At 34.2% G+C, this 470,113-nt stretch overlaps 11 protein-coding genes and 1 long non-coding RNA gene across 24 annotated transcripts; 9 read left to right on the top strand and 3 right to left on the bottom strand.

Moving 5' to 3' along the window:
* Positions 1 to 611: 611 nt before the first annotated feature.
* Positions 612 to 3,798, bottom strand: LOC123686016 (putative glucose-6-phosphate 1-epimerase). Its single transcript, XM_045625929.1, has 5 exons — positions 3,465 to 3,798; positions 3,301 to 3,352; positions 2,480 to 2,538; positions 2,175 to 2,331; positions 612 to 2,063 (listed from the first exon to the last, which is right to left on the bottom strand). Exons 1-5 carry the CDS (start codon positions 3,529 to 3,531, stop codon positions 1,565 to 1,567), a joined length of 834 nt encoding a protein of 277 aa, XP_045481885.1. The 5' UTR covers positions 3,532 to 3,798; the 3' UTR covers positions 612 to 1,564.
* Positions 3,799 to 4,125: 327 nt separating this feature from the next.
* On the top strand, positions 4,126 to 15,769 carry LOC123685631 (nuclear pore complex protein Nup98-Nup96). 4 transcript variants are annotated; one of them, XM_045625384.1, is made up of 16 exons: positions 4,126 to 4,186; positions 4,368 to 4,443; positions 4,502 to 4,711; positions 4,830 to 5,219; positions 5,296 to 5,681; positions 6,154 to 6,421; positions 7,550 to 7,700; positions 7,758 to 7,986; positions 8,086 to 8,563; positions 12,018 to 12,700; positions 13,226 to 13,577; positions 13,630 to 13,835; positions 13,962 to 14,215; positions 14,277 to 14,695; positions 14,759 to 14,936; positions 15,275 to 15,769. In XM_045625384.1, exons 2-16 carry the CDS (start codon positions 4,386 to 4,388, stop codon positions 15,585 to 15,587), a joined length of 4,575 nt encoding a protein of 1,524 aa, XP_045481340.1. In that variant the 5' UTR covers positions 4,126 to 4,186; positions 4,368 to 4,385; the 3' UTR covers positions 15,588 to 15,769. The 4 variants fall into 4 exon arrangements, with proteins under 4 accessions (XP_045481340.1, XP_045481342.1, XP_045481339.1 ...); XM_045625386.1 differs by having other exon boundaries at positions 4,147 to 4,443; positions 12,018 to 12,713; positions 13,440 to 13,577; XM_045625383.1 differs by having other exon boundaries at positions 4,147 to 4,443.
* A 1,932-nt stretch (positions 15,770 to 17,701) lies between these two features.
* Positions 17,702 to 26,413, top strand: LOC123685763 (RNA-binding protein 5-A-like). Of its 2 annotated transcripts, none has more exons than XM_045625633.1 (14): positions 17,702 to 17,853; positions 18,006 to 18,226; positions 20,901 to 21,162; positions 21,321 to 21,444; positions 21,525 to 21,594; positions 21,703 to 21,776; positions 22,161 to 22,283; positions 22,816 to 22,930; positions 23,104 to 23,340; positions 23,400 to 23,777; positions 24,038 to 24,478; positions 24,618 to 24,725; positions 24,807 to 25,225; positions 25,787 to 26,413. In XM_045625633.1, exons 2-14 carry the CDS (start codon positions 18,046 to 18,048, stop codon positions 25,928 to 25,930), a joined length of 2,676 nt encoding a protein of 891 aa, XP_045481589.1. In that variant the 5' UTR covers positions 17,702 to 17,853; positions 18,006 to 18,045; the 3' UTR covers positions 25,931 to 26,413. The 2 variants fall into 2 exon arrangements, with proteins under 2 accessions (XP_045481589.1, XP_045481590.1); XM_045625634.1 differs by lacking the exon at positions 17,702 to 17,853 and adding an exon at positions 17,867 to 17,913.
* Positions 26,414 to 26,843: 430 nt separating this feature from the next.
* On the top strand, positions 26,844 to 28,475 carry LOC123686053 (tax1-binding protein 3 homolog). The gene is made up of 3 exons (XM_045626008.1): positions 26,844 to 27,005; positions 27,134 to 27,247; positions 27,313 to 28,475. Exons 1-3 carry the CDS (start codon positions 26,949 to 26,951, stop codon positions 27,499 to 27,501), a joined length of 360 nt encoding a protein of 119 aa, XP_045481964.1. The 5' UTR covers positions 26,844 to 26,948; the 3' UTR covers positions 27,502 to 28,475.
* A 61,912-nt stretch (positions 28,476 to 90,387) lies between these two features.
* Positions 90,388 to 91,395, top strand: LOC123686097. Its single transcript, XM_045626080.1, has 3 exons — positions 90,388 to 90,502; positions 90,757 to 91,045; positions 91,161 to 91,395. The coding sequence occupies exons 1-3, from the start codon at positions 90,458 to 90,460 to the stop codon at positions 91,229 to 91,231; spliced, it is 405 nt and encodes a 134-aa protein (XP_045482036.1). The 5' UTR covers positions 90,388 to 90,457; the 3' UTR covers positions 91,232 to 91,395.
* Positions 91,396 to 163,949: 72,554 nt separating this feature from the next.
* LOC123685920 (zinc finger protein basonuclin-2-like) lies at positions 163,950 to 404,906 on the top strand. Of its 3 annotated transcripts, XM_045625788.1 has the most exons (6): positions 185,076 to 185,320; positions 215,163 to 215,354; positions 254,824 to 254,926; positions 397,898 to 398,133; positions 401,023 to 403,276; positions 403,625 to 404,906. In XM_045625788.1, the coding sequence occupies exons 1-6, from the start codon at positions 185,285 to 185,287 to the stop codon at positions 404,164 to 404,166; spliced, it is 3,363 nt and encodes a 1,120-aa protein (XP_045481744.1). In that variant the 5' UTR covers positions 185,076 to 185,284; the 3' UTR covers positions 404,167 to 404,906. The 3 variants fall into 3 exon arrangements, with proteins under 3 accessions (XP_045481743.1, XP_045481744.1, XP_045481742.1); XM_045625787.1 differs by lacking the exon at positions 185,076 to 185,320 and adding an exon at positions 163,950 to 164,189 and having other exon boundaries at positions 401,023 to 404,906; XM_045625786.1 differs by having other exon boundaries at positions 401,023 to 404,906.
* Positions 404,907 to 438,246: 33,340 nt separating this feature from the next.
* LOC123686052 lies at positions 438,247 to 440,811 on the top strand. Its single transcript, XM_045626007.1, has 2 exons — positions 438,247 to 438,494; positions 439,024 to 440,811. Exons 1-2 carry the CDS (start codon positions 438,486 to 438,488, stop codon positions 440,647 to 440,649), a joined length of 1,635 nt encoding a protein of 544 aa, XP_045481963.1. The 5' UTR covers positions 438,247 to 438,485; the 3' UTR covers positions 440,650 to 440,811.
* A 1,537-nt stretch (positions 440,812 to 442,348) lies between these two features.
* Positions 442,349 to 444,400, top strand: LOC123685559 (lisH domain-containing protein C1711.05-like). Of its 2 annotated transcripts, none has more exons than XM_045625236.1 (2): positions 442,349 to 442,778; positions 443,006 to 444,400. In XM_045625236.1, the coding sequence occupies exon 2, from the start codon at positions 443,063 to 443,065 to the stop codon at positions 444,248 to 444,250; it is 1,188 nt and encodes a 395-aa protein (XP_045481192.1). In that variant the 5' UTR covers positions 442,349 to 442,778; positions 443,006 to 443,062; the 3' UTR covers positions 444,251 to 444,400. The 2 variants fall into 2 exon arrangements, with proteins under 2 accessions (XP_045481192.1, XP_045481191.1); XM_045625235.1 differs by having other exon boundaries at positions 442,350 to 442,803.
* Positions 444,401 to 444,950: 550 nt separating this feature from the next.
* Positions 444,951 to 450,269, bottom strand: LOC123685558 (nodal modulator 1). The gene is made up of 13 exons (XM_045625234.1): positions 450,058 to 450,269; positions 449,898 to 449,997; positions 449,711 to 449,839; positions 449,278 to 449,601; positions 448,986 to 449,225; positions 448,754 to 448,931; positions 448,327 to 448,588; positions 448,071 to 448,255; positions 447,842 to 448,020; positions 446,621 to 447,331; positions 446,370 to 446,563; positions 446,077 to 446,314; positions 444,951 to 445,812 (listed from the first exon to the last, which is right to left on the bottom strand). The coding sequence occupies exons 1-13, from the start codon at positions 450,198 to 450,200 to the stop codon at positions 445,192 to 445,194; spliced, it is 3,504 nt and encodes a 1,167-aa protein (XP_045481190.1). The 5' UTR covers positions 450,201 to 450,269; the 3' UTR covers positions 444,951 to 445,191.
* A 206-nt stretch (positions 450,270 to 450,475) lies between these two features.
* On the bottom strand, positions 450,476 to 452,153 carry LOC123685560 (mitochondrial import inner membrane translocase subunit TIM50-C-like). Its single transcript, XM_045625237.1, has 5 exons — positions 451,934 to 452,153; positions 451,556 to 451,875; positions 451,342 to 451,495; positions 450,944 to 451,270; positions 450,476 to 450,892 (listed from the first exon to the last, which is right to left on the bottom strand). The coding sequence occupies exons 1-5, from the start codon at positions 452,070 to 452,072 to the stop codon at positions 450,696 to 450,698; spliced, it is 1,137 nt and encodes a 378-aa protein (XP_045481193.1). The 5' UTR covers positions 452,073 to 452,153; the 3' UTR covers positions 450,476 to 450,695.
* A 154-nt stretch (positions 452,154 to 452,307) lies between these two features.
* On the top strand, positions 452,308 to 458,028 carry LOC123685562. Of its 6 annotated transcripts, XR_006748323.1 has the most exons (6): positions 452,308 to 452,471; positions 452,549 to 452,704; positions 453,348 to 453,608; positions 454,208 to 454,404; positions 456,223 to 456,483; positions 456,795 to 456,867. It is a non-coding gene; the product is annotated as an uncharacterized LOC123685562 (long non-coding RNA). The 6 variants fall into 6 exon arrangements; XR_006748321.1 differs by lacking the exon at positions 456,795 to 456,867 and adding an exon at positions 457,823 to 458,028 and having other exon boundaries at positions 452,308 to 452,704; XR_006748320.1 differs by having other exon boundaries at positions 452,308 to 452,704.
* A 4,545-nt stretch (positions 458,029 to 462,573) lies between these two features.
* LOC123686085 (17-beta-hydroxysteroid dehydrogenase 13-like) lies at positions 462,574 to 468,591 on the top strand. The gene is made up of 6 exons (XM_045626066.1): positions 462,574 to 462,731; positions 465,288 to 465,444; positions 465,536 to 465,690; positions 466,161 to 466,338; positions 467,587 to 467,957; positions 468,440 to 468,591. Exons 1-6 carry the CDS (start codon positions 462,658 to 462,660, stop codon positions 468,528 to 468,530), a joined length of 1,026 nt encoding a protein of 341 aa, XP_045482022.1. The 5' UTR covers positions 462,574 to 462,657; the 3' UTR covers positions 468,531 to 468,591.
* The last annotated feature ends 1,522 nt before the right edge of the window (positions 468,592 to 470,113 follow it).

Genomic DNA, 470,113 nt, shown 5'->3' on the forward strand with positions numbered 1-470,113 from the left:
TTGTGGCACATTCCGAATGTTTTTGGGGGAATACGCTCTATTAGTGTGACGTCAAACACCGCCATTTTTGGTTCTCCTGTCAGAGTTCGGATCCAAACAAATAATTTGTCATTCAAATTAGTACGGTGTCGCTGAAGGAATTGACTTATTTTCATAAATAAATGTATTCGAGGAACGATTTCAGTATTAATTGATAGACAGAAGGAATGAGGTTAATACCAGTAAGTTTGAATCCTGTATCATTCGTTTATCCGTTTTTATTAATTGAACTTCAAGTTCGAACTTACTGGCATTAATCTCGTGCCTTCTGTTTATCAATTAATAGTAAAATCGTTCTATAAATAATCTTATTTATTAAAATAAGCCAATTTCTTCAACGACAACGTACTAATTTGAATGACAATTTGTTTGTTTGGATACCGAACACTGACAGGAGAACTAAAATGGCGGTGTATGACGTCATTACTAATAGAGCGTATTGAGCCTCAATTTTTACCCTAAACAATCTTTGAGAGATTGGCCATTGGCCTGGTACTTTTTGACCGCGTATAATCGCAAGTACTTAAGTACTCTCGTGCGAAATGTCATATTTTGAAATAGTAAAAAAGAAATTCATCCTCAATACTTTATTTAAAAAGCTGTTTCTAACAATCACATTGGCTATAAGAAAAATTTTTGATTATAAATAATATCCTATTGCACAAAATAATAATAAAAATCATATATTATGAAGGCTAATTCTGTTGTGGATAAAAATCACAAGCAATAAAAAAAATTTCAATTGAACACTTTCATTAACCTCCAAAACTAGTAAAAATGGAATGGCATATAATAATCCTCTGAATTCTTCAAAAAATCGTTCTTGGTAAAAATGGTTAGAAGTAGCAGGAATACAAAATAACCAAAACTTATCTTTCACCTTCAATAAAGCTAATACTCGCTATTTTATTAAATATCATCTATTGATTGATAGAATCCAGTTTTCGTTAAATTGGATTTTATATAAAAACCAACATCAGGAATTCTGGAAATAGGAAAAAATCTAGAAAACATAATTAAAAAAGCTAAAAAACTCTTCACTGTTTCTTGAAAAATGAAATCATTTCTATTTTTCAATAGAAAGTTATTTCATATGTACATGGATGTTTTAATTGCATTTATCTTCATTTCAAAGAAATTTGAATTTACTGAAATTGAGGACAAATTAACAACATCCATTTCAATACCCAAAATATAAATAAAAAAATAAATATCAACAGAATAAATGAGTGTTGTTAGGAGAAGTGTCAAAATACTTTTCTCTCAATTTGAGAAGTTGGATTATAAAAATGAAATAACATCAGTAAAATTTGTAAAGAAAAATATGAATTAATAATGTTACCAAAAAGTAATTCCTATAAAATTGTCAACCCAAATCAACGGTAAAATTATATTTTTTCTGACAATCATTCCCATAGGTATGCAAGACTTCAGCTAACTCCATTTATAGTGCCCATTTTACCAAAAACTAATTTCTAAGGACATCATGAGGAGATCCCAGTCGTGTTTCACTTACAGTCAGTTATTACATAACTTGTAGACTTTGGCTTGCCTCAAAAGCAGTACCCGGCTGAAGTACTATAGGATGTGTCACTCTGCCTGCCTCCAAGCATAACATGTTTGGCCACTCTTCAGGTCCAAAATCAGGCAGTTCTTTTGCCTTCTCCGCCCAAGGATTCCAGACAACTGTATCTGGGAAATTGTACTTCTGAATACGCATTTTTCTACCAGAAACTACATTTGTTATAATATGCTCTTGTGATGTATTCCTATAAATTCTATCTGTTTGCTCTGTTACAACTACTGCATCACGATTTTCATGGTAGATGTTACAATCGCGAAGTTTATCAACGTATGTACATCCAGAAAGTCCAGTAATTTGGCAACGCCGTACGTCAGGAACTTTGAAGTAGGTGTGAAGTAGAAGAGTGAAATAGAAGGAAGCCTCTTTGTTAGTATTATATACGTTTACATTGAAATGGAGTTCTTTTTCTCGTAAAATCAATCTGTAAGTTAATCGAAACCTGAAAATAATTATTTCAGTATAAATTTCATAATATTTGGAACTTCTATCTCATTTACTAATGAAACATCTTCAGAGCTCCTATATATGAAAAAAAAGTGATTACACTCACTGATAATTCCACATATTACGTGTAAATGGGCTATCAGAGAGTGAAAATACAACTTCTATATCTCCACTAGCCATTCTCTCTGGAGACTTCTCCAGATTCCATCGCATAATTCTTCCAAAACCATGTTGAGGTCCCAATGGCCATTCTCCAAATTGTGCTACACATTTAGATAAAACATTAGGAGAAGAATGGAATTGCATTGATTCAAAATTAAAGCATGGTAATATCATCTCGAGTTTCTACTTTTCACCCTTATAATCTCCAAAAGAAGTACAAGAATGAGATAAAATAGAAAGTTAACTTACGGAAGACAAATGGTATTCCACCTCTAATTGCTTTTTTGCCATCAAATATAGCTTCTTTACTGAAAATAATGTTTTTATTAGGAATACTAGTATATGATTTTCATTGTATAAAAGTTCATTGGATTTTATGTGAATAAATAATTCTATTTTTAGGAATATAGATTTTTCATTTGGTTTTCATTCATTAAAATTTCCTAACAATTTCCCTCATACCATGGATTCGTGGAAAATATATGATGATGAATCTTATAAGTGCCTTCAGATAAAGCAAATTTGCTTATTTCAAGCAATTGAAAGGAGCTGTAGATTTTTCATTAGGTTTTCATTCATTAAAATTTCCTAATAATTTCCCTCATACCATGGATTCATGGAAAATATATGATGATATATCTTATAAGTGCCTTCAGATAAAGCAAATTTGCTTATCTCAAGCAATTGAAAGGAGCTGTAGATTTTTCATTAGGTTTTCATTCATTAAAATTTCCTAATAATTTCCCTCATACCATGGATTCGTGGAAAATATATGATGATATATCTTATAAGTGCCTTCAGATAAAGCAAATTTGCTTATCTCAAGCCAATTGAAAGGAGCTGTAGATTTTTCAATTGGTTTTCATTCATTAAAATCTCCTAATGATTTCCCTCATGACCATGAATTCGTGAAAAATATATATGATAATATATCTTATAAGAGGCTTTTGATAAAGCAAATTTGCTTATCTCATGAAAGAATGTGCTAATAATAATAAAAATCTCCACGTCTCAAAATGTTTGATGCATTCTTTCAGGTTGAAATTCCAGGGCTTAAGAACACAGCTCACCTCACAAAAAGTTGCTCTTGATTGTTCACTCTCCAAGAAACGACAGTAGCACCTGTAAATAAAAACGTAAACAAAAAAGATAGGTTATGTCATTTTTTTAGGTTAGACTTTTTTAAACTCGTTTCTAAGCGTCAATAAAAATTGTTAATTTATGTCCAACTCACCATGTAAATTAATCGTACATGTTGTATTATTACCCCTATCCAACAAAACGCAGCTTGTAGCCGCCATTGCAAATTATTCGGTCTTTCACCGGTTTGTTTATCTTTTAAGAACAAAATGTTTTCTTTCCGTGCTTCGGATCGATCTAGTCTACTCTCTCTTTACCTGCGCGAAGAACCGCAGGTGGAAATTTTTGTAGATCCTTAAGTTAAGCAGCACAAAACTGTAGATAATTACTCGATTTTTGTCTTTAATTAAATATCAGGCACTTCTATAACAAAGACTAACACTTACAACGTAGAAGCAGGTAACAACCTAAGCATAGTCTCAGAGTTTTATAAAAAATTGAAATATGCGTTGCTTCCTGCCATCTATTTAACACATCATGAACTAGAAGATAGCTGGAGAATGTTAGTTTTCTTTAACTAGACAAAACTATGAATTAAATGAAAATAATTCGAACAGATGACGCACTGTTCGAATTTATTATATAGGCATAAAATTCGAATTTCCTAAAATTTTAGATATGCAACTATGGAAAAATGTTCAAATTTGTACTGAAATGAATAGAATCAATACTTTTATTTGGGAAAATGCATAAATTTTTGAAATCTGCTAAATTGGTTAAATACAATGAATGAAGGTCAGAAATGATGTTCATGAGAACAACTGTCAATATGAACACTGAAAAGTGAAGTTTCGGAATTTCCGAAATTAACGAAACGTAATAAATTGTTAATATTGTGTTTAATTATTTACAATTATCATAAATACTTTGTAATTATATATTTAGTTTTTAATCATTAAGCCTCTCTTGTGTGATAATCCTTCGTTTTACATTGGCAACTTTTTAATTAAAATTTTCACAACACTCAAATGAAGAATTGAATTTGTTTATTGTTTAGGTTGTGCAATTTGTCACCATGTTTTCTAATCTTAATAAAAGTACCTTCGGGACTTCTACTCCTGGCACTTCATTTGGTGAGTAATTTTCCTTTCTCTGTATTGAGAATTAATGATTTGAAACCTTTATGCATAGGTTTAGGTGCTTCAACATCCAATACTAGTAGTCCATGGGGTAGCACCGGCAGTAATCAACTTTTTGGCAAACCAGCAGCACCAGCGTTTGGACAACAACCATCTACTTCGTTTGGTCAACCGTCTACCTCTTCTAACACCATGTTCCCTTTTTTCTCTCAGTCCAATTCTTCAGGTTTTGGTTCAAATACTTCTAATCAATCAACCTTCGGTAAGTATCGAAATTTGTTTGAGACCTTATTTCTGTATGATTTACTACCTAGTTGCCTCAGTTTCCAACCTTCTCAATCTATTCTTCGAATTAAAATAGAATCTGTTTTTTTATGAAGGATCAAATGTGTTTGGCCAGCAACCAGCCACCACAAACCTCTTTGGTTCCAACACTTTTGGACAACAAAAACCAACAGGTTTTGGTTTTGGGACACAAAGTCAACAGCAGCCGAATCTGTTTGGACAATCGAGTCAACCGCAAAGTTCTCTGTTCCAGTCAACAGGTTCCTCTAACTTATTCAGTGGTAGCAGCGCATTCGGTCCTACTACCACAATGGGTACAGGTACCACAATTAAGTTTTCTCCAGTGACTGGTACAGATACTATGCAGAAAGGTGGTGTTACAACCAGTATTAATACCAAACATCATTGTATCACATGTATGAAAGAATATGAAAACAAATCTTTTGAAGAACTCAGACTGGAGGACTATCAGGCTAATAGAAAAGGTAATTTGGGCTTATTACTCTATATATGTTTCTACACAAATAAAAAATATACAATAACAATAATAATGTGTTTCAGGTCCCCAGTCGCAATTCAATTCCACTCCATTTGGAGGTACTTCTTCGATGTTTGGCGCACAAGCAGAAAATAAACCAGCATTTGCTCCTTCTACTGGTTTTGGACAAATGGGTGGAACAGCTTTTGGGCAGCAGTCAACTGGTTTCGGTCTAACTTCTCAGCCATCTACGTCTAACAGTATATTTGGGAAGCCACCTGCTTTTGGTGCCACTAGTTCCACAACCACTACATTTGGAGGCTTCAATACTCCTGCCACAACCAATGCTTTTGGCGCAAATCAGAATAAGACATTTGGGGGTACTGGTACAACGTCACTATTTGGTAGCACCCAGACTCAGCAACAGTCCTCACCTTTCGGAAGCAATCTTTTTGGTCAGAATAATCAGGTAACCAGAAAACTATATACACGTTGATAGTATTTATTAGCCTAGGATCGAAACAACCAGCTAAAGTCGTTCTATTTGAATTGTATTCAATTCTTATACTTTGGTATTCTCTATCTTCAGCTATTATCATTGAAAAACAAAATTGTGCATTTACTCCTTTTCGTCTGGTTGCTTGGATTCTATTAGAACTCAGTATTATTCAGCTTTATACATTCATTATCATTAGAATTGAATCAAATTTTTATGCTTTCAAGTAGAAATTTGATAGATGTGATACGTTCAAAGATGAAGTTGTTCCTTGACTAAATATTGTTCAAATTAATGTCCAGTTTGGTAGATTTCCATTGCAATTGTCCATGTTTTGTACCGACTCATGTAGTTTAGAAGAGAATGGTGCTTGGGAGTAAACTTAGATGTACTCTGTTTTTTTCTCAATAGTAGTCAAAAAACCTTCCCCATATTGCATTTGCAGAATACTACTGGGAGCTTCTTCAATAAACCTACACTTACAACAGGTGGCGTTTCTGGGGGATTTTCTTTTAACCAGACCCCTGCCACTACTCCAAGTAATCTATTTCAGCTATCAAAACCTGCGTTTGGCGGTATGGGTCAAACGAATACTACGGGAACCTTTGGACAAACACCTGCATTTGGTCAGACCAACCAGCAAAGTACCTTTGGCAGTAATACCTTTGGGAAGCCCTTAACATTTGGACAAAATCAAAATACATTTCAGCTAGGTGAGTAATAAAGTGAAATGAGAAGAAAACTCTGATATTGAGTTGAAAGCTTTTGCGCTCTTGTTCAAATTCGTAATCATGCAATTTTTCCACTTGATTTCGCATAAACCTTCAAACCTTTTTTATGAAATAAATGCAAAACTAATAAAAAGCATAATAAATAGGAAAGTTCAATTTACCCTTCTTGATAAATGACATTATACAAGGTGTTTCATTGGTAAACGAAAAAACTATACTCCATCTATTGGGTCTGACTGCCTTGATTACCAAGATACAGGGTCGTGTATGAATTTTGCTCATTTCTTTGGCACATGCCAAATATGAAGAAAATATACTGGGTGGTTAGGTTGTTATGTTACCTTGGAAAGAAATGAGCAAAATTCATTAATCATCCTGTATTTCGGTAACCAAAACAAAATGAGGTATATCTAGAACCACCTCAGTGTCCTCTATTCAATGTTCAAGTTTTTCCGTTTATCAATGAAACACCATATATATCGGCACCAACTCATGGAAGAACAAGCTTCTGCGGTCAAATTTGTCTTATTCGATCTTTTTATTAAAATTTGTGTTTTTTTTAAGAATAAGTACTACGTCTTCTTGCCACCATCTAGACACTTCATACGAAAATACAGTTCTTTGACCCTCATTGCAAATAAGATCGTTCTCCGTAAGTTACTCCGTACTTTAAAGTATTATCAGAGCAGAAAAATTCGATTAATTTTTGCTGTGTCAAAGCTACATTGCTGAATATTTGCATGACACCTAATTTCATGAAATTTCACAGAAAAAATGTTTTCAATGTCAAAATCATCTGATTCCCACCAAATTTTGTTTCACAATTTGCAACTGATATCTAAATTTCAGTTAGATCCCATGGGGTAGTTATATTTTGTGAAAACAAAATTTCATGAGTAGTTTGGAATTATTGAACAAATTATCTACCTAAATAAACTCATCAGAGAATTCGGATTCTCAAAATTTCAAGTATTCGGGACAGCCAGTCAGTGATTTGTACCTTTTGTTTATCAGTGAATCAAACACTAACACTCGAGACCTTACTCGGCTCGAAATTATATAAATTTGAGCGCAAAAATTAGGTATTTATTATAAGTTTCATATTTATAGGAGGTCAAACCAATTTATTCAATAATAATCAACAAAAACCTGGATCTATCTTAGGTAGCGGTGGAGGACTTTTTGGTACAAACACTTTTGGAACAAATTCTTCTTCAACGTTCCCTCTACTTCAGACAAACACACAAGTACCTGGCCAAGGGTAAAAATCGTCTTTAAACAACATTTTATCCAAATTAATCAATCTTCTCTCTTCAAGACTCTCAACAGAAAGTAATCAGGATAAGGGACTACCCTTGCTTGCCACAAATCAGTTTGGTCATATGTCTTTCTTAAAAGGACTTTTACCTATTGACAAACCCTCGTCTCCTACATTGTACACTACAAACCCTATGGAAATAAAGAAAATGCTGGAAAACAATAAAAAAGTAGATGAAAATACCAACATCAAAGTTAAATTAAAACTTGGACCACCTAAAACACAAAAGGTAATTAGATCTTCAAGTGTGAAATTGAAATTGATTTCTGTGTTTCAACCATGTATTGAGTCGATTATGATAAAAGTTTTATATCTTGTGGAATTTCAGAGCAACCTGTTTGAGGAAGGAACTGACGAAGACAGTACAAAACTTTATAAGACATCTTGTAAGCGTTTAGTGTTGAAGAAAAAACTAGAAGACTCGAAACAAAGTATTTTCGAAACAAATTCCCTTTGCAACGATTTGTCCCTGAAAGAGTCTGATGCTACACAAGGAAATATTTCCAACTTGAATACAACAAATAATAATAGTGTTTTATTAGGAGATAACAGTTTTACCTTGGGACTGACTGAAAAACAGAAAATGGACCTGAAATATATGAATGAAAAATTTGCTTCGAAGAAAACTTTAGATAAATCACTTACTTTCAATGGCTCCATGAACGAATCTAACAATGCATTAAATTGTACCAAGTCTGATATTGTAGTTAATATAGGAGATGTGCCTAACGGCTTTGAGGAACATAGGATTAGTACTCCTCAAATAAGTACAATTACCTCAGCTTCAGAAAATGGCAACATTAAAAGTGAGTCGACTAAATTTCCTTTTTTTTAAAGTTTATTAATATTCATAGTACATTAATTATATTCTATAAGCTAATTAGTTAACAAAAACCTTCAATAAACCCCATTTAGCATGAGTGGACTGTTCCAATGAAGAAACCTCTTTATCCTCATCTGAGGTCAATTGGCCAAGTTGTCTTGAGTCTTCTGTTATGTTGCTCCAGGAGTGGCTATTCTACTGTTCGATGTTCAACACTAGATAATATGACTGTGTCGTCAGAAAAAGTACCTGTTATGGTCCGCTCAGTTGTGGGCAGGTATATTAGAGGGCCTAGTACATTCCCCTGAGGCACACCCGTTTTAATTGCTTCATCTTTGGAATATTCACTGTTGAATTTTGTTCTGTCCAATGACCAAAGGTGAAATTTGAACAAATAGTGAAGAAGGTCTTCGAGCCTAACCCCATGAAATTCCTGTCTTATATTAAAAATGCAAATGTGCAGTATTTTTTTTTCTCTTTTAATGACATGTTTATTTGGTGTGCTGTCCTGTGGCTTTGCTTGATGGTTGACTGGTGCTGGCGGAACCCAAATTGGTGATCTGGTATCACATTTATTATTCCAATAATTCTTTGGGAGATCAGTTTTTCCAGGAATTTGAATGGAATTGATAAGAGACTTGTCAGAGATGGCTAGGATGTGACATTGTAAGGCTCTTTGCCTGGTTTCTGTATCATAATAATTTCCGCTGTTTTGAATTGCTTGGGCCAATGGTTATGATTTAAAATAGCATTGACTAAGTAAAATTTAATACCCTCTTTTGGCAATTTCTTTAGCATTTGTGCTGTTATTTAGTCTGGGCCGGTTTTTCTTTAGTAGCCGTATTTTTCTACATATTTGACTGACTGTGCCTGAAATGAATACTGATCCGTATAATTTTATGACTTCATGAATCAGTTGTTCAAACCCAATCATTTAATTCATTAGAGTAGTATAGGGCATAGTGTAGTAAGATCATCATCCCCAATAGGCAAGATCATAGTAATTGAAAATCACTAAACTTTTGTAACAATTCGATGAAACTTGTGTGAATACGAAACAAGCATTTTTTTCTTATTTATTGCGAGATAATTCATTATTTTCATAAATAGTATATTCTAAAACAAGTTGCAGAATGGGCTCCTGTTCAAACACGAATGCGAAATACGAAAACAAACGACCAAGGAGCGAGTTTTCGAACGCAAGAGTGTTGGAATTGCCTTCTGCAACGAGTATTAGACGATATTTTCTCTATTTCAGTCAAGTTTTGTGAAATATTGTCGAAATTCAATGAAAATTTCAGATTATATATCCTAGTGGCATTTATATTGTATCTTGGCAGTTGGTGTGACTGTCACGAAAATTGACAGATTACGCAATTTGAATATGAATCGTATGTTTCGAATTTAGACATAATTTACAATTAGGCATTGAATTCGTGAATTATGTCTGATGAAATCGATTTAACACTGCCAGAATTAAGAGAATTTACGAATAATGTAGCAAATCATTTCACTATATCCCCTAATTATATTATATTGACAACTATTGACGTTTGTTGAAATTTGATTTGATTGGAAGTCAGCATAGACAACCACAAAACGAAAAATATATCTGAAAACGATGCTGTAATGAGTTCATTACAGCACTGTTTTTAGAACTGTAATGAACCCATTACGATACTGAAATAGAGAAATAAAATTACAAAATTCGGATGTCCGCCATGATATGTTGAACACGAATCAGAACGAATGACGTCACGTATTACTAGTTAGGATACGCTAGAACCATCGAGATAGAATAGAGAGGAGACGCTATGAGCTGTTATCGTACTAGAAAAAACGTGACCAGCAAACAGGGCTAATTCTATTACTAAAATTGGAGAAAGATCAGGGTCGGATTAAGTAAACTTTCAATCAGATGTAGGCTCTTGTAACGAACAGCCTTGTGAAATAAAAAAAAATATACATTTATATTGGAAAAATTTCAAAATTTGACTTTATGCATATATTACACAAGTGATTAATGAATAAAAATTTCTATAAGTATTTTATAGGCCTTCAAACAAATCAATTTTGTTATTAAAATGTCTTACACTAAGAGTTCCAATTTTTTCATTTTTGTTAAATGCGCATATGGATATGCAAATATGCAAAAATTGTGAATACGGATGTGTTCACTACTCATGCTTACCTATGAAATGTGAGATGAGATCTATTTCCAATGGCGGAGTCGGCGTGACCAGATTGAAATATGGTGAATCTACTAAATTTGTCGCAGAAATCTACTAAAAATCTACCAACACCGTTCAGAATTCTAATAAAAATCTACTAACATATTTTTTGACAAAATTTCACATATGCATTTTAACATTATTCAGAATACACTTTAATCTAATGTCTCTTATGGTGAAATTTTACTTCATGAATAGGATAAACAGTACAGATGCGTACAGATTCGAAAATAAAACAAGATTTTATTTCAAAATACAAATACATGAAAATGCGAAAAATCGACTACAAAAATAGATTTCTACTAAATCTGGTCACACTGGGCGGAGTCCTACGGCTGTAAGTCACGTGATGTCGTCTCCCGTCTATTCTATCTCGATGGTTCTAGCGTATCCTGGTCAACTGCTGCAGCTGGCATCACTAGCGACGCCATGACACTTTCGCGCGTTTTGGTGCGAATTTTAAATCTGAAAACTTAAATGTCATTTTTGCCTACTAAAACTGTACTATATGCAGAAAGATGTTATGCCTGGTGAATAATATTCGTTTCTCTATTTCAGTATCGTAATGAGTTCATTACAGTTCTAAAAACAGTGCTGTAATGAACTCATTACAGCATCGTTTTCAGTTATATTTTTCGGTTTGTGGTTGTCTATACTGACTTTCAATCCTATCAAATTTTAACAAACGTCAATAATTGTCAAAATGATATAATTTGGATATAGTGAAATGATCTGCAACATTATCCGCAATTTCTCTTAATTCCTGTGGTGATAAATCGATTTCGTCAGACATAATTAACGAATTTAATGCGTAATTGTAAATTATTCCAAAATTCGAAACATACGATTCAAATTCATATTCCATAATCTGTCAATTTTCGTAAAAGTCACACCAACTGCCAAGATACAATACAAATGTCACTAGGATGTATGATATAATCTGAATTTTTCATTGAATTTCGACAATATTTCATAAAACTTGACTGAAATAGAGAAAATATCGTCTAATACTCGTTGCAGAAGGCTTTTCCAACACTCATGCGTTCGAAAACTCGCTCCTTCGTCGCTCGTTTTCGAATTTCGCATTCGTGTTGGAATAGGAGCCCATTCTGCAACTTGTTTTAGAATATACTATTCTGAACATTATAAGATCAAAAATTTGTCATCTTGCCTATTCTGTTCACATCGAAATTTATCATGTTATAGGTCCGTTTACATTACATGTATCTTCAGAAGTTGCACCAAACGATAATGCACCATCACAAGACCAAGCAACTAGAAAAGTTGGTCCATGTGGAATAATATTGACTAGATCTGAATATTATACTTTGCCGTCCATAGAAGATCTGGATAATATGGTTAGCGAAGATGGAAAATGTATGATTAGAGGTTTCACTATCGGACGTCGAGGTTATGGAAATGTCTACTTCCCCGATGAAATCAATGTTATGAATATGAACCTGGACGAAATAGTGCACTTCAGATACAAGGAAATCCACATGTACTCTGATGAATCGAAAAAACCACCAGTGGGCGAGGGCCTGAACAGACGGGCTCAAGTTACATTGGACAGAGTATATCCTAGAATGAAAGACACAAAAGAAATCATAGATAACGTCGATCAGGTTTTGGCGGCGAAATTTCCAGAACAGTTGGTAGAAATATCAGCTAAGCATGGTTTAAAATTTGTCGATTACAGGCCTGAAACTGGTTCCTGGGTCTTCATGGTCGAACACTTCTCCAAATATGCCTTCACAGAGAGTGACGAAGAAGATTGCGAATTGACCATTTCAAATCAGAAAATACTAACCACAAAGGAGGTGTTACACGGGTTGCAAAATAAACAAAAAGTGTTGCAAACCGGAGATAGAGTTCAAATGGACACTGATGTATGTACAAAAGGTTAAACAAGATCTTAAAGTACCAGGAAATTGTAAATTGAATGAAATGGATCCAGTAATTTTTTTTTTTTTGAATTGGTACATGAAACTGAAAAGTACACTTCAAAATCTGAGTCATGCTCACTATTTGATTATCGTGTAGCCATACTCTATGAGTACTCACCCTAGGGTCAAACTTAATAAGCAATATTATCAGAAGTGTAAGCAAGATTGGACCAAGCGTTGGCATTAGTGCGCTTTCATGTGGATGTTATTTCGAATGAGATAAAATTAATTTGATAGAAAAATAACACCATTTTTTTAAGTTACAATTTTCTGTTACTTTTTGATCATAATTTTGGAAATAGGCTAGGTTTTAAGCTTTAAATTTGGACAGAAATATCCAAGCCTTATGGGATTTTGAATGCAATCAACGATCATATGGCAAAGATTCTTTTAATTTTTTTTACTTTGTTTTACTCGATTGTCAGGTAATCGAAATCAACAACCTTTACTTATCGTAAGAAATTTCAGCTTGTGGTTAACAATATGAATGATGATTTGGCCTCTGAATATGAATGTGTTGAAGATGAAGGTGATCAAAGACAAGGTGATCTTCTACACAAATCGATGACCATAGACATGGAAGGACAAGAAGAATTTCTTAATCCGATTTACGAACCAAGCAATACAGACATTTTCTATCATAACTCGCACATTCAGGTGTTGAAAGCTGCATTTTTTTCAGAGTCAGAATGTGCCTCTACCGTTTCTTCAGTAAATAATTACTCGCCTTTTAAAACAGATATATTGGATGTCAGGGCAAAACAACCAATTCGAAAACCACCTCAAAGACCTAAAGTGTGGAAAGTTCACGTGAGCATAGGTATTCTGATCAAAATTATTTGAAATGTGAGCTCTAACATCTTCATTTTTAGCATCACGACCAAATGATTCTTGTCTCCTCAAAGCTAGCAGATGCTATAGTGATTTCGGGTTGTTCAGAGGAAAATCTTTCAAAGCCGGCTGGTGTAATGGATTCAAAAATTATATTGCTAGATTACCAAGGCACTCAGATTTTGACACATCTGTGTCATTGTCCTTGAATACGTTTGTAACAACAAAAATAGATGCAAGTCTTGTGGTAAGTATCTTTATGCACTTTCTGGTAATTCAATGCAATATATTATTGACTTTACATCACAAGTATATTTTTTATTATTTGATGAATACTAATTTATCACAGTAAGTTTAATGAAATTCATTTTAGGATGCCATCACTGAATGTATGGAAATGGCAAGAAGATATAGTAGTTTCACCCTGGAAGGTGAAGAAGAAATACCAACATTCCAACCTATTAAAGATAGAAATTATCTGATTTCTTGTCATAAAATATTTCAGAAGGCGTCTGAAGTAAAAGGAATATCCCAATTTTTATTCAATGATGTTTGGTCGTTATGTAATGCCTTATGGGGACCTGGTAGAACAACAGCTCCTTTTGTGAAAAGCCGCTTGGTTTCATGGTTAGTTTTTCAAATCTAATAATTAATGGAATACAGATTCAAGTCCTTATATTTATTTCAGGTTGAAGAATTCAGTTAAGGATAAAGTGCCTAAAAATACACTTACACAAGTTCAGACCATTGATGACAAGTTAGACCTCATATTTCATCATCTTTCTTGTTTCAATATCGTAGAAGCTTCACAAGTAGCAATGGATGCTGATATGCCTTCTCTAGCTATGATTATTTCACAAATAAATCTTACAAATAAACTTAAAACTCAAATGAAATACCAGCTGGAGTGTTGGTACAAAGATATGTTTGTTGATTATATGAGTCATAAAGTTCTGAAAATATATTTGTTGCTTTCTGGAAATTCTCATGATCAGAACATTGATATTTTCGAAGATTTGGAATGGAAAAGGACTTTCGGTTTATACTTATGGTATTTAACCAGTGATGGCTCACCATTGCAAGAAGCTATTGCTGCTTATACAAATGGTTTGTGATTATTTTGTTCTTCGTTATAAGAAAATAAAATAATTAATGGTTTTTGTATTGTAGGTTTTTCCAAAAACAATTGTGCTGCTGAACCAAAACCTTCATATAGTAATGATGAAGAAACAACCTGCTATGATATTCTCTATCACATACTGCAGCTGTATAAAAATAACACTCACAGATTAGTGAAGGTTTTACATCCTGAAACTTACACTTCTGTCAAGACAGATTTTCAACTATCGTAAGTTGTCCTAGTTGTTACTTTTGGTAATGATCCTCTAGAAACATTCAGAGCACTTTATAAGCTCTAGAATTTTTTGCACTTGAGTTTTGCGTTATGTAGAAGTAACAATAATATAGAAAATGACTAAAAGACTGATTCATGCAATATTATCACTCAATTTCGCATAAATCTTCAAACCTTTATTTTACAACCAAGTAGTAACCTTATATAATCATAAAGATTGAAAATTTAGTGATACCATGAACACTGTCTATTTATCAATTTTTAGAACAACTTTCTTGATAAAACAAAGAAAGCATATGAAAAGTACAAATGATATATCCATTTCATTGCAGATGGTTGCTGTTGATATTTTTCCAATCAATCAATGTGGGATTAATAGATGAATGTGAAAAAACACATCTACACACAAGCTTTGCATCGCAACTGGAAGAAAATGGTTTATGGAACTATGCAATTTTACCTTTGCTATATCTCAAAAATGATTCTCTGAAAAAGAATTTGGTGATAGGCATTTTAAATAGAAACTTGTCCAATGAGGATGATCCAGAAATTGAAAAAAAACTGATTGAAGATTTTCATGTACCACCTGTTTGGATTGAAACTGTGAAATCTTGGAAGGAACATACTATTGTTAAAAGCAAATGATTTTACGATTTCTGTTGAATATTTATTTGCATGTATGTCAAATATGTAAAATCTCAAAAAAAAAAAAAAATTATTGTTAAAATCCAATATTTTTACTATCACCATTGTGTGTTAATCTTTGAAGAAAATTTTCTAAGGCTCTTATGTAATACTTTAATTAATTAATAAAACTGTCATTTTTCTTCTTCCCTTTAATTTCTATTATAATCTAAAATTTCGTAAAAAAAAAGTTATGGTTCAATTTTATTGTTTTTATGAGTTTTCAACAATTTTAACAATATAAATAAGAACACCCAGCTTGGTAATCAATAACGTGTTTTTTTAGAATTTTGTACAATAGTTATTTATAATACAAGTGCAGAAGGCATTGATATTCTTCCACGAGTTCAAAATTCAAAAACGAGCCACGAAGTGGCGAGTTTTGGAATGAACGAGTGGTAGAATGAGCCTTCTGTACGAGTATTATACATTATTTTCTCTAATTCATTGCATTTTCATTGAAATTAATGAAATATTTCCATAAATATAATTTAGTGATTTTTGCATTGAAAAATGTTGGTTGGCAGAACTGATTTCTTTAAGGCAATTTGATGAATTGACAGATAAAGCCGTAGCGGAAAGTTCGGAGGGCCAACATAGAATAATAAAATATAACCATGAAAACTGTGCGTTTCTGACATATTCTCGCACGATTTTGTTCTACAAGATGTGGAAGAATGAACGGAATAACCACATAATTAGAGAAAAATTGTTCCATTACTACCTCGAAAACCCCTAAAAAAATGCTTGAATTTGAAAGGTTTTTTTGCAAAAAATTTTTGCTTTTCAAATTTTGAATCATGAAGTTGATTTATTTATAACTAACACCCAAAAAAATGTCCACAAGTAGAGTATAAAGTTTACAGAAGTGCAAATGTAGATAGTTCGAAAATCAAAATTTACAATTTTTATGATTCTTGAGAAAAGAAGAAAAGATTCAATGAAATAAAAAAAAACATATAATCAAGTAGCGATACCCCTGAAGTGGTTATCCAAACACCTTTTGACATATTCGTGGCTCTGATCAATTGCATCCACCAGATCTTTGAAACCATTAGAATGACCAAGCATTCTAACAATGGGGGAATTCTTAGAGCTGTTAGTATGCCTCAAAGGCAGGTCGAAGGACACCAGAGCTGTCTGAATCTCATCAATGGAGCATGAAAGTTGATTCGCGATAACAGTGACGATGATTCCAATTGATTATTTAGTAGCTCATTTGCAAAGAGTACGTCACTCATGATTCTGCGAATCTGCCAAACTAATCATGTTGAAGTGTTTCAACCTTATTATATGATATCCAAGCTATCTGCAATCAGTTCATTCCTAAGATACTTCTACACTGAGATTCTATGAAAAATTTAATGTTTATTCGAAGAACCATATCATTGTGAAAAAAATATATACTTTGCTTTTTTTATGCCAAACGTTTTTTAGTTCAATACAATGAGAATGAGAAGTCCATCTTCCTCTAAGTGAAATCAATTATAGAAAAAATAATAATTCACCAATTTTATGATTCTATAAAAAGATTTTTTCATTTTGAGAAATCAATATCAGATTTGCATATGGATTGGTAGGATAAAGAATCAAAAGACGGTATTTTATTTTTGGATCATGGAAAATATTGAAACCTTTGTTTTACGAAAATATTTCACAACCACTTTTTGCTTGCGAAAAGAATTCTTGAAATATAACCTTCAATGGAACTATGTATATGCTAAACATAAATTTTGCACCTAAGCTGATCTAAATATATCTGTGAAAACTATAGCAAAATTCGTTCAGCGAATTTCGAAGTTAAGCGTGTATATTTCTACTCTGTTATCTGTGGTGTATATACAGACAAAGACACTTTTTGGGTTCTGTGACTTTTTTTGTGAAAAATTTGTTAGATAACGGTCGAATACAAATAAATAATTATACCATAATTTCGGCCTTGACGCAAATTCAACAACTATCAACATTTCTTTACAAATAGAATGATTATTTTTGCCTTTCAACAGGCACCAATATAAAAAAAAATATGAAATTTGAATAATTTGCTTAGCTATTATTATTATTTTTCTAATAGAATTTAATTAATATAAAATTACATTATAATATATTCTGAATTCTTAAAATGAAAGGCAGTTGCGTACTGTGGAAAAAGAAGTTGCGCATGAATATAATTTTGGCGCATGGCGTTTGTATTCAAGTTATCAAAGTTCGGTTGTTATTGACAAAGGTAAGCCGAAAATAAGAAATATGATCTACAAATAGCTATATTTTTTTCAAATAGTTTAGGGTATGAATATATTGATTTTCCTGACAATCAAGTTGAATTTTAAAGAAATAGATACTTTTGTTTTTTTGAAATTAAGTGATATATATTTATAGAGGCCATTTTTTTATGACGTACTCACGTTGTTGATTGAAAATGGATAGAATGAGAGGAGATCGAGATTATTCTCCTTACGGGCGAAGAAGTATGTCTATATCACCAGATTACAGAAGAGATTCCCCAGATTATAGACCTAGTAGATCAAATTCAAGATCACCCCACCAAAGAAGACATAATGGATATAAAAATTCACCTTATCACCCTGTCAAGAAAAATTGTGAGTAAACATTTATAATATTTTGGTGGAAATTAATTCTATTATTCTTAATATAGTGGTTGTTGGCAATTTTTTTATGTTAGATATAAATTATGTAAATAACTGTTGTGTACAACTGTCATCTATTACATTCCAAAAAGGGAGCACATGAATCTTTTGAAAAATATTAACATCATCAATACCATACAACCACCCAATTACCCAGGCTATTAGTTCTCACCGATAAACTGAACATCAACTAACCATATTTGGTACCTTTCTACAGAGTGGAAGATGTAGATACACTGCACTAAAAAAATTAATCAAGGGCTTTTATGCGTAGCATAGCATACAAATAATATTTTAAATTGCACATAGCCAGATTAGGCTTAAGTAATAAATGAATGAATGTTTCATTGAGCTTCAAAATTAACTTTATATTAATGTACAATGTTGGTATTATTATATTGATACTGAAGTCAGATAGTTCCTCCTTCATTTTCACTATCTGTTGTGTATTTATTCAATAATAATTTTAAAAAGATAATATTGCTCATTCTCAATGACCGTGGAAAACTTCCATAAATGAATTATATAACAAATTTATTTTTTGTTCAATACTCTGGCTCCCAACAGATCTCTAATATTTTGGAAATGAAAAAATATGTATTGAAGTAAATCATTGAAAATCTCTCAATATAATAGCAGGCAATGTTTTGAATGTAACCATATGAGTAGCAGAAAATATAGGAGACATAAGTAGCTAGTGTATATTTTATTTTGTTTTCTTTATGTTAGCATGTTTATTTAAAAATGCCAGTTAATTAGAATTCATTCAATTGTGGTATGGTTTCATTTAACCTTCTCAATCCCTTATTAAGACATAACATTATTTTCAATCTAAAAGTTATTGAATTAAATAAAAACAAATTGAAGTAACACCTCTTTTAGACTCATTATATTCACCTGTTGTGACAATTGTCTTTCCTCTTTTCCCATAGTATTCCTGTTTTTTTAGTTTTGCAAGTTCTTCTAGATAAGATGCTTTTGTACATTAGCTGTAACAGATTAACTGATATAATCCGACTGTGAACTTAAATATTTCAAAGCAGAGAATTGAGTTTGCCTTGAATTCATCAGCAAGTCTCACCCCATAATTTCGGAACATTTTCGGTTCAAAATAATGAAATTACAGACATTTGACCAAATGATGATCCACAAATTCTATAAAATCCTCTACATTCAATTATACCTTCTGATTATTACCACAACTTTCAACATATCTCTACCTTTTGAATTCTTAACTTCTCTCTTATCCAATGTAGCCATTTATCAGTTTTAGTCCCTATGTAGATTTCAAGAACTTAAATTTTGTAGGTTGAGAGATTTGTTGTCCATAATTTGAATATTCAACAGTTCTTTACCTACTCAACAAAATATATTCTCTCTATCTCTTGAATTCCTTACTTATCTCCTATTCAGCATCTATGTTTTATAGCTATTTGTTGTGTTAGTCTATGTATTGTTTTGAAGAACTTGAGTTTTGTCAGTTGTCAAGTGGTTTTTTCTCATTTATCATTTCAATATTCAACAATGCTCTACCTACAAAGAACAACAATAGTTCATTGAAAAACATGATCTGTCCTTTCTTCAGAATGTCATCCAGATATCTGTACTTACTAACTTGTTCCGTTAATTTATTTCATACTTTCTTTTCTCATCATAGTCTTATTTCCATCCCATATTCTTATAGTGTCTCATTCCAAATACTGCTACTGATCCTCTATTCTAGTCATTATTGTTTCATCTGCCAAATAATACTTGAATAATGCTCAATTAACTCCGGTCATATCTTTTGTTTTCAATAAGTGAGATGAAGTATTCTTTACTAACTATCATCATCATTCTCAGCTACCAACCCATTGTCGTATTAAGCCTCCCTTAGTTTTGTCCATCTCTCCACATATTTTTCCTCTAACTTCTTCCAAGTTTCCCGGTTTTGAGCTTGCTGTCCCCAGTTTGTGCCCAGAAGTCTTTTAATATCATCAGTCCATCATGATGATACTAACTATACAGAAATATAATTAATTAGTATCTATCTTGTGTATGAAGAAAATTTTTCCTAGTAAAATATAGTTTCTTTCAATAATTTATAGCAAAATAATTCCAATTTTCCAAACACATCATATATTAACAAATATGCAATTCTCTAAGAAACAGTTATAACCATAGAAGGTTAGTAACCTCTCATAGTGAGTTCATAAACACGCATGTCCAGTAGTTTGAATCAACCATACGCAGTATATAATATGTATAGATATATAAACAGGTGGAATACACACGTACTCTTTTTGATGTGAATGACGTTGCTTAAAGAAAAATGACGATTTTCCGAAAAACAACGGTAATCAGAAAATACAGGAAATATCCTGAAAAGTTATTTAGATGGTTGAGAACGGTAAAATATGCCAATAAATGTAAGAGTATTATACTAAATTTGAACATAGTATCTCCCAACCTGGCTATCCTTTGAAGCCCAATGAATTCCCCAAAAAAAAGCTTTTCCTGAATAACATTAACTCTTCCTCAAGGATTCCTCGGTAAGAAATTTGCACACATCGTCCATTTGTAATAGTTGAGTAAGAAGTTTCTATTTCTCAGAGATATAAGAAATGAAAGAATTCACATGTTTTAGATCATGACCACAATGAAGGTAGATCTAGAGGAAGTGACTATGAGAGCGATAGGGAATACAGAAGGGAAAGGGAGTCCTCATATGAAGAAAGGAGTCACTCGAGGAGTCCAGACGGAAGAGATAGTCGAAATAGATATCATCGCAGGGAGCATCGTAACAGACGTAACAGAAGATCTAGAAGTGACTCCAGATGGGAGAGGAAATCTGAAGAAGGCAAAAATCGTGACAGAGAAAGATCTTATCGAGATGATGACAGCGACAGGTGATTAAAATTTCACAACAAATGATATTGGTGTTCCACAGGGCACAGATTTAGGGCCTAACCTATTTGTATTTATATATTTCTAATGAGAATTTGTGAATTTTCAAATATTGTCAGCTTGAAGTCTTGATGTATTATTTAATTTATGGACATTTCAGTGAAAGAAGTCCTAATGGTGCTGTGCTAGGAGCTAGTGGGGCAGAGATTATAGGTTATAAAAGTCAGCCACCCAACAACACCATTATGATAAGAGGCCTTGCTCAACACATAACAGAAAATGATGTGAGTTATGAATTGATATTTTTGTTGTCTTATTATCTTAGTTTAGGAGAATTTATTTTAATTATCTTTAAATTTTGCAGATTCGACAGGACATCATGTTGTGTGGTCTGATGCCCAAAGACATAAGGCTGATTCGTAAAAAAGATACAGGTATGTCCTAGGTATTAATTGATTTGATAAGGTTGTCCTTAGGCCGTTTATTGTGCATTGTAAAGGTGAAATTAGGGTAATACCATTGGTGTCTATTGTGCTGTTTAGGTGCCTCTAGAGGTTTCGCCTTTGTCGAGTTTACAACACTTGCTGAAGCCACAAGATGGATGGACATGAAACAGGTATCTTACTATAAAGAAGAGTCAATGTAAAAAATAAAGCTAAATTTTGTATCCAGTCGATAAGTATAACTTTTCCACTTATTAATTTTTTTGAGAAATTTTAAAGTTCTTCGTTTCTTCAAGTTCAATATGGGATATGTGAGTGAACCTTTTTAGGCATCATGAAAATTAAAAAGCAGTTTTTTATTGAAGAAATTGTTTCCTTAATTAGTTGCATGAAATTCGTGGTTCACTTGTCATTTAATTATAATTTTTTTAAAGCTTGAATCGTTGATGTTTTACTTTATTAAAACCGATTCTCTAGACAACGAAGGTCTCTTCTTGAGAGGGGTTGCTAGTTTACTGTCCATTCTTTAATGTTTGTTTTTTTTCTTTTGTTTACAGGGAGTGCTGATGCTACAAGATCAATATAGAGCAATAATGCAGTATAGTATACCCAAAGATATGAGTTTTGGTTACGAAAAACCTTCTAATCATAAGGCATCTGCTGATTGGTTTTGTATAAAAGTGAGTAGCTTCAATTAATAACGCAGATTGTTAAACTCTCATATGAAATATGCTAGAGACTTGAAATTTCCAGGCTAGATTTATAGCCTGGAAAGGCTGACAGTCACGTTTATGTTCCTTAAAGAGCTACATCCAATATGAGGTTTCGAAGTGATATGAAATTTTGTTTTTTCAATAATGAAGAGTAATAGTAATGAATATTTATGTAAAATTTGGTGAAGATTCTATTATTAGGAGATATAAAGTAATATTTTTTTGTAAAATTTCAAAACTAGAAACTATCTGTCGAAAGTCATTGAAATATTGTGTATATACTGAAAATAAGTTTTTTGATCTGATAACTCTCTGCAACAAGAATAACTTTTGTAGAACAGAACAGAATGATTTGTTTCGAATGTTTCCTGTCAAAATTCAAGAAGGATAAATATGAACAAACGCGCAAAAGCTCCTGGCTTCATGTCAGCGCTATGTTTAAAATTTTTACAACAATAGCTGTCGGATAATGAATAGTACATTTTTATTTAATTTACAGTGTGGCGCACAAAATTTCAGAAGGCGCGACAATTGCTTCAAGTGTCATGCGTCGAGAATGGAAAGTGAAGAAGGAGGTAGCGGCAGTGATGAAATTTGTACCTATGCTACAAAAAGTAAGTTTTTCATAATGTGTATAGAGCAATTATTACCACACACTTAACAAGTCTCTTGCCTTGCTTTGCTTGCACAGTAGTTGTGGTATGGCACGAACACTGCCATCTGTGCGTCAGGCCCGGGACTTATTGAGTGACATTGTTTTCCTGAACACTACTATATTTATTTACAGCAATAATGTTGAGAAATTTGGATGCTCTGACTACAGAAGACTCTGTGATGAGTGTATTGAAAAGTGCTGTACCAGATTTAGTAAATAGCATTGCTGCAGTTACAATAGGAAGAGATCCTCTTACTTCTACCTCTCGTGGAATATGCTACTTGGGTTTGGAAAGCACCATAGATTCTCTAACCCTATATGGCGCTCTAAGCAATCTTTCTAGCCCTCTTATTATTGATGGAAAAACTGGTATGTTCCGGAAATTCATATTGGGTGGAATGATTTTCAATTGGTATTTTAATTTTCAGTTATACTGTCATATTGCAAATATCAAATGGGGGATAATAAAAGAGCTTATTCCGAAGCTGAAAATGTTGCATTTCCTAATGCTGCTGTTCCAAGCACTTATGCAATGACAGATGTAGATAGTTTAGCTGAATATGCGGCTAATCGCTATGCCAAAACACCGCAGGAATATATTCATTATGTTATGTATTACAAGGAATATTTCACTCAACAAATAAGTGCCGGCAATTCCATAACATTACAACAGGACAATCAAATGGATGCTGCCAATGCTGCTGCTGCAGTAGCTCAATCGGCCATTCAACAAGTGAATGCTACTAAATCAATGTATGATACTTCTCAAAGGGCTATACCTACCGGTATAGATGGCAAGAGATATCGTAAGTATTTCTAAAATTGAATATAGGCTATTTCATATATTTCCAAAAAAAAATCAAAATTTAATTATTCGAGTTTTCAGGCCTTCTTTTATTGTAAATAATATATTTTTCTGTCAGATTAATATATACCATTCTCAAAAGTCTAATTAATCTATGAGGATGTTAATAAGTGAAATAATATTTTGTATACTGTCAAATAGCCTATTTTCATTTCATAAGGTGCGATTGATAAATGCGTTATATGGTTCTTGTATTTTCAGCAACACCTGATATTTCCAAATATGTTTTGGACAAAGCGAGTAATTATCAATATGACCCAAGTACAGGTTTATATTTTGACCCACAAACTGGTTATTACTGGAATCCTTTACTTCAAATTTATCTTTATTGGGACCCAGAGAAATCAACTTATGTAAGAGCGGAGAGCACAGAACAATATTCTTCTTCATCACAGCAAGTACAGGTACAAAATTCTAATGTGCAAACTTCAACATCTGGTGAGCCAGAGAATAAAAAGCAGAAACCAGAAAAACAAGATAAAGTTAAAGTAGCTAAAAAAATTGCTAAAGATATGGAACGATGGGCTAAAACCTTGAATCAAAAGAAGGAGATTTGTGCATCTAGAGCAAATTATGACATGCACAATAGTAACGGCAGTAGTGCTTCAGCAGATATTGGATTTTCTGTTTTAGAAAAGAAAGGTTATTGCTTTTTATCATTTCTCGATTACTTTTCAAACAGATTAGTAGTCCAATAGTATTTTTAAATGTTACTAAAGGGCTTGTTCCTTCCTTCACATTATTATTAACTGTTATAATGAAACATATTTTACAATTTCAGTTAGCATGACTAATACAGTATATCAGAAAGAAATACAAGAAGAAGCTCCAGCACCAATACCTCATGTACCTTTGGTTGCTGCTTATGGGGGTGAAAGTGAGTCTTCAGGTAAATAGCATTTTTTATCATTATTCCTTTGTTCAAAGATACAAACTTAAATGTTATCAATAATACGATCACTATTTTCAGGTGAGGAAGATCATTTTGATGAAAATGAATTGTTAGATTTCAAAAAACTCATTTGTAATCTATGCAAAAGACAGTTGGGTTCAGCTGAGGCACTTACTAAACATGCGCAGTTGTCAAACCTGCATAAGCAGAATCTGGAGGCAATGAGAAAACTGAGAAAATCTGAGGCCTCTGAAAAGACGGTTTACAGAGATAGGGCTAAAGAAAGGCGGATGAAATATGGAAATCCTGATGAACCTCGTCCAAGTAAGCTCAAAGAGAAGTTTTTGAAATCAAAGGAATTAGATGCACCAGTTGCTGCATCAGTACTTGAACCTATTGGTTCAGAAAACGTTGGCAATAAACTGTTACAAAAAATGGGATGGACCGAAGGTCAAGGTTTAGGTAAATTAAACCAGGGCAGGACGACCATTATACAGGTAAATTATTTAGCCAACTTGATCATAAAATACATAGATAAAACAAAATTGTAAGAATCTTCTTTCCGTACAAGATGTTGCGATCATATTACTCTTAGGCTATTATTATTATTATTTGAACTGGGGTCGTTTTGGTTCGGTAAGCCTTCCGGGAACTGCGACCATGCAGATCTTTTGTTCACTAACCTACTCATTCATAGAAACCCAGGAAGGTCGTCAACGACGTTAATACTCTTAGGCTAACATGACAATTTCAACTCTGTGCTCGACTGAATTATTCATTTTCAAAAGCGCCAAAACATGAAAACTTATCTGATCCAATCTCGCCAAAATTTAACATGAATGTAATGAGTTTACCATGTTAACAGAATAAAATAATTGGTCATTTGAATGTCAATTCCCCAGTACTTTTATCATAGCTTGTTTTTTAACCTGTTTCCCTACTTTTTCATTTCCATTATCATTCTCATTTTTTTCCATGAAAGTATTGAAATGATAATATTTTAGCTATTTCTCTAATAAAATAATAATAAAAATAATAATAATAAAAATTCTTCACAGGCTGAACATCGCAGCAATTCTGCAGGACTTGGAAATGCATTGCCCGGGTACAACGCTGTTGCAGGAGAGTCATACAAAGATTGTGTTAAGAAAATGATGTATGCTAGATATCAAGAATTGACCGAGAAAGAAAACTCAACATAGTTGATCATCATGATAGATTTCTACTTTGTAAATATTAGCGAGGCACTATTTTGTTAAATTATCAATTGTAATTCAATTTCAATCCAATTATTTAATGTTTTATTTTTATTAATATAATGAAATGCTGGGATTTCCAAATGTTCACTAGGATTTATTGATTTTCCCGTATTTTCATTTAATTATTCAATAAAACCCAAGACCATGAAATACTTTGAAGATTATCATTCTGTGCCAAACTTATTCGAAAAATTTATAGCAGTGAATATTAATGAAAATTTTTAGTTTTACATACATTTTAATTTATGCCTTAAACAAATTCCATGTGGAAAGAAAAATATACTTCTACTATTATTTTTCTTCAATTGTAAATACTTTGGTATGTTATATGTATATGTTAGGTTTTTACACATAATTGGAATATAAGATGAGTATTTTGTTTGATTTGTATAAATTTGAAAAATATAGAAAAAATTGAAATACTTTATTTTTTCACTTATTGACTATTTGGACGGGATTCATGAACTAGATTAACTAGAAGGATTGTAGTTGGGGACGCAAATTTCATGTGAGAAAAGTTGAGAAACAAATTAATTTCAATTTATAACTATCTGAAAAGTTAATGGAAATTTTCGAAGTCTGATGATATTGATTATCTTTTGAGAAATTTGAACAGTTCAATATTGGATTTCAAATCTCAGTCCTCAGAACAACATTCTACATTGAAACCAAATGAATATATCAATACTTCGATGTCTTTAATGTTTAATCGTTCAAGTTTTTGTTGAATCTTTTCTTTAATTATGAAGAGGTTGAAAACCTAAGAAATCGAGATTTGTCAGCCAGGGTCTCTATCAGAGAATCTAGTGTTTGGACAACCCTTAGTTCAAATGTTCTGTCATCTTCTTCTTAACCATCTGTCAGATAGAACGATATTAGTCATACTTCTAAATAAGATTTCGAAATTTGCTGCTGCCTTCTGAAGTTTTTTAAGTGTGAAATAAATACTACCTTTTCAAAAATGTGTGCAAAAATGGCATTTCAACATCAAGCTGGCACAGCCATGGAATGTTTGAGTGTAAGTATCAAATCTTATGATATGAAAAAACTTTCTCTTCAACAAAACTACTGGAGATAAAAGAGTTTTTTTTTTTCAATTTCTATCCTTTCGAGAACCTGTATAATCAGCTGTTTCATAATTTCTAGATTCCAATAACACTTCACAAAGAAGTTGAAGGTGTAACAATGCGCTGTGGATTTAAAATAGGAGGTGGCATTGATCAAGATTTTCATAAGAGCCCCCAAGGATATACAGATAATGTGAGTTCTTTAAACTTGATTATTTTTCTTTATGTAAAAATCAAAATATGTCTTTTCTCATGCAGGGGATCTATGTAACGGAAGTTCACGAATCAAGCCCTGCGTCAAAGAGTGGCCTTAGAGTGCATGACAAAATTTTGCAGTGCAATGGTTATGATTTCACCATGGTGACACATAAAAAGGCTGTGAGCTATATAAAGAAACACCCAGTTCTTAATTTGTTAGTAGCACGTAAAGGAGTCACATCTACATAAAATTGGTCCATCATAATAATACACTAGTACTTAATGTACTTTTAGCCAAAGTCAAAAAATTTAATTCATTGTTATGCCGCTTTACATCTAGAAACTTGTACATTATGTTTCATTATATTGCTTTATGTATGTGAAGATGGGAACTATAGTTTTATCCAGTAAAATCTAAGAGAACAAAAATTCGGGTGTTCAATCTCGAGTATTCTGTTTCATCAACTTGAAAGTATTTAAAGTTGATGAAAAATTATACTTGGTTTAAATGATTCCATTTTTTGACACAATTTTGATTCGTGTTATTTTCTTTAATTATTGTAAGGTTGAAAATTTACAGTGGCAGTATTAATTTTTATAAATGTCATAATATATTGGTTTGATAAGATTTAGATATGTAATTGTATTCTTCTTAATTCACCCTTTTTTGGAAGAAGCTAGTCACTAACTCTGAAGTTTCAGTTTGAAACGAATCATGATGAATAAGTTTATGTGAAAACCATGCATTGCCATCCATATTGCATAAATCTAGATAGTTTTTCTTAAATTTAACAAAAAATCTATTGGTTTGGCTCTTATATTCTCATGTTCAAGTCTTCATTTTTCTTTCATCAGTCCATTCCAAATAAACCAATATCTTGTCTTTGTTGTGCAACCTAATTTGATGAGTGAAAGCTTTTCTGTAGGTGTTGAATGTAGTTGAGTCGTAGATTTATGTATATGAATATTGTATTTGAATAGGTAGCAATAATTGGGTAGGTTTTGAGATAAAGTGTATCAATCAGGTAGATTTTGAGATTGAAGTGAAAATGAGCATATAGTTAATATACAGTAAGCTTTTCCTGTTTTTATATCAATGTACAAACAAACCTATCTGTACAAGTATTTCAATTCCATTTTTTCATCATTCCACAATTTAAATTTTGTATATTTTAAGAATATGTATATAGATATAAATGAAGTAAAGACTATGTGATATTGCATTACTTGTGTTTTATTGGAGAATTTATAATCTAATACCTGCTAGGAATGAACATTCCTCAATCAATGGGAAATGATCATTTCAGAAGAAAGGAGTTGCACCAAATTTTGTCTAAAAAAATAAACATCTTGTTTGGTTGAAAGTTCAGAGAGAAAAGATCACTTATGTATTCTGAAAAAAAAATTATTCTAAGATGTTTTGATAATCGAAAATATTCGACTTTTTCGTTGAGCGTTAATGAAATGAATATTGTTGCACTTTTTTGCTTGGTTAAATATTATTGAATGAACAAAAGAAAACTCCTGATGGAAAATTATTTTATCCCTAATATTTTCGTTTGTGCCTACGCTTTCTATGCTCAAATGAGAAGACAGACCATTTGAGATAATTATAAAAAATGCAGATAAAGTATCTAGGCATGCCAATGGAGAATTCTGATGGAAGAATATAAAATTTGACGAGACCCCTGGAGAATTGCAGAGGAAAATAACCGCGCAAACATTCTAATCAAATATTTGTCCAAGTACTCGATTCGTTGAACTTTTATTTGATGAATCCACATTTTACGGTAATTAGGAAAAATGCCATTTATCTCTTTTTGTTGTTAGAACTCTCGAAAATATTTTCGAGTGCAAACGAGCTTCATTGTACGAATGTAGTGAATGAACCGATTTAATGCCAAGTTTTATTTTTAGGAATATTCAAGAAGTTGAGTGAAATAATTATCCGTAAGATGGGAGAAAAACTGGTAGCAATTTTTGAATACAATGTCCTAACAGTTTCAAAGTAGCTATTCAAAATTTTGAATATAACTGGTGAAAACGAAATATGTAGATATTTAAAAAAAATTGCAGTGTTGTTTCGTATCGGAATTAAAACATTCTTATAATCTGACATCAAAGAAAACTAAAAATAGCCATAATTGAAATTAGATTCTCATTTTGAACGTTGAAAATATTCGGTGCACGAATCGTGGGTTTCGTAAACAAGGAGAAATGTTTTCAGGTGGGTGATATCAGAATAACAGTGCTACAATGTCGAGTAATTGCTCGCAGGTGAATTATTAACCACAGTGTAGTCCTTCAGGGTTTGCCATGGACCAATCATTATTTTAAGAATAGAACCGATTCAGTTTTGTCTAACTTTGATTGAAATTTTTACGCTAGTTCCAGGGGAACAATTCAGACTATATGTTGAGCCATAAATAGTATTAAATGATTGGGTTCGATTCCATGATGATGAATAATTTTTGAATAGAATGTGATAGAGACTTGAAACTTTTAGACTAGGTTCAGGGTCCGAATATCTTCGTTAATGGGCAAAATCTGTTTGATGGTTTCAGAGTTGTACCCATATGAAATTGGGTTTTCTGAATAATTGAAAAAATAACAATCCGATCAAACTCAAATTAAGAAATCCAGAAATTCAGATATGATATATTCACACGAGAAAAAGTAATCTAGTTTTTCTTATCCAATCACCCTCAGGAACCGCAGAATATATCTTTCAGCGAAAGCAGGACTGATTTTTTTTTAAATTCTTTCGGTCATTTGCAAAGAGCTACTAAAGATATGACAATGCAAAAAGATACAAGACGGATAGTTATTTCATGGTGTGGAAACTTTCGTTTTTTTATAGAAAATTGGTCCAAAAGAGTGTCACGTAATTCTATGTTTATAATTTTGGGCTTCAGAACTCACATTTTGAAAGTTAAGACATATCAGGAAGTTTTGTCTTCAGATTAGTGTTCAGAAGATTCGATTACGTATATTGAAGCATTTTCACCCAATAATTACCCAGGTAGGAAATTTTGTATTTCCAAAACTCCAAAATTATAAAACAGAAATCTACAAGTTAGGTGAAAAAAATAGGTATATACATGAATATGAACTTCAACAAAAGTGCGAAAGCTCCTGACTTCACCTTGAAGTTTTTCTAATTTTCAGCAATGAAACGAATCGAAACTTTTTCTAAAAACACTATCTCTATCGAGACTATAACCTCTAGCATTGATCTTTTGAGTGAGGTAAGGTGCAAAAGAGGACGCCACTGGATTGTTCATAGCCCTGCCTCCAATTGGAGTCTTATAGAACGTAGCCACCTTTCACCCACATGTAGTGCTAAGTTCATCATATTATGGTCACTTTTTCTGTGAGAGTTATGAGAACGGCCAGTCTGATGATCATGATCGCCCTGCGGCAATACATCAGTTACATCTTTCGCAGAAAAATTGCCCAAGAACACCAGCACTTCCTCCAATGCCGCTTCAGTTCGATCAACTTACTCCAGTTCCTGATTATAGCAACTGCATCTGCCCTCTCATTCTATTTTCAACACTTACATATATCGCGTTATGTAATAAATTATTATTATCTATCTTCATAATTATCTTGAGTGTACGCTTCACAAATCTCGATTAGAATCGAGCCTTTGTTGTTTCGTTTCTCATTTCATTTGATGAGCTTTCCGCCTGGACCTAGACTTACTTTGACAAATTATCAGATATATTACAGTGTGTTCCTAAATTGGAGGAAAATTACACATTTTTCGGAGAATTTCAAGAAAAAAGCTGAATAAGCTTGGGTGTTTCTTGCAGTCTTACATTTTTCTGATGATTATACCAGTTTCGAATCTTTGTTAATCTTCTCTAGAGATCGGGTGAATAAGTAGATATAGTATATCCAAAGTCACTTGAACTTGTCCATAAAAAAGCTTGGCCATAGATGTCCCTTTGAAGTGGATGCCGTGATCCGCTAAATACCGGGGTCTATTTGAAAGTATTGTTGGGCAATAAATTCACTGGTTCCAAAGCATTTTCTAGAAACTTGAAGAACCCTTGTATAATCGAAATATTCTGCTTCCTCCAAGTGACTTTGGATATAGGTACTATACTAAAACTTAAAATTAATTTATTCAACTCTGCTCACTTACTGAATCTTTATAATAATTTCGAATTTCCGGAGGACTATTAGACAATTGTTTTAATTTTTCTTTTCGACATCGGTAGCAAGTTTGACAAAACTAAAAGAAACCGAAGAGTGTAGTATATTGGACCAAAGTTTTTTTTCACTTTTTTCTAAACTATCTGTTGTCTACTAAAAAAAGGAGTTCTGGAGGAAAGAAGCAGTCACTGTTACAAGAAAAATATCACCATGTAGATTTGCATTCTAAATTTTTCTAAATTAGCATAGCTATGATAAAAACTTCAAATTGAATATCTATGCCAAATTAAAGTTAAATGGGATGATGCTATGAGAGAAAAACTTGGAAAAAATCAAACTTTAACACCCTGTTTCTCGAAAACCAAGTATTTGCGGGCCTAAGTTTATAGGACTTTTTCGTTTGTACCTCAAATTTAGGAACACCCTGTATAATTCAGCGAACTAATTACCATATTGCATTCAATGACCTTATGTAACGGAGCCAAATCTGCCCAATGGTTTACCAGTTATAGCAACTGAAATATTATTTTCCCAATGTGTTGTATAATATGGATTCGATAAAAATTCACTTGTCTTTGCATTTTCCGGAAAACTTCGTATTGATGATTGATACTTCATCAATGATGTCACTTTGACATGAAATTTACTCTTAACACAACTTTTGAGTAATAATCAAAATAACGTCAAAATTCTGTATTAGACGTTCTAATCATAATCATAAAGAAACCAAAAGATTCAAGAGAAGCTGAAAGGGAACATCTTCAAACCAGTCGGATGTAATTTTATCGCTGCATCTCCAATGAACATTCCGCGAAATAAACGTAGGAGTCTGAAATGGCATACTTCGGGCAACTGTCTAAGTCAAAGTAGCATCATTCATAAATTCCTCTTCACATCAAAGAAAATTGAAAATTTGCCGAAGGAAAACCCTCCAGGCGTGCGACAATAAAATGTCCCTGCTAATTCTAACCTCACACAGCGGGGTACCGTCAACATTATTTCAAAGGAAAACGATTATGGCATATAGGGGAAGTTGGTCATGAACAGGGGTGATATCAGAGTTGCATCTCCTTTATTTCTATCCTGAATTCATAAGTGCATTTTTATCTTCTTTCTTGTTGCCAGAAAACTGAGAATTTGATGTATTCAATTTTAGGAATATAGGTATTGTTGCAGTGTAAAGCTAAAATTTCGGCTAGCACATTTTTTTTATTCTAACGTACCATAATACATAGGCCTTTGTTTCTACCGTTTTTTCCGAAATTTGAGGCTTTATTGTATATAACTGGTTATACATTTATGATTCGAAGTATTGTCAATCGCTGGCCACTACTTTCTCCCATCTTTTGGGCAGCGTACGGATCCTGCGTTGAAAAAACTGATCATCTTTTTCTGCGATCCTCGAATCGATTCAATTTTTCACTTCTTCATAAGACCGGAAGTGCTTGTCAGCCAGGCTGTGTGCCATTGATCGGAACAAGTGATAGTCCGAGGAAGCAAAGTCTGGAAAATACGGCCGGTGTAAACACAATGACTGTCGACCAAAAGACCTAAAACCTTGAAATTTTCTTTGGAGATGGAAGGTTTTGAGCACTCGTTTATTCTGATCAGCGGAAACAGTTCGTTTTTTTAAATCTTACTTTACGAATAGGCGACTTTGAGTTCGTTGTTTAGGTTGCAGATCGGCTGAATTCGTTGCGTCTTCTGGTGTTCCCCAGGGATCTATATTGGGTTCACTAGTGTTTATAGTCTTCATAAATGATATTTGTTCACATTTGTTTTCCCAAACTTTGCTTTAAGTTGATGATTGCAAGTTGTTCCGTCGAATTCAGTGTGTTGAGGATTGCTGAAATCTCCAGGGTGACATAGATGCGCTTGATGATTGGTGTTGCAAAAACTTGCTTCCTCTTAACATTAATAAGTGCAATGTGGTTTTCTTTAGCCGTAAGAAATCAATAGTGGAGTTCCATTATAACGTGTAGACGGTCACATTCTCGGCAGAGTCGTTCAGTATAGAGACCTTGGCCTTCTGTTCGACCAGAAACTTTGCTTCACGGACCATGTGCGTTCTATTATTCCGAGTGGCTTCAAGACTCTGGGTTTCATCATGAGAAATTTAGGATGGTGCCGGGATACTGGGACATATTTTGTTTTATTTAATGCGCTTGTGAGGTCAAAGTTTAAGTATGGATGCGTAGTCTGGAGCCCTGGGTATAATGTACATATCAGAGGCTTAGAAAATATACTGAGGCGATTAGTACGTTAGTTTTAGACTCGATGGTGTTTATCCAAACCGTGGTACACCACATGATCTGTTGTTGAGTAGATTCCAAGTTGATTCTCTAGAGCGGCGTCGTATCTACTTAGGTATATTATTTCTTAGAAATCTAATTCACTCATAAGTCGACTGTGCCTATTTGCTATCACTAGTTGATCTTCTGATCTTCATGTTCCTAGACTACTACATTTTGTCTACCTTTTCCACCCTCTAACATCCTATTTTCGCCTATGTATCGTATATGTATGTCATGACTACATGACCATCCATGATATTGTTGATATTTTTCATTGTGATCAATCTGATATAAGGAGGGCTGTTCTGGGATCACGGCTTCACTGTGGGTAGTTATGCATGAGTTTTTTCTCAATGTGTTTTTTTTCGCTCAAGCCTGGCTCCATTTAATTTGTTCTGGGTTTCATTATGTTCTTTGTTTTCAGTGTATAACTTTTAAGTTTCATTTCTTATATATTTATTTTTCCATTGGCCTAGGCTGTAGAATGGTGTAATAATTATATAAAAATAATAAATAAACAGCCTCCCTATTGAACACGCCACTGATTAACACAGGTCTGCGTCTGAAATCGGGAGAAGCTCGTTTTCGGTTGAAAAATCGAAAAGTAATTTACATCGGAACCGAATCGACGCCTCCTGCGGCGTTCGAAACGGACGCCCGTCGCTATGTGTGTCCCAATTAGAAGAATTCCTGTTTGCACAGCCTCCTTCGTCGGTTTTTCTTTGAAACCGGACGTTATAAACGGCCTAGTCCCGAGAACCGATTTGGTCAATAAAAATAATCAGCAAATGAGGCCTACAGGCCCAAAGGCCTACATCCCACACGATCCTTTGAACTTAGGATTAATCCCTATCCCCTTTGATGCTTCAACTTCGACATGACATCCCTCGTTGACATCCCGTTCCAGAAATATATCATTTGAATAACTTCAGTTATATTTTTAATTCCGCCACCCCCTGTTCCCTCAACCCTTGGATTGTGGGGTGGTAGGTTTGAGGGGTGACTTGATACCGTTGATTAACATTAGCTTAACCGTAACCCTGTTTGTATGTTGACGCTGAGGAATATCTTAGCCCCATCTGAAATTTTCACGTGTACGAAGAGAAAACGGTCTGTCGAAAAGAAAGCAGCGGACTCGCCAATTGAACCAATTCAAAAAAATAATAATGAGATTTTAGAGGTATTAACTTCCAACATTTTACATACCGTTTCAGGGGCGTAGCTACCGAATTATCAGCAGCTTCAATGATACGGGGCCCCCAGGCTATAGGGACCCCGAAAATTTGTAAACACTTCAAAATATATTATTAAAATTTTTGGGAGTAACTGCTGGGCCAACTATTTCATTCAATAATCACATTACACCGAATTGATAACTCAGATTAGTAGAAAAAAATTAAACTGGTCACTACTTCTTTTCGATACTTGTTTTCTTAGAGCGATATTTATCCACCAGAGGGTATCTAGTTAGCAGTCATTGCGGGATTCCCCCTTTTAAGGAAAAGACAACGTATACGTGTTTCATTTCAATTTGATTCATAACGTTCAAAATTGATTGAATCTTCTTTTTGTGATCAGCTCTGAAATTTTTACATGATGTCAACACCCAAAAGATCAATATGGATAGGGAAATACTGGGTTTTTTCATTATTCTTCTGGAATTTTCTGTGAGTTGAGCAAATAGAATGAAATTCTGCACGAGATTTTGAATTGTCATTCTACATCCAAATGCGAATTTTCATCTCAATCGGATCTGGAGTTTTGTGATTAACAGGAACAGAAAATTTCGAACCGTTTCATTTACAGAACCCCTAGTCTAGTCGAATATTTCCATAAAGGAATTTAACGAATATTCGAGGTACTTACCACCACTGAAAACTTCGAGTTACTACAACTAGGTGTTTTCGAGGTTACAGCTTTATCGTTTGAGACCATTTCCGACTCAAAATTCGAAAATTACAGACATCGTGCAGAGCGAGCTTTCACTGAACGCTGAAAAAGGAGTGTAGGTAAGCTTGTCTTTTCGTCCTTTTTAAATTACTAAACTTTTGATCCGATTATCATGAAACTGAGAAAACTTTTGAGGAAAGTTTCCGAGAAGCCTAATAACAGTATAAAAACTGTTTGAAAATTTATTTGAAGAAGTCTTAATCTGACGCATTCGCCATTTAGTTAAGCATAGCTCTTTTGCGCTAGTTTAAAGAATTTTTACGTTTCATTTGAACAAAACAAAAATTATGGAAGGATTTTTTCGTCGGTGACAGCCTCTTTTGGGCGTCACTGCGTTTGCCGTCTTCGGTGCTCATTTCACCACGTGGATTCGAATTCTGTAAACAATCGAAAAACCTCGAAACATTTTTTTTGTGTGAAAACAACACATCTTAAGTTTCGAATAAATCACTTTATGGATGAACTTTACATAAACACACAATATCAGTGTCATTTGACAGATAGATTCTGAGTTATCGAAAAAAAAATCAATTTTCCAATTCCATGGAAATTTGTTTGACAATTCTTTTACTTATTTCTGAGAATTTCAGTTTGATTATGAAGTTATTTTTTTCAATTATCGAGGAAATCCGAATCATTCAACATATTTTGCCTATTAACAAAATCAAAAAAGTTCACTTTTCATTCGAAATAAATTCTTCATCGGTGAGTCAAACCGAATCATATAAGACAATTCTTGAATCAAAATTCGAAAATTACAAACTGATAACCTTTGACTGACCGCGCTAAAAAAAACTGAAGGGATAATATCTGGAAGTCCTGCTAACCACACACCCTGAAAATGAAATTCATTCAGAATTTGCACTGTTATTTCGGAACTAATAAGCACCTAGAAATATTCGTCAACTTTTCACATAATCTTTTTTCTTAAGAGCTGTGCGCGTTGTCCTCGATGAAACAAGCAGAAGAAAATTTCCAGTGGAGGCGTTGATGAAGATTTATCTGTGTTAAAGTCTAATATAAAAATCAGCTTGCAAAAAGTTCCTTGGAATTACCGCATCGTAAAAAGTTTCAACAGAAAATTCCCTCCTGATATAAAATGCATGGGACCAGGGCTGTGTCATTATGAGGTAGTCCCTGCTCTATAAAACCACAGGGGCTGGTTACTTACTGTCTCATATCTAACCATATAATATGTAATACGCGTTAAAACGTCTTTTAAATTGAGACTCATGGCCTCTACTGGCAATATTAAATATCTTTAGGATAATTTCATTTTCCTCAGCTTGTGTATGTTTCTTCGAACCTACTGCTCAGATAGGAGTAATGAAGATTTATAGATTGATGCCTCTGATTAATATGAAATTTAAATAAAACAATAAACGCGAATAAATGAGTCAAAAGGAATATCATGAAAAAATCATCTGGATGAAGAGATGACATTTGTAGGCTTATGCATCATTTTAATTAAGTAGTCAATATGTCTTAAAGTCCAAAAACATCTTTGTTATTTGATCTGATGCACTTTCACGCAATCAGTGACGTTACTTGGATGTAAAGACAACTAAGTATCATTTTATTGCTACAATCTTTTTCTCTTGCGAAGATCATCTTTATTTAATTGTAAAAATTACTTTAGTTTATTATATTCTTATTATAGCTAGTTCTTTGAGGTTAGAATTCAAAGTAGGTATTTTCAATTGCCCCAAGTTTTCTATACGAAAAATAAATCTGATCACTCTCAAAATAACTGGTATACCTACATAATTGTAGAAAAAATAGAAATCCGCAGCAAAACACTGAACACGAAGGAACAAAAATGTAAATGACACTAGTGTTTACTTCAAATTGACGTCATCGTAAGTTCGCCTAATACTGTTCGTTGCTCATCTAGTGATAATGATTATAAATTATTCCAGTGATCACAGCTCCTTTGCATATTTAATAAAGTATTTTTTTAATGTATATATCGTTTATAAAAGTCTTACCTTATGCTGTCAAATGGCTCTTTTGATTTCACACACAGCTGTATATTACTTAATTTTTTATCTACATCTAATTAATATAAGAAAAATAGCATGGCTCTATAGATATCTAAAAGTTTCATTAGACGTTTCCAATTTCATGGGATTCAGTTCCTTAAGAATATATTTTATATATTTTTATATAATAAATCTCCAGAATCTTAAAAAAAACTCAGCTTAAAATTCTGAGTTATTTTAATATGAATTTTGTGCACATGTTTTTCAGAAAATATTGTTATTTAGTGGAAAGTTAACGAACTGTCAATTATCCTTAATGTAATAATGATTCATTGCAAGATATGATCATAATATCTAACCATAACTTGAATGCGATAATATTAAAAGAATTCACATTGACTCCTTCAATTCAGAAACAATCCTTTTTTTAGAAAATTATCTTTGAATCAATACAGTACAAATTCAATAATACATTTTTTTAAGCGAAAAAGTTAACGCGAATGGAACCAAAAAGCAAATGACGCAGGCGTTTACTTCAAATTGACGTCATCGTAAGTTCCTTCAATACAGTTCGTTTCTCATCACGTGATAATAGGCTTTAAATTATTCAAGTTTTATAAATTTTTTGTCAATTAAATGTAGTCGTTTTTAAAAGTTTGAGAATGTCCATGGATAGACAAACATTCTATAGTGGTATATAAAAATTGCTGGCAAGTTGACATATTCAATGAATTCGATTGAGGATGAAACCTATCGAGCGCAGCTGTAACTGATATGAATGCAAAAAGACTGTTTTAAAACTTGAAATATCAACTCATAGCATTATTGAGCTGCAGAATAAGAAATTAATTCTCTACTGTACTGTGCTTAAATTTTTTATAAATAAGCTTTTGCCGCATCTTTGATCTATTCGTCTCGAGTTAGGTTTAATTAAAAGTTGATGCCCGCCGTTGACTTTGAGTCAAACCAGAGACTTGGAATTCATAACTTTATCGCCCTTGAGCGTATTCTTTGTACTTGTCGAATATCTAATGATTAATGCTTGCTCAGTTTTATGACAAAGAGAGAACAGAGGAGGATATTTGCAATTACATTTTGCGGTGAATCTGCCACCCTTGGAATGTCGTTCATGAATAACCCACACTCCTTCGAGATTAATATTGGGTGAAGACAAATTTTAATCGCATTTGTTTTTCTAAGAACCTTTTCAAATTTTACAACTTCATATACTGGGTGGCCAACATGAAACAGTTCAGCCGAAGTATGAGAAATCAGTCGGAAATACTTATTGGTCTTTACCCATAAAAAGTGTTTCTACGTTTTTTTTTGCATGTTCATAAATAGAATTGAAACACTTTAAAATACTTTGCCATTCGACTCCTATTGCCATTTGAGATTTTTGAGGGGTTGTCACCCCGCTTAAGGAGATTGTAGTATACACACGAATTTGAAATCATAAGATGTCCCTCCTCCAGATAAAAATAAACTTGATTCGGCGTCTTTCAGGAAAAACTCTACTCATAGAAAAAATTGTGATTACCTCTTCGAGAAACAACACGGCCAAGACATTCTTTCGTTGCTTGTGTGCATGCCCCGTCTTGTTTAAAATAAACGTTGTCCAAATTAAAACCATCCAATTCCGGCCATAAAAATCTTAATCATATAGCCTTATTCCTATGATCGACGAGGAATCGACTTACCTGGGTTTTTGTCAACACATCAGAAATATTCTCAGTTGTTATTGAGCAACACACACGATTTGTATTTTTCACATGACTTACTTGCGAGCTTACTTGTCCCAAAGGCTCGAATTTTTCCACAAGGTGCTTCACGACGATCCAAAAATGTTTTAGTTTTACGAACTGTGACTGCAGAATTTTCTCCATTTTTAAGTGAATTTTAACGATTTCATTGCGTTGTTGAAGCATCTATCTTTCCATTTTTGATAATGGCGTAGTTTTAACTTGTCAAATGTCAAAAGATGACAGCTTCACAGATATACGATATCAACCTAATGAAACTCAATTCTCAATAAATAGAAACTGAAATAGTATACAGCTATAAAAAGGAAAACCAATGTAAAAATGAATGACAAAGTAATCTTGAAATAATTATGGATTCAAAATTTTTGATAATTTATTGTTAAAAGTCACTTCAAACCACTTTCAGGTATCCAAGTTCTTAAAAACTTCACTTTTATGTTGAAAATTTGTGCAGTAAAACTGTCTGCGCGAAAATTTGAAGTACACGTCTCAGTTTAGTTTTTAGTGGTGTTTCCGAATATTCAAACAGATTTTCAAAATTCCAATGTACAGGATGTTGTTTCGAGGATTCAAACGATTCATAATGTTTTGTTAACTCGGACCTGGATTTTCAAGGCGGTTATTGCATGATACATATTTGCTAAATATGAAGAAAATATACCGGGTGGTTCATTTGATATGGCCTCAGAAAGAAACGGGCAAAATTCATAAAACATCCTGTATCTCGGCTACGAAGACAGTAAGACCCAATAAATGGGGTATCTTCAGAACCGCCTTGGTGCCACCTATGCACCTGTGAAGTATTTCCGTTTCCCAATGAAACACCCTGTAAAATAATAAATTGAAATTTTGAAAACTCAGCCACATTTCGCTGAAATCTTGAATAAAAATGTTCATCGAAAAAAATAACTTATGTATTGAATAAAAAATGATATCAATTCAACAATTGTAGAAACTGAAATCCCAATAACAATCCCAAAAAACCATAATTGCGAATATAGAGATGATCGAAAGGAATGGTGTTTCAACATTAAAACAACTTCTTCGCGCTGTAAATTAGCCAGAAACGTAAATTTTCCCTTCAAATATGTGGGGAGAGTTCTCGATGCCATAATCAAGATTAATATAATCCTCGTTTGTATCCAAATTCATCATAAGACGGTCCGTTGACTAATTTAGAATCTAAAAGCCCCCATCTTAAAAATGAGGCAGATTGAAGGGCGAATTTCACTTCTTAAATAAGGAAACATAAGGGTCTCTTTCGAAGGGATGGCTGGGCCCATTAAGGCGGGAACATCTATTTATCTTTTTATGTGTAATTACTGGATTCATAAATGACTAATTACCCAGCCACAACTGTTTTAAGTATAAAAAGTTTTCCCAACCCCTTAGCGGCAATTTATTGCCATCTTTCGATGAAAGTTCGGATTTTAATTTACATGAAAAATGTATTTATTCCTCACCAACTCCGATATTAGTTATTCTACCGGAAGACTCTATCGCCAACAAAGTTTTAACTTATTAGGTAGTATTTTAAAAAACAACCAACTTAGATGCTGATCCACAAGAAAAAAGAGCAAGGATTTGACTGAAGTTGCAAATTGAAAGTCTGATGTATCTCATCTCGTCCATTTTCCGTTGTTTCTCATAAATGATGAATACAACAGAAACATCCAGGAGATCGAAACGTTTATTCAATATTCTATCAATCCATCTAAAGGAAAAGGTCTATTAAGAATGGCTATTTGACAGTTTACAAAATATTGTCCTATTCATTGATATCCTGATAGACTTTTCAGAATAATAAACATTTAATTCGATAAATGAAATATGTTATTCAATATGTAACAATGGCTTTGAAAATTAGAACTAATACCTATAAACACGTGATGATAAACAAAGTGGATGAGCGAACAAGAAATTACGTCAATTTGAAGTTACCGCTTGTGTTATTTGAATAGTCGACATTATGTACAATAAAATGTTCTAGTTATGTTGAGCGTCTCATCAGATTCATTTTGCCTATAGAAAAGTTTTGCTCAAGTTTTTAATGACATTTTCATCCTTTTTTTTTCTTGTATAATAAATAACTATTCTTTGTGTTATCTTACCTTACTTTTGTTACCTACGCTCCTTTTCCGTACTACTCTATAGCAGATACAGGTGTTCCTAAATCAGATGATGAATCTGAAAATTTTCTAGTGCTGGTCGGGAAAATATCTCACATGAATATCCGAACGTGTGATATCTCATTCCAACGGTCTTCCGATAACCTATAAACTTGTCGTGATGAACACACACCCACCATAATATTGGTAGTCGTGCCGTAATCCAAAAAGATACCTAGGGGAGACTTTGTTGAGGTTTGATTCATACCCTCAAAGGCGTCCATAACTTGGCCGTTTCTGGCGGGTCTTCTCTAACATGAAATGCGATAAATATGGTGTATAGAATGGCCAAGGCCCTTACTGCTACGTGTTTCATTACTCCCCAGTGGCGCCACCAGTTTAACATCCCCAACTCTACCTGAGTTTGTAGCGATTAAAGAGGCTTTATTGTTTTTCTCTCTTCAATATTTCAAAGCAGTCGCAAAACCCTTAGCTTTCCACTAAAAAGCGGGACGAAAGAATCACTCCACTTTGACTTACAAGTATTCCGAAATTCGGCAATCGTACTAATTATTTGTCAGCTAAATATCTCGTTGGAGTGAACTGTATTTACAAGAGGTTCGCATCAGAGAAGAAAATAATGAAGAGATTACCTTCAGCGGTTTGTATTGAAAACGCACGTATTAGGTGTGAAACTTTGCTTCCGCCGTTTTGCAATAGATGGCTATAGCGGTGAGTGGTAATCGAAATGAATAGATCGTAGATGTCATACAATAAGCTTTGGTATTTGTAAACATAACGCCATCGAAGTATTAGTCAATTTGTGTCTGCATCATAAAGTTATTCTCGATTAAACATGTCAGCTTACTAGCCAAATTCTCGTCATCTGCTGGGGGTTTTAATTTTCTGCTTTAATATGAATAAATCTGCGGCTGAGGCTCATCGAATGCTCTCAAAAACCTATGGTGAGGCCGCTATAAGTAAAAGAACGATTTCAACGCTTCAAAATCGGCAATTTTGATGTCGAAGACCACTATGGCGGTGAAGGAGAGAAGGTTTTCGAAGATGCAGAATTGGAGGTATTATTTGATCAAGACTCGTGTCAAACGCAACAAGAATTGACAGGATCATTGGGAGTGACACAACAAGCCATTTCAAATCACCTGAAAGTCATGGGAATGATTCGGAAACAATTGGGTGTTGTACTAGTTGAAGCCGAGAGATGTTGAATGGCGTTGTTTACTTGTGAACAGCTGCGTGCAAGGCTAAGACAAAAGGATTTTTGCATCGCATTGTGACTTGAATGAAAAAATGTGTTCATTACTATAATCCAAAGCGCAGAAAATCATGGGGATATCCCGGCCATGCTTCCACTTCGACGGCCAAACCGAATAATCAGGGTTCCAAGGTCATGCTCAGTATTTGGTAAGACCAGCTTGGCGTAGTGTATTATGAGTTTTTGAAACCGACTGAAACTATCACAGACTATCGTTATCGAACGCAATTAATGCGTTTGAGCCGAACATCGAAAGACAATTAATACAACGAGCGACACGATAAAGTGATTTTATACCTTTTCCCCTAACTTTGATATATTGTTTAACAACTCAAACATAACAAAAACTGAAAATGTTAAATTTCTGGGAGTGTTTTTGGATTCGGATTTGTCCTTCTATACTCACTGTCTAAGTTTATCAAAGTAGTTAAATTCAAAATGTTTTTAAATTAGAAATTTGAGGAAAACACTCAACTTTATTTCGGTGAAATACAATGTAGGGTTAGTTATGGGATTCGGATTTGAGAGAGTTCTCCTCATGTTAAAAATGTTTTTTTGTCACAGAAAAGAATTCTAAGGTGTATTTGAAATGTCTCAGTTTTAGACTCCTGTCGACCTGTTTTTGTCAAGCTGAGAATTTTAACTGTGTATGGCGTTTATATATTGTATTTGATCACATCAGTGCATATAAATAAGAACAGCTATTTAAGGAATATTGATATTCATCCGCATGACACAAGATATAAATCAAATTTCTCTATACCTTACCAGCGTATAGAAATCTGTAAGAAATCATATTTAGTAATGGGAATTTAACTTCATAATAGACTTTCCCAATGTGTACCTTAGTGCATAAATTTAAAAAGGAAATAAAGAGATATGTTGACTAGTCTGTTGAGGAATTATTAACTCATTGAACTATGTCCGAACTGCAACATTCACTTTGCTTGATTTTAAATATTAACTTACCTGTGTGTTTCTAGTGATTTTTAGTATTTTCTGTATATTTATTTATTGCGTTACTGTATTTGTTTACTGGAATAATAGCTTAGTTCTAATATTTTAAGGTAGATTCTTGTTTCAATTTTTAATTTTTTCCTATTCTGACTTGTCTGATGTCATTTGATATTATGAGACCAATAAATTCTATCTATCTATCTCCAACAGAAAATTGGAGGGGATTCAAAAAATCTGTCAAATAGCCTATCACGAGATTATCGTCCTTTTTTGTTTTATCCAACTATCAGTGAATATCATCCTTGAAGTATAGTACACATGCACGAAAATTACATATGATAAATTTATTCAAACTGAAAATTTTCATAGGACGAACCCTTATATCTCGTCCGAGTATATACATCCTGCGTGAAATTCGGTAGCTGTCTTAAATCTATCAGGATTTAAATTTTGCCGGCCAGAAAACGATACCTAAGAACTTGGAGGGAATCTGGTTGTTGCAATAAAATACGATCGGTCGTATATTGCAAAGGCATAAGTTACGAAGCTTTTATCTGTAATAGATCTTGTAGGGCGCATCACGTTCCTTGATGCTGGCCACTTCTCAGCACCCTCCCTGTGCCTGCCTTTGGTCCTGTGAGTTAAGACGACGGTCGACAGTTCCTGAGGGCAGCAAGATACGTGAGTGCACTGTTACCAACTGTTTTATCCTAACACCGGTGACCCGAAAACCAGTTGTTATCGAACCGGTGAGATGGAGGTCCTCCGAATAGCAGAAATCGAAAGTTTCACACGACAGGATAATCTACAAGTGTCGAATTGTAAATCTCGGACTCGGAAAAATACTCTTCCTATATATTACGGAATTCGATTTAATGGATATTCATGAATATTCAAACTATGCATGAATAGTTTTAATATTCATGAATAGCTTAATTATTCATGAATAGTTTATATTTCATTAATAGTTTACATATTCATGAATAGATTGCAAATTCATGACTAGTTGAATACTCATAAAAACTTGAAATTTCATCCTATTCCTTGAGTATGCAAATTTTTCACAAGGGCGTAGATCTGTTTTTCTCTCCTTTTTTAAGACAATGTTTACTCTCATATCTGTAATATGAGAAAGAAAGGTTTGATAACGAAGTTAGAACCAAAAATTACTCAAAATAATAGCATTTTTTTGATTCGATTGTTCCTAAATTGGAGGTACGAAGAAAAATGAAGAATTACTTGAATAATTTCAAGAATAAAATGTCCTATACATGGGCCCGAAAATGCTTTAATTTCGAAATACAGGGTGATTCTTATAGTCCAACTTTTTGGTGATGCATATAACAGTTTATCGAATCTTTATTGATCTGCTATACAGATTGGGTAAGAGTAAAGTAAAGTACCAAAACTTATAAATTATTAATCATTTATTCATCCCAGCTGACTGGATTCTATACAATTTTGAATTTTTCTGTGGATTACTGTTGATTGTTTGACAAGAACCAACAAGAAACCATAATGTATAGTACTGGACCACAGTTTCTTTTTAAATTTTTCTAAACTACCAGTGGTTTACTAAAAAAAAGTTCTGGTGGAAAGAAGCGGGCACTCTTCCAGAAAAAATATCATCCTGTAGATTTGCATTCAAAATTAGCACATCACTTGATGAAAACTTCAAATTAGAACATCTATGTACAATTTAAGTTAAATATCTCATGAAGAGAAGGTGTTTGAGGAAAAAACTTGAACTTTAACATTTGTATCTCGAGAACAAATCGTTTCCGGACTCATGTTATAGGATTTTATTTCTTAAAATGATCCAAGGAATCTGTCATTTTCGTTTGTATCTCCAATTTAGGAACACCCCGTATAGTCAATTCAAAACTGATGTCTTTACAAATAAATTCTATAGATGAATAGCTTGAATATTCGCAGGTAGTATGAATATTTCCAAATACGAGTAGATGAATATTCATGAATATCATAATATTAATGAATATTTAAGAATATTATTATATTGATGAATAGATTAATATCCATAATAAATTGAGTATTTCTGAATAATATCATATAAATTTTCGAATAAAAATTGGAAGAATATCTCAGCCCTAGTTGAAACTCTTACTAAAACAGTTCAGACCAATATTTCCGTAAGTCTTTCTGGAATTGCTTGTTTGGTGTTCTGTTACTCTTCATATCACCAACGCTTATTTTTTCAAGTATTTATGAACTGTGCAGACACACCGATTTTCACCTCTTCATTTTAAGTATGGATTATTTCATAAATTTTATGTTCGTTTCGGCTAATTACTAAAGCAACAATAGATGGAGATTCAACACCAACTGATCATAACCATTTATCTATTAATCTAGGTAATGTTCCTCTACAGCATGGATGGAACTGGCGAGCCAATTCTTCTTGGCTATTCTCAAGGGCCACCCATTCGATACAAGTAACCGTTTACCGCAAAAGCGGCAGTTAAAAATACACCGTTTTATTATCGACAGCTGTCAACGTTTGGTCACCGTTCGATAATTCACATACCGAAAGTGGGTATTTTTGTTTTTATTGGCTCTTTAGCTTGTTCTGGCCAAAATGCGCCGTGGAAAAAAAAATGACCGGAGAAGCCATAAACGCCCATGCTTAATCGACGATTATTGCGCAGAATCCATTTCGAAACTAATAACCACACTCGCGGAAATAATTTTTCAAGGACAAATATTATATTTTATATCGGTTCCTCGGAAAAGCTCTTGATTGGGGGACATACCAAGTTTTCGTTCAAGTTCGAACTTTTGTATTTCGAGTTATAAATATTTCATATTCAAGTTTTAGAGGACATACTACCAAAAACTTTAACACTAAAAATTACAGAAACGGTGAAGTTAGATTCAAGTTCAAGAATAACTACAGAATATTCCAGAGGAAGTTTAAGTTTTCATATTCAAATATTAAAGTTCATATTTTTCAAAACTTGATATGTAAACATTTCAGAGATGGTCAAGTTAGGTTCAAGTTTCAAATTAACCCAAAATTGAACTGCAAAATATTTCGAAGGTACTTCAAGTATTCATATTTTATATTGAAGTTTCAAAGAGAGTACACACTTCTCTAAACTTGAACTGCAAAACTTCAAGGCGGTCAAGTTAGGATCAAGTTAAACATTCACCCAAAACTTGAACTGAAAAATATCGCAGGTACGGTTACTTTCAAGTTCGAGTTTTTCTACCCAAAACTTGAAATAGGAAAATTTCCTAAGTGGTTCATGTCCTTGATTTTTCAAAGTTCACAAGAGGTAAAATTCGAATGAGACCTAACTGTGAAAAATCAAATTGTAGAGTGAACAAAGAGTTGAATAAGTTGGTACCTACGAGAATCTGTCAGCTGCTACCGTTGTCAATAATAAGATTCGATGGATCTTGCCGGACAAATTCCACTCCAGAGTTCATTACAGTTCACCAAAGTACGTGACTTACCTCCAGGTAATAACAGGTAGGGTAATTGTGGAATTAAAGTGCCGGCTGTTGCTGTATTCCCATCAATGCGCAGGTTGTCATTCAAAATTCGTGATAGACACCGGCTACTATAAGAAACGTGATCGTGTTGTGATGATATCAAAATATACTAATCGACTGGTGTATATTCACGTCCTGATCCTTATTTCTTGCCGTTCGGGATCCCAGTTTAGAGTTCCCACCATCTCTAATGATAATGACGTTTATTCATGATTGTCACAAAAATGCAACAATACATCTGATTGAAGAACCTCAGATCTTCTTTTTGTTTAAGGTCCAGAATTCACATTCCCTACGCTTCTAATTTAATTTCTCCATTTTCTACAGTTGTCTGATCGGGAGACTTTCCTCCCTACTTCATGTCACTTTTTTCTTCTATTCAGTTTGAGTTTGATGTATTTCCTCTGTCATTCTTATTTTGATTTGTAGTATCTTTCTAAATTCCTTATTCTCGTGCTCTTTCAGCGTCTCTAGTGTCTTCTTTCTTCGTTTGTTGACTATTTCCCCAATTGTTTCAATTTTCAGTTTTTCTCTGATTGGTTATATACCATAGGGCGCCAACCGCTGTTCTGAATACTGAATTTAGCGTACTTTGCAACTGATCCTTATTATTGTCTTTCGTATTGTACCAGGTAACTCCTGCATACGTAATGCTTGGTATTAGCACTATTTTCATTATCTTCAGCTTGTTTTTTAAAGAAAGTTTAAATTAATTGCCTTGCCTCTTTTCTGTTTTCTTCTATCTGTTTGTTAAAATTTATTCTTTCATCCAGTATTACTCCCAGATATTTTGCTTCCTTTTTCCATTCTATCGTGTGGTTTTCTAGTTTGACTTTTCCTGATTTCTCTTTTTTTATTGTTGTTCCTCCGAAGTAGATTGCAACTGTTTTCGAAGTATTCATTTTGAATCTCCATTTCTTGAAGTATTCCATCAGTTTATCTAGGTCTATCTGTACCTCTTATCTATCTGTAACTGCCTAGTGATTGTTTTCCGCATTCTAGTATATGGCAGTGTCATCTGCAAACTGGGCTATCTTGCATTTATTCATTTTCAGTATGTTTGCAACGGATAAGTTGAACAGCAGTGGTCCTATCACCGATCCTTGGGGAACAACGGCTTCTATTTCTCTAATCGTTGACCTAGTACTATCGATATTCACCCTAAATTTTCTATTTGCGAGGTACGATTGTATCACTCTCGTGAGTTTGATTGGAAATTTCATCAACTTCATTTTGTATATCAGACCCCGATTATGTATTAGGGTGATTAATTCCTTGCCTATAAAATTTCATGAAATAGATGTTGAAAAGATTTTATTAATGAAGTTGTATCAGTTTTTTAATAATTGTGAACCATATAATGTAAATGAATTTTCAGAGTATTGTAGGGTTTATATTTATTAATTTTTTTTGACATTATTTATTGTATTTGTGATACTTAGAGATGAATAAATTCTATTTATCTACCTACCAACAAGAAGAAATGAATTAATAATACATATGGAATGATCGACAAATTCAGATAAGACCTTTAAAAATACAAGGAATACTTGTACCGAAAGATATGTAAATATATTCATCGAATTTAATTTATTTTTGATTCATTTATTTGAATCACTCATTAAATATCTGATATTTCGAATGATGAAATTGAAAGTTAGGACTTACCTTGTTAAAATCACTAGAGACAAAAAGTAGAACAATTTCGAAAAATTTTAATCACACATTTTGTATAATGAATCTGTCATTGTTCAATATACGAACACATATTTTACATAATTTATATTGAATTTTGGTCTTTCAAAAAACATGTCGAGCAGCATTGTGCATCCTCTTTTTGTGTGTGCAGTGTTCAAAATTGGATAGTTATTATTTGAATTCTTATTATGTTGTAAACCACGAAGTCGTTCAGAATTGTGGTTTGGCCTATCATGTTTATTTCAGTTTGGCCAACTCCTTTATAATGAACTTGTACCTTATAAATTACCACACTTGATCTGATATAATGAATTATAGAAGCCACAAAAATCCACGAGTATCATCTATGATTCGAGCTCTCGAAAACCGTAATTACATACCGGTCGTTACAGTGAAGAAATATTATATTCCGCTGTGATGTAATCTTGCGTTTGCATTATTCTCGATTTGGTTCCTCATTGATGTGATTTTTTCATAAAAAATAAGATATGACTTGAAGGCTGGAGCTTCGGCGCGTTTGTTCAAATTCAAATGGATTACAATTATTAGGCCAATTGAAAAGTCCCCGGTCTGATGCAGAGATGGAGGTGATAGTATTAAATCGTTATGATTTTTAGTTAGTACCCACCTTCCAACGATACGTATCAAAATTTGACAGCAGTCCGACTATTAGTTTGTGAGATATTGCGTTGTGAGTGTAGCTACTTTTTTGGATGGAAAATAAGAATTTCGTGTGATGATAAAATATTGCTTTTTGAAGGAAAAGGATATAGTCGAAGCAAAATCTTTGCTTGAAGAAGGGTTTCAGGGGTCTGCAACCATCATTGATTGGCATGCTAAGTTTAAACGTGGTGAAATGAGCACCGAAGACGGCGAACGCAGTGGACGCCCAAAAGAGGCTGTAACCGACGAAAAAATCAAAAAAATTCACGAAATGATTTTGAATGATCGTAAAGTGAAGTTGATCGAGATAGCAGACATCGTGAAGATATCATCTGAACGTGTACATCATATCATTCACGAATATTTGTACATGAGAAAGCTGTGTGCAAAATGGGTGCCGCGCGAGCTCACAATCGATAAAAAGCAACAACGTGTTAATGATTCTGCATAGTGTTTGAAGCTGTTCAAGTGCAATAAACCTGAATTTTTACGTCGATATGTGACAATGGATGAAATATGGCTCCATCATTTCACTTCGGTGTCCAATCGACAGTCAGCTGAGTGGACTGCACACGATGAACCGAATCCAAAGGGAGGAAAAACACAACAGTCAGTTGGCAAGGTTATGGCATCATTATCCTGGAATGCGCAAGGTATAATATGTATTGATTACCTCAAAAAGGGCCAGACCATCAACAGCGATTATGATATAGTGTCATTGGATCGTTCAAAGTATGGATTGGTTAAAAACCAGCCCCATTTGATGAAAAAAAGTGCTGTTTCATCAAGACAAAGCGCTGTATCATAAATCAATGAAAACAATGGCAAAATTGCATGAATTGTGCTTCGAATTGACTCTGCATCCACCGTATTCGCCAGATTCGGCCCCCAGCGACTTTTTCCTGTTCTCTGGCCTCAAAAAAATGCTCGCTGGAAAGAAATTTGGCGCCAATGAAGAAGTAATCACCGAAACTGAGGCCTATTATGAAGCGAAAGACAAATCTTACGATAAAAATGGTATCGAAAAGTTGGAAGATCGTTATAATCGCTGTATCGCCATCGAAGGCAACTATGTTGAATAATAAATCGAATTTTAACAAAAAAATGTGTTTTACTATGGTAGACCGGGGACTTTTCAATAGGCCTATCATAAATACGAATTTGAAAGAACGCGAAAATATAAAGTATCATAGTAGCCTAGTGTATCCGGAACTAAAAAAGGAACATCATCGCATGATCATATTGACATTCGGTTTCAACGGCCAAAACATTTTAATGAAGGTATACCACAAGAGTATAAAATTGGGCTAATATTATCCATAATGAGTTGAGCGCGTGACATCTAGTTAATTTACTAGGCCCGGTTCCCACAACTGGTCCGTAATAAACCACGCATAGCGAATATTTCACTTTGGCACGCATAGGTTACAATTGAAAAAATCTTTTCAGAACGTTCTGCAATCGACGTCGAATATATCATCTCTGTTTTGTCTACCGAGATTCATGACATGAATGCAGGTGTTTATCGATGATTTGTACCTATATACGTATTTTCCTCCGATCACGAAATTATTCATCAATAATACGCTAATTGATTTATTTGTGTTAGGAGCGTTCTATAATACAACCTGCACGATCGAATTGGCAAGGAGCCGTTTAATACAGAATCCCACTGGTTTATTAATGGTTACCATGTCTAGATTCCACTAACAGACAAAGTTGGTTACTGACTGCAACGTCGTGCAATCCATTGGCGTGCTAAACAATCATCTGAATTCATTCCGAAAATTATCGAAAACAAAAAAAAATGTAATTTCCAGTTATATCTCGCAAATAGAATATAATCGAAGGAAATTATTTTTGGAATATAGTTTTTTATTGATGTGATGAATCTTTTCCGAACATAAAATTCCATCACAATCCAAAATGCCCACTATACTAAGTGAGAAAAAAATCAAATCCCAAAATAATAGTAAAGGAAAAAAATTTTTGTTTTGACACAAAAAATTAAATCCCAAAATAATAGTAAAGAAGAAAATTTTTTCATTTGACTCATCGGTTGAAATATATAAGTTAAAGACTCACCCTGGATTAGTTGTTCGGTAAAGTTATATGAAAATTCTGGAAGTGATTCTTTGATTAAAACCAAGGTTTTTCTTCCTAAAAATTTTTTTTAATTAGCATCTCTTCCAAAATTATAGTCAACACGTTGCAATTATTTTTTTGGTTATATGCAATCGGATGGTTACGAAATTCTACGAAACATCAAAACTGATAAAGACCAATATTTCACCATTTTTATGATCAGTTTCGTCAATTCTATAAGCAATAAATTGACAATCCCTTTCAAATTTTCATTTAAATTATTTTTTGTATGAGCCAAGACAGAAAAAAGGATGTTTTCTAAACTATCTTTACAATTTGAAGAAAAAAATCTTCTGAATTTTTTTCTTTTCCGATATATAGTTTTCTTATATCCATATCTTCAGTTTCATAGAAATATCATCTTAGAAAACATTTTTATGCGAATAACAGACTGTAGTTTCAATCAAGGAATCAACTCCTGAAATTTTGACATATCTTTTCGAAACCCTCTATATCAGTTACAAATCATTGTAGGGGGACATTCTGCATTAAAATCCGTTTATTTTAGATTTTTGATTGAATTTCACATTTTTTTCATTCGTTAAGAATATATCAAAAAAACTTGAAAGCATTCTCTTGATCTTAATTTTTGCAAAACAAACGCTGAAATTTTTCACTTCACTAGGGAAATATACATACATCTATAAATCATGAATTTTTTGAGAAATTGCTATTATTCTACTTCCTGTGTAGTACGGAGCTGGAAAATTCATTCGAGAAATTATATTTACTATGGTCTGACGAAACCTGGATTAGTGAGGAGACCCGTTTCAATTCTTAATGGCATATTATATCATCCAGTTTATGTCAAATTTACAGCTGAGCTCAACTTGTAGGGAGATTCTGTATAAATATTGACCATTTAGTCTCAAGTATAGTTATTTCCGTTCATTCATTATGTATATTCAATTTGTTCTCTATTATGATCTCTCTAGTGTCGGGTTATCTGCTAGGATTTACTAATTTCATTCATGAAGGAGGACGAGGATGGCCTTGGTAAGGACCCCAAAATGATCCTTTCAGCGGACACAAATCATTAGAAGGTTTATGTACTATGTAAGTTCTTACTAAGTACTAGTGAAAATCGATATTTAATTCAAATGTAAATAAAGAGAAGATATTTCTCCGTTTACTGTTTTATATTATCTATAACAATCTATATCTGAAAGAATGAGCTGATATAATACAAGTTTAGTATTTTTTAGGCGAATAAATTCAAAAAAATTCAAACATCATACTTGTATAATTCACAGTGAAATTCTCTGAATGAATACTATCTAATAATATGATCGTTGGCAAAATGAATGAGTAGATCAATCAAAAACAATATAATAATGAGAGTAAAATTCATAATAATAATAACAATAATGATAATAAACAAAAAAAGTTCATAGAAAAAAAAAATATTTTCAAGAATTCGTGGGTTTATTTCGGAAGTTCCGTTCATAGTTAGCTTCCAACACTTGGACTTCTATATTCTACCCGTATAGTACTATATTGCATCGAAACTGCAGACATTTTCACGGATTCGTTTGTCTGTGAGATGCTATCATCAATTTTGAGACATTCTGAGGAAAATGTCTTGGCACCCCATTGTCAGATTATCGAGATTTGTGAGAAACAAATCACATATCATATGTAAATGACATCAATTACATCCATTACAGCTCGTGATGCCTGGTTATGAATATTTCGGCTAACATATTTGATATTATTGGACATCAGATATATGAGGATTCAGTTATTATGGTCTCTCTTAAAAAAAATCTCACAATATGTCGTTTCTCGCTCATGTGAATTATTCTGGCGTCATCTTGTGGCATGAAAAGATGTATGGAAGATCTTGGATTTTGTATCTCATTTCATAGCCAATGTGGAGCAGTGTATAAAAAATTATCGATGGCGGTGCCTAATATAACCAAGGAACATCATTTCTCAGTCGGGTTCTGGCCGCCGAACATCCAAATTCCATCAAAACCAGAAATGAGAGCTCCCCGATCGATGAGCAAAAACCCCGAAAATTGCAAAAAATCCATTTTCAAAGCTCCATATCTCGAAAACTGTCCATTTTTGAGCTTTGCGGCTAAAGACTTTTCTGATCAGTTCATCAAGAACTACAACATATCAAAAATTCAGCCAAATTCACGGAAAGCCATTTCCCATACTAAACGTGCGGGGTCCTTTGCAGGAATTAAGGGTTGAAATACTTTGTTCCTCGAACGCTTTTGAAGGTTTATTATTTCCAATAATAAACTTAAATCGATAGCTGGCAACCCTTCTGAGATGGCTAATGTCGAGTAATTTGAGCCTCGTTTTAGGCAGTTCGGTGATTGTCAGATTTATCAGGACCCAAAAGCTGCGGCCACATGTTACAACAATTATAATATTTCAACGATAAATTTCCACAAGTCACCGTAATATCTTCTGCTAACGACAGCTCCGGCCATCGGCTAAATTGGCCCAGAATGACTTTCTGTTTCCAGCATTTCTTTCTACAAAATGTGTTTATGATGACTTACGTCTCTCTATTCTCTCGCCCACAACAGCACCATCGGTGACAACTCGTTATATTACTGATTGATTTTATTTCCTCTTTTGATGAATGAGATGACGGCCACTTGAACGAAAATGAACGTGTTGGCGTTGAGACGTGATATTGATTCTTGACCCTCGACCACCCCTCTTCTATTTCATTCTTTCCGATAACCATATTACAGTTTAGGTAATCAAATTGAAAAACACTGCAAATGCCACGCAATGAATTCAATGAAAAACAAATTGTGAAATAAGGAAAATCAACCTCTTCGAAATAAAAAAAAAAAATTCATTCAGTACAATGATAGCATTGCAGCTTTGAATTATTTGATTCTGCTTAATTTTTAAGAATATAAATTTTGCAAAGTTTTTCCTTTTTCAATACAAAATGTAAAAAAGTTTAATGAATAGCCAGCCGTGAGATTGATTCCGAATTACATTTTCAAAAATTCATAGCTATACAGCGTGTCCCGGGAAGAATGCGACAAACGAATACCATGAATTAAAGTCATCAAGGAGGACCCGTATCAAGAGGTTTCAATCGCCTGAGTGCCTTCGTTTGGGATATACAGGGTGATGTTCTTCTTATGCGTGGAATTTCACTGTTGAATAACTCTTTAACTAATCGACCGAATAATTTCAAATTTTGAAATTTTGCCACCCTTTCCTATCGCCTTCCTTCAATATTTCTGAATTCGAGTAAATCAGATCCGGACTAGAAAAATTTCAGACATTTTCTATTTTCGTGAATATTGGATCACCCTGTACGTGAACATTATGATTTTTTTCCGTTTTCGGAATCACAAAGAATCAATTCATTATGAAAATTATAAATCAGGGATCGCCCCTGAAATTTTCACAGCTTACGTTTTGGAATGTATAGAATTCAAAAATCGAAAAAAAACCAGAGATTTTTTCGGGAACTATAGAAGCTTTTTGTACACAATTTGGTACAAAAATCCACTGTTCCATACCTATTGATCCTATTAGTGATTACGATCCATGAATATTGGGAGCAAAACAGCAAGGATTCAGATTTTGAGAAATTCTTATTTTCAGAAATTGCCTATGCAGAATCATAAAATTTCAAATCTGTAATCATTGTACTGAATGATATATTTTTTGCTACAAGTTTTTAGATCAGTTATTTTCCTAGTTATGAATTTTGCAATATATTCTTACGTTTGTATTCTGGGTTGAACAAAGATTTTCTTCCATGAAATATTCATTCAGATTCAACTCGCACAGTGAATGGGTTATTTTCTCAAAAAAATTGTGGCACCAATTTTCTCACACCATCAATCAGGTGAGTTGAATCAGCAAAAAAATTGTGATAGTCTATCTGTAAGAATCAATTACCTACTTCATAAGTAAATTTTTAATGCCGTGAATTGGTTAATTAAAGTAACTCAAATTGACATGTTTTGCTTGGAAATAATTTATAACGAAGTTATTATTACTATATTCACGCACTGTATAATTCTCAGTGTTGTGATAAAGAAATGAATGCGACATCAAAAATAGATCTCCATTCGTACGAATGGACCCGAAAAAGATATTTGAAGGAAAAAGGACGATCAGATATTGATTGTACATCCAAAGTGATTAAATGTCGAAATACCGATAGACGGAAGCTGAGGATCCTCCATCAAATCTGACCAGAAGGGGAGGGGGACATATATCTCCTCTCCCTTAATAAATGTGAAAGATCAGCGCCATAAAGAAGCTCACGTGTCTTGGAGGTAATTTAGAGGAAAGGAGCGTGAGAAACAAACTACCATTTGCAGCAGGAAGCTTGACGAGTCCTTCAGGACGTCACTGTAATGTGTTGTCATCAGGTCGCTCGTTTCAGTAATTAGGTTTTTGTTTCTTCCATGTTGGCACGTTCTCATTCCTTGAAAAATAATTAGTTTTGCCGGACACAGGGAAACTGAATTACGGACTGTTCTATTCGTCACGACCAGTAACATTGCCAAATTACAGGATCCTATCCTAGGGTTTTATTGCAGGAAACTTTCCATTCGAAATTATACCTCTTAACGAAAGTAGACGATTACTCACTGCCACCCACCCAAAAAACAAAACACTGCGAAGGACCAGGCAGCAGCCTAATGGAAAAATTGTCACCGGTTAATTTTTCGTATTTTGTAGAAAGTCTATGGGTCTAACTCAATCCTATAACTAGTTTCCGAGATACAGGGTGTCGAAGTTGGGAAAATGGCATTTCATTGAAGTAACATTTCTAGACAGAAAATATCACTTTTGCACGACAAATATTGCCAAAAAATCATTTTAGACTGGTTTTCAATGACAATCATTGGTAGATACTGTCAGACTGTCAGACATTAGGCAAAATGAAATTCTTAGTTCATAATTCATCCTGTAATTGAAAAAGTTGTCCGTGGAATTTTCCAATTTTTTGTCATGTGTCTTATTCAGAGTACACTAATATAATGTCTCTATTGGCTTTGACCAGTTTTTGAATTATACAGGGTAATATATCAAGAGGGGGCGACCATTATTATAAAATTCGTATGCAATGTTAATTTCATACAAAGTTACGGTAAGAGACACGTTGGCGATTACTTATTGTTATTTTGTCATTGTACAATGAAAAACATTGTACAGGGTGTCCCAAATTAGATGCTCACTGTGAGCATCTCACGAACTATAAGAATTATAAGAGTATTGGAGAAAAAATCTTCAAAGACTTCAGTTCTCATTTTTCGAAACAATAAGAAATCAGAAAGCAGATCATATGTCTCTTGATTCGTTTTTGAATCACAGTGTGTTTCAACTAAAAGAAAAAAGCTTTTTAAGTTAACTACGTTATTGTATGAAATTCTCAACAATATAGGTTGTTCAATCCAAACGTTAATTATCGTAAATAATAAACCATAAGTCGCTGATAGCAGCCAGCAAATAATTAACAAGCATCAAGTGACAAATTATTCAGTGAAACTAGAAATAAATCACGATTCTCCTCGAAAGTTCACACAATGTAATGAACGTAATGCTATTTATTCCCACCCACCTACTTAAATCCTTTCGCCAATTTGTAAACATCTTTTCTCGCAGTTTGTTGTTGTTTCAGTGCCGTTTGCGGGAGAGTGTTTATGTGTCTGGATTTACGTAGACGCTCACAACGATATCAGATCGATAAGAATATAATCAATTGCTCTAACATTTGGGAAAACTTGACTCAAAGCGTACACTTTTCGATGGAAATGCAACTAGGCTAAGTGACACCGGCTGTTCTCATACTCACGAGTCAATTTAGATACTTTATACAAGCCGTTTCTAAAATTGGAGGTACAATGGAAAATGAGAAAATTCCATCGATAGTTTAAAAAAAAAAACTCAACCATCTAAAAATTTTGCTGAATTCCAATAACTTCCGGAATTTTCCATCGATGCTAATCTTGTCTACGCCAAATTGAAGTAAAATTTTTTGGTATTAATTGAAACAAACTCCAGAAAAGTTTTCCAAAAAGGTTGATAGCTTATTTCTACAGGGTTTAACAAAAACATGTTTTTGTAGTCCGATTTCTAAACACCCTGTGGAACACCTAGGGAAATTTGTAGAGGTCACTCTCAGTTTATTACAAAGACCATCGTTTTTGCCATCTTTCAGTTTTTATTTCACCTTATTATCTTGATTTCTTTTGTAGATATTAGGCCAATTGAAAAGTCCCCGGTTTGTTGCACAGATGGCGGTGCTAGTATTAAATCCATATGATTTTTAGTTAGTCCAAACGATAGGTGTCAAAATTTGACAGCAGTCCGACCATTAGTTTGTGAGATATTGCGTTGTGAGTGTAGCTACTTTTGCTATTTGAAAAAAGATGGAAAAAATTAGAATTTCGTGTGCTGATAAAATATTGCTTTTTGAAGGGAAAAAATACAGTTGAAGCAAATCTTGGCTTGATGAAGAGTTTCTGGGGCCGAAGACGCAAATGCAATGGACGCCGAAAAGAGGCTGTCGCCGCCGAAAAAATCATAAAAGTTTACAAAATAATTCTGAATTACCGTAAAGTGAAGTTGATCGAGATAGCAGACAGTGTGAAGATATCATCTGGACGTGTACATCATATTATTCACGAAAATTTGTACATGAGAAAGCTGCGTGCTGTGTGCGAGCTTACAATCGATCAAAAGCAACAACGTGTTAATGATTCTGAGCAGTGTTTGAAGCTGTTTGAGTGCATGCAGTCATCTCCACTTGAGGTAGGCTTACGAAATATTGAAAAATGCAATTATGTTCTTCTCTTTGTTTCAAGTTTCTGTTTAATATTAAGACATTACCAATTATATTTTTTCTCTACAACAATTCCAGGCTTTTATTTGAATACTAGTATCTTCCGAAAAAATGGTTGTACAATCTAATACAGTGCTTCTTTCGGTAATTGAGTATTTATGAATGGAAATCAACTCAAATCAAATATTCATGGACTTTCCTTGTTAAATTTGTATTTTTATATATTTCAAAATAATAAGGTTGTTTACGTAACAACAGTAAAATTCTATAGATGTACAGAGCTGGCAATGTTAATATGTTATTCGATCTAAATAAACTTCTACAGGATGACCTGAATTTAACGTTAAACATTGCTCTGATTGCATGCTTCTGAATTATAAAGATATGTTCAGACTGTGAGCTAGAACCCCAAAAACTGATACCATAAGATAAAAGAGCCTGAAAGTTTGAAAAATACATGGTTTTTAATATATTTAAATCCACTTGATTCTTGAGGGCCTTAAGTTTATAAATCACTGATCAGTTTTGTCACCAAAATATCAGAATGTTGACTCCACTTGAGGTTTTTATCTATAGTAATTCCCAGAAGTTGTGTGCTCGAGTTGATTTGTAAATCAATATTATTCAGTTAAGTGGATTCGGTAGTAATACTGGATCTTATACTGGAGAAAAATATTATATTTGTTTTTTCGGAATTGAGAGGCACCAGTCACCGAAGTTCGCGATGGTAGTTTTCAGGCCAGTTATAACTGATTCAAGACTAAGGGATGAAAATACAACATAACTGTCATCAACATATAAGCAGGCATCTATTTCCAAATCTTTTTCTTGACAGTTCATATCCTTCAGATTTTCTGGAATGTCATCATCATAGACTAGGAATAGAATGGGTCCTAGTATAGTGCCCTGAGGTATGCCAGCACCTACAGTTATTTCAGATGATGAGAATTTTTTTTCGTACATTTTAAGTATCACTATTTGTTTCCTGTTTTCCAGGTAACTCTTAATCAGCTTGAGAGGTACACCCTTGATTAATCTATATTGAAGTTTCAGCAGCAGAATTCTGTGATCCACACAGTCGAATGCCTTTGAAAGGTCAACGAATAATCCCACCGGTATTCTTTCATCTTCAAGTGAATTCGAAAATCGGATATAAAAGTATATTATTCGAATAACTAATATTCTTTTTCGTTTATACGCCACTGAATAGTAATAAATAAAAATACCTCGTTATAATATCAAATAGGTGAGATTAAAAACGTCACTTCCTGAATAAAATACGCTAGAATCGAATTTGTCGAGAGCAGAAAAACCCCGCTTTAAAATTGGGGTGTTTTTCTCCCGCGTGTTTGCAGAATTCCGATTGAAATTCGAGTAGCCCCCGTAAATTGGATTAGAGGGATAATTTTCAGTTTGTCCCGTCCTCTGCGAGCGTTATGAAATAATTACAAGCTTCCTCTGCTGATTCACAGATCCATTCAATATTTAATTATAGTTTGTGTTCAATGCCGCAGGTTCGTACAGGGATTTCCTTTAACCCTGCCGCACAAGCAATTCCAAAGTGTCCCCTAAAACAAGCTTGACATGTCAGACCTACAGCCCTCGGGATGCAAGTCTCGTGGCAGCTAAATCGACTGGAAAATGACAAATATTAACCGTTTCCTCCCTTTAAAGTCGTGTTCTTTGGGGGGATGTGGAATTGGCCCGATGATGTAATTGCTTTCAAACAATTCCGATAGTAGGTGCAGGGTCTTCTGTGTGTGGAAGAAATTGGCTTGTGGAGTTGATAGTTTTTTTTTCGCTTTATTTGAACGCCTAAAATGTAAAAAAGCAATTGCGTTAAGCATATGATGACATATATATATATTCTAGAAATATGAAAGTATATACAGGTGATTCACCGGGATGGCCTATTAGACGTTTATGGAAAACTAATCATAATTTTGAGCTGCAAATTTGCATATTTTGGTTTGAGACAATGATCTTTCTTCCTAAAATATTTTTAGATCTCTACGACTACTAGTTATACTGGAAACAGACTACTATTTCGTTTTCGAATGGAACACCCAGTATATTATTGTATCATTAGAGTTCTTTTTTGGTGAAAATTTCAGCAATATGCCATACCTTGGGTAAAAACTCAACGATTCATGAGCTAATGGGATTCTTATCAAAAAAATTATTGCGATGGGGACTCACATTATTTCGAATTTTTCGGCAGAAAAAGCTTTTTTCGGAAAAATTTTTTCCTTTTTCGATTCTGCAAATACGTAGTATTATAAGACTGTTTGCGGTTTGGAACAAAAATGTACAGGGTGTTTATGAGAAGATCATGAACTGGGACATCTCAAATTCATCAAAACTCAAGATTTTCAAAGTAGAACCTATATTTTTTATTATTTCAGTCGATTTCTACGTACAAAAATAGAGGGGTAACCAAACCCTATATCTAAAATGAATATTTCAAGAGTTTTCGAGGTTCATAGTGATGACTCACTATGCTATCCGACAGCCAAAAAAAAAACGGGGCATGCTCTTTGAAAAGATGGACTTATTGACATTTTTCAAAGAAAATTTTTGAAAAATTGTATTATCTTTCGGACGACCTATAGAGTGATTCATAAATTTGCAGAAGAATTAAAAACTTTTCACAAAATATCGCTCGAATTATCAAATTGTTAATATAGGGTTTTCCAATAAGAAGTTTCGTTTTGATATAAAAAAAACAGTATATTTTGAGGATGTACTCTATCTTTTTAAGTTTTTTCCCACAGTATGAGCAATACATAGTTTTGATATTGAGTAAGCTATGAAGAATAGCTGTAGTAGGAAAAATGCATTAATACGAATTGAAACAAACACAAAAATTTCTGTTTTTACGGCAGTGCTTTCCACAATTTCTTTTCCGGTTAGATATTCAAGGGAATCGCATCTGGTTCGGCGAATATAACGCAATCAGGCTACATTCGAAGCAAAGAACAGGTGATAAGTTATCATTACATACGGATCCGAAAATAAATTCGGGCCCACAGAAAAGCGGGGGTGTAGCAATAAGAGAATTAAATTTTTATTAAATTAGGAGGCAAAAATAAGGCTGTTCGTGAAGAGCGGTGACAAAGGCACGTCAGCCAAAGATTAAGCCGGGAATGTAAACATAAGGGAAATAAAGAAACCGTAATACCCCGGTTCTTTACAGTTTTTCCGGATATAAAACGCTAATTTAATCCGGATTCCAGTTTATAATACGAATTTCATGTCAAAGCGTCCCTACTTGTTGCCAGAATACGCCGCCAGCTCGGAGTCCCCTAGGTCCCGGAGGTTCAGCCGCCCTCCGACCTGCTCCTTTTTTCTTATTAATCACTTGACGGTTTCGAGACATTCTGTTCCGTCCCTTGTTTTCTTTTGCGCGAGTGGCAAATTATTTTATTAAGTATACGTGACAAGCTCCGGAAAAATTTAATGTTTTTGACGGTAATGGAGACCTTCCGTTGACATTTTGACACCTCGTGAATTGTCGGCAAGTTATCACTCGTCGGGAATCAATGGACAAAATTAAGAGTACAGACGTCAATTCAGGAGCTTTCGTGCATTTTTTTTCAATTGGTACTTTATGTATTCTTTTTACGAAATATAGCTCGAACTTTGAAATTGTTAATATAGGGTTTTCTAATAAGAGGTTTCGTTTTGATATTAAAAAAAAGATTATATTTTGAGGGTGTAACCTTTCTCACTAGTCTCTTCAGTGCAGATTAATTTTAATTATATGAGCGGAAATCGTTTGATCGATTCTTTAAATTTTTAGAAGGAACTTTTGTATGACAGTGAGTTGATTCTAAACTCACTGATTTTTTACAAAATAGTTTATAGTATTTTTAAAGGCTATAATTTGAAGTAATCATTTATTGATTGAGAGTCATTACCAACCAAAGGATAAATTTAAAATATCTAAAATTGTTTTTTCAATTGTAAATGTCGATTTGTATATGTTTTTCATGCCTATAAGGCACTGATCAGAAAAAATTGTATTATTAAATTAAAAATTCCGAAACGGACACGTATCTTTATGTTACTTTAGTTATTTTTTTTAATTATTTTTTTTATTTAGTTTACCCAATTTGTACAGTTTCAGTTATTTTGAATTTCTTTTGATTGGTTATTAATTTGGTCATTTTCATATTTGGAATTATATTCCAAGACGAAAATAAACCAAATATATCATAAAAATATATTATTGTGAAAGAATGTGGTGTACACCCTCAAGATAAATCAATGAATGTTTATTTCATTGTAAAGAGGAAAATACTTTAAAATCATTAAATTTTCGATGACTAATTCGCACATTGGGGCTGTATGTCGTCTAAACTTTCCATTTTCAAGGTCTTGAATCGATTGTGAAGCATTGGCATCAACCTTATTCTTCACGTGGCCCCAAAGAAAAAAAACAATTGATGATATGCACTTAGTACAAAGCACTGACATATTTGTACAATATTCGTGAGAAAAAAACCTGCCAAAAATCATTAGAAAAGAGGTAAAACTATAAATTCGTGAAAAATATAATCAATCATCTAGTTATGTGTTTCGAAAAAAAAAAGATGAAGTGAATGTACAACTTCGTATCATATAATTTTTGGTCTTTGCAGGAGCATCAGAGGGGAAATGAATGGGTACAAAAGTTTGACTACTATACGCGAAAAGCTACATGGTGGTAATCACTCTCAATGGCATACCTTCTCTTCACAATGAAAGGAACACCCATTGATTTCTCTCAAAATATACTAGTTTTATTTAATATCAACATAAAACATCCTATTAGAAACCCCTTCAGGAACTGATCGATAGATACTGAGATCTCAAAATTTTGGAGATTTTTTTTTCACAATGATACGATTCTTACGTAATTTTTAAGGTACTTTCGTTTCATTATTTCACAACAGATTTCTGAATGTCATTTCGATTAGATGTGTATTTTTTCAATTGTCAACAAAATAAAAAGTTATATTAAATTTAATCTATTCAGATCCTTGGGATGAAAAGACGACAGAATCCTTATTACACCTCTTAGAGGCCAACTTCCACCCTGAAAAAAGATTGATACTATCCCTCTTAGGCGGGCTTGAAGAAAAAAAAGAAAACACTTATTTCGAATATTAATCTGCAAGCAAAACCCTTGTTCCTTCTAATTTTTCCTTGAATTAATTGTCAGAACAAATTACCTCTGGACGAGATTTTAATGACAAAAAATTCAAGTTGTCGCAGATGCGGTTATACAAATTCATAATTACCAGGATATACGGCCCTGTTTGAACAATGTGCTTTAATTACAGCGAGGGTTTGCGGGAAGATGAATTAGAAACTGTAAGTCAAGAGGAAATAGCTCTCCCATAAAACAGGCTTCAAGGAATGCTCGACACTGTTGCGATTTAATTTGTGACACTGACAACTGCACCAATTTTTCAGGTTTCAAATTTTAACCGATACTTCAAGGAAAGTTTAGTACGTTAACTTTAAAGTCGTGACTAATTTACGAGTTATCTCCTATAACTTATATTCATAATTCATTTATTAATCATTATAACCATTTTTTTGAATTTTCTTTGGACTTTTTCATTGCTGGATCTTTATTTATACTACCATAATGACAAATGGGAAATCTTTTGAGCGAGCTTTGATGTCGTCAATATTTTTTTCCTATGCTGCGAATTTCGACATTTCCTCGAATGAAATAATGCTACTTATATTGATAGTCTGAATTGATTTTTATTTATTCAAAACAACACTGAATTATAATGAACTTTGCTTCCGCGGTTTTTTTTTCCGAAATTCAAGGTTTTATTGTAAAAAACTAGTTATACATTTATGATTCAAAGTATTGTCCATCGCTGCCCACTACTTTCTCCCATCTTCCGGGCAGCGTACGAATCCCTCGTTGAAAAATCTGGCCATCTTTTGAAGCGATCCACGAATCGATCCAATTTTTTACTTCTTCATAAGACTGGAAGTGCTGGTCAGCCAGGCCGTGTGCCATTGATCGAAACAAGTGATAGTCCGTGGGAGCAACGTCTAGATAATACGGCAGTTGGGATAGCACTTCCCATTTTAACGTTTTCAAGTATGTCTTGACCACTTTCTCAACATGGGGTCGATCATTGTCATGCTGTGAAATCACTTTATCCTGTATCTCGTTGTATTGCGGCCGTTTGTCTTTCAATGTTTGGCTCAAACGCATTAATTGCGTTCGGAAACGATCGCCTGTGATTGTTTCCGTCGGTTTTAACAATTCATAATACACAACGCCGAGCTGGATCCACCAAATATTGAGAATGACCTTGGAACCGTGAATATTCGGTTTGGCTGTCGACGTGGAAGCAATGTCGGCATATCCCCATGATTTTTTGAGTTTGGGATTATCGTAATGAACCAATTTTTCGTCTCCAGTCACAATGCGATGCAGAAATCCTTTTCGTCTTTGCCTTGCAAGCAGCTGTACACAAGCAAACAAACACCGTTCAACATCTCTCGGATTCAACTTGTACGGCATCCAATTTCCTTGTTTTTAAATAATTCCCATGACTTTCCGGCATTTTGAAATGGCTTGTTGCATCACTCCCAATTATCCTACCAAGTCTTCTTACGTTTTATACTAGTCTTTATTAAGTAATGCCTCCAATTCTGCATCTTTGAAAATCTTCTCTCTTACATTGCCATGCTAGTGTCTTCGACGTCAAAATCTTCGTTCTTGAGGCGTTGAAACTACTCTCGGCACCTTCTATCACTAGAAGCGGCCTCACCATAGGCGTTTGAGAGCATTAGATGAGCCTCAGCCGCATATTTCTTCATATTAAAGCAGAAAGCAAAAGGCTTCCGTTAATGACGAGAATTTGGCTCGTAGGCTGACATGTTTAATAGGGAATAACTTTATGATGCAGACACAAGTCGACTAATGATGGCGTTATGTTTACAAATACCTAAGCTTATTGTATGACATCTACGACCTATTTATTTCGACTACCACTTACCGATACAGCCATTTATTACAAAACCTCGGAAGCAAAGTTGTACACTTATTATTAACAAAAGAATAAAATTATTACCACACAGAAAAAAGGATATTCCAAGAAAGCACTAGGATCGGCAGAACAGCTAGTGATAGATGCAACCAAGCTTTCAAAAAACATAAAACTCTTTTTATAACCAATTCTGATTTTAAGAAGGCTTTCGACTCGCATTCACATGGTTCGCTGAAAAAGAATTTGGAAAAGATCGATCCAATTATAATAAATTTTAAATTTTTCAGGAACATTCGTTGAGCACTTATGCTTCTGCTAGGCGCTGAACACACTTTCTGATCAACTGAAACATACTCAGCTGTATGTACATAGATGATATAAAACTAAAACAAAAAATACCTTGTTGACGTAAATTGAAATCATTGTGTCGATCGAAGGCAATCCGAGGGTTATTCATCAGTATTCGGATGCACAATGTTCAGGGAATTGTTGATGATGACGTACTTGGAATCTTAGAACATCTGTATATGGCCCTTCGCGAGTTATAAAGCAAACTGGATACACGCTCCCAGGCATAGTACATTAACAGAAGGAGTCGGATGTAGTTTTAAATGTCTCCGGGCATGATTCAAGTTCAAGAAGTCGATTTGGAATGGAACTTCCCTTTGCAAGGCGAGGACATGTCTCTTCGCTGTTTCTACGATAATTACATAAAGTGAATAATGCTCCGACTGTACAAGGCCAATTACCTTCTTGCTGCCACCCCTAGTGACGCATTGCTCTACCTTGCTCCTATTAACAAGAAAGATACACTACCGCAAGTGGCAACAGGCAATTATTTGCCCTTTAATTCATTCATCATTCAAGACCAACTGAACTTGAAATGTGTTTGTCAGAGGAGACGAATGCCTCCAAGAAATAATCTAATTCAATTCGATCCGTCAATTTAAATAGCTGAAAATCGAGATACTGAATATTTGAAATTGATCCCCAAAGAACTCTACACTCCATTAACTTTTGAAATACTATATTCTTTCGAATAGAACATATGTATATGTATAAAAATATTGTCCTATTTATTGAGAACCTCATACAGGGTGATCCATCGCGATGGCCTATTAGCGTTCATGAAAAACTAATCATAATTTTGTGCTGAATATTAGCATGTTGATGGGGTTTGAGACAATGATCTTTCTCTCTAGAATATTTTCAAATCTCTACAACTTCCGGTTATACCGGAAACAGACTACTACTTCCTTATTGATTGAATTACAAGTTGTCGACCACTGTTCAGAAAATATGGTATACTTACAGCTTCATCATGTTTCACATATTAGAGTATTTTATGTACATCTTTAAAAACAAGGACAACTTCCTTCAACATCAAGTAGTTCACAACCACCATTCCAGAACAAAGGACAAATATATGCCACAATTTCACCATTTCAGGAAACCTAGAATATGCATATATACATATAATGGGTTGAAAATGTTCAACATACTATACGAGCATTTGAAAACACAATCCAGTTTTAAAACAAAAATTGGTAGAATGTGTATTCTACTCAGTGGAAGAATTTATGATTAGAAGTTTTAACAAACCCCTTATTGATTAATTGCATATTAAATTTAGCATGTTTGTCATTTTCGATTTTTACAAAACTGTTTGTGGTATGGACTAAAACTGTTCAGGGTGTTTATCAGAAGATCATGAACTTGGACAACTCAAATTCATCAAAACTCAAGATTTTTAAGGTAGAACCTATATTTTTCTTATTTCAGTCAATTTTACATATAAGAAAAAGGAGGTTACTCGAGCAACCCCTATACCTAAAATGAATACTTCAAGAGTTATCGAGGAACTTTAAATGAGGAAAAAACCACAATTTCTAACTCTGCGGAGTAGTCCGTGAAACACAGAAAGAAACTAAAATTCGATGTTTCAATAACCAAATTTGACATTTCATGGATTTTAATTGATTTCTCGTCAGGATTGCTGAGAAATCCAGAAACCAATAAAATTGTAAATTACGAATAATTGATTACAATTAATGAAATGTCAAATTCGATACATAGAATTTTAGTTTCTTTCTGTGTTTTCCGGAAGTCACAGACTACTCCGCACATATAGAAATGATGGTTTTTCTCATTCAAAGGTGGATAGTTTGTTTGAGTAACCCTCCCCCCCTCTATTTATACTTAGAATTGACTGAAAATAATGAAAAATATAGGTTCTAATTTGAAAATCTTGAGTTTTGGTTAATTTGAATAGTCCAAATTCATGATCTCCTGATGAACACCCTATACATTTTTAGTCCAAACCGCAAACAGTTTTATAATACAACGTATTTGCAGAATGGAAAATGAAAAATGGTTTTCCGATGAAAACCTTTTCTGCGGAAATATTCAAAAAAATGTGAATCTCTGTCGCCACCAATTTTTCCATAAGAATCTCATTAACTCATGAACCGTTGAGTTTCTACCCGAGGTATGGCATATTGCTGAACTTTTCATAAAAAAAACTATTTAATGTTGCAATAATATACTAGGTGTGAAATAAGGAGTTGTAGAGATCTGAAAATATTTTGGGGAGAAAGATCATCGTCTCAAATCAAAACATGCAAATTTTCAGCTTAAAATTATGATTAGTTTTCCATAAACCCCTAATAGGTAATCGCGGTTAATCACCCTGTATATTCGACTGAATATAATTAAATTTCATATAAAATATTCCATAAAAATATTTAATAATATGAAACAAACTCTAACAACATGAATAACCCATACCTATTATCACGTGATGAGAAGTGAACGGTATTAGACGAATTTATGATGACGTCAATTTGAAGCAAACACTTGTGACATTTGCATAGATATTCATTCACTTGCTGCGAATCTCGCAATTTTATAAAATAATGTGTAAATATTTGAAGATTATGAACAGATTCATTTTCAACCTCAAATTCAAAGTATAATCTTAACAATGATGATATTAAATAAAATTAGTACAACTTCAATTCGAGTTATTGTTAAAATAAAATTTCAGATTGCCATAACTTAATGTGTTCAAACCGTGAGAGATAGTTTTTATTTTAAGTTATTTTTCGAATAGTTGATATATTCCGTGAGATAATAGAAATAATAACAAGCTTTTGCGTGAAATTTCTGTGTGTTTCTCGGAATCGTGACCTATTCGTAGGTATTTTTGCAGCAGCGTCTGTAATCTGAAACTCCTGCCGTACAGTGAGGGAGACACCTAAGTTTAATTGAATCTAGACAGGGAATTTGTTCCTGGCTCTTGTCAATTCTCGATTGCTTTTATCGGAAGAACACACATGTCGCTTGTGAACGTCAATTTGTAGGTGCTTTTAGAAACCGATATTGAGCAAGGTTTAAAATACACTGTCTACTCGTATCCAGATCCGTGATGTCCAGAAATAGTCCCCTTGATATAAAAGCTCGACGATCATTTGCGTTCTTATCGGAACTTGTAAAAATAATCGAAGGTTCCATACTGGAATGATATTTCGACAACATTTATGGACCATCTATATATAAATTCTAGGTGATGGAATTGGATGTTTGATTGGATGTATAAATCCTCAGTTATCTTTATTTGACACTTCCGATCCGACGTTCATCTTTTCGTGATTACGACCTCAGTTAAAACAAATTGAAACACGCATCAAAAACAGAGCCCTCCATTCTATAATTAAATATGTGATGATACCATGTAATAAGCTACAGTCACAATTTCAACACGAAACTCAAGATTTCAATGTTATCATCAATTTTTCACTATTGAATAAAAACTTTACTGTTTATCTATAAAAAGTCAGACATCACTAACCATTTACATAGTTCTAACGGATAATGAGCGTAGGTTATTTCACAAATTCACAAATATTTTCATATTATTCTATGATGTCTATTACGCCAAAAAGTGAAAAATGCATTATCATGCAAAGTGAAGTAATGACGCCAGGTATAAACAATCAAATGCAATATTAGTTTTTGATTTGACCGTTTTTCTTTGGTAAAGATTTTTGTTGTAAGTAATAACCTTATTATAATAGATATATAATTTTCAATATGGGATTAGTGAAGATGAATCTGCGAATCGATGAAGGGAAAATCAGAGTAAAGTGATGTTATTTCTAGTTATTGTGATTGAAAGTAGTGGATTTTGTGAAGAGTTCAAAGTGCAGTGGTTCAAACTGTTCAAAGTAATAATTTAATTCAGGTAAAAAATAATGTTGAAGTAAAGATCTGATATATTTGTCAACGCATAATACAGAACATAAGACAAAAACCACCATCTCTGCTTTAGAGCAAATAGAAGAATAAGGCATGAAGTTCCTCAAAGCCTTAGTTAGCTTAGATAATATTATTCTGACGAATATAGTCATTTTTTAAAGAAGTGCACATCTGATTACTGTGGATAGATGTTTGAAATTATACAGTGTGTCCCGTAAACTGACGTCAACCCGGTGCATACTGATAGCCAAGGCCATGCTCGACCAGATTATCCAAATTTGATTTTACTAAAAGTGTCTTAGTTTTCGAATGCAACTACAAATGTTGCCGTTTTGTGATTCTCTTTTAGATCCAAAATTAAAGTCCGATTAGCATACCCAACATGATCAAAGATTTTCCTGAGGTACCTAAGGTATTCTGAGAAAAACGAAATGGTTCCCACTTTTTTTAAATTTGATCATCCAATTTTGATCGTTTCTGTTATAAAAAACTATTCAAGGTTAGTTTATTCAGACGCAACCACTTCTCCAGATTACCAAAATCCTCTGTCACCTTTTGTTTCAGACCTTCCCAAGAAGCATCTTCATATAGTACTATGTCATCATCTACAAAATCTATTATTTCACCTTCACTGTTCACCTCAAATATACTATTTATATATAATATAAACAGCAGCGGTCCCAGCACAGTGCCTTGCGGAACTCCATAGGTAAGTAGATTTTTCTTACTGTACTTTCCATTCAATGATGCAATTTGTGTTCGATTTGACAAATAGCTTCGAATGAGATTATAAATTTTTCCACGGAATCCATAGTTATTTAGTTTTTCAAGAAGTCTTTCATGGCATACTGTATCGAATGCCTTTGCCAAATCTATTACTATCGCTAAAGATAAATATATATATAAAGATTTCAATACCGGCAAATAACCTACCAAGTTGAATATCATTTGTTGGAAATTGTAGCTTTTCTCTCATATCTCGAAACGAAGAGAATTTTTCTCGGGGTAAGTGTTTTCGATGAATTTTCTCGTGTTGAAAGAACAGGGGGCAAAATGAAAAGGCATTTGAGGACAGCGAGGAGGGCTGTAGGGTCAAGGGAGGCAGGCTTGTATCACGGCTTGTATCTGTAGGTTTTGTACGTGAAGGGCCCCCGAAATGGACGTCTGTTCACTTGTCTACGTGATGGACATACTGACGCCCAACACCGAAAAGTAGTTCCGATTCTGATTTCGGAATAACCTTATCTGCGACGCTCGCAAACCTCCCCTTTACGCTTAATTGATTCCATACATCTTGCAACTTCAACTTGTCGTCATACCGGATCGATATTTCTGACAGAGCATCACTTGTGTGTGCCTTACTCGGCTTGCAATCTGGTAGGATATCCCCGAGGGAAATATTTTAGAACAATTGGGCGCATCTATTTAAACGCATTAATCTGAAATTTTCTACCCAGGTGACGCCCGTTGCATTTCTGTACGTATAATGAGGTAGAAGAAACCTCCGTCTTTCTAAACAATAACCGTGTGAATACTGTAAATAAATATCTCAGATTAGAATATATCAGACCAATTGAAAAGTCCCTGGTCTGATGCACAGATGGCAGTGCTAGTAATAAATCCATATGATTTTCAGTTAGTATCAACATTCAAACGATATGTGTCGAAATTTGACAGTAGTCCGACGATAAGTTTGTGAGATATTGCGTTGTGAGTGTAGCTACTTTCGTTATTTGAAAAATATGGAAAAAAAAGAATATCGTGTGCTGATAAAACATTGCTTTTTGAAGCAAACCTGGATGAAACATGGCTCCATCATTTCACTCCGGAGACCAATCGACAATCAGCTGAGTGAACTGCACACGATGAACCGAATCCAAAGCGAGGAAGAACACAACAGTCAGCTGGCAAGGTTGTGGCATCAGTATTCTGGGATGCGCAAGGTATAATATTCATTGATTTCCTCCAAAAGGCCGACCATCAACAGCGATTATTATATAGCGTTATTGGATAGTTTAAAGGATGGAATCGTAAAAAAAACGGCCCCATTTGAAGAGAAAAAAGGGGTTGTTTCATTAAGACAATGCGCCGTGTCACAAATCAATGAAAACAATGGCAAAATTGCATAAATTGGGCTTCGAATTACTTCTGCATCCACAGTAATCGCCAGATCTGGCCCCCAGTTACTTTTTCCTCTTCTCAAATCTCAAAAGAATGCTCGCTGGAAAGGAATTTAGTGCCAATGAAGAAGTAATGGCCGAAACTGAGGCTTATTTTGAAGCGAAAGACAAATCATACTACAAAAATGGTATCGAAAAGTTAGAAGATGATATGATATGATATGATCGCTGTATCGCCCTCGAAGGCAACTATGTTGAATAATAAAAAAGAATTTTGCCAAAAAAATGTGTTTTACTATGGTAGACCGAGGATTTTTCAATTGGCCTGTTAGATTAATATTCGAAATTTTGAGGTACCTATAAATAGATTTAGGAATTTTGTGCCATTCTAGTGTTCTTTGTTTAAATTTGGCAACACTTGAAATTTGGAGTTATAGAAATTTCACAAATGAATATCATGTATGGTTAAATGGTAATTCTTGTTTTCCTAATAGCTCATTTCCAAAAATCTAATAGTATAATTTAAGCTTGGATAAACTTCAATGTGCAGGCTTTTCTAGGGGTGGCATAGCTCATTATGAAAATTTAAAATGGTTATATCTTTTCATATAGGACGATACGGAAAAAATGGTAGAGGAAACGTGTTTCTTTTTGTGGATAACCTCAAGAAGCTATTGTTGAAATATATGTACAAGTCAACAACTCACCCTGTATATCAGAGGGTGAAGATTTTGGCAAAGTGATGAAATAATTTTGAACTTTATTACTAAGCTTATCAAATTTCAAATACTGAAATTATTATTTTAATTCCATGTGTTTCATTTTGTAGCAAACATAATTGCAGATCCCGTAGAAGAGAGTTCACAATCTTGGTCTGAAACCTGAAGGTCCCGGGTTCAACTTACTAATTATGTCACCCAGCTACTATGAAAGTCCAACGATTGTCAAATTCATAGCAAATATGTTACTTGGAATAACCTTACATAGCTTCACAAGATATTTCATAACTCAATTCTGATTAGTATAGGGGACACAGTTTTAGCTAGGTTCAGATCTACCTGCAGATTGATCGAAATTAAACGAATCCGATAGATACATTCCATTCTTTCATACTGAAACGAGCAAAACGAACGTTGCGTTGATTCTTCGCAATTCAATCATTACTCAATATAATATGTCTTTACATTCCTCATACATAGGCACGATTTTATCATTAACATTATCTTTTTCCAATAAGTGATAGCGATTCAACACACCTACTTCTTGGGCTCTTATTTCATCTCCTTATACAGAACACATGTCTTACATAATATTGGATTTCATTTCTAACAGATCACAATGCAGATATCCTGGAGGCTCGAACTATTCGAAAAAAAATGACGAGATCAGTTAACTTGTGAGGGAAGATCGATATGCACCCTTGTCTTACATCGATGCAGTCTTTTTCGGTTGGCACGACTGTTTTTCAATCATCTTTTTTCTGACGATAATACCTCAAGGGACGAGAGGATCATTGTTTGAATTTTCTTTCTAGAACAAAGTGAAAACCCCACAGGGCCAAATATTATGGATGAAAAGTGATGATACTGTATTTCTTTTAAATACACGCACTATGAATGTAGATATAGTTTTTTCGTTGGACAAGCTCTAGGGAAAATGTGGCATAACTTTTGGAATTTTTTTTCAGGGTTGGAACTGAAGAATATTCCGCACGTGAAGGAAACTTACATCTAGTTCAGACATGGAAGAGTATTTAAGTCCTTAAATAAAATTAAGATATAAGAATAAGATGAAGAAAGCCATAGGTACAGTGAAGGAATTAGCACTTACCAATACAAAATAGCACAAAATGAGAAGGCTAATCAGCACACAATGAATTGCCTTAACAACATCGATGAAGACTTCAGTTTTCATCGATCTTCTTGTCTTTGCATCACTCCTTGTATGTTTGAGTATTCGTCTCTGTTGGTGTTTCTACACCAACACTCAATGTAACTAATCACAAATACATTACAATAAATACATTGGAGGCCGTAAGTACATAGATATGGAAGTTAAAAAGGATAACAATTGAAAAATCATATTAAAAGAAAAAATGCAATACACAGCACAAATCGATGGATCAAGCACTTGAGACAAACAAATTACAACATAATTGGCATAAGAAACATTCAACAATGAACATAAAATATATAATACTGATCATTAAACATTGAATAGATATTATTATAATTCGTCTAAACTCTGATATTCTGGAATTTCTCTCAGGTTCCCAGAAGAGCCGAGATAAGAAACATTAAACATATAACATTGAATATTGAATAGATTTTATTATAATTCGTCGAAGCTTTGATCTTCTGAAATGTGTCTCAGATTCCAAACACTAAACATTGACCATTGATTTTTATTAGTCCAATATCTGATGTTCTGGAATGATTCTCAGATTCCTATAGGGGAGTCGGGGTGAGAAACATTTAACATTGAACATAAAACAAAACAGAACATTGATATTTAAAAATTAAAAAAAAATTAAAATAAAAAAATCTACATCTAATATTGACCATTAATTAAGTGATAAATACTCAATTAATTAATTGCTAAATAGATATTATTATTCATCCAAGCTTTGATCCTCTGGATTGTCTCTCGGATTCCTAGGATAATCTGGATAAGCAACATTGAACATAAAACACTGAACATTGTTCATTAAACATTGATTATTGAATATATATTATTTTTCATCTAAGCTCTGATTTCCTGGAATGTGTCTCAGATTGCTAGGAGAATCAGGATAAAAAACATTGAACATTGAACATCAAACGAAGAACACTAAACATTGACCATTAAACATTGATTATTGACTAGATATGATTATTCATCCGAGCTCTGATCTTGTGTAGTGTGTATCAAATTCCTAGGCGAATTCATTTAAAAATGAACATAAAACATAGAAAACTAAACATTGACTATTGAATTACTATCATCATTATTCGTCCAAGCTCTGATCTTCTGGAATGTCTTTCAGATTTCTAGGAAAGTCTGGATAAAAAACATTCAAACATTCAACATTCAACATTGAACATAGAACATTGAATATTGATCGTAAAACATTGAATATTGATCATAAAACATGGATTATTGACTAGATATTATTATTAATCCAAACTCTGATCTTTTGAAGTCGAACATTAATCATAGAACATTGACCATTAAACATTGATTATTGACTAGATATTATTATTCATCCAAGCTCTGATTTTCTGTAGTGTGTATGAAATTCCTAGGAGAATTCATTCAACAATGAACATAAAACATAGAAAAATAAACATTGACTATTGAATTACTATTATCATTATTCGACCAAGCTCTGTTCTTCGGGAATGCCTCTCAGATTTCTAGGAAAGTCGGGATAAAAAACATTTAACATTGAATATTAAATGAAGAACACTAAACATTGACCATTAAACATTGATTATTGACTATATATTATTATTCATCGAAGCTCTGATCTTCTGGAGTTTGCTCAAAATCCTAGGATTCATTTAACAATGAACATAAAACGTAAAAGACTAAACATTGATTATTGAATTATTATTATTCGTCCGAACTCTGATCTTCTGGAATCTACTCAGATTTCTAGGAAAGTCAGGATAAAAAACATTTAACATAAAACATTAAACATAGAACACTGAACATTGACCATTAAACATTGATTAATTATTGACTAGATATTATGATTATTCGTCTAAAATGTCTTCCGGAGTGTCTCTCAAATTCCTAGGAGAATCTGGATAAAAAAATATTGAACATTTTTTCAAGCCGAATTGACGAAAAAGAAGGTTTCCATTAATCATTTTCAACGCCACCGAGTATAGTTTCGTTCGATGCGTTTATCGTCGTGCCGATTCGAATTAAATCCGTAGAAATAGTCCGGTGTAGCGCCAAACCGAGCGTAAGAATGGCAATTTTTCGTCCGGGAATCAGTGTTATAGATCACAGTTGTCACAAGTCGTTAAAACGTGCGGCGAATGTTGAGATATAGGTGGGTGGATTTCCCGTGACAACCATCCATCTTCAGGGACAACCCAAACGCTTAGGCCCCGCTCTTTATCGCTCCTCTAGAATGCTTATCACGAGCGGGCGGGAAAAGAAGGACCAGGAACTCCTTATCAGGATCACTGTTGATTCCAGGGACACGTCCCGGGCACAGGCCAGACCCGACGTCTGTGGCTCCTTAGGGATCGCATTAACACTTTATTGTTATCGCTGAATGTCGCACGAAATGCTAATGTCCCCACGGTTTTTTTTTTAAGACCGCAAACGTTATGAGCCGATGTTAACGACACGTAGTCGGGAAATTGAAAACTTCCACTGTTTTTATTGCACCTACTTGGGATTCTATAGTTGCGTACGATATCTGTTAGATGAAAGGGAATTTTCATCCAATTTTCATTCGGATTTTATTGTTTTACTATGAGATGAAGAGCAGTTCAGTTTGTGAGTTCTGTCTGACGAACCAGATTTTTGTCCAATTTTGCAGTAAATCTCCGAATGATCATCTGCTTTTGCGTGCTTGTTCCAGGAAAACAGCTGGCTATCATTTTGACTAAATATCTGATGTGTATGTGTATGATAACATTTTTAGGTAGAAACCGTTGAGATGAAGAGCAGTTCAGTTTGTGACTTTTGTCTGACGAACTAGAATCTTTGTCCAATTGTGCAGGAAATCTCTGAATGATCATAATTATGTTTTCGCGTGAAAATAGCGGGCTATCATTTTGCCCATATAACTGATGTTTTCACATTTTTATTAGGTGTACAAATTTGCTCCCGCCGTTTTGCAAAATATGGCTGTAGCGGTAAGTGGTAGTCGAAATAAATAGATCATAGATGTCATACAATAAGCTTAGGTATTTGTCAACATAACGCCATCATATTATTAGTCGATTTGTGTCTGAATCATAAAGGTATTCTCGATTGAACATGTCAGCTTACGAGCCAAATTCTCGTCATCTGCGGGGGGTTTCAATTTTCTGCGGCTGAGGACTATCGAATGCTCTCAAATAAAAAACCGATAGAAACAATTACAGGCGATCGTTATCGAACGCAAAAAATGCGTTTGAGCCGAGCATTGAAAAAAAAAAACGGCCGCAATACAACGAGAGACTTGATAAAATTATTTTACAGCATGACAATGCTCGACCCCATGTTGCGAAAGTGGTCATGACATACTTGGAAACGTTGAATGGGAAGTCCTACTCCACCCGCCGTATCCTCCACATGTTGCTTCCTCGGACTATTACTTGTTTCGATCAATGGCACTCGTACTGGCTGACCAGCATTTCCGGTCTTATGAAGAAGTAAAATTTGGATTGATTCGTGGATAGCTTCAAAAGATCACCAGTGCTTTCAACGCGGGATTCGTATGCTGCCCGAAAGATGGGAGAAAGTAGTGGTCAGCGATGGACAACACTTTGAATCGTAAATGTATAACCAATTTCTCAAAATAAAGTCCCGAATTTCGGAAAAACGGTGGAGCCAAGTTGTACACCGTTGTACCAAAGCTCATAATAAATTTAATCGTCACAGCTTATCAACAGGATTAACAATTCGGATTTTCCTGAGGACTACTAGAGAATTGTTTGCAATTATTTTCACGAAATCGGTAGCAGATACGAAAAATCTACATAAAACCAAAAAGTGTAGTACTGGAAATAAGTTCCTTTCACATTTCTTTTTCAGTGATGCTCCAAAAAAAAGTTCTATAGGTAAGACGCGGACACTGTTCCAGAAAAATTTTTATGTGTCACATGTAGTTTTGCAGTCAAAATAAGCATATCACATGATGAAAACTTTAAATTGGAATATCTATGCCAAATTTAAATTGAAAATCTCGTGAAAGGGATATGAGAATAAATAAAATAATAAAAAAATCAAACTTCAAAACCCTGTTTCACGACATCACGTTAACGGGCCCATATCTATAGGACATTTTTTCTCAAAATGATCTGAAGAATCTATCATTTTCGTTCGTACCTCCAACACATAATTAGAGATGAGGCAAAACACTATAATCCCTGGTTTCTAACATTCAACCTAACAGCGATGTCAAATCCATTTGGGTTTATGAAATTTTGTACAGTGTAAAATTGTCTAATCTATGTTATCTGGAGCTTTCAACTTGAGAAGAAGAATTAAAATGCTTTTCAGAAACCCAAAATGACGCTTAACGAACAATTTTCGCGTAATATTTGACCACTGTGTTAATTGGCAGAATATTCAAATAAAAGGAGTTGACCTTACTTCCAGCAACCTAAATGACACTTGACCATAGAATTGACAGCTGTCAAGTGGAATTTTACTATAATTGGGTTTTTAGATACCGGCCGTAAGAGTTGCTGCATTTTTTAAGGTTCGTGCACAAAATTTCAGGATGACATTCATTGAACAAAGCAGAAATTTCCGAAAGTTTATGCATTGAATTCATCCAAACATATTTTGCTGGGCATCATGGTAACAGGGAATTTAGTCACACGGTATCTGTTCTGGCCGATTGCGGAACGATGAATCGCTTGAATGATTCCAAGGTTTTATGATCGTAGATAACGAACCGAAAATACAGTCTTAATACTTTTTGTCCAGTGTATTAGGTACGGCGAGTGGTAGGCGATCTATCAAGTAGGCAAGAAGGTTCATTTCGGTGAACGGTGATTGGGTCGGCCGAGAATATTTATAAACGTACCGACCGACCACGATCTTGATTTCCTCAGGTGATACTTCAGATTGAAGTTTAGTGGAAAGCTGAGTAACGTCTGCAAAAGACATGGACCAGCCCAAGCAAGGACCTGAGTCCCGAGCGTCACATTAAGTGGCCGGCTCTTAGTTTGACCGTGAGCTATTCGTATCCCTGTTGGGATCGTTGTAGGGAAGGGGCCAGTATGCCCCTTTGCCATCTCATGAGGACTGGCCGGTTGCTTTCCTTCGTCTAGTATCCTACAGGGAACTGATTAATTATTGCCAGTTAATGCCAGAACACATCATAACATACAATGCGACCTGCACACGACCCTAGATGGTTTTCGTGGAGGAAAAACAGTCGAGGGTAAGTGGGATTCGGTGAACGACGTTGTTCGAGGTTAAGCAATCGATGAATATTGAGTTAACGAAATAGGACAACGCAGTATCCAAATGGAAAAATTGTCACCAGTTAAAGTTTTCTGAATATTTCACATTTTGTAGAATATGATCTCCTGAACAAGAAAGTCTAGGGTCCAACTCAATCCTATAACTAGTTGAAAAATGCATTTTTTTAAACTTTAAAGTGACATTTCTCATAGGAACACATCTGGAATGAACCATTTTTACCGGATAAATATTGCTTTCCCATAAGGTACTAATTTTAGACTGGTTTTCAATAAAAATTTTTGTTAGATACGGGGTCAGTCAAACATTATTAATAATAATAATAATAAGGGCTTTATTTCTTTATAGAAATCTCAAGGGGAAGTTCACCCATAGGTGTTCTACTACTTAACCCTTGTTGATACATGAAAGAAAAAATAAATTAAATACATACATACATTGTGTACAATCCATCTAATAACATTGATAGAAAACAATAATAGAGCATAACGAATTGAAAAAAAAATAATTTTTTTTATCACCTAGGAGATAGAAGATGAGTTGGGAGGACTGAGCAGGTATTCTCTGATTTTGTTCCTGAATTTGTGATTATTAAGTTGTTTCAATTCATAGGGTTAACAATGTACAATTTACAGATCAAAATGGAATTCGTTCATAATTCACTTTGAAAAAACTGGTCTTTTTTTGAAGTGATCCATGAATCGATCCAATTTTTCTACTTTTTCATGAGACCGGAAGTGCCGATCAGCCAGGCCGTGTGCCATTGATCGAAACAAGTGATAGTCCGAGGGAGCAAGGTCCAGACATTGCTCCCTCGGACTGTCACCGCCGTATTCTCCAGAGAATACGGCGGGTGGGGTAGGACTTCCCATTTCAACGTTTCAAAGTATGTCTTACCACTGCCGCAACATAGGATCGAGCATTGTCATGCTGTAAAACCTATCACGTCTCTCGTCGTATTTCGACCGTTTGTCTTTCAATGCTCGGCTAGAACGCATTAATTGCATTCGGTAACAATCGCCTGTGATTGTTTCGGTCGGTTTTAACAATTCATTATACACAACGCCGAACTGGTCCCACCAAATACCGAGAATGACCTTGGAACCGTGAATATTCGGTGGTGGAACCATGGCCGGGATATCCCCAAGATTTTCTGCGTTTGGGATTATCGTAATGAACCCATTTTTTGTCTGAAAGCCAATTCGATTCAGAAATCATTTTCGTCTTTGCCTTGCAAGCAGCTGTTCATAAGCAAACAAACGCCGTTCAATATCTCTAGGCTTCAACTCGAACGGCACCCAATTTCCTTGTTTCTGAATCTTACCCATGACTTTCAGGCATTTTGGAATGGCTTGTTCCGTCACTCCCAATGACCCCGCCAATTATTGTTGCGTTTGAGACGAGTCTTGATCAACTCATCAAGTAATGCCTCCAAAAATGCATCTTCGAAAATATTCTCTCTTTCTGGTCTTTGACGACAAAATCTCCGTTCTTGAAGCGTTGAAACCATTCTCGGCACGTTCTTCCACTAATAGAGGCCTCACCATAGGTATTTGAGAGTATTCAATGTGCCTCAGCCGCAAATTTATTCACATTTAAGCAGAAAATTAAAACCTCCCGTAAATGACGACATCATCACAAAAAAGTTGGAAAACAAAGCATTTGAGGGACCATGTTTATGGAAGTTTTTTCTTGAAATTATTCAGGGCATCTCTCGTTTTACTTTGTACCTTCAATTGAAGAACATCCTTTATATTTATATTGTTTTACATTAGTTATTTCAATATGTACGACTAAGCAACGTCAAGATCTTATTTGGTCAAAACCTCACGTACAAGAATTAGAAATAGAATCATACAGAGAATTTAGGACACCCTCGTATCCCTTAACATGCCACGTCATTCTAAGCCTGTACAACAAATGCTACAAATTTTTAATTGAAATCACATACTTTCATAATAATAAAAAATCTCCAATGTTCCTCGTGAAACAATAACGAATCCAAGAAACCTAACCCTTATTTCGACTTGTAATTTTTTTTAGATCAATTCGATGTGACAACGATATATGGGGAACCGTAATCAATTATTCTCAACGGAGAAATTCCTAAAGTTTTCAGTGGGGAGAGAAGAACTGGATCGGTATACTTCAATGTATAAACAAAATAAATCATGGGCAATTAGTATACGCCAGCTTAGAATGCCTGCTAAATAGACTTGGTAAATGAGGAACCGGCAAGCCATAGGTAAGTGACAGCATTGGAACTAACCAATGGCTGTACCAATTATCATTTGTCAAGTGGGCAGTTAATGAAAGTGACCAGAGGCTATACAACCACCGGCAACTCATTTACAGTCGCCCTTTATCTTCATAACCCTTCCAGACCCTTCCCCTCGACATGCCAACTTGTCACTAGCAAGTATTGGACCCCTTCACCTCAACGATATACAGACGGAAAAATGTCAATATTTTGTCATATGTCGCTGATTCTTGTTTGAATAACGTCAGTATCATTAACGACTCGCTCAATAAAGAACGAGCAAAGTCTTACTGTAGTAGACTTCATTTAATATACACCATTCTTGAAAATATTGCAGGCAGGTTTTTTATAATGAAAAATAAATGATAAAATTAAATATAAACTAGTATGATATAGTGTCATATTGCCATTCCATAAATCAAAAATTTAAAAACGATATTAAATTGATACGACAAACTAAATATGTTACTGAAGATGAAAGAAAAGCTTTGAAAACTTTATTACTTACCTCTACTCAGTTGTCACGTGATAAGGAACGCACTAGATCGGTTTAATTTACGATTACGTCACTTCGAAGTAAACTCCTGTGTCATTCGAATTTTTTTTCTTCTGTATGACTTAAATTTTTTTTCTCTATTTCAGTATCTTAATGAGTTGCTCCTCCTCCTTACAGCATTGTTTTCAGTTATATTTTTCGTTTTGTGGTTGTTCACACTGACTTCCGATCCTATCAAATTTCAACACACGTCAATTGTCAATATAATATAATTTGGATATAGTCAAATGATTTGCAACATTATTCGCAATTTCTCTTGATTCTATTGGTGTTAAATCGATTTCGTCAGACTTAATTCACGAATTGAATGCGTTATTGTAAATTATTTCAGAATTCGAAACGTACGATTCAAATTCCAAAATCTGTCAATTTTCGTAACAGTAACACCAACTGCCAAGATACAATACAAAAGTCACTAGGATGTATAATCTGAATTTTTCATTGAAATTCGATTATATTTCACAACTTGACTGACAGAGACAATACCATCTAATACTCGTTGCAGAAGGCAATTCCAACACTCATACTTCTTCATCGCTCGTTTTCGAATTTTGTATTCGTGTTGGAATAGGAGCCCATTCTACAAATGTTTTAGAATATGCTATTCTACATTCTAGTTATTTTGGCAATCGAAACAGATTCATTTTTCTTATAGAAATAAAACTTATAGCCTTCAACAGATTGCTACTTAGAATGTAATGAATCCAACATCTCAAAAATGTTTTTTCCTCAGTCTACTGGTGTATTATTTTAAATCAAAATCTGGTGCATAATTTGAAAAATTTTTATTTTGGAAAGTGTAGAATCTAGTTTTTCTCGACAAAAGCGTTGATCCTTTTAGCTCCAGAATAGAATTCTCTTATTTCAAAAGGATTAATGGAGAATTTGGATTTTTCGAAAATAAACGACATAGAACCATAAAATTCAAAGCATATTAAATATAAGTGTAAGTACCTATATTGACAATGAATAAATTATTCCTCACCTCTGACTAGATAAGTTTGATTTATAGGTTCTCATTCCTTTCAGATGTGATATTCTACCTCTACGCATAATTTATTTTTGATCATAACAAAAATTGATCGTCGAACCTAAAAAAAAGAAGACAATGTGATTTTAGTTTGGACTGGAAATACATCGGATCTTGGAGACTGTTGTAGTATGGTGAGAGAGTGGTGTCTTGGGAGTAGCTCAAAACGATCGCCTTCGTCGTCTTCATATTCCTTGATGAAAGATCATTTAATCCCATGAGAGACTCAAGGAAAACTTTCCGCCAATATCTTCGCTGAAATATCCGACATTAAGGGATGTTCCGAACATCTGTGTAACCCTTTCACGTTTCCTTGCCTCGTTCAAGGTCCCCTCTTCGAGAATGACATCTAATGAATCGTCTGTCATTCAATCAAGATAATTAGATTGTTTTTCTGGAAGGGTTATGTGTGTAGAATAACTACGATATTACGAAAATAATGAAATAAGTGTGTGACGATGTCCCTGAACTACGTGTCAGCTACAGGCACTCGAACAAGATCGGTGTATTAAAAATACGAGGGCTACTATTTATGTATTGAGAATTGTCAACACTGATATTGCCAGAAAAAACCTGATATTTTCACCGTAAAATTTGACATTTTTTGTGTGATGAGTACTTATAACGTTGACGTACTAGCATAATTTTTGTTGTTTACAGTTAATTGAAAATTTCATCTCTGCCAAAATATGGATTTAACTGGTGAAAATTTTCGAGCTATGAAAATTATGACTTACGATGTGGTCTAACTAAAGAAAAATGCATCTATCAACTAAATTCAACTTTGGGCGATGAAGCAGCATTTAATATCGAAGCTGTGAGAAAACTAACTAGAGAAGATCGTCATGTGACATATCAGGAAATCGAGAGATGGTTAAACATTACTATGATAAGCATAGATAAGATTTTGTAAGAACATTTGTGTGTTTGTTGGCTTTGTGCAAGTTGGAATCCACATTTTGAATGGTACTCAAAAAATTGCTATTGTCGTAAAATCATTTCGAAATACAACTGTGGTACATCCAAAGCGGTATAAAACATCGTTACAGGTTTCGAGTTGTGGATTTATGCATACGAGCCAGAAAGAAAACGTCAGTCGGCAGTTTGGATGTTTCAATGTGAAACAAAGCCAACAAAAGTTGTTCGTTTTCGAAGCGTTGAGAAGCCAATGGTGGCATCTTTCTTCACGAAAACTGGACCTGTGGCAATTGTGGCTCTTGAAAATCAAAAGACCCCTAATTCAGACTTATATGGAACCATTTGTTTGCCTGAATTTTTCGGTAAATTGAGAGAAGCAAACCCAAAACTACGAATTATCTTGCATCATGACAATGCGAGCTCACACACATTAAATGCAACGAATAAGTATTTGGTCACACAAAAAATCAAATTAATGGGTCATCCGTCTTATAGCACCGACTTGGCACCTAATGACTTCTTTCTATTCTCAGAAATCAAAAATTAACTTCTTGGACAAGGATTTTCATCGCCTGAAAATGCGGTTGAGGCCTTCAAATTGCATGTTTCAGAACGACCATCTTCTGACTGAAAAAAAAAATTTCGAATCGCATGCAAAAGTGTATAGAAGTTAAAGGTGATTATTTTGAAAAGCAGTAAGAATATTTTGCATCAAAATCGCTCGTTAATTTTTTGTATTCTCAATGCATAAATAGTTACCCTGGTATATCCTCGATTGATATGTTGAGTCCCCAGTTTAGTTGATAATCATTCTCGTTGGGTTAGATTTGAACCTCTTGTTGGCAGTTATCTGTTTGAGATTATGCAAATCTCTGGTGACTGCATAAGGCAGAAATAGCTGGAATAGTCATCCTAGTGGATGGATTACTCTATTCTCCCATGAAACTCATCACTGAAATAGAATTGACATAATTAGAGAGAGCTGATTGTACAATCCTAGAGCATCTCAGGCACTTAGCCTGAGGTGAACACATTAGGTTATTATGTGTCTTACAACTGGAGAACTAGAACATTTCATAAGAGAGTATTATACCATCAGGCAGATCAAGAAATTGCCATGAAATTCGTGAGTAGTTTCGAAACTGATCAATTATTACAGATATTTAAATGTCGGTTAAGCATTATTTTTTTTTTTGTGAATGGAATACACAAATGAAACAATTCTTTGGGAACTCAGATACGAATTGAAGACTTAAAACCTTTTTCTATTTTGAACTTTTACCTGTTTTATACAGGTTTTTCACCTAAAACTCGTGCCACTAATTAGTGCTTCTTTAGTCAGCTAATTTGCAACAAAAAATGATCTATGACATTTTCTCCTCTTGAATTGTCAGTTTCTGCCAGGTCAGAGAAGCTGGGGAATGACACTATTCGATTCAATATACGTTTCTTTCCTGGCAACTACTTTTCCACTATCATTGAAGGGAGCATTATTAAAATTGGTTTTACTGTTCGAAAAGTCTGATGCCACTTTTAGGGTAACAATTTGCAGTTTTCAGGAAATTCTTGTGATGAAACTTCATTTTGAAGCTTATTTTTTACCCATTGAATCTACTAGAAATTTTTTCACAGGGAATCATGATGGTATTTGTAATTTAACGGTTTTCGACCATTTTTGAAGTTTTTTTCATCACAAAAATGATTATAATGCAATATGTACCTACAGTCAAATGTATAGTCAGTGAAACGATCTTGATGGAATTTTGCATAAACCATCGTGGTATATATATATATGATAAAATTATTACATGAAGTATTTGCAATTTTTCTTGTTGAACGATCCTTGGTCATTCATATGATATTTTTAAAATAAAGCTACCAGAATACTGGTAAAGTTGAAGCTTGGCAATAGTAGGGTAAATAATCCGCAAGATATAGCCAACGTATTTGCTACTTTTTTTAGTAGTGTTTTCCAGCATCCAGAACTGAATGATTTACCAGCCATTATAATCAAAGTCATGTTTGCATACATTTCCATCCAGTAGAAGATTATTAGGTTGAAAATGCTTTGAGGAATATGAAAGACAAAAAGACATCTGTTCCGGATAACATACAATCCTCATAAGAGACTATTCTGAAAATTTCACTGCTTGATGAACTGGGTTCCAATTTATGTCTGAAAACAGAAACATTTCCTGATATATGGAAAGAGGCTAGGGTCTATCCAATATTCAAGAACGGTGACAAGAATAAAACTGAGAAATATAGAGGCAGTTCGTTGCTCTGCAACTTTGCCAAGTCCTTTGGAGGGATATGACAGTATGTATTTCAGTATTGATAACTCGATGTCAACATGGCTTCGTTTCGTAATTGGTATTGAATTCAAACTTTATCTCAGAGGCGAAAGATGTTGGCAAGCAGGTGGATGTTATTCATTCTGATTTTGCAAAAGCCTTCGACAAACTGAACCATAACATTTGTTGGATATTTTGCTGGATATGACTTTATGACGTCCTGTTGGTCTGGCATAACAGTTTGTCTCACATAACGGTTTTCGCGCTAAGAGTTATTTTGGGTCATCTCGTGTTCCTTAAGGTTCGAAATGGGGCCACTTCTATTTCTGATATTTGCGCAAAATCCAAAGAGGCCAAAAGAAAATTTTCATTTCATGTCATTTCTTTGACCTGAATGGAAGTAGTCGTACTTTAAGTTTTTTCAGTAAAGTTATTATTCATTATAAGCCGTTGAGCTCGCATTATTAGCGTGTACATAAATCAGAATTGTTTTTCACGCAGCACATTTATAGTGGGATCATTGCCTATCAGGTACCTGAACTGACCCTTTCAATCCCCTAACTCGGGTAAGTAAGAGAAAAAAAATCATACTTCCTCTGTTACATATAAAGTTGGGCTCAATGAGGCAATTTGTGAAGGCTCTCGACAAGAATGGGTTGAGCACAGAAAAACTCAGAACAGGAATATTTGATGGCCCACAAATAAGACAATTAATTAAGGATCCTGCCTTCATAAATTCAATGAATCAAGTTGAACGAGAAGCTTGGACATCATTTGTTGCAGTTGTAGAAAATTTTCTAGGCTAACATAAAGCTCAAAATTATGTTGAAATGGTCAACAAGATGCTTAATAGTTTCAAATCCTTAGGGTGCAATATGAGTATTGAAATACACTATTTATTATTTATTACCGTTTTCCAGAAAATTTTGAAGACATGTGTGAGGAACAAGATGAAAGATTTCACCAAAATATTAAAGTTGTGGAGGACCGCTACTAAGGAAGATGGGACATGCACATGATGGCAGATTACTTCTGGAGTTTGAAGAGGAACTGTTTGAAAAATCATTCAAGAATGTCGCGGAAAAGAAGCTTTCGAAGTGTTGAGTGACTATTTGATTTCTTCAATGTTTTTTTGTGTTTGTAAGTACGACATGATATTGTATTTTGTATAACTGAAATAAAAATTTTATATCTACTTTTGTTTACTATACTTACGGATTTGAGTTAAAATAATGTTACTTTTATTTCTCTAAAATTGTATTTCTTAACAATTTGAGCAAATTGGTTAAAATGAATTCGTTATTTGAATTCAGGACAAATTGATATAGAATCAGCTCAAAAAACTTTGACACCAAAACAGCTGTTCCCCTGTGAATAGGTTTCTTGTGAAAAAAATCAAGGAATCACCTCCTGATTTTTTTGACATATCTTCACCTTACACCTTGAATAACAAATTATTATTTCTCTTCTGTAGGGAATTTCTTCGGTCCCACCCGTTTGTAGTGAAAATGTAGGGAGGCGGCGTGAGTTTATTTACAATATAAATAACGTTCTCGGGGTAATTTGCGAAAAGAGAAGGCCATAAAATATAGCTAATTAACGGCTTTCATGACGTTCGGGACAATCGACCTTCTTTCCGAATTCGCTCAACAAATTAGTTCCAAACTTCCTTCCTAATTAAGGTCCGTATCGACCTATAAGATTCCACGAAGACCGAAACAAGACTTGAAGATCACACCTTGGAAAGAGGGATATAGTTCCAGAGGATATATTTCTTGCGTCCGAAAGATTCGTCAGGTTCATTTATCCTGTCGTTGTTTTCTCCTATTGATCCATTTGTCCATGATACTAGACAAATTATAACGTCCTGTTGTTTGACAGTTCTAAACATTTTGTCCTATTCATTGACATCGTCATAGATTAGAATTTTAAGAACGATATTCTTTGATTTGACAATACCATGAACTAATAAACATAAATAGAGGGAGTATATATGAAAATTTTACGTGTCCAAATAGTTATTTATAATACAAGTGCAGAAGGCATTGATATTCTTCCACGAGTTCAAAATTCAAAAACGAGCCACGAAGTGGCGAGTTTTGGAATGAACGAGTGGTAGAATGAGCCTTCTGTACGAGTATTATACATTATTTTCTCTAATTCATTGCATTTCCATTGAAAGTAATGAAATATTTCCATAGATTTATTTTAGTGATTTTTGCATTGAAAAATGTTGGTTGGCAGAAATGATTTCTTTAAGGCAAATTGATTAATTGACAGATAAAGCCGTGGCGGAAAGTTTGGAGTACCAACATAGAATTATAAAATATAACCATGAAAACTGTGCGTTTCTGATATATTCTCGCACGATTTTGTTCTACAAGATGTGGAAGAATGAACGGAATAACCACAGAATTAGAGAAAATACTTAGACGACATTGTCGGTTTGTGATATATTTTCAAATTCATAATTCAATAATTCACAAATACTATATTAATATTAATAGATAATGGCTCATTCAGTAATATTTTGATTTTCAGATTATAGAATTTGAATTCCAATTTATGAAATCGTGTAATTCGTAATGTCAAAATTTGGGACCTTTCGGATATAAAAATGATGAAAATAATATAAACTGATTATATTTCTATGATGAACCACAGCATTTTTGGTGTTATTTTTGTAACAAATAATAAATAAAGAAATAAAGTCGTGACTTCAAGGCCTACTTCGATGTCAATAATTCCTGAATGGAGTATACAGAGTGTACGGGGAGTACGGATTTACTATGAAAAATTTATTTCTGCCTTTCCTTAGAAAGCTACAGGGTGAGTTTTCATATTCCAGACATAATAAAAAGTTCCTATTCTTGCAATTGTTTTATTTTCTTCGTTCTTTAATCCAAATGAATGAACTTTTGTCTAAAACCACTCTCAGATTTAGCTTTTTTCTTCGATTCGATATCGACATTTTTCAAAAGGTTTTTTTTTTATCTCCTAGTGAAACGATCTTGATGGAATTCTGAATAAACCATTGTGTTATTTTCTGTACATTTGATTCCATTTTAATTACTCATTTAATACACTTCCATCCCTTTAATCGTAATGGCTAGGAATAAATGAAAGACAATATTTCCTAGGTAGTAGTAATTGCATTTCTGTCTGTTCGAGAACAACAACGATAGTTCTCCTTTCGTTGTTGATTGCACCAAATCAAATGGAGAATCTATCAGGAATGGGAAAGACTACTTAGGGCCACTCCAAACTTCCTCTTTCAAGACAATATAGCACCAAACCCTTCCATCTGTCTCACGTCAAGTGTCAAGCAGGGAATTCTCGAACTGCATGGCTTTTATAGCTGTCAACTTGGACAATATCAAGAATGTGGCACCGTGCTATTCAGGTCGAATCTCTTCTGTCTAATTTTAATGGGGAATGTGACATCGAGATATGTCTACCTAAACTGGACACCGAAATAATTAATGCAATTATTTGGATGTGTTGTACGTCATGTTTAAACCAGTTGGGTGAGCAAGATTAGGTGTCTGATCTAATGAAAACAAGAAAGGATTAATTCATTAATTATTCATGTATTTCCATTAGGAACTGTGGCTCTCGATCAGCGTATTAGCAATATTTTGAGCTTTGAAATGATTGGAAGCGAATGTTTGAAGGTATGAAAAATATTCTCCTATTTATTAACATCCCCATAGATTAGACATTTAGGAACGATATACGAAAATGAATGAATAAATAAACGAGGCTAAAGACTCAACAAAATTTCAAACAGCCATATTCACGGAATCCAAAAACGGCTCTCGAGATCTGAACCGCTATCCTTTTGATTTAATGATTTTAAAATATTTCCGTTCGAGAGTTATCGTGTTCACGACCGGCCAGATATATTTGATTCGAGGACGGATGTAAATTCAATCTTTGAGACAATTCAGGATTCTAAAATCACAGACATCGTTTATAGACGGCATTATAGGTGGAACTATATTAACAAACCAAGCGTTCAAAAATTTTGTGTGATCACCTTCTATAGAGAAATATATTTCTATAATCCAATTATGTTTTCGTGGAATTCTCTCCTAACAAAATTAGTTGTGACAATTTTACACTAGGAAAAATGTGAACGATGTTACGCTGCATTTGAATTTGAAGGTCAGTGAAGACAGAATGAAAAATGATTTATTGTTAAACAGGAAATGTGAAACTGAGCATTCACAGATTACGAGAAATTAACAGAAAAATACATTGCTGGTTGATATCATTCAGAGCAGTGGAAGAATTCTGGTTTTTGAAATGGGTGTCATCAATTTTTGTGTTATTTTTGGGGTGTTCATTCTGGTAAGTGTATATTGAAATCACCAAATATTAGATCACTTAAAAGAAGTCTAGCTGTACCTATAATTTTTTTTTTCACGAAGCCCTTTTTTTCCTGATTTAGCACACAGATGCAATAATTTTTGAAAGTGGATGATTTAAAGCTTATTTATGAACTTATAAATCAATAATTGTAGAAGCCTATTGGAATTGAATAATTTTTGGGCAGAACTTGTAGTGAATAATTTCGAATGCTCGAGATTCTTATAATGTTTCAGAATGGAAGTTCATCTGCCAGTATTTGGAAGGAGGTAGAAAAAACAGCAGGAAAAAATTTGGTTGCATTAAATAATATGAGAGGTTCTTCAGGATTGCAAAATATTGAGCCAGTCCTAACTTCGGCAAAGATAAAAAACCCTAGAAAATATACTGATGGACTATTGAAACCCATTTTAGGATTGAAAGATGAAAACAGCTCCCAAAATTTGATAGGAAAAGGAAACCACTTCCTTTCTAAAATGGATAATATGAAAAACTGTATTGGTTTTGGTTTGCCGATAGTTATACGTAAGTGATTTCTAAGAACTATTTGAAAGTATGTTATGATAAAGATATGAATGATGTGTCATGATAGTTTCATCCATAATCAGAAAAGAATTTATTAAAATGTTTTTTCTTACAGCTGTTTATGTGCCTGCTGCAACCACAACAACTACAACCACAACCAGTGGCACACCGGATGCTAGATCATGATATTTCAAATATGGAGTAGCTAACTAAATATTGAACGGAATAATTCGGAAATGAAACTATTTTTCGAGTTTTAAAATTCACATTCCTATATACATAAGTAATAATTGTAATGATCTGGATGGAACAGTTGTTAATTATATGCATATGAATAAGATTTTTCGGAAATTGCCAATAAAGGTCAATTTTTATTTGATAGAGGACATCTAATAGGCCAATTGAAAAGTCCCCGGTCTACCATACTTAAACACATTTTTTTGCCAAAATTCGATTTTATTATTCAACATAGTTGCCTTCGAAGGCGATACAACGATTAAAGCGATCTTCCAACTTTTCGATACCCTTTTTGTAGTACGATTTGTCTTTCGCTTCAAATTAGGTCTCAGTTTCGACGATTACTTCTTCATTGGCGCTAAATTTCGATTTGAAACATTCGATCTTTTCGTTATTTCCATATCAATTTTTAGATAAAAAAATTATAAAACATATCTAGATTCGAATCAGTGAAGTAATCAGTGAAAAGCATAGAAATAATCAGATTGACGGAAGGACACTGCTTTTGTTATGAAAGCCCAATTTTTCTGTGCTCATCAATAGTTGAAACCATAGAAATATTGGGACTCTTAGATAAAAAAAGGTTTTTGACCATTGTCTGTTATTTATTTCAATACCAACCGATATTATATATTTTTGAAATCAGGAAAAATCAAGCTTTCAAAAAATGGCACAGAAATCTAGTGTTCCCATTTGAAAAAACATAAATTTGGTTCATAGCTTCGTAATTAAAAATCCATTGGAAAAGACAAGCAAGCCACTGGATTCTACGTAAAAAAATGCCTCTATAATTTTTTATTTCAGAGCTCTATCATGAGTATTAGCGGAGATATAAATGTTTTTCGATATCGCCATTTTTCCAATTGTCGCTTATAACTCGACAACAAAAGAAGGTGGCCAAAAATGAATAATAATAATAATAATAACAATCCTTTATTCATGCTAATATCTTACGATTTACATTCGTCATCTTTACAAATTTACCCTTATTAGTTTCTCGGAAAAAGAGATCGAGGATGGGGTACCAGATTTTGTCTATCTCCTCTGGTTTAAAGGTTGTAGTGCTAGAACATCGAAATTAGCCCACCCTGTACATCAGATTGGGGACTTTTCAATTGGCCTAATATTGATTGCAAATTTTTAGGTATAGTATCATAGTAAAACTATATTTCTGAAAATGCGAATAAATATCTGTTTGGCGTTCGTGTCCATTCTAAGAAGATTATTCATTTACTTCAATGGGTAATTAATATCTTATTGTTTTATCGAAATTTTACAGTATAAAGGTTCCGAGTATCAAGGATAACGAACTCATTATGTTAATCTTGAAGAAAATGATAAATATTTCTGAAAATTTCAGTGGGTTAGAATCATTGAGAATAATAGTCCAAAATTGCAAAACCTTTTTTTTTGAGAGGTTGCCAACCCCCTCGTTCAAGTGTCCCCCTCCAAAGAATAATTGACTTGTTTCGTCGTTTCCCGGAAAAACTCATACTTACGGAAATATCCGGCTGATGGACAGTTGTATGTGGGCCACCCTATATACCAGAAATGGCAGTTTCCGCTGGAATGTGCCATTAAAGCGTCCAGGGAAAAGCTTGTAATAAAGGCGATTGTGTCGGAAGACTAAAGAAAAGACGAACGTGTGGGTGATAGGGAGGGGGTAGTTAACGACCACCATGTGGCATTAGCTGGCCATCAACATTGGTGCGCCGTCTTATCAACTGGGGATAATTGGGTATTGATCTTTAATCTCTTACAGGAGACGGACAAGAAATCCATTTTATTGTGTTTGTTCCCTTTCGCGAACTGTCGCAACAAGAATTATTATGAGAATGCCACTTCATCAACCAGCAAACAACTATTTTCTTTTCTGAATTTGGTGCGCTTTCAATCGATTTTGACTCTATATATTGTTATGGATCTCTTCGAATTGCAATTTTGAAAATTTTATAAAATAAATCCAAACGAATATACCTAAATCTCTGCTTGAAATAAATCTTTCTCTCAGGTGGGGTTCAGAGAAAGTATAAAATGTTTTATCACAGACAACAAACTCAGCTACCTAATTTAAGAACTTAACTAACTACTTGACTATTAAAAATTGAAATTTATACAAACTTTGAAAACTTATCTAATGTTCTCTTCCATTTAGTCCAGCTAAGTATATTTCTTTCTTCAGTTAAACTCAAACTCCTATTCCATACTACTTGAATTCCAATTCCATACTCTTTTCAATTCCAATTCCATACTCAGCTCCAAATTCCTTTTTCAAATTCCAATTCCAAACTCCGTCAAGTTCAACTCTAAATTCCAATTCCAAACTTTCAATTCCATCGAAATCCAATTCAACATCTCTAGAAAAAAATATCTCCAAACTCCTCACTATTCTGCTAGACATATCTCAATTATTTTTCCCGCTATCGTGGATTTCAAATTTTCTTTCTGGATTGGATGATCGTCTATGTACTATCTTTTGCACTATCACTCAATTTTGAATTTTCTTTCTCTTACTTAACTTCCCATCTTTTATAACAAACTTATCACCTATTATTTCTAAATTTGAATATTTTGTATGAAACCAAATTTTATCTATGAAGCCAATTGAAATATTTTAATGATTTCAATTATATTTAAACTTCAATGACTACAAATATAACAATATATTTTTTGGGAAAGAGCGATTACAAAAATTATTAACTCAAACAATAAAGCATGTGTATTATATATGGAAAATCGGAACTAAGTTGGTAAGGACTCATTGAGTAATATTTTGATTTGCAGAATTCGGGTTGATATTGGAAATGCCATTGACAGTAAATTAAATTTGGTCCAGTTTGTTTGTGTTTTTGGTTTTGATCCAAGAAAATTTATTCAGAAGAGTTCAAAATTTTGAACTCCACAAATTAAAAATAATTTATTTCAGTTGGCCCTTGTCCTTCAACTACGTGGAAAAGTTTGCGTACCGATTTTGGATTAAATTAGAATTAGAGCCAAAGGACCACCTTTCACGTTGCATTTTTGCTGATTGGGCTAATTTGAAACCAGCAAAATGAGCATTCTCACCGAAAAATTGGGGGTAAATGGATTCGTCAATGAATAAAATTTCCGTATAGGTATGGAGCAAATACAATATTAAATCAATTAAAGAATCGCCAATAAATCCAATGAAATTTTTGTGTGGGGCGGTTGATATCCGTAGTTCTGTTATTATGAAAAAAAGCCAACTTCGAACGAAGTTATATTTTGTCCATTAAAGAACAACGGCATTCGAGATCTAAACCTATCCGGAAAATCTCTAGTTTCACCTATCACTCAATAATAGGACAAACGTCTGAAGGAACAAACTAGAAGCTCCTTATGACACTGTTCGTTATCAAGGATCGATGAAAAATTTAAAACTCCACCTTTTGATCAATACCATGCAAGAATTTCAAATTGATAAACCGCTTTCATGAATACTCGTATGCATAGTTGCTTGTCCTTTACCGTGTGAATCTAATATCATTTACCTTTGTTTATTATGACTATTGCATATCTCAAAGCAATATTAATAATATATGAAAATTGTTTTCAATTTGACAGAAATATAACTGATTGACATTCAGTATTATAAGTACAATTAATTGAATGCAATCTCGTGTAGAACCCAATCCAATATGAATATCTTATTAAATTTTATGAGTAATGAACAGCATTATGGACGATGAGAAGTCGTGACATGTCTTTGATTGCGGAAACAACAAGGAAAAATATCAGTGGATATAAGCCGTGCTATACTTATTATTTTCTACAGAATGTACTCGGATATTAACAGGACATAACTGTTGCGATACCTTATTGGTGTTTACTACTGAAGACACTAATAAATTCTGTGAAATATTGCCTATGAATGTCCCCTTCGATTCCTAGAGGGATAATATCAATAGTTTCTTGCATCTTTACCATCTGTGAAATAGTGTGCTTTCCATTGATTATTTGTTTGATTTGGAAATTACAAAACTTTTCGGATCATAGTACGGAAAATCCAAAAATGTTCAATGTGGGTGCATTCTTAATAATAGAAAATAGTTCATTTGGCAAATTGGGTTACCATTGCTATCACATATTATACTTGCGCCTTATATTCGTTGATAGGTTACAGTCAAGAAATCTCGAGATAAATTTCATTTATACCAGAACTTAATTCTAATTGTATTTCACCTTCCAGATACTAGAACTTCCAGATTGAAGTGACTCAAACCTTTATGGATTAATACTTTCCTTCAATTTAGTGAAAGTGACAAGGAAATTTGTCGTTCGGAATACAATTCTTGTAATGTAATATGTCTAATCGTTGATCCTTCAGAGAAATATCAGTTTGGTTTTCGTCCATGATAACAATATAATAAAAAAACTGGTCAGGAATGTGGACAATGCTTTAATTAATAATCACCTCCGAAACGTTGGCAAAAGTAAACTTGTGAGAAAAAATTAAATTAAATTAAATTTTAATATATCTTCAGAAAAAGTTTCAGGTTCCAATCTTCACAAGAAAATTTGGTGTACTTTAAATCGACTTAGGACTGGTCATGGTCGTTGCAATAGTATGCTCTTCAAATGGAATTCTATTGAAAGCCCACTATGCGAGGGTGGCATAGACAACACCATTGACCACTTGATCAATAATTGTTCAATTTATAATTTTCATGGTTTCCAAGCAACCCATTCAGTTTCAGATTTTTTTCAGGTCGCTAACTTTGAATCAATGTAATGGAAATTATAACATTCTTTACGTCTTTCTGGTTCTTTTCTTTTTGTTTTCAGATTTTATTTCAGTGTATGCATCGTCAACTTTTGGTGAAAAGGAAGGATGAAAAACCTCTTGTTTGGATGAAGAAGTAGCCCTTCAATATAAATATGTCAGCTTCAGTGAACGAATACACAAACCAATCAACTACACATATACGAGGAGACAGAGTTTTTGCATAGATTTTTTATCTGTGCTCTTGTATCATACGTTGAAATGTATGATGGCCCATTTACATTTCCTCTGCTAATACTAAGATTTATCTATAGTCCATTCAGGAATTATTGACATAGAAGTAGGCCTTGAGGTTACAAAAATATCACTGAAAATGGCTGTAGTTCACCAGTTTATATCATTTTCATCATTTTTGTATTCGAGAGATCCCAAATTTTCGAAATTACGAAGAGACGTATACAGTCATGATTTCATAAACTTGAATTCAGGTTCTATAATGTAAAAATATAGTGGAATGCTTTTACATTTCAAGGAAATCCAATGAAGAGATATCTTTCCTTCCAATAATAATCTAGCCTGAAATGACATGCTATCTTTTTTTTTAACAGTACTGGTAGAAATACTCAAATGAACTAATCGATGGGTATTCAAAATTGATTCAATTAAGTTTCACAATTTCTTGGATCAAACCAATAACACAAACAAACTGAACTAAATTCAAATTTCTGTTAATGAAATTTCCAATACCAAACCGAAATCTGCAAGTCAAAATATGAGCCATTACCAACTTATTTTCGATTTTATACAGCTGCCCGAAACGTCAATAATTCCTGAACGGACTATACGACTATACAAATTTTTTCAATTCAAATCCAACCAGTTGATATTAAGATTAATTGAATTGTATAAGGAGCGAATGAGGAAGCAATCAGTTCTTTCAACTACAACCAACCTAATGTGAGTTCTTCAAACAAATAATCGTTCACTATCCTCTGCATTAGCATAAAAGTCATGAACTTTTCAGTTGTCGGATCCTGTATACGGTTCATGTAGCCTCAGAAATGAACTATCGACATATACAGTCGTGGAAGTCTAAAGACAGGGTGTTGTCAGTTCAGAGTCATTAATTTCATCGGAATCACGACAGTCGTTCAGTCACGTAGGTTGAAACACTTAGCGGTTTTTTAGTTGTGTCGTAGCCCGAACGTTTCTGTTGACGGGGGGCTGCGTTCTCAAATAATTACAGGATTTAATTAAAACTAAGCTCAAACGTTGTCTGGTGGGAGCCATCTATCACTGAACGTGTCTCTCGTCTCTAACATTCTTCCCGCATTCGTTTGCATACCGCTGTTACTTTTACTTTTGCCCCCTTTTGCAACTATTTCCTCTTTTATTACTTAGCAAAGCATTGCTCTTTGGCTCCCGTGCAAACCGAATCTCCATCTCGAATTCAAAGGAAATTCCGACATGCACCTTATTTTTCCTTCGATCTCTTTCTACGCGAAGTTAAGCAGTGATTAAGTGATTTTTTCCATTCGGAATTACCTATACATAGATTACACAGTAGTAGAAATATTTAGTTGACCTTATAGTGGACAATACAGGGGGCCACAAATTCAATGCTCACTGAAAGCATTTCGAGAACTATAAATGACTCAAATAAAAAATCTTCAAGGATTCCTAAGCTCCCTTTTCGAAATACATACATGCTTTCGCGGTTTTTTTTCCGAAATTTGAGGCATTATTGAAAAAACTGGTTATACATTTATGATTCAAAGTATTATCCATCGCTGGCCACTACTTTCTCCCATCTTTCGAGCAGCGTATGAGTCCTGCGTTGAAAAAACTGGTCATCTTTCGAAGCGATCCACCAATCGATCCAAATTTTTACTTCTTTATAAGACTGGAAGTGTTGGCCAGCTAGGTCGTGTGCCATTGATCAAAACAAGTGATAGAAAGAGGGAGCAGGACTTCCCATTTCAACGTGTCCAAGTATGTCTTGACCACTTTCGCAACATGAGGTCTTTTCTTGTGATGCTGTAAAATCACTTTATCATGTTTGTCTTTCAATGCTCGGCCCAAACGCATTAAATGCGTTCGAATTGTGTAGCATAAAGTCAACGTAGAACATTTAATTCTGTACGACCATTCGTTTATCTGCTTGAAGAAATTTGAAAAAAAATTGCTTGAAAATATGTTCACTGTAATATGTTTTGTTTCTGACTGATTGCAAAGGTTCTGATGATGCGAACTTCAAGAAATTTCGAAAATGACAGTCTTCACCTACTCGCTGAATTTCAAATAGGTCGCTTCTTCTGTCACTGAAATATTGAATTTTTTTTCTGGTAATGCGGTCGAGATGAGATTTTCACGAGGCGTGACATTGTTACAAAGAAAACAAGGATCAAAGTTTACATTGATTCTCAAAGCTGAATATCGCCTATTCACAGGAGTACAGCTGTTTTGGTGTCGAGGCTTTTTGAGCTAATTCTTTATCAATTTGATGTCCTGAATTCAAATAACGTATTCATTTTTACCTAGGGGCTCAAATTTTAGAGAAATATGAGTAACATTATTTTAATTCAAATCCGTAAGTGTAGTAAACAAAAGTATTCACGAAACAAAATGGGGTTGCCCATTTAAAAAAAATTACGATGACGTCAATGCTCGAAAGTATTTCTTCTGTATATTGGATTATTATTTTGAAACACGGTAAATTAAAAAAAAAATCGACGTGTTTCAGGATTATTTCTTAAAATGGTCTGTTTAGCTGAGAATGAATTTGTTCCATACTTTACGGACACAGTGTATGTAACGGAGCAAGTATGATTTTTTCTCTTGCTTACCCGAGTTAGGGGATTAAGAGTGTCAGTTCAGGACGTGATAGGCAATGGTTCCACTATTTATAGATTGACCTGGAATTTACTCAATTATAAACTGACAATTAAACCATTATATCTACATTAATGAATATATATTAATTTAAGAACTCATAAATGAATATACTGAATGAAACTCACCTTGGTAGATAAGTTGATGTATCTAAAAAATTTGAACTGATAGAGAAAAACGGATTGCATGTACAGATTTAGCATCCCAAATATAGTTAAAATCTGCTCTCAAATCCCAGGCACCAAAAAATGTTGCCCTGTTATTGGACATATTTTCCCATTTCATTTCTGCATCTCTAGTATTGAAGATGAATTCTTCCAGAAACAATAAAGCAGAAAAAACCGATTAAAGATTAAATCTACTTCGATATCCCAAAGTGGGCCATATACAGTCCGTCCGCGAATTCGCTCTATAACGAACCATTAAAGTTCTGTCGAACGACTGTTTCGAATTGTCTAGTTCAAGTCGATCCAAAATACCTGAGGTCGTAGATCCAGTTCAACGGTGACTGAGACGACCCTCAGGAGTACTACAGTGATCGAAATGATGGAATCTCTTAACCGCCAAACGCGCAACTGGGGGAAAATAGCCATGATTGAGAGCACGTCCCGGTTCAGTAGGAAGCCACCCTTACCCAGAAGCCACATGATCTACCAAATGCATTATGAAACAGTTTGCGGTATTTTTATTGGCATCTAAATACGATATCAATATGTTACGGCGTTTATATGTGACTGAACTGAGGAGGCACTGGAAAATATTGCGACGTGTCAACTGAGGGAGCGAAGATTTACTCTTCAAGAGGGATGGAATTACTAATTTGGCTATAAAAAACGATCTGGGAGAGGATATTGAATTGGGTACATGTTTCCCCTGCGATATTCTCTGAAGATGGGGGCAGATATCACCTTATTCAATCCAAACTGAATTACTATCGGTTTATCACTTTTGTTATTTGATCATTCTCCTATAGAAAACACCAGGAAAATGGGATACAACAACACTCAAGAAAAACACTGCTAATTTCACACTGAAGTATAGTTTACTGTTTTCTCCTATCTATTAAAATACCAAATCATTGAAAACCAAAAATGTACATTGGCGTACAACTTTGCTTCCGCCGTTTTTCCCAAACTTCGAGGCATTATTGTAAAAAATTGACATTTATGATTGAAACTTCGAAGTATTGTTCATCGCTGGCCACAACTTTCTCCCATTTTTCGGGCAGGTAAGAGTCCCATTTCAACGTTCCCAAGTATGTCTTGACCACTTTCCCAACATGAGGTCGAGCATTGTCATGCTGTAAAATCACTTCATCATGTTTCTCGTTGTATTGCGGCCGTTTGTCTTTCAATACTCGGCTCAAACGCATAAATTGCGTTGGATAACGTTCACCTGTGATAGTTTTAGTCGGTTTTAACAACTCATAATACATACGCCGAGCTGGTTCCACCAAATACTGAGCATGACCTTGGAACCGTAAATGTTCGGTTTGGCTCTCGACGTGGAAGCATGGCCGTGATATCCCCAATATTTTCTGCGCTTGGGATTATCGTTATGAACTCAATTTTCGTCTCCAGTCACAATGTGATGCAGAAATCCCTTCCCTCTTAGCCTTGCACGCAGCTGTTCACAAGTAAACAACGCCATTCAACATCTCTCGGCTTCAACTAGTACAACACCCAATTGTTTCTGAATCATTCCCATGACTTTCAGGCGTTTTGAAATGGCTTGTTGCATTACACCTAATGATCCTGCCAATTCTTGTTGCGTTTGACACGAGTCTTGATCAAGTAATGCGTCCAATTCTGTATCTTCGAAAACCTTCTCTTCTCCACCGCCATTATGGTTTTCGACGTCAAAATAACCATTCTTGAAGCGTTTTTTTCGGCTGTTTGTTCACCTAAGCTTATTTTATCTACGTTCTTGAAGTGTTGAAACCACTATTGGCACGTTCTTCCACTAATAGCGGACGCGCCATAGGTATTTGAGAGCATTCGATGAGCCTCAGCCGCAGATTTCTTCATATTAATGCAGAAATGTGGAAAATAATTACTTTCCACGCTTGTTAGGAAAATAACTTTAGTATCATACTATTTTCATCATGAGGAAATAATAAAAAATTCATAACTTGAAAACTATACAAGCTAGACATTCTTGTACAAATATTATGGTAACATAGTGGCAAGACATGTCTTCAATTTCATTCTTTGGTCTTGCGGAGTTACTGAGAAATTAATACTTTAATTTTTATTGAAACAAATTGAATGAACGAAAAATTGTAAATTATGAAGGCAGCTAAGTCAAAATCAAATTCAATTCGTCACGAGGTAGATATCAATATAAATCCTACATGAGCCACGTTGACCTGAAAAATGAGAAGTAATCAACCACTTCCTGATCTATTCCAATATGAATACCATATGGAGAAGAATAGTTCATCAAATTCATTACGACGTTTTCGAATTTGGTTCAACGTCAGTAATGAATGAAGGATCGAGCAGTTGACAGCAACATATATTCAAACATTACATTCAGAAGTGACTGTCAGTTTGACCTAACCATTGATTGATATGCCACGACAACTCTATACCACTTACATACGATTCTGATTTTTTCTATATCACGATCTTTTCATTATGTTAATGAGAGACCAGTAGGTGAAAACTGATAGCAACAAACGCATTTCGAATTTGAATATAAATAGAACGAAGAAATCTATGGCCTCAAGGATCATTAGAACTGAAGTAAAAGGTGAATTTAAAAAAAAAAAAACAAAAAAGCCGTCAAAATGATGTTTCTTTTGCAAAAGATGGCTGTAGCGGTGAGTGCGGTAGTCGAAATAAACAGATCGTAGATGTCATACAACAAGCTTAGGCATTTGTAAACAAAACACCATCGAAATATTAGTCGATTTGTAACCGAATCATAAAGTTGTTCTCGATTAAACATGTCAGCTTACGAGCCAAGTTCTCGTCATTTGCGGGAGGTTTCAATTTTCTGCTTTGATATGAAGAAATCTGCGGATGAGGCTCATCGAATGCTCTCAAATGCCTATGGTAAGGCCGCTATTAGTGAAAGAACTTGCCGAGAGTGGTTTGAACGCTTCAAGAATGGTGATTTTGACGTCGAAGTCCAGCATGGCAGTGGAAAAAGAAGGTTTTCGAAGAAGCAGAATTGGAGGCATTACTTGGTCTAGACTAGTGTCAAATGCAACAAGAATTGCCAGGATTATTGGAAATGATGCAAGAAGCCATTTCAAAACGTCTGAAAGTCATGAGAAAAATTCAGAAAAAAAGAATTTGGGTGCCGTATCAGTTGAAGCCGAGAGATGATGAATGGCGTTTGTTTGCTTGTGAACAGCAACTTGCAAGACAAAGAAGAAAGGGATTTCTGCATCGAAATGTGAATGGAGTCAAAAAAAAAGAGTGTTCACTTCGATAATCCCAAGCGCAGAAAATCATAGTGATATCCCGGCCATGCTTCCACGTCGACGGCCAAACCAAATATTCATGGTTCCAAGTGTTTGGTGAGGCCAGCTCGGCGTAGTGTATTTTGAGTTGTTAAAACCGACTGAATCAATCACCGGCGATCGTTATCGAAAGCAATTCATGTGTTTGGGTCGAGCATTGAAAGACAAACGGCCGCAATAAAACGAGAGACAGGATTTATCCTATGTTTTCAATGACATTTCCATGGAGAAAATGATGCTGACGAAATTCGCTTCAAATACTTAACGTGAAAAAAGTAAATGTAAATGAAACACATCTTCATTTCAAATTGACGTTATCGTATAAGTGCACCTAGACCATTTCGTTTCTCACGTAATAATAGTTATGAAATAGTCAAGTTTTTAGAGCTTATTTTTGTATTTTCAAGAACATTTTTATTTTTTTCGAATTGATGTTTTGAATGCTCAAAATGTTGATAACTATCAAAAGGTCAAATACCACTGTGTGAATTTTTCCATCGAATTCAGATGTTTCGTGTGTTGAAAAAATAAGGAACTTTGTGTGAAATTTGGATTATTTTTTAAATCATGTCTGTTCCCCTCGATCGTTTCATGCCTATAGGTTATAAAACACCCAAAACCCGACAAAATAAAAGAACCTGGGTGTAATAGAATTGTTTCAACTGAATAGAATTGAGATACTGGAGACTTGGTCCTGTTTATTACTTAATACCCATAAACATGCCCTGGAAACATTGGGGTGATGAATACGCCTAAGCAGAGTATTGTTTTCAATAAATTATCCTGAAATAGTGCACAGGAACAAGGACGATGCTCGTTGCATGCTGTTCGGCCATCCTTTCGGCTGTCGCTAACCGGCGTACAGCAGATTTAGTAGCAGATGGCGTGACCTCTAGTCTGTCTTCTGCCCTCTTTTGTCCAGAGAAGATTTAAAATGTCCCAGGGTTGGTGGTTATCTATTGTCTTCGGCTTGTAATTGCTATTGCTAATGGCTTGTTTACTGAGACCGACAATTTTATCTGTTTCTAGGGAGACGTGAGTGTTTTCAACATTGTTTTTTTCACGTGAATTATTGTAGCTCGTTTGATTCTCACATTTGGATGGGATTAAGTCAGACACCTTTTTGTGGAAATGGTTATACACGGTATCACATTGAAAAGGAAGTATAAGTCTTTTCGCGAAGAAAAATTGAGATTTTGGAAAAATCGCTTGGATTTTATTCTTTAGGGGAACATTTTTCTATGTGAAAACCATCATCGCTTCATTTCATACCACTTCGTGGCAACCCCAAACCTTTACTTTTGAATAAGCAAGATGAGTCATCCGATATGTTATTGAAAAAGGTCTTTTTCTCAAGATTTGATTATTCGGATAAATTGACAAGTCCGAGCGATTTTCCAAAATCTCAAATTTTCAACCCGATAAGACCTCTAATAAATCTGAATTATTTGCTGTTAAAACTGATTCTAATCTCGAAAAACCCTAAGTTGATTATCCTGGAAAACGACTATAGGCACATAATTCATTTATTCATTTTTTAAGCCCAGCATTCCAAATTCCAAAATTTGAATGGAAAAATTTCACAGAGCTATAAACGATTTCGATGTTTTACTGTTGAAAATAATATCTAAACCAAAATTCAACTATTGGCTGTCCAAAGCTACTCTCGGAAACCATAAATGCCTGGCGCTTGAAGTTTGTTTTCAATAATCGATTGTTTTTAACACCCTCATCCTCTTGATTTGGTAAGCTCTTCATGAAATCAATAGCTTTCATGCCGAATGGTGAAGGATTGAAATTCCAGTGAAAAAAAATCTACAATGCATAGTTGCTCTCATCGAATATACAACTCACCATTAGGGCATGTTCCCTCTAGTGAATTGCTCAAAATAAAAAAAAATGATGGTTGTGTTGAAAATATTATATACAGGGTGTTTCACGAATGATTGTACAGGCTTTCAGGGCAGATGTGGGACATTTTGGTGAGTTTGAATCAGTGTTCGAAATATGTCCTAGCTATATTCGTTCAAGATATACAGGCTGTTTTATGTATTTTATCAAAAACTTTCAATCGGTACAACTTCTGAACGCTTGCATGGATCTTCATGCAAATTTGATGGAATGAGTATAGGCCAATGCCTAATATTTGCACCTGATGACTTGTCGATAGCGCAGGTCCGGACTGAGAAAATTATCTTCTTTATTCCACATCTTGTAAAACACCCTGTACATCGAATATTCAAAAAGTGAAATTTTCCTCAGAACCTACAATGGATACTCTTTCAAACAAGCTCATTTGAAATAATGGCACACTTCCCATCAATATTTTATGAGCTATTGAATATCTGGAATTTCTGGAATTTTCGATTCATAGTAAACGCGGACCTGTGTTTTTCCGAATAATGTGTTGATTCATATTGAATGAATTTAATTTCTGAGTGAAATGACTTAAGGCAGCATTTCTAACCTGTGGGGGGCCCCCTAAGGGGATGCAAGCATATCGAAGGGAAAAATTTTAGAAATTTAAAAAAATTAATAACTGGCTGAAAACAGACATACGCATACAAAACGAAATAATTTTCGACATCTTATCTACACTTTCGCAAATGAATTCTTTCATACCCCTTCTCCCATCAATTTTAGTATGTGTTTTGTTCATTTTATTAGCCTTTCTTACTGGTCCACTATTTATATTCTCACATGCTGCTTGAATCGATCTGAAGCTTAAGATATTATTTATTTTCAATGCTATGTGAAAGATCACAGAAGAAATTCGTTTACCCATTTCAAAATCTAAGTGGCTCATGCTAGAAAACGCAATTTACAACATCGTTTTTCTACAAAATTGCCGTGGAATTCACAATAATCGCCTTATTGGACCATATATTCTTCCACACAGGCTGAATGGAGTGACATATCTAACATTTTTAATCGATCATTTGCTAGGGCTCTTGAATGATGGAAGCAATATTCCAAGAGGAAATTTTCGAGAACAAAACACATACGAAAATTGATGGGGTAAGTGTATCAAAGATTTTATTTACGAAAATGTAAATCAGATATCGAAACGTATTTTTCTTTTTGTATGCGTGTGTCTGATTTCAGCCTATACTCATTCCCTCAAATTTTCATGAAAATCCATGAAGGCGTTCAAAAAATATTCCGATTGAAAGTTTTTGATAAAATACAAAAAACAGCCTGTATCTCTTAAACTTATATAGTTAGGACATGTTTCGAGCACTGATTAAGACTCACCAAAATGTCCTGCATCTGCCGTGAAAGCCTGTACAATCATTCATGAAACACCTGTATTTCTATGTTCTCATTGTTGTCACTTCACAGGTTAGTTTGAACAAGTGCGAGACAGCTTCTACCTCGTTTTTTCAATAAATTGTTTCACATTGACCATCGATCCAATCGAAGAATTAAAAGACATTGTAAACGTGTGTGAACGCTGCCTTTTATTTCCAAAAGAAAGATGTAATCAAACCGTATCTGGAGCATATTCATTCTGTGGATACTGGAGAAGTCAATAAAGGCTAGGAAAACAGGAACTGGGCAACTTCGATGAGACATTCACATTGTTTAGAATTCCCGTCAGTTCTTAGCGGCTCTCTATTAATTGGCCAAGTTTGTGACCAGGAAGAAAACTGCAGAGTGCTTTAGTGGCTAGGGGGAGAGTGCTTTGATGAACATCGCAATCACAGTTCTATTCTAACACCCGTGCCACTTTAGCAGGAAATCAGAATTAAGGACTATACATTTTTATGTGCTACTTGATTGCTCTATACTGGGCGTTTGTACAGGTCTAACAGAACAGCGATATGTTCCTTTCGGATTTCAGACGTATACCGATATATGAAAGTTCAATACAGAAAAGTGATACTTATACCCTAAAATAATAAATTGTTTCAGTGGTTACTGCTATACAGGGTGATTCACCGGGATGGCCTATTAGACGTTTATGGAAAACTAATCATAATTTCGTTCTGAAAATTTGCATATTGGGTTTTGAGACAATGGGCTTCCTTCCTAAAATATTGGCAGATCTCTACAACTTCCGGTTTTACCGGAAACAGACTACTAATTCCTTATTTCAAATTGCACACCCAGTATATTATTGCATCATCAGATAGCTTTTTTGACGACAATTTCGATAATATGCCATACCTTCAATAAAAACTCAACGGTTCATGAGTTAATGGAATTCTCATGAAAAAAATGGTGGCGATGAAGACACAATTTTTTTTCAATTTTTCGGCAGAAAAAGCAAATACGTAGTACTATAAGACTGTTTGGGGTTTGGATCAAAAATGTACAGGGTGTTCATAAGAAGATCATGAACTTAGACAACTCAAATTCATCAAAACTCAAGATTTTCAAATAAGAACATATATTTTTTATTATTTCAGTCGATTCTACGTACAGAAATAGTGGAGTTACTTCATCAAACCCTATACCTAAAATGAAAACTTCAAGAGTTATCGGGGAAGAACCTTAAATGAGGAAAAATCGCAATTCCTCACTGTGGAGTAGTCTGTGACTTCCGGAAAACACAGAAAAAAACTAAAATTCGATGTTTGGATAACTAAATTTTATATTTTATGAATTATTATCAATTTTTCGTTGGCATTGTTGAGAAATCCATATACCAATACAATTTTCAATTATGAATAATTCATTACAATTCTTGAAATGTCAAATTTAGTTATGGAAACATAGAATTTTAGTTTCTTTCTGTGTTTTCCAGAAGTCACAGACTACTCCACACATTTATAAATTGTGGTTTTTCCTCATTTAAAATTCTTCTTCGATAACTCTTGAAGTATTCATTTTAGGTATAGGGTTTGCTTAAGTAACCCCCACTATTTTTGTAAGTAAAATCGACTGAGATAATGAACAATATAGGTTCTAATTTGAAAATCTTGAGTTTTGATGAATGTGAGTTGTCCAAGATCGAGATCTTCTTATAAACACCCTGTACATTTTTGGTCCAAACCGCAAACAGTGTCATAATACTACGTATTAGCAGAATCGAAAAAGAAAAAAAAAAAATAAAAAAAAAGGCCTTTTTCTGCCGAAAAATTCAAGCCCACCATTCTTTATAAGAATCCCATTAACGCATGAACCGTTGAGTTTTTATTCAAGGTATGGCATATTGCCGAAATTGTCATAAAAAAACTATCTAATGATGCAATAATATACTGGGAGATAAGGAAGTAGTAGTCTGTTTCCGGTATAACCGGAAGTTGTAGAGATCTGAAAATATTTTAGAGAGAAAGATCATTTTCTCAAACCCCAATACAAATTTTCAGCTCAAAATTATGATAAGTTCTCCATAAACGTCTAATGGGCCATCCCCATCACCCTATATATTTATTGGAATTTCATAGATCATATTCATTTCACGAAGTTGACAAATGAATATATATGGTTTATTCAGTAAAAATGTTCCTTGATACATCTTTCTAAAAAGGATTTTAGTAGCTGCATATGCTACAGCAGTTCTAATAGGATAAAAATGATCTTTCCGTTCTTCATGTGATCATTTCATTTATATTTCTGGGAAATTCTTCTAAGAAGAAGAAGAATTAGTGAAAAGTTTGATGCTCATATTACAATTGACAATCTCCAAGTTGGAAAACATAGATTTTTTTTGGTACTTAAGGTTTCCGATTTCAAGAAAATTTTGTACTCCGACAAATGATAATGAAATATATTTATTTTAAGAGGATCATCATAATCCTGTTCCAGCATTGCTTTAGCTTTTTTTTGAGGAATTCAGGCATTGAGTATACAATTTTGTTTTTGTTGAAATAATGTAGTTTCTTTGGCAATTTTCTCTCATATAGTGCTGATTCTATATTCGTTCTAATGATATGAAAACAAGGATTTTTTCGGATATTCATGCTTTAGAACTTGTGCATTGTGCAGCTTTCAAGGAGCGAGATTGAACAATAGTTATTGATCCATGTTTGTTAGAGTTTTTGAAGAAATACACTTCGAATATTTTCTGCCAGATATGATATGATTTTAGGTTCCAGGAGAGTATTTTTCCATGAAAATATTGAAGCTAGAAACCCTACCTTTTTATACAGTTGTGATTGTCCTCCATATGTGGTAACGCCACTGGAAAGTAATCAATAAAAATATCAGTATCCTAAGGATTAATAGTTACGACCGATATCATTTTATTTGATGTCCAGCGTAGGTCCTGTTATATACAAAACCCCCATAACCGTAATTCTAGAGAAGAGGTTTATCTATGCCGTATTAGGAAGTTGTTGCAGCGTACTGCGTAACAGCAACCAAGAGGTGAATTTGGATCTTAGACCTTGACATTTTGTACAATCTGCAAGCAAAGAGAGGCGTAGTCTTAATTGATTCCAATCAATGGATAGGATAATTCTTGTATTTAGTTTTCACTGCAATAATTTATATTATTTCCCTAATCAACGATCAAAAATAAAAATACGAATATATCCAAAAAATAAAATTGAAAAGTTGCAGATAAATGTTCAGCAACATTTGTCAAAGAAAATTTGTCAGTTCATTGGTATCAGCAAAGGCCCTATTCATTTTTTTAGGTGAGTATACAATATTTTTTATGATAAATTTGCTTCAGGTTGTTTCAAGGACTGTTGGGGTTCATTCATTTACTTCAATTTGCCATTTTATCAGCCACTACTATGAGATATTTGTAGGTTGAATATCATTGCAGTGCCATCTGCAAATGTTTCAGTTATTGTATCACTCGATATAGGTATGTCCTAAGTGAACAATAGGAATAGCACCGGTCCCAGAACATTGCCTTAAGGGATACCGGAGTTTTTTGGGTATTCACTCGATATTTAATGAGGTTTGAAACGTTTCATAAATAGGATTTCATTGAAATAGATAAAAATGAGAATAATAGGTAAACGTCTTAATGCGTGCCATACAATTTTCTCTAGTCGTTGTGAGAATTATCAACAGCTAAGAGCACCTGCACGGATCATACAAAAAAATTTCCATACAACCGTAATTATCGAAGATTGGTTATGATGATATTGAACATATTCACTTCATGCCTTCCTTTGCTCAACACCATTCAACATTTGCGCATCTTAAAATACATTAATAACCATAATAAGAAATGATTATGTTACTACACGTTCAGATTTCACAATTTTATGCTGACCTTAAATGACGAGGTCTGTAGAAAATTTTCCGTTGGAAAAATTTCAATTTCAAACAGAAGATCATTATTTCTCATAGAATATCTGATGATCTAAACATATAATAAGAGCAATGACAATAGCTGTGGAAACGGTGAATAAATCAAAAAATATTTCCTTTGGGTAAGTTACACCATCTGATGAATCAGCGAAAAAAAATTGGGGTAGTAATTTAAAAAAAAAATTGTCGTCGATCAGTGAAATTGAAAGACGTTAATAGTAAAATTTTATGCCATGAGGTGATTAATTAAAAACTAGAATTGACCTGAACGATCGTTTTTCTGATAAACATTCAATGATGCAATACATAACTGCTGTATTTTGTTCCTTAACAGGCCAATTGAAAAGTCCCCGGTTTACCATAATTAAACACATTTTTTTGCCTTCGAGGGCGATACAGCGATTATAGCGATCTTTTCAATACCATTTTTGTAGTACGATTTGTCTTTCGCTTCAAAATAGGCCTCAGTTTCGGCAATTACTTCTTCATTGGCGCTGAATTTCTTTCCAGCGAGTATTCTTTTGAGGTCTGATAACAGGAAAAAGTTGCAGGGGGTCAGATCTGGTGAATACAGTGGATGCAGAAGCAATTCGAAGCCCAATTAATGAAACTTTGCCATTGTTTTCATTGATTTGTGACACGGCGCATTGTCTTGATGAAACAGCACCTTTTTCTTCTTCAAATGGGGCCGTTTTTTAAAGATTTCATTCTTTAAACGATCCAATAACGCTATATAATAATCGCTATTGATGGTCTGGCCCTTTTGGAGGTAATCAATGAATATTATACCTTGGGCATCCCAGAATACTAATGCCATATCCTTGCCGGCTGACTGTTGTGTTTCTCCTCGCTTTGAATTCGGTTCATCGTCTGCAGTCCACTCAGTTGACTGTCGATTGGACCCCGGAGTGAAATGATGGAGCCATGTTTCATCCATTGTCACATATCGACGCACAATTTCAGGTTTATTGCACTCAAGCCGCTTCGAACACTGCTCAGAATCATTAACACGTTGTTGCTTTTGATCGATTGTGAGCTCGCGTCACATCCATTCTGCACACAGCTTTCTCATATACAAATATTCGTGAATGATAATATGTACACGTTCAGATGATATCTTCACAATGTCTACCATCTCGATCAACTTCACTTTACGTTCATTCAAAATTTTGTGAACTTTCTTAATTTTTGCGTCGGTGACAGCCTCTTTTGGGCGTCCACTGCGTTCGCTGTCTTCGGTGTTCATTTCACCACCAGCATACCAATCAATGATGGTTGATTTTCCTGGTGCAGACCCCGGAAGCTCTCTATTAAGCCAAGATTTTGTTTCAACTGTTTTTTTTTTCCTTCAAAAAGCAATATTTTATCAGCACACGAAATTTTTTTTTCCATATTTTTTCAAATAACAAAAGTAGCTACACTCACAATGCAATATCTCACAAACTAATGGTCGGACTGCTGTTAAATATCGCCACGTATCGTTTGAAAGTTGGTACTAACTAAAAAGCATATGGATTCAATACTAGCACCGCCATCTGTGCATCAGACCGGGGACTTTTCAATTAGCCTACTATAATTAACTACTAACATTTCCTCATAAAAAATCAAGCATTCATGCCAAGAATCGCTGATAGAAACAGGCAGGAGTTAATTATGTGTGAAAACATATTCAAATACAATTCCACATTAGGAATTGCTATTAGAAATTGAAGCAATTCGTTACTGTAATCTTCATTAAGTACTGTCCAATATCGAATATGGTTTCATACGGCTATCCAACTTGGATCTCATAAGTTTTCATAAATTATTTGTTTCATCAGTTTCTATAAGAAATTTTTGGTAGTGACAATATATTTATGACTTGATGCAGGCGCGGATCCACGGGGGGGGAACTGGGGGAACGTTCCCCCCCCCAAATGACCCAGGCACCTATTAAATTTTGCCGTCCCTCCTAGAATTTGACATACTTAGGCTCAAATAATTACAATATCAGCAAAAATTTCACCTTCAATACATTTTGGGAAGATCCATATCTATGAACGGCAAAAAAAATGACGTCCCAAAATAGCGAAAGTGTCTGGGGTCCTCATTTTCAGTATCTAAAAGTTCCCCCCCCAAAAGTGGGGCCTGGATCCGCGCCTGACTTGATGACATGAAATGGTAATTGATTTCTACGATCTGTTATGGGTATCATATAAATCATAAAAACTTCATAAATATTTTAGAATTTTTTTATATCTAGAACAGAAACCAATATATAGACCGGAATATTTGAATCGGTCATTTTTCAGAAATGCCCTATAACTTGAGAGCGAATCAAGATATACATGATCTGGATTTTGATATCTTATTATTTCGAAATAATAGATCGGGGTCCTTGAAGATTTTCCCTCCAAGTATTAAAGTTCTCAAGATGCTTTCAGTGAGCATTGAATTTGGTACACCCTGTACAAGCATGTAACAATTTTCGATATTTTTTCAAATGAACAATTCACGATACTTCCTTGACAGAATGTGTAGGTATCCATCATCGAAAGTTAGAGATTGAAGCAATTTCAGTCATGGAACGATACAGATTAGAGCAGACCGTTCACATTGTTGATACCTACTTCTAAAACGGATCCATTAATCGATAAGTGCATCGTTCAAGATAGTATGGCAAATTATTTTTCCCCGAGTAGGATTGAATCGTCCGCTAAAATAACAGTGCTAATACCGAATCAAAAGAATTTCCGACACATTGAGGCAGTTAAGCAACGGTATCGTGCAATTTTATGGTGAACCTCATTCATTCCAGAGCTTCAAATGCATAAATCGAAGAGCACGAAGGTTGAATAAAATTGAAAAATCATATAAACAATAGGAGATGCCACGCCAATGGCCCTTGGGCAATAAAGCCTGATAGAAACACGGGTAGGGTCAGTGGAGTTGGCTAACCCTAGGGTACTATAACACGGTATACGCCCGATCTAGTGATATACACCTTCCGTCAACTGCTGTAAATGTCTTCTGGTCATCAACGAATGGTGACTGCCCAGAAACATTAAGTTCTGCTTGAACGCCGACCCACCACGCTTCTTTCATGTAACTTCTATACCGATTTGGAAATTTCCCGATAGCTGTTCCGACCTCTGCTTTCTGCCTTCACACATTTCGTCACATATTTCACAGTATAAAGTTAAGGATAGACTACGAAGCTACAGACAGTTCGTCACGAAGATCTCAGATTCTCCTTGAATAGGTACATTTTCACCTTGAGGGTGATGATTTTCGAACTATAAGTTAACTAAAAAATCAGAGAAGCGTATTCGCGAAGTCGATAAGCGCTTATTCTTGTATTCATGCCCAAAAGTTTCCTTCCAAACAATCAGAATACAATTGATCAATTAACCTTGCAAATGAAATCATCCAATAACGTGATATACAATGTAATTCAACACTTTTTTGCAACAATTTTCTCGGAGAAACGAAAAGCATGTGAAAATAATTGATGCATGCTTGAAAAGATCGATTTCTTTTCTTTCTATATAGTTGTGTTAATATGAACTGACATCAAAACATTGAAGAATAACTTTCTGAAAATGACAAATAGGCAAGACTTTTTAGTCTGGGTCCCAAATCACTCAGGAATTGAAGGGAATGAGGCCTACACTTGCCAGTAAAGGAGCATAAACTACTTTCATTTAACCAGAACCTTTCTGTGGTATAGGCAAATGTATCTAGAAGAAAGAGTTTCAGGAGAAGGAAAAAACTGAATCTTTCTGGGTTGGATTATTCCAAAAAATTTCTTCGAAACTTTGACACTGCGAGATCCAAGAAATATCTGGATCTTAGCAAGAATGAATATACTACACCTCCTTTCTGTATTCCTCAGAAGGCAATGTCACCTTAGGAAACACCTTATGAGAGTGGGTTTAGCAGAATGTGAGTGCAGATTCTGTGAGGAGGAGGAGGAAGAAACTCCGAATCACCTGGCGATGAAATGCCTCGCCATCACTAGCCAACGCAAAATCTGCTTTGGAGGAAAATCTTGTAGAAGTGAGGAATTAGCTTCCTTGAAGTCATTCCAGATTTTGGACTGCGAAACCAACCTCCTTTTAAATCTCAAGTTCCCGCTGTTTGTCAATAGATAACTGCAGCAGTAATTGCTGGTCGATTTTGACACATCCAAAATGTCATGAACTAAGCTTAGACATATGGTTAACGAACTGTTTCAACACATTAGTGATTAGTATATTATACCTATGTCTACTTTCGTGCCAAATGACCTTCATTTGAGGGAACTGTTGATATTTTTTTTAAGTTGAAAGTTAAGAAAAAAAGTTTAAGGAATTCTGCTATAAGTGGAGCAACGTGCGATGATTGGTTACATCGCAGTTCCAAGCAACCATGCGTTAATAATAATTCAAAAACAGGGAATTTTGGTTCTTTATGAATTGAAGCCAAGGAACATTGAAAGAGGTTTTTTGCCTGTGAACAACTGCTTCAGCCTTCAGCGACAAAAAAAAAGGGTTTTCTTTATTGCATCCAACTAACGTTTAGTATATTGTTTTTTTGATTATTATGTTATGGTGTGGCTCAAAAGAGTGGACATATCGCGTTTGAGATTCAACTTGAATTCACGCGATTCATGTAAGCTTTTCCTTAAGTGAAATAAACATTTTACTAATACTAATTTGTGAGAAACATGTACCAATTAATTATCAAATTATCAGGTTCTCATCATTATTGTACCAGAAATGAAGCTATTTTGTATATTCTCTTGCTGCTCTTGCTCATGTAACTACTAAATTTGAATGGTATATACTAGGCTTTTATTTTGTACAATTATTCATCTATTTCTATTGAACTGTTGAGCATAATGAAGTTCAAGAAGTTGGTACAATGTGAATTGCACAAAAAGAGCTTTTATACCATTAGTTAATATCTAGCTGATGAAAACTTATTTGTAACTTGGATTATATTGAATTTTTTTTTTATTTTTAATTTATCTTATTCATATTGGTATGACTAATGGGATCAATAAAGGTTGTTATTATTATTAATTGTATCCAGTTTAGAGGGCGACACAAATGTACGTGTTGTAGATCCCCTTCAACCCTTGAAGCTCTATGAATAATTTGTTTACTAAGTAGATGAAAGTTCTATTCAAAGTCAGTTGAAGTATGCAGTGTAACCTAGTGTTTTTATTTCAAGAATATTTCATATATATATTTTTCCATTGAACGATTCAAGGGTAGGTTGATTATGATAATGGAATCACTTTTGATCTTGAATGATAATATCTAAATCTAGTTTCATGTCCTGAAATCAATTGTATCTGCCTAAGAAGAGTCGTGATAGCTGCAGAGTATCTCGGATGTGACAATCGGCTAGAAAAAGTGCGGAGGTGGCAAGTACATTAATCAAATTTCATGCATTGAGGATGGTGGTTCCCCCATACAACTCAATTTCGAAGCTTCACGTTATTCCATCTAGAGGGTGGGAAGACGGAGAGATATTAAACACCCAACATTTAGAGACCTTGGCAAATTTAAATGGGATTTATAAAAATCTACGGCGACAGGGCACATAACTTATCCAAAATGTCAGCGCTGAAAATTAATTCGCATCCTGGCTCACAGGCTGTGTTATTAAACTTTTCTTGGCCGGGTTCCTTTACGTCAGCAACAGAACAACGTTATGAATTGTTTTAATATATCCGAACTTGCCACTGTATTGTCGTCGGCAAATTGTTTTTCACTTTGTTGTGTACTTAATTTCATTGTGTGAAGGGTGCCGACCTGTATATTTCGAGGTGGTTGAAAATGAGCATGAATCGACATTTGAAGTTGCAAGATACATAGGCGTACAACTTTGCTCACGCAGTTCTTTCCGAAATTTTTTATTGTAGAAAAATTGGTTGAACATTTATGATTCAAAGTATTGTCTATCGCTCGCCACTACTTTTTCCTACCTTTTCCGGGCAACGTACCAATCCCACGTTGAAAAAACTGGATATCTTTTGGAGCGTTTGGTCAACTAGGCCGTGTGCCATTGATAGAAACAGTGATAGTCTGAGGGGCGAAAATACAGCAGGTGGGATAGGAATTCCCATTTCAACGTTCCCAAGTATGCCTTGACCACTTTCCCAGCATGAGGTCGAGCATTGTCATGCTGTAAAATCACTGTATCATCTCTCTCGTTATATTGCGGCCGTTTGTCGTTCAATGCTCGGTTCAAACGCATCAATTGCGTTCGATAATGATCGCCTGTGATTGTTTCAGCCGGTGTTAACAACTCATAATAAACTATGCCGAGCTGGTCCCACCAAATACTGAGCATGACCTCAGATCCGTGAATATTCGGTTTGGCCGTCGACGTAGAAGCTTGGCTGCGATAGTCTTATGATTTTCTGCGCTTGGAATTATCTTAAAGAACCCATTTTTCGTCTCCAGTCACAATACATTGCAGAAATCTCTTTCGTCTTTTCCTTAGCTGTGCACAAGTAAACAAATGCCTTTCAACATCTTTCGTACGGCACCCAATTTCCTTGTTTCTGAATCATTCCCATGATTTTCATGCGTTTTGAAATGGCTTACTGCGTCATTCGCAAAGATCCTGCCAATTATTGTTGCGTTTGATACGAGTCTTGATCAAGTAATACCTCCAATTCTGCATCTTCGAAAACCTTCTTTCGTCCACTGCCATGTTGATCTTCGACGTCAAAATCACTGTTCTTGAAGCGTTGAAACCACTCTCGGCACGTTCTTTCACAAATAGCGGCCTCACCATAGGTGTTTGAGGTCATTCGATGAGCCTCAGCAGGAGATTTCTTCATATTAAAGTAAAAAATTAAAACCTCTCGCAAATGACGAGAATTTGTCTCGTAAGCTGACATGTTTTATCGGGAATAAATTTATAATGCAGACATAAATCGACTTATATTTCGTTATGTTATGTTTACCAATACCTAAGCTTATTGTATGGAATCTACGATCTATTTATTTGGACTACCTCTTACCGCTACGGCCATCTATGGCAAGACGACAGAAGCAAAATTGTACACCTAATATGTACCATTCCACCCCACTTCACATTTGATTGATTCAACGAACATACCGTTGTAAAAGCACATAAAACCTAAAACCAACTCAAAATCAAATATCTTGAGTTTCTTGTAATCCTACTTTTCATTCGATCATACCAGTTTATCGAATCTTTATAATAATTTGGATTTTCTTGAGGACTACTAGAAAATTGTTTGACATTTTTTACTCGAAATCAGAAGCAGATACGAAAAAAATCAAAAATTGTAGTACAGGATCAAAGTTTCTTTTTACATTTTTCCGCTGTTCCAGAAAAAATATCACCGTGTAGATTTGCATTCAAAATTAGCATATCACATGATGAAAATTTCAAATTGGAATATCTATGCCAAATTTAAATTGAATATCTTGTGAAGGGAAGGTGCTCTGAGAAAAAAAAAATCAAACATCAACAGTCTTTCATCGGGCTAAGAAGGGTAAATTAATGAATGAAGCTTCCCGAGGACCATCCCCTTTTCTAGTGAAATCGATAGTGCACAGTGAACATGCACATTTCAACGGTTAAAGTGAATACTTAATTGATTACAAAGGAAGAGTTGATAAGGTGTTATTAATTATTTTTTCCAATGCACACCATACGGTTGTTTTTCTTCAATATGTCTAATCGAGAATTTACCGTCACAACCTTGGCTGAGTTTATTAATAATAATGCATAATTACTATACAAGCAGTATTCTTCAATTGCTATCGTCCTGGTTGCTAGTGTATTTATCACGATTTTATTTGCAACTTATTTCAATGCGATTACAATAAAAATGACATATCTGACGTAAATTAGCCTGTTCGATTGCTTTTAAATAATTTTAGACATTAGTTACTTTTCATATTGCCTCACGCTTCATGAGAAGTTGATAGTACAGCGTCATGGTATTCTTGGAATATGGAATATCCTTTTTACTATGAGTAAGATATAGAAGGACAGCGAAATGAATCCCGTTGTGGAAATTATCCATTGACTTAATCGAGATCAATTGAATCTAATTAAAGTGGAATCGTAATTGAATATTCTATTGATTTTTGTATTTCCAATACCTTATGTAGGGATTCACGGATTGGCTTGATTTTCGAGCTACTCGGCTTGAGCTTGAGTTGATTTCAAGTCAAGCTCAAGTCAAATAGTAGTTTTCCAATCTCAAGTCGAGTATTTATTTATCAAGTACTTGAATCATATGAAGCTACTTGATTTTTAGCAGTTTTATTTTGTAGTGTCACATCACTAAAAAGGATGAAATGAGAAGGAGCCTAGCAAAAAACACTTTTATTTATTAAACTTATCGTATGAAAGAACCGAACATACCGCCTTTTTTTAAATAAAAACATGAATCAAATCACCACAAATCATAACAAAATAATAAAAAAATGAAGTTTCTTGACATTGAGAAACCTCCAGACTTTGTTGGATTTCATAATATTCCATCCAGGATCTTAGACACATGAGGCATCTTATAAATTTTTCGCTTAACCTATTACGGGATGTTGTAACTGTAAGAGCAGCTCAGGCAAATTGTCTCTCAACAGAAGCTGAAGATGCTGGCGTTATTGAAAAATCCTTGTTTGGTGATATATTTCAGAAACTACCAAAATAATCCAATAGATTTCATAGAAATGTGAGAAAACTACTAATAAAGTCACACTGGCTAATGCTTCAGTTTGTCGGCGGTCGAAGAATCACTTTATTTAGTCTAAGCGCACACGAGATTGCAGAAATATATGCCGTGCGACGCGTGCATATCAAGCTCAAGTAATATCAAGTAGCTTGATATCAAGTCAACCAATAAATATCTAAAATCAAGTCAAGTCAAGCTCAAGTATGTTATTTTTCACGAGTTTGATTTTTAATTCAAGTAGTTGATTAAAATGTCAAGCTACTTGATGAATCCCTAACCTTACGTTACATCTTCACATCTGGAGGACTGCTAACCGTAGTGTTTTAATAATTTCAAAGGAATATTCAGTTGTTGCTCTTTCAATTTCCTTAATTTTAATTTTTCAATCTTTTAAATCCATCAGACGAAGCAAATATTAGACTTTTATGTGAAACTTTCTCGTAAAGCTTCCACCAATTTGTAACTTTTCCAGCCGAATAGTCGAGAGACAAGAGTTAACTAAATGAAGAAGGGACGGTCTTCCTTATCGATGCTTCCCTAAAATAAATATATATAACCTCATGGAACGTGTTTGTCAGGGGTGATTCGAAAACAGAACTGGTCATTTTTCTGTTGACAGATGTTACGTGGTTAATAACTCGTATAACGCATGTCATTTTTTTCCTTCGACACGATATTTTATGTATTTACTGATTTTCGTAGCTGCAGAATTGAACTTCAACACATCAATCGTCACACAGTGAATTAAAAACTGAAAACTGGTACAGAGAATTTTTGGTTGATTAAGGTGAAATAATCTATTGAAAATGCTTTAGGATTTCCTAGATAACAACAGTTACATAAAGAATTGCGTTTTTATGGGCTTGTTCTTACTTTTATGGAAATTGTAATTTTAAAATGTTGAATATTTGGGAACAACACAAATCAATCTTTTAATTATACTCACAGTAATGATGAACCTATTAGCGAATTATATAGATTTCAATTAATTGAGTTCTTCATTTAGGGATCAAATGTTAATTCGAATTTAATTTTAAAAGGTCAATTTTTCCAATTATATCTTCGAAACATTGCAAAAAATTTTTCAGTGTATAAAAAATTTACTATTTTCTAATATTATATGGCTTGCTCACTTGTGTTATTAAGATTATTTCTAATTTTTTCTTTAACTCAAAAATTCATCTTATTTTGAAAGTATTATTATGATTAGTATTATTTGATATTTTTTTAATTATCTTCACATGATATTTCTAATTTCTATTTCTTCGAGTTAATTCATGATAACTTGATTGAAACCATTATTATGTGCTGTGTATTATTTCTCTGCTGCATTTCGCAGCATTTCAAAATCTGAAAACACTTTTCATTTTCCAACACATCATTAGTAAGTAGTAAAGCAATTCTATCACATTCAGTTTTCTCCAGGGGTGTTTTATACCCTTATTTTTTGCCGATATTCCTATTGATTTGGCACATTGTTCAGCTTCCAAAGAAAGTTGGCACCACTGGGAGGGACACAACACTGCGGAAGTAGATACCGACATCGATAATTGAAAGTTTAGACAAGAACATCAACGAATTACATGCGATTGACCAAACTGTCCGATGATTGATTTTTTGCTGTGCACTAGGGGGTTAATCTGTTTTCAGTGGACCCCAGGCTTTGGAGGAAGTGATAACATCCGTTAGTTTCCAATTTGTAGCATTTTCCACATCAGGTGGCACCAAAACCCCAACAAAATCAAGTATAATAATTGCCCCAGAAACTTTTTTCGTTAAGATAAATTCCTCTGAATATTGAAATGTTAATTAGATCTTGCGGCTTTATCACTTTGACATTGATAAAAAAATATATATAGTTTCAACCGCGATGAAACCATATCTATATATCGAGATGAAATTTTTGTTGCTTTGCCCTTGAGGACAGTTAAGATAATGAATAGACTCAGTATTTTTTTTAATACTCTTGAAGAGATGCGTTCGAATATTTCAGGAACATAATGGATGGATCAAATCAGATCTAATGATAGCACAATGTTTTTGATGCCATATGTTGTAGAAAATCTTTTTAATATGATCAATTCAAAGTTTTAATCTAAGCGCTCTGTAGATTTTCATGGTGTCTCTGGATGTGTGGTGAGAAGATGTTCGAAAGAAATATCAAAGCCAATAATTTCCACTACATAAAAAAAGGTTATGGTTATGACAAAATAGCGAAAAACTACAGATCAATATCTTTGATTTCGTCATCTGTTTTCTTGAAAGAAATTTTCGGAAATTCATAAGATTCTTAATAAAAATGTGTCGTCAGCAAAGGAAATAAGGCAATTCGAAAACTATTGATCACTGGGCAGCAAAGATGACAGGTCATTTATGTAATTAAAAAAAAAAAGTGGACCCAGAATACTTCCTTGCGGCACGCCATTTCCATTCAACAATCGAGAGGAGATATACTTTTTGTTATCTACTGAAATCTCAACCATTTGAGGTCTGTTCTCACAATGACTTTACATCAATTTCAGTTGATCATCTCTTATACTGTAAATGTTCAATTTTTTCTATCAATATACAACACAAACGTTCAGAACTAGTACTGAAAGAATGTATGATTTTATTTGGCTCGAAGTACCAAAATGTTGTTTCTTCTGGCTCGAAGTACCAAACTATTGCTTCTTGTTTGAAAGACTGTATAATTTTGATTGTGGATGAAGGAAAATACGATAATGATTTTAACTTGTTTAATTTGTCTTTTTAAGCGAGAGAACACAAACATCGCATAGAACCATAATTGTACTAATAACTAATAAGTACTTAATGAATACTACTGAAATAATTATGAAAGCACTGGATAGAGGTGATAGCATGGTGCAAGTAAGCATAGAGTTGAACCACAGAGAAATTCTTTTTCTTCTTCCTGTGTAAGCCTTAACAAGGACGATATGCAGGATATCGAATTTCAGATGGTATCGATTTAGTCCACTAACCCAAATTTTCAGGAAAATCGTTGGGAAAAATTACGCTACCCTCAAGCATCTGTGAGTTCATCTCTTACTGCCCCCTCAGTAACCTCACCCTCGTCCATATTTCCCTAAGGAATCTGTTACCCTTCGGTTTGTTCCCCCACATGCAGTTGCAACAATATATCAAGGAACGTGTGAGATCTTCAGAACGATACGACAAATAATCTGAGATATCGAGGCAAATACCTAGAAATAATACTACGTTAGTATTTTGGTCATTTTTGATGATATTAATGGAAAACTTGGAGATCACATAATGTAGGTACATTATGTGATCTCCAAGTTTTCCATTAATATCATCAAAAAGTTTTATCATCAAAAATGACAAAAATACTAACGTAGTATTATTTCTAGGTATTTGCCTCGATATATCATATACAGGGTGTTTCATTGGGAAACGGAAATACTTCACAGGTGCATAGAGATAGCACCAAGGCGGTTCTGGAGATACCCCATTTATTGGGTCTTACTGTCTTCGTAGCCGAGATACAGGGTGTTTTATGAATTTTGCCCGTTTCTTTCTGAGGCCATATCAAACGAACCACCCGGTATATTTTGTTCATGTTTGGCAAATATGAAGAAAATATACCGGGTGGTTCGTTTGATATGGCCTCAGAAAGAAACGGGCATGTATTGAGTGTGCGTTTTACAGTTCAATATCACCACAAAAATCCCAGAGAATTTCAATTCAATCCATGCAGCGGTTTTTTTTGTTTCATTCGATCGAATTTTCAAAAAATTAAAGGATTTCGATTTTCGATTGAAATGTTCATAATCTCCAACAAAATGAAGAAATTAAATTTTTAAGTTTTTTTAACTGCATTTTTATCAATAACAGAATAGAACAATAACAGAATTCACCAAATGAATTTTTTGAAAATTAAAAAAAAAAAATTTTTTTTTTCTTTTTCAATTTTTTTTTTATAGACTTCAAATAAATTAACTCAACATGTCATTATCATTTCTAAAGCGATTCTGCAATTTCATTCCAAGGTCTTGATGATAGAAACCAAATTAAATTCGAAATAAAGTTGATATACCCAAGGGAATTTCGAAATCGATCTAGTCGCTTTTCAGAAATTGCATATCTCAACTTTTCATCTATAGAACTTTTACAACGCTAAAAAAAGGCAGTTTATTCTCAAAACGAATTTGCAAAATTTGAAATTTTTTTTTTGATTTCCTAACATGGTTAGAATGCGTGGTTCTTTAATTTTTTTAAATATCGTTCGAATCAAACACAAAAACCACTGCTTGAATTAAATTGAAATTCTCTGGGATTTTTGTGGTGATATTGAACTGTAAAACGCACAGTCAACATTGATGGTTTTTTCGATATTTTCAATTCAGCACTTGATTATCCAAAAAGCCTCCAAAAGCCCTTTTTTTATCAACTTTTCAAATTAATGTAGAGAACGAAGAAAATTTTTTTCCGAGAATACCATAGCTACTTCTTGTAGAGAATTCATTCAAGATTTCAAAACATCCCCTAAATTTTCTGTGCAAACATTGATTGGTGAGATATTGATGGTTGAAGTCAAAAAGGTCCTTTTCAATTCAAAGTTCGAATTTTCAGAGAGAAATGCTCGTATCGAAATTTTGAAAAAAGGGAAATTGAAGCTGAATGAACAAGTTATCTCATTCATATAGTGGTTACAAAGGAAAAAAATTTCCAAGTCTGTAGGCCAAAAATAAAAACTGAAAAAATTTCGCAGAAATTTTAGACACTGTATTCATTAGGATTGAGCGATACACGTTGCTTGAAAAATTTCGTCATCATGAGATCTCTAAATTTTAAACTTCAAGTTTCAAAAAGCTTTTTTTAAATTGAGATACGACCATTGTTATCGAAAATACAGCCATTTGAAAAACCGCTTAAAATTTCGAATTTTATTTTGATCCTTTAATTTATTTCCCTATATGACAGCAATTGACGTATGGTCTCTATGGAGAAAATCTTTCATAAAATTGGAATTGAAACCGATATCACTAGTATCCGGTATAAGGCAATAATATCAAAACAACTTTTCAAGACGAAGGATGTTTGTTTCGTGTATGAGTAGACCCCCCGTCGGGAGAACCTGGATCAACTGGCTTCCTTATTTTCAACGCGTTTAAGGTCAACATAATTAAGCAACTAATTCAAACGTCTCATAATAACAATTTCGTAAGTTATAAGTTTTGCCTGCTGAAAGTCATACGGTATTCTGAGGATACATAAATATATAATTGATTGCTCAGTCAATCTGCTCTTGTTTTGAAATACTTGCCTTATAATACTCGACAAGTTGTATCACTTCAGTTGTTGAGGGAGCAATTCTCATATCTCAAAAACATATGTAATTAATTCAGTTAGTTGAAGTCAAAACCTTCTGATCTGTTTTAATTTTCATAATATGTGCCCCCAAAGTTCACTCCTGTGTCATCATAATAATATTACTTATGTATACATGTTTGAAAAGCTCGACTTTCCTTTTTGATATATGCCATTATTAATTTGAAGACGAATATTCTGCATTCGAATTTATCCATTTCAGGTGAAATTGATCTGAAATTCACAGATTTTTTAGAAATGAATGTATCGGTGTCTTGATCAGTAGCCAGTTGGTACAACAATTGCGTGCATCTTGGCATTTCTTTGACTCTCCCTGCAAATAATAAAAAACATTTCGAAGCAAATCAGTCCATTCTTCTTTAGATATTGTGTGGTTTAGGGGATTATCAGAATTAAAAAACCTTATGCTTGAAATATTTTTTCCTCTGTTTAACCTCTTCGTTTCAATAGTTCGCAACTGGTTTCTTAATGAAATTTAATTTTCTTAATTACTGAGATAACAGAACTCCCGGCCTAACCAGTGAAAACACATTAATTTTTCTTGAAATTCGACAACATAGTAATCTTCAAGATTACATGCACCTCAATGATCTTTTAAAATTTCAATACTTTTTATGTAGAAACAGTCGCCTTTGCTTTCGTAATAGGCTTCGATAAAGCCAAATTTCAAGTCAGCATACCACTGTTTTAACATTTGCTGTCGATGAAGCAAAGTCTAAAACTCTAAATCACACTTATCAAGTCATTGCTTTGCTTGCACAGTATTTTTTCCCATCAAGAAACAATGTTTCATCAATACACGAAACATGATTACATGAAGTGAATTTCTCTGTAGGTATGAGGTGTTTCATGCTAAACTACTTAAAAATTATTTATTTTTATTATATTTAGCTGAAAAAATTTCGCAGAAATTTTAGATACTGTATTCATTAGGATTGAGCGGTACATGTTGCTTGAAAAATTGTTGCATTATCAGATCTAAAAACTATGAACCACAAGCTTCAAAAAGCTTCTTTTCAAATTGAGATACGACCATTGTAAGCGAAGATACAGTCATTTGAAAAACCGCTAAAAATTTCGAATTTTATTTTGATCCTTTAATTTATTCTCCTAGTGTATATAATTGATGCAGCAAACTTGGCGACATAATGTGAAATATTAAAAAAAAAAACCGTTATCTTTATTTTATGGAAAAACATTGAATAATCCCAAGCCATTTCAACGGCAGCAATGATAACAAGAATAAGGACTTTAAAGTTCAGGCTAATTGGCGAATGTTCAAGGAAATGGAAGTGGAAATAATATCATTTTCCGGATAAATGTTGCAATTCCACGTCTAGCAACTTTCGGCATTTATCAATGACATCGGTAAACACCAAGGAAGGGATTTTTCATAAATGGGGGTGACGTCTAGAATGCAATCTTATTTTATCAGTAATGAAATGGAGCTTTCAGGCTGTAATTGCGATTGTTGAGTGTGCTTTCACACGCTGTGGCAGTTCGCGAATACATTAATTACTTGTGTCCTGGGTGCGACCAAGGGGGCGATAGGGCTCCAGAGGAAGTTGCGTGAGTTTAGCGTGTCATTAGCGCCTTGCAGTGATGGATTGTAGCGCCACTGCTAGTGTCGTGCCAGTATCACGCACTACCTATTACCGACAACCCTATTACACCCTCTATTTGTTCTCCTAAAAACTGCGAACGAAAACAAACGATTTACTGCCAAACGCTTAATGATGGCGCACCGTTCGATGTTGTACACTGAACTTGGTCTGGATTAGGGGATGAATATTCACTGCCAAATCTGCTCATCCCTAAGTAATGTCGAAGATCTCTTCTCCCTAGTTGTCTTACTATATGTGTAATTACATTTTTTGATGCCTATTCTACAGCAATCATGACTCATTGATGAATAATTAGAGGTCAAAATCAATGCTGGCCGGCCGACGAGGACACGATTATTCTCGAACAAAATGTGATGGACACTCGAAATTTTCTGGGTAGGTAGAATTATAATTTCAGTTCCTTCCCTTTTAGAACACGTGAACACTTTATTAGGCCTTTTACGATTGAAATGATCTCAGTGTACGTTTCTGTAAATGTCTTGATTTATCTTTGAAGGCGAAACATTCTAAATTTTCAGAATGGCGTAAATTATATTTTTTTGGAGGTATGTTGAATTCAAATTTTGTTCTGAAGGGTAATTTTTCCTTTTGGTGTCATCGCAATATTCATTCTGAATAAACCTTATTTTCAAAATAACAGGCCAATTGAAAATTCCCGGGTCTACCATAATAAAACACGTTTTTTGGTAAAATTCGATTTTATTATTCAACATAGTTGCCTTCGAGGGCGATAGAGCGATTATAGCGATCTTCCAACTTTTCGATACCATTTTTGTGGTACGATATGTCTTTCGTTTCGAAATAGGCCTCAGTTCGGCGATTACTTCTTCATTGGCGCTAAATTTATTTCCAGCGGGCATTCTTTCGAGGTCTGTGAACAGGAAAAAGTCGCTGGGGGCCAGATCTGGCGAATACGGTGGATGCAGAAGCAATTCGAATCCCAATTCATGCAATTTTGCCATTGTTTCCATTGATTTGAATGATGAATTCATTTCAAGATTTAATTCATTTTGTGTTAGTTGAATGGGACACCGCTATATCTCTTAAGCGATAATTAATTCCTACGATCTTTAATGAATATGATATAAACCAAAGAATTACTGAATAAAACGTTTTAGAATTTTTCGAATATTTCGAACAGAAACCAAGATATAACGAAATAGTTGAAACAATCATTTTTCAGAACGACTCAAGATATCTAGAGCTGCATTTTGATATCTTGTTATTTCGAAAAAACAGACGGAGGTCCTTGAAGATTTTTTCTGTAAGTCTTGACTCAATTGTTATTTTTACCATTTATTTTATTGTTTGTTCTATTATCAATCTTGTACGATAATCACAATCCCTATTTTAGTACCCTGAGGATGACTTTATAAAAGTCGAAACGTCGGCAACAGATCCATAGTGGTTTCAGTTATTTTGACATTTTTCCCAACCAACTTCAAGTTACAATAATCATTGAGGTCACAAAACATCATACAGGAACTGAAAATAGTTGTCTATTCTAGTTTTCCTTTCCTTATATGTTTCTGTCTCTGACAACCCCTCATATTTCCTTGAGAAGTGACGAAACCTAACCGCAAAATATCGATATAACAAGAGGAAAGTGTTAAGTCATGTTTCAAATTAATAAAATAATAGAAAATCAAACTGTAGGAGAACAGCGGGTGCGGACAACCGTATGGATTTGTGATTTGTCATTGATAGATGATGGAAACCATCCATCAAGCTGGTCCAGTACACACGGATGCTGCAAACTGCCCCGGAACCTCGATTCCGGCTCTTTTCCCTTTCCACCCCCACCCTCAGATCGCCACGTCAGTGCGATGGGGTGTTTTGTGGAGACCGACGCTTTTCGCTAATGGAGCAGAAAATACGATGTCGACAGAATCGGTTCGTGTGATTGCCTAACCTGATTTTTCGATTTTTTTTTCTCTACAACTGCACTCCAACACAAAACCAAATTCCTTAATAGCTTGAAACAGGATGGGGTAATTGAACTTCAGAAAATGAACAACACAGGTTATACTTCTTACGTTTATTGAAATGAGAATGTGAAAAATCTAAGGTATTGCTCAAAATATAAGATAAAAAACAGTGAAAGCAAAGTTGACGCCTATGTAATTACCTGATATACTAGTTACATTCTATAGAAGAATCAATTTCCTAAATTAATATAAGATACTTTTTGTTGAGAGCTTGTCGCTAATGCCTTTTTCGAAATCTCATCACGAACTTCAAACCAAGCTTTTCAAACCGTTTGATGGAATCGGTCATTTCACTCACATTTTTATTCATCGAAATATTTTCGTGTTAGCCGACCACGTGCAAACTAAACAGATTTTCAAATCACCTTCTGTGTTTAGATTGGAAATTCCATTTCTACATAAATCCGTTGATCCGATGTAAATTTGAATATTCAACACAATGCAATGTATCAACATTTACTGTTTGACAATGCGAAGTTTATCGTGATTTCCATCATCATATATGTTTAGCTATGTAAACTATAAGTATGAATAGAAATGCTTTTTCGAAAGGTTCGATTTATCTATTGGAATTTCGACCTATTCGTAATTCTAGTTTATTAATGTAATTTCGCATGTAATATTTGAAATTATAATATTCAAATTCAGTTATGCCAATATCAAACAAAAGATTTATTTTGTTATTCAAAATCATTTGAATTTAGAAAATATTTGTACAGGGTTAGTCAATAGTCCTCAATCGGTAGATAACTCCTGTGGATATTGGCCTAGGAGAAATTTTGTAGGACTTACCGCATAGGTTTAAATTATTTGACTCAATATAATTATGACTCTACAGGCTGGTCCGAAAGAGGTGAGATACGATGTCACCCTGTTTTTTGAATGGGAAAGATCAATATTTATATCATACTTATAATTTCCATGAAATTCTGATTTCGAAATACCACTACTACTACCACCATAATTTATATGTGGTACTTTTTGACGTAGGCCACTTTTTTCGAAAAATTCCAGGTTTATAATGGTTAAAACTAAAGATCACTTCTTGAAAACCGTTCGATATAATCGTACGATTTATTTTTTATTGAATTCCCAAAATGTTTTCAAGCCTTCTGCAAAATTTCGGATCACTCTACAGGTGGTCCGAAAGACACTGCAATTTTTTGAAAATGACCTTCAAAAAACGCCAATAAATCCATTTTATCAAATGGCATGCCCTGAATATGTTTCACATGTTGGATAGTGTAGTCTTCATTTTTTGTCTGTACATGTTGTGTCTGAAATGCTTCGCATTTCGTGTTTTATACTGGGTTTGATAGTATACTTTTCATGCATATAATTTCAAACGGATAAGGTAATTCGACTCTACTTAATATCTACTAATAATATCAGTAAAAGGTAAGCCAAATCAAAGAAATGATCAAAATATTTGAACACATTTATTTGGACAAAATGAAATGGAGACCACGTGAAAAAACAGGAACATAGTCTGAACTCTCTTAATTCTCTTTTCATTCCCAATGATCCTGACAATTCCTGTTTATTTTGACACGAGACTTTATCAAGTAATGCCTCCAATTCTGCATCTTCAAAAAGCTTCTCTCTTCGACGTCAAAATCACCGTTCTTGAGGCGTTGAAACCACTCTCATCACCTTCTTTCATTGAAAGCGGCCTGACCATATTTAAGAACATTCGATGAGCCTCAGCCGCAGATTTATTCATTTTAAAGCAGATAATTAAAACCTACCGCAAATGACGAGAATTTGGCTCGTAAGCTGACATGTTTAATCGAGAATATATTTAATACTTCGATGATAAGTTTGTTTAAAATTGAAATTGTTACTTTTAGTTTTTTCTTTTGGACCTATCCCATACATTTTGTAAATTATGTCATAAGGGATCAATAAATTATTGTTATTGTATTGTTGTTATTTATGATGCTGACAACAATCGACTAATATTTCGAAGGCTTTATGTTTAGAAATACCTAAGCTGCTTGTATGACATCTACGATCTTTTTATTTCGACTACTACTCACCGCTACAGCCATCTGTATACCTTCTCATAAGTTGACAGTTTGAGAAAATGACCCAGCATACATGGGATTACTAATGTACAATAAACTACCAGATGACCTAAGAAATCATAATCAGAATATGCATAATTTCAAGAAAGCCGTGAAGTTGTTATTTAAAAAAAAAGGGTATCATAGTGTTAAGGAATTTTTGGATGATGAATTTCTTTAAAATAATGGAGGAATGTTGTTTATTTTGACTTATCCTATATTATATTATAAAATCGTTGAATCGATAAATTTAAATTTACTTAATCTATTGCAAAACGGCGGAAGCAAAGTTTTGCATCTTATAAGTTTTGTGAACTCTGTTTTTGACTCGAAATGAGTCATGTCATCTAATTCTAGTTTACAATTGTGAACCTTTATGAAGCAATTTTCATCACACAATGAATTGAGATTTTATACATAGGGATTTCTCGCTAGTGAAATAAAGATCGAGTCAATCCAATGAATAAAGTGTGTGAAAATCTAATCGGTGCTTATTAATCAAATGGGAATAATTTTATTGACTAGTCCAAGTAGTTTTCCCATATAGATATCGACTTGAAAGGCCCTGTATCGACGTCCGAAGTAGCTGCGAGAGAAAAGGTATAATTCGATATGGTAATGTTCAGTGAGTGATAGTTTATAATGGTGTGACTTATCCTCTTGAAATATATATGTAGTGGGCGCATAACGGCCATCACCGTCGGCTTAGGAAGGGAACGAAGTGAAGTAATATTCCTTAAGGTGTCCTTTGACGAGCAGCCTTCAGGAAGAATTCCCAACACGCGATTCCTGCATCAGAGTCACGCGTTAGACAACCACACCCCTCCTGCTCCTTACCATGATTTCGATCATTTACACGCTCTTCGATCGTATTATCAAAACTTCACAGTACGTACATAATTGCCAATGAAGGTCTCCTTCCATTTGCAAGCTAATTTGAAAAAATCGTTGAATTTTTATTAGAGTTGGCTTTCTCTTGTAGAATGACGTTAGTTTATTCTTCGAATAAGTTGAATCCTTCAATCATTTCCTTCGAACTACAGGATTTTTCAATTGGAGTTTTCATCTTGATAGAAAAAAAATATGTATATGTATTGTTATGGATCTCTTCAATTTGAATTTTGAAAATTTTCTACAGTAGATCCAAACAAATATAAATTTCAAATCTCTACTTAAAATAACTCTTTCTCAGGTGGGTTCAGAGAAAAAAAAATAAATTTTATTCTTTCTTTTTCAAAACAACAAACCTATCTACATAACTACTCAACCTAAATACTAAACTTTTGAAAAAACCGAAATTTATAACAACTTTGAAAAATTTATCTAAAAATTGTTCTTTTCCTTTCAGTCGAGCTATATTTCTTTCTTCATTCTTTCCAATTCGAATTCCATACTCTTTCAAAATTAAACTTCCTTATCCTTTTTTCAAATTCCAATTCTAAACTCTTATTCCATAACCCAATTCCAAATTCTTTCAATATTATGATCTTCACCCGTTTATATTTTCTTCTCCAACTCCTTACTAACTTCAATTCTGCTTATATCAAATTTCACTAATCTCAAAAATCTCCAAACTTCTCACCGATTGGTGAGAAGTTTGGAGATTGCTCGACATCTCTCCTCCATTATTTTTCTGGCTATCGTGGATTTTCAATTTCATTTCTCAATTCTATAATCGTCTATGTACTATCTATGGCACTCTCATTCAATTTTGAAATTTCTTTTTCTCACTTTACTTAATCATCTTCAATAACAAAAATAACACCTACTATTTGTAAATCTGAAGATACCTAATGTATGAAACCAAATAATATCAATGGAACCAACTGAGATATTTGAATTATTTCTAGTTTAACTTAAATTTTAATGACTACTAAAATTTTTGATTGAGGAATCCATAACAGTATATACAAAAGTAAATAAAAGGACCAGACATACTTTTTTTTTTAATCAGGAATATTTCAGACTGATATAACAGATCATTATCCAGATTTTTTAGCGATGAGGCCTTCAAGTCTCTCTAAATTTAATAGAGCAATTTTTTTCAGGAACAAGAAATCAATAAACTTTAATTTGCTAAACGATTACTTAAAAAATGAAGCTGTGCCTCGGTCCTTTCAGAGGGTGATCCACAGATAGCTTACTCAATTTTTTTGGAAAGGTTGAAGGAAAACATCAAAATGGCGACTTTCACTAAAAGTTTCGAGACAAAAAAATATTATGAAAAAATAAAACCTGGATTACCGCGTCGGGATAAGATGAAATTCGAATTCAAGAGAAAACCTACTTCAGAGGTTTCCCGGCATATAGAAATTACCTAAACAAACTCATTAAAACAACAAAAGAAAATATAGGAACAATAGAATCATAAAGGCCGGAGGAAATACTCCTGAAATTTGGAATACTATAAAAGAAATAAATAATAAATTTAATTCGGGAGAGAATGAAAATAATAGCATAGAAGAAGAACAAGAAAACAAAATTACAGATCCTCTCCCGAAGGCAAACTTGTTCCATTTTTTGCTAGTATAGGTCACAGAATGGCGGAAAATATTCACAGTAAAAATCAGAATATATTGCCCCGGGCACTTAGAGTTCCATTCTAATTATCTTTGAATGTAATATAGCTTCTCTAAGAGACAGTCCTGCATCGGGAACTGACGGTTTGGATGCTTCCATGCTGAAAAAAATTCATTTTTTATCTTAGATCCATTGTTGCATTTAATCAACTTGATTTTTGAAAGAGGTATCATTCCTTCAGAATGTAAGGAGTCACATGTGACTTGTTTGTTAAAATCTGGAGATGGAAAAATATGACAATTTACAGACCTATTTCAATTATCAATCACCTGGCAAAAGTTTTCGAAAAATGTTCAAAAACAAGTCTCATGGAGTATTTAGATCGTTTCAGTTCAATATGTCCGAAACAGTTTGGTTTTCGGGACTCAACATGTTGTGCTATCGAAAAACTCACTGAAAGTTTACTAATAAACCTAAATGAAAACAAAAAATTTTATTTGTATTTTTATACAGGGTGTTTCATTGGGAAACGGAAATACTTCACCGGTGCATAGGTGGCACCAAGGCGGTTCTGGAGATACCCCATTTATTGGGTCTTACTGTCTTCGTAGCCGAGAGAATCACCTGAAAATCAACTTTGAATGACATTGTATGATATATCGTTGAATTCAGCGTTAAAAGTTATTTCGAAAAGTGTCATAAAATATACAGGTCCGTATTGAAAAAAATGAGGTTGAGGGTGGCCTAGGGAGTACGAAACGTTGGATACGAAATCTGATTACGTCAAATTGAGGATAATTTACTGTCAAATAAAAAATTCCTGTAATATTCTTTGATTATATTTGAAATAAAGTGGGAAAAAAAGAAAAACCAAAATGACAAAATTTACTTTTCTTATGATATCTCAATAACCGGCCCTGATAATCCAATGCCAATGCTTCTATGCATGCAACTTTTTCTTCATTTGACCGACCTTCTAACTCTTATGGTTTAAAAGTTACCAATACAATCCCATTGAAAAAGTGGCCACCCTGTATATCTACATATAAAACAAAATATGAAATGTATACCCAATGAGCACCCGAATCCCACAGCATGAAGATTACAATTATACACGTGGGGGTGTATATTCACCCTGTATATTAGATTATTATTTTAAAATACGATAAATTGAAATAAAAAATCGACGTGTTTCAGGATTATTTCTTAAAATGGTATATTTAGCTGAAAATGAAATTGTTCCATACTTTCTGGTTTTCGTCAACAGTGTAGTCTACTGCACCAATATTCTCAGTTGTTATTGAGCGACCCACATGGTTTCGATTCTCCACATCTCTAAATTGTCCCAACAGCTCAAATTTTTCCACCAGCTTCACTATTGCCGACCAAGAAGGTGTTTCACGATGGCCCAAAAGTGTTAATTTTTCGAACTGAGAATGCAAAACGTTCACCATTTTTGTAGTGAATTTAAAAAAATTTAAGGCGTTGTTGAAGCGAGTCATCCTCCATTTTTATTAATGGTCGAGTTTTTACTTCTCAAAAGATGACTATTCAAAATTAAACCTCTTGAAGGAAAACCCTTTATTAGTATGAGTTTTGGACATAAACGCTCAAATATTCTGTTTTTGCTTCTGTTGGAATAGGCTATTCGACATCCTCATCGGGAGGATCATTAGGAGATTAAAAAAATATTTTTCTGAATGTATCAACTATATTTCACTGAGGAAATAGGAGACGATAATTCGAATTAATCGATTCAATCAATACTCTCTGATATTACTTTTAATCAGGAGAAAGAGTTAACCTGAAGTGCCATAACTGAAGGATATGGACTAAAGTAGTCAGTAACCATCCAGAGAGAGAAAGTTCTGTTACATATATAACTGATCTGGTCATTTTGAGGACTAATAATCTGGTATTACAATAATAAATTAGAGGAGAAAAGAATTTATTTCCAACGCGCATAGTGCGAATATTCTGTTGTATAGAGATGGTTCTTCGCTTCTTCTTGCAACGGAACCACATTCTAGTAATAAATTTCAAAATACCTGTCCCAATTATTTTCTCGCACCGATGGTTTGGCGCATATATTAAGAAGATTTAAGTGGATATGATTTGTAATTGTCTCCTCGCTAACACCAGATCCGTATTCATTGTATATTACGGGAAAAACACACCTTTTGGTAAACTGACGACAAATAAGGCAAATATTCATTTAAACTCACGTTGGTGAATCCAAGGTTCAGTGCAAGTATCTTTTGAAATATGCATAGGTTTCATATTTAAAGAATCTATATACAAAGAAAAGGGCCCAAAAAAAAAGGAACATGAAAATGGTTTAAAAAATAACGAACAAATCACCCACATATCAGAATGTTAAAGATCAACAAAACCCATCAAATTCTTACATCGTGCATAAGTGTCATCGATGTGAAGATGAACACCAAATCTTTACATCACCTTCACAAGTGGATGGCTAAATATGTTACATTGACTAAAGTTGACACACAACAAGTGTGACTTTTCAATGGTGCCAAAGTTTTCCCAAGTCACGAGAAGCAATCCCTTCTACTCCGAATGAAATATGGTTATTTTTTTTGTTTTTTTGAAGTTTTTTCGAGTTATGTGTAAATTCTAATTACAAGGTTAGGACAATTCAAATGAGGCAACCAATTTGGACTAAGCCAATGTTTCGTCTATATACAGCGTGTTTCCAAATTGAAAATGAACGATTCATCGGGTATGTTTTGTTATTTCCTCGTAGAATATTCAAAATCGACGAATGAAATTATACAGGGACTTCCTGAATTTGAGATACAGTTGAGACAGTTGACTAATAATATGGAGATAGAATAAAGGGTTTTTTTTTAGAGCTATAGAATTTTAAATTGCAATAAAACAACGATGGATGATTCGATTGACATGAATTTTATTTCTCCGCAAGATAATCTTGTGGCATTACATTTTAAATATGATTTTTGGCATATGACCTCCACGGCTGGCTCGGATGTAGTCCAATCTGAACGACCCATTTTCGATGACTTTTTCCAACATTTGTGGCCGTATATCGGCAATAACACGGTGAATGTTGTCTTCCAAATGGTCAAGGGGTTGTATCTTATCCGCATAGACCAATGACTTTACATAGCCCCACAGAAAGTAGTCTAGCGGTGTTAAATCACAAGATCTTGGAGGCCAATTCGCAGGTCCAAAACGTGAAATTAGGCGGTCACCAAACGTATCTTTCAATAAATCGATTGTGGCACGAGCTGTGTGACATGTTGCGCCGTCTTGTGGTAACCACAGCTCCTGGACATCATGGTTGTTCAATTCAGCAATGAAAAAGTTAGTAATCATGGCTCTATACCGATCACCATTGACTGTAACGTTCTGGCCATCATCGTTTTTGAAGAAGTACGGATCAATGATTCCACCAGCCCATAAAGCGCACCAAACAGTCAGTTTTTCTGGATGAAACGGTGTTTCGACATACACTTGAGGATTAGCTTCACTCCAAATGCTGAAGTTTTGTTTGTTGACGTAGCCATTCAACCAGAAGTGCGCTTCATCGCTAATGGACGTAGTGCGCGATACGTATTTCGCACAGAACCATTATTTTCGAAATGAAATTGCACTATTTGCAAGCGTTGTTCAGGCGTGAGTCTATTCATGATGAATTGCCAAACCAAACTGAGAATAAATCACTTGACAGCTGTTAAATCGGTCGCCATCTTGAACAGTTATGCCAACTTAAAGTTGTATACCTCCAAAAAAAACACCCCATTGGTAGATAGAGAGAATGAAATGAATTTCAACATAGGAGTGAGACACATGACGTTTTCATCAGCTGACCGCAGTAACTATATAGCTTTGATTGGTTCTACAGATTGAACTTATCAATTATATTCTATGAATGGTTGAAATTCAAACTTTTTGTTCTTTTTCCATGGTCACGTGACCGGAGTCTAAACCTTTCTCTCTTCAATGTTGGAGTCAATGTTATGTACTTCATGATCGGCAAAGGGCGTATATATGTTTCATCAGATCATTGATATTAACCGTAAGAGACAGATATTTTGATGACAGAAGTAGCACCCTTCTACTTGCAATGAAGTAAGTTGACAATTATTGTCTAGATTGAGGACATTGATTAAAGACACTATCAGGTGTGTGAATAAGTCTTTCCCGTTTTTTGTAAGAGATGGCGCCACCAATACTGTGCGAGTATTTAATGGTTACATATGTCATAATCAAAGCTTATTCATCTGTCAACAATTCCACACTAACACATTAGTTGAAATTTTTTCGCATCATAAATTTTTGAAATCGTGAAAATGTCGAAATTTGAGCCGAGTCGACGTCATTTGCGGGAAGTTTCACTTTATTGGTTCGATTTGAAGAAATCTGCTGCCGAGGCGCATCGGTTGCTTCAGGAAGCTTATGGAGAAGGTTGTGTCGATGATTCAAGTGTTCGCGGATGGTTTCGACGCTTCAAAAGTGGCGATTTCGACGTGGAAGACAAGGAGCGTTCCGGGCGGCCGCAAATCTTTGAAGATCAAGAATTGGCGACTTTGCTTGATGAAGATTCGTGTCAAACGCAAGAAGAACTTGCTGAAGCATTGGGAGTTGACCGAACAACCATTTCCAAGCGTTTGAAAGCCATGGGAATGATCCAAAAGCAAGGAAATTGGGTGCCGTACGAACTGAAGCTGAGAGACGTCGAACGGCGTTTTTTCACTTGCGAACAGCTGCTTCAGCGACATAAAAGAAAGGGTTTTCTGCATCGTATCGTGACTGGCGATGAAAAGTGGATCCGTTACGATAATCCGAAGCGAAGAAAATCATGGGGACTACCCGGCCATGCATCATCATCGACGGCCAAGCCAAATATTCATGGCGCCAAGCTCATGCTCTGTATATGGTGGGACCAGCTAGGTGTGGTTTACTATGAGCTTCTGAAACCGAATGAAAGGATCACAGGCGAGGTCTATCGACGACAATTGATGCGTTTGAGCCGCGCACTGCGAGAAAAACGGCCACAATACTCCGACAGGCACGACAAAGTTATTTTGCAACATGACAATGCTCGCCCACATGTTGCACAGCCGGTGAAAACATACTTAGAAACGCTCAAATGGGAATTCCTACCCCACCCGCCGTATAGTCCAGACATTGCTCCGTCTGATTACCATCTCTTCCATTCCTACGAGGAAGCCAAAAAATAGGTGGATGACTGGATAGAGGCCAAACCAGTCGAATTTTTTCGCAACGGGATTCGTATGTTGCCAGAAAGATGGGGAAAAGTTGTAGCTAGCGATGGCCAATACTTTCAATAATTCATTTGTAACCATTTTTTCACAATAAAGGCTCAAAATTTGAAAAAAAACTGGAAAGACTTATTCACACACCTTATAATTATTAATATTCATCAATAAATAGGCCCAATTTATATCCCATTTGAAATAAATCATTTTGCCTCGAATATATATCTTGCCCGACGATCCTTCTTGAATATCGATTCCTACCAGAGAGAGAATACTGAATGCAAAATAATCTGAATACTGATCTGACATATGAGCGGCTAGGAGGTTGTCTTTTGTCGGAATTTAGCCTCGCAATTCTGCTTTGAAAGTCCCGGCGAAGCGTGGATCGTAACAGCAAACGGTTTCGGTGACTAGCTGCTTTCTTATCCTGTATACCAGCCACCGACAAGAGGCGATACTCGGACACGCATAGCTGGACACTGGACTTTTTGAAGGAACTCATCACACCACGACATTGGCGTAGGGAACAGGAACTAAAAGGGATATCGAAATTCCCTATAAGAAGAGATTCACGGCTTGACTTGAAATCAAGTCAAGTAGTAGTTTTTCAATGTCAAGTCAAATACTTGAAAAATCAAATACATTCTATCAAGCTACTTGATTTCAAGCAGTTTTACTGTGTAGTGTGCACATCAATAAAAAATGATTAAATGATTTATTAAACTTATTGTATAAAAGAACCGAAAATATGTACTGTTCCAAAATTGAAACTCAAATTAAATCTTATTAATCATAACAAAATGAAAAATATAGTTTATAATAATAATAATAATAAGCAAAGATGGAGAGAAAAGCCCCTACATGGACGACATTTCAACGAGGTGAACCAGGATCATGTCGACATTAAAGCGTCGAACTATTGGCTCACATCAGGTGCGATGTATCCAGAAACGGAAGGATTTCTTTTAGCCATCCAAGATCAAGTGATCTCAACAAAAAATTACTGCAAACATATCATAAAGGATCGAACTATTACTGACGATCGATGCCGTTATGGGTGTCCAACGAACGAGACAATCCAACATATCACGGGAGGATGTCAAATGTTTGCAGGAAATGAATATAAAGAGAGACACGATGCAGTAGGAAAGATACTACACCAAGAAATGGCAACTAAATTAACACTAATTAATTCTGAAAAAGTGCCATACTACGAGTACCGACCGGAAACCATCCTGGAAAACGAACGCTATAAACTGTACTGGGATCGTACAGTTTTGACTGATAAAACAGTCCCTCACAACAGGCCAGATATATTGCTAGTTGATAAACAACAAAAGGCAGCAATACTCATCGACGTAGCAATACCTAATAGCAACAACATGCGTCAAAAAGAGGTCGAAAAAATTTCAAAATATAGGGACCTCGAATTTCAGATAAAGCGCCAGTGGGGAATGATATCAACGAGAACTATTCCAATTATCATCTCAACAACAGGAATAGTACCCAAAAATCTCAAGAGAAATATCAAGCAACTAGGACTTAGTGAGTATATATGTAATATAATGCAAAAAGCTGTTCTTTTAGGTACTGCAAGGACGTTGAGAAAATTCCTAGGAAGCGAAGGACAGGTCCAAGGATCGCGTGTAAGAGGACCAGAAGTTCGATGAGAACCAGGGGGACCACAAGGACCGGACACGACCGAGCTCAGCCCTTCTGATATTTTAAATATCTGGGATTGAGTGAATGTTCCTCTTAGCGAGGAGTGAGAAGCCGACGGTGAGGAAAAATCCTACGCGTATAGGCAAAAGTCGATAATAATAATAATAATGTTTATTCAACATAGATAAACATGGTGGTTATAAATATTGAGAAACCATCAAGCACTGTTTAATTACATGATAAGGTGTTAGGTTCTACTCGCTTAACATTAAAGTGGCAGTGTTAGGCCAAATATCGACTGGCACAGAGAGTGTAATTATTACAAATACTTTTTATTGGCATAATGCCACCTGCTAGAGCAGGACATACCTGAAGTGAAGAACACTGAGATGGAGCCGTAAAAGGCCTAACAGCAAAAAAGATTGAAGTTTAAAGTACAAAGTTCAAATTGAAGAAAAAATAGATTCTATAAATCAAATAATTTGACAACTATTGTGTCTAATCCTTCACAATAATATATCTATATGATATATTTCTGTCTTGGAATGATATTCCAATTTTAAATGACAAATTTAATAATCAACCAAAAGAAAATTCAAAATTACTAAAAATGTATCAATTAAGTAAACGGTTAACTAATTAAACAACTACATCAACATAAAGACAGACGTACGTTTCGGAATTTTTGTATTTAATAATACAATTTTTCCTCATCAGTGCCTTATAGTATAACGAAAATTATTAAATTTGCAAACTCACCACGTGTACAATATTCAATCAAACTGCAAGCTAGAAACTACAGACTAACTAAACGTACTATTTACTCTATTGAGGATTCATAGATAAACATTACTGAAGGTAGTCATAGATTTCTCTCTTGTTATTTATTGAAATATATATACAAATCGACATTTAACATTGAATAAACACTTTCAGGAATTTTAAATTTATCAATTGGTTGGTAATGACTCTCTAATCAATAAATGATTACATATATATATAAAAAAAAAAAAAAAAATAGATTCAGTACGAAATAGACAAATTTAAATCTGGAAAATTCCTCTCCTATGATTTGCTGTTTATATATTATGACATATATCGAAAAAGAAAAATTCGAATCTTTCAAGAATGCTTTTTTATATGCTTTTTCATTTCCCCAAGAAAATGATACCAAAAATTTGTGTCCTGAAAGTATCTCGTAATTCTATGTTTTGATGAAATGTTACAATGCAAATTCAATGAGTAATTGTACATATATGATGGTTACTATTTATGTATCAAGAAAACTAAAAATTAACAAGCGATTCTGAATATGTTAACTGCTTTTAAAAATAATCGCCTTTAAGATCCATACTCTTTTGCGTCGATTGAACCATCATTCGAAACATTTTTTCAGGTCAGAAGATCGTAGTTCCAAAACATGCGTTTTGAAGGCCTCAACCGCATCTTCGGCCGATGAAAATCGTTGTCCACAAAGTTCATTTTTAATTTCTGGGAAGAAATTTTGATTTTGGACGACCTTCTTTAACTTCGTCCATGAGCGAACTACGTCCACGTTTGAATTCAGTGTTCAAGCGATATACAGTGGCTTTAAATGGTGCTTCATTGCCAAAAGTTGAATTTAGTTGATAGATGCGTTTTTCTAAAGTTATACCACGTCGAAAGTCATAATTTTCATAGCTCGAAAATGTTCACGAGTTGAATCCATATTTTGATAGAGATGAAATTTTCAATTTAGTTTAACAACAAAAATTGTGCACGTTCGTCAAAACGTTATGAGTACTTATAATAGAAAAATGTCATATTTACGATGTCAATATCAGATTTCACCTGGCAATATCAGTGTTGCCAATTCTCAATATATAAATAGTAGCCCTCGTAGTATGAGGGTTCATGTTTATTTCGTGAATGCTAGTTTAAACAAGCCCACAAAGTTCGTGATCTTATTTCATTTATTTTTTGTCGAGCCAAGTAAAAAAATTCCAAATAGTTCCAAATAATAAGCTGAAAATGGATATTGAAATTGGTGTTTATTTATTTCGAACCTGATCATAGTAGATACCTTGCACAATCTCTGATAATATCTATGACTCTCGTTAGAACGAGCGGTAAGGTGCGTAACTATTTCGAAATTTTGTTTTGAGTAGTCGAGATGTGCGATAATGAATGCCTACGCCTCTGCCTGAGATATCTCTGCATTATCAGTACACGCAATGTTGGCTAGCGGTTATGTCCGAGTAAGAGTGTGAATTTATAAAAGTCTCTGAGATGGAACCGTGTACATTAAAATCACATCCGCGATTGCCTTAGTCCTTTCTCCACGACGATATAATTGGTTCCTAGATCGTTATGAAAATCGATTAATATCGAAGATGAGGTATTATTATACCTCCACATAGTTCTTCGTCTAGCGTGACCAGATATACACGCATCGGAGCATCGAAATGTAATTTAGGTGTAAATTTTCGACAATTCGTTCCTGAACCAACCATATCATCGTGAAATCAGTCAACAGTTTCTTGCCATTTACTACATCTAATTATACTACTTTAGTTTTTAAATATGCCCGCTATGCATATAGCTATATGACCCAACGAGGGTCTTGTACCATTAACACTTAGATCTTTGGGTTTCACAGAGAACCGAAATTTCTTTCATACGACTCTTGCCTCAGTTTTACCTCACACGGATTAAGTGGTTACCTTTCATCGCAACCTTAAGGTTTTTTGTGCCCTCCATCAGGGTTGTTATCATCACAGAACCATTTTCAGCTAGCCTTTCAGTTCCAGACTTCTAAAGAACTCCAGTATCTGGAATGACTCAAGGAAGTTACATCCTTGCTACAAGTGAGAATTTTAAAATATTAGATTAGCAACTAAGTTCCTGCTGTTACTCAATAAAATAGGCAAGAATAATAAGGTCTTTTCAGTCTCGGGAATTGAAGGGAATGAAGACGCCAACACACTCGTTAGGAAAGGAGCACAAACTCCCTCCATCGATCCAGAACCTTTCTGTGGCATAGGCAAATGTACCTACAAGAAAGAGTTTCAGGAGAAGGAAAAACCCGGAAGAGAAACACTCTGGCGGAATCTTCTTGGTTTGGTTCTTTCTGCAAAGTTTCTTAGAAACTTTGACACTGCAAAATCGAAGAAATATCTGGATCTTAGCTAGATTATACTACACCTCCTCATTGGATTCCTCACATGGCATTGTCGCCTTAGGAAACACCTCATGACAATGGATATTCTAGCACCGTCCCCTACTGTAGTTTTTGAACCATTTGTGTACCATTTAATGGTATTTATTTTAAAAGTTTGGGTAGTGCTTACTATCATGATTTTTTTGTCAGTTACTAACAGCTAGTGTCTGGTCTGACAACATCGTTGTCGAAACAATTCGTGAAACCCTTATAGAGATTCTGAGGATTACTAAACTTTTAGCCAACATAAAGTGTTCCCCAAAAAAATCCCACTTAGGGCTGATTTTTTTCAATCTCATTTAGGAAGGATATCGAATTAACATTATAAATACATCAAAGTGTTCATATTTGAAGAACAACGTTGTTGATAATACTTTGATATACACCTGGGTCCAGAAGTGACAATGAACGAAATAAAAGTTCACGGTGAGAAATTGAAAAGTTCCTATTTTATTGACTGAAGACTTATATATTTCGTTGTTTACCTGAGTTCTAGAAAAAGTATATCAGAGCAAAAAATTTTTATTTATTTTATATAGAAAATTTGCAGTGTAAGTACAGATTTCTTTAGTTGCTTCACAAAAGCTGTATATTGTAATCTTTATTGATATATCAATCCAACAAATTTATAGAGCATTAAATGCTTTCCCACACTGGTCAATATATTGATATCGAGAAAGCATAAATCAACAATCAGCAGCAGTATACCATTGGTTGGATATGGAATGTGAGGTTTTCACACGAGGCAATTCATTTCTAAGACAGAAATCACGATTCCGCCATTGATATGCTAACTATGCCTTAATTGCCCATAGGACATGTCGAGACTGCTTATTTGAAATATTAAGAGCGTATTCCATGTGAAATGAAGGGATATTGTTTCGCAAAAACGATCTTATGTTGAGTAGTTCTAATTTTAGTGTCATATGTATATTTGTTATCAAATGCGGCTTATACAAGAAAAGACTTTTTAGGTGTCATCACTGTAGATTCTAGATTTTGTTCTAGAAGTTATTATTCCAAATTGAGGCTCTATCAGAAATACTGTTTTTTTCATTGTTTACATTTAGTGTTTTATCTATCTCCGAAACTATTCCTGAGGTTGACTAGTGGGATTTCATCATATTCACCATATCAAGAAGTAGAATTGCCAAGACTGTATAATGTATAATTGAAAGGAGGTAAATCGAACTTTCCAATGATGTATTCATTACTTTCATATGGTTTCTCATTTCCAAAAGAAATATTCGGCAAAAATAGGATAAAATAATAAAAAATATGACAAGTGACATTGAAATTCTCGTCATTTGCGGGAGGTTTCAATTTTCTGCTTTAATATATAGAAATCTGCGGCTGTGGGTCATCGAATGCTCTCGAATACCTATGATGAGCCGCTATTGGTGAAAGAACATGACGAAAGTGGTTTCAACACTTCAAGAACGGTGATTTTGACGTTCGAGACCAGCGTTGGAAGAGGGAAGGTTTTCGAAGATGCAGGATTGGAGTCATTACTTGATCAGAAACAAGGAAATTGGGTGCCGTACGAGTTGAAGCTGAAAAATAATGAACGGCGTTAGTTTGCTTGTGAACAGCTGCCTCCAAGGCAAAGATGAAAGATAATTCTGCATCGCATTGCGACTGGAGACGAAAAATGTGTTTATTACGATAATCCCAATCTCAGAAAATCATGAGGATATCCCGGCCATGCTTCAACGTCGACGTCCAAACTGAATATTCACGTTTGCAAGGTCATGCTCAGTATTTGGTGGGACCAGCTCGGAGTTGTTAAAACCGACTGAAACAATCACAGGCGACATTTATCGAACGCAATAAATGCGTTTGAGCCGAGCATTGGAAGACAAACGGCCGCAATACAACAAGAGACATGATGAAGTGATTTTACAGCATGACAATGCTCAACTCCATGTCAAGACATACTTGGAAACGTTGAAATGGGAAGTCCTAACTCACCCGCCGTATTCTCCAGACGTTTCTTCCTCAGACTATCACTTGTTTCGATCAATGACACACCCGGCCTGGCTAACCAGGTCTTATGGAGAAGTAAAAAATTGGATCGATTCGTGGATGGCTTCAAAGTTGTGGCCAGCGATAGACAATACTTTGAATCAAAAATGCATAACCAGTTTTTTAGAATAAAGCCTCAAATATCGGAAAGAAAACGGCGGAGGCAAAGTTGTACGCCTATATATAATAAAATGGATTTGCGCACAGAAGAAAAAAAACTGTGATTTCTCATTGTTCTTCTGATTCAGAATAAGAGCCCCTAAAAAGTTTCATGTGGAATGAACATTAAATATCAGTGGCATAACAAAAAAAAAAGTATAATTCTTGTTTATGCACATTCAATTTCACCTCTCCACATTCCAGAGATCTAATTTGAAATTTTCAACCAACTGTTCCCCTTCAACCTAAAAAATTAAATTTGAGTTCCACCCTTGGATCTATTCATTCATAAAGATAATACGAACCAATTTGTCTGAAATGTTCACCCAATTAATTATTGTTTCCGTCAACGATATCGTAGTTGTTGCATGCAATATTCTTATCACCTGTTAAAGCATATGTCAATCTGGTGGAAACTTCCGTCCTATGTAGGAAATTGTTTAATTTCCGGTTTGCATGAACCCACTGAGGATTACCTGTTAGACATTCCATGTGGCGTGATCCAGAAAATCTCAGCGATTTGACTTTTCTGCTACTACTTGACAAACATCGAAGATCAAGAAATGACCTTAGTAATGATATTATACAAGGTTTTTTTTGAACATATATAAAAAGTTGAGGAAGTCATTCCTTGATTAAAAGAATGCATTGGGTTTGATTACGATTAAGACAAAGGCGTATACAGAAAGGCTAATGGGAGAAAAAAAAAATTTTCATTGAAATAAATGAGAATGAAAGAAGAAAAAGATTAATAAATTTTGACATCTTAAACATTCCGGGGAGGGTGTGTGGTTTGAATCTTTGTACCCTCTGTAAATTGCTGACTGTTGTATTTGACCACACACTAATCAAGTATGCCAGCACAGAATGTATATTCGTGTAATATAATGTCTTTTTTGCTTGCTTCCTCAGATAGGAACTGACTGTTCTCAATGCTCCAATAAGAGGTGTAAGTTTACGTGACAAATATTATATATGTTCGGTTCACTCCAGTTTTGTATCAATATTCAATCCGAGGTAGGTGTGCAAATTTTTTTGATTGATTTTGATTCCATTTATTTTGATGTTTAGCGGCTTTGAGGGTTCATTTTTCTGTTTGAAGAGGAGAGCAACCGTTTTTTCCACATTCAAGATAAGTATGTTTTCAGTTAGCCATTTCTGAAACTTTCTAAGGTCAATTTCAACTTGCTGCTGCAAAGTGTCTAAATCCCTACCCTCGTAGAACAACACTGTGTCGTCAGCAAACATATAGTACAGAGCCTCCAATCCCGCAGTCTCAAGATCTTCTACGAACAGAAGATACAACAATGGACCCATCACTGATCCCTGCGGTACTCCCTTCAATACCCTTTCCTCTGAGCTTCTTGTCGTTTCTATTACTGTGTGATGTATTCTGTTCCTTAGAAAAGTTTTTAAAAGGTTATAGGCTTTATTGTTTATTCCAATTTTTTTTAGTTTCCCCAACAGTAAATCATGATTAACCATGTCAAAGGCCTTTCTCAAATCTATAAACACTACTATCACATAATTTCTCGTATCTATACTTGGACTTATTCTTTGTACTAGATCTGTTGTGGCCACAAGGAAAATAGTTTCAGAACTCTCATAAATTAATATACTGAATGAATGGTAGATAAGTTGATGTATCTAAAAAAGTAGAGCTGATAGAGAAAAGCGGATTGCATGTACAGATTTAGCGTCTCAAATATAGTTAAAATCCCAGGCACTAAAAATTTTTTTTTTCTTGTTGTGTTATGTTATGTTTCATCGGTTAGTCACGAATTTTCTTAGATCGTCGCCACTGATTAAGATCCATGTTTCACCATTTTTTAAATTTGTTTCATTAATTCTATGAGATGCAAATTGACAACCATTTTTCCAAAAAATATCTCCTAGAATGGAGAGAAAAGCACTGACGTGAAGTCAGGAGCTTTCCTTTTATTGATGAACCTCATATACACTCAAAAAAGGTTCAAGATCAATTGAGGATATTGGTGGAAATCCGAAGTTTCGAGGTGCAAAATTGGAATAAAATTTTTCGCAAGGTGGATAAGTTCGAAAATGCGATTCTTCGATTTCAATCTCATGGATTCGTTACAATACGATAATGGACATGTGAGCATCATATAATCGTGAGAGATTCAGCTGAAAATGTTCTCTTATACGTGATCGGAAATCATATCTGGAAATTCTTGCTCATATCGAAACAGAAGGGGATATGGAACCGTCGAAATGTTGGCAAAATTACAAATTTGATGAAGGAGCCCCAGCTCTACAATGGGGTGACTTTGAATATACCAACGGGAAACGTGTAATTATGAAGAACATTAACAAAAAAAGGTGGTACAGTTGAAGTCTATGTTCGCTATCAAAGCTCCAGTCAAAAGGAAATAAAACGAGCATGTTTGCCCTTTGACATGAAAAGAATCAGGGTTTCGCATTCACATCCATTGAAAATTCGACTTTTCTATGTCGGTGAAAGCCAGATATTTCAATTACGTAAATGGACATTTTAGCATATGCTGCCATATTAGCTAGGAAACCTCTCCACTCGACTTACGAATGATTTACTTAATTTTCTGAATGCGGGATCAGATTGAAATTAAAGATTTCGGCACTCTCTGAAATGAACAACTGGCCGGAAATCTGATGAAAGGTCTCTTCCATTCATAGTCGACAATTTTATTGCCTCACCCTAAACATCTCCCCGAATAAAAAGCTCTCTATATCGGGAGTTGTACTGACAACGTATTCAGTGTCAAACACGAGTTTTTATTTCATATATTCACACAATAGACAATATTAACGAGGTAAATATAGTTCTCTTGTTGGGAGATTCAACAACGATCCACCGAGTTGTTTCACGTTTCATTTGAAATAATAGAAAACACAGGTCAATTGGCATTTCAGTGGCAGCGATTTATCAGCTATTCCTAATTAATTTTGTAGTGGAAAATCCGAAACTGCTCTTAATTTTTGTCTATCAGACATCTCATTTTATGAGATATGCTATATTAAGCATTTTTGTATATTTCTCATTTTAACTATTGCCAGTTTATAAAACGCAGATGGATTAAAGTATTCATCACAAAATTCATATACATTAGTCAGTTAAAAATATTACATGACATGGAGTTCAGTAGGGTAGTTGTGGATATCCTATCGTCCTTGGTATCGATCTTTGATACCCTGATGGAATTTTTTCAATGTTCTGTAATCTAACAAGTTTTGTGGAAAGCAATATACGCTCATGTAACAACCGAAAATTTTAAAACGTAGATTCTACTAATTTTACGTAACTATCTGCTTTATGATTCTCAAGAAAATTTTGTAGTACTTGAACAAATGAACATCAAGTAAGCGTAAGATTCTCGTACATTCATAAGGTGATTTCTAGATCGTTGTCGATTGAGCTGTATCCAAAAAATGTTGTTTAAAAGCATTGTTTACCGACAAACTTGCTTGTTGTAATTTGTTCGTCAAGTGGCTATCAAGGTAATAAACATATTTCTATGATCTTGAGGCAATTGGTATCAACTATGATATTTTCTGTTTAGTTTCAAAAAAGTTTATTGAAACCTTGTGTTCATTTTTCGTTCATTATAGGGACTCATAGATAAAACGTTATATACTATACAAACATGTGCGATAATGCATCATTACTTTATTCGTATGCTCACATAAAAATATAGTAAAAAAGCTTTTATCCCACTCATACAGGAAATAACTATTGGTTTGTTACCTTTTGTTTTCCTGGAAATATCACATTTCTAGAAAGTCACAGACCCAAAGAAAATTGGATAAGGGTCCAAATCACTTGAAAATCAACTTTGAATGACATTGTATGATATATCATTGAATTCAGCGTTAAAAGTTATTTCGAAAAGTGTCATAAAATATACAGGTACGTATTGAAAAAAATGTGGTTGAGGGTGGCCCAGAGAGCACGAAACGTTGTATACGAAATCTGATTACGTCAAATTGAGAACAATTTACTGTCGAATAAAAAATTCCTGTAACATTTTTGGATAAGATTTGAAATAAAGTGGGAAAAAAAGAAAAATTAAAATGACAGAATTTACTTTTCTTATGATATCTCAATAACCGGCCCTGATAATCTCGATTTGTTTGAACTGCTTGATAATGCTTCTATGCATGCAACTTTTTCTTCATTTGACCGACCTTCTAACTCTTATGGTTTAAAAGTTACCAATACAATCCCATTGAAAAAGTGGCCACCCTGTGTATATAACAACTTGAGTAAATTTCCAACTAATGGTACTTATCATTCCATCTACACTTGAAATAGGACAAACCTATCCATTCCACATCATAGATGTAAATTTTCTCAGCAAGGAGTTGACTTTTGGGGTTCAATAATTTTCAATAAATTACCAGAAAGATTTAATGTTTTATCAGGGCAGAATTTCAAGGAATTTATATACTTGAATACAGTTTACTCACTGGATGAATTAATCAATATAAAAATGATCTAATAATTTCTTTGTTTTGACTTGGCATGTGACTTTCTTTCATGCTGTTAATTAATTATTATTATTATGGTTTTATATTCCTCATTCATGGTATGTTGTAGAATGGCGTTTTTGAAATTTTACATTAAAATAAATTCAAATCAGTTGTTGGATTCCGGTGCCATTTTATTTGACAGTTTTTTGAACTGTGAGCTGTAAAAATTTGCCCCTATTGAAGATCAACATATTTCTAAATTCTAACCAGCAATAAATGCCTTTTCAGAATTGTTCTCCCAAATGCGCTTTCGCCATTTTGTATCGTAAGAAATTGTCCTAATATCCTACAAAAATATGTATCAATTACAGGACCTACAAGATGCTTAATTTTCATCTTGTTTTGTCACCCCGTTCATTCTCTTTTCCTATGAGAATTCAAAGGCAAAAATAATCATAAAAAAACACAAGTGTGAAAAAGATGAATAATATGATCGTAAGAGTCGTAGATTGTCGAACGTTTAACATTTATCGTGAACGAGTTTAGTGTGCTGTAAAATATATTAATTGAGGGAAAAATAAATGGTTGTTCTTAACCGAACCATTTTACTATCACTGTTTTATTGCACCCTATTACTGTGACAACTCCACTTAGTGAGAAACGAGATTAAAGTGTAATATCTTGAACTCCCCATCGGTTGGAATGTCACACATTTAATTGATGTAAAATACCAACGTCGCAGTCTCTTTACGTGGAAGATTAGAGGTCATGTACCTAACCTATATAGCATAGCATGAACATTTGCTTTTAACGCTCTTCACTGGTTATCTTCTAGATGAAATGGCTCTTTGAATTGATCATATTTATCTCTCAACAAATCTTTATATAAATCTTCTCTCGACTACCATCCCAAAAGGTATTTTGGATTTTCACTTCCAATACAGATCCTTATTTTCAGGGGGTATGATTTGAAAAGTTTGAAATTTGAGTCGATTTTTTTCTACGCATTATATTCCTGATTTTTTCGTTTTGTTTATCTGTTAGATCAATTTTTATGTCACAATTACATAGGCGTAAAACTTTGCTTCCACCGTTGTTTTTTTTCTGAAATTCTAGGCTTTATTGTGAAAAACTGGTTATACATTTATGATTCAAAGTATTGTCTATCGCTGGCCACTACTTCCTTCCATCTTTCATGCAGCGTACGAATCCCGCGTTGAAAAACCTGGCCATCTTTTGAAGCGATCCACGAATCGATCCAATTTTTTACATCTTGATAAGACATAATAGTATACAGCTATAAAAAGGAAAACCAATGTAAAAATGAATTACAAAGTTATCTTGAAATAACTATGGATTCAATATTTTTGATAATTCATTGTTAAGAGTCACTTCAAACCACTTTCAGGTATCCAAGTTCTTAAAAACTTCACTTTTACGTTGAAAATTTGTGCAGTAAAACTGTCTGCGCGAAAATTTGAAGTACACGTCTCAGTTTAGTTTTTAGAGGTGTTTCCGAATATTAAAACAGATTTTCAAAATTCCGATGTACAAGGTGTTGTTTCGAGGATTCAAACGATTCATAATATTTTGTTAACCCAGACCTGGATCTTCAAGGCGTTTATTGCATGATACGTTTGGGCTCTCAATTAGGAACATATTTGCCAAAAATAAAGAAAATATACAAGGTGGTTCGTTAGATATGGTGTCAGAAAGAAACGGGAAAAATTCATAAAACACCCTGTATCTCGGCTACGGAGACAGTAAGACCCAATAAATGGGGTATCTCCAGAACCGCCTTGTTGCCACCTATGCACCTGTGAAGTATTTCCGTTTCCCAAGGAAACACCCTGTATGTTCAGATGAATTGATACTACGTAATCAATCCTTTCAAGTAACGAATCGTATTATAATAGAATTATATCAGCCCCCCTAGGAGTCTTCTTCATGAATAAATTTTTTGGCGAGAACGATCTGAAAAAGCAGATTCTTATCACGGAGAACATTAATCCATTATGAGATTGGCACAATCATTAGTGAAAAAATACCCGCTTGTGTCATGTTTGCAGTCCGGATAGATTATTTGGCCCTAGAAAGTAATGAAACCCTCAGAATCTGATTTATTGGCCCTATAACGAGTGGATTGCGTTACCATGCGCTGAAAATAACTGGAACCGAATGAGAAAGGGGATTGCATTTCACATAACCAGGAATATCCATGTCAATGATGATAACTAAGCATTCCTCCTTCGTCAAACTAAATTTGCTTGAAGTTCGAACATTTGTTTAAGCCGGACAACACTTCAATGTAATAGACTTGAAATAATACGACATTATCTTGCAAATATACGCGTGCAGTCAATATTTGTAAGTACCTATGCATTTTATTAGCGATATACACTAGTGAAATGAATTAAAGGATCAAAATAAAATTCGAAATTTTTAGCGATTTTCCAAATGTATTTTCGATAACAATGGTTGTATCTCAATTTGAAAAAAACTCGATCACAGCTTATCTGATTTTTATTATGAGATTCTTCATTTCTGCTTTAAATTTATTTTTATTTTTTATTTGTCTCAGATGGAGAGGAAGCTTATTGTAAAATTTTGGCCGAAGATAAAATACAAAACGCTGCGAGTGTTTCTTCCTAAACACTGGAATCGCAAGTGATTCACTTTCAACTAATGTTGTATTGTACTCCCTATTTAATTCTGAACTTGGTAATCGAAGTAAAACATCTCATTAGCATTTGTCCAATGAAGAATGTCGGCGTCTCTGTCAATGGCACAATAAAAAGTTTGTGTGTGGTCTGAAAGTAATAAAATGCAACTTTGTTGACACCCTTTTCGCAATATTTGACAGAAACATATGTTTATATATATAGACTTATTTGGTTTTTGTTGTACGACATCTATTTATACCATTACTTCAGTCTTGAAATTATTTTTTTCGAATTATTCAACCGAAAATCAACTATTTTTTTGTATTGTCAACATAATACAGAATATTCAATTCAACGTTATGAGAGAAATGGGATTGGTCTTGGTCCATTGACAAGTGTGACCTATTGATGTAGTTGTTCATCTAGAAAGTCACGGAATGAAATATCTGCAATTAATCACAGTAGTCTCATGCCCACATCAGGTCAATTAATTATACCATATAGTCTTCTACCATCAACTCCTTTTCGTAATAGCTATTGGACACTTTGATTGCTCGTATAATCTAGAATGTAATACAAAGTATGTGATTAACATTTCAACAGCCATTGCACCAGCTTGAAAGTACATGTTATGCTATATTTTCATACTCTTCAACAAAAGAAGAAACATTTTCAATTCAACATCATCATTCCTATGTTAGTATTCAATCATTTTTTTCACCGTTGATATAAGAAGTAAATCCCTTCGAAATGAGGTACTGGTGAGAAAAATATATCATGTTCCTTATTTGGAAAATCAAATAACGCTTTAGGAGAATCAAGATATTATTGAAATTTGCATGAAGTGTGGAATTCTATATCAACAAGCATAGGGAAGGTCATGGTCAAGATGTAAGGAGTGAGGAAAACTGAAGGGGACACAAAATGAAGACGATTATGGTGATCCAAACTACATATTTTGTATTGCATGCTATCTAGGGCATAATGCATCTTTTGAGAAATTATCGATGATCGAACAAATATTTTTACAGGGACATTGTTGACCATTTATTGATTATGCAGGACCGTTCGGGAATAAAGATACAGCATCTGTTCGAACGATAAAATGTTTAATGTGGAAAAAATTGAGCGGTACCTATATTGCAGTACTTTCTCTACTGCAGCACCATTAACCTATGTATGCATTTCAAACGATTGCACTTTATTAGTCATTCCGTTGCATCCTGTAGTTTAATGATCTCTTCGAATGTACATATACAGCCATGTCCAGCTATGGTATCGTGACATGCCATAAATTCTAAACATTTTTGTCATCGAAAATCTCGGAAATTTGATTTTTTACATTCGGCGGAATATGTGAAGGATTGCGACTCAATCACATGTTAAATGATTTAATAATAATAAGTTTATTGGTTCAAAAACTACAAATAAACTTAAAAAATACTGTGACAACTGTGTACAGCTTTTAAATCAAAATTAAATTCACTCGAAAACAAAACCAAAATGAACAATTTCACCATCTATCCCTTTTTAATTCTTATTCAAATCATCGTTTTCTTTGTCATCATCATCGGTATTTTTTTTCTCTCATTATCGGTTGTGTATCGTCTTCATCGGTGGTAGGTACATGTTTAGGAATTTATAAAGAATCCTAATTCTGCCGGTTATTTCTACATTCGGGTAATTCCATTCTAGATTTGCCCAGTTGAATCTCAACTAGAGAGTTCACCAGGCGCGGATCCAGGACCCACTTTTGGGGGGGGAACTTTTCGATACTTCCGCCATTTTGGGACGTCATTTTTTTTGCCGTTCATTAATATGGGTTTTCAAAAAATGTATTGAAGATGAAATGAATAGAATAAAAAATGTCCCCATAAATTTACTTGTATTTTCAAATTATACACTGTGTCTGTAAAGTATGGAACAAATTCATTTTTAGCTAAAAACAGACCATTTTAAGAAATAATCGTGAAACACGTCAATTTTTTATTTCAATTTACTGTATTTTAAAATAATAATCTAATATACAGCGTTAATTTTTTTCGAGTAATGACGTCACCGTCATTTTTTTCAAATGGAACACCCCCATTTTGTCTCAATTTTCCGATTACTCTAGCTGAGCTGATTCCAAAAATGTATCACATTTTGATTCCAATTGGTACAGGATGGACAAAAATACATATGTTTTGTATTCCAAAACTGTATCACATATTGATTTCAATTGGTACAGGACCAATTGGAATCAACATGTGATACATTTTTGGAATCAGCTCAGATAAAGTAATCGGAAAATTGAGACAAAATGGGGGTGTTCCATTTAAAATAAATGACGGTGACGTGATTACTCGAAAGTAATTCACCCTGTATATTAGATTATCATTTTAAAATACGGTAAATTAAAATAAAAAATCGACGTGTTTCACGATTATTTCTTAAAATGGTCTGTTTAGCTAAAAATGAATTTGTTCCATACTTTACGGACACAGTGTATAAAGTAACAAAGTGTATTAGTTTTTTGACATTTTCTATGTCACTTGTGTTCAGTAGATTATGTCATTTAAATTTAATCATAGAAAGATACAAGCTTTCACTTCAAAATGGACCACTTTTTTCTTCAAAATGACACTAGGTTCACTCTTTGTTTTCCAGATACAGGGTGTTGGAGTTTGATTTTTTCAAGTTTTTTCTCATAGCACCTGTGCTTTACTAGTTATTTATAATACAAGTGCAGAAGGCATTGATATTCTTCCACGAGTTCAAAATTCAAAAACGAGCCACGAAGTGGCGAGTTTTGGAATGAACGAGTGGTAGAATGAGCCTTCTGTACGAGTATTATACATTATTTTCTCTAATTCATTGCATTTTCATTGAAATTAATGAAATATTTCCATAAATATATTTAAGTGATTTTTGCATTGAAAAATGTTGGTTGGCAGAACTGATTTCTTTAAGGCAAATTGATGAATTGACAGATAAAGCCGTGGCGGAAAGTTCGGAGTACCAACATAGAATAATAAAATATAACCATGAAAACTGTGCGTTTCTGATATATTCTCGCACGATTTTGTTCTACAAGATGTGGAAGAATGAACGGGATAACCACAGAATTAGAGAAAAGATATTTAACTTGAATTTGGCATAGATATTCTAATTTAAAGTTTTCATCATGTGATCGAGTATTAATTTTGAATACAAATCTACAGGGTGATAGTTTTTCTGGAACAGTGCCCGCTCTTTTCCTCCAGAACTTTTTTTTGGAATGAGTTATTGGTTTGAGACCTTTTTTAATGATGAACTATAGATTTTTGTTACAACAACCTGACCTTCAACCCTGTCAAGAAAATAGTTCTTTTTTTTTTGGAAGACTACAGGTAGTTTAGAAAAATGTTAAAAGAAACTTTGATCGAGTACTACACTTTTTGGTTTCTTGTAGTTCTGTCCTATCTGCTACTGATTTCTAGAAAAAAATTTCAAACTATTCTCTAGTACCTACCTAATACCATAGTATAAGGATATACTATGCTTATACTCAGAAAAATCCAACTTATAACGAAGATCCAGTTAGTAAGCTAAGATGAATAAATTTTATTATAAGTTTTGATACTTATTTACCGCACCTGTAGCGAAGATGAAGAAAGATTTGATAAACTGGTATAATCATCACAAAAAAATAGATTACAAGACTCACAATAAACACTCTGTATCTCGAAAACAAAGCGTTAACGGGCCCATATAGGCCTTTTTTTATTATCCAAGGAATCTCTCATATTCCTTTATACCTCCAATTTTAGCAATCCATTCCTATGATTATTCAACAAAGCTGAATATTTCTCATGATAAACAAAATAGGAAATATATTGGCAAGTAGGCCTACTTTTATTGAAGATCATATTTCAGATCCTTTTTTCCAAAGTACCAACAAAGAGGAAATATTTCGCATGCACGTGTTATTATTCTTTCATAATTGTCTATTTTTATTGCCATCCGTTCCAAGAGACTGCATCGTAAACCTCGTATTGAGTAGGTAACTCAAAACATCATTAGACTCGAATAACAGGAATAGATAATGTTAGGGGTAGGCGGAGGGCCTCGACCCGATATAAAATAAATATTCAACGTCTTGTTATGTTTCATGTGATAAGTAAAAAAAAATTCACTCAGGAATTGTTTTGTTGACGGAATTCTGAAAACTACAGGCTGCCAAAAATCATGGCCCCGGGGAAAATCACTATCGCCCCCTCCTCTCTCGACGGACTAAAAGGCTTGCGTAAGGCGGATTAACTAATTTTTTATTGCAGATTTGGATTCAACGTGATTTGAAATGCAAAAAGCCAAAGTTTGAGGTATATTTATAATAAAAATTTGTTCGATTCCAGATGTTACTACAGCACCATGTCAAAAATTGTTGCATTGGTAGAATGCGTACTCAAATTATATTCATTTAACATTAGTGGAATACCAATGAAATATTTTGATCTTTACCATTATACAAACAGAGGTTTATATATATTGGGCAGGTGAACAAAAATAAGAACATCAAAGACTTGTTGAGACTAAATTTGTCCTAGTACAATACAACAATTATATTTTGGGGTCACAAAAAAATTTCACAATATACAAATTAATAAATAGAAAACAACTGCTTATTCTGGTCGTCTACACTCCTAGTATTCATATATTTTTCCCTTTCCCTCTTCTTGGGGTTTATAATTCTGATTGGTGAATTGAAATTAAAAACAATTGCTGAAATATCAGAGATAACGCCTGAAGATCTATACCCATCAAAGAAGCCACACTTCACACAAAAATTGATGGTTTGTCAAAGAGATACCGACAAGATTTATGAAGCGCAAAAAAACTCTTGGAAATCGGGGTAAGCAGAGAATCACATGCCGACGCGCGACAGTAATATTTATGACCCAATTGCGGCATCTTTGAACGTGTTTATTGCGGAACGTTTGAACCTATATATTGGTCCATATTCATATTATTTCTAACCTTATTGCATTTCCATTCCGTATCCGTACTTTCAACATCTTTGTTTCAGAAATTGCGCCAAATTTTTGCTGATCTTGTAATTATTTGAGCCTTAGTATGTCAAATTCTAGAAGGGCCGGCAAAATTTAAGAGGTGCCCGGGCCATTTGGGGGGGGAACGTTCCCCCAGTTCCCCCCCCGTGGATCCGCGCCTGGAGTTCACACTATGGAACATGTATCGATCTTCTGTTATAAGTCATGTTTTTATTTCTTTTTTGAATCTGTTCACACTCCTCAGTTCCTTGATTTTCTGCGGTATAATTGGGTAAATTCTTGATGTTATATACGTACAACAACGTAGGCCAATCCTTTTTCCGCTTTTTTTCTTTCATAATTATCTTGTTTTTCTCTAGTATTATGTTCGTGCTCTTTCAATCTGTGATGGGTATTTTGTTCTGGTAGACTTTTAAAATAATTTTTTGGGCATAAATTTGTCTTATATCAAGTACCTTGAAACTTTCATATATTCGAGATCCCGAAAATGTTATTCTTTTTCCATGCATCACTTTCAATATACATTTTTGTAGAGTTTCTAAGCTTCTCTTGTGAACATCCAAAATACCTCCCCATCCAATAATACCATACGTAAGTTGCGACTGAACCAGTGCGTTGTATAGTGTATGCATGTGCCTTTAAGAGTTTATTCTTTTTCTTATGTACCGAAATTTACACAGAATACCCTTCAGTTTTCTTGTTAGATGCGATACATGCATATTCCATTTAAGGTGCTCATCAATAAAAATACCTAGATATTTAGTTGATTGTGTTGCTGGGATGAGCAGTTCATCATTGATTTGTAGATCTCCTAGCCTTGGTTGTCCCAACTTGTTGGACGAAAAGGTTAAGTATTTTGTTCTCTTGCAGTTCAAGGTATGCTTATTCAATTGAAACCATTTTGTCAGCATCCTCAAATAATTTGTCACTTTCTGTTTTAGATCTTTCCACGTTTCATCCTTATAGAGGACTATAGTATCATCTGCGAAATATATTATCTCACCTCCACATTTCAAGTAAGCCGTTTATAATGTTTATATACAAATTGAATAATAAAGGCCCCAGAACAGTGCCTTGTGGTATGCCATAGGTAAGTCGCTTTTTTTTTACTGAACTTACCGTTTAAAATTACAATTTGATTTCGATACGATAAGTAACACTTGATGACATTGAACATCCTTCCACGAAATCCCTAGTTGTGCAGCTTCTAAAGTAGTCTATCATGGCTGACGGTGTCAAACGCCTTTGCCAAATCTATCACGATTGCCAAGGAAGGAATGCTTTGGTCAATATTGTTGTAAGTAATATCTGTAACTTTTTTTATAGCATCCTCTGTTGACATACTCTTGCGAAATCCAAATTGGTTTCTTGGTAATAATTTATTTTTTGCAATAAATGAATCCATGCGGACCAGGATCAATTTCTCTATAATCTTGACAATGTTTGATATCAGAGTGATCGGTCTGTAGTTGACCATTTGAGATCTAGCACCTCCCTTAAATAATGGCTCTACTAGTCCTAATTTTAGTATGTCTGGAAAACAGCCCTATTCGAAACAATTGTTAATTAAATAATTAAATATACAAGCGGTTTTGATATTTCTTTCTTTCTTCTTTCTTTCTGATATGTTTTTTAGTGTTTCTGATCGTACTCCATCGTAACCTGCCGACTTGCCCGATTTCAGACTGCTTATAGTCTTTTCTACTTCATATAAATCTGTTAGAAAAAGGTAAAAAGAGTTTTTGAATACCGACACTTCGATGGCATTGAAAACCTGATCGTAAATCTTACAATCAACACTGATTCTTATCTTCCGCGATTATTGCATAATTTGGATTTAAAATCCATATGAATAATCCTTGAATTATGCTCATAACTATTGATGATAATCGATTATAAATGGTGTACACGAATTCTATATTAAATTGTTATGGTATTAATGATCGTGTGAAAGTCTGAAGATGGAAAACAGCAAATTTCACACAATGCTTTATTATTTCCTCCTATCTTATATTCCTTATTCAACTCGTTCGAGACAAGTCTCATCATAAATTATACTTTGCAAGCTTTGAGACTTAGTCGTTCTAAATTCAAAATTGATTATTCTAAATTTTGTTACTGTGAATCTATTGAATATTCAAGTAAGCCAAGAAAAATTTATCATTCAGCATCATAGTACGAATTTTAATGTCATCATTTCATGTTGAATAGTACTTAAGGAATGAACTGTTTATACATAATAACACATACATCTGATTCTCGAACTTGGTGGTGCGGTGTAGCGATTGAAATTGTACAAAATTTCTGGTGAAGAGAGCACTTTCACTTAATATTCATTTCAGCCACTTTTCAAGATGTAGTCCTGTACATTTTGAGGTTTGAAATGCCAGGCTAAATTGACGTGAATAGTAAAATATTAGAGAAATTATCTAGCACCTACTTTCGTATTAATGTCATATCCAATTTCAACAATGAAAAAAAATTATTATATCAACCAATAGAAAAAAGAAACTTCTTGAAACTAAAATTCATCAATTAATTCAATTAATTATAATATAAATTGATTTTTAATCAATAATTTGTTCTCTGCAGAACCTCATAGTTCAAAAACTTACCAAATTTATAAACTGAAAATTTGTCGACTTGAATCTGAGAACATAATAAAGTATGAATCAGCTTATATCTCATCAAGTATAGAATATTTATGGATGTGATATATGCGATGATTTGGATGCATTCACATTTCATTCGTTTGATTGCGATCTAACAAGAGCATTCGACAGTATAAACCATGAATTACTGATTGAGAAACTCCGTCTGTATGGTCTGGATGGACCATTCTTGTTCATGATAATGTCATTCCTTGCTGCCGACAGACAAGAGGAAGTTCAAGGGTAAAAAAAATCACAGATGAAAAATGTAAAATTTGGGGTTCCTCAGGGGTCAATCTTGGGACCCATATAATTTGAAATGTTTATGGGTGACTTAGAAATAACTCAAGATAATCTCTATATTTTTTTAATTACGCTGCTTTTTGCTAATGACACCACGTTTTTCCTCAGGGCGTCAAATTTGAGATTGAGGCAGTTGAAAAAAGTAATGATGCAATTATTTTTCGATATGTGACCAAAATACAACAACTACTTTTAAAAAGTAACAAAGAGAACACAATCAAAATATTGGGAGTAACTTTGGATGAAGCTCTATCATGGGAACCACACATAGACACTATGAAGAAAAAACTGACAGTGGCCATTTATACAATAACCACCTTGAGTAAAGTATCTACTACAGAGGCAGCATTATCAACTTATTTTGCCAACATTCATTCGATTCCTTATGGAATTCTTCTATGGGAAACATCAGTATATGTGCGAGATCTACTGATTTACCAAAAGAGAGCAATTCGGAAAATCCTCAATCTCAAGCAAACTGATAGTTGTGAGAGGCGTTTAGAGTATTTACAATTTCAGCTATTTATGTATTGGAGTGTGCCATCTATATTCATAAGAACTTGAGTAAATTTCCTACTAATAGTACTTATCATTCCATTTACACTAAAAATAGGACAAACTCCTTTATTCCACATCATAATCAAATTTTCTCAGCAAGGAGTTGACTTTTAGGGTCCAAAAATTCACAATAAATTACCAGAAAGATTTAAGGTTTTATCAGGAGAGAAGTTAAAGAATGTTTACATTTGAATACAGTTCACTCACTGGATGAATTCATAATATAAGAATATTCAAATAATTTCTTTGTTTTGACTTGGCAGGTAACTTTATTTGGTGCTGTGAATATATTATTGACGACTCAGTGTATTGGTGATTCAAATGGTTAGATGAGTATCAGAAGGACATTGTATTATCCGAGACCTATTACCGTTTTCCTGCATGATTTGGTAAGTTAATATAATAATAGTATTGGTCCTAGGATAGTTCCTTGTGGAAACCCGAAGCTTTCATCTGCCTATAATTTTGAGATAAGATGTTGTCATCCTTTTAGGTTACTGTCTTCGAAATTAAACTGTTGTAGGAATAATATAATTTGAAGACATAATGTGAATGATCGTTTCCCAAGAGTAAATTAGTTATTGGCGCGAAATTGATTCGCATAATTCATCAAATTGGAATCAGTCGAATCAGCATCGAATGTTGAAATTCTGTTAATCGCATGTGAGGCGAGGCATAATCGAAGAAAGAATTAAAAAGACAGAGAGACAATGCCTGTAATGCGTGAGATGCCCAAGGCATATTTCACTTTCGCAAGTATCTAATGATGTCAAGTTCCAACGGAGAGTGCTGGACTGCCGACTTCACCCACATGCAAGAAAGGCGATGCAAGAAATATAGCATCTTGGTCAGTTCATCGGAATTTATTTATACAATAATGGCTTTCTAGATTCAGTTGAACGATAGTGGCCTTCTCTGTTTGTGTGGTATTCTGAAACCATCACAATGACGTTGTGATCAACAATGAGAATGTTGCAAGAATTAATTTCCTCGTGTTTCTATTATTCAAACACAATGCCAGTTTATATCACAAATGAACGAGGTGTGTTCGATTCCAACAACAAAATCACAGTCGTTAATCATTTTCAGGCGAAATGGTTATATTCTGTTGAATTATGCGCGAGATAGTCCGATAGATCGCTTTCATCAGAATGTGTTAACTACCTTCGGTTTCATGTATGCCTGTATACAACCTGACCTATCCGATTGACTCCTTTCTTCAAGAATTCCAATTATTTACATCCATACGATCAATTAACTCATTTACCGCTCAGGGTAGACAGGATTTTCAAAACTATCTCGGAAGCTTGGAAGGAGGGTAGTGATGCGAAGAGCACTCTTGCTAGTGACCAAGAGGTCACGAGTTCAAATCTATCGGTTAGGTAAGAAATTTATTATACTCAGAGGTAACGTTCCACTATTTCGCTGGTGGCTGAACAACTTACAGTGCTGTGCAGAAGGTGGCGAATGGCCACAGTAATTAATACTCCATAGATTGAAGGTTGAAGCTCACGAGAAGAATATTTCCCTCCAGTATTGCTTGTTAACAATTGATCAAGTATCACGCCCTCCAAACAATTATTTGCTTTAAAAAATTTTGTATTTTGTGTTTGATGGATAGTAGCCTCAATTGTGTTCTTTGAAATGGAAACCAGGTAGAAATGCTAACAAATTTTTTCTTCATAAATTGAAGGAAAAGTAGCAACAATACTTATATGCTCCAGTTCGAGGGCTGAGGAGCATACTCGGGAACATATAAGGAATAAAAATAAATATTCAGAAATAACCTTACGACATGTGTAGCCAAAGCATACTTAATCTTGAAGAGGATGATCTGCTTGTTTTTTTTTAATTACAGTTGCAAGTTATATCATTAGGTATGATGATCGTATAATTTTTTCTAGTATATTTTCACAAACCATAACTTGGCAGGATAATAAGTTTGGAACTCAATAATAACGGCCAATTTTACGTTCGCAGAATGTGAGAAATATAAGGATTTGGAAATACCAGTTACTAGATCAGACTGTTAAGAACGTTTAACTGATGTTAATCTAATTAACAAATGTTTAACAACAGGATGCTTTTCGAAATGAAAATTTAAAAAGTAATTCCTATTCACAAAAAAAGCGATCATAACGATGAAGGTAGGTGATTACAGGCACATTTCATTAGTTCCAATATTCCCCAAATTTATTGAAACAATAATAGCCACCCAAGTAGTAAACTACTTTGAGGAAAATGGTCTGTTTTCGAGTCGGATATAGAAAAGGTAAAAACACGACACAAGCGATTATCAATTATGTTAACATTGTTTGACTTCGTTCATAGACCTATCGACAGCTTTTGACTACTTTATAAGCTGAATAAGAGATATGGATTCGATTCTTCAGCGATAAAACTCATCGATTTCTATATGAGCGACAGAAGGCAGGTGTTGGAGTTACACAGGGCTCCAATCTTGGACTCGCTTTATTTTCAATATATATTAACCATCTGCATGATTATGTTCCTGAAGTCAGGAGCACCACGCAGTTTGTTGATAACACAACAGTTGATATTGGGTCAGAGGATATTGAGGGTTTGCATGAACACGAACGAGCTACTCTGCCATCAGGGACTTTCGAGTGGTTCATAGCTAATGGTCTAAGCATGAACTGAAGCAAGACACAATCTCTAATTCTAAGTCTGAGATTGAGGAAAGGTAGTGATAACACTAACATAGTGAAGTTTCTCGGCGTATATCTTGATGCACTGACATAGAATGCTCACGCGGATGAGCTGACATCGACTCTCAGCAGAAATATATTTTCCTTGTGAATTCTTTCATATTCATTATCTGAGAAATTGCTGAGTTCGGTCTTCTTTGCTTTGGTGGAGTCTACACTGAAGTATGGGGTAATATTATGGCGAAACTGTACCCAAGTGAATCAGTCTTCAGACTGCAGAGACGTGCAGTTAGGATTCTGGAGGGAATAGGATATAGCGCATTTTGCAAACAAGTTTTCAAAAAAGTTGAGCTACTCACATTTCCATCTATTTTCATACTTGGGAATAATAAGTTCTCAAGTATGAAAATGAATGAATATACATTCATGGTAGTCATAAAAATTATATTTTGCAATCCGACATCCATACATAGCACTAGAGATAAATATCACATCAGGAAAAATTTTATGAGTTTGAAAAATCTCAAAAGAGTTCTGAGTACTGTTCGTTATCGCTAAATAATAGACTACTTCATAGACTCGCCAAAATACGAATTGAGGACATATTAGTCAGCAATATATTTAATTCAGTAGAGGACTTTGTTTCCTTTTGGAAAACATAACTTTTTATCTGTCTTTTTTGAGTATCCATTTTATTTTGACACTGTACCGAATTCATTTTCTATAATAAGATGTGCGACCTATTTTGAAGGTATTTGGGACATTTAAAACCACGTTAAATTTTTACTTTGAACAAACTTCTATAGTAAGAATGTAATGAATCAAGATTATTCCCACAAAAACATATTATTCAATATTGAGATATTTATTTATTAGCCACATCAAAATGATCTGCATAAAACAAACAGTTGAATCAATAATCGAAATAGACGCTGGCACTTGTGAACCAGGCTCAACCAATTAATATAGAAAGTGTACAGCAAAAACAAGACACCTAGAAAAAAAATTTGTATGGAGTTCCTCAAGAATCGATATCTGGACCCACATAATTAATTATTATGATTGCGATATGAACCTAAGTGGTTTTGAGATTTTGGTATTGACGGAAATGAACCGTGAGACTCTCTCAATGTGAACCTGGTGAGTTTGGTGAATTGATGAGGAAACCAAATTGATTTGCATCCGAGAGCAGTGCATCCTACTCGAATCGTGCATCGATCCCGATGTTGCACTGTGTTAGTTGGTATTCCGAGTGCCAAATGACCTGGCATAAATTGAACAGGTGAATTCGCAGCACCTATTATTCACTATCAAATGAATAGTATCGTCCCATCGCCAACAGTGCGCAATGACAAGTGAAAGCCTGCACGCCTTCTGTGACAGTGCGACAAACCGCGAGCCCAGTGGAATTCAGTCTATATTCAGAATCCGTAGGACAACTAACATCAGATTGTCACTGGGTGTCGCCTGAGGTTCCGGCGCACTCGCATTAACACACATTTCAAATAAAAGCACGTGTATTACGTCAACAACAAACGTTTTAATGTGAATCTCCGTGATTTTAATGCTTTTGATGACACTGTCGTGTTTGACGGTGCTTTGACCGCCTCGTATGAGTGAACTGCATCCTGTGGATCATTTATTTTGATCGTGATTTGGTACAGCTGGGGGCGGTGCAACAGGTAAGCACTCAAGGCGCTCGTAAAAAAGGGTTGAATAATTTTAGTGACATTTTTATTGTAAAAGTAACAAGATTGAATATTTGTCAACATTCAATTTAACAACGATGTGAAATCCGTTTGGGTTCCTGGAATGTTGTACAGTGTGAAATATATGTTATCTGAAGCTTTCAACTTGAGAAGAAAAATTGAAATGCGTTTCAGAAACCAAAAATATTTGACCACTGTATTAACTGGCAGCATGTTCAAATAAATACATAGAGTTAACCTTACTTTCAGCAACCCAAATTACGCTAGACCATAGAATTAACAGCTGTTAAGTTGAATTTCACGTTGATTGGCCTTTCAGAAGCCGGCCGTATATCATGTAACTTAAAGGCCGAAAAGTACCTTTGATATAGAAATGTATCTGAGATACCTATAGAAAAATATTTTATCTGTTTGCTGATATGTTACAAAAGTGCTGAATTGTTGCAGGAAATGGCATGTGACATGTGTTGAAAGAATTTTGTAATTTTACATGTTCACATGTCATGTCACTTCACAGGTTAATTGAGTAATTGTTATTCAATTATGATGGTTGAGTAGGGCGGGCGTTAGGGGTGAAACAGTGAAGCGACTGTTTCAGGCGCCTCTATTCGAGGGGCGGCAATTAAGACCAGTTGGTGGCCGCCTTTTCATTTCTCTAAAAAAATATATTTTTATTGACATATTTTTATTGATTGTCTTGATTCTTCAAAACAACATTAGATTCCGCTGAGTTTATCAACATTCCCTGCAATAAAAATCTCCAAACCGTCTTTACTAAGCCGCATGTTCAATAAATAACACATGGCAACCCAACCAATATAAGCAGCATTGCCTATTACCCTAATTGAAAGAGGGATGAAATGTAATTCACAAAGACGAAAAAAAACACTATTTTCGCTTTCGAATTATGTGGAAGTTGTTTAAACATTCAACTTATGGAAAATTCCTACGATTTCGCATTCGAAACTAGTTACTGTCAAATGCCAAATGGTTTCAGCGGAACACATGTTTTTAATCCCGTTTAGTTTTCGAAGCTTTGCATGGCCTACCGCCCTTTGTATCTTGTATTATGATAGGTAATCTTTCATCGATCGTACGCTGTGTATTGTGAAAGTGAATATCAGATATATTACTTACGCATTGTTCATCGGCGTCGTAGAAATCCAGGAATAAATCAAGATACCTACAGCGTAAGTAGCTGTTTTACTTAATTGAAAAACCTCAAAAAACCTGGCATAATGTTATATATTAAAATATTTCAATGTTCTGCATTCACTAGAATTTAATTTTTTTTAAGCACGATTACTAGATTCTTCATAGGAAGTAGAAAGTTCTGTATTTTCATCGGAGCAGGTGATGTTTTGGTAGGGGGGGAGTTATGAAGGTGTTCATGGATTATTGCTACTTTTTCAGCAAGGGCCCAAAAAATTCTTTGCTTCAGGCGCCAAAATTGCTCGCGGCATCCCTGTGGTTGAGGAAGAAATTTTGGGGGTATACATTTGGAATACTAAAACAGATCAGGAAATTTTAGTTTTGATATATTCTCATGAGAATGAATTAGTTATATAAAAAAAAAGTGAATATGAAATATATTTCTAAAAATAAACATGTGAAAAAACTTCAAGAATATGACTCCAACTAAGTGATTTTCTCATTTTTTTTTCGTATTGTTTCTTCGAAGATGAAGTGGTTATTTTAAACCGTTTGCTGAAGTAATATCTTCATTTCTTCCAAATCATGATAAAGGTTGTCTGAAAAAAAGAATAAAAGAGTTCTCCTACAAAAAGGAATGTAGCATATCCGACTTCCGACCCTGTACAACCTGGTTTATTGAAGAAGATAGCCAATTCGAGTTGGAAGTCAAGAGCTAGAGATAACCTTGCAGATATAATGGGTCACTAAGCGTTGACCATGATTCCTATTCCTATGCGGTATAAATCGATCTTAGCGAGATAAATAGAATTCTGTACAACATGCATCACAATCGAATTAAGAACGTCTGACAAATTAGAGTAACCAGCAGGAAGATTTGTTTCGAATGGAAACAAGAACGCCCGAAGCGGTCACTAGTTGAAGCTCTTCATGGATCTGTAACTGTTCGTTGTCGTGTTAGAAAGTCTTGCACCTACGTCTTGAACTGTTCCCTGTTCAGGTCGTAATTTGTTAAGCGTTCATTTGAAAATCTGCGCTTCAAGATTAGAATCATTGTTAATTGCGTTCTGGTAGGAAGTTTGTTTTGTGGACTATGGATGTGCAGAAGGAGTATCATATCCAAATACTATCCATCGATGATTTCAGAGATCAGCGCTTCAATTTCTTTGTACTGTGTAAGACTTCCTGACGAAGACTAATCTCAAAGCTATCAAAAATATTTTTGGAAAGTATCTAGTTACTTTTTCACCATTTGCCAGTTCTTTTTCATTCGTTCCAGTAAACTATGTTTATTTCTTTATTATTTCGTCTGTGGTTTCTACCTTCATATCGTCTCTTATCTATTGGCTGCTCAAGTACCTACCATGAAACTTCCATGGCGTATCTAATCATTTCATTTAGTGCAATCTTTAAGGTCTTCTTTGTGGAGTTTTCCACACTTTGCCATCGCTTTCTACATGTAAGATACTCAGAAATACCATTGTCATCATTATTTTAACTTTGTCTTCAAAAGATAATTTGCCCGTCGGATTTAAAAGCAGGTGAAGAAAATCATCCAATTACTTCATTTTGTAAGAATTTTATTCAATTGTTCAGTAAAACTCAGATTTCAGTCCTAAATCACAACCATATATTTGCCTTTTTCCTTCCATTCGATTTTCTGGGCTTTTTTAATTAGCTTTCAACGTTTCTCTTTCTTCGATTTGTAAGCATAACAATAGATGTTTCAGTTTCATTTGAATTTATCTTCAATCACCATCACACTTTTTCGAAGAACAAAAATAGAGTGCTGTACGAAAATTATATGGGATACTAGTGACTTTTGTCTAAACAATGAAACGAACTGAAAAATATTAACTCAGATACAGCAAAGCAACTAAATAACAAAGGAAATTTTTTTTTCCTGCTCTTTTTGCTCATGCTTGATTTCAAATGTCTTAAGGACTAGTTTACTATTTGTCATTGGACAGTTTATCAAACAGTACATACTCGTTGATATTTGGTTGTAGGTATAGCTACATATTTAGTAGAAAACAGTTCAATTCAAATCCTCATTTTATTGTGACAACTCAAAGAGCTTGAGCCTCTCGACTACATAATGTTTGTTAATCGAACACTCTTCTCAAAGAATAATATTATATTAAATTATTCCTATGAATTTTCATTGATTTCATAACGTTGTCTATCCTATAATCGCATTGTCTCAGAAAGAATGAACTAAGAAGATGCTGGTGTTTTCCTTCACTGTATATGTGCGTTATCTAATACGTTTTTCATCTATTATTGAAGTGCCTCATACCGACTTGGGTGAAATGAAAATTCTGAACGTAGGAAAGGAAAACTAAGGGATTGCATATTGGATTTTAGTTATTAATGCTACACTGGAATCTCGTAGATAGTCAACAGTTATGAAGATAGATGCTTGCATACGAATGTGCCGCGAATTAAAAAACATAATTTACTTTCGAAAACTATAGGAATATGAAAATTGGAAACTGAATTTTTTTTTGTGAAATTTCGATAGGTCAGAATTTATCTGTTGGATTTAACTGGAAAGAAAAAATATACATAAAGAGCAAAAAAGGTCCTGAATTCTTGTCAGTGATTTTCTCATCATTTATTTTTGATATTCTATAATATAAATGCTGTTTTTCTGGAGCCTATTGAGAAATGTTTTGGTATATATATATTTTTTTGACTATTAATTGTTACCTTTGGCTTTGTAACTATTTGTGAAAAAAATTTGATTTGATTTGATTTGATTTGAAATATATTTCAGTTACTTCTTATTTATTTAGTTATTTCAAAGTATCCGAGCCTCAGTTCTATTTATTTCTTAGAGAAGTATCTTGGAAGTATACTTCATCTTGTGAGTAGGAGTATCTTTTATACTGATAAAGATCTTGAATTACTCACCTTTCATCTAATATTATGGTGTACAATTTTGCTTCCGCTGTTTTGCAATAGATGTCTAAAGCGGTAAACGGTAGTCGAAATGAATAGATCGTAGATATTCCACAATAAGCTCAGGTATTTGTAAACATAACGCCATCGAAATATTAGTCGATTTTTGTCTGCATCATAATGTTATTCTCTATTAAACATGTCAGCTTACGAGGCAAATTCTCGTCATTTGCAAGAGGTTTTAATTTTCTGCCTCAATATGAAGAAATCTAAGGCTGAGGCTCTTAGAAAGCTCTCAAATATATAGATATGGGGAGGTCGCTATTAGTGAAAGAACGTGCCGAGAGTAGTTTCAAGACTTCAAGAAAGGTGATTTTGACGTCGAAGACCAGATGAGAGAAGGTTTTCGAAGATGCAGAATTGGAGGTATTACTTGATCAAGACTCGTGTCAAACGCAACAAGAATTGGCAGGATCATTGCAGGTGACGCAACAAGTTTCAAAACGCCTGGAAGTCATGGGAATGATTCAGAAACAAGGAAATTGGGTGCCGTACGAGTTGAAGCCGAAAAATGTTGAACAGCGTATGTTTGCTTCTGAACAGCTGCTTGCAAGTCAAAGACGGGAGGAATTTCTGCATCGGATTGTGACTGGAAACGAGAAAGGGGTCATTACAATATTGCCAAGTGCAGAAAATCATGGGGATTTCCAAAGTCATGCTCAGTATTTGGGGGACCAGATTGACGTAGTGTATTATGAGTTGTTAAAACTGACTGAAACAATCACAGGCGATTATTATCGAACGCTGTTTTTTCAACGCGGGAATCGTACGCTGCCCGAAAGATGGGAGAAAGTAGTGGCCAGCGATGGACAATACTTTAAATTGTAAATGTATAACCAGTTTTTTACAATAAAGCTTGAATTTCGGAAAAAACGGGTGAAAGCAATGTTGTACTCCTATGTATTACCTAATATAATATCTTAATCTTATCTAGTAAATCATCGAGCATCTGAAAAAGTGAATTATGATATTTAAATTCCTTCTTCAAAAAAGTAACTAGATACTTGAACAATAGATTGAAGTTTTCGTTCTTAGACAGTCAGTCATTATTCAGACGTTTTCAGATCGCAAGTGGAATTTATAGATAAACATGAGAGTGCAAATTGAAGCATTGATACTCGTGACCTTGAATCAATTAACTGGCAGACATACAGTCCACATGATAAGACCAATTTCGCAACTACTTATAAGCATGTGGATGGTTAAACAGGTGGTTTATCCGAAAAAACCAGATCCCCCACTATCTTTCCTTCAGTACGTCCTACTCACTGTCTGAGTACAGTTTGATAAATGAATAACGAATTCTAACGTGTCCTCTTCAAGAATAGATTGATTATTCATTGTTATCTCCGAGTGATAACATTCTGAATTTCTCTGGTAAAATAAATTCATCGCCATATGTTTCTTCCTGCAGATATATGTATGTCATTCTTACGACTGTGATATCAGTGCCTTTCGCAGCAATGTCAGATTGATAAACGCTCATGCATTGCGATATTTCTGGAAGAGATTGCATTTTTCCAGATTCTTCAGTTCTTATCGCGACCTTGGAATGATGTAACAGTTGCTGTTGTTCTACGTTGAATATTGTCAAGATTACCTCATACCAGGAGAATAGGTCGACAACCTATTGGTTTTATGATATTTTCGTCGATCAAGTCGCATTTATTTGAGTTAATTTTTGTTGGATTATATTCCAATAACATAGACAGAAAGTTGCCTTGATCTTGTTGATGATATTCAAAGTCTGTATATAACCGAAAAAATACTCGAGATCAGTGACAATTAACGCTAATTGCAGCAAGGAACTTGAACTGAAGCAGCTCCACAGAATAACTCAGTAGGTATAGGCGCACCCTTCAACAATAATTTTCAACGCTCAGGTCACAAAAAAAATGACTGAGCATGTTTTTTATGATCAGCAGAAAATCAATTTTTGTCTGAATTAATAATTCGCAATACTTCATATTCAAGAGCAATTAGAAGTGAGTAGCCAGTGGAAACATATCGAAGGCCCTCTACCCTCAAGGTAAATTTTCATGATTTTCATTGTTGAAAAAATACTTTCGTTATGGTACACCTCTATTGATGTTTTTCTGGTTCTGGACCACAATGCCCTTGAATATTTTTCTTCGAATGAAAATTTTACATCAATAGGTTTCATGATATATCCATTTCATCATTGATATTTTATGGCATTTTGTTGCTGAATTGATACCTTAAACATTCAATAGACCAAACATTTTAACAGGTTGCAAACGAATGTTCTTAGCTGAATAAAAATACAAAACTACTTTCCTGACATTCCGTATAGTCTTACAAACCTAACAAAACAAACTGAACAAACATAAATATTGACATATCTACCTACGATTTGGAACTTTTGTATTTCTGTACAATTCTTTTCCTCAGAGTCTCATAGTTCACAATTTGCTTACCAGCTTCATCGGCTTGACTCTGAAAACTAACCCAAACTCAAGGATTCACGGCTTGGCTTGATTTCAAGTCAAGTAGAAGTTTTTCAATTTCAAGTCAAGTATTTATTCATCGAGTACTTGAATCATATCAAGCTACTTGATTTTTAGCAGTTTTATTGTGTAGTATCACATCAATGAAAAAATTATGAAATGAGAAGGAACCTTGCAAAAAACACTTTCATTTATTAAACTTATTGCATGAAGGAACCGAAAATATCAACTTTTTTGAAATAGAAACATAAATTAAATCACTATGAATCATAACAAAATAAAAAATAATAGAAAAATAAAGTTTCTTGATATTGAGAAACCTCCAGGCTTTGTTTAATTTCATCATTTTCCATCCAGGATCTAAGACACATGAGGCATCTTATAGATTTGTCGCCTAACCTATTGCGGGTTTTTGTAACTGTAGGAGCAGCTCTGGAAAATTGTCTTTCAACAGAAGCTGAAGATGCTGGCGTTGATAAAAATCCTTGGCCATTTTGGCCAAGTTTGGAAAGATATTCCTGAAACTACCAAAATCTACCAATAGATTTTATAGACATGTGAGAAAACTATTAATAAAGTTAGACTGCCGAATGATTCAGTCTCTCGGCGCTCGAGGAATCCCCTTATTCAGTCTAAACGCGAACGAGATGGCAGAAATATATGCCGTGCGACTCTTATAATATATCAAGCTCAAGTGAAATCAAGTAGCTTGATATCAAGTCATGCAATTAATATCTCAAATCAAGTAAAGTTCCAGTATGTAATTTTTCACGAGCTTGAGTCAAGTAGTTGGTTAAAATGTCAAGCTACTTGGCTTGAAGAATCCCGACCCTAACTTCATGACAACTGACATTGAGCACAGAGACAACATCTTGATCAAGAATGGTCATAGTGGCTAATTGTCGGTCCCAAACCTATACTGAACAACAATGTTCTACTGAAAAAAGAAATGAAAAGTTTGCTCAAAATACAATGGGAGCCGCTAAAATTCGGAGAAAAAGAGTGAGCTATTGTATTCCGACTTGGAAGTTATGTTATGGTACACCTATTTTAAATCTTGAACCTACCACACATACGGACCTCGTTCAAGTAAAATACCATATTTTACGAGTTGTAAATCATCCGTGTGTCGTCTATATAAAATCGAATAAGTACTTCATTTTAAAATAGCATCAGCTAAGTGTCGCGGTATATTTTACTTATTTTCGAACGTACAAAATGTTAGCAATGTTACGATTTTCTAAATATATAGAACAAACAGAAAGCAACCGCCTTTCTCTCTCTCTCTCTCTTTGCAATTTACATCATTGTTACACCCTTCCTTGTTTTGTATGTGGGTCAATGTTCCCCTCTGTATGTAGGGCTTCAACCTACTCTTCAGTCTGATGATTCCAAGGTCACCGTTGCTACTATACTCGCTTCTTGGAAAGCGGGAGAGAAGAAATGAATGCCTCTTTACACTCGATTGGATTCGGATATGATCCTTCCGATTCTGCTATAATATATTGCAAGCTCGTTTCATCAGCGGAACAGCCCAAATGCTTATCAGTTTCGAATTTTGAGCTGAGGACTGTCTTGAATTTGGTTTCAACACAACGATGAAAAATAAGAGGTCAAAATCAATTCTGTTCGTCCGATATGTACATAAATCTCTCGAACGGAAATTGCTGAGGACTTGAAATTTTCAGTGTGCTTTCAGGGTAAATTCCATAAAAAACCGTTCGAGTTTCAGAGCTATACCAACATGATTTTTTTCTCAGTAATCATGAAATATCCATTGCATTATAGTGAAATAAATATGTTCAAGCTCAGTTTCGGGAGGATCGTTTAATAAGTTTTAAACGTTCTTTATATCTCCGTACCTATCTTTTGTTAGATTGATGCAAATAAGTTGGTAAGTGATGAATAATATTGTTAGGGATTCACGGCTTGGATTCATTTTCGAGTTACTCGGCTTGATTTTCAAGCTACTCGGCTTGAGCTTGACTTGATTTCAAGTTCAGCTCAAGTCAAGTAGTAGTTTTTCAATCTCAAGTCGAGTCAAGTATTTATTTATCAAGTACTTTTTTTAGCAGTTTTATTCGGTAGTGTCATCAATAGGAAAAATTATGAAATGAGAGAGAGCCTTGCAGAAAACACTTTTATTTATCAAACTTATTATATAAAAGAATCGAGAATATCAAATTCATTGAAATAAAAACATAAATTAAATCACTATAAACCATAACAAGATGAAAAATAATGAAAAAATAAAGTTTCGAGCTCTGGAAAATTGTCTTTCAACAGGAGCTGAAGATATTGGTGTTGATAAAAATCCTTGGCCATTTTGGCTTAGTTTGGAAAGATATTTTTGACACTACCTACCGATGGAAAATGAGAAAAAACTACTGATAAAGCCACACTGGCGAATGCTTCAGTTTCTCGGCGCTCGAGGAATCTCCTTATTTAGTCTGAGCGCGCACGAGATTGCAGAAATATCTGCCGTGTATATCATGCTCAAGTAATATCAAGTAGCTTGATATCAAGTCAAGCAATAAATATTTCAAATCAAGTCAAGTCAAGCTCAAGTATGTAATTTTTCACAGGCTTGATTTTCAAGTCAAGTAGTTGGCTAAAATGTCAAGCTACTTGACTTGTCTTGATGAATCCCTAAACATTGTGTTGGAAGTACATAATTCTATGTTTCCATCGCATGTCACAGACTAGGAGGTTATGATTTATGCGAAATTTCAAAGACAATACTCAATCGAGCAGCTCTATCATTGCTGTTCTATTCTTGAAAGCTGGCGTTGCCACTGCGTTATTGTTTCTTTTTTTTATTAATTCATCTTCTTCCGACAATTCCTTCTAATAAGTAATATCTCTTTTAGAGGCTGGGATTTCTTAGGAAAATGTATAAACGTAAAGTCTGCCGGGATGACCATTTTGTTTAGAATTAGCTTCAACTAGTTATCTCAAAGTTGTCCCAATCAAATTTCGAACGCAGAATACAACCAAATTATCACCAATGAGATTTTTTCATGTCATGACCCACGTTTAAGATAACGCGACATTTGCATTCTATTATCGCTTATGTGTTTGGGTATATTTAATGATATTTCGTCACTACGTCTAGAATTTTATGATTTCTGCTGAATATCAACTAGTTTTTATTTTAGTAGGATATTTTGAAACTGCTAGGAAAATATTTCTGTTTCGTTAATCAATCTCACATCGGAAATCTACCTTTCCTTCTCAAAGAATAACACAACGCCTATGCAATAATACAATAATTCATGTTAATATGCCATTTTCACCATAGAGCACAACAGTTAACACTACAAAAGACTACTTTACTTTTTGAAATTGAATTGAAGTTGTTGTTTGATTTTCTCTTCATCTAATTGAGTTATATTTGACAAGCAATTGAAGTTTTTAAAAGACACCCAGTTGCAGGAACGTTCATTAAAATTTTAATCCTCCAATACTAGAGGCTATTGGCTACCTGCGCCGTTTAATGGAGGATTTTAATTTTAAGGCGGCAATTGCTCAGATACTATGAGCATAGATACCGAAAAGTATCCTTACAGCGACGACGCTTGAGGAGTACCCGGCTTCAATTTTTGCAACCCCCTCCCCCTAAAAATCGCATGACAAAACAATACAACATAAATTTAACGTAAACCAGATGATCCTGGAAATCTTGACCCTCCTTGGTTCCCTCTATATCCCAAAGTGTTACAAGTCCCTCTTCTTTTAAAAAGAAACTAAAAGCTATCTCATCCAAAGTCTAAAACATTGACTGAACTTCAGATATATTTTAAAGAAAGCTATTCATATGGTAAAGTATCTCTGACAGATCAGAATTAACAATGTGAGGTATTGAAGTATATGCTATTTATAACATTGTTAGGTAGAATTAGGTATGTACAGTGTAGAGGTACCTACTAGGTATCTATGATAGAGAACCATTCACTAATACACTCCTGCATAAATTTGTCATTGATTTTTGACTGTTATGCCATACAAGATCATCTACAACGTCTGAAGAGAGTGCCATGCTACAAACGATTCCATTTTTCAACTAGGAACATAACAATGTGTCTATAACCTGAGACAATTAAGTTAATCAGGTGAATGAATTTGGGTAAACAAGTTTTTATTCTGCATTGTTATACATATCTGTTATTGGATTACAAAAACTTCTATACCTTGTCAGATCATCTAAGTACGATTGCAGAGAATGTCACACCACATAAAGATTCAAATATCCTCTGTGTGTTTATACGTCTAATAATCTTCATATATCTAGTAGGTAAGTATTGATTTGAAAAACTTATAGGTACACTATGACAGATCTTCACCTACTGCTGATGTAGAGAATGTCATAGCGCTTATATTTGGAATTATCTACCCAGCAAAATAGCAATGTATCAGGTGGATAAATTTGGGTGAAGATGTGTTTCTGACTAATCCTCATAATATATATATCTCAGGTATTTTTTCAAAAAACATTATACTCTATCACAGGTCATCAATGACTGCTGAAGAGAATGTCATATCATAATAAATAATATGAATATATAACCTGAGCGAATCAGGTGAAGGAAATTGAGTAATAAGTTTCTATATGCCTTATCTGTATATATCTCTAGTTGGTTCCAAAAACTGTCTATACCATGCCAGAGAATCAACTGGATAAGTTCTGCAGAAGAGAATTTCAAACTAATTGTAGATTCATATGAACCATAACATAGCAATGTATCACCGGATCTAAACGGATGAAGGACCTTGGGAAAATAAGATTTTATATGACTTTTCTGCATATATCTTCAATTATTTCGAAAAACTTCTACACCAAGTCAGATAGTCAACTAGATACTGCAGAAGATAATATATATACTATTTATATGTTCATATAAACAATAACATGACAATGCATCACCTGATCTAATCGGGTGAATAAACTAACTACTTTGCATATATCTGTTATTGATTTAAAAAATGTATATACAATGACAGATCATCAACGACAGCTCAAAATGATGTCATACCACGTATATATACATATATATACACAGAAACATAGCAATGTATCACCTGAGCCAGTTGGCTGTCGATCAGGTAATCAGGTATGAATAAATTTGGGTAAATAAGTGTTTATATGACTGCAAGGTATTGGGTGTGTTAGAACCAATGGCACAGGTGGGTCGGGTGTCGAGTTGTCGCCAGTTGGAGGGGATGTCACCAACACTTAAAACGCTTGCGCGAGGCGGACGCAAATGTCACCTGCCGGCCGAATACGCCTTGAGATCTGGTTTCCGTCGTCGGATGCCCTCTGTTGGAGTAGAGCCTATATTAAATGAGTCGCTACACGTCTGTGATGCAGAGCGTTCGAAGCAGTCGTCTGGCTATAGTCGGAGAGAGTATCTCTGACGCTGGCTAGGGATGAAGCTTGGATTATATCACCTATATAGATGTTCTCACAGAGATTGACATGCTGAATGCATATTATTTTCGAAGACTATAGGAATCAATAATTCCATCTGAGAGTTGAACAATAAAAAAATCCGTATATTCTCTTTGCATCCTATTCAGAGCTGTCTGACCTATGTGAATTGGTGATAAAACACCTCAAATAACCAGTTGAGACTCATTCGCATTTTTTAATTCGATCAAACCTTTCGATGAAAGTGTCGTTTGTAAGACTCTGGGAAGATAAAAATATATCCACCTATATAAAATGAAAAATTGTGAAACGCACGGCAGTTTTTATGTTAATTTATTCATTTTTTTATAGGCTATTATCATGAATTGTATTTTTGAAAAATTTCATTTTCACTTTTGCATATAATAATCATTGTCATTGCTGAATTCACAAAAAATATGTAAATATAAAGGGTTCTACAGAATGTCAGTAATATTTTTCGTTTTCAAATCAATAACCGAAAAACGTTTGGTTCAATGAAAATTCGTATATTACCTTGCTAGTGTTTCATATGTTGAGTTAGTATGCATCTTTGGATTGTATGAAGAACTATGCCTTTAGATGGAGTCTTAGTCTATTGCTCTCCGATATCGATTGCTGCTGTCTCGCAACCGTCTGTATTAGGAACTGGAATTAAGAATGTGTTTTCTTTTGTCTGAATTTATATTTGTTGTAGGTCCCTTTAGGATAGGTTGTTCAACAACTAGTATTTATTCTTCAGACATAGTGTTGCCATCGTTGTTAATATAATTATTATTTTTCTTCAAGTAGGTATCAGCACGTTCATTCGAATAATGAGACTTTCGAACAGTTTATTGATATTCTTTAGCGACACTTTCATATAGAGGTACAATCTATTGAATAATATTACATTTTTCAATGTGAATTGAACCGAGCGAATACGTTTTTTTGCCCTATCTCTTGTTTCTCACGCTGATATCTCAGAAAATGTTTTCGTTCAGAAATGAATTATCTCATCAAATGCAGGATGTAGCTGATTGAATCAATCAATTATAAAATTATGATGTGGGAATGACAGATAAATCAACAGACAATAATTAGTTCTGCAATAGTTATTTTTCAATAGATATACACAAAAATATTGAAATGAAGAAATTTCGAATGGAATTATAATTAGGGATTTATCAAGTCAAGTAGCTCAAGTAGTTACTTGACTTGAAAATCACGCTCGTAAAAAATTACATACTTGAACTTGACTTGATTTGAGATATTTATATCAAGCTACTCGATATTACTTGAGATTGATACGCACGAGTCTTCAGTCTTCAAAGAATATATAGGAGAGTTTGACATCGATCTCCTAAGTTTATTCATGAAATCTCTGATACCTAAATCGATCAAATAGCTTGGCATTATGAAATAGACTAGGGATTCACGGCTTGACTTGATATTCAAGCTACTTGACTTGAGCTTGACTTAAAACCATCTCAAGTTCAAGTCAAGTAATTGTTTTTCAATGTCAAGTACATGATAATTGAATACTTGACATGAAAAACTACTTCTTGACTTGAATTGAGTTGATTTCAAGACAAGTTCAAGTCAAGTAGCTTGAATATCAAGCCAAGTAGCTTGAATATCAAGTCAACGGCACGAAATCGTGGAGGAAAAACTACTCTTATCAATTAATCTTCAAATTAATTTAAATGAGATATGATTACTTCAAACTTAATGAACAAAAAACCCGTGCTGCTCCGACTGTAACGAAAACCTGAGAAATCGATAAGATGCCTTATGTGTCTACAAATCCTGGATGGAAATGATGTAATAATATAATGCTTGGAGGTTTTTCAATATTGAGAAATAAGGTTTTTATAATTTGTTATGTTTTTTGATGATTTTAGTTTTGTGTCTTTTTCAAAACAGTCTATATTTCTCGTTGTTGTGGACAATTAGTTTCCTGAATAGAAGTGATTTTTGCAAGTTTCCTTCTCATTTAATCAATTTTTTTATTGATGTGCACACTACAGAATAAAACTTCTGAAAATCAAAAATGTAGTTGATTTTTCAAGTCCTTGACAAAAAAATACTTTACTTGACTTGCCATTGGAAAACTACTACTTGATCACAAGTCAAGCTGAGTCCAGTAGTTTGAATATCAAGAAGAGCCGTGAATCTTAAATAATAACAATAAACCTAATATTAAAAGTTATGAAAAAAATTGCAAAAGTGTTGAACCTCCTTGCTCATAACACGAAAAAAATGGTACATCCCCTTTTCGTCTGGCGAAAAACTTCTTTTTATTCTCAACCTCTGTTTCTTTCGAATGAACCCCGTCTAGATAATTACCTTCTCATCCCCTTTTAAAAAAAAAAAACATTTTTATCGTTTTTCCACAAACATATCCTCATCCGCGGAAAATCCTTTGAACGAATTTTCCGGGAAATTCACAGGGAAACGGGCCAATCTGAAGAAAATCGCTATAAACCCCATGGAATGAAACACCCGCGCGAGGCATATAGGGGCGGAGCTATTAAAATTGTCACTGCACGAACGATTGTCACTTGTCGCATGAGTTGCGCACGCGCGTTCCTGAGGGGACCATAGGTCGTCACGACGCCAGTGACACGCCCGGCGTCCAGACGACCCTTGACCTCTGGTGCCCTATGCCAGTGCCGAACGGTCACCCGTAGTTTTGTGTAGCTCCGTCTGGTAACGCACCCTCGATTCGAATGAAGCTTAGCACTGGAAAATTCGCGCTGGCTTGCCGGCTTTCCATCAGCTAATGGTGAGTTTATTCCAAACGTTCATTCATTTCATGGGGAGGAATATGATACGGAATCGGTCGCTATACAGACTGCGCCGACAAGATTTCTTCGCGAAGAAGATTATCTTATCTGATCTAGATGCTAGGTTTGAATAGTCACGAGGTATTTGAAAACGCTCCATATGTATGACGTAATTGACACAATGTGACATGATTGGTCGGAGCTTGAAGCCGTATGTGACTTATCCAATAGGATAGCTGCGCGCAATGTCGTCACAAGTTATTTCTTCAAGATTGTTAGATTCAAACAGCAACTATCATTGTGATATATGTAAATAACAGTAAATAATTAATAAGGATTTGTTCTATTCGGAGCTTTTTACAGATAAACCTCATTTAGGTTGCGTGGCATCTTGTGTCATGACATAAATGGTAACCATCATAAAATTTCATTCAACATTCACTACCACTTTGTTGAATTTGAGATTTTCTTGTCTGTTCTAGTTGGTGGATTTATCAATTCACTCAAAACTCGATTTCAGATGAGGAATTACACACGTCATATATATGAATATGACAAATGACGTAACTGACTTAGGTGATATGATTGGTCGAGGTGTCTAGCCATGTGTAACTCATCCAATAGGATGGTTTCACTCAGTGACATAGCATGTCTTTATGGAACAGAGTTTCTACTATTATTGGGATATATGTGGAAAAAAGGAAACAATCATGAAAATTCTTTTTGGTCGAGACTTTTTGGGTGGTTTAGGTGGTTAACGCCATAAAGTTTCGTTCAGCCCCAACAATTTACTTTTATTTATCAGTATGTTCATCTATATGAAATATGTGACTGAAACATTGTTGTTTAGAGTACTTACCCACTTTAAACCTAGGTTGGCAAATATAGGCCAACCTAGTCGGATGCAACTTCACCAGATCAACTGCAGCTGCTCTTATTGTGATCAGCTGTGATTAGATGAGGTCACGTGCTGAACTCTGACTGCATTATTTGAAGTGACTGTTATCCTTGACATTCAGAATGTTGCGATTGGTAACTTCTTTCAATGTCATGTGCTGATCAACTGTTTGGACCTCAATTATTGCGATACAATTCATGAATTGGAAAAGATATCTTTCAGTTGAGACGTTTTTTCGTCAACATAGGTTATCGAATAATTATTGATTAATTTATAATATGACCGAGACATTCATTGATTTGCCACCAAAATATGGATCTACTTAGTAACAGATAACAGTTGATGGATTAATAAATCTGGAATAACATACTGTTGATCATTCGTTGCTAATTTTTTTCGAAATGAATTCGCAAATAATAACACATTGTTATTGGAAATTTGTGACAGGACCATCATAGTCATAACATAATTTTTCGTGACCCTCCGTCATTTGTTTATCAGGAAACAGATTGAATCCAACAAGTTGAACAGTTCATATGCAAATGATTTTATAATGTAAAGGTCGAGAGTTAGAGAGAGGGAACGTAATAAGCTGTATGCAATTTGTTGGACAGCGTAATTACATGAGTATTTCCAACATATTTTCTGGGTGTTAATTCCACATAATCGGATATATATTATGGAATTGAATATGCCCATTATTCTACGCGTTCTGTATTGGTTTTTGTAAAATATGCGTTATACCTATAACCATGTGGAAAAGGCGTAATATCAAATGAGTACTTTCAATTTTTTTTTTTCATATTTTAAATTTCCTGGGAGAATAAAATCCTTATAGGTTCCCACTAAATAACATTTATTTATTGAGAAATTTCATAAATCGTTTTTATTCACATGAATTTTGATCTGGATCTGGATAGATCTACATTGCCGTTACACATATACATAAAAATTTTCGAAGTATTTCTAGGAAAATATGAATTTTTTGAATGATCCTTTGATACAAAAACTCAAATAAACCTTACGTAGATATTCAAGTCGCCTGAGTTTAAAATACCTCATCTGCTCGATGAATGCTCGGTGATAATATCCGATGAACAGTGTGTCTCGTTCCTCTCCTACTTTATTTCCAACCAGTGTGATCCTCCTACCTCGTTCTGTATTATCCCCTCTAGAAATGGGAACTGACCATCTCAAGTGATATATAGGAAGACTTACACTACCTATGTTTCATATTTTATCATTTCCAAAAAAAGTGAATCCTCACATTTGGTTTCAGCTTTATTTTGGGAGAAGATAAAAGAATAATGTAAACTTAGAAAAATCCATTTTTCGAAATTGATTTATAATTAATCGAAATTGCATGTGACAAAAGGATCATTAATTAAAGCCATCAATGAGATAATGAGGGTTCTCATAATAAAGACCCGGAACAAAAAAAATATGTGAAAACTATTTCATTCCTAATCATTATGTAGCAATTGGTGATTATTTGTTCAGTAGTTTTCATGTTATGAATTTGATTTCGATAACTTCTGAAAACCAAAAGGGTTACAGTTCGTTGTACAGTTGTACAGCTTTTAAAGAGTAGAAAAGAAAAGCATAATAGAAAGATACCTTTTATCACTTTCAGGTTCAACATTTCCCTTGAAATTAAATGTATTATTTCTTAAGATTAATGATTACTAGGAAATCATTATCAATGTAAATAAGGCCATATTTTATTATCAAAATTAAATTGGATACAGTATCTCGAGAGTTTTCGATTTCTTCACCAATCTATGAAAGATTCATGATCATGCAGCATTTTTATACTCACAAAAGAGATGCAGGTATGAATTTAAAAATATGATAGAATGATACCTTATACTCAATACATTTTTATCGCATATTAATACTATTACAACTTACAAACCTGAGAATTTTTGCAAGGAGAAGGAAGTAAAGAATCCTTGTGAAAATCTGAGTTTTTTCCGTTCATGTGGTACTTGGAAATGGATCTTCGGTAACTGTCAAATTAGGTTTTCTCAGTTCATAAATTAGGAAGAAAATCATTGGTTTCCTAACGCGTTTTTCATATATTTGCGTTTTGTTCCGAAGAAAGAATATTAGATTTGACTAACTTCTACAAGTTTCTTGTTCAAAGCAGATTTTGCGTTGGCTAGTCATAGCAAGGCATTCCGTCACCAGGTGATCCTGAGTTTCTTCCTCTCCTCCACAGAATCTGCTAGATCCATTCTCATGAGGCGACAATGCCCTGTGAGGAATCCATTGAGGAGGTATAGTATATTCTTGCTAAGATCCAGATACTTCTTGGATCCTACTGTGTCAAAGTTTCGAAGGAACTCTTTGGAATGATCCAACCCAGAAATGTTCCGCCAGAGTGTTTCTTTTTCGGTTTTTCCCTTCTCCTGAAACTCTTCCTTGTACATACATTTGCCTATACCACAGAATGAAAGGAGTTAGTGCTCCTTTTCTGGCATGTGTGTTGGCCTCATCATTCCCTTCAATTCCCGAGTGGCCAAGAACCCAGTCTAAAAAGACCTTGTTATTTTTGGCTATTTCATTGAGTTTTCTTTGGCACTCCAATACCATCTTAGAATCAATGATAAGTGAGCTCAGTGCTTTGATTGTATCGCTAGTCACATTTCTGGTAGTTTTTTGCTAGGATAATTTGCACACATCTTTCCATAGCAAGTATTTCTGCCTAAAAGACACTGGGATTGTCGATTCTCTTTCCCAATCTTCTTTCCTACTTAGTATAGTAGTGAAGGTTTTCTCGATTCTAATTTTCTTTATGATCTCCTCACTGGGAAGGGTTCGCTGATGGCATGTAATTGATCAGGGAAGACCATGCTCTCTGATTCCTCATTGCTGTCCGAAGAAAGAGAAGTAGTCTAGTAATTAATTGTTGGATGCTTATAAAACGACTGTTCAAGACGTCTAGCTAGAGAGTCTGTCGAAACTCTTGAACTCGTTGCTTATGTCAAGATATCTCATACGTTCCCATTATTTCACGATTAAAATTCTTCACTAACCGCTAATGAAATTTTTACATGTCGCCTACGATCGTACACACCAAATAGTATAAACTAAATATGCCCCAATCCCAATCACGGAAATCTGACATTAATAATTCACTGACAAGGCAGTCGTTTGGACTTTTTATTCTTCCAACACATTCGGCCAAATGCCTTCGACAATATATGGGATCCGGCGTTCTTATGGATTAATATTCTTTCTCATGATTGTATCCTTCATGAGAACCACCGTGTGACCTTCTCGTTGAAGATGGTCGTAATAATTAGCACGAATCTGGATGAGGAGGATATGAATATTCAATTAGATGATATACGTTTTGTTGGGACGCCTAATTAACGTATTTCTGAATGAAATTTGGATATTTAAACATTCAGTGGTTCTTTCAGAAAATTTTTCTCGAGGGGGGAATTCAGTTCCGGGAGGGGGGCAAAGTATACGAAAGTTTTGAAAAAATATTAACTTGAAGAAATTGCTCTCTAATTAGGCACTTTGAATTTGGAACATGCGAATTTTTTCGTGATCTAGAACGTCGTAAGTGAATCTAGACCCCCTCAATTTTCTTCCGGGGGCACCTTCATAGCTCGGAGGAGGCACCCCCGAAAAGTACCCGAAGGAAACACTCTAAACATTCTTTGATGTATTTCTGAATGTATCATCAGCATTTGTATGAAATTAAAAAAAAATTATATTTCTTTAATAATTTTTTCAAACGAACTGTCTCCTCAATAAAGAAAAGATGCCTCAGATTTTGTGCCCTTAAGGCATCTATTGACACGAAAAATAAGGGTAAAGCTACTCCTATCCTATACCATCATGCAAAAGTAGCAAACAAACCAGATCATTGGCACAGAAAGGGATTTCAGAATCTTCTGAGGAAATAAATGGAAGTTTGACTATTTCTTCTGATGATTCAGTGCAAAACTAATCTGTTGTCATGAAAAAACCAAACAGCAGAATGTTGTGGAATTGTGACCGAAGGAAATTATCAATACTCTAACCCTAACGATGACACTCTTTTGCAGAGTCATATTCAGCTGATAAAGGTACATATGAAATATGAATGTTTGGAGGATGTCAACGTTTGAAACTAAGGTATCAGAAGAAAATTTGTGAAAGGTCAGAAAGGTATGGGAGAAAAGAAAAAACACCAAGCAGTCATGTACCTGTTTGATTTCAAAACCTAATATTATTTTTCCATAGTGAAAATGCAAATATTTATTTTTTTTGTTATATTAATTATTTGATCTTTATTAACGTTGATAAAATCTAAATATTTTTCATTAATTCCTTAGGCATATATCCTCATTTATAGGATTTGCTTGGCATTTTTGTCACTAAAACAAAGATGTTTTGAAGAAACCAAAAACCATTTTCAAGTTCTGTATTAGGGATAGGGAGAAAGAATTTTTATGACGACATTGTTCAGAACAAAGCACACACAAAATTATTGTATTTTTCTCCACCCTGTACCAATTGGAATCAACATGTGATAAATTTTTGGAATCAGCTCAGCTAGAGTAATCGGAAAATTGAGAAAAAATTGGGTTGTTCCATTTAAAAAAAATGACGGTGACGTCATTACTCGAAAGTAATTCACCCTATATATTAGATTATCATTTTAAAATACGGTAAATTAAAATAAAATCGACGTGTTTCAGGATTATTTCTAAGAATGGTCTGTTTAGCTAAAAATGAATTTGTTCCATACTTTACAGACACAGTGTAGGTTCAGCTCAAAAAACCTCGTCACCAAAACTGCTATTCCCTTGTGAATGATCGAATCCTGAATTTTTTCATGAGTTTAAATGAATGAATAAACGAGTTTTGGTAACTAGATGACGATGAGGGTTGTCGCCATGTCGTCGCCCAGATACGAGTACGTTATTTCTCGATGCGACACCGTCGTAATCGTTAAACGTTCTGAAGATAAGCGGTATGGAATCGATAAAACACCTATAGTTCCTTAGGCGCTGATCATTTTCATGTAGAACGATTACGAGGAATTTTATTAGCAGATAATCTTGTTGAATAATTTCGTTTTTTGCCGCAGCACTTCGGTTATAATCGAACGCAGGCAGAGGGGAGATCCACACTCTACTTTAGTTCTTGCTGCCTGAACGACCGCAACTGGAATAGATCCGACTACGGACGAACAATACAGCTCACTGTTCAACAATTTTACGTTCTTTTACATGTGCTTTTAATAAATGAGTGCTAACACCGATGGAGTTAACCCAATCTTTCCGGACGTGTCGTGTTTTGTTTGACATTTGACAGTTTTGATCTGACCCGCCATGTGACTTAACCATTGGAGGATCTAGAACGGTAGAATGAACGGTACCAATATTTTCGGCGGTTTCATGAATGTGAGTCTTCAATTTCAATCGATTTAGTTTGATTTAATTATCGAAACGACCTTGTCCTGTCAATGACGAGTTTCGATTTTCTTTATACATTCGTGAATACATCGTGAAAATTATGGTATCCTTTCGGAAGTTTGAATGTTGAATACTGAATATTTTGTTCCTTATAAACAATTCTCAAAAGTGGAGGTTATCATAAAGTATGAATCAAAAAATAACCTCGAGGTGATATTCTTCTTTTCTATCTTCCATGAATATTATCCAGTGAGAGTGAGATTAGCAAGTTGAAGATTATTTTACTTATGTTATTCCATAAATGAGGAGAACGATGGCTCTATTGTAGATGTCTATCTAGTTATAATACTCCAAGGTACTTGATCATTGCGAGGGAGCAGTTATATCTGTAAATATCGCAAGTCATAAAAACAAAACTTCAAACAGTTTTATTGAAAACGTCTTAAAAATGCATTACTTTTATTTCGACTCGAATTTGAATGTTCAATATACTAGATATCCGAAGAAATTTTAAATTGACTCCGAAGATATTTTCATTCTACAAAAAAATTAAGGAAATTTCAAGTAGGTCTTGAAATCGAATTAATAAAATGCAACATAATATTCATCTAGAATAAAAAAAACTGTAATACTTGTGTTCCAATCTTTCGATTCTTTGTTTTCTTGCATGAGAAAATAATGGTACTAGTTCAGTACTCAAAGAAGAAAATATGGATTTCATGTCGATTGTATTTGTCATTGGAAAATGAGGTAGACAGAGATTTTGAGTTCTGTATTAGACCTAACATTCCTCAGTGCTATAACTTAGAATCCCTATGATTTTTTACAATTTCATGAATGATGTCACCGAAATTATAGAGATTTCGATTAAATTGAGGATTATCTGACTAACTAAAATATGGATTTCATGTCGATTGTATTTGTCATTGGAAAATGAGGTAGACAGAGAGATTTTAAGTACTTCGAGTTCTGTATTAAACCTTACTTTGAATCCTTATGATTCTTCTCAAATTCATAAATGATGTCACCGAAATTATAGAGATTTCGATTAAATTGAGGTTCTCTACAAATCGAAACAACTCTTATCAAACTATCTGACTAACTAAAATATGGACTTCATGTCGATTGTATTTGTCATTGGAAAATGAGGTAGACACAGAGATTTTAGGTACTTCGAGTTCTGTATTACACCTGGAATTCCTCAGTGCTCTAACTTTGAATCCCTATGATTCTTTTCAATTTCATAAATGATGGAAATGATAGAGATTTCGATTAAATTGAGGTTCTCCACAAATCGAAACAACTCTTATCAAATTAAACGCTTTTGTTCGTGAATACTTCTATTAAGCAGATAACATTTTCTTCGATGACAATTGCGTAGTCTCAACGTCGACTGTTGTCAATCTCACTGCAGTAGTTAGGATTTTTTCAAATTCTTGGCGTGTCAAACAAAATTGATCCCTCACTAAAAACCGGGCCCCATTATTCGATTCGTTCAATAAACTATATTAAAACAATTTAAATTCCTTGTAATAAGTGCTCAGACACTATAATAATCTGCAAATACTCAATCGGGTCGATTTTTTTATTTCTTGTTTTTTTTTGAACTTCAGAGCATACATCCGAGTCACCTGTAATAAACAACGTTGAATTATCTATATAAATTATATAGTCCGTTAACGATTTAGTTGTCATTTAATAGAGACTTGCGTGTAAAATAAGAGACGAGCACCAGCAATTACTAGACTTTCGCTTTGCGAAAACAGGGACGGTATCTGCTATCCTATGCCGATCAAGCACAAACTCAACACGCCATTCAGATCCTTTATAATCCTACTCCACGAACGAGCAAATCTTTTTAGCTGTGAAGAGAGCTTCCGATGGTTACAACAGTTTCACACGTTACATGAGCACAGAACGGAATTTTCTGAAAATTGAGGAAATCATTGACCTGAGGTCACCAGATTTTGAGTACTCGTTCAATCATGCGTCAACCTAACCCTTTGACGTCACTAATATAACTCTTAACTTTCGGTCGTATCTGTTATCAATAGTTTTTTTCGATTCTTTTCTTGAATTTTCTATGGTTTTGTTTGGATCCGCTATCAGCACGAAATTCGACAAGGAGCTAAAAATGAATATTTTATGTTATATACATGCAGAATCTCCAGCCGATATTAACTGTTTTCTCGGAAATATTGGGTATTTATTCTCCAATAATCTTGGTGAAGGTTCTATTGTTTTGATGATATGATGAGTGTGAAAATTGCACTAGGCTTAAAATTGTATAACAACACCCAAAATCGCAACACTCTAGGTACTGTGGTCATGGAAATATTGGTGATTTCTTTTCGATATTCTTTTTTTCCGTAACAACGAGCAAATAGAAAGTCTTGATGTCAAATCAGTACTTTTCACAAATTTTTGAATCTTATCGTAAGACGAAACTCTGCGCAAGGCTTCATTGTTTTACATACATATATTGAACTGTTTTAGCCGTTAATATTTGGTAGTTGATCATGATTAAAACAAGTTTTTATTACTACTAAATTTTACTACCAATTATTACCATTTTTAATTGTTTTACAACAAACCACATAGTTTAAGATCGATCGAATAGGTATAACTAGATTTAATGGGAAAAACAAAATTTCAGATGTGTATAACTGTGAAATCATTGGACGGATTATAACCTCTAATTTCGAGTCTCTAGGTATCTTACTTCAAAAATTGTCAAGTTTACAGTTGTACAGACGGCACCAGAGAATACTAAACATTGTTACCACATGAGCTATTTCTTTTATTTATGATTTCTTACGGGCCTGACCTAATGAGAGGCCTATAAACACTGCTAGATGCTCGTTTCAACCCTTTTGCCAATAAACTTCGAAATAAAATTACGTAGTCTTGTTGTAATTGGCAAACCATAAAACCTTCATCAATAGCAGCATTTTGCAATCGTCAGCTAATTTTATGACTTATTCGAAGACATTAAAATATCGTGATTAGCAGCTTAGAGTCGATTATCCTAGCATGGGAAGAATATTCCTCATCTTTTATTGATAATTATTGCTGATTGATTCATTTGAGTATAGAAAAAAATGTTGCAAATTTCGTGTTTCAAGGACTCAACATCAATCTTTCACTTTTATCTTTTTTGCGGAATTATGACTTTACAACTAATGTCTAAGGTGGAAAACCTCTTCAAGGTCATTTGAATTTCCCCACCATTCAATCTCTGATTTGTTTTAACATCGTGTGATATCTGCCGTGACTTCTTTTCAAAAAACTGTTATTCGAATTAATCTTCCGATTCCCTAAACAAAAAAAGCACTGATTTGAATTCCAAAGCCAATTTAGAATACGCTTCTGTTATAATTACTAACTAGTTACTAGAGGTACCTACGAGATTTCCAAATGATATAAAATTCATTAGTAGCTAAATTACCTAGTCTAATGAATAAATTTCTTCCTCACGTAGCAAACGAATAATTTGACGCTAAAACTAATACGCCACTGTAGCTCATCTTGAAAGTAGGAAGCTTTGACAATATTTTATGAGTTCTCATAAATCTCTTAGACCGTAACATGAATTATAAAATTCGTTTTAAACCTTGATGGCTTATAAAAAGTCACAGTTATTCGTTAAATTTATCTGCTCCAAACATTCATTAATTTCTTAGACTGGAAACTTGTACAGAACTCGAGTAAGTTGTTAGACTAGCATCATGTGTGAGTTCAATCAGTAATAAATTGTAGGACACCAGAGTTTCAGTTTTTACTTCTTTCTTCAGATGTTTGTAAATCATTTACCAATAACAGCTTTTATTTTGGTTTTTAAAAAATATGTATATTGCAAGAGAAATCAATAGATGTTTATTTCATTGTGAAAAGGAAGGTTAACGATGGAAAACGATATCAGCCAAATGGCTGCACCGGCTGTATAACACGACCAGGAAGGTTCTCTTGCAAAATTGCAATTTTTCCGTTGCTTGTGTGACACCCGTAGCGCCGTCTTGTTGAAAATGAACAACATCAACAATAATATCTTCAAATTGCGGCCATAAAAATCATTAATTATAGCTCTTTAGCAATCCATTCACCGTAACAGTTGCACCAGCCTCATTTTCGAATAAGTGAGGTCCCATCAGCCCACCAGCCCTAAAATCGCACCGTTAAATATGGGGGGCTTTTCAACAATCATTCCTAGATTTTCCGCGTCCCAAATAGCTAAATTCTGCTCGAAGCGTTCGAAGTCAAAATAGACCTCCTCACTGAAGATGATTTTTCGATGAGAAGCTGGGTCATTTTGAGGCATTTCAGGGGCCCAATGATCGAAGATACGACTGCCGCCTTGAGTTTTTGTGTTAACTGAATTTCAAAAGCCTTTAGACCTATAAGACTTTATGCAAAATCACGTGGTGAGAAACAACCTGGATTGGGTGCACCTACGATGACGTCAATTTGAAGTAAACACGTGTGCCATTTGCATTCTCGTTTCTAAGTACTTTGTTGAAAACTTCGGCATTTTCTTCAATTAAATGTGCTAGTAATGTTAAGAATATAAACAAACTATTCCCTATAGAGGATCCTTGGAAATTTGGGGCATTCAAATAGATTCCTTAGTAAAACTGTAATGATTCCAAATAATCTACTTGAAGAAATACACTGGATTAAGTAAACTTCCAAGTGACGTCACTGTCGTGTGTGTATTGAAAAATAGGTGGAATGGCCTATTAGACGCATCGTTCTGAGAGGTGGTTCAATTGAAGAAACAAGTCTGACATAAAGTGAGGTAAAATGAGATGAGAACTTGACTGATTTGTCAAGCCTCAAGCTGTTAGATTGATTCCTGCTTCAGCTGATGACGTCAATTTGAAATAAGCACGTGTGCCGTTTGCATTCTTGTTTCTTAGTACTTTGTTGAGAATTTCGGCATTTTTTTTAAATGAAATGTGCTAGTTATTTTGAAAATCTACACAAACTATTTTCTATAGAGAATCATGGAAAATTTGGGGCATTTAAATAGATTGCTTAGTAAAACTGTAATTATTCCAAATAATCTACTTAAAGTAATACACTGGATTAAGTTTACTTCCAAGTGACGTCACTGTCGTGTGTGTATTGAAAAATAGGTGCAATGGCCTGTTAGACGCATCGTTCTGAGTGGTGGTTTAATTGAAGAAACAAGTCTGACATAAAGTGAGGTAAAATGAGATGAGAACTTGACTGATTTGTCAAGCCTCAAGCTGTTAGATTGATTCCTGCTTCAGCTGATGACGTCAATTTGAAGTAAGCACGTGTGCCGTTTGCATTCTTGTTTCTTAGTACTTTGTTGAGAATTTCGCCATTTTTTTAAAATGAAATGTGCTAGTTATTTTAAGAATCTACACAAACTATTCTCTATAGAGAATCATGTAAAATTTGAGGCATTTAAATAGATTGCTTAGTAAAACTGTAATGATTCCAAATAATCTATTTAAAGAAATACACTGGATTAAGTATACTTCCAAGTGACGTCACTGTCGTGTGTGTATTGAAAAATAGGTGGAATGGCCTATAAGACGCATCGTTCTGAGTGGTGGTTTAATTGAAGAAACAAGTCTGACATAAAGTGAGGTAAAATGAGATGAGAACTTGACTGATTTGTCAAGCCTCAAGCTGTTAGATTTATTCCTCGGTTCAGCTGATGAATCTGTTCCATGGGATAGAAAAAGTTCCGAAGAAGTACAATAAATAACAGGGCTGAGAAAGGGACGTGCTATAATCGCCAATTTCAACGCTTATAAATTTAAGTGAATTAGCATTAAACGTGCCTAAATAGAGGTTGATTAAACATTGTCCGTAAATAAATCATCAGTGTAAGTTATATTAAAATGCTGGTTTAATATATGCAGATGGCAATGCTTGACTTGCCTGATATTATGTCGGTAGGCTAACCGCAGGCGTTCTTCAAAAATCAACAAGTGAACATGCTTTACTGATTATTCCATAATTCTGATACGGTACACTAGGTACGTTTTTTCTGTCTGCTTTTTGCACTTATCACTGGTGAGGATACGAGTTCTTTTATATTATATTAATTGGATGATTGCACATGTTGCTTTCGGTTTGACAGAAACGCGGCAAATATTTTTTTTGCCTTATCATATTCGAAATTACACTTCGTTAGGAGCATAAATTACTTTTTTAATAGGAAAATTGTTTTTGCGCGTTTGTTTCAGGTTAAAATCGGCTATAATTTTGCCCAAATGCCTGTTATTTCTCATTGATGAAGAAACGAGGTCAAAATCAATTCTGTCCGTTCGTATACAAGATAACTTTTAAAGTGAATGTTTTAGAGATCAAATTTTGTTTATCGGAAAATTGTGCAAAATGTCGATGTATCATTGAATCTTATATCCCCTAGTTTAAACCTCGAGGGGGGCTTAAAAAACTTTCAGTTTTTTTCGTAGTTTGTGAATATTTGAGATAAAACACAATTCATTCGAATCTATAAGATTTTTCACAACAACTTGTACGCATATCTGTAATGTGAGAAAAAGATGATTGATAACAAAGTTTGAAGCAAATTATTCAAAATAAATTTTTATTACCTATTCGATTGTTCTCATCTCACGTCATACTGGGTTTTCCTAAAATGGAGTTACGAAATGAGAGATTCCTTGGATAATTTTGAAAATAAATATTTCTTGTATAGCCGTACTGTTTAGTGATGCTTATATCAGATTATCGAATCTTTATTGATCTTCGCTACAGAATCGGTAAATAAGTACCAAAACTTATAATTAATTTATTCATCATAACTAACTGACTGGATCTTTATACTAATTTGCGTTTTCCTGAGGATTACTAGGGAGCTGTTTGAATTTTTTTCGAAATCGATAGCAGATACGACTTAACTACAACAAACCAAAAAGTGTAGTACTAGATCAGAGTTTCTTTTCACATTTCTCTAAAGTACCAGTGCTTCACCAAAAAATAGTTCTGGAAGAATGAAGCGGGTACCCTTCCAGAACAAATATCACCCTGTAGATTTGCATACAAAATAAGCATATCACAAGATGAAAACTTCGAATTGGAATATCTATGCCAATTCAAGTTGAATATCTTGTGCTATGAGAAACAAAACTCGAACTTCAACACCGATATCTCAAAAACTAAGCGTTCGCGGACTCATATTATAGGACTTTTTTCTCTAAATGATCCGAGAAAACTGTTATTATCATTTGTAACATTGTTCAGATATAATCAATTCAAAACTGCCATCCACACAAATAAATTGCATTTTGAATGAAATACAATAAATTGTATAACACAGCCCAAACAATTTTTCGATGCGAATTACTCAGTTCAGTTTTTTGATAACTACAGTATTGAAATTTTGTGACGAGAATTATACAAAAAACTGAAAACAAGGGGTAAGTGTATACCGATGAGGAATGCAAAAATCACAGATGCAAATTAAGGGTGACGCCGACAAAGCGGTTAGATAAAGGAAAATAATAAACCTTGGACATGGATGTGTTCGTAGTGCAATAAAAGTACTTATCTTGAAACAATAATAAACTCATAAACCGTAAAAGGGTCCGATTTTCAACTGCCGTGTCGATTTCAGAGGAAAGTAAAATGATTATTGGTTCATTTTATGGAAAAATTTTCGTTTTTCGTCTTTTCGAGAACTTTGAAATTTTATATTTTTGAAATCTTGGGGGGGGGGAGGGTAATTACCTCCAGTACTCCCCTATTTCTACGCCCTTGCTTTTAATTTTATGAAATTATAATGAGTAGCTGATCGCGAATTGAAAAGGGATGTAATGCTTATTGGTGGTTTTTCAAAGGGGTATTTTCCAATAAACGATGAAAGTTCTCCAAGTGATTTGGGTTCGTAATCGACATGAGCTCTAAAACACGAAATCAGTAGGAAGAAGCATTCAATTAGGTAGGAAAAGTGCGTGCTGAAAAGTCGTATACTGAGGACACATATCGAACTGACGAGGAAACAAACATTCGTTTGATTAGTTATAGGTTTCAGTTGTATAATGCAATCTTTCACGCTAGTCATGTTAAGGACAAAGGAGTTGTCTATCACTAGGCCAACACGCCACCATCGTAAGTCTGCCAGATCCGTAACAAGGGTGAAAAACACCCCTAATCTACCTTACCTTACCTTACCCTCGACTACAAATTTCTTAGGTATATTATTTTTACCATATATCACAAAATATCCCAACTCATCAAGAAAAATGAGAAATTCCTGAATTCACAATATGGTATGAGAAATATTCACTATTCACTGACGTCATGGATTTGATGATATACAGAGTGATTCGCCGGGATGGCCTATTAGACATTTATGGAAAACTAATCATAATTTTGCGCTGAAAATTTGCATATTGTGTTTTGGGACAATGATCTTTCTCCCTAAAATATTTTTAGATCTCTACAACTTCCGGTTATACCGGGAACAGACTTTTTCTTGCCTATTTCAAATGGCACACTCAGTATATTATTGCATCATTAGATAGCTTTTTTGATGACAATTTCGGCAATATGACATACCTTTGGTAAAAACTAATGGTTCATGAGTTAATGGGATTCTAATAAAAAAAAAGATGGCGATAAATGACTCACATTTTTTGAATATTTTGGCAGAAAACGCTTTTTTCAAAAAAATTTTTTCGTTTTCGATTTTGCAAATACGTAGTATAGAAGGACTGTTTGCGTTTTGGACCAAACATGTACAGGGAGTACATAAGAAGATCATGAATTTGTAGAACTCACATTCATCAAAACTCAAGATTTTCAAGTTAGAACATATATTTTTTATTATTTCAGTCAATTCTACTTACAAAAATAGTGTGGCAATAGGTAAACCCTATAACTAAAATGAATACTTATTGAGGAAGAACCTTAAATGAGGAAAAGCCGCAATTCCTCACTGTGTGGAGTCGTCTGTGACTTCCGAAAAACACAACAAGAAACTAACATTCGTTATGACTCAAATTCGATGTTTCCATAACTAAATTATAATTTCCTGAATTATAATTAATTTTTCGTTGGAATTGTTGACAATTCCATAAACCATACAATTTCCAATTACGAACTCATTACAATTCTTCAAATGTCAAATTTAGTCATGGAAACGACGAATTTTAGTTTCTTTCTGTGTTTTCCGGAAGTCACAGACTACTCCACACAGTTATAAATTGCAGTTTGCCTCATTTAAAGTTCTTCATCGATAACTCTTAAAATATTCGTTTTAGGTATAAGGTTTGCTTAAGTAACCCCCACTAATTTTGTACGTAAAATCGACTGAAATAATAAAAAATATTGGTTTTAACCTGAAAACCTTGTGTTTTGATGAATTCGAGTTGTTCAAGTTGTTCATGATCTTCTTAAAAACACCTTGTACATTTTTGGTCTTATGATATTACGTATATGCAGAATCGAAAAAGAAACAAAATTTTCCGAAAAGAGCTTTTTCTGTCGAAATATTAAAAAAAATGAGTCTTTATCGCCACCATTTTTTTATAAGAATCCCATTAACTCATGAACCGTTGAGTTTTCACCTAAGGTATGGTATATTGCCGAAATTGTCATCAAAAAAGCTATCTAATGATGCAATAATATACTGGGTATGCCATTTGAAATGTGGAACTAGTAGTCTGTTTTCGGCATAACCGGAAGCTGTAGAGATCTGAAAATATTTTTTGGAGAAATATCATTGTCTCAAATCCTAATAAGCAAATTTTCAGCTGAAAATTGTGATTTGTTTTCGATAAACGTCTAATAGGCCATCCCGGTGAGTTACCTATTATTTATTTATTTAATGAAATAAACGGGTTATACCTACCGTTTTAAACAATAATAACAAATAACACGAATAACAGTGTGCAACACAATGAAATGTACAAGATTTACAAATTTCACTATTATGATGAGGTGATAAAACATGGAACCGGATGGGGCTAACTCATAATGACGTCAATTTGCAGTGAGCACGTACATTATTCAGATATTTATTTCTTGCGTTTAGTGTTTCGCTCCGAACTTCGTATGCTAGTAATTTTTGACAGACTGAATAGACTTATTTTTGAGTTTTGAGAGAAATTCAATACTCGTTCAAATTTATGCGAATTGATACATCTTTTTTCTAGAAGGTTCGAAACATCTTTCAAAAAAACTATTCCTTTGTTCCAGTCTTTCAAAATGAATTGTTAGATTCGATATATCAACAAACCAAGAAGCACCAATAAACTGATCGAGCTTGATGAAGATTCCTAATTTGCATTCGTCAATATTACAAACCAGGAGGTCGAGTAACTTCCAAATGTCAGAAAACTTGCCTCGAACCCTTAAATAATTGAGCACTGCTTCTTGAGTTTCCAAGAATTCACGAAATGAATTCGTTGCTAAGGAATGATTGTCTTGTCAACATATCACACCGTATGTTGGTTCCCCTTTCTTAATTACAGCGCAGTCGCATGTAACCTGATGAGCTTGAGGCTTGCTGAAATTGTCACGAAACATATAGATGCTAATTTCTTGCTGGACATGTGTCGATATTGTAGCCGAGTACTAGGAACAATGAAATTATGCCCTTTCCGACTGCGGTTTAACAGCTTCGTGCTCGATTGTCATATGTTTTCTAGTCCTTGTTACTGCCAGCCAACCCTCTTGCTACAATTATCGACATTATATAAACAGCCTGATCGCCCTTGGCTTAAAAAATCGTGAAAAGGGCTATATTATCAGGACGAGGGCAGATGTTCGATTCCCCAGTTGTTCAACTTAAGAAACTTCTTATACCGATAGACCCTTTATATTTTAGATTCATGGTTAGGTTAGGTTACGTGAAAAGTTACACAGAATAGTCATAATGATAGGTTTTCATATTTAGTTGTAAACATTGAATCGATGAATACTTGTTGAAAGGTTATTTCATATTTTTTATATTTGTGTTTGTGTTTATATGAATTTTAAAATTATTTAAGTATAAAATCATCAATTTTGACAGATAGAAGAAACAATTTTATAACTTGCTTGGTAAGAATGCTACTTTTGAGAGCAATGTTAGTTGAAACATTCTTAGTATCTCATCGATGACACTAATGCACAAATTTCAGTTTATGAATTCCTTGAAGTAACACATTACCTAAAAAGTTTCGAGCCTTATCATTGAAACACATTTTTTATTGAAGATTCGTCAGGGTAGTCGATTTCAAGAGTGATACATATATTCCAACGCTCCTTATACTTTTCAATACCTCTTCTGTAGAAAGATTTGATTTTGCTTTCGAAAAAGGCTTCAACCTTGGAAATTACTTCTTCATAGAGCCAAATTTGTTTTCTTGATTGTTGACGATAGAACAGTCTCAGGAGGGATTACCACCACGTGGTTATTCGCGTATCATTCAAACTTCATCTTCCTTTTTTTTCGAAGCAAATAAGTAGAGGTCAGCACTGTACGACGACTTTCACGAAATTCACCTCTTTTTTAATGATCTTTGGTAGGTTTTTTTGCACGAATATTCTAAAAATATATCAGTGCATTGTACAAAGTATATATCATCATTTTTTTGCGATTAACGAAAAGTTACCAATTTTATTTTTTATTTTTCATTCGCAAATTGAAAATATTTACTTTCTTCCATGTAGATTATTGTTCAAGGAAATTATGTGAAAACCACATAAAAATCGGTGATTTGTAAGAAGAAATATCTCTAATTTCGCAAAGCCATTGCTTTGCTTCCACAGTTATTTTTACCATCAAAAACAGTATTTTCTCAATACACGAAACTCGTTTATCCATTTTTGAAACAACAAGTGGAACGTCAATTAACCTTCAATTATTTATTATTAAATTTTTTATTTATTCGTTTTCTTCAGCACATATGGATATTCCAAATAGATGGAAGTCGCCCCACCCCTGAAAGGAAATATTTTATTATTGAAAGTATACAGCTTTTTTATATTTTATAATATATTCTTTTTATTCACTTGTCATCTTTGAATTTTCAAGTACAGAAATTTAATCATATTATACAAATAAATTATCATATGTTTGCAATTAATATATGAACTATTTTTTTTTAAAGAAAAGATCTCGACCCTGACTAAACTTGAATTTGTACAGGTGGAGGCTTTTCTCAATGTTTTCTGGTTCATATTATCATGAAGAAAATAATATTTCTTGATTAATGAATAAGAATATATCATAAGATATATGATCTATAAGACTCCTGTTTTTAGCATTCATTATAAACCAAAAATATTTGATAAAGAATTACAGAAATAAAAATGTCGCTGAATCCTTCGTATGTTTCATAGTTCCAAATTTTCAGCAAATAACTCGTGTAGATAGTCATGATATCGCCTTTAACGTGGCTCCTAAGTATATTTTTTAATGATTTAGTCTGAGCATAAACGGTAACAATAAATCTGTATCGAAGTAATTCATATTTGGTCAAAATACAAGATGGGTTAGGAGACCGAAATCGAATAACAATATCTTATCGGTCCAGGTATAAAAGAAAAGGCCAACCGACGGACTTGTTTGAGTTCAGCTAATAATTCATCATCCGCCTTTACTTATTATACAATATGGCTCGCACCTGGTAATTCCACGATTGGAGTCCTTTTGTACAGGGTTGTACTGCACTCACCACCGTCCAGAAAAAATGAGTAGTTCGGAATTTTACCCAAACATCAGTTTATATCGATCCTTGTTATTCAGTGGAGTAAAACATTAAGTGGAACAAGTAGAACATACAGTGAGCGCCAAATACAAATTTGAGTGGCGTTAAAAAAATCAACAAATCAAGGGCGTAGAAATTGTGGGGGGGTACTACGGGTAATTACCCCTTCCAATATTTTCGAAATATAAAATTTCAGAAATCTCGCAGAGACGAAGAACGAAAATTTCTCCAAAAAATGAACCAATAATAATCATTTGACTTTCCTTTGAAATCGACTTGTCATTAAAAAATCGAACCCCTTTACGGTTTATGAGTTTATTATCTCTTTCAAATTGAGAGTACTTTTATTGCACTACGAGCTCGTCTTTGTCCGAGGTTTGTTTTGAATTGACTATATCTACAGGGTGTTCCTGAATTGGAGATACAAACGAAAATGACAGACTTCTCTCATCATTTCAAGAAAAAAGTCCTATAACATGAGTCCGCAAACGCTTTGTTTTCGAGATACAGATGTTAAAGCTCAAGTTTTTCTCTAATAGCACCTTCCCTTCACAAGATATTGAACTTGAATTGACATAGATATTCCCATTTGAAGTTTTCATCATGTGATATCCCAATTTTGAATGCAAATCTACAGGGTGAATTTTTTCAGGAAGGGTGCGCGCTTCTTTTCTACATTATTTTTTTTTTGTGAACCATTGGTAGTGTAGAAAAATTTTAAAAGAAACTCTGATTCAGTATTACACTTTTTGGTTTGTTGTAGTTTTGTCGTATCTGCAATCGATTTCGAGAAAAAAATTCAAACAGCTCTCTGTAGTAATTCTCAGGAAAATCCCAATTATTATAAAGATCCAGTTAGTAAGCTGTGATAAATGAATCAATTATTAGTTTTGGTACTTATTTACCAACTCTCTAGCGAAGATTAATAAAGATTCGATGAACTGGTCAAGATTCACAAAAAAGTAGGACTACAAGAACCACCCTGTATCTCGAAAACACAGCGTTGCGGGCTCATGTTTATGGGCCATTCTATTTTTAAAATTATCCGAGGAATCTCTCATTTTCCTCCGTAACTCCAATTCAGAATCACTCAGTATAATATAATAATCGAATTGGTAATAAAAAAAAAATATTTCGAGCAGTTTGGTTCAAACTTCGTTATCAAACCTTTTTCTCACATTATAGATATGAGTAGACAATGTCGTCAAAATATTTTTTTTTGATTACCCCCACAAGAAAATAAAGATCTACGCCCTTGTAACAAATTTAATTAACACAGAAATAGTTGGCAACGTGGCGTCAGTGAGAAGTATAAACAATACAATATAGAACAGTATTTGTTTTCATTATTGATTTATTCTCTTTATGTGAATATTTTTCCAATGTGAGTAATAAATTTACATTATAATTTCTATTTCATTATAAATATAACTTTGATTCATTATATTTAATAACTAATTTTTTATGAGGGTGTCAGTAAATATTTGTATACCTACTGCGAATAGCCTGTTGTGCGTTATTGAATTAAACTTAAATTCTATTTTGTTTATATTGAGTTTTTAAATATCAGTAATAGAATTCTTTGAGTTTTGGTGTGTGATGACTTCAATCAAGCACTACCATCAAGCACTGACTTTAATAAAACAACTTAACAATTTCTAAACGTTGTTGAAAAATGGATGTTTACATAAACTTCAAACCTATTGAACATAAATGACATTAAAACATATAACATATAATATACAGTATTGCCATATATCACAATTTATTTGAATCATATAATTCCTATTGAAAAACCCTTCATCATCAATTGTTGAGTGTGGTATACCAGAAGAATTATTTCTTGGTCAGTCCTCGTACAGATCATGCCATTCTCATATCTTGCCTTGCATTATTGGAATTATCTTTTATATCATCCGACCGTCACTGCACTTTACGTTTAGCCGTATAGATTCCGCTGAAAGTAATAAATTCCAATTAAAAAATAAGATCGCAGGTATCAATTAGTATGTGTTGTCGTGTGAATATTTTATCTTCGAATGCATGAAAGCAGCTTATAATCCATTACCTGTAGTGCGGAGAATATCATTACCCGAGTGCAATGCTTAGTTTTATTCAATTTCCGGTGAACAAGCAAATTAATAGAAAGCACAGCTGTCGCTCAAGATCAACTTTTGAGTGTGACGATCTACGGAGAACTGTAAACGAAATTAGTAATGCCATGTTTGCACTTTTTTACCTTACCATTGGCTTTCATCCCATCCGGAAGTAACATCAGCAATATTTCAGATTCGTCATTTTGGCAATTAAACATTTCGAATTTGTTCAACAATATTATCTGATATCCAAAACCAAAAAAAGGGTATGCAATTTTCTGTAAAACTCAGATACTTTTGCACATTGATCCTCGTTGATCTAGAAATGAATTCATAGATCCAAAGGCTAAATTAAAGTATCGATCAAGGGCGTAGATCTTTTTTTTTTCTTGTTGGGGTAATCAAAAAGTTTTTTTCAACGACAACGTTTACGCATATCTGTAATGTGAGAGAAAAAAGTTTGATAACGAAGTTTGAACCAAATTACTCGAAATAATTTCTTTAATAACCAATTCGGTTGTTCTTACCTTATACTGGATGTTCCTAAATTAGAGTTACGGAGGAATAAAACTATAACAAACCAAAAAGTGTCGTATTGGACCTGAGTTTCCTTTTGCATTTTTCAAACTACCAGCGAAATAGTTCTGAAGGAAAGAATCAGGCACTCTTCCAGAAAAAATATCACCCTGTGGATTTGCATTCAAAATAAGCATATATGATGAAAAGTTCAAATTGGAATATCTATGGTAAATTCAAATTGATTATCTTGTAAAGCAAAGGTTCTATGAGGAACAAACTTAAACATTAACACCTGTATCTCAAAAACATAGTGTTTGGGAAGTCATGTTATAGGACTTTTTTTCTTGAAATGAACCGAGAAATCCATCATTTTCATTTGTACCTCCAATTTAGGAACACCGTGTAGATATAGTCAATTCAAAACTGATGTCTCCATAAATAAATAGCAATTTGAATAATAATAATAATAATATAATATATGTTTATTCAACATGAATAAACATGGTGAGTTACAGAGGTTTTCAATTGTAAAATTAACTACCTGTGCGTAACACAAAATGGTACAACACATCCCACACGAATGACTCAGCCCAGTTCTTTGATAACAACACTATGGAAATTTTTTAGCAATTTGATATTGAACATTATCAGAAGGGTGTTTTCTTCTGAACATTGTCATAGGAATTCTCTCCCTCTAATACAGAACTTGAAAATTATTTTTGGATTCTTCAAAACTCTTATGTTCTTGAGTTTGGGTGGTTCAACTGTCTGTTCAACATCACCAATTTTGAAAATTTCAACTGGGTTGTTTGCACAACATGAAGAACTTTCAAACTAATCAACAATCGATATCTCTTCCCTATTTCAAAAAATGTTGGGGGTTGATGACACCTTCATGGGAGTGGTTTTTTCAGAACAAACTCATGATGAAAATTCGTTCCCCTAAAAACAGAAATTGACATGTTTTTTTTTTAAATTTCTAGAGTTCTGGGGGAGGGTCAAATATCCGTTGGGATAGACTGAGAGATGTAATGAGTTCATTACTGTAGTGCTGTAATGAACTCATTACGAGTATTAACTCGTTACAAAAGGCAAATCCAATACTCATGCGTTCGGAAACTCGCTCCTTCTTTGCTAGTTTTTGAATTTCCCATTCGTAATGGAATAGGAGCCCATTCTGCAACTTGATTCAGAATATACTATTGCGGTGCAGAATTCGCTTCGTTTGCTATGACCTAGGTAACCTTAGATGAAAATATGAAAATTAATACCCTTGATTTTGAATTATTCAGATCCAACCTATCGATTTAACCAACTAACTCCCCTACAGTAGAGTAGTGCATTGGAGTAGTTATTACGCGTAATTACTAGGAATACTGATTGTACTCAAATTCTGTGCATTAAGTATAGTTGTTTCATCCGCCAGATTGTATTGTACGTGCTCCATTTTGAGCCGGCAAACTTGAAATGCAAATAGGGTGAAAAATTGCCAAGTAGACATGTTTCAATTAGGGTCCCATATTGAATCAGCATATGGCGATTAGAAGGGTTTATTAAATGAGAAAAGGGAAGGCAGAGATTTGACAAGGGGTTGAGTAGAATAACAGGGTTTGCCTGTAGTTGGGGGGATACAACAATCACATGCCCTGGTTAATAGAACGCTATTTTATTACTTCATGATTGAATATTAGGCCCATCGAAACATGCACGACCAAGATGGCGACAGCTAGAGCTCATTCTGATCTGTTTCATCTTTGCACAACATTTTATAAATATTACGGATATATGCAAAGGTACAGTTTTACCCATGTTCATGATTTTGATCGGACCACTATGTCTCCTCGTCCTTAGCTTCTTAAAAATAAGCACATTATGTCAATCTCGGTTTTGAAATAAATGCGTAACTCACACATTATATTCAAAAGCTGTGAACATTTCTCTGGAACCTTCAATAATATACATAGGAGTATAACTTTGCTTCCGCCGTTTTTTTCCTGTTATTCGAGGTTTTATTGTAAAAACCTGGTTAGACATTTATGATTCAAAGCATTGTCTATCTCTGGCCACTACTTTCTCCCATCTTTCAGGCAGCGTATGAATCCCGCGTTGAAAAAACTGGTCAGCTTTTGAAGCAATCCATGAATCGATACAATTTTCTACTTCTTTTCATACGATTGGTCAGCCAAGCCGTGTGCCATTGATAGAAACAAGTGAAAGTCCGAGAGAGCAGCGCCTGGAGATTACGGCGGGTGGGGTAGGACTTCCCATTTCAACGTTTCCAAATATGTCTTGACCACTGTCGCAATATGGCGTCGAGCATTGTCATGCTGTAAAATCCCTTTAAAATATCTCTCGTTGTATTTCGGCCGTTTGTCTCTTAATACTCGGCTCAGACGCATTAACTGCTTTCGATAACGATCGCCTGTGATTGTTTCAGTCGGTCTTAACAACTCGTAATGCACTACGCCGAGCTGGTCCCACCAAATAGTGAGCATGACCTTGGAACCGTGAATATTCGGTTTGGCCGTCTACTTGGGAGCATGAGCTATTTTGTCACTTTGCGATGCAGAAATCCCTTCCGTCTTTGCCTTCCAAGCAGCTGTTCAGAAGCAAACAAGCGCCGTTCAAATCTCTTGGCTTAAACTTGGACGGCACCCAATTTCCTTGTTTCTGAATCATTTCCATGACTTTCAGGCGTTTTGAAATGGCTTGTTGTGTCACTTCCAATGATCTTGCTAACTCTTGTTGCGTTTGACACGAGTCTTGATCAAGTAATGTCTCCAATTCTGTATCTTCGAAAACCTTGTCTCTTCCACCGCCATGCAAGTCTTCGACGTCGAAATCACCTTTGTTGAAGCGTTGAAACCACTCTGGGCACACTCTTTCACTAATAGCGGCCTCACCATAGGTATTTGAGAGTATTCGATGAGCCTCAGCCGAGGATTTCTTCTTATTGAAGCAGAATATTGAAGCCTCCCACAAATGATGAGAATTCGGCTCGTAAGCTGACATGTTCAATCGAGAATAACTTTATGATGCAGACACAAATCTACCGATATTTCGATGGCGTTATGTTAATAAATACCTAAGCTTATTGTATGACATCTACGATCTATTCATTTCGACTAGCATTAACTGCTACAGCTATCTACTGCAAAACGGCATAAGCAAAGTGTTACACCTAATACTAATACTATACAAATATGGGCGAACAAATTAGATGAAAAACCATAATGGTCTGAAATGCATTCTGCTAGTGGTTATTCTGAAACTGATTTTTTCATTCTATCAAGACTCGGAAGAAGGAAAATTTTCAATAATTATTGGAATCGGTAGAGTAGTCAAAATTGTGAAGACTAAAAAGTCATCAGAAATAATCGTAATGATCGCCACCACAAAAATTGTCATTGTTTATATTATTCCTTATTGTTTGTTGAGCCCTTCCGTTCATACAACAAATGACACAATGTAAATACTGTCTAAGAAAATGGTCACATAATTTGACAAATATCGTAGCCGCAGAAAGAGATCGAAGGTAAAAGGTGTTTAGCATAGGGTGTGTTGTTTAAATAACTGCTACGTTTTGATTCTACTAGCAGTAGGTTTAAAGATCCCCATTGTTATTCTTGGAGCGCTACCTAAAAATTGTGGATGGGTTAATTCAATACAATTTATCGTAGGCGACGTTTCAATACCTGGTCTGTCGAGTGATTTCAAGTGAATTATTAATCACATGGTGGGTGTTGCGTCGCCACATACTCACACTGCAAATAAACGACACGTTCGAGGTGTTAATGATCTCCAAAGGTCGTAAAAAATGACTTAATACTTGGATATTTTGGGAGAATATTGAAAATTTATTTGCATTTTAACCAGACTACAGTTCTTCTTCTGTAGTACAAAAGATTCGATAAGAACTATAAATAAAGAAGGATCACCGTGATGCCTCACTAATTATTTGATTTGTATTTTTATTTTACGCAACGTGACATCACATGAAAGAGTAAACATTAAATAATCAAGTGGCATATTGAATTCCTCACAGGAGTTTTTCTCCTGAAATAAATGGCAAATAATTCATCAAAAATATTCAGATATCTGACAAGAGCTCAAAAGAAAAGATCACCCTGATGTATAACCAATAATTTTTGAGTTTATGCAACATGAAGTCACTTGAAAGCATAAACAATCTAAAGGCCAGTGGCGGCTAATGACAATATAAGAAGAAAAATTAATCTATATTTCAAGTTCACAGACAAAGTTTATCTAGTCAACTTTATTTTGTCAGTTGCCTAATAATCATTATACAAATTTTTATTACTTATACTTAATTGATGATAATATGGTGAAAATCCTGGAAGGGTTGAGAAAAAACTTCAACGTGTTGAATTGAACTGCACGCATTACCTAAAAGCAATTTAATATGTGTGTATAGCAATGAATAAACATCGCTTTTGGAGCTATACACTGTGTCCGTAAAGTATGGAACAAATTTATTTTTAGCTAAACAGGTCATCTTAAGAAATAATCCTGAAGCTTATCGATTTTTTATTTTAATTTGACGTATTTTAAAATAATAATATTATATACAGTGTGAATTACTTCCGAGTAACGATGTCAGTTGTCTCACTTTTCCGATTACTCTAGCTGAGCTGATTCCAAAAATGTATCACATGTGGATTCCAATTGGTACAGAGTGGACAAAAATAAAAAATTAAATCTGAGCAATAATTAAAACATTCAGGAATACCAAAAATATTGTAGTACTAAACTGTCATTGAACCTCAAAAAATTACTAAACAAATGATGACATTTCACAAAAAACTAGACGACTAAGAAATTTCTTTTATATTCTGTCTGCTAGACCACAAGTACCAAACATGTTTGGATACATTTCATTTTCATTAATCTAAAAATGTAACAAACAAATGGGTGTTACATTCAAGCAATTGCCGCTAGGCAATAAGTATTTTTGATAATATTGTTAATTTAACTAATAAAGAATATTACTAGTTACTTTATGAGCACACACAAAACTATTGTATTTTTGTTTACCTAGTAACAATTGGAATCAACATGTGATACATTTTGAATCAGCTCAGCTAGAGTAATCGGAAAATTGAGACAAAATGGGGGTGTTTAAAAAAAATGACGCTGACGTGATTACTCGAAAGTAATTCACCCTGTATATCAGGTTATTATTTTAAAATACGGTAAATTAAAATGAAAAATCGACGTGTTTCAGGATTATTTCTTGAAATGGCCTGTTTAGCTAAAAATGAATTTGTTCCATACTTAACGGACACAGTGTATGATTTTACCAATTTTTGACATTGCATTTCGAAGTGATGTCTCATTTATTTATAGAAAAAGTTTTTTGAGTTTAGAACTTGAATGAAATTTTGACAAATATTTTTATTTTTCCCCTTTTACAATGCACTGTGAGTATGTGTCAAAATTTCAGCCGAATTTGGCAAATCATTTCTGAGATACCGAAATTTTCGATGACACAAAATTCAGCTTCGTGTAGTTATTTTACAACTAAATGTTTCAATTAGATCAAGTATTATTCATTAGGTATTTTTCGGAAAATGGGAAAAACCAAATTTCAGATTGCTATAACTCCGATACCATTGAATGGATTTAGACTATTGTTTTTAGTGAGGTTGGGCGAAGAAAACAAAAATACAGCAACGTAAAAAAAATCCGTAGTTTTCCATTAAGCAGTGAATGAATAGAGAGCGTTGAATCAATCATGTAACCGATGAAAAAAGCTTCACCGCATTCGTTGGCTACGATTCAATTCACGCCATTTTTTCTGCCGTACAATCTACGACAAAGACGATCTCCAGCCTCAACCTATAACAAAATACACCTAATGGAGTTAGATCGTTATCGAAATCGAAAAGAACATTAGTGACGCTTCTATCCTAGGGGCGTGTTCTCATACACAGCATGTTACGAAAGGTACTCAGATCAATGCCGATAAGCGTTAATGACGAAATGACAATCCCGTCATTGGACTCCACCTATGGACGTGAAAACCAACAAATGAGCAAATAAAATCAACTTTGTCCCTCATCTTTAATATGCACTGGTTGAACGGTGAATATTATAGATGGTTGCGAATGTTTATTTTTCAAATTATTCGGCCGTTTCGGCCTATCTTTGTGGACGTAGTCGTCGCCTCCAATCAATAATGAATATGCATAAAATTATTTCATTTGAAACATGGGAAAGGAGGTCTTCGTGAAACTTTGTAGAAATATTCCTCAATCAATATGGGTTAAGCAGAACGAGAGATGTGTTTATATACAGCGGCTGACAGTAGATATAATTTCCACGCATACAGCAAGGGCGTAGAAATAAGGAGGGGAACTGGGGGTAATTACCCCCCCAAGATTTTCGAAATATAAAATTCCAGAAATCTCGCAAACTCGAAGAACGAAAATTTCTCCATAAAATGAACCAATAATAATCATTTGACTTTCATTTGAAATTGACACGTCAGTAAAAAATGGGGCCCCCTTACGTTTTATGAGTTTATTATCGATGAGTACTTTTATTGCCTAGATATTACTTGACAAATGTCATCTTCAACACTGACAGCTGTAAAATAGTGCGGGCCATTCAAAATGAAACCTCTCATTGGTACCAAAACATGTAACCCATTCAAATTTGTTCATTTCTCAAATTTTTGGTTGATGGAAAAAATTCGATGAATAGATGAAAATGAATGTGAGCTTATTCAAATGTTGTCAGGTCGAAATCACTTAAGGAGTTTTTTTCACTTATTAACACTTTTAAAAGATACTTAGAGTCTTGGACACATTCGACTTGTTAATTGACAAACGTTTAGTGTCGTGTTGAAAAATGGGATAATGTGACTCTTCTTGAATAAACGAAATTTTGTCGCCTCACGTTTTGTTAACAAGAACAGGACAGGACTAACTTGTCATACATTATAAGGAAGAAAAACGCTGCTTATTTTATACCGCTTCATTGAAAATTTACTCTACAATTGAAAGCTGGATGATGATTTTTTGTGGAAAATTGACCTCTTGAATACCAACACGTTTGTAACGACTCATTAATATATTCTTTTCATGAAATGTAATCGTATGTCCTCGAAAACTTTTCTTGACAAATTACGATGGTTTCGTGGATTTTGGAGCACATAACGCAGTCTTATTCTGTTAACTGATCTTTGAAAATATTAAAATACTGAAGTATTTATACAAAATTTGGTTTGCCTAATTCCCAACATCGACTAGAAATCGGTAAACCTGAGTTTTGTCAACTTTACGGGTTACAGCAACAATATTCTCAGTTGTTTTTGATCGACGCACACGGTTTCGATTCTTCACATCAGTAACTCGCTCAAGGGCGTAGAAATGGGGGGTACTGGGGGTAATTACCCCCAAGATTTTCAAAATATAAATTTTCAGATATCTCGCAAAGACGAAGACCGCAAATTTTTCCATAAAATGAACCAATTATAATCATTTTAATTTCTCTTTGAAATCGAAACGTAAGTAAAATATCGGACTCCTTTAGGGTTTATGAGTTTATTATCGCTTTCAAGATGAGTACTTTAATTGTACTACGAGCTCGTCTTTGTCCGAGTGTTATCATTTTCTTTTATATACCCGCTTTCTCGGCATCGCCCTTTATTTGCCATCTGTGATTTTTGCATTCGTCATCGGTATACAACTACCCGTTGTTTTCGGTTTTTTGTATCATTCTCGTCATAAAATTTCAATATGTAGTTATCAAAGGATTGAAATGAACTGAGCAATTCGCATCGAAAAATTGTTTGGGCTGTGTTGTACAATTTATTGTGTTTCATTCAAATTGCAATTTATTTGTGAAGACATCAGTTTTGAATTGAATATATCTACAGGTTGTTCCTAAATTAGAGGTACAAATGAAAATGACAGATTTCTCGAATCATTTAAAGAGAAAAAAGTTCTATAACGTCCGCAAACGCTTTGTTTTTGAGATACAGGTGTTAAAGTTCAAGTTTTCTCTCATAGCACCTTTCCTTCATAAGATATTCAACTTAAATTGGCATAGATATTCCAATTTTAAGTTTCCATCATGTGATATACTGAATTTGAATGCAAATCTACAGGGTGAATTTTTTCCGGAAGGGTGCCCGCTTCTTTCCTTCAGAATTAGTTATTTGTGAACCACTGGTAGAAAAATTCAAAAAGTAACTCTGGTTCAGTACTACACTTTTTTGCTTGTTGTAGTTTTGTCGTATCTGCAATTGATTTCGAGAAACAAATTCAAACAGCTCTCTATAGTTATTCTCAGGAAAATCCAAATTATTATGAAGATCCAGTTAGGTGGCTATGATAAATAAATTAATTATAAGTTCTGATACATATTTACCAACTCTGTAGCGGAGATTAATAAAGATTCGATAAACTGGTTAAGCATCACAAAAAAGTTGGACTACAAGAAACACCTTGTATCTCGAAAACAAAGCGTTTGCGGGCTCATGTTTATGGGCCATTTTATTTTTAAAATTATCCAAGGAATCTCGTCAAAATTTTTTTTCGATTACCACCCCCCCCCAATAAAAAAAGATCTACGCCCTTGAACTTGCTCCAGTCGCTCCAAATGTTCCAGCAGTTTTCTTATTACCGATGAAAAGGTGTTTCACGACGACACAAAAATGTTTCAGTTTGGTGACCCCTGACCATTTTTGTAGTGAATTTTAACAATTTCAGTGTAGTATTGAAGTGTAGCGTTCCATTTTTAGTAATGGCGTAGTCTGTCATTGTCAACTGTCAAAAGATGACAGCTACTCAAAATGAAATCTCTTATTGGAAAACCTTTTATTAATGAAGTTGTAGAAGGAAATCCTAGAAAAGTTTTTATTCACCTTGTACTTACATGATTTGAAAAACAATGTTTGTTTATTCTGACTCTTCGTGGCTACCTCTGAAGTAGCTGTCAATGTTCTAAATTTCTGCAAGATACTTCTGATGAACTTGTTTCTAACGGATAATTGCCTCGTAAGTCCAATAATATTGTATGTCTTACGTACAACACAACACACAGCTATTTAAAACGTGCTCCAACAATTGTGTTTGGTCGGTTAGTGGCCGTAGTTTCAATTGAACATGCCTTGGTTTATCGTTAGCATATAAATATGTCGTGGGACACGATCCAATCCAGCATGCTACAGTGACTTATCGACTTCTTAACGACTGTAAGATGAGGCTAGACAAGACTTCTTCGCTTTTTGCGCGATTTTTCTAGAGGAATAGAAGGTTAAGATTCTTACCAAATTTTCGGATTTAACCGAAAGTAGAGGACACGATAACCCTTGAATGAAATGTGCTGAAGACTTGAAAATTTCAAGGAATGGTTGAAAAATACAGCCAGATTTTTTTTTTAATATTGAACAAAATACGAATCTGATCGAACCGAAATTTAGAAAAATAATGGAAAAGATGCAAAATTTCGTGGAATCTTTGTTATTCGAAGATTAAAAATTCTCCGTATTTTAAAATAATAATCTAATATACAGGGTGAATTACTTTCGAGTAATGACGTCACCGTCATTTTTTTTGAATGTTGAATTTGAAAAGGTTTGGCAATTCATCATAAATCGTTTTGAGCCAGACATGCTTTCAAATCGTAGAAATTCACTTTGATAAAATGAATGTGCTCGCAAAGTTCATAGAGCACTTCGTCCATTTCACGGTTAACATAATACAATAATTCTGTCTTGTAAAGGGTGTTTTTTTTAGAGCTATAGAACTTTAAATTGCAATAAAACAACGATGGATTATTCGATTGACATGAATTTCATTTATCCGCAAGATAAGCTTGTGGCATTACATTTTAAATATGATTTCTGGCATATGACGGCCACGGCTGGCTCGGATGTAGTTCAATCTGGACGTCCAATTTTCGATGACTTTTTCCAACATTTGTGGCCGTATATCGGCAATAACACGGAGAATGTTGTCTTCCAAATAGTCAAGTGTTTGTGGCTTATCCGCATAGACCAATGACTTTACATAGCCCCACAGAAAGTAGTCTAGCGGTGTTGAATCACAAGATCTTGGAGGCCAATTCACAGGTCCAAACGTGAAATTAGGCGGTCACCTAACTTGTCGTTCAATAAATCGATTGTGGCACTAGCTGTGTGACATGTTGCGCCGTCTTGTTGGAACCACAGCTCCTGGACATCATGGTTGTTCAATTCAGGAATGAAAAAGTTAGTAATCATGGCTCTATACCGATCACCATTCACTGTAACGTTCTGGCCATCATCGTTTTTGAAGAAGTACGGACCAATGATTCCACCAGCCCATAAAGCGCACCAAACAGTCAGTTTTTCTGGATGTAACGGTGTTTCGACATACACTTGAGGATTAGCTCCACTCCAAATGCGGCAGTTTTGTTTGTTGACGTAGCCATTCAACCAGAAGTGCGCTTCATCGCTAAACAAAATAAAATGGACGTAGTGCGCGATACGTATTCCGCACAGAAGCATTATTTTCGAAATAAAATTGCACTATTTTCAAGCGTTGTTCAGGCGTGAGCCTATTCATGATGAATTGCCAATTTGAGAATAAATCACTTGACAGCTGTTAAATCGGTCGCCATCTTGAACAGAAATGCCAACTTAAAGTTATATACCTCGAAAATAAACACCCTATATTATTACTTCCAGTTCATGGCAAAAAGACGTAAAAGCGTTCATTAAAAGAAAAAAATTATATGCTTTTACGTTTCAAAGGAATTGCATTGTATCATATAGAATTTCATACAAGTATGTTTCAACTCTTTTGAAATAAAAACAGTTAGATCTTATTCCTTTGTTTATTCAAGGTAGAATCATGTTTTAAAATCATTTTATTTCGTTTCCAGACTTACATTTCCCTTGTTGTTCGAAAAAAATTCAATCCATATCGAACCTCTAACTATATAGAAAACCGAGGAAAACTATTATTATATTTTCAAGTAGTTCTCCTGTGTAACCTGATGAGCGCATCCATTTTTAATTTGCTGCAAGAGTCCGATGAAGATTTTTCCACGGGGGCGATATCCAATATGCAGAATGAAAATAACGGGGTGAGGGGTATTCACATTCATCGCACATCCTGGTCTCTTGTTCTATATAGATAGCCCAAGTTTACCTAACCCTTCAGTGGATGTTAGCCGTTGGCTAAATTATGGCGGAATCAAAAACAAGCGCCAAAATTATGTGGGTCCATGGATATGACTAATATGAGGAAATAGCCAGAAGGATTGTTTTGAATTTTCATGAAGAATTCGGTGTAACCAAATTATTGACGGTACCGGAAATTCTCGAAGTTTTCATTACCCTTCTCATGAAGAGATTTTCCCCCTTTTCGATGTACACGTGCCAGAATATTTTCCATCGGATACACAAATTTTCATCATTCCATCCGATGATATGTCCTACTTGTCTACGATAGAGGCCTGCATTTATACAGACATGATGAAGTCATAGCGACTATCAAAATAGTCATCTTGACAGGAAATTCTAAACTGCACTTCGCCGATAAATCAACGCACCACTAAAAATTAGGCAAAAGTTTGAGATACATTTTCGTCAACAATACTTGTCCAATTTGGACATATCTTTTTTTTTTAATCACAGGTTATTTTTTTCTGAACTATAATGTGTAATCCGTAGGTGAATGAAAACATCTTCCTCATAAACACGGGGTGTTGAAACAATAGCCTTTTTTTTCATAAAATTTTTACATAGGCGTACATCTTTGCTTCAGCCGTTTTTTTCTGAAATTCGAGGCTTTATTGTAAAAACGGGTTATACATTTATGACTCAAAGTATTGTCTATCGCTGACCACTACTTTCTTCCATCTTTCGGGCAGCGTACGAATCCCGCGTTGAAAAAACTAGTCATCTTTTGAAGCGATACAGGCCGTGTGCCATTGATCGAAATAAGTGATAGTCCGAGGGAGCAACGTCTGGAGAATACGGTGGGTAGGGTGGGATTTCTCATTTCAATGTTTCCAAGTATGTCGGGACCACTTTCGCAAGATGGGTTCGAGCATTGTCATACTGTAAAATCACTTTATCATGTCTCTCGTTGTATTGCGGCCGTTTGTCTCTCAATACTCGGCTCAAACGCATTAATTGCGTTCCATTATCCCCATGATTTTCTGAGCTTTGGATTATCGTAATGAACCCATTTTTCGTCTCCAGTCACAATTCGATGCAGAAATCCCTTCCGTCTTTGACTTGCAAGCAGCTGTTCACAACCATCAAACGCTTCAACATAAGTCGGCTTCAACAACGTGATAAGAAAATAACTAGATTTTTCGAACTTGATGACGTCAATTTGAAGTAAACATGTGTATCATTTACATTTTCGTCTCGTTACATTACCTAAGTGTTTTTCTATGAATTTCTACATTTTATAAATAGTATGTCATTTTGAAAATCTTAACATATTAATTTTGTAGAAATGTTATTGAAAACTTATTTAAAACAATAATTAATAACAAGGGATTTCAAGAATTTGATGACTTATAGTGACTAAATTACTCTTATCAAAACAATCTTAAAAAAAAAACGTTTGAATCAATAATGAAATCAGACATTTTCGTACCTACTAGGCACTCAATTGTTCATACTTCCAAATGACGTCACTGAAGACACGTTGTGTGAAATTGTATTTTGGAATTCTTCTCATTACATTTCTGTCATTTAATTACACAAGAAGTATAGTTTGTATTCCAGACGTTCTGCTCGTTTGAATCGATTCACCCTGTATATTTCTAACTGAAGAATATTTCCGGAAGATCGTATAGACCAGATGATGCATTGTCTATTCTCTCGGAAGCATCAAAGAATCCTTTCAAGATACCCCATATGAATAATGAAATGCACGTCTTTATATTGTCATGATTGAAAGAGCAGTCAGATATGACATATGCGTTGTTCTTACCATCAGAAACTGTGTATTTTTATACCCACTATCAAGCACGTGTACTATATGTGTCACTAAAATAATTTTGATAATGTGTCGAGTGGTTCCATTAGTGAGGTACAAAAATACCTCAACCAGCTTGATATTCAGCACACTCCTATGAGTGGGTTCAATAGCTTCTTGTCATTTATCAACGTACTTTATAGTGTTTGCAATAAAGTTGTAGGTCTGTTTACTATTACACCGCTGATGTTTCTACGACCCATCAGCATTGGGTTATTTTTGAGGTTGTTTAAGTAAAAATTCAACGGAGGTCACATTGTCAACTCCAGAAACGTTTTCTCTCATATTCTGAAAAAATAAAATGAAAAAACGGTATCTACCTTTATCCCTACCTGCATCTACGGAGATTGCGAACAATAAACATAAATTTAACAAAAAAAGTTATTGCATACATAGAAAAGGCTCTTAAAACTCTAATATAATTCATACCTACCATCGTATGATGGAAAATCAAGGTGAACTCGCTTGACTATGGTCAATTTGATGTAAAGAGGTGTGTAATTTTCATTTTCGTTCCTTTGTATTTCGTGATTTGACGTTAATTTCTGCATTTTCTTTGAAATATGCTAGTTATTTTGAGCGTCAGAACATATTTTTACTCTATATATAAAATTTATTAAAAACTCAAGTAACTCGAAACAACATTGAATTCTAATCTTATTCAATTTGCTCTAATAATAATGTTATAAATCGGATAAATTAAATACTTTTCAATGAGTGTAATACTTATATCCAGAACGGTTACTTCAACAACTTTCATATACGTACAATACTTACTTTTTATACTTCCAAGAACGTATTTTTGAAAGATCTGTCACATAGCTTATTCAATATTATCTCTTGAAATGCCATGGGAAGCTTGATCGTATCGATTGAGCATTAGGAATGCTGTGTAGGAGTCCTGATGATTCGTGCCGTTTCTGAAAAAAATTAATATTCATAAATTTCGCGCTGAAGGGAGAGAGACAGAGAAAGTTGAATCAAGCGTGAAACTGAAAAGGGTGAGTTTCAGACGAATAGTATTTGGCCCAACTCTTGAAAGGGATGCTATAAGTACGTCGTTCGTCAGTTGTTTAACTCAATTATTGATCAAATATGGCGCGTTTCCCACCCTCTGGTTTCTATATTAACCCTTCCACAAAAGGGTCTCAATAATTATGTGCCAACCCTTGCATAGCATCTGATCTTCGTTATAACCTAGCCATTATATTTACGGGAAATATCACTTATAAGTATGCCATTGTTGAAATGATTCATTTCCAAAAGAATCAGCCTTCCTAATACCACCCAATCTTCTTTTGTGATTGGAAAACATTTTCGAGAGGCCCTAAGAAAGCTGCTTTCAATATTATATACAAGAAAAAAATAGGCATCTTATACAACTCGTTTTGATAAAACTCTATACAAGAATATATTCATCAATAAACAAATAATCTGTCCAATTTAGAGTGAAATATTTCATATATCTTTGTGGCATTCATAAAATGATTTCTTTTTTCAGTGGTCCTCGGTAGCATCATGGTTTTCAGAGTCCAAGTCTTCCGGTCTTTCAACAGCAATGGAAGAATCTGACCGATATTCAGATACAAGCGTTACAAAAAGTACAGCAGCCGATTGTACCAAAGAACATATTTCAAGAGAGGCCAAAAACTGTAATGGAGAAAGAATTCTACAAACTCCCAAAATAGCCACGGTAAGACAATTTGAAACTTATCATCTGTGGTTGAAATCTTCGTAGAAATTTTGTGAGGCACGTGCAACCAACAGTATTTGTTTTCATTTTGGAATCATCGATAATTTCAATTATTTCAATGATATACATGTTTATAATTACATACAGGGTGATTCACCACTATGGCCTTTTAGACGTTAATGGAAAACTAAAAATAATTTTGTGCTGAAAATTTGCATGTTGGGGTTTGGGACAATGATCATTCTCCCTGAAATATTTTCCGATCTCTACAACTGCCGGTTTTTCCGGAAACAGATACTACTTTCTTATTTGAAATGGCACACCCAGTGAATTATTGCATTATTAGATAGCTTTTTGACGACAATTTTGGCAATATGCCATACCTAAGGTAATTCTCAATGGTTCATGAATTAATGAGATTATTTTAAATAAAATGGTTGCGATGAAGACTCATTTTTTTTCAATATTTCGGCAGAAAAACTTTTTTCGATTTTTTTTCTTTTTCTATTCTGCAAATACGTAAGTTCATAATCTTCTTATGAACAACCTCTACATTTTTGACCCAAACAGCAAACAGTTTCATAATATGTACTACGTATTTTTGGAATCGAAAAAGAAAAAAATTCTTTCGAAAAAAGCTTTTTCTGCCGAAATATTCAAAAAATTCCTCATCGCCACCATTTTTTTCATAAGAATCCCATTAACTCATGAACAGTTGAGTTTTTACTGAAAGTGTGGCATATTGCCGAAATTGTCGTAAAAAGAGCTATTCATTGATGTAATAATATACTGGGTGTGCCATTTGAAATAGGGAAGTAGTAGTCTGTGTCCGGTATAACCGGAAGTTGTAGGGATCTGAAAAAATTCAAGGGGAAAAGATCATTGTCTCAAACCACAATATGCAAATTTTCAGCTCAAAATTATGAATAATTTTCCATAAACGTCTAATAGGCCATCCCGGTGAATCACCCTGTATAGTGGATACTCCTTTTTTTGCCTTGTAAGATCAAAATAATAAACCCATCACTATTTTGGTGATGAGTTCCCAGCTCATTCTGAAATGCAGTGATTTTTCACTGATCAATAGGGCAACTCAGTGATTCTTGCTTTATACAGTGTCGCAATTAAACATTAATTAGTGTAAACAATACAGTAGCTCTTTGATGAGTTCTTTCCAAGTTGAGTTTTTTGGATTAGTTATACTACTCTCAATAATTATTATTCTCAGTTTATTTTTACACGAAATTTCAACGTAACGTACTTAGTACTTTTTCAAAGAATTCATGTGATATTGTAGTATCATTCGTAACAAGAACCAAGTTTGTGTTTTCGAAGATAAAGTATGGAGAAATAAAATAATCTGGGCGCAAGGATCGATCCTTGTGGTGCGCCTACCTAACTATTTTTTGGTATGGGATCCTAACCACTGGACCAGTATTCCTGAGTAACATAGTTTTTTCAGCTTGATTTTGAGTGCATATTATTGTGAGCTAAATGAATTTTCGCAGCCACTGTTGTTCGTTTTCTGATTCGGACTAGGTATTCATCAAGACAAGCAGCTTGGCATTTTAACCAACTACTTGACTTGAAAATCAAGCTCGTGGAAAATCACATACTTGACCTCGACTTTACTTGATTTTAAATATTTTTTGCTTGGCTTGATATCAAGCTACTTGATATTACTTGAGCTTGATATGCACGCGTCGCACGGCATATATTTCTGCAATGTCGTGCGCGCTTAGACTAAATGAGGAGATTCCTCGAGCGCCGAGAGACTGAAGCATTCGCCAGTGTGACTTTATCAGAAGTTTTCTCACATTTCACATTATGAAATCTATTGGTAGATTTTGGTAGTTTCAGAAATTTAAAAGCTGTAGCCACATTGAAAATAAAGGTTTGAAAAACCATTGAAATTAATTAATGTTTTTATTCAATACGAAAGAGACTCGGAAAAAGAGAATATTAGTAACAAGAAAATATGTAGAATTTATTCGAAAAATATTACACAATATGTTATTATATAAAAAACTAAAAAGAATGGATTTTTTTCTCAGGAAAAAACAAAACGAATTTCGCCGAAGCGGCAAATATTGGAGGGCGTTTTCTACTTTTTCCGAGAAATCCGAATTCCTAGAAGTACCTATATGTTGAATAAATTTATTTAATTTCACAGATGACTTTTCATATCGAATTAACTAGGATTTGTCGTGGGCGCATTCGAATTCAAAAGAATGGTTCATCCGATTGTTTATTAAATCTTCTTAAAGAAAAAAACAAGATGTTCTAGCGTTTTATAAAATCGAAACTCAGCAGAAGAACTGGAAACCGCAGGCGGCAAATATATTCCACTTTTTCCAAGAAATTGGAATTCCTAGAAGAATGGATTAGAAGAATGGCTATACGTTCCACATATACGATTTATAGTGATTCAATTTATGTTTTTATTTCAAAAAAGTTGATATTTTCGTTTTTTTCATACAATAAGTTCAATGAATAAAAGTGTTTTTTGCAAGGTTACTTCTCATTCCATAATTTTTTTATTGATGTGACACTAAAAGATAGAACTGCAACAAATCAAAAAGCTTGATATGATTCAAGTACTTGATGAATAAATACTTAACTTGAGTTTGATCAACTTGAGCTTGACTTGAAATCAAGTGAAGCTCAAGCCAAGTAGCGTGAAAATCAAGCCAAGCCTTGAATCCCTAATTCGGCCGGTACATTTTGATCGTTTGCACGTTGAACGTTCAATCTGCCATAATTATTATTTCATTAGCAGCTTTTAAGGCACGTCGCAGTCATAGCTGCAGCACGACCTTATAGGCCAGCTCGTATGGGTTTCCTAGAGTTCAGATGATATCAATTCATGTATTTTCGAGCGCATCCTCTGTCACGAATTTTCGTGGAAATGTCATCGGGTGGAAAAAAAAAGAGGCCGATCGAAGTGTAAGGTGGCTCGATTTATATTCATGAACCATTATTACATCTGATATTGGTCATAAAAAATTCCATTAGTTGGAGACGTGTCGGTGGCGGGACGGACAGACATGTGGGACGAGCATGAGGGACTGCGGCTAACTAGATTCGTAGATACGTGTTATGTAATGGCTTAGAAGACTTGCGACAACAAGCGTTCTGGTTTCGAGAAATGCCAACCTTTTTACATGTCACCTTCGCAACACGCCACTAGCAAACGTTCTATTAAACGCCTTGTTTTATTTTGATGGGATTCAGGCTTGAAGGTTTAATGACATGTTTTTGGTATTAACTGCAATCGATTTGTCTCGAACTCCGCGAGGTCATGGATTGTGCACTAGGAAGGGTGCAGGGAGTGACTCTGGTAAATCTGGGAGTGTACTACAATCCTTAAAACAACACTAAGCTAGAATGAGCCTTCGGTGTCTTATCTTCTCTAATTCACTGGATTTTCATCCAAATTAATGGAATATTTTCATGAATATCTTTTAGTGATTTTTGCATTGAGAAATGTTGGTTGGCAGAACTGTTTTTTGTATCAAAAAGGACCAAGCACCGTGTCAAAGGGAGATTGGCTCTGGTTGATTTTGTTTGAATTTTTTTTAAGTCGTTGAAGTCTTGATGCTGATCAAGTGTCCTCATTGCATTACCATTCTAAATTCAATCGTTCAGATAATACAGGGTGTTAGTGGATATGTGCGACAAATTTCAGGGGATGATTCTGAATTAAGAAAATAATGGAAGGTTGCCATATAACTTTAGTTCGCAAATGCTTCGTATTCCGAAATAAGGGGTGTTGAAGTTTATTTATTGCTTTTAATTTTTTGTAAAGGAAACAATGGTACGCCACTGGAATATTCCAAAATATTCCTCACCTTACTTATTTTCTTTGAAAATGTCAATAAATAACAGAACATTTTGCATATTGTTAAATAGCCTAATTCGTACATTTCAGTTTGTAGATAAGTTGATGAATTGATTTTTATAAAGGCATAGTAACCGTTTATTTCATTCTGATGCGTTAATACAATTTCGATTGGGATGAATTTTTTTCATGTGTTCATTTTTCCACCATAAACAATATTTGGCAACCAATATATCACATGCCAATTAGTTGAATAAAGACATGAAATATTGTACGTAAGTGGTGATAAATAATTCATTTCATTCTCGAAATTTACATAAATAAATATCTAATTTTCGTATATTTCAAAGTCTTTCTCGTAAAGAATTGATTTGAATTTCCATCTTTTCCTTCAAAAAGGAATCTCAAATTGTTGAAACGTTTGTAAGGCGGAAGGTCATTAAATTTGAATGAAATATAAAGAGTTGTGACCGTAGTGAAAACGTTTCAAATATAGTAGGACATTCTGTATATATTATAGATGATTTATTGTTGGAATCGAGATGAATATAGTGCAAGGAATCCTTTCCCAGAAGTCTCATTGATAAATATATCTCTCGCTAGCTAGAATCATTTACATACTAATAATATATTCATGACTGATTAATCGTTCATGTATAATGTTCCATTTCGTGACAATATATCATATTGTGTCGATTAAATTATTAATCATTTTTTCTGAATTCAGGCAGGTATCCGAGTTTAATTGGTTTTTTAGAACTCGAGTCCAAACACAATATCGTTGAATCATTATTTCCTATAATGATTTAGTTGACGAACAAAGAAAAAGTCGGTCTTCGTCGACGAAAAGTGAATATCATTGTCACATATTGCAGAATTATCAATTCAGGGAACTGCTAATAAACCTGGAGGTGTCAAAATATTCCATTTGACACAAAGACATGACATGAATAGTTTTCGAACAATGGTTGGCACTAGACAGACATTCAGCTTAATGACTTTCAGCATTGGACTGTCATCGCTCGTCTAGGGTCCTTGAAGAATAGCTTTTCATACAAGTGCAGGGCCCTTGGCTCTTCTCAAAAGCTCAAGCCTCATTTTATGTATGTATATCCACTAATTTTCAATGGTTGAATGAATTCATCGATGACTAGAGAAAATGATATCGACTATACAACGGTTTCGATGTCTTTCGCTATACTCGACTCTTCATCGACTATCTTCTGAGAAATTGATGTTTGGAAAACTACAGAATTTTTACATTTTGATTAAAAACGCAATCTCGCGTTAATACCTTAGTATCGAAGGCTTTTGTGCGCTCTATCGCTCATACGTTTGTTGGATTCGAATTTGAATATGAAATGATTATAATTGCAACAGAATGTATTATTTTTTTACGTTTATTGCGATGTGTTGAGTGGGATAATAATGGAAAGATACACGCTTCAACAACATTTAAAAATTGTTGAATTGCTTTATAAAAATCAGTGCTCATTTGTGAATACTGAGAGAATTCATGGACGACATTATTCCGTCAACCGACAAATTTTAAAGTGAATATTCATCACATGATACAAGAGTACCAGTACCAAGTACTGAGTCGTTCTTGGTACTTCTAAATTTGTCTACAATACGACGAGTCGATTAACTCTCAGTATTCACAAATGAATAATATCGTCCATGAATTCTTCTTAAATTTCTTTCAGGATTCACAAATGATCAGTGATTTTGATGAAACAATTTAATAATTTCTAAACATTGTTGAAGTATGATATAGTCTTTTTCCAATATTTTTCTTGAACTTTTTATGGTCCCGATGATGATATTGACCCCAAATTTCACACTAAGGTTGGAATTGTTATTCTATATAGGCACGCCATTTCAACACAATAGGATTTGTTGTCACAGAAATATTAGGTGTTTGGTTTCCAATATTCTTTTGAATTTTCTATGGTTCTTCGCAAACTTTTACATGGAGCTTGAAATTATTCAAAAGAAGCGATCAACAAAAAATTTTGCACGAGGGTGATTCACCGGAATGGCCTATTAGCCGTTTATGGAAAACAAATCATAATTTTGAGCGGAAAATTTGCATATTGGGGTTTGAGACAATGATCTTTCTAAAATATTTTCAGACCTCTACAACTTCCGTTTATGCCGGAAACAGACAACTACTTCCTTATTTCAAATGGCACACCCAATATACTGGGTGTGCCATTTGATCATTGCATCATTAGATAGCTTTTTTGACTACAATATCGGCAATGTGCCATACTTTGGTTAAAAACTTGGAATTGTTATGAAAAAAATGGTGTCGTTGGGGACTCATATTCATTCTTTGAATATTTCTACAGAAAATGCTTTTTCAACAAACTTTTTTTTTTTCGATTCTGCAAGTATTGTAGTAGTATTATAGGACGGTTTGCGGTTTGGACCAAAAATGTACAGGTTGTTCATAAGAAAATCATGAACTTGGACAACTCAAATTCATCAAAACTCAAGATTTTCAAAATTGAACCTATGTTTTTTATTATTTCAGTCGATTCTACGTACAAAAATAGTGGGGGTTACTCAAGCAAATCCTATACCTAAAATGAATATTTTAAGAGTTATCGAGGAAGGTCTAATCTAAATGAGGAAAAACCGGAATTCGTCACTGTGTGGAGTAGTCTGTGACTTCCGGAAAACACAGAAAGAAACTAACATTCGTTGTTTGGATAACTAAATTTTACATTTCATGAATTATAATCAATTTTTCTTTGGGATTGTTGAGAAATCCATTAACCAATAAAATTTTCATTTATGAATAATTCATTACAATTCTTGAAAGGTTAAATTTAGTTATGGAAACATCGAATTTTAGTTTCTTTTGTGTTTTTCGTCACTGACTACTCCACACAGTTATGAATTGCGGTTTTTCCTTATTTATAGATCTTCCTCGATAACTCTTAAAGTATTTATTCTAAATATAGGGTTTGATCAAGAAACCTCCCACTATTTTTGTATATTATATATTATAAACACCCTGTACATTTTTGGTCCAAACCTCAAACAGTCTTATAATACCACGTATTTTCAGAACCGAAAAAGAAAAGAATTTTTTTCGAAAAAAGCTTTATCGCCACAATTTTTTTATAAGAAACCCATTAACCCACGAACCCTTGAGTTTTCACCCAAGATATGGCATATTGCCGAAATTGTCATAAAAAATCTATCTAATGATGCAATAATATACTGGGTGTGCCGTTTGAAATAAGGAAGTAATGGTCTGTTTCCGGTGAATAACCGGAAGCTGAAGAGATTTGAAAATATTTCAGAGGGAAAAATCATTGTCTCAAACCCCAATATGCAAATTTTCGGCTCAAAATTATGATTAGTTTACCATAAACGTCTAATAAGCTATCCCGGTGAATCACCCTATATTTCGTTTTCCCTAAAAAATTGTTGCAAAAAGTAGTAAATTATGTTGGATTAGAATTTTCACATAATTCTATGTTTTTGTGCAGGTAAATTGATTTAATTTGTTCACTATTTTAACGCTTTGAAGATCTAAGCGAAAAAAATTTATGAATATGAATTTTACAAGCACGCGAAAGTTCCTTATTTCACATTATCACTTTACTATTTTTTCTCAAACATTCTCTAAACGTCAATACATAATATAATAAACGTAAAAACCTAAGTGGAAAGAAGGCAGCTCTACGAACTGTTATAATTTCAAATTGATCGTCTATGGATTAATTCAATTAATTGTGTGTATGTTCATGTTGATTCACATAAATGGATTCTGCGAGCGGTATCTGAGCACGATTCTTCCTCCTGGTTGTTCATGAAACCATTCCACAAATTATCATTGAATCGAAGGCAATACCTCTCAGGAAGAATTATCTAACCAGGAAACCCAGGGAAGCACCTTCCGTGTTGAAATTCGTGCCTATATTGTTGTACGGTACCAAAACAGAAGCGAAGTTGAAATGTAGGAATAATTACCCACAATCAACTTGATCTTTTGGGTCAAGTTCATGAACAAAATGTGAAGTTAACATTTAAAACTGCTGCGTTATGCTACCCATATACTGATGGTTTGTTGTTTAACAAGCTCTTGAGGTGAACAACGCTTTTGTGTATACAATAAGATATATACAGATTTTTCAAAATCTAACAAATTATTTATTGAGCACATAAAGGGTGAACAGTTTCAATTCACATAAACATTTCTTGAAAAATAGCAATCAAACGTCAAGGAGGCTGCAAAAAATGCAACTCAGTCACGTCGTTTGGAAGTAAATTATATATTGCCATATACGGAAACATTCGTTTTGATTATTGATGTATTTTTTTTGTGAACATTATTTTGATGCAAGGAATACCATTATTTACGATTACGATTTATTACATTCTTTTTAAGTTTATAATTAAATGATTCTCAAGTTTGTTTAGATGCTCTTTCTATCGAGGAAATGAATCTGTTTGAACTCTAAATATAAGTGAAATATTTTATAGTACAAAATATCGAATTTCGCAGTGAAACATTAAGAGCAAAGGAACGAAAATACAAATTACACACTTGTTCATTTTAATACCCATCTAAAGTTAGCAGTGCCACTTCCTTAAAAATCAATGAAGCCTATACCAAAAACGTTTGTACGTTTTTTTTTGTTCAAAGATGGATCTGCTTACTCAATATTATTAAGCAGGCAGGACCACCCAGGATTGAGCATCCAATACCACAGCAAAGGCCTTGGGTGATTTCAAGTATTTGACGTAAAAAAATGACAGAGAAAGCCAATTTCTCAAAGATTTCAATTACATTTCTCAGATTTTGAATCAATTTTAGAAAAACAAGATTGTTTATTCAGACTTCCATTTGCTAGAATCAAAAATACCATGTATTAATGCTAAATAATGGAAATATTTCATTTGTACAGTACTCCACTTTTTTATGAGCCCAGGTTACTTAGATGACTCTTTTTTTAGACCGTGAATGAATGGAACTCTTGTTGAAGAATAGAACTCTATTTGTCGTGAATTGGAAACAATTGTCGCGTTCAACTATATAACACTTAAATCAATTTTTACTGGACCTAAGCTAACAGTAAAAAACATTTATTTATTAGACTTTATTCGTCTACATAGTCATCTTCAAGAATGATACGCTACTCTAACTTTCAATACATTTTCTGTAGAATTGTTAGTCTTTGGCTTGATAATAGCCAAATGTATGTATCATTTATCCTCATAAGAATAACTCGAAAATTATCCCTGATTCATTGAAAAATTCACAAAATCAAGTATTATTTTCGTTCACATTGGGAATTCGACGACTCACTTGGTCCCACTAAATACATTTCGCCTTCTGGCAGTAATCAAGTCGATTAACAAAATGAAAAATCTCATGGAAAGAAGTTCACGCTAACACGGAGACAAACTTACACGAGTCAGTCGAGACGCAGCAAAAACTAACCCGATTTACCGCTTTCCGAATAGTGCAGAATGAATGCAGATCGCCCTGCAGCATCGGCATGCCTCAAATCCATTTTTAGAAGCCGCCTTTAAAGAGATATTCTCGATTTCTCGCCGCGCCAATGTAGATAAAGCGCTAGACAAGGAAGCGCGTGAGGCATGCCGCAGACCGTTTACTACTCAAAGAGGAAGTGAGATGAATATACAAGAATCGTGAGATTGAGATGGATATTATGGAACCGAGACCCACTACCCTACCGAATGATGTAAAATTGAGGTTGATTAATAAAATATTCAATTAATTTGAATAATACATGCGATTTCCAGAATTTATTCGGTTCCTTATATAGTAGGATGAGCCGCCACTGCAAAGAGCCAATATAATCAGCTTGGTGGTTGAGGAGTTGGAAGCGCAATTAGTTCAATTCGACAATGGATTAATCGATTTTTAACTAGGAGCATTGTCAATTGTCAATTTTTATCCATTTTCAAAAAAAATGTGGTGTCATTTGACCTTCAATATCTCGGTCAAGACTCAACCCCATGCTCCGAAATTTTGTACACACATCTTTTAAACCCTAGTCCTAACAACAAAAAAATGATATGGCACTGGGCCCGGGACCTATTGAATAACTTGTTACCTTCTATTAATTTTTGAATGATATATGAAATTGGGTGAAATCTGTAGCATACTCTTGAATATTGAACTTTTTATGAACTTTGATCCAATTTGAGGACTATGATTTTTCATAAATGTTAAATTCCTGGTATTTTTTAATCTGATTAATTTCATCTTCTCAGTAAGGCTCAAACGTAACATTGTGCGTGTTTGGGGGCTTGGATTATAGAAAACCGAATTTAATTCTGGGGGAAAGGAAATAAGTAGTCCGGTTCTAATTGCTGAGATTGCTACCAACGATCATTTGGGCCTTAAAAATCTGCAACTTCCAGTATACATATACTTATGGTCGGAGTCAGAATAGATACTAGTGTGGCAGGTGCCTAATTTGAATACGAAATCCGGCACAAAAATGGAATTCAAAAGTGGCAGATACGTGGTTTCAGATGGAAAATTGTTGGCTATCTTTCACCACGAAGGGTGAAATTGGACGTCTCGCATCAGTTCACCTTTTTCTAACCGAAAATCGGACCAATTTCGAAAACGTGTTATTATTGTAAGAATGCAAATTGTCGGTCAAGCGATTTCGGTAAAAAAGTCATCAATATTCAAATATGGCATCTATCATTTTATCTCGATACAGTTCTGACGGTCACGACAGAAAGCAGTCAATTTAGTTTTATTTAATGATACTTGGGACTTTTATGCTGAAGTGAGACGGAATGACTCGGCGAATCGAACGTATACTTAAAGGTACATTTAACACTTAATATGGCTCGTCAGTGTCACAGGTTTTTCAATTTATGCGCGTCGCCGCTAGGACATTCCAATTTTTTTCGGGATGACAATTTGAGAAAATTACATCCAATATAAGCTCAATTTAAAGGCATTTGTGTAGACCGATGTTTTACATTCCTTTCGGTACCGCCCTGGGCTAGAATTTCGGATCTCGAACGTGCCAATGACACTCGGATATCTTGATCCATTTTGCTCTATCATTTTCTGCTTTCGAATAGTTCGGAAGGAAAAAAATATTAGGAAAAACACTGGCTTTTGCGAGATCGTTCAGTAATATCTACCTAGTTCAATACTTTCACAGATTAAATCGAAGAATTAAAAAATCTTTCGAATTATAAGACATCCACAAAACATGTTTCAATGATTTTTGTTTTGCTTGATCTTGAAATATTGTTGAATATACAGATTTACGGCTTGATTCGATATTCAAGCTACTTGACTAGAAATCAAGTCAAGTTCAAGTCAAATAGTAGTTTTTCAATGTAGTATTAATTCATCAAGTTCTTAAAAAATCAATAAACATTCTATCAAGCTACTTGATTTTCAGCTATTTTATCGTGTAGTTTGCTCATCAATATAAATATGATGAAATATGAAACGAAAAAGAACCTTGCAAAAAAAACAATTTTTAGTATTTGAAACTTAGCGTATAAAAGACCAAGAAATATCAAGCATTTTGAAAACACAAATCAAATCACTATGAATCATAACAAAATAAAAAATAGAATTTCATGATTCTGAGAAACATCCAAGCATTGTTTGATTATAAGATAAGTCTTTTAGGTTCTGCTAGCTTAACGTTAAGCTAGCAGAACCTGCGATTTCTTCAACAATTTGAGAGCTAACAATTTTTCGATAGAATAATAAATTAGCCTAAAATTTTGGCCGAAAAAAACCAAAAATTCCATAATGGTTCTACAAGCTTTAATGGGGCAAAGTTCGCTTTCCTCAACAAGCATGGTATCCCTGGCGAATATGTACAAGATGAAATAACCAATAAATTGCCTAATATGTTAAGGAACTGCAACAAATATGTAACCTTCAGGAAATTGTTGATATCTTATGTAAAGGAGCAGTATTTTTGAGAAATGTATGTTAATTTTATTATCAAGTCATAACTAGTAATTTTTACTAAATAAAGAAATATTATTATTATTATTATATCAACAATGAATGTCTAGTCATCCCGATTTCCTGTAAGCTGATACTTAAAATGTTAGATTTCTAAAACTACCAGAATTTATCAAGATATTAATGCCTAGTAAGAATGTCATAGAAAGGTCATCTCAGAGCTCGGAGAACCCCTTTATTTTGTTTAAGCGTACACGAACTTGCAAAAATATATACCGTGCGACTCGTACAAGCTCAAGTAATATCAAGAAGCTTGATATCAAGTCCAGTAAGAAATATAACCAGAAATCGTAACTTCAAAGGTTATACAAAACTGACCAGGCTCAATAAAAAGACGTTTCATTTCTGAGCAACATTTTATTGAGTCTGGTCAGTTTTGTATGTGCAACGGCACATCCTGTATCTCGCTTACGCTTCGAAAACGAGATATATGTCATAAGGCAAAAATGAGTCTCTCGGTGTCGTCTACACGACTATATATGTTTGGCCAGTTTATAATTAAATACCCTGTATATACGATCAATATTAAAATATACGTCTAGAATTTGGTCTCGCACTACAAGGCAATATTTAGAGTCTCAAAATTTTCTCATATAGTGTAGGTTTTCCTTATTATCTGCTTTTGAGCAGACACGGCATGTAAACTTTGAAATATCGATGAGAATGTCATAATGTTGTATTTATGCTCAAACTAATGCTATGGAGCACAAGTTCACTCATTCACTCATTCTTTTGGTACCCTTTATGTTGTCAAACAATTCCAGCTGATTGTTGCAGATAATTTTTGAGATATCGAACTTCGTGTCATTATTCTAAAAAAAGCTACTACGTTATAAATTGAGGAAATAATATTAGATGGCTCTAAATCACGTTGAATACTAATAGACTATATAGCGACTGTAAACTCAGAGAGGAAGAAGCATCACCCATATTCATTAATTTCGAAAAGATCCAAACGATTTATTCGAGTTCATGATCTTCGTGATTCCATAAGAATAAATTGGCCTCAGTAAGTTTAAGAACAGTTCGAAATCAATCATTTCAAAACCACAAAAGAGTATAATGAGGAGTTTTTCCGTCCTATTTAGAGCATCCATTACTCTCCGACATGTAGTGTATGTTTTTTTTTGTCTCTAATTAGATTATACCTCTTGAATGAACTATACAAGGTATTTCTAAGCCAATTTAACCAACGCAGAGATAATGGGAACCCAAATATTGCTTTGGTTCACAGTCTTCAATCATAGACCTTTTGAATCAAACAAAAACTTAATCACCAGAAATTATAATAGCAAAATTTGAATCGAAAATTTTCTAATTAGAAATCTGAATAGCTTTTCAAGTTGTGTAGAAGGTCCCATCGTTCTCAATCTCAGATGTGGATTAAAAGCAAACTATTTAGAAAATGGCGAATGAATTTTGGAGTTTTCCTATGAACATGAATAGGTTTTTTGCCATGTTAGAGAAAGATGGCTTTCCTGAAAATAACAGGCCAATTGAAAAGTCCCCGGTCTACCATAGTAAAACACATTTTTTTGGCATAATTCGATTTTATTATTCAACATAGTTGCCTTCGAGGGCGATACAATGATTCCCAGAATACAGCTTCCATAACCTTGCCAGCTGACTGTTGTGTTTTTCCTCGCTTTGGATTCGGTTTATCGTGTGCAGTCCAGTCAGCTGAATGTCGATTGGACTCCGAAGTGAAATGATGGAGCCATGTTTCATACATTGTCACATATCGACTCAAAAATTCTTTCTTAAACAGCTTCAAACACTGCTCAGAATCATTGACACGTTGTTGCTTTTGATCGATTGTGAGCTCGCGCGGAACCCATTTGGCACACAGCTTTCTCATGTACAAATATTCGTGCACATTCAGATGATATCTTCACAATGTCTGCTATCTCGATCAACTTCACTTTTCGATTTTTTCGTCGGTGACAGCCTCTTTTGGGCGTCCACTGCGTTAGCCGTCTTCGGTGCTCATTTCACCACGTTCAAACTTAGCATACCAATCACTTTTCAATTGGCCTAATATATGCAGAAGTGAAAAGCATCAAAGACACAAGATCAAAAATTCACAAAATTTTCATTTCTGAATATAAGAAAAAGTCTGGTGTGGTCTGCAATTTGGATGGACATTGTACTGGCTTATTTCCAACTGAAATTAAATCCCGTTCAAATATTGAATTATAGATTTTGCTCCTTCTGGATCGATTTGAATGGTGTAATAGTGTTATTTTTTTAATATAGCTGAGGTTTGTGGATGGGCTTGGATATGTATCTAGCTCTTCGACCAAGCTTGATCTATTGATAAATCTCTCCCAAATCTCGATTCGAACTGTTGAAAATAAAAGAGGAGCAGAAGACAGGGGTTATTGGCAGATGTATTCCACTTATATCGAAGCGCTTCTTTCTTTCCGATATGGCCCTAATCAAGACGATGACTCTGCTGATTCCTTTTATCAAGTTCGTTGTCACTGCCGCCTTTGACGGTCTTTGAAAGTCATCAGTGGCCGGCTGTCGCTCTTGAAAGTAAATTACTAAATTATTGAGAACCTTTATAGGTATATTTATGATGGACTCCTTCCTTATTGACCGTGTCACAATTAAGCTCTCTTCCATTTTGAATTTATCTAGAAGTTAATGACATGGGATGAAACCATCACGTTTTTAAGGATTCCTCTCAAATTCTCTTCATTATTCACAGTTATGACACTCTTTCGATTACACGGAATGCTATAATCGTTAAAAATGAGACCTTTTTCTCCTTTTTACGCATTCCAATGAACCCTCGAACAGAATGTTCAAGTATTCCAAAAAATAATTAAAAAGGAGGTAATATTTCAATACAACCGAAAATCAAAATTTCAGTTGTTGAATGTTTGAGTTATCTTAACAATTGTGTCTAAGTATGTACTCCAATTAACACATTAATATAAGATTTGCGTATTCTAATATACAGGGTTAGAACTATTTAGTGGGACTCTACAGGGATATTGAAAACAGTTAGAAATACAGGGTGGCTTAAATTACAGAAAAGTTGCGTTATTTAGGGATGAGTGCATTGGTGTGAACACATCCAAAATATCTCCAATGGTTTCCGAGATACAACGAAATTCGGTTTGTAGCCATTATTCAATATAGAGATTCTAATGGTGTCTTCAGTTGTTTTCTCTTTTTTATTGTTTCAGAGTTGGTTCGCCCCATGGGGTGATAAAGAAAAAAATTACGAATTCAACAATGTACACACTCTACAAAAATGTCGAGTCTAGCTACGCAAATTCGAACTAGTAGTACTAGGCTGATGCCAGAATTGTCGAAGAACTTGTTACTTTCTTCAGTTGTTTTGTGAAATCATTACTTGAGTTTTGTAAAATCCTGAATCCTGTCTGATAAGAACCTTGCTATTAATTACATAATAATGCTGATACCAACTCCCTACATAGCGTACAACTGGCAATGTCTGTAGAAATTGTTCTACATAATTTAAAAAAAAACTCAAGTGATGATTTCACATAACAACTGTCGCCAAAGTTATTTGTCAATTCTGGCATCAGCCTACTATTTACACTCTACAAAATATCGAGTCTAGCTACGCTAATATGAACTTCCGTCTCATTTTTTTGTTTAAGTAGTAGGCAGGAGCCAGAATTGTTGAACAACTTTGATGATTTGACATAACAACTGAACAAAGTAACAAGATATTTGACATTTCTGGCATCAGCCTACTACTTGAAAAAAAAAATAAGAATTATGTTTGAATTTGTGTAGCTAGACTTGATATTTCTGTAGAGTGTGATACATTGTTGAATTCGTAATATTTTTCTCCAACACCCCATGAGGAGTACCAATATGGCGTCCACAAGAAAAAAAAAACTTGACTATCGCGTCTCTAAAACAATGGAAAACAGAAAGAATCTGAAGACACCATTCGAATCTCTATATTGGATAATGGCTACAAACCGAATTTAGTGAAGTTATCTCCAGAAATGAATGAATTAAACAGAAAGAAAGAAAATCTAGATTTTTAGTTTTTTCAGATATCTCGGGAACCATTGTAGATATTTTGGATCTCACACTCATTCCTAAATAGCGGAACTTTTTTGTGATTTGCCACCCTGTATTTCTAACGGTTTTCGATGTCCCTATAGTGTCATTCCAAATACTTCTAACCCTGTATACGTAAATAGAAGTTTACTTATATTTTCAGTTTGCTCCATTCCTGTTAGAGTTTCAGTAATTCGTCAAATACAAAATTCGAAGCGGTTCAAAATATTTTCCCTGTATCCTCTCAAAACTTCCATAATTAAAAACTACTGGAATTTAGCCGAACTGATAGAGTCACCTACATATTTTTAATGGTATCTTAAGCTGGTTAGACTATATACCACTGCTTCAAAACGAAAATAATCCAACCACCTCTGAATGTTTTCATGTCGGTTTCTCTTTTTGCATATTGCATCAGTTTAGTACTGCTGAGCCACCTCTTATTCCACTGAATTATGTGTTCTGGAAATAATGATAACAGTGTACTTCCTGTAACGAATTACAGTTCGGTTATGAACCGAATACCCCTTTCAAAACATATCTCCCTGTAACCCTCTTGTTGTCCAGGCAACTTCAAGTTTGATGCTTCTCGTTTCCGTATCCTCAGCAGTAACGCACATTCTGTCAAATAGTGGGTTGTATATGAATATAATTAATTCGATATTCACCATGGTGATTGCTGTATACCCTCGTCCGCAGTTTATCTGTCAGCACGTGTGAAATATGCGGAGTATACAGGGTGTTCCAAATTAAATCGGCACCATTGCCAACTCCGTTATTATTGATGCTACGATGTCGGTTGAATGGGCAAACTAGTAGCATTTTTATTGGTCTACTCGATGCCGAAAACAAAAAAGAAATTGACAGTCGCGTTGTCATAATATTTCATAAAATGATATTTTTTTCAATGGAACACCCTATATTTTTTCATACATTTCGATTCGTTATAACATTCTCAACAACAAAGCAGATCATTTAAGCAATAAATATTGATGAGGCTTTTTCAGCTGAAAATATGCAGTATACAGCTTCGAACTCCATCTGAACAGGATGGTATTGTGTTTTACCGCTTTGGACAAGCCTGTAGAGTCAAAAATAATTTAATCATTCTCCTAGCTCAAAATTTCCAAGAGTTATCGATGAGGAAGTAAAAAAATCATAATGAACAATTTTCAGTGTTTTTGGATTCCAAGGTTTCCAGAACTTTACAGGGTGGGCAAGTTTCGATGATTTAGCACTACAACTTTTAAACCAGAAGGAGATAGACAAAATCTGATACGCCATTCTCGTTCTCTTTTTCTGAGAAACTAACAAGAGTAGTATTCATTTCTGACCACCTTCTTTTATTTTCGAGTTATACTTAAGCGAAAATTGAAAAAATGACGATATCGAAAATTTTTTTATCTCTGCTCATACTGATGATAGAGCTTTGAAATTAAAACATCATACAGGCACTTTTTCACGTAGAATCCAGTGGCGTGCTTTTCACTTCAACTGGGTTTTTAATTACAAAGATATCATTCGAAGTGATTTTTTGTTCGAATACGAACACTAGATTTTTGTGCCATTTGTTGGAAGTTTAATTTTCACTGATTTCTAAAATGTACAACATAAATCAATATAACTATCATCATCATAAATAATAGCAAATGGTCAAAAACTGTTTTTCATCTAAGAGCCTTGATATTTCTATGGTTTCAACTGTTTATGAGCTTTCTATAACAAAAGCAATCTTTTTTTTATCAATTTCGTAATCTTTACTAATTTCTACAAAATTCGAATCTAGGTATACATATTTTATAAATTTTTTATTTCAAAATGGATTCGGAAATAACGAAAAGATCCACATGATTGACTGCTCCAATCGATGCAGTTATAATGACTGTGGTAATTATACGATGCTAAATTTTCCTGTGCTCATCAACAGATGAAACCATAACATTTTGAGCCTTTTAGATGAAAAAAGTTTTTGACCATTTTCTATTGTTTATATTGATGGCACAGAAATCTAGTGTGCCCATTTGAAAAAATATAACTTTGGGCCATAGCTACGTAATCGAAAACCCTGTTAAAAAGACGAGCATGCCACTGGATTCTACGTAAAACAGTGCCTGTATAATATTTCAATTTCAGAGCTCTATCATAAGTATTAGCGGCGATATAATTTTTTTTTCGATATGGCCAAAAATGGATGATACTCTTGTTAGTTTCATAGTTTCTCAGAAAAAGATAACGAGAATGGGGTATCATATTTTGTCTATCTTCTCTTATTCAAAAGTTGTAGTGGTAAAACATCGAAATTTGGCCACCCTGTACAGATTAGGGAAGAGCTTTCGAAATTTTCCCCGGAAATTCCAAGAGTTTATTAAACGGTTAAACAAACCAAAATCATTCGAACTCCCGCAAACGGTCATTTCGCATACAGCCAACTTCGATGAAGCGTTTACCCGATTGGGGAATCAAAGCTGAGCGATTTTGCGGATACAAATTCTAGGCATTCGAGTACACAAGAGGATTCAAACTCCGTTCCAACTATTGTTGAACGAATTCATCGAATTCTTCAGCATTTTCGAATCGATAACCGTCAAAATTTTCGAGCATAGTTATCCCTCATCTGATTGTTTCGAATACAAATCACCACAAGTTCATCAGGTATTGCTGTTATTCCTCTTGTAGCATGCCTTTCAACTTATACGAATTCCGATTGGCTCTACAAATTCCGAATGTTTCGTTATCAGTTCGACGAAACTTTCTCAACTGAAATTCCTCATATAGGCTGCCCAATATTGCTCTTAGTTTTTGAAAAACCTTTCAACCGCCTATTGAAAAAAAAATCATTCACGCATAACGAAATAACTGAACCAGCAGAGATTAAATTAACTTGATCATTACTGAAATCGGATCTCAAAATTTAATTACATATTGTACCTTCAAGTGGGAAGAGTAAAATGAGTAAATTGATTTTTCAAATTCCGAAATATGAATATTGGTCTCTATAATTGGGTAAGAGAGTTCAGATGGTGTCAGTGGCGGATCTAGAGGGGTAAAGGGGGTTTAAACCATACATGATTCGTCAAAATATTAATAGTTTTATGCCGAATCAGTTTTCAACCGAGAGTAAATGCTTTTAGTAAAGCTGCATCCCCAACAAATATAAACGAATACCAGTGATCGAAAACGTGAAATAAAGGCATGTGCTCCAAGTTTATTTAGAAATCTCGGTGACTATAATGTTCCTGACTATTTTTGTCAATGACTTTGATATAGGGAATTTTCTTTACGCTTCTCACTCTTTTTGTTATGTCATGTTGACTTATTTTTCATCATTTTTGTATATTATTTGGAGATAAATATTCAACCTTTCTCATATGCGAATTTTTATATCTATTAACAAGTCGATAGGTCGCCCAACGTATTGGACATAGAGTTGTTGAAGAACATTATCCTCTTTTGGTTCATCTAGTGGACGAATTCGATGAGGATCCGCCGAAAACTAAGTCATAAACAGATTGACAGGTTTTCAAGGATCAAATGATGACGAATATGGGTTTATTATCTCATATCGGACCACAAATAACTGGACTCAGCCGTCGAGTCCTTAACGGAAAATATCAAAACGTCGTTTGACGCTTCGACGCAAGTTTCTTCTATCCCTAGACAGAAGAACATGATCCAGAAGATTGCAAGGAGCTTATCAGAGAGAAGCACAGAGCGGGGCGTAGAACTCAAAACACACTCAGCTCTGAGGACCGTCGAGTGTTCAATCAGCTCAACGCTAGAGTCAAGGAGGCTCTCAGAAAAGTCCAAAATAATCGCTGGGAAGAGAAACTAATCACTCTTTCCAAAGAAGACAACAGTGTTTGACGAATGGCCATAGCACTGCGCTCAGATAGGAAACCAATTGCAAATATTCACGATTCTACAAGGGATAGTAAATAGTCTAGAAGAAAAAGCTGAAGCTTTTGTCGAGAGCCATTGGAGCCATGATTGCAAAAATGCAGAGCACATTGAGGACTTCAACCCCAAAGTGAATAGAGACTTGAAGAAAGAAGCAACGGAAGCTATTGGTTTTGCAACTGTTCGGGAAATCCAGAACACTATAATGTCAAACAAAGTGAAAACGACATCAGAACCGGACGACATCACTGATTTGACGTTGTGAAACCTCCCTCGAAAAGCCTTAGTAGCACTGACAAATATAGCCAATGCTATGCTAAGACTAAGGCACTTTCCGAAGGAATGGAAGAAAGCCAACGTGGTTTCAATCCACAAGGCCGGCAAAGACGCTAGATTCCCGCAAAACTACCGACCGATCTGTCTTGTGCGTAGGGAAGATTACAAAAGCGGTCATTTTGAAAAGATTGAAGGCAATAACTGAAGAAAAGAAAATCATACAGTTGGAACAGTTCGGTTTTCAAAACCAAAATTCCACTGTGCAACAAGTGCTCCGAGTAGTGGAACAAATCACGGATAGATTTAACCGCAAACAAGTCACAGGGGCTGTGTTCTTGGATGTGGCCAAAGGACTGTCATACAAACTGCTTGCTACCGGTTTGCCACTCTCCATGGTTCAACTTGTAGCCTTTTACCTACATTCTCTCAAGTTCAGAGCCAAAGTTGACAGAGTACTGTCTTTAGAGAGGTCTCTTTCAGCCGGAGTTCCGCAAGGATCCCTGCTGTCTCTGTTATTGTTTACATTATATGTATCCGACATGCCGAAAAGGGAGAAAACTTCCATGGCACTTTACGCTGACGATACTGCCATTCTTGCCAGTTTGTGGTGTCCCAAAATGACAACGAAATGCCTACTAGAAGCCATCCCGAGACTTCTATCTTGGTTCGCTCGATGGAGAATTGAGGTAAACCCTGAGAAAAGCCAAGCTGTTCTTTTAGTTGAAAGATGAAAGATCCCCAAGGACACGTCGTAATGTTCGGTAGGAGGATCGAATGGAAGAACGAGACCGAGTATCTAGGAGCTTACTTATACTTGGAAACAACCCGTCACATCAGATGTGACGGCTTCGTTGCAACTGCTACTTTACAAAAGAAGCAAAAAGACTCTTTCCAACAAATTTCTTCTCTATAAGTCCATCATTCGGCCGGTCATTACTTACGCATGCCCTACGTTGGGATACGCTGCAAAGATCCATCTGCAGAAACTTCAAGTCGTGCAGAATACGATCCTCAGACAAGCCGTAAATGCACCATGGTTTGTCAGCAACTCACGGATACGTGAAGACTGACAAATACAATTCCTAGAAGACCATTCAAGAGACCTAAGTGTGAAGACCTTCAATGAAGTGAAAAACACGCAAACCTCCTTATAAAAAAAGTTTGTGCCTCGAGAAATAAGTTCAAAGTTTCGAAATTCTTTACAATAAAATGTATTAGTGATTTTAGAAGTCTGAACAGATTGAGATTGAGGGGTCCTTGAAAACAACATTGAATTCTAACCTCAAACAGATTGCTATATTAAGAAAGTAATGAATCAAAGTAATCACATTCGAGTATAGAAAAAAATTCATAAGTATTGCAAGACAAGTTAACAATTGGTTTTTGAATTCGAAATAATTCAAGGAGAGTATTCAATCAGAAAACAGTAAAATAATTAGATTTGATGATCACCCGATGAAGAGTTATTACCATCCACATACCGTATGGTAACCACTTTTCAAATGTCACGCAAACTAAAGTGGCTCATTAGTTCGATTAGTTCTGCGAATTGACCTAAAAGCGACAAATATATTCCTCTAAGGTCATTGCGAAACAGAAATGAATTGAATAGGTTGAGGTTGAAGACTATCAGTAGTTAACCAAGAAAAAAAAAGCTTCTATGAATATGTGTAATACAGTGCAATCAATAATCTTTGTTGCGAATGACATAATCTTAATGAGCCATGAATAATCTACACATGACCAATCAACTTTTTTTTTACGGTTCGATCATTATTTGATAATATTTGTACTGATCAATTCCGTCCAAACAATTTTTGGTGACTCATTGAGCCAGTTTCGTATTCTTTGATATTCCGGCATTGTTACCTTTGATTGGGCATAAAATTTCATGTCTGTGAAGGCGTAATACTACTAACCACAAATCAAAGGAGCAATGCAAGCCATCAGCCGGATAACTGGTTCTTTACACCTCTCCAGGGATGTATTGACAACATTTTTAACTAATCATTGTTATAATCACAAAACGTCTTCAGAAATTTTCAATAATTTTAAACTTTTGTGTCAGAAGTATCTCAGTTTCGTATATGATTTCATTCCATAAGAAGAAGAAATATTGCCTCGGATACATTAGTTTTTTTATTAGAAGCTCATAGAAAAGTACAATGTTCCACATTCCCGAAAAGATGTTTTGATTCAATTTTTGTGTTGATGATATCTTCATAATTCTGGTTACTCTGTAATTTTGCCTTAGTTTTCTGTACCCTGTGAAGTATTTTGGATGCTGAAAAGTATCTCAGTACGTGTATCAGACCGTTTCCATAGCAAACTTTTTTTTTACAATTCAATTAGAAACCCAAAGTAACTTTAGATACTAAATATTTTTCTAAACTAGCTCTGTCTAAGTGCATACAATGATATCACTGCTTCTAAAGCAGAAAACTATCATGGTGGAATTGAAGAAATGATTATACAGGATGATTCCTTGGGATGGCCTATTAGACGTTTATGGAAAACTTATCATAATTTTGAGCAGAATATTTAAATATAGGGGTTTGAGACAATGATCATCCCCCCTAAAATATTTTCAGATCTCTACAACTTTCGGTTATACCGGAAGCAGACTACAACTTCCTTAGTTCAAATGCCACACCTAGTATATTATTACATCAATAGATTTCTTTTTTGATGACAATTTCAGCAATATGGGATTCTTATGAAAAAATGGTGGCGATGAGGACTCATATTTTTTGAATATTTTGACAGAAAAAGCTTTTTTCGAAAAAACCCTTTTTCATTTTCGATTCTACACATACGTAGTATTATTAGACTGTTTGCGGTTTGGACCAAAAATGTACAGGGTGTTTACAAGAGGATCATGAACTTGGACAACTCAAATTCATCAAAACTCAAGATTCTCAAATTAGAACATTAATTTTTTTATTATTTGATTCGATTCTACGTACAAAAAAAAGTTGGGGTCACTCAAGCAAACCCTTTACCTAAAATGAATACTTCGAGAGTTATCGAAGAAGAACTTTAAATGAGGAAAAACCGCAATTTATAACTGTGTGGAGTAATCTGTGACTTCCGGAAAACACAGAAAGAAACTAAAATTCGATGTTTTCATAACTAAATTTGACATTTCAAGAATTGTAATTGTAATTATTCGTTATTGAAAATTGTAAGTATTGGTTCTTGGATTTTTCAACAATCCCAACGAAAAATTAATTATAATTCATGAAATGTAAAATTTAGTTATCCAACCATCGAATTTTAGTTTCTTTCTGTGCTCCCAAGTTCACAATCTTCTTATGAACATTTTTGGTCCAAACCGCAAACAGTCTTATAATGCTATTTGTTATTTCGAAAAAGAAGAAGAATTTATCGAAAAAAGCTTTTCCCGAATAATTTCATGAATGTATTTTTCGAAAATTTAAAAAAATAATCATTATTTGAAGTAATACCTACATATATTTTTCAATTCTGATTTTTTTAATAAAATCAATAGATCAAAAATCCTAAAATTGGTCCTATTATCTGGCATCGCAATTCAATAGAAACTATTGTTCCAATAAACAAAATATGAAAATTAAATAGTATTCCTACGAATCGATCGAAAAATCTGATAATTACAGTCCTGTACATTTGTCGAATATTCTTCAGCAAACTCATCTTATTCCAAATGTCACTGGAATATACTTTACTACTATACTCGATATTTACGACCTGTTGTTCATGAGCGGTTTTGAACAAAGGATAGCTTCACTATTCTTCAACATGAACCTTGTTAACGCGGTCGCATTGGTATAATATTTTATTTTTAATAACATTGTTTACATATCGATCAAATGATCACTTCCTTTTAGGTGGTTCCTTCGGTAGATGTTTTGGAGTCTTAGATCCTGTTTTTAAAGAGCTTAACTTGCCTCGCATGGGTTTTCTTTTGATCTCTGCATCGTATTTCGTTCAACATTGAGGTGTCCTTTCGTCACCATATTGAATTACTCTTATTTTTTCTATGCATTGGAACCGATCCACCTTTTTCTTATTCGGAACAGCTCCCCTGTATTATTAAAAATTTCATCCACATTCCATTTAGGTTCCCCATCACATGTGAAAAAATTAATTATTCCTCGTAGCAGAAGTGAAGTATGTAAATGAATGAAAATTTCATAGATCAAATTTTTCCCGAATATTAGCCGAGCGAAAATTCCAAGTTTCATTGATTAACTAACGATAGCGAACATATCCATTCAACTATTCAACGCTATTCGCAAAATTCAACAGACGCAAAAGGAATTTCCATAATGGATGGTGCAAGAACATTGATCAGAATAAGCGTTTAAAATCATTAAAAAAAAGTAGCGTATCTGAACTAATGGGGTTCAATGCGTTATTTCATTCGTCTACACTAAACGAGATTCAACATGTGGGCTGCAAACCTTCAACACATCCATTTCTCTCAAATATCAATCTGTGATATCATCATCCACGTATTTTATTAATCAGAGTAATACCTCTAGGACTGATTTAAGAGAAATAACCAAATTTCAAGGAATGGATTCAGAAACAGCCAACGAAATAACACTTGAATTCGAATTCAAGATGTGATAATAGTATATTGTACGAGTGGGGAAAGTCCAACTTTTCTCGCGAGTGTGGAAAAGACTTTTTCCACATGTTGCACACTATACTTTTCCTACAACTGCACAAATTTCAATAATTCAAGAAATGGACTTGATTCAAATCAAAATGGCCTTCGTTGACAGTATGTGCTAATTTATTGCGTTTCCATAGAAACGACTCAAAAACCCAATTTCATTGGTCTACCAAGCGAGGTGTGGGCATAGCGAATTGGCAAGATCATTGGAAGTAACACAACAAGCCATTTCAAAACGCTTGAAAGTCATGGGAATGATTCAGAAACAAGGAAATTGGGTGCCGTACGATTTGAAGCCAAGAGATGTTGAACGGCGTTTGTTTTCTTGTGAACAGCTGCTTGCAAGGCATAGGCGAAAGGGATTTCTGCATCGCATTGTGACTAGAGACGACAAATGGGTTCATTACGATAATCCCAAGAGCAGAAAACCATGGTGATATTCCAGCCATGCTTCCACGTCGACGGCCAAACCGAATATCTCCGGTTCCAAGGTCATGCTCAGTATGTGATGAGACCAGCTCGGTGTAGTGTATTATGAATTGTTAAAACCGACTGAAACAATCACAGACGATCGTAATCGAATGTAATTTATGCGTTTGAGCCGATCATTGAAAGACAAACGGCCGCAATACAACAAGAGACATCATAAAGTATTTCACAGCATGACAATGCTCGAAACCATTGTGGAAGTGGTCAAGACATACTTGGAAACGTTGAAATGAGAAGTCCTACCCCACCCGCCATAATCACCAGACGTTACTCCCTCAGACTATATCTTGTTTCGATCAATGGCACACGGCCTGGCTGACCAGTACTTCCGGTGTTATGAAGAAGTAAAAAATTGGATCGATTCGTGGATCGCTTCAAAAGATGACCAGTTTTTTCGACGCGGGATTCGTACGCTGCCCGAAAGATGGGAAGAAGTAGTGGCCAGCGATTGACAATACTTTCAATCAGAACTGGCTTTTACAATAAAGCATCGAATATTGGAGAAAAAACGTTAGTTGTACGCCTATGTAGAATGAGCAAAGAACGAATTATGTAGATTCTCAAAGAAAGAGCCGAAAAACTAGAAAATATAAATCGAAATAGAAAACATTATTGGGTTGATTCTAATAACGAACGATTTATCAATTTCAGATGGTATGGAGTTCAATGAATTGTCATCGCATTCTGAAAAAAAAAACGCATAGTTAAAAGCTAGAAAAAGAAGAATTCGTCAGGTTGTTACACTCGGCTATTTTCAACTAGTCGAGCAATTATTCCAGTAACTGTCAACATAAAAACTAAATGGAGAAATCGATAGAAACCGCAGAATAAATCTATCATCATCGGACACTTTATTTACAATCCATCTTTTACAAGACGAACCGTACTATCATTACTCTTAATGTCATGATTTTGATCCACTCGATCTTTCCTTTTTTTTCCCGCTGAGTGCATTTTTTATGAGCATGACTGTCAGGATTCGCTTCCGAGGCCCTATCGAGCATTAGGATTCTCTTCCCAATAGTACCAATCTGGCTGATGGTGTCTCAAAAAGTGTTTCTAATTGGAGCTGACGATCGAAGGATAAAACTGATTGTCACCAACTAAAAGAACATTCCATCAGGCGTGACCAAATAGCAAGAAATTCCTGATTTGGCTGATTGGGAGATATATTCTTTCGAGCCTTCTAATACACCATAGATATCCGAATAATAGGTCCAGATTATTTTAAATATTCACGCAGTTTCATTTCTAAGATTCTTCATTTCAAGAAAAATGTCATTTTATATTTGCTATTTTCAATATAAATTTGACAACAATGCCTTCTTCGTATACATATAAAACAAGGTAACACATCCTGAAAATTATTCAAGAAATAACTTGATTCATTTTAGTTGGTCCATTCTATCGATTTACTATTAAATCCATATGATTTTTAGTTAGTACCATCTTTCAAACGATACATCTCAATATTTGACAGTAGTCCGACCATCAGTTTGTGAGATATTGCGTTGTGAGTGTAGCTACTTTTGTTATTTGAAAAAAGATGAAACAGAAAGATTTTTGTGTGCTGATAAAATATTGCTTTTCGAAGAGAACAAATACAGTTGAAGCAAAATCTTGGCTTGATGAAGAGTTTCCGAGGTCTGCACCAGGAAAATCAACCATAATTGATTGATATGTTGAGTTTAAACGTAGTGAATTGAGCACGTCACTGATGTGACGTTGCTTGAAATATAATTTTGGCTGACTCATTGGAATATACTTCTTCAATTATTATTTTTTGGTGAATATTCATGCACATAGTTTAGGACGATTCGAAAAATCTGTCAAATAGCTTATTTCCCATATGATAAGGTTCTAATCTAGAACATTTTCATTTGGTATCGTCGCCTCCTGATAAAAATCTCAATGGAACGAGGTAGATATATCCCTGCTCGATTTCCAAATCAGATATGGGTAGTTTATTGCATTTATTATCATTGAGTGCAGCTGACAATAGTGGTACAGTTCTCATGAAATTAGACATTATCTGAAACAACATCAGTAAACCACCTCGTTTAATGGCAGTAAAATGAAAAGGGTTAAGTTGTTAATCGTTTTGGCAGTGATAAATAAACACAACACGGTCACAGGTATCCGTCTGACATTTCCCAAACTAACTGATATAATCCCTTCAAATTTTTGAACCAAAATTCCCAACATGTCATCAACCTTCCTGCTGTTTTCAGGTCCAAATCAACGTACTTCAATTGCAGACCTGATCGAATACCATTATTCCTTCTCGTTTCAGATAGTTCGAAATCAATTAAACTCGATTCAACTGTATTTATATGTGGGCTCTTGCCGTTTCTAAAAATTTTTCTCGAATTTTATTTTTACGCCTCTTGTCTCTTCTTCACTTCTTTCTTCTAAGGTTGTTTCACTTGAATTATCTCGTATAACTTTTCTATTTGTCTCAACAGTTATTTAGTTCTGGTCTTTCTGACCACACTTATAATATTGTGCTTATTGCGATGTTATTTCATTCATTTCAATGAATTTTTGTCCTTTTCCTTATTAAATTTTCTATGATTTTTTATCTGTTGATAACTCACGTACCATGGAGCTCCTTTAACTTCTTGAAGTTTTGCCAATTGCTTCTTGCATAAAGGTGATTTTGAACATTACACCTGTCTTTATTGTGTTAACTTTGTTTTCTAAAGGTTATCTACTCGTCGGGTTCAATAACTGATATAGGGCCCAGTGTAATTGCTTCGTTTTCTTTGTGTTCTTTTCTTATTTTTTTGCTAAAACTCAGGCTTAAGCCAAGAAACCGGTATTTCACTTCTGTCTTCAATTTCGGTTTCTGGTCTTTTCCTATTACTATTTACTATATATGTTTTTTTGTCCTTTCCTGTTTACATTGAGATGAATTGCTCATTTCAAATGACATATAATTTTGTCGAAGTTCGTCTGGTGTTGTGCAGTTAATTTTTATTTATATAGATTTCGACATAAAAGTACACCACTTATATCTTCCCAAATATCGAATTCCAGTAGGTATTGATGATTTTATTTCCAATCAAAGAACATTGATCAGGTAGAGTTTTGCTGTAAGGTTAGTAGAACTTCCATTGGACTCTTCTTTCTGAAGATTAATTGAATGTTTATTATTGGAAATAATGAACCAAAATAGCTTGAAACTTTCACAAACTCCATCACAGAAACTCCCGTTCCTATTGGTTTTATATTTCAATTTCTTTCTGCCGAATAAGAAAAGATATACGATGAGAATTTTTTCATATCTCAATGTTGAAACCCATGAAATATAACCGAGAATAAATCAATAATCTTCGATAATTGCTTCAGCACACCTTCTCACGAAGAGCGTGACTCTAAAAAAAAAAACAAGTTCGGATGATAATAAGTTGACGTTCAATTTTTCTAATTCCGTCTAAATGAAGTTGGGGGATTTTCAGATGATCATAAACGTGTTCTGCATCGATTGGTATTGGCACTGGCGCGTTCCACGGTGACCTGAAGGTATGATTTTCCGATCAACTGCTAACTTCTTCACGTATCGTGACACGTAGCATTAAGTCTTGATGGCACAAGGTGTGTCTTATTCTTCCCGATTAAGGAATGACCCATATCGAAAAATGCTACCTTGCGACTGGATAATGATCATCATTTCCTGTATTCGTGTCACAATAAAGCATTCAGGGTGTAATGTCAAAGCTTTTACAAGAATTGCAGTGTCAAAATGATTCATGGCGGGTGTGTCTTATAAATCCAAGTTTGCCTGGCTTATAAGGCTGTTCTTTCAGATGTGCGCAAGCAGTAAATATTATGTTTGGTACATACGTAATGCCGAACTGAAAAATGCTTATTATTCATATAGTGCAAGTAGGAAATATATAGGGTATCCATTTTCTGGATTGCACATTTATTCTGAATGCGATTTATAGGAACAGAAGTTGATAAAGATGGATGTAGTACTCTTGTTCAGTCAGTGAATTTAAAAATCTTCAGTATATAGAAACACGAGAATGGACAATACTCCCATTTTCTTGCATTTGACAACAATAAAAAAAACAACATGATAAAAAAATTGAAATACATGACTCATCAGCCGTTGAAAAAAACTCATGAATATGATATTTTCAAATCGAATATAAAATGACAGTTATTATATTTCCTCTTTTCGATTCTTTAAATCACAACAATAATATTAAAAATGTAAAATCTGAAGATGCTATTGTGTAGCGGAACAATTATTATAATTTATATAATTAAAAAGTGGAAAGATAATAACTGTCATTTGTTTTCAATTCGAAATGAATTTCCATCAAGTAAAGACCGAGTTATCATCAAATTTTTTCCATTCAAAATTTATATAAATCCAAAAGGAAGTTTTTTCTTTAAAGTATCAAGTTACAAGATATGTTACTTTCTGAAAGACTATAAGTTTGTGTATATAATTACTATTAGAAAGACTTTTATGGCATGAAAGGCACCTAAGATACTTTTGACACTCTTGGCACCCTATATACTTTCAAATATTACGCAGAGTTATCATTGAAAAAATATCTAAGATACTCAATTTGGCCAAAGAATGAAAAGAACAAAGACACAGTAACTCAGATACTTCAAAGTAATTATCAGTATTGATACTATCTAGTATCTAGGACACTTTTCGTGAGAAACTATAGTTCGTTTTGAAAATTATCTCAGAGACATTCTGAGTTACTCTAAAGTAACTATACAGATACTGTTTTCTGACAGCTCTGATACTGTGACAGGTGAAGTATCTCAGACACTTTACGGTATCTAAGATATTTTTTCGGGATACAAGATACAAGTCCATTTCGAAAGTATCTGGGATAGTAGTTGCTTCCTGTCAAAAAATAAGAAAATAAAAGGAATTGAGATACAGTAACTAAGGTGCTTCAAATTGACTAATTCTTTAATTACTTAAAATGTAATTAATTTTCTCTGACGGCTCTCTCTGTGAATTTGATAAATAGATTCCAACATTAAAAATCAATTTGTGAAATCCAACATATTTTTCAATTATTTCAAATATTCTGTTGTGAAAAGAAACAAAAGTTGTTTGTTGAAATTTCACAGCGCTCTGTGATTGTCATGACTATGCCTGCGAGATAGTTTCTGGAAAAGTTGAAACTGTGGGTGTCCAAAAATCACTTTCGGCTTCATATAAAACTGGTTGTGGAATTTTAAAAGGATGTATCAACAATTATTAATAAAAACCCTTCTGTACTGGCGCATCTCGGCATCACAGATAATGTCTTTGATCATACAGGTTTGGTTGACGCTATATATTCGTAACGACACCATAAAGATGTTAGCATGTCAGCCAGTTATGTTTATGGTGTCGAGGTTCACCAACATAAATGACCCCTCTTCGAACATTTTCTTGCACCCGATTGAATTCAGTGAACCCAGTTCTGCTCAATACTTCGACAACTGAATACAAAGAATTCGTACTAATAAAAATCTCAGGTTTTATTTTCTACTCGAATTTACGTCTTTATAACCACAGCTGTCAGAAAAATTTAAACTATAGTTTAATACCTATTTTTTCATTGATAAATTTCAATTGTAAAAAAAAGGCTCAATATGCAGCGTGTCGAAGTTGGAAAATGGCATTCCTTTAAAATAACATTTCTCGTTGAAAAAAATCTTGAAGGAAACACTTTTGCAGGACAAGTATTGCATACCCATAAGGTAATAATTTTAGACTGGTTTTCAATGAAAATTTTTATTTGATATGGGGTGAATCAAACATTATTCAAAATGAAAATCGTTTAGATCATAATTTACCCTGAAATCGAAAAATTCGTATTTGGAATTTTCCAATTTTTTGTCATTATAATCTTAGATTGGGAAGATGCACTATATTAATGTCTTCTGGCTTTGCTATGACCAGTTTTTGAGATAAACAGGATAATATAAAAAGAGGGGCAACCGTTATTACAAAAGTTGTATACAATGAAAATTTTATACAGCGTAACGGTAAGAGATACGTTACCGTTTACTAATTTTTATTTTGTCAATGTGCAATGAACGACATTGTACAGGATGTCCTAAATTCGAGGCTAACTGAGAGCATCTCAAGAACTATAAAACTCAGAAAAAAAATATACAAGGACCCCAGATCTTTTCTTCGAAATAATTAAATACCAGAAAGCAGATGATAGATATCTTGATTCCTCAGTTTATTAGGTGAAAAATAAACTTTTTTCTTCTTCTTCAACTTTTTGACAACTTTCGTAATAACGGTTGCCCCTCTTACTATATTACCCTGTTTATCTCAAAAAATGGCCATAGGAAAGCCAATACTTGACATTAAAATAGTGTACTCGATCTAAAGGTATAATGAGAAAATTGGAAAATTTTACGGATGACTTTTTCAATTACAGGGTGAATTCTGAACTAAACGAATTTCATTTTGAATAACGTTTGACCGACCCTGTACCTAACAATAATTCGTAATAAAAACCAGCCTGAAAATATAACCTTTTGAATAAGCAATATTTGTCGCGCGAAAGTGAGGAGAGAAGACTTGTTCAAAAAAGCCTTCATTTCTATTTCATGAAACATATCGTTGAAATGTATGAATAACCTATGAATGCATTGATTCCGTTTTCCAATTGATATCTCCCATTTCATTGAGTGATATGCATTCTTCTACGTTTATTTAAAATTACCCCATTGCACTGGGGTTAGTTTAAATTATAATTGGAATGACGTTTGAAGGTCATTTGAAATTGAATCTGGTCAGTTGAATGTTTTACTATATTCTAGTTTTACGCTCATTCATTTATCGTGAGGCGAATGACTTTTGAAGGGGGCGAAGTACTGAGAAATTTAACTAGTATTTGAAAAGGATTCTAGTATTTAGTTTTGGAGTTTCACCAGAAATTCATTTTCATCTTCCACTTGTATGATCGCACTGCTATTTTACAATCGACTTGTCAATTTCAGCTAGTCAGATGGGAATTTTTCAATAATTAAGAAAACAAAATTTCATATGGGTATAACTTTGGATCGATCATTTTTTTCTTTTTACGAACATAGCAGAGATTTTTGAATCTTGAAGTCAAAATTGGTCGGCAGATTTGAACATCGAATTTTTTAGTGAGTTGAATCCAATATTTTGAGAACATTCTCTCAAAAGTATTTCACCATTTCTATGGAAAATATTAGAGAAATTCCTTTACCAACAGCTTTATGATTTCTGCTCGTTGAATGATTTTTACCAGTGCATCAGTGCGGATTCAGAGCAACTCACAGCGTTGGTACAGCACTCACCCATATACTCGACGACGTCTTGCGTAACTGCACAGGTTCTTTTAAACTTTTAAACTAAAGCCTTCGACTGAATCAATCATGAGCTGCTTCTTGCCAAGCTGGAGTGTTATCAACATTCCGGAATTGTTTTGAATTTTTCGAAATATTTCTATGTAATAGAAGTCAATATGTGAGGGTGGAAGGAGGTAGATCATCATGTGTTCTCATCAAAAAGGGAGTACCACAGGGTTCAATTCTAGGTCCATTCATGTTTCTGATCTATACTGCTGATTTGTGTGAGACTGTTAAATTTTGCCGGTTTCATGCTTTTGCTGATAAAAATTCTTTGAATGGTTTTTAAGTCAAAAAATAAAAAATCACTTCTATCCAGCCAAGCATCTACTGCTTCAAAAATGCCAGTATATAATCATTTAATTTTCTTTCTTCTTGTTCATCATAAATGTTGATTTTTTTTGTTAAGGAAGGATTAAGGGATATATTGTAATATTGTGGGTTGAAATGTAAGAGTAGAGTAAGCTAAACTTTCGCCCAATAAAGACGATCATTATTATTATTATTAAAATCCAAAAACAACAGACATTCCTGCAAAAATTCAGATTGGTGTTACTGAGTTCATTCACGATGAATATTCAACGCAAGGTTCATTCGAAGGATCCACAAATTAATTAAAGGGTAAGGGTCTACGAAATGTCGAAGAGACATTCAAAATGTCTCAGTCTCGTCTGCGATGGAACAGAGAAGGAAGCTGTTAAGTGGTAAGGTGAAATGGGTTCGCGGCTGTCTTCGATCCATTTATAAACATCTTGCCTGTTGGCATGCAAATCAGACATCTAGCCCAGATTTTGATTGATCACTTCAGAAGATTGATTACGCAGGACCGCGTATATATTGTCGACAAAAGTGCGTCGCTATAGAATATGCCATAGAATATGCCGGGTCTATTATATGGAGTCTCATTCTGAATTGTTATCAGTATTTTTCCTTTCTGTCTTATCTGATTCCCATTATCTCGAGTATTGCCCTTTTTTTATTTCGCTTCTGGTTAGCTGGGTATTGTGCTTTTTTACGCTCCACGCTGCTAACGACCTAGACATGACTTCCGTACTAATTGTTCACATTTCAAACAAGTAATTGTTCTTAGTTGACTTCAAGTTCCTCGAAAACACTCTTTCTCATGATCAACAACTAAAAAATTCTCTTTCAATCGCATTCGTCAGAATATTGCAATAACTTCAAAGCAACAACAATTTTATTCAGTCAGTAGTGGGTGCAAAACTGTTCTAATTCTTTATTCCTCAAAAATGAAAACCCAATGTAAGTAACCATTTTCTGTTTCTAAGTTCATTCACCATGTTCAATTATTTGTTCTCAGTTGATTGCTCTGTTTTTCAATAGGGCCTCATCAACTTGCAGTAATTGTTCTTTCAATGTAACCCTCACTTATGCTTGGGTTGAAATCTTTCTCATGTCTCTTGTCTCATTTTCACCACTATGTTCTACGCCTCGGGGTAGGCTTTACTTCCCTCGTATCAATTTTCTACTGATTTACTTCAAGAATATCTTGCTTATTTCGCCGTTTGTATGTTCTTTCAACCTTTCCAATAAACTATTTCTTGAATTCATGAAGCCGTTATGGCATGTGTTATTTTTCTAATTTTGTATATGTTGAATTTTATCATTATATCTCTGCTTTATCTGTGATATATTTGTGACACTTTCAATCTTTAATTTAGTTGGAGAATAGCTCAACTTATTTGCTCGTTCATTTTCATTATCCGCTTGATAGATAGGAGGTATATGCCTTATTACAGTCTTCGATTTATCACACCAGACATCCATTTTTGTGTTTTCCACATTTACAGCCTTAGAAATATCTAGAGAGACACTACAGGGATAGCGAAAACCGTTAGAAATAAAGGGTGGCTTAAATTATGAAAAAGTTGCGTTATGTTGGGATCAGTGTGTTGGTGTTAACAGATTCAAAATATCTCAAGTGGCTCCCCAGATATCTCTGAAAAATTAAAAATTGAGATTTTCTTTTTTTCTGGGTAACTCATTTATTTTTGGATATAACTCCACACAATAAAAGTGTTGTTTGCAAGGTTTCTTCTCATGTCATCATTTTTTATTGATGGGACTCCACACAATAAAACTGCTATAAATCGGTTAGCTTGATACGATTCAAGTATTTGATAAATAAATACTTGGCTCGACTTGAGATTGAAAAACTACTACTTCACTTGAGCTAAACTTGAAATGAAGTCAAGCTCAAGCCAAGGAGTTCGAAAATCAAGCCAAGACAGGAATCTCTACAACACACTCATCCCTAAATAACGCAACTTTTTTGTAATTCAAGCCACCTGTATTTCTAACAGTTTTCGATATCCCTCTAAAGGGTTCTAGTTGGAGAAACTGTTTGAATGTTTGCCATCAAAAGTGGAAAATACAATTCAAATAAATTAAGGTAAAATCGTACTTAGTATGTCAAGAGAGTATTTCAGAGTGAGTCGAAGAGAAGTGGAATAGTTATTTATAATACAAGTGCAGAAGGTATTGATATTCTTCCACGAGTTCAAAATTCAAAAACGAGCCACGAAGTGGCGAGTTTTGGAATGAACGAGTGGTAGAATGAGCCTTCTGTACGAGTATTATACATTATTTTCTCTAATTCATTGCATTTTCATTGAAATTAATGAAATATTTCCATAAATATAATTTAGTGATATTTGCATTGAAAAATGTTGGTTGGCAGAACTGCTTTCTTTAAGGCAATTTGATGAATTGACAGATAAAGCCGCAGCGGAAAGTTCGGAGTGCCAACATAGAATAATAAAATATAACCATGAAAACTGTGCGTTTCTGATATATTCTCGCACGATTTTGTTCTACAAGATGTGGAAGAATGAACGGAATAACCACAGAATTAGAGAAATACCTAACTTTTCTTTTAAGATCATATAGAATTTTAGCTTTTAGTCGCATACGAAGATCGTTTAGGATTCCAAGTGAAAAATATCCATTGTCAGTCGGACTGTAATTGCCCTCCATTTCAATATTTACCCTGTAGAAATGAGAGGAAAAGGGTGTGCTACGTAAATTGGGACGCTGTCGCTTGTTATGATTTCGAATTTGGAATCCCAGCGGGTATGTAATCTGCAGGGTCATCACATTGATGAGTATTAATGGATTAATGCAGTATGTTAGGTCAACACAACATATTGTTATAATATACAGAGAACCATCGAATTTGTGGCTTTTCAACGTCACAGCTTTCAGTCCTCAATGAAGCCAGAGTAATATTTCATGTAATTTTCGATTGATTGACATTCGTTTTCGAAACTGAACCTTTATAGCACCCACTCGTTCAATTTCTTCCTTTCCACAACTCTTTATTTTTACGAAGGATGTATGTAAGCTATTCTTGACAGTTATTTGAGAAGTTGCTTAAAACCGTAAGCAGTTTTCTGTATCCTTATGGTTTAGTGACAAACTTGAAAACAGGAAAAAAAGTAATAGAAATGATAATTTCCTATCGAATATTCAACTCAGACTTTATGACATTGTGTTGAAAGGTTTCTCTGAAATGAAGTTCCCGAATTCAGATAATGTTCATTTTTCACCTTCGCAGAATCAATAGATCATATTTTTACATTAGTTTGTTATGACAAAAATCGTCATGGCTTTATTTGCCGGTAATCGAAAAATTTATGGGATTGCGAGTTCATGACAAGAAGAGAAAATTTCATACGATTTCATTCTAAATAGAGAAATTGAAAGATTCTGTGATCTCTTGCCGATATTAATGGCATAGTAGAAAGAAGATCGCATGAAATGTTAGATTATTATATAGACGTACAACTATGCTTCCTCCTTTTTTTCCGAAATTCTAGGCTTTATTGTAAAAAATTGGTTATACATTTATGATTCCAAGTATTGTCCTTTGCTGGCCTGTACTTTCTCCCATCTTTTTTTGGCATCGCGTTGAAAAAACGGGTCATCTTTTGAAGCGATCCACGAATCGATCTAATTTTTTACTTCTTCATGAGAACTAGAGTTCTGGTCATCCAGGCCGTGTGCCATTGATCGAAAAGAGTCATAGTCCGAGGGAGCAATGTCAGGAGAATAAGGCGGGTGAAACCACTTGTTCTTGAGTTCTTGAAGCGTTGAAACCACTCTCGGTACGTTCTTTCACTAATAGCGGCATTAACGTAGGTATTTGAGAGCATTCGATAAGCCTCAGCCTCAGATTCCTTCATATCAAAGTAGAAAATTAAAACCTCCCGCAAATGACAAAAATTTTGCTCTTCGGCTGACATGTTTAATCGGGAATAACTTTATGATGCAGACATAAATCGACTAATATTTCGATGGCGTTATGTTGACGAACACTTACCGCTACAATAATGTGTTGCAAAACAGCGGAATCAAAGTTGTACACCTGATATTTCAAAATTTTTTTTTGTCATGAAAAATATTCCAAAATGTAATAAATGACATTGAGTTGAAATCATCTCGTAATTCTTTGTTTTCATGGCATGCCACTTTGCGAGTAAATGTTGTAATTGTAAATTATATAAGATCAAACAGCAATCTGAAGGTTCATGCGAAATTTCTTGAAAAAATTCAATTAACATGAATCTCAACTAGAGAGAAAAACTACGGAGTTCAGATCATTCCTTTTCCTTCTGTCACCAATGAAATCTACTTCAATCACAACAAATTTATGATGAAGAGTCTTAAGTGATTTTTCAAGTAATTCCTTCGCGGAACAAATGAATCAAAAAAAAATTTTTTTTTGTAGATAAGCCTGGCGAAAACGTTTTCTAACACTTCGAGTGCTTCATTTCACTTTCATGAATCCCTGAAGTCCATGAAAAAACGGGATACGGTAACAGAAAGATTTATATTCAGCACCGAAGATTTTTAGCTCTAACTAAGATATTTCATTAAAATTCAGGGAAAATAAAAATTAATCTAATCCCTTTCGGCAAGAAAGAGTAAATGGTCCCCCAAGACAGCCCATTTTCCGATGGCCCTAGTTTCATTGTTTTATGTCAGAGAAATTGGCGTCAACCTCAATAGGTCTCTTGGGGACCGTAAAAAGGGCCAATTTGAATATTTTCAACAAGGATTTTAAGGAGCGTGAATTCTTATAGGGGTATTATTGAACGGTGACTTGTCCAAGTTATGGGGGATGGAAACAAGAAATATTGGAATATCGCCACAAGATATCATTTGTCTAAACGAGAATATAATGGAAATATAGTGATACATTCTGATTAGTCAGCGAAGTTCTTGACAAAATACTATTCTTAGAATCATCTCCAATAATCTAGTGCAGACTTTTATTACTGCAGACTTTTATTTCTTTTGAATGAAAAAATCTCTCCAGTGGTAGTCCATATATGATATAAGTGAATATGAATAAGCAAATTTAGGAGGGACGATTCAGAAACTTCGATTCTTCGGTTTGAAATCAGATATAAATTCGATAATTTCGTGAAGTTACTGTTATTATTATTAATTATGAATTTTTTCATAAAATGAACCTTTACTTTTTTTTAAGACTCGGCAGCAAAATATCGGACCCTATACTGTTTATGAGTTTATTATCGTGTTCAAGTTGATTACTTTTTTTAGTAATAATAATAGAGAATCTTTATTTCAGAAGGTCAGTTAGAAAATCAAACAAACGAAATAGTGTCAATAAAGAACAAATGAAGAAAATATTCTATTGAATGAAATCCTCCAGCTTGTAAGTTTTAAGTTCTATCAAAATTTTATGTATTTTTTGCATTACGAGCACATCTATGTCCGAGGTTTATTATTTTCCTTTATCTATCCGCTTTGTCGGTGTCGCCCCTTATTTGCCATCTGTGATTTTTGCATTGGTCATCGGTATACACTTACCCGTTGTTTTTTGTATCATTTTCCTCACAAAATACTAATACTGCAGTTATCAAAGAAGTGAACTGAGTTATTCGCATCGAAAAAATGGTCTGTGTATTTCATTTAAATTGCAATTTATTTGTAAAGACATCAGTTCTGAATTGACCATAATGGTATTACTGAATTGGAGGTACAAATGAAAATAACAAATTCCTCGGATCATCTTAAGAAATAAAGTCCTATAACATGGGTCCGAGAACGGTTGGTTTTTGAGATACAAATGTCAAAATTCAAGTTTTTTTCTCATAGCACATTCCCTTCACAAGATATTCAACTTAAATTTGGCATAGATATTCCAATTTAAAGTTTTCATCATGTAATATGCTAATTTTGAATGCAAATCTACAGGGTGATATTTTTTCTGGAAGAGTGTCCGCATCTTTCCACCAGAACATTCGTTTTGTGAACCACCGGTATTTTAAAAAAATGTAAAAAAACTGGTCTAGTAACACACATAATGGTTTCTTGTCGGTTCTTGTGAAAGAATATTCAGTAATCCTCAGGAAAATCGAATCATTATAAGATCCAGTGAGCTGTGATGAGTAAATAATAATTTATTTAAGTTTTGGTACTTATTTAACCAATCTGTAGAGAAGATCAATAAACATTCGATAAACTGTTATATGCATCACAAAAAGTAGGACTACCAAAAACACCCTGTATCTCGAAAACAAAGCATTGCTTTATTTTTATAGGACATTCTATCCTTAAAATTATTCAAGGAATTTTTTATTTTTCTTTGTACCTCCAATTCAGGATCGATCGAATGGTATGAACAATCGAATAAAAAAAATGCTATTATTTCTAGTAATTTTTGTTTAAAACTTCGTTTTCGATTTGCTCATATCAAAAATATGAGTAAACGTCGTTTTTCGATTGCACCCTAGAAAAAAATAAAAAATTCAACGAAAAATAAATCGAACAAAATACAATAATGGTGAAAACTAGATACATAATTTACTTCTTGTTGCAGGCCATCAAATGTACTTTGCCAAACTGTTCTTGTGATTGTTTCATCCCAGGAATCAAACAAATTCGTTATTGTGAAACTTGCAAACATGGCTGGGTTCCCCATGGTAAGTAAATGGAACATTATAACCTCATCTGATTACTAAAAATTTGAAGGTATGAATTGTTGTTATCTAACAACACCTTCAAAGTTACTGTGATATTTTTATTGATCAGTATTTTTCTATGTATTGTATAATAATATAAAACGGAGTATAATAGCAAAATTGAAACAAAAATCTAACAAAAATTTACAGGGTGTTTCAAATTAAGTCGGCACCCTTGCCAACTCCTTTATTATTGATGCTACAATTGTCGGTTAACTGGTAGCATTTTTAGTGGCCTTCTCGATGCCGAAAACAGAACAAAAATTGACAGTCGCGTTGTCATAATATTTCATAAAATGATATTTTTTTCAATGGAACACCCTATATTTTTTCATGCATTTCGATTCGCTATAAAATTCTCAACAACATTGTTGTGTTGTGTTGCATTGAAAAAAATATCATATTATGAAATATTTTGACAACGCAACTGTCAAATTTTGTTTTGTTTTTGGCATCGAGAAGGCCACTAAAAATGCTTCCAGTTTGCCCATTTAACCGACAATTGTAGCATTAATAATAACGGAGTTGGCAATGGTACCGACTTAATTTGGAACACCCTGTATAATTATTCAGAGTATGAATAGTTTTGAAATTCGTGGAGCGTCTCTCTGAGATATAGCAAGTTATAGCGTCTTATTTTTTGTAGAATGAAGTGAAAAATAACTGAATCCATTTCGCCTTGAAATATGAAATCTCACTTTTTCAAACGATTGCTTAGAATGAGCTTATCTAACATTTTCTACAGATCCATAAAAGTAAATTTTTATATTCAGTCTATTTTTTTTCCGCGGCGCCTCATTTGTATTAAATTTCTTTTACCGTGGAAGTAGAATAAATAAGCTTTGAAAGCAATTACCCATTTTGTCAACGGTTTAGATTCAAACAGAAGACTTTGTGTAAACAAAAGCAAAGGTGGCCTGAATTACGTTGGTCCTGTAAGTCGTAAACTCTTGGTACATAGGCGTAGGTAGGTTTTCACTCCACGTGACATGAAAATGAGTGAGAGAAGAAGAAAAAATCCCGAAATTTGCTGTTCACATTTTTCAATGAAATGACCTCTTTGCATGATATTTATCGTTTTTTTTTCCAACCAGAAATTCAATTTAGATATGAGATAGAGTAATTAAATTAATATTAAAAGATATGTGATGTTTCGTGTGATTTGATTGATCAAAGTAATTGCCATCTCTTAATTGATAGCAGCGAGGTAACAACAATGATAGATATATGAAGAAACCCAGCAGAAATGTTACGTAAGGAACCGAATAACAATAATTGTGATTTCGATGGTATTGACAGATAAATTGGATTTATCATAATAACTCCAAGAGTCCAAGGTAATTGACGGTGGAGGAGTATTGATAAAAATATGGATAAAGATGAAATTATAAGACAAAACACACTAATTGAATAGACTATGAGCAATAGAAACATTCTTCTGGTAATTGATTGACTGATTATTAGAATCGATAATTTATGTCGAAGAAAGCTAATAATCGATTACTACTATCTGAACTATTTATGGTTTTGATGATTGTGTATTGTGATTAAAACAATACCAGTCATTCAATTATTAAACCTTCCATTCAAAATACGATTGAAATGCGATATTCCAACGGAACGAAGAATATTATTGATATTGTTCAGTGGTTCGCATCATTTCTGCAAATTTAATATTTTGTCGTAATACTAGAGGTTTCATTTATACTGCTCCACAAGAGTTGGGGATATCGTATTCAATCGTTTTGAAAAGTTTGTAATCTTCGAGAAAATCGCTGTAAAATCATTTAAAACTCAATAACAACTTGAATCGATCCAATAAAAATCAGCATGAGACATTTCGTCAATCTGGTCGCCTTTTTTCTGGAGTTTGGTTCTTTGTATATGCTTCATGGATGTTCTTATTTTGAATTGGAGTCAGTTTATCAACGGTTTCGATTTGAAACGAGTTTTCTGAAAATACGAAGACGTAAATTTACAAACGCTGAGGCTAATAGGGCTATCGGAATGCTACAGGGTGGCCTAACTCAGGTTGTTGTAGCGGAAAGGCTCCAAGTCAGACTTTGGAATAGGTTCAGGGAGACAGGTTCCTTGTTGGAAAGACCAAGGCTTGGTGGGCGACGAAAAACAACACCTGCTCATGATCGTTTCATCACCGTTTCGGCGAGAAGAAACCCTACATCTACATGTAGAATGCTACGGAATACTCTTCAAAATGCAGATTGGGTCCAAGTTTCCATCGAAACCATCAGACGACGTTTGAGAGTGGTGAATCTAGGTTCTAGACGTCAATTAAGAGGAGTTCCATTAACACGTGACCATAAGCGTCGAAGACTGGAATGGGCAAGGCAACATATCAATTGGAACGACCATTGGCCTAGTGTCCTTTTCACTGATGAATCCAGATATGGACGATTCTCAGATTCTCGAAAAATAAAGGTTATGGACAATCCCACGCATACACTGTTATCGTCTCTATGTCCAAGAAGTCCATCCATTCCGAGGGGGTAGTGTTATGGTATGGGCCGAGATATTTTTCAACGGGCGCACAGATCTACACATTTGTCCTGGGAATATGACCGCCTCAAACTATAGGGAGCATGTCATTGAAAATGTTGTGCCAAATTTTCACGCTGCTATTAGTGGAACTTTCCAATTTCTAGACGATAACGCTAGACCGCACCGTGTAGCCATAGTTGAGAATGCGCGCGAGGAGCTTGGTATTCCACATTTACCAATACCTCCGTACTCACCAGATTTAAATTGCATAGAACATGCATAGGATATGCTCCAAAGAAGATTAGATAATCATCAACCTACCCCAGAATCCTTAAATGATCTAAGAGAGCTTCTGCCCCGTTTAGGGAACCAAATTCCTCAAGAAATGTTCAACAACCTAGTGTGTAGTATGCAAAGAAGATGTCAAGCTGTTATTGATGCCCGTGGAGACCATACGCTGCAGACCTACAGGCTAAAATTAATTTTATTTCCTGCAACTTGAAATCATATGAACTTTCATCACAAAAATCTCATTTAAACTATATTTTTTTGAAATTTAAGTCGATATCCCTAACTCATGTGGAGCAGTTTATCTAAATGGATCATTCAATCCAAGAGTATCTAGAAAACGGTAAAATGTTCTGGTGTAGACCAGAAGATCTACGGCACTGTCCTAACGTCGTAAAGATCGTTTCGAGCGTCCGTCGAACTGTTTACAGCGTCGTGACGGTTCAGTATAGGCACACATGTCGTTTTTGATAAACAGATCGCGACAGCCGTTAACACATACATTCCAATTGCCTCTACTTTGAACGACAATTTCACTATTTATAGATCCAACAATAATATTTACTCTGGCATCATTCATCAATTTTTTGCAACAGAAGATGCCATTCTACTTTGTAACCACAGGTTATAGGATCCTGGCTTATTATTTTTACCGGAATGTGACATTTATCGCCCTTTCTACGAGGCAGTTTTTTGATCTGGTTTAAATTTAGAACCTTTGAAAGCAAGGTTTGGTTTTCGTATGTCTCATTTTTTTTTGACAATTTGGAATAACCTAGGAAGGCATTTCTGTAAATGCAAGCATGAATGACTTTTCTCAGATTAGTCCACTATTAACTTCGAAAACAAAATTTTTTCTGATCCTTATTGTTGTTTCTCTGATAAATCATTTCATTTATTAGCAAATTATTATTATATACTTAACGTTCACTGTGTTTTAAAAAAGATTTTTTGTATTCATATTCATTCACGACTTTTACGAGATGTCTCATTCCTGAATAAATCAAATTTTTCGAACTGTCCAATTTCTAAAATTCATAAAAAAAGAAAGTTAGATGTGACAACTTTGGTTGGTTCAGCGTATTGAAGCTGAATTAACTTTTTGAAAATATGAACAATGATTTCAAATAAAAAAAACAAAGTGATATTTCCAACCTGAACACTTCAAATGAGAAATAATGAGTCCGGTCCTGGAATATTGATAAAATTAACATGTATCCAACCCGACCTCGACTCGATTAATTTTTTGCAGTCATTCCGTACTCACCTAGTTCTTATCTACCTCTAGTAAGAGTATGTACAGTTACTCCCGGGACACCCTGTATAAGGAAAGGGTTAATATAATAGCGTGCATTTATTATTTATACATGCTCTTTCCTTAATTTTGTTCTCCTTCTACTTATATCTACATTTTTTCGAACATATATAGTCTTTAAAGTGTAAGATGTCTTCTATTATATTGACTGTTTACGAAGTGATAATTTCATTCAAGGAAATGAAGAAAAGGTCACACGGATTTAGATTTGGCGAAAAACGTTGAGTGTTTGATTTCTGTTTTAAAGAATGGGTTTCAATAAAAAATCCTTCAGAGCTTCTTCACGTTATTGCATGGAAAGTCCTTCGTGAGTTATGTTGAATTTCCATCAGAAAAGCTAACAAGAACCACGCCCAGACGTCTTCAATTTACATTTGCTCACTGAAACCTCCTGTCTTGGGTCATCTATAGTCAAATGTGCGACCAGTGACCGTTGTCTATGCATAGAATACGATGTCCCGATACAGAATTGTGCTCTGGGGAGATGCACACTCTGGCATAGATGATATACTGTATTGTCTATGTATTGAATTTTTATATGTTTATGCATCCCCGGTTCCCTTTTATTATTGGCTCGGACCAAGCTTCATTCCCTCTGGGACGGTTCCTTCACTGAAATGTCAACTCTTACCACTCAACTTTTATTTATGCTATATCGACTTATGAAAACGGTCACACGTTCAATATGAATATCGATCGGAATAAAAGACAATCATGAGGTAGAAGGAGGAAAGGAAATGATCGAATAATGAGACCAAAATACAAGCTGCAATATGAAAATTCAGCACGAATGCTGAAAATTTCAAGTTTCTAGGTCTTTGATTTGTGCCTAAGCCAAAAATAAGGATATTTTGTCATATTAATTCTTCTCGATTTCTCATTCCCTGTTGAGATAGACCCCTTCAAAGGATATAACAATCCCACAATTTTGATGGCGATTGGAAAATCAACACGAATACCATTGGAAAAAGAACGTAATTTTCTTGAAGTTAAATTCTAAACACCCAAAAAGTACTCATCTATTATCACGTGAAGAGAAACGAACTGGATTGGACGATGACGTCAATTTGAAGTAAACGCGTGAGTCATTTGCATTTTTATTTCTTTGTATTCAGTGCTTCTTGCCTTCGTATTTTCTATGAGAAAATATGTTCTTTATGTTGTGATTTTGAACATATTCTTTTGATGTTCACAAACGAAAACGGTTGAATAATAATAGTGGGGATTACTCTATCAAACCCTATACCTAAAATGAATTGAATTATCGAGGAAGAACTTTAAATCAGGAAAAACCGCAATTTATAACTAAGTTTGTGACTTCCGGAAAACACAGAAAGGAACTAAAATTCGATGTTTCCTCAAATGAATTCGACATTTCAAGAGTTGTAATGAATTATTCGTAGTTGAAAATTGTATTGGTTTATAGATTTCTCAACAATCCCAACGAAAAATTAATTATAATTCATGAAAAGTGAAATTTAGTTATCCAAACATTGAATTTTAGTTTCTTTCTGTGTTTTCCGGAAGTCACAGACTATTCCACTCAGTGAAGAGTTGCGGTTTTTCCTCATTTAAGGTTCTTCCTCGATAGCTCTTGAAGTATTCATTTTAGGTATAAGGTTTGCTTGAGTAACCCCCACTATTTTTGTACGTTGAATCGACTGGAATAATAAAAAATATAGGTTCTAATTTGAAAATCTAGAGTTTTGATGAATTTGAGTTGTCCAAATTCATGATCTTCTTATAAACACCCTGTACATGTTTGATCCAAAATGCAAACAGTCTTATATTACTACGTATTTGCAGAATCGAAAATGAAGAACTTTTTTTCTGCAGAAATATTCAAATAAATGTGAGTCCCAGTCTTCACCATTTTTTTCATAAGAACTCATGAACCGTTGAGTTTATACCCAAGGTATGGCATATTGCCGAAATTATCATCAAAAAAGCTATCTAATGATGCAATAATATACTGGGTGTGTCTTTTGAAATAAGGAAGTAGTAGTCTGTTTCCGGTAAAACCAAAAGTTGTAGAGATCTGAAAACATTTTAGGGAGAAAGATCATTGTATCAAAACGCAATGTGCAAATTTTCAGCTCGAAAATTCGAATAGTTTTCTATAAACGTCTAATAAGCCATCCCGGTGAATCACCCTGTATAGGGGTTTCCAATAAGAGGACTTTCGTACATTACTAAAAATAGAACGACAGCCGGCAATAGAGAATTTGGTGGAAAAATGTGTGCTATTGGGACAAAAGAGTGATGTGCATAATTGAAACCGTGTGCGTAGCTCAAGAACAACTTGAGATATTGCTGCTGTAGTCCGTAGTATTGACGAAAACCCAGGTTTTTCGATTCCTTGTCGATCTTGGGAATTAGTAATTACACAAAGGGTATTACTCCGAGATTAGAAGATAATGATGTGTACGATGTTTATTTTCAACAAGAGGGACCAAACAAGCCATAAAAGCCATTGCGCAATTTTGCAAAAAAAGTTTCGTGGCCTTGCTAATTCTCGAAGAGTTGATTGCAGTTGGCCATCGACGTCTTGTTATCCAGCACCTTTAAACTTTTTCTTTGAGTCCACGTGAAAAATAAGGTCTATGCCACTGCTCCACAATTAATTCAAGATCTTAAAGATGGACTTTAGTGAAGTTATCAAGGACATACATCTTCATATTGCTAATGCTAATTGGCCATTCCATAAAAAGGATATGGTACTGCAACTTTGGCCGTGGTCGCCAATTTGCTGATATCCATTGTTAATAGCATACTTTCCTCTTTACAATGAAATAAACATCCATATATTTCACTTAAAATATACTGGTTTTTGTTAATATCAAAATGAAATATTTAATTGAAAAACCTTTCACTTCTGAATTAAGTAACTTATGCCACATTGATTGCAATTCTGTTCGAGAAACCTTTATGCGAATCTACGAGATGATTTGTCAAATATGTCAAGAGAAGACTGGCATTCCATTTTCGCCTAGTGTTGTAGAAGGTGTCTAAAATCCGAAATAACCAGACCCAAATTGGCTTGCCAGTAGAATTGACCACACTGACAAACTCCGTCGACAGATTAATGACAAAAGGGACCTTAACGACCTTTCAAGATCGAAGATGCATCCCCTGATTAGCTAATAGCGACAAAAGACCGAAAATAACAGTCAGGGAGAGTGAGCATAACGTTGATGTATTCATTTACAACCCCAACAATTTGTAAACTGGCTGGATACCCCCGGGCATAGGCAATATCTACTAGTGAGCTTCTGAAATGACACACGACACCGGTGGGTGACTTCACAAAGGATTAAATATTGCCATTATGCTGCCCTGCACGACTTTCGAATTAAATTAAAATGTAATGTTTGCGCGATGTAGCGGGTGCTTTATTAAATTAGGATATGCAGCAAAGCGTATTCTAAAGGGTAAATGAAAACTTACGTCTTCCGCCTTTGAGGTGACTCCGGTGCCTCTTGCAAACGAATCGTGTAATGCAATTTGTAAGGTTAATTATAAAGCAGATTCATAAATCATTCCGATATCTCTGGCGACTGTTAAAATGAGGGAAATACATTTTCAGAATCAAGTCGATACTGGACTTAAAATTAGGGCTTTAACGCCACTGATTCCATAAGGGAATTTTGGTTTATTATATCCAACAATGAACGATTGGAATCGTTCGGAGAAAATAAATTTCAGTCCCTCTGGTATGATTACAGATTTTTGAAGGAAAAAAAAGCACTGATTGCTTAATGAGATTGAGTTGAAAGCATCACTTATGTTGTCATAACTTGTTACTTTGTAAGTACATTGATAAACACATTTTCATGACAAAATCACGGATAAGACTTGCAAATTTGAGATGTTCTACAATTATTGAAATGATAATTGGCATATTTCTTCTAGAATTGGATATCGCATACATCAAAGAAATCATTATTATTCTACAGATCTTGTGAATTCTGAATATTTTTGTGAGCCAGCCCCGTGGAAGTCAGTCGAAAGCCTTTTTAGAATAAAGATTTTCATAAGAAAAAAATTGTGACTAGATTGCATATAATTGAATTTATCACTACTTCTTCGTTTTCAGTGAATCCTTCCTGTGCATAGCCATTCTATCATGAAAAATATTATTATTCATATTTCAACCTGGAATCACCTAAGTAAAAAGGTAATTTACAAAGTTATCTGATACAACGCTCCTCAAAGCTCAAAATCAAGGGGAAAAATCTATTGTCCTTCATAACATAAAACCAATCAGTTCAGAACGTTCAATTTATAATGATTATGTAGTTGATAAATGAATGTGGAAATTTTGCAGTGTGATAATCCTGTACGATCGTCTTTATTGCAATGAAGCTTTCTGCCCGATACAAAAACCGATCTGATATTGTCTGGGGTTAATTCTAATTTGGTGTGAGTGGGGAACAGTAATTTATATCCAGAATTTGTCTTGTACAACAAAAACCACGAGAAATATTACTGATTTCCCCATATCAGTTTATGTGTCTCTGCTAATGGAGACATATTTCACCGTTGCCTAAATTCAATACAGCCATTGGCCTCTCTTGGGGTTCACAAACTGAAGTTGATCCATAACGTTTTGACACTAACCCAATATTGGAGTTCTGGGTGACTCCAGTCCACGCTGTCGCAGTTTATCATCCACAGGACATTCAATCGCAAAACTGGATAGAATGGAGTAAGAACTTATTTCAGATTGACTAATGATCCTCAGAGGTCTTGATATGCGTATATATGTGATCTCTATAAGGATGCAATTAGCAAATGAATGAGCGAGCTCTCGAAAGATTTTGGCTTTTATAATATTTTCAATTGGAAGGGTTCTCATCAATTGATTCCAAAATAAAAATAGGATTCCTCTATCAAAAATTTGAAATTGTCGATATTATCTACTGAAATTTTGCGCTTGCATTCTCACCGCAAATTGCTATCCCTGGCTCAGCTGAATCCTAAGCCATATATATCCCGAAGATATCGGCGAATTGAATAAATTTATTCCCATCGAGAAATGGGTATGTGATGGTCTCTTTCCTGTATTAAGTCATCTTTTACTGCTGGCAAATTTGAAGGGCCCGGTATTAAAATCTGTCATATAAAATTTATATCGGGCTTGCATGACGAGACGAGAATATCAATTGGCCGAGTTGACCATAGCGCCTCGCCTCGCTAGATGCTAAAATATTACTGGAATTTTATATGCCCGGCTTCTTGTGGCAACTGCGACGGATGGAACACGTTCATCTGGAATCGTATCCAGACACCGATACTGATTTTGCAGTTTCTGGTGAGGTGGAAGAATTCCCGTATCGAGTCTTATAGTTCCAATTGAATTTTGGCTCGCTTCGATAGAAATAGGTTTTCCATCAAAAGGAATGAAAAAAAAAACTCAGTGCTGGATGATTTTTTGAGTTGAATCAGTCTAATATCTCGAAAAGGAAACATCTTACGGAAAATGTTGGGTTGATGGTCTTAAGGAGAAAGTACACTTATGCCAGAATCTCTTCCATTTTATTCCCTCTTATGGGAGCTTGATGGAATTTCAAATGGGATTTGTATTCTACTGAAGAAAATAGAAAAAGTTTTGTATGAACAATATTTCACGAATCGACATAGATCGCTTTGTATTCGAGTCTGAACTTTTCGTCTGACATGAAATTCGAATGTTCTCTGCTAAACTGTTTGTTTTCAGTATACATGTAACTGTTGTTCTTGGTTCAAAATATCCATTAATTATTGAGGATGTATCAACTGAAAGAAGATTATTTGGAATCTAGTAGAAATCCTGTCGTCTCCATTCGTCGTTTTCTATTGTTTCAACGAATAGTTGGATAATGTATGACTGAAATTTCATGTGAATGGTTTATGGACGGAAAATTCAAACTCGAATACAGAGCCATCTCACTATTCTTAAAAAATAGGAGTTCCCATTTGAAATTTTAAAGTTAACCTCCGTATTCCCTACCAGGAGATATTAAATGGAAAAGGTCTGGCTCAGTTGGACTTTCGTAATAAGTTTTCTTTTTGAGGTTTTTGATTCAATTTAAAAAAATCACCGGTATATAAAAATATTCCTGAAACAAAACTCAAAGCTGAAAGCTATTTTTATCAATTAGGTAGGTACTTGATGATAGGACATTTGATCGATATTTCAAAATATAATCTCGAGGAAATAGTAATCAAAATATTTAGTTTCAAAGATGTCGCCTAATTGTAATTCACTTAAAAATATAAACAATTGAATGCTTTGTGTTCACTTAAACTTTTGACGTCATAGATTGGTCAATACAGTTCGTATCTGATCAATATATAATACTATATAATAATATTTCTGGATTATTCGGGGTTTTAGAGCTTTTTCGTATATTTAATAACATACAGGGTGATTCACCGCGATTGCCTATTAGACGTTTATGGAGAACTAATCATGTGTTTGTGCTAAAAATTTGCATTTTGGTGTTTGAGACTTTCTCCCTAAAATATTTTCAGATCTCTACAACTTCCGGTTATACCGGAAACAGACTACTACTTCCTTATTTCAAATGGCACACCCAGTATATTATTGCATCATGAGTTAACTTTTTTAATGACAATTTCAGCAATATGCCACACCTTGCGTAAAGACTCAACGGTACATGAGTTAATGAGATTCATATGAAAAAAATGGTGGCGACTCACGTTTTTTTGAATATTTCTTCAAAAAAAGTTTCTTTTTATAAAAACCTTTAACGTGTTCGATTCTGCAAAAACTTAGTATTAAAAACCTGTTCACGATTTGGACGAAAAATATACATGTAGAATTTAGTTATTCAAACATCGAATTTAAGTTTCTTTCTGTCACAGACTAATCCACACAGTTAGGAATTGCGGTTTTTCCTAATTTAAAATTCTTCCTCGATAACTCTTTAAGTATTCATTTTAGGTATAGGGTTTGCTCAAGTAACCCACACAATTTTTTTTTATACGTAGAATCGACTGAAATAAGAAAAAATATAGGTTCTGATTTGAAAATCTTGAGTTTCAATGAATTTGATTTATCCAAATTCATGATCTTCTTATAAACCATTTTTGATCCAAACTGCAAACAGTCTTATGAAACTAAGTATTTGCAGAATCGACTATGAAAAATGTTTTTTCGAAAAAAAATGTTTTTGCAGAAATATCCAAATGAATATGAGTCCCCGTCACCACCAACTTTTTCATAAGAATGCCATTAACTCATGAACCGTTGAAATCGTCATCAAAAAAGCTATCTAATGATGCAATAATATACTGGGTGCGCCATTTGAAATAATAATAATATCTAATAATAATTTTTCCATAAACGTCTCATAGGCCATCGCGGTGAATCACCCTGTATTTTGTCAATAGATACGAATATTTTTTATACTGGCAAATATTCAATTCAAAGCGTCTTTACTTCGTCTTCAAATTTTTCGATAAAAAAATTTCCAAATTGAAATGAATCACAACTTCAGATTGCCACTTCCAGGATCGATTACTAAAGTTGATTTTTTCCTTAAAATATCATAACCGAATAATTGTTAGCTTAACGCGTGTGTAGAGAAAATGAAGTTTCCTGTCTAATAATCACCGAAATGTAAAGGTGCCTTTACCGAAATCCTGGTGGTGGTCAATTAAAATGGAATCATTTTCGTATTATCTCAGACGAAGTCGACATGACCCGTAACAAAACAGTTAGAGCAATTCATTACTTCTTGATTACCATGGCGTGATCCAAACACTGTCTGACAACAGAACGTCACAGCCAACATTATCAGGGGAAGTCATTCTTCATAAAGGGATAATTGTCGGGTTTGATTTACATAATAAACGGCGTACAAAAATGAAAATTTGTCGGAGCCTTATCGGATCTTATCGGTCTTATCTGATTTTCCATTCGTGCAAAGGACAGTCTTGACTGCTTAGGGGCCAACGTTGCAGTTGGATGTTATTTATTTCACTTTCTTCGTGCAAACTGATAGAGACTGACCTCTCCCTAATTTTACAGGCTGTATTTCAGAAAACACATTTTACATACGGGTGGGACTGTCAACGGGTCGCTGAGTTATTGCCTTTCCAGAAGATTAGCTTCAGAAAACGAGTAAGAAAGTCATGCAGTGAGCAGCTCATTACAACACTGGAAATTCCTCTTGGGGATATCCGTATGTGTTTTATGAATGCGTAATATGTTTCTCTACAGCCTTCCAGTATCTGTGCACATAAACTCTTCGAGTATCTCTGCTATTGATGTTTTGAACAATAAGGACTTCTAAAGAATACCGACAGTTCTGCACAAAGGTTTTTATTGTTTCCAAATAATCAAAATTTCATTACTTCGAAACGAATACGACTGTGGATCATTGAGTACAATAGGCCATTCGACCGATTTTTCGATTTCTTTCAAATTATTCACAAAAACAAAATACTTCAGAAAAAATAGCAAACAAAGTATGTATAGTTGAATTCAAAGGGGCCTACCCAAACGTGGCATTTATGATATCATTTAAAATGATATAAACAATCAACAGCAATATACTCAATACAATATAAATTACTCATGAATCAATCAAAAATCAACACAACTACCATATTCAAATTACAAATGAGTTTTGATTAGCTACATATTCACTAATGAGTAATGGTACAGTAGCTTTTTTCTGGAACTTTATTACACTCAACAGTTTGATAGAAATAGATTAATGGTTGTACAAAGAAAACTTACATGAGCACAAAGTATAGCTATATTTCAGGTAGAATAGTGATGGAAACCTGATAATTTTACCATTAATTGTTCATGTTTCTTTGCATGAATTAATCATCTATATCTTAACAAACAAGAAAGAGTAAGAAGTTTATATCCCTTAAAGAAAGGCTCTAACTCGAATAAATTTCCTCGTAATATCACATTATGATCTAAACAGCGGTAAACTTGTAATAAATACTTAAAATGAACTCAATAGATAATGAGTCTTTAACCCTGCTGATATCGTAATAAGAACATAATTTTTTACACACTGATTCGACTTGGTGATCTTATCACAGAGGAAAGCCTAAGAGCACTCCCAAAAATTTAACGGTACCTATCTCTAGAAGTGACTTACTTATCCGAACATCCTAATACCAACCGATCCGAATAAGTATTTCGAATACGATATTATTTACATTCAGTATTATTGATATTTAAAATCAAATCATCCAAGTGACACCTCTCCACAAACTTGCAAATAAGTTCTTTACATATTGCTGTGAGTTTCAAGAGGACCTTGTCATAGACAGGATACCTAGATCAATATAATACGGTAGATCATTGATAAACAAAATGAATTGGAGCGGTCCCAAGACAGAGCCCCGAAGAACTCCTAAATTTATTTCACATTTGGGCGTTGAAGTAGCTCCTACTCTAACGTCGAAAACCAGCATGGCAGTGGAAGAGTGAAGGTTTTCGAAGATGCAGAATTGGAGGCATTACTTGATCAAGATTCGTGTCAAATGCAATGAGAATTGGCAGGATCATTGAGAGTGACGCAACGAGCCATTTCAAAACGCTTGAAAGTCAAGGCAATGATTCAGAAACATGGAACTTGGGTGCCGTACGGGTTGAAGCCGAGAGATGTTGAACGACGTTTGTTTGCTTGTGAACAGTTCCTTGCAAGGCTAAGACGGAAGGGATTTCTGCATTGTATTGTAACTGGAGACGGAAAATTGGTTCATTACGATAATCCCAAGAGCAGAACATCATAGGGATATCCCGGCCATGCTCCCACGTCGACGGCCAAACCGAATATTCGCGGTTCCCAGGGTCATGCTCAGTATTTGTTGGGACTAGCTTGGCGTAGTGTTTTATGAGTTGCTGAAATCGACTGAAACAATCGAAGGCGATCGTTATCGAACGCAATTTATACGTTTGAGCCGAGCATCGAAAGACAAACGGCTTCAATACAACGAAAGACATGATAAATTGATTTTATAGCATGACGTTGCTCGATCCCATGTTGCGAAATTGGTCAAGATATACTTTGAAACGTTGAAATGGAAAGTCCTACCCAACCCCCCGTATTCTCCAGACGTTGCCTCCTCGGACTATCGCTTGTTTCGATCAATGGCGCACGGCCTGGCTGACCAGCACTTCCGGTCTTATGAAGAAGTAAAAAATTGGATCGCTTCAAAAGATGACCAGTATTTTCAACGCGGAATTCGTACGCTGCCCGAAAAATGGGAGGAAGTAGTGGCCAGTGATGGAACATACTTTGAATCATAAATGTATAACTAGTTTGTTTCCAATCAAGCCTCGAATTTCGGAAAAAAAACGGCGGAAGCAAACTTGTGCGCCTATGTAGTTTCATAATTAAAAGTGTTTTTTACAAGGTTCCTTCTCATTTCATCATTTTTGTTTATGTGCACATTACACAATAAAAATGCTAAAAATCAAGAAGTTTGATAGAATGTACTCTAATTTTGAAAAAATGTACAGATCTACAAATTGGCGAATAGGTAAAATTTCCTCATTAGTGGTAAAAAAGACCCGTGAGCCTCATTCCAAAACGTGCATTTCAACAACCATGAAATTTTTATATCGCAAAACAAATCCGAGAAGTAACGAACCAAAACAGGATTTTCAACGAATTGTGGTGGTGATTGAAAACCAAAACAAACAAACATTTGCTAGTTTTTTCATCTAGTAATGAATTGTAAGCCCCGAACAAAACGGCAATCGATGCGATCGGCCATTTCCGGATAAAACTCGATGGAAAACCATTATTATGTCAATTCCTGTACTTTGCTTTTAATTATTCGTTCATATTGCGTGATGAAACAAGCCACTACGCGAATCCGCTGGACCCAGCAGCCAGTCTCGGTTAATCCATCATTATCGTTAAACCTCTCTTTCACGCGTTCTAACTTCCGCCTGAATATTGCCCGACCGCGTTTCGGCTTTTGTAATTCATTATCAATTTTATTTTCATTCCCCCACGTTTTCGATTCATCGATAAGAGCACTACCGCAAAATCGATTAATCAGTTTCGGAATTCGCAGGGGACAGATTTCGCTGGTCGTATGAGCGAAGGGACAAGGCCGATGGAAATTACTGATGATAAAATCGTATATATGAATCGAGAGGAGGGATATTTTGATTTCAGTGTGATTTGATGTATGGATATACGAAGTCGATTCGATTTTCTCATTTTCTGGTTAATTCTTCAATTGCGTTATTCTGGACAAAAATAATTAAAGTGGACAGTAGGGATTCACGGCTTGGCTTGATTTCCAAGCTATTTGGCTTGAGCTTGAATTTATTTCAAGTTAAGCTCAAGTCAAGTAGTAGTTTTTCAATCAAAAGTCAAGTCAAGTCTTTATTTATCAAGTACTTGGATCATATCAAGCTACTTGATTTTAGCAGTTTTATCGTGTAGTGTCACATCAATGGAAAACGATGAAATGAGAAGGAACCTTGCAAAAAACACTTTTATTCATTGAACTTATTGTATAGAAGAACCGAAAATATCAACTTTTTCGAAATAGAAACATAAATAAAATCACTTTAAATCATAACAAAATAAAAAATAAAAAAAAATAAAGGTTCTTAATATTGAGAAACCTCCAGTCTAATTTGATTTCATAATTTTCATCCAGGATCTAAGACACTTGAGGCATCTTATAGATTTATTGCCTAACCTATTGCGAGTTTTTGTAACTGTAAGAGCAGCTTTATAAAATTGTCTTTCAACAGGAGCTAAAGGTGCTGGCGTTGATTAAAAATCTTTGGGCATTTTGGCCCAGTTTGGAAATATATGTCTGAAACTACCAAAATCTACCAATAGATTTCAGATAAATGTGGAAAAACTACTAATAAAGTTACACTGGCGAATGCTTCAGTCTCTCGGCTCTCGAGGTATCCCCTCATTTAGTCTAAGTGAGCAAGAGATTGCAGAAATATATGCCGTGACTGCAAACTTTTCACCATTTTTTTAGTGAATTTCAACAATTTTAGGGGGTTGCTGTAGCGTATTTGTCAAATGCTAAAAGATTACAGCTTCAAAAATGATAGCCGGGCTATTCAAAATGAATCCTCTTATTGGAAAATCCTTCATTATTTTGTCACAATGTCTCTAATTTTCGAAATTTGAGCCAAAAATTGCCCCAAGAATGATCTCAGAGAGAATTCGAGAATAATAACGAAAAAAATAGGCCAATATTACCGGGACCGCAATTCTGATGTGTTTGAGATTTTGGGTGATGATATGTAATGATAATTTCAAGTTTATTACGAAATGTTGATGCTCCTTTTCCGATATTTTTCAAGCGCCAGTGGAATAAACGAGAGCTTAAGAACTGTAGACTTTTCGATCAAACTGTAATCTATGTTGTTCTTTAATTCTATGCGGATTTCAATAAAAAGGACCATATTTTTATACTGTCAAATAGCCCATTTCGTTCGTTTCCAGAGCTCCCCTTTCTGTGGATTCTGCGGAGGGAGACCAAGAATGTTTCTCTCCCGCTTTAAATGCATTTCTTCGACCCCCCCCCCTCAAAGGCAGACGTCAATAAGCAAGCTATTCAAAATTTACGCACCTTTTTTGTAATCAAATTAGAATTTCATTAACCGGCAGCGAAACAAAGGATGCAGCGTTGGGGAGAGGCTTGCGATGAGGATTGAAGATGAGATTGGAAATAGCAATGACAGGCAAGTGACTCAATCTATCTCGAGGTCCAGAGGGCTCAAGACTGCGGCCTTTCCCAATTTCTGGGCGCATTCCTTCGGGACGACTACCTGTTCCTGATTTATAGCTAGTCTGCTCCACTTTCAGCCGAACTTATCCTGTGCTTCTACCGATTCTTGATATTTAGCGCGCAAGATTTAGGGGATTACCTTAGAATAAATTATTCTAGATTGACACACCAGCCTTCATTGAAACAATGTAACAGATTGAAACTCTAATTCGGTATTTCACGTGAGACCCTTATCATTCCTTGTTTTCTTACCGTTTTCTTGTCTAGCAATCCCTAATCCTAATGCCACTCTAGTTCGACCTCTCTCCACTATACGAATAGTTTTATACTTCTCTTTGGATTTCACTTGAAATAACATCTAGTTCATTCTCAATACAACTGATCTCTTGTATTATTCAGGTAATAAATTGATAAATAAAGAATATTGACGTGTAAATTAACCGGGTGTGAAATACTCTTTAGATAAGGACTGCCGTCTGGCAGCCAGGATAACTATCAATATGTTGCCCACCCTATATATATTTCGTTTTGTGAAATCATTTTGAAAAACAATAGTCGATATCGTGAAACTTTTGTAGAAAACATTTTTTGTACCTATTTTATTAACATAGTTAAAGGAGGGGTGAAATTATAGTGAAAAACCTGGTACTTGTACATTGTAATAATAATCAAAATATTCTAGGTGGTTCATTTGAGCTCAAAAATTTAATTTTGGGCGAAAACGGTTAACTGTTGTGAAGAGGCTTCCAAGACCTTTGAAATGAATTATCGACATGTTTCGGTGAATTTTTCCAAATATTATGGGATAAGAAATATACGGGGTGGCTCGTCTGAGATGAAGCACCCTGCATATACCAAGTGATACAATAACTGGAAGATTTGACGATGACACTGCTATCATATTCTGTCATTTCAACCCATAAGAAGCATTGAATGATATCTAGAGACATCTAAATCTCCTCAGGGCAGTTGCTGATCAAATAGAAAATGATTAAAACGAAAGTGAACTAAGCAAGCAGAATCTTGTCTAGTTTATTCTCAAGAAAAAAAAAACATGTCGTCTAAAACATGACGATAAACATTATTCTTATTCGACAAATGCAGTTGTTTATTATTTCAGATTCAAACTGAATGATTGACTCACCCTCTCAATTTGTAAATCATAGTCGTAGAAACTTATTTGGACATGAAATAAGGACATGAAAAATTCTTAATTGTGCCCTCTTCGAAACGAAATTTCCCGTGCCAGCAATAACTGAATGTTACGTTACAGAACATAAATCCGTAATGTTGAGATGTTCGATATAATATTTTGGTAATATCAAAATTATGCAAAAAAGCAGTGTTATAAGCCGTAAATCTCTACCGGGATAATTAATGATAATGTAAAGCAGTGTTCCGATGTTTGAGCATAATGTAACAGTAAGTTATTTGTAATACTGGTCAGTACCTAATGTATTCCAAATTGAAAATAAAAATATGCTTTACACGCTCGGCCTAATGGTTTTTTAATTACCTTCAACGTACCTATCCTAGACGCTGGCTTTTCTGCGGAGATTCTAATTATAACTTGTAATTTACATCATAAGTACATGTCAAGTTCAATAACTCGAATGTAACAATTGTGTTTTTCCTCATATTGATGGTGTCTAAGTCTGGTATGAATATAGGCACGTTTTCTACAGAAATACACCATTAAGATGTAACGGATAAAATGGTGGCTGAAATGTAGGAAGTATGTATATGGAGTATGGAAGCTACAAGAACAGATAATTATTTTTTAAGGAACAGCTATGATTATTCATTGTTGGGAATTAACAGGATGACAGTCGAATTATTAGTTTTTGGAAGATCAAGATTAACTTTTTATGAACCCCGGTTGATTAAAACAATTACATGAATGGGAAAAAAGAAAACGAACATCTATATGCCACATCCCAATACACATTATGATGCCTGCTGTAATGAAGATGAAGAATGAAGAAATTTAACTTATTTTATGTTGTTAGTTTCGTAAACCTGTGAATATATAGATTAAATGTTCAAATACTAACTGACAAAGAACCTGCAACACCTAGAAAGAGCTGATTAAATTTCAAATTTTTTTGTTGGTAAAACATGGATAGTATAGCAAGGAGTAAATGATTGAATTTAGAGAAAAAAATCGTGAAGGTTTTTCATTTAAACAATTTTTGTTACTTAAATATTGTAGTCGTTTTTTGCAAGTCTCTTGAATTTACAACAAAGCAGCTGTTCGAGGAGATCCAAAGTCGATATTCAGTTGTTGTTAAAATGCCTTTAGCACGTGTACGCGGAATGTATCGCCAGGTAAGTTAATTTGGAAGATGTTGAATTATTGGTCCACGCGATGCGGGGTTGTCATTTCGAAAACCGTACGAACAGAAATCCAACTACTGTTATGAGATGTTGTCAAGCGTGGTTTGATAATGCCCAAAATCGAAGAAGAGTAGGCACCGGACGTCGAAGGGACCCAAATGAAGTTCAAGATCGATGTCTAAGAATTATGGCCATTAGAGACCGATTTGTGACAACTCGATCTTTGGCTGATGAGTGGTTAGGAGAACAAGACCATCCTGTAACTTTCAGAACGGTTTACCGCCAGATTAGGTCTTTTGGACCTCATCAGGTCGTCTTTTCTGATGAATCTCGATTCTCCTTGGGTGCACATGATGGCCGAAGAAGGGTTAGACGGCGTCGGGGAGAAAGACGTGAACCTCAGTTTGATGTTGAGCGTCATGTTCACCGGACAGTAGGCATTATGGTATGGGGTGCTATTGCTATTGTACATGCAAGTAGGTCACCTTTAGTCTTTATTCGAGGTTATATGACAGCGCTGCGTTACTTTCAAGAAATAGTGGAGCTATATGTTCTCCCTCACCTTAACCGGTTCAAGAATCCAATATTTCAGCAAGATAATGCCCTACGTCATGTTGCTAGAGTTAGTTTAAACATTTTCGAAGCGACCCATGGCCGCCCATATCCCCCGATCTTTCGCCCATAGAGCATGTTTGGAACATCATGGGTAAGATGGCTTGGAAATTAACCCCAGCCCTCTCGGACTTTGGCGGTTCTGAGACATGATGTACAGGTAGCTTGGGATTGTATCCCTCAAGGAGAAATAGACCATCTTATTGCATCAATGCCGAGACTTGTTGGGGAGTGTATAATTAATCACGTTGGACAAACACATTATCAATAAATTCATCAAAAGGAAATTGTAAACCCTTCGTTTCTTTCTCCAAATTTCAATATACTCCTTGCTATACTATCTATGTTTTACATCCCCTTCTGGGTGTGGCAGTTTCTTTGTCAGTTAGTATATCTGATTAGATTATTATAATTCTTTTATTGCAAGAGATTTCATTTTTTCGCACTATGTTATTTTGAATTGGCATCAGATCTAAGTCAAATTTGGAAATCAATTGCAAAATAGTGGAACGAATATGTATTCATGCAAAATTTCGTCCCAACGTCAAATTCAAATATTTTCCAGAGGAATTTTGTGCGTTTTTTGGTTACTTTCATAGAGGGTCTGAAAAATACCATGATGCAAGAAGATACAAGTTGAACATTTTTTTTTAAACAGTGTCGAAATCCTGCCAAAAAGATGCAGCATTTTTTGTTTAATGAAATAAATAATTTCATTTGGAACAGACAAATTTGAATGCATAATGATCTCCTCCCATGTTTTAATGACAATATGAATATATAGGCATAATTTGAATCTTCCAAGCAGTCAATATATTTTTTTATGTTTTTCCATTTCCTAAAGAAAAAGTTTTCGAAAAACTGATAACTGACACTGAAGTCAAAGTATCAAGTAATTCAAGTTTTCATGGCATGTCATATTGCAGATATGTAATATTATAGCGGTTCAATTGTTCATACGAAATTTAATGAAAAGATCACAAAAGTAAGAATTTGAATAATCGTGAAAAAACTGTTGACTTCTGTGGTTTTCCCATTTTTTGCTTTGTGCCCATTTGAGCTCTGTTTCTATTGAATCTCTCAATATTCTAGGATCATATCTTGAATTGCTATTCGAGATTTTATTGCCTGATTCAAATCAGTTTTACGCCTGTAAAAATCATTGTATACGTGTATATTTTTTGAGTAATGTATACTTAGGGTTCATGCGACACATTGCACGTTTGTTTAGAGGAAATGAACATATACACTTCCTTGTGGCCTAATATCGGAAGTTGCAGCTATTTTTAGAATGAAACGGTAGCATTTCTTGAACCTGCTGATCACGTAGGAGCATAAGAATCGAAGAAGTGGACGGAATGAAAACATCAGCCTCCCAAAGACGTAATTCGATTAACAGTAGTACACCGAGTAGAGGAATGAAGAAAATTCTGAATAATTTTAATTATATAGGTACAGTAATAACTATAAAACGAGTTACTTATAATTATATAGTTGTGGCTGCGATTGCGCCAAACTGATCTCTGCCTCAACAATTAACTCTACCTCAATTACCTCTGGAGGACTGTCATTGTAGAGACATGGGTGTAGGCCGAGTTATAACTTGAACGTTTTAATGATTGTAATTTGTTTACTCGACTCCTCGGAATAATTTTGTCATTTAGAGCAGCAGTTCTGTTCTACGGATATTATATACTGGATTATCATGGTATATGTGGGAACCACGGATCCGAAACTTTTAATCGTTCTGCATCCGCTGCCTTGAAGAAGATCCGAGTATTTACCCTTTCGATCCGTATATGGTACGTCTAGAGCTGACAAAAAACGCATAGAAAATCGCTAAACACATGGATTTCAATGACTTTTCTACTTGCTAGTATATTTTAGACTCGCTTTTAGATAACTTCCTATTTACTTATACACTGTGTCGTTCATTCTTTCTTTTTGTACAGGGGCATAATTAAGAATACAAGGCTATCTGATGATATGATAAATTATTAATTAATTTATTGACAATATGATAATTTGACTTTTAAGAGCAATATACATCGATTTGATAAAAAATGCATGAGTGAATATGCGAACGAAGATCTAAGAACTAAATGAGTTTCAATTTCCTGTTGAAATTTCAGCTCAAACAAACATATTAAGTACGTAAAAGTAATCTTTACAATTGAATATATTCTATTGAACTTATATCTTACATCAAAAAGATATTCATAAAAGAAGACAGTTCAATTAGTATAGAAACAAACGCTATTACTTGATTCTTTATACTGCCAAGTGACGTAATTTTATATTTGCATGGCATGTCACTTTGAAGTTTGAATGAGGCCTAGAGATTCACGGATTGGCTTGATTTTCAATCTCAAGTCAAGAATTTATTCATCAAGTACTCGAATCATATCAAGCTACTTGATTTTTTGCAGTTTTATTGTGTAGTGTCAATAAAATAATGATGAACTGAAAAGGAACCTTGCAAAAAACATTTTTATTTATTAAACTTATTGTATAAAAGAACCGGAAATATCAACTTTTTTGAAATAGAAACATAAATTAAATCACTTTAAATAATAACAAAATAAAAGATAATAAAACAATAAAGTTTCCTAATAATGAGAAACCTCCAGGCTTTGTTTGATTTCATAATTTTCCATCCAGGATCTAAGACACAGAAGGCATCTTATGGATTTATCGCCTATCCTATTGCGGGTTTTTGTAACTGTAAGAGCAGATCTAAAAAATTGTCTTTCAATAAGAGCTGATGAAGCTGGCGTTGATAAAAAATCCTTGCAATTTTGAAAAGATATTTCTGAAACTTCCAAAATCTACCAATAGATATCATAGAAATGTAAGAAAACTACTAATAAAGTCACATTGGCGATGCTTCACTCTCTCGGCGTTCGAGGAATCCCCTTATTTAGTCTAAGCGCGTACGAGATTGTAGAAATATATGCCGTGCGACGCGTACGTATCAAGCTCAATTAATGTCAAGTAGCTTGATATCAAGTCAAGCAATAAATATCTAAAATGAAGTCAAGTCAAGCCCAAGTAGGTAATTTTTCACGAGCTTGATTTTCAATTCAAGTAGTTGGTTAAAATGTCAAGCTACTTGGCTTGATGAATCCCTACTAAGGCCAGAAGGTTGTAAATTTATTCGAGCTAAGAACTTTCAAGTCATTATTTCACCACTAGATTGTTGATGAAATGAGTTGAATTTTGAAATGACATCTAACATAAATTATGAAGCATGCGCCATCTATTGAATATTTCAAGAAATATTTTGGTGGTGTATCAGCTGTACCCGAATACAGTAAAAAACTATATAAACCACCAGGTTACGGGCCCAGAATTTACCGCAAAACTCCCCAGTTCCAGGCTCTTATTAATTTATGTATGTATACACAATACATTCACAGTATAGAGTATAAACACTTATTTCCAAGCGAATGTTTTAAGATATATGTAGATGTGTAGATCAAGTTCAAAGGTATATTACACAGAAACAATTCATGAATGAGTGGAATTCATTCCTGACGTACTTCAGTGCTGTTCTCACTTATGTTTTCATGAATTTGGTAGGTAAAAAATATTGAAAAACGCCAAAATTATCTATCGCTCTCATATTGTTTCCTCCCTGAGCTGAAGCCACTACCAAAAAGGAAATAAATTGATATTTGTTTATCTTATTGTTTATTCAATCAAAGAAATATTTTGAGAACTATTTCTCTTATTCCTAGAGATTTCGAGATATTCGAATGGGACGAGGAAATGTGAATTTTTGAAAATATTTCGTGAAATATCTTCTGATGGTGAATTTCCGATTTTCCAATCTTGCGTTGGCAAGGAATGTGAAATCGAGCGGCAAATTGTCGATGGAAATTGATCTGTTCAGCGTCTATCCCGAAGTTATTTATATTCGGGGCATCAGTCTCCATGTAATTTTGGAAACCCATTTGATATATCATTTCGTGGAATATAGGGAGTAACTGTTAAAAACCAGACACTCTTGAGTAAGTTTATAAATAAATCTCGTCCAGAAAAGGATCATAACGAGGAATATTCAGATGTCGATGGGGTCATCTGTCGATGTAAAAAATTCAAATGATGCTATTAATCTTTTACAGCTTTCGGTGTTTTTACATTACAGACAATAGGGAACGTGACCGTTGTCCGAGGGGGTGGTAGAGACGCCGAAGGGTTGCCAGGGGCGTAGGGGGACTGAGTGATATGGTGGCCTTCTTTGCATTATTTAGTGGCTGCTGGCATCCGTCGTTCCAAGTAAATGACCTGCGTTCGTTACCTCTGATCAGGTGCTCACCGAAGTTTCTCCTACACAGACGCTCTCCTGAATCCAGATCTCCTCTGGAATGTCGGTACAATACTATTATATTCACTTTTTTCCTACTTATTAATGTCCTCATAGATTGCATTACAACAAGCAAAGAAAACTATTAGTATCTATGAGGATGAGGTGATGAGGAACGAACTGGGTTCGACAAACTTACGATTACGTCAATTTGAAGTAAACTCGTCTGTCATTTGCATTCTCGTTTCTTAGTGTTTTCTTGTGAATAACGTCATTTTCTTCTGAGAATTTCGATAGTCTTTTGTGAGTATGAACAATACATTTACGGTGTGGTAGTTTTGTGTTCAGTGATTGGGATTCATCAAGCCAAGTAGATTGACATTTTAACCAACTACTTGACTTGAAAATCAAGCTCGTGAAAAATTACATACTTGAGCTTGACTTGACTTAATTTTAGATATTTATTGCTCGAGTTTGATATCAAGCTACTTGATATTAATTGAGCTTAATACGTACGCATCTCACGGCATATATTTCTACAATCTCGTACGCGCTTAGACTAAATAAGGGGATTCCTCGAGCGCCGAGAGACTGAAGCATTCACCAGTGTGACTTTATTAGTAGTTTTCTCACATTTCTATGAAATCTTTTGGTAGATTTTGGATGTTTCAGAAATATCTTTCCAAACTTGGCCAAAATAGCAAGGATTTTTTTATCAAAGCCAGCATCTTCAGCTCTTATTGAAAGACAATTTTCCAGATCTGCTCTTACAGTTACAAAAATCCGCAATAGAATAGGCGACAAATCTATAAGATGCATCATGTGTCCAAGATCCTGGATGGAAAATTATGAAATCAAACAAAGCCTGGAGGTTTCTCATTATTAGGAAACTTTATTTTTTTATTATTTTTTATTTTGTTATGATTTCTAGTGATTTCATTTATGTTTCTCTTTCGAAGAAGTTGATATTTTCGGTTTTTTTATACAGTAAGTTTAATAAATAAAAGTGTTTTTGCAAGGTCCCTTCTCATTTCATCATTTTTTTTTATTGATGTGACACTACACAATAAAACTGCTAAAAATCAAGTAGCTAGTATATGTTCAAGATAAACCGAGTTTTTGAATGAATAGATAATAATCAAGAGCTAAAAGAAATCTATTTTATTTCATATTTTTTATACATACAGGGTGTTCCATCGCAGTCGAGCCACCCCGTATATTTGTCATCTTATAGTGATGACAAAAATTTCCAGTAACACGTCGTATGATTTTGATTGGGGGACATCTTTTGACGTATATTTGAGGCTTGAACGAGCAACCCCCTAAGAGGGGGGTCTTGAACCTCCCAAAATTGAAGGGGGGAGATGGGTTGAGTGATACTTCATTTGAAAGTTTTTGGAAGCTTCTTCAAAACGGTGTATGAAAAACGTAATTTTTATGAACCGTTTTCGCCTCGGTTTTTGCCAAAAATCAAGTTTTTAGCTCAAATGAGCCTCCTTGAATGTTTTGGTTACTTTTAAAATGTACAGGTCCATTTTTATTAAGAACTTCCCACAAACTTAAAAAATCTTAAGAATATCACATTCTTGTTTTGTTATGCTTACAATCAAAGAAATTTAATGATAAATTTATGGGAGATAAAAAATAATTTCGATTTCTTACAAAATGCAACGTTGACAGAACTCTCAACTAATAAATAGCTGTCAAAAAAAGATGAAGCTCTGATAGAAGCAAGAACTTTTACTGGATGGATTGATTTGGTGGAGAAATTAGAAAATAATAAAAAAAAACTCATATGAACAATATCATTCTCCCTGTGAATGAATCGAAGTAATCCAATAAAATACTATTAAATGCTGCTGATAATGAAAACAATGCATATGACACTGGACTGATTATACTTATATCAAGTGAAGTCACTGACGCCACGTTACGTTTTGAACATATCCAAGTTTTCTATACCCTCTCAATAAACATCATTGAATAATTTCAGGTATTTCAAAAATTGGACTGGTTCACCTAATTGAAGGAAGAAGTGGGACATACAGTGAGGTAAAATGACAATAGAACTTGGTTCGTCAAACCTCAAGATAATAGATTTAATCCTTGATTCTGCTGATGAATTTGTCTCTTTTAATCTCATTTTTTATTTTTATTTGAGTATGTTTTTTATTATGTTTGTTAAAGTTGAAACTTTTTCGAATTCTCTACCGTGGTTGTGGTTGATGGTAGTGATGACCTTAACCTGTGTTTTTATCTGCATTTTCCGCGATGTTCTTAACCCTGGGTTTCAATGTATTTATTGTTTTTTTGATTCGGGTTTGTCCTTGCTTCTCTGTTTGACCATAGTTTTTTTTTTAAATGATTATCTTAGAGTCTGATATTCTTTTCGGTCGGTTATTGCTTCTTGACATATTTGAGAAGTTTTTTCGAGTAATTGTTTTCCATATTCAGAAATTTATTCCCCATCATATATCTTCGCACGATATAAGTTGTTTGGATATGCTTGTATTGAGCTTTTTGGTTATTTGTGGCTGTTGTTATGCAGGAGAGTGAAAATTTTCGCTGCATTTGTTCATGTTGCAAGTTGATGACTTACATCAAAATGATACACATAAGAAAACGGTTCATATAACAATGAGAGCGAATACTTTCGTATATGGCACCTCACTGTGTATATTCCCAAGTGACGTCACATCGCGTCAGCTCCACGTTGCTTAAAATTGTAGTTGTCGGCCTTTTTGAATTATACTTTTTCGAGAAATATTTATGCGAAATGAGAATAAACACTTTTTTGCTGCCAATAAACATCACTTTATAATCTTACGGAAACCGCAAAAAGTCGAGCCCAAAATCTTCCAACTGAGTCGAAAAAAAAGTTCATCACAGTAAGATAAACTTCTGCATTCACTGGTTCTCCATTAACTAGCCCATCTCCCGAGAAACATGATTCATTGATTCTATCTGATCACAATTTTCCATGTCAGACAGAGGTTATATTTCGAATGTTAGATTTTCCGACTGTTAGTATTTTTATTTTGCACCAATCATTCATGTGCGCAAATTCGTATCGAACTTGACCTATTGCAATTATAGATTACATTATAAGGTGTTAAGTTAATCTGTTATGGCTATAGTTTTAGTGCATAACTCAATATTGAATTGAATTTTCATTTTACGATTCTGAATCATTAGTTTATATCGATAAGAAGTTATCTAACCGTAAATAATCGTTAGTTGGTTGTTAGTTGTGCTCAGGTAAGTGATACATTTTGTGACCCGGAAGTTCAAAAGGGAGCCCTGAGTTAAAATGAATAATTAAGATCACATCTATTACTTAATCCTTTCGGCAATTACTGCGTCGGAGGGTGAATCTATAAGACGAGGCATTAACACCAAGATATCCTTCTTTGCCTTTGCCGATTAAAATTGTTGCCATAATAATTACGGAACTAATCAGAACTTTTGTTCTTCTCGAATTACGTTAGGGAATTGTTGTAATTACTATAATTCGAGATGCAAAAGGGATTTTCAGTTACATGTTGTAGACTGGGATAAAAAAATTATGTCAATTTACATTATTGAAGCAAGTTGATTCAGTCGAAAAAAGTTGATTTGATTGGGTACAGAATATTAGACATTTCCAGTACCACAATTTTAAGTGAATAAAATCCAAGGAACAACAACATACCAATCAAAAAATTCACTCTAAGTTATGATTCTAATTCTTGAGCTCATTTTTCATTAGCCATAAACACTAAAGAAATGGTTGCTTTCAGTAGAAGTGATGTGCCAGATATAATTCTTTCGAAATTTTCAGGTTGTGGCATCTAGCGGAATTGAGATTTTGCAGCAAAGAGTCTAATAACTTTGAGATATTTTGTAGACACTCAATTGAGCTTGTCTAATATAAGATAACAGATAGGGTTGCTATACTTATCTTTTGGTATCTCACACAGTATTCGGTATCGAAAAGAAAATACGATAGATATCTGAAATACTTTTCGATAGATATCTTTCGCTAGTTAACTCAAATACTTTTCCGTGGGTAGACCAGATACTTTTCGGTATTTCAGATACATTTCCATAGATATCTAAGAAACGTTTCGGGATCTATCTCAGATATTCTTCGGAATATAAGATACTTTCAGTAGGTATGCAAGATGCTTTTCGTTACATGTTTCTCAGATACTTTGCGATAAGTATCTCAACAAATTTTCGGTTTCTAAGATACTTTTCGGTATCTGACACACTTCTTTATATTGCAACATACAGTCTTCTTTGAAAATCACCTGAAGTACCAATTACTATTCATAAAAAATAATCAAAGCAACTAAGATACAAACCCTCAGATAGTGTAAGTAACTACAGAGTTAACAAGATATTTGTTTCAAACAGCTTTGAATACCTACTAATACAATTCAAGGAATTTGAAAAATTTACAAATTTAAACGCTTAGTTGGGTTGTTCGATGAATAATTTTCCAACAAGAAGCATTCTTCGGAAAAATTCAAGGTTGACAAAGTACCCCACTGTCGAAAAAACCATATGGTAACCGTGCAATCCTTCCAGTAGCTTTGGTATGCAAAAAGAACAATCTCCCAGTGTTTTCTGGTTTGTTTCGAACCGGCATGGCTTATAGATGGCGCCAAAGGTAGCGAGTATAAAGATAATAACTTTGAAAATAATAATCGGTTGAGAGCTATTACTTCTTACTGTCAGTTGAGCATCAATGGTCTTCTGATGCCTACGGTCACTTTTGTCCGGTCGTAAAGTGGGCGTAAATGGACAAAAGATCATTTTTAATTTTCACAGAGACAAAGAATTGATTGATCATCTTCGGTACCTTGATGGTCCATTGTTCGGTCTGCACTTTTTCATACAATGTTTGAAAATGATTGAACAACATGTAGTTTATGAGTGAACCAATTATGGTCGGATAATGATGTATTATATCGAAAATAAAATGTCATTATCATTATCGAAGTGATCCCCTACAGCATTCAAGTCACTTTGGATCATGATTAGGCCTATTCAAGACAAGAAATAAGTTTCGCTCAAGATGAAAGCTGCACTGTTATTCGAAATATGAGCTTATAAGTTTTCCTTTGATTTTCTCACTCTTTCAAGCTTGTTCACACATTTTCTTGTCAATCATCGTCAGTCAAACACACAAACTCATCCTCAGGGTATCTCGCAAATATTTGAAGCGTTTAAGAATTCTCACCGATTCCTAGCAGGCATCTTAGGCCTATCTTTTACCTAAAAGGAAAAAATATCCAACTGGAAATAATTATTGAACCATTGATTGTATGATATTTTTCATCAGACCAACAAACATCACCTTAGGAATAATGTAATGCAGGAGTGGGTATGAAAAACAGATAAGAAAAGTTCATTCTGTATGAACTTTCACATTGGTTAATACATATTTATTCATTTAATCATTTGCCCCATGTTTTTTCCTATTTAAAAAATCGACTCATTCAAGTTTTTCAATTCAATCTGTGAATATACTTTTATTTGAATCGATGTCAATTAAGTGCCCGATTGAAAGTACAAGAAATAATCTATTGCTAGATTGCTACTTCTGTATTTGAATTTTCAACATCACATCGATGACACTTATGTACAAATATCTGTTTATTGGGATTCTTTCTTCCAGTTGATATAATATTTTTGTCATAAGAGAAATGGTATTTCGAGGCAAATATGTTTTCCTATTAGATGCAAGAAATGATAAACCTTTGTGTAGATTTGCAGAGTGCGAAAATTATTGGATAAAGCAAAGCTCGTTGATTTGATATGGTATAGCTTCATTTATTATGCTAAACTGAATAATTGAATAAGTGTTTCTGCAGGGCATAACTTCAAGAAGTGAGAAGTCAAAACCAATAGGAATCATTGATTCCTAATTACTTTGCAAATTAAGCGTGCCCCAGCTAGCTAATTACAAAACCCTAGATCACTTTGATTTCAAAGTCTGATTTATCGGTTGAACAAGTAAGAAAAGATTTATTATTGCCTATGGAGTCGTGTTCAACTAGACTGATACATGATATATCACGGACTGACAGACATTTAATTGATCTTGTGGATAGTTTGCTGAGAATTCTCATTTCATCTGAATCTTTAACTTTCATTCAAATTTCTGTGACGAATATAAAGCATTCAAACGTATCATTTTTAAATTTTCCCAGTAAACTAACCTTGAAATTTCCATAGGTTTTAAGGTAATTAAGAATATGACAAAGCTATAAATTGTAAACAATTGTCATTAAATTTTTCCACCACCTACAAAATATTGAAATTCAATGTCATTTTGTAAAAATCCATCGTCGAGTTACTTCATGAGCACAGACAAAACTATTGTATTTTTGTCCACCTGTACCAATTGGAATCAACATGTGATACATTTTTGGAATCAGCTCAGCTAGAGTAATTGGAAAATTGAGACAAAATGGGGGTGTTCCATTCAAAGAAATGACGGTGACGTCATTAGTCCAAAGTTATTCACCCTGTATATTAGATTATTATTTTGAAATACGGTAAATTAAAATGAAAAATCGACGTGTTTCAGGATTATTTCTTGAAATGGTCTGTTTAGCTAAAAATGAATTTGTTCCATACTTTACGGACACTGGTGTAAAGAGGTTCTATTAAAATTTTATGTCTTTTGGTTATTTACTTTCGAAAAGTCAATTTGAAAGGCCCTGTATAAGCCCAGGAAATGGCATAGAAATTGTTTTGATAGAATATGGATGGATTACATCTAAATTGCAATTCCTTGGGCAAAGAGCGGAAAAGAAGGGTAGTAATTAACATAAGCAACCCTTCGATATTGGGTATGCAGCCTAAAGCAGAATCTAACTAAGTAATAGTCAAAGGACAGCAGCTTCGTTGTAGGATTTCAGCTCTCGGGACGAGCTCCCAAGGGGCAACAGGATAGCAGGAAGTTACGGGATAAAAGGCAAGGGTTAAACACTAATACAAACGAAGCTTCCCTCATCCCACCGCTACCCCCTGAATAACAATACAGCCTTCCGTTCTATAGCTCTCTCAGGAAAAAGCTGTGAATATTTATCATAATTAACAACTTTTATGTACTCCTGTAAAAAGAATAAGAGGAAGGCGAACAAAAAGTACGATTAAAATTACTAAAATACGCTGGCTCGAGCTCCAGCAATATTCATCAAAAATTCGCTTTGTGACAGTAATCTAAAACAATGGCCTAATTGATTTTGAAAAATTACTCAGGCCCTTTTTCGACGTTGAAATTATATGCTCATACCTTTCCGCGAGTTTTTAATATGTGCGTTATGAAGTGATACGTTTTACGTATCTTGTTGTACGAATAATGACATCTGGCATTTTATTTAATCTTTATCTTCAACTTTGAAGCCCAACGTGGATGTTTCTGCGAACTAGGTACAAGTAAAAACAGAAATTGATTAATTCCATATCATACCATACCTATATGTTAGTAATACATTTCTTCTCTATAATGGGAAAAACGATTGACAGTTTTTGTTAATTGACTTAATTTAAAATTGAAAGATTCTGCTTTTTCGGAATGGGGTACCGCCCCCACCCCCATGAGTCAACTCTAGTTACACCACTGCTTCTTTTTTTCTAGTAAAGGTAGACCTTTAGCTTAAAAATATTTTATGTTTCAAAAGTTACATTTCTTTTATACAGGGTGTTTCATTGTGAAACGGAAATACTTCACAGGTGCATAGGTGGCACCAAGGCGGTTCTGGAGATACCCCATTTATTGGGTCTTACTGTCTTCGTAGCCGAGATACAGAGTGTTTTATGAATTTTGCCGGTTTCTTTCTGAGGCCATATCAAACGAACCACCCGGTATATTTTTTTCATATTTGGCAAATATGTTTCTTATTGAGAGCCCAAACGTATCATGCAATAACCGCCTTGAAAATCCAGGTCCGGGTTGACAAAAAATCAAGAATCGTTTGAATCCTCGTAACAATACCCTGTACCTCGGAATTTTGAAAATCTGTTTAAATATTCGGAAACACCACTAAAAATTAAACTGAGACGTGTACTTCAAATTTTCACGCAGACAGTTTTACTGCACAAATTTTCAACCTAAAAGTGAAGTTTTCAATAACTTGGATACCTGAAAGTGGTTTGAAGTGACTTTTAACAATGAATTTCCAAAAATATTGAATCCATAATTATTTCAAGATTACTTTGTAATTAATTTTTATATTGGTTTTTCTTTTTATAGCTGTATACTATTTTAGTTTCTATTTATTGAGAATTGAGTTGCATTAGGTTGATATCGTATATTTTGAAACAATTATGAATACAAAAATATAATAACAAAATATTTAATTAATCTTAATTATTCTAAACAAAAATGGTCTTCTGTCAAAGTGATGGTTGTCAACCTACTTGATTGAATACGAAATTTTATGATTATTCGCAGTAGTGAAAAGCTCTGCTGAAAGAAACAATAGACTTCACACACAAAAGAGGACTATGATCTCATTAACTAACTCATAGATTAATCACTAAAAGTTACTTCAAACCACTTCCAGCAAACCAAATTTTTAAAAAATTCACATTTTCGTTGAAAATTTGTGCAGTAATGAGAAACGACGAGAGACTCAAAAATAAAAACTGAATAGGTATACAGCCATAAAGAGGAGAACCAATGTAAAAATGAATTACAAAGTAATCTTGAAATAATTATGGATTCGATATTTTTGATAATTCATTGTTAAAAGTCACTTCAAACCACTTTCAGGTATCTAAGTTCTCAAAAACTTCACTTTTACGTTGAAAATTTGTGCAGTAAAACTGTCTGCACATACCCTTCAGCAATCTCTGATGACTCATGTTTCTTTAGTCACCTCCAGATTCAACAAAAAGTGTAGCAGACGATCTTCGGAATGAATAATCTATATATGAGTTAGCATTTTCTAGTTAAAGGAAATTAGCTACTGTTTAAGCCACCTTGTAGAACTGATTTTATCCACAATCTGATTGATGAATTTTCCAGTGCAATAAATATGCATAAAACAGGAAGTGAATCTTTCTATTGCTAGACAAGGGCTTTATACTTTCCATAAAATTTAGTAAGTCTTCTGTTTACATCATTTTTTGTTTTTTTGAGTTTCATAATCAATAAAGTTCCAGAATCTTGAATATCATTGATTGTTACCTGGCTTATTTCACGAATGACGAGCTTCATCCACCTTGCATAGGAAGAGGTTTAGACAGTGAACTCCATATCTAGATGTAAAACTTTATGAACTCTTGTGTTAATAAGTGACTAATTTTTGGGAGAACATATCAAAATGTTTATAAAGATGAACCTTTTCGAGAAAAATTTGGTCAAGTTTTCCCAGAAATTGCCAACTATCTGATTCTTTAGGCACTTTGTTGGCACAAATGTTTCCAGACAACGCAACTGAAGAATCCCTGATGGGGTAACTGAGAAATTTCCTGTGCGCTCGTAATTCCATAAATCATAAAACATTCATCGAGTAATCGAAAATCGCAGAGACGGTCTTATGGTAGCCTGATCCCCCTTTAGTCTCATTAAGACGTTTGCCGATGCAGCAAAATCAACGTACAGCATCTTGGGACCATCTTATTCTTCAGTAACGTAGGACCCTTGTCTCCAGAACGTAATAACGTTGTGCGTTGCGTCTTGTTTGAACTCATGGATTAGGCACCCCTTGTTTGTTCTGCCTAAGTTGACTGAAAACGATCTTATTAAATCAGATAAATCGGTTATTTGAACACTTGAGGAAATATATTTTCACTTAACTTGTGCACTAACCTATTGTTTTGCTCGTTCTGCAGTTACACTCCACCTGCTTAACCAGTAAAAACACATTTTTTTTAATTCGACTTTAGTCTTCAATAAAGTCACCTTCAAGGGTGATACATGTGTTCTCCAATGTTACGCTAACCATTCAATACATAACACATAACATAGAAGGATTCCTCTTTGCTTCAGAAATAGGCTTATTTCCAATTGTATCTTACCTCCCACATACTAGAATTCCCAAATCAAAGTCACACAAACCTTTAAGGACTAATACTTTCCTTCAATCTAATGAAAGCGACAAGGAAATTAGGCGTTCGGAATGGAGTTCTTGTAATGTTTTTAACAAAAGTCCAAGCATTGATCCTTCAGAGAATGTTCCGGGTTTTAATCTCCCTCGAAGGATTTGTAAATCGTCTTAGGACTGGTCACCATTGACCACTTGGTGAATACTTATCCAATTTATAAATTTCGTGGTTTCCAAGCTATCCATCCATTCAATTTAAGATTTTTTTCTTAGAATGGGCCGCTATCTTTAAATCGATATAATGGGAACTATCACATTTATTACTTCTTTCTGTTAGGTCACCACACGCAGCCTGCTGCAGAAACTGCAGAGTCTGGCCTGTATTGGTGTACAGTGGGAGTGTGAGAGCTAGACACATAACTCCCACAGCAGTTCTTGAGGTCATACTCGATCTACCTCTCCTATACCTAGATTCGAGGAAATGTGGCTTGCTAGAATCAAAAGGAATATCCCATAATGGGAGTATCCGTCCTGAAAGTGTGTTTAACTAATGCCTCTTTACGTTGATATTATTGACAAACTCACGGAGAAATTCATTCCGAAGATTCATCTTCTATTATTTTGAATCGATATAAAATGTGGTATATGAAAAGGGGAAAATGTTTCTAAAATACTCATAAATGACACTATGTTGAAAATATTGCGTATTTCTATGTTTTTATGACATGTCACATTGCAGGTTAATTCTTCATGAAGAAATTATTTTAAAAGGAATTTGAATGAGCTGGGTTTAAATCAGTTAATTTTCTTATATCTTTCCGCATAATATGGTAAATCCTCTTATAAAAACACTGCTATGTCTGACATTCACTTATCAACAAAGCATAAAAACCAAAAATAAAAAATCATTCATCGAATAAACTTCAGCTTCAGCTTAACAGAATATCAAACGGTTTTTTTCCAGTTAGACCAGTATATTTGGCGCGTTGGTTGTAACGAAGGAGGAAGCAAGAGGAAATTTCTTGAATAACTTCCAGCCGCTCTATTGGAAAACATTAAATTTCCCGGAATCTTCCTACTTTGGATTTTAATACAATCTTATCGATCATACTTATGCTGCTGACAACTCTTTCACATAAACTCCCCGACTTCAGCCCAAGGGGAATTTGTTATACCAAGAAAGCTTTCTTAGCGAAACTTTTGGAATATTGTAGCCGACTTTGACTTTTATGCTCCCCATTCTCCTTTTCCATCCAAAATATGTCTTGTTCCTCAGAAAACGCAGAGGATAGGGGTATATTCTTAATTAACTAACATTCTGTGAGTTAATAAATAATTGAATTTCTTCGTGCTTTTGATGCCATTACATCCTGAAGGTATACAAAGTTTTTACTTCATGTTGTGATGATGCACTTCGAGAGAATTAGTTCAAAATGCCCCTAACTATATTATCAAAATGTGTTTATTATTTTCCTTTGTATACAATTTCATTAGATAATTTAATGAGGTTTTTTTTCCATTACCAACACCAGTCAAGAATATCAATATAAGTATTTATTTGGTACTAACCAGAATTGATTACTTTCAGATCATTTTTTAGGAATTACTGCTTTTGTCATATATTGATAATCTTCTTTTCAATAATAATTATTTCTTATTCCATATTCAGTGGAATAATGAGGTATGTCTGAAAAGTTTCTGCTGAAATATATTTGTGCAATTTGAGAAAAAAAACATGGGTTAATCACCAATGTCGAAAACAGCTCTGATGGAGGGCTGAAATGAAACCCCCTTGAATCAAAAAACTACATTCCTCACTTTCTGCAAATGCACGTTTCTCCTTGAAAAATTTTAATTTTCAAAAAATCAACTATGCTTCTGTACTAACAAAATTGTAAAAATATTTTCTTTGCTCATTTTAAGATCGCACTATCCATTCCGTTTCACTTCACATAAAAGAAGGCACATTTTATTTGAATTTTTTGAGTTTTTCTTCATATTGGGCATCAATCATTTTATAGAATGAAATTATATTGCATTATAATAAACATAGGCGTACAACTTTGCTTCCGCCGTTTTTTCCGGATTTCGAGGCTTTATTGTGAAAAACTGGTTATACATTTATGACTCCCATCTTTCGGGCAGCGTACGAGTGCCGCGTTGAAAAAACTGGTCATCTTTTGAAGCGATCCACGAATCGATCCAATTTTTTACTTCTTCAAAAGACCGGAAATGCTTGGTCAGCCAAGCTGTATGCAATTGATCGAAACAAGTGATAGTCCGAGGGAGCAACGTCTGGAGAATGCGGTGGGTGGAGTAGGACTTCCGATTTCAATGTTTCCAAGAATGTATTGACCAGTTGACCACTTCCGTAACTTGAGGTCGAGCATTGTCGTGATGTTAAATCACTTTATCATGTCTCTTGTTGTATTGCGGCCGTTTATCTTTCAATGCTCGGCTCAAATGCATTGATTCCGTACAATTACGATAGCCTGTCATTATTTCAGTCGGTTCTAACAACTCATAATACACTACGCCGAGCTGGTCCCATCAAATACTGAGCATGAACTTGGTTTGGTACGGTTTGGCCGTACGTGGAAGAATGGCCGGGATATCCCCATAGTTTTTTGAGCTTGGGATTATCGGAATGAACCCATTTTTCGTTTACAGTCACAATGCGATGCAGAAATCCCTTCTGTCTTAGCCTTGCAAGCAGCTGTTCACAAGCAAACAAACGCCATTCAAAATCTCTCGACTTCAACTCGTACGAAACCCAATTTCCTTGTTTCTGAATCATTCAAAATATTTCGATTGTACAAGGGTTGTCCAAGTTTCAAGAAATTCCTTTGAGGACAGTGAATTTATTACCTAAAAATACTTTCAAATGAACCCCGGTATTTAGCGGATCGCGGTATCCACTTCAAAGGGACATCTATGACCAACGTTTTTAAGGACTAGTTCAAGTGACTTTGGATAATACTATACACCTAATATGAGAATGTCGATGAATAGAAACATTTTCATACTGCCTATTCTAATGTTTTTCACTTCATTCATGCTCACATAATGCTTCAAACGTATTTCTATGAATATTTATTTCACCAACATTCTTGTTTCATATCAAAGTGACATCTCGTTCAGTCATCCAAAAAGGCGAGAATGACACCACAGAACTAACGTTATGTTGAAATGATAGAGGTGAAGAAACATACGCAAAAAAATAAGGTTCTTATTATTGTATCATACATAGAAAGAAAATTCAAATATTATTGAGGTCATTTTAACTGAGTATGTAAATTCCAAAAAAAAAAATAATAACTTCTTATTCAGGACTTTCATAGTGGAGTCGCTTTCTACTAGTTGAAAAAAAAGAACTACCAACCTTGTAATATTCAGACTTACCTTCTTGTTTATGTTTATGATCAGACCTTATGAATTTTATAATTACTCTCTCTGGAACGGCATATCTGCTCGAAATGGCTTGAAACATAAAAATTAGCACATCTAGAGATCCCCAAGGGTTTCTTTTCGGATATAAGAAAGGGTAAATGGAGCAGACACCCCTCCGACCATATCGTTAAAACATTCCTGAAATATCGTCGAGAATACTCGTGAAACCCTTCAAAATTATTTCAAATTGAATAATGAATAAATGAATGAAATACTGCATGCCTCACGAATTTATTTTTGGGCGAGTTCTTGCTGAACGACCAGGACCGGAATTATGGAAATAGGGGTTTTTCTAAGACTATAAAAAAGGGATGATATGCAAGGGAATCATTTTTCATCATTTCGGGACAATATTCTGTGGTGTCGGCAAGTTTTAAACAAGAGAAAAAGACCTTTCTTTCAGAGTTTGTTTGGGGTTATAGCTACCCGATTGTTTTTTCCTAATACCTAGAAAAATACGTATTGGATTTAATTTAAAACATCGAAATGAAGTCTTTCGTGAAGATGAGTCCACTAAAAAATAAAAAAATTATTTATCAAAAGGTGAAAATATTTTTTTAAACAATTCGTTCAAGTTCTGTGCCCATGTTATGAATAATTATCTCACTTTTTCGATGAATGATGGAAACACCCTTGTTATAGTGATCATATATATATATATATAAAAACATATTCAAATAAGATTGCAAGTTGACATTCGTAAACGAAGTGAAAAACAATATAAATGTATAAATTGAAACATTATAAATTAATAATGAAAATAATAAACAAAAGTGTGGACTCCAGATCAGAATTTTTCTCTTACGGATTTCGAATAACGAAACGAAGGAACAAACTTATGATTTCAAGAATGGACAGGCCAAGCTATCTTCGATCTCACATCTGAGCAATATTCAAATGACCTGTTCAATTGTCACTTTCTCGTAGTTTATCATTGTCTGTACCCACTTCCCATGACATCCGGTACTATCTTGATCTTTCAATCATACTGGACTGTATAAGGTGAATATTCAGATGGGGACACTCAGAAATTTACACTTGATCTTGATCTTGAACCCAAATGGCGCCATGTACAGGTAGGTCACAAAGTATTTCTTCTGCATTTTGAATATTTTAAAGTATGAACCACCAAATCATAACAAAAGTTCTGCATGATGATCTTTTTATAGGATTTTCAATTTTTTTAACTCAATGCAGATTCTTTCTGTTTATATCTTCTTGTTGCTCCCAGATATTTTGCTTTGGTTTCCATTCAATCGTCTGATTTTCTTTTCTGATGTTTCCTGCTTGTTATTACTTTCCGTTCTACTGTGATAGTAGATAGTGGTGTCATCTGCAAACTTGGCTATTTTTCATGTATTCATTTTTGGTATATCTGCCATGTAAAAGTTGCACAACAGCGGTCCTATCAGCGATCCTTGGGGAACTCCGGCTTTTATTTTCTCTAATCGTCGACCTGGTACTATCGATATTCACTCTGTTTGATTGGAATTTTTATCAACTTCATTTTGTATTTCAATTATTCTCAATGAGTCGTACCAGTTGGTTGATCGTTGAATGCTCTTTGCGAAACTCAAACTGGTGATCTGGAAATATTTTCATTTCTTCTTCGACATCTTCTGTGAATTAATTTCTCTATCACTCTACTAATTGCCGAGAATAGGCTCGATAATTGGATGCAGTTTTTATTGAAAACTTTCCATGATTTTGTCAAAATGTCTTTTGCGTATGGGAAGTAAATGACAACTATTTTCCTATTTCTAAAGGGGTTTTTTTTTAGAGCTATAGAACTTTAAATTGCAATAAAACAACGATGGGTTATTCGATTGACATGAATTTTATTTATCCGCAAGATAATCTTATGGCATTACATTTTAAATATGATTTCTGGCATATGACCGCCACGGCTGGCTCAGATGTAGTCCATTCTGGACGTCCAATTTTCGATTACTTTTTCCAACATTTGTGGTCGTATATCGGCAATAACACGGCGAAGGTTGTCTTCCAAATGGTCAAGGGTTTGTAGCTTATCCGCATAGACCAATGACTTCACATAGCCCCACAGAAAGTAGTCTAGCATTGTTAAATCACAAGATCTTGGAGGCCAATTCACAGGTCCGAAACGTGAAATTAGGCGGTCACCAAACGTGTCTTTCAATAAATCGATTGTGGCACGAGCTGTGGACATCATGGTTGTTCAATTCAGGAATGAAAAAGTTAGTAATCATGGCTCTATACCAGTCACCATTGACTGTAACGTTCTGGCCATCATCGTTTTTCAAGAAGTACTGACCAATGATTCCTCCAGCCCATAAAGCGCACCAAACAGTCAGTTTTTCTGGATGTAACGGTCTTTCGACATACACTTGAGGATTAGCTTCACTCCAAATGCGGCAGTTGACGTAGCCATTCAACCAGAAGTGCGCTTCATCGCTAAACAAAATAAAATGGACGTAGTGCACGATACGTATTCCGCACAAAACGATTATTTTCGAAATAAAATTCCACTATTTGCAAGCGTTGTTCAGGCGTGAGTCTATTCGTGATGAGTTGCCAAACCAAACTGAGAATAAATCACTTGACAGCTGTTAAATCGGTCGCCATCTTGAACAGTAATGCCAACTCAAAGTTATATACCTCGAAAAAAAATACACTTTATTACAAAACAAACAATAAAATAATAAAAAACTCCCTGCAATTTTTCATATTCTTCAACTGTGAAATTTTTCATTCCTATTCGTTATCTGAGTTGAGAGCTCCGCTTTCTGGTAAAGCAGTAAATAACAATATCCTGCTGAAAAAAATCACGGTAGATTTTTTACGAAATTTCCAACAATCAATAACGGCGAACTGTGGGATAACAGGATACCTTTAACGACGTTGTAATTAATGAATGTAAAGGATGGTTGTTATTTAATTATGGTAGAAAATAGATCGTCGCAAATCTGTTGATTGCTTTTTCTATTTAACAAAAGGACAGATACTAATTTCCCTGTATATTTCACCAATAAAAGGTCCGTCAATAAATCGATTATGGTAGAATAAAAATGAGACAACCGTTCGGTAGAGGTAGATAGAACCAATTAACTAGAAAAAGACGGATGGTGCGTCATATACGAAGAATAAAAGGTCTAGAGGACCATTCTAGTTTATAGCCCGAATCCAACTCATTGAAAAAATGTCAAAAACTGTAATTAACTTGCCGCCGCCAATAAAATCGTCCATTTCTCAGAATGTTTAATAAATATCATTACCGAGATTTAACAGATAATATTTTTTACACCTCCTTTTAGTAATTAAAAAAGGGTTATATTACTTGTTTTATTTTTGTGTTTTCAAAGACTGCCGGCTCCTAAAACACCAGCCAACATAAGTGCTATCCCAACACTTTTGAACAACTTAAATTTTGATGTCATAAATAATTTCCACAATTTTGATGACAAAAAAACCAGGCAGTAGCTCAATGGAAAAATTGTCACCTGGTAATTTTTTTGAATTTTTCGTATTTTATCGAATATGACCTCCTGAATATAGAAAAGTCTATGGATACAACTCAATCCTATGACTAGTTTTCGAGATCCATTGTATCAAAGTTGGAAAATAGCATTTCTTTAGTGTAACATTTCTCGTAGGAAAACATCTTGAATGAAACACTTTTGCGCGATAAAAATTGCTTACCCATAAGGTAATAATTTCAGACTGGTTTTTGATGAAAATCATTGTAAGAATACAAGGGGTGAGTTATTCGAAAGAAAATTCGTTTAGTTCATAATTCACCCTGTGATTGAAAAAGTTGACCGTGGAATTTTCCAATTTTTTGTCATTATACTCTCAGATCGAGTACACTTTTTTAAAACAGTATTGGCTTTGCTATTATCGGTTTTTGAGATTCACAGGGTAATTGTATAGTATAAAGAGGCGCGACCGTTATTACAATTAAAAAAGTTATCAAAAAGTTGTATATCATGAAAATTTCATACAGAGTAACGGTTAGAGACATGTTGGAGTTTACTTATTGTTATTTTGTCATTGTACAATGAAAGAAATTGTTAGGATGTTCCTAATTAAATGTTCACTGAGAGCATTTCAAGATCTATAAGACTTAGACCATCTTTTTTCGAAATAATTTGATATCAGAAAGCAGATCATAGATTCGTTCTTGAGTCACAGGGCGTTTCTGAAAAATCACTATTTTGAATATATCATGATTTCTGTTGGAGATATTGGAAAAATTCTGGAACGTTTATATGGTTCATATTATACTCATAATTGATCATATACATATATTTGGAATATTTGAAACTGAAAGTAATGTTTCAAGAAATGCTCTGTGACTCGAGAACGAATCAAGATATCTATGATCTGCTTTCTGTTATCTAATTATTTCTTAAAAGAGTCTCTTACCGTTACTTTGTATCAAATTTTCATTATATACAACTTTTTGACAACTTTTGTAATAACAGTCGCTCCTCATAATAAGTGACGCTGTCTATCTCAAAAACTAGTCATATCAAAGCCAATACTGTTTGACATTATAATAGTATTCTCGAACTAAGAGTAATGACAAAAAATTGGAAATTTGCAAGGACGATTTTTTCAATTGAAAAAAAATTAGAAATCCAAAAAATTAACCGGTGATAATTTTTTCATTACGCTGTTGCCTAGTATAATACATTTTGGTTAGTTTGTCCCTAATTCGTTGATGGGGGGATCTCAGAATTCCTTTGAGCCAGAAAAGAATGAAAGGCACATTTTCAGGCTTGATTTTTGAAAATATTAATTTGTCGAAATCCACAACCTTATATGCAATCAGTTTTGAAATTGTAATACAAACTTTTGTTATTTTCTAGGTAAACCATAAAAACTTCTATAAAAAAATATAATCAATAAATTTTTCCCTATTCAAGAATACAAATTATGATATATCAATTTTTATCGTACTGAAAAACTCACCAATAGTTTCAGTTTCTCACTGCAAGTCTACCTGCCTATCTATGATAATCTGTGAACTTCATATAATAAAAATATTGAGTGACCACCAAGGATTTAACACCGTAGTTTGTTCATAGCTCCAACAAAATACACTTGGAAGTGCCATAAGCTGCACAGATTCCAGTAATGAATAATCCTATAATCTATGTAAACCTTTAATAGTACCAGTCCAACAAAATTCAACAATATCCTCTTTATATCGACTCCGACAATAAAGACTCTGTACCCAACTATGTGATGTGTCACATAAGACCTAGATGACATCATTTCAATAATGTCACTGTCACAAATGACAGAAATCACTTTTAAAACACTGCCTTGCTATTCAACTAACACACAAAGGAGTGAATATTCTCTTGGAGGGATATCGTATTATAAGCGTTTATATAAAGAGGTCGTTCATTATATTGAAAGTTTCGAATTAGTCGAGTCTTCAACTGCCTTAGTTATTCATATCTTATTAAGACATTTTTTTCAGAAATAACTTTTTGGATTGATGGAAAACTTCCAAAGAATTTTTCGACATATACTTCATAGTTACGCTCATCAACAATACTAATTATATCAACAGGAGTGTTAAAAATCGAAATTCTTTTTATTTTACCCCTGAAATACCCTCATGTGTACTGAAATAACAGGGACGCAGCTTTGACTTCATTTCTAGTGGCATGTGAATGAAAATAGGGCTTATGAAGCAAAACAATGGCTTCTTGAATTAAAGAGGAAAGTACACTTTGCCATTTTACAGCCTCAGCTTTTGTTTTTCAGGTCTGTAGTCAACCCGTGCATATAGCAGTATTGTTGCATATTTCATTGTTTTTTGTTTGACGCTTTACTCTGCCTTTTATACTGAAGCAAGGGTAGTTTTATTGTTCAAAATTAGCTGATGCTATTCTGAGGAATTGAATTAAGAATTGAGTGTGTTTGGAGGGTAGTTTTCCACGTGATAGACAGGAGAGTCAAATATGTATAAACTTGTTGAAGCAAATAGGTTGTTGTTATCATGCAAGCAAACAACTGAATCAAGCGGAATTTTAAATGAATTTCAATGGAAAGTCTCAATAATGTGTTTTTCATTTCACGTAATGAATCCGAAGACACAATTTAATGAAATATTCACAACTATTCAGTGTGAATTAACATTGAAAAATTTCTACTCAGTAGGGATTTTAATTCATTATTTTCATTATGAAACTATTGAATCATTCGACTGTTCATGTATCATTGTAATTTGTAGAATTTAAAAACATTTTTCGAAGGATGAAAAAGATTTCTGTTGAGTTAATTTTCATCCTTTCACTAACTTTCTTCAAAACGAAGGACATCGATAAAATTCGAATGCTGTAAATAATATATTTAAAAACCAATTTAGTTATGCATACCAAGTGCTTTACCAATTCTCTGGTCATCAGCTATATGTGAATGGGGCGCCGGTCTGTCTTTGTTTGGTTTTCTTTTTTGAGATGGTTGTAACGAAACATAAATAATTGTCCCAGTATCCATAGACGTAGTTAGAAGGTGAGAATAGCAACGAAATGATAAAGTTGTACAGCTCAGTTGGTTTCAAATTGTCTTTCTTGAGAACTCCACTGCTTTTGCTTGGGGCTTATTTGGCACTGATTTGTGAGTAAGTGGAAATCGGGATTTGTTTATTTATACAGAACCTGCCTAAGCATAACAAATCATTTTGTGTACTATTCGTCCTATAGTTAAAGTGGGTATCTATGGGATAAATCCAGTTTTTGTTATTGATTTTATTAGTAGATCAGCAATTCAAATCATCCTTATTGATGTTATTAAATTTAGGAAACAATAAAAATATGACAGATTTTTGGATATATTAATATTTATTTATTTGCTTCGAAATATAATTTTTGTTGATAAAATAATTTTTGTCATTACCGAAATTAGAAATTCGAGGCAAATAAATATATACGAAAATTTAAAAGAAATTCATCGATGACACAGTTTACATATACGGAATATCTTGAAAATAAATAAAATAAAAAAACGAAATTGTGTGAGATAGACGAAAAAAATTATGTTTTTGTTGAATGTTACGAGATACTTCCATGCTTTAGGAATATCCTCTAATTTTGACATGAGATGAGAATCCAAAATGCGTTGCACGCCTCTGGTATATCATCGGAAGACGGTACAGAACTTCTGTAAAAATTCCGGTGCAGAACAAAGGACAATATTTATTGCTGAAGGAGTAACAAGTGTATCGAGGCGTGCAAAATTTCATATATTAATATACAAAGTTGCATTGTACGCGATGTATCCAATATGCGGTCTCTTTGAACTGATAAACAGAAGAATCTCTTTCTGGGTCTTATTATCCGAGACCCTCACATATTTCATGCATGATTGGGTATATTATTCAAGTTTCCTGAAATATTACGAAATATCGGTGTATTCTTTCATAATAGTGTCTTTAGTTGCCTGCCAATAGATCGTATAAGGTTATGAGTTTTTCTCAATAATTTTTTTAGAAGCATCCTTTAAAATTATCCACTTGTGGTTCTTTCTTCCTGCCAAATGGTCTATGATTTTTTCAACAGAACGGACATCTGACGTTTTCAACTGGCGTTTATGTTCAAAAATAAATATACTAAGGGTAACAAAACATCATGTCTTTTACTGAAAACTGCAAAAATGATTTCCTATTTCCCTTGAAATTATTGCAATCTATATTTTAGTCTATACACTATGTCCGTAAAGTATGGAACAAACTAATTTTTAGCTAAACAGACCATTTTAAGAAATAATCCTGAAACACGTCGATTTTAGATTTGAATTTACAGTATTTTAAAATGATAATCTAATATACAGGGTGAATTACTTTCGAGTAATGACGTCACCGTCATTTTTTTTGAATTGAACACCCCCATTTTGTCTCAATTTTCCGATTACTCTAGCTGAGCTGATTCCAAAAATGTATCATATGTTGATTCCAATTGGTACAGGGTGAACAAAAATACAATAGTTTTGTGTGTGCTCATAATGTAACGCGTAACATTCTTTATTAGTTAGATTAACAATATTATCAAAAATACTTATTGTCTAGCGGCAATTGGTTTGAAGGTAACACCCTGTAGTTTGTTATATTTTTTAGATTAATAAAAATGAGTTGTTTCCAAACATGTTTGGTACTTGTGCTCCAGCAGACAGAATATAAAAGAAATTATTTCTTATCAATTAAAAAAAAACAAAGTCGTCTAGTTTTTCGTGAAATGTCATTATTTGTTTATTGCCGCTAGACAATAAGTATTTTTGATAACTAATAAAGAATGTTACGCGTTACATTTAGAGCACATACAAAACTATTGTATTTTTGTTCACCCTGTACCGATTAGAATTAACATGTGATACATTTTTGAAATCAGCTCAGCTAGAGTAATAGGAAAATTGAGACAAAATGGGGTGTGTTCCATTTGAAAAAAAAATTACGGTGAGTTCATTACCCGAAAGTAATTCACCCTGTATATTAGATTATTATTTTAAAATAGGGTAAATTAAATTAAAAAACCGACGTGTTTCAAGCTTATTTCTTACAATAATCTGTTCAGCTAAAAATGAATTTGTTCCATACTTTACGCAAACAGTGTATAGATGGGCTCCTGTAGTCTCTAAAATCTTCATGGGTGAATAACTTCGGGCTGTGACTGTATTTATCGTACTGTCATGCAAGTAGGTAGTGCATAAAATTTCGAATCAGCATACACACCCACATATTGCCGTCTTTGTAATACATCGCGGCAATATTGAATTATGAACTGATGATCAGACACAACAAGTGAGTTTATTCCACAATGTACAAGAATAATATCAGAAAAATCAAGTCTGTAAATCAAAATCAAAACGTTCTTAAGCAAATTTTCCTTCCTCAATAAATAATGGAGTGTTAACTGGGTATAAATCCACGAAGACATTCAACATTCAAAACACATAATAAATTCGGAATCGACATTTGAAAGTCAAAAGTGCCGCCAATGGACTCCCATTTGTTTTGGGGCAAACACATTGAAATACAAGTGGAAATAGGTCTGCGACACAATGAAAGGTCTCCTAGGGCCGGAACCCCTACTGCGCGCGCCACAATGCTCCTCTGACACTCGAGGGCTTGTTCTATTTGTTATCTATTATATATCTCATAAAAATCTATCTGTCCATCTATAATTAACCTTTTTTCGGTGTACTTTTCATTGTGGTTTCCAGTGTGCCTGAAATTAATCGACCCTAAAACTGTCGACAAGATATTATTCATCTATCGTAGTGTTATACCCCCTGTAGCAGATTGCCTTGCCGCTCTGAGACAACAAACAAAAACCATTTCGATCGTGACCTTCCTCTCAATATCTTCATAAAAAAAATAATGAACGCCATCGATGGAAGTCGAAACTCATTGGCTCCCAAAAAAACTAATCTGGACCCTTTTGTATTGAATAGTTTATATTTTTCTCACCAACTAGTTCAATTTTTCATCATTCGGCAACAAAATAACTCTGCCAACACATTAAGTTCTGTCTTCCGAAAAGTTTTAATTTAGGCTATATTAAAAAAGCCGAAAGAAACCCTCATGTCTCAACCTGAATACCTTTCCGTCCTGGGTACATTAAGTTTGCGCATGAACGAGGCACATGCGTACATCCGAAAGATCTGAATTTTTCATAAAACCACTTACTACCTGATCCAAATTATACCAATTTCCATCAACGTGGTTTTGAAAATACGTGAAAGTTTCCTACTAAAGAAACGGTGACCTGTCGATCAAAACTGTCGATTGGCAGATTGTCAGTTTTCCCTAGATTACTCACATTCAGGTTTGGATCAAACGCTCACTAGACACAAGAAAAGAAGACCGTCCGATATAATCGACAGACTTGACTTTTGAAACGTTTGAATTATATTTGGATCTAGTAACAAAGGTAAGATAAAAAGTAGAGAGTATACGAATAGAAGATATGGTTAAAGATTGTAATTGATTTAATTGAGCAACAATTTTTTATACAAAATATGTGTTTTATTCGTTTCATTTTTTGTGCTATAATACAAATATTGCAGCAGTTACTTTTTGTTTTATATTTAGTTCAGACATTTTTGGAATTGTACACTTGACTATCTGAAGATGTGAACTGAAAAATACGATGGCCGTCACCCTTCGACCAATAGATTTCGGTCTTTAGGTTCTGTCGTTGAATTTAATTGTATCGAGTGCATTTCTGATTTTCATCTTCAGGTCAAATCGACAGTTCTATATCGACAGGTGCCTGGATCTTGAGTTTTACTTCAATTGTTTCTCTCAATATTGGTGAGGTGTTGAGGTTCCTGCATAGGGATTCACGACTTGGCTTGATGTTCAAGCTACTTGGGCTAGTCAAGTATTTATTCATCAAGTACTTGAATCATATCAAGCTATTTGATTTTTAGCAGTTTTATTGTGTAGGGTCACTTCAATAAAAAAATGATGAAATGAGAGGGAACCTTGCAAAAAACAACTCCAGGCTTTGTTTCATTCCATATTTTTTCATCCAGGATCTAAGACAAATGAGGCATCTTATAGATTTGTCGCCTAACCTATTGCGGGTTTTTGTAAGTGTAAGAGCAGCTCTGGAAAATTTACTTTTAACAGGAGCTGAAGAGGCTGGCGTTGATAAAAAATCATTGGCCATTTTGGCCAAGTTTGGAAAGATATTTCTGAAACTACCAAAAACTACCAATAGATTTCATAGAAATGTGAGAAAACTACTAATACAGTCACACTGGCGAATGTTTCAGTCTCTCGGCGCTCGAGGAATCCCCTTATTTAGCTTAAGCGCATACGAAATTGCAGAAATATATGCCGTACGATGCGTGCATATCATCCTCAAGTAATATCAAGTAGCTTGATATCAAGTAAAGCAATAAATATCCAAAATTATGTCAAGTCAAGCTCAAATATGTAATTTATCATGAGATCGATTTTCAAGTCAAGTAGTTGGTTGAAATGTCAAGCTACTTGGCTTGATGAATCCCAATTCATGCAGCTTTTAAAATTTCTTGGGTGAAGTTTATGATTTCATTTTGATGACAATATTTGATTCTGACGATTTTCGAGAGATTCGTATTATATGCTTGAATTCCGTAAAGATCTGTGAGAATTTTGACAAAAAACGGTTCTGACAGAATGCTGGATCAGCTTAAAACTATTCTTCGTAAAGATTCGATTTCCGTTTAAACTAGCGAAAGCAAAGATAAAACAAGTGCGGGTTTTTTTCAAAACCATCCAATACCTAGCTGTTTCATCGATTTCATCCTTCACTCGAAACGTAAAACGATGAAATTCCTAGTAAATCCAATCGATAAATCAATTTTTGTTGACATTGTCAGTTCCGCTGTATCTTCATGGTGCTAGGTGATGGAATCAAACCAAGCTGAATCATGAGGAGTTCAACCAGCCGTTACAGAGAAGAGCTGATTAGGTTAAGGAGAAAATTTGTTATTGATACCAATTCAACACGACTGATTCACTGCAAGTTCTTTGAAACTGTTTTGTGATGGTTGGTGCAGATGGGTCGTGATGAAAGAGGATGATTCAAAAGAGCCTGAATTGGTTATGACCAATTGTAACACGTTCGGCTAATATTCTACGTGAAAAGGAATCTAGACATTACACAGAATAACAAAATCAATTATTCTGGAGATTTGAATACAACAACTATGACCCAATCTTACCCTCTATAATTTTTTCAGAAGCTACCTTTTGGTATTAACACGTCACTCAGTAAGTCTCTCTCGCGTATCTCGTTAGTAGCAAGCTTCAAAAGATGTATGTCAAATATTCGGAGTCTGCATCGAGATATTGAAGTCTCAAATGATAAGGTTTGATTCATTGTTGGCGAATTCGTCCTAGAATTTGATACTCTTTTTCCGGCCTCAAACACGATAACTCTCCAACAAAAAGATCTATAAAAGTTTCTGTTAATTTCTAAACTGTGTATTCGATCGAGATGAAAATTTGGACCACACTGTAAATGAAATGATATTTTTGAGCTTCGTGCAGAATTTCGTGCTGATAGCATATCGACAAAAAAATAAGAAAGCTCTGAGTGAATTCAGAAGATTTTGAGCGCTCTTTCATTCGTGCGCTAATTGTTCCCTTGCAGACTTCATACACCTATTAAAGTTCAGTGAAGAAGTGCTCAAAAGCTCCTGTTTTCACGTAAATGTTTTGCCCTTTTTTTGTATGTCCAAATAATTTTTTCCTCGCCAAGAGAATGATTCTGACACCTTATTCTAAATAGTTTTCGTCCATAGAATTGAAATCTTACTTGAAACACCCCTTATGTTGAATTCCCTATCGGCTATTGCCTGTATTCCCGATCAGATTCCAAAGGAATTTCACATCTGCGATAGTTACGTACAGAACGATTTCATGTTAGTTTTATTTGCATTGACGCGAAGGCGAAGTCAGATCCGAGGTATAAAATAACGAATTATCAGATGTCCTTCCGATGGCATCGCGCAGATAGGGCAGCCGAAGGCTCGGCGCGTAATTGCTAAGAAAGAATGGCCAGATGGATACGTACGATTGTTCGTTTACCCGAACGTTCGCGCGCGTGCCTCTAGCAGTGAAACAAAGGACATGAAGATCAGAAGACACACAACTGTAGGATATCAAAGATCTAAGCTTGGGTTTGATGCATCCTCCCTTTGCCTGAATGTTACAATTATGTTGAAGTTTAATCATTCGTATAGCGATTAGTTCACGCTGGATGATCACAGGACATGACGCGAGGAATGTCCAGACCAGAGTTCGCATTAATACAATGCAAATTGTTGACGATTCCACGGCCAAAAATATGATCAAAGGAAAAACAGTTGATTGTTTCCAGTTTATCGGAATTTCATTAGGACATTCATAGTCGCCAGTCGACCGAAAATACCGACTGGTGTTGGTGTTCTAACAGTTTACTGACAGATTTTTTAATAGTTGCTCCTTTGAGAGCGTTTGGACAGCTCGTCGGTCGGAAATTATCGCCCTTGGCTTTAGGTTTTCTGAATACGAGTGATTTCACAGGGTTGGTCCTACTACTGAGCTAAAAAAAAATTGCTCGTGAAAATACCAATAATCAAAGGAAAAACTGAGAAAAATATTGTAAATTTTCGTTATTTCGTACAAAGGCGTACAACTTCGCTTCTGCCGCTTCCATCGCTGGCCACTACTTCCTCCCATCTTTCTGGCAGGGTACGAATCCCGCGTTGAAAAAAATGGTCATCTTTTGAAGCGATCCACAAATCGATCCAATTTTTTACTTCATAAGAACGGAAGTGCTGGTCAGCCATTGATTGAAACAAGTGATAGTTCAAGGAAGCAACGTCTGGAGAATACAGCGGGTGGAATAGGACTTCCCATTTCAACGGTTCCAAGTATGTCTTGACCACTTTGCAACATGGGGTCGAGCATTGTCTTGCTGTAAAATCATTTGATCATGTCTCTCGTTTTATTGCGGCCGTTTGTCTTTCAATGCTCGGCTAAAACGCATTAATTGCGTTCAATAACGATCGCCTGTGATTGTTTCAGTCGGTTTTAACAACTCATAATACACTACGCCGAGCTGGTCCATATACTGAGCATTACCTTGGAACTGTGAATATTCGGTTTGGCCGTCGACGTGGAAGCATGACCGGGATATCCCTATGATTTTCTGCGCTTGGGATAATCGTTATAAACCCATTTTTCATTTTCAGTCACAATGCGATGCAGAAATCCCTTCCGTCTTTGCCTTGCAAACAGCTGTTCACAAGCAAACAGACACCGTTCAACATCTCTCGGCTTCTATTCGAACGGCACCCAATTTCCTTGTTTCTGAATCATTCCCATGACTTTCAGGCGTTTTGAAATGGCTTGTTGCGTCACTGCCAATGATCCTGCCTATTGTTGTTGCGTTTGAAACTAGTCTTGATCAAGTAATGCCTCCAATTCTGCTTCTTCGAAAACCTTCTCTCTTCCACTGCCATGCAGGTCTTCGACGTCAAAATAACCGTTCTTGAAGCGTTGAAACCACTCTCGACTCCTTTCACTAGTAGCTGCCTCACCATAGGTATTTTAGAGCATTCAATGTGCCTCAGTCGCAGATTTCTTCTTATTAAAGCAGAAAATCAAAACCTCCCGCAAATGACGAGAATTTGGCTCGTAAGCTGACATGTCTTTTTCATGTTTTCTTCAAGCTGTTTGCTGAAGTTCATTTTTAAGTCTAGATTTACTGCCAAATGCCCAAATATGTTGATTTTCTATCTTTACGTTTCCCACTTTTTCTTTTTTTACCATTGTGTTGCCGACGTAGATTGCAACTGTGGAACTACAGTTGATTTGTCTACTTTTATCTGCCAAGTTTTTGATTTTTGTGTTCTACTAGAATATTACATAGCGCTGTCATATAAAAACTGGACAATCTTTTCATTTTTGTTATATCTGATATGTATATATTGAAATCTAGCGGCCCTATGACCGATCCTTGTGGTACTCCGGCTTCGATTTCTCTTATCGTCAACCTCGTACCCTTTATATCGTCACTAGATTTGTTGTTATTCATTATTTTGGTTGAGAATTTCTGCATCTTTGTTCAATATGTTGGTTCTTGGTGTCACAATTTATTAAAAATAGAGTACCGGTTTCCGTAGAGGGGTTATTCCAGATATGATATATAATAAGAAGCTTGAAATTTATTATTATATTTATTATATTGGTAATTTCCGTTGACGGATAGTGTCGAATCCTTCCAGATAATTGAGAATCAATTCGGTTCAAATGTATACCTGTCGCCGTACCAAAAATGGTCAACTTTGTCATCAACTGTCAGCCGCATATTAAATGTGTTTTTTATTCAAAACTGATCTGAGGACTGTTAGATAATCAGCAATTCTTCGAAACCACCGAATACACTATAATTAAAATGGACTTCATAAGGCTTAAGATGAAGATAAGGTTCAAGAAAAAGTATTATTATTGTTTCAAATCGGGACGAGTACAGATTTATGTTTGAAGATTACGGATTGGTCACAGAAGAGTTGAAGGTCAGATATCTACTAGCCCGATAATTTGACGAAATAATGCGGCAGTCGGTAAATTTGGACAAGCTGAAACACTTCGTGACCGTCCAGTGGCGTAGAGGAACCACCTGGCTTAACTCCTCAATAGTTGTCACTTAGATAATGCCAATTCATAGAGCGATTATAAAAAGGACTTACCTATATGTGAACAATAATACATTCACCACATTTTGGAGAAATTCCATTCTATTCTGTCAACCAAAGATGATATTGAAACATCACAGTTCAAGTAAAGAAATATATGCTGATCTTGGAGATGAGAGGTCGACACTGGTTTTGCTCCCTATTGAATTGTAGGGTCTTTCTTGCTCCTGAAGGATAAGAGAAATATTTTGTCATCGTTAAAGAAATATATATTCCAAAAAGGAATTCACAAGGACTAAACAACTAAAATATTTACTCATGTCTTACTGAGGATGAAGTACCAACTAACTACGAAATCTTTACTTGCATTCTACACAGTTTTTAAACTAGGTTACCATCATCAAGAGCAATCTATTTGGGTACAAACGGTAGGATGAAAGAGAAACATTATACAGGACCAGAAAATCGAATGTAAAAAAAGAAGCCAAATATCTTGACGTTATTCTCGATCATGCCTGAGTTGTGCAATTGAAGAAAAATATGAAGAAACAGTAATAAGTTAAAATGATGAAGTCAGTGGTAATTCTTAGAATCACAGAAAAAAACTTGGTTCAATGTTGAAAACTCCAAAAAGAGGACCTTGCATGCCACACCAGCTCCTTGGTACTTGAGCAACCAACAGATGGGAGACAACCTGAAGAAAAAACACCATAGAAGTGATAATAAAGAATGAGAAAGTTCTTCGGAAAGAACGAAAGAAACCACTCACAGTGAAATAAATACGATCTTTAAAATACCTCTCAGAAGCAGTGACAAAAAGGCATCACAAAGCAAAGCGAAATAACCCTTAAGAGTGGAGTTAAGCTGAGTGCTGAAAATGAGAACAGTCATTTCCTTTATCAAACAGAAAGATTTGGTTTTTGTAAGGTAATCTTATGTAATAGAATTTGGTTCTTCAGTTTGAGGTTTCTACGCCATTGGTTGTCAGTTTTAGGCAAGTTGATAACCGTCTGGCCATGGCTGCTTCGATCGTGACACTTCTTGGCTCGGGACATATGCGCTAACCTATCATTACGTGTTGGAACCAAATTGTGGCGTATTATACCTTTAAGGTCGCTCACACAGTCGAACTCTATTGCGGTATCGCGCCTTTGATTTGGGTCCCTTCACTGATGATTATTGCTCGGTTTCCATTCTTATTTGTTTTCAATTTACTAACCTATAGCACCCAATTATAGCTAACCAGTTTCCATTGCTTTCCGTTCTGTCTCGAATGGAACAAGACGCGAAACAATCTGCTTAATGGTATACCATTTATTCACACTGGCTACTTCTACATTTGATCTAACCAATTTTTTGGAAACTAGGCAATAATGGAGTCGACTCCTTTAAAATTTTACAATACAATGAGCAAAACCATTTACCAACCGTTCATAACAGTCAAGTGGTTTCTAATTCTCTTTTGGGCAACTCTGAAGTATTCGTAGAATACAATAAGCAAAACCATCATCTACCATTTATAGTTGTAAAGTGGTTTCTGCTAATAGTGATTGCTTCTGTATTTCCGTATGACCAATATTTGGGAAACTAGGCAATAATTTACCCGATTGATTTGAAATATAAGAATGAAATGTGCAAAAACCATTTACTAACCGTTTATTAAAGTGAATTTGTTTCTAAATTTCTAAGTATGATCAATTTCTGGGCAGCTCTGCAACAAAGTATTCATAAAATACAATAAGCAAAACCATCATCTACCATTTATTATCGTAAAGTGGTTTCTGCTCATCGTGGCTGCTTCTCTATTTCAACGTATGACCAATATTTGGCAAACTAGGCAATAATTTACCCGACTGTTTTGAAATTTGAGTATGCAATGTGCAAAACCACTTACTTACCGTTCATAAAAGTGAAGTGGTTTCTAATTTTCTAACTATACTCAATTTCTGGAGAGCTCTGCAATAAAGTAGTAATAAAATCCAATAAGCAGAACTATCCCTTTTAGGTGTAAAGTGGTTTCTGCTTATAGTGGCTGCTTCTGTATTTCAACGTATGACCAATATTTGGCAAACTAGACAATAATTTACACGATTGTTTTGAAATTTAAGTATGCAATGTGCTAAACCACTTACTTACCGTTTATAAAAGTGAAGTGGTTTCTAATTTTTTAAGTATACTCAATTTCTGGGAAGCTCTGCAACAAAGTAGTAATAAAATACAATAAGCAGAACCATCCCTTTTAGGTGTAAAGTGGTTTCTGCTTATAGTGGCTGCTCCTATATTTCAACGTATCATCAATATTTGGGAAACTAGGCAATAATTTACCTGTTTCTTTTGAAATTTAATGTTGCAATGTGCGAAACTATTTAGTAACCGTTTATAATTGTGAAGTGTATTTTAGATTTCTGAGTGCGACTAATTTTTGTTCAAAATTTAGTCTGTTGAAATATTGAAACGTTTTTTTCTCTGAATTTCTTCAACGCACATCAATATCATCACGTAAAAATGTGGCGTCTGCCAATTCACCTCAAAGAAATTATTGTATTCCTTTATCGGCATTCGGAAAAGCTGGAGAAAAAATAATTGCACTCGTTCATGATCTCAATAATTACGATGGAGAATTTGAATGAAATGTGAACAATTATAATAAGTATGAAAGAATTACAATGTGAAAATAAATTGTATGTTGGAAGCAGGTATCATCGATAGTCTGTGGTTATATACGTAATACAAAATGAAATATCCGGTTCAGTCATTTTGTCTCAATGTCGACTGTGTCTGTCAGAGCTGGTTTTACTGAGAAATTACATTTCTAAGATATTGGTTCTGTATGAGACATTCAAGCGTTCGAAGAGCTTCCAGATATAAACCAATACTTAAATATCAACATACTGCCTTTGCTTCGTAATTCTAAATATTGAAGCGTATGTAATGTCCAAAGTACCTAAGTGTTGTAATTTTAATTCAAGAAATAACAAAAGTCAGTTAACTATATCCGGTCTCCTGAATATCTGAACTTCAAGATAGACATATGGATATAAAGAAGGGAAAAGTTAAATGGCCAACACGGTCACCAGACCTTACACCGTATGATTTTTCTCTGTGGGGAGTACTATCAATGAACCATGTTTCTTTATGATCTCCTTTTCTTTTTGTTCTGTATGCAAACTGAATGTCAGGCACTTTAGAATCTTGTCTAGTTGACATGGTGCCCACAGAAGAATATTCACTTGAATTTTAATGGAACGCTAAAGCCTAATGATGATTATATTCCCAGAAAGTTGATTACGTAAATAAGGCGGAAGGCCAATTATTAATTGTTTGAAGTTCTAAGATGAGATGGTCCTTATAAAAAAGACATTTTGACGAAAAGAACTATCTGTTCACTAGGCACAATAAAATATGTAGCTATCATGGAAAAAAAATCAAGTATTTCAAGATTTATATTGAAAATATTCGAATCATCTTTGTGGAGGTATCATCTTAAGCCGCCACTGGAATACATACAACCTACAAGGATGTAATTCAAATATCCATTTGTCATTTGTCCCTTAAAATTGCGTTATCGCAACGTTGTCGAGTTTCCTATAATTAGTTTTGTATTATATGGCCTCTAGGCAATCATTTTCAATCCCTAGGTAGATAAAAATTACTAGTGATTGCATCACTTGTCTCTATAATTAAGTTAATCACTGAAGATTTAAGTAGTAGTACGTGAAAAATTTCGATTTTGGACCAAGCTGTAGATGCACCCGACAGAACTCACAGTTTGAAATTTGTCCCCAATAAATATGAATTATATTTTATTCATTCCGTTGTTTTGAAATAGGTATTTGGATTATAATCGTTTCATCACAGCTGTCACAGATAATTTTTAAGGTATCTAGTTACAAGATCAGTTATTTTCTGGAAGATTATATATGAAGTGACTTACAATATCACAATATTCTTCAAAGAAGTTTCTGATTCAAATAATGCCAAAAAATAAAACAAGCTGAAATACAGTAACTTAGATACTTCTGACAGCTTCGCTGGGTATACAGTTGAAAATACTATTGAAAAGTATCTTGTGATAATATAAGCTACTTTCTGAAAGAATATCTGTTTTTACTTTAGGTACCTATCTGGTTACTGTTTCAAAAAAAACTCAAATACTCTTTAAGATGCTCGATGGGATACTTTTTCCTTCATATATTGAGTGGTAGTTTTTTCAAAATATTTGGTAAAAGTTAATGAGGTATTTGAGATTCTCTTTAGTATCTAGGATACTTATTCGAGTTTCAAGACAATGTTCCTTTTTTAAGATAACCTGAGATACTAGTTAGTCTCTCCAAAAAATAAAAACAAGATACAGTAACTTAGATACTTCAAAGTAACAAGGTACTTTTTTCTGACAGCTTTACATGACAAAACATTTCCAGATGAAATTTGAAGAAAGGAAAAGGTCCCTCTTGGTAAAGACCGTTTCATTAGAAATCACCTTCAAATGGAGCTTGAAAGTGGCTCCGGTTTCATGAACATATTCCTACCGTCTTTTAAAGAAAGCTTTATTTATGAGAACTGGTGATTTATTATCAGCGTTTGGTAATATTTCATAGAAATTGAAATTTTGTGGAATTTGAATTGAAATTTAAATGAAATTTTGTGTATTAAGTGAAGTAAATGAAGGTCTTTCAAATATGATAATTTCAACAAAAAAAGTTTGTGTGGTAGAGGAAAACGTGTGATGGAAATGACACAACAGAATGTAGTTTTGTAGTCATAGAGCATGGTCATAAGACCAATATCGGGACCTTATGAGGAAGGACACTTCAAACCTTTTTCTAACCTCAAAATTGGTTTATGAAAAACGTTTCATTTGTAAAGAAAACTTCTCACGGAAAACGAGACTTTACTTTCGTTCATGAAACTGGCCCTTAATAACGTATCTAGTTTCGAACTGCGATCATTTCGAGTCGGTTAAATTCTAAAATCTTCTTACCTTCTTTTTAATGTTGGATTCCTGATTCGATGAAAAAGATCAAGAGTATTTCCGAAGTTTATATCGTTCTTCTCGGAACGATTGACGTCTAAAGTTGAGTTCAATAAAGGACGTTCAACAAGTTGGTAAATGTCAACATCAGACGACAAATTGGCCAGATAAAACACCCGCAACGTTCTAAAAAGACGGGTCTGATCCCTGTGATCCGACAAACAGGAACTTTAATGTGACAAAGATGTTGGGGGAAAACACAATCCCTCAATAGGCAGCTCGGTTATGCCTTTTATACCTCTGTTACTGTTGGGGAATTCAACGGATGCAGGAATTCCTGTAGGGAATAATTCAACTTTTACATTTCCGAAAGACCCAACGTATTTTTCCATTATGATTTTGCTTGATTGTTGATGAGATTTTGCCTTCACATTGGCTGAAACAAAATGAATTAATTTTATATTTTTCTTTTTGCGCTCTTGTTTCAACCGAATTTGCCTTAATGTAATGTCATTTTTTTTTGAGCTGAGAATATGAAGAATTCGAGGTCAAAATCGATTTCATCTTTCGTTGATGCGCAAAATCTTTGGATGGTTTTGAAGTTGTATTCACATGAAATTTTGTTTTCTTAATAATGAAGAAAATACCCATCCGATCGATGAAATTCAAGAATCTGTTGAAAAATAGTTATTATTTTGCTATGCTTTTTCATTTCCTTCAAAAAATATTGTGGTGAAATTATTGCTACTCCAATGTTTTCGCGGCAGAAAATTCTATTCTCCCAATATCTCCGAATTAAAGATACGATCAACCAGAAATATACAGGGTGTTCTCAATTCGATGCTAACTAGAAGAATCTCGAGAACTATAAGAATCCGATCTCTTTTTTTGAAATAATTAGACATCAGAAAGCAGATCATAGATATCTTGATTCGTTGTCGAGTAGGTAAGAGGGCGTTTCTGAAAACTAACTGTTTCAAATATTTCGCTAGATCAGGCCAATAGAAAAATCCCCGGTCTACTATAGTAAACAGATTTTTTTGGCAAAATTCGATTTTATTATTCAACATATAGTAGCCTTCGAGTGCGATACAGAGATTATAGCGATCTTCCAACTCTTCGATACCATTTTTGTAGTACGATTTTTCTTTCGCTTCAAAATAAGCCTCTGTTTCGGCGACTACTTCTTCATTGGCGCTCAATTTCTTTCCAGCGAGCATTCTTTTGAGGTCTGAGAACAGGAAAAGTCGCTGGGGGCCAGATCTGGCCAATACGGTGGATGCAGAAGCAATTCGAAACCCAATTCATGCAATTTTGCCATTGTTTTCATTGATTTGTGACACGGCGCGTTGTCTTGATGAAGCAGCACCTTTTTTTCAAATGCGGCCGTTTTTTAACGATTTCATCCTACAATAACGCTACAATATACAATAACGCTATATATTAATCGCTGTTGATGGCCTGGCCCTTTTGGAGGTAATCAATGAATATTATACCTTGCACATCCCAGAATACTGATGCCCTAACCTTGCCAGCTGACTGTTGTGTTTTTCCTCGTTTTCGATTCGGTTCATCGTGTGCAGTCCACTCAGCTGACTGTCGATTGGACTCCGGAGTGGAATGATGGAGCCATGTTTCATCCATTGTCACATGTCGACTCAAAAATTCTGGTTTATTGCACTTAATCAGCTTCAAACACTGCTCAGAATTATAAACACGTTGTTGCTTTTGATCGATTTTGAGCTCGCGTGGCATCCATTCCGCACACAGCTTTCTCATGTACAAATATTCGTTAATGATATGATGTATATGTTCAGATGATATCTTACAATGTCGGCTATCTAGATCAACTTCACTTTACGGTCATTCAAAATTAATTTGATAACCTATATTGATTTCATCCGTTTCAAATATATAGAGTTCTTCGAATAAATTTTTTTATGGGACACCTCATATAAAAATATTTTTCATTCATTTCGGAATTCAGTTCATTTTTGTGTCCATTGTATAATTGTTATCAAGTCATATGTGGGATGTCTCATTCAAAAAACATCAACTGTCCTCAATATCTTTATATCTCTAGAACCATTATTAATTTTCGATTGAATGAGACACCCTGTGAATTATGGACACAAAAAGAATTAAATCTCGAAATCAATAAAAAAATATTTTTTGAAAGGTGTCCCATAAAAAAATGAAGGCGAAAAACTCAATATTTTTAATGACATCCCAACAACAGAATGCTTCTTGACAAATCTGCGGCTAAAAAACTGCGTTGAAGAATAAAGGGTGTCCCATTTGAGAGTCACCAACTCTTCTCTATTTCTCTAAAACGATCACTAATTTCTAGTATCGGTTATAAGTGTCAGATAAATCATAAAAACTACCGAAAAAAAGTATAAGGATTTTTTTGAACATCTCGAACAGAAACCAAGAAATAGCGATATATTTGAAAAATTTTTCATTTTTCAGAAACGCACTCTAACTCGAGAACGAATCAAGATATCTATAATCTTATAATTCTCGAGATGCATTCAGTGAGCATCGAATTCGGTACAGCCTGTACTAAATGGTTGTAAACATTCCATTTGAAGATTCAGGTAGATTCGAAAAATGACATGCATACGAATTTGATAAGTACTTTTTTCATTGCTTCAATGAGGAGTATTTCATCCTTTTCACACAAAGCTGGAGGACGCGAAAGATTTGATTGAGGACAATCCTCCAGAAAAGAACGGTTGTCTTTTCATAGAACAGTTGTAGTATTTAATATAACAGATAAAACCTAATTTGTACGTATCGGTCTAATGTTATTCCAATTTGTAGTGGATCGTAAGTCCAATGACTTCTGAGTGGCTAGTCAAGATATCGAATCGTCCGCCTTGTAATTTTTCTGACGAGTCCAACTGATTGTGTAAAATGTCAATAATAACTTCTGATGATTCTTGCGGTTTTCTTTCAATTTTCTCCTATCCTCTCGGCGGATTATGATGATCGAAATTTGGTTATTATTTTAATCAAAAGTATGAGATTGAATTACTTTGCTATGCTATGGCAGGGAACCACAACATTATATCATAGTCATACGCGTACAATGGATGTTCTCATTTCGAAATATATATGCATTACGAAAAATGATTGGTTATTCTATTGCTAATAATATAAACGCTCAGCTAGAGTACTATGCGGTGTCATGCACCTAGAATTTGATGATGCCAATGGTTTCAATGCTCCACACATTTCAGCGCTTTATTTTCACCATAATAAATAGATAAATATTTATTGAGTTCCCAATATAATCACTTTTCAATGTACCATCAAATCCTCTTGATATGTCGGTATGTTGTATATTAATACCATAAATGCCGAAATAAATTGGAAATCCAGCCTGTTCCACTCATTGAAAAACACAACAAATTTTATTCAACGGTCCAAAACGGAAATTCTATGCATACTTCAATTTGATGCAATATCAAATGACAGTTCGGTAGATTTTTCAACTGCTGACGTATTTGCGTTTTTATTTGGTCATGTATTTTTGTTATTATATGAGATGTTGCTGATGGTGATGTCAGGGTCGTAGCTATGGGGTAGGCAGGTTAGGCCTAGAGCGCAAAAATTCAGGATCGGAATATCAAGCTTGATCAACAAAAATCACATGTATATAAATTCAAAGTATCGAATGACAAATATAATTCAGTCAGAAACAACAAAAAGGAATACGGGCAAATTTAACTTCAGAAACCATCAGAGGTGCCGCATTATGCATTAAACTGATAAATATCTCAGATGACGCATAATAGTATTTTTCACGAGTTATCGACCCTAAAATTAATAGAGGAGGTTTCACACATTCGGTTTTCTGAGAAAACATGGTTTTTATCCCGATAGATCAAGAGAGTTGGATGAGTTCAATTTCATTTGGCTTAGAAAGGTCCGCGAAATTAATGATTTGGTCTCCCTTTATAAGATAATTCTTTTTTCTTTTGGAGCAATTAGAGATTCTGAAAAGAAAGGATGACACTAACCTTATAAATGATGTAAAGGAGTTTCCGTTGTACAATATTTTCAAAACATTCATTTGAAAACGACAACAGAAAAAGAAGAATGTTATCTTTATGTTTGTGTATGTTTCTATACGTTTCAGACTTGACACATGCCTATGTTATTTATACGTCTGTCAACCAGATAAAGAATATATAACCTGATTCCATACATTTCACATCTCTGACTACGAAAAATTAGATTTATTGAATAGGAATCCTTGTATGTTTGTATACTTTTTGTGTTTTGTAGCTTCTTGCTGTGTTTAATGAGAGTAAGATTTTGTTTTGTATATATATATATATTTCCTTTTATACATGAGTGTCATTTCAGGACAGCCTGATGATGGTGTAAGTTTTAAACGAAATCGATAGCTGAATAAATATAATTTATATAACCAGTGTGTTTTCTTCATTTTGTATTAGATTATGTACAGTTACTCCCGGGACACCCTGTATGGATTTGAATGTATAATTTTTTAAGATGGTATAATTATGTACACCTGTAATTGGGCTTCATGGCCTGTTGGATGTATTATTTTCAAATTAAAAACAAAACAAAAATGTATGCACTCATGAGGCTTGTCGGCTATTATTGCCATTTCTTCAATATTTTGACAAAATGTATAATTCCGATTTAAATGGTTCGGTTTCACATGATAATTTATCATTGGATTCCTTCCATTCGACACCTAATGAAAAATGAAATTATTGGTTTCTAACTCCTATGATCCTTCGAGAAATATACCTACCACATGCTCTCGAACATTGAATATTAAAAAACGAGATAGTGGGAGATCTTGATGCCGAAGATGAAATTCGGATGTCAGAATAGCAGCTGTGACCTCTACAGGGTGCCACATCCAGATAGAGCGGCATATCGGACCAAAGACCGACAGACAAGAACAACAAAGCGTTGTCCTTTTATTCCTGCTGTGTTATCTTAATTGAAAACTGCTTAAAAAGTTATAATGTGTAAAAATATACCACCATTATTTTGGTCCCGTATAACGTTTTATTATTCTTGATTACAAATTTTTCTGTACGTATATGACTGCAGGTAATATAGCACCTGCTTTTTAATGATACAATAGTTTGAACTTTATGCTCTTCGTTCCAACATGCAGTGAGGAAGCTTTAATTGTTTTCGTCTCGTTTCGAATTATTGCATCAGTCATTCTAGATAAAGATTATTAAATATCTGAAACATAAAATTCACAAAAACACCCCCATTGCTATACATTTTCATTAATAAATATTTATTCATTCATTATATCAACCATAAGAAATCTGGAAAAGATTTTCATATATACAATTCATTGTTCTTCCTGCGAAATCCAATAGGAGAAAGAATAATGGAACCTTCTTTAAGACACTAAACATATACATATGTCCAAATTACCAAGTATAAAAACAAAAAACATTGGCAAAGAGAACTAATTGAGTGAACAACATACTTCAAAAAGAGACAGAACACAACAGAATCTTGGAAACAATATCTTGTGAAAGAATCCAAAAAAGAAACGATTCGTTGAACGATGTGCATAATATCTAGTTCGATTACTACAACCTCAGACTGTATTCAAAGTATGTAACAATTGCAGCCATCAAGATTAGATCAAGTCTTCACATAGATGACACTTGTGTACAAAATTCAATTTGTCAAATTTGTATATTCTAATTTGATTTTTTCGGGAAAATACAAATAAAGGTCAGTTTTTCTATTGGAAAAAGACATCTAAATATGAAAATAAATCATGTTTGACGTTTCTATATGAAAAACTCAATGGATGTGATGCGTGAAGAGCATTGGGACATTAAAATTGTTTATCATTCGCTTATACCATTCAATTCTGCCTGTTTGCTCATGTGAAGAATTATAGAGAATTTCTATTTAAAATCTCTCAACTTATTTCTTTACTAATCTATCAATTATTTCGATGAAGATACTACAGCATCGGCTACAGTTATTCTACAAGAGAAAGAAGTTTTGTTTATTCGAATGATAAACACAAACTGTCAAACTTATTGTCACTGTTATTTAGCCCACTTTTCCTGAATAGATTTCTAATGTAAGATGGACATGCAATCTCAATCTCAAGGCCTGAAGTCCGACAAACAGACAAGCACGTCTAAAATACGAAAATCTCAATCGATCTTCCTAATTTTTTTGTACATGTAACCGTTTTCCATCAGAACGTTCTATTGAACATCCATCAAGTTTCGTAACTTGACATTGGCTAAAGGTTATGTCTAATTGACTTAGAAGAGATATTGTCACTAGTAGATTCTTGTCAACTCGTTAGACTTTGTATTGAAAAATCAATCAATCATATTTCTCAATCTGTACAGAGTTGATTCACGAATCCTTGAACAGCATTGGGTCACTAAAAGAATGGGCACGTAGAATAAACAACGGTAATATCTTGTGCCTAGGGTATGTAACTTAATTAGAAATGTAAGAACATGTGTTCCTATATGAATTATTGATGGCATTAGGATGACATTCTTTTTTTTTTTTCAATCTGGGCTACATCACTGAAATATCGACCGTATTTCGAGAATTGATTCAATTGAGATTCCCCAAGGATCTATTTTTTGGCCCACTTTTTCAGTGAATAGTGTATTATACCAAATCAGTATAGCTTCACAGCATGTATTTTCTCTGGGAATACCTGTACACTCCTCACTTTTTTTTCAATCTTATCTATACTTGGAAGAACTGACATAATTGTTTGTGTCACCAACAAGGAGTGTACCTTGTATAATTTGCATAATGGGTAGTATCGTGGTAATCGATTATATATAAACGAAGAATTGTATATTACTTCCTGAAAAATGCTGATTTGCGTGCTTATAGCCCTGCGTCAATATCCTTCTTGTGAAATATAGATTTCCTCAACTGATAAAATTCTATTAATCATCTTCTCTTTCAGGTGAGTATATCACTTCATCGTGCCGGCAAAATAGAAGGTCGTTGATAGTGAGTATTCTGTTTACGTCATTATTATAACTACCATTGAGTTCCTTCGTCCAATCTCCAAGAGTCGTGATCTAAAATCTTGTCAAGGTAACTCCTCATTGTCCAGAGTTTAGTTCACAATGAGCCTTCAATGATTAGGTTTTTGAACGACCCTAGTCTTGCACTCAAAGAACATTCAATTAAGAACGAACATTCTGTCTTTAAGAGCTATACGGAAATTGAATTTTGATTAACCAAAGTGGAGAGATACATGCCGACTCTAATGTGTCATCCTGAATCAACGCTGATTTTAAATTTAGTATTGAGTCACGTTCAGAAAAAAATATCAAACTCATTTTATTCGTGCTTCGATCACTCAAAACATTCAGCATCTGAATTAGGAAGTCAGGTTTTTGACGAGAACGAGGAAGTAGCTTTCAAGACAACGATGCGTATATTCAATGAAACATATCCAGAATCAATCCAAAGTATCAATGCAGTTTGTATGTGCGATATATTTTATGCTCATTTCTTTCTTTGTGAATTTAATAGTCCAGCAAATCAACCTATCTATAACTGGCCTTCTACAATTATATTTTGGATGTTTCTGAGTCTTATTTGAATTTATCTTCAATATCCACGGCGTCCTAGAGATTAGTCATGCATTTATAAGCTGAATCAGGAATATCATAAACAAAAATATTAAACTGTAGGGGTCCTATTACAGATCCTTGTGGTACACCTGACTTGATAGTCCTTGTATACTGACACTGAATCAGCATGGCTAGCTTCATAGGGAATTTTAGTTCCTCCCTTTTATATATCAAACTTGTTGCCACATCCTGTCAAAGTTTTCTATATCCACGCATACGACATCTATGCATCTCACTATATTTCATGATTCTTTGCAATCTTCCGTTAATCTAACCAACTGGTAAACTGTTTAGTGATTTTCGAGAATACAATGTGTTATTTGAATAAAGGGTCTACAGTTGCGATGAAATCTGCCAATCTTTTTCTTTACGTTACTCAGATATTGATGTGAGCTTATTAGTATATAGATCGTTGAATCTTTCTTATTTTTCCTCATTTCCATATCATAAAACTGTTTGCTCTTTTCCATCTATCTGGGAAGTGTTCTTCAGGCAAAATAGATTAAGCTACAATGAAATAATGAAATGGTATGCAGACAATGTTACATTACATTATTTCCTTATAATTATTAGGTATACAACTTTGCTTCCGCCGTTTTGCAATAGCTATAGCGGTGAGCGGTAGTCGAAATAAATAGATCGTAGATGTCATACAATAAGCTTAGGTATTTGTAAACATAATGCCATCGAAATATTAGTCGATTTGTGTCTGCATCATGAAGTTATTCTCGATGAAACATGTCAGATAACGAGCCAAATTCTTGTCATTTGCCGGAAGTTATTAATTTTCTGTTTTATTATGAAGAAATTTGCGGCTGAAGCTTATCGAATGCTCTAAAATAACTATGGTGAGGACGCTATTAGTAAAAGAACGTGCCGAGAGTGGTTGTAACGCTTCAAGAACGGTGAATTTGACGTCGAAGACAAGCATGGCGGTGGTAAAAAGAAGGTGTTCGAAGATGCAGACTTGGAGACATTACTTGATCCAGCCTCGAGTCAAACGCAACAAGAATTGGCAGGATCATTGGGAGTGATGCAACAAGCCATTTCAAAACGCCTGAAAGTCATGGTAAAGGTTAAGAAACAAGGAAATTGTGTGCCGTACTAGTTGAAACCGGGATATGTTGAACGGTGTTTGTTTGTGAACAGCTGCTTGCAAGGCGAAGACAGAAGGGATTTCGGCATAGCATCGTGGAGGCGAAAAACGGGTTCATTATGATAATCCCAAGCACAGAAAATCATGGGGATATCCCGGCCATGCTTCCACGTCGATGGCCAAACCGAATATACACGGTTCCAAGGTCATGCTCAGTATTTGGTGGGACCAGCTCGGCATAGTGTACTCGTATTATGAGTTGTTAAAACCGACTCAAACAATACAATAAAAGCTTTTGACCTGAGCATTAAAAGACAATCGGCCGCAATACAACGGGAGACATGATGAAGTGATTTTACAGCATGACAATGCTCGACCCCATGTACCGGAAGTGATCAAGACATATTAGGAACCGTTGAAATGAGAAGTCTTACTCCATCCGCCGTATTCTCCAGACGTTGCTCCCTGGAATTATCACTTGTTTCGTTCAATGGCACACGACCTGGCTGACCAGCACTTCTGGTCTTATGAAGAAGTAAAAAATTGGATCGATTCCTGGATCACTTCAAGAGTTTTTTCAACGCGGGATTCGTACGCTGGCCGAAATATGGGAGAAAGTAATGACCAGCGATGGACAATATTTTTAATCATAAAGTTATAACCAGTTTTTTACATTAAAGCCTCGAATTTCGGAAAAAAACGGCGGAAGCAGAATTGTGCGCCTATTCAAGTACAGACAAGTTAAACCATTATTGTGTAATAGATTAAGCTATTTCTACTTTCTTTTGTTTCTTCCTCCTACGGTTTTTTTTGGTGCCAGGTTTGAATTTATGTCTACTCCAGTTTGTATTTTTTTTCAACTTTTTCTATTACTTGTTTAATTTCCTTCGTTGTAGCTTATTCTTTGAGTTCGTCTTCCTTAATCATATTACATACGTAAAGAAATAAGCACGCAAAAATAATGAACTATTGTGTAAAATTTGGAGTATTTTTTCATGAGGTACAACGAGCGCTTACAATTCGAATAGGTGATATCGAAGCGAGGCACCTGAAGCTCGGAATGCTCTGAATCGATCTGAGAAATATTTGTGTATCATCGAGGGGGATATTTGGTTCATGCCGTATTTGTCGACGTGCTCTATCATTACTGGAAGTGGCAAATAGCATAAAAGCGGTTTAGCTTGCCGTATAATACCGCGTCGTGCTTCGGTTTCGATCTTGTACGTAGTTTAAAAATGATTTGGGTCTCAATTTGACAGCAAATGGGATTGTCTTGAGCGAGTGCCTCGGGATGACATTAGCCTGTCTCGAAACGTAGTACAAAGGCTTCCAACCGTCCTGTCACTGCGTAATATATGCTAACATGTTTTTGCCACAGGCACCGATCACTTTATGAGCCTTGACGTTCTTATGGAATTTGCGAATTCACAACCTGATCCCATTACGGGAATTATTTCTGTACTTCGAAGAGGAACAGGAAGATGGGATACAAAACGGTTTATTGATTCCATTGTCGCAAAGTGCCTTCACGCAGACAAATACACTACCCAACTCAAAATGAGCGCCACTGAATTGACAGTGTTGACGAATCCAAGTATTAGTTCTTGGATATAAAGGGTTTTAGAGCTATAGAACTTTAAATTGCAATAAAACAACGATGGATTATTCGATTGACATGAATTTTATTTATCCGCAAGATAATCTTGTGGCATTACATTTCAAATATGATTTCTAGCTTATGACCGCCACGGCTGGCTCGGATGTAGTCCAATCTGGACGTCCAATTTTCGATGACTTTTTCCAACATTTGTGGCCGTATATCGGAAATAACACGGCGAATGTTATCTTCCAAATGGTCAAGGGTTTGTGGCTTATCCGCATAGACCAATGACTTTACATAGCCCCACAGAAAGTAGTCTAGCGGTGTTAAATCATAAGATCTTGGAGGCCAATTCAGAGGTCCAAAACGTGAAATTAGGCGGTCACCAAGCGTGTCTTTCAATAAATCGATTGTGGCACGAGCTGTGTGACATGTTGCGCCTTCTTGTTGAAACCACAGCTCCTGGACATCATGGTTGTTCAATTCAGGAATGACAAAGTTAGTAATCATGGCTCTATACCGATCACCATTGACTGTAACGTTCTGGCCACCATCGTTTTTGAAGAAGTACGGACCAATGATTCCACCAGCCCATAAAGCGCACCAGTCAGTTTTTCTGGTTGTAACGGTGTTTCGACATACACTTGAGGATTAGCTTCACTCCAAATGCGGCAGTTTTGTTTGTTAACGTAGCCATTCAACCTGAAGTGCGCTTCATCGCTATACAAAATAAAATGGACGTAGTGCGCGATACGTATTCCGCACAGAACCATTATTTTCGAAATAAAGTTGCACTATTTGCAAGCGTTGTTCAGGCGTGAGTCTATTCATGATGAATTGCCAAACTAAACTGAGAATAAATCACTTCACAGCTGTTAAATCGGTCGCCATCTTGAACAGCAACGCCAACTTAAAGTTATATACCTCGAAAAAAAACCTTTATATTAGATTATTATTTCAAAATACGGTAAATTAAAATAAAAATCGGCGTGTTTCAGGAATATTTCAGGAATTTGTTCCATACTTTATGGACACAGTGTATAGAGAATAATAAACATCAAAACATTTCTAAAAACTGTTGTTTCATTTTAAACGTTGATATTAATGAGATATTCAATAAAAATAAAAAGACAAATGAAGTATTACATTCTACACTATGAAGTCACTTTTAACAGGTCTGCTGGTCAGGTTTTTCTTTACAATAGCTAAAATCTTGGTCATCTCGGTCTTTGAATAATCTTCCTTGCAAAATTCGAATTCCGGAAAACGAAACCTTTTTCACCAATTCCAACTCGAAAATTGTATTGTAGTCCACATATTTTCTTTTCAGAGCCCTTATTGAGGCTTTGAAACAAAATTGGAATTGGTTGTCCTTCAAGTTTTTTTTTAAGGAAACCTGACCTAGAAACCTGTGGAGTCACTTCATTTCTACACACTAAAAATGTGAGCCAAGATGAAGGTCACGTCATGAAAATGTAGCTCCCATTTATGTACAAGTATATAAAGGCACAGAAATGGGGAGCACAATATAATTGGGGCCCCAATATTTGGGCTCAAAAAAAATGGATCCTCGATATTTGGTACCACAAAAAAATGGGGGCTCAAAAAATGGATCTCAAGATAAAGGTCACATATACTATCCACTCACAAGAAACATATAGCTCCCCCATATTCAAGTATATGGGGGTACGATAAATAAGTCACCAAACTCCGCCAAGTGCCTCAACAAGGGGCACAAAAAGGGGTGCTCCATATAGGTCACCACAAAATACCACTCTCATTCACATTAAACATTACTAAGATTTTGCGAACCCAGAGTCGAAGAATGGGGGCACCCCAACTACAGGCCATCCAGAGCACCTACTTACTGTTTGAGACACCCATAACAGCTCGCGGATGAATAGTGAGGTTATGGTCAAAAAGTGAGGATGAAGTCTCATAGAACAACTACTTAGGTCTCATTTCATCATTGTATGTATACTATGTGTATGATATAACCTTACCCCGTGTCGCTTTCAAGTTATGTTGTTATTACTGCTGACGTTTCCATTGATTAATGCATTATTTAATTGTTGTTCGCTTTTTACTCATGGTTTAGTGATAGTGAACCATTATCTTGCATATTTTGTTAACTGTCTCTTTTTCAACATAGACCCAAATTATATAACTAAAGGTTATGGGATGGTTCACTTAACTGTTACGTCATCAGCAGGCGCCAACACACCTATAAAAGTTGTCGTGATAGTTTCGAATTAGTTAGTTTGTTTGCTTGACAACAGCTGCTTGCAAGGCAAAGACGTAAGGGATTTCTGCATCGCATTGTGACTCTAGACGAAAAATGGGTTCATTACGATAATCCCAAGCGCAGAAAATCATGGGGATACTCCGTTCATGCTTCCACGTCGACGGTCAAACGGTTCCAAGGTCATGGTCAGGATTTGCTGGGACCACCTGGGCGTAGTGTATTATAAGTTGTTAAAACCGAAAGAAACAGTCACAGGCGACTGTTATCGAACGAAATTGATGCGTTCGAGCCGAGCATTGAAAGACAAACGGCCGCAATAGAACGAGAGACATGATAAAGCGATTCTACAGAATGACAATGCTCGACCACATGTTGCGAAACTGATCAAGACATACTTGGAAACGTTGAAATAGGAAGTCCTACCCCACCCGCCGTATTCTCCTGACGTTGCTCCCTCGGATTATCACTTGTTTCGATCAATGGAAAACGGCCTGCCTGACAAGTACTACCGGTCATATCAAGAAGTAAAAAATTGGATTGATTCGTGGATCGCTACAAAAGATGACCAGTTTTTTCAACGCGGGATTCGTACGCTGCCCGAAAGATGGGAGAAAGTAGTGGCCAGCGATGGACAATATTTTGAATCATAAATGTATAACCAGTTTTTTTACAATAAAGCCTATGTAATACATAATAAATAAATTTACCCAAAAACTCCAGTTAAGATCCGTTTTGTGTTTGCATCTTAACAGGTGCCGGTTTTGTGTCGTGTAGTGTGGAATATCGAAGAGATTACTACGCGAAGCTGGGAAATATGATAGGGGTGCATCCATATTTATTCGACGTGTTCCTCCTTTCTTTGAAATTGTAACGAAATGCTACCACAAATGTCAGAGATGCGCCCCACATAGAATTTCATGAATAATTCCTCACATATTTACAGGGCTGTCAAGTGGTCCTTTGTCATGCAAAATGCTGTCGCAACGTCATTTTCACTTCGCAAACCCCGAAACCGAAAAATATTAGCTCGCTTTCCCAACTTTGAACACAATCAGATGCAAATTCTTCTCTTCGTGCGTTTCGAACGTTACAAGTGTCAGTATCACCCTAAGTTGACACGAATTATGTCAATCTATCCGGTTTTCATCTGACTAAGGGTAGGTCCAGTGCAAGAAATCGATCCAAGGGTTCCGTATCCAACATCATCAGACATGAATATTTAACAACAATTGGGGGTAGTCAACCACTTGGAAAATTAATTATTTCTTTTGCGTTTATTTTAGAAGATGTTTGTATTTTTCTGATTTTTCGGCCGGAAGTAGTCTTAATTGATTAATAACTGTTTTAATTCAAGGTCAAGTTCAATTCGCATGAACGAAACTGTTTTGATATTCTGCTTTCATGATTTTATTTGATATCGAAAAAGGAAAGAGGGACAATTTAACTTTCAAGCATCCATTTGTCATTTTTAAATGCTTCTTCAAAAAAATTTTTTCCAAAAAACTGATCTCACCTCAGTGCTTTTCTTACTTTGTATGCTTCTGAAGAGCAGTAACATCTTTACTAATCATATAAATATTTAATTGGAAATTTTCGGACAATATTCTCGACACATCCCCTTTCTTTTGATACGGGAATAAAAAACCATTTTTTTTATCCTTGCTGGCAGTAACCCTCTAAGTTTGTAATTAGTGGTTAAAAATATTCTAGGCAATGAATTCGCGAACTATGCGAACCCATCAAAACCATATTTATCATCTGCAAAAGTTGGAGAGGTAACGGCTCTCAAGCATGCGTTTTTGAAAAGTTCAGAAGTTGTAATTAGTTTTCAGTCAGAGTAATATCCACGTGTATTTTATGTATACGAATGCCGATTTTTAATTAACCTTTCCTCGGCTTTTATAAGCAGAAAGCGTTTTTCAACTGGAGTTCATTTGATATTTGTTCATCGTTACCCTTGCTTTATTTTCTTGTCTCTCCCCCTTAGGGTTTGAATTCAATAGAAGCTTGCTCGAACATTCAAAAAGCGTCATTTGTTCGTCGGATATTTCTTTTTAAATTTTAAATCATAATTGCGAAAAGGTTTCATCAGTTTCGACGAATCCCAATCCAATTGTGTTGGAACCAAAAAAAAAAACCTCGTCATTGTATATCGTTCCGCTTCATTGAAGTATACCACCCAATAAAACTCTAGTAAATTTCCTTCCTTTCCAATATAACCCTAAGAACTAAAAATAAACAAGTTATGGGTTTTTCATTAGATTCTCACATTTTGAACCCAAGAGTGATCTCAAAAACTTCTTTAGAAAACTTTAAAGTCTGAAGGTATTTAATCACAAGATTTTGGTGTACAATTGTAATCACTTCTTCGAGAAATAACACGTATTGGTGAAAATAAACGTCGTCCACGTCAATACTTTTCAATTCTGGTCATAAAAATCATTAATCATGCCAAAGATCGACGAGGAATCGACAAACCTGGGTTTTCGTCAACACTACAAGATACAGCTACAATATTCTCAATTCTTCTTGAGCGACGCACACGGTTTCGATTCTTTAGATCACCAACTTGTTCCAACGGCTCAAATTTTCACCATTGCCGGTCGAGAAAGTGCTTCACGACGTGCCAAAAGTGCTTTAGTTTTGCGAACTGTGAATGCAACATTTGTTTAGCCAATTTCACCACTCACAACGCGTTGTTGAAGCATATATCTTTCCATTTTTAGTAATGGCGCAGTATTTACTTATCAAATATCAGAAGATGATAGCATCAAAAATGACTGCTGCCGATATAACGGGCTATTCAAAATGAAACCTCTCATTGGAAAACCCTGTAGATGGCTTAAAATGTTTCATTGACTTGATCACAGAAGAAACTCTCAACCAAGATGCGTAGAATTGTGTTGCCTGTTTATATTCTTTGCATCTTGGTCTTAACCATAAAAGTCAGAGATTAGTTCTAATATCATTTAGGGCTTAGTAAACCAAAAAGATTCATTGAGCAGAGGGGTGACAAATGCGAATATTATATCTACTAGCGGTGTTCGTTCCATGCCATAGAGTAATATAAATACAAGTCATGTTAATCACAACAAGATTAATAGAATCGATGGTAATGAGCCGCATTGAAAAACATGATTGTCCCATAGGCAACTGGTAGTTCTCAGCAATTTGAATACCCTCGAAAATAGAGGTTGATTTCTATCTGTTACTCTATTTTGAAGGTACAAAATGACGACAAATGATCAACATGATCATCTAGGAATTCCACGTCCCCAATTACGGCATTGTATTGCGTTGTGACGCAACAGAGATCGAAATCCAATATGAAATATCATCGTTTTCAATAGGACATGATGGATGTCTATAATACATGGGTCTTTTTTAATGTGTTGTAATGGGACAACAGCGGCTTCTTTTGTCACGTAAAAGGATGCTACCTAGAGATTTCTTTGACCGGTTCTATCTCGATTCAATTTTACAGTCACATTTATGTAAAAAACAATTTAAATAGACAAGAAAAAATTTGTCGAAGATGATTTAGCAGAATTCAGATGAGAGGACAAGCGACACTTGATGCCTTTTACCCTTTTTTCCTTCATTCCAAAGAATAAAATCATCAAGATAAAGTCAAGGACATCAAGGACAAAAGGCTATTATCGAAGGGTAATAACAAAAGAAATTCGAACCTAAAGCATCCTCTTACACGCAATTTTGCGCATCAGTGACGTCAATTGGAAGTATAAGCAATAAAGTGCAATATAAAAAATAATTAAACTTATTATTAGTTAATAGTACTCAATTGTAAGAATTAGTTCAATTCATTACATTCTTCGATATGCCTCACTGTTCTATAGGGAAAATTAATCTGCACATTTATCGAAGAAAATACCTAAATTCGCAACGAAAATCTGAACTCGTAGAATCGAAAATGCGAATGATACACCTCTTTGCTTCAAATTGACGTCATCGTAAGATCGCCCAAGATATTTCATTCTTCTTCATGTGATAATATGAGGTGAACTACTTTTTTCAGCTTTTTTGCATATTCATTCAAATCATTGTATATCGTTCCTGAAAGTATAATTTCTGAGAATGTCAATATTTTTTATACTGTTAAATCGCCTATTATGCTTTAAATAACACACGTGTCTACCTTGGCTTCATTCGAACCATCGAATTCGATTAACCCAATTTTCTGTTCTTTAGGGATGAATCGGGTGTAATTTCATTAGCTGCGTTCGATGTTCAGTTTCAAAGCGTCTCGTTTGAGATATTCAATAACAACTTCTTAAGGGCGTATTAGTTAGTTTTCCTGGATATTTCAGAATCAAATTTTCTCGTAATAACCGTTAGAAAAATATCCATCCCTAAAAATTTGTCAACTTCTATAACTTCAGTTACAGAAAATGACACATTTACTCTAACCTAAATTTTCGATACTCAGATACTCTAAATAATTTTTCAGAGAGTATCCCATTTGAGGACCAGATACCTCTTTTAGTTCCTTATCAATTCCAGTACCCAATATCAGAAAACACAGAATACAAATTGAAAATTTTATAGAACGATTGAAATTTTTCCTAGTCTTTCAAACCGAAGTCTAAAAGATGACGAATATTCAAAATATAGAAAGCTCCCCACGTCGGATCGTTTCGAATATGTGAAGCATTTAGGCGACAACAAGACCGCAAATAATGTACTACATAATACAAGGACCATAAGTCACTCAAATGGCGCATGAAAGCAACGTTTGATCATTTGGCGTTTTGAAATATCAACATTTACATTTTAATGTCAACATTTCATTTGAAATGCGAATTTCTCTATTGCCCTGGACAATTTCCACATACAAAACTGTATTGTGTTATGTTTCATTAAGTTTTATGCAGAACTGAACCCGAAATTGTGGTTAAATTTGGAAGCAGTTTCTTGATTGCTCTCTACTCATATTCCTTTACATTGTCTTATTCATGCCAAGCTCTCGAATCGATAGTCTGTTCAACAGATTTTTCAAATCCTCTCAATTCATTCAGTGAAGTTTATTGATCTCACGAAAAGTGGATGATTTCAATTGATACTAATATTCATTTCTCTGAAAAATGTCAATCAAAAACAATAACAGGCAACGTCATCAGTGACGTCACTTGGAAATTTGAACGATCAAGTGCAATATACGGAAGCATTTGTTTTAAATATTGATTCAACAGTTTTCTTTTGTGAAAATCATTTTGTTGCAAGTAAATAAACTTCTCATTATTCAATAGTGAAGATTTTTACTTGAAATTGACGTAATCGTAAGTTCACCATATCCTGTTCATTTCTCATCACTCGAGTTTCAAGACCTGGATTTGCATATTCAAAAACAACCTTATTTTTTCAAACAATTGTAGATCATTTTCAAAAGTCTAATTTATGAGGATTTCGTTCAATAGGACAATATTTCTCATAGTGTAAAATAGCCTATTGTCAATAAATTTAGAAGATCGATTGCACTTTGCTCATATTCCTGTACATTGTCTTATTGATCTTGAAGCACTCGACTCAATTAAAATAAATAGTTCCTGATTCGACATTTTTTCACAACGTGTAAAATGTCTTGCCTAATGTTCGAAAATGGTTTAAACGTAAAAAGTTGATTTATCTATGACCGAATTAATATGATGAACGTTGTGCTTCGCTATAATTATTGGTACTGAGCGTATTCGAAACAAAAAGAAAACGGCCGTCCTACAACAATCTTCATCTTGAATATAGAAGATGATGGACACAGTAATCAATCAAAAAGTCATCAAGCACCTGGAGCGGTGCAAAGTTACCCGCACTGGTCTGTATGGTTTTCGGTGAGATGCAGCGGTTTCACAAACGATCTTTAATCTTTTGGACTTAGGCATCTCGAGAACCGTAAACGAAATGAAAAGGGTCCATAACAGCAATCAGCAACGACAAGATTCTGTCTATAGATATTCCTACCACCAGGAGTTCAACCCACTAATCTATGTTTTTTTCTTGATGACACCATTGTCTATTTTTAATGAAACGATATTGGAACTAATGATTCATTTCATTCTATACCCAAATATATTTATTAAAGGGATATACACCATCCTCAAAACTAGTAAACCAGCAAAACCTTATAATCGGTAGATCCACAAACCGGGCACTCAAGAACGAACAGAAATAGCTAGGCCATTTTCAGGCAAACCGCAGATACTATACCATTTCATCAAAAATGAAAAAATTATTTCTGAAGTCTAATTTGGCTTCCGAAAAAATCATTCCCAAATCACAGTCCACCAGTTACCAAAATTAACAAAAAATATTACATAAATCAAAAAAAGTCGATAACACTGAATATCAAGGGTACAGCAAAGATCTGTTATAGGACACCTGTTGTTCAATATTCCTGTTTCACATGCCTATTTCATACTCTATGTTATTCGAAATAATGGTTTTATTGAATTATAATAATATATTGGCATGCAGACAATTTTTCAATTACGTAAAAAGTACCTCCTCGAGCGGGACTCGAACCCGCAACATCCGAATCACTAGTCCAGTTGCAGAATTGGGTCCTATTTCAACACGAATGCGAGCACGAATACGAATCGCTCCTTCGTCGCTCGTTTTCATTCGAAAACGAGCTTTCTTATATCTCTCGTTGTATTGCTGCAGTTTGTCTTTCATTGCTCGGCTCAAACTCATTAATTACGTTAGATAACGATCGCTTGTGATTGTTTCAGTCGGTTTTAACAACTCATAATACACTACGCCGAGCTGGTCCCATTAAATACTGAACATGACCTTGGAACCGCAAATATTCGGTTTGCCCGTAGACATGGAAGCATGACCGGGATATCTCCATGATTTTCTGCACTTGGGATTATCGTAATGAACCCATTTTACGTCTCCAGTCACAATGCGATGTAGAAATCCTTTCCTTCTTTGTCTTGCGATCATCTGTTCATAAGCAAACAAACGCCGTTCAACATCGTGAAATGGCTTGTTGCGTCACTACCAATGATCTTGCCAATTCTTGTTGCATTTGACACTGGTCTTCATCAAGTTATGCATCCAATTTTGCATCTTCGAAAATCTTCTCTCTTCCACCGCCATCCTGGTCTTCGATGTCAAAATCACCGTTCTTGAAGCGTTGAAACCACTCTCGGCTCGTTCTTTAACTTATAGCGGCCTCACAATAGGAAATAGGTATTTGAGAGCATTCGATGAGCCTTAGCCGCAGATTTCTCCATATTAAAGCTGAAAATTCAAACCTCCCGCAAATGACACGAATTTCACTCTTAAGCTGACATGCTCGAGACTAACTTTATGATGCAGACACAAATCGACTAATATTTCGATGGCTTTATGTTTACAAATACCTAAGCCCATTATATGACATCTACGATCTATTTATTTTGACTACCATTTACATCTACAATTCAACAGACATCTATTGCAAAACGGCGGAAGAAAAGTTGTACACCTAGAAATTTTCGATAATTGTGTAATTCAAGTAAAAGTTCTAAAAATCTTTGATAAACTAAGTTAGAAGAATTTCCTGAAGTAAAAACCCCAAAGAGATTCAATATGATATCGATTTTCCAGCAAGCTACAGAAATGCTCTCAACCGAAAGTTAGGTTTCAAACCCCCGTTTTTACAAGTCGAGAATAGAATTGAAAATGTGAGTATCAACAACGCGTGTGCAGACGAAAATAAAGAACTGGGAAAAACAAGCGCATGAAAAGTTAGGAGAACAAAATCAATCGTTATTTAACTGGTCCAGAGAACAGAAACCCGGGATCCATAATTGATATAATAACGACCCCTAGAGTAATGAGTCAGTCGGCCAGACGGACTTATTGACGAGTGCCCTGCAAAATTATAAAACTTGGAGGGCGATTCTGTTTATCCACTAGGGCCTCTCCCGGTCGACCTTTTTTTCAAACACGCTTACATCTATATTCCGGGCAGTCTCGATTGGAATTAGGCTGAGCTATATTAAGTACCAATATCTCATTTACGACTCCCTCCAGTTCACATTTTTTTTCAAGGTTTTAAATCCATTTCATTCGATTCGTGAATTGCTCCCGTATAAGTGTGGAGCTTGATGATGAGCTTAGATCCTTATGTTTTGTAGAACACCGACATTTTTGTCCTATGCTTCTGGTCTCATTTTTACCATTTCATAAAGGGGTGAGCTTAACTTTTCTCGTGTGGGGTTATTTTATTTTGCTTTTGTCAGTCTTTCAATATTTCACTCATTTCGCCATTTGTATGTTTTTTCATCTGTTCCTATAAACTTTCTCTCTATTTATTAATGGAGCTTTCCATATTGTGTTATGTACTTCCTACATATGTGATGCTCGTGATTTGTTTTCTGAAGATAATTTACTCATTGGGTTCAATGAAGGATATAGACATTTTAGCAATTCTTTCATTTTCTTTTTAAATTTTATATTTGGTTATATATTAGGTGTACAACTTTGCTTCCGCCGTTTTGTAATAGATGACTGTAGCGATAAGTGGTAGTCGAAATAAATTGATCGAAGATGTCATGCAATAAGCTTAAGTATTTTTCAACATAACGCCATCGAAATATTAGTCGATTTGTGTTTGCATCATGAAGTTATTCTCAATTAAACATGTCAGCTCACGAGTCCAATTCTGGCCATTTGCGGGAGGATTTAATTTTCTGTTGTATTATGAAGAAATCTGCAGCTGAGGCTCATCGAATGCTCTCATAATATCTATGGTGAGGCCGCTATTACTGAAAAAACGTGCGTGTCGAGAGTGGTTTTTAAGCTTCAAGAACGATGTTTTTGACGTCGAAGACCAGCATGGCTTTGAAAGAGAGAAGGTTTTCGAAGATAGAGCATTACTTGTTCAAGACTTATGTCAAACGCAACAAGAATTGGCAGGATCATTGGGAGTGACGCAACAAGCCATTTCAAAACGCCTGAGAGTCATGGGAATGATTCAAAAACAAGGAAATTGGGTGACGTACGAGTTGAAGCCGAGATATGTTGAACGGCGTTTGTTTGCTTGTGAACAGCTGCTTGCAAGGCAAAGACGGAAAGGATTGTGACTGGAGACGAAAATGGGTTCATTACGATAATCCCAAGCACAGAAAATCATAGGGATATCTCGGATATGCTTCCACGTCGAGGCAACACATAATATTCACGGTTCCAAGGTAATGTTCAGTATTTGGTGGAACCAACTTGGCGTAGTGTATTTTGAGTTGTTAAAACTAACTGAAACAATCACAGGTGATCGTAAGCGGACTCAATTAATGCGTTTGAGCTTAGCACTGAAAAACAAACGGCCGCAATACAACGAGAGACGAGAGATAAAATGATTTTACAGCACGACAATGCTCGACACCATGTTGCAAAAGTGGTAAAGACATACCTGGAAACGTTGAAATGGGAAAGCTTTACCCAGCTATCACTTGACTGACCCGCACTTCCGGTCTTATGAAAAAGTAAAAATTGAATCGATTCTTGGATGGCTTCAGAAGATGATCAGTTTTTTCAACGCAGAATTCGCATGCTGCCCGAAAGATGGAAGAGTAGTAGTGACCAGCGATGGACAATGTTTAACCAGTTTTTTACTATAAAGCCTCGAATTTCAGAAACAAACGGTCTAGGTATTTCCTACACATGTAATGAATACCACTGATTTTGAATTTGTTTTCTAAAGATAATTTGCTCATTGGGCTCAATAAAGGGTATATGGACACTTTTGCAATTCTTTCGTTATTCTTTGAGAATTATTTAATATTTAGTATGTGTGGAAGGATCTCCCTGTTTGGACAACATATAGGTACATACTAACATATAGTCCGACATTTTATTGTTATTATTTTCCTAATAAAATTTATTGGTTTTGTACGAGATTATTTTAAGTAGGTATTTTGAAATTTATAGTTAACTTTCTTGTTCTGTTTACCCTATGTGAATATGAATATCAGCAACTTAATATTCAACATCCGTTCAAACATTTCTCATCATTATTCAGTAATACCCGAGTAAGTCATGGTGTGACGAAGCAATAAAAATAGTTGTAGAAATATAATATTGTTTTTATCGATAAAAACCGAAGAGATATTTTCGCCAGAGGTCATAGGGGTCGTTCGGTAACAGCTCGTATGATTATTTCCCAACTTTTTAGACGACCAATTTCACAATCGCATTGGAGAAAGAAACTCAAATATTTCCTATAATTATACCTCTACCTGTCCTATCCATCGCAAATGAGATGCCATCAAGAGTCGTTCTCTTGGCCCCGGCTGACAAATTGGTACCTTTATGGCCAAATGTGACGGATCAAGAATTGACCATATAATTAATTTATTGGTTTCTAATTCCGATACAAATGTCCAAATGCCGGAGGAATGGTACTCGACTGTGGACCCACCAAAAACGGGATAGCTGTTATGATTAGTGGAAGCAGATGTTGCCAGGCAGATGTAACACTTATAGATAGACGAAATATTGCGATTCATGCAGCCGCCAACAAGCCAACCGGTGCCCGAAGAGACTTTGTATGAAAATTATTAGGACCCTCCCGATATGACGTCCAGTTTCGGCTTTACTCTCTGAGGTTCTGTAATCGATCTAGAATAGTAATGATGAATGTAAATCAACATTCATCAAAGGATTGAACTGCGCGCCCTACTTCGAATGTATACAGGGTGTTCTAATGAAAAGGGGGCATCCCCGATATTTATCATATTGAGGTGTTTCAAGAAATTACTCAAATAAGTTATGAATGATTTCCTAGTTTTTTTGTAAACAATAAGATGAGACGATCAGGAGTTTTCTTGCCTAACTAGTGACCAGGGAAATTAGAATTGAATATTCAAAGGACATTAAAATGAGGTGTCTTGCGATCCTTTTGGTTTCAATTGCAATTCTTGGGGTTGTGTTAACTCTGAAAAGTACGTCAAAATATGCCCCCCTTCAAACACTAATCAACATATACTTAGGTAATTTCTTAAATCATTATAATATGATAATAATATCGGGATCTGCGGTCTTGAAGTAAACTATACCGGGATGACCTATAAGACGTTTTTGGAAAACTAATCATAATTTTGAGCAGAAAATTTGCATATTGGCGTTTGAGACAATGATCTTTCTCCCTAACATATTTTCAGATCTCTACAGCTTCCGGTTATACCGGAAACAGACTACTACTTATTTCAAATGGCACACCCAGTATATTATTGCATCATTAGATAGCTTTTTTGGCGAAGAATTTGGTAATATGCCATACCTTGGATAAAACTCAACGGTGCATGAGTTAATGGGATTATTATGAAAAAAATGGTGGCGATGAGAACTCACATTTTTTTGAATATTTCCGCAAAAAAAGTGAAAAAAAATGTTTTCTATTTCGATTCTGGAAATACATAGTATTATAACAGTGTTTGCTGTTTGGACAAAAAAAGTATAGGGTGTTCAAAAGAAGATCATGAACTTGGACAACTCAAATTCATCGAAACTCAAGATTTTCAAATTAGAACCTATATTTTTCATTATTTCAGTCGATTCTACGTACAAAAATAGTGGGGGTTACTCAAACAAATCCTATACCTAAAATGAACACTTTAAGAGTTTTAGAGGAAGAACTTTGAATGAGGAAAAACCGCTATTTATAAATGTGTGTAGTAGTCTGTGACTTCCGAAAAACACAGAAAGAAACTAAAATTTGATGTTTCCATAACTAAATATGATATTATAAGAATTGCAATGAATTATTCGTAATTGAAAATTGTATTGGTTTATAATCGAATTCAAGTTTCTTTCTGTGCTTTCCGGAAGTCACAGACTACTCCACAGTTTGGAATTGCAGTTTTTTCCTCGGTTTTTCCTCATTTGAGGACCTTCCTCGATAACTCATAAAGTTTTCATTCTGGGTATAGGATTTGCTTCAGTAACCCCCACTATTTTTGTACGTAAAATCGACTGAAATGATAAAAATACAGGTTCTGGTTTGAAAATATTGAATTTTGATGAATTTTAGTTGTCCAAGTTCATGATCATCTCATGAATACCCTGTACATGTTTGGTCCAAACCGCAAACAATATTATGATACTACGTATTTGCAGAATCTAAGAGGAAAAAATTTTTTCCGAAAAAAGCTTTTTCTGCCGAAATATAAAAAAAAAAGTGAATCCTCAGAGCTACCATTTTCTTATAGAATCCCATCTCATGAACCGTTAAGTTTTCACCAAGGTATGGCATATTGCTGAAATTGTCATCAAAAAAGCTATCTAATAATGCAATAATATACTGGTTGTGCCATTTGGAATAAGGTAGTAGTAGTCTGTTTCCGGTATAACCGGATGTTGTAGAGATCTGAAAATATTTCAGGGAGAAAGCTCATTGTCTCAAACTCCAATATGCAAATTATTATTATTAGTTTTCTATAAACGTCTAATAGGCCATCCCTTCAAATTCACCCTTCAAACTCCAAATAAAATGGGGATACATATTGTTAAAGTCTTCAAAGAATGTGAAGTATTATGATTTCCAGTAAAATTACCGAAACATGATCAACTTACATCAAAAATAAAATGACAGTTGGAATATGCTTATGTTTTTCACGTCACGTGCTTTGATTCTCTTGAAATGTCACGTGACTTATATTAACACGAATTAGAACGGTCGCGCAAGAGGTATCGAGTTCAAGATAGTACTTTTCTCATTTTTTCAATGATAAAATGAACTTAATCGAGGTTCTGCCATCGTAAATTGAAGACAAGCGAATTCTCACAGCGGATATGAAGAAGTTAATTTATTAATAAATTCTATAAACTAACGACAATGCGACTTCCTCTCGACATAAAAAATTCTGAACCCGTAAAATGCATATGTATTTGTTCTTAATTAAAAATTCATTTGTATCTTGAGTAGTTGACTTATTTCCATATCTGATTCGCTATGTGACCACCTTAACGACATGATTCTTATCTCTGGGAAATCTTGGAATTGAATTAAGTAAACGCAAGGTCTTTGATGCCTAAGTATGGCACTTAAATAATTTACACTACACGTAAATCGTCTATTCTTTTTCATCTTCACTACACTTGGAATCACCTACTCTGGGACCCAAGTAATTAAGTTTCAAATTGGGTATAAATAACGGATACGGCCTTTATTATTATGGCTTTATAGCAGGACAGTCATCTACCATAACTAATATATTCTCTATAAAATCTCTTATATTTATGTGCCTTGGATCAGTCACCATAAGAATGAATATTCCAGTCGTAAATATACGAAATTAGATTTCAACAATTATCAAAACCAGCCACCACGCACTCTTTTTTCTAATTACATCAGGTTTTCGCAGGTAATTCGGTGCAATTAAGATTATTCCATTCGATAAGCTTCCTGTATCAACCGAATTATTTTTGGACTCGATTACGTCCCTGCTGATGGGTATCAATCACAAAGAGAGATTTAACAGGCGATTTTTCGAGCAAATACGAAGGAGAAAGTCATCAATCATTCACCATAATCAAATCTCAAGGATTCTATTCCAGTGATTTTTGTCTCCTTGTCATTCAGTTCAATCGAAATAATAGATAAAAATATTTTCCAAAAATATTCGTACGTCCTACACTTATTCATCATATTCCAATATATTTCAATGAATTTCGTTATAAAGTTCGCTTTCAATTTCAGAAATTTTGAAAGACAAGAGTTATCGATTAGGTCTTCCTTCCATCAAATGTGTTGAACGTTTGATCCAGACTGACAATCTTGATCTGACGATCGCCGTTGCATGGGTAGTCTAGCCAGTTATTCTCGCTGAGACGAGATGGCAAAACGTCAAGAATAAATAAATAACTACATCCAAAATACCGAAAAGATCAATTAAACAATCGCGTAGAAAGCCTCAACCAATTCAGTATAAAGACCAGCATCCAAACGACCCGTAGGGAGACCGCCAAAAATGTGGAAGGACAGCTGGACCTCAACATCTCAAGAACGAGAGGAGGAAAATGGGTGAAACAAGCTAGCAAGCTTTCATAGAGTAGAAGAAGTAGAAGAAGAAGAATTCAGTATAAACGATATTGTCCTAATAATTAACACTCTCATCACATATACTTTCAAGAGTCATATATACTGACGAAGAAACTGCATCACCCAGAAGGAGCTGTTAAAATTTTAATTTATTTTTTTTTTTTTGTAAAACATAGATGGTATATCAAGGAGTAAATGATTGAAATTTGGAGGGTTTACAATTTTTTTTTATAAATTTGTTAGTAATGTGTTTGTCCACCGCGATTATCTATACACTCCCCGCCATCGATGCAATAAGATGGTCTATTTCTTCTTGAGGGATACTATCCCAAGCTACCTGTACTTCATGTCCCAGAGCTGCGAAGTCCGTAGGGGCTAAGGTAAATTTCCAAGCCTTCTACCCATGATGTCCCAAACCTGCTCTAGGGACGAAAGATCGGGGAATCTAGGCGGTCATGGCAAAAGATTCACATGCGGGTCGCTTCGAAAGAGTTTGAACTAACTCTGGCAACATAAGGTCGAGCAGTACCTTGCTGAAATATTGGATTCTCGAGCCGGTTAAGGTAAGGGAGAACATATGGCTCCACTATTTCTTGAAGGTAACGCAGCGCTGTCATGTTATCTCGAATAAAGACTAAAGGTGGCCTACTTGCATGTGCAATAGCACCCCATACCATAACGCTTACTGTCCGGTGTACATGACGCTCAACATCAAACTGAGGTTCACGTCTTTCTCCCCGACGTCATTTAACCCTTCATCGGTCATCATGTGCACCCAGCGAGAATCGAAATCCATCAAAAAAGACGACCTGATGCTATTTCACATGCCAATGATGATGTTCTCTGCACCACTGTAATCGTTGCTGGCGGTGCTCAACCATCAGAGGTAACACAAGATGGAGTCGATAATGCTGCAGTCCAAAAGACCTTATCCGACGGTTAATCGTTCGGACACTTACAGGATGGCCTTGTTCTCCTAACCACTCTTCAGCCAAAAATCGAATTATCGCAAATCAGTCTCTAATGGCCATTAGTCTTAGACGTCGATCTTGAACTTCATTTGTGCCACTTCGTCGTCCGGTGCCTACTCTTCTTCGATTTTGGGCATCATCAAACCAAGCTTGACAACATCTCATAACAGTAGTTGGATTTCTGTTCGTACGGTTAGCGATTTCTCGAAATGACAACCCCGCCTCTCGTAGACCAATAATTCGACCTCTTTCAAATTCACTTAGCTGGCGATAAATTCCGCGTAACCGTTCCATATGCATTTTACCAACAACAAAACATCGACTCTGGATATCCCCGAACAGCTGGTTTGTTGTAAAATTTAGAAAAGTACTACAATATTTGAGTGACAAACATTTTTTATAATACATGAAAAAACCTTTTTTCTCCAAATTCAAACATTCACTCCTTGCTATACTATCTATGTTACCCATTGTACCCAAAAAAATTTTAAATTTGAACAGCTCCTTCTGGGTGTTTGAGTTTCTATATCAGTTAGTTTATGTGTGTTTGGTAATAATGAAGTAAAAAGGACAAATCAACGTGTTCCGGACATCGTAAAAGTTGTTTATCGACAATTTCCGTGGTTTACCTTCTGTAATTATCTTCTAGACAAATAGATCAGATTCTCCAGTGTTCGAACCAGGTAATACAGCTTTAAGTTTGGTTAATAGTTGCTGGCGTTTGATGTGAGGTTACTGTTGATAAGTTGGATGTAGCCGAAGTAAACTGAAGAGGAAGTTCGACCACAATCTGCCTTAATTCGTAATATTCATAGTGGTTATTGACATAACTCCAGCCCAAGGGAAGTAGAGGCGAGCCCTTTACTAGAAGGGTTAATACGAACTCATTCTGAGTTCTCGAGACTAATTATTTCGGTCGGAAGATCATAATCCTTTATATAATGGCCAGCTTCCAACTTATCAAATCTACCCATCATGGCGACCGTTCTCCGTTCGATGCAGGCACATAACCGTGTCAAATGTCCATTTGGTCGTGAAATAGCGACGCGATTACCTTCATATGCAATTTGCCCACCCTAATTTTGTCTGTTACGGGACAATTAACTATAAGACTATACGCAAATTATCGTTTGTTACGCCGTTCTCGGTCCATTTCGGCTCCGTTCTATGGCGAATTTTTTTGAATTATAGATCGCTCGAAATTGAAACTCTCTCGGGCCTTTTCTAGGTTCGCTGGTACTCGACAAAATTAGTTCAAAACAGAGTAATAAACATAGATAGAGGGAGTATACGCAATTTTTACATGTCCCCAACATGGTTGGATTACGTTGTCGGATTGTGATATATTTTCAAATCCGCAATTTCACTATATCGTTATCAATATAGTAATAGTAATAATGTTTATTTCATGAGTAGTCTACATTCAAAACAAAATACAGTCATTTTACAATGTAAGAAAATATTGAAAGAAAAAAAAATCGTGACATGAAACAAACAGAAATCAAATTTTCTCGAAGGTGAGCTCCCGGAGGATTAAACCTTGTGTGAGAATTAAAAAAAAAAAGTACAAGTTCAAAGGTCTTGACGTAATTTCCACGAATTCTCAACAGACGGCAGATTAAAGGTGCAACACGAGTAGACTGACGACTCCAGGACTACTGATTCGGTATGTTATAGGTGTTCTTTATGTCGATTATACTGGCTATGAAGTGTCTTGACTGACTCAGGATCCAACTTTTTATTTTCTTCTTAAATGCAGTCATTATACTAGGAATCTTCAAAACTTGAGGGATACCATTATAAACTCGAGGCGCAAAGAACAGGTGTGATCTCTGACCCTTTCTCCCACATGAGGTCGGCAATAGTATGAGCTGTCCTCTATTTCTGGTGTCATGACCATGCTCATTGAAACTTGCAGACATAATATTCTTCCTCTGGTGAACCGCAAGCGCCAGGAAAAACAACTGCCTCATATACATCAATATATTTCTCCTAATTGTCGAATTTATAATAAGCAGAATATTATTATTATTATCTATTATTTTCTGTTTCTACCTGCTGAAATCCAAGGTTTGGCAACTTTTGCTCTTCTAGTGTCATCGGTTGTTTCACGTCGTTTGGCGCGCTTGAAGTTTATATTCTGAATTTCTCATATATTGAGGTATTTATTTCAATATATTCAGAGATCGTAAATTATGGCATCGCTCACCGATTCTTCGTAGAGCTCCCGGTTTTGGGGGAATTTGAACTCGAAATTTGGGAAAAAATTGAATTTGCCTCTAAAAATCGTTATATCTCCTGAATTATTCGTCACAGATCCCTCAAATAAAAACGTTTTCAAACTTCAAGTTCCGCTCTAAAACATAGTGGAGTTTCAAGTGCGTAGCCCATGGCCAGAAGAAGTGGCAGCTTCGGGAAAATTATCAATTTTTTCTTTGAAAGTTTCATATTTTTGCCTATAATTTATGAAATAATGTACTGACCGCACAACTGCAAGCATTTTCGTAATCTACATAGTCGAATCAATCAATAAAATGACACAATATTCCCATGAAAGAACTTTTATTTTTCAAAAAATTTTTAAGGGTCAGGTATAGAAAATTTTACGAAAATTTTTGGACAAAAAATTCTTCAGGTGAGATCGAAATTCGGCTAATCAGAAATCGTAAATTATGGCATCGCTCACCGATTCTTCGTAGAGCTCCCGGTTTTGGGGGAATTTCAACTAGAAATTTGGGAAAAAATTGAATTTGCCTCTAAAAATCGTTATATCTCCTGAATTATTCGTCACAGATCCCTCAAATAAAAACGTTTTCAAACTTCAAGTTCCGCTCTGAAACATAGTGGAGTTTTAAGTGCGTAGCCCATGGCCAGAAGAAGTGGCAGCTTCGGGAAAATTATCAATTTTTGCTTTGAAAGTTTCATATTTTTGCCTATAATTTATGAAATAATGTACTGACTGCACAACTGCGAGCATTTTCGTAATCTACATAGTCGAATCAATCAATAAAATGACACAATATTCCCATGAAAGAACTTTTATTTTTCAAAAAATTTTTAAGGGTCAGGTATAGAAAATTTTACGAAAATTTTTGGACAAAAAATTTTTCAGGTGAGATCGAAATTCGGCTAATCAGAGATCGTAAATTATGGCATCGCTCACCGATTCTTCGTAGAGCTCCCGGTTTTGGGGGAATTTGAACTCGAAATTTGGGAAAAAATTGAATTTGCCTCTAAAAATCGTTATATCTCCTGAATTATTCGTCACAGATCCCTCAAATGAAAACGTTTTCAAACTTCAAGTTCCGCTCTAAAACATAGTGGAGTTTCAAGTGCGTAGCCCATGGCCAGAAGAAGTGGCAGCTTCGGGAAAATTATCAATTTTTTCTTTGAAAGTTTCATATTTTTGCCTATAATTTATGAAATAATGTACTGACTGCACAACTGCAAGCATTTTCGTAATCTACATAGTCGAATCAATCAATAAAATGACACAATATTCCCATGAAAGAACTTTTATTTTTCAAAAAATTTTCAAGGGTCAGGTATAGAAAATTTTACGAAAATTTTTGGACAAAAAATTTTTCAGGTGAGATCGAAATTCGGCTAATCAGAGATCGTAAATTATGGCATCGCTCACCGATTCTTCGTAGAGCTCCCGGTTTTGGGGGAATTTGAACTCAAAATTTGGGAAAAAATTGAATTTGCCTCTAAAAATCGTTATATCTCCTGAATTATTCGTCACAGATCCCTCAAATAAAAACGTTTTCAAACTTCAAGTTCCGCTCTAAAACATAGTGGAGTTTCAAGTGCGTAGCCCATGGCCAGAAGAAGTGGCAGCTTCGGGAAAATTATCAATTTTTTCTTTGAAAGTTTCATATTTTTGCCTATAATTTATGAAATAATGTACTGACTGCACAACTGCAAGCATTTTCGTAATCTACATAGTCGAATCAATCAATAAAATGACGCAATATTTCCATGAAAGAACTTTTATTTTTCAAAAAATTTTTAAGGGTCAGGTATAGAAAATTTTACGAAAATTTTTGGACAAAAAATTTTTCAGGTGAGATCGAAATTCGGCTTATCAGAGATCGTAAATTATGGCATCGCTCACCGATTCTTCGTAGAGCTCACGGTTTTGGGGGAATTTGAACTCGAAATTTGGGAAAAAATTGAATTTGCCTCTAAAAATCGTTATATCTCCTGAATTATTCGTCACAGATCCCTCAAATAAAAACGTTTTCAAACTTCAAGTTCTGCTCTAAAACATAGTGGAGTTTCAAGTGCGTAGCCCATGGCCAGAAGAAGTGGCAGCTTCGGGAAAATTATCAATTTTTTCTTTGAAAGTTTCATATTTTTGCCTATAATTTATGAAATAATGTACTGACTGCACAACTGCAAGCATTTTCGTAATCTACATAGTCGAATCAATCAATAAAATGACACAATATTCCCATGAAAGAACTTTTATTTTTAAAAAAATTTTTAAGGGTCAGGTATAGAAAATTTTACGAAAATTTTTGGACAAAAAACTTTTCAGGTGAGATCGAAATTCGGCTAATCAGAGATCGTAAATTATGGCATTGCTCACCGATTCTTCGTAGAGCTCCCGGTTTTGGGGGAATTTGAACTCGAAATTTGGGAAAAAATTGAATTTGCCTATAAAAATCGTTATATCTCCTGAATTATTTGTCACAGATCCCTCAAATGAAAACGTTTTCAAACTTCAAGTTCCGCTCTAAAACATAGTGGAGTTTCAAGTGCGTAGCCCATGGCCAGAAGAAGTGGCAGCTTCGGGAAAATTATCAATTTTTTCTTTGAAAGTTTCATATTTTTTCCTATAATTTATGAAATAATGTACTGACCGCACAACTGCAAGCATTTTCGTAATCTACATAGTCGAATCAATCAATAAAATGACACAATATTCCCATGAAAGAACTTTTATTTTTCAAAAAATTTTTAAGGGTCAGGTATAGAAAATTTTACGAAAATTTTTGGACAAAAAATTTTTCAGGTGAGATCGAAATTCGGCTAATCAGAGATCGTAAATTATGGCATCGCTCACCGATTCTTCGTAGAGCTCCCGGTTTTGGGGGAATTTGAACTCGAAATTTGGGAAAAAATTGAATTTGTCTCTAAAAATCGTTATATCTCCTGAATTATTCGTCACAGATCCCTCAAATAAAAACGTTTTGGAACTTCAAGTTCCGCTCTGAAACATAGTGGAGTTTCAAGTGCGTAGCCCATGGCCAGAAGAAGTGGCAGCTTCGGGAAAATTATCAATTTTTTCTTTGAAAGTTTCATATTTTTGCCTATAATTTATGAAATAATGTACTGACTGCACAACTGCAAGCATTTTCGTAATCTACATAGTCGAATCAATCAATAAAATGACACAATATTCCCATGAAAGAACTTTTATTTTTCAAAAAATTTTTAAGGGTCAGGTATAGAAAATTTTACGAAAATTTTTGGACAAAAAATTTTTCAGGTGAGATCGAAATTCGGCTAATCAGAGATCGTAAATTATGGCATCGCTCACCGATTCTTCGTAGAGCTCCCGGTTTTGGGGGAATTTGAACTCGAAATTTGGGAAAAAATTGAATTTGCCTCTAAAAATCGTTATATCTCCTGAATTATTCGTCACAGATCCCTCAAATAAAAACGTTTTCAAACTTCAAATTCCGCTCTAAAACATAGTGGAGTTTCAAGTGCGTAGCCCATGGCCAGAAGAAGTGGCAGCTCCGGGAAAATTATCAATTTTTTCTTTGAAAGTTTCATATTTTTGCCTATAATTTATGAAATAATGTACTGACCGCACAACTGCAAGCATTTTCGTAATCTACATAGTCGAATCAATCAATAAAATGACACAATATTCCCATGAAAGAACTTTTATTTTTCAAAAAATTTTTAAGGGTCAGGTATAGAAAATTTTGCGAAAATTTTTGGACAAAAAATTTTTCAGGTGAGATCGAAATTCGGCTAATCAGAGATCGTAAATTATGGCATCGCTCACCGATTCTTCGTAGAGCTCCCGGTTTTGGGGGAATTTGAACTCGAAATTTGGGAAAAAATTGAATTTGCCTCTAAAAATCGTTATATCTCCTGAATTATTCGTCACAGATCCCTCAAATAAAAACGTTTTCAAACTTCAAGTTCCGCTCTAAAACATAGTGGAGTTTCAAGTGCGTAGCCCATGGCCAGAAGAAATGGCAGCTTCGGGAAAATTATCAATTTTTTCTTTGAAAGTTTCATATTTTTGCCTATAATTTATGAAATAATGTACTGACCGCACAACTGCAAGCATTTTCGTAATCTACATAGTCGAATCAATCAATAAAATGACACAATATTCCCATGAAAGAACTTTTATTTTTCAAAAAATTTTTAAGGGTCAGGTATAGAAAATTTTACGAAAATTTTTGGACAAAAAATTTTTCAGGTGAGATCGAAATTCGGCTAATCAGAGATCGTGAATTATGGCATCGCTCACCGATTCTTCGTAGTGCTCCCGGTTTTGGGGGAATTTGAACTCGAAATTTGGGAAAAAATTGAATTTGCCTCTAAAAATCGTTATATCTCCTGAATTATTCGTCACAGATCCCTCAAATAAAAACGTTTTCAAACTTCAAGTTCCGCTCTAAAACATAGTGGAGTTTCAAGTGCGTAGCCCATGGCCAGAAGAAATGGCAGCTTCGGGAAAATTATCAATTTTTTCTTTGAAAGTTTCATATTTTTGCCTATAATTTATGAAATAATGTACTGACCGCACAACTGCAAGCATTTTCGTAATCTACATAGTCGAATCAATCAATAAAATGACACAATATTCCCATGAAAGAACTTTTATTTTTCAAAAAATTTTTAAGGGTCAGGTATAGAAAATTTTACGAAAATTTTTGGACAAAAAATTTTTCAGGTGAGATCGAAATTCGGCTAATCAGAGATCGTAAATTATGGTATCGCTCACCGATTCTTCGTAGAGCTCCCGGTTTTGGGGGAATTTGAACTCGAAATTTGGGAAAAAATTGAATTTGCCTCTAAAAATCGTTATATCTCCTGAATTATTAGTCACAGATCCCTCAAATAAAAACGTTTTCAAACTTCAAGTTCCGCTCTAAAACATAGTGGAGTTTCAAGTGCGTAGCCCATGGCCAGAAGAAGTGGCAGCTTCGGGAAAATTATCAATTTTTTCTTTGCAAGTTTCATATTTTTGCCTATAATTTATGAAATAATGTACTGACTGCACAACTGCAAGCATTTTCGTAATCTACATAGTCGAATCAATCAATAAAATGACACAATATTCCCATGAAAGAACTTTTATTTTTCAAAAAATTTTTAAGGGTCAGGTATAGAAAATTTTACGAAAATTTTTGGACAAAAAATTTTTCAGGTGAGATCGAAATTCGGCTAATCAGAGATCGTAAATTATGGCATTGCTCACCGATTCTTCGTAGAGCTCCCGGTTTTGGGGGAATTTGAACTCAAAATTTGGGAAAAAATTGAATTTGCCTCTAAAAATCGTTATATCTCCTGAATTATTCGTCACAGATCCCTCAAATAAAGACGTTTTTAAACTTCAAGTTCCGCTCTAAAACATAGTGGAGTTTCAAGTACGTAGCCCATGGCCAGAAGAAGTGGCAGCTTCGGGAAAATTATCAATTTTTTTTTTGAAAGTTTCATATTTTTGCCTATAATTTATGAAATAATGTACTGACCGCACAACTGCAAGCATTTTCGTAATCCACATAGTCGAATCAATCAATAAAATGACACAATATTCCCATGAAAGAACTTTTATTTTTCAAAAAATTTTTAAGGGTCAGGTATAGAAAATTTCACGAAAATTTTTGGACAAAAAATTTTTCAGGAGAGATCGAAATTCGGCTAATCAGAGATCGTAAATTATGGCATCGCTCACCGATTCTTCGTAGAGCTCCCGGTTTTGGGGGAATTTGAACTCGAAATTTGGAAAAAAATTGAATTTGCCTCTAAAAATCGTTATATCTCCTGAATTATTCGTCACAGATCCCTCAAATATAAACGTTTTCAAACTTCAAGTTCCGCTCTAAAACATAGCGGAGTTTCAAGTGCGTAGCCCATGGCCAGAAGAAGTGGCAGCTTCGGGAAAATTATCAATTTTTTCTTTGAAAGTTTCATATTTTTGCCTATAATTTATGAAATAATGTACTGACGGCACAACTGCAAGCATTTTCGTAATCTACATAGTCGAATCAATCAATAAAATGACACAATATTCCCATGAAAGAACTTTTATTTTTCAAAAATTTTTTAAGGGTCAGGTATAGAAAACTTTACGAAAATTTTTGGACAAAAAATTTTTCAGGTGAGATCGAAATTCGGCTAATCGGAGATCGTAAATTATGGCATCGCTCACCGATTCTTCGTAGAGCTCCCGGTTTTGGGGGAATTTGAACTCGAAATTTGGAAAAAAATTTAATTTGCCTCTAAAAATCGTTATATCTCCTGAATTATTCGTCACAGATCCCTCAAATAAAAACGTTTTCAAACTTCAAGTTCCGCTCTAAAACATAGTGGAGTTTCAGGTGCGTAGCCCATGGCCAGAAGAAGTGGCAGCTTCGGGAAAATTATCAATTTTTTCTTTGAAAGTTTCATATTTTTGCCTATAATTTATGAAATAATGTACTGACCGCACAACCGCAAGCATTTTCGTAATCTACATAGTCGAATCAATCAATAAAATGACACAATATTCCCATGAAAGAACTTTTATTTTTCAAAAAATTTTTAAGGGTCAGGTATAGAAAATTTTACGAAAATTTTTGGACAAAAAATTTTTCAGGTAAGATCGAAATTCGGCTAATCAGAGATCGTAAATTATGGCATCGCTCACCGATTCTTCGTAGAGCTCCCGGTTTTGGGGGAATTTGAACTCGAAATTTGGAAAAAAATTGAATTTGCCTCTAAAAATCGTTATATCTCCTGAATTATTCGTCACAGATCCCTCAAATAAAAACGTTTTCAAACTTCAAGTTCCGCTCTAAAACATAGTGGAGTTTCAGGTGCGTAGCCCATGGCCAGAAGAAGTGGCAGCTTCGGGAAAATTATCAATTTTTTCTTTGAAAGTTTCATATTTTTGCCTATAATTTATGAAATAATGTACTGACGGCACAACTGCAAGCATTTTCGTAATCTACATAGTCGAATCAATCAATAAAATGACACAATATTCCCATGAAAGAACTTTTATTTTTCAAAAAATTTTTAAGGGTCAGGTATAGAAAATTTTACGAAAATTTTTGGACAAAAAATTTTTCAGGTAAGATCGAAATTCGGCTAATCAGAGATCGTAAATTATGGCATCGCTCACCGATTCTTCGTAGAGCTCCCGGTTTTGGGGGAATTTGAACTCGAAATTTGGGAAAAAATTGAATTTGCCTCTAAAAATCGTTATATCTACTGAATTATTTGTCACAGATCCCTAAAATAAAAACGTTTTCGAACTTCAAGTTCCGCTCTAAAACATAGTGGAGTTTCAAGTGCGTAGCTCATGGCCAGAAGAAGTGGCAGCTTCGGGAAAATTATCAATTTTTTCTTTGAAAGTTTCATATTTTTGCCTATAATTTATGAAATAATGTACTGACCGCACAACTGCAAGCATTTTCGTAATCTACATAGTCGAATCAATCAATAAAATGACACAATATTCCCATGAAAGAACTTTTATTTTTCAAAAAATTTTTAAGGGTCAGGTATAGAAAATTTTACGAAAATTTTTGGACAAAAAATTTTTCAGGTGAGATCGAAATTCGGCTAATCAGAGATCGTAAATTATGGCATCGCTCACCGATTCTTCGTAGAGCTCCCGGTTTTGGGGGAATTTGAACTCGAAATTTGGGAAAAAATTGAATTTGCCTCTAAAAATCGTTATATCTCCTGAATTATTCGTCACAGATCCCTCAAATAAAAACGTTTTCAAACTTCAAGTTCCGCTCTAAAACATAGTGGAGTTTCAAGTGCGTAGCCCATGGCCAGAAGAAGTGGCAGCTTCGGGAAAATTATCAATTTTTTCTTTGAAAGTTTCATATTTTTGCCTATAATTTATGAAATAATGTACTGACGGCACAACTGCAAGCATTTTCGTGATCTACATAGTCGAATCAATCAATAAAATGACACAATATTCCCATGAAAGAACTTTTATTTTTAAAAAAATTTTTAAGGGTCAGGTATAGAAAATTTTACGAAAATTTTTGGACAAAAAATTTTTCAGGTGAGATCGAAATTCGGCCAATCAGAGATCGTAAATTATGGCATCGCTCACCGATTCTTCGTAGAGCTCCCGGTTTTGGGGGAATTTGAACTCGAAATTTGGGAAAAAATTGAATTTGCCTCTAAAAATCGTTATATCTCCTGAATTATTCGTCACAGATCCCTCAAATAATAACGTTTTCAAACTTCAAGTTCCGCTCTAAAACATAGTGGAGTTTCAAGTGCGTAGCCCATGGCCAGAAGAAGTGGCAGCTTCGGGAAAATTATCAATTTTTTCTTTGAAAGTTTCATATTTTTGCCTATAATTTATGAAATAATGTACTGACCGCACAACTGCAAGCATTTTCGTAATCTACATAGTCGAATCAATCAATAAAATGACACAATATTCCCATGAAAGAATTTTTATTTTTCAAAAAATTTTTAAGGGTCAGGTATAGAAAATTTTACGAAAATTTTTGGACAAAAAATTTTTCAGGTGAGATCGAAATTCGGCTAATCAGAGATCGTAAATTATGGCATTGCTCACCGATTCTTGGTAGAGCTCCCGGTTTTGGGGGAATTTGAACTCGAAATTTGGGAAAAAATTGAATTTGCCTCTAAAAATCGTTATATCTCCTGAATTATTTGTCACAGATCCCTCAAATAAAAACGTTTTCAAACTTCAAGTTCCGCTCTAAAACATAGTGGAGTTTCAAGTGCGTAGCCCATGGCCAGAAGAAGTGGCAGCTTCGGGAAAATTATCAATTTTTTCTTTGAAAGTTTCATATTTTTGCCTATAATTTATGAAATAATGTACTGACCGCACAACTGCAAGCATTTTCGTAATCTACATAGTCGAATCAATCAATAAAATGACACAATATTTCCATGAAAGAACTTTTATTTTTCAAAAAATTTTGAAGGGTCAGGTATAGAAAATTTTACGAAAATTTTTGGACAAAAAATTTTTCAGGTGAGATCGAAATTCGGCTAATCAGAGATCGTAAATTATGGCATCGCTCACCGATTCTTCGTAGAGCTCCCGGTTTTGGGGGAATTTGAACTCGAAATTTGGGAAAAAATTGAATTTGCCTCTAAAAATCGTTATATCTCCTGAATTATTCGTCACAGATCCCTCAAATAAAAACGTTTTCAAACTTCAAGTTCCGCTCTAAAACATAGTGGAGTTTCAAGTGCGTAGCCCATGGCCAGAAGAAGTGGCAGCTTCGGGAAAATTATCAATTTTTTCTTTGAAAGTTTCATATTTTTGCCTATAATTTATGAGATAATGTACTGACCGCACAACTGCAAGCATTTTCTTAATCTACATAGTCGAATCAATCAATAAAATGACACAATATTCCCATGAAAGAACTTTTATTTTTCAAAAAATTTTTAAGGGTCAGGTATAGAAAATTTTACGAAAATTTTTGGACAAAAAATTTTTCAGGTGAGATCGAAATTCGGCTAATCAGAGATCGTAAATTATGGCATTGCTCACCGATTCTTCGTAGAGCTCCCGGTTTTGGGGGAATTCGAACTCGAAATTTGGGAAAAAATTGAATTTGCCTCTAAAAATCGTTATATCTCCTGAATTATTCGTCACAGATCCCTCAAATAAAAACGTTTTCAAACTTCAAATTCCGCTCTAAAACATAGTGGAGTTTCAAGTGCGTAGCCCATGGCCAGAAGAAGTGGCAGCTCCGGGAAAATTATCAATTTTTTCTTTGAAAGTTTCATATTTTTGCCTATAATTTATGAAATAATGTACTGACCGCACAACTGCAAGCATTTTCGTAATCTACATAGTCGAATCAATCAATAAAATGACACAATATTCCCATGAAAGAACTTTTATTTTTCAAAAAATTTTTAAGGGTCAGGTATAGAAAATTTTGCGAAAATTTTTGGACAAAAAATTTTTCAGGTGAGATCGAAATTCGGCTAATCAGAGATCGTAAATTATGGCATCGCTCACCGATTCTTCGTAGAGCTCCCGGTTTTGGGGGAATTTGAACTCGAAATTTGGGAAAAAATTGAATTTGCCTCTAAAAATCGTTATATCTCCTGAATTATTCGTCACAGATCCCTCAAATAAAAACGTTTTCAAACTTCAAGTTCCGCTCTAAAACATAGTGGAGTTTCAAGTGCGTAGCCCATGGCCAGAAGAATTTAGTTCTCGAAATATTCTTAACTAAGTATTTGAAAATGAAGTAGTGTTTTCATGGCACTTGTAGTGTTTTGTGAAAAATCGACATTTTGAGCTTCAAAACAACCATGACTGTGACTTCCTAACTAACTAACGCATGAATATTTCGAGAACTAATGCATAAAATGAAAAAACAATTACTGTGCTGAAATCAGTATAAAAATACCTTTAAATTGAGGTATCACTCACCCCATCTTCCCTATTCAAAAATTGGGGGTGGGGGTTGTAGCAGCAAGGGTTGAAGCGCTATGCGTCCGTAACCTACATCTTAAGTTGTCCCCCTCGAAACAGAAATCGACCTGTCCGAGCATTTCTATCGAAAAACTTTATTTCGTCTGTAATCTCGTCTGTTTCGTTTTCAAATGGCCACCCTGTATTGAAATAAAAATTTGATCGATATAGTAAACGAAAGAGTATTATTTATGTTCACTTCTGAACCACAAAATGGATAACCCTTTACTACAATTATATTTTTTCTAGAATCAGTGGAACTCTTCGCGTTGTCTAGAGCACAGCCAAGTATCATTCTCCCTGAAGAATGACCGGGGGTATAGAGCAGACCGGTCACCTAGAATAGTTTTCGAGATGAACAAGTTATTGTCGTCGGTCGAGTCTTTCAAGCGGCATGGAGTATATAAACATATTTCACATGTTATAATTCCACGACACCCCAATAATTATACGTCCAAGCTTTCATACATGGACGGTCGAAGAACTGAAATGCCCCAGGACAGATCAACACTGACATCGCATCCTGTTGTATGCCAGGTCCGGATCAGGTTTCTCTGAATGACTCTTAAGGTTGACGCTCACTTTTTTGGTACATCGGGCGTGAAATCGAGAATAAAATCGGCTATCGCACTTATTTATTCGAACATTTCCGCGAGTTCGATTCGTGCTTTGCCTGTCCAATCATCAACTGACGTGTCTCTAACTAAGGACTTCTTTTCGTATGAGGACTGGAATTTTATTCCCCACGCCTCTACTATGATTTCTCCAATGCCCTACTGTTGTCTAATTGGAAGACTTTTCTCTCTTCTGCATGTTACTTTTTTCCTCTATTTGGTTCTTTGAAAGAGGTATTTCCTCTAATCTGTCTTTCTTATTGAGATTTGTATTATCTTTCTTGATTCCCTATTATCATGCTCTTCCTCCGTCTCTAATGTCTTCTTCCTCTGTTTGTTAACTATATATATATATTCCCCAAATGTTGATTATTCTAAGCTTGAAAGTCCAGCCCCGAAATACTAAATAATTAGTATTATGTAGCAATCCTTAGATTAATGTAATGTACTATTTCGATATATCTTCAATAGTTTCAATTTTCAATTCTTCTCCGATTTGTTGGTTGCTTATGTACCATGGGGTGCTAACCGATGTTCTGATTACTATATTTAGTGTACTTTGCAACTGATCTTTCTTATTGTCTTTCGTATTATACCAGGTTACTCCTGCATACGTAATGTTTGGTATTAGCATTATTTTTATTATCTTCAGCATGTTTTCTAAGGAAAGTTTATGGGTTTAGCAACGGGTAGAGTCTCCCCTACATTTGCCCTGTCTTTTTTCTGTTTTCTTCTATCTGTTTGCTAAAGTTCATTCTTTCATCTAGAATTACTCCCAAATGTTTTGCTTCTTCTTTCTATTCTATCGTCCGATTTTCCATTTTGACGTTTCCTGCTTTCTTTTTCTTTACTGTTGTTCATCCAACTGTTGCAACTGTTTTCGTCAAAAACTTTTCTGTCTTCAAATTCTAAAACCTCAGATTTTTTTGGAATATATTTTCTTGACAAAGATTACAATAAAGATTGTTATTTCGAATAATTCGATTTCGAAAATCAATATTATGTTATTGGTTGAGTACCTATACAACAATACAACGAATGGGTTTTCTCTTCCACAAATTTGACCACATTGAGCCATCAACTTTTGAGCATAATTCTAACCGTCCATTACTATATGGTTTCAATTTTCATAATGCAACATTAATCAATTGTACAATATAACTTTGGTCAATAAAAATGACGTTTGAATTAGAATTATTCATTCTTGTCCTTAGTAACCAATTAATCATTTCCTTAGCAACCACTTTTCCCTCCGCCGGAGGGAAAAGTAGAACTTTTCGATGATCCTGTCAGTCGAGAAAAGACGTTGTTATAATACGTTTGAAAAAAAACAGGTTTTTTACAATGTATTCAATACACCTCTCAATTACTTACATGGGCTTAAAATCAAATGTCAATTAACAAGTACGCGAATATAAACGGATTAAAACAAAATGATTGATATGAATATCTAGGTGAAAATGATCTATCCCCTGCCTTATTCAAACAGCCATTCCATACTCAAATTATTCTATTTTCTTTCGACCATCGAAGTATCGTACACCATTAAGGAAAACCCATAGCTGACGTTGAATGTTTGTGGTATATTATTACTCTCTTGCTATGTAATTTTGATGTATATCAGAAGTAATTTTACGTAGGAATACGTGATGCGATATTCAGAGCTGAGACATCAGTTTGAATATAGTAAAGTAGAGAAGTGTATATTTCTAGATAGAGTGACATGCTTTACGCGTATCTTGTCACTTCTCTCGTGTCCGAACACCTAACATGACAGTTGAATGCCTGTTATGACAGCACGATGGCAACAAAAATAACAGTTTGTCACTATTGTTTCCTGCTTAGTGCTTAGACCTCGGTTTCAACTTTTAAGGACGCCCGCATCTTATACAACTAATATACAGAAATTTTTGACGTGTGAACTGTAGGTCATCCAGGTAGGTTTGTTGTTTGATGCAATAAATATCTGAAAGAGGAATGAGGGAATAATAAACATCAATTAAAGGATTTTCCAATCTCTTTCAATTCCATTTTCTAAATTAATATTAATGATAAGTTGATAGTGAAAAAACTTATTGAGTTGAGTTTTCTCTCGAAATGTAATTTCTTTGAATAACTACAAGCTTCCGCCTCCATCATCATATATTCCTTGTCCCAACATATTTCCCATACTCATAACTCGACCTCAACCTTTTTTTTTTTCAAAATTGATTGGAACATCTCAGTGGGTTACCCTTCGACATATTCAACATATGTCATCTCACTTAATTCGATAATCATTTCTAGCCGTCATCTTTGAGACAAAGTGATCATTTAACCACTTTCTGTTAACAATTTCTTCTAGAAAATATAACAAGGTCAGGTATAAAGTTCCAAGACACCATATGCTCAGGAAGCAATAAAGCCAATATTTTATTTCCTTTTGTCATGGTTCATGTTAATTCCGTTAAATATTAATAAGTGACATGCGTCATCGTCATATTTTCTTAACGAGTTTAAGATTGATAGGACAATAGTCATTTTAGAATTCTTCAGGTATTTTTTTGAGTCGTTAGGAGCAAATTTCAATCTGAAAATCAAATGATAGGCTATTTGATATTATAAAAAAAATTTCTATTTGTAGCCTCATGGATTAGACTTGATTAAAATTGTAATTAAAATATACCTATTTTTGAATATGCAAAATAACTCATACGCTACTATCACGAGAAACGAACTGAAATTGTTTTGTTTCGAATTTACTATTTTCTACTATTGAATGTGTTATATTGAGAATCTGAAAAGATATATTTTCTTTGTTAAATGGTCATTAATTACTCTCAAACAATATTGAATTCCAACCTCGAACAAATTACTGCAGTAAAAATGTAATAAATCAAAGCAATGTTCAAAATAAAATACTATTGAATAATAAGTTTATTAAGTAATTGCATGAAAATGATCTTCACTAAAAAATAATAATAGATAATAATAAAAACAAATGCTCTTAAATATGGCAAGTGACGTCACTGATGACGTTACGTGAAAATGCATAATGGTGACCACTTTAAATTTTACTTTTCTGATTTTCATTTTTTTTCAGAACTAATTATGTGAATTGAAAATATCCAATTCCTATGTGCTAATATAAACCATACCGAATATTTCATCAGGATTTGTATATCAGAGAATATTTTCGATCTAATTGCCTACTTTTTACAATACAGATTAATAACCGAATATATATATATATATATATATATAAACCATTATTCTTTTAACGTTTAATATTCTGAAGAGGTCGGATTCCTGATCGTCTCAGATAATAATTCCGTAAGGATCAGGATTCAGGAGGTGTTAATGATCGTACATTCTGCCGAAATCACAACAGCTGGTTTAATTTTTTTTTAACAATGTGGCACTATCAGCAGATGTATCGGGAGGCTAAGATCATTTACGCAATCGAAAACTATCAAATTAGGTTAATGACACGTTGGGTCTTCGAAACTAAATGGCTTGATAAGTGTTGAGCAATAAAAAAGACCGATGGACGGAACCACTGCATGGGACACAATATGTGCTAGAAACTGGTATTTAAAATCAGATAGCGGCTATTAAAAGTAATAGCAACCCTTAGTCAAGATGAATGATTTTTCGTTGTAGATCCTTGTAAAAGGCCTTTTAGACAAAGGTTATTACAAAATGTTTTCGTTATCTTCTGCATCGGGTTTTCACACTCAACATTTGATGGATGAGCTGCCTCATATCTGATGAACATTGGTCACGACAACAGAACCACAGTCTGCACATATATAATCATACCATGAATGTGCTCTGAAAAAAAGTGGTTCTATACAATTAATAAATTAAATTGACACTACAATTAACGATGTAAGATATTTTGTTCATCATTCGATAAATGGAACGTCTTTAACCATTCAAGTGTTGCAAATTGAAACCCTTCCAATCTTTCTGGAGTTGCGAATTTAAAAACACGAATTTAAAAACACGAATTCAATTTCGGATCAAAGACATTCGATTTTTTGATTCCACACTTTCCAAGAAATGAAAATGTCAGGTGGGTTGAATTTTCTCTTCAAACGACACTTTAAGTTCATCATTGAGAATGGGCTATTTGACAATAAAATAAATTTTTTTGACATCCCTGCTCCTCTAACTTTTCAATATCTTTTCTGTAGAAATATTGCTCACTTCTTTCGAAACAGTCTTCAACCTCGGTAATATTTCTAAAATAGAGTCAATTTTTTTTCCTGGGGCGTTCTTTAACCGTTGAATAATACTGCCTGTTTTTCCCATCGCAAAAATAGTGTTTTATCAATACGCGAAACTCGTTTGCAAATGTAAAGTCACTTCATTGAGACTTAACTTTATGTTCCGAAATTTTGACATGCATTTTTTAGGGCTTCGTACTAAAGCAAAAAAAAATTATATTTCCAAGTCGCATCACTGCATATTTTCATTTTGTCTCTTCAGCTTTAATATTCATTTTGACTAAACACTGATACAAATGGGAATTATATCATATTCTTCTTTATTGATATGAAGTGAACAAGATTGTTTGGGATTATTTGGAGTAGATAAAAGATTTTAGGTGTCAAGAAAAACATTCCATGTCTATGGTATAACATGATACGAACATACACTTCGAAGAAAATCAAATCGTTTCAGATGTGAACACAATATAGTAGATATATATCAACACATAATTCCTTTCGAACAATAAGAACATAAACGCTACAAATTCCCACTAGACTCAGTTCGTTGGATTCTAATGACAGAAATGAATCAAGTCAATTGTCTTATTCTTCTTACAAGCATTCCAAACACTCACAAATTGCCTTTTAGTATTATCATTTTGTTTTTATTATTACATACATTACAATACGGTATACTTCTTTGCAATGATGAGAAATCCATTTGTTATTAATTATTACGTAAATTATTGATTGTGAAAATTAATTAACACTGAAGACGTTGAAGTTCCCATTATCCATTGTCTACTGATGAATAAAATAATTGTAGACCAAAAACAATCATATGAGGACATATGCAAACCACAGTTTCCTTCAACGTGCATCGAATTAAAGAAATTACACACGAATTTCTGAAGTCCTTGGATGAATTATGGAATACTCTGATTGGATTAGCCTTTGAAATTGTTCGAGCAAAAAATTTAGCTCGCTTCGAAATTTTCTCATTTCACTTGTGGAAATATGTAGCATTCAAAAAATAATGAATTATGAATAATTCCAAAGCTTCATTATCGGAAATAATATACCAAAACGAGAACTGATAACGCAGCATCATAAAAAAATTACGGTCATAATAATTTCTCTCCCACGCAGAAATGGCACGATGAAAAAAAATTGCAGAGGAGCTTGTCTGAATTCCGCAGGAGCTGTATCCAGTAAAAACACCAACGGTTGTTAATGAACACGATGGCGGTTCAAGGAATGAATTAAAAGAATACACATTTGTCTTGCAGGCATTAGTGAAGGAGGGAAGAATAAAAGAAGAAAAAGAACAGGTGGGTCCACAGTGAGAAATGTATTCCGAGATTAAGATTGTCACACTCTGTGATCAAATCTGCATACAATACAATGACATGTCGTGGATTGGGAAACTTGGGTTCCGCTTGTGAGCGGTATGCTTCTTGAGCACAGTTTTCTATTAATCAGTGTAACGTACCGTTAATTATAAAGTTCGGACCGTAATATCTCAGTAATCTCCTTATGCACTGTACTTTTTCTTCTCTAGCATGATTGACATACTAGGTAGGTACCTATTCGTGTTCTTATATAACGTGGTTTCTCTTTGTTTCTACTGGATCAGCCGTCCAAAGAAGAAATCACCTCACTCCGCCTCCCAAATGATGAAGGAGTCACCTCAGAACTTGAGAGCAATCTCAATAACAATTTGCAGCATGAATTCAATATCGTACTGAAAAGTTCACGGTCTAACGAAAATTAATCAGTTTTTTACGCATAGGTATCTCTATCGACAAGTCCATGTCATTGCCAATTACCAGGAATTTTTGAGGATCGTTGATCCTAAAAAAAAATTTGATACGATAATCAACCATAAAATATTCAAAAAAAGTGAACCTCAACCCTCAACGAAAAGGATCAAAGTTTAGTTCTTCAATCAGTTGAATTTCAAATGGGTGCAATCGTTGAATCGTTATTCAGGTTATTTCAAGTTGATCGGTATATGTCAAAGTTCGATCCATAATATTTAGAATATTTCACCTGAAATATTGATAGTTCAAGAAAATGATATCATTATTCTATTTTTGTTTACCTTTTTGAGAATATTTTGATCTTTTCTCTTGAGAAAGAGCATGACGTCACTGATGACGTCAAAATCATCATGATAATAAGAGTGTTTTGAAAAGTGAAAATATATAGTGAAAAGATATATTATTACTTTATGCAAGAATATTGATACTTCGGGTATCTTGTACGCTTTTCAAAAGAGAAACTTAATTTTTTACTCTTTTAGATGCTCTATGGAATAATTTTTTAGTTCATTACTAGAGGGACATATTGGGTAACAGATATTTTTCGGAATCTTGGATACTCTTTGGTATCTAAGATAGGTTAGGCATATCTGGTGGGTTTTAAGATACAGTTACTTATATACTTCAAAGTAACATAAGTAATTTTGAAGTGAGTAAGGTACAGATCTCTGTGTATAAGGGGGGATTATTCTTAGTTTTTTCTTGAAGCAATGACATTTCCATGGACGAGGGATGAATGAGGAGAGAAGAAAAGTAGTCCAGATCACCGATCGAAGGATTAATGTGGAACCTCATAAATAATTCAATTCCACCAATTTCTGCCTCAACAAAATCAATGAGAATTTCCCTTTTCCAGGAGGGTGCTTTAGGGAAAGTTGTGTCGTGATGAGGCGATATATCTAGCGACCGTAGAATTCAAACACACCTCCTATCTGCGTACTAGTTCCGTTAGGGGTGGACAACACAAGACGCGAATGAAAAATTAGTGAAATAGGGATGAAATAGGCGTTAGTTTCCTGAGGTGTGCATGTAGAATGCCTACAACAATGCCATCTGTATATTTTCTGTTTCCGCCGTGAAACGTGACATGCAATCGGAACTTGGCATCTCTCAATCAATTTTATCAGATCGCTTTCGACCTTCTTTCGAATATGACCCTTAAATAAGCTTTCTTCAGACGCGTCATAAAGATTGAAACAGCCAATTTCGTATACCGACGCGTAATATTTATTTTTGATAAGATCTAACAGACTACAAATCGACACCTTGACAACCAGCAATTAGCCTTCGTAATATTCTGTATTATTTTCTGCCTCGAAGATGCCATTTCGATACGGCACGACGAAATATTTAAAAATGATAAATAGAATTCGGACCTAGCTTTTTCGGGGTTACCTCCTATCGTATCATGCCACGGTTGGACGTCAAAACCTCTAATTTAAGATCGTGTTATTCGACCGACTTCAAAAAAGGCTCTCCTATTTTCCCTCTCTATGTTTGTACTCCTGAATTAATAAGATTCTTCACGAAAACGTACTGCAGAGACATTCTATTTATTCATTTATTATTCAGTATTCATTATTCATTATAATTAATTCGTCAGTCATCATTCATTGTTTAGAGTCATTTATTCATTATTCATTCATTATAATCTTATTTTCGTCACGGAGTCTACTTCAGATGCATTCAATAAAAATAATTATTTATTATTTAGTAAGTATTTATCATTCCTTACATACTTTCATAATTATTCAGTTATCATTTTTTCTTTATTATGAATTTCATTAATTATTTCAAACAAGCTCTCCTATTTTCCCCTCTCTATGTTTGTACTCCTGAATGAATATGACTCTTCACGAAAACGTACTTGAGAGACATTATTTTTATTCATTTATTATTTAGTATTCATTATTCATTATAATTATTCATGATTCGTCAGTCATCATTCATTGTTTATTGTCTATTTATTATTCATTCATTATAATCTTATTTTTTCACGTTCTTCAGATACACTCAATAAAAATAATTATTTATTATTTAATATTCATTATTCATTACGATCATTTATATTTCGTCAGTCATCATTTTTTCTGTATTATAAAATTTTATTCCTCTTTTATTAATCCTTTGCACAAAAAAATTTTTTTGAGAAATGATTTACTCATTATAGAATAATCAAAATTATTGTCCTGGTTATAATAAAAGTAAGGCGAACATACTATACATATCCATTCCAACAAATACAAAGTGATAAAAATAAATAAATAACTATAACTTACTTGAAACATTTAGTACCTTTAGATCATTATCTAAAAACATCTTCTGTATCAAAGATAACCGCAAATTCTTCAATGAAAATGGGTATTCGATTTCAATGAAAAATTTGCGATCAACTTCAGAAAAAAGTTCGCTGGCTCCATATCTGGGGAACATGGTGGTTATTCAATCTGGCCAGGAATTTGTTTTCGCTCGAAATAAACTGACAAAAAGAAGCACTTTTGAAATACTCAGACTACGTGTGAGTACAAAGAGCAGTTTTACCAACTTAACGACAAAAAAGTCGATATCGACATTTTGTTTCAGTTGAATTTTTTGCTTGAGATGTCATGTGATCGACGGGCTTCTCTCAAGAGAAAATAAAAAAACTTGCATGCTGTCGTTAATCCATGGATGTTGAAGGGTCCATTTTGCTGCATTTGGTCAATTGTTGTTTTGAGAGCAGCTCCTCCCACAAAATGTACCCTTTTGATTGGTAAAAGAATCTCCCTTTTACCATATACTTGGGCACTTGCAGTTCAAATAAAGGGTCGACGCATTAAAAGACCCTTTAGCATGGGAATAGCAGTGTGACAGATGTTGTGCCCTATATATACTTGACAAATAAAACGTGCTCGAGCTTTTCATAATGCCTAATCTGTTTTGTTCGGATTTTAGAGTACATCTTTCCGCCATGCTTGTCAGTTTAAAACCAGTTGAACTCGATTCACAGAGACATTTAACTAGCTTTAGATTTATCAGCAATTTTTCATTTATGGAGGGGCTCTTGGAACGTGAGCATAATGTATTTGGGGTTTAATATTCGTATATCCTCATTTTTGAAGTCAACTCCTACCAAATTACGTACTAAGAATCGGTTAAGAATTTAATTACCTAAAAATTCAATTAATCTAAAAAAGGGTAAAAGTAATAAACAATATAGCATTAGCATATAAACGTTTCCATGAGTGTATAAACGCTCCCTTCTAGTTTTTCACTCTCTGAGATTAGGTATTTTTGTGTGTATCTTATTTTAGTTTATACTGAAGAACTACATATTTTGATGGCACTTCTCATTCAAAGTAAAAAAATTCAAAGAAACCTAAAAACAAGATTCAAAAAAGGCCTAATCATGAGCTCCAGCTTTTTTTACATATAGTCGATAAATAGATCTAACTATTGTGCTGGTCTACCTAGTTGGCAGATATACCTAGCCAACAGATCTACTATTCCGGTTCTAACTCAAATACTTCGATTTGTATTCAAATTTTTATTCAATTTCAGAAACCTACCGGCGATATTGAGAAACCCGCTATAAATATAGCTCATTTGATGGTCTCATTAATTGCTATCGCCTAAAACTGGAACTGGAAGATTTCCTCTATTTCTTATTCAATATCCGGTTATTCTCAGTGTTGTTTCTTTAATTTACCTAGACTTGGTCGCCTCTTATGTTAAACAAAGATTGCGTAAATGATTTGGGTTGCCATATCGATGATGTATACATTGATTGTTTTCACAACAAATCATTCATTCTTACATAGCCCTGCATCCAATCCGTACTCATTTTATGTTATTCGACTTCACTATTCTGAAACTCGGATATTTGTTTGTAAACTTCACCGCAGAATTCATCGGAGAGAAGTTGGCTATTTGCCAATGATCATTCATTGATAGTTATGGTGGCAGGCATTGCTCCATGTGTGGCCAGAAAAAATAGAACGCGCAACTACACTCCGTTACAGATTGATGCATAAGGAACAGAAACCAATTCTTCTGCTAATCTCAGACTTCTACTGGATAATATGTGTCGCCCCGATTTGTAGTGAGTGATGACAAAAACCTATCTGGAGAAGATCTGACTTCTCTACATTTCAGAATTAATGATAATGTAGATCTGGAATCTTGAAAGTAGAAATGACCTCAAATTTTCACATATTACAAGAAAGAATATTTTTGCGCGCTTGATCCAACGGACCAGCGGAAAATTAGAGGTCAAAAGTTCAACAGTTTTCAAGCTATAAAATAAAATTGAAAAATGGCGTGGAAGTCTCATAACTTCTTCAATACTGGTGCTATAAACATGAAACAAAAACATTCTACGTGCACTTTTTTAGTAGAAAACATTTGTGTGAGACTGAAACTTTTCATTATTTTATAGACTGATAAGAAATTTGTATATCATGTTACATATTTTTGAAAAGGAAAAAAAGCGATTTCATTGTTTTTAGAAATATACTGGGGGTAATTACCCTCATTATTAATTATTTTTTGGTGAACCGCTGGTAGTTTAGAAGAATGTAAAAAGAAACTCTGGTCCTACTACACTGTTTGGTTTGTTATAGTTTTATCGAATCTGCTATCGATTTCGAGAAAAACATTTCAAGCAGCTCTCTAGTAATCCTCAGGAAAATCCAAATCATTATAAAGATCCAGCTAGTAGGCTGTAATGAATGAATTAATTATAAGTTTTGGTACTTGTTTACCCATCAAGTAGCGAAGATTAATAAACTGATATAAGCATCACTAAAAAGTACGACACACTAGAAATACTCTGTATCTCGAAATATGATGTGGATAGGACTTTTTATTCTTAAAATTATCGAAGGAATCTCTCATTTTCCCCCGTAACTCTAATTTAGGAACACCCAGTATGGGGTAGGAACAACCGAATTGGTAAAAAAAAATTATTTCGAGTAATTTGGTTCAAACTTCCTTATGAAACTTCTTTTTTCACATTACAGATATTAGTAAACGTTGTCATCGAAATTTGTTTTTCGATTATGTCAACTTGTAAAAACAAATTAAAATATACTACAAGGCTTGAACTTTGATTCATATTTGTGAATTTGTTGAGTTGGCTTTCATAGTTGCAGAGGATGGCCCAGTGCAAAATTGAAGATTTTTGCTGAATCCTGCTATGAGTCTAGTCAATTATGCTCATTATTTTTTTCATTACGTCGTTGGTGAGCAGCAAGCGTCAAATTAATGTTCGTTGTGCCACGAAATGATCCTAATCTGGTGCTGCTAGCCTGTCTAGAAGAGAAAATTTCGATTTTTTCCCCTCCTGAAAGGATTCAAATTGAACGGGCAAATTAAAATAACGTGTATCATTTTACCGTGACGAAATGAGACTGAAATTACTGTAAAAGTAGAGAATACGTCGCAACATTCGAAATTCTAAACATACGTAGGTAACCATTTTGCTGGCATGTAATGTGAATATTTTAAACGTCTAATGTTAAATGAACCATGTCAATTCGAGTTCAGCTCGTATGATTGAAGCGGCATACGGAAGCAAATTACAACTTTTCCAGCAATCCTATAATTTAGAACAATGTGAAATGAGGCAATTTACACATCCATATCACCGATATTCGACGTTATGTGAAACGTGGTCTCATAGCAATTTCTACTTTTATGGCCACTATCATTAATTCACTTCTTGACTTATCATTTTATTACGTGAGTGCACTGCTAGTAGTCGTCATCTTTTGATCTACGATAAAAGATTTCCTAGTTACAATAAGCTATGGTCCGTATAACAAAATATAGTCCTATTTTCTGGCATCCTCATAGATTACACTTTCAAGAACGGTATACATCCATTTAACAAAAAAAAAATATGTCACTTATTGTACAGAAGAGCTATAAAAACTGAAATGATTTATACTTATTATCATTTATTGGATATAAACTGGATGACGTTAATTTTAGATAAAATTCAATAATTAAAACAAATTCACTTGATCGTTTATACTTACCAGTGACGTCACTGATGACGTTCTCAATTTTTTGGCGAAAATATCCACTTTTAATATAATAAATACCATCGAATAATTTGAGAGAATGTGAGCAATCTGTTGAATGAAACGATTATTTCAAACTTTATATTGTTTTTAAAATAAAAGTATAATCATTTTTAGATAATATCGTATTGAAAAGTATATGAGGTACTTATTTCTTTTTGTTAGGGATTCACGACTTGGCTTGATTTTCAAGCTACTTGGCTTGAGCTTGATTTGATTTCAAGTCAAGCTCAAGTCAAGTAGTTGTTTCTCAATCTCAAGTCAAATAGTGCTAACTATCAAGTACTTGTATCATATCAAGCTACTTGATTTTTAGCATTTTTATGTTGTAAGTGTCACATCAATAAAAAATTGATGAAATGAAAAGGAACCTTGCAAAAAACACTTTTATTCATTGAACTTATTGTATAAAAAAACCGAAAATAACAACTTTTTTTAAATAGAAACAAAACTTAAATCACTATAAACCATAACAAGATATTGAGAAACCTCCAGGCTTTGTTTGATTTAATAATTTTCCATACAGGATCTAAAACACATGACGCATCTTATAGATTTGTCGCCTAACCTTTTGCGGGTTTTTGTAAATGTAAGAGCAGCTCTGGAAAATTGTCTTCCAACAGAAGCTGAAGATGCTGTCGTTGTTGGAAAATCCTTGGTCATTTTGACCAAGTCACACTGGCGAATGCTTCAGGGAATTCCCTTATTTAGTCTAAGCGCGCACGAGATTGTAGAAATATATGGCGTGCGACGCGTGCATATTAAGCTCAAATAATAGCAAGTAGCTTGATATCAAGTCAAGCAATACAAATCTGAAATCAAGTCAAGTCAAGCTCAAGTATAATATTTTTCACGAGCTTGATTTTCATGTCAAATTGTTAAAATCTCAAGCTACTTGGATTGATGAATCCCTCCTTTTTGTCATAAGATAACAAAACTAAAAATACCAACTACATACAAAGTAACTAATATGATGAATGAAGTAACTCATTTTTTCTGACGGCTCTATTCCTCATTGTGATTCCAATTTCAGTGATTTTTTTACGATCTTATCAAGGTAGCAAAGAATCCGATCAAAAATTTTTCGTGATATGGATGAAAGAATGATTGACAAACACGAACTGAATAGATGTCGAAATAACTAAATCATATGAAAACTTACGAGTGTGTAAAATCGCGATGCCCGCATTTATGAAAAGAGGGTAATTCCCCAACAATGGACAAAGATATTTCCTACCTGATTGGGCAATTATGAGAAATATGAAGCATTAAACGTTCTTCTATTTTCCTCTGTAATACGATACAAAGTCTCCCTATGTCCCTATGGTCTGTTGGGCAGGACTGCACATAATTATTATTTGTCCTTTCATGCCATGGATTATAATAAGATGTGTACCAACCATTGATATGTTTGAGACCCGTCCTCTATCTATATAAAAATGGGGATGAAGGACCTTCAAATATAATATTAGTCCTTTATTCTGTCAATCATTTTCAATAAATAACGTCATTTCAGTGAGGTAGATATTTGGAGAACTGTTTTTCTGAACAGTAGCGGCAATTTAGTTTTGGGTATTTAGGAAAGTACCTGGGGGCCTCCACATTTCCTATTGTGCGGCACTTGAAAAGGAAGGGGACAGTCCTTTACCATTGTCATTCTCTAGAACGGATGCCCATTGGTTGGATTTGTCACGTAAGCTGGTAGCCAATGGCAAGTGAATTTCCTGCAATTGTAGTATGTACGAAATTATTGTCATTTCGATGACTTGTCCCAATGGCCGATTCCGCCGACGAATGAGGATTAGACTCATCTGAAGGACTAGGTAATTCAAATAGAATACGCCCAGGTTTCATGTGAATATTCACTATTTCAAAATAGTTTACGAGCGAGTATTTTATTAGCTTTAGATTCTAAAGTAATGATATGATTAATATCTATATAACTAACAAATGAACTTAGATAATTGTGAAGATGAGAAATCTCTAGTTTCAAGATATGACTGAATTTACTTTTTTGTTGGTTACTATTTGAAAAAGAAACTTAAATAATGCTCGGTCATATACTATGATTTTCAGTTCCTCTATGAATAATGCAAGGATTTCATTCGATTTTGTAGTAGAAAATACTGAAATTAATAGCACACAGTGAACGTGAAAGAACAAAACTACAACTTCAAACTGACGTCATCGTAAGTTGGTCTAAACCATTGTAATATGAATTATTCGAATTTTGAGGGTCTTTTTACGTATTTAATTACATTTTTTCTTGTCAAATGAATGTATATCGTCCCCAACAGTATGAGGAATGAAGATGTCAATAATTGGGACACTATGTATATTTCAAAGTTTATAGGTATAATTCTGAAACCAGGCAATCAATGCAGAAAAGCAAGTTTTCGTGTCATGTTTAATAGGTTTTCTCATGGGAATAGGATCAACCACTGCTTACCTCATAGGTAGATACAATATATCTCTTTGTTACTTCATCTCTCGAAAACTATAGATCACCCTTCTGAAAAAGTACAGGATGAAAAGTGTTTCAAGTGTTCCCAAAATAAGATACTTTAAATTTTTTGCGCCTTATGATTTCAAGTGTAATTAACTGCGATATAACTAAGTTGGGTGAACATAATCGTTGAAAGTATATTGTTTGAATGATAATTAATTTCAGGTAAGATGAATTATTGAAAAGATATTCGATACCTTGCCTCTGTTACGATATGCATGGAGAAGAGATACTTTAGGAAGTCTTCTTTGTACCAACATCTTTCACAGGGTTGTATGATGAAATTTGTGGGATCCTTCGGGATTTTTGGCAAAGTTTTTCCAACTGCTTGCTGAAATCTGTGATTTACGATGAAATTTTCAATGAAAAAAGGCACTGGCGCCTTGTTCATAGTCGAATTTATGTAAATATTTGAATAAAGGGACCTTGAAATTATTCATGCAATTACTCGATTAACTTCCAAAGTGACATACCAAATGAAACCATAGAATTACGTTACACTTTCAACACATCATTAATTTGTTACCCTTTTGGTAGAATTTCCCTGAGGTAACGAAATAGCATATGAAATATAAAAAGGCTTCCATCTTGTATGAAAGAAATTCAACTTCCAATGACCTAAAGAGCTCCACGAAATTTTGCGTGAAAATTTGTTTCATTACTTTTCAATCAGAGTAGAACTAGAACTGATCAGGTATGGGGCGATAATTCAAAATAGACTGAATAAAACTTAATGTAAAACATTTAATTCCACTTTCAGTTATTTTAGATTTGAAGAACTTTTATCCGAAAAAATATTGACTGTTGACTGTTCGACGGAAAATTCTCTATATCCGGGCCTGATTTAATGCCTTCTCTTTCAGCGGCATGCCAAGATAAAGCGGTCATCGAATCATGAATAATACTGGCCTGATGAAAAACTTGCATTGTATGTATTTACAAAGGGTTGCCATTATTCATTAAGGGCACAAATATTTAGGGTAAACTCTCTTCTAAATATGAAATATTGGTTCTTGGAACGACAAGCCTACTTCAGTTCGTTGCATCATGCAGTGGACCGATCAGATGAAAGGTAGCCATATTAATAAAAATGGAGGCAGTTCTCATATAGGCCACTTGAACAATAATAAAGATCCCAGATGTATAGCAGGAGTAATTAATTATTGAACCTCTATTGTGTGAAGAAATTGTGATCATCTTCCCTCATGAAAATCTCAGGATTAATATCAACCCTCAATCATTCTTTTTTTTGGTTGCCTACATCTTTAATGTTTCAAAAATTTTCAATTGGAAATATGGCTATATATTGATTTTGGAAGTGATTATGGGTGTTTAAAAGTATGCTGAACTATTTCTATTCGTTGTACTTATCAATAGATTATTATTATTATTATAGTTGAGTTGTTTTGGGACGTAATCAATTAGTGAAACGAATCGTCTTTCATCTTTTCCCAACTTCATTTGCATTTAGAAATTAATCAAGAACTTAGTGACAACTACCGAGCAAGTTCAAATCTTAAAATTTGGCTCTATTTCCTATTTGTTTAACTCTCCGAGTCATTCGAACAAAAGCCTAACCATACTGAAAACAAATTGTTCATTGTATTGATGAATAGCAATCATTCACTTGTTTCATTGATGATATGTGCTTCTTCATCAATATAATGAAAATTCATTCATTGATATCATGAATCCCTGACGTTCATCAATATTACGATTCTGATATTGAGTTTGAGTGTTCGTTGTTGCAATGAAATATTCATTGTATAGAAGAACTTTTTTCATTACATGTCGTACATTAACTACATAGTACACTACAATTGTTCCTGGATACAATGAAAAAAATAAACAATATGATGAACGACTTTTCATTGTAAAGAGTTTTCTAAGAAGAAATTTCATTCTGATATTGAAAAAATTACGGTTACGGCTACGGTTGAAACACCATATCCTTTCCATGAAATTTACAATGTATTCTCTCATTTGCGGCTGTAAGTCCTCGATAACTCACGAATTCCAACTTTAAGGTCTTGAATCGATTGAGGAGCATTGGCTTAGATCTTATCTTTCACGTGGCACCAAAGAAAAAAGTCTATAAAGGTGTTAAATCACAAGATCTCGGTGGCCAATTGTGATCATCCCTTCGAGAAATAATACGGTCAGGCATCTTCTTTTATGGAATACCTATGATCAACGAGGAATCGACAAACCTAGGTTTCCGTCAAAACTAAAGACTACAGCATCAATATTATCAGTTGTTCTTTAGCTACGTATACGGTTTCGATTCTTCACATCCTTAACTTGTCTATAGCTCAAATTTTTCTACCAGTCTCACTATTACCATCTAAAAAGGTGCTTCACGACGACCCAAAATTAATTTAGTTTTACAAACTGTGGCTACCAAATTTTCACCATTTTTGTAGGGATTTTAATAACTTCAATGCGTTGTTGAAGCGTGTATCGTTCAATTTTTAGTAATGACGTAGTTTTTACTTGTCAGATGTCAAAATATGAGGACTTCAAAAGTGACAGCGGTCCTGATAGCGGACTATTCGAAATGAAACCTCTTATTGAAAAACCCTGTATTTATGTTTTTGTTCATCGGTTGAAAAATGATGACTGAATTAATCGATACAATGCACTTTTTCATTGAATTCATGTACACTCATGTACACTGCAATTTTTTTAAAAACAAAAAAAGTATTCCACACTAACGAGTTCGAACCTCTGTTTTAATTTATTCCGAACAGAACTGTCAAATATACTTTTAAAGTATTTAGCTAGTAGATTTCAAGAACGTATAATAAAATGAGCAAGGAGTTCATAAATATTTCTGATACTTCTTCATTTTCATAATGACGAAATTACATTCGCCCATTGATTTTTATATATTCAAATTTATAGGTAGTATGAATATTATTTCATAAGGAGAAGTGTCACTTTTCATGGCGAGCCTTTGTTTTGTATAATTGAAGCCGATCCATGAAAAGTCATTTGTCCTCCGAATAGAATATTTTATTTTTTTTCAAACGTTTTGAAATTTATAAAAATCTGGAGATCCAACTTTAAATGAGATTTATATAAACGATCGTTAGAATTGATTGATCAATGGAAAAATTGCATTATTATTACGAAGTCCATATTTTTTCTCATTTATAAATCGTAAGCTACTTCCTATCGAAAGTACTTATGTTTATTATTTCTATTCAATTTCATGTTTACGACCGAACGAAAAATTTCCATTAAAATAATCAACGTGATAGCGTGACCTAATACTTTTGAAAACTCAATCATCTCTAGACTATCCCATATTTCAAAATGATGATTAGTAACTCCTGAAATTAGTTTTCGGACATAAGGTCCCTTTGAAATAATAAATTTATGGGATGGAGACAGTATTAAAATGGGCATAACATCTTACGTCTATGTAGGATGGACCGGGTCGCTTCAAAGAAAGAAAACCAATTTAATTCTAGTCCTTTTCCCCGCTAGTAATTTATACAGGGGACATTTTGTATTCTGCGGAACACGAAAAACACAAGCTGTCCCGAAAGATTAATGAAATATTGAAGTCATCTTTTATTAGATGCTGAGGACACAGGCCATCATAATAACTGCAGGTCAGGACTGAATACCTTAAGTGGAGCAATAACAAAGAAATCTCAGAAAATCTTTTTGATTTTTTTTCCAGATATCGTAAGAAATCTTGAAAATAATTTGTAACCTGCAAACACTTTTCTAACCAATAACTGAAAAAGTTCATGAAATAGACCATTGGACAGTATAAAAAAATTATCCTTTTCATTGGCATCCTCATAAGATCATCATCACATTCAAAAACGTTGTACATTGATTCGACAGAAAAAATGTTATTAATTATGCAAAAGAAGATATAAAGACTCCAATAATTTTGAACATTTACGTGATGATTCAAGTGATATATATTTATTAATGAATTTTTCAAATATTCACAAATTAATGAGTGATGTCCATTGAACATATAGAAAGTGAATATTTCCAATCCGTCAAAATATTTCTCATGAAATTGCTAAAAAAATAAGTTAAATTCAAAGAACTGCTGAAAGTCATAACATAATGTACGGACTTCACTTCAAGATATAAACAGTCGATGTCATATACAAAATCCTTTGTTCTCTTTATTGATTCAACTGTTTTATTTTGTGAAAAGCACTTGGATGTACCTCAGTAATAAATTTATTATTATTCAATGATATTTAATTTTAATAATCACTTTGATTTATTACATCCTTACTATAGCAATTGTTGAGGTTAGAATTCAATGTTGTTTCTAAATTCTAATGCCCTAAGTTTACAATGACCTTCCTATAGGCAAAATGAATCTATTCAGTATCTCAAATGAAGTAGCATATTTTAATTTGGAAAATTTGGAAATTTGTAGTCATTTTAAGTTCGTCTAAATCCAGTTCTTTTTTTATTAAGTGATAATAGGTATGATTTATCCCAGTTTTTATAGCTTTCTGGGTATACTTAATTACATACATATTCTTTCATAAAATTGAAGTACATATATCAAATTCTAAAGTCCCAAAAAATTCCTGAATTGGAGGTACAAAGAAAATTGAGAGATTCCTTGGATAATTTTAAGAAAGAAAGTCCGGTATACATGGGCCGTAAACGCTTTGTTTTCTAGATACATGTGTTTCTTGTAGTCCTACTTTTTCACATTGATTAAACTTGTATATCGAATAATTATTATTCTTCCCTACAAATTAGGTAAAAGAGTACCAAAACTTAAAATTAAATTAAATTATCATCACAGCTGGATCTTTATAATAATCTGAATTTTCCAGAGAATTTTTAGAGAATTGTTTGAAATTTTTTCACTCGAAATTGTATCTAGCAGATACAACAAAACTACAAGAAGCCAAAAACTGTAGTACCTACTGTACCAAAGTATATTTTACACATTCCTTAACTACCAATGGTCCATCAAAAAAAAGTTCTAGAGGAAAGAAGCGGGTACTGTTCCAGAAAAAAATATCACCCTGTAGATTTCCCTTCAAAATCTTGAGGAAACCTTAAATTCGAATATCTTTGCCAAATTTTGAGTTGAATATCTTGTTAAGAGGAGGTGCTAGGCGAAAAAACTTGAAGAAAAATTGAATTTTAATACCCTGTATTTCGAAAACAAAGCGTTTGCGGTTCCATTTTCATATACTTTTTTTCTTAAAATGACCCGTGGAATCTGTATATGAGGATATAGGACAATTTTTCTTAGATCATATGGCCTATTGTAAAATGCTGAAACTAGATATGAAAAATATTAATAATTCACCCATATGAAACAATGGAACTCATTCGAAACCTGAGCCGACCCTGAAAGGACCGTCGGTCCAAATTAAAAATTGAAAGAATTTCGCAGCGAATGAATATTCTGGTTTTTTGTCTGTCGGTCTTGTCAAAGAGGCACTTAAAGGTATTTCACTCCTACAGAGAATGCCGGACTCCTGCAGTCAAACGACACGGGTGACAAAAGACAATGTTCCTGTGTACCTGTCACCAATTTTAGGAAACGCCATATAATACACTCGAGGCTCTATCCCTTTTTAAAGCGTTCCATCAGACACAAATCTTTATAGACGATCTATTATTACAACTAATATTGAAAAATTGAGGGGTTTTTGACGCATCGTTCGGTTGACATTTTTCTGATTAGAAATATATGGAGATTTTTTGAGGACCGAGTGACAAGACTTATGATGATATCAATCTCAGACCGCAAAAGAATGAACATTTCACCTTTTCTGAAGTATCAGTTATGTTGGATTTTTATATTTTTTCTCAACACATTAATTTATGGTTAGGTTTCGTACAAAATGTTCACTAATTCGACATTTGACGGATTATATAAAGTTATGAGCAGAAATGTGAAGTGATTTTATTTATATTTAACTTTCTAATTCTGAACCGAATATCTACATCATGAGGCCAAAAACGACAGTATTCGAAAAAAAAAACTTATATTTGGATTTATCATTCGCGTTGAATGATTCCGAATTTTAACTTTTTCAAATAGGGATTCACGGCTTGGCTTGAATTTCAAGCTACTTGTCTTGAGCTTTATTCGATTTCAATTTCAAGTCAATCTCAAGGCAAGTAGTGGTTTTTCAATCTCTAGTCAAGTCAAGTATTTATTTATCAAGTACTTGAATCATATCAAGCTACTTGATTTTAAGCAGTTTAATCGTATAGTGTCACATCAATAAAAAAATGATGAAACGAGAAAAAACCTTGCAAAAAATACTTTTATTTATCAAACTCATTGTATAAAAAAAACCGAAAATATCATTTTTTTTTTGGAATAGAAACATTAATTAAATCACTATAAGTCATATATGTGAAAGGTATAGCTATTTTTCCAATCCATTCTTCTAGGAATTCCGATTTTTTAGAAAAAGTAGAAAATGCCACCCTCCAATATTTGCCGCTTCGACGAAATTCGTTTTGTTTCATCCTGAGAAAAAATTCCATTCTTTTTAGTTTTTTATATAAATACATATATGTAAGTGTGTAATATTTTTTTAATAAATTCTCTAATTTTTTCTTGTTTCTAATATTCTCTTTTCCCGAGTCTTTTTCATATTGAATAAAAACATTAATTCCAATGGTTTTTCAAACCTATATTCGCAATGTGGCTCCAGCTTTTAGATTTCTGAAACTATCAAAATCTACCAATAGATTTCAAATAATAAAGTCACACTGGCGAATGCTTCAGGGAATCCCCTTAGTCAGTCTAAGCGCGCACGAGATTGCAGAAATATATGCCGTGCGACGCGTGCATATCAAGCTCAAGTAATATCAAGTAGCTTGATATCAAGTCAATCAATAAATATCTAAAAACAAGTCAAGTCAAGCTCAAGTATGTAATTTTTCACGAGCTTGATTTTCAAGTCAAGTAGTTGGTTGAAAGCTACTTGGATGGATGAATCCCTATTTTACCTAATGCTAGTTGCGCATGCGTAAAATATAATTTCTCAGGAAAATAACGTTCTTTTGTAAAAGAAGGAAAGCATAGGTTACGGTTTAATCCACAAAAAGATAACAAAGAATAAAACATGGTGGATATTTCAGAAGAATTCAATTCATTTATGAACTGCGAAAAGTAAAGGGTTTAGGATGAAAATCAAAATTGTAAAGGAAAAGAATGAAACACAATTAAATGGAAGAAAATACAAGATGAAAAAGAAAAGTAATTTTGATAGCGAGTAGCTTTCAGTCAGATCTATGAATTTAATTTTCTTCTAAAATTATTCCTCAAAACAGCAAGCAAACTATAACTCACAATATTTGTTTTCTAAATGTATGAAATCCATTTTACACTGTGTCCGTAAAGTATGGAACAAATTCACTTTTAGCTGAACATTGTATAACTAAAAATGTAATTAAAAGGAATAAAGATAAGTTTTCAACATTTCAGATGAAGCCAGTGAAAATCTGAACAGTTTTGTCTGAAATTGTTCCAAACCCTAGCGAATCGAATCAAGTTCCTCTGTTCAATAATAAAGGTTGATTTGGTCTTGTGGAAGTCATTTCAGTTCCCAAAAGAGCAACATTGTCGGCAGATGAAATTGTCAAATTCTTTACGAGACAATTCGCAGCAAGTCAATTTGAGGATGGTGTTCAAATATAAATACAATATTCCTTCTTTATTACGAGGGGCGTTGGAATCAGGTTCGGTGGAAAGGTAGGCAAGAAAGGTTTGCTGCATTTATTTCTAGTCTTCCGTCCCACAAACGACCTATCCTGCTGAGAAAATGCTCGTAAAGATATTAACATGATTCTACGTATAATAAATTGTTGGCGGAGAAAAAAAAATCCGTTTCGTTTATGCCGCCTGACTTGGATAAACCTCGTTTTATCTAATTTCTTCGCCGCATTTCATGGTCTGACAAAACCGCTTCTGAACAGAACCATGAATGAAACTCGGAAATTGATATTTGTACAAAGCGTTGAATAGGTTATTTGACATAATCTTCAAATTATTGAATCGTGTTTATTGAGTACATAAAAGTAGATACTTTACTAAAAAGCAACCGAAAAAGAATCCATCAAAATGCAATTTTACGCAACGTCATCAGTGACGTCACTTGGAAATTTTTCCAAGTGACGTCACTGATGACGAACAATCTAGTTCCATACACGAAAGTGTTTTCTTTATCAATTAATCAACAATTTCCAAGTAATAAATAGACGTATTACGTTATTGAACTATTCTTCTATAGCAATCTGTTTGGAGTTATGAATCAATATAGGGAACATGAATCTGTTCCGACTGTCAAAATAGTTTATTGTAGATCGTAATGAAGAGAAATCGAAAAGATGAATTACTCATTTTTTTACTCTCAATTGACGTTCTTAAGTTTGCCCTAGGGATTCATCAAGCCAAGTAGCTTGACATTTTAACCAACTACTTGACTTGAAAATCAAGCTCGTGAAAAATTACATACTTGAGCTTGACTTGACTTGATTTTAGAAAATTATTGTTTGGCTTGATATCAAGCTACTTGATATTACTTGAGCTTGATATGCACGCGTCGCACGGCATATATTTCTGCAATCTCGTGCGCACTTAGACTAAATAAGGGGATTCCTCGAGCGCTGAGAAACTGAAGCATTCGCCAGTGTGACTTTATTTTCTCACATTTCCATGAAATATATTGGTAGATTTTGGTAGTTCCAGAAATATCTTTCCAAACTTGGCCAAAATGGCCAAGGATTTTTTATCGACGACAGCATTTTCAGCTCCTGTTGACAGACAATTTTCCAGAGCTGCTCTTACAGTTGCAAAAACCCGCAATAGGTTAGGCGACAAATCTATAGATGCCTCATGTGTCTTAGATCCTGGATGGAAAATTATGAAATCAAACAAAGCCTGGAGATTTCTCAATATTAAGAAACTTTATTTTTTCATGATTTTTTATTTTGTTATGATTTATAGTGATTTAATTTATGTTTCTATTTCAAAAGAGTTGATATATTTCGGTCTTTGTTAATAAATAAAAGTGTTTTTTGTAAGGTTTCTTTTCTTTCAATAAAACTGCTAAAAATCAAGTAGCTTGATATGATTCAAGTACTTGATGAATAAATACTTGACTTGAGATTGAAAAAAGAATACTTGATTTGAGCTTGACTTGAAATCAAGTCAAGCTCAAGCCAAGCCGTGAATCTCTAGTTCGCCCAGTCCAATAAAAAATGTCAATAAATAGGAAAATATGGTTCATACTGTCAAATATCCTATTAAATTTGGTTTTAGTTTATCATGTTCAAAACTCAAGCGATTACATTATTGTTTCGATAGAAATTGTGAATACTTATTGTTTTTTTATCTTTGATATATAAGATCCTCCAACCAAATTCACCTTAAATTATAATTGTCTGTTTTTATCTTTTTATATTAGTTTTTCTCTTTGTTTTTGTAAACTCTATCGATTTTTATCCAACTGGATTTACCAACTATTGATCTACTAAATATGTAAATTTGATAGATCTGTGAATATAATTCTCTTCTCAGGTTTTAAGTTGTTGCAAGACAATATGTTAATCCTAAAACCAATAAAATGTCGTATTATGTTGAACATTTTTCAACCATCTCATTTTACATATATTTTTATCGGTATTAGATATTTTCCTCTTTTATCTCAAAGATACCAATATTTGCAGATGCAGAATTGTGCAACAATGTAACAAATCCTTCGAATTGAGTTTGTTGATAACTTTCGTTATGACAAACATACAGCCAAGGAGTGAGCGAATGATTCATTATTTTGTTTATATTGCCAAGAAAAGTTTATTACTCCCAATAGTAGCTGGCATTAATGAAACGCAATTAAAGTGACCAGATTGAGTTTTAATAACTACCGAACCCATAAGATGCGAATTGACGCTGAAACGCAATCGAAAGTACATTGTCGTTAAAATTATGGTCGTATGTCTGAAAGAATATTGCAATTTGTGAAAAAAATTGGAATGAAAATTCTCTCTCTTATGCACGAAAATGAATATTATTATGGGGTTATTATCCCCAGTACTTCCCCTATTTCTACGTACTTGAAATAACGTGGAAAATAGTATTTCACATGAAAATTTCCAAAAACAATGTAATAACAATTTGAATAATTTATGGCTATGCTTCAAGCCAAAGTACCTTAATTTTTTATGATTTTGGAATCAGAAAATTACAAAAAGAAGCAAAAAGACGCAGCATTAATTTTCAAAAATCGGTAAATTTCAATGAAAAAAAAAATTATATTAAAATTACATATTCTCTTCATCTTCTTAGAGAATGATGTCATTATCATATTTTTTCCATAAAACCAATCAAGCGACTGCAAAAAAAATCCATAAGCTCTTTCCATACCTCTGAATTTCTGTAACCTCTCAGGCTCTCAAGATTGAAATTGACCTTAACGGTATTGGTTTTTGTTGTGATCAGAAGATAGAATCATCGTGTCTTCTGTTGGAATAAAAATTCCAATTTCAGCCAGAATCTCAAATGAAGTAGATATGGCGTTTTGCGGGTGTAACACAAGAATATCCTAATTATACTGATTAAAATTGTGAAATCTTTCTGTGAAGAACTCTTGAGATCTCAACGTTATAAAAGCCTGTAAATCATAGTTTACTGTCCCGAAACAAGTTTTGGACGGATCGTTAGGCCTAAAGTAAAACTAATTTCTAAAGGTGGACATCAGAACAGTAACCTATAATTATAGGCAATCTCTACTTTATCGTTTTATGACACCGCTGGTCCTGTGGCATTCTCGAAATATATGTGGGACCTTTTTTTCTCATTTTTGATTCTCATTTTGTGACATTTTACAATGCCTCACTCGATTAGACGGCCATATTTTATGTGAGAACCAACAATTATTATTATCTATCGTCGCGAACAATAGGAAGGTTTACAAACCTAGATGATTCAGTTGTTTTTCCTGCTTGGGTAGAGTCTTTTGTTTCGACAGTTATAATGAACTTTGGGGACTGGAATAACGAAATAGTTGATATATCGAACAGGGTTTGATTTATCCCCTATTGGGAACTGCTTATGCAATTTATCTGCGAAATGAGGGGTTCGAGTAATATCTAATGGTTTTGGGTTATTATTTCGAATAATGGAATTGTGGATTCGTTCGAGCAAACAGAAATTTTTCACAGTTTTGGGATGTATGGATCCAATTTCAGTTTTCCAGTTTTCTTCGAAAACTACCACTAGTAGTTTTTTCATTCGATGTTTTTCTGTTGAAAGATGGAATAATAATCCATAGTGTAAAATGCGTAGTATTTTCCCCTTTTTCAAATATATTTCACTTAGTTTTAAATCACTCTCTATAGTCTCTATATTCAAAAATTGAAGTAAACCACTGAAGTCATGTCAGGAGCATTCAGGTGCTTCCTCAAAACTATAATAATAATATATACAATTATCAATCAATTGATGATTGTGACAAGCAATGAAAATTCCGTTATCCTTGTATCTTTTTACATTTTGTCGTTTCTTCAACGCTCCCTGCAAATAAAAAGGAAATTCGAAACAAATCAGTCCATTTTCCGAAAGATATTCTAGGTTATCAGATCAGGAAAAGAAATTTCCATGTAAAAACTATACAGCTCAACGTTTTTTTCCTTTAACGAAAAGAACAAATATATTGGGACACAACTACTCTGAAGGTTTCGAACTTCTAGCACCGGGCAGAATTTTTTTTGACCTCGAAATCTTCATCAGTTGGTCGACCAAACTATTTAACCCATTTGGGAAGAATGATAACCATCAAAATCGATAGGACATATGATACCTAAGTTAGTTATAAGCATTTAAAGGAAAAACACAAGGTTTTTTTATTTGGTGACTAATATTTCCATAAAAATTAGAATTTCTTCTGTGACAAGACCGAAAATATCGTACCTACTGTAGTATACGCCTTTTTAGGGGAAAAAAAGAAAGAAGCATAGTGCACGGTTTAATACACAAAAAATAATTAAAAGTATGTTAATTATTCGAGAAGAATACATATCCATTCATGAACTGAAAAAAAATTGATCCTCTTGGAAAAAATTCAAAATTGGAAGAAAAATAGAATGAAAAACAATTGAATGAAGAAACTACAAAATTGAAGAAGTAAGAAATTATAGCAACTAGCTCTGAATCAGATCTGAATGACCTCACTATGAATTTCATTATAGGTGACTAATATTGCATTTCCAATTAGTATGATGCGCTGAGGTGTTTGCTGTAATCAGTTCAAATATTTCCCTGCTTAGCTCCAGGAGGACCTGGACCTGAATATAATAATCGTTCCTCTACACCCCTCCTTAGACACCCTTGTAAATATTGATCGAATATAGTGATTCACTGCTTCAGGCTATCGACTCGTCTCTATAGTCGAAAACGTTAATTTGCAAATTCTTCCACCAATTCCAAATGAGATATCACAAATCTTCAACATAAATAAATGTTTATAGATCACCGGTTAACATGGTATCATTAAAGCGTTGGCCAAGCTGAAGTTTGTTCTATATATTTATTGAAGAACAGATATTAATGGGTTGTTTTTAATCAAGCGAGGTATGTATTATTGTCAGTGTGCAGCATTGTGTCTCTAGATATTGCCCATCTTCCTCTTATTACTTTAGGCGAAGTTCGGGCTCTCGTTATATTCGTTATAAAATATCGCGTCGCCGTTCTGAACCGCTTAATGATGCTGCCAAGACAATGAATTTCGAAACATACATATATTATGGTACGTCAGTGGCGTAGATTCGACCTCAAACGCTGAACAAGACGAAGCACTACTACACCTTTCTATAAGAGCACGTATCAGTAGGATAAAGAAGTGTAGTTTCTGATGATGACAACTTAGTTGTCGAAACGTGCATCATACACTGATAAAAATTCTCGTAGCTCTCTCATCTATTTATTTTTACGCTTCTTGTCTTATTTTTACCACTTTCTTCCATGGTTGCTTTGAGGGTAAGCTTAACTTACCTTCTACAGGTTTTCCATTGGTCCCGACAGTTGTTTCTTTTTGCATATACATACTGTCTTTCTTTGCATGTTTACAAACTATCTGGATGTTTCTGCCCTATCTCTTCAATTACTTCTAGATCCATATTGAATTCCATCTTTTCGTTGCTCATGGAACTTTGTTTTTCGATTTGCTTGTCAGGTTCAATGAAAGGTACACTCATTCGTTCAAGGAACATGGAAATATAATTTGATAAGGTCATAAACACGAATTGAAGAAAGAAGCGTAATACTCGACCAAAGTCTTAAGTTTTTCCAAACATGAGAATTGCCTATGCCCTTTTTCAAATCGGATGAGCAAAATCTATGAAATAATGAAGACAGTGGTACTATCGAGCATCACTTATGCAGAAAGCCATGACACAATGTAGAAAACTCCAAGAAGATGACCTTACAAAGTGTATTTCACAAAATAATTAGAGATGCCACAAAAATCCCAACGGATATGAGACTACCTGAATTGATTATGAGAGAACATACAAATATGTAGTGAAAATGAGCAGAATATTAGGAACCCAAGTCAGAAAGACTGATGAAAGGAACCTCTATACAAAATGAAATAACTACAAAGGTCACTGGAGTACCCATTTATGTATATATTATTTTGAGATAGAGCAATACAAAAAACGTATTGTCCATCGCTGGCCACAACCTTCTCCCATCTTCCGGTTAGCGTAAGAATCCAGCGTTGAAAAGACCAGAAGTGCTGGTCAGCCAGGCCGTGTGCCATTTATCGAAACAAGTGATAGACGATAGTCCGAGGGAGCAACGTCTGGAGAATACGGCGAGTGGGGAAGGACTTCCCATTTCAACGTTTTCAAATATGTCTTGACTACTTTCTCAACGTAGAGTCGAGCATTGTCTTTCAATTCGTAGCTCAAGGGCATTAATTGCGTTCGATAACAATCGACTGTGATTGTTTCAGTCGGTTTTAACAACCCATAATACACTACACCGAGCTGGTCCCACCAAATACTAAGCATGACCTTGGAACCGTGAATATTCGGTTTGGCCTTCGACGTTGAAGCATGGCTGGGATATCCCTATGATTTTCGCTTGGGATTTCATCTTCAGTCACAATGCGATGCAGTAATCCCTTTCGTCTTTGCCATGCCAGCAGCTGTTAACAAGCAAACAAACGCCGTTCAACATCTCTCGGTTTCAACTTTCAGGCGTTTTGAAATGGCTTATTGCGTCACTCCCAATGATCCTGCCGATTCTTGTTGAATTTGACTCGAGCCTTGATCAAGTAATGCCTGTAATTCTGCATCTTCGGAATCCTTCTCTCTTCCACCGCCGTACTGGTCTTCAACGTCAAAATTACCGTTCGTGAGCCGTTGAAACCACTCAAGGCATGTTCTCAAACTGATAGTGGTGTTTGAGAGCATTCGATGAGCCTCAGTCGCACATTTCTTCGAATTAACGCAGAAAATCAAAACGTCCCGCAAATGACGAGAATTTGACTCGTAAGCTGACATGTTTAATTGAGAATAACTTTATGATGCAGACACAAATCGTCTAATATTTCGATGGCGTTATGTTCACAAATAGCTAAGCTTATCGTATGACATCTACGATCTATTTATTTCGACTACCACCATCTATTGCAAAACGTCGGAAGCAGTTTTACACCTAATAGAATAAAAATGTAAAATACGTAAGTAAAATACAGACTCAGAGATGTTGTACCCATTAAGATATAAAAAAATATTATAGACAGATATAATCTGAAGTCATCAATATGTGAAATTATCGTTGGAAAGGGATTTCCCGCATCGCGGCTCGCATCGCTAAGCCCCCAGATTCTTCTTTCTCGAAGGATCCGGTACGTCACTGTCATGCATAGAAGTTATCAGGCCAGGTAAAGCTTTACCGCTGCCGCAAACTAATTCCGCGCCGGCAGAAAGGGCGGACCATCGGACCTGCGTGCCTGTCACTTGCCACCGCTCGGCCTCGACCCCAGACCTGCCCGCCCCCGATAGCGTCCCCGCATATGCTTCACTCTTTTACTTAGATCTCATCTCTAAATTCTAATTGAGATTCCTTCTCAGAGCTCACGCTTCTCAATGCGATACCAATAATGCATCAAACATTGTCTTTTGTAAAGCCCGTTCTCTAGCTACCTCTGCCTTCGTGCAAGCCTACCAGACGGAAGGTGATCATATACAGGGCGATACGGGGAGACAGGCTATCTCTGAAGTTACGTCGTCATTAAATTAATAAACGCAATAGTTTTTAATAAGCAGGATTTGGTTTGTAAACGTCATAATGTCCGTGTTTGGATTTGTAGATTACCTCTGTAATTTAGTTCGACAGTAGCTGAAACCCTAATATAGTTTTTTTTAAGAATAAGCTCTTTTTTTTTTCTCACACCTCATCTCTAAATTCTAATTGAGATTCCTTCTCAGAGCTCACGCTTCTCAATGCGATACCAATAATGCATCAAACATTGTCTTTTGTAAAGCCCGTTCTCTAGCTACCTCTGCCTTCGTGCAAGCCTACCAGACGGAAGGTGATCATATACAGGGCGATACGGGGAGACAGGCTATCTCTGAAGTTACGTCGTCATTAAATTAATAAACGCAATAGTTTTTAATAAGCAGGATTTGGTTTGTAAACGTCATAATGTCCGTGTTTGGATTTGTAGATTACCTCTGTAATTTAGTTCGACAGTAGCTGAAACCCTAATATAGTTTTTTTTAAGAATAAGCTCTTTTTTTCTCACACCTCATCTCTAAATTCTAATTGAGATACCTTCTCAGAGCTCACGCTTCTCAATGCGATACCAATAATGCATCAAACATTGTCTTTTGTAAAGCCCGTTCTCTAGCTACCTCTGCCTTCGTGCAAGCCTACTAGACGGAAGGTGATCATATACAGGGCGATACGGGGAGACAGGCTATCTCTGAAGTTACGTCGTCATTAAATTAATAAACGCAATAGTTTTTAATAAGTAGGATTTGGTTTGCAAACGTCATAATGTCCGTGTTTGGATTTGTAGATTACCTCTGTAATTTAGTTCGACAGTAGCTGAAACCCTAATATAGTTTTTTTGTAGAATAAGTTCTTTTTTTTTTCTCACACCTCATCTCTAAATTCTAATTGAGATACCTTCTCAGAGCTCACGCTTCTCAATGCGATACCGATAATGCATCAAACATTGTCTTTTGTAAAGCCCGTTCTCTAGCTACCTCTGCCTTCGTGCAAGCCTACTAGACGGAAGGTGATCATATACAGGGCGATACGGGGAGACAGGCTATCTCTGAAGTTACGTCGTCATTAAATTAATAAACGCAATAGTTTTTAATAAGTAGGATTTGGTTTGCAAACGTCATAATGTCCGTGTTTGGATTTGTAGATTACCTCTGTAATTTAGTTCGACAGTAGCTGAAACCCTAATATAGTTTTTTTGTAGAATAAGTTCTTTTTTTTTTCTCACACCTCATCTCTAAATTCTAATTGAGATACCTTCTCAGAGCTCACGCTTCTCAATGCGATACCAATAATGCATCAAACATTGTCTTTTGTAAAGCCCGTTCTCTAGCTACCTCTGCCTTCGTGCAAGCCTACTAGACGGAAGGTGATCATATACAGGGCGATACGGGGAGACAGGCTATCTCTGAAGTTACGTCGTCATTAAATTAATAAACGCAATAGTTTTTAATAAGCAGGATTTGGTTTGTAAACGTCATAATGTCCGTGTTTGGATTTGTAGATTACCTCTGTAATTTAGTTCGACAGTAGCTGAAACCCTAATATAGTTTTTTTGTAGAATAAGTTCTTTTTTTTTTCTCACACCTCATCTCTAAATTCTAATTGAGATACCTTCTCAGAGCTCACGCTTCTCAATGCGATACCAATAATGCATCAAACATTGTCTTTTGTAAAGCCCGTTCTCTAGCTACCTCTGCCTTCGTGCAAGCCTACCAGACGGAAGGTGATCATATACAGGGCGATACGGGGAGACAGGCTATCTCTGAAGTTACGTCGTCATTAAATTAATAAACGCAATAGTTTTTAATAAGCAGGATTTGGTTTGTAAACGTCATAATGTCCGTGTTTGGATTTGTAGATTACCTCTGTAATTTAGTTCGACAGTAGCTGAAACCCTAATATAGTTTTTTTTAAGAATAAGCTCTTTTTTTCTCACACCTCATCTCTAAATTCTAATTGAGATACCTTCTCAGAGCTCACGCTTCTCAATGCGATACCAATAATGCATCAAACATTGTCTTTTGTAAAGCCCGTTCTCTAGCTACCTCTGCCTTCGTGCAAGCCTACTAGACGGAAGGTGATCATATACAGGGCGATACGGGGAGACAGGCTATCTCTGAAGTTACGTCGTCATTAAATTAATAAACGCAATAGTTTTTAATAAGTAGGATTTGGTTTGCAAACGTCATAATGTCCGTGTTTGGATTTGTAGATTACCTCTGTAATTTAGTTCGACAGTAGCTGAAACCCTAATATAGTTTTTTTGTAGAATAAGTTCTTTTTTTTTTCTCACACCTCATCTCTAAATTCTAATTGAGATACCTTCTCAGAGCTCACGCTTCTCAATGCGATACCGATAATGCATCAAACATTGTCTTTTGTAAAGACGGTTCTCTAGCTACCTCTGTCTTCGTGCAAGCCTACCAGACGGAAGGTGATCATATACAGGGCGATACGAGGAGACAGGCTATCTCTGAAGTTACGTCGTCATTAATTAATAAACGCAATAGTTTTTAATAACTAGGATTTGGTTTGCAAACGTCATAATGTCCGTGTTTGGATTTGTAGATTACCTCTGTAATTTAGTTCGAAGGGTAGCTGAAACCCTAATATAGTTTTTTTGTAGAATAAGTTCTTTTTTTTCTCACACCTCATCTCTTAATTCTAATTGAGATACTTTGTCAGAGCTCACGCTTCTCAATGCGATACCAATAATGCATCAAACATTGTCTTTTGTAAACCCGGTTCTCTAGCTACCTCTGCCTTCGTGCAAGCCTACCAGACGGAAGGTGATCATATACAGGGCGATACGGGGAGACAGGCTATCTCTGAAGTTTCATCATCATTAAATTAATAAAATCAATAGTTTTCAATAAGTAGGATTTGGTTTGCAAACGTCATAATGCCCGTGTTTAGATTTGTAGATTATCTCTGTAATTTAGTTCGAATGGTAGCTGAAACCCTAATATAGTTTTTTTGTAGAATAAGTTCTTTTTTTTCTCACACCTCATCTCTTAATTCTAATTGAGATACCTTTTCAGAGCTCACGCTTCTCAATGCGATACCAATAATGCATCAAAAATTGTCTTTTGTAAAGCCTGTTCTCTAGCTACCTCTGTCTTATCTTCGTGCAAGCCTGCCAGACGGAAGGTGATCATATACAGGGCGATACGAGGAGACAGATTATCTCCTTCGTCATCATTGAATTAATAGACGCTATAGTTTTTAATAATAACCATTGGTTTGCAAACGTCAAAACGACCTTGATTGGATTTGTAGATTTGTCATTTGCCAGTGTAATTTAGTTCAACAGTAGCTAAAACCCTTATATTTTTTTTGTAGGATATGCTCTCCTGTTTTCTGAGACCTCATCTCTAAATTCTATAATTGAGATTCCTTTTTATAACTCACGCTCCTCAATGAGATACCAATAATGCATCAAACAATGTCTTTTGTAAAGCCCATTCTCATCTAGTTACCTCCTGTCTTCGACGATACGAGGAGATATGCTATCTCTGAAGTTTTGTCAACATTCATTATCTAAACTCACTGTTTTCTAATAAGTATACGATTAGGTTTGCAAAAGTCATAACGACCGTGTTTGGATTTGTCACTTGCCACTGTAGTTTAGTTTAGTAACCACAGTAGCTAAAACCTTCATATTGTCACATACCACTGTAGTTTATGTTTAGTTTATTTTGAGAGTAGCTAAAACCTTAATATTGTTTTTTTGCAGGATATGCTCGTCTTTTTTCTTAGGCGACCTCTCTGAATTCTAATACTCACTCTCCTCAATGAGATACCAATATATAATGCATCAAAATCACATATTGATTTTTGTTAAGCCCATTCTCTGGCTACCTCTGTCTTCGTGCAACTCTGCCAGACGGAAGGTGATCATATACATCTCCGAAGTTACTTTAACATTGATTTCATAAATGCAATACTTTCCTAATTAGTACCATTTGGTTTGCAAAATCATTAAGACCGCGTTTGAATTTGTAGATTTGTCACTTGTCAGTGTCATTTATTCAGGTTCAAAATACATAAAAGAAAATGCTGCACTATTCTACTTCTCATCTCTGAATTTTAATTGAAATTCTTTCTCAGAGCAACAAAAAAATTCTCTTTTATTTCTTCCATCGACTGATAAGGATTTCGACAAAAAATTTTAATATATACATTTCTGAAACAGAAGACGCTAAACAGGATTCTATCTCGTTTTTGTAACAAATTATAATCACAATTATTCAGCACTGAAACGGATTCCACCTCCTCACAAGTTAATGGAACAACGAACGCAGAAGAGAATATACTTGAAGATTTCATTACTTCTACATCCTCATCAAGTGAGAAGGTCGCCTTTGAACAATGAAAGGAATGGTTCCTCGCAATTTTTTATTCAAGACTATGATGCAACTTTTTCGACTTCGATAATTCGATAGTTCGGATATCGCAAGCGAAAAATATAGTCGATTAAGGTCTTCAATGTGTCGATTCGATAAATTACGACGCTAAGATTGAATCCCATTCTCTTCATTCACTTCATGACAGATAGAATATAAACTCGGTACTATTAGCAGCTATTAAGATGATTTATCTACATATATCTCCAATCAAAATGTTGAAGATGGTGGAATTGATTTCAGTCATGCCGCATTGCCTAAGATGAATTTCGTTTCAGGATAGCATCTTCTTTGTGGGAGGTCATGATGATATATTTCCACAATTTTCTGGAGAAATTGGCGACACGACAAACATACCAATTATTCCTTGTGAGAAAATACAGTATATCTCGAATGTTAGTTTTCGTAAACGAAGTGAATAGTGAAATTCATGTTCATGCAAAATTTATTCACTATTGTATCACTAAGAGATTGAAAAAAATATCGATTTTCCTCATTTCTCGGATTAGGAACTTGAATGATTTCAAAAAAAAATCCTTTTTAATAGGGAGCTATGAACTTGACACAAAGTTTAAAAAAATGTGGCGAATAATTTTGGAGATTGAACTTTTAAAAAATAAATTACGTTCAGATTGGTTTGCTCGGAAATTTCTCGATTTGAAAAGATCGATTCCTTTTCGAATAATCGAATGCTCGCTTAGACTAAACAAGGGGATTCCTCGAGCGCCGAGAGACTGAAGCATTCGCTAGTGTGACTTTATTAGTAGTTTTCTCACATTCCTATGAAATATTTTGGTAGATTTCGGTAGTTTCAGAAATATCTTTCCAAACTTGGTCAAAATGGCCAAGGATTTTTTTATCAACGCCAGCATATTCAGCTCCTGTTGAAAGACAATTTTCCAGAGCTGATCTTACAGTTACAAAAACCTGCAATAGGTTAGGCGACAAATCTAAAAAAAGCCTCATGTGTCTTAGATCCTGAATGGAAAATTATGAAATCAAACAAAGGCTGGAGGTTTCTCAATATTAAGAAACTTCATTTTTTCATTATTTTTTCATTTTGTTCTTATTTATAGTTATTTAATTTATGTTTCTATTTGAAAAAAGATATTTTCAGTTCTTTCATACAATAATTTCAATAAATGAAGGAGCTTTTTGCAAGTTTCCTTCTCATTCCATTATTTTTTTATTGATGATGCACTCCACTATAAAACTGCTGAAAATCAAGCAGCTTGATATGATTCCAGTACTTGATAAATAAATACTTGACTTGACTTGAGATTGGAAAACTACTATAATTGACTTGAAATCAAGTCAAGCTTAAGCCAAATAACTTGAAAATCAAACCAAGCCGTGAATCCCTACTTCTTGCATTGTATAGAAAGGGAATAATCAAACTTTTCAAGCTTACCTTTATTATTTTCATATGATTTTACGTTTCCTCGAAAATATCGTTTCAGAAAAGATAAATTATATTGTATTGAAAGTATTACGAAGTTTTTTTGTTTTCATGGCAGGTTACCTAGTATTCTATTATGATTGTTCAATTTAGGTAGCACACTTCTTGATCAGAAATTTGAAAAGTGAAACTTCCCGAAAAATCGTTATGTGATTGGGACACAATAATCACCAAATTCATCATCCCATCAAAATAAGACAAAGAGGGAACAAAAATCCAGTAGCGGCTTAAGGTAATGCACCTTCCTTATGTCAAACTGAAACCTGGGTGGCCTGTCCGACAAAGAAAGTTAAATACATTAGAGACCAATTGTTTAGTGGGGATTCTGTAAGCCAACAGTATTCATATTTCTAACCTGCATTATTGGCAAATAATGGGACTGCTACACTTGCTTCGAATTAGCCATGAACAGTTCAATCAGGCTTGTAATTTTAATCTTGTCTAAGAAAGGGACTTTGCGAAGTTAACTCCAATCGGTTCTTGCCTGAAGTGCATCCAACTCTGAAATTATAAACGTCTTTCAGGCCTTCTGGTACGTCATCTTGAATCAATATTCACCCTTCAAATTAACTGAGTATTAATTTTGGTGAAAAGGCATAACAATTTTGAGGTAGGTCTCGGTGTATTTGCTTGAAAATGCTACTTGCGCTAGAATGAAGGGAAATATGAGAGATGATAGGTTGTGACAGAAGTAATGTTTATATTTGTCAACTGTTCGGGAGACCCGGTGGTCTTGCTCTTCATAATTCCTTGTTGTATTCCCAGCCTTCACTGGGTTTGTTTCCAATATCTTGATTCCAATATCGGAGAAAGAAAAAGGGATTAACAAAAAAATGATCATGATCATATAACTTTTTCGACCAATTACTCTACCCATGAAAATATAAAATCTTTCCATGGTCAAAAAGAAAAAAACAGGTCCCTCGTGTCATGAGCTATTCGAATCACCCCATGTATGTTATGCGATTTTTCACAGTTTTCGAATTATGAATTTTTTTATGAACTTTGAGAATTTTTGACTTGACCATCTTAAAAAAGCTATAAAAAAAAGTACAAGACTTTTCTGTGAAAGTTTTTTTTGTAACTTAATCTCCATGAACTTTACTTTAATACATAAAATAACCAGCTTCGTAACTTAGATAAAAATTATGGAAATGTTGGTCTCAAGTGAAAAAGTTGTGTGAATTGGATTATGATCTAAATTTTCGAATCAAAATTAAAAATGTAAAAAGGCTGATTCACGGCTTCTTAGTATGCTTAAAAACTGCCCTCAAAAATTTTTGAGTAAATGTCTAGTTCTTTGATTTTTTCCACCTTGTTGACTTTGAAGGCTTATTCTAGCAAAAGTAGACTGTTGAGTACCATTTTTTATAAATGATTCTAAAAGCTGACTGTAGAGCGCAGTTTTTAAGCATACTAAGAAGCCGTGAATCAACCTTTTCACATTTTTAATTTTGATTCGAAAATTTAGATCATAATCCAATTCACGTAACTTTTTCACTTGAGACCAACATTTCCATCATTTTTATCAAAGTTACGAAGCTGGTTATGTTATGTATAAAAGTAGATACAGTTCCTGGAGATTAAGTTACAAAAAAATTTCACAGAAAAGTCTTGTACTTTTTTTTTATATCTTTTTTAAGATGGTCGAGTCGAAAATTCTCAAAGTTCATAAAAAAATTCATAACTGGAAAACCGTGGAAAATCAAACAAAGATGGGGGTGATTCGAATACCCCATTACACGAGGGACCTGTTTCTTCCTTTTTGACGTGAATCTCTTGGCCACCCCGTATATTTAATAATCAAAGTGAAGAACATCATAATTCTAACTTTTTAATTCGTAAAATTAGTAATTATCGTATCATACTACTCAATCAATGAAATCTATTAAAAAATCACTGAACCCTCCTGTATTTCTCTCATAACTACCACTTTCGTTTTCGGCGATGGAATAAATAGAAAAATATTTCTGGCGCCTCGTTCCCCAGTGTAAATGATGATTCTTTTGTGATGCATCTTGGTCCAGAACAGTAACGGAGCACTCAATTCTGCAGTCTGTTAATGCTAAGCGCCGATGAGGTCGACCATAACTTAAGAGATGATTTACGCCACAGCAATTCAAGGAAAGAATTCAATTATCATAAACCCTTCCATAGTGGACGTGGAAAAATTCGAATCAGTTTAAAGGATCTGCTTACACAACTGTGACATTGAACACGTAACGAAATCATCAGGCGGTTTTTAATTTTTTTTTCCAAACCGGTTTGAACAGGCAATTTTTCTCTCAAGAAAAACTGATTCCACATCAATACTATTCTCATTTTTATCATCGGTTTTGAACAGTCAATTATCTAATTCGTAATCAATGAAAGACTTTATTGAAGTGACGATAATTTTTGTCGTTTCGAAGATTACCGCCCAAGTAGATCTTTTTTTTTCTTGTGGGGGTAATCGAAAAAAAAATTTTAATTGACATTGTTTACTCATATCTATAATGTGAGAAAAAGAGGTTTGATAACGAAGTTTGAACCAAATTACTCGAAATAATTTTTTTTATTACCAATTCGATTGTTATTATCTTATACTGGGTGTTCCTGAATTGGAGTTACGAAGAAAACTGAGAGATTCTTTGAATAATTTTAGAATAAAACGGCCCATAGCCGTAAAAATAAAACAGCCCCAAGCAAAAGCTTTGTTTTCGAGATACAGGGTGTTTCTTGTAGTCCTACTTTTTTGTGATGCTTAACCAGTTTATTGAATCTTTATTAATCTTCGCCACAGAGTTGTTGAATAAGTAGCAAAACTTATAATTTATTTATTTATCACAGTTACCCAACTGGATCTTCAAAATAATTCGGATTTTCCTGAGAATAGAGAGCTGTTTGAATTTTTTTCTCGAAATCGATTGCATATACAACCAACCTACAACAAACCAAAGTGTAGTACTGAAACAGAGTTTCTCTTTAAATTTTTCTAAACTACCAGTGGTTCACAAAAAAATAATTCTGAAGGAAAGAAGCGGGGATTTGCATTTAAAATTAAGATATCACATGATGAAAACTTCAAATTGGAATATCTATGCAAATTCAAGTTAAATATCTTGTGAAGGAAAGGTGCTATGAGAGAAAAAATTGAACTTCAACACCTATATCTCAAAAAAAAAGCGTTTGCGGATTCATGTTATTGGATTTATTTCATGCAATGATCCGAGAAATATGTCTTTTTCATTTGTACTTCCAATTTAGGAACACCCTTTCGATATAGTCAATTCAAAACTAATGTCTTCACAAATGAATTTCAATTTGAATGAAACACAATAAATTGTACAACACAGCCCAGACAATTTTTCGATGCGAATTACTCAGTTCAGTTCTTTGATAACTACATATTGAAATTTTGTGACGAGAAGATACAAAAAACCGAAAACAAGGGATGAGTGTAAACCGATGACGAATGCAAAAATAACAGATGGCTAAAAAAGGGCGATGCCGAGAAAGTGGATAGATAAAGGAAAATAATAAACCTGGACAAAGACGAGCTTGTAATGCAATAAAAGTACTCATCTTGAAAGCGATAATTAACTGTGAAAGGGTCCGATTTTTTACTGACGTATCGATTTCAAAGGAAAGTAAAATGAATATTATTCGTTCTAAAATTCTATATTTTGAAGATCTTGGGGGAAGGGGTAATTACCCCCAGTACCCCCTCATTTCTACGCCCTTGTTACCGCCTACAAACAAAAATTCTATTTGCGTCGTGTATACTGCGAATATTTCTAATGCACTTATAAAAGGAAGAGTTTTTCGAAGCATGTTTCCCTGGAAGATTTTTGAGACACTGCATGTTCATTATACCGAAATGGCTTAATGACTCGACAAAATCTCTTTGTCTGGCGAAATGTGTAAAATAGTTTAATGGAGATAGAACGACTTCGCATAAATCGATTTCAACCCCTTTAGTGTCCGTGAAAGTCAGTCTGCATCAATGTAGTTCCGACATTAGATGGCCCTCGTGATATATTTAAAAAGGAATATGAAAAGATTGCGTCTAATGGATCCTTCGCATTAATTAAAGTAACCCCTTTTTGTCCACCCTTTCTTTCTGGGACGCTGCTATTTATTCTTTAAATCGAGTTGGTTCAACCAACCTCTGATTTTCTTCACTGAGAAGTCCCAAGAAAAACACACTTTTACACATTGATTTTCTTCTATCTTAGAGAATATCCCAAGTCATATTAACGAAATCTCTTGCTGCTGAGGTTGAATCTGATATTGCCTGGATGGAATTTTCAAAAATTCATTGCTCTGAAACTAGAGACTAGGACATAGTTTTTCTTTTCATTCCAACATTTTACTCCAATGGTTCATGCGGTATAGAATTCGTTGCAATAATTTTCATATAAATAGATCTCATAATTCCCGAGATGAAAGAGTTTGGAATATATTTATCCCAATATCGAACAGATCCTTTCGAAAAATCAAAAACACGAATATAAATGATCTTCAATTATGAAAAAATCCATTTTTAAATTTTTCGTTCCATGTTACGAGAATAGAGTTGGTACGCCCTTTCACACCATCAGGGAATCAGGATAACAGGAACGATAGAAGATCCCTTTTCAGGCTACCCCTCTATTCAATCTCTGAAAAATTCCTGCCTCGTATCGTTTAATAGATAAAAAAATACTTCGCGAAGATTCCTTAATTTTTTCAACTCAAAAAATATCGTTTTTTGGAAGTTTGAACTCGGTTTCTTTAATTACAAACTCCAAATACAGGGTGCTCAAAATTTTAGTTCAATAACTTTGACGTCGGATAGAACAACTTTTTTCCTGGAGAAAATTTCATATAACCATATATCCTAACAAGCTGTTTTTTCGAGATACAGGGTTTTGAAATTTGAAAAAAAAAACACTTTTTTAGTTATAACTCTAGTATTATTACATCCATTGTTTTAATTTTTAGGTATTGAAGTCTAAATAATGTAATGTTTCGAACAAGGCAAGTGTCTCTTGCCAAAATCATCCAGTGGCATAGATATAGGTGGCAATGATCCTTTTCCTATTGAAATTTCTACACCTTTGTCTTCTCTTCGAGTGAATTATTTCATTTCTGAAATCAACAGAGTTTCACGAAAAAAATTGCCTTAATTTTTTCATAGAATATCTATCAGACACTAACAATAACTAAAATTTGAGAATATGTTTGGTGAATGTTCTTACTGAAATATTCAGTTAAATGCCATCTGAAAGCGATATAATAAACTACGCCAATTTTGTACTTTCGTTCATCAGTAATGAGAAAATTTGAAAAAATAATATTTGTAGATCTTTGTGAATAGCGTTTTCTTTGTACTCGATTATCTCGAAAACGGTACATTCTATGGAAATATATATTAAGAAGACCATTTTTTCTGTGAAACCCTGTTGATTTCAGAAATGAAATTGTTGTCCCGAAAAAAAGACAGTGGTGTAGATTTTCAATGGGAAAAGGATCATCGTATCCCTATTTCTATGCCATTGAATAATTTTGGCAGGAGACACTTTCCTAGTTTGAAACATAACATTATCTAGACTTCAATACCTGAAAATTTAAACGAAAAATGTGAAAATACTAGAGTTATATTAAAAAACTGATTTTTTTTCAAACTCTTACACCCTGTATCTCGAAAACGAAGCTTGTTAGGATATATATTTATATGACCCTATTTTCATGAAAAGAAGTTGTTCTATCTATTAACGCCAAAGTTATTGTACTGAAATCTGGACCACCAAATTTCCCAAATTTCCTGATAAGAAATAAGCCTTTGACTAATTTTTCAAATACCCTCAAATTTTTCAATGGCCAGAAAAAGCAAATATTTTATAAACGCATAAATAATCGCGGGGAAAATAGATACCAGTCAAAAACCAATCAAAGGGCCTCCAAAAAGCAATTTTACGCAACATAGCATTAGTGACGTCAGTTGGAAGTATTTCAAGACCTCATTCGTTCCCAATAAATTTTATGAATGAAATTTTTGTTATCAAATGACTGTATACATACAGGAAAAATAGAAATCTTTTTGGTATATTAAAATAATCTTGAACTCAGACGTTTACACATATTGATTTTCTTCGAAATACAGCTTCGATCGTATCGTAGTCATGTACCTTTTTGAGGTGGTGATATCTTACGATCGCAAGTATCAGTCGGTTGGTTCAAAGGAATCAGAACCTGAAGAAGCGTTCCTTTTGATCTCCGATAGTTGAGATGTTTTGATCATTCGCTCTTATGGTAATATTGAAATGGCGCTAAAAGCTCTTCTATATGAATGTATTTGGGACAAATACGTGATGCTCCCACTTAAGGAGCGATCAAGATAGCTACATCTACATTCGTCAGCTTCAGCAATTGTGAAATACTGCAGTGTCATTCCCATCCAGTGAGCTTTCGGATCTCCGCTCGATCTCTTCCATAAAGCTTTGCCGAACTGAATATATAACGCGAAAGATGAACAACAAACCGATCCAAGGAAAGGATCCCTCACTTTGGCTCTGACGAAAGCTTTCCCTTTCCTAAAATGAGGAGCCACTACAGGAAATATATGAACATTATATTCGTTATTTCCAGTGAGATCAAGAACAAATTCACTCGATAACTTATGGATATTACATTGAAAAAATTCACTACGACATTTCAATTGATTTCAGAAATATAAAATTTCGACATTGAACCCTTTTTTTTTCGACCGTTATCTTTGGTTTAGATCACTTGGATGTTGAGCAGGTTTATTACCTGCTCAATAACTAAATTCACAATATAAATCTAATCAAGATTAAAATTGAAATGTTCACTAAATAACTAAATAAATTCTAAACGAAAAAAAAAAGAAAGTTATCGTAAATTTGTTCAATCCAATTAGTTTCTCTTCACGAATAGTTCGAGTTCTTTGTATATTCATTATCATATTTTGTTGTAAAATTAATAAATTGAACAAAAGGTATATGTAATACATACTGTCAAGTGGCTTATTATTTACTCGTCGATACAGCTGATGATACAAAGAAAAAAAATTAGAATAATTATCAAACACTAGTTTTTTGATGAGCTTCAATACTACACTACACAAAAAAAATCCGTGTGGTTGAAAATGCTGAAATGAATATTGGTTTGATAGTCATTTTTTTCTTCGATCTTTGTCCTTTTGGTTTAGAAGAACGAATCATAAAAGTTTTTAAATGATATTGGTAATAACAAAATTTAATATGATGTCAGTTATATTATTAATGAGTCATGAAATATTAAACTATACATATCTACATATATTATAACATAGGTATAAGAGTTGCATTTCGAAAATATGTTCAATGTCTCATTTTTACATGAAATGAACATGAACTATTCGTTATTTAATTTATAAAAGTTAATTTAATTGAATTACCTTCTTCAAGTAGACTAAATGAACTCTTATAGTTTGATGTGATCATTTATTGATTAAGAGTCAACATCAACCAAAAGATAAATTTAAATTTTCTTAAATTGTTGTTTTAATTGAAAATGTCGATTTGAATTTGTAGTTCACTAGAAGGAAATCTATGACTACCTGTTGTAATTATTTTTCCTCTGTGAATTCTTACTAGAGAAACAGTTACGTGAGTTTGTTCCTCAATTGCAATTGTTCGTGAAGTAGATATACAACAAGTTGTAAGTTGGTAAATTCGGTAAATGTATAAGGCACTGATGAAAAAAAACCTGTATTCATAAATACAAAAATTCCGGAACGTACGTCTGTGTTTATGTTAATTTAGTGTATTAATTTGTTAACCGTTTACTCAACTTGTACAGTTTTGGTTGGTTATTAATATTTTGTCATTTTTCGAATTGGAATCGTATTCCGAAACGAAAAAACCAAATATATCATTAAGATATTTTATATTATGAAGGAAAAGGACACAATGTAGGAAATTTTTTGATATTAATATCGTTGTTTGATGTATGATGGCATACGTTGAATTAACTTGACATATGATACGAAAAACAATGAAATATTGAAATATAATCGAAAATGAAATTGAAATACTTAAAAATATATTAATATTCTAAGGCATCACATCATATCAAATATTATCATAAAATTTTTAATATGGATTAAAGTAATCTTCTATATGATAAGTTAGCAGCTGATATCCTTAAAGGATTCAATTCTAGAAGCTAAAATCTCTTTGTCGACTTCACTTAAGGAGACAAAATTTGATCATGCTGTGGAAGCATAACGTACGAAACAAATTACAAATTATTCATAATATAGCGGATCCAATATAATGAAGGATAATAGTCGCTCTGGTCGTCGTAGTATACAGTATACACACCAGACTTGTAGTAGGTAGGATATTACGGGATATGGGATACATAATATCGAGTACCTAATTCACGTTCTAAAGGTATCGTCACTCATCTGTCCATATCATCCTCTCCCTCCCCTCCACCAGCCTCCAAGCACCGCCTCCATGCGCAAAGCACTCATCCCCTCTTTTGTTTCAGCTTTGGACAAGTTAGGAGTGCGACATCTCTTCAGTAACAGTGCCCCTGAGCCGGTTCAGCCTAATGCCGCTTTCGATATAGCAAGTTTAGTTCTTTACGGTTGTTCAGCGCTTCCTATACGACTGAAAATCCTGTTGGATCGGTTGTTTTCTGTGCTTCATAAGGATCAAGTGGTGCAAGTTTTGCATGGATTTGGCTGGACACCTATCGATTACGCCAGAGGATATATTTTGCAGGTATGTTGACAATCTTGTCTTCTTCCTACAACTTAATTTTATCCTGCATAAACTTTCGCTAAAAAAAATGGTAACATTTAAAGGTTAAAGTTTTGCACCTGTATATCAACATTCGACTGATCCATAAGTGTCACTTGAACATCTCTCTGGTGTACTAAACAGTTTACATTCATTGGTGATCCTCAATGAAAAGGATTGATTGCAAATTCTGAATCACCTTTCAATATCAAGAATTTGCAAACTGTCGCCAACTAGTCTCTAATTCTAGACAATTATCCTTGAGAAACTTGATAAACTATTACATACAAGTTTAAAAGGTAGATATGTTATCGATAAGAGATACTTAATTGGTTTCTAATCGTTTTTTATTAAACATTGATGGTTATTTTTTGAATATCATCATACTAGGTCGGCATTTATTGAAGACCGGCCGTCTTACTGGTTACCGTCGCACATTATCATCATCTGAGTTCAAGAACAGAGCTGTCAAAGTACGTCTTCAGATAACTCTTAACAGGACTACTCCTTTATTATGTAAACAATTTCACTACTTTTGACAATAATTTGTAATGATATAATAGTTTCCATTCAAATGATGTTGAACTTAATTAAGATCAGTACAACATTGAGTGGAACAAACGCAATTTCAAAATGAACCATGCATGAAGCCCTAAAGATTCGTACAATTGTTTTTAGCACGAATGCATTTAGGTGTTTGAAACGCCAATATATTTCAGAGTTCGTTTCAAGCAAGCAACCTATGATGTGTATAGGTAGAGACAGAAAATTACCTAGTGTTTTGCATATCATTTTGGTGGCAAGTAATAATTTCGTTTCGGTATAATTTAGTGACTCAAAGTACATATTAGGTTTCCTTCTGCTTGTCTTGAAATATCCCCATTAATGACATACTACGCTCTGGTTTATAATATTTAAATAGGTATTTTGTTAAGTGGATACCTTCATCTCTATTAGCTGGGAGCGAAAGATGCCAAGGCATTTCTCAACTTTCAATTTTTGACACCGATGTTAAGCCCACTTTGAGATCATCGCATTGCAACAGAAGAGCCGACGGTTGTCATCGCTGATCTTTAAATTCTTGGAAAAACCAAAATATGATGTTTTGTAGATTCAACAAGGAATTAAGGGAAGAGGGTGTGTTAGCAAATTACACCTAAGTGTCAAACAAGACTTATACCCTTCTTCCCCTTGATTGAACTAATGATTGTCACACGTGTTTTTATAATGCTGCTAATACAACACAATTTCATGGCTTTTAACGATGTATTATCGGGCCTCGTGGAAATCGTAATTTGTTTTTCATTTAATGTTGTGTTTGTTGTGGAACAAAATGCCGAAGGGCAGGTGATTATCACACCCCAGTTATTTATACTTACGTGGTAGACATTCTGCAGGCACCGTTTTTAAACAAGAACAAAACCCGCTTCGATATTTTTATCCTGCGTGCTCATAAAATATACATCCTGTCGCCTGTCGGACTTTCTTAGCTGTTAAATGTGCATAAAATTTTTCTGTCAAAATAAACGATACCATCTTCGATTAATGAAGAGATTAATTGGTGAACAATTTATAGACATAATCTCGCTAGACGACTTTTATAATCGCGTGTAGCTATAAAAATCTTTGTAATCTTGTAAAGTGATATACCTTATTCAGATCTATCATTTTCTATTAAATTCAGTTGTAAAATATTTGTGTTTAATAATAATAATCTAGTAAGTCAATATAAAGGTCATAGTTTGAACATCTGAAAGTCTATAAAAATGCGTATGATTTATTTGTTTATGTCTTGATATTATCCAGTTCAATTATACTTGCCCAGCAACGAAATCAATGAAAGAAATTCGTATTTGATCCATCTCTTTGAATAGAATTGGAAACGATTAGTAGAAACACTGGAAATTTAACTTCATCACTTGTTACATCCAATGAAAGGCATTTAAAAATTCATGAAAACGGGTCAAAATTAAATTTGGATAGTGAAAATTCATCAAATCAAATAAAAAACTATGGCCGCTAATTTCATGAGTATCTGTTGGAACAAATCAGCTTCCGTAATTCTCATTCGGGAGTTCAATCAATTGACTTGAAAAGCTTCGAATTGAAAAATGTATCAAAAAAAACTTTGACATAGAATCAAGCAGTTTGGTATTATTTCATTGAAATTATCTATCTTTGAAACCAATAGTTTGTGAGTTATAAAATATTACAGAACATTTAAACTTCAGAATTTCATGTTTATTTTCAGATTCTTTATAATACCCGAATTTGAAGTGTTTTTCGAGTATCAATAATCCATTCTTGTACTATATCTGGTTGAGAAAATGATTTTTATCGAAAAAGGAAACTGATCTTTTAAATTTGTCAATTTTTTTGGTTTCCAAAATGAATCGAATATTTGCATGAAAATAATTTTCATCGGAAGTTAACGTAATAATTCATTAATCATTATGAAATAGAAAAATGAGTTGAAATAATCAAAAAGTTGAATTTTCCTTCATTTAATGAAAAAGAAGTGAGTGAATTTTAACAGAAACCAAACATTTGTTGATTAACTATCGATTCAAAATGAATGAATATTATGAAAAGGGTATTTTTTCAATGATGGACAAAACATTCGCCTCCCCTTTTTCCTAAAGTGTTTCAATGTTTCCAAGGTCTTTTTGTCTGTTAATCAGTAGTTGATTATTTTATCCTATCAAGGCTTGTATTATAACGAAATAAATACAAATTAACTTATTTTTTTATAAGAATAAGACATGAAACAAGTTTTTTTGTATTTTTAGTTTGATGTTATTGAAGTTGTTCGATAACTTCGTTGAACATCTCCTTTCGAATAAAATCTTAAAGTTGTTGATCTTGTTGCAGGAGACACACGGCAGCACTCTGGACCGATGGACAATCTGCAGCCCTGAGGAGGAGCCTTTGGTCCTCCAGCAATTCCTCAGATTCGGAGAAACGAGAGCAATAACGCAACAATTACTATTGGCGCAACAAGCCCTTCAGGAATCCAATCTGGAGCGGCTGGAAAAGCGTCATTCACCAAACCATCGTCGGGTGATGTCCCCAAATCGACGACCATCACCACCAGTTTTACCCCCTTCAGCTTTCCATCTATCCCGGATGCCAACAATGTCTCCTCATCAGAAATATCCGCTCCCTTTTCTGAAAATGCATTCTTCGAACGGACCTTTGCCGTCAATTTCCCCTCCAAGAAGCATGAATAGCAGCTCGATGAACACATCGCCCCTCAACCGTCTCCAGAGTATGCAACCCTTCGATTTCCGTAAACTTGGCGCTGGTCTGGCCAATTTCCCCAATAGAGTCAGTCCAGACATGAATCGTAGAAGAACTTCCGAGAATGAGAACATGGGATTGAATCTTACCATGTCTACATCTCTGCCGACTTGTCTACCTCCTCCACCACCACCAACTTCAACCCTTAGTCACGTAGCCTTGGCTGCTGCTGTCAACCCTCTGGCAGCTAGTTTGGTAGCATCCTCATTTCCTAGTCTAATGTCCGCCAGACTTTCCACTGGAAGCAAATCACCTTCAAACTCCGATTTAATCAGTGGCAACATCAACAGCGAAGAAGACGACGACAAAGACGAGAATTCGCACAGTGCTCTGAACCTCAGCAGGGACAGGGACTCATCCAAAGATGGTCAACTTTCATCAAGCGTAGTACCTGGAAGGAAAATGACGACACCGGCAAAAAGACAGTGGACTTCCCCTAGTCTTCCTTTAAATTTGGGAACGCAGTTTATAAATCCCGCTACCGGCAAGAAACGCGTGCAATGCAACGTATGTTTGAAAACGTTTTGCGATAAAGGTGCCCTCAAAATCCATTTCTCAGCAGTTCACTTACGCGAAATGCATAAATGCACCGTTGAAGGGTGTAATATGATGTTCAGTTCAAGAAGATCCCGCAATAGACATAGTGCAAACCCGAATCCTAAACTTCATTCGCCGCATCTGCGTCGAAAGATATCACCGCACGACGGTCGAAGTGCACAATCGCATCCTATACTTATCCCACCTCAGTCAAATCTTGGTCTACCTTCTGCAGCAGCTCTAAATCCTCTGAATCCGTTTGGACCGTTCCCTCTTATCAACCCAACTGGAGACCTGAGACATCATTCAGCTTTAGCGATGGAATTCAAGCAATCCCTCGATTTGAGCATGCAACGGATGGAAGAACATAAGAATTTCCTGAACGATTGCGATCCACTACCACTTACTGCAAGTAACAACAACAACGACAGACAGCAAATGGAAGAAGACGATGAAGATGAAGAGGGTATAGTCGTTGTCGGCGGTATAGACGACTACGAACGTGAAAAGAACGAAGCATCGAACAGTGAAATCTCAGATCAGCCAGAAGATTTCAGCATACCGTCGAAAAGACCGAAAACATCAGTGTCCGATGTAGACGAAGAAATGACTGATAACATCGATAGTAACGATGATTCGATTAGTGTTACGGATAACGTCAGTGTAAAAGACGAAACCCACGTACAAACAAATAAAAGGAAGCGGAAAAGTCAGAATCCGACACGATGTGCCGTTCCTGTTTTGATGGAAGATACCGCTAGTGATGGTGATTCGACCAGTGATGTGTTTTCAGAGAGGATTACTAGTAACGCCAAAATGAATGTTGAAAATAATACGGCTGTGACTGAACCAAACAAAGATGTAGAAGGAAGGTTGTCTCCTTTGAATTTGGAAAAGCGATCTGCGGATGAGAATGCTAACGAACCTGAGAAGATCGTGGCTAACGAGATCAAAACTAGTATTGCGCCACTGTATTCGATGGAAAAAATGAGGAAGGAGAAGCAGCCAGTTTCTGAGGCAGAACCTAGTGACTACAGTTGCGAAGGAGAAAGAGAAAGGCCAAGTAGTTCCGTTGAAAGTAACAAGAGCGACGAATCTTTCGACTCCTCCAACGCGCTCAGACATTTAGAGAGTTTGTCACATGGACATTTCGGCGATTTTATGAGCAGAAGTCTTCATCTTGGTTTGACCGGTCAAGGATCCCAGTTCCCTCCTCTGGGATTCATGATGGGTGGTGGACCTCCAAGCCCAGCCCGTTCTCAGACCTCGTCAGCCGGAAGTTCGAACGGTAATGAGTCAGCAGATGAGAATAGTCAAAATCAATTTTTTGGACATTTTGACAATGGCCAATTCATAAGTACAATGGATGTTCCAATAGATAAAGATAATCCAAGGCGATGCACAGCTTGTGGAAAAATATTTCAGAACCATTTTGGTGTGAAAACGCATTATCAAAATGTTCATTTGAAATTGATGCATAAATGCAACGTAGACGGTTGCAATGCAGCATTCCCTTCGAAAAGAAGTAGGGACAGGCATAGTGCGAATCTGAATTTACACAGAAAACTGTTATCGACATCTTCTGATAACCCGGCGAGTTCCTTATTAGAAAAATCTCCATTTGCTTCCATTTCAGGTAATCCGGCACTGCATGGAGATTTTCTGAGTCGACTGTATGCTGAAGAAGCCTTGAAGAATCACCACCTGGTTCCGCCAACTTTAGATCAACTCATGTTGAATGGTGATCGTATTCCTCCCCCACCTCTACTGCTGCCTCCCTTAGGAGGTCTTCCTTTCCATCTTGGTAACTTCAGTCACTTCCCTCCCTTCAACGGTACCTTATCAAAGAAAGAACGTTCCTCAAGTCCTAGTTCGCCCATGTCTGGCTCACCTCCTCCAAATTCATCTCCAAGTCCTGTCAAGTACATCCACTGCGTGGAGGAAGATCTTCCGACGGCTGACAAAGATGGTAAACTACCCTGCCGCATTTGTCGGACGGCGTTCAGTACAACAGCACAGCTGAAGGACCACTGTGAGAAAAACCACCTCTCGGACATGTTCAAATGTACCGTAGCTAACTGCCCCAAAGTTTTCATGTCCAGGACGAGAAGGAATATTCATTCTGAGAATGATTCCTTGCACACGAATTTGAGTCGAAAGATGATCGAGCCGTCGTGACCTCTAACGAACTTTCTGAATATGAGAGCTGTTCCTTTGTGGTGGTGATTCAATCATTAGTATTTGGAATTTATTTCTTGAATGTGATTTTTAAATAGATATTTTATTTTCGAAGTCAGTTTCTACCTTATTTATTATGCTTGTAAAAAATATCGTTTACTTTTCCAGTGAAACTCTCAGTGTATAGTAGCCAGTCGTAAAAAATACTCATTGTACATAAAAAAATATAATATAATTAATGTAGCTAGATGATCCTTCGTATTACTGTATAAGCGTCAAAGAACTTGCTCATTTTTGTAAGTACTCCACACTTTATCCACTTCGTGAAGTGCATAGCTGTTCAAAGTAAATTTTGCTTGTAAACTACCATTGAACTGAAAACTAGTTGGAGTAAAATACAGTTATGTATATTCAATGTGCAATAACTTTGTGAATAAAGCTATCTTGCCTATTAATGTATAGTTGTAAATAAAACATTATATTTAAGATCTATATAAGGAATTTTGTTCCTTATCCTCCAGAATATGTATACGAAGATCACTGTTCTATGATTTCCCCATCCCATATATAAATTTAAATTCCAGATTTGTTATACCAAATTTAACCAGTTACTTAAGAAGTTGGGAATTGTATAAAATATAGAGATCTCTTAACTGTCAATGTTATTTGTTATTGCATATCCAATGTACAGTAATCCGTATGTATAGCCTTTGGGCTCTATTAAACTTATAGCTGTCGTATTTCTAGTTTTTTTTCCAATCCTCTTCCCACAGGATCCACTTGATACTTTTTAATAGCCAAGTGGTCCCAACAATTTCCTTTTTTTCTAAATTATTGAAAAAAAAGATATATTTTGGAGAGCAGAAGTTATTGATGCATTGAACACAGATAAGTATGTGCAACTTATGGTGGGTTTCATAAAACTTTTATCGTGGAGATTTGCTTGATCAAATCATTTCTGTGTTCAATTTCAGTTTATTTTTGGTACTTCCATAGATTTTTTAAACTACAATCAATGAGTTAACCGGTTAATCAAAGTTTTATGAAACCCGTCGTTATTCCGTTATATTATGAACTCGAAACTGGGTTGTAGCGCCATCTAGGAAAGGAACCAGGAACTCTTTCCTTCAAGTGGATAAATCGATATCTCCCTTTCAGAATCTGTTTGAAGTTGGTAATTCGAATAAATTCTACTAAATTTCAGATATATATTGTTTATCAGATATTTTTCCATTTAAGATTGAATTTCAAATCAGTGCGATCTACTGTTTTTGTGAATATTTCAGGAATTTGTCCAATTTAATTTACTTGAGCGAAATCTGATAATGAGATCATAATTTCAAATAAAAAGTAAGTTTTCGATTAGGCTATAGTTTTTCATGATTACAATAAATTGTATCTATTTGTAAATACTTATAAATTTTACTGAAATCCGTTTAGAGTGCAAAATAGCTACCTATCATAAAGAAGTTTGATCCAATTATCATACTTTGGGAGAACGAAAGAGAAAATCGATTTTTCAAAAATCCTGACTCTTTAATAGCTTTGTAGAAGGATTTAGCGTAAGTAGTATGGTGTTCAGTTTCTTATTCATATAACCAACCTTTGAAAATGCCTAAAATAAAAAATCCGGAACTAATGACGCCATCAATATTTTTTTTATAATAAACTTCTGACTAAAAATTTGTAGTATTATTCATTTTGAAATTTCAACAATATTAAACGATTGTCTATCAATGAACACGAATATTTTCCCAGATATTTAAAGCTAATTCAATTTTTAGCCGAGGATGGTCTGCAAGGATGGAATTCAACTTCAACTTGAAGAATTCGAGGTCGAAAATAATTTTGTGTACTCATACATTATTTCTTGAACTAAATGTGCTAGGAACTTGGAAATTTCAGGGTTCGAATATCTCTGAATGTTCGTTATTAGACAAAATCCATTTTTTGTCTTCAGACTCAATGGTCATATGAAATTTTGTTTTCTAAATTTTCTGATAGAACTGAAATTCAAATAACTTGTAAAATAGTGAAGCGAACTTCAGTCGAAATTCCCTGAGGATTTTTGATATGAAACATGAAAAAAATTATCCCTGAATCTGATTTCATTGAAATTTTATGAGCATACCTACCAAGGTCATCAAAACGTGTTATAGACAAATTTTCCTATTTCGATCTCAAACAAATTTTCAATTTTTTGAACGAACTGATTCGCTTCGAAGTTTTAGTTATTTGCAGAAATACCAACATACAGGATTTAATTTTCGTGGGGTGTCGAGTACTTACTTGGTAAGAAAACAGCATTAATTCTTAAAAAAAATTCCTAAATCTTAATTGAAAGGATTAATCCAGAAGAGACAAATATGAATGCAGAATGTTTTGTTTTTTTGATGTGGAACCATCCGAGCATGAACTTACTATTTTTATAACTATGATTTTTTGTTTTTCAAAGAAAATTGTTCGGAAAGAATATTATATAGGCGTACAACTTTGCTTCCGCCGTTTTTTCCAAAATACGAGGCGGCTTTATTGTGAAGAACTGCTGATACATTTATGATTCAAAGTATTGTCCATCGCTGGCCACTACTTTCTCCCATCTTTCGGGAAACGTACGAATCCTGCCTTGAAAAACCTGGTCATCTTCTGAAGAGATCCACAAATCGATCCAATTCTTTACTTCTTTATAAGATTCATAAGCTGGTCAGCCAGTCCGTGTGTCATTTTTCGAAACAAGTTAGGACTTCCCATTTCAACGTTTCCAATGATGTCTTGACTACTTTCGCAACATGGGGTCGAGCAATGTCATGCTCTAAAATCACTTTATTATGTATTGCTGCCGTTTGTCTTTCAATGCTCGGCTCAAGCGCATTAATTGCGTTCCATAATGATCGCCTGTGATTCAGTCTGTTTTATCAACTCATAATACACTACGCTGAGCTGGTCCCACCAAATACTGAGCATGACCTTGGAACCGTGAACATCCGGTTTGACCGTCGATGTGAAAGCATGGCCGAGATATCCCCATGATTTTCTGCGCTTGAGATTATCGTAATGAACCCATTTTTCTTCTCCAGTCACAATGCAGAATTCCCTTCCGTCTTCGCCTTGCAAGCAGCTGTTCACAAGCAAACAAACGTCGTTCAACATCTCTCGACTTTCATGCGTTTAGGAATGGCTTGTTGCGTTACTCCCAATGATCCTGCCAATTCTTGTTGCGTTTAAGACGAGTTTTGATCAAGTAATGCCTTCAATTCTGCATCTTCGAAAACCTTTTCTCTTCCACCGCTACGCTGGTCTTCGACGTCAAAATCACCGTTCTGGAAGCGTTGAAACCAATCTCGGTACGTTCTTTCACTAACAGCGGCCTCACCATAGGTATTTGAGAGCATTCGATCAGCCTCAGCCGCAGATATCTTCATATTAAAGCAGAAAATTAAAACCTCCCGCAAATGACGAGAATTTGTCTCGTAAGCTGACATGATGAGAATAACTTCATGATGCAGACACAAATCGACTAATATTTCGATGGTGTTATGTTTACAAATACCTAATCTTATTGTATGACATCTACGATCTATTTATTTCGATTACCACACCATAGCTTATTGTTTTACATCCATTTATTTCGACTACCGCTACAGCCATCTATTGCAAAACGGCGAAAGCAAAGTTGTACACCTAATAGATGACATTGGGTTGAAAGTATCACGTAATTTTATGTTTTCATGACAATACATATTTGAACAACCGCGGTGCAAAAGCTGCTAATTCCCCACCATTGTGCTTTCAGATTTTTATGATATGAAAAAGAAAATCATAAATGATTTCGAATTCCGAGCTGTGTGATATACCATCAAGAGCATATATTAAGTCCTTCCAAAATTCTGAATAAATATGGATTGGTATCGGCCGATGTATTGGAAGAATCAATTATATGTTATTAATAATACAGTTTCGTGGGCAATTTAGTTTGCAAATTTTTCTACAACCTACTTATTTGGTTCTACATTTTAAATCAGAAATTTCCATTCACCAAAACGTGAATGGTTTCGTGTCAAATTGCGAACGATTTGCAAATTTAACGCATACGCGTTTACATATTAATTATGCTACAGATACTGTAAATAATCTATTATTATTTTGTGCCATGATACACTACTACCGCCGCTTGCAGACTCTGTTCCCATACTTACCAATGGAGGCAAGGATCATTTTCAGGATTATTTCAATAATCATCTCGCATGGGTTTGTCCGTCTTTCCCACAAAGACATCGTAACAAATAGCAATGGGTAGGTAGGCACTGTCCAATCTCGTGAGACGTACACGCAATCCATGAATAAAGTTTATCAAGATGGATTCGCTCAGAATCACGAGATCGAAGAGGTATTTCAACACAGGCTTCTTCCACAATTCCTCCACAGCCTTGAATAAAAAAAAAACACTGACGTTGAGACGGGAGTATTATTTCGATTTTTTCACGAAATTTCACATGGAACTACAATCTGTTATTTTAGAACCAAATAGGTACTCACCTAGTAGATTTCTGCTCAAATATTCTTAATTCAGTCTTCTGAAAATATCTCTGAACTGTCTCAATTTGGAAATATATGCGCTCATTTAATTCCTTTTTCATTATAACAAAAAAAATGAAAAGTAAGATCTTATTCAGAACACCCTGTGGAAGTATTCATTGACCAATGACTAGGGATACACGGCTTGGTTTGATTTTCAAGCTACTTGGCTTGAGCTTGATTTCAAGTCAAATAATACTCGTAGTTCTTCAATCTCAAGTTAAGTATTTATTTATCAAGTACTTGAATCATATCAAGCTACTTGATTTTTAGCAGTGTTATTGTGTAGTGTCACATCATTAATAAGATGATGAAATGAGAAGAAACCTTGCAAAAACACTTTTATTTATTAAACTTATTGTATAAAAGAACCGAAAATATCAATTGAACCACTTTAAATCGGTACAAAATAAAAAAGTAATAAAAAAACAAAGTTTCTTCATATTGAGGAATCTCCAGGCTTTGTTTGATTTCATAATTTTTCATCCAGGATCTAACACATAAGGCATCTTATAGATTGTAACAGCTATAAGAGCAGCTCTGGAAAATTGTTTTTCAACAAGAGCTGAAGATTCTGGCATGATAAATCCTTTTGGATTTTGGCCAAGTTTGGAATAGTATATTCTAAAACAAGTTGCAGAATGGGCTCCTTTTCTAACACAAATGCGAAATTGTTTTCGAACGCATGAGTGTTGGAATTGCCTTCTGCAACGAGTATTAGACGATATTTTCTCTATTTCATTACAGCACTGTTTTTAGAACTGTAATGAACTCATTACTATACTGAAATAGAGAAAGATATTTCTGAAACTACAAAAATCTACCAATAGATATCATAGAAATGTGAGAAAACTGCTAATAAAGTCACACGGCAAATGCTTCAGTCTCTCGGCGCTCGAGGAATCCCCTTATTTAGTCTAAGCGCAGAAATATATGCCGTGCGACGCGTGCATATCAAGCTCAAGTTATATCAAGTAGCTTGATATCAAGTCGAGCAATAAATATCTAAAATCAAGTCAAGTCAAGCTCAAGGATGTAATTTTTGACAAGCTTGATTTTCAAGTCAAGTAGTTGGTTAAAATGTCAATCTACTTGGCTTGATGAATCCCTACTGTTGAAGTTCGTTGATTGTTATGGAATGTAAGAGAAGATATTGAACAAAGACAATATTACTGTTTACCTATTATAAAGTAATTAACATTCTTTCAAAAACGAGATTTCATCACCAAAACGACAATCAAACAGATTTTTTAGCATCCATGAATAGAATTGCACAACCTTCAAAATTATGCTTCACTCATTTAAGATCAAAGGGGTCATCGTACACGCGCAAATATAGAATCACAAGATTTTCCTTCGAAAAAAAATTAACCTACCCCTGCTTTCTCCAGAAAAACTCATACGGAGATATCCGCCTGGACTCTTTCATTTGAGGCACCCTGTAGAATATATGTGTATGTAATGTAAATACAATATATTATACATATAATCATTTGCGATATAATAAATAAAGCTAAAGTTGAAGAGATAGAATTCTCTAAGGATTCCAGCCACTGAACTCTAGAATTCGATGTCATCAGCTGCTGTGATGAATGGCCCCATATTTTACTCAGAGACACAAGACTTTAGCAGAGATGATATCTCGTTCTTCCGCTGTATTTTGTGCCTAACACAGACTTCAGTTATTTACTGACCGTTGCAACTTATTCTATAATTTATATTGATATAGCACGGTCTCTCATAATTTAAGAAAGCCCGTGCCTTGTAACTAAATACAAATTAACGGTCAAAATGTAATGTATTGCTCTGCAAGGTGGAAGTCATTTATTTTTGACCCATAGCGAATCATGTAAACATTGGAACAACTCTCTGAATGAAGATAGAGCCTTTCCCACTATTTTATTTCGTTCGTCTTCCGATTTTTTCACCGCTCGTTACCTGCTTTATATGTAATTTGGTCACGATGTCAGTATTTTATTAATTTTGAGACGTATAGAGAGTCTCAAACGATAAGATTTGATTCACTCGTAAAAAACCTCCCTAACAACAGATCCGACTAGGTTGAAATTTAGTTTGTATTTGGAAATTAATCACTCGAAATGCCAAATTCCTGATCTCATAACCACATGTGGTCTTCAGGAGAGGAAAAAGCACAAAATATCGTCCAATCTCAATTATGCCGTCACTATCGAAAGTTTTGGAAGAGGTTGTGAAAATCGGAATATTCTGAAAAGGAATGGCTCCTTCAAGATATAGATATGGTACCATTAGCTTGAGCTTTCTAAGAATCTCTGCAACAGACCATCAATGGATATCGGAAACTAAATTTAGCACGTGATTTAACTAAAGCATTCGACAATGTAAGTCATAAATTACTTACGAAGAAATCTTTTCATGTGGGATAGAGGAATTATACCCTTACTCATGAATAATTTCTCAATTACAGCGAACAAGTTCAATGGCAGAATAAGAACTTGGACAGTAGATAAAATTTGGCGTTCCCCAAGGCTCTATTTTGGGACCCACATTGTTCCTTGTTTTCTATGAATTATTTGGACTTCACAGATGAAAACGTACAAACTTGATGCCTGTTTGCCGGTGATATAACCTTATTTCTGAACGCATCAGACTCAACATTTTTAGAAGAAATGGAGAATTGATTTTACTGTAATTTCTCATCTGTAAATGGAACTAAAACACAACAACTTGTCATCAAAAGAGAAAATATCATCAAATTATTGAAAGTTACTCTGGATCTGCCCTGATGTCTTGAGAAACTCATGTTGAGACCATAGAAAATATTAGCAGGGGCCATCTACATGCTAACAGTAGTGACAAAAGTTTCAACTAGGGAATTAGCCTTAACAACATACATATCTTGCCAACTTTCACTCCAGTGTTTCATATGGAATTCTCCTTTGGAGTACATCACAAAAACTTGAACATCAAATCTTTCTAACTATTCATTTAGTACAAGAAATAGAGAACACGTAATCATTCCAACCGCAGAATTAGATTTCCTCATTAGGTCATGGACCATATTGAATTCAAGTTTTAGAGCACTGACAAGTTGGCTGACAGTTGATCACCTAAATTCTTGTGGACCTGGCATGTACCTAATATATTGATGCTGTAATGCTTTAAGTAGGTATATATGTATAATTATTATATATTATTAATGAACGAGCCGCGAAAGCTCTAAGCCAAAACTCTCAAGTGCTTCCTTCTACTTTTTACAATACGAAATTATAGAGTTTTTCAAAAAATTATTGTCGAGTGAAGAAAAAGAATGAATTAAATTAGTCTTAAAAAAAACAGATAGAATAAGACATTCACATATCCTTCGATTCCTTGCGCTTATAGATATATGTACTACACTTTCTACGAATTTTTTTTTCTGTCTTCAATACCCGATGATATTTTCGGTAAGTTGTTTGTCGTCTATACTGAGGTAAGTAATTGATATGGTAATTGGGAAAATAACTATATCCTCAAGTATGGGTGAAGTTGTTTGATTGCAATTTATTTAGGTTTGCGATAGTTATAGCGTGATCAGATGGATGTTACGAGGTTTTGCATGCTCAGATGCTATCTGTTGATAAGACTAATTAGTTGTATACCTGACTTCAGGTGTTGGGTACGGCATGAAACAGATTCTCTAGTTGATATTGATATTCTATTAGTCAACCTTTTAGCTTGGAGCTGTGAGGACCTTCTTGAGTTGAGATAATTGTCGATCCACTCTATATACTGATAACTCAATCAACTGACCTTTTTTTGAACCTCTTATTGGAAAACTCTTTATAATGCATTGCCAGGCATATCATTGAGAACTCTTTTAAAGTTGCTTTGAGGAGAATAACATTTGAGGATTATTGAAAAGTCAGCAGTGTTGGTTTCTGTGTTTTTGTTTTATTTGATGACTCGCTGTTATTGTTTTTGTCATTTTGGTATAATAATGTATCTATTGCTTACAGTATGCTTGCATGTCAGATGGATTGTGTTCTTGTTTTATTTTGCCATATCCATTGAATTTAGCATAATTATTTATTTATTAGGGATGAGTGGAAGAGCAACAAATTTGTGTTCACCTGAACTCCGCCCTAACATTGATAATTATTTGTTCAATTTTCTCATTCAAGAACTTTTTTCGATTTATTTCAAAGTCATTTATTATTATTAAATACATAATGTTTTACTTGGCATATATCGAAAGAGGAAAAATTGAACCTACAAAGGATGATATTAATAATTTTATATGATTTTCTTCTTTTCAAGAGAATTGTTCCAAAAACATGGTAAATGACATTATGTTCAATGTATATATTCTGAGCTTTCAAAAATATTTGCTCGATATAGGCACAGTACTGCATGTAGTAGGCACGATGAACTGAATTGTGATAAATGAAGAATGATAAAGCATTCATTATACACTGTGTCCGTAAAGTATGGAACAAATTCATTTTTAGCTAAACAGACCATTTTAAGAAATAATGATGAAACACGTCGATTTTTATTTCAATTTACCACATTTTAAAATAATACTCTAATATACAGGGTGAATTACTTTCGAGTAATGACGTCACCATCATTTTTTTTAAATGGAACACCTCCATTTTGTCTCAATTTTCCGATTACTCTAGCTGAGCCGATTCCAAAAAGGTATCACATGTTGATTTCAATTTGTACAGGGTGGACAAAAATACAATAGTTTTGTATGTGCTCATAAAGTAAAGCGTAACATTCTGTATTAGTTAAATTAACAATATTATCAAAAATACTTGTCTAGCGGCAATTGGTTTGAATGTAACACCCTGTAGTTTGTTACATTTTTAGATTAATAAAAATGAGCTGTTTCCAAACATGTTTGGTACTTGTGGTCTAGCAGACAGAATATGAAAGAAATTATTTCTCATCAATCAAAAAAAAAAAATAGTCGTCTAGTTTTTTGTGAAATGTCATTATTTGTTTAGTAATTTATTGGTGTTCAAAGACAGTTTAGTATTACAATATTTTTTGTATTCGCGAATGTTTTAATTATTGCTTAGATTTAATTTATTATTTTTGTCCACCCTGTACCAATTGGAATCAACATGTGATACATTTTCGGAATCAGCTCAGCTAGAGTTACTCGGAAAATTGAGACAAAATGCGGGTGTTCTATTCAGAAAAAAATTACGGTGACGTCATTACTCGAAATTCACCTTGTATATTATTTGAAAATGCGGTAAATTAAAATAAAAAATCGACGTGTTTCAGGCTTATTTCTTGAAAAGATTTGTTTAGCTAAAAATGAATTTGTTCCATACTTTACGGACACAGTGTATACATTTGCGATATTATTGCATCTGTAAACTGTTGAAGAGTGCATCTCAATTTGAATATTCATACATGTTTCTATATATATGGTATACAATGATAAAATCTGTGTTGTGTTCTCAAATATCGTTAGTAGCAAACCACCGTAGCTTTTACCCTAACCGCAAAGTACCAATGTTGAATGGCTGTAGATTTGTACGATAAACCATTCAGCCTTAGGTATGAAGACACGCTTGTCTCTATTTACTCCACCGGTGGAAACATAATTACCTTACCAGCAATAAATAACAAAGATAATATCGTTATTTGGGCTTGTCAACGATTACCATTGAAGTGGTTCAGCTAACCTATGTCGCTAATTAGGAATTGAATAATAACCCCTATATAGTGACGACACATACGAATAATTAAATGGAGACGCTCAAAGAATAGTTTTATACCGTTTCCAATTGACCTATGCCTGAATTGAAGTTCCGTGTGAACACATCATTCATCATTAAATAATTTCATCGAGTTTGTTTTTTTTAATTGGGGGTTTTTGATATGTAGGGGTTGGAAAAAATTCTTGAATTAACAATGATAATAAAATTTATATCTTAAAACGCAGATATCCTCCTGGTAATCATTCTTATAATACTCTCACAAAAAATTGCTACCGTCATCACTTAAAAGCCTTGACAAGAATATAGTAATGAGAACCAGAGTTAGATTGAGCAATCATTCATAACATTTGCAGTGTTATTAAATAATTCTGGTACTTTCTTCACATAATGCCCCATAAATCAATACCTACTCTTTATAATCAGCATACAGATTGATTGAAATCGGTTACAATATCGGTTAAATATAATCATTAATTTGTTCAAATTGCAATAAAGTTTTCAGAGTGTTACCAAGTAAGTGCCAATGTTTTTAGGAGGTCAATCCTTATTGAAAATTAAAAGTGTTTTTTTATGTAAAAAAACTCTTTGAAAAGTTAGGTACCCTCTTTCAAAAATGAGAACAAAATTAATTTTTTTCCTGAAATAAATAATAATGATTTAATAGCAATAATAATTTCAAAACATACAATACAAATACAAATGTTCTACCACAAAAAAGTGACAGCCACCTACTTTTTTTTCGATTCCATTCACAGAACCGCATCGGTTCATGCACAAAGTTGTATTTTGATTATTTATTAATTAAATTATGATTAAAACTTCTTATCTACTTGATTCAATGTTTTTTATTTTGAATTAGAGTGTGTTTCTACAACTTCATCAAAATACAATATCCGCTGTTTAAAACAGTTGGCAGTGTGATCGAAAAGTTGTTTTTTATTGTTCTGTTGAAGATATTAATACAGTTTTTATTGTTTGTATTAAGTTGGATAATTGTTCGCTTTTAGGATTCGTTTAACTTTCTTCAGATTTTCAGGTACTGGGGGTAATTGACCCCCCAAGATTTCCAAAATATAAGAGTTCACAATTCTCGCAAAGACGGAAAACGGAATTTTTCCATAAAATGAACCAATAATCATTTTGCTTTCCTTTGAAATCGACACGCCAGTAAAAATCGGACCCCTTTACGATTTATGAGTTATTATCGCTTTCAAGGATCTCCACTTTCGTCATCACTGTACAATTTCTATTGTTATGATATGTACCTACACTAATCCATCTAGAAATCAATATCTGCTACAATTTGCTGACGACACAACATTGATGGTACCTACATGAAAAACAATACAAGGTTGCATACAAAACCTACAAAAACAAGTAAATACGATCACAACATGGTTCCACAAATGGAGATTGAAACCAAATCCAAATAAGTCTCAGTTTATCATCTTTGATCACTTAATCAGCCCAAATTCACCATCTATAATTATCAATGGAATAAATATAAAACCGTCATCAACAATAAAATATTTAGAAGTTCAAATAGACAACAGATACAACTTCAATGCTCACACAAAGATGATAAAGAAAAAGACTATTTCCAGAGCCACATATTTTGCCAAATTAACATATAAAACACAAGGAATCAACATCCATACCGCAGCAAAAATATACAAAACAATTTGCAGGCCCTTGATTGAATATGCTCACCCACTGTATGCAAACTGCAAATCTAGAGCAATGAAAAATCTACAAGTAGCAGAAACAGTAGCCCTGAGAAAAATAACGAGAATGCGACATCCAAATAATGTTCTACATAATCCCCCTAATTAACTTTTATATGAAAAGACAGGAATTGAACGGATAAATGGAAGAATCAAGAGAGTACCTTCATTACCTACTAAATGAAGGTACCAGCTGATGAAGAAACAAACTGATATGGAAATTTGAGCAGATGAAAATTTGGAATAATTACAAATTAATCGTATCGACGAAATACAAATTGAATTATCCATAATGAAATTTGTCATTAGTTGCTGGTCCAAAACAATATTTCTTGATGAGAAATTAAAACAGATTCAGTCAGTATCCAGTGGTGATTGGAAATGAATACGCCCCCCTGCTGAAGTTCTCGGTTGCCCCCCGTTGCAAGTCGTAGCCTCTCATTATTTACATGAGTTTCTTTATGAAGGCCGACCGACCAGAGTCCTTGCCGCGATCTGGCTCAAAAATAGGGCTTTCATTATTTCCCCATAGACTAAGCCATGGGTCATTGACAATATATACAGAGCGTTTCCTAACTACACACGAAAATTCAGAGGGTGATTCGTTAGGTCGTTTGAAAAAAAAGTCCCTATAAAATATACAGGGCGATTCACTTATTAAACTTGTACGCAAAACTAATGATGATGTTGTGATGAAAATTCGCATGTTGGGGTTTGAGATGTACAGGGTATTTATCAGAAGATCATGAACTTGGACAACTCAAATTCATCAAAACTCAAGATTTTCAAATCATCCATTTCGATGCAGGAAGTACATTGACTCATGAAAGACTTAGGTACGTATTCTTTCGAAAAGACCTGGTGGTGTTTGAATCGTTTGACAGGATAGTTCAATCCGATGTTGCTAATCTTCAATGTTATTCACTTTTATTTGCACATACAGGCTTTTGCCTAGGTGCATTTTAATTTGAATATTCATTTTGCACAAACGATTTCATTGTTGTTGTTGAATTTGCATTTAAATTCAATGAAGTTGCCTACACTGAACTTTTCAAATAACCCCATCTTTGGCCACTACTTTATCCCATCTTTCGGGCAACGAACGAATCTCGAGTTGAAAAAACTGGTCATCTTTTGAAGCGATCCACGAATCGATCCAATTTTTTACTTCTTCATAAGACCGGAAGTGCTGGTCAGCCAGGCCGTGTGCCATTGATCGAAACAAGTGATAGTCCAAGGGAGCAGCGTCTGGAGAATACGGCGGGTGTGGTAGGACTTCCCATTTCAAAGTTTCTAAGTATGTCTTGACCACTTTCGCAACATGGGGTCAATCAATTTCATGCTGTAAAATCACTTTATCTTGTTGTATTGCGACCGTTTGTCTTCAATGCTTGGCACAAACGCATTATTCGATAACGATCGCCTGTGATTGTTTCAGTCGGTTTCAACAACTCATTATACACTACACCGAGCTGGTCCCACCAAATACTGAGCATGACCTTGGAACCGTGAATATTCAGTTTGGCCATCGACGTAGATGCATGGCCGGGATATCCCCATGATATTCTGCGCTTGGGATTATCGTAATGAAACCGTTATTCGTTTGCAGTCACAATGCGATGCAGTAATCCCTTCCGTCTTTGCCTTACAAGTAGCTGTTCACAACCAAACAAACGTCGTTCAACATATCTCGGCTTCAACTCGTCCGCCAACCAATTTCTTTGTTTCTGAAGCATTCCCGTGACTTTTGAAATGGCTTGTTGTGTCACTCCCCATGATTCTGCCAATTCTTGTTGTGTTTGACACGAGTCTTGATCAAATAATGCCTCCAATTCTGCATCTTCGAAAACTGTCTCTCTTCCACCGCCATGCTAGTCTTCGACGTCAAAATCACCTTTCTTGAAGCCTTTAAACCACTATCGGCACGTTCTTTCACTAATAGCGGCCTTAACATAGGTATATGAGAGCATTCGATGAGCCTTAGCCGCAGACTTCTTCATATTAAAGCCGAAAATTAAAGCATCCAGTAAATGATGAGAATTTGGCTAGTAACCTGACATGTTTAATCGAGACTAACTTTATGATGCAGACACAAATCGACTTATATTTCGATGGCGTTATGTTTACAAATACCTAAGGTTATTGTATGACATCTACGATCTATTTATTTCGACTACCACTTACCGCTACAGCCACCTATTGCAAAATGGCGGTAGCAAAGTTGTACCACCTGAAAATATTTTGAGAACCGAAAATCGTTCATATTTCAAACGGCTCATTTGTGGCCCCATGTTTGAGATCTAGAATTAGCTCGCAAAATATTAAAATGTTGTCTTTCAACACCCGGTATATTTGAAATGTTCAATTTGTCAATAATCCAATGCAGAGAGGTTCTGAACGCGTTAGAGAAAAAATCTCTTCATACAAATTTTTATACCTAGTTTATGTTTTGGGCAAATTTTAGTGAATTCGAGATCATTATGAGTAGGTCCATTATGCTCTACGAATATTATAGAATAATAAAAAGATTGGGCAATTTCTATATTGAAGCAGTTCGACTTTTTGATGAACTGAATAATAGTTTGAGTTTTCTGAAGTCAGGTGATAAAGCGTGTCAGTCTTCAGAAACGTTTTTTATATTGTAAGAGAGTTTTTATGATTCTGTGACACTTTAATAACATGGTATAACTGCCTTCTGACATGGGTCTAGGTATTTCTGAGAATATAGCAATTAAGAATTTGGGAAATTATATGTAATTTCGGAACCTCTTAAAATTAATAGTAAACTAATAACGAATCATTATCTGGACATTTTTGTGGGTACCTAAATCCTTAAAGGCATTGGATGGTCCCCTATCATTTCATTAGAAAATAGCACCTTTCTATCCTTTGACAATTTTTTACAGATGATAGATGATGGCGTGTTTGTGTCCGATCCGAAAGAAGTCGTATGTTTGGATTCCTAGTATTTTACTCCGGTTATTTTTTTGTAGGTTTATTTGGAGGCGGGTTGACATAAAGTGAGAATAACAAAGGAACGAGCTACTGGTAGACGTCGAATGTCAGAGGCGTGACGCAAAATGTAAGAAAACCACTCACTCTAACGAATCAATTACAAGAAAGACGCATTGTGGAAAATAATACATGTCCGCGCACTATTAGTTCACTTATTCAATCTTTAATCTCTTATTGGTGCTAAAAAATTGGGATCTTTAATCCTTCACTATCAATTAATGATGCAATTGGTTATTTGAGAGTATGTATAAAAAATATTATCCTATTCATCTAAATCCTCACAGATTATACTTTCAAGAAAAATATGCTCTAATTTGGAAAAAAATGTAATTAAACATGCGGAAAAGCTTGAAAGTTATTGAAAACGAATTTATTGATTTGAAATAAACCTGTGTGTCATAAGAATTTTTGTTTTTTTCTCATTTTGCCAAATTTAACATGTTCTACGATAAATTATGATAGGGTATTTTATTTGTAAAGAAGTCATTGAATTGTAATCGCAAATAGATTGCAATATTATGTACGTACAGAAGTATGTTTTACAATAAGAGATTTACGGCTTGACTTGATATTCAAGCTACTTGGCTTGAGCTTGACTGGGACTGAGATCAACTCAAGTTATTATTATTATTAAGTACTTGACTAAACATTAAAAAAACTACTACTCGACTTGAACTTGAGTTGATCTCAGTCCCAGTCAAGCTCAAGCCAAGTAGCTTGAATATCAAGCCAAGTCGTAATTGCCTATTTACATTAAAGAACTTAATGAATTTATTAATTAGATACTGCGAAAAATCTTTTTAATAGATAGGAGAAATTGGTCGAATAATTTTACATTACAAACTTTTCTGTATATGGCACTTCCAAGTGACGTACGTTTTCCCTTTTTTAGTCCTTTTTCCTGAATAAATATCATCGAGTATTTGAAAAATCTGTCAAATAGCTCATTGACATTCAAGATTCATAGAATATTCACATAGTTTTCAAGAAATGGTTTTTAATATTTTGGTACTTTGATTCTCAGTCCATGAAAATCACTGCACTTATATGGGGAGACACAGTTTTTGCTGAGGTTTTTATCTGTGCTCTTTTATGATACTTTGAAATTTATTATGCCCCGTTCACTTTTCACTGCTAATACTGGGATTTATCTACCTACACACGCTTCATCGTTTGAAGTTAATCATTTTTTGTATTACTTTATCTCAAAAAAATATATACAGTGTGTTTCCAAATGAGACGTGAACCTTGAAGGAGGTGTTAGTAACACTCATTTGCTGTCGATTGAGCCATATTTATTGATAACCGAAAATCAACAGTTTTCGAGATATTTGAGTTCTTGTGTTTTTAAAAAATTTCTCAACTTACTTATTTTTCTTTCTACGTTAACTTTCGATTTTAATTTTGGATTATTTTCATCAGAGAAGGATATGATACGTATAAAAACAGCAAAACTATGCTGTATTAGATGTTGAATAAGAATTAGTATCTATGATTTGAATGTTGGTATATGAAGAAAAGAATAGTACATTGTTAATTTGCCTGCAATTTTCGAATTTCTCAGTTAATGTATAACAGAATTATTTCAAAAACTTCCCTAATTCATTCTTCATTTCCGAAAAAGTTTTCGTTAGAATGCAAGGACAAGTTTTGTTTCAGCAGATTTTGGTTCGAAATGGGGAAAGAAGCAAAAAAAAAAAAAATGAATTGAATATTATTTTATTGCAATTAAACTTACAGTAGAAAATGTATTCAAAATTATGTTTGAAATGCCTTCTCGCTGGCCAAGATTATAATCAAATCTGGTTAACGTAGAAAATATTGAAGAAAAACGAAGTAAGACGAAAAATCTTTCAAAAATCGCTAGAACTCAAATATCTCTAAAATTTTTATTTTTGGTTATCAATAAATATGGCTCAAACGACAAAAAATGAGCCATACTAACACGTCCTCTAAGGTTCACGTCTAATTTGGAAACACCCTGTATATATTGATAGGATTTCCGTTCAAATTCATTTTTATATTGAAATTAAACGTGTATTGTAGAGAAATAATGAAGGTGGATCTAGACTAGATCTTCCAAATCATTAATTCAGTTAAACCTTGCGTAGATCGGTGTGGTGAATATCTCCGGATATCCCTCCAGATAAAAAAGTAATTCGTCAATTCTATACTTTTGAATGGGCAGAGTTGAGAATTGTTGGAGAGCCCTTAGGGATTCTATCCTGTATACACGACAAAGGAGAAAACAGATCGGGAGAAGAGGAAAGAGCTGGAAAACGCGTGATACATATACATTCTCATCAATAACTCACTATCATCCTCGTGAAATATGGAATTGTGGCTAAAATGACGTATAGCCACTAGTCTCCTGGCTGCACAATAACGTATCCCTTCGTCCTTTCGGGCCCTTCACTGATTTATCTTAATTAAGATACTTGTACAGTATTTTCCCAACTTTGGCCACTTTTATCTACCACGGAGGGAGATTTTTCCTCTCATATAACACTCTAGATACGTAAAATACTTGACTTCGTGAAGTAACCAAATAATTTGTAGATACTCGCGACAAAATAACTATACATATAGCCATCCGATCTATCTAGATTTCAAAGAAAGAAGAAAAGAAAAATTGAGGAGCTATGGATACAAAATTGTGCAAATGTGCAAAAAAGTCAAACATATCTTTCTTAATCCATAATATGAAGAAGTTGAGGGGAAAGACACAAATCAATGCCATACAAATTTCATTATTTTTCCTCTTTTATAATTTATTAATTCTTCCTAGATATTCTAATTATTTCATTATGACGTGAGAATACAATTTGTCGAAATCACCAATAAATATTTCTTTATCAGTTTGGTGGTTATGAGCACAATATTATTTTCAGTTTTAATGTGGGGTAGGACTGAAAATTCAGTCCTACAGATTCTTGATGATAATTAATGTGGGATTTGAGCACAATATAGTATTCATATCAAGCTCCCATTCGGAAGTTTGAAAAGAAGTCGGTTTAAAGCAGTCGAAAAATGATAAACGAAAATTATGATTATTCATACTGGAAAGCATAAAGTATTATCGTTGATTATCATCATACAATGGCCACCCAAGATGAAAGCCATCTTGATTTCGTCATTTCGATGTCAAACTTATCATTAATCTAATTCACAAAGCACCTAATTTCATTTCAAGAAAATTCAATCCTTCATTAGTATAGGTGAATCCATAATTTTTCATTCAATTTCCAACAAATTTATGAAGGATCTTCTATTTATTTGCAATGCTCATGTTATGTTAACATTCACTGAACAATGATTATGGAATTCTTCAAATAAAATTTTAAAATCCTAAAAAAACTTGATCGAAAAAGTATTAATTTAATTTTTTCTTAGAGATTCAAACCGATTTTTAAATTTGAGTTTGATGGTATGAATTTTTTTCTAATAATAATAAAAATAATAATAATAAAATGGTTTATTCTGTAAGCTACAGGGTATAAACATATAGTCACAGAGGCGTGAGCCTGTACGTGACTGTACGTGAATGTAGAGGGGAAAACAAAATTTCATATAGATTGATTTGCGAGTCATTTAACGGGTTTTTGCCCAATTGAGAAGCCCCGGTCTACCATAGTAAAACACATTTTTTTGGCAAAATTCGATTTTATTATTCAACATAGTTGCCTTCGAGGGCTATACAGCGATAATAGCGATCTTCCCACTTTTCGATACCATTTTTGTTTTTGTAGTACGATTTGTCTTTCGCTTCAAAATAGGTCTCAGTTTCGGAAATTACTTCATCATTGCCGCTAAATTTCTTTCCAGCGAGCATTCTTTTGAGGTCTGAGGACATGAAAAAGTCGCTGGGGGCCAGATCTGGCGAATACAGTGGATGCAGAAGCAATTCGAAGCCCAAGTCATGCAATGTTGCCATTGTTTTCATTGATTTGTGACACGGCAAATTGTCTCGATGAAACAGCACCTTTTTTTCTTCATATGGGGACGGTTTTTAACGATTCCGTCTTTTAAACGATCCAATAACGCTATATAATAATCGCTCTTGATAGTCTGGCCCTTTTGGAAGTAATCAATGAATATTATACCTTTCGCATCCCAGAATACTGCTGCCATAACCTTGCCAGCTGACTGTTGTCTTTTCCTCGCTTTTAATTCGGTTCATCGTGTGCAGTCCACTCAGCTGACTGTCGATTGGACTCCGGAGTGAAATGATGGAGCCATGTTTCATCCATTGTCACATATCGACGAAATAATTCAGGTTTATTGCACTTAAACAACTTCAAACACTGTTCAGAATCATTAACACGTTGTTGCTTTTGATCGATTGTGAGCTCACGCGGCACCCATTTTGCACACAGCTTCCTCATTTACAAATATTCGTGAATGATAATATGTACATGTTCAGATGATATCTTCACAATGTCTGCGATCTCGATCAACTTCACTTTACGGTCATTCAAAATTATTATGTGACCTTTTTTGATTTTTTCGTCGGTGACAGCCTCTTTTGGGCGTCCCAAATGAGCACCGTCTTCGGTGCTCATTTCACCACGTTCAAACAGCATACCAATCAATGATGATTGATTTTCCTGGTGCAGACCCCGGAAACTTTTCATCAAGCCAAGATTTGGCTTCAACTGTATTTTTCCCTTCAAAAAGCAATATTTCATCAGCACACGAAATTATTTTTGTTTTTTCATATTTTTTCAAATAACAAAAGTAGCTACACTCACAACACAATATCTCACAAACTAATGGTCGGACTGCTGTCAAATTTTGACAAGTAAGGTTTGAAGGTTGGTACTAACTAAAAATCATATGGATTTAATACTAGCACCGCCAACTGTGCATCAGACCGGGGACTTTTCAATTGGCCTAATACGAACTCATCCGAGATATTCAGACCCTGTACCTACTATTAGAAACCTTCTAGCTCATTCTATTCGAGGTCTATCGTATCGGCAGTACGGACGAACAGAATTTATTTTCACTTCGAAATCTTCAGCATTTTAAGGCTATGCTCGGATCAAATTTGGAAACTCACAGATATTTGATCCCCTGAACAGTGGGCAATCATTTTGCCCAAATGTCTTCAATTTTCCAACTCTATATTGGTCGCCATCGTGATTACCAACGTCAGGGGGACCTGACAGGGCACATTGAAGAAGAAGAAAATATAACTGTTCTAGGGAGAAAATCAATCAATCAACCTGTTTTGCGAAAACAGAAAAATCTCTGATGTAGAGTTCAAACGATTTTATAACAAAAAGTAAGGTATGTGAAAGTCAGATTAACACTCTGATTAACCTATAAGAATAAATAAATAGTTAACGAGGAAAAAAATTTAGATCGCAACCGAGGCATAAGTTGAGCAATTTAAATAGTGGATGAACAGAACACAAACGTAAATCATTGAATAATTATTGTTGAACTTCTCAGCAGCCTTGTAAGTAGGAATGGAGGTAGCCCCCTGCCAAGAACATATACATAAAACCGGTAACAATATCCAATTCTACATGTTAACCGCCCTGCTATCTATTTTTGTAAGTCGATTTCTTTACACCTTCTAATCTAGAAATATAATAGGATTTCGAACAAATAATAATTGCTTCACTCTTGGTGTTGTTAAAATTCTTTCAACTATTATTATATTAAATGAACACTCGGTATGTTGAATTACATTTATTTACCGCAGTGGTGACGCATTTCGTCAACATTGAATTCTTAGATCCTTTGTTTTCTAAGGGAACGAAATTTTTCTTATAACCTCTTGTTTCATTTATTCCACTTTCTTTTAAGTTTACTTTCAGGGTAAACTTAACTTCCTTATATGATCTTTCTAACCGTGTTTTTAAATATTCCAATTATTTGCCTATTTTCTTTCATCCGTTAAAATATAATAAATATAATTCTTCTTTTTATTTCTTAGACTCCTTCATTTTAGACATTTATGGAAAACAAATCTTAAGTTTGTTCTGAAAATTTACATATAGGGGTTTAAGGCATTGATCTTTCTCCCTAAATATTTTTAAACCTCTACAACTTCCGGTTATACCGGAAACAGACTGCTACTTTCTTATTTCAAATGGTACACCCAGAATAGTATTGCATGATTAGAAAGCTTATTTGATGGAAATTTGAGCCATATACCATGACTTGGGTATGAACTCAACGGTTCATGAGTTAATGTGATTCTTATAAAAGAAAAACATTGCGATGAGACTTGACTTGAAATCAAGTCAAGCTCAAGCCAAGTAGCTTGAAATTAAATTGTAATATTTCCCTGACTTATCCTATACATATTGTTAAGTGTCCTGAAGGATGAATGAATTATTATTATTATGTTGCTATATTCTCTTGACAAATTCAAATGAAGAGAAGGTTGCAGATTGAGCAAATATAGAAACACTGTATATTTTGAATAATAGCTTATAATTTGAATTTTCAACGCACAGGAAAACGATATATTGAATAGCAATGAAAAGAAATATTGATGAAAAACTAGCAGTGGAATATCAGGATTCAAACCAAGGGTAAATTAATCCTAATTTTCGTAATTTCAAGATAATATCTAAGCAACCAAGTTTGCGAAAATAATTTCTTTCATTCGATTAATTGATTTTTGAATATTTATTGGGGTTATTTTTTCCTCAAACGATTATTTTACCAACAGAGGCAATTCATTAATATGTCCTAGTGGATAAGTGCAAAAAACTTGACTATGAATTTTCAGTGGGAGCCGCAATGACTCTACATTATTCTGAAAAGCACATAAATAAGAAAGCGATTTATCCAAGAGCTAAGTGATGCGGTGTAGTATCTTCCATTAGAAATACTGCCCCTCGTTGATTTACATTTTCATGTTCTAATAGCAGAAAGTAGTTGAAAGCATAATAAATGAAGTAGATCGATAGCTTTGATAATTCATTGAAAAAAACTGTCAATTCACCACAAAGATTTATAATTTTCTCATCATCGTATCTAATAATCTAAATTCACCCTTAGATATGATTCATTCACGGTAAGGAATATTTTATTGAAGAAAATAGTATCAATTCATTTCGTCAATTACGATTTTGCTAATTCTTATGCGATTATCCCGAAGATCTTACTTGCCTTTTACGCCGTTCCAACAACTATGTTGTCAGAAAATGAAAATCAAACACACATTCAAGTCGTACGGCTCCCAATTTTCTTGTTTTTGAATAATTCCCATGACTTTCAGTCGTGTTGAAATGGCTTGCCCAATGATCCTGCCAATTTTTGCTTAGTCTAGCTCAAATACTGCCTTCAATTTTGCATCTTCGAAAACCCTCTCTCTTCCACCGCCATGCGTGTCTTCGACGTCAAAATCATCGTTCTTGTTCCGTTGAAAGTTGAAACCACTCTCCCGTGCGTTCTTTCACTAATAGCGGCCTCACCATAGGTATTTGAGAGCATTCGATGAGCCTCAGCCGCAGATTTCGTCATATCAAAGCAGAAAATTAAAACCTCCCGCAAATGACGAGAATTTGGTTAGTAGGTAAGCTGACTTGTTTAATCGAGAATAACTTTATGATGCAGACACAAATCGACTAATATTTCGGAGTTCCAAAATGGTCGTCACGGTGAGAAGACTACTTTTCCTCACGTCCCATTTTGGAGCTCCTTAATTTGAAAGAGTCTTTTTGAAAATTATACTGAAGAGTTTGTGAAGTTGAAATTGTGAAAATAGTTTGTGATTGTTGAGATTTTTTGTGATTTGTGTTACAGATTGTTTAATGTGTCGATGGCGACTAGCCAAGCACATGGTTAAAAGATACAGAGAGAGAGAGAGAGAGAGAGACTAATATTTCTATGGCGTTATGTTTACAAATACCTAAGCTTTTTGTATGACATCTACGATCTATTTATTTCGACAACCACCTACCGCTACAGCCATCTATTGCAAAACGGTGGACGATAAGTTGTACACCTGATAAATAAAAATCAACGTTTATCTTCCTAATTTCATCTTATAAAGTATAAACTATTCGTTTTCAATATTGTAAAATTTCTGTTGATTCATGTGGATGTTTGTGATTATCGAAAACAATCCATGACTTTGAGCTTTCAAGGGCGGCAGGACCAAACTCCGTTTCAAGTTTATTCATCCCGAGGGATTTTTACAACTTGAGGTCCAGCTAAGGAGAATGGGAAGTGACAGCGTTGAAAGCGGGGATTTTTTCCAATCCCCCAGTCTGTGTCCTTTGTCGAAAAAATGTCTGAATTGAATCATTCTTCCATAAATTGAATCCCCAATTCACGGATGATTTATGCAAGTTGTCGACCAAACAAGGAAACAGAATCGCGCTAAAATATACCGAATTTTCCTCACATCATTTCCCTATTTCACAATTTGCCAAATTGTTTCTCTCATCGGAAGAAAAGGTGCGATAAAATAAATTATTTCGAGTCGCAAAAGTATCGAATCCTTTTTAACTTAAGGGTAAAACCCTCCTGCGTTTCCGTGTACTTTATTTAATTTTATTTAGCCGTTATGCAAAGCAGTTCTAATAAATTGCACCGGTGGGTTTCGGATTTGCATGCTTTCAAATTTAGGTTTTTATTGGACTTTCATCTAATACTCTTTGACCACTGGTTTTACTGTCTATTCTGTTACCATGTTGACTCTTTATGATACGGAACCCTTCCCGTTCTCGTGGAAAGTGATAGGTTTCGTATTCATGAACCTAAGGGACATTATTACTCGATTCCTGGTATTGATTTTGCTCATTTTCATTATGATCCCCATTCGAAAATTAACACAGTGAAAATACAATAAGAACAACCAGTGTATGAGATCGATGTTACTTTGAATTTTCACACTATACAGGGTTAGAACTATTTAAAGGGACACTACAGGGATATCGAAAACCGTAAGAGATTACAAAAAAGTTGCGTTATTTAGGGATAAGTGTGTTGGTGTTAACATATCCAAAATCTTTGTATAACTCAATTATTTCTGGAGATAACTTCACGAAATTTGGTTTGTAGCCATTATCCAATATAGAGATTCTAATGGTGTCCTCAGATTTTTTCTGTTTTCCATTGTTTCAGAAACGTGATAGTCAATTTCTTTCTTATGGACTCCATATTAGTTTTCCTTATAAGGTGATAAAGAAAAAATTACGAATTCAAAAATGTATCACACTCTACAAAAATATCGAGTCTAGCTATACGCAAATTTGAATTTCCTCTTTATTTTTTTGTTTAAGTAGTAGGCTGGTGGCAGAATTGTCAAATAAATTTTTACTTCGTTCAGTTATTATGTGAAACCATCACTTGATTTATGTAAAACCTATATCCTGTTTGATAAGTTACGTCCTATCAATTATCTCCCTCTAAAGAGTTCTAACCCTGTATATGTAATTTGTGTAATAAAAAAATCGAGAATAACATTACTTGGGGTCAGATGCTTCGGTCGCTCGTTCACTCATGCGCCTGTTCTATATCGAATATGATATATTTTACATAATATCTAATAAGATATTATGTAAAATGTGGTTCATTATGATTTTTTTGTCTGACAAATGTCCAATTATATGCCATCTGAAAGCGTTATCATACACTACATGAATTTTTGTACTTGCATTTATCACTGATGGGAAAATTTGAAAAATTAATTTTTGTACATTTTCGTCGATAGTGTTTGTTTTGTACTCGATTATCTCGAAAATGGTACATTAGATGCATAAAATCCAAAGACCTTTTTTTCATTGAAGCCCTGTTGATTTCATAGATCAAATAATTTTCTCGAGAAAAAGACAGTGCATATACATTTTCAATAGGAAAAAGGTTCATCGCACCCCTATATCTTCGCCACTGGATCATTTTGGCAGGAGACATTCACCTAATTCGAGACAGTAAATTATCTAGACTTCAATACCTAAAAATTAAAACAATGAATGTAATACTAGAGGTATAAGTAAAAACTGTTTTTTTTTCAAACTTAACACCCCGTATATCTGAAACGAAGCTTGTTAGGATATATGTTTATATGAACTTTTTTTCATTAAGAAAGTTGTTCTATTCTACGTTACAGTTATTGAACTGAAATCCGGACCACCCTGTATATTAATAGAATTGCAAAACTTCCAAAATTATGTGTCACCCGGCCCTTATTGCCATTCTTGAGATGTCCACCTCCAAATAAAATTGGCCTGTCTCAGCATTTTCCGTAAAAACTTATAATTAACGAAATTGTCCGTTTTATTTTTTACGTGGCAACCCCGTATAGACAGGTACACGAAATATACGAAACCTGTATCACTGACAAATTTAAAAATACATTTGAGATTGGTAATGAATAAGCAATAGATCTACATCCAGCTCCATCATCAATATGTCTCAGGTATATTAACCTATAATTTTCCAAATATCTTTAAATCGCGTGCTTGATTTTACCTTTAGGGCTTCTTTCTTGCTTATTAAAGGCCTGATGTTCGCTTTGACTGAGCATTATTTCCAGTTCACAGTGTATAACTGTTTGGTCAATTGTTACAACCGTTTATACATAATAATTGCTACCGGAGCTTTTTGTTCGAATTTCCTTCTTTTTTTTTTTGTTATGAACAAAACTCTTCGGTTATAATCATTTTTTCATTAGGATCAAAGTGGTCGACCAATTTTTGTATTATTCAACCGAAATTTTCTTCAGAAAAGACTTAAAGATCATCAATCATGTTTGATCTCTTTTCCACATGAAAATTAGGGGTCCACCATAAACTGAATTCTACATTAAAAGATCTTTTTTCGGGGTTAACCAAAATGATCCATTAGATAGCTTGTTAAGGACAGACAGATAAATCAAATGGAGTGTTACAAAATCTTAAGATTTCCAAAGAATTATGATGATGACATTCAAATAACCCAAACACCGAAAGGTATCATTGGGATTTTGATAATATTAGGCCAATTGAAAAGTCCCCGGTTTGATGCACAGATGGCGGTGCTAGTATTAAATCCATATGTTTTTTAGTTAGTACCAACCTTCAAACGATACGTGTTAAAATTTGACAACAGTCCGACCATTAGTTTGTGAGATATTGCGTTGTGAGTGTAGCTACTTTTGTTATTTGAAAAAAGATGGAAAAAAAGAATTTCGTGTGCTGATAAAATATTACAGTTGATTCAAAATCTTGGTTTGATGAGAGTTTCCGGGGTCTACACCCGCAAAATCAACCATCATTGATTGGTATGCTATGTTTAAGCGTGGTGAAAAGAGCACCGAAGACGGCGAACACAGTGGACGCCCAAAAGAGGTTGTCACCGACGAAAAAATCAAAAAGTTCACAAAATCATTTTGAATGACCGTAAAGTGGAGTTGATCGAGATCGCAGACATTGTGAACATATTATCTGAACATGTACATATTATCATTCACGAATATTTGTACATGAGAAATCTGTGTGCAAAATGGGTGCCGCGTGAGCTCACAATCGATCATAAGCAACAACGTGTTAATGATTCTGAGCAGTGCAATAAACCTGAATTATTTCGTCGATATGTGACAATGGATGAAACATTTCACTCCGGCGTCCAATCGATAGTCAGCTGAGTGGACTGCACACGATGAACCGAATCCAAAGCGAGGAAAAACACAACAGTCAGCTGGCAAGGTTATGGCATCAGTATTCTGGGATGCGCAAAGTATAATATTCAAAAATTATTCCAAAGTGGCCAGACCATCAACAGCGCTAGGATGAAATCGTTAATAAAACGGCCCCATTTGAAGAAAAAAAAGGAGCTCTTTCATCAAGACAATGCGTCGTGTCACAAATCAATTAAAACAATGGCAAAATTGCAAAATTTGGGCTTCGAATTACTTCTGCATCCACAGTATTCGCCAGATTTGGCTCTTAGCGACTTTTTCCTGTTCTCAGACCTCAAAAGAATACTCGCTGGAAAGAAATTTAGCGCCAATGAAGAAGTAATCGCCGAAACTGAGGCCTGAGGTACAAATCGTACTACAAAAATGGTATCGAAAAGTTGGAAGATCGCTATAATCGCTGTATCGCCCTCGAAGGCAACTATGTTGAATAATAAAATCGAATTTTGCCAAAAAAATGTGTTTTACTATGTTAGACCGGGGACTTTTCAATTGGCCTATTATATATACATTTAAATAACACTTCACCAAGTATGTACCGAGCCTAACCAGTTGAACATATTTTTTCCTAAAAATTCGACTTTATTCGTCAATTCAGACACCTTCAAGAGAGATGGATGTACTCAAAAATTGCTCTAACTTCTCAATATCTGTAATCTGTAAAAAGATTCGTATTTGATTTGGAAATAGGCTTCAACCTCGGCAATCACTTTTTCATTAGAGCCAGATTTCTTTCCCTGGACCAGTCTTATGAGGTCTGCAAAAAGCCAGTACTAGTACATCAATAGGAGCCAAATCTGGAGTATATGCTGGTTGGTCAACCAGTTGGAAGCACAATTAGTTCTATTCTACCATGGTTTTCATCGATTTTTGGTAAGGTGGTAGTGGAAGCTAATTTTTTTGTAGTCATTGGCGGAAGTTTTTTCTTAATTTCTGCACTCAATTAATACAATAACGTTGATGATTCCACCTTTTAAAGTTACGTTCCGTACGACAATCAAGATATAATCAAATTTGACACTATTCCCGGCTAAATATTGGCAAATTACAGACATGTTGACAAATGATAGAAGAAGTTCAGGAAATGACCGCTCAACAAAACATTTAAGGTCTGATCTGATTTGCATTCTGCCAGCGAAAATTTGGAATTCGGTGACCAAATGAGTTTTCATTACAAAGCTACCTTTAATTATGTAGGCTCGGAAGCAGTATAATATCGTATGTGAGATATTCCACTGATATATTTGTACAGGGCGAAGAGAGAAAAACCATCAGTGGATGGGTCGTCCATCCATAATTAAGCAAGACCAAGAGAGCGATTCAACAAAAGACATAATGAACACAAACATGCGACGATGAACAGGCGGTCATTAAATTTAGTTTGTGTTATGTTCACAGTCGTTGTCCAACCCTGCAGTCGAATACAGGGCTGGCTTATGCGTCAGGTAAATTTTTGGATTTTTCGCGTGCTTCTTCAAGGTGAACAGCAGGCTATCGTTTTGCCTGAATGTCTTTAATTTAATATTTTGAGCCGATTGTGGTCTTAAACGATTCGGTTTAACTCTCTGATGGAGAATTCGAGTTCAAAATCAATTATGTCCGTCCAGTGGCTGGGTACACGATAACTACCAACAGTAAAATGTGCTAAAAAGATTTTTCAGGGTATAGGATCTCTCGAATTTTCGGTTAATGAGCAAAATCTATGTGCAAAATAGTGAAACGAATGTGCATGCAAAACTTTATGAGCATCGTATCATTGGAAAATTGAAAAATAAAATGTTTTTATGTAGGTACCCAATATACCGATATCTCAGAATCTATTCGTCAGGTTCACTGATTATAATGAGTAGATACATTAAATTCAAGTGATTTATACAAAAAATCAGCTATGTAGCTAAACGGTTGAAGACAATCTTATTTCTCTGATTTGATAAACCTCTGAACCACATAACATCATTTGAGCAAACGAACTGGTTTATTTCCAATTTTTTGATTATTTGCAAAGTGGGTCGAAGATGTCAATAAAGATTAATGTCAACAAGCGCGTAGAAGCTCATAATTTCACGTCAGCGCTTTTCTCATTGTTTCCCAAGTACAACTTACTATTAATTACTTCGTCCCCTCTTGTTGGCAACATAACCTAGAACGTGAGTTAAATTATTCTGTTTCACATTTGGAGAAGACAAAAGTTATAGAAATAAATTTAAGAAATGCGTTCTTTTTCCATACGTGTATTCTGTTCAGAAGAACGAATGTTAAACATTTATTTCCAGCTAAATATCAACTATTATTATCATTCAAGTTCGAATTTCCTTCATTGAATTCTATAGTTCAGATCCGATGACGAGAAGATAATTTGTAGATATTTGAAATCTATGACTTCCTCGGTACTTCTGTGATCATTGTCAGTTATGAAATTCTCAGCCATTATGTTTATCTTCCATGAAAACTGGAATAAAGAAGAAAAAGTTTAGGTAAGGTTTCAAATTTAAGTGCCAGTGTTAAGTTTATGAATTAGTTAAGTTTTTGAACTATATAAGGCTCTGAATAGGAGAAATTGTAAAAAAAAACACAACAATCCTGAAAGTTACGTCAGGCTTTAAGTATGTTGATTTATAAATAATTTATTTTTGTTATGAAGTAAATAACCTTCATCGACACATTTGAATGTTATTATTTCACTTTAATATTCATCCATTTCATACTGAAACATATAAAGAACAATTTTGTTCATTCGGTAAATCTGGGACAAATTTCTAAAGAATATCTGAAGACATCAGTGATATCTTCTTCGGCCCTGGCAAGGCCATTATCGCGGGAGAATAGATCACCAGCTGCCATAAGAGATGGCGAGGGCAATCATAGGCTTGCCTGGTCGGCAAACGATGGCTAAGGACTACCACGCCCAACACACCACTAGCATCTTTAAAAAATGTTCGAAATCGCCATAAACAATATAAAGTCTAAATAAATGAATTATCGTGGAAATGCCCCGAATCTATATTTTGTCCTAATGGTGGCCAACGTTTGGGGAAGGCATTCCAATTTTTTTCTTCTTTTGAACTGACTAACCGACCCTTGAGAAGCTCACGTTTTTGGTTATGTTGTTCTCATTCGACAAGAAAAAGACCCAGTGGCTTATAGCGCTAGAATCCCGGCTGGCCAAATTTTTTTCAGTCTAAAGTACAAACTACAATAATGGAAAATGAATAAAAGAAATCGACTTCTCCTTCTTTTGGTACTTATTAGGGATTTATAATAAAAAGATATTTCTATATGGTTTTCATTTTCTAATCACGATCAAAATCAACTAATAAGTTAACCTATAAATAATAAACTTTTAGTAAGTATAAGTACATATATGAAATCTTCTCATAGAGGTATAATCCAAATTTGATCATAACATTCAACTATCAAATCCCTTCAGGTCACTTTCAAGATTATAAATATTGTGTCAAATGTTTCTGAATCTTTCTTTATAATAGAATACCTACCCAAAAGAATAAAAGATTGAGATTTTGAGTTCAATCAAAAAATTATACTTAGCAAATTTATGAAAGGGCACAAATGGACAAACGGATTGATAAGGCCAATTAGGACTATGGGGTGTACTTTTCTTTTGAATCCGAATTAATCTCAACTTGTGGATCAAAACACCACCAACACCAGGGGTGTAATGAATGTAATCAAATCCCATATTGTGGTTAAGAAGAATTTCCTATCTGTATTTACTTCAAGAACAGTATCCAATGTAGTAATGAACTGACCCTTGAGGAAGCTCACGTTTCTGGTAATGTACATTACCAAAACGTTACTAGCTTCTGAGTGCTCGTTCATTCAGGTATCAATCGTACTCTTGGAGACCAAAGAACTGTATATAGTTACATACACTAGACTAGTGGAATAAATTAAAGGGTCAAAATAAAATTCGAAATTTTTAGCGATTTTTCAAATGGGTGTATTTTCGATAACAATGGTCGTATCTCAATTTGAAAAAAAAACTTTGTGAAGCTTGAAATTTATAGTTTAGAAATCTCATGATAAAAAAATGTTTCAAGCAACATGTACCGCTCAATCCTAATGAATACAGTATCTAAAATTTCTGCGAAATTTTTTCAGTTTTTATTTTCGGCATACACACTTTTTTTCCAACATATTCACTATATGGATGAGATAATTTGTTCATTCAGCTTCAATATCCTTCTCACTTCTCGCTGAAATATCGAACTTTGAATTGAAAAGGACCTTTTTGTGTTTAACCATCAATATCTCACCAATCAATGATTGCACAGAAAATTTAAGGGATGTTTTGAAATCTTGAATGAATTCTCTACAAGAAGTAGCTATTGGATTTTCGGAAAAAAAATTTTTTCGTTCTCTACATCAATTTGAAAAGTTGGTAAAAATAGGGCTTTCGGAGGCTTTTTAGATAATCAAGCGCTGAATTGAAAATTTAAAAAAAACCATAAATATTGAGTGTGCGTTTTACAGTTCAATATCAACACAAAAATCCCAGAGAATTTCAATTCAATCCATGGAGCGGTTTTTTTGTTCTATTCGATCCAATTTAGTTATCGAAACATCGAATTTTAGTTACTTCCTGTGTTTTCCAGAAGTCACAAACTACTCCACAAAATTTGAAATTGCGGTTTTTCCTCATTTGAAGTTCTTCCTCGAATACTCTTGAAGTTTTCATTCCAGGTAAAGGTTATGTTCGAGTGACCCCCCTCTTTTTATGCGTAGAATTGACTGAAATAATAAAAAATATAGGTTCTAATTTGAAAATCTTGAGTTTTGATGAATTTGAGTTGTCCAAGTTCATTATCTTTTGATGAACACCCTGTACATTTTTGGTTCAAACCACAAACTGTCTTAAGTACGTATTTTCAGAATCGAAAATGTAAAAAGTTTTTTCGAAAAAACTCTTTCTGTAGAAATATTTAAAAAAATGAGGGTCGTGGTCGCCAACATTTTTTTCATAAGAATCCCATTCACTTCTGAACCGTTCAGTTTAAATCCAAGGTATGGCATATTGCTGAAATTTGCATCAAAAAAGCTATCTAATGATCCAATAATATACTGGGTGTGCCGTTTGAAATGAGAAAGTAGTAGTCTGTTTCCGGTAGGTATAACCGGAAGTTGTAGAAATTTGAAAATATTTAAGGAGAAGGACCATTATCTCAAACCCCAATATGCAAATTTTCAGCACAAAATTATGATTAGTTTTCCTGTACAGGGTGTTTCCTAAACATGCGGCAAAAATTCAGGGGGTTGTTCCTTGGACTATTCTAAGAATATTTTGTCCTTTGATGATTTTTGAAAAACCTATTTGTTTCGAAGATATAGGGGAAACAAAATTTCAGATAATAACATTTTATTATGAAAAATTACATGAAAATTCAACTCAACCTACAAAAACTGTTGAAAATGACCACCTCTAGCCAGCATACAAGCATCCAATCTTCTCCTCATTGACTGCCGAACCCTTTCAAAAACACCAGGATCATTTCTTATTAAGTTACACCCAGCAATGATCACGAATTCAAATGAAAACCGTGTTTAATCTGTATTCCTTTACCATCTGCACTTATCAATTTTTAGTCAAAAAACTGGCCGTTTTTAGTAATTGGAATGTTGTTAAACAAATTTAAAAATAAATTGTACCTACTTAGTAAACACAGTTATTTAAACTATTATTAATTTTAAAAATATGAAAAATGTTGTTCGCCCTGTATCTTCGAAACAAAGAGGTTTTTCAAAAATCATCCAAGGACAAAACATGCTTAAAATAGTCCAAGGAACAACCCCCTGAATTTTTGCCGCATGTTTAGGAAACACCCTGTATATCGGCATCAAATCATTAAAGAAGAATATTTTGCATTTCTATTTGTCTGTTTCAGATCAAATCCATTTTATTATCAAAATTTACAGATTTTTACAGAATAAATTCTAATTTTTCTTCTTGCGTTTTGGCATTTTTTTCTAGAAATGAGCCGTTTTTTCATTTGAATACTTGGTTTGAAGTCTATTCTCAGGTAAATTACTCTTAAAGCTTCCTTGTAGTGGCCTACGAAGGGATTTTAAATTAAATTTTTGGATTCTAAGTTGGTATACATTCCAAAATTTCGCGGAGCACCTATTTAATTTTTTTTTCGGGCGATCTCAAACCAAGGTGTGGCAGACTTCTTATAGGGGTTTATAGTTTTTCCCGATCATATAATAGTTATCTTCAATTATAAAAAATAGCTAATTCTTAGAAAACTTCAAGTTCTTCACAATGGTTCCTTATTTTTTTAACTACATCAAATATCGGAATTTATGAATTTTCAATATTACAAACTATTATCCAGCTATGTTCAAATTTCATGAAAATTATATAATTTGGTAATTTTCTTGTTGGACATTCTACATAGGTATACATATATAATTATAGTTAGAAAAAAATTTTTCAATTTGATCCATAAATTTTGGCATCTCCAAATCTCGGATCTAACAAGTAACAATGAAAAAACCATTCAATGTAGCAAAAATATTTTCAGCGCAATCTCCATTCAAATAACTGAGGAAATTTTATTGTTGTATTACAAATTCTAAAAATTGTGAAAATCTGATATATTGAAATCTTCCCCCCGATTAAAATCATCACCATTCCAAAGATTTAAAAATAAATTCAAATCCTTATAATAATTATTTATCTATCCTTAAAGTAGGATCACTTTTCTAGAATTGATTTGCTGTCCCTTGAATACGAAAGAATTCTAGGAATGCTCATTCGCATTCCAGTTGATCTATCACCTACAAAATTAATAGTCGAATCTCGATTTCGTGTCGTTTCTGCAGAATTTTGAAAAATAAACCCTATAATTACTTGTTTACGAATGGGTGTTCCTCTCCAATTATTTGGAACCCTCTATTAAATTCCATACTATTTTTTGGAACTAATAATTTAAAGGAACGTGCTAAGAGGTATCCCTTCAGTTTAGAAAATTGACACAGTGATGTTATAAATATAGGTTGAAGTAAAAACCTTACAAATTGTATATCTGACTAATCAAGGCCCTATAAAAATGTTGCAAACCATTAAAGTAGAATCTATAATTCAAAAAAATATTTCTTTGAGAATAGTTAAAAATAGAATTCAAATATTTAATATGTATTTCCAATATTGCTTTGAATGTTAGATAGTCTTTAGTATATGTTGAGTTTTCAGATTAAAAACAGAAATAGTTTAAATTGGAATTCATTTCGAATATGGAACTAGTAGAGGTATCTACACTTAAGAGCACATAATTGTACAGAATAGTTCGAAATCCATTACAGTAAACTGTGATCTAATCTCACAAAATCGGTCAAGTTGAATTTTCAACCAACAGATGGAGCGCTTCAATTCACAAAATCAAAATAATTGAAACCCTGGGAAAATTCGATTATTGACATTCTCATGAGAGAGATGAAAATTCAAACAGGAACAACGTTCCTGAAAATAGTGTTTTGAATCATATCAAAACAGAATACATACTAGTGGGACAGCGAAAGACATCGATGACAATTAATTTTAAGCTGGAAAGCTATAAATAATCTAAATCACATTGTAGACATTTCAGTTCACAAAGTGAATACTTGATCTGTTCCCAACGGACGTTTTTAGGAAAGAAAATGGAAGAAGTGAGTAGTCATTTTTCACCTCATAATATAATAAACTCCTTATTTTTTGCAAATTGCAAAGCTATCAATTAGGCAAAAACATGTTCCAGATCCTCTTCATTTTTCAACTAACTTTGACTTCATCAAGATAACTAACTAATTCTCTAAAATGTCTTTACTTTCCGTTTCATTAATTCAATCATTGTACTGGTAATAGTCCATCGGTGGAGTTATTGAAAATAGGTATAAATAAACAAATGGTCTACTCCACTATATATATATTTAATTCATGCACTATGCATTTCGGCAAGGTAACTTGCCATCATCAGGTGCTCGAAACAGTTGTTAAGATGTCAACGATGTAACATGACGCTTATGTTACATCTTTGACATCTTAACAACTGTCTCGAGCACCTGATGATGGCAAGTTACCTTGCCGAAATGTATAATGCATGAATTTAATATATATAGTGGAGTAGATCATTTGTTTATTTGTACCTATCAATCATTTTTGATGTAGTGGAGAAATGTATATGCAATCACTTTTCAGGAAACTACTGGCTCTAATTCAGAGGCTTTAGAAACGAGTATTACACACTCTTGGATACTGCTGGACACAAATGAACCTGCAAATCCCATAGTTCAGGATGGAGGTTTAGAAAAAATAGAAGAACCAGCAAAATCTCGGAAAATTAAAAATATAAGCGACTACTCTAATAACAAATCGGACACAGAATCAGACGGCATAAGTATTATCAGTGAAAATGAGTTTTATCAAACTAGAAATGAAGACGATAGTTCTACAAACGTTAGTGATGAAAATACAGTAGATAATTGCACAACATTGGAACCTCCTGAATCACAATCTGAAAGTTTCCAGATGCAACGCTCTCTTGAAATATCTGCTGGTAAAAAAGAAAGTAAAAATACTTCCACTATCACCGAAGAAGATGACGAGAAAAAAAAACAATGCTTAATTTCAAACAGACAAGCACCAAAACATGACAGATATCTCAATTTTCTTGATGATCACTTAAATATTGGCAAACCATATATTATTTTCTTTGTTTGTACAATTTTATTAGCTATTATAGTCTCTTGTATTTCCTCAAAAAACAGACAGTCTAGTGTGCTTGAGGAAAATAAAATAGAGCACAATGGCCATAACTTAAGGTATGATGAGTTTCTGAATTCACATATACATGAATATTGTAAAGATATTCCTGAAAGTACAGATAATGCATATAATGCTTATATCGAAAAATGCTTGAAAAACCTTATGGGACAATTGGAAGTGGGAACAAAAGGAAAGATTTCCGAAAAACAAGATTTGGATTCTGAAAACATTATTCAAGAGCCTGACATTATTCACAATAGTTTAAAGAAAAAAAAGGGAGAAAGCTCAGAAAAATATCATAAAATCAAATTGGGGAGTTATTTGAATGAGAAACTTGACTCGACAAACAAAAGTAAGATGGTAATTATAAATAGAAATAAAACTGAAAAAGAGAGGATCCATAAACAAGACAGAAGAAATAGTCAGTATAATAAAGAAGATAAGAATGATTATACATTTAACACTCCTAAAGCTTGTCCAGAAAATAAATTGCTTCATGGAAAAAGAAAACAAATTATTTGGAAAAAACATATTACGAAAGAAGATTTGAAACTATTGAGATGGAGAGATGACCAAGGAAGAGAAGAATATAAGTTAAATAAAAAAATTAAAACTTCCCATCTTTCAGACTGTAATAAAGAAAGTTATCCCAAAAAGAATAAATTGGATAAAAATGAAAACAAAAAAAAATACAAAAAGACAAGCAAATATAAATCCGAATTTGATAAGAAAATCTTTAAAATTGCAAGACAACTTTGGAGAAATGGAAAAAACCTATATCAAGAAGGCAAAATCATAAAACATGGCAGGTCGAAGAAGATCAGAGTTTTTAGCCAAGGAAAAAACGAATCTACTTATTTTGATAATCATACAATAATAAAAGATTCGTGGTCAATGAATCTAGTTCAAGCTAGAAACGACATTAGAAAAAAAGGCAGGAAAGCCAGATGGTGGTTTATTCGTGTCAACCTCCGCAAAAATAAGAGAAACAAAGCTTATTGGTACTTCGAATATATGTTGAATAGAAAGAATTTGAGATATGACCAACATATTCAATAAATGTGCGAATTTATATGTCTTATAGTGTTCTATATTGAGTTTGAAGATATGACCAATGTGATGAATGTATTTTTTTATTCTATTGAAATTTAGGTGATATTGCCAATTTTGGATGGAAATAATTCAAAATTAAATGGTAATAAATGTGCATTTTTTCAATCTGATGATAGTTTTTATTCAATTATTTTCAAAAATAAACATTCTAAATATTTGAATACTGATGAGTGTCCATTTTCAATAATTAGAATTGTTTTTTGAAACTTTGAATATACAGGAACGTGTTTGCGGTGGTGATTATGTGGTGGTGGTGATTACTGATCTTGTGGTGATTACTGATTTTTAAACAATTTACTGAGTGTTTGTTGGTGTTCTTGTGCTTATTTGAGTACTAATAAACAATTTTAAGTATCTCTGCTTCGTGTGTAGCTTATAATTGTGTTGTTATATCCAAGAAAGGGTTCGACGTGACATTTCATAGGTAAGAAAACAAAAAGGGATTTATCGTTTATTTTATTGAATATCTTCACAGGTTTCTGAGAAATTGAATTAAATAAGTGATGGAAATATGGAGTAAAGACAAAAAACCTTCTGCCACAACCGTAATATGTAGTAATCACTTCAAAACAGAGGACTATTATGTCAATCCCTATATGGAACCAAAGTTTTGAAGGAAGGAGCCATACAATTATGATATTGAGAACATGTGTTACCAAAGTAATAATGAATACTATACAGCAAATTCCTGCCATTCATAGATACGGAGTTATGAATTTTTGACCATGTTATTCCAGTTTCAAATCTCTTCGTCAGATGTTAATCATAATTTTTTATATTGATATTTATTATATATTTTTTTTTCCATATGTGCTTGCATATTTGATGATAAAAGGTAATATAATAAACCCATGCATAAAATTTGCAGTACTTTTGGAACGTAAGGCTGAATTTGACCTTTGATAGGAAAAATATGGCACTTTCATTCCCAATAACACTCACTATTTCATTTCCTCAGTCTATTTTTAAAAATATTGTGGCTATTTTTTCTGAAGATAAAAGATATAAAAATTTTATAAATTTCTTTTGTGTTTTTATTTATCACAAACTTAGAATTTCCTAAAGCTCAGTTACACTTGTAGCTACATTACATCGAATATAAATTTAATTATCTATAATACTATTGATATACTGAACTATTCAAAAACTCTGGAATAAAAATTAAAAAATATTTCCTTTCAGGTAGCACTCAATAAAATTCATCTTTTTCTGAAAGAAATTTTAGATAACATGAAAATCTGTACCATACAATTCCTAAATAGGATTCATTTAGCTATTTCAATACTATTCTCATCCGAATATCTCAATACTTTTCTTAAAAAAAAATTAAGAGCGCGTTATTCCCATAGCCATATCAAGCTATTTCAATTATATTTCCATACAAATAACTCAATATTTCTCATTAAAAACGCTTTATTCCCATAGCCATTTTGGTATTCTAATAATCAACTAATGCGAAAAACTCACTATTTCTCCAAAAAAAAAAATTAAAAACGCGTTATTCCCATACTAAATTCGCACATTCGAGAGAGAGATGCAGACTATCAAAATAGTCTGCAGAGCGAAGCGAGTAGAAGCCACGGGAGGGCACAGTATAGTACCTATACTGTGGTGAGGGCCAACCTATACTGTGGTGAGGGCCAGTCCATGTTATTATAGGCCTTAGAATATAGATAGATTATTAATGTTCTAAGCTATGGATCTAATTATTTAAATTGGAATTAATTTTGAGCTAGCAGAGACACCTAGAAATGAAGGCAGGATTTTCTCGAATCCATTACAGGAAACTGTAATATTTTCGTACGAAATGGAACAAATTGAATTTTTCATCAATTGATGAGCCATTGTCATAAAATCAAAATAATTGAATCCAAACAAATCAATTGGTAACATTCACAGGACTAGAATGTTCAAAAAAATACTATTTTGAGCATTAAAAACACATACTTATGGGACTGCGAAAGACATTGATGACAAACAATTTTAAGTTAGAAGGCTATAAATAATAATCTTTCGTAATTAGACATTGCAGACATTTTATTTTGCAAAGTGAATACTTAATCTATCATCAAAAGGTATCTAGGAAAGAGAATGGAGGAAGTGCGTATTCATTTTTTACCTTATAATCTAATTAAATCGTTTCAATCTATCAGAAAACAGTATGTTCCAGTAAATCTCTATTTGTCATCGAACTTTAACTTCATCCAGATACCTAATTTCACAAAGTTTTCTTTTAAATACGTTTAATCATTTCAATCAATATTGATGTAGTCAAAAAATCTAAATGTATCCACTTTCACAGGAAACTACAGGCTTTAATTCGGAGGCTATAGAAACTAGTATTACAAACTCTTGGATAATGCCAAATTCAGATACTTCAGAAACTAGTACTACACACTCTTGGATTATACCTAATTCAAAGACTTCAGACAGTAGCTCTACGAACTCTTGGATAATGCCTAATTCAGAGACTTCAAAAACTAGTACTGCAAACTCTTGGATAATGGCAAATTCAGAGACCTCAGAAACTTGTACTACACACTCTTGGCTAATGCTCAACACAAATAAATCTGCAAATCCTAGAGTTTGGAATGCAGACCAGAAAAAAATAGAAAAAGCAGAAACATCCAAAGGAATACAAAATACAACTGATTATTCCAATAACAAATCAGACTCGGAATCAGATGGCATAAGTATCATCAGTGAAAATGAGTTTTATCAAATTACAAATGAAGATGATAGTTCTATGGACTTCAGTGACGAAAATACAGTAGATAACATTACAACTTGGAAACCTCTTGAATTACAATCTGAAAGTTTACAGCCTCTATGCTCCCTTAAAAGATCCACTGGTAAAAAAGAAACTACAAATACTGCCACTATCACCGAAGTAGATGACGAAAATAAAAAACAATACTTGATTTCAAATAATAATTCAAACAGACAAACATTCAAACATGACAAATATCTCTCAGATCTGAACTTTCTCGATGCTGACAATGAAGATTGTCCAAATATAATTTTTGGCAAAGGATATATTACTTGCTTTGTTTGTACAATTTTATTAGCTATTGTAGTATCTTGTATTTCATCAAACACCAGACAGACTAGTGATCTTGAGAAAAAAAATAAAGAAAATGAGGGCATGAGATACGATCAATTTCTGGATTCACTCATACATGAATATTGTGAAGATATTTCTGAGAGTACAGATGATACATTTGATGATCTTATGGAAAAATGCTTGGAAAACCTTATGAAACAATTTGAAATGGCTAGAAAGAGAAAAGAGAATAATCCTAAACAAAAATTTGAAATTGTTCTTGATAGTAAAAATAATCGCTTCAATGATGAACATACAATAACAGAAGGTTCCTGGTACATGAACCTAGTTCAAGCTAGAAACGACATTAGAAAAAAAGATGGAAAAGCTAGATGGTGGTTTGACCGTGTCAACTACCGCAAAAATAAGAGAAACAAAGCTTACTGGTACTTCCAATATATGTTGAATAGAGAGAATTTGAGATATGACCAACGTATACAATAAGTGCGTTTGAATTTATATATTTAAAAGTATACTATATTCAGTTTGAAAATATGATCAGTGTGATGAATATATTTTTTATTCTATTGAAATTTTGGAAAGAAATATATATCAGAATTAAATGGTGATAATAAATATTTTCTGCATGTTTAACTTTTTAATATTACTTGACAAAATCTATAGATAAGATTAATAATCAATTTGAATAATGATGTAAGAATAAAGAATTTGAGGTTGAACATCAATTCTATTCGATCAACCACCTTGTACACATAACATTTGATCAGAATGTTTCACTTGAAAAATTTAGGCTCCGAATATCTAGGTTGAGTTCGTAAATTGATGAAATCCTTTAGATGCTTCCAGCCTATATAAAATTTTGTTTTCTAGATAATTGAAAAAATCGAAATGAATTTTAGAAATCAGTTGCAGAATAGTAAAAGGAATGTTCATGCAAAATTTCATGAGGATCATGAAAATTGGGAGATCTAAATAACATTGTGTTTAAAACATCACTTCGTTCTATTTTCATGGTATCACTTTCTAGGTTGAGTAACTTCAATCTATTTCAAAGGTTCATACATATAATGAATTTTTACAATAGTGAAAATCTCCTGACTTCACTTTAGTCATTTTGTATTTATGTAATTATTCATTCAAATTAATCAAGAAGAGATCTAGAGTATTCATAAAAATAACTTGATAAAGAAAAATTTTTACTAATATCCTTTCAAAGTGAAACAATATTACAAATACAACAAAATCATTCATAAATGACTATTGTGCAAACATAAATAAATAACTTCAAATGATCAACATTGCTGTTAATGAAAATGTACTACTGTGAATAACAAAAACCTTTACAATTCAGTCTTGATCACTTGTAATGATCACTAAGGAAACATGTATATCAAATTTTTCAAATACATGTTAAACAAACTTATTTAAGAAATACGTTTAGGTTTCTTCTTCACAGCATTAATATTTTGTACGATCTGATCAATATCCATATCATTAGCTGGATAATCAGTACTAGAAGAAAGTTTCAATTTTAACAGCGATGTTAATGAACTTAATTTTAAATTGAACTTCTCGTTTGCAATCCGTATAATGATGTCTACATTATAAGCAATTAGTAGAGTACTAATTATTAGGATTAGGCTCCAAATTGATGTTTGCTTAATTTGTTGGTCTGTATTACTTGATTTGACAGTAAACTCCATTTGTATAGATTTAAATGTAGAATCTGCAACAAAAGAAACACTCTGAGCTACCCATTTTATATTTTGATTTGTAAATGGTTCCAATTGAAGCACATAGGTTTTTCCATCTTTCGCCAATGGTGGAAGGTGAATGATTATTCCAGTATTATACTCTGGCAATAACTTGTTTGTATCCAATTTGGCACTATGAACAGGATTGGCCGATGATCCTTTCAGGTACACATTCAGCTTCAGGTGTTTAGCATATTCAGGAACATCAGTGTTGATTTTCACTAGTACTTTAGTCTGCCTTTTAGATCGAAGGACAATAAGATGTATATCATTTATATCACTCACAATATTCTGAAAAAAAAATGTCATTGTAGTTTCTGATATTTTCAAACATTCAACACAAATTCAAGTGAGATATCTGACAGCTTTCTTAAATTATTCAGTAATGTGATAGGTTTTCATCATTCGAGTTTATAGAGCTTTTTCATTATTTTTTGTCAATTGAATGTATATCGTTCTTGAAAGTCTCATCTATGAGGATGACAATAAATAGGACAATATTTTTTACACTGTCAAATAAATAACCTATTGTTTCAGACTAAGATTCTGTCCTACCTTCATTTCGATGGATTCAGGAATGCTCTGCTCTACTGATGCATCTTTTGTTCTTAAATGGTAAGTGCAATACGGTTGCAATCCTCTTACTCTAAATCTTCCATTTGATTCAGTGGTTGTTTCTTCAGATAAATGGCTGCAGTTTTCAACCCCTACAGCTTCAATAACTGAATTTTGTTCAGGGATATTATTCAACGATGTCACAATACCAAATACACTATAAGCAACTCTTTTACCTCTGAAAATTGAAATGTTCAGTGAGGTGAAATTGATGAATATGATCATATTCTCACGTCAAAGTGATATAAATAGTTTCCCCTTCTGCCACGTTTATAATTTTTGATGACGGGTCAAAACTGTATTCTTTCATCATTGGTCTCAAATAATATTCACTAGGATTCAAAGAATCGAAAGTAATTTTACCATTCTCGTCTGTTTGTAAGTTACTTCTATAACTAATGCCACCTGATAGAGAAAGAAGAGTACCCTAAAATGAAGCAGGACAATATTTTTCATAATGTCAAATAGTCTATCCTGAATTTACCTGTAATGGTAGTTTGTTTTCATCAAACACAGTCACAATGACTTGTGCCAGTTTATAAGCAGTGAAGTCACCATTTTCCGAAGGACCTACAAGTTGATAAGATTCTTTTTTGGCGGATATTTTATAACTTTTTGATGTATCCATTGGAGGGAACTTATAGAAGCCTGAACCGTCAGTCTCTGTAACAGAAGTCTCCCCATTTTCATCCTCTAACGTTATCACTGTACCAGGAAGAGGTGGTATGATTTTTCCCTTGAAAACATGGCCCTTAATTGCTTTAAAAACTGGACCCCACTGGAAACAATCATTTTTCCCTTTTATGGAAGAAATTAGAGGTTTGAAGTATAAAGTTTCAGCTTGTGGCAGAATGATAGCATTTGCATCTGGTTCAAGCTGTAAATTTATTAAGTAACAACCATTTTCATAAGGCAAAGGCCCTTTATGCAATTTTTCTTCATCTACATCTATAGAGGCTATCACAGGGCCATGGTCTTCTGGTGATGCGATGCATATGCTATTCAGATGAGATACAGCATCTAATTTGATTTTATTATCTGTCTGAGTGTTGAATGTGAATGTATCAGTGAGGTACTTATGACAACCAAGGTATTCAAATAAGTAAGAGCCATCCTTAGGTAAGCAATAAGTTGATTCTCCTTTCTCAACTTCAATATCCTCCTTTATTGAATTTTCTAGGAGTCTATAAGACATCTATGAATAAAAAGATGAATCGTTTGAAATTGATCTTATTTTATTTTATAGGGTTAGCCAATACAATTTAAAATGACTATTATGACATTTCTTATGTCATTTATGTTCAGTAGTCCCATATAATCATGGAAAGATACACGCATCAACAAAGTTAAGAAATTGTTTTAATGTTGTAAATCAGTGTTCATTTGTGAATAATGAGAGGAATTCAAGAATTCATTAATCAGTTAATTGACTCACTATTTGTCGAACCATAGACAAATTTGGAAACGAATTAAAAGAGCATCAGTACCAAGTACTGAGCCGTACTTGGTACCATTTTCATTTATATACATTACATTTTCATTTATATCATTCTTGAAGCATCTATCTTTCCATGATTAAATAATGTAACCTATTTAACACAAATGATATAAGAAATATCAAAAAATAAGACAGAGACCATAACAATATAATAACAATAATTTTAAATTGTATCATTCCTTTACCTTTATAAAAATTCATATTTACCTTAGTGTTGTGAGAGGAAATGAACTTAACAGAGTAACCACTTTGTATGAATGTCGGAGCATTTACACTAATAGAATTTACAACAATATCATGGCTGTCTTTAACCCAACAAAAGCTATTTGAAGATAGACTGAGTTTATATGTACCGGGATATACATCTACGAATTGGTAGTTTTGTCCTGAAAGATATTAAATCAATTAAAATTATACTCAACTTTTTTTATCTCACCTTTTAATTGAACAGAAAGTGTTTTCTGATTGGAACTTTGTAGAGGGCTCAAAAAGACTTTGAAATTTTCGTTATCTTTAGCATGATGTAACTGTATCTTTCCAGATATAGTTGCTCTTAACTGTGAGAAATGTAAGATATCATTTTCCTTGAATACCTCTATATTTTGAGATATTGGATAGAATCTGAAAAATTTAAGGGTTTAATATTTTTTTCCTTACTGATTTGATCTTTCAATTCAATTTAGTAAACTTACTGCAATCCTTTTTTTTTATCTATGTCTTTAACTTGGACTTGAACTTCGTAAGTACCTTTTGGCAGATATTCACAAAATTTACCAGTTTGGGGATCACTCTGAACATTCTTCAAAAATGTTGAGCCTTTCTTTACTATTGTGACTATGTGAGACTGAGTACTTTCTACCTTGCCACATACTCTAAATGCTGAAGGTGCAATATTTTGAAGGTTTTGAACATTAGGACTAACTTTTACTGTGACTTCTTCAAATAAAACATTTTCTGAAAAAAATTTATTTGATGAAAAATGAATATATAAACTAGGATCCAACCCTAATTTTATTCTCTATAAAGATGAGGACGGTATTGTTTTAGAAGTAATGATCAAAATATATACAACTTTCAATTATTTCCGACATCATAAGTTCTTCAGTTTTAGAAACCCACCTGCTTTAGCTTTAATTTTCAAAACTCCAGTTTTCAACTTTTCCAATCTATAAAATCCATTGGAATCAGTCTTTGTTGACAATTTATCATTCACATAAATTTCAACATTTGATAATCCCTCCGGTTTGGAAATATCAAGTGATCGCAAAACTCTTCCTGATACACTGAATCCAATTACCTAAATTAACACATATATTAAAAATGTTATTCATTATTTGAAGTTTAACTTTACCTCAAAACTTTTCTCAAGATGAACATCTCCATTTGAAATAACAAATTCGATCTTGGAAGGTTCCACATCTATATTTTTGTTTTGATAAAAAGTTTCAACATAGTATTTTCCTACCACTACAGAAGTGAATGTGAAACATCCTAACGAATTAGTTTTAACCGCACATATTGGTTTTTTGGGAAGACCCCATTTACTTGATATCAAATTCTTATCACATTCAAATACAGCATTATGTTCAACCTAAAACTCTTTTGTTTGTAGAATATCCATTTTGGATGCTTGAAATACTTACAGATTCTTTTTCACTAAATAATAGGATAGTAGTATTTGTTACTGCCTCTCCTTCACTTTTTGCAAATCCAGATATACCATATCCATGAACTATCAAACTTCCAGCTGGTAACTCAGTGTTTCCTTCTGTTACCCTCACTTGAAGATTCCCCTTCAAGAATTTCCACCTTGGGTGGTCAACTTTGATTTTATAGTATCCAGGATAAACAGGAGTGAAAAAGAATATTCCACCTACACTAGTTTCAGTCTTACGAACTTCAGTTTCAGACTCTAATTCTACTGTTACTCCTTCTGGTCCATTAGAAACATCACCAAAATTTTCTACCTGAAAAATGTATTGTTTGTCCATCGAAACTCCAAATTGAGAATAATTTATTCACATATATCAAGAACATAAAATTCCTTGTAGTCATGAATGTTTCTTGTACACTTACCCTTCCTGTAATACCAAAGCCTTTGAAACTAAAATTAATATCAACTCCTTTGCTACAAAGGTCATTCGCTCCATCAATTAATAGTTCTACAGAATTTGGATTAAAGCTCCATCCTGGAGGAGGATTCAACTAGAAACGCACAAAACACTCAATTCAAGGAACTAATTGTATTTATTTTCGCACATACCTGAATGGTGTATTCACCTTTATCATAAATAGGAAGAAAGTAATAACCATTGTTTGGAGCGCAAGTAGTAATATCTTTCAAAATTCCTTGTTTTGTTAGCCTGAAATAATCGGAAAGTGGTTTATTTGATGATACGTGGATATATGGAAATTGTATTTACAATTTAACCTCTACTTTGGAGAAATCTATTTGTACATGGCTTTTCACAAATCCACCACATCCTAGGACATCGTTGGAATTAGCAATTGATATTACAATTGAAAATATCACTACAGATCCGAAAATTTTAAACATTTCTTTCATAAATTTCAATTGTAATGGAAACAAATTTCTTTCATTAATTATTCGAACCGACAGGTCAGGTTAAATAACATATGTCATCACATGACATAATCATAGAAATTGAATTAATTTTGAGTTGAGAGGGAAATTGAAAAATAGGATCCAGTATGGACTTTGACAGAACAGTTCAAAAATAATTTGTGATACCGAAAAATTAAAGCAGTATTCAAACAAAATTAAAATTGTTATTTCGGCTAATAACGAAAATATCTTAACCTGAAATTATAAAAGACAAATTTGAACAAAGTTGGTATATTTATTCATGTTTATATTCCTTACAATTTTCAGTTCTAAGATAAAAAGGCTCTTATATATATTATAAATGAATTACATTTCAGACATCAAAATTTTTTGTTAGTCTCATGATTAACAAAAAAAATTGTACAAGACTATTGAATAAGGAAAAAAACAAGTAACAAAATCCATAAATATAATTCAATTCATTGTGAATGAATATTAAAAACTTTTATCAAATATGGAAGGTCTCCATCTTTTAACTTTTGAAGCTTCCTGCTCTCTTTTAGCTGCAGCTTCAGCCTCTAACTGCTCTAAAAGCATCTTCCTTTTTTCCTTAAATGCTTCAATAGGATCGTCAAAAGAGCGGTAATGTGTTAAAACTTCCCTAACATCATCTATATCATTATCAGCAATACCTATAAATAATACTTTAAGTTGTGAGAAATTTAAAAATATAGAAAACTTACTTTTCAAAAAAGCAACAAGATCAATCATTGTTTGATCACTATCGGAACCATCCCATCTTTTGATTGCCAACAGATTTTCAGGATGGAACTTGAGGTTTTGAGGTTGCCAGTCTATAGCAATCACTTTACTTAAGTCTCTGTTCAGTCTATCCAAACTTTTAACGTGATAACCTCCACTGAAGTATGTAGTATCTCGAGGAAGTTTATATGAAATTATATTCTTTGGGTCTATTGCTTCACAAAGAGGAAATAGAGTGATACCTTGTTCAGCTGTGTATACTACTATCTCATAGACACCATGAAGTGACTCAAGTAAATAGTCCAGTCCTTATAAATCAAAGAAAATTTACTATTTTTAGAGTGAATTGGTTTGAAAATTTGAGAAAAATAAATCATACCTGGTCGTTTCTTAAACCTCCAACCTGTATTATATGTCCAATCTGGATGAACCAAAACATCTGTTATTTCCAGGACCAATGTATACTTGGGTTGTATATATGGATATTGCAAAGGGTCAGGTAATAGTTGCTGTCTAGATGGCTCTTGTATTAGCTAAACATAAATCATGACCATTCAGTTCATAATATTATAGTTTCAATCATAAATACTCACCCTAGTATAAAAATCTAACTCTCTATATGTTCGTATAAGATATTGCTGCCAAACAGGTTTATCAGCAATATCTTGGTGTAAATTCATTTGGTCAGGATCAGTTGTAGGAGCACCGAGAGTAAATATCAAGTAACCTCCTAATATCGTGAAACTAATACCGAACAATGAGAGAGTGATTTTCATAGTTCTCCATGCCTGTTCTCTTTTCTTTCTTGCTTCTTCCTCATTCAAATTTATTTCATTAATTTGGTTTTCAACTATTTCTTTATCCTTGGATATCAAATTACCTAAGGGGGATTTTAATTTATCTAATTTTTGATCTGCAAAACAATAAAGACATTAACATTGCGAAATTTTCGAGGAAAAAATAATACTTACCAGTGAATTGTTTTATTCCTGTAGAGATACAGCGAAGTTTAAGGACTTCATAGCTTTTTTTATGTTCCACAAGCAGAATCGAGCTTTGCTTTAACACGTTACTCACTAATTTTATATTTCTGGATGAAAACTTAAACATTTTATTTAAAAAATGTTAAAAAAATATGTTCATGGATTAACTTTATTCCGGTAATCATAACCTTAAAATTTTAAGGCAGGATATTCTATGAATTTTTATTTTCTATGCAACTCTCGAATTTCAAAAGGATGTAATCCTTGAAATTTTACCATCTTTTTGAAAATCTCTCTTTTAAGATTTCAGATATGTACTGGATTTTACCCTTAAAATGAACACTCGGGTAGTCTCAATTTGAATTTCCGCTAAAATTCTGACAAAAAAATAATTGCATGAAGTATTGAAAGAAAACTAAGATAATTTTAAATTTTATTGAAGAATTTCTTGTGAGGTTTTACGGTAAATGAAACACTCAGATAAACTAGTTTGTCTATGGAAACACTCCACTGTGTCGGTTGGAAGGTGTGGAATATGTTCAGTGAAAATTAATCACAAAATGCTTAATTTCATGATCTACTCAACCAAGTTTCTCTGTATAGATGCCTACCATCTCGCCAAGAAAGGACCACTTCTACTAGAAGATTTGTTGAATGCATTGCAGGTTGGAAGAGTAAATCACATAACTGATGGATTAATTAACTGTCATTCATTCAGCTGGCAATTGGTAATCAACAAAAGATTCCTTCAGTCTGTAGGTAAATAATATACATAGATGATACTTACAGAGATCACTTTTTTCTGATATGTTTATTACTCTATATCCGGTGCTTGAATGTCTAGAAATTCGTACAAATTATTTCACCATTAATGAAAAGAATGAATATACTTATAATTGAGTATATATTCATACTAAAGAATGTGTTAAGCAAAAAGACTTGAGTAACTTCAATAGTTTGTTGTCTGCACAACAAAGTTTTTCAATAGATACTAAACTGCTTATAACAAAAGGATTCTTTCTACTGAAGAATTGATTGAATAAATTGTAATACCTAGTAAATTACCACACTAAAAGACGAATCAATAATAATAGCTGCTCTTCATTGTTATCAACATGAGTCCTTCAGTCATTAGACGAATAATATACATAGATGACACTTATTATGGATATCAATTTTTTCAAATGTCTTAAATGTCTAATACTCTATATTTGATGGTTGGATGCCTTTCCGAATTCGTAGTAAATTTTGTTCTTCTTCCTCATATTATATTTGACATTTTTATTCTTCGATAATCGGGATAACTGCATTTATAATATAAGTAATTGGTGGATACTCTTTGAAATGTTCCACTTCTTCAACTTAGAAAAGATGAAAATATTAATTATTGTATGTTTTTCAGATTGAAAGTCAGTAAATATTATTTCCTGTCATGCTGATGCTATGGAATATGTTGAGTGAAAAGAAATCACAAAATGCTCAATTTCGTGCTCTTCTCAACGAAATTTCTGTATAAGGATGCCTACAAAACTTGCTAACAAGGGACCATTCTTTTACTAGATTTTTTGAAATCAATGCATTGCAGGTTGCAGGAGGAAATTATATAAATGGCGGATGAATTAAGATGTCAAATGGGCATCCACATGATTTTATCAGTTTGTAGGTAAATAATATACATAGTTGACACTTATGGAGATCACATTTTTTGTAATATGTTTATTACTCTACATATATTCGGTACTGACTGTCTAGAAATTCGTAGAAATGTTTCACTATTAATGAAAAGGTAATTATATACTTGAAATTGAGTATACCTATATTCATACTAAACAATGTGTTCAGCATAAAGAATTGAGTAACTTCAATAGTTTGTGTTCTGCACAACAAAATTTTTCAATTGATTGAATGCATTCTAGTAGTAAATTATAGAACTGATGAATATATAAATAATAATAACTGCTCTTCATTGAGGTGGCATTTATCATAAACATTAGTTCTTCAGTCTTTAGAATTTCAGATAAATTTTATACATATATGAGACATATGGATATTAATTTTTTTTTTTTCTAATGTCTGATACTGTATATTTAGTACTTGGAAACCTTTCGAAATTCGTAGCAATTTTTGTTCTTCCTTATATTACATTCGACATTTACATTCTAAGATAATCTAGATAACAGCATTTAAAATATAAGTGGTGGATACTCTTCCGCTTCTTCAACTCAAAAATGATGAGAATATTAATTATTGTATGTTTTTCAGATTTCGTGCTCTTCTCAACGATGTTTCTCTATATAGATGTCTACCAAACTTTCTAACAAAGGACCACTCTTCTACTAGATTTGTTGAATGCATTGCAGGTTGCAGGAGGAAATTACATAAATGGTGGATGAATTAATAAATAATTGCCATTTATTGAGATGGCAAATGGTTGTCAATATGATTTCTTCAGTTTGTGGGTAAATAATATACATAGATGACAGTTATGGATATCATATTTTTTTGTTATATGTTTATTACTCTATATTCGGAACTCGAATGTCTAGAAATTCGTAGAAATATTTCACTATAAATAAGTAGGTATTGTTATGGATTCTTCAATCAAAAATTTTATTAGTCATTGAAATTCAAGTAAAATTGGAAATAATTCGTATTTCCAATTTCCAGTTGGTTTCATAGATAAACATTTGGTTCTAGACATAATAATTAAATTTAGTTATAATAGGTGATTTGTTTGTTATTAAAGATAGTTAAGTTAGGTAGGACAAAGAAAATTCATAATTGAGTGACAGCCATAGACAGTTCATAGACGAAATATGGAACATTGAAGAGAGAAATGAAAACTGAAAATCCACGACAGCCAGAAAAAAATTAAAGAGAGACTTCAAGCGGAAATTATTAGAGAAATTTGAAGGAGATTATTTTTGAGAATTTGAATTTGAAATTGATAGAATTGAAGAGAGTAAGGAGTTTGAGGAGAAAATATATATAGAAGTGAAGATTATAATATTTAAGAGTCGAAATTGGAATTGGAAAGACTATGGAATTTGGAATTGTAACGTCGAAGTAGTATTGAAATAGGATTTTCAGTTTTCAAAGCAGAAAATACAGAGCTGAACTGAATTGATAAGTGATAAGTTGATAAGTGACTGATTAGATAAGTGTTTTTCAAATTTTTTTTTTGTAAAAAATTTCATTTCAATAGATAGGTAATTAGTTAGGTAGTTAGGTAGATAGGGTTTATTGTTTGATTAAAAAAAAAAATAATAAATTTTATATATTTTTCTCTGAACCCACCTGAGAGAGGGAATTATTTTCAATCAGAGATATAAATTTTTTTGGATCTATTTTAGAAAATATACCAAATTCATATTGAGGAGATCAATATCAATTGGCGCCCAACGCGAGTCTCGAATAGTCACAAAATTATTTATTTGCTTTCCAATTTGAATAAAATTCACACTCCATATAAATTATTTAATTTTTTTTGTTTGAAGTAATAAAAAAGTTTATTCCAGGAATAATAAAGCAAATTCCAAGGATCAGAGAAGGAGGATCAAGAATGTATTAGGCAAAAAGAATTGAGTAACTTCAATAGTTTGTAATCTGCACAACAAAGTTTTTCAATATATGCCTACCAAATTCATCACAAAAGGATAATATGTCATCAACATGAGTCCTTCACTCTTTAGATGAATAATATACATAGAAGACACTCATGTTTATCAAATTCTTTTCTTTTTTTCAATACTGTATATTGCGGTATAAAGAGTGTCTAATACTGTATATTCGGTACTTGGATGTCTTTCAAAAATATTATCAATTGTTGTTCTTCTTCATATTCAAATTCAAATTTATTTCCATAAGGTATTAAAAATATAAATATATGGTACAAAACATCGCCTAAGCTGTAGAGAGCTTCCTGCCACCTTCTCTACCTATTAAAAATATAGTGGAACTCTACTTCATCAAATTACATGGATCACTGAACAAAGTAGTGGCGAAAACTTATGTAGCGTATTTTACAGAAATATAAACACCCATAAAAAAAATCCTTTTATGAACTGAACAATCTAGATTTCCTCTGATGAACAAGTTGACTTCTTTTTTAAATTTGTTTCCTAATATAAATATAATATTACATTCAATATTTTTTTCTTAGATAATCTGGATAACCACATTTATAATATAAGTAATTGGTGGATACTCTTTAAAATGTTTCGCTTTTTCAGCATAGAAATGAATACAATAGGTATCAATTATTGTATGTTTTTCAGATTGCAAGTCAGTATATAATCTATCTGCTCATGCTGATGTTATGGAATATGTTGAGTGGAAAGAAATCACAAAATGCTCAATTTCGCGCTCTTCTCAATGAAGTTCCTGTTCAAAGATGCCTACAAAACTTACTAACAAAGGACTATTCTTCTACTAGATTTTTTGAATACATTGCAGGTTGCAGAAGGAAATTACATACCCTAAATGGTTGATCATTTAAGATATCAAATGGCCATCAACATGATTCTATCAGTTTGTAGGTAAATAATATACATAGATGACACTTATGGAGAATATTCTTTTGTAATATGTTTATTACTCTACATATATTCTGAACTTGACTGTCTAGAAATTCGTAGAAGTGTTGCACTATTAATGAATATATATATATATATATATATATATATATATATATATATATATATATATATATATATATATATATATATATATATATAATGAGATTGAATATATATCTGAAAGTGCATTTATAATTAAGTAATAGTTGGATTTGCTTTGGAATGTTTCGCTTAGAAATGATGATCAATTTTAATTATTGTTCGTTTCTCAGATTGCAAGTCATTATTTTAATTCCTGCTCATGATGTGGAATAAAATTATTGAAAATAAATCACAAATCATCAATGTTTCTCTCGACTTTACTACCCACTGCACACACAAAATAACAACAAAACACTAAAATTCGTATAAGGAACATATGACGAAGAGGTATCTGGCTCACAGATCATCTCTAGGCAACCACACATACACGAGTACGTTTTTTGTGTTGCCTACTCTATTGTACTTTTGCTCCTGATATACCTCCTCGGTCTCATTTGTTCCTGATACAAAATTCGAACTTGTCTTTTCGATCGATTGTATTCATTTGAATCACGAAAATCATTTCGAAACAAAAAATTCTCATCGAAAAAAATTAGATAAATGAAGAGGTATCTGGGTCGCAGATCATCTATAGGCAACCAAACATACACGAATACGTTTTTTTGGGTTGCATATTCTATTGTACTCCTGCTCCTGATATACCTCCTCGTTCCTGATACAAAATTCGAACCTCGAATTCTTGTCTTCTCGTTAACATTTACCTAATTCACATACGAAAATCACATCGAAACTGAAAAATTCGTATCAGGACCGTATGATGATTGAAGAGGTACCCGAGTTGCAGATCTTCTCTAGGCAACCTATCACACACTTGACTTGGTTTATATTAGTACCTGTGAGGTTTTTGAGCATTTTGGTAGTCCGCAGGGTGGCAGGTGAGATGTGATACAAGATTCCAATCAACCGAATCACAATTTGAAAAGTTTAGTTTTGGCGGGTGCGCCAACCAGAAACTTGTTAACTTTCAATTGTTTGCAATTGATTGCAAATATAGGAATTTCTCATGAAAAATCCGCCATTACATCAAATTTTGAAGACGATCTGAATCAAAAACCTCTTTCAGCGAAGAAATCGATAGATCGTTTATCATACTTTTGAAGGTTTTCTAGGTCGTAGATTCCGAATTAAGCATCGATTTCTCGCTGAAAATTCAACACATTTAAAGCACAGTTTTTCTACATAATTTGTAATATTTCAGTTTTGGGGCATGTAAGAGAAAGAAACCGACTGCAGAGAAATATTCAGGAGAATTTCTTTTTGACATCAAATTTGAAGGTGATCCTATGCCAAAATATCGTGAACAAGTTCTTTTAGGGAACATCTCATAGCGAATAGGTGTTCAGGAATGAATAATAGTAATTCGTAATATCGAATAAATAATACTAAATATACATTATACAATATGCCTTTTATATTTCACACATTCATACATTTTTTCTAAAATTTGACTAGATGGCGACAACTAGAGAGGATAGATCAAACCAACTTTTGGTAGTAACGTAGTACTTTACAGGATTTTACGACAAGAAAAAGTTCAGTAAATTTTGTATAGATAGCTTACAGGCAAATTTTCTACTGAAATGAATTAAGGAATTAGAAAAACGTAGTTAATTGATGTATTCTCTGTATTAGTGCATACACCTATTCAAACTCATAATTTATTTTCTCCAATTCTGTGGTTATTTCGTTCATTCTTCCACATCTTGTAGAACAAAATCGTGCGAGAATATATCAGAAACGCACAGTTTTCATGGTTATATTTTATTATTCTATGTTGGTACTCCGAACTTTCCGCCACGGCTTTATCTGTCAATTCATCAATTTGCCTTAAAGAAATCAGTTCTGCCAACCAACATTTTTCAATGCAAAAATCACTAAATTATATTTATGGAAATATTTCATTAATTTCAATAAAAATGCAATGAATTAGAGAAAATAATGTATAATACTCGTACAGAAGGCTCATTCTACCACTCGTTCATTCCAAAACTCGCCACTTCGTGGCTCGTTTTTGAATTTTGAACTCGTGGAAGAATATCAATGCCTTCTGCACTTGTATTATAAATAACTATTCTCTAATTCTGTGGTTATTCCGTTCATTCTTCCACATCTTGTAGAACAAAATCGTGCGAGAATATATCAGAAACGCACAGTTTTCATGGTTATATTTTATTATTCTATGTTGGTACTCCGAACTTTCCGCCACGGCTTTATCTGTCAATTCATCAATTTGCCTCAAAGAAATCAGTTCTGCCAACCAACATTTTTCAATGCAAAAATCACTAAATTATATTTATGGAAATATTTCATTAATTTCAATGAAAATGCAATGAATTAGAGAAAATAATGTATAATACTCGTACAGAAGGCTCATTCTACCACTCGTTCATTCCAAAATTCGCCACTTCGTGGCTCGTTTTTGAATTTTGAACTCGTGGAAGAATATCAATGCCTTCTGCACTTGTATTATAAATAACTATTCTTTAGACAGTAAAAATATCCTCCAATCAAACCCCCTTGAAAATTATCCTATAAAACTCGAAATATCTAGGAAATGAAACCTTTTGAAAGCAAACTGATTGTAGACTTGTATTCGGTCTGGTCAAATGCTTCTTCTATCAAATTTTCAGGCCAATACATTCTTTTTAACGAAATTTATCCAAGGTTGCCTCGGTTTCTTCGAAAATATTGACCGATCGACTTTGAACATATTTTTGTGTTATTTAGAGGGTTTCAACTAGGGCTGGGAATCATGAATGAATGATTTGAATATTCGAATATCCATTGAATATTTATTCGAATAATTGCATTTTGCATTATTCGAATATTCATGAATATTCAATGAGCAATTTCCTATTCATGAATAATCAGTGAATACTAGACTATTCACTGATTATTCAGTGAATAGTTTTGTATTCAGTGAGTTTAGTTGGATATTTGAAAAAAAACAAATCATTTGAAATGATGAACCTTTCCGACATGCACATTTAGCGGTAATTATAGTTTTTACCAGCTCTATTAAACACGCGTTCTGACGAAATTGATATTGATATTGATGGTATATATAGATACGTTCTTGCTATTTCAGACAATTCGGGGTACTTGTTTTGATTATTTTTCCAGCATTCTAGTGGTTTTGGATAATCTAATACGTAAATATCTATTTCATTATTACAATAATTGGTACTATTTTTTAACGATTCAAATCGTTTTCGAAGAGGAAATCTAATGCTGTCTTTTTAATCGATTGCAGTTTTTTCATTTGGAACCTTGTTTTCTTGTTCCGTTTGCATTGCCATCTCTAGACATTTCTCTATTTCAGTGGTCAAATATTGTTTGATTCCGATTTGCGAACCGACGAATCTTTCTATTCTTTTAAATCTGGGGTCTAAAAATGTACACACATCAACTGGAGTAACATCCTCCCCTGACAAAACCGAATCAGGAAAACAAAGTTTTTTTGAATCTTTCATGGAATTGAACACGAAGTGTATTCTTGAAGGATTTAATGTTCTCATAATCCGTTTGATCATTCTCTTTGTACCTGTATACCTGTAATGGGTCTATGTAGATTGTAATGTCCCAGCGAAGGTTTTACTGCGTCTATTCAAGAATCTATTGTATTTTTTACGTTTTAATGTAATAAAAATAATTGCTGGATGTTCCGAACGACAATTTGATTATAAAAAGATCACATTTTTTTCGGTAAAACCAGGGTACTGAGGGTACTTCCCTCTGAATATTTATTGAATAATCAGTTATAATATCATAAGAGCATCGACAAAATTCAATTATACACCGAGTCACGAGAGCGCAACTAGAATGGTGTTTCGCGAAATACGTCTCGAGTGAAGAGGTTCGCATAATCAAAATATATCGTCTACACTCGAGTTGATATTCGTTACGATTATATAAGTATAATATTTTTAATTTCTCATTTGTTAATAGAACTATAACCAACTTTTTGTAAAATTCAGTGACATCTGCTTTAATTCTTTTTTTTTTTTGCGAAAGTCAAAGTACGTTACTATAAAATGAGCACAATATGGTCAATATGCCGTAACTTTGCGAAATTTACGGATTCTATTGGATTATTATAACATGAACTGGACATTGACTATCACACCCGATGAGTTATAATGACTGATTAATTACAGAATATTCATTGAATAATCACTGAATATTCATTGAATAATCACTGAATATTCATTGAATAATCACTGAATACTAATCGAATATTCATTGAATAATCACTAAATAATCAATGAATACTCATTGAATATTCAATGAATATTCATGAATAATCAAGCTTGAATATTTGTTTGAATGAATTATTCGAATAAATTTAAGAATGAATATTTTAATACTAAAAGGCGAAAAAGTCCCAGCCCTAGTTTCAACGTTGTAGATTCCGAAATAGACATTGAAACTTACCAGAATGAATTGACTGGAGGTTGGTATTCAGCATGGCAAATTCTTCAAGATAAACAATTTTTAAGGTAATTCGAACACAATTTTTTTAAACTAATAGTTCTCTCATAGGACTCGAAATAACTCAGTTTTGGGATCTCCTAGGAAGTACCCTTCACAATTTGTCTTGAAATTCCATGTTGGATACCAACCTGCAGTCAAATTCTTTCTAACACAGTCGAAAACTGATATGAGATTTTTCGAATTTACGAATATACTCTTATTATTGCTCACTGTATAGATATCAAAACACAAGTTCCTATAGGTATATTTATAATATCTATGATTGATCTCCTGTTTTTTACTTTTTCTTGTAATTGATGTTCCTTCGGAATGGAATCTAATGAAGTTCGTTTTAAGAATTACATATTATAATTTTTTTTTAAATCGGAATTTTTTCAATTTCTACTGATAATTCGCTTTTTTATATGGGATTGGATTTTTCCTCCAAAATTCTACTGCTTGTACAAGGGAATTCCTACAAAAAACCCAGTTCAAAATATTTGAGAAATTTCTAGAGTCCAGACTAGACCCTTGAAATTGTGTCGACTGTGGTGCCGAAGGTACCGGGTTCCAATCCCGGCTAGGTCATGGAAGTTGTACATGTCTGGTGATGATGTTAGGTAGGAGGCTAATGAACATAGTAGTCGATGTCTTCAACGAAAAAAAAAACATTTTTTAGTTTACCAAAAATTAAAACATCATGATGATTGTAGAGGACCCAGTATACTCCCCTGGGACACACCTTCTCAAATCCCCTCATGGTTGCAATATTCGAAAGTTTCTCCTTGATTTTGTGAAGAAGGCCTTCATGCCAAACCCTTCTGGCTTATATAAAAAATGAAGATGTGCAGTATATTTGTCTTTGAAGGTCATGTTTATCTCAATCTGGTATAGGAGCTGTTTTGTGTCATTGCTGGTTGATTGAGTGGTGCTGACGCCATATAGTTTTCAAAATAAAAACGACTCCCCCAGAAAATGTTAATCAGAAGATTCACAGCAATAATGTTTGAACTCTTATATTATTTCGATTTTACTGAAAAATATATTCCTGAATTCATATTCTGACTTTTTCAGAGAATTAAATGAGTTTAGAAACCTGCACATTATGAACTATGTTCTATTTTATCCTCTTTTCTCATAGAATATTTCAAATCATGTGAAAAAAATAGATAAGAAAAACTATATAACAAATATAATTATGAAAATACTTAAATATAATTGGGTTATTTGAACCCATGGTTATTCGTTTTCTGATCCCGAATATTATATTAAAAATTCGAAACTATGAGGACAAGGAAACTTACGGTAAAAAAAATTATTGTATGCAAAATCGTTGTAACTTGTTTTCAATGTCATGGCTAAGTGTTGTTTGTTTTTAATTGAAAAAATATCTTAATAGCTCCTACTGTACTGCAATTATAATATTGGGGATTCAATAATGAACGAATCATTGCCGTTTAAATTAAACTGTTTATCTTATAATACAGATATCTGATATCGAAATCCTAGTTCGCATTCAGTTTGTAGTAGATCAGCAGTGCTACAGTTAAGACGATTGTTATGGTAGAAATGACAAGAACTGTAGATGATGTAAATAATGGGCACTCCACATCAGTACTTAATAGTTCTAAGAAGTGAGTATTCATTTTTCAAGAAAACCTTATCTCCTGTGTGATATAACTTGATGAAAGATAAATAGAAGGTCCTGTACTGATAATTTTTTCATGGAAATGAAATTATTACATTATGAACATTTTAGAGCCTGGATTATTGGAACATAATCACAAAAAATTCAATCAAACTTTTTTTTAGGCCAAAATTCGAATCATCATCGACGAAGCTTTTTGTACGAAAAAATGTAAATTATCAGAAAAATTATCAGCCGTCCCTAACCTTTCCAATCATTTTGGATATGCTTTATTGATTTTATAGTTCAGAGAGTGCATTCCCAATTGATATAATTGCTCTGAGTGATAAGAATCCCATGAAATAGAATAACAGGAATGATGTCATTAGGACTTCGAATCCACCAAGATCCGAATTTTGTAAATTGTTCTTTTTAATGATTTGAGATATTTCATGGATAAATAATAGAGCATAGTTCTGCAGATTAGTTTCACCTTCAATGTAACACAGTTTTTTTCTGTCGTGAGAAACGAGATAAAAATAGCGACCTAAAAACCTTGAAGGGAAAATAATATTGGATATAGAATAACAAGTATCTGAATTACAATTTACATTTCCATCAAAGCGTAATGTACATACAGGGTGGGCAAATAAGCGAGGTAAGCGACTATATCTCAGGATCCACTCATCGTAGAGACTTGCGGTAAAAAATTTTATCACTAAAGTGTACAATAAAACACACTGGAAATTGTTCTGAAGTTCATACCTCTTCCTCTAGGGGGCGTAATAGCTACCATCGAGTAGAAAAATGAATTTTATTCGAAAATGTTTCATATGAAGTTGAAGAAAAAGAATCATCATTGTAATTCTTGGAAAATTCTCTATCTTCTTGAATTGTCTTGTCACTTTCATGATAAATTTGTTTTTGCTGCTTTCGATAGGGGGCGCTAAGTCAGAAGTTCATTTTATTGTTCATTTTACTCCGAAATTTCAAATGTAATGATAGGATTTTCTCAACAGAAACAGAAATTCCATCAAATTTGCATGAAAAAACCTGATGTCGCAAAGCGATAGTTTCAGGCGTTCTGGAGTTATGGCCGAAAGAAGATATTCTTCAACTAACACACTGCGAAAAACCAAATTGTGTCTTCAAGTTCTGACAGAAACAGAAATCTCATCAAATTTGTATGAAAAACCAAAAGATTACAAAGCGATAGCTTCAGGCATTCTGGAGTTATGGCCGAAAAAAGGTATTCTTCAACTGATGCACTGAAAAACTAAATTGTGTCTTCTTTCGGCCATAACTCCAGACCGCCTGAAGCTGCCGCTTTGCGACCTTTTGGTTTTTTCATACAAATTTGATGGGATTTCAATTTCTGTCAGAACCTAAAGACACAATTTGGTTTTTCGCAGTGCATCAGTTGAAGAATATCTTTTTTCGGTTAACTCCAGAACGCCTGTAACTATCGCTTTGCGAACTTCAGATTTTTTTATGCAAATTTGATGGAATTTTTGTTTCTGTTGAGAAAATCTTATCATTACATTTGAAATTTCGGAGTATAATGAACAATACAATGAACTTCTGACTTAGCGCCCCTATCGAAAGCAGCAAAAACAAATTTATCATGAGTATATTTTGTCCTCAATCAACAAGATATTATCTTTCAGAAGAGATGTAATTTGCTCAAAAATGTTGAGTCATCCTGAAGTTACAGGCATTTCAATCAGTCAAATTTCTCCCTTTCACCTACCCTTATTTGATGTCGTAAAATCGAAAGTGACAATTCAAAAAGATAGAGAATTTTCCAAGGATTACAGTGATTTCTTCAACTTCATATGAAGCATTTTCGAATAAAATTCATTTTTCTACTCGACGGTAGCTATTACGCCTCCTAGGTGAAGGCATGAACTTCAAAACAATTTCCAGTGTGTTTTTTTGTACAATGTAGTGGTAACATTTTTTACCGCAAGTCTCTACGATGAGTGGATTCTGAGATATAGCCTCTTACCTCGATTATTTGCCCACCATGTACAACAAGTAACTATAATATGAGATATTAACGAGTTCTGTGATTTTAGGTATATTCATAGTTCGAATTTGTCACAAATATAAAAATATATGATATTATTTCAGAAATATAACTCAAACAAAGGTAATTTCAAACCCATCTACAGTTTTCTCTGTCACGTACAAGTTGTAATGAGTGATTTTATAATTGCTTTCTCATCTCAAAATTTCTAAATACCTTTACTCAAGCAATTATTTTCACTTTAAAAGAATTGGGCAAATAGTTTTCGGATGACAATTTTAATCACTTGTTTCGTTCATATAAACCTCGAGTCAGTATTTTGTTCTCTAGTATTAGATTTCGTTCAATACTCAACATTATGTTTTACTTCTGCGATATGTTATTCTGTAAACATTTTTCATTTTGCTGCATTTTTTGGACGAAAAAAAGAACTATGAGGTGAAATTTATATTATATTAAGATAGTTAATACTGAATTAATTATTTACGTTGAAGAATTTGAATGAAAATTTGAGTGATGTCTTTTGTATTCCAGAGAATCATTTCGTGTTGGTAACCCATTCTATCAAATACTGGAAATTATTTCTTTTTTGATATTATGGAATCTGCAAATACTGTATTATACTGGTGAATGGATATACAGACTATTTTACAAGTCAGAGCCTAAATCTGTGAAAAATGATGTTGTTTTGGTAAGTCTCTCACAAAGCATCAATAGATGGATCTAAAATTCGAAATTTTATAAGTTTTTCAAATTCAATTTATATATTTCATTAATTTCAGATAACTGGCACTGGTCATGGAATTGGAAAACAATTGGCTCTGTATTACGCCAAAGCAGGTGCAACTGTAGTTGGTTGGGATATCAACAAGGAAAATAATGATCAGACGATTCAAGAAATTAACCAAATGGATATTAAGAAAGCCTATGGATATGTGTAAGTAACTAATTACTCATTGATTAAACATTGTTATTGATTTGGCAGTTCCGATTTCTGTTAGAAGATAAAATTTACGAGTAGGTAAACTGCGTTTGTATTCTTTTATCGATTGATTATCTAATAACTTTACTAAATTATTGTGATGTGCATGAAAACTAAGTCAAATCAACACGTTTGAAGCGTTCTTGAATAATCTAGAGCTTTTTGGTTGTTTTGAATAACACATATTTGAAATCATTCGAAAAAAAATTGTGAACAGCACTGCTAGGAAGTCTGGAGCTTTTGCCTGCTTCTTTAAATTCTAATTCCAGAATTTTTTCGCGAAAATAACCTACATTCGAGCAATATGATGGTAGAAAACCGTTTTTCTGGAACAAGCCAATTTTAAGTATGTACATAAGTAGGTACATTTCTGTTTAATTCAAGTTTTTTTGGATGACTATTTGTTTAACAATAAAATATTTTAGAGTGGACGTGAGTGATGCAGATAATGTTGTCAATACTGCTGAATTAGTGCAACAGCAAGTTGGAGAAGTGACAATTCTCATTGCAAATGCTGGAATAATGCCTTGTCATCTTTTGATGGAGCACTCTAGAGAAGAAATTCGAAGGATCATGAACATAAACGTATTCCAGTTATTTTGGGTCAGTACCTGTATTATAAGATAGTATTTTCAATTTATTGTTGCCATACTTTTGATAATTAATTCAATTAGGAGCAATTAAATCATGCGACCAATTTGGACTAAGCCAAAGTTTTGTCTATATATTTGGACTACAGATGAAACAAACAAAATAGGTATAGGTTGAAGTAACAAATATGAACTTATAAATAAAAGGTAACAAAAACGAAGTTTAAAATATTTGCTTACCAAGTTAATTTACTCGAATGAAGATGATTTGTTAACGTATGTAAGTACAGAGAAATGAGAATATCAGAAACAATAACAACAATTTAAGAAAGAATGAAATATACATTGAACAAAATGTTGAATGGGTGACATTTGGATTTTCATACAGATGTCATGTGTTAACATATTTATGGGTTGTGGAATTCCATCTGTCTAATGAATTAGCATAAAATCGACTTAATCGCTCTTGCTAAAAGTCTCATTCAGTTTTATGAAAATCATTTTGCTGACGTTCCGAATCCATTAAATGAATCATCTTCATTCGATTGAATGAACTTGACCAGCGAATATTTCAAACTACGACTCTGTTGCCTTTAATTTGATTTTACCATAATTCCAAACATAATATAAAAATATAAATTTTCCAATTTAAAAATTACTCTTCTCTCAGTTAGGTTCAGATGAATGAATAACCATTTATTTTTCTTTAATAACAAAGAATCTAACTAGCTGAATCGAGGGCGAGACAGCGATTATACGCTTATAGCGATCTTCCAACTTTTCGATACCATTTTTGCAGTAGGATTTGTCTTTCGCTTCAAAATAGGTCTCAGTTTCAGCATTCTTTTGAGGTCTGTAAACAGGAAAAAGTCGCTGGGGGCCAGATCTGGCGAATACGGTGGATGCAGAAGCAATTCGAAACCCATTAAACAGCTTCGAACATTGCTCAGAATCATTAACACGTTGTTGCTTTTTATCGATTGTGAGTTCCGCGGCACATATTTTGCACACAGCTTTCTCATGTACAAATTCGTGGAAGATATGATGTACACATTCAGATGATATCTTCACAATGTCTGCTATCTCTAACAACTTCACTTCTCGGTCATTCAAAATTGCAGATTGTCAGAGGGATCTAGCATTTGGGGGATTGGATTTCCTTCTTACAACATTATATCTTGTGAAACTTTTTAGTTTCTTATTGTTATTTATATTTGTATGTTGTGAACCGTAGAACTAATGAGTCATATGTTAATTACAGCTTATGGAAGCTTTCTTGCCAACAATGATGAAGAACAATAAAGGTCACATTGTTGCGATGTCTTCTGTAGCAGGTTTGGGTGGTTTTCCCAATTTGGTACCTTACTGCGCGACTAAATATGCAGTCCGTGGATTTATGGAAAGTCTAAATGAAGAGCTCAGAATGAATCGCAATAACCAGATCAAACTCACTACAATCTACCCGTACATGGTTGATACCGGATTGTGCAAGAATCCAAGCATCAAATTTGACGCTCTAATGCAGACTCTAAAACCAGATCATGTTGCTCGTAAGATAATGATGGCTCAAAGAAGAGATGTCGCTGAATTGTCTTTACCAAATTACCTTTTACCGTTGCAGAATATATTGAGGTAAGACCGAAATATATTTTTAATTTTTTTTTTATTACCTACTGAAGTGATCTATAACCTGCTTGGCATAGGAAATTGGTGTTACCCAAAAGTTTTCTCCCGAATTTTCGAGAACTCGTTCTCGGATCAGAGCACTTTATTATTCTGTCATAATGTCTGTAATCTTCGAATTTTGAACTAGGAAAGGACTCAACCGATAATAATCAGACTAGGAGCTCCATACATCCTGTTAATTTCAAAACTCAAAATGTGCTTTTGAATATAAAAAAACAATCTCAAAAGTGAAAAATCAATAAGAAAACAAAAAAATATTACCCAATAATTTCGTGACCACAAAAAAAAATTGCTTTCACGTCAGCACGTCTATCATTTTTATTACAATCCTATATATTGTTCGTTGAAGGTAATAATGTAATTTAGGTTAATTTAGGTATTTGAATGATTGATTTCATATTGGTAATTAATTCATTTTTCATTTTCAGGATTGTACCGAGGAAAGCGTTTCTGAAGTTTGTGGATTTTTTGGATTCTAGAATTGAATCGGATCTTGTGATGAGAAATACCAGTGAATAAAGACATACATGACTGCTCAATGTTGATTTTATACATTATCATTAAATTTTTGAAGATTTAATTCTTGTTTTCTTCAAGTGATAATTTTTGATATAATTTCAATACAGTTCATGAATTCTACCGAAGACATTATTTATATCTAGAACTATAACTGAAAGATTGACATTTGAAATTTAATCATCAAAATTTCAAATTCTCAATGAAGCTTTTACACTCCTAATTAAAAAACAGAACATTTGTGGTTAAAATTCAGAACACACTCTCCCAATCAAAAACATCGCAGCAGGTGTCCCACAAGGTTCAGTCCTTAACCCATTATTGACGCAGCTAATTACTCATATTCTCACTACGACCAAGCGTCGAAATCGCTATTAAGGAACCACTTACTGCAAATTAAAAAATTTTATAAGTGATGGAAAATAACCTTGAAATATGCATCTGTGAATTCACCAAAAATGAGATATTTACATAGATAAGAAGGCGAAAATTTCATAACACCCAAACATTCTGTTGAATATCTTGGTGTTCAATAAGACGGTAAACTAAACTTCCACGAACATATCATAAACTCAGACTGCAAATCCTATGCATCGCTGAAATCTCTAAGTACATATATCCTTTATTGGAGAGAAGAAGTAATCTATTGTTTTTGTAGCTCCTTCGCACTATTACAATATAGTAGAAGAGAATTGTCCACATTAAATTAACAAACATGTTAGAAATACGAGACCGCGAGTTAAAGATCAAAAAAAAGTTTGATATGAACTAAATAACGAATGGAATCTGCTGCAATACATCAATAAATCACCACACAAAAACAAAAACATCCCTATCAAACTCTGATTTTTCCATTTCCATTTTATTCTTTTTAGTGAGACGATGAACGTCCCTATTAAACTATAATTTAGCTTCTTTAATTTCATCAGTTAGTTTTCTCATCTGTTGTCTGTACCTTTCAGCACGTAGCTCCTCAGCTTTTCCATTTTTTTTTTGTTCATTTGTAAGTCGTCTACGTAAGTTGCGTACTTCAATTTGTGTTCGTTCCAAATCTGTCCTGAGGGAATCCAACGTCTTCTTAGTTTCGTTCATTCTTAATCCCAAATCATCACCTTTTGTTGGTTCTTCTTTCCTAACACGGTTCTTCTTATCAATTTGTTTTTCTTCCAATTTTTTCTTCTTATCATTGTCGCCAAGCTTGTTATTATCATCAGAGCTAATTGTTTCATTTTTTTTATTTTCTAAATAATAAAAACACAAAAACCGCTATGATGATACCGATAATAACTTACGCTGCACCATTTTTTTTCCTGAGAAGCGAAATCTCTATAAATATTTCGGGATAAAATACTTAGTTAGATTAATTACCAATAGTAATAGATATACATCTAGGATCACATCTAGGACTCACATAAAAAAATTGAACTGGAAACAATAACAAATTATATAAATATAATTTATAACAATTACTATGAGGAGCAATGCTAACCTAACCTAACCTAACCATTTCTATGAGGAGCAATGACAATCCAGCGACATAATACAAAAAATTACTCTCTTAAGACACAATATCATTGAGTAAGCGG

The sequence above is a fragment of the Harmonia axyridis genome, chromosome X (genome assembly GCF_914767665.1).
Source record: "Harmonia axyridis chromosome X, icHarAxyr1.1, whole genome shotgun sequence".
Taxonomy (NCBI): domain Eukaryota; kingdom Metazoa; phylum Arthropoda; class Insecta; order Coleoptera; family Coccinellidae; genus Harmonia; species Harmonia axyridis.

Coding starts and splice junctions, on each gene's coding strand:
- LOC123686016 (XM_045625929.1), bottom strand. CDS start 3,531: ATGGCGGCTACAAGCTGCGTTTTGTTGGATAGGGGTAATAATACAACA. Junction 3,353..3,464: donor ATGTACGATTAATTTACATG/GTGAGTTGGACA, acceptor TTTTATTTACAG/GTGCTACTGTCGTTTCTTGG. Junction 2,064..2,174: donor CGTAATATGTGGAATTATCA/GTGAGTGTAATC, acceptor AATTATTTTCAG/GTTTCGATTAACTTACAGAT.
- LOC123685631 (XM_045625384.1), top strand. CDS start 4,386: ATGTTTTCTAATCTTAATAAAAGTACCTTCGGGACTTCTACTCCTGGC. Junction 13,836..13,961: donor AAATAGATGCAAGTCTTGTG/GTAAGTATCTTT, acceptor AATTCATTTTAG/GATGCCATCACTGAATGTAT. Junction 14,937..15,274: donor AAGACAGATTTTCAACTATC/GTAAGTTGTCCT, acceptor ATTTCATTGCAG/ATGGTTGCTGTTGATATTTT.
- LOC123685763 (XM_045625633.1), top strand. CDS start 18,046: ATGGATAGAATGAGAGGAGATCGAGATTATTCTCCTTACGGGCGAAGA. Junction 24,479..24,617: donor TTCTGTTTTAGAAAAGAAAG/GTTATTGCTTTT, acceptor TTACAATTTCAG/TTAGCATGACTAATACAGTA. Junction 25,226..25,786: donor GCAGGACGACCATTATACAG/GTAAATTATTTA, acceptor AATTCTTCACAG/GCTGAACATCGCAGCAATTC.
- LOC123686053 (XM_045626008.1), top strand. CDS start 26,949: ATGTGTGCAAAAATGGCATTTCAACATCAAGCTGGCACAGCCATGGAA. Junction 27,006..27,133: donor CAGCCATGGAATGTTTGAGT/GTAAGTATCAAA, acceptor CATAATTTCTAG/ATTCCAATAACACTTCACAA. Junction 27,248..27,312: donor CCCAAGGATATACAGATAAT/GTGAGTTCTTTA, acceptor TTTCTCATGCAG/GGGATCTATGTAACGGAAGT.
- LOC123686097 (XM_045626080.1), top strand. CDS start 90,458: ATGGGTGTCATCAATTTTTGTGTTATTTTTGGGGTGTTCATTCTG. Junction 90,503..90,756: donor TTTTTGGGGTGTTCATTCTG/GTAAGTGTATAT, acceptor ATAATGTTTCAG/AATGGAAGTTCATCTGCCAG. Junction 91,046..91,160: donor TGGTTTGCCGATAGTTATAC/GTAAGTGATTTC, acceptor TTTTTCTTACAG/CTGTTTATGTGCCTGCTGCA.
- LOC123685920 (XM_045625786.1), top strand. CDS start 185,285: ATGAACGGTACCAATATTTTCGGCGGTTTCATGAAT. Junction 215,355..254,823: donor AAACTCCCAAAATAGCCACG/GTAAGACAATTT, acceptor TTCTTGTTGCAG/GCCATCAAATGTACTTTGCC. Junction 254,927..397,897: donor ACATGGCTGGGTTCCCCATG/GTAAGTAAATGG, acceptor CTTTTGTTTCAG/CTTTGGACAAGTTAGGAGTG.
- LOC123685558 (XM_045625234.1), bottom strand. CDS start 450,200: ATGAAAGAAATGTTTAAAATTTTCGGATCTGTAGTGATATTTTCAATT. Junction 449,602..449,710: donor GCTTTGGTATTACAGGAAGG/GTAAGTGTACAA, acceptor TACATTTTTCAG/GTAGAAAATTTTGGTGATGT. Junction 448,589..448,753: donor GAAAATTAAAGCTAAAGCAG/GTGGGTTTCTAA, acceptor AATTTTTTTCAG/AAAATGTTTTATTTGAAGAA.
- LOC123685560 (XM_045625237.1), bottom strand. CDS start 452,072: ATGTTTAAGTTTTCATCCAGAAATATAAAATTAGTGAGTAACGTGTTA. Junction 451,271..451,341: donor GAGGTTTAAGAAACGACCAG/GTATGATTTATT, acceptor TTGATTTATAAG/GACTGGACTATTTACTTGAG. Junction 450,893..450,943: donor TCTTGTTGCTTTTTTGAAAA/GTAAGTTTTCTA, acceptor TATTATTTATAG/GTATTGCTGATAATGATATA.
- LOC123686085 (XM_045626066.1), top strand. CDS start 462,658: ATGGTAGAAATGACAAGAACTGTAGATGATGTAAATAATGGGCACTCC. Junction 465,445..465,535: donor TGAAAAATGATGTTGTTTTG/GTAAGTCTCTCA, acceptor CATTAATTTCAG/ATAACTGGCACTGGTCATGG. Junction 467,958..468,439: donor CCGTTGCAGAATATATTGAG/GTAAGACCGAAA, acceptor TTTCATTTTCAG/GATTGTACCGAGGAAAGCGT.